The 485,227-nt window shown below is 45.9% G+C and overlaps 1 protein-coding gene across 3 annotated transcripts; it reads right to left on the minus strand.

The window, feature by feature from the left end:
- Positions 1-108,432: 108,432 nt before the first annotated feature.
- LOC138795670 (probable cation-transporting ATPase 13A4) lies at positions 108,433-384,504 on the minus strand. Of its 3 annotated transcripts, XM_069975055.1 has the most exons (31): positions 384,442-384,504; positions 383,970-384,045; positions 359,291-359,464; positions 359,055-359,201; positions 346,102-346,172; positions 312,999-313,079; positions 312,854-312,923; positions 307,494-307,628; positions 306,350-306,422; positions 292,470-292,601; positions 281,964-282,134; positions 281,170-281,327; positions 279,197-279,385; positions 243,121-243,182; positions 204,308-204,458; positions 204,131-204,217; positions 203,001-203,157; positions 167,579-167,696; positions 164,700-164,824; positions 163,208-163,368; positions 160,981-161,103; positions 157,388-157,467; positions 148,986-149,028; positions 147,972-148,081; positions 129,726-129,822; positions 127,988-128,060; positions 126,325-126,499; positions 124,999-125,186; positions 122,157-122,245; positions 121,994-122,074; positions 108,433-108,939 (listed from the first exon to the last, which is right to left on the minus strand). In XM_069975055.1, exons 2-31 carry the CDS (start codon positions 384,030-384,032, stop codon positions 108,691-108,693), a joined length of 3,633 nt encoding a protein of 1,210 aa, XP_069831156.1. In that variant the 5' UTR covers positions 384,033-384,045; positions 384,442-384,504; the 3' UTR covers positions 108,433-108,690. The 3 variants fall into 3 exon arrangements, with proteins under 3 accessions (XP_069831156.1, XP_069831157.1, XP_069831158.1); XM_069975056.1 differs by lacking the exon at positions 384,442-384,504 and having other exon boundaries at positions 281,302-281,327; positions 383,970-384,093; XM_069975057.1 differs by lacking the exons at positions 281,964-282,134; positions 384,442-384,504 and having other exon boundaries at positions 383,970-384,093.
- Between the last annotated feature and the right edge of the window lie 100,723 nt (positions 384,505-485,227).

Below are 485,227 nucleotides of genomic sequence, written 5' to 3' on the forward strand. Positions count from 1 at the left end.
CAAATGACGATCGTTTGAGTTCGGATGGACTCGAACCCGAACCCGGTTCGCTCATCTCTAGTTGACAACCATCGGGTGAGCCCTGGAAAAATTAGGTTGAAGCCCATCGGGTGAGCCCTGGAAAAATTAGGTTGAGGCTCATCAAGTGAGCCCTGGAAAAATTTGGTTGAAGCTCATCAGATTAAAAAATTTGTTGGGGGGCCCTTGAGTTGAGCCCCCGAAAACATTGGCCATAGTAGGCCTAAAAGGTTTTTCCTTTTGAAAATCACTTGGGGGCCCTTGAAGCGAGCCCCCAGAAAAATTAGGTCTAGTAGGCCCTACAGGTGCAGTCAGTGGTTAAGGAGGAAGTAGGAGGTTAAGGAGGAGTACTAGGAGGTAATGTGAGAGGGAAGTGCACAAGGCACTTCACAATTGGCTGCTTTACTGAGGTGGACAAGTTTGGAACTCTGGGTCTATTCAGTTGTTGTTCATCTTTATAAGCGTCAGCCGGTCAGCACTGTCCGTGGACGGCTGCGTTTATCCGTTAGAATTCCCCCGGCTGTGCTGAAGACCCTCTCTGACAGCACGCTAGCGGCAGGGCAAGCCAGCACCTCCAAAGCATAGAGACACAGCTCCAGCTATATGTCCAGCTTGTTCACCCAATAGGTGTATGGCGCAGAGGGATCGGGGAAGACAGGGTCACAGTCTGCCATGTACTCCCTAAACATCCGCCGATACTTTTCCCTCCTTCTGGCAGGAGGCACCTCAGTGGTGGATGTTTTGCCCTGGGGTGCCATTAAATTGTCCCACATTTTGTCCAGTATTGGCTTATTGCCCTTTGACCTTGCGGATGTTGTTCCAGTTTAACTCTCCTCTCGTCTGCAGCAGTTCGAACTTGTATTGCTGTAGGGTCCTTTCCTGTAGGGCAATAAGAGAGCAAACCTGCTCTTTCTACCGGGCTTCCAGGAGTGCAAAGATCCAGTATCGGCTACTGTCTATTATACGGACAACGCGTCGGTCCCTCTCCATTCAATCCAACATGAACTCTGCCATGTGTGCCAGAGTCTGAACAACCAACGGGCTGTCCCTACCAGATGGATAACTCTCCCATTCCTCCTCTTCCTCCTCCTCTCCCCATCCCCGCCTAACTGACGGTACACACCCAACGTGAGTGCTACCCTCCAAAATATGGGCACTCTCTTCTTCCACATTCTCCTCCATCTCGTCGTCATCGTTGTCCTCTTCTTCCTCCTGGCCTTGCTGCTGAGAAGCTGACAACAGTGTGGTCTCAGTGTCACGCTGCAAAACGTCTCCTGACATCCCGGCCTCCTCACTACACAAGTTGCTCTGCTTTATGGAGAGCAGGGATTCTTTGATGACGCACAGGAGAGGGATGGTTAGGCTCACTATAACATCATCGCTGCTGACCCTTTTGGTGGAGCCCTCGAATATGCGCAATACTTCGCATATGTCCGCCATCCATGCCCAGTCATGGCTCTCAAACTAAGGTAGCTGAGTGGCAGGCACTTGGGGATTTTGTAGCTAATGTTCTATCAGAGCTCTCTGTTGCTCACACACCCGGACCAACATATAATAGGTGAAGTTCCAGCAAGTGGTGATGTAGCAAATTAGCCGGTGTTGAGGCAAATTGAGTCATTGCTGGATCTTCCTCAGGCTAGCAGCGGGTCCGTGCGACTTACGAAAGTGGGCGTACAAGCGCCGCACTTTCACCAGTAGCTCAGGGAGGTCGGGGTGCGTTTTCAGGAAATGTTGAACCACCAAATTAAAAGCGTGGGCCAGGCATGGTACGTGCGTGAAATCTCCAAGCTCCAGAGCCACTACCAGATTACGGCCGTTATCACACACGACCATGCCTGGTCCCAGCTGCAGCGGCAACAGCCACCTTTCCGTCTCCTGCAATAGGCTGTTCAGCACCTCTTGTGTGCTGTGATGTCTGTCGCCCAAGCTGCCGTATCCCCACAATAGTGCTGCAGCGCCTCCATCCAGTGGCTGAGGAAGATGGTAAGGTGGAAGACGAAGAGGAGGAGGTGGTGGGGTTTGCAGGATCTGTTGCGGCAATTACCTTGGGTCAGAGGTAGTGCCTCCCAGTTTGAGACTCGGTCTCAGCTTCCACCACATTGACCCAATGTGCTGTGATGGATATGTATTGTCCCTGACCGCAGGCGCTTGTCCACGAGTTCATGGTGAGGTGGACCTCATCAAGTATCTGAGGGCCCGGTGATGTTACCGGACACGTGGTGGTGCAGGTCGGGGACGGCACGCCGAGAAAAGTAGTGGCGGCTGGGGACCGAATACCATGGCACGGCAGCCACCATCAGGTCGCGGAAGGACTGGGTCTCTACAAGCCTAAACGACAACATCTCAAGGGCCAGCATTTTTGAGATGTGGCTTTTAGGGCTTGGGCTTGTGGGTGGCTCGCTGTGTAGTTCCGCTTGCGCTCAAATGCCTGCACGATAGACAATTGTTGACTGGAGGCAAACGAAGGTGCGGGCGAAGTGCTGGACACAGGCGAAGGGGAGGCTAGAGTGGAAGGACGAAACGTGACCAAAGCGGACGACGATGGTTCAGTGTCCTGCCTTGTTATACGGACTGCAGAGGGAGCAGACAAACGAGGGGAAGAGGCAGCAGCGGGGGCCCCTGACACAGCTTTTCCCGCGTTTGCTCTCTCCCACTATGCCCAATGCTTGCCTTCCAAATGGTGCCGCATACCTGAGGTGGTAAGGTTGCTTTTTTAAGAGCCCCGACTTATTTTGAAATGGCACAATGAGCTCACCATTCTTCGTTTATCATCGGCGCAGACATTAAAAAATGTCCAAACCAAAGAGACATGGCCCCTCGAGGTGGGAGCTTGGCACGGGAGGCTGATACGGGCCTCCGCTCTGCTGCCTCTTGCCTGCTTTCGCTCTATGTTTCCCCTGCCTCTGGACACCCCTCTTCTTCAGGACACAGTTTGGGGGGCTGCAAGGGCCTCCACAACACCACAACTTTCCCCGCTCGTTGCCCGCCTCCTCCTCCTCAACTACATCACTGTCATCCTCCTGCTGCACAATGGACAGACCCATTGCCTCCCCGGTTCGCATTTGTGTCTCGTCATTATCGTCATCTATGCAGATTCCACCTGGTGGGTGCCGTTTCTTACCACCAACATCACCTGGAGATGGCGGATGCTCCAAACTTTGGGCTTCAGTGCATATAAAATCCTGCAATTCTGGCAGTTCCAATGCCAGAAAAGGACCAGATAAAAGCTCCGAGGACTGGGCAAAGGTGACCTAAATGTTTTCAGAACATTGGGCAGGTTGGGGGGAAGGAGGGTCACAGCAAGGTTTTTTCTGCAGTCCAGACTCTTGGCTGCCAAAGGGACTGGATTCTGTGGACATTTGGATGGAAGCATTATCTGCAATCCATTTGACCACCAGTTCCTGCTGGTCTGGCCTTAACAGTGGTGTACTCTGCCCTATGCCTAGCCGGTTCATGAACTGAGGGATCTTGGAAGCACGTAAAACTGACTGCCCCACAGCAGCAGCCGTTCATTGTCCAGGTGCTTGCACATGACTTGTGCCTGAACCACCTCTTCCGCGTCCATGGCCCTGTGCCATTGCACTACGCTTCTTCATTGTAGCCTTTTACTGGGAAACTAGCACAATATTATGTGCCTTTTACTGTTCAACTGGCACAATAGGTATCATTTGACTTTTACTAGGCAACTGGCACAATAAGTATCACTTGCCTTTCACTGGGCAACTGGCACAATAGATATAACTTGACTCTTACTAGGCAACTGGTACAAAAGATATCACTTGCCTTTTACTGGGCAACTGGCACAATAGATACCACTTGCCTTTTATTAGACAACTGGCACAATAGGTATCACTTGCCTTTTACTAGGCAACTGGTACAATAGGTATCACTTGCCTTTTACTAGGCAACTGCCACAATAGGTATCACTTGATTTTTACTGGGCAACTGACACAACAGATATCACTTGCCTTTTAATGGGCAACTGGCACAATAGGTATCACTTGCCTTTTAATGGGCAACTCGCACAATAGGTATGACTTGCCTTTTACTGGGCAACTGGCACAATAGACATCACTTGCCTTTTCAGGGCAACTGGCACAATAAGGTATCACTTGCCTTTTACTGGGCAACTGGCACAATAGATATCACTTGCCATTTACTAGGCCACTGGCACAATAGGTATCACTTGCCTTTTAATGGTAACTGGCACAATAGATATCACTTTCCTTTTAGTAGGCAACTGGCACAATAGGTATCACTTGCCTTTAAATGGGAAACTGGCACAATAGGTATCACTTGCCTTTTAGTGGGCAACTGGCACAAAAGGGATCACTTGCCTTTTAATGGGCAACTGGCACAATAGGTATCACTTGCCTTTTAATGGGCAACTGGCACAATAGGTATCAATTGCCTTTTAATGGGCAACAGTCACAATAGACATCACTTGCCTTTTACTGGGCGACTGGCACAATAGATATCACATGCCTTTTACTAGGCAACTGGCACAATAGGTATCAATTGCATTTTAATGGGCAACTGACACAATAGGTATCACTTGCCTTTTAAAGGGCAACTGGCATAATAGATATCACTTGCCTTTTACTGGGCAACTGGCACAATAGACATCACTTCCCTTTTACTAGGACACGGGAACAATAGGTATCACTTGCCTTTTACTAGACAACTGGCACAATAATTGTCACTTGCCTTTTACTGGGCAACTGGCACAATAGGTTTTACTTGCCTTTTAATTGGCAACTGGCACAATTGGTATCACTTGCCTTTTAATGGGCAACTGGAACAATAGATATCACTTGCCTTTTACTGGGCAACTGGCACAATAGATATCACTTGCCTTTTACTAGGCAACTGGCACAATAGGTATTACTTGCCTTTTAAAGGGCAACTGGTACAATAGGCATCACTTTCCTTTTAATGGCAACTGGCACAATAGATATTACTTGCCTTTTACTGGGCAATTGGCACAATAGATATCACTTCCCTTTTACTAGGACAAGGGCACAATAGCTATCACTTGCCTTTTACTAAGAAGAAGAAGTAAGGTCCTTAGAGGACTATAGGGCCCACAAGCGATCCTTCCAACAGCATAGCGCAGGTATTCAAGCTCGGTGGTTAGTAAGCCGTAGGCAGCCGGCTACCAATGGATGTAACTCATCAAGCCAAGTGAAATACTAAGATGAGTTTATTAAAAAAGCGACGGGTTTCGGCACACTAGTCTATTAGTGCCTTTCTCAAGCTTAACAGAAAGTATAACACAGAGTAGTACATATACCCCTGTAGTACAACAGGTCCCAGCACGGCACTTCCGGTGTCGCGGACTCCCAGGTTGTGCCAATCACAAGCCACCCGGCCACAACACACCATCCCATATGTATAATGGCAGTATATCTAATAAACAAGTTACCAACAAAGCAAAAAGCATAATATACTCACTGTCCTCCCAATGTCCATGTCTCTCGCATGCCGAGTCCAATATGGCTGCGGTGGAAGTGACGTAGGACTTAGTGGACAGTATCCTCAAATAGCGTAAATGGCGTAAGACTACGCCATCTACTTAGATGTAATCACATATAAGCCCCACTAGATGGCGACCTATCTAAATTCAAAACTCTTTCATTCTCTATGTGAAGTCACACACAGGGGAATATTAGTTCATACTCAGGATATAAATACACATCAATAAATAAATCAATATATAAATAAATGAATAAATAAATAAATAAATGAATAACCTCTCTAGACTCTCTAAACTCATACTTAATAAAAAAATCTAAAAATTAGAGAGTCTAGAGAGGTTATTCATTTATTTATTTATTTATTCATTTATTTATATATTGATTTATTTATTGATGTGTATTTATATCCTGAGTATGAACTAATATTCCCCTGTGTGTGACTTCACATAGAGAATGAAGGAGTTTTGAATTTAGATAGGTCGCCATCTAGTGGGGCTTATATGTGATTACATCTAAGTAGATGGCGTAGTCTTACGCCATTTACGCTATTTGAGGATACTGTCCACTAAGTCCTACGTCACTTCCGCCGCAGCCATATTGGACTCGGCATGCGAGAGACATGGACATTGGGAGGACAGTGAGTATATTATGCTTTTTGCTTTGTTGGTAACTTGTTTATTAGATATACTGCCATTATACATATGGGATGGTCTGTTGTGGCTGGGTGGCTTGTGATTGGCACAACCTGGGAGTCCGCGACACCGGAAGTGCCGTGCTGGGACCTGTTGTACTACAGGGGTATATGTACTACTCTGTGTTATACTTTCTGTTAAGCTTGAGAAAGGCACTGATAGACTAGTGTGCCGAAACGCGTTGCTTTTTTAATAAACTCATCTTAGTATTTCACTTGGCTTGGTGAGTTACATCCATTGGTAGCCGGCTGCATACGGCTTACTAACCACCTAGCTTGAATACCTGCGCTATGCTGTTGGAAGGATCGCTTGTGGGCCCTATAGTCCTCTAAGGACCTTACTTCTTCTTCTTGGTGTACTGACTCCACACGCTGTGTGGATGATCCTCTGCTAAGCTGCGGTATTGGCATTACGTTTGATATAGTGTTGTGCCTATCAATGCACAACCTCATAAGGTGAGCACATTGACTACTTTGTGCCTATTTTGCTATTTAGTAACCCAGATATTGCACTAGGAAGCGCCCTTCCCTCCTTTTGCCTTTTACTAGGCAACTGGCATAATTGATATCACTTGCCTTTTACTGGGCAACGGGCACAATAGATATCACTTGCCTTTTACTAGGCAACTGACACAATAGGTATCACTTGCCTTTTACTAGAAAACTTGTACAATAGGCATCACTTTCCTTTTAATGGCAACTGGCACAATAGATATCATTTGCCTTTTAGTAGGCAACTGACACTATAGGTATCACTTGCCTTTTACTGGGTAAATGGCACAATAGCTATCACTTGCCTTTTCCTAGGAAACTGACACAATAGATATCACTTGCCAACTGGCACAATAGATATCACTTGCCTTTTCCTAGGCAACTTGCACAATAGGTATCACTTGCCTTTTACTAGGCAACTGGCACAATAGATTTCACTTACCTTTTAGTAGGCAACTGGCACTGTAGGTATCACTTGCCTTTTACTGGGCAACTGGCACAATATATATCACTTGCCTTTTCCTAGGCAACTGGCACAATAGATATCACTTGCCTTTTCCTAGGCAACTTGCACAATAGGTATCACTTCCCTTTTACTAGGCAACTGGCACAATAGATATCACTTGCCTTTTAGTAAGCAACTGGCACAATAGGTATCACTTGCCTTTTAATGGGCAACTGGCACAATAGATATCACTTGCCTTTTACTTAGCAACTGGCACAATAGGTATCACTTGCCTTTTAATGGGCAACTGGCACAATAGATATCACTTGCCTTTTACTGGGCAACTGGCACAATAGGTATCACTTGTCTTTTAAAGGGCAACTGGTACAATAGCTATCACTTAACTTTTAATGGCAACTGGCACAATAGATATCACTTGCCGTTTACTGGGCAACTGGCACAATAGATATCACTTGCCTTTTACTAGGCAACTGGCACAAAAGTGTCACTTGCCTTTTAATGTGCAACTGGCACAAAAAGTATCACTTGCCTTTTACTTGGCTACTAGCACAATAGACATCACTTGCCTTTTACTGGGCAACTGGCAAAATAGGTATCACTTGCCTTTTAATGTGCAACTGGCACAAAAGTGTCACTTGCCTTTTAATGTGCAACTGGCACAAAAAGTATCACTTGCCTTTTACTTGGCTACTAGCACAATAGACATCACTTGCCTTTTACTGGGCAACTGACACAATAGGTATCACTTGCCTTTTACTAGGCAACAGGCACAATAGGTATCATTTGCCTTTTAATGGGCAACTGGCACAATAGATATCACTTGCCTTTAACTAGGCAACTGCCACAATAGGTATCACTTGCTTTTTACTGGGCAACTGACACAACAGATATCACTTGCCTTTTAATGGGCAACTAGCACAATAGGTATCACTTGCCTTTTAATGGGCAACTCGCACAATAGGTATCACTTGCCTTTTACTGGGCAACTGGCACAATAGACATCACTTGCCTTTTACCAGGCCATTGTCACTGTATGTATCACTTGCCTTTTAATGGCAACTGGCACAATAGATATCACTTGCCTTTTAGTAGGCAACTGGCACAATAGGTATCACTTGCCTTTTAATTGGCAACTGGCACAATAGGTATCATTTGCCTTTTAGTAGGCAACTGACACTATAGGTATCACTTGCCTTTTACTGGGTAAATGGCACAATAGATATCACTTGCCTTTTCCTAGGAAACTGACACAATAGATATCACTTGCCAACTGGCACAATAGATATCACTTGCCTTTTCCTAGGCAACTTACACAATAGGTATCACTTGCCTTTTACTAGGCAACTGGCACAATAGATATCACTTGCCTTTTAGTAGGTAACTGGCACTGTAGGTATCACTTGCCTTTTACTGGGCAACTGGCACAATATATATCACTTGCCTTTTCCTAGGCAACTGGCACAATAGATATCACTTGCCTTTTCCTAGGCAACTTGCACAATAGGTATCACTTGCCTTTTACTAGGCAACTGGCACAATAGATATCACTTGCCTTTTAGTAAGCAACTGGCACAATAGGTATCACTTGCCTTTTAATGGGCAACTGGCACAATAGATATCACTTGCCTTTTACTTAGCAACTGGCACAATAGGTATCACTTGCCTTTTAATGGGCAACTGGCACAATAGATATCACTTGCCGTTTACTGGGCAACTGGCACAATAGATATCACTTGCCTTTTACTAGGCAACTGGCACAAAAGTGTCACTTGCCTTTTAATGTGCAACTGGCACAAAAAGTATCACTTGCCTTTTACTTGGCTACTAGCACAATAGACATCACTTGCCTTTTACTGGGCAACTGACACAATAGGTATCACTTGCCTTTTACTAGGCAACAGGCACAATAGGTATCATTTGCCTTTTAATGGGCAACTGGCACAATAGATATCACTTGCCTTTAACTAGGCAACTGCCACAATAGGTATCACTTGCTTTTTACTGGGCAACTGACACAACAGATATCACTTGCCTTTTAATGGGCAACTAGCACAATAGGTATCACTTGCCTTTTAATGGGCAACTCGCACAATAGGTATCACTTGCCTTTTACTGGGCAACTGGCACAATAGACATCACTTGCCTTTTACCAGGCCATTGTCACTGTATGTATCACTTGCCTTTTAATGGCAACTGGCACAATAGATATCACTTGCCTTTTAGTAGGCAACTGGCACAATAGGTATCACTTGCCTTTTAATTGGCAACTGGCACAATAGGTATCACTTGCCTTTTAATGGGTCACTGGCACAAAAGGTATCATTTGCATTTTACTGGGCAACTGGCACAATAGTTATCACTTGCCTTTTACTAGGCAACTGGCACAATAGGTATCACTTGCCTTTTACTAGGCCACTGGCACAATAGGCATTACTTGCCTTTTAATGGGCAACTGGCAAAATAGATATCACTTGCCTTTTGCTGGGCAACTGGCACAATAGATATCACTTGTCTTTTACTAGGCAACTGGCACAATAGGTATCACTTGCCTTTTAATTGGCAACTGGCACAGTTGGTATCACTTGCCTTTTAATTGGCAACTGGCACAATAGGTATTACTTGCCTTTTACTAGGCAACTGGCACAATAGGTATCACTTGCCTTTTTCTAAGCAACTGGCATAATAGATGTCACTTGCCTTTTAATAGGCAACTGGCACAATAGGCATCCCTTGCCTTTTCATCGGCAACTGGCACAATAGGTATCACTTGCCTTTTACTAGGCAACTGGCACAGTAAGTATCACTTACCTTTTACTGTGCAACTGGCAAAATAGGTATCACTTGCCTCTTAGGCTATGTTCACACTACGTATATATACTGACATATATTTTTTAAGTCTGTACCTTTCCGGCTGCTCGTCAGTCCGTATTTACACTGCACTTTCGGCCTAATCGTAAGAGAACGGCCGTAGTGTCATGTGATTCCGGGCTGCTAAGTCTACCATCTCTGGAATTGTGAGGTGCACATGCGGTGTGATCTGGGAGCATTTGCAGCCCATCGTAATGCCCAGTCCGACCCGGGAGATTTGGTTGCGGGCAGCAGCAGGCTTTCAGTCTGTGGCTAATTTCCCCAACTATATAGGGGCGGGCGATGGGAAGCACATACGTGTGCAGCAACCACCGTGATCAGGCTCACAGTATTTCAATTATAAGAAATTCTTTTCTGTGGTCCTGATCGCGGTTGTTGATGCCACGTATCGTTTCCTTGCCATCGACGTCGGCTCCTATGGCAGTACTGGGGACTCCCGGGCGCTACTGAGATCAGAGTTTGGGAGGCGAGGGGGAGGAGGGGGGGAGGAGGGGGAGGGGGGGAGGGGGAGAAGGGGTTGGGCGTTTGGGAGGAAGAAGGGCCCAGGAATGTCAAGCATACAGACCATTCTATTCAGCTCCATTTTGACAAGGCCCAATCTCGTGGGACGGTCTCCTAGCAGGCAGGTTGCCATCTTCATCCCCAAAAAACAAAACATAAATTATTTAGCACGTATATGGCTTGGAACAGAAGATGCTTGTGGGTAAAGCGTCACACTATTGTTTTTTATGTTAAATGCCCTTTTACACACAAATAAGATGTAACTGATTATGGAAGAAAGATACTAAGACTTAAAGAGGACCTGTCACCCCGGCGTGGGGGGTGACAGGTCCTCTTTAAGTCTTAGTATCTTAGTATCCCAACCCCCTGTTAGACCCCCCTATACTTACGTGATCCCGACGGGTCCCACTTCGTGAGCCGGCCGGGTCCCGGAGATATCAGCTCCCGAAGCCCGGCGCACGCGCTGAGAGATGATTCCGATGCCCATAGAGAATGACGGAGCATCGGACTCACCATTCATTCTCTATGGGCGTCTGACTCTGCTGTCAGTGCTCGCGTCGGGCTTCGGGAGCTGATATCTCCGGGACCCGGCCGGCTCACGAAGCGGGACCCGGCGGGATCACTTAAGTATAGGGGGGTCTAACAGGGGGTCGGGAGCCTGTCACCCCGGCATGGGGGGTGACAGGTGTCCTTTAAAACAGGAAGGGCTTTTAAAAGAGTAGAAGTGTGATGCGTTAATTTATGGCATCATCTCTGTTTACAGGCCATTCCATGATTTATGTGAAACTCGATTTGCCATCATCTGTGACATAATTTGTGTGTGCCAAAGGGCCCTTACACACAATAACCAAATGCCATGTAGATCTTACAAGCAAATACTTGCTATAGTCCATCATTCAAACTTTTTGTGTAAAATGAGGATCTTAGCAAACTATTTGAGCAAATAGAGTGTACCATGTCACCACGTTAAGGTGTCCTCAGAGACATGGACCCTACTCTAACCTTAAGAAAATAAATAATGTCCTCTCTGGACGATAATAAGCCCACAACTTGGCTTGAAACAAATCAAAATCCAAAACAAATATATAATGATGTATTGCGTCATACATCATTCAAATAAGATCAGGGCCTGGCTAGGCGAGGTGAGGAACGAGATGAGCGGACACGGCATGGCCTGCGTCTGGGCACGGCCCCAGTAGCCGCAGATGGTAATGCCACGGAAAGAGGGGCCTCAGGTGACACAGGTGCGGGCACAGGGTTGGGTGGGAAAATTTGAAGATCGGGCGGGAGAGGTGGCCTCGGATGTTCTATCCGGTACAGTGTCTGTAGCACCGCACCAACGTATTGAGTGTCGGGGAGATTGTGATGGTCAGCTCTCTCGTGGCACGTCATCACAACCTCCATGACCAAATGCGCACTCCAGGCCACGTTTTCAGGAACCCCCCCGTAACTGGCCGAGCAGATACTGGGCGAAGAAGTCATTATAGTCATCATCGCTATCGAACCGCCGGACAAATTCGATAACCGACTCATCGACCGCTGACAGCTATGGCTGGTCATCATACTCGGCATCAGCATCCTCATCACGCCGCCGCCTGGTGGTGGAGGTGGTCCGTGTCAAGCGTCGAGGACGTGGCCTGGCTTGCGGGGGAGCAGCACCAGATGTAGATGGTGCTGCTGGTGCTGCTGCCTCCTCCTCTTCGCCCCTCTCTGTCATGCCAGAAGGTCCTGGCAGCTGCTTGGTGTCTTGTGATGGGGCCGGGCTGGCTTGCTGCAGGTATGGCGGGGGCGTGGCACTTTCCTCTTCCAGCTCCTGCTGTGTTGCTACAACTTCAGCAACAACAGCAGACTCTTGGCTGGCCGCCTCTGAAAAATTGCCACTGGTCCTGTGGACATACAGCAAGGTTAGAGAATCTGGACACATTCCCCAAGCCACGTAGTAAGGTTATATGAATATCATTAATTCGACAACATACAGTACAGTTACATTTCCCGATGTTGCTAATATACATTATGTAGTGGAATCAGCATCCTAGGCCAGGATATACAACTGTTTATTCCTATTCTTACAGTTTATTGTCTTTCAACATAAAAAAAAATGTCAAAAATATTTTCGGACAATCTTTGGCCCTTTATCACTGTGGCTAAAATGCTGTCATCTTCATGGCATGTTCTGGCCATGGAAGCATTCTTGTGACCACACTATAACAAGTGTATTCTCATGGCGGCCAGCATGGAGAGGGGCGTCACTTTGTAATGTTATCAGATACCACACCGTCCAGTAACAGTAGTCATGTTTTGGACACTCATTAGAGGATGCTGAAGCATGAGTGAGAGTGTTGTGTAAGCATTTAGAATACTGTTTAAGCAAATGTGACGATTGTGATGTTTCGGCCTAGATAAACCCTCTCAGGACTGTCACATACACCATCATGAAGGCTAAACATGACCGAACCAGGGCTTTTTAAAGACTAGAAATTGTGTATGTTGGGCGAATAATACATTAATTTGTAGGGTCTTGCCATTACCTGTAAAATATTTACATAAAGCAGAGTGTGGATGGTGAGTGGCAGTTGATGATATCAGCTGACACACAGAGTATGGAGCAGGCTCAGCTCAAGATCCCAATAAATAGTTTGTAGACAATATGGACATCAAAGCTTCACAATCATCAATGAGATATTTGATACTATATACATTAGAGTAATGAAGCAAATTATACTTACTCACGCAGACTGCGGCTAGGGACAAAGTCCAGCAGCTCCGCATAGCGCATAGAGGGAGACTCCCCACCCCTCTCCTGCAGCCGGACCTCGTGGTGGTACTGGTCCCGCATGCTCTTCCACCGGGTCTCCCCCGCTCGGACTGACAAAAGACAAAAAAAGGGACAAGGTTAATCATAAATAAATAAATAATAAAATTTAGTGCATAGAGTGCATTATTTTAACTAACTAAAATTAAGAAATGATAATAATAAGAATAAATACCCATTCTCATCTGCTCAGTCCATCAACTCTCCCCACTGTGGGACCACCAGGGCCGCTATCTCCTCCCACGCCTGTCGGCGACGCTGGCGGTCGTGATAGCCTGGCGCAAATCCCACATATAGGGACGGGACCGCACCTGAACAAAATATATAAATTACTTATTCAATACACACCTCCATCTGACTTCACATCGCTATGTGTCTATATGTATCTAATAATAACATTCAAAAATTACATTGATAAATATTGGAAACATAGAGTGCTGTTGGGATTAGAAATTACCACATGTGTAATGTAAGGAACACAGCCTAACCACTGAGCCAAGAGCCAGAACCTAAAGGCCTGCTTGGACTCTTGTCTGTCACTTCAAAATATTATAACATTTGTCTGTAAACAATTCATTAATGGCTTGGTGTTTTAAATCACAATAATTATGAGTCCACAATAGGCTCAAAATGACAGTATTTATTTTATACATAATCGATTAATCTTGGATACATTTAGTCAAACACGCGTCAACACATGTGCCAAGCAGGCTAGCTAAGCAGCAAGCCACAAGGCTACAATTACACTACAACGTTTTTTTTTTTTTGTTTTTTTTTGTTTTTTTTGGGGGGGGGGGGTGTCGACACCAGTAGTGTTGAAAAATAACATTGGCCAACCGCTATGTTCACACACAGTTATTTGTAATGATTTTTTACAATCATTATAGTAATCAGAATACATAGTGTCTGATAAAGCTATAAAGGCTGACAATTTAAAGTATGTATATGATTATGAAATACATAATGACGTACGGTTACTAACTGTCAACAACATGGAACATAAAAGTTTGTTTGTCCTTCGGCCTCGGACACAATCATCAGGCCAACAATACTATGTGTGAACAGAGCCAAAGAAAGAACATGTTTGCTTTTGGGATATATTCACACATAGCATTTTATAGACACTTAGAATAGGTGTAAGTTAAAGCGTTTGTGACCCAAGGGCAAAAAAAAAAAAAATTATGAAAAAATTTGAAATTCAAATTCGTTACAGATAAATATTTTATACATTATCTGCCGATTGCTAAGAGTAAGACACTTTTTTGCACAAGTTGACATTTTCTAAACATATATAATATATAGGTATCTAGAAAGTCACTGTGAATAAAAACCTTACCTCAGCTATCAGCGTTGGGACATCAATGTCCCTCTGCCAAGACACACGTCGGCCACAAGCAACACCACGACGAGCACCACCACGATCCGCTCCTTGCCGTGACATCGTTATGGATCCGTACACCCTCGGACGTGTGTCAATCAAGCCCATTACCTGGCCCCTTTTTAAACCGAAGGCTGGTCCACATTGCTTATTCAAATGAAAATCCGCTGGAATCTGGACCTTTTGGGACGAAAAAAATGGTCTGGTCCATTTTTCACGCCAACGTATAATATCGGGCCGTCACCTCATACGTAGTGTGCACTGTGCAGCCGTATATCGTATACTTTGCATTGTACGCAGCAAACTCAAATATACTGCAGTACATTAGCGTTTTGCAATACGATCGGACATAAACGCAGTGTGAACATAGCCCCAATGTGCAACTGGCACAAAAAGTGTCACTTGCCTTTTAATGTGCAACTGGCACAAAAAGTATCACTTGCCTTTTAATGGGCAACTAGCAAAATAGTTATCACTTGCCTTTTAATGGGCAACTGGCACAATAGGTATCACTTGCCTTTTACTGGGCAACTGGCACAATAGGTATCATTTGCCTTTTAATGGGCAACTGGCACAATAGATATCACTTGCCTTTTACTAGGCAACTGCCACAATAGGTGTCACTTGCTTTTTACTGGGCAACTGACACAACAGATAAAACTTGCCTTTTACTGGGCATCTGGTACAATAGTTATAACTTGCCTTTTACTAGGCAACTGGCAAAATAGGCGTCACTTGCCTTTTCATTGGCAACTGGCACAATAGGTATCACTTGCCTTTTACTGGGCAACTGGCACAATAGATATCACTTGCCTTTTAATACGCAACTGGCACAATAGGTATCACTTGCCTTTTAATACGCAACTGGCACAATATGTATCACTTGCCTTTAAATGGAAAACTAGCACAATAGGTATCACTTGCGTTTAACAAGGCAACTGGCACTATAGCTATTACTTGCCTTTTACAAGGCAACTGGCACAGTAGGTATCACTTGCCTTTTACTGGGCAATTGGCAAAATAGGTATCACTTGCCTTTTAATGTGCAACTGGCACAAAAAGTATCACTTGCCTTCAACTTGGCTACTGGTACAATAGATATCACTTGCCTTTTACTGGGCAACTTACACAATAGGTATCACTTGCCTTTTACTTGGTAACAGGCACAATAGGTATCATTTGCCTTTTAATGGGCAACTGGCACAATAGATATCACTTGCCTTTTACTAGGCAACTGCCGCAATAGGTATCACTTGCTTTTTACTGGGCAACTGACACAACAGATATCACTTGCCTTTTAATGGGCAACTGGCACAATAGGTTTTACTTGCCTTTTAATGGGCAACTGGCACAAAAGGTATCACTTGCCTTTTAATTGGCAACTGGCACAATAGGTATAACTTGCCTTTCACTGGGCAACAGGCACAATTGATATCACTTATCTTTAACCAGGCAAATGGCAAAATAGGTATCACTTGCCTTTTACTGGGCAAATGGCACAATAGTTATCGCTTGACTTTTACTGGGCAAATGGCACAATAGTTATCACTTGCCTTTTACTGGGCAACTAGCACAATAGATATCACTTGTCTTTTACTAGGCAACTGGCACAATAGGCATTACTTGCCTTTCACTGGGCAACAGGCACAATTGATATCACTTATCTTTAACCAGGCAAATGGCAAAATAGGTATCACTTGCCTTTTAATTGACAACTGGCACAATAGGTATCACTTGCCTTTTAATGGGCAACTGGCACAATAGATATCAATTGCATTTTACTAGGCAACTGACACAATAGGTTTCACTTGCCTTTTTCTAAGCAACTAGCATAATAGATATCACTTGCCTTTTACTAGGCAACTGGCACAATAGGTATCACTTGCCTTTTAATTGTTCAACTGGTACAATAGTTATCACTTGCCCTTTACTAGGCAACTGACACAATAGGCATCACTTGCCTTTTAATCGGCAACTGGCACAATAGATATCACTTGTCTTTTACTGGGAAACTGGCAAAATAGATATCACTTGCCTTTTAATCGGCAACTGGCACAATAGGTATCACTTGCCTTTTAATATGCAACTGGCACAATATGTATCACTTGCCTTTTAATGGGCAACTGACACAATAGATATTACTTGCGTTTTACAAGGCAACAGGCACTATAGGTATCACTTGCCTTTTACTGGGCAACTGGCACAATAGGTACCACTTGCCTTTTATTGGGCAACTAGCACAATAGATATCACTTGCCTTTTACTAGGCAACTGACACAATAGGTATCACTTGCCTTTTACTAGGCAACTGGCACAATAGGCATTACTTGCCTTTTAATTGGCAACTGGCACAATAGGTATCACTTGCCTTTTACTGGTCAACTGGCACAATAGATATCACTTGTCTTTTACTAGGCAACTGGCACACTAGGTATCACTTGCCTTTTAATTGGCAACTGGCACAATAGGTATCACTTGCCTTTTAATGGGCAACTGGCACAATAGATATCACTTGCCTTTTAATCGGCAACTTGTACAATAGTTATCACTTGCCTTTTTCTAAGCAACTGGCATAATAGATATCACTTGCCTTTTACTAGGCAACTGGCACAATAGGTATCACTTGCCTTTTAATGGGCAACTGGCACAATCGGTATCACTTGCCTTTTAATCGGCAACTTGTACAATAGTTATCACTTGCCTTTTACCAGGCAACTGGCACAATAGGCATCACTTGCCTTTTAATCAGCAACTGGCACAAAAGGTATCACTTGCCTTTTAATACGCAACTGGCACAATATGTATCACTTGCCTTTTAATGGGCAACTGGCACAATAGGTATCACTTGTGTTTTACTAGGCAACTGGCACTATAGGTATCACTTGCCTTTTACTTGGCAACTGGCACAATAGATATCACTTGCCTTTTTACTGGGCAACTGGCACAATAGGTACCACTTGCCTTTTAATGGGCAACTGGCACAATAGATATCACTTGCCTTTTACTAGGCAACTGGCACAATAGGTATCACTTGTCTTTTACTAGGCAACTGGCACAATAGGCATTACTTGCCTTTTAATCGGCAACTGGCACAATAGGTATCACTTGCCTTTTACTGGGTAACTGGCACAATAGATATCATTTGTCTTTTACTAGGCAACTGTCACAATAGGTATCACTTGCCCTTCCATTGGCAACTGGCACAATAAGTATCACTTACCTTTTACTGGGTAACTGGCACAATAGATATCACTTGCCTTTTACTAGGCAATTGGCACAATAGGTATCACTTGCCTTTTTTCTAAGCAACTGGCATAATACATATCACTTGCCTTTTACTAGGCATCTGACACAATAGGTATCACCTGCCTTTTACTGAGCAACTGGTACAATAGTTATAACTTGCCTTTTACTAGGCAACTTGCACAATAGGCATCACTTGCCTTTTACTGGGCAACTGGCACAATATGTATCACTTGCCTTTTAATGGGCAACTGGCACAATAGTTATCAGTTGTGTTTTACAAGGAAACTGGCACTATAGGTATTATTTGCCTTTTACTAGGCAACTGGCACAGTAGGTATCACTTGCCTTTTACTGGGCAACTGGCAAAATAGGTATCACTTGCCTGTTAATGTGCAACTGGCACAAAAAGTATCACTTGCCTTTTACTTGGCTACTGGCACAAAAGACATCACTTGCCTTTAACTGGGCAACTGACACAATAGGTATCACTTGCCTTTTGCTAGGCAACAGGCACAGTAGGTATCATTTGCCTTTTAATGGGCAACTGGCACAATAGATATCACTTGCCTTTTACTAGGCAACTGCCACAATAGGTATCACTTGCTTTTTACTGGGAAACTGGCACAATAGATATCACTTGCCGTTTACAAGGCCACTGGCACAACTTGCCTTATTCCTGGGAAACTGGCACAATAGATATCACTTGTCTTTTACTGGGCAAATGGCACAATAGTTATCACTTGCCTTTTATAAGGCAACTGGCACAATAGATATCACTTGCCTTTTACTAGGCAACTAGCACAATAGGCATTACTTGCCTTTTAATGGCAACTGGCACAATAGATATCACTTCCCTTTTACTGGGCAAATGGCACAATAGTTATCGCTTGACTTTTACTGGGCAAATGGCACAATAGATATCACTTCCCTTTTACTAGGACACGGGTACAATAGGTATCACTTGCCTTTTACGAGGCAACTGGCACAATAGATATTACTTGCCTTTTACTAGGCAACTGGAACTATAGGTATCACCTGCCTTTCACTGGGCAACTGGTACAATAGATATAACTTGTCTTTTACTGGGCAACTGGCATAATAAATATTACTTTTCTATTACTGGGCAACTGGCACAATAGGTATCACTTGCCCTTTAAAGGGCAACAGACACAGTAGACATCACTTGCCTTTTACTGGGCAACTACCACAATAGTTTTCACTTGCCATTACTGGGCAACTGGCACAATAGGTATGACTTGCCTTTTTATGGGCAACCGGCACAATAGGTATCACTTGCCTTTTAATGGGCCACTGGATCAATAGGTATCACTTGCCTTTTAATGGGCAACTGGCACAATAGATATCACTTCCCTTTTACTAGGACACGGGCACATTAGGTATCACTTGCCTTTTACTAGGCAACTGGCACAATAGATATTACTTGCCTTTTACTAGGCAACTCGCACAATAGGTATCACTTGCTATTTACTGGGCAACTGGCACAATAGGTTTTACTTGCCCTTTACTGGGCAACTGGTACAATAGGTATAACTTGTCTTTTACTGGGCAACTGGCACAATAAATAACACTTGCCTTTTATTGTGCAACTGGCAAAATAGGTATCACTTGCCTTTTACTAGGCACCTCGCACAATAGATATGACATGCCTTTTACTGGGCAACTGGCACAATAAGTATCACTTGCCTTTAACTAGGCAACTGGCACAATAGGTATCACTCACGTTTTAATGGACAACTGGCACAATAGGTATTACTTGCCTTTTAATGGGCAACTGGCACAATAGGTATCACTTGCCTTTTACTGGGCATCTGGCACAATAGTTATCACTTGCCTTTTACTGGGCAACTCGCTAAATAAGGTATCACGTGCCTTTTACCGGGACAGTGGCAAAATAGATATCACTTGCCTTTTAATGGACAACTGGCACAATAGGTATCACTTGCCTTTTAATGGGCAACTGGCACACTAGACATCTCCTGCCTTTTACTGGGCAACTGGCACAATAGACCACTTGCCTTTACTGGGCAACTGGCAGAAAAGGTATCACTTGCCTTTTAATGGGCAAATGGCACAAAAGGTATCACTTGCCTTTTACTGGGCAACTGGCACAAAATATATCACCTGCCTTTTACTAGGCAACCGGCACAATAGGTATCATTTGTCTTTTAATGGGCAACTGGCACAATAGGTATCACTTGCCTTTTAATGGGCAACTGGCACAATATGTATCACTTGCCTTTTAATGTGCAACTGGCACAATAGATATCACTTGCCTTTTACTGGGCAACTGGCACAATAGATATCACTTCCCTTTTACTAGGACACGGGCACAATAGGTATCACTTGCCTTTTAACCCCTTTGTGCTGCAGCTAGTTTGGGCCTTAATGACCAGGCTAATTTTTAAAAATCTGACCTGTCTCACTTTATGCTCTTATAGCTCAGTGATGCTTTAACTTATGCTAGCGATTCTGAGATTGTTTTTTCGTGACATATGGCACTTTATGTTAGTGGCAAAATTTGGTCACTACTTTGTGTGTTTTTTGTGAAAAACATCAAAATATCATGAAAAATTAAAAAAATTTGCATTTTATGAACTTTGAAATTCTCTGCTTCTAAAAAAAGAAAGTCATAGCACATAAATTAGTTACTAAGTCACATGACCAATATGTCTTCTTTATTCTGGCATAATTTGGTAAACATATTTTACTTTTTTAGGGTGTTATGGGGCTTAGAAATTTATCAGCAAATTATCACATTTTCGTGAAACTGATTTTTTTAGGGACCAGTTCTTTTTTTAAATGGATTTAGAAGTCTGGTATCCTGAAAACCCCCATAAGTGACCCCATTTTGGAAACTACACACCTTAAAGAATTAATCTAGGGTATAATGAGCATTTTAACCCTACAGGGGCTGGAGGAAAGTATTCACAATTAGGCAGTAAAAAAATTGAAAATTTAAATTTTCCAATAATATATACGTTTAGATTAAAGTTTCTCATTTTCAAAAGGAATATGAGACAAAAAGCACCCCAAAATTTGTAATGCAGGTTCTCTTGAGTACAACGGTACCCCATATGTGGGCGTAAACCACTGTATGGGCACACAGCAGGGCTCAGAAGGAAGGGAGCGCCAATTAGCTTTTCCAATGCAGATTTTGCTAAAGAAGTTTCTGAGCGCCAGGTGCGTTTGTAGTGCCCCTGTAGTGTCAGCAGAGAGAAAACCCCCCATAAGTCACCCCATTTTGGAAAGTACACCCCTCAAAGAATTCATCTTGGTGTGTGGTGACCATTTTGACCCCACAGGTATTACAGGAAAGTATTCAAAAGAAGACAGTAAAAATGAAAAACTCGAATTCTTCCAATAATATGTTCGTTTAGTTTGAAATTTCTCAATTTCACGAGGAACAAGAGGAAAAAAGTACCCCAAAATTTGTAACGCAGGTTCTCCTGAGTACAATGGTACCCCATATGTGGGCATAAACCACTGCATGGGCACACAGGAGGGCTCAGAAGGGAAGGAGCGCCAATTAGCTTTTTCAATGCAGATTTTGCTGCAGAAGTTTCCGAGCGCCAGGTGCGTTTGCAGTGCCCCTGTAGTGCCAGAAGAGTAAAATCTCGCCATAAGTCACTCCATTTTGGAAAGTGCACCCCTCAAATTATTCATCTTGGTGTGTGGTGACCATTTTGACCCCACAGGTATTAGAGGAAAGTATTTAAAAGTAGACAGTAAAAATGAAAAACTCAAATTTTTCCAATATTATGTTCTTTTAGTTTGAAATTTCTCAATTTCACGAGGAACAAGAGGAAAAAAGTACCACAAAATTTGTAACGCAGGTTCTCCTGAGTACAATGGTACCCCATATGTGGGCGTAAACCACTGTATGGGCACACAGGAGGGCTCAAAAGGGAAGGAGCGCCAATTAGCTTTTTCAATGCAGATTTTGCTGAAGAAGTTTCCGAGTGCCAGGTGCGTTTGCAGAGCCCCTGTAGTGTCCACAGAGTAAAATCTCCCAATAAGTCACTCCATTTTGGAAAGTGCACCCCTCAAAGAATTTATTTTGGGGTGTGGTGAGCATTTTGACCCCACAGGTGTTTGAGGAAAATATTCAAAAGTAGACAGTAAAAATGAAAAACTCGAATTTTTCCAATAATATGTTCCTTTAGTTTGAAATTTCTCAATTTCACGAGGAACAGGAGAGAAATGTCACCCCAATATATGTAAAGCAGGTTCTCCTGAGTAGAACAGTACCCCATATGTGGGCATAAACCACTGCATGGGCACACAGGAGGGCTCAGAAGGGAAGGAGCGCCAATTAGCATTTTCAGTGCAGATTTTTCTGAAGAAGTTTCTGAGCGCCAGGTGCGTTTGCAGAGCCCCTGTAGTGTCAGCAGAATAGATTCCCCCCAAAAGTCACCACATTTTGGAAAGAGCACCCCTCAAAAAATTCATCTTGGTGTGTGGTGACCATTTTTACCCCACAGGTATTAGAGGAAAGTATTCAAAATTGGCCAGTAAAAATGAAAAACTCGAATTTTTCCAATAATATGTTGGTTTAGTTTGAAATTTCTCAATTTGACGAGGAACAGGAGAGAAAATTCACCCCAAAATCTGTAACGCAGGTTCTCCTGAGTAAAAATGTACCTCATATGTGGGCATAAACCACTGTATGGGCACACAGCAGGGCTCAGAAGGGAAGGAGCGCCAATTTCCAGGAGCAAAACCGCAGCTAGTAATGGTTATTAGAATAGCGCAGTTACTAAAATAAAATAAAAAAAAATGAAATTACAGGTAATGTGGGGTGGTTACGGGCAACCAGGGGTGGTTATGGGCAACCTGAGGTGGTTACAGGTAATCTGGGGTGGTTACGGACAACATGGGGTGGTCACGGGCAACCTGCTGTGGTTACAGGCAACGTGGGGTGGTTACAGGCAACGCGGGGTGGTTACGGGCAACGTGTGGTGGTTATGGGCAACGTGTGGTGGTCACGGGCAACCTGCTGTGGTTACGGCAACGTGGGGTGGTTACAGGCAACGTGGGCTGGTTACAGGCAACGTGGGCTGGTTACAGACAACGTGGGCTGGTTACAGGCAACGTGGGCTGGTTACGGGCAACGTGGGCTGGTAACGGGCAACGTGGGCTGGTTACGGGCAACCTGCTGTGCTTACAGACAATCTGGGATGGTTACGGGAAACGTGGGGTGGTTACGGGCAACCTGCAGTGCTTACAGACAATCTGGGGTGGATACGGGCAACGTGGGGTGGTTACGGGCAACCTGCAGTGCTTACAGACAATCTGGGGTGGTTACAGGCAACGTGGGCTGGTTACGGGCAACCTGCTGTGCTTACAGACAATCTGGGGTGGTTACGGGCAACGTGGGGTGGTTACGGGCAATGTGGGGTGGTTATGGATAAACTGAAGTTCTTATAGGCAATCTGGGATGGGTACCTGTAATCTGACATGGGCACCGCAATCTGGAGGGGGTCATTGGCAATTTGGGGTGGTCAGAGGCGACGTGTGGTGGTCAGAGGCGACGTGTGGTGGTCAGAGGCGACGTGTGGTGGTCAGAGGCGACGTGCGGTGGTCAGAGGCATCGTGGCGTGGTCAGAGGCATCGTGGCGTGGTCAGAGGCATTGTGGCGTGGTCAGAGGCATCGTGGCGTGGTCAGAGGCATCGTGGCGTGGTCAGAGGCATCGTGGCGTGGTCAGAGGCAACGCGCGGTGGTTACGTGCAATCTGGGGGGGGTTACATGTAATCTAGCATGATTACGGGGAACCTGGGGGGTTATGTGCAACCTGGAAGGGTTACAGACAATCTGGGATTGTTACTGATAAACTGAAGTGCTTATAGGTAATCTGGGGTGGGTACATGTAATTTGGGGTGGTTACGGGCAATCTGGAGGGGGTCACTGGCAATTTGCGGTGGTTACGGGCAACGTGCGGTGGTTACGGGCAACGTGCGGTGGTTACGGGCAACGTGCGGTGGTTACAGGCAACGTGCGGTGGTTACGGGCAACGTGCGGTGGTTACGGGCAACGTGCGGTGGTTACGGGTAATCTGGGGAGGGGTTAGGGGTAATTTGGGAGTAAACTGCAATTATTACTATAATAAAAAGTGTGTGTTTTATTTTTTTGTATGTTTGTCACTTTTTGTACTTTATACATTCATTTTCACTGTATTACTATGATTACTGTGATATTTTCTATCACAGTAATCATAGTTCAGTGACAGAGACCAAATTGGTCTCTGTCACTTTAAATTTTCAGAGCTTGGCTGGTTGTGAAGCGCATGCGCACTTCATAACCAGCCAGGACGTCGAGGAGGAAGGAGCTCCGTGGATCCGGTGAGTATATGGGGAAGGGAGGGTGACTCGGGGACGGGGGTGACAGGGGGGGTGGGGGGCGACTTGGGGGGTGGGGGGGACATCACTTTTTATCCCCTGTCACCAATCATTTATGGTGACAGGGGATAAAAAGTGCCGGGAGCACATGGCACAAGCGATCAGCGGTATATAGTATATACCGTTGATCGCTTGTACCGGGACCCCACAGGCGGGTCCCCGATGACTGCCCCATGCTCTCCGCTACCTCCGGTGGCGGAGAGCATGGGGCTTTCATTCATTTTAACTTTTTAATCGCTGTGAACCGACGTTAGTCGGTTCACAGCGATGGCGGCGGCCATCTTGGAAATGATGGCCGCCAGGGGAGGGGGGTTAGTTATCGGGGCACTAGGGGGGTCTGATCTGGGGTCTGATATACACTTATTTCATCTCCCCCCGCCGTAGATTCACGGCGGGGGGAGATGAAAGGTGGCGGCGGCACCGGTAATCCTCTTTACCGACGGCCGCCGCTATAACGTTAATAGCGGCGATCGTCGGTAAGGGGGGGGGCCGGGACGGACCTCACACACTGCCCCAACCCCTCAGCTACCTCCGGTAGCCGGGGGGATGGGGTGGGGGCCGTCCCGGCCCCGCAGCCTTATTCTCTGCCATCGCCGTAAAAAGCTGATGGCAGCAGAATAAGGCCCATTAGTGACCGCCGTAGAAAGCCGTATCGGCGGTCACTAAGGGGTTAATGGGCAACTGGCACAAAAGGTATCACTTGCCTTTTACTGGGGAACTGGCACAAAATATATCACTTGCCTTTTACTAGGCAACTGGCACAATAGGTATCACTTGCCTTTTAGTGGGCAACTGGCACAATAGGTATCACTTGCCTTTTAATTGGCAACTGGCCTAATAGGTATCACTTGCCTTTTAATGGGCTACTGGCACAATATGTATAACGTTTACCTGGCCTTAGTGGGCTTAACCAGGGACACTATAAGTCACTTGAACATACAGGGTATTGGAATGAATACAGCTGCTGCTGCTGCTGCTGCTGCTGCTGCTCTTATGTTATCCATGTCTTAGCACTGAGAAGTGCTTTGGATTCAAGGATACCTTTTTCGCTGGATATTAGCCCTGAAAAGGACTTTTGGGTTCAGTAGTAATCCTGCCTAACCAAAACGCCACTAAAAACGTTTCTCTCCCTGCTCAAAGATCTCTCCCTGGCTAGGTTGAAAGCTCATCTGCGGTCAAGAGGCGGAAGTCAATTATTAAATATTCGAGGTCATGTGGTTCAGCCATCCAATGAGGGTAGATGCTGTTTTAAGGCTGCGTGCATACTCCCAGGGTCCCTTACGGCCTCTCTGAATAGTGTTTGAATTAAAAAAAGCGCCAAGTGCGATGGGAGGGCTTTCGAATGTTTCCCGCGTATTCGTCACACTAATCCATTGAATTCGAATCTTTCGAATATCCCAGTTTTCGATTGAATACCATCGCTCATCTCTAGTAATCTATAACCAATGCAACAGCTCAGCAGTCAGTTCTATTCAGAAATGGTCACCATGATTGTATCATGACCAGACTACAGTTCTAATGTGTTTTGTTGTTAGTAAACTAGGACAGCTACAAGACAAATGGCTATGGGAAAGGGATCCACATGATCTAAGAGTGTTTTTGTTGTTCTTGTTGTTGTCGCCCATTATGTTAGATCATTTAACATATGATAAGGGATTAACCCTTTAAGGACTGGGCTAATTTTCGTTTTTGCTTGTTTGTTTTTTCCTCCTTGTGTATATAAGGCCATAGCAGTTGCATTCTTACACCTACAGACCCACATGAACCCTTATTTCTTGCGTCACTAATTGTACTTTGCAATGACAGGCTGAATTTTTGCATAAAATATGCTGTGAAACCAGAAAAAATATATGTTTGCAGTGAAATTGAAAAAAAAAATGGAATTCTTTTTCTTTGGGAAAACTGTCATGTTATACAGTATATCTTCCTTAAGTCGTTAGATTAAAATGGTATGTAACATGCATAACTTTTATATTAATTGATGGCTCGTAAAAAATTAAAGCCTTTTACAGAAAATAAACATTCCTTAAAATCGCTCAATTCTCAGGCTTATATCACTTTTATCCTTTGATCCATGGGGTTGTGTGAGGTGTCATTTTTTGAGCCATGATGTGTTCTTTATTTCGGTACCTTGAGTGCACATATGCAACTTATTGATCGCTTTTTATTACAATTTTTCTGAATTTAATGCAACCAAAAATGCACAATTTTGCACTTTGGAATTTTTTTGCGCTTACGCCGTTTACCGTGAGGGATTATGAATTAAATAAATTAAGATTTTGGGCGATTATGCACGCGGCGATGCCAAACATGTTTATTTATTTATTTTTATTTATAACATGGGAAAAGGGGGTGATTTGGACTTTTATTAGGGGAGGGGGTAATTTATTAATAAAAACACTTTATTAATTTTTTACATACAGTAATATGAAGCCCCCTGGGGGACTTCTATATACACAGCACTGATCTCCCATTGAGATCAATGCTGTGTATATAACAGAGCACCGATCCGTCAGATCGGTGCTCTATTATAATGGTCTGCTGCAGACTATCTGAATAGATTGCCGAGCCGGGATCAGCGTCATTCCGATGCTGAGCTCCGTCTGGCTCATTAGAACGGGGGAGATCTCCCACTAGACACCAGGTAGAAGGGCCACAGTCACTATCCAATGCAGCTGTCAGCTTTGACAGCTGCATTTGAATAGTTAATTAGCCGGTCGCGGAGTTCGGCCACGGCGGCTAATACCCGCGGTCCCTGGCTGCACATAGAAACTGGGGACCGTGGGCTGCAGAGAGGGTTCACGCTGGGAGCCCTCTTTGTTTGCCCTTAACGGCCGCATGACGGGTATACCCGTAATGCGTCGTTAAGGGGTTAACATACAGAATGGAACAGAAAATCAAGAATACAACATGAGTAAAATAAATGACAGGCTGGTAAACAGGGATAGAGAACCTTGCCCATAAGGGCTTACAATCTAGAGAGGGCTTACCATCTGCATCATTCTTTGCTTGCATTCTGGGCATGGCTGTATTTGCCATTAGAAACGTGTGGTCCTGTGTCTAGGGCAGCACAATTGGAGGGGGGCAGCACTAAAATCAGAAGATTTTCAGCTGCAGCCACCCTTTATGTTGTGGATTTATAATTGATTTCACTACTTTTTGTTTACTGTGATGAGAGCCACCATGAATCTACAACGAAAATCCACATGTAACTTTTTTGTTGTGTTTGTGAAAGATTTACATGAAAAAAAAAATCTAGGGCAGCATAAGCTGTATATATGGCCCTGATTCTGGCTATGAGAGGGGAGTATCACTCTTTCACTTTAATGCAGACAAAACCAAAGGCATTGTCATTAGCGATAAGCGAATCACTCGAAATTTGTTTCGCAAAGTTCGTGAATTTTCGCGAATTACATGTAACCGAATTTTATTTAAAGCAGTTAAACTATAGTAGCTACAATAGTGGGACTATTAAAAAAGGGTGAATTTTTCACCCCATGTTGCTGAGACAGTGTCAAAAGTTGAAAAATGTCTATTTTTTAAAAAATGTCAATTGGCCTGTCAATCCTTCAGTTTCCGCCATGGACAGCAGTGGACATCAGTGGATCAGCGGCGTAAACTAATTTTTGTCCCTGTACAGCTGTGGTCATTGCTAAAATAGCGGGCATCACAGGCATCATTGGACGTCAGTGGATCAGTGGCATAAAATGAATCTTTCTCACAGGGCAGCATTTGACATTGTAAAGGGGAAGCCCCATCAGGGGCAATGTCTTAGCCCTAGAGGTGTCAGGAATGTGACTTTGCGCTCCTCGGTCCGTGCTGGGCAACCGAGGAAGCACTGAGCCTATGGTTGTTTTTTTATTTGCATCTGTCTGAATGCTGTCTTAGCTTCCCAGCCACACCTGCATTGCCTGTTACACTCTGGCAGTGCTGGGGTTAATCCTTCTTTAGGCCTGTCCAGCTGAGCTGGGTGCTAAGATCAGGGCTGATCCAATCAGCTGCCGGACCCAGTCCCTGATCCCAGATAAATATCAGCTAGCTCCTCATTTCCCTGCAGTTATACTCTGCTAAAGCTTTTATCTCTGTTATTGTCTGTGCATTTCTGACCTTTGGCTTTGTTTCCTGACTTCCCTGTTTTGCCGCCTGTCCTGACATTACCGCCTGACTTTGACTATTCTTTTGGATCTTGATTTTGTACTTTTGCCGCCCAACGTTGCTCACCCTGATTGTCTTCTCTGGCTTATTGTGTTTGTTTTGTCTGTCCTGTTCTGTGTTACACTTTATAAGTGTAGGGACTGCCATCGTGGTTGTCCGCGGCTGTTTAGGACCGTTGAGACAGGTAGGTAGGGACAGAAGGTGGACTCTAGTGGCTAGAGCTCACTGTCTTGTCCTGTTCTCCACCTCGGTCCAGCGCTTTCATGACAAGAAGGCTCTAGAACAGTCACCTTTTTTTATGTAGCCACACATTGGATTCACTTTAGACACTGTTTTCTTAGATACACAGTGAATAGTAATAGCTTCCAAAAACACCCACAGACATGTACTATCCCCAACTCAACTACCTAAACTGCCCTTTTCTATCCTTTCCCTATCTCTTCTATGAGCTCACTCTCCCTGCTCCTCTCTCCTCGCTATCTACAGCCAGAGTGCCGTCTGTTTCAACAGGCGGGAACTGTGTAGAGGAGAAGGGGCGGGGACTACACAGAGCTGCTGAGTAGCAATTTTTACCTTATTCTATGGGAGAAAGAATAATCCCTTTCTCCCATAGAGTAACTATATAACTGTATGCCAACAGGGACAGCCGCAATGTTTGATGAATTTTTGAAGCAAATTGGGTAATATTCACTTCGCAATGCGAAATTTCGCAATCGCTTCGCTCATCCCTAATTGTCATTTTTGTTAGTTGTATAAACAAATGAGGAACTTCACACAATTTTCTTTAACTATAAATCTAATACTGAGAATAGTAATAACTGTTTCTGATGTTATTGTCACAGGAACCGCCAGAGGCACATTTAGTACATTGTGACAAATTGTTCCCAGGAAAGATTATTCACGTGTTCCTACCAAGATGAGTGAAAGTTTGAAAGCTTCTTCTTCTTCTTTTTTTTTTTTTTTTTTTTGACAAAGACCTTGTTCTCTTCTATTGCGAAAAAGGAAAGATGTCCTACGTAAAGTTTAATGATTTATTTTCTTTTTTATGAGGTAAGTTGGTAAATCTGGAACTCACCCAGTTGTAGTGAAGATGTTCAGGTTTATTTCAACACATAGGGAGGCATAAACGTAGGTATAGGTGCACATCCTGTAACAATTTTTTTTAGGCGTGGGGTGTTTGTCTTTCTTCTGTCTAGGAGTTCATGACCTTAAGGGGAGGTGCTCTTAAATAGGATAAGGGAGTACAGTGATATGTGCACAGTTAAAAACATATTGCAAGTCACAAGAACACATTAAAATCATTGCGTTTATACATACCCAGGAGATCTAGCACATTTAGTTTAGAGATCTATTTCATTTCTTTCTTGAAAAGTAAGCAATGCTGATCACCTCCATATACAGGGACATTAACTTTTTCCAATCCTATAAAGTTTAATACTTTGCCGATGCCTCCATGTACTGTGCGGACATGTTTGATCAATCTTGGGACACCCTTGCCTGTCCTAATGGAACATAGATGCTCCTAAAACGGAACTCATAAAGGTCTTTTGGTTTTCCCTATGTAACAGTGGTGACAGGGACACATAATGGCATATAAGACAAGGTTGTCTTACAAGTTATAAAATCGTGCACCACCCAGATTGATTCATGCTGTACTCAGCATATGACTGCAGCACTGGCATTGGCCACACCTTTTATTCTCTTGAGGGAGTGCTTGCTGAAGCCAGTTCTCCTTTTTAGTTTGAGTTCTAGTCATGCTGAGGGCATTGCCTATTGTCCAATTTTTACGGTGGATGACAAGTGGTTTACAAAGTGCCAATGCTCTAATATTGGGATCTTTGTCCAATAGAAACTAGTTTTTTCTGATGACCTGGTTAATGACTTTGTTCATGGGAAAGCTATTGAACACAAAGGTAAATCTTTTTGACTAGTTAGTTCTTTTATGTTTTTTGTTTTGTTTTTGTATTTTGCAGGGACCAGGAGGGCAGACCTATCATGAATGCTAACTCTGGTGTCAGGGCAGGAAGGAACCGACACGACAAGACAGTGGGCCTGGGGTCTGAACCCACCTACTGTCCCTACCTACTTGCCTCAGTTGGCCCTAGGTGGCCGTGGACAACCATGAAGGTGTTACCTACGCTGTATATGTTTAACACTAAGCAGGACAGACAGACAAACACAATAGAGAAAGGTGAAGAAGCCAAGCCAAAACCACACGGGCAACGCAGTACAAAATTAGCAATACAATCGGATAGTCAAGGGTCAGGCGGTAGGTCAGATAACAAGTCGAGCAGTCAAAGGGAATTAGGAAGGGAGACGCAGGAATAGGGGAAAAGGGAAAGCTGGGACCAGGAGTTAACCTAATAGCCAGCGATCAGTGAATGACCGCTGGCTCTTTAAATACAGGACCAGGAGCCCAGACCAGAATGTGATTAGTCCGGACTCCTGAGTCCTGACCACAGTCAGCTGCAGTGCTGCAGAACGAGTGGCAGAGACGTCTGCCTGAGTACTGATACCATTCAGCTGAGAACTATACCACTCAGCTGGGCGGCCGTACGTGACCGGAGCCCGGGGCACCCCTGGTAAACAGGGACGCCGTAGGGTCTCCGTGACATTACGCGGCCCCGGACGGGGAGGCGGTGCTGGAGCGCAGTCAGCTAAGTTTCTGATATAACCCTCCCCTTCAGGAGGGGCCTGAGGACCCTTATCCACCGGACCAGGCTTAGAAGGGTTTAGTGCATGGTATCGCCGAACCAGGCAAAGAGCATGCATGCAAAGGAGCAGGGGGAGGCGATGGGGACACTGGCGGCACATATCTTTTCCAAAGAGACTTATGAAATACACAATGAATGTGGAGAGACGCCGGCAGTTTTAATCTGAAGGTAACAGGATTAATAACCTCCACAATGGTATATGGCCCAATATATTTGGGCCCCAGTTTCCCTGATTGCACCCTTAATCTCAGATTTCTGGTCGAGAGCCAGACATTATCGCCTAGTACATATTGATGGCCAGATATGCGTCTTTTATTAGCATGCTTTTAGTATGACTATTGGGCTTTAACCAAGCTCTGATGGGCTTGGGCCGAAACTGTGCACAGTTTAGAATATATAGCCTCAGCTGGGGGGTTCACAGATTCGGCGGAATGAGTGGATGAGTACCTGAAATTAAAACCATAGTTACAAAAACACGGCAACATCTTAATGGAACGTTGTTCATGGTTGTTAAGAGCAAACTCAGCTAGTGAAATAAAGTCTCTCCATCTGTCTTGAGCATTAGCCACGACAAACCTCAGAAATTGTTCTAAAGACTGATTAATCCTCTCAGTCTGCCCATTAATCTGTGTATGGAAGGTAGACAAGAAGGACAAGGAGGTACCAAACCTGCCACAAAACTCCCTCCAAAATTTAGCCACAAACTGGACACCCCTGTCGGAAACAATGTTTTCCGGGACACCATGCAGTAGCAGAATGTGATTGATGAATAGCTTGGCTAGCATATGAGCATTAGGCAGCTTACACAGTGGAATGACGTGGCACATCTTAGAGAATCTATATATGACCACCCAAATTACAGTCTTACCCTTAGATAGGGGCAGGTCGGTAATAAAATCCGATGAGATGTGCGTCCAAGGTCTCGTAGGGACCGGCAGAGGATGTAAGAGACCCTCAGGTGGCCTACGGGGAACCTTGGACTAAGCACAGGTCTCACAAGCCTCGACAAAGGACTTGACGTCCAGGGCCCAGGATGGCCACGAGTAAAAGCGCAAGAGTAAGTTCCTGCCACCCCTGGATGACCATCCAACACTGAACTATGGATCTCCTCCAAGACCCGGAGGTGAAGATTCAGAAGCACAAACAGGAGAGACTCCAGAGTATTATGGGATGCCAAAGCCTGAGACTCTGCGATCAGAGTCACCAAGTCCAGTTGCAAGACTGACACAACAACATCAAGGTTTGGAATCATATTGGGGCGGTTCCTTGGAGAGCTCTTGATGTCGAAGCTGCGAGACAGGGCGTCAGTCTTGACATTTCGGGGAACCAGGCCGATATGTGATTTCAAAGTCGAACCTAGTAAAAAACAAGGCCCATGGAGCCTGAGACGTTTAGTACTGTCTAGGTATTCCTGATTCCTATGATCAGTAAGGACTGTCACCTTAAGTTTGGCACCCTCTAAGAAGTGCCTCCATTAATCAAACGCTATTTTTATAGCCAGTAATTCTCTGTTGCCAATATCATAATTACATTCAGCTTGAGAAAACTTCCTAGAAAAATAGGCAACAGGCTGAAGGTTGGTAAGAGTGTCTGAACCCTGGGACAAGATTGCTCCTACCCCCACCTTGGATGCATCCACTTCTACAATGAAAGGACGCTTAAAGTCTGGCTGAGCCAGTACTGGAGCCTCTGAGAAACACCTCCGAAGTTTGTTGAATGACTTGGTAGCCTCTGAGGTCCAGTTTACCAGATCCGCCCCCTTTCTGGTCAAATCCGTAAGAGGTTTGACTATTAGTAAGAACCCTTTGATAAACTTCCTATAATAATTGGCGAAACCCAAAAACCTTTGTAAGGCCTTCAGGTTATTGGGTCGCGCCCAGTTTTCAATGGCTACAACCGTGAGTGGGTCCATAGTAATGAATTTACTCAGAAATGAGACCTCCTGGATACCGAACTGGCACTTTGACAACTTGGCACAAAGATTATTTTGTCTCAGAAGCTCCATTACAGTACAGACATGCATAATGTGAAAAGCCCAATCGGGGGGAAAAAAAATCAAACTATCATCCAGATAAACAACAAGGAAGCGACCTAAATGTTCCCGAAAAATGTAATTAACAAAATGTTGAAGACCGCCGGGGCATTGCATAACAAGATATTTAAAATGGCCTTCTGGGGTATTAACCCTTTAACCCCTTAACGACATCAGGCTTAAATTTACGCCCTTGCAGCCTGGTACTTAACGCACCAGGGCGTAAATTTACGCCCGATGTTTACCCGACCGCTGCGCGTAAACACACGGCGATCGGGTAATGATGGCTGCTGTTACTAACAGCAGACCACCTTAGCTTGTCGGCACGGGGGTTGATTAACCCCCCCTGTGCCGACGATCGCTGTAATTGGCTGATTTATTGAAATCAGCCAACTACAGTGATTTTCCGTTTCCCGGATCATCGGTGACCCGGGGACCCAGAATTTAATGATGATTGGTGCTGTCCGAGACAGTACCAATCATCATTAGTGTTTAGAGTGGGGGTGGCCACGGTGCCAGCCCCCCGATCGCCGCTATTGGCCGGCCAAGACCTGATCGCGGTGTCCGGTGCGGTGAGGCGAATCGGCGATCCGGTGGCGTCCGCTTCTCTCGGCGTCTTTGTTCGGCTCTTCGGGTATTCGGGAACGTTCGTATCTTCGTCTCTTTCCCTCAATTTTTTTTTTTTTTTTTTGCGCCCTTTCGCCGCTGAGTACTGATCAGCATCGCACGTAAGTGCGCTGCTGATCAGCAACTATGCTTTTTTGGCGTAGGGGTTTTCCCCCCCCCTTTTTCCCCCTTTTTCTTCTATATCCTACCGCCACTGTTTGCTGATAAGTACCGCACATAAGTGCGGCATTTATCAGCAACTCTTTTTTTTACGTAGGTCCCCCCCCCCCTTACTGTGAAAAACACGTAAAACACAAAACACCACACTACACTACCCCACATTACATTACAATACATCTAATAAAGTTTTACACTACACCACTACACCACATTACATTTACATACCCCCCATACCCCCCCTACCCCAATCCCCGTATAAAAATGTCACAGAAACGGTTTTCGGTGGAAGAGGCGTACGCACTTATCGCCTCTGAAACCGAAACAGCCAGTGAGGATGAATGGGGGGATCCTTCATTCCTCCATTCATCATCATCAGCATCATTATCCAGTGATGATGATTATCCACCACGACGTCCAAGGAGGACGCCTCGGGCTGCCCCCCGTCATTCCATCCCACCCCCTGCCCCCCAGACAAGTCATCCCATCCCGCCCCCTGCCCCCCAGACACGTCATCCCATCCCACCCCCCGTCCCCCAGACCCCCAAAATCATCAGCCCTGGATTCCTGGCTTTACGGCAACGGCGGGAATCCAGGTTAACCCCACAGGTCTCATAGAAATAGACTTTTTCAAGCTCTATTTCTCTGGTGACCTTGTAAATTTGACGGTGGCGCAAACAAATCTGTACGCGCACCAATTCCTGGCCCAGAACCCCTCCTCTTCTTTTGCTAGGCCCATGGCGTGGACCCTTGTGGATGCAGCCGAAATTACAACATTTTGGGGGCTCCTGCTGCACATGGGCCTAGTAAAAAAAACCACAATGCGGCAATACTGGAGTTGGGATATTATATATAATACCCCACTTTACAGAATGGCCATGGGACGGGTACGATTCGAAACCCTCCTAAAATTCTTGCGTTATAATGATAACGCAAGTTGCCCCCCACGAGATGACCCCTCATATGACCTACTGTACAAAGTACGGCCGATCATAGAGCACTTCTCAGCCAAATTTACTGAGATGTATATCCCAGAGAAATACATTTCAGTAGATGAGTCCCTCCTGAGCTTCAAAGGAAGACTCCATTTCCGCCAGTACCTTCCCAGTAAGATATCACGGTATGGCGTGAAATTCTACAAACTCTGTGAGAGTACCTCAGGGTACACTTATAGATTTAGAGTATATGAGGGTAGGGACACCCAAATCCAGCCCCCAGAATGCCCCCCCATCCTCGGAGTTAGTGGGAAGATCGCTTGGGAACTGATCTTCCCACTGCTGGATAAAGGTTATCACCTGTATGTTGATAACTTTTATACCAGCATCCCCCTGTTTCGGTCCCTCGCTGCCCGAGCTACTGTAGCTTGCGGCACGATCCGAAAAAATCAAAGAGGCCTACCAAGTCACCCTGTTAGAGAAACGATGAGAAGGGGTGCTTGCAAGGCCTATGCCTGTGAAAACATGTTGTTGGTCAGATATAAGGACAAGCACGATGTCCTTATTCTGACCACAATTCACAGGAATAGCGTCACCCCTGTCACTGTACGTGGTACCACAAGCAAACAAACCTGATTGTATTCTAGACTACAATCAGTATATGGGAGGAGTTGATCTCTCAGATCAAGTCCTCAAACCATATAACGCCACGTGAAAAACAAGAACGTGGTACAAAAAGGTGGCCGTACATCTGGTACAAACAGCGATGTACAACGCTTTTGTGTTGTACCGATGTGCCGCCCACCCGGGGAAATTCCTTGAATTCCAGGAAGCAGTAATCAAAGCCCTGATATTCGGCAGCCATGGAGAGGGCCCCAGCGCTTCTGGATGTGAAGGACCCCGTATCGTACAGGACAACATTTTCCAGGTGAAGTCCCCCACACTGGAAAAAAGGAGAGATCCCAAAAGAAGTGCAGAGTGTGCCACAAAAGGGGGATCAGGAAGGACACCATTTACCAGTGTGACACCTGTCCTGATCACCCCGGCCTCTGAATAAAGGATTGCTTCAAGGCGTACCACACGTCATTGGAGTTCTAAATTATCTAAATTCTGTCCCTTATTCCTATTTCAGGGGTCACATTGGTCCAGGGATTATTCTGATTGCCATTATGGAGTCGGGAAGGAATTTTTCCCCTGTGATGAGGCTACTGTTTTCTGCCTCACGAGGGTTTTTTGCTTTCCTCTGGATCAACACAGGTTGAATTTGATGGACTCTTGTCCCTTTCAACCTTATAAACTTCTAATTGGCCCAATACCACCAAATTAATTAAAATTGTCCCTTTTCCCCAACTAAATAGGCATGGCCCCCATTCCCATTAGAGGATGCCATGATGCAATTAGAAAGCCCCTGTGCGGCCAGGACAGTACAAACCCCCCACAAGTGACCCCATTCTGGAAATTACACCCCGTAAGGAATCTAACAAGGGGGGCAGCGGAGATATAGACCCCTAGTGACGGCCACATTAGTGCTGTGAAGATGAAAAAAATAGTATTTTTCATCTTCACAGCACATGTTCTACATATGTGTCCGTCACCAGTAGGGTCCATATCCTCACTGCACACCTTGTTAGATTCCTTGAGGGGCGTAGTTTCTAGAATGGGGTCACTTATGGGGGGTTTCTACTGTCCTGGCAGCATAGGAGCTTTGTAATTGCGACATGACCTCCATCCTCCATTCCAGCCTCTAAATGGCGCTCTGTCCCTTTGGTGGCTTGCCCTGTGCCCATATGGAACATTATGTCCACATGTGGGGTATTTTCGTACTCGTATTATAATTTTTACACTAAATCATTGATCTAGTCTTTATTTTTTCATTTTCACAAAGGATTAAAAGATAAAATAAACACAAAATGTGTAGAGCAATTTCCCCCAAGTACGGAAATACCCCATATGTGGACATAAAGCGTCATGCGGGTGCAGGGTAAGCCTCCTAAGGGAAGGTGCGCCATTTGGCTAGAATGGATGGTGAATGCCATGTCGCATTTACAAAGGCCCTGTGTTGCCAAGACAGTGAAAACCCCCCAAAAGTGACCCCATTCTGGAAACTACACCCCTCAAGGAATCTAACAAAGGGGGCAGTGAGGATATTGACCCCTTGATGACTGGCACATTTGTGCCGTGAAAGTGAAAAAATGAAATTTTTCACTTTTACGTCACATTGTTCCACATTTGTGCCCGTCACCAGTGGGGTCCATATGCTCTTTGCACCCCTTGTTAGATTCCTTGAGGGGTGTAGTTTCCAGAATGGGGTTACTTGTGGGGGCTTACCACTGTCTTGGCAGCATAGGGTCTTTGTAAATGAAGCATGGCCCTTGAAATCCATTCCAGCCAAATTTAGCCTCCAAAAGCTAAATGGCGCTCCTTCCCTTTGGAGGCCCGTCTTGTGGCTGCATGGCGCTTTATGTCCACATGTGGGGTGTTTCCGTACTTGAAACAAACTGCCCTACACGCTTTGAGCTTTTTTTCTCTTTTAACCCTTTAAGGACGTGGCCCATTTTCGTTTTTACGTTTTCGTTTTTTCCTCCTTGTGTTTAAAAGGTTATAGCACTTGCATTTTTCCACCTAGAAACCCACATGACCCCTTATTTTTTGCGTCACTAATTGTACTTTGCAATTACAGGCTGAATTTTTGCATAAAGTACACTGCGAAACCAGAAAAAAATTCAAAGTGTGGTGAAATTGAAAAAAAAAAACGCATTTCTTTTATTTGGGGGAAATGTGTTTTTACGCCATTCGCCCTGGGGTAAAACTGACTTGTTATGCATGTTCCTCAAGTTGTTACGATTAAAACGATATATAACATGTATAACTTATATTGTATCGGATGGCCTGTAAAAAATTCAAACCGTTGTTAACCAATATACGTTCCTTAAAATCGCTCCATTCCCAGGCTTATAGCGCTTTTATCCTTTGGTCTATGGGGCTGTGCGAGGTGTCATTTTTTGCGCCATGATGTGATCTTTCTATCAGTACCTTGATTGCCCATATACGTCTTTTTGATCGCTTTTTATTACATTTTTTCTGGATTTGATGCGACCAAAAATGCGCAATTTTGCACTTTGGGATTTTTTTGCGCTGACGCCGTTTACCGTACGAGATCAGGAATGTGATTAATTAATAGTTCGGGCGATTACGCACGCGCCGATACCAAACATGTTTATTTATTTATTTATTTGTTTACTTTTATTTAATACCTGGGAAAAGGCAGGTGATTCAGACTTTTATTAGGGGAGGGGGCTTTTTACTATTAACAACACTTTATTTTTTTTTTTTACACATATACTAGAAGCCTCCCTGGGGGACTTCTAGTATATACACTTGGATCTCTCATTGAGATCTCTGCAGCATAGATATGCTGCAGAGATCCATGAGATCGGCACTCGTTTGCTTTCGGCTGCTGCAGCCGAAAACGAACGAGTGCCGAGCCGAGGACGGCGCCATCTTGGACGCGTCCCCGGCCGGCATCAGTAACGGAGATCGCTCCTCCGGGACAAGGTCCCGGAGGAGCGATCTCCCCCACTAGACCCCAGGGAAACGTTGCCTCCGGTAATCGGAGGCAGCTGTCAACTTTGACAGCTGCCTCCGATTAGCTAATTAGCGGGCACGGCGATCAGACCGTGCCCGCTAATAGCAGCGGTCCCGGGCTACTCGTGGCACCCGGTACGTCATATGTCCTTAAGAGGTTAAACCCTTGTGAAAAGGGAAAAAATCAAGTATAGACCAACATGTAGTGTAAAATTTTTAAAATTTTTACACTAAATCATTGATCTAGACTTGTTTTTTTCATTTTCACAAGGGGTTAAAAGAGGAGAAACAAAACAAGACGCGTAGAGAAATTTCCCCCGAGTACGTAAATACCCCACATGTGGACTTAAGGCACTAAGCGGCCGCAAGACGGGCCTCCAAAGGGAAGGAGTGCCATTTGGCTTTTTGGGGCTGGATTTCAGTAGAATGGATTTCGAGGGCCATGTTGCATTTAAAAAGTCCCATTTTCTGCCAAGCCAGTAAAAACCCCCCACAAAAGACCCCATTATGGAAACTACACCCCTCAGGGAATGTAACAAGGGGTGTAGTGAGCATATAGACCCCACTGGTGACGGGTACAAATGTGGAACAATGTGGCGTGAAAATGAAATATTACATTTTTTACACTATAATGTTGGTCTAGCCTTGAATTTTTCATTTTCACAAGGTGTTAAAAGAGAAATCAAGCCACAAAATGTGTATAGCAATTTCCCACGAGTCCGTAAATACCACACATGTGAACATAAAGCCCCATGTGGGCGCGGGGCAAAAAAACCCACAAAACGTGTAGTGTAGTTTTTCCCGAATACGGAAATACCCAACATGTGGACATAAAGCGCAATTTGGGTGCAGGGCGAGCCTCCAAAGGGAAGGAGCGCCAATTGGCTTTTGGAAGCTGGATTTCACTGGAATGGATTTCAAAGGCCATGTCGCATTTACAGAGCCCTAGTGCTGCCAAGTCACTGGAAACCCCCCACATGTGACCCCATTCTGGAAACTACACCCCTCAAGAAATCTAACAAGGGGTGCAGTGAGGATATGTACCCCTGGATGACGGGCATATATGTGCTGTGAAAGTGAAAAAATTAAACTTTTCACTTTCACATTACATTTTTCTACATTTGTGTCCGTCACCAGTGGGGTCCATATCCTCACTGCCCCCCTTGTTAGATTCCTTGAGGGGTGTAGTTTCCAGAATGGGATCACATGTGGGGGGTTTCCAGTGACTTGGCAGCACTAGGGCTCTGTAAATGCGACATGGCCTTTGAAATCCATTCCAGTGAAATCCAGCTTCCAAAAGCCAATTGGCGATCCTTCCCTTTGGAGGCTCGCCCTGCACCCAAATTGCGCTTTATGTCCACATGTTGGGTATTTCCGTATTCGGGAGAAACTGCACTACACGTTTTGTGTTTTTTTTTCCTTTTATCCCTTTGTGAAAATAAAAAATTGAAGGCTAGAACAATGTTTTAGTGTAAAAAATAAATTTTTCTTTTTTCACGCCATATTGTTAGGCGTGAAAAATCTGTGAAGCACCTGTGGGGTCCAAATGCTCACCGCACCCCTTGTTATATTCCTTGAGGGGTCTAGTTTTCTAAATGGTGTCCCTTTAGGGGTGTTTTTTTATGTTTTGGAACCCCAGAGCCGCTGCCAACCTGAAGTGGTACAGTCAGAAATGACCAAATATAACGGAGCCATTGAAATTTACTGGGCGCTCCTTTGTATCTGAGGCTTGTGGTTCCGTCAAACAATGCATTAGGGACACATATAGGGTATTTCTATAAACTGCAGAAATGGGGCAATCAATATTGGGGTGCATTTCTCTGGTAATAAGTTTAAAAATATTGGATTACAATAAAATCTCTGCACAGAAAATTAAAATTGTCAACATTCAATACAAACTTAGCTTTTATTTCTGTGACTCCCCTAAAGGGTTAAAAAACTTTCTGGGTGTGCTTTTCCAGAGTTTGGGGGGTGCTTTCTAACATACAGGCCCCTCAAATACACTTTAATAAACCTGAACAGGTCCGTAAAAATATCTGATTTAGAAATTTTACTGAAAATTTGGAAATTTGCTGCTTATGTTTTAAGCTTTCTGTTGTCTAAAAAAAATGAAATATAGTTTAATAAATGCCGCCAACATAAAGTAGACATGTTCCTAATGCTATTTAATATATAATTTATGTGGTATAACCACTTTCTGTATAAGCAAAAAAGTTGGAAAAATGCATTTTTTCACAATTTTTCACGTTATTTGTTTTTTTTTCATAAATATTCGTTATAAATATCGACTCCAATTTACCAGAAATGTAAAGTACAATATGTCACGAGAAAACAATCTCAGAATCAGCCGGATAGGTAAAAGCATCCCGAAGTTATTAATGACTAAAGTGACACAGGTCATTTTCATAAAATTTGTCTCTGTCATTAAAGCCATTTCAGGCTTTGTCCTTAAGGGGTTAACTTCTTAAGGACATATGACGTACCCGTACGTCATATGTCCTCAATAGCACTTCAAAGCGGGGCCGTGCGGCGACCCCGCTTTGAAGCGTCGCAGTCCCAGGTGCCGCGTGTAGCCCGGGACCGCCGTGCCCGCTAATTAGCTAATCGGAGGCAGCTGTCAAAGTTGACAGCTGCCTCCGATTACCGGAGGCAAGCTTTCTCTGGGGTCTAGTGGGGGAGATCGCTCCTTCAGGACGTTGTCCCGGAGGAGCGATCTCCCTGTCTGATGCCGGCCGGGGACTTATCCAAGATGGCGCCGTCCCCGGCTCGGCACTCGTTTGTTTCCGGCTGCAGCAGCCGGAAGCAAGCGAGTGCCGATCTCATTGATCTATGCTGTATATCTATACAGCAAAGATCTCAATGAGAGGTTAAAGTGTATATACTAGAAGTCCCCTAGGGGGGCTTCTAGTATATGTGTATTAAAAAAAAAAGTGTTGTTAATAGTAAAAAGCCCCCTCCCATAAAAAAAGTCTGAATCACCCCCCTTTTCCCAGGTTTTAAATAAAAGTAAACAAATAAATAAATAAATAAACATGTTTGCTATCGCAGCGTGCGTAATCGCCCGAACTATTAATTAATCACATTCCCGATCTCGCACGGTAAACGCCGTCAGCGCAAAAAAATCCCAAAGTGCAAAATTGCGCATTTTTGGTCGCATCAAATCCAGAAAAAATGTAATAAAAGCGATCAAAAAGTCATATATGCGCAATCAAGGTACCGATAGAAAGTAAACATCATGGCGCAAAAAATGACACCTCACACAGCCCCATAGACCAAAGGATAAAAGCGTTATAAGCCTGGGAATGGAGCGATTTTAAGGAACGTATATTTGTTAACAATGGTTTGAATTTTTTACAGGCCATCAGATACAATATAAGTTATACATGTTTTTTATCGTTTTAATCGTAACGACTTGAGGAACATGCATAACTAGTCAGTTTTACACCAGGGTGAATGGCGTAAAAACACATACCCCCCAAATAAAAGAAATGCATTTTTTTTTTCAATTTCACCACACTTTGAATTTTTTTCTGGTTTCGCAGTGTACTTAATGCAAAAATTTAGCCTGTCATTGCAAAGTACAATTAGTGACGCAAAAAAAATTGGCCCCGTCCTTAACCCTTTAAGGACGGGGCCCATTTTCGTTTTTACGTTTTCGGTTTTTCCTCCTTGTGTTTAAAAGGCCATAGCACTTGCATTTTTCCACCTAGAAGCCCACATGAGCCCTTATTTTTTGCGACACTAATTGTACTTTGCAAAGACAGGATGAATTTTTGCATAAAGTACACTGCAAAACCATAAAAAAATTCAAAGTGTGGTGAAATTGAACAAAAAAAACCGCATTTCTTTTATTTGGGGGGACTGTGTTTTTATGCTATTCGCCCTGGGGTAAAACTGACTTGTTATGCATGTTCCTCAAGTCGTTACGATTAAAACGATATATAACATGTATAACTTTTCTTTTATCTGATGGCCGGTAAAAAATTCAAACCATTGTTAACAAATATATGTTCCTTAAAATCGCTCTATTCCCAGGCTTATAACGCTTTTATCCTTTAGTTTATGGGGCTGTATGAGGTGTCATTTTTTGCGCCATTATGTTTACTTTGTATCGGTACCTTGATTGCGCATATACGACTTTTTGATCGCTTTTTATTACATTTTTTCTGGATTTGATGCGAGCAAAAATGCGCAATTTTGCACTTTGGGATTTTTTTTTGCTTACCGCATTTACCATGCAAGATCAGTAATGTGATTAATTAATAGTTTGGGCGATTACGCACGTGGCAATAGCAATCATGTTTATTTATTTATTTACTTTTATTTAAAACCTGGGAAAAGGGGGGTGATTCAGACTTTTATTAGGGGAGGGGGCTTTTTACTTATAACAATACTTTTTTTTTTTTTTTTTTTTACACATATACTAGAAGCTCCCCTGGAGGACTTCTAGTATATACACTTTGATCTCTCATTGAGATCTTTGCTGTATAGTTATATAGATCAATGAGATCGGCACTCGTTTGCTTTCGGCTGCTGCAGCCGAAAACAAACGAGTGCCGAGCCGGGGACGGCGCCATCTTGGAGAGGTCCCCGGCTGGCATCAGACAGGGAGATCGCTCCTCCGGGACAACGTCCCGGTGGAGCGATCTCCCCCACTAGACACCAGGGATAAGCTGCATCCGGTAATCGGATGCAGCTGTCATGTTTGACAGCTGCATCTGATTACTGTATTAGAGGGCACGGCGATTGGACCGTGCCCGCTAATACCTGTGTTCCCGGGCACCCGGAACCGCGGCGGTTCATAGCGGGGTCGCCGCGCGGCCCCACTCTGAACACCTCTTAAAGGCGCATGACATACCGGTGTCACTGTCATTTATTTTTTTTTTTTTTTCAGAAATCAAAAGTCCAGGCGATTTTAAGAAACTTTGTCATTGGGTTTATAAGCCAAATATGCCATTATCTGCATTAAAAAAGCCTTTTCCCAGGTCCCCCCTCCCTCCTCTTTTCCATTTACTGCAAAAAAAATCAGGAAATTGTGACATTGTTGCAGCAGACACACCCAATCTGTTCTAGGGAGAGGGGAGGGGGGAGGAGGAAGGGAGGGAGTTTGTCAACAGCAGAAAGCTGAGAACAAAGGATTACAGGCACAGAGCTGGGTGAACGTTGTAATCAGAGCTAGGAGAGGTTAGTGCTGACTGTCAGAGGAGATAGAGGGTGATGTATTTGTAGATTAACTCTTTGTTGTCCTGTGTTGGTGTTTTATTTAGCTGTCTCCACAGGAGAACAATGAAGACAGGGGGGAGAGCTTCAAACTGCTTTTTCATGATAAAAATTCATTTTTCGGCTAATAAACCCAATTACAAAGTTTCTTAAAATCGCCTGTACTATTGATTTCTGCAAAAAAAAATCACGACAGTGACACTTTAACCCCTTAACCCTTTGAGGACCAGGCCCAAAATGACCCAGTGGACCGCGCAAATTTTGATCTTAGTGTTTCCGTTTTTCCCTCCTCCCCTTCTAAGAGCTCTAGCACTTTCAGTTTTCTATCTACAGGCCATGTAAGGTCTTGTTTTTTACAGGAATAGTTGTACTTTGTAATGGCGTCATTCATTTTACCATAACATGTATGATGGAATTCCAAATATATTATTTATGAAGATATAAATTGGTGAAATCGCAAAAAAGAATGCAATATGGTAACGTTTGGGGGGTTCCTGGTCTAGGTAATGAACTATATGGTAAAAGCGACATGATACCACTATTCTATAGGTCAGCCCGGACACAACCATATGCAGGTTACACAGATTCTCTAATGTTATATATTTTTTTTAAATGAAATCCTTTTTTTTGGCAATTAATTATAAATAAAATGGGACTATTGTGACACTTATAACGGTTTTATTTTTTCACCTACGGGGCTGTATGGGGTGTCATTTTTTCCGCCATGATCTCTAGTTTTTATTAATACCATATTTGTGAATATCGGACGTTTTGATCACTTTTTATAATTTTTTTTTATATATAATGTAACATAAAATCGGTAATCTGCGCACTTTTTTCCCTCTTTTCGTCTACGCCGTTTACCGTTCGCAATGACGCTTGTTATATTTTAATAGATCAGACAATTACGCACGCTACGGTATATTATATGTTTATTTGTTTATTTATTTTTATATGTTTTATTTATATAATGGGAAAGGGGGGTGATTTCAACTTTTATTGGGGGAGGGGTTTTGGGGTAGTGTGTTAGTGTTTTTAACTTTTTTTTTTTACACATTTGAAGTCCCTTTGGGGGACTTTTACATACATTAGTTTGATTTCTACACTGATGAATGCTATGCCATAGGCATAGCATTGATCAGTGTTATCGGCGATCTGCTCATTGAGCCTGCCTGTGCAGGCTTAGTGCAGCAGATCGCCGATCGGACCGCACGGAGGAAGCTGAGACCTCCTGCGGCCCGTTTTACCGATCGGGATCCCCGCAGTCACACTGCGGGGGTCCCGATCGGTAAGTGACAGGGGACTCCCCCTGTCACTTACATTTAAACGCCGCGGTCGCGCCGCGATCGCGGCGTTTAAGGAGTTAATGACACGCGGCAGCGCGATCGCTGCAGCGTGTCATTGCCGGTGAGGTCCCGGCTGCTGATTGCAGCCGGCCCCCACCTGCTATGAAGCGCGCTCCGCTCCGCTCATAGCGGCAGAAACACCCAGGGCGTACAGTTACGCCCTAGGTCGTCTGGGGACAGACTTCCATGGCGTAACTATACGCCCTGGGTCGTCTAGAGGTTAAGGACAGAGCCTGAAATGGCCTTAATGACAGAGACAAATTTTATGAATATGACCTTAAACTGGGTTCACACTCCGTATATTTCAGTCAGTATTGTGGTCCTCATATTGCAACCAAAACCAGGAGTGGATTAAAAACACAGAAAGGATCTGTTCACACAATGGTGAAATTGAGTGGATGGCCGCCATATAACAGTAAATAACTGCCATTATTTCAATATAACAGTTGTTTTAAAATAACAGCAAATATTTGCCATTAAATGGCGGCCATCCACTCAATTACAACATTGTGTGAACAGAGCCTTTCTGTGTTTTTAATCCACTCCTGGTTTTGGTTGCAATATGAGGACCACAATACTGACTGAAATATACGTAGTGTGAACCCAAGTGTATTTGAGGGGCCTGTATGTTAGAAAGCCCCACAAAGCACCCCATTTCAGAAACTGCACCCCCCAACCTCTGCAAAAGCATATCCAGAAAGTGTTTTAACCCTTTAGGGGAGTCACAGAAATAAAAGCTAAGTGTGTAAGGAATTTGAAAATTTTAATTTTCTGTGCAGAGATTTTATTGTAATCCAATATTTTTCATAATTATAAACCTATTACCAGAGAAATGCACCCCAATAATTATTGTCCCATTTCTGCAGTTTATAGAAATACCCCATATGTGACCCTATTGCGCTATTTGACGCAACCACAAGCCTCAGATATAAGGGAGCGCCTAGTGAATTTCAACGCCTCCGTTATATTTGGTCATTTTTGACTGTACCACTTCAGGTTGGCAGAGGCTCTGGGGTGCCAAAACCTAAAAAACACCCCTAAAGGGACACCATTTAGAAAACTACACCCCTCAAGGAATGTAACAAGGGGTGCGGTGAGCATCTGGACCCCATAGGTGCTTCACAGATTTTCCGAACAATATGGCGTGCAAAAAGAAAAATTTATTTTTTACACTAAAACGTTCTAGCCTTCAATTTTTCATTTTCTTAAAGGGATAAGAGGCAAAAAAAGACACAAAATGTGTAGCGCAGTTTCTCCCGAGTACGGAAATACCCCACATGTGGCGATAAAGTGCCAAGGACGAGCCTCCAAAGGGAAGGAGCGCCAATTGGCTTTTGGAAGCTGAATTTCACTGAAAAGGATTTCAAGCGCCATGTCGCATTTACAGAGCCCTTGTGCTGCCAAGACACTGGAAACCCCCCACAAGTGACCCCATTCTGGAAACTACACCCCTCAAGGAATCTAACAAGGGGGGCAGTGAGCATATGGACCCCACTGGTGACGGGCACAAATGTGGAACAATGTGATGTAAAAGTAAAAAATTTCATTTTTTCACTTTATGGCACAAATGTGCCCGTCATCAAGGGGTCCATATCCTCACTGTGCCCCTTGTTAGATTCCCTGAGGGCTGCAGTTTCCAGAATGGGGTCACTTGTGGGGGGTTTCCAGTGTTTTGGCAGCACGAGGGCTCTGTAAATGCGACATGGCGTTCATCATCCATTCTAGCCAAATCCAACCTCCAAAATCCAAATGGCGCTCCTTCCCTTCGGAGGCTTGCCCTGCGCCCACATGGCGCTTCATGTCCACATGTGGGGTATTTACGGACTCGGGGGAAATTGCTCTACACATTTTGTTTTCTTTTCCTCTTTTAACCCCTTGTGAAAATGATAAATTCAAGGCTAAACCAACATTATAGTGTAAAAAATGTAATATTTCATTTTCACGCCACATTGTTCCACATTTGTGCCCGTCACCAGTGGGGTCCATATGCTCACTACACCCCTTGTTACATTCCCTGAAGGGTGCAGTTTCCATAATGGAGTCATTTGTGGGGGGTTTCAACTGTCTTGGCAACACAGGGGCCTTTTGAATGCAACATGGCCCCTCGAAATCCATTCCATCCAAATCCATACTTCAAAAACCAAATGGCGCTCCGTCCCTTCGGAGGCTTACCCTGCACCCGAATGGCCCTTTATGTACACATGTGGCGTATTTCCGTACTCAGGGGAAATTGCGCTACACGTTAAATGTTTTTTTTTATCTTTTAACCCCTTGTGAAAATGAAAAAATCATGGCAAGATTAATGATTTAGAGTAAAAATTTTACAAAAATTACACTAAATGTTGGTCTAGCCTTGATTTTTTTTCATTTCCACAAGGGGTTAAAAAAGAAAATGAACTCAAAACGTGTAGGGTAGTTTCCCCTGAGTACGAAAATACCCCACATGTGGATATAATGTGCCATATGGGCACAGGGCAAGTCACTAAAGGGACAGAGCGCCATTTAGAGGCTGGAATGGAGGATGGAGGCCATGTCGCAATTACAAAGTTCCTGTGCTGCCAGGACAGTAGAAACCCCCCACAAGTGACCCCATTCTGGAAACTAGGATATGGACCCCACTGGTGACGGGCACTTACGTAGAACATGTGCCGAGAAAATAAAAAATACAATTTTTTTCATTTTCACGTCCCAAATGTGGCCGTCACCAGGGGGCCATATCCCCGCTGCCCCCCTTGTTAGATTCCTTATCGGGTGTAGTTTCCAGAATGGGGTCACTTGTGGGGGGTTTCTACTGTCCTGGCCGCACAGAGGCTTTGTAATTGCATCATGGCATCCTCTAATGGGAATGGCGGCCATACCTACTAAGCTGGGGAAAAGGGACCATTCTAATTTATTTGGGGGTATTAGGCCAATTATTAGTTTATAAGGTTGGAAATGACAGGTGTCCATCAAATTCAACCTGTGTTGATCCAGAGGAAGGCAAAAACCCCTCGTGAGGCAGACGACAGTAGCCTCATCACAGGGGAAAAATTCCTTCCCGACTCCATAATGGCGATCAGAATAATCCCTGGATCAACGTGGCCCCTGAAATACGAATAAGGGACAGAATTTAGATAATGTAGAACCCCAGTGACGTGTGGTGCGCCTTGAAGCGATCATGTATGCAGAGGCCGGGGTGATCAGGACAGGTGTCACACTGGAAAATGGCGTCCTTCCTGATCCCCCTGTTACGCCACACTCTGCACTTCTTCTGGGGTCTCCCGTTCTCCAGTGTGGGGGACGTCACCTGGAAAATGTTTTCCTGGTGCGATACGGGGTCCTTCATATCCAGAAGCACTGGGTCCGCTCCATGGCTGCTAAATATTAGGACTCTATTACTACTTCTGATATGTTCGGATCGTGCTGCAAGCTACAGGGCAGCGAGGGACTGGAAGAGGGGGTGCTGGTATAAAAGTTATCCCCGTACAGGTGGTGACCTTTATCCAGCAGTGGGAAGATCAGTTCCCGGACGATCTTCCCACTTGTTCCGAGGATGGGGGGGGAGGGGGCATCTGGGGCTGGATTCGGGTGTCCCTTCCTACATACACTCTAAGGGTACGTGCACACTGCGGAATCGCGACAGATAACCCTTCGTGCATTCCGCAGTTGGCACCCGCCGGCGGACTGATGCAGGCACACGTCTCCGTCTGTGTCATAGACTCCATTCTATGCACGGGCGGATTCCGCTCTCCGTTCAACGTGTTCATTCTTTGGACGGACGATGGAATCCGCCCATGCATAACATGGAGTCTATGACACGGGTGGAGACATGCGCCCGCATCAGTCCACCGGCGGGTGCCAGCTGCGGAATGCACAAAGGGTTATCCTTTGCCATTCCGCAGTGTGCACGTACCCTAAATCTGTAAGTGTACCCTGAGGTACTCTCACAGAGTTTGTAGAATTTCACGCCATACCGTGATCTCTTATTTGGACGGTACTGGCGGAAAAGACGTGTCTGGGGGGCAGCATACGCTACGCTACCCCCAGACACGTCACTGGATGATGAGGATGATGAGGATGAATGGAGGAAAGAAGGATCCCCCCATTCATCCTTACTGGCTGTTTCGGTGTCAGAGGCAATAACGTATGCGTCCGACACCGAAAACACCCTGGGGGCCATCTTTATATGGGGACTAGTATATGGGGTATGTAGTGGTGTAGTGTCAAACTTTATTCAATGTAGTGTAGTGTGGTTTAATGTAGTGTTTTTTACGTGTTTTTTTACAGTAAGTATAAAAAAAAAAAACTACGCCAACAAAGGAGTTGCTGATAAATGCTGTACTTATGTGCGGCACTTATCAGCAGACCGTGGCAGTAGAATATAGAAAAAAAACACCCTACGCCAAAAAGGAGGAGTTGCTGATTAGCAGCGCACTTTCGTGCGATGCTGATCAACACTCAGCGGCGATAGGGTGCGGAAAATAGAAAAAAATTTTTTTGAAAAAATAAAAAACTTTTTCTACATTCTGAACATACCTATAGCTGCTGATAAGTGTATTACACATATCAGCCGCTAGAGGGCAGCAGAGCGCAAAATACGGAAAAAGCCGACGCTGGAGCCGAAAATAGCCGAGAGAAGCCGAACGTGACGTCACGGAGGAAGCCGAAGACCCGAACGAACACGAGGACACCGCGAACCCGGAAGACGCCGATCAGGAGCCCGGGACAGGTGAGTAATGTACAAATACCTGCTCTGGACCCCTCGGCTACCTAGCTGAGGGGTCCAGGGCAGGTATTTACTATTTTTTGGGACTCTGATCGCCGTGCCACCGGCCCGATCGCCGTGAACGGCCGGCCGGCCGTTCACGGCGATCGGGCCGGTGGCACGGTGACCACCATTACTTTTTACAGTAATGGCGGTCGGTGCCGTCCTCGGACAGCACCGACCGCCATTTTTTTCCGGGTCACCGATGACCCGGAAAGGTTCCGATCGCCGCTATTGGCTGTTCTGAATTGATCAGCCTATAGCGGCGATCGTAAGCACGGGGGGTGTTAACCACCCCCCGTGCCGTGAAGCTAAGATGGCCTGCTATGATTTATAGTAGGCCATCTTCCCCGACCGCTGTGTGTGAACACACAGCGATCGGGGAAACATCGGGCGTACCTATTTGCGTTAAAGCCCACCCTGCGGCCCAGCTCCCTGATGGCCCAATTGAGGACAGGGTTATGTGCCTCCAAACAGGGTAATGCAAAAATCACATCAGATGACAAATTATGCATAAGAAGAAAATGTATGTTTTTAACATGGACAGACCCCATCTTAACTTCAAGACAGGGGGTCATATACTGTACCTCCCCTTGGGCAAAGAAGGCAGAGGATGCTCCCGTGACATTAACGGGGCACTTGAACTGCAGGGGACATACCTCTAAACCTGAAAAAAACAAAGGATTAACAAAATTTGCGGAGGACCGAGAATCTATTTGGGCATAGCCAAAAACACTTTTCTCCCCAACACCAGAGAAATTGGCAAAAGAAACTTATTCTTTTGGGCCTGAGTACGCCTGAGTGACTCCCTCAATAGTCACTCAGGCGCTGAAGTTTTCCGGCGGTGGTCCTGGCCTGGAAGGACATTGACGAACTCGATGTCCTGCTTTCCCACAATACAGACACAGATTGTTCTGCAGACGGTGTGGTCGTCTGACCTTGGTGTCGGTCGAGTCTACCTGCATAGGTTCTTCTGCCATGGTTACGGCAGGAGTGGAAGGTTTAGGGAAGGAGGTCGGAGACAAGGAGGTTTTATGGTCCGAGGTACCTCTCCCACTGTCTGTCCCTTAAACGTTAATCCACCCGAATAGCTAAAGTCATACTCTCCTTGAGAGTGTCAGGGGTTGAATAAGCCACCAGCATGTCCTTAAACTGTCACTCAGCCCAGCACGGAACTGAAAGCGGAGGGCAGAGTCATTCCAAGTGGAGAGGCCGCTCCACTGCCTGAATTCTGAACAGTACTCCTGGATGTCTGCCCTGTCTCAACCCTGTCAACTGACACTCGGCATTGACTGCACTGTCAGGGTCTTATACAACACATACAAGACTGCCTTGTGCCGATCCTGACTCTGGTATACAGGGAGCCTGTTAAGCCCTGGTGCAATCCAATGAATTGAACGATACCAGAAATTGCATAAATAGCTGCTTTACTTTCCAAGCACAGATATTGCAAACAACTCTTTCCAAGTTTTCACCACAAGCCAGTAGCGAAATTTGATGGGGGGCAGAGGGGGCGGCCGCCCCCGGGCCCACTCTGGCAGGGGCCCACTGTGATCTCCAGAGATTATAATTTGACGCCGCTGCCCGCCGCTGTCCGCCGCTGCCCGCCGCTGTCCGCCGCTGTCCGCCGCTGCCCGCCGCTGCCCGCCGCTGCCCGCCATTGGATGGGTGAGTGCAGCCCCCCCCCCTCTGTTACCGGCAGCCCGATGCAGCCCGGCCCCGGAGGCTCACAGCTCCAGCCCCGCCTCCTGCATCCCTCTCCTCTCCTGCTCGTCGGCAGACGTGTGACGTCATCCGTTGCTGCCCGCCCGAGCAGGAGGGGAGAGAGATGCAGGCGCCGCGGGTCTGGAGCTGTGAGCCTCCGGGGCCGGGCTGCATCGGGCTGCCGGTAACAGAATATGTAAGCAGCTAACAGCACCGGACCAGAGAGGACCTGCTGGATCCACCAGAGGTGAGTATACTTTTGTTTTTTTGTTTTTTACATGAATGCTCATGTGGGAGCTTCACTTGGGGCCTATAACATGTGGTTACAGAGGGGGTCCTATACTATGTGGGGGCTGTACAGGGGAAAAATGCAATGTGGGGGGCTACAGAGGGATGCTTTTACTGTGTGGGGGGCTTCAGGGGGGGATAATATGTTGTGATTATTCTATGTGGGGGCTGGCTGCACAGGGACCTATACTATGTGGGGGGCTACACTGGGGGGGGGGGATAATATGTTATGGCTATACTATCGGGGGAGGGAAATATGTGGGGGCTGGCTACACAGTGAGTGACATCCCCGTATACTGTGCATATACTGAGTGACATCCCTGTATACTGTGCATATAGTGAGTGACATCCCCCTATACTGTGCATATAGTGAGTGACATCCCTGTATACTGTGCATATACTGAGTGACATCCCCGTATACTGTGCATATAGTGAGTGACATCCCTGTATACTGTGCATATAGTGAGTGACATCCCCCTATACTGTGCATATAGTGAGTGACATCCCTGTATACTGTGCATATACTGAGTGACATCCCCCTATACTGTGCATATAGTGAGTGACATCCCTGTATACTGTGCATATACTGAGTTACATCCCCCTATACTGTGCATATAGTGAGTGACATCCCTGTATACTGTGCATATACTGAGTGACATCCCCCTATACTGTGCATATAGTGAGTGACATCCCTGTATACTGTGCATATACTGAGTGACATCCCCCTATACTGTGCATATAGTGAGTGACATCCCTGTATACTGTGCATATACTGAGTGACATCCCCCTATACTGTGCATATAGTGAGTGACATCCCTGTATACTGTGCATATACTGAGTGACATCCCTGTATACTGTGCATATACTGAGTGACATCCCTGTATACTGTGCATATACTGAGTGACATCCCCGTATACTGTGCATATAGTGAGTGACATCCCTGTATACTGTGCATATAGTGAGTGACATCCCTGTATACTGTGCATATACTGAGTGACATCCCTGTATACTGTGCATATAGTGAGTGACATCCCTGTATACTGTGCATATAGTGACATCCCCGTATACTGTGCATATAGTGAGTGACATCCCTGTATACTGTGCATATACTGAGTGACATCCCTGTATGTTGTGACTTTACTATGTGGGGGCTGGCTACACAGGGACCTATACTATTTGGGGGATACAAGAAGGGGGGAATAATATGTTGTGGCTATACTATGCGGGGGCTACAAAGGGGGATATACTATGGGCGCTACACAGGGGGAAGGGCTATACTATGTGGGGGGGCCTATATTATGTGGGACTGCACAGGGCATCTTTATTATGTGTGGGGGGCTATATGCCTGACTACTATTTGGAGGCACATATTGGGCCTGACTGCTTATGTGGAAGCACAGAGGGGGCACTGTTACTGTGTAAAGCAATGGGGAATATAAGGTTATAATGAGGTATAAGGTTAGGATGATGCTAGAACGTGGAGCCTAAAGTGTTTGTCTCGCAGATTCTGGGGAGACGAGTCATGGCTGGAGAAATCTTCATGATGGGATGAGCCAGATGAAAAGAAAAGGAAAAAACAGACAGCTTTCACTACCAAGAACGTCACTTATGATTCATGTAGGAAGACGCCTCCTGTAAGTCACTGGAAGTAACTGCACAATCATGCATAATCACTTTTTTGGTGCATTCACACGTACAGGATCTGCAGCAGATTTGATGTCGGGTTCCGTCATTGAGTAATAGAACAGGAAAAGGGTTGTCAGCTCACCCACTCAGTCTTGCTTCACCTGATGTGTGGATCTCCGTGATGTGGAAGCTCGCGGGTACTAATATTGGAGACCGCAGCCCGAATCATCCATGATAAGAAAAAATGTGTTCATCCGCAGCTTCATAAAATTCAATGGCTTTATTCAACGTCACAAAACATAAAATAACAGGTGATTTAAAAGACACGCCGACGCGTTGCAGGGTGAGAACCCCTTAATCATGGGGATGATTAAGGGGTTCTCACCCTGCAACGCGTCGGCGTGTCTTTTAAATCACCTGTTATTTTATGTTTTGTGACGTTGAATAAAGCCATTGAATTTTATGAAGCTGCGGATGAACACATTTTTTCCGTCATTGAGTAACAAAGCTATCTGCAGCATCAAATCTGGTGCATATCCTTTATGTGTGAACACACTCTTAAAGGGGTAGTTCACCCAAAAAATTTTTCTTTCAAATCAACTGCTGCCATGAAGTGCCAGAGATTTGTTAGTTACTTCTATTAAAAAATCTCAAGCCTTCCAGTACTTATCAGCTGCTGTATGCCCAACAGGAAGTTGTATTATTTCCAGTCTGGAGAGCAGGAGATGTTTTCTATGGGGATTTGCTGCTGCTCTGGACATTTCCTGACATGGACAGAGGAGGCAACAGAGAGCACTTTGTCAGACAGGAAAGAAAACACCACTTCGTGCTGGGCATACAGCAGCTGATAAGTACTGGAAGACTTAAGATTTTTTAATAGAAGTGAATTACAAATCTCTGGCACTTCATGGCACCAGTTGATTTGAAAGAAATTATTTTTTGGTGGACTGCCCCTTTAAGGTCTGTAGATCCTTTGTATAGCTGGATCTCTACCTCTATTTGGTCACTGCTAGAGATGAGTGACCTTACAGTAAGTTCAGGTTCACATGAACCCAAATTCTCTGAACTTCATCTCTAGTCAATGCTGAGGTAGAATATTGCATTTTATATACTGGTGCTATAAAGGGAATATTATTTATAGACAGTACAGCAGTATTATCCAGTCACTGTATGGTGATGACGGCAGTGGTCATGGTATTATTTGTCCTGTGTATACTCCTTTTATTGGTATTACTTGTGTTCGTGTAGTGGATTTTATTCAGTGACAGTATAGTGGTATTAGTCATGTTGTTGTAATGATGGTAGTGGCCATAGTGTTGAGGTATTATCTGTTACTTGTATACTGTAATAATGGTAGTATCAGTCTCTTTATAATAGATTGGCCAGTAACAGTAATGATGATATTCGCTTCCTGTATACTGGTGTTTTTTGGTAACTATAATAGCTATTTAGAGATATACAGTATTATCATGCATAGAAAATTGTCTTACCAGTGCTAACATTATACAGGAAATGTGTAATATTATTTTACATATCCTACAAATTTCCCTAGGACCCTACTTATATATATTATCACTGCTGTAACCTGTTGTTGCATAATAGATAGATAGATAGATAGATAGATAGATAGATAGATAGATAGATACAGTAGATAGATAGATAGATAGATAGATAGATAGATAGATAGAAGATAGATAGATACAGTAGATAGATAGATAATAGATAGATAGATAGATAGATAGATAGATAGATAGATAGATAGGAGATAGATAGGAGATAGATAGGAGATAGATAGGAGATAGATAGGAGATAGATAGGAGATAGATATAGATGGATAGATAGATAGATGATAGATAGATAGATAGGAGATAGATAGGAGATAGATAGGAGATAGATAGATGGATAGATAGATAGATAGATAGATAGATAGATAGATAGATAGATAGATGATAGATAGATAGATAGGAGATAGATAGATAGATAGATAGGAGATAGATAGATAGATAGATAGATAGATAGATAGATAGGAGATAGATAGGAGATGGATAGGAGATAGATAGATAGGAGATAGATAGATAGATAGATAGATAGATAGATAGATAGATAGATAGATAGGAGATATAGATAGATAGGGGATAGATAGGAGATAGATAGATAGGAGATAGATAGATAGGAGATAGATAGGAGATAGATAGGAGATAGATAGATAGATAGATAGATAGGAGATAGATAGGAGATAGATAGGAGATAGATAGGAGATAGATAGGAGATAGATAGATAGGAGATAGATGATAGATAGATAGATAGATAGATAGGAGATAGATAGATAGGAGATAGATAGATAGGAGATAGATAGATAGATAGATAGATAGATAGATAGATAGATAGATATATAGATAGGAGATAGATAGAAGATAGATAGGAGATAGATAGATAGATAGATAGATAGATAGATAGATAGATAGATAGATGATAGATAGATAGATAGGAGATAGATAGGAGATAGATAGGAGATAGATAGATGGATAGATAGATAGATAGATAGATGATAGATAGATAGATAGATAGATAGATAGATAGATAGGAGATAGATAGATAGGAGATAGATAGGAGATGGATAGACTTGGCACCATTTCTGTAAATAAAAATGAGTTGAAATACAACACAACATGACCTAAGTGTGTTATGGTATGTGGGCTGGAGGGGTGTGAGTGCCAGGGCTGATTTTCAGTCCCAGTCCGGCCCTGCCCCCCCATGTCACTCCGCCGCGGCCGCCGCCATCTTAAGCTGATCGGGTGCACTGAGGTTGAGTATGGCCTCAGCGCACCACTGCTGGTACGTGCGCCGCCCACCTGTCAATCACCTCCGGCGCGGCGCTGTCCCTCTGGGTTCCGTCTCCCGCGCTCGCACCAGGTCAGTCACTTGCTGAACAGCATAGGAGCCGGACGGCCGCCTATGACTGCTGCTGCTGCACACAGAACAGGGGAAGGCCGACCTGGACATGTGGAAAACGGGGTGAGGCTGGACATGTGGAAAACAGAGGTGTGCTGGACATGTGGAAAAGGGGTGGTGGTGCTGGACATGTGGAAAAGGGGGGTGGGGTGCTGGACATGTGGAAAAGGGGGGTGGGGTGCTGGACATGTGGAAAAGGGGGGGTGCTGGACATGTGGAAAAGGGGGGGTGCTGAACATGTGGAAAAGGGGGGAGCTGAACATGTGGAAACAGGGGGAGCTGGACATGTGGAAACAGGGGGAGCTGGACATGTGGAAAACTGGGGGAGCTGGACATGTGGAAACAGGGGGGAGCTGGACATGTGGAAAACTGGGGGAGCTGGACATGTGGAAAACTGGGGGAGCTGGACATGTGGAAAAGGGGGGAGCTGAACATGTGGAAACTGGGGGGGCTGGACATGTGGAAACAGGGGGAGCTGGACATGTGGAAACTGAGGGAGCTGGACATGTGGAAACTGGGGGAGCTGAACATGTGTAAACTGGGGGAGCTGGACATGTGGAAACTGGGGGAGCTGAACATGTGGAAAACTGGGGGAGCTGGACATGTGGAAACATGTGGAAAGCAACCGAGCTTCAATACCACACACACACACACACACACAAGATAAAGACAGGGGTGGTGTTTTTTTTTTTTCTAGAAGAGAGCAATCATGTTTTTCTTATCCTGAAGAACCTCTTTCATTTTATGTGTCTATAAATGTAAATGTAGAAGCCTCTAACACTGCTCTTTATCTTAATTCACTATGAGTAATGGAGCAGAATATACCCTTTATTATTTAGAAAGCATTGTTGTTAAGTGAGGTTCCCTTTGGGTAACATAATCGGTTGGGGGCCCACTCAGACTTGCTCGCCCCCCCTAGGCTGAACCCCTAGCTACGCCCCTGCCACAAGCGCATTGTTCAGACAATATGTTACAGTCTTAAGGCGGCACAGTCTCTCTTTATTGCTCAGCCGAGCTTCTCCTGGGACATCCAGCCGAAGGTGATCAGCGTCAGCCGACGCTGCTGGTCTGCAACGTTTCGAGAACTAAATCTCTTTGTCTAGCATGTTAACGTGTATCCCATCACCAATACATATACTTAGGAAGTCTTGCAATGTTTCCAATACTACAATATATAAATATAAACAAAGCATTAGCATAATGTTATTTCTTAATCACGTCTACGATACATCTTACATCTTTTAACTGTATTGGAAGAACATCACAAAAATACATTAAAATTACATAGCTCATTTAACTGTGTCCAGGCGTTGAATCCAGTATACTTCTTTCCTCAAAAGACGCACATGCATATCTGCCTCATTAACCCCTTCTACCTCCTCCAGGATTAGCCATCTTAATTCACTCACAGTGTGCCTTTTTTCCACAAAATGTCACGCAACACCTGTTTCACCAAAGGTATTTGCACTCTCTTCTACCTGTCCTTTCTGCAGGGCAATTCTAATAGCACATTTATGTTTCCCTAAACAAATTTTTACTTTTCTTGAGGTCTGCCTGACGTAGCATAACCCACAGAGGCACTTCAGGCAATCAACCAAACCTTTGGAGTTGCAAGTGAACCACCCACGTATGGTGATCATATTGCCTCTCCTTGGGTGGGCGATGCTGCCCCCTTTAATAATAGAGTTGCAATTTTCGCAGCTATTACAGGGAAATGTACCATTCTTACTAGATCTTAAAAATGTTTGTCTTGATTTGTTTTTTTTCTCATATCTGTCCTCACTAGATAATTGGCTAGTGTCTTCCAACGTCTATAGACAAATCTAGGCATCCTGGAAGGCAATGCACAGAATTTGGGTTCATGTTTCAGCATTCCCCAATGTTTCTTAATGCTTGACAAAGAGATTTTTTTTTCTTTTTAACATTTTTATTTAATTTTCCCACTAAGTGATAACATCAATACAAAGAAACACCAGATTCATTACCCATCCTCCCCCAAAACCCTCCCACCATCGCCGAGCAAGCACCAAAATGAATACAAAAGTTAAATAATTTATTTAGTACTAATATTTCAGCAATTCTATCCAAAAATCTTCCTAAGCCTGTCTATTGACCTCTCCCCTCTCTTCATACCTTCCATATAATTTACATGCTTCTCTCCAACTTGCTACACTCGGAGTAGTAGGGGATAACCAGTTCTTAACCAATTGCAATCTAGCTATAAACAGTTATTTAATCTCCTCCTGTCTTTTTTCTTTCTCACTTGGGAATCCTCTCCCAGCAACAATAAAGCTGGTGTAAAGGAAATCTCTAGTCGTATTTCTTTAGTTATTTCCTCTATCACTGCACTCCAATAGTCCCTTACTTTGGGACAATCCCACAACAAATGCAACCAGTCACCGGGACTACCTCCGCACCTTACACAGTTAGGGGAAAAAGGGGGTATAATACAGTCTATTAACAATATTAAACTGTATCATTTGATGGTTACAGTTTATGAAGACATATTTGATGTTTTGCATTATTCTGTGCATTCCATCCTCCGAAAATTTACCCCGATCATTTTCCCATCTATTTCTACTTTTTATTGACACATCCTTATATACACATTCTCTCATTTTGGCATAGATTCTTGCTAATCCCCTTTTTTATCCCCTGTCTCTAATAATCTTATTACTTCTGGGCACAAAGAATAATTCCTTCTCCTTTTATGATATATATGCATATTGTAGTCTCCCATATTTAAGCCAGCTTGTACCCTTTAGGCTATATTCCCTTTGTAGATCTAACCAGGTTCTAAGTTTACCCTCTACAAAGGCATCTTGTATTCTTTCTATACCTCCCTTCCTCAGCTCTTGCATATCCTTTAGTTTATAAACTTCTTTCAGGTTAGAGTTTTTCCAAAGCGGGGTTTTATTTATTGATCCCGTTAAATTAAACAGCTTTCTTAACATCTCCAACATTTTGTCCACATTTGGACTGTGGGGAAACTGTCCCATTCCCTATTCTCTAGTTGACCCGACTCCAGACTCTCAATTATATCCCTTTTCTTCCCCTTTCCTCTTCTTAAGACCCATTGAAGGAATGGTACATTATCTCCCTCCCACCATAGGTGCAATTGGGCAGCATAGAAATACAATTTCAGATCTGGCACCCCAAACCCACCATTATTCCGAGGGATACAAGTTTCTAAGGCGAGCTTAGTTCTTACCCTTTTCCTCCGCCAGATTAGCTTATTTAATAGCTGCTCCATTTTCTTAAAAGAGGCTTCGTCAATCCACACTGGGGTGGACAATAATTTAGGTAATACTATCGACTTTATCAACATAACTATGTCAGCTTTAGTCCTAATTAGTTTGATCCATATTGCCACCTTCTCTTTTAGGGTTTTCATGGCTGGGACTATATTGTTCACACAAAACTCCTCTATCTTCCTTGTCACTAGATTTTCCTCAATTAATTCTCAAACCCGTAAGACTACCATACTTTCCCATTGTATATATTATTCTATCTAAGGAATTTTCCAGGTTTTCTATAAACAACAGCATGTCATCTGCAAATAGACTTATTTTGTCATCCTTGCCCTTTACTCCAAACCCTCTTATTTCCGGATCTTCTCTTATCATTGCAGCGAAGGGGTTCCATTGCTAAAATGAATAACACTGTGACAGTGGGCATCCCTGTCTGGTTTCCCTCTCTAATCTAAACCTCTCTGATGTTAGTCCATTTACTGAGACAACTGCTTGCAGGTCTGAATATAGCAACTTGATCATCTCCAGGTATTTTCCTCCCAGGACCATTCTCTCAAGAACTCCCCAAAGAAACTCCCACTCTACCCTGTCGATGGGAGTATAGTATAGCAAAGGCTCCCCTGAAATTTTCCATAATATTTGGTTACTTGCCTCTTATTAACCAGCTAAACTGTTGGGCCCCGGTGGAGAAATTAACTGTGAACTAACTGAGCAAACCTAGGATAACTTACTTGTTTGACTAAATGTGATGCCTTGGATGAATTAATAGTAAGGGGGATTTCAGACAAGTTGTGTGGTTGTCCAGCTCCAATCAATGTCCAATCAATGTCCTGAGACAATGTCTCACTCTCCGGCGCATAGGATACCGTTGAAAGGTGCAGTTGTGGGAAACTATCCACGCACAATAATTGCTAGAATGGTAATGTCCAAGGATAAAGATGCCATAATAAAGAGAGCAAGAGAGACTGGAGAGATAAGATATAACAACAGTAAAATCTCCATTTATTCTGATTTCTCAGTAGAGACACAAAAGGCTAGAGCGCAGTTCGTCACTGCAAAGAAAAGACTGAGATTAAATGGTATACAATATGTAATGCTATATCCCGCTAAACTGAGAGTAATAAAAGAAGAAAGGACTTGTTTTTTTTTCATTCTCCTGACGATTTGACAAAATGCGTTACTGGGACTGTCGGACTGCGGAATGTAGTTGAAAAGGTATTAATTATGTGTTAGATGCTCTCGGCGTGGTAAACTCAGGTTTTAGGTCCTGCTATCAATATCTAAGGGTAGAGGTGGTAGGATGAGATGGGAGGAGGAGGGGGAGGGAGGGAGGGGGAGGTATGGGAGGATCGCCGAGCAAGTGGGAAAGGATGAATTTTTGATTTTGATGGTATTGTGGTCTTACTATTGCTTGCCTTTTATTTCCTTCTTTCTTTTTTATCATCTTAGGGGAGGACTCGGAATGACGACGAAGTTAGTTGCATGGAATGTAAGGGGTATGAGTAATAAATAGTGATGAGTGAGTACTAAAATGCTCGGGTGCTCGTTACTCGAAACGAATATCTCCCGATACTCGAGCGCTCATTTCGAGTAATGAACCCCATTGAAGTCAATGGGAGACTCGAGCATTTTTGCAGGGGACTCGGGTTTGGTAGAGGGAAGGTCGTGTGAAAACCTGTCAAGCTCAGAAATTGATGGAAACACAATGGAAATGGACAAGAAACAGCAGGGGCAGCATGTATGCATGCCTCTGAGGCTGCCTAATGGCACCATTATGCCGAATTCTGTGCAACAGCCTGGTTAAAACAGAGGGACAGCAATGCATTCTGGAACCTGTAGTACTGAGTACATCTGCTCAACCAGGAAATACAGAAACACAAAACAGAACAAAAAACCACAAAACAAATGTATTTTTGGTAGTTTCAAAACTGGGATAGGTAATAAATTATTACCTATCTCCTTCTATCTATCTATCTATCTAATAATGCTATATGCTTCTGCAGAAGTTTTATTTTTTCTTGCCTTGATCCGGATTCCCCTTTAAGAAAAGAAAAAAGAAAATATTAAATTAAGAAAAAAGTACAATATATCTACTGTATACATGGTGTCTTAGTAAGGGGTGGTGTGGTACATCATAGTGCAAATGTTTGGGGGGGGAAGCACACATCCTTCTAAACTATGCAAGTGGTAAAAGTGAACACAAACTGTGCAATCAAACAACAACCAATGAAAAATGAGAAGTGTAGAAATTTAAACTTTTACAATGTGAACTATGAACTGAAAACTATGAACCCACCAATAGTGACATCTAGGGATGAGCGAACCGAACCGTTATGAACCAGATTCGTTACGAACTTTGCAAAAAGTTAGTTACGAAGTTCGTTAAAATCTGTACGTTAATCAGAGAATAGAACAGGATACAAGGGATTATTACTCCTATAATCCTTTGTATCCTGTTTTTATGTGAATATCAAGGTGTGTGACGTCATTCCAGGAAGTGCTTGAGCCTGGCTGCAGTTCCTCATTGTGTTTCCAGACAGCAGAGAGAAAGGAGGTGTACGTTAGGCAGAGAGGGAAAACACATAGATTACATATCCAAACAACTGGATAAGTACAGGGAGAGATAGAGAAGGAGTATATATTGTTTGTGAGAGAAGCAGGAGAGAGGAAGATAAAAAAAAAAATCGCAAGATCCAGGGAAAGCTTGATAAGCCCATACATAGTGAAAGAGGCTGAGAAATCAAGAGTTAGGTAGAGAGAGGGAGAGATAGGCATCTAACTCAAAAATTGTGATATCTAGGGAGAGATGGGGCGATAAAAAAAAGAAATAGGGAGAGAAAAGTGAGAAGAGTCACTCAGGACACGTAGCATTGAACCAGCTACTGTTCTGTTCCGAGAGGAGATGCTAGACGTTGCTGCTCTGCTGGGTGCCGTTAACTGCGTATAGCCGCAAGCAAAAAAGTTTAAAAAAAACTTCAAAAAAAAAAATTGTTTGTTTGTGATCAGCTGTTCTAGGTAACGCTAACTCAGCGCCCCACAAAAGCTGTCCGTTTGTGCTCTGCTGGTTGCCATCAACCCCGTCTAGCTGCCCGCAACCAAAAAAGTAAAAAAAAAAACTTTAAAAAAAATAAAAAAAGTTTGTTTGTTTGTGATAAGCTGTTCTAGGTGACACTAAGTCAGCGCCCCACAAAAGCTGTCCATTTTTCCAACCCACAAAGCAATAGTCACTGAAACTTTGTGCCTTTTTCAAAATTTACACCAACCAAAGAACTATGTCCAAGCATCCTACTTCCAGCACTTCCCAGGCAAGGACTGCAACGACAGGTGGTGAGGGTAGGAGAAGTGGCAGCACCAGGTCCGGTGGCAGCCGGGGCAACAGGCGTGGCAGCAGGTTGCAGCTACCCCAGACGCCCACGGGTCATGTAAGAACCACACAGCCAACGGTTCTAGATTGGCTTACCCAATCCTCCAGTTCCACTGACCAAAGCTCCCAAACGAGGTCGGCTGGATCATCCGACACCACCCTTACATGGGACGGTCAGCGACAGTCCTCTGCCCCGTCCCCTGTTATTAATATGCCACTCATCTTTGGGGCACCTTCTGCCAGGGAACTCTTGGTAAACCTTGATTTGCCCTTGGAGTCTCTACCACTTTTTAGTGATGATGATGAGGAGGAGGTAGTAGTCCCCCAAAGGCAGCAGGTGGAACGTGCAGAGACTGAAGAGGAGGTGTTGGCTGTAAGCAGTCAACAGAGTCAGGGAGGGGCATCCAGTGCCACACCTGAGATCCTGTCCCAGCCTCAGGAGGAAAGTAGCAGTGGTGGTGATGATGATGTCATTGATGTGACGTGGCGCCCTCAAGCAGCATTATCTTCGGCGTCATCAGGGGAGGAAAGGGAGGTGCTACCGAAGCAGCAACATCCCACTGGTGCAAGAAAGCGAGGCACAAGAGGGAGGGGTAGAAGACAACCTACCAGGCAGACTTCATCAATACCTTTAAAAGGGTAGTGCGGCGGTAATGAATTATTCACAGAATAACACACATTACAAAGTTATACAACTTTGTAATGTATGTTATGTCTGTGAATGGCCCCCTTTCCAGTGACCCACCACCCCCACCCGTGTACCCGGAAGTGTGGTGCGCTATACATTACCTGTCACGTGCCGACCCCCGTCTCCGATCTTCACTCAGTGACATCTTCTTCGGATGGACGGCGAACAGCTCCGACTGTTCCGAATGCCGGCCGCCCTCTGCAGCGTCATCCGATGCTCAGCCGCGATTGGCTAAGCATAACTGTGCTCAGCCAAATGCGGCTGAGCACAGTTGTGATGCGGCGGAGGGGGACGACGGCAGGGATTCGGCACGGATCAGGTAATTTATAATGCACCACACACTTCCGGATACACAGGCGGCGGTGGTGGGACACAGGGAACGGGGCGATTCACAGACATAACATACATTACAAAGTTGTATAACTTTGTAATGTGTGTTATTCTGTGAATAATTCTTTACCGCCGCACTACCCCTTTAAGCCTTGGTCCTGAAAGGGGACCCTCAGGCAGCAGTGGCAGTGAACAACCAGCAAGACCCCCCGTGGCTGGCAGCAAACCACGGTCCTCTGTCGTCTGGCAGTTCTTTCGCCTGGGGACAGATAAGCACATCGCTCTGTGCCTGCTGTGCAATGAGAGGGTCAGTTGTGGCAGGGGTGATAATCTTGGGACAACATCCATGAAGAAGCACATGGAAAGGCCACACCAACAGGCCTGGAAAAACCTTGACCCAAATACCACCTCCTGTCAGGATGCACCATACACTGCAGATCCCATCATGCAGCATCCTCTCACTGGAACTCAGGGCTCATCAGCCTCAGTTGCCAGCAGTAGCACAGTCTCACTGCCATGTACACCCCTAATGAGGAAGCAATCCCTGACCGAGTCCATGGCCAAACGTCAGGTGTACTGCAGCAGCCATCCCGTGGCACAGAAACTGACCGGACACCTGGATAAGCTGCTGGTGCTTCAGTCCCTGCAATTTAATCTTGTGGACTCCCAGCCTTTCAGGGATTTTGTGGCGTCTGCGCACCCCAGATGGCGAGTCCCCAGCCACCACTACTTCTCTAGCAAAGCTGTCCCATCACTGCATAGTTATGTGAAGAGAAAGGTTGGCGACTCATTGGGACTCTTGGAGTCCAAGACAGTGCACATGAGTGCTGATGTCTGGTCCTCTAACTATGGGCAAGGCCAGTACATGTCCGTTACTGCCCATTGGGTCAACATCCTCCTAGGAGACCATCAGGAAGTTGGCCCATTCTTGCAACTGTCACCTCCACAGTGCTTTAGGGGGCCAGCAGCGGGTAGCACAAGTTCTGCCTCCATCACCACTGCAGTCCAACCTGACACAGTGTCTTACCACCGATGTCAGGCCCGCCGCTGTCAGGCTGTCCTCCATTTAGTGAGCCTGGGTCAACGAAGCCACAGTGGGCAGGAGCTCCTCCGGACCATCAGGGAGGAGATAGCTGAATGGCTGACCCCACGTTGACTAACGGTGGGAAGTGTCGTAGCGGACAATGGGAGGAACATTGTCTCTGCAGTTCAGCGGGGAGGACTGACTCATTCACCTTGTATGGCACATGTGATCAACCTCATAGTGCAGAGGTTTCTCCGATCATTTCATGCACTACATGACCTTGTGAGGATGTCAAGTACAGTGTGCAAACATTTCAGCCACTCCTACGCTGCAAGGAACACCCTGCTCAGAATCCAGAGACAGCGCGGTATTCCCGAACATCGGCTAATCTGCGACGTGCCAACACGCTGGAATTGTACCCTCCATATGCTCGACCGCCTGTACGAGCAAAGGACAGCCGTAACAGACTACCTCATGGGGCAATCAGGCAGCTTCACGCTACACTGTGACTTTCAAGTAACACACTGGCAGTTAATGCGGGAAGTCTGCCAATTGTTGATCCCTTTTGAGGACGCGACTCTCTTTGTGAGCAGGCAGGACTATGGGATCAATGACATCATCCCACTCCTCCATGTTCATCATCAGCGAGGATTCCCAGGCCACAACTCCAAGGCTGAACATCGCCTTGAGCCCATAGCTGGATGAAGTGCAGATGGAGGTTGAGGAGGAGGAAGATGTCTACGCCCAGCCATTCCGCACACCGCCACCTGGCTTCTCTGCCTCTCCATCACAGGAGGAGATGGAGGATCAGGTGGTAGAGGAAGAGGAGGAAGACCCCAGCAGGCACTGGAACTATACCGAGGACAGTGGAGAGGAGAGGTGCTCATTGTCCTTGGTGCAGAGGGCAAGGTGTCTGCGGGAGTGTCTGCGGAATGATAGCCGGATTGTGGACATCTGCCAGAGGGACCAATACTGGCTGGCCACCCTGTTGGACCCTCTCTTCCGCTGCAGAATGGAAGAATTCTTCCTGCCATCACAGAGGGAGGCTAAACTGGTGTACTACAGGGACATGCTCACCAGTCAGTTGGTCTCAACTTACCTGCGAGACCAGCCAGGTTCTCAGACAACATCCTCTGGGAAGGAACCAGCGCGCTCCACTCCCACCACCACCAGTGGAGACATCAGAAGTCGCTACAGCCTGCAAGCCCTCATGAGCGATTTCATTCAGCCAGCTGGTGAAGAAAGGACACAGCACTGGACTCATGGCGTGGACCAGCATGAGCTCAGCTACCAGGTCACTGCCTACCTTGATTCCACCCTGCCCCAAAGTGTCACCGACCCTGTGCAGTACTGGGCAGAAAAACTGGAGATTTGGCCTCAACTGGCAGAGTTTGCCTTGGCTCTGATGTCCTGCCCAGCCAGTAGTGTGGCGTCAGAGAGGGTATTTAGTGCGGAGGGTAACATCGTAACACCGCAAAGAACGAGGCTCTCTTGCCACAGTGTGAAGATGTTCACTTTTGTTAAGATAATTTGTGCCTGGATTACATCGGTCGGATTATACCACCCCCCTGCCTGATTTGAATGACTCAGTCATCAGTCACCCGTCTTGCATGGCAATCCGTGTGTCCAAGAAATCGACCTTAAAGAGGACCTGTCACCCCCCGCTCCGGGGTGACAGGCTCCCCACCCCCAGATAGATCCCCTTATACTTACCTCATGTCGCCGAGTCCCGCTGCCGGAGCTGGTCCCAGGACGGAGATATCCCGGTGAGAAGCTGGCGCGCGCGCTGTGGAGATGAGTCCAGCGTCCATAGAGAATGAATGGAGCCGGACTCACCTCTGCTGCGCCACACGGCTCCATTCATTCTCTATGGACGCTGGACTCATCTCCACAGCGCGCGTGCCGGCTTCTCATCGGGATATCTACGTCCCGGGACCGGCTCCGGCAACGGGACTCAGCAACATGAGGTAAGTATAAGGGGATCTATCTGAGGGTCGGAAGCCTGTCACCCCGGTGCGCACGCGCGGGGGGGGGGTGACATGTCTCCTTCAATATCCTAAATATGTGCCCAACGTAAAAATCTGTAATCCAATATCTTTCATAATGATAAACCTATTAGCAGAGAAATGCACCCCAATATTGATTGCTCCGTTTCTGCAGTTTATAGAAATACCCAATATGTGGCCCTATTGCGCTATTTGACGCAACCACAAGCCTCAGATATAAGGTAGCGCCTAGTGAATTTCAACGCCTCCGTTATATTTGGTCATTTTTGACCGTACCACTTCAGGTTGGCAGAGGCTCTGGGGTGCCAAAACCTAAAAAACACCCCTAAAGGGACACCATTTAGAAAACTGTACCCCTCAAGGAATGTAACAAGGGGTGCGTTGAGCATCTGGACCCCACAGGTGCTTCACAGATTTTCAGAACAATGTGGTGTAAAAAAGGAAAAATTCTATTTTTTACAATAAAATGTTGTTCTAGCCTTAATTTTTCATTTTTACAAGGGGATAAAAGAAAAAAAAACCAAACCTGTAGCTCAGTTTCTCCCGAGTACAGAAATACCCCACATGTGGACATAAAGTGCCAAGCGGGCGCAGGACAAGCCTCCAAAGGGAAGGAGCGCCAATTGGCCTTTGCAAGCTGGATTTTACTGGAATGGATTTCAAGGGTCATGTCGCATTTACAGAGCCCTCGTGCTGCCAAAACACTGGAAACCCCCCACAAGGGACCCCATTCTGGAAACTACACCCCTCAAGGAATCTAACAAGGGGTTCAGTAAGCATATGGACCCCATTTTTTCACTTTCACGGCACAAATGTGGCTGTCATCAAGGGGTCCATATCCTCAATGCACCCCTTGTTAGGTTCCTTGAGGGGTGTAGTTTCCAGAATGGGGTCACATGTGGGGGGTTTCCAGTGTTTTGGCAGCACGAGGGCTCTGTAAATGCGACATGGCGTTCATCATCCTTTCTGGCCACATCCAGCCTCCAAAATCCAAATGGCACTCCTTCCCTTCGGAGGCTTGCCCTGCGCCCACATGGCACTTTATGTCCACATGTGGGGTATTTAAAGACTCAGGGGGAATTGCTCTACACATTTTGTGTGTTGTTTTCTCTTTAAACCTCTTGTGAAAATAATAAAAATTTAAGGCTAAACCAACATTATAGTGTAAAAAATGTAATATTTCATTTTCACGCCATATTGTTCCACATATTTGTGCCCGTCACCAGTGGGGTCCATATGCTCACTACACCCCTTGTTACATTCCCTGAGGGGTTTAGTTTCCATAATGGGGTCACTTGTGGGGAGATTAAACTGTCTTGGCAACACAGGGGCCTTTTAAATGCAACATGGCCCCTCAAAATCCATTCCAGCCAAATCCTGCCTCAAAAAACCAAATGGCGCTCCTTCCCTTTGGAGGCTTACCCTGCACCCGCATGGCGCTTTATGTCCACATGTCGGGTATTTCCGTACTCAGGGGAAATTGCTCTACACATTTAGTGTTTTTTTTTCTTTTAACCGCTTGTGAAAATGAAAAAATCAAGACAAGATCAATGATTTAGTGTAAAAATTAAAAATTTTTTACACTAAACGTTGGTCTAGCCTTGATTTTTTCCTTTTCCACAAGGGGTTAAAAAAGAAAGTGAACAAAAAACGTGTAGGGTAATTTCCCCTGAGTACGAAAATACCCCACATGTGGATATAATGTGCCATATGGGCACAGGGCAAGCCACCAAATGGACAGAGCGCCATTTAGAGGCTGGAATGTAGGATGGAGGCCATGTCGCAATTAAAAAGCTCCTGTGCTGCCAGGACAGTAGAAACCCCCCACAAGTGACCCAATTCTGGAAACTAAACCCCATAAAGAATCCAACAAGGGGTACAGTGAGCATATGGACCCCACTGGTGACGGGCACATAAGTGGAACATGTGCCGTGAAAATAAAAAATACAATTTTTTCATTTTTATGGCCCAAATGTGGCCGTCACCAGATGTCCATATCCCCACTGCCCCCCTTGTTAGATTCCTTATGGGGTGTAGTTTCCAAAATGGGGTCACTTGTGGGGGGTTTCTACTGTCATGGATGCACAGAGGCTTTGTAATTGCATCATGGTATCCTCTAATGGGAATGGCGGCCATACCTATTTAGTTGGGGAAAAGGGACCATTCTAATTTATTTGGGGGTATTAGGCCAATTATTAGTTTATAAGGTTGAAAATGACAGGTGTCCATCAAATTCAACCTGTGTTGATCCAGAGGAAGGCAAAAAAAACCCTCGTGAGGCAGACGACAGTAGCCTCATCATAGGGGAAAAATTCCTTCCCGACTCCATAATGGCGATCAGAATAATCCCTGGATCAACGTGACCCCTGAAATAGGAATTAGGGACAGAATTAAGAAAATGTAGAACCCCAGTGACGTGTGGTACGCCTTGAAGCGATCCTGTATGCAGAGGCCGGGGTGATCAGGACAGGTGTCACACTGGAAAATGGTATCCTTCCTGATCCCCCTGTTACGCCACATTCTGCACTTCTTCTGGGGTCTCCTGTTTTCCAGTGTGGGGGATGTCACCTGGAAAATGTTGCCCTGGTGCGATACGGGGTCCTTCATATCCAGAAGCGCTGGGTCCGCTCCATGGCTGCTAAATATTAGGGCTCTATTACTGCTTCTGATATTTTTGGATTGTGCCGCAAGCTACAGTAGCTCGGGCAGCGACGGACCGGAAGAGGGGGTGCTGGTATAAAAGTTATCCCCGTACAGGTGGTAACCTTTATCCAGCAGTGGGAAGATCAGTTCCCGAACGATCTCCCCACTAACTCGGAGGATTGGGGGGGCATCTGGGGGCTGGATTCGTGTGTCCCTTCCTTCATACACTCTAAGGGTACGTGCACACTGCGGAATGGCGAAGGATAACCCTTTGTGCATTCCGCAGCTGGCACCCACCGGCGGACTGATGGGGGCGCGCGTCTCTGCTCGTGTCACACTCCATTCTATGCACGAGCGGATTCCACCCTCTGTCCAAAGAATGAACGTGTTATCCTTCGCCATTCCTCAGTGTGCACGTACCCTAAATCTGTAAGTGTACCGTGATCTCTTATTGGGACGGTACTGGCGGAAAAGACGTGTCTGGGGGGCAGCGTACGCTACGCTACCCCCCAGACACATCACTGGATGATGAAGATGATGAGGATGAATGGAGGAAAGAAGGACCCCCCATTCATCCTCACTGGCTGTTTCGGGGTCGGAGGCAATAATAATGTATGAGTCAGACACCGAAAACACCCTGGGGGCCATCTTTATACGGGGATTAGTATATGGGGTATGTAAATGTGTAGTGGTGTAGTGTAAAACTTTATTCCATGTAGTTTGGTGTAATGTAGTGTTTTTTACGTGTGTTTTTTTGACAGTAAGAAAAAATATCCCTACGCCAAGAAAGGAGCTGCTGATAAATGCCGCACTTATGTGCGGCACTTATCAGCAGACAGTGGCGGTAGGATATAGGGGGGAAAAACGCCCCTACGCCAAAAAGGAGGAGTTGCTGATCAGCGGCGCACTTACATGCGATGCTGATCAGCACTCAGCGGCGTTAGGGCGCAAAAAAAAAAAAAAAAATTTGGAAAAAAAAAAAATCTTTTTAACCCAAAGCAACTTATCAGTGAATGATATTCACTGATCAGCCGCTAGGGGGCAGTAGAACGACGCTGCCGGAGATTGCCGAGGCCCGCCGAACCCGAGGACCCTAGCGTTTCCGAAGCTGGACGTCCGAACCCGGAAGTGACGCGAAGAAGGCGCGAGGACGGCGCGGACCGCAGATCTTCGCTCCGGACGCCCAGATCAGGTGAGTATGGTACACCTGCACCACACACACCTGTTCTGCACCCCTCAGCTACCTAGCTGAGGGGTGCAGAACCCGGCAAATCTGTTTTTTTACAGTTTGATCGCCGTGATGGGCCGGCCGGTACTGGCCGGCCTATCACGGCGATCGTGGGGGTGGCATCGGCGCCATCTTTCTTGGGGACACTTATGGCGATTGGTGCTGTCTCGGACAGCACCAATCGCCATTCCTTTCCTTGTCACCGGGTCACCGATGACCCGGAAAGCTGTTTTCAGCTGTTATATGCTGATCTGTATTGATCAGCATATAGCAGCGATCGTCGGCACGGGAGGGGTTAATCACCCCCCGTGCCGACGAGCAGGGATGGCCTGCTATACATTATAGCAGGCCATCTTCCCCGACCACTGTGTGTGAACACACAGCGATCGGGGAAACATCGGGCGTAAGTATACGCCCGTTTGCGTTAAAGCCCACCCTGCGGGGGCGTATACTTACGCCCGATGTCGTTAAGGGGTTAAAGAATGATTTTTACAAACATGCATATCCTTAGCTTCAAACTTCAGTTATCTGTACTAGGTCCTTCTGGGTCCAAAAGAATACTACTCCTACTAAAGCCCCCACCGTCAATTGTCTATTTGGAAACATACTGGGTGGAATCAAGAGCTGCGGAAGCTGCCATCTCAACTTGTCTGTTTTTAGCAATACTGGCCTGAGAGCCATCAACTGCTGCCTTCTTCTGCTGCTCAAGTAGTCTGTTTTTAATTATACTGACCTGGAATCAATCAACTGCTGCCTCCTCCTCAAGTAGCCTCTCCTCAATAATACTGGCCTGGAATCAATAAACTGCTGCCTCCTCCTCCTCAAGTAGCCTCTCCTCAATAATACTAGCCTGGAATCGATCAACTGCTGCCTCCTGCTCATAAAGTAGTCTGTTTTTAATAATACTGGCCTGGAATCGATCAACTGCTGCCTCCTCCTCAAGTAGCTTCTCCTCAATAATACTGACCTTGAATTAATCAACTGCTGCCTCCTACTCCTACTCCTCTCCTCCTCCTCAAGTCAAATCTCCTCAATAATACTGGCCTGGAATCGATCAACTGCTGCCTCATCCTCCCCAAGTAGCCTCTCCTCGATAAGACTGGCCTGGACTCAATCAACTGCTGCCTCCTCCTCCTCAATTAGCCTCTCCTCCATAATACTGGCCTGGATTCAATCAACTGCTGCCTCATCTTCCTCAAGTAGCCTCTCCTCCATAATACTGGCCTGGAATCGATCAACTGCTGCCTCCTCCTCAAGTAGCCTCTCCTCAATAATACTGGACTGGAATCAATCAACTGCTGCCTCCTCCTGCTGCTCAACTTGTCTCTTCTCAACAATACTGGCCTAGGTGCAATCAAGTGCTGCCGCATCCTCCTTGTAAACTTTTTTTTCAATATTTTTTTTCACTATTTTGGCACTTTGATTCACTATATTTTATTAATTTTATTCCTATTATTATTATTATCATTTTTTTCTCATTATTTTTGTAAATTTTTTTCCCCACTTTTTTTCATTATAATATCAACTGCAACTAAACGAAACTATACCCTATCACACTCCCACTATTGTAGCTGCAATTATTGAGCCGTTAGAGCAAGGTTCGTTTTCGGTTCGGACCGATCCGAAATTCACGAAAGTTCGCCGGATCGAACCGAACCGAACTTTTCAAAAGTTCGCTCATCCCTAAAAAAATACACACACCCAGTGTAACAAATTATTTTAGGCAGATCATTTACACCTAATCCTTCCAAATAAACAGGTGCTTGCGAATTCCATCCTTTTTAATTTTATACCTCAGAAGTTCATACTGCTTAATCTGGGAAACTAAATTCCTCCAGGCTTCCAACACTGGGGATTGCTGTGACAGCCACCCCCTCATAATAAGTAACCTGGCACAAAATAGACATTTGGTATACAAAGCTCTGTTCTTTGGTATATCCCAGGAACCGCCCAAAATCCCAATTACCGCTAACCTTGGGATGTTCTGCTTGGTTATACAATTCAGAGTATCAAAAACCGCTTTCCAAAAACCCTGGATTTTCCTACATTTCCAGATTATGTGAAAAAAGTCTGCATTATTGCAACCACATCTGAGACAGTTCACCAACTCTCTTATCGCCATCTTAAACAAAATTAAAGCTGAATAGTAGATACGGTGGAGAATTCTAAATTGAACCAGCTTGTGAGCTTCATTCATGGAAACATTATCCAAATTTGCACATATATTTTGCCATGCCTCCTCCCCGAGATTGCCAACTTCCTGTTCCGACTTTACCTTCTTACTATCTAGTGTGACATACTTAATTTCATTAGTCCAAATTTTGTAGATCAAAGAGAGACCTCTTCTTGCCTTTCCCATGCCCTGTATCACTGAAAATATTCTGTTTCTCATTAATAGAGAACAATTCATACTACCCACTACACCACATCTTTGCTTAGTGTAAGACGATAATTTATCGTATAGATTACATAGTGAATTGTTAGTTACCCCACCACCTCAGTAACCAGCTTCAAGCAATTCAAATACATTGTCATAATTACTAATCCCAACCTTGTGCTGAGGAGGGGAAATACTTTTCCATCCTGCTAACTTACTTAAATGTGAAGAAATAAAATATAATCTAAGATCGGGCATGGAAAAGCCTCCTACCCTTTTAGGGCCACTGAAAGCTCTGTATTTAAGTCTCACCCGTTTCCTCCCCCAGATGAGGTTCCCCAGGAGAATCAATCTTCCTAATCCACCTATCAATCACCCATACTGGGGAAGCTCCAAAAAAGAAGAGTAGCTGGGGAAGGACGACCATCTTTACAATGGCCAGTCTATCTGCCATTGAAACTGGTAGCCTTTTCCACACATTAATTCTCTTTTCCAGGATTTTAGCAAATGGCTTAATATTCAACTCACAAAAGTCACTAACGTTGGGCCCTACCTTGATACCCACATATTCCAGCGGCTCCATGGGCCCTAAAACCCTTAACTTACCCCCGACCGCGGAGGAGGAGGAGGATCCCAAATTTAGTAAGGAAGACTTATCCCAGTTGATGGATAACCCAGACGGGATAATATACTCACTCAGTTCATCTACAATACGCGATAATTTACTGTCAGGGTCCTTGACCAACAATAGAATGTCGTCGGCTTACAACAGGAGTTTTTTCTTATTACCTTCTATACCGAACCCCTCATAGTCCAACCGTGTCCTGACCCACTGTGCCAAAGGTTCTACATACAGTGAAAATAAAAAAGGGAAGAGTGAACAGTCTTGCTGAGTTCCTCGGCCGAGCGCAAAGGGTTCTGAACGGTTACCATTAATTAATTAACGGGCTATGGAATCATTATATAGTGTTTTAATCTGCCCCAGAAATACCGGCCCAAAGCCAAACTTAGCTAGGACTTCCCAGAGGTACCCCCACTCCACCCTGTCGAAGACCTTAGCTGCGTCCAACGACAGGATGGAGTGGGCCCCTCCCCACGCTCCAAGATAGCCGAATGGAGCTTAATGATGTTATCTTGCGCTGTCTTATTGGGCATGAAACCCCCTGCTCCTCACCTATCAGCTGGGGGATAACTCTATTAATTTTCTTTGCCAGCACTTTTGCAAAAAGCTTGACGTCAGTGTTAAGAAGTGAGATGGGGCGGTATGATTCGATCAATTTCAGATCCATCCCCCTTTTCACCAGCAAAATTATATGGGCTTCTCTCATAGACTGAGATAACATCCCCCCTTTACAGGATTCATTTAATACCTCGGCAAATGTGGGCAGGATTACGGCGGAATATTTCCTATATATCTGGAAAGGTAACCCATCTGGACCAGGTGAGGTATTTCCTGATATAGATGCTAGAGCTTCCTCTAACTCTGACAGTGTGATCTCCCCCTCCAAGCGATCCCTGTCCTCTGCAGCTCCACCTCTGCAAGCCGGCCGGCAATCCGATCATCCCACCCTGAGGACTCGGAACAGTACAGATTCTGAAAAAAAACTCTAAATTCTTCAGCAATACCTGACTCATCCACCACCAAACTCCCATCTCTCCCAACAACTGATGCTATCTACTGGTTGTTGGACCTATTTGTCAAAATTCTAGCCAGCAATTTATTGGGTTTCCCCCCATGTACAAATTTATCTTGCCCAGAAAAAAACAATCTATGCTGCACTTTCTCCTTTATCAACTTCCCGAAAGTCCTCTTGTGACTTTTAAGCTGTCCCAGCTCTCGTCAGAAGCGTGTGTGGAGGAGACGTGGCTAGCGGCATGACGGAGTAGCCGCACACATTGCTCTCTCTCCCTGTTCCATGAGGATCCTGAGCTGCTGATGAGAACCCTGAGCTGCCCATACAAGTGCTGGGATGCCGGGCTGCACTGTGCCGGCCTCTGATGAGAACTGGAAATGGAGAGAAGAGGAGGCATATGGTGGAGAAGGCAGCGGTGGGAGTCGTCCTTCCGGAAGTGCTGGCGGTTGTGGAAGATGCTGGGCCCTGGAGCTGGCGAATCCTTTAGGCGTGTCTGGGGCACTGCATTCTCCCGGAAAGGACGCTGGGGGCTCTGCTTATGTACACCCCCTCCCCTTGCTGAGAGGGGCGGGGGGTGAGAGAACACTGGGCTATAAAAATCTGGCTGTTGGCAGTTAAGGTTGATGGTGGGGTCTGCAACGCTGGCGTCCATGGCCTCACAGCTAGCGCTGAGCTGTTTTAAGGATTGGGTGAGCAAGAGCACCGGTGTATTTTGAGGCTGGAAGCCGGTTCTTGACAGTATACTTATAATTTATTTTTTTTTGCTTTGCCTGTTTTGCTTTGTAGCCCTCTTCCACAGGGGCAGAAGGGGTTAATTTAAGCAGCTCATAGCTAAATCAGCACACTTCTCCCCCGCTGATCAATCTCTGGATACTAGGACAGAACTGCTCTGAAACAAGGCTGCAGAAATGGGCTCCTGTGGTAGAGTGAATCTGCTGGCTACCAGTTTATAATACCATCTCCTTGGGACTCCCATGTGTTTTATGATACACACACCACCGCTGATAACTATAGGAATACTGTTGAATTAGTCTTAATTAACTGTTCAGACGAAGAAAACGGCTGAATCTGCGGACAGCATGTGTTTTTTTTTTTTTTTTTGCAAGTTATGAACTAAATAGGTGTGCTCTCAGCAACCACTCTGGCTGAACAGGAGTATGAAAAGAACTCCCTCTGCTAAACCCCTTATCTTTTGGGGGATGGAACTACTGTATGCAAGGTGCCCCGATGCCCCCTCCTGTCTCTAGTGGTGAACTATAATTACCATTTTTCCTTTTCAGTTGCCTGGACACAGTAAGCTACCTCTGTTTGGGTTTTATGCCCCCAGGTGAACACTAAGCGGGGCATTTATTAAGTCCGGCGTTTTTTACGCCGGACTTAAAAATGCCCCCGCAGCTCCGGCGCTACGGAGATTTATGTAGAGGCGGACTGCCTCTACATAAATCCCGTGCGCGCTGGTGCGCACCGCCGAAAACCTACGGCAGCTGAGGACTGGAGTAGGTTTTCGGCGTATATTTGGGCGGAACGGATGGTAAATCACGCGGACTCTGAGTCCGCGCCCTCCGTTCCACCCACTACACACCCCCTTTCCGCTCTCTTTGCATACTCGTCGGAAAGTGCCGATTTGCAAATATTTTATTCGAAGATCGGCCATTTGCGTATAAAAAAATACGCAAATCGGCACTTTCCGACGAAAATCATCCGTTCGCAGGATGATACATGTGGCCCTAAGTATGTGACCCATAAGAACTTCAACCCCCTCAACAGAGAACTCACACAGAAGAGAGGAAACTGAGACGGCCAGTTGCTATTCTTATATGAATTGAAATGTTTGATAAGACTGTGTCTCGCCTTCATGTACTGTGTAATCAGCTTTCAGTATTAGTATTCATTATGGTCGTCTAGATGCAATTGAAACCTGGATTTTGGTTTTCTATCTATTGGGTAGTAACTACCTCCTATTTGGAGGCCTGAGGAGAGGTTACTTCATTTATGTTTAGATAATCTATTTTTTGGTTCATTTATTTACAGTAATACAGTAACAGTTCATATTTTATTTTTTTTACAATGCTTCTGATTTGGCTGAGTGGTTGGATGCTGAGGCTGTTGAAAATTAGTTGTTTGTGATAACCTTAGGGGCAGCATAGTATGGTGTTGGTGTATGACATTTATGCTGTGGAGCAGGGAAGAGCAATGTGCAGCCTGGTACAGGGTGGTGCATGGTATCATGTGCGACAGGTGGGGAGGGTTTGGGAAGGGTGGGGGTGGGAGGGTTCGGGAGCGACAGATTTGTGGGAGGGTTTTTTTTTTTTATCTATGTGCACTAGGATTGTGATCTGGAACACCCGAAGTATGGCCAACAGAGCTAAGAAGTGTGCGATAGCAGATAGGACTGGTAAATATCTCCCTGCCATAATTGTCCTTATAGAATCACATCTGGCCCCTGATAAGGTGGATAGCATGAAGAAGTGGGCTACGTTTGAGTATAACTCGGCTCTGTCGTCATATTCTTCGGGTGTATCTGTTTACTTTTATAAAAATATCAAATTTAAACCTTGGTGTGTTAAGGTTGAAGATCAGGGTAAATTTGTGTTGCTCCATGGTTCTCTGGAAGGTGTGAACACGATATTAGCATTCCTGTATATAGCACCCCCTTTTCGGATGGATGCCCTATTCGCAGTCGCTGAATTTATTAAAGACAAATCCTTTACACAGTTATATGTGGGTGGTGACTTCAACTGTATTATGGACCCCTTGTTGGATAGACACAGCTCAGATAAACCTCGTGACTATGGCCGGTCCCCTTTACGGAACTTTTGTGAGGAAATGCAATGGTGGGAGGTATGGCGTATCCTTTACCCAGATAAGCGGGAATATTCATGCTTTAGCAGCTCGTATGATGCGGCTTCACACATAGACTTGTTACTGTGTAATCTTCCAGCTTTGCGGCAGGTTAAAAGGATTTTTTTATGCTCCTAGATCCATATCTGATCACACCCCTCTCGTTGTTGAGTTAGGGGAAGATCAGAGATCAGGTACTCATAATAGGATGAAGATTAATCCCCATTGGTTGTCGATTATCGACCAAGAACAACATATAGTTAAGGAAATTAATGGGTTTTGGTCTTCCAACAAGGGGTCTGCATCATTATTAGTTGTGTGGGATACTTTTAAGGCTTTTTTGAGGGGAATCCTAATCCAAAATGTCAAGAGGTGTAAAAGGGGGTTTGCGTCTAGGGAATTGGAGTTACAGGAGGGAGTACACCAGAGAACCATTCTCACTGCTAATTACACACGAACCCGGGATGCCAGTTAAGGCCCAGCAGTAGCCAACAAGGAGGCAAGGGCAGGCACACCAGTAGTCAACATGGATGCCAGTAAAGGCACAGCAGTAGTCAACATGGATGCCAGTAAAGGCCCAGCAGTAGTCAACATGGATGCCAGTAAAGGCCCAGCAGTAGCCAACAAGGAGGCAAGGGCAGGCCCAGCAGTAGTCAACATGGATGCCAGTAAAGGCCCAGCAGTAGTCAACATGGATGCCAGTTAAGGCCCAGCAGTAGTCAACATGGATGCCAGTTAAAGCCCAGCAGTAGCCAACTTGGAGGCAAGGGCAAAACTAGGTCAGACAGTGCAGGGCCTTGAACAAACAGAGAACCATTACAAGTGAGTGAGGAAGCTAGAGAGTCTCCCCAAAATTAGACGAGACACAGCATGGCAGTGAGGACACAGAGAACCATTACAAGTGAATAAGGAATCAAGTGAGCCTCCCAAAAATTGGAGTGAGTCCAGGGGCTGGGATATGTAGTGGACATGAACCCGGGTGCTGACAGCTAACTGGCCAGGCCTGCTGTCAGTCACCACTCACCATCAAGAGTACACTTGATGCCTCTCGACCGGGGGTGGTGAGGCCCCGACCACGGCTAGATAAAAAAAAACAAAAAACATCTGTCTGGTTGGTGGGGGCGCGATCGGGGGGCCCCCGGCAACCAGTCCCACACCTCTGCAGACGTAGTGTGACGTCAGAGCATGGCAGTAAAGTTCTATGCAAGATGTACTACAAATCCCAGCAATACAGTGGAGTGCCCACTAGTTTAGGGGGGCTGGACGGTACAATCTGGTATTGGCGTGAACTATAAACACTCTGACACCCCCTTCCAATCAGCAGTAAAGTTCTATGCATGATGTGTTACAAATCCCAGCAATACAGTGTAGTGCCCACTAGTTTAGGGGAGGCTGGATGGTTCAATCTGGTATTGGCGTGAACTATACACACTCTGACACCCCCTTCCAATCAGCAGTGAAGTTCTATGCAGGATGTACTCCAAATCCCAGCAATACAGTGTAAAATAGCAGCACCACCAGCCCCAAAATCAAAAAAGAGTACACTGAGCACTTCTTAGGGGTCTGTATGCAACACCTAATGTCCCCTTTCTGCCAGCAGCCGATCAACACAGTGTGCTGGTGAAATCGTTGTAGCAGCACGGCAAGTCCCAGCCAGCAGTCTGTATTAACACTATAAAAAAAACGCTGTTTGTTTGTATTGCTAGTATTCCCTGCCTACTGTAACGCTAAATCCTTCACTGACACTCTCCCTGACCAGCAGCAGCTCTGTCCCTGATCTCTCACAGCATGCGTCTGAAGCGAGCACTGCCGGCGCCGAGTTTTAAAAGGCAGGGTAATCTGATTTGGTGAACCAATCGCTGCTATCGACATGTATGGGTCCCACGTGATCGCAGGATGTATCAAAGAGTCTCCTGCATGTTTATTGGCTGAGAAATAGCGCCCAAACTTACAGGAAACGGATGATGAGATTTTCTTGAGTATCACAAGATGCTTGTCCGAGTAACGAGTACCATCGAGTACCTTAATACTCGATTGAGTACCAAGCTCGGACGAGCACGTTCGCTCATCACTAGTAATGCAGTTAAAAGACATGCTATTTTTTCTGTTTGTGAGAATTATTTACGGGCAATGATTTGCCTCTTAGAGACACATTTAACTGAGGACACGAGGCACTGGGTAGAGAGGCGGTGGGGAGCCCACAAATATAATATGTTTTTTTCTAATTATGCTGGGGGGGGGGGTCATAGTATTAATACATAGGAAAATTAATTGGGAATAATTTGACAGCAAAATTGATAAAGTAGGGGAATATATAATATTATATGGGAAGTTGGAGAGGGTAGTACGTGTGTTAGCATTTGTATATGTGACACCTCCGTTTTCATTCCGAGTCCTCAACAAGATTTATGATTTTGTGAAGAATAAAGATTGCCCAGTGTACATAGTGGTAGATTTCAACTCAGTAATGGATGAGGAGAGGAATAGAAGAAGGGAGAGGGAGGTGAAGGAAAAGGGTAGGATTACGCCCTTAGCCAAGTTTTGTAGAGAAAGTGGTCTATATGACATCTGGAGGGAGAGAAATCCAAGTACAGTGGCCTTTTCCTGTGTAAATAAATTGTGTAAAGTAATGTCGCGAATAGACATGGTGCTTGGAAACAAGCAAGCTATGAGATTGGTAAAGATAGTAAAATATATGCCTGTCAATATCAGATCATGCCCCACTATATTTAGAGATTAGCACAGGGGGAAGGTGGAATAATACCTGGGCGGGTTAATCCATATTGGTTCCAAATATTGGGAAATATAGAAAAAAAGCTTCAGGAGATGATGGAGTGCAATGAGGGGTCAGCTAGGGATGCAATAGTATGGGACACCATTAAAGCCTTCTTGAGAGGACTGTTGAAGAAAGCCATTAATAAAAAGAGATACGAGTTTAAGAAGGAGGAGAAAGACTTAGGGCCACATGTATCATCCGGCGAATGGATGATTTTCGGCGGAAAGTGCCGATCTGCGTCTTTTTTAAAGCAAAAATGGCGGATTTGCGAATAAAATATTCGCAAATCGGCACTTTCCGCCGAGTACGCCAGGGGGCGGAAAAGGGGCGGAGAGTGGGCGGAACGGAGGGCGCGGACTCAGAGTCCGCGCGATTTATCATCCGTTCCGCCAAAATGTACGCCGAAAACCTACTCCAGTCCTCAGCTGGCGTAGGTTTTCGGCGGTGCGCAACGGTGCGCACAGGATTTATGTAGAGGCAGTCCGCCTCTACATAAATCTCTGTAGCGCCGGAGCTGCGGGGGCATTTTTACGTCCGGCGTAAAAAACGCCGGACTTAATAAATGCCTCCCTTAGTAAATAAAGTGGAAGTATTAGAGGGTAAATATCTGGCAGATCCAGGGGAGACTACGAAAGAGAGATGGGAGAAGGCTCAAAGAGAATATGCAGATATGTTAGAGAGGAAGGCAAACAATAGATTATTTTTCTTGGGTAAAAAGTAGCACTTGGATAGTGGAAAACCAAGTAGGCAGATTATGGCAATAATTAGAGAAAAGTCAGATCTCTATGATTAAGGAAGAGGTAAATTAAATTAAAACTCCAGAAGGTATATTAAAATGCTTTTTAAGATACTATAGTAAGCTATACAGTTCAGAGAGTGTTAACTTCCAGGAGGAAATACAAGACTTTTCGAGCAAGGTAAATCGAAGCCCCCCTTTCAGTAGAAGAGTTCAGAAGCGCATTAAGGCGTTCTCGAGGGACTTCCTCACCGTGGGGAAATGGACTTCCTTATGAAACATATAGGAGATATGAAGGGCAGCTAATCCCAACACTACACAGGGTTATAATGTCATCTCTAAAAGAAGGAAGATTACGAGAGTCTATGAGTGAAGCCAGGATTGTAGTCATACACAAAGAGGTGAAAGATGTCAACAAAACAGATTCCTATCCGCCAATATCCCTGTTGAATGTAGATGTAAAGTTATATGCAGGGGTATTGTCCAATAGACTAAAAGAGGTTCTGAAGGACCTGGTGCCCCCGGATCAGAAGGGGTTTGTCCCCGGCTGTCAGATAAAAGAGAGCATTGACAGATTGTTCCATAACATGCAGCTGGGCTCTGGTGAGAGCTCCCACTCTATCCTGTCCCTTGATGGCGAGTTGACAAAGAGATTTAGTTCTCGAAACGTCGCAGACAAGCAGCGTCGGCTGACGCTGATCACCTTCGGCTGGATGTCCCAGGGGAAGCTCAGCTGAGCGATAAAGAGAGACTGTGCCGCCTTAAAGAGATGTACCACTAGGTACATCCTCTTGAATTTAACTCACCGATAGAACAACGCCATCATGGGGAAGCCGGTGCCGCAGTCTGTTTTTCGGACCGAATTAGAATCAATGGAGCTGTGTCATAGAGGGGAGGGAATTCCCTCCCACTGGGGGCGGGCCGGATGACCTCCAGTGCTTCAGCACGGACTGATACTGCTGGATAGAACAGCCCCGAACGCGGGAACCGGGCCGCGGTTCGAAAAGTGGGCCCCCATGATGGTGCCATTCTATTGGTTTGTTAAATTCAAGAGGATGTACCTGGTGGTACATCGTCTTTAACCCTTAAGCGTCCATCCCCGCGTTCAGAGCGGGGCCGCGCTCTGAACCGCCACGGTCCCGGGTGCCGCTCGTAGCCTCGGACCACGGGTTTTAGCGGGCACGGTCCGATCGCCGTGCCCGCTAATACATTTATCTGATGCAGCTGTCAAAGTTGACAGCTGCATACGATTACCGAATGCAGCCGTTCCCTGTTGTCTAGTGGTGAGCATCGCTCCTCCGGGACAACGATCCACACATCCTACCCCTTCCGGGGTCAGCGCCGTAATGGTGCTGATCCCGGCTCGGCACTCGATTGCTTCAGGCTGCAGCAGCCAGAAGCAATCAATGTGCCTATCTCATGGATCTGTGCTGCATATCTATGCAGCACAGATCTCAAAGAGAGATCAGTGCACTTATACTAGAAGTTTCTAGTAAAAGAGTTATTATAAGTAAAAAAAACCTCCCCTAATAAAAGTCAGAATCACCCCTGTTTTCCCATGTTATAAATAAAAATAAACAAATAAATAAACAAACAAACATGTTTGGTATCGCCGTGTGCGTAATTGCCCGAACTATTAATTTATCCCATACCCGATCTCGCATGGTAAATGGCGTAAGCGCAAAAACAGTCCCAAAGTGCAAAATTGCCCATTTTTGGTTGCATCAAATCCAGGAAAATTGTAATAAAAAGCGTTCAAAAAGTCGCATATGCGCAATCAAGACACCAATAGAAAGAACACATCATGGCGCAAAAAATGACACATGAGACAGCCCCATAGGCCAAAGGATAAAAGCGCTATAAGCCTGGGAATGGAGCGATTTTAAGGAACATATTTATGTTAACAATGGTTTGAATTTTTTACCGGTCATCAGATACAATGAAAGTTATACATGTTTAATATCATCGTAATCGTAACAACTTGAGGAAAATATATAACAAGTCAGTTTTACCGCAGGGTGAACGGCGTAAAAACGAAAAAACCCAAAATAAAAGAAATGCTTTTTTTTTTTTTCAATTTCACCACACTTTGAATTTTTTTCTGGTTTTGTGGTGTACTTTATGAAAAAATCCAGCCTGTCATTGCAAAGTACAATTAGTGGCGCAAAAAATAAGGGCTCATGTGGGTCTCTAGGTGGAAAAATGCAAGTGCTATGGCCTTTTAAGCACAAGGAGGAAAAAACGAAAACGCAAAAATTTAAATTGGCCGGGTGGTGAAAACTAGAGATGAGCGAACTTTTCAAAAGTTCGGTCCGACCAGACTTTTGGATTTTTTCGGAAAGTTCGACCGAATTTCGGATTTCTTCGGATTTCATAGTTTAAAGCATCTATATGATACGGGGGTAGTGTATTTGGTTGAATTTAGGGCTCTACATGTAAGTAACATAGTTATCTTTTCAATATCTCAAATTCATTTTTTTTAGACTTCAATATTCACCATTGCAGGGTCTATGCAGGAAATTCACAATTACAGGGTCTATGCAGGAAAAAGGTCACAAATGAAGTGATGGAGCAACAGTAGCCATTGGAGGCCAGTGGAGGTCCAGCACTAGTCATTTAAGGCCAGTACAGGAGCAGCAGTAAACAACATGGAGGCCAGGCAGGAGCAGCAGTAGCCAACTTGGAGGACAGGCAGGAGCAGCAGTAGCCATCATAGAGGGCAGGCAGGAGCAGCAGTAGCCAACATGGAGGGCAGCCAGGATCAGCAGTAGCCAATATGGAGGCCGTGCAGGAGCAGCAGTAGCCAACATGGAGACCAGGCAGGAGCAACAGTAGTCAACATGGATGGCAGGCAGGATAATTAGTAGCCAACATGGAGGCCAGGCAGGAGTAGCAGTATCCAACATGGAGGCCAGGCAGGATCAGCAGTAGCCAACATGGAGGGCAGGCAGGAGCAACGGTAGCCAACATGGAGGGCAGGCAGGAGCAACAGTAGTCAACATGGAGGGCAGGCAGGATCAACAGTAGCCAACATGGATGCCCGGCAGGAGCAACAGTAGCCAACATGGAGGGCAGGCAGGAGCAACAGTAGCCAACATGGATGGCAGGCCGGATCAGCAGTAGCCAACATGGAGGCCAGGCAGGAGCAGCAGGAGTAGCCAACATGGAGGCCAGGCAGGAGCAACAGTAGTCAACATGGAGGGCAGGCAGGATCAGCAGTAGCCAACATGGATGCCAGGCAGGAGCAACAGTAGCCAACATGGAGGCCAGGCAGGAGCAACAGTAGTCAACATGGAGGGAAGACAGGATCAGCAGTAGCCAACATGGAGGCCAGGCAGGAGCAACAGTAGCCAACATGGAGGCCAAGCAGGAGCAGCAGTAGCCAACAAGGAGGCCAGGCAGGGGCAGCAGTAGTCAACATGGATGCCAGTTAATGCACATCAGTAGTCAACCTAGATGCCAGTTAAGGCCCAGCATTAGCCAACATGGAGGCAAGGGAAGGCACACCAGTAGTCAATCTGGATGCCAGTTAGAGTCGAGCAGTAGCCAACATGGAGGCATGGGCAGGCACACCAGTAGTCAACCTGGATGCCAGTTAGAGCCGAGCAGTAGCCAACATGGAGGCCAGGCAGGAGCAGCAGTTGCCAACATGGAGGCCAGGAAGGAGCACCAGTAGTCAACATTTAGGGCAGGCAGGATCAGCAGCAGCCAACATGGAGGCCAGGCAGGTGCCGCAGTAGCCAACATGGAGGCCAATCAGGAGCAGCAGGAGCCAACAAGAAGGCCAGGCAGGAGCAGCAGTAGTCAACATGGATGCCAGTTAAGTCCCAGCAGTAGTCAACATGGAGGCCTTTTAAGGCCCAGCAGTAGCCAACAAGGAGGCAAGGGCAGGCACACCAGTAGTAACCTAGATGCCAGTTAAGGCCCAGCAGTAGCTAACATGGAGGCAAGGGCAGGCACACCAGTAGTCAACGTGGATGCCAGTTAAGGCCCAGCAGTAGCCAACATGGAGGCAAGAGCAGGCACAGCAGTAGTCAACATGGAGGCAAGGGCAGGCACAGCAGTAGTCAACATGGATGCCAGTTGAGGCCCAGCAGTAGCCAATAAGGAGGCAAGGGCAGGCACACCAGTAGTCAACCTGGATTCCAGTTAAGGCCCAACAGTAGCCAACATAGAGGCAAGGGCAGGCACACCAGTAGTCAACCTGGATTCCAGTTAAGGGCCAGCAGTAGGAAACAAGGAGGCAAGGGCAGGCACACCAGTAGCCAACCTAAATGCCAGTTGAGGCCCAGCATTAGCCAACAAGGAGGCAAGAGCAGGCACCCCAGTAGTCAACCTGGATGCCAGTTAAGGCCCAACAGTAGCCAACAAGGAGGCAAGGGCAGGCACAACAGCAGTCAACATGGATGCCAGTGAATGGCTGAAATGGTTACACAGCTTTCGAGCCATTGACAGCACAGTCTGTGAATGGGATGAAGACTTTAGAAAGTGTGTAACTATTAGGTTTAAAACACGTGCCATACACGGGGCGTGCCTCATACCTGCTCGACGTAGCGCGAAGAGAATGTTGCTCCCATTGTCACTCACCACCGTCCCAACGTTAAGATGACGTGGAGTCAGCCACGAGAGGATTTCCATCTCAAACAGGCAGTGCAGCTCTTCCCCTGTGTGTCTCCTTTCCCCCAGGCAGGCTAGATGCAGCACAGCGTGACACCTCCGTGCTACACCCAAGTGGTACAATCGAGGAACACTGGCGGTTGAGGAGACTTTGGACCTACTGGAGGAGGTGGAAGAGGACCACGACAAAGGAACCCTGCTGTGACAACGAGGTGGTGTCATCGCCCTTCCCTGGCCAAGTTGCTGGGGGTCCGCCGGCCATATTACATTTACCCACTGAGCAGTAATGGACATATACTGCCCTTGCCCGTAATTACAGGTCCAGATGTCTGTAGTTAAATGTACATGTCTGCTCACTGAATGGCTCAGCGAGTCAGCAACCTTTTCGCGAACATAGCTATACATGACCGGGATAGCTGTGTTGGAAAAGTAGTATCGACTTGGCACCTTCCACTGTGGCTCTGCACACGACATCAGTTCACGGAAAGGTGCCGAGTCAACATCTTTAAACGGCAGAGCCTGGAGCACCAGCAACTTGGCCAGGTGTGCGTTCAGCTTGACTGATGCGGGATTGCTGGCTGCATATGTGTGCCTCCGGTATAGGGACTCTATGATGCCAGGCTGCCTACTGCTAGCAACACAGGGGCCACCAGCCAAAGAAGCAAGTAAAGCCACACTCCCTTCCACAGAGGAGGTCTGACTCTGTGAAAGGGCCCCCTGACTACTGCTGCTTCCTGCTGCTGTTGACGATGGGTCTGCCTGGGCCTGCTGTGACCTACTATCACCCCGTTTCTCCCAGGCGGAAAGGTGGTGGCGCTTCATATGGGGAGCCATGGCGCTGGTGCCAGGATGGCAACTCTTGCCTCTTTTAATGCGCCTGTCACGCAGGCAACAAATGACCACATAGGTATCCTCCGGGCACTTTTTAAAAAACTGCCACACAGGCGAGGTGTAGAGTCTGGTACCGACAGGCTGCGAGGATGGGCGGGCGCTGCCGATACTAGGACCTGCAGTGGAGGGGGTTGTTTCCCCAGTGGTCATTTGCTTGCCCCGGCTACGCCTCCGACTTGTTAGTTGACTACTGCTGCCTGTCTGCTTTTTAGATGTGGCAGGCCTGCTGGCGGACGGATTCCGATGTAGCATAATTCTGTTCCAGAATGATGCTATCATCCTCCTCAGGCTCCTGCCCAGTTCTCTCTCGTCTACTGCCTACTGCTCTCCTGCCAGGCCTAACATGGGACTGCTCTGATATCGCCTCCGACACAGCTATGCCCTGCACTTGATTGTCCCCTGTCTCTTCCCCCACGTGCTCATCATCATCAAAGAGCAGTTGGCTGCTCATAGATGCCAACAGTTCCCTTGCAGGTGGGGGTCAAAAGTTAGCGGGATGTTGCTGAGGATGTCAGATGGAGGACGTGGGGGAATTGCTGCATGCCCGTGCCAAGTCAGGGTCGTGTCCGAGGTACCCACAGATACCTGGCTGGCTGTCTCACTACTCATCCTTGTGGACGTCGAAGTGTGAGCCAGCCACTCCAGGACTGTGGAATTAGATGTGTGGACACAACCCTGGTGTGACAAAGGACGCTCAGGCCTGCCACTGGACCCTCTTTCTGCGCTACTTCCTCTTCTGCCCCTTGAGCCAGACTCTCTGCCCTGCCATCTGCCTTAAATGCTTTGTGAGGTTTCCTGCTGCCGCTGTGCCATGACTTTATATTCAAATTCTCATTGCTACACTTGGTAGATGAGAACCGTTGTTATCTAGAAATTGTCTATATATGGCACTTTTTTTAAAGGCTTTTATGATATACACCTGCACCAGGTATTTTTGTCTATTTTTTATCAGAAGGGTCCAAGTATAGAAATTGTATATATATATATATATATATATATATATATATATATATATATATATATATATATATATATATAGATAGATATAGCCCATTTTTCAGGATATTCTGCTATACACCTGCACCAGGTATTTTTGTCTCTCAGGATAAGACGGATGTGATATACACACTATCAATCAGAAGGGTCCAAGTATAGAAATTGTCTATATATACTGTATGTAGCCCATTTTTTAGGATATTCTGCTATACACCTGCACCAGGTATTTTTGTCTCTCAGGATAAGACGGATGTGATATACACACTATCAATCAGAAGGGTCCAAGTTTAGAAATTGTCTATATATACTGTATATAGCCCATTTTTTTAGAATATTCTGCTATACACCTGCACCAGGTATTTTTGTCTCTCAGGATAAGACGGACGTGATATACACACTATCACTCAGAAGGGTCCAAGTATAGAAATTGTCTATATATATATATATATATATATATATATATATATATATATATATATAGCACACTTTTTTTTAAAGATGTAATGCTATACAACTGCGCCAAGTATTTTTGTCTCTCAGGATAAGATGGATGTGATATACACACTATCAATCAGAAGGGTCCAAGTATAAAAATTGTCTATATATATATATTTCATTGACCAAAAGGAAAATTGTTAAAATATAACTTTTATTTGTCTTATAAAAAAGATATGTTTGTTCAATGGAAAAAAAAAAATTCAAAAAAAACTTCTATAACGCAGCCATCACCATCCTATTGTGCACATGCAGAGACTTTCTAGTCCATAAATCGCAAAGTTCATAGATGTATCCTATTGTCCTATTTTGTAACACAGTGTAAATGCTTCTTTATTTATATTGCACTTTATTATATTTGCACTTATTTCCTATTGCACTTTATCACAATGTTTTTGTGTTTTTTTTTGTCCCTTTAACTTATTTTATTGTATAAACAGTCTTTTCTTGTGTGAGCAATCAATTATACACTCTAGTTGAGTCATTGTAAAATATGAAGAATTTATTTACTTCCCTTTTATTTCTCCTGTAGTAGGTATCGGAAGTCCTTCAATTGGAATTGCGCTGGCCTGACGCGTTTCCTGAACCATTATTCTCCAGGGCCATTGGGTAAGCTCACATTCTTCTTGGGACCTTTGCTGAAATCCTTCTGCACGGCTCTGGTGATGGCCGCACACTGATCAGCGCACCTCTATTCTATTTGTATGTCACATAAGCCCGCCTCTCTTACTTGACAGACTGATCTCCTAGCTAATCAGAGCAGGTTCTATACGTAGTTCCTGTCCAGAGATGTGTCAGTCAGGATCGATCCTCACGTGATCCTATTAGTTTGTATACGTTACCTGGATACCTGAGACGCAGTCGCGTCCCAAGCCTCGCTATGGATTCTGTACCTGAATGGTAAATATTATACGGTTGGAGACATTATAATTAGTTCTTAACGTAAGTTTGCTTATTAGATAACTCTCTTCTATCTCTTCTAGATTCTGTTTCTGTTATTTTAAGCTTACCGAAAGCACATATATGATACATAATCATTAAGGCCGTGCGGCCGTGCTGAGTTCATTCTGAAAATCCAGCGCGCTTTACATTGTAATAATTGCTTGTCATAATCCCCCTTCAATATAGGTTTTTTCACAACTTCCAGTACCTGACATTTGAGTGCTTCCCAGTTGCCTCCATGTTTCTCCATAAAGTGAAATGCCACAGGAGTTGTACGTTTATTTTTTATATCTCCTATGTGCTCACTTAGCCGTTTTTTTAGGGGTCTGAAAGTTTTCCCCACATAATTTTATGGGCAGGGACATGTCAGCATATAAACCACCCAAGATATCTCACAGTTTGAAAAATCCCACATCACATCCCGTGCTGCTGCTCGCAAAGGATTTTCCAGGGGTGATGTATTTGCACATTTTGCATTTGCTGCATGGATATGTTCCTGAGATCCCCCTGTGTTGTTTGCTCATATTGGTAGGCAGATAGGTGTGCACCAATCGGTCCTTCAAATTCCGGCCCCTTCGATAAGTAATTTGTGGTCTATCAGGTAATAACCGCGTAATAGTCTGGTCCAACTTGAGAACGGGCCAATAGTGGGTTAAAATTTGTTTAACCTCCTCAGACTTCACATCATACGTGCCTATAATTCGAGGTACTTGTTCCCCATCATCAGTTTTTATTTTAGGTCTTAATAATTCTGTGTGATTTCTTTGTATCGCCTTTCAATAGGCATTTCTAAGAACTTTCTTAGGATAGCCTCTTCTCATAAGTCTGTCCCGTAATTCAGCAGCCTTTTGCTTGAATTCTGTTAGAGTGGAGCAATTCCGACGCAGTCTCAAGTACTGGCCTATTGGTATGCCAGCTCTTAATGCCCTTGGGTGACAGCTTTCTTATTTTAGCAAGGAATTTGTCGCTGTTTCCTTCCTATAAACAGTAGTGTGCAATCTCCCATTTGTAGCAATCTGTATGTCTAGGTCCAAGAACACCATCCTCTGCTTGCTGATGGTTTTTGTGAACCTCAGACCTAACTGATTCTTGTTGATGTCGTCCACAAATGCACTGAATTCCTCCTCTGAGGAGGACCATACCAGCAGTACATCATCTATAAATCTTGCCCACATTTGTATGTGCCGTGACCAGTGGGACATCTCCTCTCCAAAGATGACCTGGTCTTCCCACCAGCCGAGGCACAGATTTGCGTAAGTTGGGGCGCATGGACTCCCCCTCGCTGTACCCCGCTGCTGGTGCAAGAAGTCGTCCCCGAAGAGGAAATAGTTTTTTGTTAGAATGTAATCAAGGAGGGTCATAAAAAAAATCATTGTGGGCCTCGTATTGCACACCTCGCATCTTCAGGAAGTGTGCCACTGCCTTTTTGCCCCCTTCGTGCAGGATCGAAGAGTATAGCGCCTCCACATCAAGCGAGACCAGATAGCAGTGTTGATCAAGCTGCATATTTTCGATCCTCCCCAGGACATCCATGGAGTCTCTCACATATGATAGCAGTGCTTCAACAAAGGGTCTCAATACTATATCAACATATTGGCTCACATTTTGTGTTAAATTATTTATTCCTGCCACTATGGGTCGTCCTCTCAGTGGTGGGTAGCCCTTGTGCACTAGCAATCTTTGGGTGTTCTGGGTTCATATAGACATACTCGGCTGAACTTATCAGTTTGGACTCCTTTGCTTCATCAAGGATCCTCTTTAACTGTCCGGCGAACACCTCTGTGGGCTCCCGTTTCAGTTTTTTGTAGCAACTGATATCTTGCAGTAAGTGAAGACACATATCATCGTAATCCTCCCTGGTCATCAGTGCAATGTTACCACCCTTATCAGAGGGCTTGACGACCAGGGAGGAATCACGCTCTAATGACACAAGTGCCTCCCTCTCCTCTCTTGTGAGATTTTGATGGTTAACATTTTTTTCTTCCAATTTCTTTTAAGGCCTTGCTGACTAAATCCACAAACATGTCAATTTGGGCATAATCCCCCAAAGGGGGTGTTTTCACACTTCTTGGCTTCAGATTGGTGAAAGGTCCTTCTCCTTCCTCTTTTTGTGCAGATTGTTCCAACTCTAACATGTTTCTGTAGACCGTCATATCTTCTTCTTCCAAGCCTAGTTGATGACCATCCTTTTTATTTTTTACTGCTAAATATTTTCTCCATTTCAGATTACATGCGAAAAAGTGCACATCCTTTACCCAAGTGAAGGCACTAAATTTCATTGATGGAACAAACGATAGTCCTTTTGTAAGTACACTCATCTCTGGTGTCGTTAATTGTCTTTAGGTGAGATTTATGACTTGTAGCTTATCTTCCTTGTTCCACTATTTTCTGTTTCTTAGTACATACTGTGATATCGGTGGCGTCCCTAAAAAACACGTTCTCGTCCTCTCCCTCTACCTCTGCCCCGTCCTCGTCCTCTCCCCCTAAATCCTGTTTTTTCTCGGATGGAGGGGTTCTCTGTGTCTGAAATTTCAGCTTCCGAGGAGGAAATGTCCGTCTCCTGTTGTGGTGTATTATTGTATTTTATAGCCTCATACACTCGTTTTTCTTTGAAGTCTGTTTAGTCCCTTTTATACTGTTGATGTTTACGTTCTTTTAATACTTTTTTAAAGATATAATGCTATACACCTGCACCAGGTATTTTTGTCTCTCAGGATAAGACGGATGTGATATACACACTATCAATCAGAAGGGTCCAAGTATAGAAATTGTCTATATATATATATATATATATATATATATATATATATATATATAGCATTTTTTTTAAGATATAATGCTATACAGCTGCACCAGGTATTTTTGTCTCTCAGGATAAGACAGATGTGATATATACACACTATCAGAAGTATAGGACTTGCATATCTGTACACATTTTGGTTCCGTGCACCCTTTGCTGTCCTATGCCTAATCTATCTTTCGCCCTCTCTATATTTCTCTCTCAATCACTAGATGTTTCTCCTCTCCACTTTCTTAATCTTTTCTTTCCTTTCCCACAATATCTTCTCAGTAGTCTGTAGTACACAATAGCAGCAGCAGCACCATCAGCTTGCTTCGTCTCTCTCTACACAGTGCGTGGTGCGGTCATGTGACCACTCCTCTTAAAGCAATACCGACCTCACACAGGGGGTGGGCTAGTGCAAGATCCCTGCTGATTGGATGTGTTTCGGGCATCATGGCTTGCACTTTTGTAATATTTTATTTATTATAATAGCTATTTTTCTGTACTACAGTCCCACACCTTGAATTACTTCCCCATTTCATTATTTCTTTATTCTTTGTCTTTATTAGTCAATATAATGGTTTTGAATCATGTTATGAATGTCTTAAATATATGATTTATTCCTTCACATTTTTCTTCATTTGTGCAATACATACCCATGTCATCTTACTGTGTATCATCCCCCTCCACATGTTTTATGGGTGTATTTTAAATTTGCACAATGTATTAATAAAGGATATTTAATATAATATATTTCATGGTGTGAGTTAAAGGTGTTCTAGTTAATTAGTGTACTCCCACCTTGCAATAATTATATGGAATTTGTTTCCTTTTGGAATTTGTAGGTGTAACACTCTTACAGATTTTGCAGAATTTCACGCCATACCATGATCTCTTATTGGGATGACTTTTCTTGAGGGCAGCCTGGGGCGTCCTCCTTGGACGCCTAGGTGGATAGGCATCATCACTGGATGATGATGATGAGGGTGAATGGGGGAAAGAAGGATCCCCCCATTCATCTTCACTGGCTGTTTCGGTGTCAGAGGCAATAATAGCGCATGCCTCTGCTGCTGAAAACATCCTGTGGGGCATTTTTATACGTAGATTAGTATATGGGGTATGTAAATGTGTAGTGTAGTGTAAAACTTTATTTCATGTAGTGTAATGTAGTGTTTTTTATATAACAGTAAGAAAAAAACCTACGCCACCAAATGAGTTGCTGATAAATGCCGCACTTATCAGCAGACAGTGGCGGTAGGATATAGGGGGGGAAAGCCCCTAAGCCAAAAAGGAGGAGTTGCTGATCAGCGGTGCACTTTCGTGCAATGCTGATCAGTACTCAGCGGCGGTAGGGTGCGTAAAAAGAAAAAAAAAATGGGAAAAAAAAACACTGTCTACAACCCTATAGCTACTAATAAGTGTATTATATACACTCATCAGCCGCTAGGGGACAATAGAAGACAAAAAGCCGAAGATAGACGAAAGGAGCCGAAGATAGACGACCGGAGCCGAAAAAAGTCGAAGATAGACGACGGGAAGAAAAGCATGCCGTTGGACCCAGAAGACATCATTCTGGATGTCGGGATCAGGTGAGTGTGGGCAAATACCTGCTCTGAACACCTTAGCTAGATAGCTGAGGTGTTCAGAGCAGGTATTTAGTCACTTTTTACACACATTTTGCAGTGAAAGTGACGTGGCACCGTGGCCGCCATTACTGTTATAAGTAATGGCGGCCACGGTGCCACGTCACTTTCACTGCAAAATGTGTGTAAAAAGTGACTAAATACGTTGGTACTGTCTCAGACATCACCAACCGCCATTGCTTTCGGAACTGATCAGCCAATAGCAGCGATCTTTGGCACGGGGGGGGGGGGGGGGGTAAACCCCCCCCCGTGCCGACAGGGATAGATGGCCTCCTATTAGTGATGAGCGAGTACTAAAATGCTCCGGTGTTCGTTACTCGAGCCGAATATTTCCCGATACTCGAGTGCTCGTTTTGAGTAACGAACCCCATTGAAGTCAATGGGAGACTCAAGCATTTTTTGAGGGGATCCAAGTTCGGTAGAGGGAAGGTCGTGTGAAAACCTGTCAACCTCAGAAATTGATGGAAACACAACGGAAATGGACAGGAAACAGCAGAGGCAGCATGTATGCATGCCTCCGAGGCTGCCTAATGGCACCATTATGCCTAATTCTGTGCAACAGCCTGGTTAAAACAGAGGTAGGCATAGGGACCACCCAAAAACTCAAGCCTTACACAGCATGGCATTGAGAACACAGGGAACCATTAAAACAGAGGTAGCTTGTCATGAACCACCCAAAAATTTAGCCTGACAGCATAGCGGTAAGGACAGAGTGAAAAAGGTAGAAGTGGTAGCCAGTCAGCCTTCCAAAAATTATAACAGACCTAGCATGGCAGTGAGCTAACAGAGTGAGTGAGGAAGAAAGTGAGCCTCCCCCAAATTAGGCCAAACACTGCATGGCATTGAGCACACAGAGCCGGGATCAGCAGTATCCAACATGGAGGCCAGGCAGAAGCAACAGTAATCAACATGGAGGCCAGGCAGGAGCAACAGTAACCAACATGGAGGCCAGGCAGGAGCAACAGTAGTTAACATGGAGGCCAGGCAGGATCAGCAGCAGCCACAATGGAGGCAAGGGCAGGCACACCAGTAGTCAGCAGTGGTCAACATGGATGCCAGTTAAGGCCCAGCAGTAGCCAACATGGAGGCAAGGGCAGGCACCAGAGTAGTCAGCAGTAGTCAACAAAGATGCCAGTAAAGGCCCAGCAGTAGTCTACATGAATGCCAGTTTAGGCCCAGCAGTAGCCAACATGTAGGCAAGGGAATGCACCACAGTAGTCAGCAGTAGTCAACATGGATTCCAGTAAAGGCCCAGCAATAGCCAACATGGAGGCAAGGGCAGCATGGTGGCTCAGTGGTTAGCACTGTAGCCTTGCAGCGCTGGAGTCCTGGGTTCAAAGACGACCAAGGACAACATATGCAAAAAGTTTGTATGTTCTGTCCATGTTTGCGTTGGTTTCTCCGGTTTCCCACACCCAAAAACATACAGATAGGTGAAGCGCTGCGGAATCTGTGTGCGCTATACAAATAATAAAAAAAACAAACAAACAAGGGCAGGCAGAGCAGTAGTCAACATGGATGCCAGTTAAGGCCCAGCAGTAGTCAACATGGATGCTAGTTAAGGGCCAGCAAAAAGGAGGCAAGGGCAGGCACCTAGTGAGGCTCCCTAAAACTAGGCCAGACATTGCAGGGCCTTGAACACACAGAGAGCCATTTCAAGTGAGTGAGGAAGCTAGTGAGGCTTTCCAAAACTAGGCCAGACACAGCATGGCATTCAGCACACAGAGAGCCATTACAAGTGAGTGAGGAAGCTAGTGAGGCTCCCCAAAACTAGGTCAGACAGTGCAGGACCTTGAACACACAGAGAACCATTACAAGTGAGTGAGGAAGCTAGTGAGCCTCCCAAAAATTAGGCCAGACAAAGAGAGACATTACAAGTGAGTCCACCCAAAAATTGGAGTGAGTCCAGGGGCTGGGAAATGTAGTGGACATGAACCCGGGTGCTGACAGCTAACTGGCTAGGCCAGTTGTCAGTCAGCACTCACCATCAAGGGTACACTTGATGCCTTTCGAACGGGGGTGGTGAGGCCCCGGCCATGGCTAGACAACAAAAATAAAATAAAACAGCTGGCTGGTTGGTGGGGGCGTGATCGGTTGGCCCCCGACAACCAGTCCCGCTTCTCTGCAGACGTAGTGTGACGACACATAGAACAATAAAGTCTTCTTAAGAGGCCCTGGAATTTGAGAACACGGGGAACCATTAAAACAGAGGTAGCATATCATGAACCACCCAAAAATTCAGCATGACACAACATGGCGGTGAGAACAGAGCGAACAAGGTATAAGCGGTAGCCAGTTAGCCTTCCAAAAATTATACCAGACCTAGCATGGCATTGAGCACACAGATAACCATTACAAGTCAGTGAGGAAGCAAGTGAGCCTCCCAAAAATAAGGCCAGACACAGCACGGCCTTGAACACACAGATAACCATTACAAGTCAGTGAGTAAGCAAGTGAGTCTCCCAAAAATTAGACCAGACACCGCAGGGCCTTGAACACACAGATAACCATTACAAGTCAGTGAAGAAGCAAGTGAGCCTCCCAAAAATTAGGCCAGAAGCAGCATGGCATTGAGCACCCAGAGAACCATTACAAGTCAGTGAGGAAGCAAGTGAGCCTCACAAAAATTAGGCCAGACAGGGCCTTGAACACACAGTCCAGGAGCTGGGATCAGTGGCGGATTATAATGTGGGCGGTTTGGGCGGCCGCCCGGGGCCCGAGGCTCCGGGGGGGCCCATACCGCGCCGCCCACATTATAATCCGCCACTGCACTCTTATGACCGCAAGCATTATTTCGCTTGCGGTCACAGGAGTCCCCGGCTGCCTTCGGCTGATGTGCGGCTGCCGGGGGTGTCTCGTCCTCTCCCTGGCAGCGCGCGCATCACACAGCTCACTGTGCCGCCTAAGCCCTGACTTCCGGTATTAAGAGCGCACGTTAGAGACGCTCTGTACCGGAAGTCAGGGCCCAGGCGGCACAGTAAGCTGTGTGATGCGCGCGCTGCCGGGGAGAGGACGAGACACCCCCGGCAGCCGCATCATCAGCCGGAGGCAGCCGGGGACAGACCAGGAGCCGAGAGGATCGACGGGGGAACGGATGGCAGGTGAGTTGTGTTTTGTTTTTTTATTTACTGACTGCTGTGCAAGGGGGGGGGAGCAGAGGGGGACCATCTATAAGGGGGGGGGGGGAAGAGGGGGACCATCTATAAAGGGAAAAAGAGGGGGACCATCTATAAAGGGGGGAAAGAGGGGGACCATCTATAAAGAGGGGGACCATCTATAAAGAGGGGGACCATCTATAAAGGGGGGAAAGAGGGGGACCATCTATAAAGAGGGGGACCATCTATAAAGGGAAAAAGAGGGGGACCATCTATAAAGGGAAAAAGAGGGGGACCATCTATAAAGAGGGGGACCATCTATAAAGGGGGGAAAGAGGGGGACCATCTATAAAGAGGGGGACCATCTATAAAGGGAAAAAGAGGGGGACCATCTATAAAGAGGGGAAAGAGGGGGACCATCTATAAAGAGGGGGACCATCTATAAAGGGAAAAAGAGGGGGACCATCTATAAAGAGGGGGACCATCTATAAAGGGAAAAAGAGGGGGACCATCTATAAAGGGGGGAAAGAGGGGGACCATCTATAAAGGGAAAAAGAGGGGGACCATCTATAAAGGGGGGAAAGAGGGGGACCATCTATAAAGGGGGGGAAGAGGGGGACCATCTATAAAGGGGAAAAGAGGGGGACCATCTATAAGGGGGGAAAGAGGGGGACCATCTATAAAGGGGGGAAAGAGGGGGACCATCTATAAAGGGGGGAAAGAGGGGGACCATCTATAAAGGGGGGAAAGAGGGGGACCATCTATAAAGGGGGGAAAGAGCGGGACCATCTATAAAGGGGAAAAGAGGGGGACCATCTATAAAGGGAAAAAGAGGGGGACCATCTATAAAGGGGGGAAAGAGGGGGACCATCTATAGAGAGGGAAAGAGGGGGACCATCTATAAGGGAGGGGGGAGAGGGGGACCATCTATAAGGGGGGAAAGAGGGGGACCATCTATAAAGGGGGGAAAGAGGGGGACCATCTATAAAGGGGGGAAAGAGGGGGACCATCTATAAAGGGGGGAAAGAGTGGGACCATCTATAAAGGGGGAGAGAGGGGGACCATCTATAAAGGGGAAAAGAGGGGGACCATCTATAAGGGGGGAAAGAGGGGGACCATCTATAAGGGGGAAAGAGGGGGAACATCTATAAGGGGGGGAAGAGGGGGACCATTTATAAAGGGGGAGAGAGGGGGACCATCTATAGAGAGGGAAAGAGTGGGGACCATCTATAAGGGGGGGAAAGAGGGGGACCATCTATAAAGGGGAAAAGAGGGGGACCATTTATAAAGGGGGAGAGAGGGGGACCATCTATAGAGAGGGAAAGAGGGGGACCATCTATAAGGGGGGAAAGAGGGGGACCATCTATAAGGGGGGGGAGAGCGGGACCATCTATAAGGGAGGAGGGAAAGAGGGGGACCATCTATAAGGGGGGGAAAGAGGGGGACCATCTATAAAAGGGGAAAGAGGGGGGTCATCTATAAGGGGGGGAAAGGGGGACCATCTCCTATAGGATTAGCACCCTCCTCTCCTGACATCCTCTGTGCTGCTGTGTCCTCCCCTATAAGATCAGCCCCCTCCTCTCCTGACATCCTCTGTGCTGCTGTGACCTCTCCTATAAGATCAGCCCCCTCCTCTCCTGACATCCTCTGTGCTGCTGTGACCTCCCCTATAGACCAGCACCCTCCTCTCCTGACATCCTCTGTGCTGCTGTGACCTCCCCTATAAGATCAGCCCCCTCCTCTCCTGACATCCTCTGTGCTGCTGTGACCTCTCCTATAAGATCAGCCCCCTCCTCTCCTGACATCCTCTGTGGTGCTGTGACCTCCCCTATAGACCAGCACCCTCCTCTCCTGACATCCTCTGTGCTGCTGTGACCTCCCCTATAAGATCAGCCCCCTCCTCTCCTGTCATCCTCTGTGCTGCTGTGACCTTGGGGGGGGAGGCAACATCAGGGTGAGTTGGCAATATGTTTATTGGGGGAAGTGGGGTGGGCAATGCTTACTGGGGGTAGCAGCAAGGGACCAAACATTATGTTTATTGGGGTCAGCAGGGAGGGGAGGCAGGCAGTGTTTTTTTTGGGGACAGCGTGGGGGGGGGGGGCAGTAGCGGATCATAATGTGGGCAGATTGACTGGGGGGGGGGGCCCAGGTTGGGTGGACAGCCCGGGGCCCAGGGTACATTTAATCCGCCACTGGCTGGGATATGTAGTGGACATGAACCCGGGTGTTGACAGCTAACTGGCTAGGCCAGTTGTCAGTCAGCACTCACCATCAAGGGTACACTTGATGCCTCTCGATCGGGGGTGGAGAGGCCCCGGCCATGGCTATACAAAAAGAATAAAATAGAACAGCAGGCTGGTTGGCGGGGGCGCGATCGGCAGGCCCCCGTCAACAAGTCCCGCTCCTCCGCAGACGTAGTGTGACGTCAGAGCATGGCAGTTAGGACACAGAGAACCATTAGGAGTGAGGAAGCAATTGAGCCTCCCAATAATTAGGCCAGACCCTGCATGGCGGAAGAAGACTTGGCAGTTGGCTGAGAATTGTAGGAAGAGGAGGAGGAGGAGAGGAGATACCAAGAATCTTCATGTTCAGCTGCTTTCCCCGGGTGGACAGTTGGATTCAGGTGAAATCCAGGCTTTGTTCATTTTTATAAACGTCAGCCTGTCAGCGCTGTCAGTGGACAGGTGGGTGCGCTTATCAGTGATGATGGCACCAGCTGCACTGAAAAACAAACGCTCTGATAACACGCTAGCGGAAGGGCAGGCCAGCACCTCCAAGGCGTAAAGCGCCAGTTGGGGCCACGTATCCAGCTTTGAAACTAAGTAGTTGTAACTAGCAGAGTGATCGGGAAGGACGGTGGTATGGTCAGCAAGGTACTCCCTCACCATCTTCCTGAAGGCTTCCCCCCTAATCTGTCTAGACTGGAGACGGTTGACATAGTCTTACTGGGGTGCCATGAAACTGTCAAAGGCCTTGGAGAGTGTTCCCCTGAGAGTGTTCCCCTGTCTGTTCCTTTGAACAGTGGCGTGTATCTTGGAGATACAATAGATGACCAGACAGCCCTGCAAAATTGCACTTGAATTGAAGTCGATTTGATTTTAAAATTTAAATTGAAGGTTAGAAAATAAAAAAACATAAAGTGGCCATTACCGGCAAGGGCAGGCACACCAGTAGTCTACATGGGTGCCAGTTAAGGCCCAGCAACAACGATGCAAGGGCAGGCACACCAGTAGTCTACATGGATGCCAGTTAAGGCCCAGCAACAACGAGACAAGGGCAGTCACACCAATAGCCTACATGGATGCCAGTTAAGGCCCAGCAACAACGAGGCAAGGGCAGGCACACCAGTAGTCTACATGGATGCCAATTAAGGCCCAGCAACAACGAGGCAAAGGCAGGAACACCATAGTTTACATGGATGCCAGTTAAGGCCCAGCAACAACGAGGCAAGGGCAGGCACACCAGTAGTCTACATGGGTGTCAGTTAAGGCCCAGCAACAACGAGGCAAGGGCAGGCACATCAGTAGTCTACATGGGTGCCAGTTAAGGCCCAGCAACAACAAGGCAAGGGCGGCCACAAGTAGTCTACATGGGTGCCAGTTAAGGCTCAGCAACAACGAGGCAAGGGCAGGCACACCAGTAGTCTACATGGATGCCAGTTAAGGCCCAGCAGTAGCCAACAAGTAGCCAACAACCCCCAGCACCCTTTCGATTTTCAATTTGACTGTAGCAGTTGGGGTAACATTCCCTGCATAATGTAACTACTGACTTCTTCTGAGAGTGTTCCCCTGAGAGTGTTCCATTGTCTGTTCCTTTGAACAGTGGCATGTATTTTGGAGATATAATAGATGACCAGACAGCCCTGCAAAATTGCACTTGAATTGAAGTCGATTTGATTTTAAAATTTAAATTGAAGGTTAGAAAATAAAAAAACATAAAGTGGCCATTACCGGCAAGGGCAGGCACACCAGTAGTCTAAATTGGGTGCCAGTTAAGGCCCAGCAACAACGATGCAATAATCGAGTACCAAGCTCGGATGAGCACGTTCGCTTATCTCTATTGCTTATCTATACAGAATTTGTGTCCCTGTTTATACTATAAGAAATAGGTGGCTAATCTATACAGAATTTATGTGTCCCTGTTCACACTGTAGGAAATAGGTTGTGACAATTTACAAATTAAGGATTTATTTTTAAATATTGCAACTCTATATATGTATATACACTACTGTTCAAAAGTTTCGGGTCACCCAAACAATTTTGTGTTTTCTATGAAAAGTCACACTTGTTCACCACCACAAGTTGTGAAATGAATAGAAATGAGAGTCAAGACATTGACAAGGTTAGAAATAATGATTTGTATTTAAAATAACACTGATTTTACATCAAACTTTGCTTTCATCAAAGAATCCACCTTTTGCAGCAATTACAGCATTCTAGCTATTAATCTGTTGAGGTAAGCTGGAGAAATTGCACCCCACTCTTCTAGAAGCAGCTCCCACAAGTTGGATTAGTTGGATGGGCACTTTTGGCGTACCATACGGTCAAGCTGCTCCCACAACAGCTCAATGGGGTTTAGATCTGGTGACTGCGCTGGCCACTCCATTACCTATAGAATACCAGCTGCCTGCTTCTGCTGTAAATAGTTCTTGCACAATTTGGAGGTGTGTTTAGGGTCATTGTCCTGTTGTAGGATGAAATTGGCTCCAATCAAGCGCTGTCCACTGGGTATGGCATGGCGTTGCAAAATTGAGTGATAGCCTTCCTTATTCAGAATCCCTTTTACCCTGTACAAATCTCCCACCTTACCAGCACCAAAGCAACCCCAGACCATCACATTACCTCCATCATGCTTAACAGATGGCGTCAGGCATTCTTCTAGAATCTTTTCATTTCTTCTGCGTCTCACAAACGTTCTTCTTTGTGATCCAAACACCTCAAACTTGGATTCATCCGTCCACAACATTTTTTTCCAGTCTAGCTCTGTCCAATGTCTGTGTTCTTTTGCCCATGTTAATCTTTTTCTTTTATTGGCCAGTCTCAGATATGGCTTTTTCTTTTCCACTCCCAAAATCCCACAGCCGCCTCTTCACTGTAGATCAGGGGTCTCAAACTCAATTTACCCGGGGGCCACTGGAGGTAGAGTCTGGGTGAGGCTGGGCCGCATCAGGGTTTCCACAAGAAAAACAAGATAGCAACCCTCCATTGTCACTCCCCTACAGTCACCACATGCTGCTGACTGAATAGTACCCCATATAGTATCCAATCCCAATTATAGTGCCCTATATAGTATCCAATCCCCCCATATAGTGCCCCACATAGTATCCAATCCCCCCATATAGTGCCCAACATAGTAACCAATAACCCCATAAAGTGCCCCAATAGTAGCCAATCCCCCCATATAGTGCCCCACATAGTAGCCAATCCCCCCATATAGTGCCACTCATAATAGCCAATGCACCCATATAGTGCCCCACATAGTAGCCAATCCCCCATATAGTGCCCCACATAATAGCTAATGCCCCCATATAGTGCCCCACATAGTAGCCAATCCCCCATACAGTGCCCTATATAGTATCCAATGCCCCCATATAGTGCCCACATAGTATCCAATGCCCCCATATAGTGCCCACATAGTATCCAATGCCCCCATATAATGCCCACATAGCAGCCAATGCGCCCATATATGCCCCACATAGTATCCAATGCCCCCATATAGTGCCCACATAGTATCCAATGCCCCCATATAGTGTGCACATAGTATCCAATGCCCCCATATAGTGCCCACATAGTAGCCAATGCCCTCATATAGTGCCCACATAGTATCCAATGCCCCCATATAGTGCCCAAATAGTATCCAATGCCCCCATGTAGTGCCCACATAGTAGCCAATGCCCCCATATAGTGCCCACATAGTAGCCAATGCCCCCATATAGTGCCCACATAGTATCCAATGCCCCCATATAGTACGCAGACTATCCCACCTGACCCCACACACACTACCCCACGTGACCCCCCCTACACACACTAGCTCACCTTACTCCCCCCCTACACACACTACCCCACCTGGACACCATCCCCCCCCCCACACACACACTGCCAACCCCCCAGCCTTCCCACCCCCCGGCCACCATCCCCTGGGTTACAATAGAATACTCACCAGCTTGGATCCGTCATCGCCGGTCGTAGGGCACAACTGCTGGGTGACTTCATTCCAGCCCGTGTAGACTAGAGGCAGGAGAGAGGCGCCGCAGGAGCGTGGAGCCGCCACGGCCGTCCATCCAATGAGTGATGGGCCGGATGACGTCACTGAGCAGCGCGTCCTCAGCGTGCTGTACGTCCGAGGGATCCGGCCTTAGGGGAGAGAGGGGGAGAGAGGGCAATGCTGACGCATTGAGTGCCCGGGCAGGGGGGATATTCTGGGGGCAATCGCTGTCGGGCGCCGGCACTGCCTCCTGTAGTTTGACGTCAGTAGGCAAAAGATTGTGACTTTCCTGTCCGGGGCCCCGAATCTTAATGCCTAGCGACGTCACTGGGTCAGGCCACATATAATGCGGGACACTGGGTGAGGTGGGGGCCACAAACTAGTGTCCCGAGGGCCGCGAGTTTGAGACCCCTGCTGTAGATGTTGACACTGGTGTTTTGCGGGTACTATTTAATGAAGATGCAAATTGGGGACCTGTGAGGCATCTGTTTCTCAAACTAGAGACTCTAATGTGCTTATCTTCTTGCTTAGTTGTGCAACACGGCCTCCCACTTCTTTTTCTACTCTGGTTAGAGCCTGTTTGTGCTGTCCTCTGAAGGGAGTAGTACACACACCGTTGTAGGAACTCTTCAATTTCTTAGCAATTTCTCGCATGGAATAGCCTTCATTTCTAAGAACAAAAATAGACTGTCGAGTTTCAGATGAAAGTTCTCTTTTTCTGGCCATTTTGAGCGTTTAATTGACCCCACAAATGTGATGCTCCAGAAACACAATCTGCTCAAAGGAAGGTCAGTTTTGTAGCTTCTGTAACGAGCTAGACTGTTTTCAGATGTGTGAACATGATTGCACAAGGGTTTTCTAATCATCAATTAGCCTTCTGAGCCAATGAGCAAACACATTGTACCATTAGAACACTGGAGTGATAGTTGCTGGAAATGGGCCTCTATACACCTATGTAGATAATGCACCAAAAACCAGACATTTGCAGCTAGAATAGTCATTTACCACATTAGCAATGTATAGAGTGTATTTCTTTAAAGTTAGGACTAGTTTACAGTTATCTTCAGTGAAAAGTACAGTGCTTTTCCTTCAAAAATAAGGACATTTCAATGTGACCCTAAACTTTTGAACGGTAGTGTAGTTGTTTTCCATGTGTTTGGATTTAAAGGGGTAGTGTGGCGGTAAGCGATTATTCACTAAATAACACACATTACAAAGTTATACAAGTTTGTAATGTATGTTATGTTAGTGAATGCCCCCCTTCCCCGTGTTTCCCCCCACCCGGAAGTGTAGTGCTCTATACTCACCTGATTCGTGTCGCCCCCCCATCCGCCCTTTCATGACAATGATGTCATCTCCGGGCGGGCAGCCGAACCGCTGCGACCGTCTCTCGTGCCAGGCTGCCCTCTGCCACGTCATCAGCTGCTCAGCCGCGATTGGCTGAGTATAACTGTGCTCATCCAATCGCGGCTAAGCAGCTGATGACGCGGCAGAGGGCGGCCGGCACTAGGGATGGTCGGAGCCGAAGATGACATCATTGTTTCAAGATGGTGGATGGGGTCGACACGAATCAGGTGAGTATAGAGCACTACACTTCCGGGGGTGGCATGGGTGGGGGGAAACACGAGGAAGGGGGCCATTCACTAACATAACATACATTACAAAGTTGTATAACTTTGTAATGTGTGTTATTTAGTGAATAATTGTTTACCGCCGCACTACCCCTTTAAATTATGTACTTAAAGGAGACCTGTCACCCCCCGTGCTGGGGTGACAGGCTCCCGACCCCCCGTTAGATCCCCCTATACTCATGTGATCCCGCCGGGTCCCACTTCCTGAGCCGGTCGGGTCACGGAGATATGAGCGCCTGAAGCCCGACGCGCGCGCTGACAGCAGAGTCAGATGCCCATAGAGAATGAATGGGGAGTCTGATGCTCCGTCATTCTCTATGGGCATCGGGCTTCGGGCGCTCATATCTCTGTGACCCGACCGGCTCAGGAAGCGGGACCCGGCGGGATCACGTGAATATAGGAGGATCTAACGGGGGGTCGGGAGCCTGTCACCCCGGCACGGGGGTGACAGGTCCTCTTTAAATATCTGCTATGGTAACTGTTTACAATGTACATTTCACTTTGCTCTGTCAAGAGTCTCCAATTTGTGCTTTTAACATGTGTTGTTACTTGTTTTAATTATGGATCATGTGATGGCAAAAATCTGCCCTATAAATGTAGGCAGTATGTATTCCATGCTAAACTCAGTTGTGATCAAGGTGTGGAAACCGCCGAAACGCCTAAACTGTTTTTTGCATTCCTGTTTTGTGAAGATTTTTCTAATAAAGAAACTGCATTTTACCCGAGGAATGGGTGCTGGACATTTTTCATATTCCTATTTGTGATCCTGGTTCCGGGTTTGCCGTGCACCTGTGTCAGGACTGGTAGCTGGGTGAGCTGACTACTACCTGTTTAATCAAATATGTATAAGCAATTTTTTGTCCATTCCACATCTCCAGGAATAAAGGATAGAACTCAATTCTTTTAGTGGATCAGTTTGCAGGAACCAAATTTTCATATGACATAAGTACATCATCCTTGACCTTATTAGCAAAACAGATCCCTCTGGTGCAAGAAAAGCCCAAGAAGGATAAGGCCTTCAAGGCTGGTTGAATGGCCAGGTTACCCATTACCATAGAGAAAGGGCCATTTGATGTAAAAAGCTGGTGCATTTTGGATATAGAAGAGAGCCTCTAACAAAGATTTCCGAACTGGGGGCATAGTACCTGCCATAGCATTTCTAGGTAGCTAAGGCCACATACTAGGTTCCCTGCTAGAACTGCAATGTTACATAGCCACCCACTGCTTAGAGGTTAGCCACAGAAAAGAGTCCAGAATCCTAGAATGGATAACCTCAAGATAATAGAAGATCAGGCAAAGCAAGGCCTCCACACAACTTTTTCCTGACAAGAACCTCCCTTGCAATGCGTGGGCGTTTTCACCGAAACAAAACGATAGAAGAGTTTTGTCAAGGATGAGAAAAAGGATCTCGGGATGAGTATAGGCATACTTTGAAAGAGATTCAACAGTCTCGGGAAATGATTCATTTTCACAATATTAATGCGACCCAGCCACAAGAAATCCTTCCTCTCCCACCTGGCAGTATCCGACTTTTTGTTGTGATAAAGGAGGGAAGTTTAAAGCAAACAATATAATGATTTCGCAGGAATATAAACTAAATATTGTAATGCAGAGGGGTGCCATGCAAAAGAAAAGGACTGTTTAATATGTTGTACCAAGGAAGGGATGGGGATACATGCATAGCAGTACTTTTAGCAAGATTAATTTTGTAATTACTAAAATGAGAATAAGCATCAAGTTCCAATATAAGGGAAGGTAAGGAAATCAGAGGATTAGTCAAATATTGCAAAATAATTAATAAATAATTTATGTAGTATTACTATTTCTCTTTGGCAGAGACTTTCAAATGTAGAGAAATGCTATTTTTAACTTTTCACAACATTTTGGAGTTTTTCACAAAAAAACTCTTAAGGTTTCAACCCAAATTTACCCCTACAATAAAGTAGAATATGTCACGAAAAAAACAATCTTAGAATCACAAGGATTGATAAAAGCATTTCAAAGTTATTGATAAATAAAGTGACATATGTCGTATTTGAAAAATGTAGTTGTGTCATAAACGCCAAAACTGGCTGTGTCCCTAAGGGGTTAAGGAAATGGGTGGTTTACAGTACCAAGACAGGGTATCAAGTTTGGGGTTGTTTAGTTTAGAAAAAAGACATCTTAGGGGCGATCTGATCACAATGTACAAAAATATCAATGGACAGAGATCTTTTTACTCCTGAGTCGGTATTAGAGATAATTGAACAATACTCGATCAAGTAGCTATTTGATTGAGTATTTCACTACTCAAAAGATTCGTTTTCAATCAAGTATCTGATCGAAAAGTTTTCCAAAGTTCACTTACCTGTCCATGTTCCCCTGGCATCCTCTTTGGCCTCCACTGGACCACTGACAGCCCCAAAGCTTGGTTGCTGTGCTTTCCCATCTTAGTCAGTCACTAATTGGCTAAGCTGCTCAGCTAAATCAGTGACTGACTGAGACAGGACAGCACCACAGTCTGTGATTGGCTGAGTGGGCTGTCACTTTTACCTGGAGAGTGACAGCCCACTTGGTCAATCACTGGCGGTGCTGTCTTGTCTCAGTCACTAATTGTCTGATCTGATTGTGATCGATTGTGACTGACTGCGATGGAACAGCACCTCAGCCACTAATTGGCCAAGCGGGGTTTCACTCTCCAGATAAGAGTGACAGCCTACTCAGCCAATCACAGGCTGCTGCACTGTCCAGAGGCACCTGCCCCACAGAGCAATGTGCTGAAGATGTCCCCCCCCTGCACTGCACGCATCCCAACAAGGAAGGGGGTCACTAAGCCACTTCCTTGCAGGTACAGGTGCAATCTGAAATCAGCAATGTGGTACAAATGGTGCCAAAGAAGTCTATGGAAGTGGACATAATTTTGGCGGAACTGTAATTTTTATGGATGAAACATCTGTAACCTAAGTGTAAAAAATGCAGATGAATAATCTTTGTAAACAATTTATCAACTTATACGACAATATATCAACAATTTATCACAAATACGGATTACGGATGCAATATGGATGCATCATGGATTATTTTTTTGCAGATTGTGGATGCTTTCAGGTATTCTAATATGGCCCTGAAAAACTTCTGAAAGTGTGAATGTAGCCTAAATTCTTTTGTGCAGGTTATATTTACAATGTCTGCAAAACTGAAATTGCATTGTTTTTGTATAAATGTGAGTTGGTTCCTTAGACTCACTTCCTTTGAAGAGCCCAACATACTCCAGTATGACACTGTTTTGTTTCCTAATTGGGGCATGATTATAAAAACTGCTCAAAATTATTCATCTGTCATTTGTTGCTATGAGGCATACATTAAAAACTACACAAATAGGCTAAATTCACACACAAATCATTGTGCATTTGTTCCGCAGAACGAACTGAATTGACAGCTAGATTGGCTTCACTCATTTCTAGTTTCAGATGTTTCTGCATGACACATTAGAACTCTATTTACTGCAACACTATTTATTGCATACCGCTGGAGTTCTAATGTGTCTTGCAGAAACCTGTTGCATTTTTTTTTTTGCTCTAATTTTTGTATATTTTATTGGTTGAAGGCATGATAAAATTATGAGATCGATACTACATTTGTTACATGCAAACTAGAATGAAGTAAGGACTTCAAAGATTATTGATCAAAAATAGCATTGTGTTTGGCTAGATTGGAAATTCTAAGAAGATGGTTGTCTCTCACTTTTAGCCATGTCAGAGAATTAGTTTAAATGTAAAGAAATATAAACAAATATTGACTCGAGGGAATTAAAAATAGGTAAAGGATTTATTAGAAATGTTGGGGGACATGTTAGTTGGTTGGTAGACCCTCTTGGGATAAAGGAATGGAACACAAAAACAGAAATAAAGTAATTTTGTTTGCTTTGTTAAAACAACAAAGCTCCTACAAGTCAATTTGTAGTGTCAACATCTACATTATAAAGAACACAAAGATTTATATATAGAATTTTTGTACTTCAAACCAAGCCTTCATTTTCAAAGCACAAGGATTTTTTTTCGATTTTTTTACTTTTGATGTCCACTTTTATAACACTGTCCAGCATTCAAAGCATTGTCATCTTCATAACCATGGTTAATGTAAATTTTGCCATCCCCAATGGTCTTCATGTCACTCCTATAAGTTGTAGTTCCAATTGGAGGCCAATCCATGTCCTCTTCCAAAACTGTACGAAACTTTTTATATTTACTACCAGATTTAATGTTTAGGTGTCTCTTCAAAGCCAACCAGAGTGCCCTGTTATCCAGAATGAAATCCTGAAAAGCAATCATTAAGAAGGGAAACTGTAAAAATTAGGTTTTGGCAGATGTTAAAAAAACATAACCCAATATTCCTATGAAAGAACAGACATATTTGCTACAATATTAAAAGAGCATCCAGGGACTTCATGAAAAGCGGTGCCAAAACGCAACCGCAGGTTACCTGTAACCACCACAGGTTGCCCGTAACCACCGCAGGTTGTCCATAACTGCCCCAGGTTGCCTGTAATAACTCCAGATTACACGTAACCACCGCACGTTGTCCGTAACCTCCACACGTTGCCCGTAACCACCGCACATTGACCATAACCAGCGCACGTTGCCCGTAACCACCCCAAATTGCCAGTGACACCCCCAGATTGCCCGTAACCACCCCAAATTACATGTACCCACCCCAGGATACCTATAAGCACTTCAGTTTATCTGTAACAATCCCAGATTGTCTGTAACCCCCCCAGGTTGCCTGTAACCACAACAGGTTGCGCATATCCACCCCAGGTTGCCTGTAATCACGCCAAATTACATGTAACCCCCCAGATTGCACAGAACCACCGCACGTTGCCACTGACCACCGCACATTGCCACTGACTACCGCACGTTGCCACTGACCACCCCACGTTGCCACTGACCACCGCACGTTGCTACTGACCACCCCAAATTGCCAATGACCCTCTCCAGATTGTTCGTAACCACGCCAGATTGCCGTAACCACCCCAAATTACAGGTACCCACCCCAGATTACCTATAAGCACTTCAGTTTATCCGTAACCACCCCAGATTGTCCGTAACCACCCCATGTTGCCCATAACCACCCCACATTGCCCGTAACCACAGCAGGTTGCCTGTAACCATCCCAGGTTGCTCGTTATCACACCAGATTACACGTAAACCCCCCCCCCCCCCCAGATTGCACATAACCACCTCACGTTGCCTCTACCCACCGCACATTTCCCGTAACCACCCCAAATTGCCAGGGAAACTCTCCATAACCACTCCAGATTGTCCGTAACCACAGCAGGTTGCCTGTAACCACTCCAGGTTGCCCGTAACCACCTCCAGATTACCGGTAACCACAGCAGGTTGCCCATAACCACCCCAGATTGTCCATAACCACCCCATGTTGTCCGTATCCTCCCCAGGTTACCCGTAACCACCCCAGGTTGCCCGTAACCACGTCCAGATTACCCGGAACCACCCCAGGTTGCCTGTAACCACCCCACATTACCTGTAATTTCATTTTTTTATTTTATTTTAGTAACTGCGCTATTCTAATAACTATTACTAGCTGCTGTTTTGCTCCAGCAAATTGGCGCTCCCTTCCTTCTGAGCCCTCCTCTAATACCTGTGGGGTCAAAATGCTCAACACACCCCAAAATGAATTCTTTGAGGGGTGTACTTTCCAAAAGGGAGTGACTTATGGGGAGATTTTACTCCGCTGGCACTACAGGGGCGCTGCAAACGCACCTGGCGCCCAGAAACTTCTTTAGCAAAATCTGCATTGAAAAAGCTAATTGGCACTCCTTCCCTTCTGAGCCCTCCTGTGTGCCCATACAGTGGTTTATGCCCACATATGGGGCACGGTTGTATTCAGAAGTACCTGAGTACTTTTGGGGTACTTTTTTCTCCTGTTCCTCGTGAAATTATGAAATTTCATACTAAACGAACATATTATTGGAAAAATTCAGGTTTTTCATTTTTACTGTCTAAATTTGAATACTTTCCTCTAATACCTGTGGGGTCAAAATGCTCATCCTACCCCAAAATGAATTCTTTAAAGGGGTGTACTTTTGAAAATTGGGTGCCTTATGGGGGGATTTTACTCCACTGGCACTATAGGGGCACTGCAAATGCACCTGGCGCTCAGAAACTTCTTCAGCAAAATCAGCATTAAAAAAGCTAATTAGCGCTCCTTCCCTTCTGAGCCCTGCTCTGTGCCCATACAGTGGTTTACGTGGTTTACATATTGGTAATGTGATTTAGCAACTAATTTATGTGATAAGACTTCCTTTTTTAGAAGCAGAGAATTTCAAAGTTCATAAAATGCAAAATTTTTGAATTTTTCATGATATTTTGATGTTTTTCACAAAAAACACCAAGTAGTGACCAAATTTTGCCACTAACATAAAATGCCATATGTTACGAAAATACAATTTCAGAATCACTAGCATACGTTAAAGCATCACTGAGATATAAGCACATAAAGTGAGACAGGTCAGATTTTGAAAAATTCGCTAGGTCATTAAGGCCAAAACAGGCTTTAGAGGCAAGGGGTTTGGCCAAAACATCCGAGACAGACTCATCTGCGGTGACAGCCTGCTCAGCCAATAACTGGCTGAGACTCCCTGTTGACTATTATAAAGCTGTTCAGACTAGAGGCAAGCTGAGGCCTTCTGAGATGTTTGAGCAGATCGGGCAGCAGCTATTCCCTTTACAGCCAGGGTCATTTCATTTGCATTTGTGGCTTGTCTAAAAAGGTTCAGTACACTCCATTCACAATGAGTTAAGGGAAAAGTCTGGTTTGTTATGTGCATGATCTAAAACCTTTTAAGGGTGCCTCACACACACCGGATCCACTGACAGAATCTGCTGTGGATCCAGTGTCAGTGCATCCCTATGAGAATACATACTTGCAGCAGGATTGACATCCTGCTGCGAGTATGTATGTTAACCCCCCCGGGCGGCCAGGGCATACATCCCCTCCTTCCCGCTTCGACTTGCTTCAGGGGTTCTCGGCAGGAAGTCCTGCTCAGCCAATCAGTGGCTGTGGCAGGGTAGCCCACTGATTGGCTGAGCGTTACCAGCAGATGTTGGGAACCCCCGAACATGTGGGGGATGTGTTCTTCCTATCGGTACCTTAATTGAGCATATGCGACTTTTTGATCGCGACTTTTTTCTGGATTTGATGGGATTTGACAGGATTTTTTTGCGCTTACGCCCTTTACTGTGCGGGATCAGGAATATGATAAATTAATATTTTGGGCGATTATGCACGGGGCGATACCAAACATGTTTATTTATTTATTTTTATTTATAATAGGGATGAGCGAACCGAACCGTAACGAACCAGATTCGTTACGAACTTCGCAAAAAGTTCGGTTCGTCACCGAACCGAACTTTGAGAACTTTCGTACGCATATCTCCTGATATTCGAATATTCTATAAGCGTACGCATATCTCCTGATAGTCGAATATTCAATCCCATTAAAGTCTATGGGAACAAGTATTCGATTATTGAAAAACATCTATTCGACCACTTGGAGGTTCACCAAGTCCACAATGACACCTCAGGAAATTATGCCAACACCACTGGAATGCAACTGGGACAGCAGGGGAAGCATCTAACACCACAAAATTTCCGGTAATAAAGTCACAAGTCGATGTTCTATAGGTGAATTACCTGGTTATTAAAGGGTGTATGAAAATTTTATAGGTACAGCTGGTCGGCTGTATTATGTAGCACGTAGCACTTGGTAAACAGAGTGCCTTATTGTAGCACAGCAGCCTGCTTGTACAACCCTGTGTATTTATGTATGACGTAGCAGCACGTAGCACTGGATGAACACACATACTGTACTACTCTTTTTTTTAGATCGAGACGTCTAGCACGTATCAGCAGCACAAAGCACTTGGTCAGCAGAGTGCTTGCACTACCATTTGTAGATTTGCTACTACATATTTGAATGGAAACACCCAGTAGCCTTGTTTGCTGTCACTGAATGGAAACACCCAGTAACCTTGTTTGCTGTCACTGATTGAAAAAAACCAGTAGCCTTGTTTGCTGTCACTGAATGGAAACACCCAGTAACCTTGTTTGCTGTCAATGAATGGAAACACACAGTAACCTAGTTTGCTGTTACTGAATGCAAACACCCAGTAACCTAGTTTGCTGTTACTGAATGCAAACACCCAGTAACCTAGTTTGCTGTCACTGAATGAAAACACCCAGTAACCTCGTTTGCTGTCACTGAATGCAAACACCCACTAACCTAGTTTGCTGTCACTGTCACTCGCTCATCACTAGGTGTGAACTTAGCTGAAATGTCCCTCTTTGACCATGCAGAAAGTTGTGAGGTATGCAGTCATATTACTCACCGCGACGTATCTCTCTTCGAAGCTTGGTTAGGATATCAGGGCTTTTTAATTTTAAATCCGACCATTTTCGATGGATTTGCCCTCTGGTCTTCTGGACATTTAGCTGTCTCCGAAGGGCACGCAGAACTTTCTGTATAATTTTTTATTTTATGTTGGTTAGGGTTTTTCACACATCCCTGTCTTAAATCATAGTCCCTGTCATCAAAGAACTGGACCATGATCTTTAATTCGGGCCTGGTGAATGGAGCAGCTGTCTCTGCCATGTTTCCTGTCTTCTGCTGTGCACACTGCAATGGTCGCATGAATGTCATGTATGCGTCGCACAAACTTCGTACGCATCGCTAGACGTACACATATCGTACGTATATACGCACGCGTAACTAACTGTTAATAGCTGGTTTATACTGCGATTTTGTGGTGTCAGATGCTTCCTCTGCTTTCCTAGTTGCATTCCAGTGGTGTTGGCATCATCTCCTGAAGTGTTATTGTTGACTTGGACATGTTTTTGACAGCTGCATCTGAAAACTTGATTAGTGGGCACGGCGATCGGACTGTGCCCGCTAATAGCCGTGGTCCTATGCTACATGCCGCACCCGGGACTGTGGCAGTTCAGAGTGGAGTCACCGCGCAGCCCCGCTCTGAACTCCCCGAGGCGACCGCAGAGCGTAAATATACACCCACGGTCGTTAAAGGGTTAATATTAGCCCATTGTTAAAAAAAAGTCCATTATAAAGATGGTAATTCTCCCGCAGGTTCTCTATTTCAATGCATGCCTGGTTTGGATTCCTGACTCCTGGTTTCGGAAAATTTGTTAGGTTATTGAATAGGTTAATTTGGGGACGGAAGAGAGTTCGGTTACGATATGATGTGTTTACACTAATGGAAGGTGAGGGCGGGCTGTCCCTGCCGGACTTTCGGCTGTACTTCTTGGCGGGGAGGGCCCAGAGTCTGGCCAGGTGGAGAGCCTCCCTGATTCTTTTTTTAACTACGCATATTTTTTTTTTGTTTTGATGGAATTGCAAGGTTTTTATGACCTGTGTATAGCTCTGTACGTTCATATTTTTGTTATAATGTGAACTTGAAAAATAAATATTTAAAAACAAACATGCCCAAACAGCTCCCATGTCCAGGCAGACCTTTAAAACATGGTTTGGGCATGCACAGCCATTTCAGTTTTTTGTTAAGAAATCACTTTCTGTGATTGTGTGCTTACTAGAGATGAGCGAGCATGCTCGTCCGAGCTTGGTACTCGTTCGAGTATTAGGGTACTCGATGGTACTCATTACTCGGACGAGCATCTTGCCATACTCGAGACAATGGCATCTTCCTCTTCCTGCATGTTTGGCGGCTTTTTCTCAGCCAATCATCAAGCAGGAGAGTCTTTGGGAGCTCGTAGCATCACGTAGGAACCCTACATGTCGATAGCAGCGATTGGCTAGCGAGAACAGATGACACTGGCCTATAAGTATCTGGGCCGGCGGTGCTTGCGTCATACTGGAAGAGATTAGGGAGGCTAGGGAGAAAAGAACCCAACAGCCCTTGTAAGGGCTTAAAATCTTTATTTATTTATTTATTTTTTTTGATAACTCCAGACTTCTAGCTGTGACTTGCAGTGCAGCCACCACGATTTTAGCTGCAAACTGTGGTGATCAACTGCTGCTGGTAGTCCTCAGTACTATTATATTTCTTTGTGGCTGGTGCTGCTGCTGTTGCACATTGTATTGCTGTAATTTGTAGTACAGCTGCATAGAACCTCACTGCTCATTGTCCTGTGTAACAGGTGGCATACACCATAAACCACCACTTACACACAGACTTTACGACAACCTCCGAAAACTAGTGTGACCACTATCTTTTGTCATCTGCAGCCAGTCAGCAGGCTTGCTTTATTTCTTAGTGTAGCCATATCCAAACTCACTGCTGATTGTCCTGTGTAAGAGAGTGGCATACACCATATATCAGCACTTATCCACAAATTCTATACGACTACCTCCAAAAGTAGTCTGAGTAATATATTTTCTTGGCTTGCTGTGATCTGTAGTGCAGCCATCTCAGTCTTGACTGTGCAGTGTCCATAAAATGGTGAACCCCAGGGGTAAGGGTCGAGGATGAGGGCGTGGGCTTGAAACACTATGGTCCCGCTGACTCCCCTGCTCCTGCAGACCGGACGCGTCAGCCCTCACCCACCCCGGCCGGGAGCACGGCGCTCCTGGTGCTTCCTGGTGTCCCAGGCCGGGGTGGGTGAGGGCTGATGTGGCCGGCCTGCAGGAGCAGAGAGCGGCGGCCGGCCGGATAGTGTGAGTGGCGTCGGGGAGTCAGCGGCGCGGGTGGCGGGGAGTCAGCGGGACCATAGTGTTTCAAGCCGGGAGGAGGAGAGGGAGCGGAGGAGGAGGGGGCACTTCTGTGAGCGGCTGCGGCAGAGTGGCCGGCACTTCTGTGAGCGGCGGCGCGGGCGGCGATAAGATAGCACAGGTGCTACTCCCCCATTATCTGCAGACAATGGGGGAGTAGTACTTTGTATATGTTCCCAGCACCGAGCAGGGAGGGGGGAGGTAGATGGCACCTCTCTCCCTCCCTGCTCGGTGCCCTGCAAATGTATTTACTGAATACATTTATGGGATACTTTGGGGAGCAAGGACACTTGTATTCAATCGCAAAGTACAGTACATAACATTACATTCACATACACTGTAATTCCTATGGAGTGTCCAGCAAGGGCGCACTATATATAGAAGTCAATGGTACTCACTGACTTCTATATATATATATAGGGTGCCCCCTGCTGGACACTCCATAGGAATTACACCATTCGTCATGACGTCACTAGTTCTGAGAGAATTCTAACCCTTCCTGAAACACTAAATCAAGGGAAATAGCAGTATATGAGCATTTCCCATAATTAATGTACATTAGAAAATTGTATAACTTTCCATAAGTAATAACATATAAAAAATAAATTTTGGCCGGACTTCTCCTTTAAAGAGATTATCCAGCTTTTTATTATATCAGCTGTTTAACCCCTTAACGACATCGGGCGTAAACTTACGCCCTCGCGCCCTGGTACTTGGCGCATCAGGGCGTAAATTTACGCCCGATGTTTCCCCGATCGCTGCGTGTTCACACACAGCGGTCGGGGAAGATGGCCTGCTATAAATCATAGCAGGCCATCTTAGCTTCACGGCACGGGGGGTGGTTAACACCCCCCGTGCTTACGATCGCCGCTATAGGCTGATCAATTCAGATCAGCCAATAGCGGTGATCGGAACCTTTCCGGGTCATCGGCGACCCGATGACCCGGAAAAAAATGGCGGTCGGTGCTGTCCGAGGACGGCACCGACCGCCATTACTGTAAAAAGTAATGGTGATCGCCGTGCCACCGGCCCGATCGCCGTGAACGGCCGGCCGGCCGTTCACGGCGATCGGGCCGGTGGCACGGCGATCAGAGTCCCACAAAATAGTAAATACCTGCCCTGGACCCCTCAGCTAGGTAGCCGAGGGGTCCAGAGCAGGTATTTGTACATTACTCACCTGTCCCGGGCTCCTGATCGGCGTCTTCCGGGTTCGCGGCATCCTCGTCTTCGTTCGGGTCTTCGGCTTCTTCCGTGACGTCACGTTCGGCTTCTCTCGGCTATTTTCGGCTCCAGCGTCGGCTGTTTCCGTATTTTGCGCTCTGCTGCCCTCTAGCGGCTGATATGTGTAATACACGTATCAGCCACTATAGGGATGTTCAGAATGTAGAAAATTTTTTTTTTTTTTTTCAAATTTTTTTTTTTTCTATTTTCCGCACCCTATCGCCGCTGAGTGTTGATCAGCATCGCACGAAAGTGCGCTGCTAATCAGCAACTCCTCCTTTTTGGCGTAGGGTGTTTTTTTTCTATATTCTACTGCCACGGTCTGCTGATAAGTGCCGCACATAAGTGCGGCATTTATCAGCAACTCCTTTGTTGGCGTAGGTTTTTTTTTTAAACTTACTGTAAAAAAACACGTAAAAAACACTACATTACACCACACTACATTGAATAAAGTTTGACACTACACCACTACATACCCCATATACCAATCCCCGTATAAAGATGGCCCCCAGGGTGTTTTCGGCGTCAGAGGGATACGTTATTATTGCCTCCGACACCGAAACAGCCAGTGAGGATGAATGGGGGGATCCTTCTTTCCTCCATTCATCCTCATCATCCAGTGACGTGTCTGGGGGTAGCGTAGCGTACGCTGCCCCCCAGACACATCTTTTCCGCCAGTACCGTCCCAATAAGAGATGACGGTATGGAGTGAAATTCAACAAACTGTGTGAGCGTACCTCAGGGTACACTTACAGATTTAGGGTACGTGCACACTGCGGAATGGCGAAGGATAACCCTTTGTGCATTCCGCAGCTGGCACCCGCCGGCGGACTGATGCGGGCGCATGTCTCTACCCGTGTCATAGACTCCATTCTATGCACGGGCGGATTCCATCGTCCATCCAAAGAATGAATACGTTGGACGGAGAGCGGAATCCGCCCGTGCATAGAATGGAGTCTACGGCACGGACGGAGACGTGCGCCTGCATCAGTCTGCCGGTGGGTGCCAGCTGTGGAATGCACAAAGGGTTATCTGTCGCGATTCCGCAGTGTGCACGTACCCTTAGAGTGTATGTAGGAAGGGACACCTGAATCCAGCCCCCAGATGCCCCCTCCCCCCCCATCCTCGGAGTTAGTGGGAAGATCGTTCGGGAACTGATCTTCCCACTGCTGGATAAAGGTCACCACCTGTACGGGGATAACTTTTATACCAGCACCCCCTCTTCCGGTCCCTCGCTGCCCTGTAGCTTGCGGCACGATCCGAACATATCAGAAGCCGTAATAGTGCCCTAATATTTAGCAGCCATGGAGCGGACCCAGCGCTTCTGGATATGAAGGATCCCGTATCGCACCAGGACAACATTTTCCAGGTGACGTCCCCCACACTGGAGAACAGGAGACCCCAGAAGAAGTGCAGAGTGTGGTGTAACAGGGGGATCAGGAAGGACACCATTTTCCCGTGTGACACCTGTCCTGATCACCCCGGCCTCTGCATACTGGATCGCTCCAAGGCGCACCACACGTCATTGGGGTTCTACATTATCTAAATTCTGTCCCTTATTCCTATTTCAGGGGTCACGTTGATCCAGGGATTATTCTGATCGCCATTATGGAGTCGGGAAGGAATTTTTCCCCTGTGATGAGGCTACTGTCGTCTGCCTCACGAGGGGTTTTTGCCTTAATCTGGATCAACACAGGTTGAATTTGATGGACACCTGTCATTTTCAACCTTATAAACTAATAATTGGCCCAATACCCCCAAATAAATTAGAATGGTCCCTTTTCCCCAGCTAAGTAGGTATGGCCGCCATTCCCATTAGAGGATGCCATGATGCAATTACAAAGCCTCTGTGCGGCCAGGAAAGTAGAAACCCCCCACAAGTGACCCCATTCTGGAAACTACACCCCATAAGGAATCTAAGAAGGGGGGCAGCGGGGATATGGCCCCCTGGTGACGGCCACATTTGGGACGTGAAAATGAAAAAAATTGTATTTTTTATTTTCTCGGCACATGTTCTACGTAAGTGCCCGTCACCAGTGGGGTCCATATGCTCACTGCACCCCTTGTTAGATTCCTTATGGGGTGTAGTTTCCAGAATGGGGTCACTTGTCGGGGGTTTCTACTGTCCTGGCAGCACAGGAGCTTTGTAATTGCGACATGGCCTCCATCCTCCATTCCAGCCTCTAAATGGCGCTCTGTCCCTTTGGTGACTTGCCCTGTGCCCATATGGCACATTATGCCCACATGTGGGGTATTTTCGTACTCAGGGGAAATTACCCTACACGTTATGTGTTCACTTTCTTTTTTAACCCCTTGTGGAAATGGAAAAAAATCAAGGCTAGACCAACATTTAGTGTAATTTTTGTAAAATTTTTACTCTAAATCATTAATCTTGTCATGTTTTTTCATTTTCACAAGGGGTTAAAAGATAAAAAAAACATTTAATGTGTAGAGCAATTTCCCCTGAGTACGGAAATACCCCACATGTGGACATAAAGCGCCATGCGGGTGCAGGGTAAGCCTCCGAAGGGAAGAAGCGCCATTTGGTTTTTGAAGGCTGGATTTGGATGGAATGGATTTCGAGGGGCCATGTTGCATTCAAAAGGCCCCTGTGTTGCCAAGACAGTTGAAACCCCCCACAAGTGACCCCATTATGGAAACTGCACCCCTCAAGGAATGTAACAAGGGGTGTAGTGAGCATATGGACCCCACTGGTGACGGACACAAATGTGGAACAATGTGGCGTGAAAATGAAATGTTACATTTTTTACACTATAATGTTGGTTTAGCCTTAAATATATCATTTTCACAAGGGGTTAAAAGAGGAGAAAAAAAACAAAATGTGTAGCGCAATTTCCCCCGAGTCCGTAAATACCCCACATGTGGACATAAAGCGCCATGCGGGTGCAGGGCAAGCCTCCGAAGGGAAGGAGCACCATTTCGTTTTTGAAGGCTGGATTTGGATGGAATGGATTTTGAGGGGCCATGTTGCATTCAAAAGGCCTCTGTGTTGCCAAGACAGTTGAAACCCCCCACAAGTGACCCCATTATGGAAACTACACCCCTCAGTGAATGTAACAAGGGGTGTAGTGAGCATATGGACCCCACTGGTGACGGGCACAAATGTGGAACAATGTGGCGTGAAAATGAAATATTACATTTTTTACACTATAATGTTGGTTTAGCCTTGAATTTATCATTTTCACAAGGGGTTAAAAGAGAAAAAAACACACAATATGTGTAGAGCAATTTCCCCCGAGTCCGTAAATACCCCACATGTGGACATAAAGCGCCATGTGGGCGCAGAGCAAGCCTCCGAAGGGAAGGAGCACCATTTGGATTTTGGAGGTTGGATTTGGCTAGAATGGATGATGAACGCCATGTCGCATTTACAGAGCCCTCGTGCTGCCAAAACACTGGAAACCCCCCACAAGTGACCCCATTCTGGAAACTGCACCCCTCAAGGAATCTAACAAGGGGTGCAGTGAGGATATGGACCCCTTGATGATGGGCACATTTGTGCCATGAATGTGAAAAAATGAAATTTTTCCCTTTCACGTCACATTGTTCCACATTTGTGCCCATCACCAGTGGGGTCCATATGCTCACTGCACCCCTTGTTAGATTCCTTGAGGGGTGTAGTTTCCAGAATGGAATCACTTGTGGGGGGTTTCCAGTGTCTTGGCAGCACGAGAGCTCTGTAAATGCGACATGGCCCTTGAAATCCTTTTCAGTAAAATTCGGCTTCCAAAAGCCAATTGACGCTCCTTCCCTTTGGAGGCTCGTCCTGCGCCCCCTTGGCACTCTATCGCCACATGTGGGGTATTTCTGTACTCGGGAGAAACTGCTCTACACATTTTTTGTCTTTTTTTGCCTCTTATCCCTTTAAGAAAATGAAAAATTGAAGGCTAGAACAACGTTTTAGTGTAAAAAATAAATTTTTCTTTTTTCACGCCATATTGTTCGGAAAATCTGTGAAGCACCTGTGGGGTCCAGATGCTCACCGCACCCCTTGTTACATTCCTTGAGGGGTGTAGTTTTCTAAATGGTGTCCCTTTAGGGGTGTTTTTTAGGTTTTGGCACCCTAGAGCCTCTGCCAACCTGAAGTGGTACAGTCAAAAATGACCAAATATAACGGAGGCGTTGAAATTCACTAGGCGCTCCCTTATATCTGAGGCTTGTGGTTGCGTCAAATAGCGCAATACGGCCACATATGGGGTATTTCTATAAACTGCAGAAACGGGGCAATAATTATTGGGGTGCATTTCTCTGGTAATAGGTTTATAATTATGAAAAATATTGGATTACAATAAAATCTCTGCACAGAAAATTAAAATTTTCAAATTCCTTACACACTTAGCTTTTATTTCTGTGACTCCCCTAAAGGGTTAAAACACTTTCTGGATATGCTTTTGCAGAGTTTGGGGGGTGCAGTTTCTGAAATGGGGTGCTTTGTGGGGCTTTCTAACATACAGGCCCCTCAAATACACTTTAAACCTGAACAGGTCCCTAAAAATATCTGATTTTGAAATTTTACTGAAAATTTGGAAATTTGCTGCTAATGTTTTAAGCTTTCTATTGTCTAAAAAAAATGAAAGATAGTTTAATAAATGCCGCCAACATAAAGTAGACATGTTGCTAATGCTATTTAATATATAATTTATGTGGTATAACCACTTTCTGTATACGCAAAGAAGTTTCAAAGTTGGAAAAATGCATTTTTTCACATTTTTTCACATTATTTGGGTTTTTTTCATAAAGATTTGTTATGAGTATCGACTCCAATTTACCAGAAATGTAAAGTACAATATGTCACGAGAAAACAATCTCAGTATCAGCCGGATAGGTAAAAGCATCCCGAAGTTATTAATGACTAAAGTGACACTGGTCATATTCATAAAATTTGTCTCTGTCATTAAGGCCATTTCAGGCTCTGTCCTTAAGGGGTTAAAGTCTTGATGCTTACTTAAGCGCTGCAGCCTCTTTGTCATGTACTGCTTGTACCGACATACTTTCAGTAGTTGGAATGCAAAGTATTGTACAAAAGTGCAGTTCCATTCAAGTGAATGCTATAGTACCTTTCACTCCAACATTGTAACGTTATACTGCACATTTAAGACATGAACCACAGGTCAATTTCCATGTGGCTTTTGTTTGGATATTTTTTTTTTTTTTTTTTTTTTTTTTTATAGCATGTGGATAAGTTTACTTAAAAAATTTTCATAGGCAGTCTGGCAATTCACCCTGTGGGCAGGCATCCTAACACCCAATCATTAATATCAGGACAGCTTTTTGTGATGGTCTAATATCTAATCAGATTGTGTAAAGCAGCCTTCCTAAGACAGTTTAAAAAGTAGAAAATTCATAGTATGATAACCACTACTTACCTCCACTAGGAATGATACCACTAGACACACAACCAGTAAAATTAGCATGTGTATTCTCCAGCTGGTTGGAGTGCAGACAAGCTAAAAATAAAGAAAATTCACATAAATATTCATGTTGGACCATGTGAGAGCCAGCACAATCTATTCAAAACCATACACTTACTTCCAAATCAAGATAAATTTTTGGAAAGTCAGCAAATATAAAGAAGATGGTGAAGGCAGTTTCTATTATCAGTACAACCACGAACAAATCTGCAACACAAAACATGTCTCTATAACAGTGCTGTCATTTCATAACTACAGAGTTTAAATCACTATTTTTAACATTTTTGTAACAGTGCAGTTTTCCTTCAGTTTTGTAGTATAATTCCAGAATTGGGCTTTTTTTCCTTCTTTTTATGGAATTAAAACATAGATTGGTAGACAAAGGCTATGTTCACACAACATAATTTCAGCTCAGTTCAAAACCACATCCCTCATTTTTATTCAAAAATAACGGACGTCATTTAGCAGCCTGGCCTCCCCTTAGTGCAATGACTGGTGTTGGTACATTATTCTAGTTTGGGGTTACTAATTGGACTTTGGGTGCGGCTTAATTGAAAAGTCCATTGAATTAAATAGTAAAACGGAGAAAGATCGGTAACAAAAGAAAAACTGTGTGAACAACTAATAAAAAATGTCTGCTGTTTGCATAAGACGTCCAAAAATAATGATCATGTTCATTATTTTGATGTCTGCAGTAAAAACGTCTGTTGCTCAATACATTGTGTGCATTGGACGTCCGTTTTCCCATTGACTGCAATGTATTGCATTATAGTCAGTTAAATCGCGGCAAAAACTGACGTTATTTTAAATAGCAAAATCGGCCGCTTTTTCTCTATATTTTTGACGTTGCATAGCATTGATCAGTATTATCAATGCAATCATTATAGATCGCAGCGTTTAAGAGGTTAATGGTACTGTCACTCTGCTCAGTTCCTGACACATTTATGTGTGCAGTGCTGCACACATTGAAGCAGCCCTCCACACAGTAAAACTCTTCCACGTCAGGAGCTTTTATAGACATTCCAAAAGCACAGGGCATTTGTAGTTGGAATGTTTATATACTGTACGTATTGCTGATGTGAAGTGATTAATGCCGGAAAACCAACAACCCTTTTAAGTGAAAAGTCTCTTCCAACTATATTTAAAAGTGTTCCAATGAGGGGCATTCTTTTGAAACATTTATATAACACATCATTACCATAAGACATACTACCATTACCTCCCCTCTAGTTCTATGGCGTATTAAAAACCATTCTATATGCTAGGGGTACTCAACAACTTTTAGTGAGGGTCCGAGCTGAACATCAGTAGGAAATGTGTTTTGTTACTTTTCACAAACGTTCAACTATTTACAAACAGAATTGCTGCTTATTAGCAGGAAAACTGGCATTTTTTCTCTCTTACCAGCCCTTTGATATTAGGTACAAAGGGGGTGACTGCCCTAGTAGTATATAGCCGCCTTGTGCGCTCTCTACTCCAGTAGTATATAGCCCCCTGTGCGCTCTCCCCCAGTAGAATATAGCCCCCTGTGTACTCTCCCCTTGTAGTATATAGCCCCCCTGTGCACTCTCTCCCTCCATACAGCCCCCATGTGCGCTCTCCCCCAGTATATAGCCCCCTGTGCACTCTCCCCCTCCATATACCCCCCCCGTGTGATCTCCCCCTCCATATACCCCCCGTGCGATCTCTCCCTCCATACAGCCCCCCTGTGCACTCTCTCCCTCCATATAGCCCCCTGTGCGCTCTCCCCCTGTAGTATATAGCCCCCCCTGTGCACTCTCCCCCTCCATACAGCCATATAGCCCCCCTGTGTGCTCTCCCCAGTATAAAGCCCCCCTGTGCACTCTATCCTTATAGATGGCTCCCAGACAAAAAAACAAACCACAACTTACCTAGCACCTCGCTCCCCCGCTGTCTTCTTCTCTTCCTGTCGGCCCGGCCCCTGGCTGATACGCGCTCTCTGGGGATGTTCCAGGGATTCCCCAGCAGAGCGTGCACCAGTGACCTCAGTGTACGCCGCCGGCCTGTACTTCCGAAAGCCGGAAGTTCGCGCCGGCGGCACACACTGAGGTCACTGGTGCGCTCTCTGCTGGGGAATCCCCGGGACATCCCCAGAGAGCGCGTATCAGCCAGAGGCCGGGCCGACACTGCCCCCAGCCCCACAGGCGTACTGAAGTCTAACGACAGTACGCCTATAGGGCGGGATGCAGTGCAGTGGGGAGCGGGACACATGGGGGCCATCCTGGGACCGGGATCCAGGGCGGTTGGGAGGTCTGGGCCCAGGGGTCCGGACAGCTGGCCTCCGTGGTCCGGGTCCGCCAGTTGAGGACCCCTGCTATATGCCATATATTTATTTATTGAACTGTTTTATCATGACCAGAGATTTATAGTAGGAATGAAGCCAAGTGCTTTGTTCCTAGCAGCATTCTGCTCATCAGCCTTCGGGCTTGGAAGTTTGCTCCACTCCGTGCAGCTCCTCCACGGGTGCTGGGAAAAACTGGATCCAGTCCTGGGAAACTTCTCCCAGTTTCCCAGGACTGGATACAGCTTTTTTCCAGCATCCGGGGGGGAGTGGCATAGACTTCAAAGCCCTCGGCCTGATGAGTAGAATGCTGAGAGGAAAGAAGCGCTTTGCTTAGTTTCTACTGTATATTTACTTATATTTGAATTTGTAACATATGGAATGTTGCAATATCTTCTCTATATCTGGTCCAGTCATTTGTAACTATTCCTGGTGAATGAGGCCTTTTTCCTGCACAGGGTTGCAATTGTAATATCTTCTGGGTCATTTTTGTAACACATTTGTCTTTTATACGCAAAGTTATCTGACTTAATACAGAATTCACTGACTAGCACAGTACAATAGTTTTTGCTGAAACTCAGAAGGTTAGAAAGTCTGCTAATAAAAACAGCATGAATGTGTCCTCAAAAAAAATCGAAAGACATAAGGTTAAACTCACAGTTGGTATACAAAGGTTGTCGGAATGGCTTTCCTTTGGAGAAGATGAAAGCAAAGATCACCAGGTGCACTGATGTTATGAGCCATAATGTCGTACATTCAAAGCTTTCATAGTTTATTTTAGTCCTTTCATGGATTAACACATAGGTAAGATTCCGGTTTAAGCTTTCATTTCCTGAATGACAGGCACTTGGAAAAGCAGAATTTTGTCTGTTTAGCTAAAAATTGCTACAGTTATGGGTGTCTTCTTTTTGGACAAACACATTCTATGTTACACAAACTCAGTATGAGAAAGACAAAGCAAAACATTTACTAATGTGTGTCACTCTTCTAATGGGGATTGGTGTGTATTTTCTTCTAATATCTTGTGACTGATTTATTTAAATGTAACACTGCTGTAGTGAATCTAAGAAAAAAAGTTGCAAAAATTGTCGCAGTAAAGTGAAAATTTGCCAAACATATTCACCTGGTACTTACCAGATGAAAGCCTGCACCAGTTTTTAAACTTCAAAAATCTTAAATTGGGCACTAATCCCGGAATATGCAAACTTTTGGGTGAATACTCAAAACAGGCAGAAAAAAGTCTAAAAAATATTCACCTGTTGAATACTGGTTCATAAATAAAGCTTAGACCCCAAAAAAAAATTTTTGGGGCGAAAAACCTGATTATTCACCTAAAAAGGTGTAAAGCACTTGATAAATTTTCCCCAAAGTCCTGCTGAGCCACATTTCTCTCTATCACTCCAGGAAAAAAGAATTTATTAGCATCCAAGCCAGGCACAGTAAGTCTTTATCTTAGGCTGTAATAACTGAGATGAATGCATCGGTATCTGATGTATGAGGATCCAAAAATGAGACCTAAGAAAATACATCAGTCTCCTTAGGGTGAAAAAAAATAGGTTCTCGAACGCATGCAGCCAGAATGCGACAGCTAAGGAGGTCACAGTGATTTTTTTGGGAGGAGTTAAGGTCTTTTGGAACTCTCACTTAATGCATCTTGTTGTTATGTACAGCATAGGGCCTGGTGAGCAGTGACAATGTCTCGGGGTCAGCTAAATGGGCAAATACAATTTCATTCTTGGGATCAATGGTGTCCCAGAAACTGGTAACCAGACATTGGTGGAAGATAACTTTAAGCAGGGACCACTACAGGATAACAACTAATGGATTAACAATTGTGTACATTTTGTCGAGAAATCCCTATGGTAGTTTCTGGCAACATTGATAGTTTAGGTTAGAAAATGTTTATTGTTTACAAAAATGTGTATAGCATTAACATGAAGATTACAACAAACAGAAAATACCATATATATTCACAAACATGTACCTGTAAATGTCTTCTGCACTGTACCATGACTGATGCTGAACCATGAGAAATGCATATGTGTGCATGGCAATTGTGAACAGAACATTAAAGAACACAGAAAACAACATAGGGGGAGAGATCATCTGTCCTGGTGGTCTGTATGGTGCCAGTTTTGGATAGGCAGGGGTAGAACTCACTGAAAAAGTAATGAAATCCATATATATTTTTGTACATTTCATAAATAGTTTTAAAGATAATCTGTCAGCTGTAATTTGTGTTTCAAACTGCCGAAACTGTTAGATAGCTATTAGATACCTCTCATACATCCAGCTTCCAGGATGTAGAGAAATGCTTTCATTCTCCGGCACAAGGAGTCAAAGAGACTTTTCAAAGCTCCTGAATATCTCCCCTCCCCCCCTCCCTGCGTCAATAACATCTGGAAGCTGAGTCCCAATCAGGATCAGGTATGGGAGGGAGGGAGGAGTAAGGAGGTGTAACAGCTTGGTGCACTCCAGGTGCTCAGGAAAACCTCTTTGACTCTTCTTAATATATAATAAAAACATCTTTCTACATTACAGAATCACAGACAGATATATGAAAAAGTAACAGGTGTCTCCCTGATATAACAGGAACATGATTTGCTGCTGACATATTCCCTTTAAAGGAGACCTGTCACCCCCCGCGCCGGGATCGGCTCTGGCAGCAGGACTCAGCGACATGAGGTAACTATAAGGGTATCTAGCTGGGGGTCGAGAGCCTGTCACCCCGGCGCTGGGGGTGACAGGTCCTCTTTAAAAACGCATAAGTAATGCATGAGGTCAAGAATAGAGATAAGCGAGCATGCTCGTCCGAGCTTGGTACTCGTTCGAGTATTAGGGTACTCGTTACTTGGACAAGCATCTCGCGATACTTGAGACAATGGCCTCTTCATCTTCCTGCATGTTTGGCAGCTTTATCTCAGCCAATCATCATGCAGTAGAGTCTTTGGGACCTCGTAGCATCACGTGGGAACCCTACATGTCGATAGCAGCGATTAGCTGGCCAGATCAGATGAACCTCGCATATAAGAATCAGGTCCCGTGATGCTCGCTTCAGATGCAGGCTGGATGAGTTTAGGGAGAGAGCTGCTGTCTGTTAGGGAGAGTGTTAGGGTGAGGAAAATAGTGTCTGTTAGGCAGGAATCATCTACAAAGAACCCAACAGTCCTTCTAAGGGCTACAACTACATTTTTTTTGTCCTCCTCTTGGCTGCTGGCTGGGACTTGTAGTGCAGCTACCGCCATCTTGGCTGCACACTGTGCAGAGCGACTGGTGACAGAAAGGGGACTGGGTCAGCAAAATTGTATTGAGGGCCACCACCCAGCTGTCGCCCATAATTTGGCGTAATATTGTGATTAGGCAGCCCCAGAGGATTCCATGCATGCTACTCCTGCTGTTTCCTGTGCATTTTCATGTTGTTTCCATCATTTTCTGAGGTTTCTGGCTTTTCTTGCAACCTTCCCTGGGCCGAGCTTTGGTCCCCTGCAAAAATTCTCGAGTTTCCTATTGACTACAATGGGGTTTGTTACTCGAAACGAGCACCTGAGCATGGGGAAATATTTGTCTCGAGTATCGAGCACCCGAGCATTTTAGTACTCGCTCAACTCTAGTCAAGAATAATACAACAAAAATTGTGATTCACTTACTTGTAAAAAAGATGACAAACACAATAGCAAAGTCATGTATGAGCCACTGGTTATTTCCAAAAATGTTACGTTGCTAAAATACAAAGTAAAAATATTTTTAAATAGCATAGGAATGACTGTGTTAGAAACAGGGGGGAAAAAGTACTGCAATAAGAGGTATTGACAAAGTCTTAAAGATTAAGAAAAAATAAAGGCAGCAAAGAATAAATCAGAGAGAATGAGGAAGTACCATTGCCAAAGAGAGTACACATACAATAAGAAACATAAATCTGAAAGTGTTGTTATGGACAAATTACTCACTTAATCAATTACAATTGAACAGCTTACAGTTGACCTCTGAAACACAGAGAATCCCTGTCATAAAACTATCTGGAGGTGCAGGGAGATAATGCTACTCCTTGTGAACTTTCCAGTCCTAACAGTGGCCTTCCTGCCTCTAACAAGTCAGTATAGTCAAGGAGGATATGCTTTACAATTGCCGCTTTGCTTTTCTGATGCCTGCAAGGGACTAAAGCCAAGACAGGGCTTTGTGGCTTATCATTTTACAGACCTGCATCCTATAATAGGAAATTGCAGCTCAACCTCCATGACAACTAAGGGTTATTACAAATAAAAAGTGGGCCCTCCTAACATGCATCATTTAACTACTGTATACATAAGAGTCTTCCTACAAAAACATATAAGGAACCTCCATGGGCACCCCAACAATATTCCACCATTCAGGAAAGTGTACATGGGCCAGACATCCCACACCTGCCGACATGATAGCACACTTGGTGACTGGAGACACTATAGCTCCCACATACTGCTGTTGACCCCTAGCCCCAGGCACAACATTATCCAGGCTACATACTGCAATAGCACATCCAAAAAAGCAGCAGCACGGAGGACATCATGAAGACATACTAGGCACTGTAACCTGACATACAAGTCTAAGAGATTACAGCCTATTCCTGCCTCATTCTCACTTTTTAGATAAACCTCACCCCACCCTTTCCACACTCTATAGATTTCTACTTGAAGGCAACCTGAACCCCTTAGTGAGAAAAGCAGATGGTCCATCTTATCTTTCTTAATTTAACTTAACTTAACTTAACTTTCTTATTTTTACCATTTGTTTATGCAAAGTTTGTTGAAAGATTATTGGTCATTTAAGGATTCTACCATGACAAACTAAGTTCCAAAATACATAGTGTGGTGTTAATATTCAAAAATAAGTCAAAAGCCAGAAACAATAGGTGTGTATGTTAAACCTCAATAGAGGATAAAATGTTTGAAGGTTTTCAAAAGATTTTATTCTGGATAACCTTAAAATACAGCACCAGCATAGGTTTATGAGAAAACTGTCCTATCAAACTGGATTTGTGGCTGTGGCTTTTGGAGATCTATGGATAATAAATTCCCTCCAGAGATTTGCCTTTGTACAAATCACAAATTTTGTTTTAACTATTTACAATTTCAGGCACCTTTGTATAAAAAGAACCGAGCTGAACCAGAGTGGGGGCAGAAGGTCAAGGGACAACCAAGGTAATGTGTGAATGGGTGACTTCAGTTTGTAAACAAAAATGAGCCACGATCAATTCAGTTACTATAGAAAATGCATGACTGAATGTTAAATAGATCTTTCTACACCTAGACCTGTACTGAAGACAATGGGGCATCCTCACTGTTCAGAGGAAAGAATGTTTTGCCATTGTCACAGATGGGGGCTTTTTTTTATTTAAGAGCCATATCTTACCCAGTATAATAACAATGTGTTAACATATTCAGTTAGTCCAAACATAGCCATGTATTTAAACATGCAGAATGATGTAACAATGGCAGCTCGACCTTCCCTGTTGAAAACACAAAATTTTTATTAATTTTCAGGTTATTGCCTTCAATACAACAGGGGTTGGTAGTGGGAAGGACAGGATATTACAGGATATTATCTTATACTTGTTACAGGTTTATTGAACTTTACAATGCCTGATTAAAAGTTAAAAAATGTCTTTTAAAATATAAAAATTCCTTCCCTAATATCATTTTTAAGCTATGTTCCCTTCAACATACTTTTTTAAAAAACGACGACCGTTCTTTTCCTTTAAAAAAAATCTATTAAAGTTAATGTTATGGGCAATCGTTCACACATTGCAGCGAACAATGGGCATTGTTCACTAGCAGCCGTGCAAAATAATATAACTTTTTGCGGCTGGTGTTGCGCGAACAACGTATGTTATTTTAACTTGTTTAGGCTATGTTCACACAACATTTTTTCAGCTCCGTTTAAAATGACGTCCGTAATTTTGAGTCTAGAACAAGGGACGTCATTTAGCTGTCTGGCCTCCCCTTAGTGCAATGATGGCTGCTGGTACATTATTCTAGTTTGGGGTTACTAATTGGACTTCGGGTGCGGCTAAATTGAAAAGTCCATTGAATTTAATAGTAAAAACGGAGAAAGAACGGGAATAAAAGAAAAACTGTGTATGAACAACAAATAAAAACTATCCACTGTTTGCAAAAGACGTCGGGAAATAATTGTCATGACCATTATTTTTAAGTCTGCGGCGATAAAGTCTGTTATGCAATACATTGTGTGCATTGGACGTCCCTCTTTCCATTGACTTCAGTGCATTGCCATTGCAGTCAGTTAAATCACGACAAAAACGGACTCTATTTTAAATTGCAAAAGTGGACGCCTTTTCTCTATTTTTCACGTTGTGTAAACATAGCCTTACAGCACTTTTTTCCTTTGCATTAAAGTCAACGGAATTTTATAACAGGACACACTCAAACCGGCCAGCAGTCAGTATGGAGCTAAAATAACACACATTGCAATCCTGGCTGTAGAAACATGCTAAACAATGGCTGCTTGACACTCAAAACAACGGAAATTGTGTGAACAAAGCCTTAAAATAATTTTTTTTTATCGCTGCATGCAGAATCTATTGTCCAATATGTCCAGACTATAAAAGATAACACTTGAACACTCATGGCGAACAGCGTTTTCGGAAGAAAATGTCAAAATGGTATTTTTCTGATTACATCACATCCAAGAAAATCAATTTAAAATAATCATTAAGTGCATCATGTGCATTAAAAATGTTACCAGTAAAAAAAACGAAATAAACTTTTTTATTCCATTATTTACAAATTGAATAGGAGTGTTTTATAGTAAATTATAATAAATCTAAGTTCTAGCCCCTAAGTGACAATCCTATTTTGGCCCTTAGTGACCAAGCAATGTTGTCCCTCCAGTTTTTTTTTTAGATTTGCCCACGTAGCCCTATGAGGGCATGTTTTTTTAGGATAAATTTTACTTTTTATTGGTGGTATTTTGAGATTCATGTAACTTATATATTAACACTTTTTGGGGGTTTCTTTTAATTTCTTTTTCTCTTTTATATTATTCTATTCAGCGTGCAGTAAAAATACATGACAAAAGTATTTTCTAGGTCACTATGATTACAGTAAAGCCAAGATTTATACCGTTTTTTTAAAATTACCACTTTAGGCTAGGTTCACAATACGTAAAAAGCACGGCTGTATTTCATAACAACGACAGTACTTGCACAAACAACGGCCGTTATTTGCAAAAGCGGACGTTGTTTGCGCAAATATGGGCGTTGTTATGAAATATGGCCGTGTTTTTTATGTAGTGTGAACATAGCCTTAGGACGATAAACTGCTTTCCTGAAGGGAAAAAAAAATTCCATGATCCATAGTGTTCTTATTTTTGTTCTGACTGACCTGGTTGTAGCCTCATTTATTGCAAGAGGATGTTTAGTTTCTATTAATACAATTTTTTACGTATATATGACTTTTTTTTCCGAGGAGGACTGACAAAATACAGCAACATTTTTTTTTTTTTACATGCTGCAGCGTGCTGATTCACTAATTGTATATTTTTATAGCGTGAGTCTTTTTTCACTTAATACTAGTTTCACCAGTGTACATTTAAGGCAAACTATCAGCTGCAATTCACAATATAAACAGCTGATACTGTTAGATTTTCAATGAAATAGGATACCTTTCATATATGTATCTATGCCCCCAGACTGTAGACAAATGCTTTTATTATATAGTATATAAAGATGAGCAAATAGTGAAATATTCGATTATTCAAAATTCAATTCAAATAGCTCCCGTTTATTCGAACGAATATTCCATTATAGTCTATGGGAGAAAAATACTTGAGACCTGGAAATCAATATTGGACCACTAGGAGGTCACCAAGTGCACAATGAAACCACAGGAAATGATACCAACCCCTCTGAAATTCATTTAGGACAGCAGGGGAAGCATGCCTGGGTGCATCTAACACTAGTGATGAGCGAACATCCCAATTTTCCCAAGTGTACGCCAAAGATTCACGAAAAAATTATGAACGCAAAGTAGAAGCGAGTGGTTTAGCAGTACGCACTTGCGTACGTATCAGGTCAGGTGCAGTGTAAAATACTACAAAAACTAATGTGCCCAAAAAGAAGGTAATCTGGATGGTATTAACTCAGGAAAAAACTTGCAAGGGCCAAAAGCCCAAATCTCATCCAGTAGAACCTTCCACTAGAGTAAAATGTAGCATTTATTGGTTCTCTACTAAAATGTAAACAAAATAATTGTTGTGTTACTTAACCCCTTAAGGACAGAGCCTGAAATGGCCTTAAGGACAGAGACAAATTTTATGAATATGACCAGTGTCACTTTATTCATTAATAACTTCGGGATGCTTTTACCTATCCGGATGATTCTGAGATTGTTTTCTCGTGACATATTGTACTTTACATTTCTGGTAAAATGGAGTCGATACTCATAACGAATCTTTATGAAAAACACCAAAATAACGTAAAAAATTGTGAAAAAAATGCATTTTTCAAACTTTGAAACCTTTCTGCTTATACAGAAAATGGTTATGCCACATAAATTATATATTAAATAGCATTAGCAACATGTCTACTTTATGTTGGCGGCATTTATTAAACTATACATCATTTTTTTTAGACAATAGGAAGCTTAAAACATTAGCAGCAATTTTCCAAATTTTCTGTAAAATTTCAAAATCAGATATTTTAAGGGACCTGTTCAGGTTGAGTCAAAGTGTATTTGAGGGGACTGTATGTTAGAAAGCCCCTAAAAGCACCCCATTTCAGAAACTGCACCCCCCAAACTCTGCAAAAGCACATCCAGAAAGTTTTTTAACCCTTTAGGGGATTCACAGAAATAAAAGCGAAGTGTGTAAGAAATTTGAAAATTTTTATTTTCTGTGCAGAGATTTTATTGTAATCCAATATCTTTCATAATGATAAACCTATTAGCAGAGAAATGCACCCCAATATTGATTGCCCCGTTTCTACAGTTTATAGAAATACCCCATATGTGGCCCTATTGCGCTATTTGACGCAACCACAAGCCTCAGATATAAGGGAGCGCCTAGTGAATTTCAACGCCTCCGTTATATTTGGTCATTTTTGACTGTACCACTTCAGGTTGGCAGAGGCTCTGGGGTGCCAAAACCTAAAAAACAGCTCTATAGGGACACCATTTAGAAAACTGCACCCCTCAAGGAATGTAACAAGGGGTGCGGTGAGCATTTGGACCCCACAGGTGCTTCGCAGATTTTCAGAACAATGTGGTGTAAAAAAGGAAAAATTCTATTTTTTACACTAAAATGTTGTTCTAGCATTCATTTTTCATTCTTACAAGGGGATAAAAGAAAAAAAAAAACACCAAACATGTAGCGCAGTTTCTCCCGAGTACGGAAATACCCAACATGTGGACATAAAGTGCCAAGCGGGCGCAGGACGAGCCTCCAAAGGGAAGGAGCGACAATTGGCCTTTGCAAGCTGGATTTTACTGGAATGGATTTCAAGGGCCACGTCGCATTCACAGAGCCCTCGTGCTGCCAAAACACTGGAAACCCCCCACAAGTGACCCCATTCTGGAAACTACACCCCTCAAGGAATCTAACAAGGGGTTCAGTGAGCATATGGACCCCACTGGTGACGGGCACAAATGTGGAACAATGTGACGTGAAAGGGGAAAATTAAATTTTTTCACTTTCACGGCACAAATGTGGCCGTCATCAAGGGGTCCATATCCTCATTGCACCCCTTGTTAGATTCCTTGAGGGGTGGTTTCCAGAATGGGGTCACTTGTGGGGGGTTTCCAGTGTTTTGGCAGCACGAGGGCTCTGTAAATGCGACATGGCGTTCATCATCCATTCTGGCCAAATCCAGCCTCCAAAATCCAAATGGCACTCCTTCCCTTCGGAGGCTTGCCCTGCGCCCACATGGTGCTTTATGTCCACACGTGGGGTATTTACGGACTCAGGGGGAATTGCGCTACACATTTTGTGTGTTGTTTTCTCTTTTAACCTCTTGTGAAAATGAAAAATTTAAGGCTAAACCAACATTATAGTGTAAAAAATGTAATATTTCATTTTCACGCCATATTGTTCCACATTTGTGCCCGTCACCAGTGGGGTCCATATGCTCACTACACCCCTTGTTACATTCCCTGAGGGGTGTAGTTTCCATAATGGGGTCACTTGTGGGGGGGTTCAACTGTCTTGGCAACACAGGGGCCTTTTAAATGCAACATGGCCCCTCGAAATCCATTCCAGCCAAATCCAGCCTCAAAAAGCCAAATGGCGCTCCTTCCCTTTGGAGGCTTACCCTGCCCCCGCATGGCGCTTTATGTCCACTTGTCGGGTATTTCCATACTCAGGGGAAATTGCTCTACACATTTAGTGTTTTTTTTTTTTTTTATCTTTTAACCCCTTGTGAAAAGGAAAAAAATCAAGACAAGATCAAGAATGAAATTTAACATTTTTTTACACTAAATGTTACATAGTTATAGTTACATAGTTACATAATTAATACGGTTGAAAAAAGACACATGTCCATCAAGTTCAACCAAGGAGGGGATGGATACAGGGAAGGGGGAGGGGTGATATGTTCTATACATATGCATCTATATTATTTTGGTCTAAGAACTTGTCTAGCCCTGTTTTGAAGCCCTCTACTGTTTTTGCTGTGACCAGATCCTGTGGTAGACTGTTCCACAGATTCACAGTTCTCATGGTAAAGAAGGCTTGTCGCCTCCGGAGATTGAACCTTTTTTTCTCCAGGCGGAGGCAGTGCCCTCTTGTCCTTTGAGGGGGTTTTACCTGGAACATCTTTTCCCCATATCTCTTGTAGGGGCCATTTATATATTTAAATAAGTTAATCATATCTCCCCTTAAACGTCTCTTCTCCAGACTAAACAAATGTAATTCTTTTAATCTCTCCTCATAACTAAGATGCTCCATTCCCCTTATTAGTTTAGTTGCCCGTCTTTATACCCTCTCCAGCTCTAGAACATCCTTTTTATGAATCGGGTTCCAAAACTGGACGGCATACTCCAGATGAGGCCGCACCAAAGCTTTATAAAGCGGTAATATTATATCCCTGTCCCGAGAGTCCATGCCTGTTTTAATGCATGACAATATCCTACTGGCCTTAGAAGCAGCTGACTGACATTGTGTACTGTTCTGTAGTCTATTATCTACAAGTACACCCAGATCCTTCTCTATCAGTGACTCTCCCAGAGTAGCTCCCCCCAGGACATATGATGCATGCGGGTTATTAGTACCCAGGTGCATAACTTTACATTTATCCACATTGAACCTCATTTGCCAAGTGGACGCCCAAACACTCAGTGTGTCTAAGTCATCCTGTAACATCTGCACATCCTCCATAGACTGTATGTTGGTCTAGCCTTGATTTTTTCCTTTTCCACAAGGGGTTAAAAAAGAAAGTGAACACAAAACGTGTAGGGTAATTTCCCCTGAGAACGAAAATACCCCACATGTGGATATAATGTGCCATATGGGCACAGGGCAAGCCACCAAAGGGACAGAGCGCCATTTAGAGGCTGGAATGGAGGATGGAGGCCATGTCGCAATTACAAAGCTCCTGTGCTGCCAGGACAGTAGAAACCCCCCACAAGTGACCCCATTCTGGAAATTACACCCCATAAGGAATCCAACAAGGGGTACAGTGAGCATATGCACCCCACTGGTGATGGGCACATAAGTGGAACATGTGCCGTGAAAATAAAAAATAATTTTTTTTTTATTTTCACGGCCCAAATGTGGCCGTCACCAGGGGGCCATATCCCCGCTGCCCCCCTCGTTAGATTCCTTATGGGGTGTAGTTTCCAGAATGGGGTCACTTGTGGAGGGGTTTCTACTGTCCTGGCTGCACAGAGGCTTTGTAATTGCATCATGGCATCCTCTAATGGGAATGGCGGCCATACCTATTTAGCTGGGGAAAAGGGACAATTCTAATTTATTTGGGGGTATTAGGCCAATTATTAGTTTATAAGGTTGAAAATGACAGGTGTCCATCAAATTCAACCTGTGTTGATCCAGAGGAATGCAAAAAACCCTCGTGAGGCAGACGACAGTAGCCTAATCACAGGGGAAAAATTCCTTCCCGACTCCATAATGGCGATCAGAATAATCCCTGGATCAATGTGACCCCTGAAATAGGAATAAAGGACAGAATTTAGATAATGTAGAACCCCAATAACGTGTGGTACGCCTTGAAGCGATCCAGTATGCAGAGGCCGGGGTGATCAGGACAGGCGTCACACTGGAAAATGGCGTCCTTCCTGATCCCCCTATTACCCCACACTCTGCACTTCTTCTGGGGTCTCCCGTTCTCCTGTGTGCGGGACGTCACCTGGAAAATGTTGTCCTGGTGCGATACGGGGTCCTTCATATCCAGAAACGCTGGGTCCGCTCCATGGCTGCTAAATATTAGGGCTTTATTACTACTTCTGATATTCATGGATCGTGCCGCAAGCTACAGTAGCTCAGGCAGCGAGGGACCGGAAGAGGGGGCGGTGGTATAAAAGTTACAGGTGGTAACCTTTATCTAGCAGTGGGAAGATCAGTTCCCGAACGATCTTCCCACTAACTCGGAGGATTGGGGGGGGGGGGGCATCTGGGGGTGGATTTGGGTGTCCCTTCCTTCATACACTCTAAGGGTACGTGCACACTGCGGAATGGCGAAGGATAACCCTTTGTGCATTCCGCAGCTGGCACCCGCCGACGGACTGATGGAGGCGCACGTCTCCGCTCGTGTCACACTCCATTATATGCACGGGCGGATTCTGCCCTCTGTCCAATGTGTTCATTCTTTGGACGGACGACGGAATCCGCACATGCATAGGATAGAGTCTATGACACGGACGGAGACGTGCGCCTCCATCAGTCCGCCGGCGGGTGCCAGCTGCGGAATGCACAAAGGGTTATCCTTCGCCATTCCGCAGTGTGCACGTACCCTGGATCTGTAAGTGTACCCTGAGGTACTCTCACAGAGTGTGTAGAATTTCACGCCATACCGTCATCTCTTATTGGGACTGTACTGGTGGAAAAGACGTGTCTGGGGGGCAGCGTACGCTACGCTACCCCCAGACACGTCACTGGATGATGAGGATGATGAGGATGAATGGAGGAAAGAAGGATCCCCCCATTCATTCTCACTGGCTGTTTCGGTGTCGGAGGCAATAATAATGTATGCGTCCGCCACCGAAAACACCCTGGGGGGCATCTTTATACGGGGATTAGTATATGGGGTATGTAAATGTGTAGTGGTGTAGTGTAAAACTTTATTTCATGTAGTGTAGTGTAGTGTTTTTTTACGTGTTTTTTTGACAGTAATAAAAAATATTCCTTTGCCCAGAAAGGAGCTGCTGATAAATATCGCACTTATGTGGCACTTATCAGCAGCCAGTGGCGGTAGGATATAGGGGGAAAAAACACCCCTACGCCATAAGGGGGAGTTGCTGATCAGCGGCGCACTTACGTGCAATGCTGATCAGCACTCAACGGCGTTAGGGCGCAAAAAAAGAAAAAAATAATTGAAAAAAAAAAAATCTTTTTAACCCAAAGCAACTGATCAGTGAATGATATTCACTGATCAGCCGCTAGGGGGCAGTAGAGCGACGCTGACGGAGATTGCCGAGACTCGCCGAACCCGAGGACCCGAGCGTTTCCGAAGATTTCCGACGCTGGACGACCGAACCCAGAAGTGAAGAAGACGCGAGGACGGTGCGGACCGCAGATCGTCGCTCCGGCCGCCCAGATCAGGTGAGTATGGTACACCTGCACCACACACACCTGTTCTGCACCCCTCAGCTACCTAGCTGAGGGGTGCAGAACGCGACAAAACAGTTTTTTTACAGTTCGATCGCCATGATGGGCCGGCCGGTACTGGCCGGCCTATCACAGCGATCGTGGGGGTGGCATCGGCGCCATCTTTCCCCAGTACACTAATGGCGATTGGTGCTGTCTCGTACAGCACCAATCGCCATTGCTTTCTGGGTCACCGATGACCCGGAAAGCTATTTTCAGCTGCTATATGCTGATCTGTATAGATCAGCATATAGCAGCGATCGTCGGCATGGGAGGGGTTAATCACCCCACGTGCCGACGAGCAGAGATGGCCTGCTATACATTATAGCAGGCCATCTTCCCCGCCCGATGTCGTTAAGGGGTTAAAAACCCACTGCTACTAGTAGTCATCTAAAGTTCACAGTTCATCATACACATAGTGATAGTAGCTGCAGTCTACTCACTAGCTCAAAGTAATATTTATCTAACTGGACTAATAGTGCAGTGAAAGTTAAAATACAGCCTCAAGCCCCTCAAGCCCCCCCCCCCTTTTTAAGTAACACAACAATTATTTTGTTTACATTTTAGTAGAGAACCAATAAATGCTACGTTTTACTCTAGTGGAAGGTTCTACTGGATGAGATTTGGGCTTTTGGCCCTTGCAAGTTTTTTCCTCAGTGTAAAATACGTAATAACGAAAATTAACGATAACTACAAATCAGTAGTAGCAAGCTAATGGGTCTTATCCCGCAATCTTAGTATACAGTTGTATACCGGACAGTTTTTTACAATAATAAAATGAAAGAGCCGTTCAACTCCTTTACAGTATGCAGACTGCACAAATCAGTTGTACAGTCATGGCCAAAAGTTTTGAGAATGATACAAATATTAATCTTTACAAAGTCTACTGCTTCAGTTTTTAAAATGGCAATTTGCATATACTCCAGAATGTTATAAAGAGTGATCAGTTTAACAGCAATTACTTGCAAAGTCAATATTTGCCTAGAAAATGAACTTCATCCCCCAAAACCCATTTAAACATTATTGCAGTCCTGCTTTAAAAGGACCAGCTAACAATGTTTCAGTGATTGCTCCATTAACACAGGTGTGGGGGTTGATGAGGACAGGGCTGGAGATCTATCTGTCATAATTAAGTAAGAATGACACCATTGGAGACTTTAAAAGGAGGCTGGTGCTTGGCATCATTGATTCTCTTCTGTTACCCATGGTTATCTCTAAAGAAACATGTGCAGTCATCATGGCACTGCACAAAAATGGCCTAACAGGGAAGAGTATCTCAGCTAGAAAGATTGCACCTCAGTCAACAATCTATCGCATCATCAAGAACTTCAAGGAGAGAGGTTCCATTATTGCCAAAAAGGCTCCAGGGCACCCAAAAAGACCAGCAACCGCCAGGACAGTCTCTTAAAATTGTTTCAGCTGCAGGATCGGGCTACCAGCAGTGCAGAGCTTGCTCAGAAATGGCAGCAGGCAGGTGTGAGTGCATCTGCTTGGAGCAAGGCCTGGTCTCAAGGAGGGCAGCAAAGAAGCCACTTCTCTCCAAAAAAAACATCAGGGACAGACTGGTATTCTGCAAAAGGTACAGGGAGTGGACTGCTGAGGACTGGGGTAAAGTCATTTTCTCTGATGAATCCCCTTTCCGATTGTTTGGGACATCTGGAAAACAGCTTATTCGGAGAAGACGAGGTGAGCGCTACCACCAGTCTTGTCGTATGCCAACTGAAAGCATCCTTAAACCATTCATGTGTGGGGTTGCTTCTCAGCCAAGGGAACCGGCTCTCTCATAGTCTTGCCTAAAACCACAGCCATGAATAAAGAATGGTACCAGAATGTCCTCCAGGAGTAACTTCTCCCAACCGTCCAAGAGCAGTTTGGCGATCAACAATTCCTTTTCCAGCATGATGGAGCACCTTGCCATAAAGCAAAGGTGATAACTAAATGGCTCAGGGAACAAAACATAGAGATTTTGGGTCCATGGCCTGGAAACTCCACAGATCTTAATTCCATTGAGAACTTGTGGTCAATCATCAAGAGACGGGTGGACAAACAAAAACCAACAAATTCTGACAAAATGCAAGCATTGATTGTACAAGAATGGACTGCTATCAGTCAGGATTTGGTCCAGAAGTTGATTGAGAGCATGGCAGGGAGAATAGCAGAGGTCCTGAAGAAGGAGGGTCAACATTGCAAATATTGACTTGCTGCGTTAATTCATTCTAACTGTCAATATAAGCTTTTGTTACTCATAATATGATTGCAATTATATTTCTGTATGTGATAAAAACATCTGACAAACACACATAAAAACCAGAGGGCAGCAGATCATGTGAAAATATAATATTTGTGTCATTCTCAAAACTTTTGGCCATGACCGTAGTAAGATAACAGGTATTATCCCGCAATCACAGTATACAGCCAAATACCGGATATATAATTGTTTTTTAAAATAATAAAATTAAAGGACTGGTCAATGCCTTTACAGGACGCAGACAGCGCAAATCAGTAGCAGCAAGATAAAAGCTATTATCCCACACTCACAGTATACAGCCGTATACACCACCACACAGCCTGTCTCTTAACAGCTTCAAAATATATGTTTTTTTATACTTTTAGCCCTAACAAGGGATTTTTGGGGTCCCTCCGTACCTAACTTCACCTAAAAGCTTTCTCTCCCTGGTGAACAGCCTGTTCCTCTCTGGCTCCAACCAGCAACTGATATGAATCTGCAATCACTATTCTTATATTCAGTAGGTGACATAGTTTAGCAAGCCAATCACAGTTAGAGTTTTCTTTTTAAGTCCTGCCTATTTCTAGTGCCTGTCCCTCCCCCCTGCGAATTGAATTTTTACTGCGTTACCGTTCGAGTATTCAAACGCAATCAAATAGCACAAATAGCGTACTATTTGATCAAATAGCTATTCGATTGAATACTGTTCGCTCATCACTAATAGTACATACAGTCAATAAGACTTTCCCAAGCTCCTCAAGTGCACCAAGCTGTAACACCCCCTTACTCCCCCCTCCCATACCTGATGCTGCTTGAGACTCATTCTCCAGTGGTCAATCAAGCAGGGAGTGGGAAAGTGCAGCTATTCAGGAGCTTGGAAAAGCCTTTTTGACTCCTTGTACCAGAGGAGAAAAGCATTTCTCTACATCCGTAAACACACAAGGATGTATGAAAGCTATCATGTGTCTCCTAACAGCTATCTAACAGCTAACTGCTGTCTGCAATTTGGAATATTAATTACAGCTGATTGATTCCCTTTAACCAGTGACCTTCTGATCACTGATACAATACACCACACAGGGCCGGCCTTTGGGGTGTGCGACCTGTGCGCTTGCACAGGGCGCATCACTCCCGTCTAGCTGGGGGGGCGCTGAGGCAGAGAGACAGCTGTGCAGCTGTCTTTCTGCCCGAGCGCTCCCCTAGCTGGCCGCCCGGCGCCCCCCTCCTGTGGTGGCTTCCCCCAGCCTCCCCTCCCCATGGGCGCCGCGTACTGTGTCCTATCAATCGTGTGACTGCTTGCGGTCACAAGATTGATAGGACAGTATGCCCCGGGCTGATGCGCGCTCCCTGGGAATTCCCCAGCAGAGCACGCATCAGTGACCTCTGCGTCAGCCGTCGGCCTTGTACTTCCGGCACAGGGAGGAAGTACCGGCCCCAGCGCGCGCTTAAGTCACTGGTGTGTGCGGTGCCGTTGACTTGCCCAGAGAGCGCGCATCGGCCGGGATGAGACGAGAGCCGCGGCGGGGGAACGAGGAATAGGTGAGTTGTGTGTGTGTGTGTGTGTGTGTGTGCACAATCTATAGGGGGAGACAACAAGGGGGCAATCTATAGGGGGAGACAACAAGGGGGCAATCTATAAGGGGGTACACAACAAGGGGGCAATCTATAGGGAGGCATCTATAAGGGAAGAGACAACAAGGGGGCAATCTATAGGGGAGGAATCTATAAGGGGGAGACAACAAGGGGGCAATCTATAGGGGGTAGACAACAAGGGGGGGATCTATAAGGGGGGAGATAACAAGGGGGAAATCTATTGGGGAGAAATCTGTAAGGGGGTAGACAACATAAGGGGGCAATCAATAGGGGAGGCATCTATAAGGTGTGAGACAACAAGGGGGCAATCTATAAGGGGGTACACAACAAGGGGGCAATCTATAGGGAGACATCTATAAGGGAAGAGACAACAAGGGTGCAATCTATAGGGAGACATCTATAAGGGAAGAGACAACAAGGGGACAATCTATAGGGGAGGCATCTATAAGGGGGGAGACAACAAGGAAGCAATATATAGGGGGGAATTTATAAGGGGGTAGACAACAAGGGGGCAATCTATAGGGGGTAGACAACAAGGGGGCAATCTATAGGGGGGGATCTATAAGGGGAGACAACAAGGGGGAAATCTATTGGAGAGGCATCTGTAAGGGGGTAGACAAAATAAGGGGGCAATCAATAGGGGAGGCATCTATAAGGTGTGAGACAACAAGGGGGCAATCTATAGGGGGGCATCTATAAGGGGGGAGACAACGGGGCAATCTAAAGGGGGAGACAACAAGGGTGCAATCAATAGGGGAGGTATCTATAAGGGGGAGACAACATAAGGGGGCAATCTATAAGAGGGGACAACATAAGGGGGCAAGCTATAAGGGGGGACAACATAAGGGGGCTATCTATAAGGGGGACAACAAGGGGGGCGATCTATAAGGCGGCAATCTATAAGAAGATACAACATAAGGGGGCCATCTGTAAGGGGGATGGACAACACAGGGGGGCCATCTATAAGGGTGACAATACGGGGGCCATCTATAAGGGGATGGACAACACGGGGGCCATTTATAAGGGGTACAACACAGAGGGGCCATCTGTAAGAGGGGCAGAGGGGACAACATGGGGGAATCTGTAAGAGGGGCAGAGAGGACAACACAGGGGGGCCATCTGTAAGAGGGGCAGAGAGGACAACACAGGGGGGCCATCTGTAAGAGGGGCAGAGGGGACAACATGGGGGGGCATCTGTAAGGGAGACTACAAAGAGGGGGCCATTTATAAGGGAGGGCTACAGAGAGGGGGGCCATATACCATAGGGGGACTACACAGAGGGTGGTTCTTAAGGAGATCCACATAGGGCCATATATAGGGAAGTCTTAACAAAGGGCCATCTATAAGGAGGCTACACAGGGGGGCATATACTATAAGGGGGTCACATAGAGTCAGCCTACCCACTAAATAAGGGTGTAAAGGGGCCAATACAGATGTGCAGTTAGTATAGAGATGAGGATGATGCCAGAGTGAGGAGACTAATATGTCTGTCTGGCAGATTCTGTGGATTCGTGGCTCGGAGAAGTTCTCATAACGGCCCAGGGCAGATGGAGAAGAAGATGAAAAGGGAAGAACTCCGATCAGAGAAGACGTCTCCTGTGAGTCACTGGATATAACTGCACTGTAATTTAAATGGTGTATAGAACCTGTGTAGGTCTGGCTCTACCTCTATAGTGATCTGTGTACAGAGGATTTTATTCAGTAGTGGCGGTGGTTTTAGTCAGTATGTGGTGGTGTTGTTCAGTATCAGTGGTGGTGTTAGTCAGTATGTAGTGGTGTTATTCAGTAACAGCAGTGGTATTAGTCAGTATGTGGTGGTGTTATAGAGTTTGCAGTGGTATAAGTCAACATGCAGTGGTATTAGTCAGTATGCGGTGGTAATATTTGTTACTTGTAATCTGGTACTGTGTTTTATTGGATTTAGTATACTAATTTGGTCATTAACAATATGATAGTGATGGTAGTGGTTGTGGTGTGGCGGTAATATTTGGGAGGGTCAGGTGATGGGTGCTGGATATTGTCTGGAGGAGTAGGAGCTTTATAACACCTTAAGGGGGTCTCAGCAGACCCCGTGTGGGGGGGGGGGGGGGTGGCGCCGAAAAAAGTTTCGCACAGGGCGCCAACTACCTTAAGGCCGGCCCGTCACCACATTACCACTGTACTGAAGTATGTTGTATATGTCACCATTAAGCCTCCAGTATGGCTGTGTAGAGGCATATGCATGGCAGGTCTGGGGGACTGCCATGGGGATGGAACAGAAGCCAGACCTCACTACTAGACTTCTCATCAGATGACACATCAAACTATCAGAACCCGTTACATGCCACTGTCAAATCATGGGAATAATCCCTTAGTGACCACCGATACAGATCTTTATGGTGGTTTCTAATAGACTTTATTCTGATCCTGTTGGCTTTTTACAGTCGGCAGCACAGTAGATCAGCTGACAGTATGACAGCTGATCTCCTGCTGTAGCTACCCGGAGTGGTAGTTTACTGCTCTGTGTAGTTTAACATGTTACGTGCGTAAGATTGCGTAAGAACGTTATACTTGCTGATCGGAAATCCATTGGTGAGGTCTCAGATTCCGATAGTCTCATTGCCAATTCTGGGGGCCTTCTGAAGGTCCGCAGGTCTGCCATGGATATGCCTCTTGTGGGAATTACAAGTGGTAGGCTTTGGATGCAACAAAAAATGTTTATTGGTAGCAAACCAGAAAAAAAAATGGTACAGTAGCCGTTCAAGCTTCAAACACAAAGTGGTTGCTTTTCAAAAACATTAACAGAAAGCATATACACACCACTGTGTAGTTGTCCTCATTCAGACCAGCAAGTCTTTACCAGCTCTCTTGCAGGGCTTCTCTCTCCAGCTCCTGTCTGCCAGATTCACTGTGGATCAACTGACTCCTAAACACTCTCAGCAGATTGTCTCTCCACACCTGATGTACAAAGTCAGAGGCTTTAAAAAAAAGAAAACAGTAAAGCCTGGACTGGAACGTGGGAATGGCCTCCCACCCACACTACAAAAAAAAAAAACCAGCCCGTTTTAGCCACACAGCAGCTATACTAAATAGTTAATGTCAATAACCTATTGTTACTGACCATGAACTGCTGTCTTTCCCCCACAGAGTCCCAGGACCTCTGTGGCACATACATTGTAGTTCTACTGCTGCAATTCAGGTATGTGGAAAGTCCGGGATGTACTTGCGGACTGGCAACCCTGAACTCCCTGGAACGTCCACACAGAGCACAATAACCTGCTTGGCATATATCTACCTTCCACTATTTTTCCTGCTGGTTGCCTACATTCTACACAGCTACAGTATGCCAGAAGCATGACTGTGTAGATTGCCTGTCAGCATAATGCTGATATATACAATACACTGCACTATAGTGGCCGTGCAGTGTATTGTAACCATGATAAGACGATATACATTAGGTACAGTGATGTACACTAATGTAAGTTTTTTTGTTTTTTTTAAACTGTTAAATAAAACATAAAATAAATCCGCTTCAACACCCTAAAAAAAAATACCATGTATTCCCCATAAAAAATAAACCGTTACACAAAACGTTTAAAAAAACAAACACAAAAAAAAACGAAACGTTTGGGGACTCCATGTTAACATTGACCCAAGCTTTAAAACCATATTATTATTTATACCACACAGAGCATGCTACCAAATAATTTTTTAAAAGTACCAGTATTGATGTATTTTGTCAATCCGCCCTAGAATGTCATAAATGAGATCAAAAATTCATATATATGTTGAATTTGTGCAGCAATTGCTAAATTAATATTGTGCCATGTAATAGGTCCAGTAAATGAGTGCCGATCTGGCAGATCGGCGCATGTTTACAATATTGATCGGGCCATCATCAAACCTTATTTCTTATGCCTGGGATTTTAAAGTGACTGTACCACCAGACCCAGGCTGAAGTACTGGAGGCGGGCCGACCAACCCTTAGTGGGAAAAAAAACCAGCCCCTCCATGACCTGACTCCATTAGAATCAATGGAACCCTATCATAGAGGGGCTAGGGTTTCCTCCCACTAAGGGTGGGTCGGCCCACCTCCAGCTCTTCAGCCTGGGCCTGGTGGTAGAGTCACTTTAAAAAACCAGTTGGAGGTCACTCAGCTTTCCAAGCATCTTGTTAGGTTAAGCCCCTACTTGCTGGTGTGGGCAAGCTGTTTGTTTTTGCTCATTTTTTTTTTCTTTTTCAGATACCAGATTTCAGATGATCAGCGGATTTTAATAAAATGATCAACAAGCGGTGTGGGGGTGTTTTTATTTGAATAAAAAAATTTTCTAGGTGTGTTGTGTTTTCCTTCATTAATTTACAGACCTAGTAGTGGAAGCTGACTGATAGACGGGATCCATTACTAAGTTTGGACATAGTGTTATCCAGTATAAAATGGCTGACACTAACCACCCCATTATTAACCCAGTACCCACAGCACCAGGGAAACTGGGAAGAGCCGAGTACCAATAGTCCTGCAACATTAAAAAATGGCGTTCCTGGACTGGGCGCAAGCAGCCTGGTATAATTAGGCTGGGGAGGGCCATTTATTTTGGTTTCCAGCTTCCACTACTAATCCTGTAAATTAATGAAAGAAAAAAAAACACATCTAGAAAAAAATGTTATTCAAATAAAAAACACCACACCTCCCTCGTTGACCATTTTATTGAACATTAAAATCTGCTGGTCATCAATGTAGTTCAAACAAACCTGACATAATCGTCTGCATATGGGTATCTGAAAAAGAAAGGGAGAAGAAAATTCTCATTGCCTAGGGGGCAGATATGGGCCAATGAGACTATTTAGAGACAATTCTGAGACAAACAAATTAGCACCACAGACAATAGACTAGGCCTATCTCTGATAGTAAATTGTACTTTCAATAGACCAGTCTATTACTGCCATAGCAGAGATAGACCACACAAAAAAAATCCCCTGTTAATAAATCTCCAAGCCAAAGTGGTAGTAGTTAAAAAAAAACCTATAAATTTGGAATTGCTGTAACCGTAGTGACCCAAAGAATACATGTATTATGTTATTTTTACCACAAGATGAAATTAAGGATTAAAAAGAAAAATAAATATATTTTTTAGAATTTTTATATTTTTATGTTTTTCACAAAAAAATGGTGACCAAATTTTTCCACTAACAAAGTACAATATGTCACGAAAAACAATCTCAGAATCATTGGCATACATTAAAGCATCACCGAGCTATAACACAAATGGGACAGGTCAGATTTTGAAAAATGAGCTTGGTCCATTAAGGCCCAAACTAGCTGCAGCACAGAGGTGTTTAAAGCGACTCTGTAACAACGATCTCACTCCCTCAAACCACTTGTACCTTCGGATAGCTGCTTTTAATCCAAAATCTGTCCTGCAGTCGGTTCGGAAGGTGATGCAGTTATTGTCCTAAAAAACAACTTTTAAACTGGCAGCCCCGTATGCATTAGGCTGGCACAACCTTTCTGTCCCTCCTTGCCTCCCTCCTCATCATTAGAAATGCAGATTGCCTCCTATTCATCAGCTGTGTCAGCACGGCACATGGGCTTGATCCTTAAGTACCTGTGCAATGTTCAGGAGTAAATGTTCCAGTGGCATTCCTAATGATGAAGAGGGTGGGGAGGAGGAACGGAGGGGTGGTGCAAAGTTAGGGCACAGATACTCCCTTTGGGCATGGGGCTGCTAATTTAAAAGTTGTTTTTTAGGACAATAACGGCATCACCTGCCGAACTGACCCCAGGACAGATCTTGGATTAAAAGCAGCTATCCAAAGTGGTTTGGGTCAGATTGTGGGTACAGAGTCGCTTTAAACTACCTGTAATGGAGAATACTACACTCTGGGTAGTTTCAGTAGGAACCCAGCTGATCCACTATGAGCTGATCTCTCATGATGCCGATGTGGAAGCGACCATGCTAGATGTATTGGCAGCTAGGTGTATTAGCGGAAAAAAGTGGATTATCAGAATTACTAGTTGCACTACTTACTTTAGCAACTCTGGGACACAGGAAATGTTTGTGACTTTTGAGTTAAACGTTGCAGCTACAGAAGCTTCTTCCTCAGATAATGAAATCCCAGCATTGGCCATTTTTAACGCCTATACAACAATTGTATACCAACATATTTTTAGTGCATATTCACAAATTTCCACATTTTTTTGAACATCAAAATACACTGGACTTAATATTAATTTTAAAGAAATTTTGAAAGGCTAAAAAGTACTCCTCAAATGACGATTGCCATGCTGAGGAATTCTGCATGCATTTGCATTTGAAACAAAAACTATTTGCAGTATTAGTAAATAAAGGTCTATTTTTTGTTATTTTTAATAAAATATTTTTTTTTATAATACATAAGATATACACATATTTAGTCAACAGAGATTCTATATGGTCTTGATTGTAATCTAAGATAAATTTAATTCTCAAATCCAAGACATCTGACAAATCCAACAAATATGAAAGTGATGTGGCCTATACAGCCTTAAGCTATGTTCACACAACGTTTTTTTCAGCTCCGTCATTTTGAGTCTAAAATAACAGATGTAATTTACCAGCTTGGCCTCCCAATGCAATGACTGGTGTTTGTAGATTATTCTAGTTTAGGTGGACTAATTGGACTTTGGGTGTGTCTTCATTGAAAAGTCCATTGAATTTAATAGCAAAAGCGAAAAAAGAAAAACTGTGTGTGAATAACTAATAAAAAATGTCCGCTGTTAGCAAAAGAAGTCCGAAAATAACGATCATGTTCATTATTTTGACGTCCACAGTAAAAATGTCTGCTATTCAATAAATTGTGTGCATTGAACACCCATCTTTCCATTAACTTCAATGCATTGCCATTGCAGGCAGTTAAATCGTGGCTATAACGGATGTTTTTTTAAATATCAAAATCGGCTGCCTTTTCTCTATTTTTTACGTTGTGCGAACATAGCCTTACTATTATTTTATTTAATAACTGTATTATCATTTTATTTAATAACTGTAGAAAAAATGACTTACAGCACAGTCATTGGCTCCATCTCCACACATTCCCACATAATAACTAGAACATAAAAATTATTATAGCTCTTTAGAAGGAAATTATAGTTATGTTTTACAGTAAATGTGTCTCAGTAGGGAAAAAAAGTATCAGATACACTGCCAATTTTGCAAGTTTTCCTACCTACAAAGTATGGAAAAATCTGTAATGTTTATCATTGATACACTTAAACTGTCAGAGACAGAATCTATAAAAAGATTCCAGAAAATCACATTGTATGATTTCTAAGAAATGTATTTGCATTTTATTGCACAAAATAAGTATTTGATCACCTATCAACCAGAAAGAATTCTGACTCTCACAGACTTGTTAGTTTTTCTTTAGAAAGCCCCCCTCTTCTGCCCCCATTACCTGTATGAAATGCAACTGTTGGAACTTGTTACCTATAAAAAAAAAAAAACACACACCTGTCCTGCCATTCACACTCCAACATATCCACCATGGCCAAGACCAAAGAGCTGTCTTAAGACACCGGGGACAGAATTGTAGATCTGCACAAGGCTAGTATGGGCTCCAGGACAATCGGCAAGCAGCTTTGTGAGAGGGCAATAACTGCAATTATTAGAAAATGAAAGAAACACAAGATGACTGTCAATCTTCTGGGGCATCATGCATGCTCTTGCGATTCTGAAATCAGCCCAGAACCACATGGTCAATGATCTGAAGACAGCTCGGACCACAGTCTTAAAGATTACTGTTAGTAACACACTATGTCGTCATTTATTAAAATCCTGCAGAGCAAGCAAGGACCCCATGCTCCCAAAAGCACATGTGCACATGTCCAGGCCTGTTTGAAGTTTACCACTGACCGTCTGGATGATCCAAAGGACGCATGGGAAAAGGTCAAGTAGTAAGATGAGACCAAAATAGAATTTTTTTTGGTATAAACTCCACCTGCTGTGTTTGGCGGAAGAGAAAGGATGAGTACAACCCTTAAGAACACAGTCCTAACTGTGAAGCGGGGGGGGGTTTGAAACATCATACTTTAGGGGACAGGACCACTGCACCACATTAAAGGGAGGATGGATGGGCTATGTATCCTAAAATTTAGCCAACATCCTCCTTCACTCAGTGCATTGAAGATGGGTCATGGCTGGATCTTCCAGCATGACAATGACCCAAAACACACAGCCAGGGCAACTGGTGAGGAGTGGCTCCGTAAGAAGCATTTCAAGATGATGGAGTGGCATAGCCAGTCTTTAGATGAGAAATCAACAGAAAATCTTTGGAGGGAACTGAAGCTCAATGCTGCCAGTGACGGACAGAAACCTGAAAGATCTGAATAATATCTGTATGCAGGAGTGGGACAAAATCCCTGCTGCAGTGTTTGCAAACATGGTCAAGAACTACAGAAAACGTCTGACCTCTGTAATTGTAAACACAGGTTTGTGAACCAAATATGAAGTTCTGTTTTCCTATTATATCAAATACTTATTTCATGTAATAAAATACAATATAATTATTTAAAAATCAATATGATTTTGTGGAATTTTTAAATAGATTTTGTCGCTCACAATTGAAGTGTACCTATGATAAAAATTACAGACCTCTCCATTTTTTGTAGGTGGGAAAACTTGCAAAATTGGCAGTGTACAATTACTTTTTTCCCCCATTGTATACTAACTGCAAGTTTCTGAATTTGCCATATAGTATGCAAAAAGCTTACATTATTGACTATATGTGTGCTGCAAATTCCTAGTGCATTGGGTCATTTATTAAAGGTAGCTAGAAGGGGTAAAGAGCTGGACACAAACATACAAATGGATTCTAAAAGAATAGAAGTTGCTCCAAATTTCCTCCAAAATTCTGAATCTTCCACATCCAAGTTTTTATGGAATTAATTTCAGGAAAATGTTATGTACAAGAACAGGGAATTCCTGTCAAACAGTAGTTTGCGCACACAATAAAAAGATAGACATTTCTCTATAGACTTTAATGTATTACATTTTTAGATAAGAATACATTTTAACCCCTAGACAACGCTGGACGTACCACGTCACCGGACAACCCTGGCTGTACCCGCATGTCTAAGGCTTAAACAGCCACCAAAGGCTGAAAAAAAGCATTTTGGTAAATATGGCTGCTGTTTTTTACAAGCCATCTTTACATGTAGGCTGCAGCAGAATCTTTTGCCCCACACATACCCGATTGCTGTGATTGGCAGGTCAGTCGACCTGGCGACGCCGGTTACATTACAGTGATGACAAAAGGAAACAAAAGGAGAGGGGGGGCCTCCTGGTGCAATAATGTGATGGGCTAGTGTGTCTATTTCAGTGGAAAATGGACGCACTCACCTTGTGAAGTTGTGCAAATGATAAGCACAACTCTACTGTAGGTATGTGATGTCACTCACATAGGGACCGCAGCTATCCCTCAGTTGCAGCCACCGAAGGTGGGTAGAAACGTGCAGAGTTGTATCTCAGAAGAGATCACAGGAACCAAAGGAGAACCGTAGGAGGGTCAGCGACGGTTGACATCCAGGGGACAAGCAAAATCACAGTAGGAGCATCACACAAATTTGTGACTCAATTGTTTTGGTCTGTCTATTGAATCACAGACCTTTATCAAGCGCCCTACAATGCTGCACAGTGATGACAAGACAGCTCCAATTGGCATAAGTCCTGGGGGGACTCTCGGTTGCTGTTTGCTATGATTGGACAGTCAGTATCAATCATGGCTGACGCCGGTGACATGCAAGCCATGATGATCGGAGTTGTCTGAGACAGCTCCAATCATCACTCGTTCTGAGGAGTGCGGTATGGGTTGCTGTTAGCTATGATTGGGGGGTCAGTACTGACCCCCCAATCATAGCTAACACCCACTCTGCCTGCCCACTCTAGTTAGAAACTGACTAGTCTGCAGGAGTTTTTTTTATATATTTTATTTTACTTTTTCTGCTAAAAAAGGACTTTTTGAGGAAGTTTTTTTTCTAAAAAAAAAATAAATAAATAAAATACTGATGTGGAAAGTCATACAGGCCTGACAGTTGAGCAGTGTGAAAATTAGCCTTTCTACTTTTCACCCACTGCAGCACATTTGGTCCAGGAAAAAACATTTTAAAATGCTCATGCACCCTGCACCCCTACATTTCTTGATAACATCTACAACTGTCAGCCAATGCCGTGCATTTCTCCTAAAAAAAATTTTTCTCTTTTATCCCTACCTATGTGCCTGTCATTAGTGGGGTCCATATGCTCCCTACACTTAGTTTCCATAATAGGGTCACTTCTGGGGGGTTTGCTCTGTCCTGGTAGCATGTCATAGGCTCAAAAGGGCATTCAAGCCTCAAAAGGGCACTCTGTCCTTTTGGATGCTTTTTCTGCGTCCACATAGCGATTTATTTTTCACTTTTAACCCCTTGTGAAAATAAAAAATTCAAGGCTAGATCAACCTTTTAATCTAAAAAATAGAAGCACGGGGCTTTTTAAACACAGCATGGCCTCCATCCTCCAATCCAGCCAAATTCAGCTTCCAAAACCAAATTTGCGCTCCTTCCCTTTGTAGTATTTCCTTGCAACCATTTGGCATTTTATGTCCACATGTGGGGTATTTCTGTACTTAGGGGGGAATTGCTTTACATGGTAAGTGTTTTTTGTTTTTTTTTGCCTTTTAACTTCAAGGCTAGACCAACTTTTTAGTTTAAAAAATAAATTTTTTCATTTTTACAGCACATTGTGCCTGTCACCAGAGGTGTCCATATGCTCACTAGAGGGACTTCTAGTTACTGTGAAAAAAAAAGTGTTTCTTTTTAATTTAATAAATTCAAGTAATGAACCCCATTGAAGTCAATGGGAAACTAGATCATTTTTTCAGGGGGTCCAGCTCGGCACAGGGAAGGTTGTGTCAAAACCTGTCAACCCCAGACAATGATGGGAACACCACGGAAATGGACAGGAAACAGCAGGGGCAGCATGCATGGATGCCTCTGAGGCTGCCTAATCGCCTTAATTCTGTGCAACAGCATGACAGTGATGACACATTGAACCATTAAAACAGAGTTAGCATATGAACCACACCAAAATTTAGCCTGACACAGCATGGTAGTGAGAACACAGGAAACCATTGAAACAGATGTAGCATATGAACCACCAAAAAATTTAGCTCGTCACAGCATGGCGGTGAGAACATAGGGAACCATTAAAACAGAGGAAGCATATGAACCACCCAAAAAGTTAGCCTGACACAGCATGGCGGTGAGAACACAGTGAATCATTAAAACAGAGGTAGCATGTGAACCGCCACAAAATTTAGCCTGACACAGCATGGCAGTGAGAACACAGGGCACCATTAAAACAGAGGTAGCATATGAACCACAGAAAAATGTAGCTTGTCTCAGCATGGCGGTGATAACACAGGTAACCATTAAAACAGAGGTAGCATATGAACCACCCAAAAATTTAGCTTGACACAGCATGGCAGTGATCACACAATGAACCATTAAAACAGAGGCATGAATATGAACCACCCAAAAACTTAGCCTGACACAGCATGGCGGTGAGAACACAGTGATACATTTAAAGTGAGATAGCAAGTGAGCCTCCCAAAAATTATGCCAGACACAGCATGGCAGTAAGGAGAGAGTGACCAAGGTAGAAGCGGTAGCAGGTGAGCCTCCCAAAAAATATGCCAGACACAGCATGGCGGTGAGGAAAGAGTGACCAAGGTAGAAGCGGTAGCACGTGAGCCTTCTAAAAATTATGCCAGACACACCATGTATTTTTTGAAAGTTGTCGTACAGAATCTGTGGGTAAGTGATGCTATATACCAGGGATGTCAAACTCAGGCCCTCTAGCTGTTGCAAAACTACAAGTCCCATCATGCATGGGCAGCCAAAGCTTTAGCATTTAAAACAGCTGGACGGCCTGAGTTTGACATGTCTGCTATATACTGTATGCCACCCTATTACACAGGGCAATCAGCAGTGAGCTTGGATATAGCTGCACTAAGAAATAAAGAAATAAAAAAAATCTACTGGTCACGCTAGTTTTTGGAGGTTGTCATTTAGAAACTGAGGGTAAGTGCTGCTATATAGTATATGCCACCCTCTTACACTGGGTAATTAGCAGTGAGCTTGGATATAGCTGCACTAAGAAATAAAGAAATAAGAAAATATACTGGTCACACTAGTTTTTGGAGGTTGTCGTATAGTCTTTATGTAAGTGTTGGTATATGGTCTATGCCCCCTGTTACACAGGACAATGAGCAATGAGGTTCTATGCAGCTGTCCTACAAATCACAGCAATACAATGTACAACAGCAGCAGCACCAGCCACATAAAAAATATGATAGTACTGAGGACTTTTTTGGGGTCTGTATGCACCACCTGCTGTCTCCTTTCTGCCAGCAGTCGATCACCACAGTGTGCAGCTAAAATCGTGGTAGCTGCAATGCAAGTCCCAGCCAGCAGTCTGGAGTAATCAAAAAAAATAAATAAAGATTTTAAACTCTTACAAGGGCTGTTGGGTTCTTTCTATAGTATCCCTGCCTACAGGAACCCTAATTCCCTCCTTAACGCTCTCCCTGACAAGCAGCAGCTCTGTCCCTGTTCTCTTCCAGCATGCATGTGAGGCGAGCACCGCTGGCCCAGATTTTTATATGCCAGGGTCATCTGATCTGGAGAACCAATCGCTGCTATCGACATGTATGGGTCCCACATGATCGCAGGATGTGCCAAAGAGTCTTCTGCATGTTGATTGGCAGAGAAATTGCTCCAAAAATTACAGGAAAGGTATGATGAGATTTTCTTGAGTATCGCAAGATGCTCGTCTGAGTACCATTGAGTACCCTCATACTCGAACTAGTACCAAGCTTGGACGAGCATGCTCCCTCATAACTAAAAGCGATCAAAAATTTGCATATACACAAGCAAGGAACCGATAGAAAGTACAGATCATGGCAAAAAAAGCCCCACAGACCAAAAAATAAAAGCATTTTAAGAGAGCAATTTTGAGAACATTTTATTTTTAAGTTAGAATTTTTTTTAAAAGCCATCAAATAAAATGAAAGTTATATAAGTTACATATCGTTGTAATCGTACTGACTTGAGGAACATTTATAACATGTCAGTTTTACGCTTTTTTTTTTTTTGCAGTTTCACCATGCAAGTCATTTTTTCCCGATTTTGCAGCATATTTTATGCAATAATTAAGTCTGTCATTTAAAAGTACAATGGTTGTTGCAAAAAATAAGGGCTCATGTAGGTCTGTAGGTGAAAAAATGCAAGCACTATGGAGAAAAAAACGAAGGCGCAAAAACAATTTGGCCTGGTTTTTAAAGGGTTAATGTGTGAGTGAAACTTTCATTCATACATTTATGACTGCTCTGTTTACACATACTAATTAATTTGTAAGCTAAGCTATACTCTTTTGCCTGTTAACTCCTTAACTATGCATGAAGTATCTCATACGTCATGGCGCCTATAAAGGGAGTTCAGAGAGGGGCCATGATGAGATCGCAGAGGGGGGATCCCTTTTTCTTACCCAGCCGGGCCTCAGCATCGGAATGACTCTGATCCCGGCTCGGTATTCTCTAGATGTGGTCTGCAGCACACCAGAGTAATAGAGCACCGATCCAATGGATCAGTGCTCTATTATATAAACAGTATTGATCTCAATGGGAGATCAGTGCTGTGTATATAGAAGTCCCCTAGGGGGCTTCTAATTAATGTGAAAGTTTTTTTCCTTTTTAAAGAGGTTGGCCACTTTATAGTAAAATAATTCAGTGTACAGTATTAGTAAGTGTACTCACTGTATACACTGACAGCAGCTCCCTGTGTACCTCATAGAGCTAATATCAGACTCCCCTCCTCCAGGCTGTGCTGTCCTGCTCTGTGGTGTTTTGGTCCATAAGATTGCTTACATGGAGAAACATGTGACCATGCCCCGCCCCCCAGTGTCCACCATTGAGCCTGTATATGTCTATGGAGGACACAGGGGACAGGGCATGGTCACATGCTCCTCCATGTCAACCATTTTATTGACTGAAACAAAACAGAGCAGGGCAACCCAGCCTGGTGAATGGGAGTCTGATTTTAGCTCTATGAGGTACACAGGGAGCTGCTGTCAGTATATACAGTAAGTACACAAACTAATACTTTGTACTGACCTATTTTACTATAAAGTGGCCAACCCCTTTAAGTTTTTATCTTAATAAAAAATCCCCTCCTCTAATAAGTCCAAATCACCCCCCTTTAATAAATAAAAATAAAGAAAGAAATAAACATATTTGGTATCGACGCATGCGTAATCACCCAGATTTTCAAATTATCCTATTCCTGATCTGGCATGGTAAACGCCGAAAGCGAAAATATGTTTGAAAGTGGAAAATTGTGCATTTTTGGTTGCATCAAATCCAGAAAAATTGTAATAAAAAATTATCAAAAAGTTGCATCTACACAAACAAGGTACTGATGGAAAGTAAAGATGGTGGCACAAAAAAATGACACCTCAAACAGCCCCATAAACCAAAGGATAACAATGCTATAAGCATGGTCATAGAGCAATTTTAAGGAACATTTAGTTTTGTTTTTTTTAAAGATTAAAAATTTTTAAAAGCTGTCAAATAAAATAAAAGATATGCAAGTTACATATCGTTGTAATTGTAACAACTTGAGGAACATATATAACATGTCAGTTTTATCATAGGGCGAATGGTGTAAACACAACCCCCCCCCCCCCCCCCCCCCAATTAAAAAATTTGCATTGTATTTTCAATTTAACCACAAATATATATTTTTTTCCAGTTTCGCAGCTTGATTTTATACAAAAATTAGGTATTTCAATGCAAAGTACAATTAGTGATGCAAAAAATAGGGGCCAATGTGGGTTTGTAGGTGAAAAAATACAAGCACTATGGCCTTTTAACAAGAGGAGGAAAAAATGAAAATTGGCTCATATCATAAATTTTCAGCATGTGTATGTGTGTGTTGTATTTTTTTGTTTCAGTTTTGCTATTGTAAATGAAAAATAGCAAAATTAGAACCAAAATATGCTATATTAAGTAAATATAGACTAAAACAGCTGGCTGAGCTCGCTAATACCACTTGGTCTTTTACTATATAGTTACTTAATACAGCATATTTTCATTCTAATTTTGCTATTTTTCAGTTACAAAAGTAAAACTGAAAATGTGTTGTTTTATGCTAATGAATTTTTCATCTTAACAGCTAAACCATTTTTTAGCTATTTTAGTGAGGTTTGTTTAGGTTCAATTTGCGAATATTCACTAATTTGCAATGATATTCGCAAACGACACAAAATGAATTACTTAGGGCTTCGCTCATCACTTGAATATGTTTGCATAAAGCAGCAATGCATTGTCATTACAAAACTTATTTCCACACACAGTTAATAAAAATACTTACTCAAGCTTTCGAAATTCATCAATAATTGTTGATTTTTGTCCTGGTGACATTCGTGCAAAAACAGTACCCCTCATTAGTATCTTTAAAAAGAGGTATAAATGTTAACAATTTTGCAAATAGCACACATCATAAAATAATTTGTAAACAATTTAAAACTTTGTGGGGACTTACCGTACTGTACTGTACTTTGTGGGGACGTACTGTAAATGTAAATGTACTGATGGATGATGGGTGGTGCAGGACAAAAAAGTCTGATAAAAGCTTTGGCTCAAAATGGCTTAAAGGGAAACTAAGATCAGGTTAGAAGTCTCTAACCTTTTGTTATCTTCCCATAGTGCACTGGGGGCTAAGAATGAAGGTAATTTTCTTACCTTGATCTTCAGCTACATTTTCGTGAAATCTTGACTTTATTTCATATGCAAATAGGGTGGTTTTGTGCAATGAGGGTGGGACTACTGCCTTCAATACATCAATCCTCCCCACCCCTCCCCACCGTAAATCATCACTGCAGAACAGCAGATAAATAGTAGGGGAGAGCCAGTGGGATGTATTGGTACAGGGCGGTAGTCCAGCCCCCAGCGCTCCAAACACCCAGTTTGCATAATAAATAAAGTCTAAATTTCCCTCAAATGGCGCTGAGGATCAGGGTAAGAAAATTACCTTCATTATCAGCAGTGGCGGATTAAATGTACCCTGGGCCCCGGGCTGTCCACCCAACCTGGGCCCCCCCCCCAGTCAATCTGCCCACATTATGATCCGCTACTGCCCCCCCCCCCCCCCACGCTGTCCCCAAAAAACACTGCCTGCCTCCCCTCCCTGCTGACCCCAATAAACATAATGTTTGGTCCCTTGCTGCTACCCCCAGTAAGCATTGCCCACCCCACTTCCGCTGCCCCCAATAAACATATTGCCAACTCACCCTGATGTTGCGCCCCCCCCCCCAAGGTCACAGCAGCACAGAGGTGTCAGGAGAGGAGGGGGCTGATCTTATAGGGGAGGTCACAGCAGCACAGAGGATGTCAGGAGAGGAGGGTGCTGATCTTATAGGGGAGGTCAAAGCAGCACAGAGGAGTTCAGGAGAGGAGGGTGCTGATCTTATAGGGGAGGTCACAGCAGCACAGAGGATGTCAGGAGAGGAGGGTGCTGATCTTATAGGGGAGGTCACAGCAGCACAGAGGATGTCAGGAGAGGAGGGTGCTGATCTTATAGGGGAGGTCACAGCAGCACAGCAGCACAGAGGATGTCAGGAGAGGAGGGTGCTGATCTATAGGGGAGTTCCCAGCAGCACAGAGGATGTCAGGAGAGGAGGCAGCTGGTCTTATAGGGGAGGTCACAACAGCACAGAGGGTGTCAGGAGAGGAGGGTGCTGATCTATAGGGGAGGTCACAGCAGCACAGAGGATGTCAGGAGAGGAGGGTGCTGGTCTATAGGGGACGTCACAGCACCACAGAGGATGTCAGGAGAGGAGGGGGCTGATCTTATAGGAGAGGTCACAGCAGCACAGAGGATGTCAGGAGAGGAGGTGGCTGATCTTATAGGGGAGGACACAGCACCACAGAGGATGTCAGGAGAGGAGGGGGCTGATACTATAGGAGAGGACACAGCAGCACAGAGGATGTCAGGAGAGGAGGGGCTGATACTATAGGAGAGGACACAGCAGCACAGAGGATGTCAGGAGAGGAGGGTGCTGATCTTATAGGAAAAGGACACAGCAGCACAGAGGATGTCAGGAGAGGAGGGGGCTGATCTTATAGGAGAGGTCACAGCAGCACAGAGGATGTCAGGAGAGGAGGGGGCTGATCTTATAGGAGAGGTCACAGCAGCACAGAGGATGTCAGGAGAGGAGGGGGCTGATCTTATAGGGGAGGACACAGCAGCACAGAGGATGTCAGGAGAGGAGGGTGCTAATCCTATAGGAGATGGTCCCCCTTTCCCCCCCTTATAGATGACCCCCCTCTTTCCCCTTTATAGATGGTCCCCCTCTTTCCCCCTTATAGATGGTCCCCCTCTCCCCCTTTATAGATGGTCCCCCTCTTTCCCCTTTTATAGATGGTCCCCCTCTTTTCCCCTTTATAGATGGTCCCCCTCTTTCCCCTCTTTATAGATGGTCCCCCTCTTCCCCCCCTTATAGATGGTCCCCCTCTTCCCCCCCTTTATAGATGGTCCCCCTCGTTCCCCCCTTATAGATGGTCCCCCTCTTTCCCCCCTTTATAGATGGTCCCCCTCTTTCCCTCTCTATAGATGGTCCCCCTCTTTCCCCCCTTATAGATGGTCCCCCTCTCCCCCCCCCCTTATAGATGGCCCCCCTCTGCTCCCCCCCCCTTATAGATGGTCCCCCTCTGCTCCCCCCCTTATAGATGGTCCCCCTCTGCTCCCCTCCCTTATATATGGTCCCCCTCTGCTCCCCCCCTTATAGATGGTCCCCCTCTGCTCCCCCCCTTATAGATGGTCCCCCTCTGCTCCCCCCCCTTATAGATGGTCCCCCTCTGCTCCCCCCTCCTTATAGATGGTCCCCCTCTGCTCCCCCCCTTATAGATGGTCCCCCTCTGCTCCCCCCCCTTATAGATGGTCCCCCTCTGCTCCCCCCCCTTATAGATGGTCCCCCTCTGCTCCCCCCCCCTTATAGATGGTCCCCCTCTGCTCCCCCCCCTTATAGATGGTCCCCCTCGGCTCCCCCCCCTTATAGATGGTCCCCCTCTGCTCCCCCCCTTATAGATGGTCCCCCTCTGCTCCCCCCCCCTCCCCTTGCACAGCAGTCAGTAAATAAAAAAACAAAACACAACTCACCTGCCATCCGTTCCCCGGTCGATCCTCTCGGCTCCTGGTCTGTCCCCGGCTGCCTCCGGCTGATGATGCGGCTGATGATGCGGCTGCCGGGGGTGTCTCGTCCTCTCCCCGGCAGCGCGCGCATCACACAGCTCACTGTGCCGCCTGGGCCCTGACTTCCGGTACAGAGCGTCTCTAACGTGCGCTCTTAATACCGGAAGTCAGGGCCCAGGTGGCACAGTGAGCTGTGTGATGCGCGCGCTGCCGGGGAGAGGACGAGACACCCCCGGCAGCCGCATCATCAGCCGGAGGCAGCCGGGGACTCCTGTGACCGCAAGCGAAATAATGCTTGCGGTCACAAGGGTGCAGTGGCGGGCCGCAACGGAGTGGGCAGATTATAATGTGGGCGGCGCGGCATGGGCCCCCCCCGGAGCCTCGGGCCCCGGGCGGCCGCCCAAACCGCCCACATTATAATCCGCCACTGATTATCAGTGCCCAGTGCTCTATGAAAACCAGAACAGGTTAAAGACTCTTAACCTGCTGTTAGTTTTCCTTAATTCAAAATGCTACAGAACTAGAAAAAAGCTATTGGGATCTGTTATGGATTGTAGGCTGCTGTCAGACATAGGAGCTATTTGGAAAACTGCTTTTGAGCTAAATCCAACACTGGTTCCAGCAGGAAGATAAGGTCCTTATTTTATATTTCCCATTATCCTTGAATCCAGTGGTAGTTTGAGTTCAAAAAGTGCAGTTGCAGTTTTCCAAACTGGAGTGTAAAATGCTGATCTTAAGTACAATGAATTTGCAGTAAATTTCTCTTCACTTACTTTTGGCAATAAGTCATAGAAATATGTTTCCAGGTTTTCATATGTCTTTCCACTCATAGAAAAATGATAATCACTTTCCTGGTTTTTGTTGTTCAACATTTCTTCACCATTAATGCAGAGATTCTGGTAATATATAATGACATTATTAAGCTTAGTTAATGAGAGCATGTCAGTAAGAACAACTTATGTTTTTCACTCTATTTTAACACTGTGGTAAATCCAAGGTATGGTAAAATTTCTACAATCATAATCTTAACTCCATGGGAAATTTATCAAACTGGTGTAAAGTAGAGCTGTCTCAGTTTTCCCTAGCAACCCATCAGATTACACATGACAGATTCCTGACACATTCTTTGAAAATGAATGATTGGTTGCTATGGGCAACTAAGACAATTCTACTTTACACCAGTTTGATAAATCTCCACCCATGTTTTTTTATAGTGCTTTAAAAAGTATTATATTGTAATCAGTATTCTTCTTCTTTCGCTTCTTCTTCCAGCCATTTTTCTGCGATTAATACAGCCCAAACTGTGCACAGAGTCCATTCAAACTGTGTTAAGAAGCCCTCGGCGGTGACAGGTGTGCTATCTATTTTTGGTTGCGATCGGATTTGTTGTTTTTTAGAAATTTACATTTAAAGACCTCTAATTTCCTATAGGAAATAATGGCCCATTGGAAATAATAGGCACACTGTAAACGCTAACAGCCAATAACAGCACATATGCAAGTAGCTGAAATATAGCAGCCAATAGAAATTCTAAGGTCTTGTCAGTCAATGCCTCACAACATCCACACAGTCACACATTCACTATTGGCCAATAGGAGATGAAGAAGATGGAAGGTCCTTAATGATTTTGTATCACTGACATGAGTGAGATTGTCATGATAACCGAGCAATGATCTTTACCATTATAAGTGGCAGAGTTCACTCAGTAAAGCAGCAGAGCTGTGGCAGCCGTGTAGCAGAGCCGATAGCCGCACTACATAGCAGAGGTGAAACAGCCGTGTAGCAGAGCCGATACCTGCACTACATGGCAAAGCTGAGGCAGCAATGTAGCAGAGCCTATAGCCGCACTATGTAGCAGAGCTGAGGCAGCTGTGTAGCAGAGACGATAGCCGCACTTCGTAGAAGAGCTGAGGCAGCCATTTAGCAGAGCCGATAGCCACACTACGTAGCAGAGCTGAGGCAGCCGTGAAGCAGAGCCAGTAGCAGCACTACATAGCAGAGCTGAGGCAGCCGTGTAGCAGAGCCGATAGCCACACTATGTAGCAGAGCTGAGGCAGCCGTTTAGCAGAGCTGAGGCAGCCATGAAGCAGAGCAGATAGCCACACTACATAGCAGAGCTGAGGCAGCCGTGTAACAGAGCCGATAGCTGCACTACGTAGCAGAGCTGAGGCAGCCGAGTAGCAGAGCTGATTGCCACACTATGTAGCAGAGCTGCGGCAGTCGTGTAGCAGAGCCGATACCTGCACTACGTAGCAGAGCTGAGTCAGTAGAGTAGCAGAGCTGAATCAGTGATGTAGCAAAGCCGATACCCACATAATACAGCAGAGCTGAGTCAGTGAAGTAGCAGAGGTACCAAAGTCGCTCTTAAAAGGGAGGTACCAAAATAGTTCTTAAAGGGGCATTACATAAGTCACTCTTAAAAGTACAATACCAAAGTAGCTCTTAAAAAGACAGTATTCAAGTCACTTTTAAAGGGACGGTACCCAAGTCACTTTTAAAGGGACGGTACTCAAGTCACTTTTAAAGGGAGGGTACCCAAGTCACTCTTAAAAGGGACGGTACATAAGTCACTCTTCAAGGGACAGTAATAAAGTTGTTATTAAAGGGTCAGGGTTTAAAGTAACTCTTTAAGGGACAGCACTAAAGTTGCTCTTCAAAGGATGGTACCTAAGTCTCTTTTAAAGGGACAGGACTTAAGCTGGTCTTAAAGGAAAAGTATATAGGTCACTCAAAGCCTTGGCACTAAAGTCACTCCTTAAGGGACTGTACCAAAGTTGCTCTTAAAGGGACTGTACCAAAGTCGCTGTTAAAGGGAGGATATCCAGGGTTAAAGTTTCTCTTAAAGGAAAGTCATTGTTAAAGAGGTGCTCTTTTCAAGCACTATGCTATTCCCTGGAAATGCAAATCTAGTTTTTTTTGTACTACATTGCATGTTGGAGATGACGTTTATTCATTCAAAACTAAGAGATAAAAAACATTTAAACACAAAAAGCTATTTACTTTGACTTGATTTTCATCTTCTCGATACTCTAGAAGCTTCCATGTGAGAGAAGCTGGAGAGGAGCCATCAGGTCCATTAGCTTCGACTAGAATCACTTTATTTTCCTTCGGAATCATCCCACAGTTTCTTGCAACAGTGGTTGCTGTCTGTATGTTGTCACCTGAAATGGAGTAAGTAATTATACTAAGGATCTTTTATGTTTTCATGTATTTGTATTCACAGATCAGCCAAAACATTATTAATATTGTATAGGTCCAAAAATAGCTGAAACACCTATGACCAGTTAATATATAGACTTCAAAAGACATGTGAGGGTGTCTCACACTTCATTTTTTGTGACAACTGGCTCTTCCCAGTACCCCTGGTGGCTGGTAGGGGTTTGGGGCACCTGAAATCTCATAAAGTGATATTAAGACTCCCAGGCTGCTGTATTAGCTGTGCTAGCTGTAAACTGTACCACTATCAGGATGAGTAGACCATCTAATAATGGTATACTATACTGTATGTCAGACGTTTGTTTTTTTTCCTGTCTCACACATGGATATCACTAGTCACACAGGGATGTCACACAGGCAAAACAATCACTAATTAGATGGATGCATCTAGGACTCCCAGGACACTCCCAGTGACCATGACATTCCTTGTCATGTATTACTAGTTTTTCTTAAAACTACTGTAGTGATTAGCATGCTGATAAATACAAAATACAAGATTTTCTATTTTAATCAATCATAAATATGTCTTCAGTAAGGGCCCTATTACACCAACAGATTATCTGACAGATTTTTTTGAGCCAAAGCCAGGAATGGACTATACACAGAGAACAAGTAATAAAGGAAGATTGAGATTTCTCCTCTTTTTGAATCCATTCCTGGCTTTGGCTTTAAAATAAATCTGTTGGTGTAATAGGGCCTTAAGTTCTTCAGTTCCCCTACTGATGACTGCAGCCAGACAGACTTTTATAACCCTTGGGAAAATTATGGATTCACAACATATTTATTAAAAACAAATCACGTTTCGAAGTCGTGCTGACTCCTTTCTCAAGTGTCACTTGAGAAAGAAGTCTGCACGACTTTGAAACGCGTTGTGTTTGGTTTCTGGGAATGGATGCGGTTCTTATACATGCCAATACAACAATATCAGGTGAGAGTCTCCAATAAACTCTCTTGTGTTTTCCCACTTGTTGCAGACATCACACCATGGAGCGCTGTTCACATTTGTATTTACAACATATGCAAAGCATTTGGGCTTATCTAAAATAATGTATATTTTTTCTATGTGTGAAGATAAGCAGAAGATTCAGAGCATCAAGTTAGAAGACTGGATAATTTTTCTGAAGCATTAGATTTGTTGCTCACTACATATGCTATCTATAGTGCCTGTCCTGGGATATGTGGTGCGTATCATAGCAGTATAACTTGTAAACATAGTGTGGTACTAAATAGATAATGTGCATTAGTGCCTCACTGTTCTGATTGTATATATGTATACCTGTTATCATAACTGTTCTGATGTTTGCTGAATGCAGCTCTTCAAGGACTGCTGTGGTTTCTGGTTTAAGGCGATTTTCTAGTATAAGCAAACCAAGGAATATCATGTCTTTTTCAACTTCTTCCCTTCAGAGAAAAAAACAAACCAACAAATAACAGTTAGAGAGCCAGGCTATAGTCACAAATGTAATATTCAGAGATGACATGTTCACCAACACCCTCCCACCCCCCACCCCCATTTCACAGTCAAAAAGTCATAAACTAGAAGCCCTAAGCAACATTCATACACATAGAGCAGCACTGATAGATCATTGAAGGAATTATTGACAATTCTTTAAATAAGCTGACACAGATTTTTTTTTATTGTGCTCAAAGAGTAGGTAAACATAAAAAAGGTTTTATTTACTTCCCTTGCTGTCACAGAGCCCCAGTCCTGATGTACAGCATTTGTGAGATCAGGATCAGCAAGAGGATTGCTCTTTCTGCTAATCAACAGCTGAAGCAGGACACCACTGAGGACAATAATTGGCTTGGCGGTCAATGTCTTGTTCCAACCATGAACACAGAAAGTGCTCTGCATCAACATGGAGGCTTCATGACAGTGGTGGCAGTAGTGGAGCAAGGAATGTAAATATAGCTTTTTATGTCTACCACCTGACAGAACACAATTTTAAATAAAAAAAAACCTGATAATCCCTTTCAAAGAAGTCTGTCTCTATATTCTCACTGCCCCAGCATGAAATAAGATATGCTTCATCATTGCAACCAAATGCTGCAATACTGAACAAAAAGTTATGTTTAAATCTGTTCTATAGCACTAAGTTAGTGTTGCTGAGGTGGTCTCCCAGGCTTCACAAAGCCCAGCTTGGTTTGATTTACATGTCTGTCCCTCTGCACAAAGCCAGTGGCTGCCTGTTGGGATTTCATGCTGCCTACGGTTTGCGCAATGTAAAGACTGCCTTTATAATAGTCCCTGTCACTTAGGTCACCTTGCATTTTTCAATAGAGCTGGTAACCTTAGACAGATTTGTAATTTACAATTATTATTAGTAGTACGGTAGTAGTAGTGGTGGTGGTGGTGGTAATAGTAGTAGTAGTAATAGTTTTTTAATACAGAAAGAGTGGTAGAGTGGTGGCCACTACACGTCTACCTCCCGGCTAATCTGCACTCCATTACCTATTGTTAATGCATTTCCCACAAAAAGCATGGGCAATCCTTTGCTCCTCCAGTCAGGATGGCCCCGTGCTTCTCCTGTGCATGCTCCTGCTCTATCATACATATGGATCTTTAACAGAGTGGAGAGCTTTAGAATCTAGACTTCTTAGGGCCCTTTTACACTGAAAGATTATCTGACAGATTATCTGCCAAAGATTTGAAGCCAAAGCCAGGAATGGACTATAAACAGAGAATAAAGGAAAGCCTGATATTTCTCCTCTTTTCAAATCCATTCCTGGTTTTGGCTTCAAATCTTTGGCAGATAATCTGTCAGATAATCTTTCTGTGTAAAAGGGCCCTAAGGATTGGACAGAGAGTGTGTATGCTCTCAAGACTCAGAAAGCCTGAAGAAAATTATTAAAGTAAAATCTTTCTAAAAAGATGTCCTCACAAGCATTGTGCTTTCAGGGCATGCTCCCCCAGGCTGCAGAGAACACCACACCACAAATGGATGCAGAAAAAAGGGAGAGCACAAAGCAGCAAGCATCAAACGAAAAAATGTTTCATGTATGTATTATGTTTTAATGTCACCATCACTTTCATAGTATTTTAGTATTGGCTAGGGGCTGCAATATAATTACTGTTTAAAGTGACTCTGTATCTACAATCTGACCCCCCCCCCCAAACCGCTTGTACCTTCAGATAGCTGCTTTTAATCCAAGATCTGTCCTGCGGTCTGTTCGGCAGGTGATGCAGTTATTGTCCTAAAAAACAACTTTTAAACTGGCAGCCCCGTGCCCTACGGGAGTGGCCTAGATTGTGTATGCATTAGGCTTGCACAACCTCTCTGTCCTCCTCCCCGCCCTCCTCATCATTAGGAATGCTCCAGGCAGATTGCCTCCTATTCGTCAGCTGTGTCAGCACGGCACATGGGCTGGATCGTTAAGACACCTGTGCAAATGTTCCCAGCATGGATAAAATGTTTCAGGGGCATTCCTAATGATGAAGAGGGTGTGGTGGAGGGACGGAGGGGTGGTGCAAAGTAAGGGCACAGATATTCTAAGTCACGCCCATAGGGCACGGGGCTGTAAGTTTAAAAGTTGCTTTTAGGACAATAACTGCCAAACGGACCCCACCCAGGACAGATCTTGGATTAAAAGCAGCTATCCGAAGGTACAAGCGTTTAGGGGGGGTCAGATTGTGGGTACAGAGTCTCTTTAAGGGTATGTGCACACTGAGTCATTTAGATGGAAAGTCCGCTGCGTAATCCATCGCTCGCGGATAGCGGCGGGCGCACGTGACTCCACCAGTGTCATAGACTCCATTCTATGCACGGGCGGATTACTTCCTCGGTCCAAAGAATGAACTTGGTCATTCTTTGGACGGAGGAAGGAATCCACCTGTGCATTGAATGGAGTCTATGACACGGGTGAAGACGCACACCGCTGTCCGCGAGCTGGCGCGAGCGACGGATTACGCGACGGATTTTCCATCTAAATTACTCAGTGTGCACATACCCTAACAAATAGCTGAGATGTGAACTACATTATAGGTTCTTATTTGGTTTACCACCCCCTCAATTAAAGTCAAAGGTGAAGTACTTTTCCACTTTGACACCCAGAACAATATTTTATGGATGTCCTGTCCTCTGTGTATATTTTCTCTTTGTATTTCTGTTGTACAAATAGTGCCAACCTATCAAACAGCATATTCCATATACACACCTTTCAATGCTTGGTAAACCTTCACACTTGATATTCATCAGATTTTTGTAGGCCACGCCAATTACGCGTAAACCTTGAAATGTGTAATGCTCCAGCTCTTCCAAAAATCCTATGGGAACTTTAGCAGAACATAATGAATATGCTATACATCAATTGTTTTCAGCAGGGTATTTATTAGAGATGAGAAAAACAGTTAAAAATTCATTTTGTGAGGTTCACAAATATTGAGTTGGAGTCGTGCCAAATTACGAATCAAATGCAAACAAATTTCAAAAGTCAATCATTCATTTTCTGCCATGGAAAGCAGTGAACTTTGGTGAATAAGTGGCGTAATGTCAATTTTCTCCCAGGAAAGCAGTGGGCATTGATGTATTAGTTGCAGAAAATCGCAAATCTTTCTAGTAAAACATTTCACATGTTGCAATCTGTCTACAAGTACCCTTTCACCTCCCCTTGTGTGGTAAACTTTGTCTCCCCAGTTAGTTTGAGTGGCATTGATTTAAGTGTTAATTTTATTTCAATTTCAATTATTTCAATTTAATTTCAATTGTAATTTTAATTCAAATTTTATTAAATTTAAGTTCAATAATTAAAAAAAATATTATGAATGTCCGCTGCACATTAGATCAGCTCTCACCCCCCATTTGGTGGTGTGGCAGCAACGCTGAATGGAGGTCACACCTCTCTGGACTCCTAGGTTAAATTGGGACTAGTATTCAGGCAGCTCATTGTGTGCCTCAAGCACCTTAGGTACTGCTCTGTGATGCTATTACATATCTAGGCAATTCGGAGATTGTTTTCTCGTGACATATTGTACTTTATGATAGTGGAAAATTTGTATTTAATTCAATTGAATTGTATTTATTTTTTTATTCTATTTCAATTCAATTTTAAATCAGTAAAAAAAAAAATAATTGTTTTAATTTTTAGCTCCTCATTATGAACGTCCACTACTCATTAGTTAAGCCCTCATCCCCCTTTCGGTGCTGTAGCAGCAACGCCGAATAGAGGTCACACCACTCTGTGCTCCTAGGTTAAAGCGACTCTGTACCCACAATCTGTCCCCCCCAAACCACTTGTACCTTCGGATAGCTGCTTTTAATCCAAGATCTGTCCTGGGTCCATTTGGCAGGTGATGCAGTTATTGTCCTACAAAACAACTTTTAAACTTCCAGCCCTGTGCCCAACGGCCGTGGCTTGGAATATCTGTGCCCTAACTTTACACCATCACCCCTTTGTCCCACCTCCCCGCCCTCTTCACCATTTTTCCTATTCCTTTGCAGTGAAAGCTACACAGGTGTTGATCCAGCCCATGTGCTGTACTGACACAGGTGATGAATAATAGAAAATCTGAGGAGGGCGGGGGAGAGAGACAGAGAGGTTGTGCAAGCCTAATGCATACACAATCTAGGCAATGGCCATTGGGCACAGGGCTGCAAGTTTAAAAGTTTTTTTTTTTTTGGGACAAAAACTGCATCACCTGCCGAACGGACCCCAGGACAGATCTTGGATTAAAAGCAGCCAACTGAAGATAGAAGCGGTTTGGGGGGGTCAGATTGTGGGTACAGAGTAACTTTAAATTGGGGCCAGCACCCGGTGACTTGGTATAATGTCCAGGTAGCACCCAGTGATTTGGTATAATATACACCCAGACAATTGGTCCATTGCCTAGCCAGGACCAAGTGACTTGGTATAATGCCCAGCCAGCACCCAGTTACATGTTATAATGCACATCCAGAGTATTGATATAATGTTCAGCCAGTACCCAGTGACTTGCTATAATGCACATCCAGAGAATTAAAAAAGAGGACTGGGCCAATTAAAATTTTTGCGGTTTTGTTTTTTCCTCCCTGTGCTTAAAAGGCCATTTCTCACCTAGAAACCCACATGAGCCCTTATTTTTTGCGCCACTAATTGTACTTTGCAATGACGGGCTAAATTTGTTCATAAAGTACACTGCAAAAGCAGGAAAAAATTAAATGTGGGGTAAAACTGTCTTGTTATACAGTGAGGAAAAAAGTATTTAGTCAGTCACCAATAGTGCAAGTTCCACCACTTAAAAAGATGAGAGAGGCCTGTAATTGACACCATATGTAGACCTCAACTATGGAAGACAAAATGAGAAAACAAATCCAGAAAATCACATTGTCTGATTTTGTAAGAATTTATTTGCAAATTATGGTGGAAAATAAGTATTTGGTCAGTAACAAAATTTCATCTCAATACTTTGTTGGCAATGACAGAGGTCAAACATTTTCTGTAAGTTTTCACAAGGTTGGCACACACTGTTGTTGGTATGTTGGCCCATTCCTCCATGTAGATCTCCTCTAGAGCAGTGATGTTTTGGGGCTGTTGCTTGGCAACACAGACTTTCAACTCCCTCCAAAGGTTTTCTATAGGGTTGAGATCTGGAGACTGGCTAGGCCACTCCAGGACTTTGAAATGCTTCTTATGAAGCCACTCTTTTGTTGCCCTGGCGGTGTGCTTTGGATTATTGTCATGTTGAAAGACCCAGCCACGTTTCATCTTCAATGCCCTTGCTGATGAATGGAGGTTTGCACTCAAAATCTCACGATACATGGCCCCATTCATTCTTTCATGTACCCGCATCAGTCGTCCTGGCCCCTTTGCAGAGAAACAGCCCCAAAGCATGATGTTTCCACCCCCATGCTTTACAGTAGGTATGGTGTTTGATGGATGCAACTCAGTATTCTTTTTACCAAACAGTTCCACTTTGGTTTCATCACACCAAAGGACATTCTCCCAATACTCTTCTGGATCATCAAAATGCTCTCTAGCAAACTTCAGACGGGCCCAGGCATGTACTGGCTTAAGCAGTGGGACACGTCTGGCACTGCAGGATCTGAGTCCCTGGCGGCGTAGTGTGTAACCGATGGTAGGCTTTGTTACATTGGTCCCAGCTCTTTGCAGTTCATTCACTAGGTCCCCCCGCGTGGTTCTGGGATTTTTGCTCACCGTTCTTGTGATCATTTTGACCCCATGGGGTGAGATTTTGTGTGGAGCCCAAGATCGAGGGAGATTATCAGTGGTCTTGTATGTCTTCCATTTTCTAATTATTGCTCCCACAGTTGATTTCTTCACTCCAAGCTGGTTGCCTATTGCAGATTCAGTCTTCCCAGCCTGGTGCAGGGCTACAATTTTGTTTCTGGTGTCCTTTGACAGCTCTTTGGTCTTTACAATAGTGGAGTTTGGAGTCTGACTGTTTTAGGGTGTGCACAGGTGTCTTTTTATACTGATAACAAGTTTAAACAGGTGCCATTACTACAGGTAATGAGTGGAGGAAAGAGGAGACTCTTAAAGAAGAAGTTACAGGTCTGTGAGAGCCAGAAATCTTGATTGTTTGTAGGTGACCAAATACTTATTTTCCACCATAATTTGCAAATAAATTCTTACAAAATCAGACAATGTGATTTTCAGGATTTGTTTTCTTATTTTGTCTCTTATAGTTGAGGTCTACCTATGATGTAAATTACAGATGCCTCTTATCTTTTTAAGTGGGAGAACTTGCACTATTGATGACTGACTAAATACTTTTTTCCCCACTGTATATGTTCCTCAAGTTGTTACAATTACATATGTAAAATGTATAACTTTTATTTTATCTGATAGCTTTTAAAACATTCAAACCATTGTTAACAAATATATGTTCTTTAACCCCTTCACGTCAGCAATCTGTATATATACGTTCCTATTGCACATGCCCCGTGCAGTAGGAATGTATATATACGTTCCTGACTGAGGGGGGCTTTACGATGAGAGTGGGATCGCTGCAGAGACAGCGATCCTGCTCTCATCTGTGTACAGCACCGGAGATAATGAGGATCAGCTGTGATCCCGCAGCTGACCCCCATTAACCACTTAGTGACCGCCGAAACGGCGGTCACTAGTGGGCCGTGCGGCCGCTATATTTCATCTCCACAGTGGGGGGAGATGAAATAAGTAAAATCAGACCACAGACCAGCCCCCCAGTGCCCCGATCACTATCCCCCCTCCCCGCGGCGGCCATAAGACCCAAGATGGCCGCCGCCATCACTGTGAACAGAGTATCCTTCCTGTTCGGCGTCCTGGCTGGTTATGAAGTGCGCATGCGCTCCACAACCAGCCAGCTCTGAAAATTTAAAGTAAAAGAGACCAATTTGGTCTCTGTCACTGAACTATGAATACTGTGATAGAAAATATCACAGTAATCATAGTAATACAGTGAAAATGAATGTATAAAGTACAAAAAGTGACAAACACACAAAAAAATAAAACACACACTTTTTATTATAGTAATAATTGCAGTTTACTCCCAAATTACCCCTAACCCCTCCCCAGATTACCCCTAACCACCGCAGGTTGCCCGTAACCACCGCACGTTGCCCGTAAGAACCCCGGGTTGTCCGTAATCACGTCAGATTGCACGTAACCCCCCAGATTACCCGTAACCACCGCACGTTGCCCGTAACCACCGCACGTTGCCAGTGACCCCCTCCAGATTGTCCGTAATCACCCCAGATTGCCTGTAACCACCCCAAATTACATGTACCCACCCCAGATTACCTATAAGCACTTCAGTCTATCCGTAACAATTCTAGATTGTCTGTAACCCCCTCCCAGGTTGCCCTTAACCACCGCAGGTTGCGCATAACCACCCCAGGTTGCCCGTAATCATGCCAGATTACATGTAACCCCCCAGATTGCACGCAAACCACCGCACGTCGCCTGTGACCACCGCACCTTGCCTCTGACCACCGCACCTTGCCTCTGACCACCACATGTCGCCTTTGACCACCACACTTCACTTCAGTTTATCCGTAACCACAGCAGGTTGCCTGTAACCACCCCAGATTGTCCGTTACCACCCCAGATTGTCCGTAATTACCCCAGATTGTCCGTAACCACCCCACGTTGCCCGTAACCACAGAGGGTTGCCTGTAACCACCCTAGATTGTCTGTAACCACAGCAGGTTGTCCGTATTCAGCCCACGTTGCCTGTTACCACCCCAGGTTGTCTGTAACCCCCCCAGATTGTCTGTAACCACCCCAGATTGTCCGTAACCACCCCAGATTGTCCGTAACCACCCCAGATTGTCCGTAACCACAGCAGGTTGCCTATAACCACCCCAGATTGTCCGTAGCCACCCCAGATTGTCCGTAACCACCCCACTTTGCCTCTAACCACAGCAGGTTGCCTCTAACCACCCCAGGTTGCCGTAACCACAGCAGGTTGCCCGTGACCACCCCATGTTGACCGTATCCACCCCAGATTACCCGTAACCACCCCAGATTACCCGTAACCACCTCAGACTGCCCCCCACTTTTAGATTACCCGGAACCACCCCAGATTACCCGGAACCACCTCAGACTGCCCCCCACCTCTAGATTACCCGGAACCACCCCAGACTGTCCGTAACCACCCCAGACTGTCCGTAACCACCCCACATTACCTGTAATCTAATTTTTTTATTTTATTTTAGTAACTGCACTATTCTAATAACTATTACTAGCTGCGGTTTTGCTCCAGCAAATTGGCGCTCCTTCCCTTCTGAGCCCTGCTGTGTGCCCATACAGTGGTTTATGCCCACATATGGGGTACCATTGTACTCAGAAGAACCTGCGTTACAGATTTTGGGGTACATTTTTTCTCCTGTTCCTTGTGAAATGCAGAAATTTCAAACTAAACCAACAAATTATTGGAAAAATTCAAGTTTTTCATTTTTACTGGCCAATTTTGAATACTTTCCTCTAATACCTGTGGGGCCAAAATGCTCATCCTACCCCAAAATGAATTCTTTGAGGGGTGTACTTTCCGAAATGGGGTGACTTTGGGGGGAGTTCTATTCTGTAGACATTACAGGGGCTCTGCAAACGCACCTGGTGCTCAGAAACTTCTTTAGAAAAATCATGCACTGAAAAGTTCGAATTATGCTCACCGTTAATTCGGTTTCCGCGAATCCCTCATGGCGGCACCAAAATGGAGGATGCCCCTCCCATCACTGTAGGGACAGGAAACAGAGAAAGTTTAAAGGGCAGCCCCACCCCCGACACCTCAGTGCTTTCCAAATAACCAAGGATATGATTATATAAACCGCCACCAGTAGTTAGGGGGGGATATACGGTGGTGCCGCCATGAGGGATTCGCGGAAACCGAATTAACGGTGAGCATAATTCGAACTTTCCTCCGCATCCTCCCTCATGGCGGCACCAAAATGGAGACATACCCGATTAGTAGATTAGGGTGGAACTGCTGCCTGCAGAACCTTCCACCCAAAGGCACCATCTCTGGCAGCTACGACATCCAGACGATAGTGCTTGGCGAACGTGTGGATAGAGGAGACCACGTTGCTGCCCTGCAGATTTGGTCTGGCGAAGCGTCAGCTCTCTCGGCCCAGGATGAAGAAATGGCTCTGGTTGAATGAGCTTTTACCTCCGTATTGTACGAACAAGTTGTTATCTGTTCTCCATGTTTTGGTTGACTCTAAATAGTGAAGTACAGATCTCCTTACGTCTAGCGTATGAAATTTCCTCTCTTTCTCCGAGGAGGGATGAGGACAGAAAGAGGGAAGAATGATTTCTTGCTCACGATGGAATTCAGAGAACACCTTGGGATAGAATTCAGGATTGTGCTTTAACCCCTAGACGACCCAGGGCGTATAGTTACGCCATGGAAGTCTGTCCCCAGACGACCTAGGGCGTACCTGTACGCCCTGGGTGTTTCTCCCGCTATGAAGCGTGCTCCAGAGCGGAGCGCGCTTCATAGCAGGTGGGGGCCGGCTGCAATCAGCAGCCGGGACCTCACCGGTAATGACACGCTGCAGCGATCGCGCTGCCGCGTGTGATTAACTCCTTAAACGCCGCGATCGACCGCGGCGTTTAAGTGTAAGTGACAGGGGGAGTCCCCTGTCACTTACCGATCGGGACCCCCGCAGTGTGACTGCGGGGGTCCCGATCGGTAAAACGGACTGCCGGAGGTCTCTCACCTGCCTCCGTGCGGTCCGATTGGCGATCTGCTACTCTAAGCCTGCACAGGCAGGCTCAATGAGCAGATCGCCGATAACACTGATCAATGCTATGCCTATGGCATAGCATTCATCAGTGTACAAATCAAACTAGTGAATGTAAAAGTCCCCCAAAGGGACTTCAAATGTGTAAAAAAAACAGTTAAAAACACTAACACACTACCCCAAAACCCCTCCCCCAATAAAAGTTGAAATCACCCCCCTTTCCCATTATATAAATAAAACATATAAAAATAAATAAATAGATAAACATATAATATACCGTAGCGTGCGTTATTGTCCGATCTATTAAAATATAACAAGCGTCATTGCGAACGGTAAACAGCGTACACGAAAAGAGGGAAAAAAGTGCACGGATTACCGATTTTATGTTACATTATATATATAAAAAAATTAATAAAAAGTGATCAAAACGTCCGATCTTCACAAATATGGTATTAATAAAAACTAGAGATCATGGCGGAAAAAATGACACCCCATACAGCCCCGTAGGTGAAAAACTAAAACCGTTATAAGCGTCACAATAGTCCCATTTTATTTATAATTAATTGCCAAAAAAAAGGATTTCATTAAAAAAATATATATAACATTAGAGAATTTGCGTAAACCTGCATATGGTTGTGTTCGGACTGACCTATAGAGTAATGGTATCATGTCGCTTTTACCATATAGTGCATTACGTAGACACAGGAACCCCCCAAACGTTACCATATTGCATTCTTTTTAGCGATTTCACCAATTTATATCTTCATAAATAATATATTTGGGATTCTCTCATACATGTTATGGTAAAATGAATGACGCCATTACAAAGTACAACTATTCCTGTAACAAATAAGCCATTACATGGCCTGTAGATGAAAAACTGAAAGTGCTGGAGCTCTTAGAAGGGGAGGAGGGAAAAACGGAAACACTAAGATCAAAATTTGCGCGGTCCACTGGGTCATTTTGGGCCTGGTCCTCAAAGGGTTAAAGAGTCACTGTCGTATTTTTTTTTTTTTTGCAGAAATCAATAGTCCAGGCGATTTTAAGAAACTTTGTAATTGGGTTTATTAGCCAAATCTGCCATTATCTGCATGTAAAAAGTCTTTTCCCAGGTCCCCCCCTCCTTCCTCTTTTTCATCCACTCTGAAAAATCTGAAAATTGTGACTTGTTGCAGGAGACGTACCCTGTCTGCTCTAGGGAGAGGGGAGGGGGGAGGAGGAAGGAGGGAGTTAGCCGGCAGCAGAAAGCAGATAACAGAGGATTACCGGCACGGAGCTGGGTGACAGCTGTAATCCGAGCCCAGACAGGTCAGTGGTGACTGTCCAAGAAGATAACCGGTGAGATATTTGTAGATTAACTCTTTGTTGTCCTGTTTTGGTCTTTTGTTTAGCTCTCTCCATAGGAGAACAATGAAGACAGGGGGGAGAGCTTCAAACTGCTTTTTCATGATAAAAATGCATTTTTCGGATAATAAACCCAATTACAAAGTTTCTTAAAATCGCCTGGACTATTGATTTCTGCAAAAAAAAAAATTTCACGACAGTGACACTTTAAGATGATCTTGTCATCGAGGATTTTCATGAACGGTTCTTTAATAGAAAGGGCCTGGATTTCCCCAACCCTGCGAGCAGATGTTATCGCCACCAGGAAGGCTGTTTTCCAGGTTTAGATTTTAATTTCTGATGCTGACAAGGGTTTAAATGGATCCATCATTAACCCTGATAAAACTATATTCAGATCCCAAGGGGGATACTGGGATTTTACTCACGGTCTTATTCTCTCCGCACCTCGAATGAATCTCTTGACTACTGGAGAGTCCATGAGAGATGTCTGAAAGAAGCTAGATAAAGCTGAGACTTGGACCTTGATGGAACTGCAGCTTAACCCCAGATCCAGGCCATCCTGTAGAAAACTAAGGATTAACGGAATGTCAGGGGAATTTAGATTAGGTGTTGAGTTACCTGACCATGAGCAGAATTTTTTCCAGATTCTTAAGTAGCAACTATTCGTTGAGGATTTCCTTCCCTCTTGGATCGTTGAAATAACTGCATCCGAGAATCCTTGTTTCTTCAGGATTACCCTCTCAGGATCCACGCGGTCAAGTTCAATTTTTGAACTTCTGGAAAAAGAAGAGCACCCTGACGTAGAAGGTCTGGCCTGTGAGGTAGGGGAAAAGGAGTTTGTATTGCCATGTTTTCTAGAGCTGGGTACCAGTTTCTTTTGGGCCATTTGGGGACTAGAAGAATCACAGTCGCTTGATCCAGACGTGTCTTCCTTATTACTGCTGGAATCAGAGGAAATGGAGGAAAGGCATAACACAGGCCTTGTTTCCAACTGTGGGATAGAACATCTACATCTACTGGATTTTCCCTTGGATTCAGCGAGTAGAATCTGGCAACTTTTGTATTTTTTGCGCTTGCAAAAAGATCTATTGATGAGACTCCCCATCTTTCCACAATCTGTTGGAAAACTTCTGGGTTCAGTTCCCATTCTTCCGGATCTACCCGGGAACGGCTTAGGTAGTCTGCTACTCGATTCTCGGTCCCCTTCAAGTGTATTGTCGTAAGGGAGAGGACCGACCCCTCTGCCCAGGTCATGATCTTGGGGATTAAGGACTGAAGGTGAGGATGTCTGGTGCCCCCTTGATGTTTTATTAGGGCTACCGTTGTCATGTTGTCTGAGAATATTTTTACATGTTGTCCCTGTAGGCTGCTGTCCATATTTTTTAGGGCTTCCCAGACAGCCCGGAGCTCCCGAAAATTGGATGATCTTGCTCGTGTTTCTTGGGTCCATATCCCTTGGCACATCTTGCCCGGAATGTGGGCCCCCCAACCTTCTAGGCTCGCATCTGTCGTTAGAGGTAGAATTGGTTCCAATATCCAGTTTACCCCATGCAAAAGATTCTCGGGGTTTAACCACCATGTTACTGATGATTTGACCTGGACTGGTAACTTTATCATCTTGTCTAGTGACAAAAGCGACCTGTTCCATGACGACAGTGTCAATTTTTGAAGTTTCCTTGAATGTGAATGTGCTCCAGGCTACTGACTGGATGCATGATGTCATTAGTCCTAGAATTTTCATGCATTCTTGGATGGATACTGAATTTTTCTTTTTGAAAGACTTGAATTTTTGGATCAGATTTACCTTCTTTTGTTGTGGTAGAAGAGATATCTGATTCTCCGAGTCTAACATGACCCCTAGGAAGATTTTTTGAGTGGAGGGAAAGAGGTCTGACTTTTGGTAATTGATAATCCAACCCAGTTCCTGGAATAAGTCCAGTACCAGGTTGAGGTGGTCCTGGCAGGCTTGGACGGATCTGGCTACTAGCAGGAAATCGTCGAGGTAGGGGAATATTACTATTCCCCTCCTCCTGAGGTATGCTACCATCTCTATCACTATTTTCGAGAATACCCTTGGGGCCGAAGAGATCCCGAACGGTAGACAAAGAAATTGAAAATGTTTTACTGACCCGTCCATCTCTATAGCAAATCTCAGGAACCTCTGACTCCACTCTTGAATGGGAACGTGGTAGTACGCGTCCTTGAGGTCTATCGAACACATTACTGACCCCTGAGGAATTAATGGAACAATACTCCTGATGGACTCAATTTTGAATCTTTTGTAGAGAACCCAGCGGTTTAGATATTTCAGATTTATTATCGTCCGGTGGGTTCCATTTGTTTTTTTTACTAGAAATAACCTGGAGTAATGTCTGGCTCCCAACTGAGATAAAGGTACTGGGACTACTGCACCCAGGGCGATTAAATCTCGGACTCCCTGTTGGATTAACAAGAGGTCCGAGTGGGATGAGGGTCTGGTGACCTGGAATCTGTCGGGTGGAAGGCTCCCGAACTCTATTTTGTAACACGAGTGTCGCGGCCGCGGCGGCGTCCCGTGCTCTGGGCCGCCGCCGCGACCTCCCTCTGCCCCATGCAGCCGCCGGGGTCCTTGTGCAGGGACCCGACGCTGCTGTTAGTTCGGCCCCGGGGGGCGCCTTACCTCGCCCCACTCCTGTCTCCGTCTGTGCCGGCCGGCGGTGCGTCCCCGCCTCCTAGGGCGCGCGCGCGCCGGCTGTCTCAGATTTAAAGGGCCAGTCCGCCCCTAATTGGTGTATGCACAATCACTCCCTATATATTCCAGCCCTGCCCCACTACAGGTGTTGGAGCCTCTACATGCTTCCCATAGCGTTTGGCCCAGCTCCCTGTTGTTCCTGATTCCTATCCTCTACCTGGTCCCAAGTCCTTGTTCCTGATTCCTATCCGCTACCTGGTCCCTAGTCCTTGTTCCTGGTTCCTGCTCCCCTGTTACTCCATTGCTCCTGTGTTCAGCCTGTCACCTGCGGTTACGCCTACAGACCTCTGCCAGCACCATCTCTTGCCTACTGCTCCTGCCACGCCTCGCCTGCTGTCACTAGCAACCAAGCCAGGGGTAGCGACCTGGGGGTCGCCTGCCGCAGCAAGTCCGTCCCGCCTTGCGGCGGGCTCTGGTGAAAACCAGCGGCCCCTTAGACTCCGCTCCCTGGTGAGGTTAGTGCCATCGCTGGTGACGGTCCAGTGGATCCACTACTCCAGGCGTTACAGTAGGCTCCAACCATGGATCCCGGCGAGGTGCCTGATATCCGCGAAGTAGCCCGAGTGGTCGCCCTACAGGCTCAACAGATCCAGCAACAGTCACAGCTGATCCAACAACTGACTGCAGCCGTACAGCAGCATACCACAGCTCAGCAGTCATCACCTCCTGCAGCCTCTGCTAAACTACGACTGGCTCTCCCAAGTAAATATGGAGGTGACCCCAAGTTGTGCAGAGGATTCCTGACCCAATGCACTATGCATATCGAACTTCTAAGCAGTCAGTTTGCCACCGAGCGCTCTAAAGTGGCTTTCATCATCAGCCTATTGGAAGGTAGAGCTCTGGCCTGGGCCACACCACTGTGGGACCGTGATGATCCTGTTGCTGCTAATCTCCGAATCTTCCTGGCCGAGTTCCGTTCTGTCTTTGAGGAATCTGCCCGTGCGTCTTCGGCTGAGACTGCTCTCCTCAACCTATCCCAAGGAACTTCCTCCGTTAGTGATTATGCCATCCAGTTCCGCACCCTGGCTGCAGAACTAGACTGGAATGAGGCCGCTCTAGTTGCCACCTTTAAAAAGGGCCTGTCCAGTCGAGTGAAAGATGTGCTTGCTGCCCGAGACCTGCCTACCTCCTTGAATGAACTCATTCTTCTGGCTACCAGAGTCTACACCAGGTTTTCCGAGAGAGAGGAGGAGGTCCGGCAAGAACGGCGTCTGAGTCTGCCCCGTCGCCATCCTCGGCTGGCACCGGTGTTCCAGAATCCCGTTGCTCCTATGCCTCAGTCGTCTCCAGAAGTACCTATGCAGGTAGAACGAGCTCGCCTGACGACCGATGAGAGGGCCCGTCGACTTGAGCTGAATCTCTGCCTTTATTGCGGTGGTGCTGATCACTATCAGCAGAGATGTCCCCAACGTCCTCAGCGTCCAGGAAACGCTCGCACCTAGGCCCAGTGGGAGAGGCCCCCCTAGGTGTGAATGCCACCTCTCCAAGGTTGACTATGCCAGTCTCCATCCAGACACCCTCTGGGCAAGTTCTCCAGACCACTGCCCTCATCGACTCTGGCGCTGCTGGCAGTTTCATTTCTGCTTCGTTGGTCCATAGATGGCGGCTTCCCGTGATCCAGCTAGCCCAACCCCGGTCTATCTCTTCGGTCACGGGCGAGATTCTTAACGAAGCTGTACACTGCCAGACTGGACCCCTTATCCTCCAGGTGGGCGCCTTACATCAGGAAAGGATTTCCTTCTACGTCTTGCGCCATTCCTCTTCCAACATCCTGCTGGGTCTACCTTGGCTGCAATTACATACCCCTAAGCTTGACTGGAGAACTGGGTAGGTTCTCAGTTGGGGCCAAGACTGTCCAAATAGGTGTCTGAGGTCTCCTCAACCCAAGTGCTCTACGAGGTCACCTGCTTACGCCAAGCCTCTGTCTGGACTACCGGAGGATTACCAAGACTTCGTTGATGTCTTCTCGGCTAAGGAGGCGGACTCTCTACCACCTCATTGGCCCTATGATTGCCCTATAGACCTTCTTCCAGGAACTTCTCCTCCACGTGGTCGAGTATACCCTCTCTCTGTGCCCGAGACTGAAGCCATGTCCTCCTACATCCGGGAGAACTTACAGAAGGGCTTCATCCGTAAATCCACGTCTCCCGCTGGCGCTGGATTTTTCTTTGTGCAGAAGAAGGACGGATCCCTCCGCCCATGCATTGACTACCGGGGCTTAAATAAGGTGACTGTCAAGAACCGCTATCCTCTTCCGCTAATTCCCGAACTATTCGACCGTCTTCGTGGAGCTAGGATCTTCTCCAAGCTGGATCTCAGGGGAGCGTATAACTTGATCCGTATTCGTGAAGGAGACGAATGGAAGACCGCTTTCAACACCAGAGATGGGCACTACGAATATCTGGTCATGCCATTCGGCCTATGCAATGCCCCAGCGGTCTTCCAGGAATTCGTGAACGATATCTTCCGAGACCTCCTCTATGTCTGCGGTATTGTCTATCTGGACGACATTTTGGTCTTCTCCCCTGACCAGCAGACTCATGTGGCACAAGTGTGTCAGGTCCTACGAAGACTATGGGCCAATCATCTATACGCCAAGCTAGAGAAGTGCGTTTTCCATCAGTCTTCCGTTTCTTGGGTATATCGTCTCCGACCAGGGTCTACAAATGGATCCGGCCAAGCTCTCAGCTGTCCTCCAGTGGCCACGTCCTGTGGGACTTAGAGCTATCCAACGTTTCCTTGGATTCGCCAACTATTATTGGCAATTCATCCCTCACTTTTCTACCCTGGTCGCACCCATAATGGCTCTCACCAAGAAGAAGGCGGATCCCAGACGTTGGCCTCCAGAGGCTGAACAAGCCTTCAATAGCCTAAAGTCTGCCTTTGCCTCTGCTCCTGCTCTAGTCCGTCCGGTTGTCTCCAGGCCGTTTTCTCTTGAAGTCAATGTATCCTCTGTGGGCGCAGGAGCCGTCCTCTCGCAAAGGGACACATCAGGCAAGACCAGAACCAGCGGCTTCTTTTCTAAGACTTTCTCCCCGGCCGAGAGGAACTATACGATTGGAGACCGTGAACTCCTGGCTATTAAGTTGGCACTGGAGGAGTGGCGTCATCTACTAGAGGGGGCTAAACATCCCGTTAACATCTACACGGACCACAAGAACCTCCTCTACCTCCAATCGGCTCAACGCCTCAATCCCCGGCAGGCCAGGTGGTCCCTCTTCTTCTCTCGGTTCAACTTTACTATTCATTTCCGTCCAGCCGAGAAGAATACTAAGGCCGATGCATTATCCCGAGCATCCGATGTCATGGGGCAAGAGAAATCTCCTCGTCACATAATACCTCCCGACCGCCTAGTACCAGTTGCCACTTCTGCTCTGCAGAGACTGCCTCCCGGTAAGACTTATGTGCGCCCCGCACTCCGAAAACGCATCTTGAAGTGGGGACATTCCTCTTTGGTGGCCGGGCATCCAGGAGCCCAAAAGACCGGGCAATTGATCTCCCGTCACTACTGGTGGCCCAATCTCCTCCAGGATGTCAAGGACTTTGTGGCTTCCTGTGCAGTCTGTGCCAGGAATAAGTCTCCCCGTCAAAGACCTGCCGGCCTACTTTTGCCCTTGCCAGTCCCGGACCATCCCTGGCACCACATTGGGATGGATTTCATCACGGACCTACCTCCATCTGCGGGCAATACAGTCATAGCGTTCCCATAGCGTTCCCATAGCGTTTGGCCCAGCTCCCTGTTGTTCCTGATTCCTATCCTCTACCTGGTCCCAAGTCCTTGTTCCTGATTCCTATCCGCTACCTGGTCCCTAGTCCTTGTTCCTGGTTCCTGCTCCCCTGTTACTCCATTGCTCCTGTGTTCAGCCTGTCACCTGCGGTTACGCCTACAGACCTCTGCCAGCACCATCTCCTGCCTACTGCTCCTGCCACGCCTCGCCTGCCGTCACTAGCAACCAAGCCAGGGGTAGCGACCTGGGGGTCGCCTTCCGCAGCAAGTCCATCCCGCCTTGCGGCGGGCTCTGGTGAAAACCAGCGGCCCCTTAGACTCCGCTCCCTGGTGAGGTTAGTGCCATCGCTGGTGACGGTCCAGTGGATCCACTACTCCAGGCGTTACACCGAGGATAGTAACCAAAGTACCCAAGGATTCAAAGTTATTGAATCCCAGATCCCCGAGAATTTCAGGAGCCTTCCCCCGACAGGGAGAACGTCATTTCTTATCAGTGTTGGTATTTGAGTTGGAGCTATATTTGGAGTTAAGGATAAAAATTTTTCCCTTTATACCTTTAGGGTAGCTCCATCTGCCTGATTTCCCTTTCCCTTTATATTCATTTTTCCCTGAGGTTTTACGAAAGGGCTGGGATTTTTTAGAGGTTTTATCAAACGGGAAATCTTTCTTTTTGTCCGCAGCATACTCTAGAATCTTGTCTAGCTCCGGACCAAAGACATGATCCCCCTGAAATTTAACAGAACAGAGCTTGTTCTTGGAAAAAATATCTCCAGACCAAGATCTCATCCAAATGGATCGTCTCACTGAATTAGATAAGGCTCCTGATTTAGCCGCAAATCTAATCGATTCAGCTGAAGCGTCTGCTAGAAAGCCTGCCGCCATTTTGAGAAGGGGAAAGGCTTCTAGTATTTTTCCCTTTTAGAGCCTGATTTCAGATGGTTCTTCACCTGTTGAAGCCATCTGAACTGGGCTCTAGCTATGGTATTGATGTGCGTTTTACTACCTTGGCGACCTGAATGTCCCCAAGGGGAACTTCACACCATAACTTAGACTCTTCCTCATCAAAAGGGAGTCTCTTTTTGAATTCTCTGGACACAAATATTCTCTTTTCTGCTTCCCTCCATTCATCAAGGATCATTTCCTTCAGATTTGGGTTGATTGGAAACCCCTTACGTTTTTGTGTACGCAAGCCACCAAACAGTTCATCTTGTACGGTTTTTGTTTCCTTCACCTCTTCTATATCTAGTGTGTTATAGATGGCTTTTAAGAGAGTATCCGTGTCCCCAGAGTCAAAAAAGTATTTTTTACGAGATTGTTCAGGAGGAGAATCTGGTCTTTCACCCTCCTCTAATTCATTATCAGACTCTGCGTTCTTTACTTCCTCCACATCAGAGCCTGAAGAGGAGGAAATCCCTGGTAATTTTGACCGCTTGCGGGGGGAGGGGAAGATGCCCTCTCTGCCGGAAGCCTTTTGGCCAAAGAAGAACTGACTTCATCCTTAATAATGGATCTAATATCACTTAGAAGATCCGACTTTTTCTCCTGGATAACCTTGCTAATACAGTTAGTACATAGAAGCTTGGTATAAGAATCATCAAGACAAGTAGCACGAACAGCACATTCTCTTTGTCCTCCTCTGGATCCCTGAAGTGTGATTCTTCCCTATAACACAAGTGTAAGAGAACACCGATCAGCCCAGAGGAGAAGAGGGACAAGGGTAGAGGAGAAGGCCCCCAGCCTATACTCACGGACACCAGAGTAGCAGCAGGTTCTGCAGAGACAGAACGAGGCGAATCGGAGTCCATCTTCTCCCGGTCTGCGCTTGCTGCTGCAAACCTGAGAGTAGCCTGCGTCCTTTTGAATCCGGCGCCGCCGGACGCAGCACTTCCGGGTGACGTCAGTGCGTCGGCGCAGTCCGCGATCACCTGACCCGCTCCCGGTGACGTCAGACGCACACCGCGCTACCTGGAAGTTCTGCCCGGATCCACTGGTGTAAGGCACTTCCGGTCGCGCGATACACCGGACTACAGGGAGGAGAGAAAGGGAAGCCTCCGGAAGGCCCGATTCCTCCCGAGTTGTCAGGGGACTCCTGCCCAGAGGAGTACTGACCTCCGTGGCCCTGGAAGGAAGGAGGTGATGGCCCCGATCGATCCAGGTACCTGGATGCTCTGGAGAGCAGTCTCTCTGCTCCCATCCCTGAAGGGACAGGAAAAACACTGAGGTGTCGGGGGTGGGGCTGCCCTTTAAACTCTCTCTGTTTCCTGTCCCTATAGTGATGGGAGGGGCATCCTCCATTTTGGTGCCGCCATGAGGGAGGATGCGGAGGAAATGATAATTGGCGCTCCTTCCCTTCTGAGCCCGGCTGTGTGCCCATACAGTGGTTTATACCCACATATGCAGTACCGTTCTACTCAGGAGAATCTGCGTTACAGATTTTTGGGTGAATTTTCTCTCCTGTTCCACGTGAAATTGAGAAATTTCAAACTAAAGGAACATATTATTGGAAAAATTCGAGGTTTTCATTTTTACTGTCTATTTTTGAATACTTTCCTCTAATACCTGTGGGGTCAAAATGCTCACCACACACCAAGATGAATTCTTTGAGGGGAGCACTTTTCAAAATGGAGTGACTTATGGCGAGATTTTACCCCGCTGGCACTACAGGGGCACTGCAAACGCACCTGGCGCTCAGAAACTTCTTCAGCAAAATCTGCATTGAAAAAGCTAATTGGCGCTCCTTCCCTTCTGAGCCCGGCTGTGTGCCCATACAGTGGTTTATACCGACATATGAGGTACCTTTTTACTCAGGAGAACCTGCGTTACAAATTTTGTGGTACTTTTTTTCTCTTGTTCCTCGTGAAATTGAGAAATTTCAAACTAAAGGAACATATTATTGGAAAATTTCGAGTTTTTCATTTTTACTGTCTACTTCTGAATACTTTCCTCTAATACCTGTGGGGTCAAAATGCTCACCACACACTAAGATGAATTCTTTGAGGGGTGCACTTTCCAAAATGGGGTGACTTATGTGTACTTTTTTTCTCTTGTTCCTCGTGAAATTGAGAAATTTCAAACTAAACGAACATATTATTGGAAAAAATTAGAGTTTTTTTGGTTTAGGTTTTTTGGTAATGTGACTTAGTAACTAATTTATGTGATACAACTTTCTTATTTTAGAAGCAGAGAATTTCAAAGTTCATAAAATGCAAATTTTTTCAATTTTTCATGATATTTTGATGTTTTTCACAAAACACACACAAAGTAGTGACCAAATTTTGCCACTAATATAAAGTGCCATATGTGACGAAAAAACAATCTCAGAATCGCTAGCATACGTTAAAGCATCACTGAGCTATAAGAGCATAAAGTGAGACAGGTCAGATTTTGAAAAATGAGCCTGGTCTTTTAGGTGCAAATAGGCTTGGTCTTGAAGGGGTTAAAATTGCTCTATTCCCATGCTTATAGCGCTTTTATCCTTTGGTCGGATATCGGCTATGTGAGGTGTCATTTTTTGCGGCATGATGTGTACTTTCTATTGGTACCTTGATTGCGCATACGCGACTTTTTGATCGCTTTTTATTACAATTTTTCTGCATTTGATGCGACCAAATATGCACAATTTTGCACTTTGGGATTTTTTCACCCTTACGCCGTTTACCGTGCAATATCAGGAATGTGATAAATTAATATTTTGGGTGATTACGCACGCAGCAATACCAAATATGTTTATTTATTTATTTATAAAATGGGAAAAGGGGGGTAATTCAAACTTTTATTAGGGGAGGGTTTTTTTTTTATTAATAATAACACTTTTTGATTTTTTTACACTTATACTAGAAGCCCCCCTGGGGGACTTTTAGTTTAAGTACACTGATCTCTCATTGAGATATATGCAGTATAGTTATACTGCATAGATCAATGAAATCAGCACTCGATTGCTTTCGGCTGCTGCAGCTGAAAACAACCGAGTGCCGAGTGGTGATCAGGGCCATTAAGGGGCAGACCCCCGGAGGTATCGGACACAGGGATCGCCCCTGCACGATGGCGTCATGGGGGGGGCATCCCCCCCACTAGACACCAGGAATAAGGCTGCATATAGTAATCAGATGCAGCTGTCAACTTTGACAGCTGCATCTGACTACGTAATTAGCGGGCACGGCGATCGCACTGTGCGCGCTAAAAGCCGCGGTCCAGGGCTACATGCGGCACTCGTGACCACGGCGGTTCAGAGCGGGGGCGTCGCACAGACCCGCTCTGAACACCCCTAGGCGGCCTAGGACGTTAGGGTACGCCCAGGGTCTTCTAGGTTAATTATACCAGTGCAACATTTCCTAACAGCAGTCTTTCTCAAGCACTTCTCAAGGCGAAACCAGGCCCTGGTGTCATTAAAAGTCAAGTTCCTTGGATGTGTTTTGACTGCACCCAATCGCTTGGAATGCACACTCAGTGACTTAGTATGATGTCCACCCAGCAACTTGCTTTAAAGCACAAACAGCACCCATGCATTTGTAATGCACACGCAGTGACTTGGTATAATGCACAAAATCAGCACCCAGTTACTTTGTATACTGGACACTGGCTTCCCAGCTGCCACAGAAAACCACCCACAATCTTTCCACAGTGCGTCCTTCTATCCTTTCCTCTCTATCCCTACATCTCTTTATTGCTCTCCCTGCTCTGCTCTTTGTCTGCTGCAACCTACTCTCCATCACACACAGCTGACTGCCCACCTTCAGAAAAAAATCACCCTATATATAGAGGGCGGCGACTGCTGACATCACAGTGTGGCTTGTAGGCGACTTGGAGCAAATCGCTATAATTTCACTTCACAGAACAAAGCGAACTGACACTAAGCAAACTGGCCAGTACCGAATTAGCTCTGAAAGGCACGGTAGCAACGCCGCTCTCAAAATGCCAGTACCAAAGTCAATTTTAAAGAGATGGTACCAAAGTCGCTCTTAATCACTTAGGGACCAAGCCTATTTGGACCTTAACCCCTTAACGACATAGGGCGTATATTTACACCCTGATGCCGTTAGGGACGTTCAGAGCGGGGCCGCGCGGCGACCCCGGTTGCCGCTTGTAGCCCGGGACCGCAGGTATTAGCGGGCACAGTCCGATCGCCGTGCCCGCTAATACAGTAATCAGATGCAGCTGTCAAAGTTGACAGCTGCATCCGATTACCGGACGCAGCGTCATCCCTGGTATCTAGTGGGGAGATCGCTCCTCCGGGATGTTATCCCGGAGGAGCGATCTCCGTAACTGAAGCCGGCCGGGACCGCTCCAAGATGGCGCTGTCCCCGGCTCGGCACTTATTTACTTCTGGCTGCAGCAGCCGGAATTAAACGAGTGCCTATCTCATGGATCTCTGCAGCATATCTATGCTGCAGAGATCTCTATGATAGATCAAAGCACTTATACTAGAAGTCCCCTAGGGGGGATTCTAGTATAAGTGTAAAAGTAAAAAAAAAAGTGTTGTTAATAGTAAAAAGCCCCCTCCCCTAATAAAAGTCTGAATCACCCCCCTTTTCCCAGGTTTTAAATAAAAGTAATCAAATGAATAAATAAATAAACATGTTTGCTATCGCCGCGTGCGTAATCGCCCGAACTATTAATTAATCACATTCCTGATCTTGCACGGTAAACGGTGTCAGCGCAAAAAAATCCCAAAGTGCAAAAATTGTGCATTTTTGGGCACATCAAATCTAGAAAAATTGTAATAAAAAGCGATCAAAAAGTCATATATGCGCATTAAAGGTACCAATAGAAAGAACACATTATGGCGCAAAAAATGACACCTCACACAGCCCCATAGACCAAAGGATAAAAGCGCTATAAGCCTGGGAATGGAACAATTTTAAGTGACGTATATTTGTTGACAATGGTTTGAATTTTTTACAGGCCATCAGATACAATAAAAGTTATACATGTTATATATCGCTGTAATCGTAACGACTTGAGGAATATGCATAACAAGTCAGTTTTACCCCAGGGCGAATGGCGTAAAAACACATTTCCCCCAAATAAACAAAATGCATTTTTTTTTTTCGATTTCACCACACTTTGAATTTTTTTATGGTTTCGCAGTGTACTTTATGCAAAAATTCAGCCTGTCATTGCAAAGTACAATTAGTGTCGCAAAAAATAAGGGCTCATGCGGGTTTCTAGGTGGAAAAATCCAAGTGCTATGGCCTTGTAAGCACAAGGAGGAAAAAACGCCGGTAAGGGCGTTCAGAGCAGGGCCGCCCGGCGACCCCGCTCTGAACTGCGGCGGTCCCGGGTGCCGCTTGTAGCCCGGGACCGCAGGTATTAGCGGGCACGGTCCGATCGCCGTGCCCGTTAATACAGTAATCAGATGCAGCTGTCAAACATGACAGCTGCATCCGATTACCGGATCCAGCGTCTCCCTGGTGTCTAGTGGCGGAGATCGCTCCTCCGGGACGTTGTCCCGGAGGAGCGATCTCCGTTTCTGAAGCCGGCCGGGGGCCGCTCCAAGATGGCGCCGTCCCCGGCTCGGCACTCGTTTACTTCTGGCTGCAGCAGCCGAAAGCAAACGAGTGCCGATCTCATGGATCTCTGCAGCATATCTATGCTGCAGAGATCTCAATGAGAGATCAAAGTGTATATACTAGAAGTCCCCTAGGGGGGCTTCTAGTATATGTGTAAAAAAAAAAAAATATAGTGTTGTTGTCAATAAAAAGCCCCCTCCCCTAATAAAAGTCTGAATCACCCCCCTTTTCCCAGGTTATAAATAAAAGTAAACAAATAAATAAATAAACGAACATGTTTGCTATCGCCGCATGCGTAATCGCCCGAACTATTAATTAATCACATTCCTGATCTCGTACGGTGAATGGCGTAAGCGCAAAAAAATCCCAAAGTGCAAAATTGCGCATTTTTGGTCGCATCAAATTTAGAAAAATTGTAATAAAAAGCGATCAAAAAGTTGTATATGCGCAATCAAGGTACCAATAGAAAGAACACATCATGGCGCAAAGAATGACACCTGACACAGCCCCATAGACCAAAGGATAAAAGCGCTATAAGCTTGGAAATGGAGCGGTTTTAAGTGACGTATATTTGTTGACAATGGTTTGAATTTTTTACAGGCCATCCGATACAATATAAGTTATACATGTTATATATCCTTTTAATCGTAACGACTTGAGGAACGTGCATAACAAGTCAATTTTACCCCAGGGCGAATGGCGTAAAAACACATTTCCCCCAAATAAACAAAGTGGGAGGCATTTATTAAGTCGGCGTTTTTTACGCCGGACGTAAAATTGCCCCCGCAGCTCCGGCGTTACGAAAATTTATGTAGAGGCGGACTGCCTCTACATAAATCCCGTGCGCGCCGTTGCGCACCGCCGAAAACCTACGCCAGCTGAGGACTGGAGTAGGTTTTCGGCGTACATTTTGGCGGAACGGATGGTAAATCGCGCGGACTCTGAGTCCGCGCCCTCCGTTCCGCCCACTTTCCGCCCCTTTTCCGCCCCCTTTCCGCCCCCTGGTGTACTCGGCGGAAAGTGCCGATTTGCGAATATTTTATTCGCAAATCGGCCATTTGCGTAAAAAAAAATACGCAAATCGGCACTTTCCGCCGAAAATCATCCGTTCGCCGACATGTGGCCCAATGTGTTTTTTTTTTTCAATTTCACCACACTTTGAATTTTTTTCTGATTTGCCAGTGTACTTTATGCAAAAATTCAGCCTGTCATTGCAAAGTACAATTAGTGACGCAAAAAATAAGGGCTCATGTGGGTTTCTAGGTGGAAAAATGCAAGTGCTATGGCCTTTGATGCACAAGGAGGAAAAAACGAAAACGCAAAAATCTAAATTGGCTCTGTCCTTAAGGGGTTAAAGCGTAACTGTCATGTTTTTTTTTTTTTTTATTGCAGAAATCAGTAGTATAAGCGATTTTAAGCAACTCTGTAATAGGTTTCATCAGCCAAAAAAGCCTCCTTCTGTATTTAAGAAGCAATCTCCCAGCCTCCCCCCCTGACTTCTTATCTGTGCATTATCAGGCAAACACGTCTTCATTACAGAGAAGCCAGTGAAGACGGGCTCTGCTCTCCCATTCTATCCTTATGGATGGGGGAGGGGCCGAGGGAGATGAGGGAGCAGGAAGAGGTGACATGAAGGTCAGCTGTTTGTAGACTGTCTGGGCACCTAAAACACAGGATTCAGGGGTCAGAAAGGTCAGTGCTTATCTATGAACTTACTGAGAGAAAATTGAGGGTGTTGTGCTTTGCAGAAATCCTCCGTGCTCAGTCACTCCTAACAGCCCCTCCCCTCTCCATAGACACATAATGGACACAGAAATCCTGCTTCATCTGATGTGAGAGGGGAGGCTGGGAGATTGCTTTTTCAGTACAGAAGGAAACTCTTTTAGTACATAAAACCTATTACAGAGTTTCTTAACCCCTTTGTGCTGCAGCTAGTTTGGGCCTTAATGACCAGGCTCATTTTTCAAAATCTGACCTGTCTCACTTTATGCTCTTATAGCTCAGTGATGCTTTAACGTATGCTAGCGATTCTGAGATTGTTTTTTCGTGACATATGGCACTTTATGTTAGTGGCGAAATTTGGTCACTACTTTGTGTGTTTTTTGTGAAAAACATCAAAATATCATGAAAAATTTAAAAAATTTGCATTTTATGAACTTTGAAATTCTCTGCTTCTAAAAAAAGAAAGTCGTAGCACATAAATTAGTTACTAAGTCACATTATCAATATGTCTTCTTAATTCTGGCATAATTTGGTAAACATATTTTACTTTTTTAGGGTGTTATGGGGCTTAGAAATTTATCAGCAAATTATCACATTTTCGTGAAACTGATTTTTTTAGGGACCAGTTCTTTTTTTAAATGGATTTAGAAGTCTGGTATCCTGAAAACCCCCATAAGTGACCCCATTTTGGAAACTACACACCTTAAAGAATTAATCTAGGGGTATAATGAGCATTTTAACCCTACAGGGGCTGGAGGAAAGTATTCACAATTAGGCAGTAAAAAAATGGAAAATTTAAATTTTCCAATAATATATACGTTTAGATTAAAGTTTCTCATTTTCAAAAGGAATATGAGACAAAAAGCACCCCAAAATTTGTAATGCAGGTTCTCTTGAGTACAACGGTACCCCATATGTGGGCGTAAACCACTGTATGGGCACACAGCAGGGCTCAGAAGGAAGGGAGCGCCAATTAGCTTTTCCAATGCAAATTTTGCTGAAGAAGTTTCTGAGCGCCAGGTGCATTTGCAGTGCCCCTGTAGTGTCAGCAGAGAGAAAACCCCCCATAAGTCACCCCATTTTGGAAAGTACACCCCTCAAAGAATTCATATTGGTGTGTGGTGACCATTTTGACCCCACAGGTATTACAGGAAAGTATTCAAAAGAAGACAGTAAAAATGAAAAACTCGAATTCTTCCAATAATATGTTCGTTTAGTTTGAAATTTCTCAATTTCACGAGGAACAAGAGGAAAAAAGTACCCCAAAATTTGTAACGCAGGTTCTCCTGAGTACAATGGTACCCCATATGTGGGTATAAACCACTGCATGGGCACACAGGAGGGCTCAGAAGGGAAGGAGCGCCAATTAGCTTTTTCAATGCAGATTTTGCTGCAGAAGTTTCCGAGCGCCAGGTGCGTTTGCAGTGCCCCTGTAGTGCCAGCGGAGTAAAATCTCGCCATAAGTCACTCCATTTTGGAAAGTGCACCCCTCAACGTATTCATCTTGGTGTGTGGTGACCATTTTGACCCCACAGGTATTAGAGGAAAGTATTCAAAAGTAGACAGTAAAAATGAAAAACTCAATTTTTTTTTATATTATGTTCGTTTAGTTCGAAATTTCTCAATTTTATGAGGAACAAGAGGAAAAAAGTACCCCAAAATTTGTAACGCAGGTTCTCCTAAGTGAAAAGGTACCTCATATGTGGGCATAAACCACTGCATGGGCACACAGGAGGGCTCAGAAGGAAAGGAGCGCCAATTAGCTTTTTCAATGCAGATTCTGCTGAAGAAGTTTCCGAGCGCCAGGTGCGTTTGCAGAACCCCTGTAGTGTCCGCAGAGTAAAATCTCCCAATAAGTCACCCCATTTTGGAAAGTGCACCCCTCAAAAAATTTATTTTTGGGTGTGGTGAGCATTTTGACCCCACAGGTATTTGAGGAAAATATTCAAAAGTAGACAGTAAAAATGAAAAACTCGATTTTTTCCAATAATATGTTCCTTTAGTTTGAAATTTCTCAATTTCTCGAGGAATAGGAGAGAAATGTCACCCCAATATATGTAAAGCAGGTTCTCCTGAGTAGAACGGTACCCCATATGTGGGCATAAACCACTGCATGGGCACACAGCAGGGCTCAGAAGGGAAGGAGCGCCAATTAGCATTTTCAGTGCAGATTTTTCTGAAGAAGTTTCTGAGCGCCAGGTGCGTTTGCAGTGCCCCTGTAGTGTCAGCAGAATAGATTCCCCCCAAAAGTCACCCCATTCGGAAAGTGCACCCCTCAAAGAATTCATCTTGGGGTGTGGTGACCATTTTTACCCCACAGGTATTAGAGGAAAGTATTCAAAATTGGCCAGTAAAAATGAAAAACTCGAATTTTTCCAATAATATGTTGGTTTAGTTTGAAATTTCTCAATTTGACGAGGAACAGGAGAGAAAACGTACCCCAAAATCTGTAACGCAGGTCCTCCTGAGTACAACGGTACCCCATATGTGGGCATAAACCACTGTATGGGCACACAGCAGGGCTCAGAAGGGAAGGAGCGCCAATTTACAGGAGCAAAACCGCAGCTAGTAATGGTTATTAGAATAGCGCAGTTACTAAAATAAAATTTAAAAAATTAGATTACAGGTAATGTGGGGTGGTTACGGGCAACCAGGGTTGGTTATGGGCAACCTGAGGTGGTTACAGGTAATCTGGGGTGGTTACGAACAACATGGGGTGGTCACGGAAAACCTGCTGTGGTTACGGCAACCTGGGGTGGTTACAGGCAACGTGGGGTGGTTACGGGCAACGAGGGGTGGTTACGGGCAACGTGTGGTGGTCACGGGCAACCTGCTGTGGTTTCGGCAACGTGGGGTTGTTACAGGCAACGTGGGCTGGTTACAGGCAACGTGGGCTGGTTACGGGCAATCTGCTGTGCTTACAGACAATCTGGGATGGTTACGGGAAACGTGGGGTGGTTACGGGCAACCTGCAGTGCTTACAGACAATCTGGGGTGGATACGGGCAACGTGGGGTGGTTACGGGCAACCTGCAGTGCTTACAGACAATCTGGGGTGGTTACGGGCAACGTGGGGTGGTTACGGGCAACCTGCAGTGCTTACAGACAATCTGGGGTGGTTACGGGCAACGTGGGGTGGTTACGGGCAACCTGCAGTCCTTACTGACAATCTGGGGTGGTTACGGGCAACGTGGGGTGGTTACGGGCAATGTGGGGTGGTTACGGATAAACTGAAGTTCTTATAGGCAATCTGGGGTGGATACCTGTAATCTGGCATGGGCACCGCAATCTGGAGGGGGTCATTGGCAATTTGGGGTGGTCAGAGGCGCCGTGGCATGGTCAGAGGCGACGTGTGGTGGTCAGAGGCGACTTGTGGTGGTCAGATGCGACGTGGGGTGGTCAGAGCCGACGTGCGGTGGTCAGAGGCGACGTGCGGTGGTCAGAGGCGACGTGCGGTGGTCAGAGGCATCGTGGCGTGGTCAGAGGCAACGCGCGGTGGTTACGTGCAATCTGGGGGGGTTACATGTAATCTGGCATGATTACGGGGAACCTGGGGGGTTATGTGCAACCTGGAAGGGTAACAGACAATCTGGGATTGTTACTGATAAACTGAAGTGCTTATAGGTAATCTGGGGTGGGTACATGTAATTTGGGGTGGTTACGGGCAATCGGGAGGGGGTCACTGGCAATTTGTGGTGGTTACGGGCAACGTGCGGTGATTACGGGCAACGTGCGGTGGTTACTGCCAACATGCGGTGGTTACGGGCAACGTGCGGTGGTTACGGGCAACGTGCGGTGGTTACGGGCAACGTGCGGTGGTTACGGGTAATCTGGGGAGGGGTTAGGGGTAATTTGGGAGTAAACTGCAATTATTACTATAATAAAAAGTGTGTGTTTTATTTTTTTGTATGTTTGTCACTTTTTGTACTTTACACATTCATTTTCACTGTATTACTATGATTACTGTGATATTTTCTAGCCGGGGGGATGGGGTGGGGGCCGTCCCGGCCCCGTAGCCTTATTCTCTGCCATCGCCGTAAAAAGCTGATGGCAGCAGAATAAGGACCCTTAGTGACCGCCGTAAAAAGCCGTAAAAAGCCTTATCGGCGGTCACTAAGGGGTTAAAATCGCTTGTACTGTTGATATTTAATGTTTTCAGTAAAATGACCCTGAAATGACAGTTACGCTTTAATATTAGCATTTTCAGTGCAGATTTTGCTGTAGAAGATTTCAGGCGCCAGGTGCGTTTGCAGTGCCCCTGTAGTGCCAGTGAAGTGAACCCCCCCCCAAAAGTCACCCCATTTTGGAAAGTAAAACCCTCAAAGAATTAATCTTGGGGTGTGGTGAGCATTTTGACCCAACAGGTACAATGGGGAAGTATTCAAAATTAGACAGTAAAACTGAAAAACTTGAATTTTTTCAATAATATTTTTGTTTAGTTTGAAATTTCTCAATTTCACAAGGAAAACGCACCCCAAAATCTGTAACGCAGGTTCTCCTGAGTAGAACAATACCCTACATGTGGGCATAAACAAATGTATGGGCACACAGCAGGACTCAGAAGGGAAGGAGCGTAATTTTGCTGGAGCAAAACCGCAGCTAGAATCGGTTATTAGAATAGCGCAGTTGCTAAAAACTAATTTTAAAATGGGTGAGGATAGGCAATCTAGGGTGGTGACGGGCAATCTGGGGTGGTACCAGCAGTCTGTGGCAATCTGGGGTGTTTACGGGCAATCTGGGGATATTTACTGGCTACTTGGGGGTTGTTTACTCGATATCTGGGGTGGTTACGGGCAATCTGGGGGTGTTTACTCGCTATCTAGGGGTGTTTATTGGCTATCTGGGGCTGTTTACTGGCTACATGGAGTGGTAACGGGCAATCTGGGGGGGGTCGCAGGCAATCTGGGGCAGGAGTGACAGGCAATCTGGGGTAGTTACGGGCAATCTGGGGTGGTTACAGGCAGTCTGTGCAATCTGGGGTGGTTACAGGCAATCCGAAGGTGTTTACTGGCTATCTGGGCTGGTTACAGACAATCTAGGGGTGTTTACTGGATATCTGGGGTGGTGATGGACAGGTGGTGATGGGAGGGGGCAGGGTTACGGGCAGTCTGTGGCAATCTGGGGTAGTTACGGGTAATCTAAGCGGTTACAGGTAAACTGGCGTGGTTACAGTTAGCCCAGGGTGGTTACAGGTAATCTGGGATGGTTACAGGTAATGTGAGGTGGTTACAGGTAATGCGGGGCACTTGAATTTTTATCCCCTGTTACCAATAATTTATGGTGACAGGGGATAAAAAGTGCCGGCAGAATTTGGAACAAGTGATCAGTGGTATATAGTATATACCGCTGATCACTTGTACCAGGACCACATCGGGTAGTCCCCGATCATTGCCCCATGGGAGTTTGATCTTTTTTCTGGAATCAATCACTGTGAACACTAGGGTTAACCTGGGGGGGGGACATGTATTCAACTCCTCTCACTGTGGATTTGCGGTGAGAGGAGATGAAAGTGTGCAGCGCCCTTTTCCAGGGGCTGCCGTTATGCTGTTAATAACAGAGATCGCCAATGTGGGGACTGGTTGGGACTGACCCCACAACTACCTCCCGTAGCTGAGAGGAGGGGGCTGTGGGCCTTACCAGCGCTTCTGCACTATTATGCCATTGTCATAAAGAGCTAATGGCAGCAGAATAGTGCCCATTAGTGACCGCCTTAAAAATCTGTATCAGCGGTAACTAATAACATAGTACATGTATTCCCTGGGTCACTCAGGTTACGGCGATACCAAATTTGTGTAGGTTTTTTTAACTATTACCAATGGAAACTAACTTCCTAGCAAAAATCCACACAAAAATTTCTGCGGGAAAATCTGTAGTTTCTATTGATACCAAATTTTTTTATGTATATGACTTTTTGATCTCTTGTATGACATATTTTCTAAAGCAGATCGATAAAATACAGCTATTCTGGTACTGTTTTTCTTTATATTTTTTACAGCGTGTGTCGTGCGATATAATTATTAATATAGTTTTATAGATTGGGTCGTTACAGACATAGCGATACCAAATACATATAGGATTTGTGTTTTTGATCTGTTTTATGTAACGATTATAGTGTATAGGGAACGTAATGCATTTTTATTATGGGGGCGCTGGGGGGGATTGTGTTTTGGTGTACTTTGATCACTTATACAATACACTGCATTACTACTGTAGTGCAGTGTATTGTATAATGGGATCATCCTACTGACAAGCAATCGCCACAGCCATACCTGTCTTTATTAGGCCCCCGGGGTTACCATGGCAACATCGGGGGACCGGACATTGCGATCACGTGAGTATACTCGCGGCACCGACTGGGACCCACCTTAACCTTTTAGATGCCGCTGTCATGATTTGACAGTGGCATTTAACGGGTTAAACTTCCCGCTTCGGGTAGTTTCGGGGGGGGGGGGGGATTCAGCTGCCACACTATCAGCTGATCCCCTGCTCTGCCGCCGCAGAGGGGGTGGCAGTTTATTCCGATACATCCGCCATTAACCCATTAGAGACCAAGCCTGTTTGGGCCTTAAAGACCAGGCTCATTTTTCAAAATCTGGCCTGTCTCACTTTATGCGCTTATAGCTCAAAGATGCTTTAACGTATGCTAGCGATTCTGAGATTGTTTTTTTCGTAACATATGGTACTTTATGTTAGTGGCAAAATTTGGTCACTGTCTTGTGTGTTTTTTGTGAAAAACATCAAAATATAATGACAAATTTGAAAATTTTGCACTTTACGAACTTTGAAATTCTTTGCTTCTAAAAAAAAAGGCACATGACAAAAATTAGTTAGTAAGTCACATTATCAATATGTCCTCTTTATTCTGGCTTCATTTCGTAAACATATTTCACTTTTTTAGGGTGTTACGGGGCTTAGAAATGTATCAGCAAATTATCAAATTTTCATGAAATTTCCAAAACTGATTTTTTTAGGGACCAGTTCTTTTTTTAAGTTGATTTAGGAGGCTTGTATACTGGAAACCCCCATAAGTGAAACTAGACACATTAAAGAATTAATCTAGGGGTATAATGAGCATTTTAACCCTACAGGGGCTGGAGGAAAGTATTCACAATTAGGCCGGAAAAAAATGGAAAATAGAAATTTTCCAATAATATATTTGTTAAGATTAAAGTATCTCATTTTCATAATAAACATGAGAGAAAATGCACCCCAAATTTTGTAACGCAGGTTGTCCTGAGTACAACGGTACCCCATATGTTGGCGTAAACCACTGTATGGGCACACAGCGGGGCTCAGAAGGGAAGGAGAGACAATTAGCATTTCCAGGTCAGATTTTGCTGAAGAAGTTTCTGAGAGCCAGGTGCATTTGCAGAGCCCCTGTAGTGTCAGCAGAATAGAACCCCCCCAAAAGTCACCCCATTTTGGAAAGTACACCGCTCAAAGAATACATCTTGGGGTGTGGTGACCATTTTGACCCCACAGGTATTAGAGGAAAGTATTCAAAAGAAGACAGTAAAAATTAAAAAATAGAATTTTTTCAATAATATGTTTGTTTAGTTTGAAATTTCTCAATTTCACGAGGATCAGGAGAGAAAACTCACCCAAATATATGTAACACAGGTTCTCCTGAGTAGAACGGTACCCCATATGTGGGCATAAACCACTTTGTGGGCACACAGCGGGGCTCAGAAGGGAAGGAGCGCCAATTAGCATTTCCAGTTCAGATTTTGCTGAAAAAGTTTCTGAGCACCAGGTGCGTTTGCAGAGCCCCTGTAGTGTCAGCAGAATAGAACCCCCCCAAAAGTCACCCCATTTTGGAAAGTACACCCCTCAAAGAATACATCTTGGGGTGTAGTGACCATTTTGACACCACAGGTATTAGAGGAAAGTATTCAAAAAAAGACAGTAAAAATGAAAAAAATTGAATTTTTCCAATAACATGTTTGTTTAGTTTGAAATTTCTCAATTTCTCGAGGGACAGGGGAGAAAAATCACCCCAATATATGTAACACAGGTACTCCTGAGTAGAACGGTACCCCATATGTGGGAATAAACCACCGTGTGGGCACACAGCGGGCCTCAGAAGGAAGGGAGCGCCAATTAGCATTTTCAGTGCATGATTTTTCTGAAGAAGTCTCTGAGAGCCAGGTGCGTTTGCAGTGCCCCTGTAATGTCTACAGAATAGAAACCCCCCCCCCCCAAAAGTCACCCCATTTTGGAAAGTACACCCCTTAAGGAATTCATCTTGGGGTGTGGTGAGCATTTTGACCCCACAGGTATTGGAGGAAAGTATTCAAAACTAGACCGTAAAAATGAAAAAAAAAAAATAGAATTTTTCCAATAACATGTTTGTTTGGTTTGAAATTTCTCAATTTCACTAGAAACAGGGGAGAAAAAGCACCCCAAAATTTTTAACGGAGGTTCTCCTGAGTACAATGGTACCCCATATGTTGGCATTAACCACTGTATGGGCACACAGCAGGGCTTAGAAGAGAAGGAGTGTCATTTTAGTTACAGGCAATATGTGGTTGTTTACTGGCTATCTGGGGTGGTAATGGACAATCTCGGGGTGTTTACTGGCTATCTGAGGTGGCAACAGGCAATCTGGTGGGGTTATGGGCAATCTAGGGTGGTTACGAGCAGTCTGTGCCAATCTGGGGTGGTTACGGTCAATCCGGGGTGGTCACGGGCAATCTGGGGTGGTTATGGGCAATCTGGGGGTGTTTACTGGCTGTATGGGGTGGTTATGGGGTGTTTACTGGCTATATGGGGTGCTTATGGGCAATCTTGGGGTGTTAACTGGCTATCTAGGGGTGGTTACTGGCTATCTGGGGTGGTGATGGGCAATCTGGGGGTGTTCACTGGCTATCTGGGGTGGTGACGGGCAATCTGGTGATGTTCACTGACTATCTGGGGTTGCAACGGGCAATCTGGGGTGGTGACGGGCAATCTGGTGTGGTTGCGAGCAATCTGGGGTTGTTACAGGCAATTTGGGGTAGTTACAGGCAGTCTGTGGCAATCTGGGGTGGTTACGGGCAATCTGTGGTGGTTACGGGCTGTCTAGAAAGTATATGGCCTATCTGGGGGGGATACGGGCAATCTGGGTAGATTACGGGCAATCTGGGGTAGTGACAGGCAATCTGGGGTAGTGACAGGCAATCTGGGGTAGTAACGGGCAATCTGGGGTGGTGACGGGCAATCTGGGGTGGAGATGGGCAATCTGGGGTGGTTATGGGCTGTCTGGGATGGTTATGGGCTATCTGGCGTGGATACGGGAAATCTGGGGTGGATACGGGCAATCTGGGGAGATTACGGGCAATCTGGGGTGGTGACGGGCAATCTGGGGTGGTTACAGGTAATCTGGGGTGGTTACAAGTAATCCAGGGTGGTTACGGGTAATCCAGGGAACTTGACTTTGGTGACAGGCGTAAAAAAGGGCCGGCACCATTTGGAACAAGCGATCAGTGGTATATAGTATATACCGCTGATCACTTGTACTCGGACCACACCGGGTGGTCACCGATCATTACCCCATGCCCCAGAGAATGAAGCTTTGATCATTTTTAGGAATTCATCACTGGGAGGGGAGGGTCAGTGACCAGGTCACTAGGGTTAATTCTGGGGACAGGGGGGGACATGTTCTCATGTCCTCTCACTATGGATTCACGGTGAGAAGAGATGAAAGCGTTCAGCTGCGCTGGCAATGTCTGTTGCCAGTGGCCGCCGTTATACTGGTAATAACGGTGATCGCCGGTGAGGGGACTGGCCGGGACTGACCCCACACTCTGCCCCAACCCCTCAGCTACCTCCGAAAGCTGAGAGGAGGAGGCTGCGGTTATTACCGTCGCCGCTGCACTATTCTGCACCATCGCAATAAAGAGCTGGTGGCAGCAGAATAGAGCCTATTAGTGATCGCCGTAAAAATCCGTATCGGCAGTCACTAATAACATAATACATGTATTCTCTGGGTCACTACGGTTACGGCGATACCACATTTGTGTAGGTTTTTTTAACTATTATCACTTTGGCGCAATAGAAACTATCTTCCTAGCAAAAACCCACAAAAACTTTCGCCGCATTGCAAGATCCATAGCGTTCTCATCTTTTGCGCGACAGAGCTGGTTTTGGGCTTATTTTTTGCGGGAAGATCTGTAGTTTCTATGGATACCAAGTTTTATATGTATGTGACTTTTTGATCTCTTTTATGACGTATTTTCTAAAGTGGATTGATAAAATACAGCTATTCTGGTACTGTCTTTTTTTTTTTTTACAGCGTGTGTCGTGCGATATAATTATTGACATAGTTTTATAGATTGGGTCGTTACGGACGTAACAATACCAAATATGTATAGGATTTGTGTTTTTATCACTTTTATGTCACATTTTATTGTGTATGGGGAATGTAATGCATCTTTATTATTGGGGGGGGGTGCCTTATGTAGCTTGGGACCGCGGCTATTAGCGGGCACGGTCCAATCGCCGTGCCCTCTAATTAAGTAATCAGATGCAGCTGTCAAAGTTGCTAAATGCAGCCTTATTCCTGGTTTCTAGTGGGGGGATAAATACCCCCCCCCGCAACGCGATCGTGCAGGGTCGATTCCCATGTCTGGTACCTGCCGGGGTCTGCGCCACGATGGTGCTGATCCCCGCTCGGCACTCGGTTGTTCACGGCTGCAGCAGCTGAAAGCAATTAAGTGCCGACCTCATTGATCTATGCAGTAAAACTATACTGCATAGATCTCAATGAGAGATCAGTGTACTTATACTAAAAGTCCCCCAGGGGGGCTTCTAGTATAAGTGTAAAAAAAAAGTTGTTTTTTTTTTAAATAAAAAGCCCCCCCCACCCAATAAAAGTTTGAATCACCATCTTTTCCATGTTATTAATAAAAATAAATAAATAAACATATTTGGTATCGCTGCGTGCATAATCGTCCAAAATATAAATTTATCACATTCCTGATCTCATATAAGCGCAAAAAATCCCAAAGTGCAAAATTGCGCATTTTTGGTCGCATTAAATCTAGAAAAATTATAATAAAAAGCAATCAAAAAGTTGCATATGCGCAATCAAGGTACCAATAAAAAGTACAAATCATGGCGCAAAAAATCACACCCCATAGACTAAGGATAAAAAGCGATAATAGAGTGATTTTAAGGAACATATATTTGTTAACAATGGTTTGAATTTTTGAAAAGCCATCAAATAAAATAAAAGTGATACATGTTACATATTGTTGTAATCGTAACGACTTGAGGAACATATATAACAAGACAGTTGTACCCCAGGGCGAACGGCGTAACAAAAACTCTCCAAATAAAAAAAATGCATTTTTTTTTTTCAATTTCACCACACATTTAATTTTTTTCTGCTTTTGCAGTGTACTTTATGAACAAATTCAGCCTGCCATTGCAAAGTACAATTAGTGGCGCAAATAAGGGCTCATGTGGGTTTCTAGATGAAAAAAGTGCAAGTGTTATGGCCTTTTAAGCTCAAGGAGGAAAAAACAAAAACACAAAAATTGAAATTGGCCCGATCCTCTAAGGGTTAAAGGGACAGCTCGAAAGTTGCTCTTCAAAGGGTGGTACCTAACTCAGGGTGGTACATAATTCAGACAATGGACTGGGCATTATGCTGATAGCAAAAGCATTTAAAGAGGTATTCCCCCCCCCCCAATCATTTTTTAATGCAATTTTTTTTTTTGCATTATTAAATTGCCCACCCATAGCTTTCCATCTTTCCTATAAAAAGTTATTATGAATTCTGCACAGTTTTTCTGTTTTCTTGGTGCACTCAGCCCCTCTGCTTGCAAAAAAATAATCAAAGCTGAGTCCACTTCGACACTGCTGCCTGCTCCTGGCCCCCACTCTCTGTGTCGGGGATGAAGTATCCTTTGTCTCTTCAATGGACTGGGTTAGGGCTTCTAACCCTGCCCACTGAAGTGACTGAGGACAGGTGATGGCTGCCACTGTATAGCACTGTCTCCCCCCCAGACCCCCCAACTTCCCTTCTCCCGGAGCTCACCCGCAACCCCCTTGCTGCGCCCCCCTACCCCCCCCCCCCCCCCAGAGCTCACCCGGCTGCCTGCAGCACTTCCTTGATTGCCTGCCCCGTGACTGAACTATGCACCCCTCCATCCTCCAGATGCTACCTCACTAACTGAGCTCTGCTACTTCACTATCTCAATTCTGCTACTTCACTACCTCAACTCTGCTATCTCACCTCTACAACTTTGGTACCTCACTTTTTCAACTCTGCTACCTCCCGTCTATGTAATGTTCTAGGACTTTTTTAAAGGTTTTATCAGATACTCTGAAATACACAAGATACTCTAAAATACACAGTGGCAGAAAAATCGTACTATCCATTTCTATAAACATGATACCTGATTCTGGTTTACAAAAACTGGCAACCATCTCAGGAGCTCCCTTCATGTACATTGCCAGCTCACCCCCTTCAATAACCTCAGTGATAACAGACATACGTTGCATGACAGAAGAAAAGGGGTACTGGAATAGAACTTTCAATCCCTCCACGTTATTCTGTAAAAAAGTTAATATGTATTTACTTATATGTGATTACTCAGTAAATAAATTCAATAATATGTAAAATCAAGCAAATTTCTTCAAAAGGGAAACTGTCAGGTAGAAAAGACATTTTTTTTTTAACTGACAAAAAAATAGTGTCAGCAACGTTTTTGTGTCCGTAAAAAAAAACGATCAGTTTTGATTCGTTTTTTTTTTTTTTATAATGGAAGTCAATGGAAAAATGGATCAAAACGGATGCACGCAAATGCATCGGTTTTTTGCAATCCGTTTTTCATCTGTTTTTTTTGCAAAAAAAGGATTAAAAAAACGGATTTCAAAAATGCAGTGTGAATTCCAGTATTCCAGCCTTACTGAAATAAATTTGTTTTTTTCCCTCACAAAAGCATCATAGAGGTGTGGCCAAGACATTTCAGTTAACTTCAGTGCCCTGGCTATGCCTCTTTGACACTTCAGAGTGGCGAAAAAACATTTATTTAGGGTATAAACCCACACATCGTATATGCAGCGTATTTACTGCTGCGATACGCAGCAAACTCGCAGCAGATTAGATCTAAATAACTGAACACAGCATCAAATCTGTACCAACAAATCTGCTGCGTATTTGTTGCATATCTGCTGCGTATACGGTGTGTGGGTTTATACCCTTAAAGCAAATGTACCATCAGATACATTTGCTTTAAGTGTTGCACATAAATAGAACGGTGTCGGCATGGGTAAGTTGTTGCCGCGGTCCTTTTAAAACCGCAGCCCGGTTCCCATGCATGTACCCTGATGGTAATGGACATTTGCTTTAAGTAGTTGCATCATTAAAAAACTACAATAAAGGTATGGAGAGTCTCACTGTTTACATAGCTACAGTATGTAGCCATGCAATCAACTTGGGACATCCTTTCTAACTGACCATTTCCATGTAATTATTACAAGTTTAAACATTTAATAGAGCTTTATAGATATAGGATTAGTGTACCTTATATTTTGAGTGGGGCCCAGGTCGGACATTAATATTTTCAGAAGAATGTCCATCATGAACATCTGAGCTGGTTTCATCTATTACCTGGAAATGTTAAATAAACAATAAGAAAATAATTATACATTATATCCTGAAAATATCCAACTGTAATGATTTTTTTAATGAAGGCCTTACCCAGCCAGTGGCTTCAAACATCTTCAGATCTAATGGATCACCTTGTAATTTCCCATCAAGCATGATAAGAGAATGACAGCATGTCATTGCAGCAAATAGGGGTCCCCATGACAGCTCAGATATGTGCTTTTGAGTGATCATTGTCTGAAAGCTAAAAGGACATAAATTAACAATACATTTAGAATTAACTCTATAACTTTCTGATTTCACATAGTAAACTAATGGTGAAGATTTGTCAATCTATGGATTTAAAATCTGGGGCAATATGTACGTATGTATCATTTCACTATGCTAAGAGAAGTACAGTATGTTTGCCTATATGGGCATTCCATGCAACGCTATATAAATGAATCCTTTTGAGTGCTCTCTTTTTGGTGAAATTTTATTAAAAAAAAAAAAAAAAAAAAGAAGAAAAGTTTATTGTTTTTAACTTACTGACCATTAACACTGATTAAAACTACCAACATGAGACATATCCCCTTTTACTTTTATATTAAGAATAGCTTTGAGATTGTTGTAATCCTTTTAATGAATTACATGATCCAACTATGAATCCAGTAATATATTTCTTTAATATAACATGGGGTTCCACAACTGAGCATTATAGTCCATGAATGGCTGACTATTAATGATGTTATAGTAGAATTGTGTTCTAGAGATGAGCAAGTAGTAAAATATTTGGAAGCTTGAAATTCAGTTTGATTAGACCGAATAAACAAATATCAAACCCCATTATAGTCAATGGGAGAAAAATACTTGTTTCTTGAGAACCTAAATACAAGCACTTGGAGGTCACCAAGTCCTCAATGGCACCTCAGAAAATGATGCAAACACCTCTGGAATGCAACTGGGACAGCAGGGGAAGCACGCCTGGGTGCCAATAAAATGCCAAAGTCACAGTATTACGCCACTATCACAGGCTCTCAACAGTACACTCCAAACACAATATTACCTCTATGAAAAGTTGAAAATAAAAAAGGAAACCTTCTTTCCTACATTAGAGTGGAAAGCCAAATTGTAAGCAAAAGAACAATTTTCCTGTAACTCTTTAAATCATGTTGCCTATGACAACCTCAGATGGCATAGGCAAGGGGTAAATCAAGCAGAACCCACTATTAACATGTCCTTGTGTTTGCGTGTGATGAGGTCAGACACGTCCTCTTTAAATTTTGAAAGTAATCTGGCACTTCCATATGCCTTTAACTACACATAAAGGGGTGTGGGTCTTATGGAAACCCTCTAAAAATTTAATGAGAGCCCCGTGAGCTGAGCCCCCAGGCAAGGTGGGGGGAGAAACAAATTTTTACTGCGTTTTCAGTAGAGATGAGCGAACGTTTTTTAAAAGTTTGGTTCGACCGAATTTCAGATTTCTTCGGATTTCATAGTTTAAAGCATCTATATGAAACGGGGGTAGTGCATTTGGTTGAATTTAGGGCTCTACAGTCATGGTCAAAAGTTTTGAAAATGACACAAATATTATATTTTCACATGATCTGCTGCCTTCTGGTTTTTATGTGTGTTTGTCAGATGTTTTATCACATACAGATAAAGAATTGCAATCATATTATGAGTAATAAAAGCTTATATTGACAGAATGAATTAATGCAGCAAGTCAATATTTGCAGTGTAAACGCTTCTTCTTCACAACCTCTGCAATTCTCCCTGACATGCTCTCAATCAACTTCTGGACCAAGTCCTGACTGATAGCAGTCCATTCTTGCACAATCAATGCTTGCATTTTGTCAGAATTTGTTGGTTTTTGTTTGTCCACCAGTCTCTTGATGATTGACCACAAGTTCTCAATGGGATTAAAATCTGGGGAGTTTCCAGTCCATGGAGCCAAAATGTCTATGTTTTGTTCCCTGAGCCATTTAGTTATCACCTTTGCTTTATGGTAAGGTGCTCCATCATGCTGGGAAAGGCATTGTTGATGGCCAAACTGCTCTTGGACAGTTGGGAGAAGTTGCTCTTGGAGGACATTCTGGTACCATTCTTTATTCATGGCTGTGTTTTTAACCCCTTCACATCAGCCATCTGTATATATACGTTCCTATTGCACATGCCCCGTGCAGTAGGAATGTACATATACGTTCCTGACTTGAGGGGGCTTTGTGATGAGAACGGGATCGCTGCAGGGACAGCGATCCCGCTCTCATCTGTGTACAGCACCGGAGATAATGAGGATCAGCTGCGATTCCGCAGCTGACCCCCATTAACCCCTTAGTGACCGCCGAAACAGCGGTCACTAATGGGCCGGTGCCGCCGCTGTATTTCATCTCTGATTTTTTCATCTCTGATTTTTACTTATTTCATCTCCCCCCACCGTGGATTCACGGTGGGGGGAGATGAAATAAGTAAAAATCAGACCCCAGATCAGCCCCCTAGTGCCCCAGTCACTAACCCCCCCTCCGCGGCGGCCATCGGATCCAAGATGGCCGCCGCGATCACTGTGAACAGACTAATGTCCGTTCACAGTGATCAAAAAAGAAAAATTAATGAAAGCCCCATGCTCTCGCCACCGATGGTAGCAGAGAGCATGGGGCAGTCATCGGGACCCCCCCTGTGGGGTCCCGGTACAAGCGATCAGCGGTATATACTATATACCGCTGATCGCTTGTGCCATGTGCCGCCGGCACTTTTTATCCCCTGTCACCATGAATGATTGGTGACAGGGGATAAAAAGTGATGTCCCCCCCCACCCCCCAAGTCGCCCCCCACCACCCCAGTCACCCCCGTCCCCGAGTCACCCTCCCCTACCCCATATACTCACCTGCTCCTGGAGCTCCTTCCTCTTCTGTGTCCTGGCTGGTTATGAAGTGCGCATGCGCTCCACAACCAGCCAAGCTCTGAAAATTTAAAGTGACAGATACCAATTTGGTCTCTGTCACTGAACTATGATTACTGTGATAGAAAATATCACAGTAATCATAGTAATACAGTGAACATGAATGTATAAAGTACAAAAAGTGACAAACATACAAAAAAATAAAACACACACTTTTTATTATAGTAATAATTGCAGTTTACTCCCAAATTACCCCTAACCCCCCCCCCAGATTACCTGTTACCACCGCAGGTTGCCCGTAACCACCGCACGTTGCCAATAACTACCCCAGGTTGTCCGTAATCACGTCAGATTGCACGTAACCCCCGAAATTACCCGTAACCACCGCACGTTGCCCATAACCACAGCACATTGCCCGTAACCACCGCACGTTGCCCGTAACCACCACACGTTGCCCGTAACCACCGCACGTTGCCAGTGACCCCCTCCAGATTGTCCGTAATCACCCCAGATTGCCTGTAACCACCCCAAATTACATATAACCACCCCAGATTAGCTATAAGCACTTCACTCTATCCGTAACAATTCTAGAGTGTCTGTAACCCCCCCAGGTTGCCCGTAACCACCCCAGGTTGCCTCTGACCACCGCACCTTGCCTCTGACCACCACACGTCACCTCTGACCACCGCACGTCGCCTCTAACCACCGCACGTCGCCTCTGACCACCGCACGTCACCTATGACCACCGCACGTCGCCTATGACCACCGCACGTCGCCTATGACCACCGCACCTTGCATCTGACCACCGCACCTTGCCTCTGAACACTGCACCTTGCCTCTAACCACCCCAAATTGCCAGTGACCCCCTCCAGATTGCCCGTAACCATGCCAGATTACAGGTACCCACCTCAGATTACCTATTAGCACTTCAGTTTATCCGTAACCACAGCAGGTTGCCTGTAACCACCCCAGATTGTCTGTAACCACCCCAGATTGTCCGTAACCACCCCAGATTGCCCGTAACCACCCCAGATTGTTCGTAACCACCCCACGTTGCCCGTAACCACAGCAGGTTGCCTGTAACCACCCTAGATTGTCTGTAACCACAGCAGGTTGCCCGTAACCACCCCAGGTTGCCCGTAACCACCCCAGATTGTCCGTAACCACCCCAGATTGTCCGTAACCACCCCAGATTGTCCGCAACCACCCCAGATTGTCCGCAACCACCCCAGATTGTCCGTAACCACAGCAGGTTGCCTGTAACCATACCAGATTGTCTGGAACCACAGCAGGTTGTCCGTATTCACCCCACGTTGCCCGTAACCACCCCAGGTTGCCTTTAACCACCCCAGGTTGCCTCTAACCACACCAGGTTGCCTGTAACCACCCCAGGTTGTCGTAACCACAGCAGGTTGCCTGTGACCACCCCATGTTGACCGTATCCACCCCAGATTATCCGTAACCACCCCAGATTACCCGTAACCACCTCAGACTGCCTGTAACCACCCCAGATTACCCGTAACCACCCCAGACTGCCCGTAACCACCTCAGACTGCCCGTAACCACCTCAGACTGCCCGTAACCACCTCTAGATTACCCGGAACCACCCCAGACTGTCCGTAACCACCCCACATTACCTGTAATCTAATTTTTTTTATTGTATTTTAGTAACTGCGCTATTCTAAGAACTGTTACTAGCTGCGGTTTTGCTCCAGCAAATTGGCGCTCCTTCCCTTCTGAGCCCTGCTGTGTGCCCATACAGTGGTTTATGCCCACATATGGGGTACCGTTGTACTCAGGAGAACCTGCGATACAGATTTTGGGGTACAATTTTTCTCCTGTTCCTTGTGAAATTTAGAAATTTCAAACTAAACCAACATATTTTTGGAAAAATTCAAGATTTTCATTTTTACTGGCCAATTTTGAATACTTTCCTCTAATACCTGTGGGGCCAAAATGCTCATCCTACCCCAAGATGAATTCTTTGAGTGGTGTACTTTCCGAAATGGGGTGACTTTTGTGGGGATTCTATTCTGTAGACATTACAAACGCACCTGGTGCTCAGAAACTTCTTCAGAAAAATCTGCAGAGAAAATGCTAATTGGCGCTCCTTCCCTTCTGAGCCCGGCTGTGTGCCCATACAGTGGTTTATGCCCACATATGGGGTACCGTTCTACTCAGGAGAACCTGCGTTACAGATTTTGGGGTGAATTTTCTCTCCTGTTCCTCGTGAAATTGAGAAATTTCAAACTAAAGGAACATATTATTGGAAAAATTCGAGTTTTTCATTTTTACTGTCTACTTTTGAATACTTTCCTCTAATACCTGTGGGGTCAAAATGCTCACCACACACCAAGATGAATTCTTTGAGGGGTGCACTTTCCAAAATGGGGTGACTTATGGCGAGATTTTACTCCGCTGGCACTACAGGGGCACTGCAAACCCACCTGGCGCTCAGAAACTTCTTCAGCAAAATCTGCATTGAAAAAGCTAATTGGCGCTCCTTCCCTTCTGAGCCCTGATGTGTTCCCATACAGTGGTTTATACCGACATATGAGGTACCTTTTTACTCAGGAGAACCTGCGTTACAAATTTTGGGGTAATTTTTTTCTCTCGTTCCTCGTGAAATTGAGAAATTTCAAACTAAAGGCACATATTATTGGAAAAATTCGAGTTTTTCATTTTTACTGTCTAATTTTGAATACTTTCCTCTAATACCTGTGTGGTCAAAATGCTCACCACACCCCAAAATGAATTCTTTGAGGGGTGCACTTTCCAAAATGGGGTGACTTATGGCGAGATTTTACTCCGCTGGCACTACAGGGGCTCTGCAAACACACCTGGCGCTCAGAAACTTCTTCAGCAAAATCGCCATTGAAAAAGCTAATTGGCGCTCCTTTCCTTCTGAGCTCTGCTGTGTGCCCATGCAGTGGTTTATGCTCACATATGAGGTACCTTTTTACTCAGGAGAACCTGCGTTACAAATTTTGGGGTACTTTTTTTCTCTTTTTCCTCGTGAAATTGAAAAATTTCAAACTAAACGAACATATTATCGGAAAAAATTAGAGTTTTTCATTTTTACTGTCTAATTTTGAATACTTTCCTCTAACACCTGTGGGGTCAAAATGCTCATCCTACCCAAAGATGAATTCTTTGAGGGGTTTACTTTCCAAAATGGGGTGACTTATGGGTTTTTTTCTCTCTGCTGACACTACAGTGGCTCTGCAAATCTGCAATGGAAAAGCTAATTGGCGCTCCTTCCCTTCTGAGCCCCGCTGTGTGCCCATGAAGTGGTTTACGCCCACATATGGGGTACCGTAGTACTCAAGAGAACCCGTGTTACAAATTTTGGGGTGCTTTTTCTCTCATGTTCCTTTTGAAAATGAGAAACTTTAATCTAAATGTATATATTATTGGAAAATTTGAATTTTTCATTTTTTTACGGCCTAATGGTGAATACTTTCCTCCAGCCCCTGTAGGGTTAAAATGCTCATTATACCCCTAGATTAATTCTTTAAGGTGTCTAGTTTCCAAAATGGGGTCACTTATGGGGGTTTCCAGTATACCAACCTCCTAAATCAACTTAAAATAAGAACTGGTCCCTAAAAAAAATCAGTTTTGGAAACTTTCACGAAAATGTGGTAATTTGCTGATAAATTTCTAAGCCCCGTAACACCCTAAAAAAGTAAAATATGTTTATGAAATGAAGCCAGAATAAAGAGGACATATTGGTAATGTGACTTAGTAACTAATTTATGTAATACAACTTTCTTTTTTTAGAAGCAGAGAATTTCAAAGTTCATAAAATGTTAATTTTTTCAATTTTTCATGATATTTTGATGTTTTTCACAAAAACACACAAAGTAGTGACCAAATTTTACCACTAATATAAAGTGCCATATGTGATGAAAAAACAATCTCAGAATCGCTAGCATACGTTAAAGCATCACTGAGCTATAAGCGCATAAAGTGAGACAGGTCAGATTTTGAAAAATGAGCCTGGTCTTTTAGGTGCAAATAGGCTTGGTCTTGAAGGGGTTAAGCAAGACTGTGAGAGAGCCGATTCCCTTGGCTGAGAAGCAACCCCACACATAAATGGTTTCAGGATGCTTTACAGTTGGCATGAGACAAGACTCGTGGTAGCACTCACCTCATCTTCTCTGAATAAGCTGTTTTCCAGATGTCCCAAACAATCGGAAAGGGGATTCATCAAAGAAAATGACTTTACCCTAGTACTCAGAAGTACACTCCCTGTACCTTTTACAGAATATCAGTCTGTCCCTGATGTTTTTTCTGGAGAGAAGTGGCTTCTTTGCTGCCCTCCCTGAGACCAGGCCTTGCTCCAAGAGTCTCCGCCTCACAGTGCGTGCGGATGCACGCACACCTGCCTGCTGCCATTCCTGAGCAAGCTCTGCACTGCTGGTAGCCCGATCCCGCAGCTGAAACAATTTTAAGAGACTGTCCTGGCGCTTGCTGGTCTTTCTTGGGCGCCCTTTTTGGCAACAATGGAACCTCTCTCCTTGAAGTTCTTGATGATGCGATAGATTGTTGACTGAGGTGCAATTTTTTTTTTTACTCATTATCTTTTTATTGAAAATTATATGGAACAATAAAGAAATGCAGGCTTGCCATAGTGGAAAGTCACAGCAGTAAACCACTTCACAGTTTAACAGTTAACAAATGTGAAATATGTGAATACCACGATAGAGAAAACACAATATTAACGTTGTATAACTCGAAGAGGGGGAAAAGAAAAAAAAAAAAAAAAAAAAAAAAAAAAAGAGAAAGGGGGAAGAAAGGAAAGGGGGAGGGGAAGATCCCTTGATACACTCTTCAGAAAGAGTAAGGATAGTCCGGTCTTATGGCCTCCGGGGTATCAAGGAGAGGAACAGGAATAGAAATAGAGGTCGAAATAGAAGTCAAAATTTGCGCCTCAGAATAGTGGAATAACCGCAATGGAAAAAACAACATACAAGAGAAGGTCTCCCAGTAAGGAAAGGCCGAGACAATATCTGAAGACGTTATGTCTCCTTTAACCTATGGCTGTCACGGGGGGTGCCCGAGAAGAGATTGGGGTAGGAGGAGGAGAGGATAGAGGAGAGTCTAATGTAGACATGGACACTTGGGAATATTCCTCCGAACCGAGAAAAGTTAGCCAGGGGAGCCAACATGTCCTGTATCTTTTGGAGTAGTTCATGCTATCAGAAAGGAGTTCCACCATTCTATGTAAATAGTGGACTTCAGCGCACCATTCCGCAATTGTCGGGGGAGAGGTCTGTTTCCATCTTCTGGGGATAACGGCACGAGCAGCTATAAGTAAGAAGCATGTTAGGGAGTGCAGAAGGGGTCTTAACAGGCCAGGTATGAGAGAAAGAAGTGTAAGGTGAGCAGAGTTCTGTAGTGATTGACCGGTAATGTGGTTTATCAGCCTCAACACTTCCGTCCAAAAAGGCTGAAGCACTGGGCAGCTCCACCAGATGTGGGACATAGTTCCCCGTGTGCTATGGCAGCGCCAGCAGCGATCGGAAGTATTAGGGTATATCTTAGCTAGTACTGCTGGAACTTTGTACCAGCGAGAGATCACTTTATAGTTAGTGCAATGCGTCTTACATGACATTGAGGTCTTATGGCAGAGCATAAAGATTTTCTCCCAGTCTTCAGCAGAGAAGGTTTTGCCGAGTTCCTTTTCCCAGCTTGAGAAAAAAGAAGGAGGCACTGTGCACAGTGAGTCTAAGAGGAGCGTGTAGATAGTGGAGGTAGGTTTCTCTATCGGCGAGGTAGCTATACACAAAGATTCAAAAGGAAGGAGAGATCGCCTCAGACGAAGCCTAGTCCCATGTCTACACACAAAAGCAGCCAGCTGGTTAAACTCAAGCGTATGGCGGGCGCGTCTGAAGACCGGTCGTGTGTCTGGGAAGGGTAACTCATCCAGGGGGACAAGGCCAGAGGGGGATAGGAAGGTAGAAAAGGTGACTCCTGAGTGTGCAGTAAAGCCCAGAAAAGAGGGGGCCTGATTGGTGTGAGAGAAGTTCGGTTGTCCAAAAAGAGGGGAAAGGGGGCCATCCGGGAAGTAGCCTTTGGTAAGCAAAGGATTGCTTTTACGCAAAGAGGCTATAGAGCGCGTGATGGGAGGGGAGAGTGGATTGATTGAGGAGACGGGCGAGTCTGATGACAACCACAGGAGGGAACCTGGATCAAGGGGTGCCGTGTGTGACTCCAGGAGGACCCATAACTTTAAGTGTCTGAAATGGAAACAGTCCAGGACCCTGTTAAAAATAGCAGCCTGATAGTAGGCTCTACAGTCGGGGAGGGCCAGACCGCCTTTAGCTTTGGGCCGGGTGAGAGTAGTGTGTGCAATTCGTGGCTTCTTATTGGCCCAGACAAAACGGGAAAAGAGAGACATGATGGTGGAGAGGTACGCTTTAGAAAGGACAGCTGGTACCGCCTGGAACAGGTACATTAAGCGTGGTAAAACATTCATTTTTAGAATATTAATACGACCTATCCACGAAAAATCTCCCCTGTCCCATTTTGTAAGGTCTTCCTTCAAGGTCGACAGCAGTGGGTAGTAGTTTTCTGAGACAATAGCCTCAGGCGACGGGGTAACGTGTGTGCCCAAATATTTTAATGAAGTTTTGGTCCAGGAGAAGGGGTAATTATCTTGGAGAGATTTTCGCAGCGAAGAGGGTATAGAAAGCCCGAGGACTTCACACTTGGACGCGTTCAGCTTATAGTTAGAATAAAACGCGTACGTGCGGATGGTGTTCATAAGAGATGGAAGGGAGACATGTGGGGATGTTAGAAATAGCAGCAAGTCGTCCGCATATGCAGAGCAGAGATGGGTACGATTGCCGATACAAAGACCCTTAACATCGGGATTACCCCGTATAGCCACTAGGAGATGCTCCATACAGAGGACATATAGGAGAGGGGATAGAGGGCAGCCCTGACGGGTACCATTGCGAATTGCAAAGGACTCAGATAAAGTGCCATTAATACGGACTCTGGCAAATGGGTTCTTATATAACGCCAAGATTCTATTGATCATAGCAGGGCCCAGGGCAATTTGGCGGAGTGTGGCCTCCAGAAATCTCCAGTCCACCCTGTCGAAAGCCTTCTCGGCATCTAGTGACAGCATAAGGGTTGGAATGTTGTGAGAGTGGGCGTAGTGAGCGAGAGAGAAGGCTCGGAGGGTATTGTCTCTGGCCTCTCTTTTGGGGATGAAACCCACCTGGTCAGGGTGGATCAGAGACTCCAGGAGGCCAGACAAGCGCGTCGCCAACAGTTTTGCATATAGCTTGGCGTCCAAATTTATCAGCGATATGGGGCGGAAACTAGAACAAAGGTTGGGGTCCTTTCCTTCTTTGGGGATTACCACAATATGAGCCTCCAAAAAGGAGGAAGAGAGAGGATGCAAGTCAGAGATATTATTAAAAACTGAGAGTAAGTGAGGGGCGAGTTCCGTTCTGAGTTCTTTATAAAACTTTGCAGAGTACCCGTCAGGGCCGGGGCTCTTACCTGCAGGGAGGTTCCTCATGGCTACAAGAAGCTCTTCCGATGAAAAGGGTTCTTCTAGGGAAGCGGAAATATCTGGTGAAATGGTGGGAAGGGCTGTATTCATAATATACTGAGTGAGAGATACATGGTCACTAGGGGTAGGGTTATTTGTATGTGGGGGCGGGAGTTGGTAGAGGGAGTGATAGTACGCACGAAAGGTTTCGGCTATTTCATTAGTCAGGTGCGAGATCCGTCCCGACTGTGTTGTAATGGAGGGGACGAAAGTGGTGGCTCTCTTGTCTCGTAGCGCTCGGGCCAGCAAGCGACCTGGTTTATTGCTCCAAGCATAAAATGTTTTGCCACATACCTGCATTGCTCGTTTGTGCCGCTTATGAAGGGCATCCCTAAGCGCCAGGCGAGTGCGAATCAGGTCCTCGAGTGTATCCTGTAGGCCTGACTGTTTGTGGTTTAGCTCCAGGTGGTGTACTTGTTTAAAGAGATCTGAGATCTTTGCAGAGGCCGCCCTTTTGAGGCGTGTGCCATGACTGATCAACACGCCGCGTAAGGTGCACTTTAAGGCCTCCCATTTCATGCTTGGAGCAGTATCGTCAGCCACATGATCGGCTGTAAAGTGGTCTATGGTGCGCTTAAGGTCAGTAAGACAGACTGTGTCTTCCAGAAGAGACTCATTGAGTCTCCAGGAGTGGTGAGGTTTTGTGCGAGGGAGAAAAGAGAAAGAGGAAAAGACTGGGGCATGGTCAGAGAAGAGAGTGGTCCCTATGTGTGAACTAGTAAGAAAAGGTAAAGACGCATGCGATGTGAGGATGTAATCTATTCGGCTATAAGATTGTCGGGGGAAGGAGTAGAAAGTAAAATCTTTGGTATTTGGATTCATGATCCTCCAGGAGTCACACAGTTGGGCATGGTGGAGAGCACGATGGAGGGCTTTCAATTTAGAGCAAGATAGAAGAGAGCGTCCAGAGGACGTATCTAGGAGGGGGTGCAGGGGCGTGTTAAAGTCTCCACAGAGGATTATTTCCCCTTTTGCAAAATGGTTGAGGTCCCCGATCACCTTAAGCAGGAAAGGAATCTGTTGGCAGTTGGGTGCGTAAATATTGGCCACCGTAATCGTCAGGCCCGCTATTTCACAGATTAAAAACAAGTATCTGGCGTCAGGATCAATTCGTGAATTTAATATTTTGTGAGGTAAGGACCGGTGGAATGCGATAGAAACTCCTTTCGTCCTATTCTCGGGATTAGGAGCATGGAGCCAATCTGTGTAATAGCGGTTTCTAGACAGGTCAGGGACATGGCCAGTTTTGAGGTGGGTTTCCTGCAGAGCAATAATTTTGGCCTTATTCTTGTGGAGTGAGTAAAGGATGTTAGATCTCTTCTCGGGCACATTAAAACCCTTAACATTAAGGGTCGCGAACATGAGATCAGCCATTTACATATATTATACACTTACTGCTATACTGAGGAGACCTTGACCTGTACATTGAGGCGTGGATGCAAGAGAGAGAAGGTTCGACCGGAGGGACCTGGAAGAAGATAGAAAAGAGGGGGGTGAACATATAAAAAGGAAAAACCAAACATAACAATAACCAAGGAAGCGGACCAAAAGGGTACGCCAGGGAACTACTGAAGGCAGGAAAAATGTCTGCCAAGAATCCTATGGAAAGGAACACCATAGGGTCACCTATGTGGGAACGGGGTTGAGTCGCTGGTTGGAGGACACGTCCTACGGGTCCGTCCATGGCCCTATGAGTACTAGTAGGGTACTAAAAAAGCACCCGGTATATGTTGCTAGCGGGAGCTACATTAGCTTTTAGTAATCAGGGGAAAATGGGTCAAAACAAATCGATGCAAAACAGAGCAGTAAGGGGGTCTATCTGCACATAACACATAACCAGACAGTACTCGTGGAACAATCAATGTGATTTCTTCTGACGCTGGGGAAGCGGCTTGTAGTGAGCATCAGGCGAATTCGTCGGTCGAGTGGGGCGATGGTCCACGTTCTGACCAGGTGGGAGCAAGATGTCAGAGCAGAAGCGTTCCCATTCGGACAAGTCTACAGGAGGTAGGTCGAGAGCTGTCCGGAAACTCGATAAGTCTCTTGGTTCACGAAGAGTAGCAGAAGTCTCAGCTGTGCGGACTATGAGGGAAAATGGGAATCCCCAACGGTATTGAATGCCTTTGTCTTGTAATACTTGTAAGAGTGGTTTTAGGAGTGCTCGTTGTTTCAATGTAAGCAGTGATAGGTCGGCAAATATGGAGATCTTCGAGCCGTTATATTCCAGAGATTGTTGCGAGCGTGCTTTTCTCATGATGTCCTCTTTTACCACATAGTAATGCACCCGGCATATAACGTCTCTTGGGCGGGTGGGATCGGATCGTCTGGGCTTTAGAGCCCTATGGGCCCTGTCGATCTCGATGTAGGTCTCAAGGGGTCTGTCTAAGATCTTGTTAAAGATATGAGTGAGCACTTTGCACAGGTCTTGCGTACGGACCTCTTCAGGGAGTCCACGGACCCTCAAATTGTTCCTGCGATTTCTATTTTCCAAATCGTCTAAGCGATTAGTCAGCATGCGTTGTGACACAGAAAGTTTATCTGTTAGTATAGTAAGATCGTGTATACTTTTAAAGGCGCTATTGTTAGCCTTTTCAAGGGCCTTCGTACTTGCTTGCAGCACCGTGACTTCAGTCTTAACCGCTCCCAATTCCTGTCTCCAGGTTTGTTTGAGGTCCCTGGCTAGCATTTCCATATCTTGCTTGGAAGGCAAAAGGGCCAGGAGGGCCTGTAGTTCAGGATGCCCTTGGAGAGCAACAGCTGCCATTTCAGGAGAAGGTAAAGGGGCATGCAGAGTAGTTGAAGCAGGAGTAGGTGACTGTGAAGGAGCAGGCCTATGTATGACTGAGTCAGCTGAGGAAAGTGATGAGGAGGACAGAATGGCATCCTCAGAAGAGGAGTAGTAGGCAGTCACTGCATGTTTCTGGGAATGCTTAGAGGGGGTCTTAAGGAGCTTACGTTTAGTCGGAGGACGTCTGGTGTCCTCTGAGTCCGATGAGGAAGCCTGGTCCGCTATATCTGACTCCGGGCTGTGTAATTCCGGAAGGCTCTCTGCCGTGTCAGTGACGGGGGGCCCCGTGTGGGAAGGAGAAGCAGTAGACCTTGCAGAGGTCTGCAGATGCGGCCTACGTTCCTGTCCCTCAGGCTGTTGAAGTGGTTAGGCAAGAGCCGCTGACGTGGCTTCGCGGCCGACCGGAGTGCCTGGCTGTTTGCTGTGCGGCGGAGCGGGTGCCGCGATGCCTAGTGTGGCTTGTGATCCCCCTGAGGGCTGATGCGAGTCCCTGCTGCGGCGCAGCTCTGTCGCGGCAGGAGACTGTGTGGGAATGCCTGGCGCCGCCATCTTGGAAGGCTCCGACCGCACCTTGTGTTTCTTCTGGCGGTCCGGGAGCGGGTTAAAGAAGGCAGAGATGGACTGAGACGCGGTCAGGTGGGTGCTCGGGTCCTGCTCTTTCTTTTTCTGACTCTTTCCCCTCATAATCTAGGCTCTGTCCCTCTGAAAGCTGCGGCCTTAGACGGAGCTCCTTTCAGTCACGTCTTCCCTCCAGCGCGTCAAGCCACGCCCCCTGAGGTGCAATTTTTCTAGCTGCGATACTCTTCCCTGTTAGGCCATTTTTGTGCAGTGCAATGATGACTGCACATGTTTCCTAGAGATAACCATGGTTAACAGAAGAGAAACAATGATGCCAAGCACCAGCCTCCTTTTAAAGTGTCCAGTGGTGTCATTCTTAATTAATCATGACAGATTGATCTCTAGCCCTGTCATCATCAACACCCACACCTGTGTTAATGGAGCAATCACCAAAACAATGTTAGCTGGTCCTTTTAAGGGCCCTTTTACACAGAAATATTATCTGACAGATTATCTGCCAAAGATTTGAAGCCAAAGCCAGGACTGGATTTGAAAAGAGGAGAAATTTCAGGCTTTCCTTTATGACCTGGTCTCTTTTTATAATCTGTTCCTGGTTTTGGCTTCAAATCTTTGGCAGATAATCTGTCAGATAATATTTCTGTGTTAAATGGCCCTAAGGCAGGGCTTCAATGATGTTTAAATGTGTTTTGGGGGATAAAGTTAATTTTCTAGGCAAATATTGACTTTGCAAGTAATTGCTGTTAGGCTGATCACTCTTTATAACATTCTGGAGTATATGCAAATTGCCATTTTAAAAACTGAAGCAGTAGACTTTGTAAAAATTAATATTTGTATAATTTTTAAAACTTTTGGTCATGACTGTACATGTCAGTAACATCGTTATCTTTTCAATATCTCAAAGTCATTTTATTTTTTTAGACTTCAATATTCATCATTACAGGGTCTATGCAGGTAATTCACCATTACAGGGTCAATGCAGGAAAAAGGTCACAAATGCAGTGAAGGAGCAGAAGTAGTCATTGGAGGGCAGAGAAGGTCCAGCAAAAGTCATTTGAGGGCAGTACAGGAGCAGCAGTAGTCAACATGGAGGCCAGGCAGGAGCAGCAGTAGTCAACATGGAGGCCAGGCAGGATCAGTAGTAGCCAATATGGAGGCCAGGGCAGGAGCAACAGTAGTCAACATGGAGGCCAGGCAGGAGCAGCAGAAGCCAACAAGGAGGCAAGGTCGGAGTAGCAGTAGACAACAAGGAGGGCAGGCAGGATCAGCAGTAGCCAACATGGAGGCAAGGCAGGAGAAGCAGTAGCCAACATGGAGGCCAAGCAGGAGCAGCAGTAGCCAACATGGAGGCCGGGCAGGAGCAGCAGTAGTCAGCATGGATGCCAGTTAAGGCCCAGCAGAAGTCAACATGAACGCCAATTAAGAACCGGCAGTAGCCAACAAGGTAGCAAGGGCAGGCACACCAGTAGTCAACCTAGATGCCAGTTAAGGACCAGCAGTAGCCAACATGGAGGCAAGGGCAGGCACACCAGTAGTCAACCTAGATGCTAGTTAAGGCCCAGCAGTAGCAAACATGGAGGCAAGGGCAGGCACAGCAGTAGTCAACATGGAGGCAAGGGCAGGCAGAGCAAAAGTCAACATGGATGCCAGTTAAGGCCCAGCAGTAGTCAACGTGAATGCCAGTTAAGGCCCAGCAGTAGTCAACATGTATGCCAGTTAAGGCCCAGCAGTAACTAACATGGAGGCAAGGGCACGCACACCATTAGTCAACCTGTATGCCAGTTAAGGCACAGCAGTAGCCAACATGGAGGCAAGGGCAGGCACAGCATTAGTCAATATGGAGGCAAGGGCAGGCACAGCAATAGTCAACATGGATGCCAGTTAAGGACCAGCAGTAGTCAACATGGATGCCAGTTAAGGCCCAGCAGAAGTCAACATGGATGCCAATTAAGGCCCAGCAGTAGTCAAAATGGATGCCAGTTAAGGCCCAGCAGTATCCAATATAGAGGCAAGGGCAGGCACAGCAGTAGTCAACATGGATGCCAGATAAGGCCCAGCAGTAGTCAACATGGATGCCAGTTAAGGCCCAACAGTAGTCAACATAGATGCCAGTTAAGGCCAAGCAGTAGCCAATATGGAGTCAAGGGCAGGCACAGCAGTAGTCAACATGGATGCCAGTTAAGGCCCAGCAGTAGTCAACATGGATGCCAGTTAAGGCCCAGCAGTAGTCAACATGGATGCCAGTTAAGGCCTAGCAGTAGTCAACATAGATGCCAGTTAAGGCACAGCAGTAGCAAACATGGAGGCTAGGGAAGGCAGAGCAGTAGTCAACATGGATGCCAGTTAAGGTCCAGCAGTAGCCAAAATGGATGCCAGTTAAGGCCCAGCAGTAGCCAATATGGAGGCCAGTGAAGGCACAGCAGTAGTCAACATGGATGCCAGTTAAAGCACAGCAGTAGCCAACATGGAGGCCAGTACAGGAGCAGCAGTAGTCAACATGGAGGCGAGGGCAGGCACAGCAGTAGTCAACATGGATGCCAGTTAATGCCTAGCAGTGGCCAACATGGATGCCAGTTATGGCCCAGCAGTAGCCAACATGGAGGCAAGGGCAGGCACAGCAGTAGTCAACATGGATGCAAGTTAAGGCCCCGCAGTAGTCAACATGGATGCCAGTTAAGGCCCAGCAGTAGCCAACATAGATGCCAGTTAAGGCCCAGCAGTAGCCAACATGGAGGAAAGGGCAGGTACAGCAGTAGTCAACATGGATGCCAGTTAAGGCCCGGCAGTAGTCAACATGGATGCCAGTTAAGGCTCAGCTATAGCCAATATAGAGGCCAGTGAAGGCACAGCAGTAGTCAACATGGATGCCAGTTAAAGCACAGCAGTAGCCAACATGGAGGCCAGTACAGGAGCAGCAGTAGTCAACATGGAGGCAAGGGCAGGCACAGCAGAAGTCAACATGGAAACCAGTTAAGGCCCAGCAGTATCCAATATAGAGGCAAGGGCAGGCACAGCAGTAGTCAACATGGATACCAGTTAAGGCCCAGCAGTGGTCAACATGGATGCCAGTTAAGGCCCAGCAGTAGTCAACATAGATGCCAGTTAAGGCCCAGCAGTAGCCAATATGGAGGCCATTGAAGGCACAGCAGTAGTCAACATGGATGCCAGTTAAAGCACAGCAGTAGCCAACATGGAGGCCAGTACAGGAGCAGCAGTAGTCAACACGGAGGCAAGGGCAGGAACAGCAGTAGTCAACATGGTTGTCAGTTAAGGCCCAGCAGTAGCCAAAATGGAGCCAAGGGCAGGAGCAACTGTAATCAACATGGAGGCAACGCAGGAGCAACAGTAGCCAATATGGATGCCAGTTAAACCCCAGCAATAGCCAATTATGAGGCCAGTTAAGGCCCAGCAGTAGCCAACATGAAGGCAAGGGCAGGCACAGCAGTAGTCAACATAGATGCCAGTTAAGACCCAGCAGTGGTCAACATGGATTCAAGTTAAGGCCCAGCAGTAGTCAACATGAATGCCAGTTAAGGCCCAGCAGTAGCCAATATGGAGGCCATTGAAGGCACAGCAGTAGTCAACATGGATGCCAGTTAAAGCACAGCAGTAGCCAACATGGAGGCCAGTACTGGAGCAGCAGTAGTCAACACGGAGGCAAGGGCAGGAACAGCAGTAGTCAACATGGTTGTCAGTTAAGGCCCAGCAGTAGCCAACATGGAGCCAAGGGCAGGAGCAACAGTAATCAACATGGAGGCAACGCAGGAGCAACAGTAGCCAATATGGATGCCAGTTAAACCCCAGCAGTAGCCAACAAGGAGGCAAGGGCAGGCACAGCAGTAGTCAACATGGATGCCAGTTAAGGCCCAGCAGTAGCCAATATGGAGGTCAGTGAAAGCACAGAAGTAGTCTACATGGATACCAGTTAAAGCACAGCAGTAGCCAACATGGAGGCCAGTTAAGGCACAGCAGTAGCCAACATGGAGGCAAGGGCAGGCACAGCAGTAGTCAACATGGAGGCAAGGGCCGGCACAGCAGTAGTCAACATGGATGCCAGTTAAGGCCAAGCAGTAGTCAACATGGAAGCCAGATAAGGTCAAGCAGAAGTCAACATATATGCCAGTTAAGGCCCAACAGTAGCCAACATGGAGGCAAGGGCAGGCACAGCAGTAGTCAACACAGATGCCAATTAAGACCCAGCAGTAGTCAACATGGATGCCAGTTAAGGCCCAGCAGTAGTCAACATGGATGCCAGTTAAGGCCCAGCAGTAGTCAACATAGATGCCAGTTAAGGCCCAGCAGTAACCAACATGGAGGCAAGGGCAGGCACAGCAGTAGTCAACATGGATGCCAGTTAAGGCCCAGCATTAGGCAACATGGATGCCAGTTAAGGCCCAGCAGTAGTCAACATAGATGCCAGTTAAGGCCCAGCAGTAGCCACATGGAGGCAAGGGCAGGCACAGCAGTAGTCAACACAGATGCCAATTAAGACCCAGCAATAGTCAACATGGATGCCAGTTAAGGCCCAGCAGTAGTCAACATGGATGCCAGTTAAGGTCCAGCAGTAGCTAAAATAGAGCCAAGGGCAGAAGCAACAGTAGTGAACATGGAGGCAAAGCAGGAGCAACAGTAGTCAACATGGATGCCAGTTAAGGTCCAGCAGTAGCTAAAATAGAGCCAAGGGCAGGAGCAACAGTAGTCAACATGGAGGCAAGGCAGGAGCAACAGTAGTCAAAATGGAGGCCTGGCAGGAGCAGCAGTAGCCAACATGGAGGCCAGTACAGGGGCAGCAGTAGTCAACATGGAGGCAAGGGCAGGCACAGCCGTAGTCAACATGGAGGCAAGGGACGGCACAGCAGTAGTCAACATGGATGCCAGTTAAGGCCAAGCAGTAGTCAACATGGAAGCCAGTTAAGGTCAAGCAGAAGTCAACATGGATGCCAGTTAAGGCCCAACAGTAGCTAACATGGAGGCAAGGGCAGGCAAAGCAGTAGTCTACACAGATGCCAATTAAGACCCAGCAGTAGTCAACATGGATGCCAGTTAAGGCCCAGCAGTAGTCAACATGGATGCCAGTTAAGGCCCAGCAGTAGTCAACATAGATGCCAGTTAAGGCCAAGCAGTAGCCAATATGGAGTCAAGGGCAGGCACAGCAGTAGTCAACATGGATGCCAGTTAAGGCCCAGCAGTAGTCAACATGGATGCCAGTTAAGGCCCAGCAGTAGTCAACATGGATGCCAGTTAAGGCCTAGCAGTAGTCAACATAGATGCCAGTTAAGGCACAGCAGTAGCAAACATGGAGGCAAGGGCAGGCAGAGCAAAAGTCAACATAGATGCCAGTTAAGGCCCAGCAGTAGTCAACGTGAATGCCAGTTAAGGCCCAGCAGTAGTCAACATGTATGCCAGTTAAGGCCCAGCAGTAACTAACATGGAGGCAAGGGCACGCACACCATTAGTCAACCTGTATGCCAGTTAAGGCACAGCAGTAGCCAACATGGAGGCAAGGGCAGGCACAGCATTAGTCAATATGGAGGCAAGGGCAGGCACAGCAATAGTCAACATGGATGCCAGTTAAGGACCAGCAGTAGTCAACATGGATGCCAGTTAAGGCCCAGCAGAAGTCAACATGGATGCCAATTAAGGCCCAGCAGTAGTCAAAATGGATGCCAGTTAAGGCCCAGCAGTATCCAATATAGAGGCAAGGGCAGGCACAGCAGTAGTCAACATGGATGCCAGATAAGGCCCAGCAGTAGTCAACATGGATGCCAGTTAAGGCCCAACAGTAGTCAACATAGATGCCAGTTAAGGCCAAGCAGTAGCCAATATGGAGTCAAGGGCAGGCACAGCAGTAGTCAACATGGATGCCAGTTAAGGCCCAGCAGTAGTCAACATGGATGCCAGTTAAGGCCTAGCAGTAGTCAACATAGATGCCAGTTAAGGCAAAGCAGTAGCAAACATGGAGGCTAGGGAAGGCAGAGCAGTAGTCAACATGGATGCCAGTTAAGGTCCAGCAGTAGCCAAAATGGATGCCAGTTAAGGCCCAGCAGTAGCCAATATGGAGGCCAGTGAAGGCACAGCAGTAGTCAACATGGATGCCAGTTAAAGCACAGCAGTAGCCAACATGGAGGCCAGTACAGGAGCAGCAGTAGTCAACATGGAGGCGAGGGCAGGCACAGCAGTAGTCAACATGGATGCCAGTTAATGCCTAGCAGTGGCCAACATGGATGCCAGTTATGGCCCAGCAGTAGCCAACATGGAGGCAAGGGCAGGCACAGCAGTAGTCAACATGGATGCAAGTTAAGGCCCAGCAGTAGTCAACATGGATGCCAGTTAAGGCCCAGCAGTAGCCAACATAGATGCCAGTTAAGGCCCAGCAGTAGCCAACATGGAGGAAAGGGCAGGTACAGCAGTAGTCAACATGGATGCCAGTTAAGGCCCGGCAGTAGTCAACATGGATGCCAGTTAAGGCTCAGCTATAGCCAATATAGAGGCCAGTGAAGGCACAGCAGTAGTCAACATGGATGCCAGTTAAAGCACAGCAGTAGCCAACATGGAGGCCAGTACAGGAGCAGCAGTTGTCAACATGGAGGCAAGGGCAGGCACAGCAGTAGTCAACATGGAAACCAGTTAAGGCCCAGCAGTAGACAACATAGAGGCAAGGGCAGGCACAGCAGTAGTCAACATGGATACCAGTTAAGGCCCAGCAGTGGTCAACATGGATGCCAGTTAAGGCCCAGCAGTAGCCAACATGAAGGCAAGGGCAGGCACAGCAGTAGTCAACATAGATGCCAGTTAAGACCCAGCAGTGGTCAACATGGATTCAAGTTAAGGCCCAGCAGTAGTCAACATGAATGCCAGTTAAGGCCCAGCAGTAGCCAATATGGAGGCCATTGAAGGCACAGCAGTAGTCAACATGGATGCCAGTTAAAGCACAGCAGTAGCCAACATGGAGGCCAGTACTGGAGCAGCAGTAGTCAACACGGAGGCAAGGGCAGGAACAGCAGTAGTCAACATGGTTGTCAGTTAAGGCCCAGCAGTAGCCAACATGGAGCCAAGGGCAGGAGCAACAGTAATCAACATGGAGGCAACGCAGGAGCAACAGTAGCCAATATGGATGCCAGTTAAACCCCAGCAGTAGCCAACAAGGAGGCAAGGGCAGGCACAGCAGTAGTCAACATGGATGCCAGTTAAGGCCCAGCAGTAGCCAATATGGAGGTCAGTGAAAGCACAGAAGTAGTCTACATGGATACCAGTTAAAGCACAGCAGTAGCCAACATGGAGGCCAGTTAAGGCACAGCAGTAGCCAACATGGAGGCAAGGGCAGGCACAGCAGTAGTCAACATGGAGGCAAGGGCCGGCACAGCAGTAGTCAACATGGATGCCAGTTAAGGCCAAGCAGTAGTCAACATGGAAGCCAGTTAAGGTCAAGCAGAAGTCAACATGGATGCCAGTTAAGGCCCAACAGTAGCCAACATGGAGGCAAGGGCAGGCACAGCAGTAGTCAACACAGATGCCAATTAAGACCCAGCAGTAGTCAACATGGATGCCAGTTAAGGCCCAGCAGTAGTCAACATGGATGCCAGTTAAGGCCCAGCAGTAGTCAACATAGATGCCAGTTAAGGCCCAGCAGTAACCAACATGGAGGCAAGGGCAGGCACAGCAGTAGTCAACATGGATGCCAGTTAAGGCCCAGCATTAGGCAACATGGATGCCAGTTAAGGCCCAGCAGTAGTCAACATAGATGCCAGTTAAGGCCCAGCAGTAGCCAACATGGAGGCAAGGGCAGGCACAGCAGTAGTCAACACAGATGCCAATTAAGACCCAGCAATAGTCAACATGGATGCCAGTTAAGGCCCAGCAGTAGTCAACATGGATGCCAGTTAAGGTCCAGCAGTAGCTAAAATAGAGCCAAGGGCAGGAGCAACAGTAGTCAACATGGAGGCAAAGCAGGAGCAACAGTAGTCAACATGGATGCCAGTTAAGGTCCAGCAGTAGCTAAAATAGAGCCAAGGGCAGGAGCAACAGTAGTCAACATGGAGGCAAGGCAGGAGCAACAGTAGTCAAAATGGAGGCCTGGCAGGAGCAGCAGTAGCCAACATGGAGGCCAGTACAGGGGCAGCAGTAGTCAACATGGAGGCAAGGGCAGGCACAGCCGTAGTCAACATGGAGGCAAGGGACGGCACAGCAGTAGTCAACATGGATGCCAGTTAAGGCCAAGCAGTAGTCAACATGGAAGCCAGTTAAGGTCAAGCAGAAGTCAACATGGATGCCAGTTAAGGCCCAACAGTAGCTAACATGGAGGCAAGGGCAGGCAAAGCAGTAGTCTACACAGATGCCAATTAAGACCCAGCAGTAGTCAACATGGATGCCAGTTAAGGCCCAGCAGTAGTCAACATGGATGCCAGTTAAGGCCCAGCAGTAGTCAACATAGATGCCAGTTAAGGCCAAGCAGTAGCCAATATGGAGTCAAGGGCAGGCACAGCAGTAGTCAACATGGATGCCAGTTAAGGCCCAGCAGTAGTCAACATGGATGCCAGTTAAGGCCCAGCAGTAGTCAACATGGATGCCAGTTAAGGCCTAGCAGTAGTCAACATAGATGCTAGTTAAGGCACAGCAGTAGCAAACATGGAGGCAAGGGCAGGCAGAGCAAAAGTCAACATAGATGCCAGTTAAGGCCCAGCAGTAGTCAACGTGAATGCCAGTTAAGGCCCAGCAGTAGTCAACATGTATGCCAGTTAAGGCCCAGCAGTAACTAACATGGAGGCAAGGGCACGCACACCATTAGTCAACCTGTATGCCAGTTAAGGCACAGCAGTAGCCAACATGGAGGCAAGGGCAGGCACAGCATTAGTCAATATGGAGGCAAGGGCAGGCACAGCAATAGTCAACATGGATGCCAGTTAAGGACCAGCAGTAGTCAACATGGATGCCAGTTAAGGCCAGCAGAAGTCAACATGGATGCCAATTAAGGCCCAGCAGTAGTCAAAATGGATGCCAGTTAAGGCCCAGCAGTATCCAATATAGAGGCAAGGGCAGGCACAGCAGTAGTCAACATGGATGCCAGATAAGGCCCAGCAGTAGTCAACATGGATGCCAGTTAAGGCCCAACAGTAGTCAACATAGATGCCAGTTAAGGCCAAGCAGTAGCCAATATGGAGTCAAGGGCAGGCACAGCAGTAGTCAACATGGATGCCAGTTAAGGCCCAGCAGTAGTCAACATGGATGCCAGTTAAGGCCTAGCAGTAGTCAACATAGATGCCAGTTAAGGCAAAGCAGTAGCAAACATGGAGGCTAGGGAAGGCAGAGCAGTAGTCAACATGGATGCCAGTTAAGGCCCAGCAGTAGCCAAAATGGATGCCAGTTAAGGCCCAGCAGTAGCCAATATGGAGGCCAGTGAAGGCACAGCAGTAGTCAACATGGATGCCAGTTAAAGCACAGCAGTAGCCAACATGGAGGCCAGTGCAGGAGCAGCAGTAGTCAACATAGAGGCAAGGGCAGGCACAGCAGTAGTCAACATGGATGCCAGTTAATGCCTAGCAGTGGCCAACATGGATGCCAGTTATGGCCCAGCAGTAGCCAACATGGAGGCAAGGGCAAGGCACAGCAGTAGTCAACATGGATGCAAGTTAAGGCCCCGCAGTAGTCAACATGGATGCCAGTTAAGGCCCAGCAGTAGCCAACATAGATGCCAGTTAAGGCCCAGCAGTAGCCAACATGGAGGAAAGGGCAGGTACAGCAGTAGTCAACATGGATGCCAGTTAAGGCCCGGCAGTAGTCAACATGGATGCCAGTTAAGGCTCAGCTATAGCCAATATAGAGGCCAGTGAAGGCACAGCAGTAGTCAACATGGATGCCAGTTAAAGCACAGCAGTAGCCAACATGGAGGCCAGTACAGGAGCAGCAGTTGTCAACATGGAGGCAAGGGCAGGCACAGCAGTAGTCAACATGGAAACCAGTTAAGGCCCAGCAGTAGACAACATAGAGGCAAGGGCAGGCACAGCAGTAGTCAACATGGATACCAGTTAAGGCCCAGCAGTGGTCAACATGGATGCCAGTTAAGGCCCAGCAGTAGCCAACATGAAGGCAAGGGCAGGCACAGCAGTAGTCAACATAGATGCCAGTTAAGACCCAGCAGTGGTCAACATGGATTCAAGTTAAGGCCCAGCAGTAGTCAACATGAATGCCAGTTAAGGCCAGCAGTAGCCATATGGAGGCCATTGAAGGCACAGCAGTAGTCACATGGATGCCAGTTAAAGCACAGCAGTAGCCAACATGGAGGCCAGTACTGGAGCAGCAGTAGTCAACACGGAGGCAAGGGCAGGAACAGCAGTAGTCAACATGGTTGTCAGTTAAGGCCCAGCAGTAGCCAAAATGGAGCCAAGGGCAGGAGCAACTGTAATCAACATGGAGGCAACGCAGGAGCAACAGTAGCCAATATGGATGCCAGTTAAACCCCAGCAGTAGCCAACAAGGAGGCAAGGGCAGGCACAGCAGTAGTCAACATGGATGCCAGTTAAGGCCCAGCAGTAGCCAATATGGAGGTCAGTGAAAGCACAGAAGTAGTCTACATGGATACCAGTTAAAGCACAGCAGTAGCCAACATGGAGGCCAGTTAAGGCACAGCAGTAGCCAACATGGAGGCAAGGGCAGGCACAGCAGTAGTCAACATGGAGGCAAGGGCCGGCACAGCAGTAGTCAACATGGATGCCAGTTAAGGCCAAGCAGTAGTCAACATGGAAGCCAGTTAAGGTCAAGCAGAAGTCAACATGGATGCCAGTTAAGGCCCAACAGTAGCCAACATGGAGGCAAGGGCAGGCACAGCAGTAGTCAACACAGATGCCAATTAAGACCCAGCAGTAGTCAACATGGATGCCAGTTAAGGCCCAGCAGTAGTCAACATGGATGCCAGTTAAGGCCCAGCAGTAGTCAACATAGATGCCAGTTAAGGCCCAGCAGTAACCAACATGGAGGCAAGGGCAGGCACAGCAGTAGTCAACATGGATGCCAGTTAAGGCCCAGCATTAGGCAACATGGATGCCAGTTAAGGCCCAGCAGTAGTCAACATAGATGCCAGTTAAGGCCCAGCAGTAGCCAACATGGAGGCAAGGGCAGGCACAGCAGTAGTCAACACAGATGCCAATTAAGACCCAGCAGTAGTCAACATGGATGCCAGTTAAGGCCCAGCAGTAGTCAACATGGATGCCAGTTAAGGTCCAGCAGTAGCTAAAATAGAGCCAAGGGCAGAAGCAACAGTAGTGAACATGGAGGCAAAGCAGGAGCAACAGTAGTCAACATGGATGCCAGTTAAGGTCCAGCAGTAGCTAAAATAGAGCCAAGGGCAGGAGCAACAGTAGTCAACATGGAGGCAAGGCAGGAGCAACAGTAGTCAAAATGGAGGCCTGGCAGGAGCAGCAGTAGCCAACATGGAGGCCAGTACAGGGGCAGCAGTAGTCAACATGGAGGCAAGGGCAGGCACAGCCGTAGTCAACATGGAGGCAAGGGACGGCACAGCAGTAGTCAACATGGATGCCAGTTAAGGCCAAGCAGTAGTCAACATGGAAGCCAGTTAAGGTCAAGCAGAAGTCAACATGGATGCCAGTTAAGGCCCAACAGTAGCTAACATGGAGGCAAGGGCAGGCAAAGCAGTAGTCTACACAGATGCCAATTAAGACCCAGCAGTAGTCAACATGGATGCCAGTTAAGGCCCAGCAGTAGTCAACATGGATGCCAGTTAAGGCCCAGCAGTAGTCAACATAGATGCCAGTTAAGGCCAAGCAGTAGCCAATATGGAGTCAAGGGCAGGCACAGCAGTAGTCAACATGGATGCCAGTTAAGGCCCAGCAGTAGTCAACATGGATGTCAGTTAAGGCCCAGCAGTAGTCAACATGGATGCCAGTTAAGGCCTAGCAGTAGTCAACATAGATGCCAGTTAAGGCACAGCAGTAGCAAACATGGAGGCAAGGGCAGGCAGAGCAGTAGTCAACATGGATGCCAGTTAAGGTCCAGCAGTAGCCAAAATGGATGCCAGTTAAGGCCCAGCAGTAGCCAATATAGAGGCCAGTGAAGGCACAGCAGTAGTCAACATGGATGCAGGTTAAAGCACAGCAGTAGCCAACATGGAGACCAGTACAGGAGCAGCAGTAGTCAACATGGATGCCAGTTAAGGCCCAGCAGTAGCCAACATGGAGGCAAGGGCAGGCACAGCAGTAGTCAACATAGATGCCAATTAAGACCCAGCAATAGTCAACATGGATGCCAGTTAAGGCCCAGCAGTAGTCAACATGGATGCCAGTTAAGGTCCAGCAGTAGCTAAAATAGAGCCAAGGGCAGGAGCAACAGTAGTCAACATGGAGGCAAGGCAGGAGCAACAGTAGTCAACATGGAGGCCTGGCAGGAGCAGCAGTAGCCAACATGGAGGCCAGTACATGGGCAGCAGTAGTCAACATGGAGGCAAGGGCAGGCACAGCAGTAGTCAACATGGATGCCAGTTAAGGCGCAGCAGTAGGCCAATTATGAGGCCAGTGAAGGCACAGCAGTAGTCAACATGGATGCAAGTTAAGGCACAGCAGTAGCCAACATGGAGGCCAAGTACAGGAGCAGCAGTAGTCAACACGGAGGCAAGGGCAGGAAACCGCAGTAGTCAACATGGGATGTCAGTTAAGGCACAGCTGTAGCCAACATGGAGCCAAGGGCAGGAGCAACAGTAATCAAACAATGGAGGCAAGGCAGGAGCAACAGTATGCCAGTTAAGCCCCAGCAGGTAGCAAACAAGGAAGGCAAGGGCAGGCACAGCAGTAGTCAACATGGATGCCAGTTAAGGCCCAGCAGTAGCCAACATGGAGGCAAGGGCAGGCAACAGCAGTAGTCAACATGGATGCCAGTTAAGGTCCAGCAGTAGCCAAAATGGATGCCAGTTAAGGCCCAGCAGTAGCCAATATGGAGGCCAGTGAAGGCACAGCAGTAGTCAACATGGATGCCAGTTAAAGCACAGCAGTAGCCAACATGGAGGCCAGTACAGGAGCAGCAGTAGTCAACATGGAGGCGAGGGCAGGCACAGCAGTAGTCAACATGGATGCCAGTTAATGCCTAGCAGTGGCCAACATGGATGCCAGTTATGGCCCAGCAGTAGCCAACATGGAGGCAAGGGCAGGCACAGCAGTAGTCAACATGGATGCAAGTTAAGGCCCCGCAGTAGTCAACATGGATGCCAGTTAAGGCCCAGCAGTAGCCAACATAGATGCCAGTTAAGGCCCAGCAGTAGCCAACATGGAGGAAAGGGCAGGTACAGCAGTAGTCAACATGGATGCCAGTTAAGGCCCGGCAGTAGTCAACATGGATGCCAGTTAAGGCTCAGCTATAGCCAATATAGAGGCCAGTGAAGGCACAGCAGTAGTCAACATGGATGCCAGTTAAAGCACAGCAGTAGCCAACATGGAGGCCAGTACAGGAGCAGCAGTTGTCAACATGGAGGCAAGGGCAGGCACAGCAGTAGTCAACATGGAAACCAGTTAAGGCCCAGCAGTAGACAACATAGAGGCAAGGGCAGGCACAGCAGTAGTCAACATGGATACCAGTTAAGGCCCAGCAGTGGTCAACATGGATGCCAGTTAAGGCCCAGCAGTAGCCAACATGAAGGCAAGGGCAGGCACAGCAGTAGTCAACATAGATGCCAGTTAAGACCCAGCAGTGGTCAACATGGATTCAAGTTAAGGCCCAGCAGTAGTCAACATGAATGCCAGTTAAGGCCCAGCAGTAGCCAATATGGAGGCCATTGAAGGCACAGCAGTAGTCAACATGGATGCCAGTTAAAGCACAGCAGTAGCCAACATGGAGGCCAGTACTGGAGCAGCAGTAGTCAACACGGAGGCAAGGGCAGGAACAGCAGTAGTCAACATGGTTGTCAGTTAAGGCCCAGCAGTAGCCAAAATGGAGCCAAGGGCAGGAGCAACTGTAATCAACATGGAGGCAACGCAGGAGCAACAGTAGCCAATATGGATGCCAGTTAAACCCCAGCAGTAGCCAACAAGGAGGCAAGGGCAGGCACAGCAGTAGTCAACATGGATGCCAGTTAAGGCCCAGCAGTAGCCAATATGGAGGTCAGTGAAAGCACAGAAGTAGTCTACATGGATACCAGTTAAAGCACAGCAGTAGCCAACATGGAGGCCAGTTAAGGCACAGCAGTAGCCAACATGGAGGCAAGGGCAGGCACAGCAGTAGTCAACATGGAGGCAAGGGCCGGCACAGCAGTAGTCAACATGGATGCCAGTTAAGGCCAAGCAGTAGTCAACATGGAAGCCAGTTAAGGTCAAGCAGAAGTCAACATGGATGCCAGTTAAGGCCCAACAGTAGCCAACATGGAGGCAAGGGCAGGCACAGCAGTAGTCAACACAGATGCCAATTAAGACCCAGCAGTAGTCAACATGGATGCCAGTTAAGGCCCAGCAGTAGTCAACATGGATGCCAGTTAAGGCCCAGCAGTAGTCAACATAGATGCCAGTTAAGGCCCAGCAGTAACCAACATGGAGGCAAGGGCAGGCACAGCAGTAGTCAACATGGATGCCAGTTAAGGCCCAGCATTAGGCAACATGGATGCCAGTTAAGGCCCAGCAGTAGTCAACATAGATGCCAGTTAAGGCCCAGCAGTAGCCAACATGGAGGCAAGGGCAGGCACAGCAGTAGTCAACACAGATGCCAATTAAGACCCAGCAATAGTCAACATGGATGCCAGTTAAGGCCCAGCAGTAGTCAACATGGATGCCAGTTAAGGTCCAGCAGTAGCTAAAATAGAGCCAAGGGCAGAAGCAACAGTAGTGAACATGGAGGCAAAGCAGGAGCAACAGTAGTCAACATGGATGCCAGTTAAGGTCCAGCAGTAGCTAAAATAGAGCCAAGGGCAGGAGCAACAGTAGTCAACATGGAGGCAAGGCAGGAGCAACAGTAGTCAAAATGGAGGCCTGGCAGGAGCAGCAGTAGCCAACATGGAGGCCAGTACAGGGGCAGCAGTAGTCAACATGGAGGCAAGGGCAGGCACAGCCGTAGTCAACATGGAGGCAAGGGACGGCACAGCAGTAGTCAACATGGATGCCAGTTAAGGCCAAGCAGTAGTCAACATGGAAGCCAGTTAAGGTCAAGCAGAAGTCAACATGGATGCCAGTTAAGGCCCAACAGTAGCTAACATGGAGGCAAGGGCAGGCACAGCAGTAGTCTACACAGATGCCAATTAAGACCCAGCAGTAGTCAACATGGATGCCAGTTAAGGCCCAGCAGTAGTCAACATGGATGCCAGTTAAGGCCCAGCAGTAGTCAACATAGATGCCAGTTAAGGCCAAGCAGTAGCCAATATGGAGTCAAGGGCAGGCACAGCAGTAGTCAACATGGATGCCAGTTAAGGCCCAGCAGTAGTCAACATGGATGTCAGTTAAGGCCCAGCAGTAGTCAACATGGATGCCAGTTAAGGCCTAGCAGTAGTCAACATAGATGCCAGTTAAGGCACAGCAGTAGCAAACATGGAGGCAAGGGCAGGCAGAGCAGTAGTCAACATGGATGCCAGTTAAGGTCCAGCAGTAGCCAAAATGGATGCCAGTTAAGGCCCAGCAGTAGCCAATATAGAGGCCAGTGAAGGCACAGCAGTAGTCAACATGGATGCAGGTTAAAGCACAGCAGTAGCCAACATGGAGACCAGTACAGGAGCAGCAGTAGTCAACATGGATGCCAGTTAAGGCCCAGCAGTAGCCAACATGGAGGCAAGGGCAGGCACAGCAGTAGTCAACATAGATGCCAATTAAGACCCAGCAATAGTCAACATGGATGCCAGTTAAGGCCCAGCAGTAGTCAACATGGATGCCAGTTAAGGTCCAGCAGTAGCTAAAATAGAGCCAAGGGCAGGAGCAACAGTAGTCAACATGGAGGCAAGGCAGGAGCAACAGTAGTCAACATGGAGGCCTGGCAGGAGCAGCAGTAGCCAACATGGAGGCCAGTACATGGGCAGCAGTAGTCAACATGGAGGCAAGGGCAGGCACAGCAGTAGTCAACATGGATGCCAGTTAAGGCGCAGCAGTAGCCAATTATGAGGCCAGTGAAGGCACAGCAGTAGTCAACATGGATGCAAGTTAAGGCACAGCAGTAGCCAACATGGAGGCCAGTACAGGAGCAGCAGTAGTCAACACGGAGGCAAGGGCAGGAACCGCAGTAGTCAACATGGATGTCAGTTAAGGCACAGCTGTAGCCAACATGGAGCCAAGGGCAGGAGCAACAGTAATCAACATGGAGGCAAGGCAGGAGCAACAGTATGCCAGTTAAGCCCCAGCAGTAGCAAACAAGGAGGCAAGGGCAGGCACAGCAGTAGTCAACATGGATGCCAGTTAAGGCCCAGCAGTAGCCAACATGGAGGCAAGGGCAGGCACAGCAGTAGTCAATATGGATGCCAGTTAAGGCCCAGCAGTAGGGAACATGGATGCCAGTTAAGGCCCAGCAGTAGCCAATATGGAGGCCAGTGAAGGCACAGCAGTAGTCAACATGGATGCCAGTTAAAGCACAGCAGTAGCCAACATGGAGGCCAGTACAGGAGCAGCAGTAGTCAACATGGAGGCGAGGGCAGGCACAGCAGTAGTCAACATGGATGCAAGTTAAGGCCCAGCAGTAGCCAATATAGAGGCCAGTGAAGGCACAGCAGTAGTCAACATGGATGCAAGTTAAGGCCCCGCAGTAGTCAACATGGATGCCTGTTAAGGCCCAGCAGTAGCCAACATAGATGCCAGTTAAGGCCCAGCAGTAGCCAACATGGAGGAAAGGGCAGGTACAGCAGTAGTCAACATGGATGTCAGTTAAGACCCAGCAGTAGTCAACATGGATGCCAGTTAAGGCCCAGCAGTAGTCAACATGGATGCCAGTTAAGGCTCCGCTATAGCCAATATAGAGGCCAGTGAAGGCACATCAGTAGTCAACATGGATGCCAGTTAAAGCACAGCAGTAGCCAACATGGAGGCCAGTACAGGAGCAGCAGTAGTCAACATGGAGGCAAGGGCAGGCACAGCAGTAGTCAACATGGATACCAGTTAAGGCCCAGCAGTGGTCAACATGGATGCCAGTTAAGGCCCAGCAGTAGTCAACATAGATGCCAGTTAAGGCCCAGCAGTAGCCAACATGAAGGCAAGGGCAGGCACAGCAGTAGTCAACATAGATGCCAGTTAAGACCCAGCAGTGGTCAACATGGATTCAAGTTAAGGCCCAGCAGTAGTCAACATGAATGCCAGTTAAGGCCCAGCAGTAGCCAATATGGAGGCCATTGAAGGCACAGCAGTAGTTAACATGGATGCCAGTTAAAGCACAGCAGTAGCCAACATGGAGACCAGTACAAGAGCAGCAGTAGTAGACATAGATGCCAGTTAAGGCCCAGCAGTAGCCAACAAGGAGGCAAGAGCAGGCACAGCAGTAGTCAACATGAATGCCAAGTAAGGCCCAGCAGTAGGCAACATGGATGCCAGTTAAGGCCCAGCAGTAGCCAACATGGAGGCAAGGGCAGGCACAGCAGTAGTCAACACAGATGCCAACTAAGACCCAGCAGTAGTCAACATGGATGCCAGTTAAGGCCCAGCAGTAGTCAACATGGATGCCAGTCGAGGTCCAGCAGTAGCTAAAATAGAGCCAAGGGCAAAAGCAACAGTAGTCAACATGGAGGCCAGGCAGGAGCAACAGTAGTCAACATGGAGGCCTGGCAGGAGCAGCAGGAGCCAACATGGAGGCCAGTACAGGAGCAGCAGTAGTCAACATGGAGGCAAGGGCAGGCACAGCAGTAGTCAACATGGATGCCAGTTAAGGCCCAGCAGTAGCCAATTATGAGGCCAGTGAAGGCACAGCAGTAGTCAACATGGATGCCAGTTAAGGCACAGCAGTAGCCAACATGGAGGCCAGTACAGGAGCAGCAGTAGTCAACACGGAGGCAAGGGCAGGAACAGCAGTAGTCAACATGGATGCCAGTTAAGGCCCAGCAGTAGCCAACATGGAGGCAAGGGCAGGCACAGCAGTAGTTAACACAGATGCCAACTAAGACCCAGCAGTAGTCAACATGGATGCCAGTTAAGGCCCAGCAGTAGTCAACATGGATGCCAGTCGAGGTCCAGCAGTAGCTAAAATAGAGCCAAGGGCAAGAGCAACAGTAGTCAACATGGAGGCCAGGCAGGAGCAACAGTAGTCAACATGGAGGCCTGGCAGGAGCAGCAGGAGCCAACATGGAGGCCAGTACAGGAGCAGCAGTAGTCAACATGGAGGCAAGGGCAGGCACAGCAGTAGTCAACATGGATGCCAGTTAAGGCCCAGCAGTAGCCAATTATGAGGCCAGTGAAGGCACAGCAGTAGTCAACATGGATGCCAGTTAAGGCACAGCAGTAGCCAACATGGAGGCCAGTACAGGAGCAGCAGTAGTCAACACGGAGGCAAGGGCAGGAACAGCAGTAGTCAACATGGATGTCAGTTAAGGCCCAGCAGTAGCCAACATGGAGCCAAGGGCAGGAGCAACAGTAATCAACATGGAGGCAACGCAGGAGCAACAGTAGCCAATATGGATGCCAGTTAAACCCCAGCAGTAGCCAACAAGGAGGCAAGGGCAGGCACAGCAGTAGTCAACATGGATGCCAGTTAAGGCCCAGCAGTAGCCAATATGGAGGTCAGTGAAAGCACAGAAGTAGTCTACACGGATGCCAGTTAAAGCACAGCAGTAGCCAACATTGAGGCCAGTTAAGGCACAGCAGTAGCCAACATGGAGGCCAGTACAGGAGCAGCAGTAGTCAACATGGAGGCGAGGGCAGGCACAGCAGTAGTCAACATGGATGCAAGTTAAGGCCCAGCAGTAGCCAATATAGAGGCCAGTGAAGGCACAGCAGTAGTCAACATGGATGCAAGTTAAGGCCCCGCAGTAGTCAACATGGATGCCTGTTAAGGCCCAGCAGTAGCCAACATAGATACCAGTTAAGGCCCAGCAGTAGGCAACATGGATGCCAGTTAAGGCCCAGCAGTAGTCAACATAGATGCCAGTTAAGGCCCAGCAGTAGCCAACATGGAGGCAAGGGCAGGCACAGCAGTAGTCAACATGGAGGCCAGTACAGGAGCAGCAGTAGTCAATACGGAGGCAAGGGCAGGAACCGCAGTAGTCAACATGGATGTCAGTTAAGGCACAGCTGTAGCCAACATGGAGGCAAGGGCAGGCACAGCAGTAGTCAACACAGATGCCAATTAAGACCCAGCAATAGTCAACATGGATGCCAGTTAAGGCCCAGCAGTAGTCAACATGGATGCCAGTTAAGGTCCAGCAGTAGCTAAAATAGAGCCAAGGGCAGGAGCAACAGTAGTCAACATGGAGGCAAAGCAGGAGCAACAGTAGTCAACATGGATGCCAGTTAAGGTCCAGCAGTAGCTAAAATAGAGCCAAGGGCAGGAGCAACAGTAGTCAACATGGAGGCAAGGCAGGAGCAACAGTAGTCAACATGGAGGCCTGGCAGGAGCAGCAGTAGCCAACATGGAGGCCAGTACAGGGGCAGCAGTAGTCAACATGGAGGCAAGGGCAGGCACAGCAGTAGTCAACATGGATGCCCGTTAAGGCCCAGCAGTAGCCAATTATGAGGCCAGTGAAGGCACAGCAGTAGTCAACATGGATGCCAGTTCAGGAACAGCAGCAGTCAACATGGATGCCAGTTAAGGCCCAGTAGTAGCCAATATGGAGGCCATTGAAGGCACAGCTGTAGCCAACATGGAGCCAAGGGCAGGAGCAACAGTAATCAACGTGGAGGCAAGGCAGGAGCAACAGTAATCAACATGGAGGCAAGGCAGGAGCAACAGTATGCCAGTTAAGCCCCATCAGTAGCAAACAAGGAGGCAAGGGCAGGCACAGCAGTAGTCAACGTGGATGCCAGTTAAGGGCCAGCAGTAGTCAACATGGATGCCAGTTAAGGCTCAGCAGTAGCCAACATGGAGGTCAGTGAAGGCACAGCAGTAGTCAACATGGATGCCAGTTAAGGCCCAGCAGTAGCCAATATGGAGGCCAGTGAAGGCACAGCAGTAGTCAACATGGATGCCAGTTAAAGCACAGCAGTAGCCAACATGGAGGCCAGTACAGGAGCAGCAGTAGTCAACACGGAGGCAAGGGCAGGAACAGCAGCAGTCAACATGGATGCCAGTTAAGGCCCAGTAGTAGCCAATATGGAGGCCATTGAAGGCACAGCAGTAGCCAACATGGAGGCCAGTACAGGAGCAGCAGTAGTCAACATGTAGGCAAGGGCAGGAACAGCAGTAGTCAACATGGATGCCAGTTAGGGCCCAGCAGTAGCCAACATGGAGGCAAAGGCAGGCACAGCAGTAGTCAACATTGATGCCTGTTAAGGACCAGCAGTAGTCAACATTGATGCCAGTTAAGGCCCAGCAGTAGCTAATATGGAGGCCAGTGAAGGCACAGCAGTAGTCAAAATGGATACCAGTTAAAGCACAGCAGTAGCCAATATGGAGGCCAGTGAAGGTTCAGCAGTAGTTAACATGGATACCAGTTAAAGCACAGCACTAGTCAACATGGAGGCCAGTACAGGAGCAGCAGTAGTCAACATGGAGGCAAGGGCAGGCCCAGCAGTAGTCAACATGGATGCCAGTTAAGGCCTAGCAGTAGTCAACTTAGATGCCAGTTAAGGCCCAGCAGTAGCCAACATGGAGGCAAGGCAGGAGCAACAGTAGTCAACATGGAGGCCAGGAAGAAGCAACAGTAGCCAACATGGAAGCAAGGCAGGAGCAACAGTAGTCAACATGGAGGCCAGGAAGAAGCAACAGTAGCCAACATGGAAGCCTGGCAGGAGCAGCAGGAGCCAACATGGAGGCCAGTACAGGAGCAGCAGTAGTCAGCATGGAGGCAAGGGCAGGCACAGCAGTGGTCAACATGGATGCTAGCTAAGGCCCAGCAGTAGCCAATTATGAGGCCAGTGAAGGCACAGCAGTAGTCAACATGGATGCCAGTTAAGGCACAGCAGTAGCCAACATGGAGGCCAGTACAAGAGAAGCAGTAGTCAACATGGAGGCAAGGGCAGGCACAGCAGTAGTCAACATGGATGTCAATTAAGGCCCAGCAGTAACCAACATGGAACCAAGGGCAGGAAAAACAGTAGTCAGCATGGAGGCCAGGCAGGAGCAGCAGTAGCACACATGGAGGCAAGTACAGGAGCAGCAGTAGTAAACATGAAGGCAAGGGCAGGCACAGCAGTAGTCAACATGGATGCCAGTTAAGGCCCAGCAGTAGCCAATATGGAGGTCAGTGAAAGCACAGCAGTAGTCTACATGGATGCCAGTTAAAGCACAGCAGTAGCCAACATGGAGGCCAGTTAAGGCACAGCAGTAGCCAACATGGAGGCAAGGGCCGGCACAGCAGTAGTCAACATGGATGCCAGATAAGGCCAAGCAGTAGTCAACATGGAAGCCAATTAGGTCAAGCAGAAGTCAACATGGATGCCAGTTAAGGCCCAGTAGTAGCCAACATGGAGGCAAGGGCAGGCACAGCAGTAGTCAACACAGATGCCAATTAAGACTCAGCAGTAGTCAACATGGATGCCAGTTAAGGCCCAGCAGTAGCCAACATTTAAGGCAAGGACAGGCACAGCAGTAGTCAACATGGATACCAGTTAAGGCCCAGCAGTATTCAACATAGATGTCAGTTAAGGCCCAGCAGTAGCCAACATGGAGGCAAGGGCAGGCACAGCAGTAGTCATCATGGATGCCAGTTAAGACCCAGCCGTAGTCTACATGGATGCCAGTTAAGGCCCAGCAGTAGTCAACATGGATGCCAGTTAAGGCCCAGCAGTAGCCAATATGGAGGCCAGTGAAGACACAGCAGTAGTCAACATGGATGCCAGTTAAGGCCCAGCAGTAGTCAACATGGATGCCAGTTAAGGCCTAGCAGTAGTCAACATAGATGCCAGTTAAGGCACAGCAGTAGCCAACATGGAGGCAAGGGCAGGCACAGCAGTAGTCAACACAGATGTCAATTAAGACCCAGCAGTAGTCAACATGGATGCCAGTTAAGGCCCAGCAGTAGTCAACATGGATGCCAGTTAAGGCCCAGCAGTAGCCAACATGGAGGCCAGTACAGGAGCAGCAATAGTCAACATGAAGGCAAGGGCAGGCACAGCAGTAGTCAACATGGATGCCAGTTAAGGCCCAGCAGTAGCCAACATGGAGGCCAGTACAGGAGCAGCAATAGTCAACATGAAGGCAAGGGCAGGCACAGCAGTAGTCAACATGGATGCCAGCTAAGGCCCAGCAGTAGCCAATATGGAGGCCAGTGAAGGCCCAGTAGTTACTAATATGGAGGCCAGTGAAGGCCCAGAAGTAGCCAAGATGGAGGCAAGGCAGGAGTAGCAGTTGTAATGGGGTGACATGAGCAGTGGAAGCAGATTAATGAGGTCCATGGACAGGCGAGAGGTAGCAGGGCAGCAGAAATGGTGGAATGACCAGTAAGGTCTAGTTCACATGTAGGCCATAATAGATGCAGAAAAGGTCCTACATCTTGGTGACAACAGGACCAAATCCTACTCTGTGGTATCAGGAGCAGGTGTCACAAAGTCCTTATCTATCCATGTGGCGTACATTTTGATGAAAGTCAGGCGTTCCACACTATCACAGGACAATCTGGTTCTCCTGGGAATGACAATATGACCTGCTGCGCTGAAAACTCGCTCGGATGACACACTGCTGGGCGGACAGGAGAGTATGTCCAAAGCAAATTCAGGAAGTTGTGGCCAGACATCTAATTTTCCCACCCAGTAGTCCAGGGGTTCCGGTACGTTAGGTGGCAACATAGAGTCTAAAAACACCTGGACTTGCTGTTTGAGGTTTGCCGCCATGTCCTGCTGCTGTGCGGGTGCTCCTGTTACCCCAGCCTGTGGTTGCATGAAAGCGTGCATCATGGACATCAGGCTCAGACTGGTGCCGCTGCTCATGCCACCCAAGCTGCTAGAGGAGGATGTGGAGGAGGCAGCGCTGCTGGTGTGGCCCTGGTGGGAATGGCGTGAATGAGAGCGCCGTGTTCCAAAGGCTGCCACTAACTGTGCACCCAGCTCCTCTCTATAATAATTAATTTTTTCCTCCCACACAGCTTGTTACGATACCGTGGGTCCAGTAGTGTGGCCAGCCAGAACTCGTCCCGTTGACAAAACCTTTGCAAGCGTGGGTCAGCCAGAAAGCATATCAACATGCTCTTAGCCATTTCCACCAGGGAGTGGGAAGAAGTCCCCGACTCCGTCTCCACAGCATACTGCCAATGGATACTGCCTCCATCCTCCTCATCCTCCTCATAGCCCTGCATATAATCCTCTGGCCCCCCTCTGGTCTGGCAGGAAGGCTCATCTCCTCATCCACCCGTTTCCCCTAAGAGTTCCTGTGCGTTCACATCCTCTTCCTCCTCAACTTCCTCTCCCTCCTCTTCTGCCAAGCCTTCCTCCAGCGACCCAGGCTGCGACAGTGGCAAGACCTCCTCCCCCTCGCTACTGAGTCGCATCAGAATCAGCTCTAGTACATGAAGCATTGGTATGATGTCGCTCAGTCCAGTGTCTTGCCCACTGACCAGAAAGGTGGCCTCCTCAAATGGTCATAGCAAGCGGCAGGTGTCACGCATGAGCTGCCATTGCCCGAGCTCCAGGTTAAACAGGGGAGTCGCCGTGTCCGCCTGCATCAAGAGGAAATCAGTCAAGGCCTTCCTCTGCTCATAGAGCCGATTCAGCATGTGGAAGGTGGAGTTCCACAGCGTGGCTACATCGCAAATGAGACGATGGTTGGGAAGACCATTCCTCCGCTGCAGGTCGAGGAGGATGTGGTGAGAGCGACTTGAATGGCTGAAATGGTTACACAGCTTTTGAGCCATTGACAGCACAGTCTGTAAATGGGATGAAGACTTTAGAAAGTGTGTAACTATTAGGTTTAAAATATGTGCCATACACAGGCGTGCCTCATACCTCCTCATACCGGAGAGAATGTTGCTCCCATTGTCACTCACCACCGTCCCAACTTTAAGATGGCGTGGAGTCAGCCACGAGAGGATTTCCGTCTCGAGCAGGCGGTGCAGCTCTTCCCCTTTGTGTCTCCTTTCACTAGCAGCTTTTTGTGAATGACGAGCTCTGTGTACCACTAACAGTATTCTCTCTCTCTCTCTCTCTCTCTCTCTCTCTCTCTCTCTCTCTCTCTCTCTCTCTCTCTCTCTCTCTCTCTCTCTCTCTCTCTCTCTCTCTCTCTCTCTCTCTCTCTCTCTCTCTCTCTCTCTCTCTCTCTCTCTCTCTCTCTCTCTCTCTCTCTCTCTCTCTCTCTCTCTCTCTCTCTCTCTCTCTCTCTCTCTCTCTCTCTCTCTCTCTCTCTCTCTCTCTCTCTCTCTCTCTCTCTCTCTCTCTCTCTCTCTCTCTCTCTCTCTCTCTCTCTCTCTCTCTCTCTCTCTCTCTCTCTCTCTCTCTCTCTCTCTCTCTCTCTCTCTCTCTCTCTCTCTCTCTCTCTCTCTCTCTCTCTCTCTCTCTCTCTCTCTCTCTCTCTCTCTCTCTCTCTCTCTCTCTCTCTCTCTCTCTCTCTCTCTCTCTCTCTCTCTCTCTCTCTCTCTCTCTCTCTCTCTCTCTCTCTCTCTCTCTCTCGGCTAGTTCAAGATCCCTGCTGATTGGATGTGTCCCGGGCATCATGGGAAAGCGTTTTACACGCCCAAACACTTCCTGCTTTCTAGAATGGCGGCTGCCATTTTAGAAAGCAAGTAGAAAAAAAAAAAAACTGAGCGGATTCCCAAAATTCCGAATCCGTTTGGACTCGGATTTTTTGAAAAATCCGAACCGGATCCCATATCGGCTGAACCGGTTCGCTCATCTCTAGTTTTTAGTCGGATGCTCAATTTCGAATAGTGTAGCATTTGATCGAATAGCTTCTCAATCAAGTACTACTTGCTTATCTCTACTGTGTTCTGATCATGTTACCATTTACTTTATTTATACAGGATAACATATTAAAAAAATAGCATCTCTTTTGGTTATTAATAATAACAATAATAATATATTTTTTTTAAAAACAGGACAAGAATATGATACAATACATATAGACCATACCTTGAACCTTCTGCTGGTATCATACCCATTAAATCAAGGCCATCTTCTGTTAACGTTCCTGTCTAAAAATGTGAAATATTAATATTAACTAGATTTGCATTTCCAGGGAAATACATAGTGCTTGAAAAGAGCGCCCCTTTACCAGTGACTTCCATTTAACTTTAATCCTGGGTGCCCTCCCTTTAAGAGCGACATGGGTCCCTTTAGGAGCGACCTGGGTCACTTTAAGAGCGACGTGGGTCCCTTCGCTCTTGAAGGGACCCAGGTCACTCTTAACGGAACCCAGGTCGCTCTTAAAGGGACCCAGGTCACTCTTAAAGGTACCTAGATCACTCTTAAAGGGTTCCAGGTCGCTCTTAAAGGTACCCAGGTCGCTTTTAAAGGGACCCAGGTCTCTCTTAATGGAACCCATTTCGCTCTTAAAGGGACCCAGATCACTCTTAAAGGGACCAATTTCACTCTAAAAGGGCCCCAGGTCGCTCTTAAAGGGCCCCCGTTGCACTTAAAGGGACCCAAATGGCTTTTAAAGGGACCCAGGTCGCTCTTAAAGGGACCCATTTCGCTCTTAAAGGGACCCATTTCGCTCTTAAAGGGACCAATTTCATGCTTAAAGGGACCCATTTCACTCTTAAAGGGACCCAGTTCGCTCTTAAAAGGGACCCAGGTCGTGTAACGCCTGGAGTAGTGAATCCACTGGACCGTCACCAGCGATGGCACTAACCTCACCAGGGAGCGGAGTCTAAGGGGCCGCTGGTTTTCACCAGAGCCCGCCGCAAGGCGGGATGGACTTGCTGCGGCAGGCGACCCCCAGGTCGCTACAACTGGCTTGGTTGCTAGTGACGGCAGGCGAGGCGTGGCAGGAGCAGTAGGCAGGAGATGGTGCTGGCAGAGGTCTGTAGGCGTAACCGCAGGTGACAGGCTGAACACAGGAGCAATAGTGAGACAGGGGAACAGGAACCAGGAACAAGGAGTAGGGACCAGGTAGCGGACAGGAATCAGGAACAAGGACTAGGGACCAGGTAGCGGATAGGAATCAGGAACAACAGGGAGCTGGGCCAAACGCTATGGGAAGCATGTAGAGGCTCCAACACGAGGGACAGGGCATGCTGGGATTTATAGGGAGTGATTGGGTGCAACTGCCAATTAGGGACAGACTGGCCCTTTAAATCTGAGACAGCCGGCGCGCGCGCGCCCTAGGAGGCGGGGACGCGCGCGCCGGCCGGCACAGACGGAGAGCGGAGCGGGACGAGGTGAGGCGCCCCCCGGGGCCGAACAGACCGCTGCGCCGGGTCCCTGCACAGGGACCGGGCGGCTGCCTGGGGTAGAGGGCGGTTGCGGCGGCGGGCCGGAGCACGGGACGCCGCCGCGGCCATGACAGGTCGCTCTTAAAGGGACCCAGGTCGCTCTTGAAGGGACCCAGGTCGCTCTTAAAGGGACCAATTTCACTCTTAAAGGGACCAATTTCACGCTTAAAGGGACCAATTTCGCTCTTAAAGGGACCCAGGTCGCTCTTAAAGGGACCCATGTTGCTCTTAAAGGGACATATTTTGCTCTTAAAGGAACATATTTTGCTCTTAAAGGGACATATTTTGCTCTTAAAGGGACCCAGGTCGCTCTTAAAGGGACCCATTTTGCTCTTAAAGGGACCCATTTCGCTCTTAAAGGGACCCAGATCGCTCTTAAAGGGACCCATTTTGCTCTTAAAGGGACCCAGGTCGCTCTTAAAGGGACCCATTTTGCTCTTAAAGGGACCCAGGTCGCTCTTAAAGGGACCAATTTCACGCTTAAAGGGACCGATTTCGCTCTTAAAGGGACCCAGGTCGCTCTTAAAGGGACCCATTTTGCTCTTAAAGGGACATATTTCGCTCTTAAAGGGACATATTTCGCTCTTAAAAGGACATATTTTGCTCTTAAAGGGACCCATATCGCTCTTAAAGGGACCCAGGTCGCTCTTAAAGAGATCCAGGTCGCTCTTAAAGGGACCCATTTTGCTCTTAAAGGGACCCATTTCACTCTTAAAGGGACCCAGATTGCTCTTAAAAGGACCCATTTTGCTCTTAAAGCGACATATTTCGCTCTTAAAGGGACCCAGGTCGCTCTTAAAGGGACCAATTTCCCTCTCAAAGTGACCAATTTCGCTCTTAAAGGGACCAATTTCGCTCTTAAAGGGACCCAGGTCGCTCTTTAAAGGACATATTTTGCTCTTAAAGGGACATATTTCACTCTTAAAGTGACCCATTTCGCTCTTAAAGGGACCCAGGTTGCTCTTAAAGGGACCAATTTCACGCTTAAAGGGACCCATTTCGCTCTTAAAGGGACATATTTTGCTCTTAAAGGGACATATTTCGCTCTTAAAGGGACATATTTTGCTCTTAAAGGGACCCAGGTCACTCTTAAAGGGACCCATTTTGCTCTTAAAGGGACCCATTTCGCTCTTAAAGGGACCCAGATCGCTGTTAAAGGGACCCATTTTGCTCTTAAAGGGACCCATTTTGCTCTTAAAGGGACCCAGATTGCTCTTAAAGGGAACCAGGTCGCTCTTAAAGGGACCCAGGTCGCTCTTAAAGAGACCCATTTTGCTCTTAAAGGGACACAGGTCGCTCTTAAAGGGACCAATTTCCCTCTTAAAGGGACCAATTTCATGCTTAAAGGGATCAATTTCGCTCTTAAAGGGACCCAGGTCGCTCTTAAAGAGACCCATTTTGCTCTTAAAGGGACATATTTTGCTCTTAAAGGGACCTATTTCGCTCTTAAAGGGACCCATTTCGCGCTTAAAGGGACCCATTTCACTCTTAAAGGGACCCAGGTCGCTCTTAAAAGGACCCATTTTGCTCTTAAAGGGACATATTTCACTCTTAAAGGGACATATTTTGCTCTTATAGGGACATATTTTTCTCTTAAAGGGACCCAGGTCGCTCTTAAAGGGACCCATTTTGCTCTTAAAGGGACCCATTTCGCTCTTAAAGGGACCCAGATCGCTCTTAAAGGGACCCATTTTGCTCTTAAAGGGACCCAGGTCGCTCTTAAAGGGACCCATTTTGCTCTTAAAGGGACCCAGGTCGCTCTTAAAGGGACCCATTTCGCTCTTAAAGGGACCCATTTCGCTCTTAAAGGGACCCAGATCGCTCTTAAAGGGACCCATTTTGCTCTTAAAGGGACCCATTTCACTCTTAAAGGGACCCAGGTCCCTCTTAAAGGGACCCATTTTGCTCTTAAAGGGACCCATTTCACTCTTAAAGGGACCCAGGTTGCTCTTAAAAGGACCCATTTTGCTCTTAAAGCGACATATTTCGCTCTTAAAGGGACCCAGGTCGCTCTTTAAAGGACATATTTTGCTCTTAAAGGGACATATTTCACTCTTAAAGTGACCCATTTCGCTCTTAAAGGGACCCAGGTTGCTCTTAAAGGGACCAATTTCACGCTTAAAGGGACCCATTTCGCTCTTAAAGGGACATATTTTGCTCTTAAAGGGACATATTTCGCTCTTAAAGGGACATATTTTGCTCTTAAAGGGACCCAGGTCACTCTTAAAGGGACCCATTTTGCTCTTAAAGGGACCCATTTCGCTCTTAAAGGGACCCAGATCGCTCTTAAAGGGACCCATTTTGCTCTTAAAGGGACCCATTTTGCTCTTAAAGGGACCCAGATTGCTCTTAAAGGGAACCAGGTCGCTCTTAAAGGGACCCAGGTCGCTCTTAAAGGGACCCATTTTGCTCTTAAAGGGACCCAGGTCGCTCTTAAAGGGACCAATTTCACTCTTAAAGGGACCAATTTCATGCTTAAAGGGATCAATTTCGCTCTTAAAGGGACCCAGGTCGCTCTTAAAGAGACCCATTTTGCTCTTAAAGGGACATATTTTGCTCTTAAAGGGACATATTTCGCTCTTAAAGGGACCCAGGTCGCTCTTAAAGGGACCCATTTCGCTCTTAAAGGGACCCATTTCGCGCTTAAAGGGACCCATTTCACTCTTAAAGGGACCCAGGTCGCTCTTAAAAGGACCCATTTTGCTCTTAAAGGGACATATTTCACTCTTAAAGGGACATATTTTGCTCTTATAGGGACATATTTTTCTCTTAAAGGGACCCAGGTCGCTCTTAAAGGGACCCATTTTGCTCTTAAAGGGACCCATTTCGCTCTTAAAGGGACCCAGATCGCTCTTAAAGGGACCCATTTTGCTCTTAAAGGGACCCAGGTCGCTCTTAAAGGGACCCAGGTGGCTCTTAAAGGGACCCATTTTGCTCTTAAAGGGACCCAGGTCGCTCTTAAAGGGACCCATTTCGCTCTTAAAGGGACCCATTTCGCTCTTAAAGGGACCCAAATCGCTCCTAAAGGGACCCATTTTGCTCTTAAAGGGACCCATTTCACTCTTAAAGGGACCCAGGTCCCTCTTAAAGGGACCCATTTTGCTCTTAAAGGGACCCATTTCACTCTTAAAGGGACCCAGGTTGCTCTTAAAAGGACCCATTTTGCTCTTAAAGCGACATATTTCGCTCTTAAAGGGACCCAGGTCGCTCTTAACCCCTTAAGGACCGGGCCTGAAATGGCCTTAAGGACCGGAGCAAATTTTATGAATATGACCTGTGTCACTTTATTCATTAATAACTTCGGAATGCTTTTACCTATCCGGCTGATTCTGAGATTGTTTTCTCGTGACATATTGTACTTCACATTTCTAGTAAATTGGAGTCGATACTTAAAACGAATCTTTATGAAAAAAAACAAAATAACGTGAAAAATTGTGAAAAAATGCATTTTTCCAACTTTAAAACTTTTCTGCTTATACAGAAAATGGTTATACCACATAAATTATATATTAAATAGCATTAGCAACATGTCTACTTTATGTTGGCGGCATTTATTAAACTATATTTCATTTTTTTTAGACAATCGGAAGCTTAAAACATTAGCAGCAAATTTCCAAATTTTCAATAAAATTTCTAAATCAGATATTTTTAGGCACCTGTTCAGGTTTAAAGTGTATTTGAGGGGACTGTGTGTTAGAAAGCCCCACAAAGCACCCCATTTCAGAAACTGCACCCCCCACACTCTGCAAAAGCATATCCAGAAAGTGTTTTAACCCTTTAGGGGAGTCACAGAAATAAAAGCTAAGTGTGTAAGAAATTTGGAAATTTTAATTTTCTGTGCAGAGATTTTATTGTAATCCAATATTTTTCATAATTATAAACCTATTACCAGAGAAATGCACCCCAATATTGATTGCCCTGTTTCTGCAGTTTATAGAAATACCCCATATGTGGCCCTATTGCATTGTTTGACGCAACCACAAGCCTCAGATATAAGGGAGCGCCTAGTGAATTTCAATGGCTCCGTTATATTAGGTAATTTCTGACTGTACCACTTCAGGTTGGCAGAGGCTCTGGGGAGCCAAAACCTAAAAAACACCCCTAAAGGGACACCATTTAGAAAACTACACCCCTCAAGGAATGTAACAAGGGGTGCGGTGAGCATTTGGACCCCACAGGTACTTCACAGATTTTCCGAACAATATGGCGTGAAAAAGGACAAAAGTATTTTTTACACTAAAACGTTGTTCTAGCCTTCAATTTTTCATTTTCACAAAGGGATAAAAGGAAAAAAAAACACAAACCATGTAGCGCAGTTTCTGCCGAGTACGGAAATACCCCAGATGTGGCGATAAAGTGCCAAGGGGGCGCAGGACGAGCCCCCAAAGGGAAGGAGGGCCAATTGGCCTTTGGAAGCTGGATTTCACTAGAATGGATTTCAAGGGCCATGTCGCATTTACAGAGCCCTCGTGCTGCCAAGACACCCCCCACAATTGACCCCATTCTGAAAACTACACCCCTCAAGGAATCTAACAAGGGGTAGTTTCCAGAATGGGGTCACTTGTGGGGGGTTTACAGTGTTTTGGCAGCACGAGGGCTCTGTAAATGCGACATGGCGTTCATCATCCATTCTAGCCAAATCCAACCTCCAAAATCCAAATGGCGCTCCTTCCCTTCGGAGGCTTGCCCTGCACCCGCATGGCGCTTTATGTCCACATGTGGGGTATTTACGGACTCGGGGGAAATTGCTCTACACATTGTGTGTTTATTTTCTCTTTTAACCCCTTGTGAAAATGATAAATTCAAGGCTAGACCAACATTATAGTGTAAAAAATGTAATATTTCATTTTCATGCCACATTGTTCCACATTTGTGCCCGTCACCAGTGGGGTCCATATGCTCACTACACCCCTTGTTACATTCCTTGAGGGGTGTAGTTTCCATAATGGGGTCACTTGTGGGGGGTTTCAACTGTCTTGGCAACACAGGGGCCTTTTAAATGCAACATGGCCCCTTGAAATCTAATCCAGCCTAAAAAAAACAAATGGCGCTCCTTCCCTTTGGAGGCTTACCCTGCACCCGCATGGAGCTTTATGTCCACATGTGGGGTATTTCCGTACTCAGGGGAAATTGCTCTACACATTTTGTGTTTTTTTTAATCTTTTTGCCCCTTGTGAAAATGAAAAAAAAAGACAAGATCAATGATTTAGAGTAAAACATTTTTAAAAATTACACTAAAAGTTGGTCTAGCCTTGATTTTTTTCCATTTCCACAAGGGGTTAAAAAAGAAAATAAATGCAAAGCGTGTAGGGTAATTTCCCCTGAGTACGAAAATACCCCACACGTGGGCATAATGTGCCATATGGGCACAGGGCAAGCCACCAAAGGGACAGAGCGCCATTTAGAGGCTGGAATGGAGGATGGAGGCCATGTCGCAATTACAAAGCTCCTGTGCTGCCAGAACAGTAGAAACCCCCCACAAGTGACCCCATTATTGAAACTACACCCCACAAGGAATCTAACAAGGGGTATAGTGAGCATATGGACCCCACTGGTGACGGGCAGAATTGTGGAACAATGTGACGTGAAAATGAAAAATTTAATTTTTTACACTAAAACATTGATGTAACTTTGAATTTTTCATGTTCACAAGGGGTTAAAAGAAAAAATAAACCACTAAAAATGTAGAGCAATTTCCACCGATTACAGGAGTACCCCATATGTGGAAACAAAGTGCAAAGTCTGTGCACGGAAAGCCTTTAAAGGCAAGGAGCGCAATTTGGATTTTGGAAGCTGGATTTGGCCAGAATGGAGGTCGAAGGGTTCGCAGAGCCCCCGTGCTGCCACTGTGCTGCCATTGTAAACCCCCCACAAGTGACCCCAACAAACTCAGGAATCTGTGGTTCGTTGGGGTTGGGCTTGACATCCCGCTGCGTGTAAGTAAGTTAACCCCCCTCCGCTGGCCGGAGTATACATCACCTCCTCCCTGCTACGGCTTGCTTCAGGGCTCACGGTGTCTGCTCATTCCGCGCAGCCAATCAGTGTGCTGCCCCGCCGCAACCACAGATTGGCTGAGCAGGACATCCTGCCGAGAACCTCCGAAGCAAGCTGGAGCGGGGAACAGATGATGTATGCTCCGGGCAGCGGGGGGTGAACTTACATACACGCAGCAGGATGTCAAGCCCACTGCGTGTATGTATTCTCATAGGGATGAACTGACACTGGATCCGCAGCGGATTTCGCTGCGGATCCGGAGTGTGTGAAGGCACCCTTAGAGGGGTGTGTAAGTGTTATGCTTCTACACGTGAAAGTGTGTGTGTGTTTTATGTACTGTTTTTACATTTTTATTTTATTTTATTTTTTTACTTTACATTTTTTTTACTTGGCAGGCACACCGGGAGAAGGGGGGGGGGGGACGCAGAAAAAAGAAAGAAATTTACACTAAAGAAAAAAAAACAGCAAAGGGCAGAGGGTGGCAGAAGAGGAGAGAGGGTTGCAGGAGAGGGGCGGCAGGACGGAGGTGAAAGGGTAAGAGGAGAGGGTGGTAGCAGAGAAGGGGAGAGGGTGGCAGGAGAGGGGCGGCAGGACGGAGGGGAGAGGTAACGGTAGCGGCAGGACAGAGGGTGGCAGGGGCGGGGAGAGGGTGGCAGTGGAGGACAGAGTGTGGCAGTGAAGGGGAGAGGGTAAGAGGCGAGGGTAAGAGGAAAGGGTGGCAGGACAGAGGGGAGAGGTTGGCAGGACAGAGGGGAGAGGAAAGGGTAGCGGCAGGACAGAGGATGGCAGGGGAGGGGAGAGGGTAAGACGAGAGGGTGGCAGCAGAGAGGGGAGAGGGTGGCAGCAGGGAGGGTGGCAGGAGGGTGGGTGGCAGCAGGGAGGGTGGGTTGGTAGGTGGGTGGGTGCCAGCAAGGAGGGAGGGATGGTGGGTGCCAGCAGGGAGGGAGGGATGGTGGGTGCCAGCAGGGAGGGAGGGAGGGATGGTGGGTGCCAGCAGGGAGGGAGGGAGGGATGGTGGGTGCCAGCAGGGAGGGAGGGAAGGTGGGTGCCAGCAGGGAGGGAGGGTGGGATGGTGGGTGCCAGCAGGGAGGGATGGTGGGTGCCAGCAGGGAGGGAGGGTGGGAGCGTGGGTGCCAGCAGGGAGGGAGGGTGGGAGCGTGGGTGCCAGCAGGGAGGGAGGGTGCGTGGGTGCCAGCAGGGAGGGAGGGTGCGTGGGTGCCTGCAGGGAGGGAGGGTGGGAGCGTGGGTGCCAGCAGGGAGGGAGGGTGGGATGGTGGGTGCCAGCAGGGATGGTGGGTGCCAGCAGGGAGGGAGGGATGGTGGGTCCAGCAGGGAGGGAGGGTGGGATGGTAAAGGGACCCAGATCGCTGGAGGGGACCCGGTGGCTCTTAGCAGGGACCCAGGTGCTCTTAAAGGGACCAGATTCTCTTAAAGGGACCCAGGTCGCTCTTCAAGGGACCCAGGTCGCTCTTAAAGGGACCCATTTTGCTCTTAAAGGGACCCAGGTCGCTCTTAAAGGGACCAATTTCACTCTTAAAGGGACCAATTTCACGCTTAAAGGGACCAATTTCGCTCTTAAAGGGACCCAGGTCGCTCTTAAAGGGACCCATTTTGCTCTTAAAGGGACATATTTTGCTCTTAAAGGGACATATTTCACTCTTAAAGGGACATATTTCACTCTTAAAGGGACATATTTTGCTCTTAAAGGGACCCAGGTCGCTCTTAAAGGGACCCATTTCGCTCTTAAAGGGACCCATTTCGCGCTTAAAGGGACCCAGCTCGCTCTTAACCTCTTAAGGACCCATGACGTACCGGCACGTCATGGATCACTGTCACTTAAGGACCCATGACGTACCGGTACGTCAGCCCTTTAAACGGGCGCCGCGGCCGGCCGGGTCCCGATCGGGGGAGATAGCCTGCTATAATACATAGCAGGCCATCTCTCCCTGTCGGCATGGAGGGTTGTTAACCCCCCCCATGCCGACGATCGCCGCTATTGGCTGATAAGCCCATAGCGGCGATCGGAACCTTTCCGGGCCATCGGTGGCCCGATGACCCGGAAAAAAATGGCGGTCGGTGCTGTCCGAGGACGGCACCGACCGCCATTACTGTAAAAAGTAATGGTGGTCACGGTACCACCGTCCCGATCGCCGTGAACGGCCGGCCAGCCGGCCGGCCGTTCACGGCGATCAAAGTCCCCACAAGTAATAAATACCTGCTCCGGACCCCTCAGCTAGGTAGCTGAGGGGTCCGGAGCAGGTATTTGTACATTACTCACCTGTCCTGGGGTCCTGATCGGCGTCTTCCGGGTTCCCGGCGTCCTCTTCCTCTTGTCGGGACTTCGGCTTCTTCCGTGAGTCCCGATCGTCTCTTTCCGGCTCCAGCGTCGTCTTTTTTCGTATTTTTCCGGCTCCAGCGTCGTCTATTTTCGGATCTTGCGCTCTGCTGCCCCCTAGCGGCTGATAAGTGTAATACACGTATCAGCCACTACAGGGACGTTCAGAATGTAGTAAAAAAAAAATTTTTTTTCCCAATTTTTTTTCTTTCTATTTTCCGCACCCTATCGCCGCTGAGTGTTGATCAGCATCGCACGAAAGTGCGCTGCTAATTAGCAACTCCTCCTTTTTGGCGTAGGGTGGTTTTTTTTTATATCCTACTGCCACGGTCTGCTGATAAGTGCCGAACATAAGTGCGGCATTTATCAGCAACACCATTTTTGGCGTAGGTTTTTTTTGTATACTTACTGTAAAAAACACGTAAAAAAACACTACATTACACCACACTACATTGAATAAAGTTTTACACTACACCACTACATACCCCATATACCAATCCCTATATAAAAGTGGCCCCCAGGGTGTTTTCGGTGTCGGACGCATACGTTATTATTGCCTCCGACACCGAAACAGCCAGTGAGGATGAATGGGGGGATCCTTCTTTCCTCCATTCATCCTCATCCTCCTTATCATCCAGTGACGTGTCTGGGAGTAGCGTAGCGTACGCTGCCCCCCAGACACGTCTTTTCCGCCAGTACCGTCCCAATACGAGATGACGGTATGGCGTGAAATTCTACAAACTCTGTGAGAGTACCTCAGGGTACACTCACAGATTTAGGGTACGTGCATACTGCGAAATGGCGAAGGATAACCCTTTGTGCATTCCGCAGCTGGCACCCGGACTGATGCAGGGGCGCGTCTCCGCCCGTGTCATAGACTCTATCCTATGCATGGGCGGATTCCATCATCCGTCATTCCATCAACACGTTGGACGCAGAGCGGAATCCGCCCGTGCATAGAATGGAGTCTACGACACGGACGGAGACGTGCGCCTGCATCAGTCCGCCGGCGGGTGCCAACTGCGGAATGCACAAAGGGTTATCCTTCGCGATTCCGCAGTGTGCACGTACCCTTAGAGTGTATGAAGGAAGGGACACTCGAATCCAGCCCCCAGATGCCCACTCCCCCCCATCCTCGGAACAAGTGGGAAGATCGTCCGGGAACCGATCTTCCCACTGCTGGATAAAGGTCACCACCTGTACGGGGATAACTTTTATACCAGCACCCCCTCTTCCGGTCCCTCGCTGCCCGAGCTACTGTAGCTTGCGGCACGATCCGAACATATCAGAAGCAGTAATAGAACCCTAATATTTAGCAGCCATGGAGCGGACCCAGCGCTTCTGGATATGAAGGACCCCGGATCACACCAGGACAACATTTTCCAGGTGACGTCCCCCACACTGGAGAAAGGGAGACCCCAGAAGAAGTGCAGAGTGTGGGGTAACAGGGGGATCAGGAAGGACACCATTTTCCAGTGTGACACCTGTCCTGATCCCCCCGGCCTCTGCATACTGGATCGCTCCAAGGTGCACCACACGTCACTGGGGTTCTACATTATCTAAATTCTGTCCCTTATTCCTATTTCAGGGGTCACGTTGATCCAGGGATTATTCTGATCGCCAATATGGAGTCGGGAAGGAATTTTTCCCCTGTGATGAGGCTACTGTCGTCTGCCTCACAAGGGGTTTTTGCCTTCCTCTGGATCAACACAGGTTGAATTTGATGGACACCTGTCATTTTCCAACCTTATAAACTAATAATTGGCCTAATACCCCCAAAATAAATTAAAATTGTCCCTTTTCCCCAGCTAAATAGGTATGGCCGCCATTCCCATTAGAGGATGCCATGATGCAATTACAAAGCCTCTGTGCGGCCAGGACAGTAGAAACCCCCCACAAGTGACCCCATTCTGGAAACTACACCCCATAAGGAATCTAACAAGTGGGGCAGCGGGGATATGGCCCCCTGGTGACGGCCACATTTGGGACGTGAAAATGAAAAAAATGGTATTTTTTATTTTCACGGCACATGTCCTACACATGTGCCCATCACTAGTGGGGTCCATATGCTCACTGCACCCCTTGTTAGATTCCTTATGGGGTGTAGTTTCCAGAATTGGGTCACTTGTCGGGGGTTTCTACTGTTCTGGCAGCACAGGAGCTTTGTAATTGCGACATGGCCTCCATCCCCCATTCCAGCCTCTAAATGGCGCTCTGTCCTTTTGGTGACTTGCCCTGTGCCCATATGGCAAATTATGTCCACATGTGGGGTATTTTCGTACTCAGGGGAAACTACCCTAGACGTTTTGTGTTCATTTTCTTTTTTAACCCCTTGTGGAAATGGAAAAAAATCAAGGCTAGACCAACATTTAGTGTAATTTTTTTTTTATTTTTACTCTAAATCATTGATCTTGTCTTGATTTTTTCATTTTCACAAGGGGTTAAAAGATAAAAAAAAAAACACAATGTGTAGAGCAATTTCCCCTGAGTATGGAAATACCCCACATGTGGACATAAAGCGCCATGCGGGTGCAGTGTAAGCCTCCAAAGGGAAGGTGCGCCATTTGGTTTTTGAAGGCGGGATTTGGATGGAATGGATTTCGAGGGGCCATGTTGCATTCAAAAGGCCCCTGTGTTGCCAAGACAGTTAAACCCCCCACAAGTGACCATATTATGGAAACTACACCCCTCAAGGAATGTAACAAGGGGTGTAGTCAGCATATGGACCCCACTGGTGACGGGCACAAATGTGGAACAATGTGGCGTGAAAATGAAATATTAAATTTTTTACACTATAATGTTGGTCTAGCCTTGAATTTATCATTTTCACAAGTGGTTAAAAGAGAAAAAAAAACACAAAATGTGTAGAGCAATTTCCCCCGAGTCCGTAAATACCCCACATGTGGACATAAAGCGCCATGTGGGCGCAGGGCAAGCCTCCGAAGGGAAGGAGCGCCATTTGGATTTTAGAGGTTGGATTTGGCTAGAATGGATGATGAACGCCATGTCGCATTTACAGAGCCCTTGTGCTGCCAAAACACTGTAAACCCCCCACAAGTGACCCCATTCTGGAAACTGCACCCCTCAAGGAATCTAACAAGGGGTGCAGTGAGGATATGGACCCCTGGATGACGGGCACATTTGTGCCATGAAAGTGAAAAAATGAAAATTTTCACTTTCACGTCACATTTTTCCACATTTGTGCCCGTCACCAGTGGGGTCCATATGCTCACTGCACCCCTTGTTAGATTCCTTGAGGGGTGTAGTTTCCAGAATGGGGTCACTTGTGGGGGGTTTCCAGTGTCTTGGCAGCACGAGGGCTCTGTAAATGCGACATGGCCCTTGAAATCCATTCCAGTGAAATCCAGCTTCCAAAAGCCAATTGGCGCTCCTTCCCTTTGGAGGCTCGTCCTGCGCCCGCTTGGCACTTTATGTCCACATGTGGGGTATTTCCGTACTCGGGAGAAACTGCGCTACATGTTTTGTGTTTTTTTTTCCTTTTATCCCTTTGTGAAAATGAAAAATTGAAGGCTAGAACAACATTTTAGTGTAAAAAATACTTTAGTCTTTTTTCAAGCCATATTGTTTGGAAAATCTGTGAAGCACCTGTGGGGTCCAGATGCTCACCGCACCCCTTGTTAGATTCCTTGAGGGGTGTAGTTTTCTAAATGGTGTCCCTTTAGGGGTGTTTTTTAGGTTTTGGCACCCCAGAGCCTCTGCCAACCTGAAGTGGTACAGTCAAAAATGACCAAAAATAACGGAGCCATTGAAATTCACTAGGCGCTCCCTTATATCTGAGGCTTGTGGTTGCGTCAAATAGCGCAATAGGGCCACATATGGGGTATTTCTATAAACTGCAGAAATGGGGCAATCAATATTGGGGTGCATTTCTCTGGTAATAGGTTTATAATTATGAAAAATATTGGATTACAATAAAATCTCTGCACAGAAAATTAAAATTTTCAAATTTCTTACACACTTAGCTTTTATTTCTGTGACTCCCCTAAAGGGTTAAAAAACTTTCTGGATGTGCTTTTGCAGAGTTTAGGGGGTGCAGTTTCTGAAATGGGGTGCTTCGTGAGGCTTTCTAACACACAGTCCCCTCAAATACACTTTAAACCTGAACAGTTCCCTAAAAATATCTGATTTTGAAATTTTACTGAAAATTTGGAAATTTGCTGCTAATGTTTTAAGCTTCCTATTGTCTAAAAAAAATGAAAGATAGTTTAATAAATGCCGCCAACATAAAGTAGACATGTTGCTAATGCTATTTAATATATAATTTATGTGGTATAACCATTTTTTGTATAAGCAGAAAAGTTTTAAAGTTGGAAAAATGCATTTTTTCACAATTTTTCACGCTATTTTGGGTTTTTTCATAAAGATTCGTTATAAGTATCGACTCCAATTTACAAGAAATGTGAAGTACAATATGTCACAAGAAAACAATCTCAGAATCAGCCGGATAGGTAAAAGCATCCCGAAGTTATTAATGAATAAAGTGACACTGGTCAAATTCATAAAATTTGCTCCGGTCCTTAAGGCCATTTCAGGCCCGGTCCTTAAGGGGTTAAAAGGACCCATTTTGCTCTTAAAGGGACATATTTCACTCTAAAAGGGACATATTTTGCTCTTATAGGGACATATTTTGCTCTTAAAGGGACCCAGGTCGCTCTTAAAGGGACCCATTTTGCTCTTAAAGGGACCCATTTCGCTCTTAAAGGGACCCAGATCGCTCTTAAAGGGACCCATTTTGCTCTTAAAGGGACCCAGGTCGCTCCTAAAGGAACCCAGGTCGCTCTTAAAGGGACCCAGATCGCTCTTAAAGGGACATATTTTGCTCTTAAAGGGACATATTTCACTCATAAAGGGACATATTTTGCTCTTAAAGGGACCCAGGTCGCTCTTAAAGGGACCCATTTCGCTCTTAAAGGGACCCATTTCGCGCTTAAAGGGACCCATTTCACTCTTAAAGGGACCCAGGTCGCTCTTAAAAGGACCCATTTTGCTCTTAAAGGGACATATTACACTCTAAAAGGGACATATTTTGCTCTTATAGGGACATATTTTGCTCTTAAAGGGACCCAGGTCGCTCTTAAAGGGACCCATTTTGCTCTTAAAGGGACCCATTTCGCTCTTAAAGGGACCCAGATCGCTCTTAAAGGGACCCATTTTGCTCTTAAAGGGACCCAGGTCGCTCTTAAAGGAACCCAGGTCGTTTTTAAAGGGACCCAGGTCGCTCTTAAAGGGACCCATTTTGCTCTTAAAGGGACCCAGGTCGCTCTTAAAGGGACCAATTTTGCTCTTAAAGGGACATATTTTGCTCTTAAAGGGACATATTTTGCTCTCAAAGGGACATATTTCGCTCTTAAAGGGACATATTTTGCTCTTAAAGGACCCAGGTCGCTCTTAAAGGGACCCATTTCGCTCTTAAAGGGACCCATTTCGCGCTTAAAGGGACCCATTTCACTCTTAAAGGGACCCAGGTCGATCTTAAAAGGACCCATTTTGCCCTTAAAGGGACATATTTCACTCTTAAAGGGACATATTTTGCTCTTATAGGGACATATTTTGCTCTTAAAGGGACCCAGGTCGCTCTTAAAGGGACCCATTTTGCTCTTAAAGGGACCCATTTCGCTCTTAAAGGGACCCAGATCGCTCTTAAAGGGACCCATTTTGCTCTTAAAGGGACCCAGGTCGCTCTTAAAGGAACCCAGGTCGCTCTTAAAGGGACCCAGGTCGCTCTTAAAGGGACCCATTTTTCTCTTAATGGGACCCAGGTCGCTCTTAAAGGGACCAATTTTGCTCTTAAAGGGACATATTTTGCTCTTAAAGGGACATATTTCGCTCTTAAAGGGACATATTTTGCTCTTAAAGGGACCCATTTCGCTCTTAAAGGGACCCATTTTGCTCTTAAAGGGACCCATTTTGCTCTTAAAGGGACCCAGATCGCTCTTAAAGGGACCCATTTTGCTCTTAAAGGGACCCATTTCACTCTTAAAGGGACCCAGGTTGCTCTTAAAAGGACCTATTTAGCTCTTAAAGCGACATATTTCGCTCTTAAAGGGACATATTTTGCTCTTAAAGGACCCAGGTCGCTCTTAAAGGGACCCATTTCGCGCTTAAAGGGACCCATTTCACTCTTAAAGGGACCCAGGTCGCTCTTAAAAGGACCCATTTTGCTCTTAAAGGGACATATTTCACTCTTAAAGGGACATATTTTGCTCTTATAGGGACATATTTTGCTTTTAAAGGGACCCAGGTTGCTCTTAAAGGGACCCATTTTGCTCTTAAAGGGACCCATTTCGCTCTTAAAGGGACCCATTTCGCGCTTAAAGGGACCCATTTCACTCTTAAAGGGACCCAGGTCGATCTTAAAAGGACCCATTTTGCCCTTAAAGGGACATATTTCACTCTTAAAGGGACATATTTTGCTCTTATAGGGACATATTTTGCTCTTAAAGGGACCCAGGTCGCTCTTAAAGGGACCCATTTTGCTCTTAAAGGGACCCATTTCGCTCTTAAAGGGACCCAGATCGCTCTTAAAGGGACCCATTTTGCTCTTAAAGGGACCCAGGTCGCTCTTAAAGGAACCCAGGTCGCTCTTAAAGGGACCCAGGTCGCTCTTAAAGGGACCCATTTTTCTCTTAATGGGACCCAGGTCGCTCTTAAAGGGACCAATTTTGCTCTTAAAGGGACATATTTTGCTCTTAAAGGGACATATTTCGCTCTTAAAGGGACATATTTTGCTCTTAAAGGGACCCATTTCGCTCTTAAAGGGACCCATTTCGCTCTTAAAGGGACCCATTTTGCTCTTAAAGGGACCCAGATCGCTCTTAAAGGGACCCATTTTGCTCTTAAAGGGACCCATTTCACTCTTAAAGGGACCCAGGTTGCTCTTAAAAGGACCTATTTAGCTCTTAAAGCGACATATTTCGCTCTTAAAGGGACATATTTTGCTCTTAAAGGACCCAGGTCGCTCTTAAAGGGACCCATTTCGCGCTTAAAGGGACCCATTTCACTCTTAAAGGGACCCAGGTCGCTCTTAAAAGGACCCATTTTGCTCTTAAAGGGACATATTTCACTCTTAAAGGGACATATTTTGCTCTTATAGGGACATATTTTGCTTTTAAAGGGACCCAGGTTGCTCTTAAAGGGACCCATTTTGCTCTTAAAGGGACCCATTTCGCTCTTAAAGGGACCCAGATCGCTCTTAAAGGGACCCATTTTGCTCTTAAAGGGACCCAGGTCGCTCTTAAAGGAACCCAGGTCGCTCTTAAAGGGACCCAGGTCGCTCTTAAAGGGACCCAGGTCGCTCTTAAAGGGACCAATTTTGCTCTTAAAGGGACATATTTTGCTCTTAAAGGGACATATTTCGCTCTTAAAGGGACATATTTTGCTCTTAAAGGGACCCATTTCGCTCTTAAAGGGACCCATTTCGCTCTTAAAGGGACCCATTTCGCTCTTAAAGGGACCCATTTTGCTCTTAAAGGGACCCAGATCGCTCTTAAAGGGACCCATTTTGCTCTTAAAGGGACCCATTTCGCTCTTAAAGGGACCCATTTTGCTCTTAAAGGGACCCATTTCGCTCTTAAAGGGACCCATTTTGCTCTTAAAGGGACCCAGATCGCTCTTAAAGGGACCCATTTTGCTCTTAAAGGGACCCATTTCACTCTTAAAGGGACCCAGGTTGCTCTTAAAAGGACCCATTTAGCTCTTAAAGCGACATATTTCGCTCTTAAAGGGACCCAGGTCGCTCTTAAAGGATATATTTCGCTCTTAAAGGGACATATTTCGCTCTTAAAGGGACATATTTCGCTCTTAAAGGGACCCAGGTCGCTCTTAAATGGACCAATTTCACTCTTAAAGGGACCAATTTTGCTCTTAAAGGGACCAATTTCGCTCTTAAAGGGACCCAGGTCGCTCTTAAAGGGACATATTTTGCTCTAGAAGGGACCCAGGTTGCTCTTAAAGGGACCAATTTCGCTCTTAAAGGGACCTTGGTCGCTCTTGAAGGGACATATTTCGCTCTTAAAAGGACCCAGGTCGCTCTTAAAAGGGACCCGGGCGGCTCTTAAAGGGACCCAGGTCGCTCTAGCGACATGGGTCTCTTTAAGAGCGACATGGGTCCCATACCTTTTGGAGTGTCCCGTCCGTTTAAGAGCAACTTGGGTCCCGTCCCTTTAAGAGCGACTTGGATCCCTTTAAGAGCTACATGGGACCCTTTAAGAGCGACTTGGGTCCCGTCCCTTTAAGAGCGACTTGGGTCCCGCCACTTTAAGAGCGACTTGGGTACCTTTAAGAACGACTTGGGTCCCTTTAAGAGCGACATGGCTCCCGTCCCTTTAAGAGCAACTTGGGTCCCTTTAAGAGCGACATGGCTCCCGTCCCTTTAAGAGAGACTTGGGTCCCTTTTTGAGCGACTTGCGTTCCTTTAAGGGTGACCTGGGTCCCTTTAAGAGCGATCTGAGTACTTATAATGGTAAAGATCATTGCTCGGTTACCATGACAATCTTACTCATGTCGGGAAGACAAAATCGTTAAGGACCTTCCATATATTACATCTTCTATTGGCCAATAGTGGACATGTGACTGTGGATGGTGTGATACAATGCATGACGAGACCTTAGAGTTCCTATTAGCTGCTATATTTCAGCTATTTGCATATGTGCTGTGATTGGCTGTTAGCGGTTAGAGTGTGGCCATTATTTGCAATGGGCCATTATTTTCTATGGGAAATTTGGGGTCGTTTAACGTTAATTTCTTAAAAACGACAAATCCGATCGAAACGAAAAATAGATAGCACACCACACACCGCCGAGGGCTTCGAAACGCAGTTTGAACGAGTGTGTGCACAAAGCGGTTCGGGCTGTATTACGCGCAGAAAAATGGCTGGAAGAAGAAGAAGAAGAAGAAGAATACGGATTACAATATAGTGCTTTTCAAGCACTATAATTATTAACAATATAAAGCAGTACAGTGGAACAAAAGGAAGGAAATTCTAAAGCTAAATGTTGCAGAAAAATGATCAATATCTCATATAGGCTTTATCAGGTTTTGTAAAATATGGCTAGGTTCACACTACAGTATGTAAAAATGACCACCATCTCTCATAATAATGGCTTCCATTGCTCAATTAACTCCCATTATTTGCACAATGATTGCCCTTGTTATGAAAGACGGCCGTCATTTCCACATAGTGTGAACCTAGCCATATTTTGCAAAACCGGATAATGCAACAAACAGCACACAACAAACAAGTCCTCAGTTGAAGACACTTTCCTTCCTCTGCTTACTGATCAGAGCCTGCCGAGGTACGGGTTCGTATGAACCTGAACTCTCAGTGCCTGATTTCCGCTGTCTGCAGCCTCCGTGAAGAGGGTGGATACAGCCGGGGGACCGCCTGGAAAACTGGGATACAGCCATAGACATAGGCTTTATCCCAGTTTTCCAGGCGGTCCTCCGGCTGTATCCACCCTCTTTACGGAGGCTGCAGACAGCGGGAATCAGGCACTGAGAGTTCAGGTTTATACAAAACCGAACCTCGGCAGGTTCGCTCATCTCTAGTCTTGACCCGTTCCTGGCTAAGTAGAATTAAACTAAACTATCAATTGTTTTCCAGGATAATCGATTGACCGGATGCCAAAACCCGCCTCAGATCCTATTCACATTAATAAAAGCTAAGTGCCACCACCTCACAGGGAACAAAGTCAATAGCTTCTAGCTTAATTCTCACTGTAGTGCAGGCATCAAACAGCTGATAAGGGCGGGAGCTGGGTGTCGGAATCCTGCCTTCTCAACTATTAGGCTACGTTCACACTATGTATATTTCAGTCAGTATTTTGGTCCTCATATTGCAACCAAATCCAGGAGTGGATTAAAAACACAGAAAGGATCTGTTCACACAATGTTGAAATTGAGTGGATGGCTGCCATATAACAGTAAATAACTGCCATTATTTCAATATAGCAGCCGTTGTTCTAAAATAACAGCCTTATAAGGCTGCGTTCACACTACGTATATTTCAGTCAGTATATGTATATTTCAGTCAGTATATTTCAGTCAGTATTGCAACCAAAACCAGGAGTGGATTAAAAACACAGAAAGGATCTGCTCACACAATGTTAAAATTGAGTGGATGGCCGCCATTTAATGGCAAATATTTGCTGTTATTTTAGAACAACGGCTGTTATATTGAAATAATGGCCGTTATTTACTGTTATATGGCGGCCATCCACTCAATTTCAACATTGTGTGAACAGATCCTTTCTGTGTTTTGATCCACTTCTGGTTTTGGTTGCAATACTGACTGAAATATACGTAGTGTGAACGCAGCCCCAATCTGTAAAAAAAGAACCTTTAACATAAAAATTGCACTGTGTGAACTTGGCTCTGGTGAGAAAATTCATGTTTCAGCCTTTTAACTCTGATGATGGCATTAATACCTAATGTGGCATCACAAAGGGAGCTTCATTAAGGCTCCCTTTGTGCCTGTGTTACTTTAATAGTTAACCCTGAGGTTAATAGTTTTAAGGGACAGTACTGAGCCACACAACAGACCCTAGGGCTTTTGTGTGAATTCCTGTAAAGCATACCTGAGGTCAGAGCCAACAAGGAGGCAAGGACAGGCACACCAGTAGTCAACCTAGATGCCAGTTAAGGCCCATCAGTAGCCAACATGGAGGCAAGGGCAGGCACAGCAGTAGTCAACATGGATGCCAGTTAAGGCCCAACAGTATCCAACAAGGAGGCAAGGGCAGGCACAGCAGTAGTCAATATGGATGCCAGTTAAGGCCTAGAAGTAGCCAACAAGGAGGCAAGGGCAGGCACAGCAGTAGCCAAGATGGAGGCCAGGGCAGGAGTAGCAGTTGTAATGGGGTGACATGAGCAGCAGAAGCAGAATAATGAGGCCCTACATCTTGGTGACAACAGGACCTTATCTATCCATGTGGCGTTCATTTTGATGAAAGTCAGACGTTAAACCCAAGTGTGAATATGGTATTACGCTCACCACCACTGCTGCAGACAGAATGGGAAAAACATGGAGGTACTGACATGTGAGCACAAGTATATCCTGCACATGCGACACAGTGTGGAGTTAGCGTAGGGACTTGTGTGAACCAGGAGACCTGCACGTGGTACATGGGGCAGTATGGTTTGATCAAAAATTATACCGACATCCTGACGTTTTTTAAATTAGCCGAGTGGCATTATTATTAGCCATAGGTGTGATGTGCAGTAGCTCCCTTCTCTCCATGTCGCATTTTATGTTTTTCTCCCTTTTCTGAGCGTCTGGCACTCCCCTTAATAAAACCCATGTGACCCAAATTAGCAGGATATACCTGTGCTCACATGTCAGTACCTCCATGTTTTTCCCATTCTGTCTGCAGCACTGGTGGTGAGTGTAATACCATATTCATACTTGTGTTATTTGGGGGAAGCCTTCTCTGCCGGTGGTGCCGGCTAGGAATTGGTGGGGTATTTTGGGTTTGGTCCTGTGACATTGGGGTTGCAGGGCCATTCCATGGCCTCCCTTCCCTGCATGTGCATGCTTTGCGGGGTTGGCAGTCGCTGACCGACACAGTGTGGAGTTAGCGTAGGAGCCCGTGTGAACCAAAAGACCTGCACGTGGTACAAGGGGCAGTATGGTTTGATCAAATTATATACCGACATTGTGGCGTTGGTTTTTAAAATTAGCCGAATGGCATTAGTATCAGCCATAGGTGTGATGTGCAGTAGAGCTGTGTGCAGTGTACATGTCTGTGTACAGAGCTGTGTGCAGTGTATATGTTGTATATGTCTGTGTACAGAGCTGTGTGCAGTGTATATGTCTGTGTACAGAGCTGTGTGCAGTGTATATGTTGTATATGTCCATACCTCCCAACTTTTGCAAAGAGCAAAGAGGGACATGTGTGCCACGGTCCCCATAGCCACGCCCCCATAGCGGCCCTCCAAAGCCACACCCCCATAGCAACCCTCCATAACCACGCCCCCATAGCAACCCTCCATAGCCACTCCCCTACAGTCACCACATGCTGCTGACTGAATAGTGCCCGATATAGTATCCATTCCCCCCAAAAATGCCCTATATAGTATCCAATCCCCCACAAAGTGCCCCACATAGTAGCCAGTCCCCCATATAGTGCCCCACATAGTATCCAATCCCCACATAGTGCCCCACATAGTATCCAATCCCCCCATATAGTGCCCTACATAGTATCCAATGCCCCATATGGTGCCCCACATAGTAGCCAATGCCCCCATATAGAGCCCCACATAGTAGCCTATGCCCTCATATAGTGCGCCACATAGTAGCCAATGCCCCCATATAGTGCCCACATAGTAGCCAATGCCCCATACAGTGCCCACATAGTAGCCAATGCCCCCATATATGCCCCACATAGTAGCCAATCCCCATATAGTGCCCACATAGTAGACAATGCCCCCAAATATGCCCCACATAGTAGCCAATGCCCCCATATACAGCCCCACATAGTAGCCAATGCTCCCATATAGTGCCCACATAGTAGCCAATCCCCACATAGTGCCCACATAGTAGCCAATGCCCCCAAATATGCCCCACATAGTAGCCAATGCTTCATGATCGAGGCTGCAGGTAACTTCCGGCACAGTCAGTGTCTGTATACCCCACTGCCCGCCCCGGAGGATGACAGGAGTGCGCGCTCTGCCGGGAGAGGAGCTGCTGGGACCGGCGGACAGGTGACTTACTGGTTTATTGTTTTTTTCGCTGGGGCGACATTAAATGCGGGACATGGGGGGCCATTAAGGAACCGCGGGACAGCACCCACGAAAACGGGACTGTCCCGCGGAATCCGGGACAGTTGGGAGGTATGTATGTCTGTATCCAGAGCTATGTGCGGTGTATATGTTGTATATGTCTGTGTACAGAGCTGTGTGCAGTGTATATGTCTGTGTACAGAGCTGTGTGCAGTGTATATGTTGTATATGTCTGTGTACAAAGCTGTGTGCGGTGTATATGTCTGTGTACAGAGCTGTGTGCGGTGTACATGTTGTATATGTCTGTGTACAGAGCTGTGTGCAGTATATATGTTGTATATGTCTGTGTACAGAGCTGTATGCAGTGTACATACCTCCCAACCGTCCCGGGTCTAGCGGGACAGTCCCGATTTCGGGGTCATTTCCCGCTGTCCCGGAACGGGCCCCAAGTGTCCCGCTTCCCAAAACGTACCTGGCCCTTTAATTGCGAGCGCTCCTGGTGAGTGCTCGCAGATGCGGGGCTGTGCACAGCTTCCTCTAGTGGCCAGAAGCTGCATTCTGCCTCTGGTCACTAGAGGCCTCTCTCATCCCCTGTGTTCCCGCGCGGAGCAGAGGAGTGACGTCACCGGCAGAGCGGTGAGAAGAAGGAGAAGCTAGAGCCGGCTGAAGCACAGAGTGAGTATGTGCTTATTCTTTTTTTAATCAAAGGAGGGATGATGGGGGGAGGCTAGCTGACATGGAAGGTGTTCATCATGGCAGTGCTGGGGGGGGGGGGGGGGGTGTTCTTCATCACGCTGTCTGACTGCTCTGCATTCTGGCTGGGGTCGGAGGGGGGGGGGGGCAGCAGTCAGACAGCAATGTGATCAGCAGTGACGAGGACCGCTGCCAGACTGGAGGGGTAGGGGGCCGCAGTTACAAGCAGGGTGGGAGGGGGGGTGCCGCTGCTGCCACACACTAACCACTGACTGACACTGAAGGCCATCTGACACTCAGCAGCTGCGGCCTTCAGTATCAGTCAGTGGCCGCTGACAGAGTGAGATGCTGTGTCCTTTTCAAAGCCCTGAGCTCACATACCGCACAGCTACCAGCCCCCGAAGCTCTTATCTCCAGCCCAGCGGCACTTGCATTCATCTTCTCCCCTGCTTATCTTCTCCCCTGCTTATCTTCCCCACTGATGCTGATGGAGTCACATGTCAGGGGCAGACAGGAGTGAAGAGAGTGCAGAGGCCGCGGGACTGGAGATATGAGCTGCAGGGGCTGGGAGCTGTGTGTGAGGTGTACAAATAGCCACTACTGGGGAGAAAGCCACTGTTGTGCAGCCATGTGAGTATCCTTTTTTATTTTTCTGGTACACATCTATCTATCTATCTATCTATCTATCTATCTAGAGAAATGTATTCCACGGCACACGGCTGCAATTCCAAATGAAAGTGTTTATTCCATCAAAGGTGATAATATAACATAGTGCAGCACAGCAAGTTTAGAGTAAGTGCGACGTTTCGACTGCCTCAACGCCGTCCTCCTCAAGCATATACATATACATAGGACGGCGTTGAGGCCGTCGAAACGTCGCACTTACTCTAAACTTGCTGTGCTGCACTATGTTATATTATCACCTTTGATGGAATAAACACTTTCATTTGGAATTGCAGCCGTGTGCAGTGGAATACATTTCTCTACTTATTGAAAGTCCGTGGTCGGGACTTATCTACAGGCACCGGACTATCTATGTGACTGCAGTGGTGCTGCTCAGATATTATCTTGTGCTATCTATCTATCTATCTATCTATCTATCTATCTATCTATCTATCTATCTATCTATCTAATAGATAGATAGATAGATAGATAGATAACAAATGTCAGCACAAGCCATGAAATTGGTGCCAGCAAATTAAATCTTAAACCAGAGATAGATGTCTATACCATACGGATACTTCACGGCACTCCAACTTCTATGTTGCAAAAGAAGTGTTTATTCCATCAACGTGCAAAGCATTACCAAATAGGCCAGCACAGCAAACAGTCACAAACGCGAGGTTTCGGCGAGTCAATCACCATTTTGAAGCGTGAAAATGGTGATCGACTCGCTAAAACAGCGCGTTTATGACCGGTTTAGGGGCGTGTCTTTGGGTTTATGGGCGTGTCTTTGGGTGGGTTAGGGGCGTGTCCATGTCCCTCTTTCCTCTCAGCCAAAGTTGGGAGGTATGAGTGTATATGTCTGTGTACAGAGCTGTGTGCGGTGTATATGTTGTATGTGTCTGTGTTCAGAGCTGTGTGCGGTGTATATGTTGTATATGTCTGTGTACAGAGCTGGGTGCTGTGTATATGTTGTATATGTCTGTGTACAGAGCTGGGTGTGGTGTATTTGTCTGTGTACAGAGCTGTGTGCGGTGTATATGTTGTATATTTCTATGTACAGAGCTGTGTGCTGTGTTTATGTCTGTGTACAGAGCTGTGTGCAGTATATATGTTGTGTATGTCTGTGTACATAGCTGTGTGCGGTGTATATGTCTGTGTACAGAGCTGTGTGCAGTGTATATGTCTGTGTACAGAGCTGTGCGCAGTGTATATGTTGTATGCAGGGCCGCCATCAGGGCAGTATTGGTGGTACAGCTGTCAGGGGCCCGGGCAAAAACTAGCATCCAGGGGGGCCCGGCAGTCCAGCCTACCTGTGTGTAAGCTCCTGTTAGCTGTACCGCACAGGCAGGAAGACACAGGGCCTCCTACTTACTCTCCCAGGGCCCCCTCCTCTTCCTCACTCCCCGGGGCCCCTCCCCCGCCCCTCACAACCTTCTCTGGCAGCTTTCTCCTGTGCCTCGATGTCGGAGGAGAAGGGGGAGGGGCCCGGAGCCGCTGTGTGAGGACCAGAAGGAAAACAGGAAGCACATGGGTCCTGGAGCTTCCCAGCAAGTAAGTGTAGATGTGTGTGTAATCATGTGTGCTGGGGGGATGATGTGTGCTGGGGGGGATGATGTGTGCTGGGGGGGAGGATGTGTGCTGGGGGGGATGATGTGTGCTGGGGGGGATGATGTGTGCTGGGGGGGATGATGTGTGCTGGGGGGGGGATGATGTGTGCTGGGGGGGGGATGATGTGTGCTGGGGGGGGGATGATGTGTGCCTGGGGGGGGGATGATGTGTGCTGGGGGGGATGATGTGTGCTGGGGGGGGATGATGTGTGCTGGGGGGGGGATGATGTGTGCTGGGGGGGGGATGATGTGTGCTGGGGGGGGATGATGTGTGCTGGGGGGGGGATGATGTGTGCTGGGGGGGGGATGATGTGTGCTGGGGGGGGATGATGTGTGCATGTGTGCGGGGGGGATAACGTGTGCTGGGGGGATGTGTGCTGGGGGGATGTGTGCTGGGGGGATGATGTGTGCATGTGTGCTGGGGGGATGATGTGTGCATGTGTGCTGGGAGGATGATGTGTGCTGGGGGGATGATGTGTGCTGGGGGGGATGATGTGTGCTGGGGGGGATGATGTGTGCTGGGGGGGAAGATGTGTGCTGGGGGGGGATGATGTGTGCTGGGGGGGGATGATGTGTGCTGGGGGGGGATGATGTGTGCTGGGGGGGATGATGTGTGCATGTGTGCTGGGGGGGATAATGTGTGCTGGGGGGATGTGTGCTGGGGGGATGATGTGTGCATGTGTGCTGGGGGGATGATGTGTGCATGTGTGCTGGGGGGATGATGTGTGCTGGGGGGGATGATGTGTGCTGGGGGGATGATGTGTGCATGTGTGCTGGGGGGATGATGTGTGCTGGGGGGGATGATGTGTGCTGGGGGGGACGCAATCCCTGATCCCTGCACCCTGTCAGCCCCAACCTCCTTGCACTCTGTCAGCGCTCTGTTTGCCCCCACATCCCTGATCCCTGCACCCTGTCTGACCCCCCATCCCTGATCCCTGATCCCTGCACCCTGTCTGACCCCCCATCCCTGATCCCTGCACCCTGTCTAACTCCCCCATCCCTGATCCCTGCACCCTGTCTAACCCCCATCCCTGATCCCTGCACCCTGTCTAACCCCCCCATCCCTGATCCCTGCACCCTGTCTAACCCCCCATCCCTGATCCCTGCACCTGTCTAACCCCCCATCCCTGATCCCTGCACCCTGTCTAACCCCCCATCCCTGATCCCTGCACCCTGTCTAACCCCCCATCCCTGATCCCTGCACCCTGTCTGCCCCCACATCCCAGCAGTATTATTTGGTACCAATGCGTAGAAATATTTTGTGGCCATATGTAGGGAGCTTGTGCTCCTGATTTTTTAAGACCCCAGCAACACTCCTCTCAGACCACCTTCTTTATTTAACTATGACTGTGTTAGTGGTTTAATGTCTAAGCACTTGAGGCCCCACTTTTAAATTGTGCCCAGGGCCACATTTGACCTAAAACCGGCCCTGGCCCTTGGGTTCCATAGTTTTTATTTTAATTAATAGTGCACGGAAGTTGGCTGGCGTGGGATGTATCCAAAGAGACCCAGCTTTCCAGAATTATCCCAAAGCCACCCAGTTACTTCAAAGACATCAGTCAAAAATACGTCCCATGTTTTTTTGTTAATGGGGGGCCCAGACACTCCGGCTGTATGGGGCCCCGAAATTTCTGATGGCGGCCCTGGTTGTATGTGTCTGTGTACAGAGCTGTGTGCGGTGTATATGTCTGTGTACAGAGCTGTGTGTGGTGTATATGTTGTATATGTCTGTGTACAAAGCTGTGTGTGGTGTATATGTTGTATATGTCTGTGTACAGAGCTGCGGGCAGTGTATATGTTGTATATGTCTATGTTAGGGATGCACGATGCACCTAAAATTATTTTCGGTTCTATACAAGAAGTTCCTGGTATTCAATACTTTATGATAAGCCATGCAGCAGTGCGGCTTATCATAAAGTATACAGCAGGAGACATGGCGGGCAGCGAGCTGAGTGCCTGCCATATTCTCTGCGTGTCCCCTGTACTGTCTTCCTCCTCTGCCCGCCCTCCCTCTCTCTGCTTCAGCGGCGCCAACTTCAAATAGCCGGCACATATCGATCGCTTGTGCCGGCTTTGTAACTATATAGATGCCACTGTCACAACTGACAGCGGCATTTAAAGAGACACTGTCGTGGAAATTTTTTTTTGCGGAAATCAATAGTCTAGGCGATTTTAAGAAACTTTGTAATTGGGTTTATTAGGCAAATATGCCATTATCTGCATTTAAATAGATTTTTCCCAGGTCCCCCCTCCCTCCTCTCTCTCATCCACTGTAAAGTATCAGGAAATTATAACTTGTTGCATCAGACACAACCTGTCTGTTCTATAGAGACGGGAGGGGGGAGAATGGAGGAGGGAGTTAGCAGGCAGCAGAGAGCTGAGAACAAAGGATTACACAAACATGGAGCTGGGTGAAGCTGTATTCAGAGGTCAGAGAGGTCAGTGCTGACTGTCCTAGGAGATAGAGGGTGATGTTGCTGTAGATTAACTCTTTGTTGTCCTGTTTTGGTGTATTATTTCCATCTCTTCATAGGAGAACAAAGAAGACAGGGGGGAGAGCTTCAAACTGCTTTTTCATGATAAAAAATCTTTTTTTCTGCTAAAAAAAAACCCAATTACAAAGTTTCTTAAAATCGCCTGTACTACTGACTTCTGCAAAAAAAATAAAATAAATCACAACAGTGACCCTCTCCTAACCCCCTCCTTATGCAGCAGGGTTGGCTACTGTGTGTTGAAGACCCCGACTGCTAATGACTGTAGCCGGCAATCCCGCTGGCTGCAGTCATTTATCCCTTGAGGTGGCTGTGAAGTGTCCGATCGCCACCCCTTCAATGTGACCTCAGGGGGCTGATGGGTCCCCTCACAGCCCGAGGTCCACACTTACCCTACCGGTGTCTCTGCTAATAAAGTGTGGCCAGACAGATTTTACTAGCAGAGCGCTGATTTTACTGATGCTATGCAATGCTATAGCAATAATATATAGTACTGCAAAGGGAAAAGGGCAGAGCAGGGTTGGCAGCTGGAGAGGAAGAGTGGCGCTGTGGTCCGGAAGAGAAGATCAGGGAACAAGGCTGGCGATGGTGGAAGCAGGAGGAGAAGGCTGGAGGAGGGGGAGGCAGGAGGAGATGCGGCCACTAGATCTGGACGGAACTGTGTGAGGTGGAGGCGGCAGCAGAACTGTGAGGTGGGGGCCACAGGAAACTTTCAATGCAGACATTGACAATGTGGGGGGGGGGGGGGGCTGTAGCCAGCAGATTGCCCTGCCGCCCAAAGCCAGGTCACCCTGCTGGGTCAGCGGTCAGCATTCCCTGACAGCGGGAATAGTGAAACTGCAACCCCCATTATCCCCCTGCTAGCTGTTGTGTTACATGACTACAGTCCCCATCATTCCCCTGCTAGCTGTTGTGTTACATGACTACAGTCCCCATTATCTTCCTGCTAGCTGGTGTGTTACATGACTACAGTCCCCATCATACTCCTGCTAGCTGGTGTGTTACATGACCACAGTCCCCATCATCCCCCTGCTAGCTGGTGTGTTACATGACTACATAGACTACAGGGCGCATATCTATTCTAGTGTTTTTGTTTTTTTTGTTTTTAAATTAATTTATTAAGTATTGGTATCGAGCATTGAAAAAAAAGTTGCTATTGGTATTGAACTCAAAATTCTGGTATCGTGACATCACTAGTCTATGTACAGAGCTGTGTGCAGTGTATATGTCTATGTACAGAGCTGTGTGCAGTGTATATGTCTGTGTACAGAGCTGTGTGCGGTGTATATGTTGTATATGTCTATGTACAGAGCTGTGTGCGGTGTATATGTCTGTATTTGTATGTTTCTGTATATTTCGTATGTATTTATGTGCTCTAGTATAGTTCTGATCCCTTTCTATTTGATGTTTTGTATATGAGGGTCACAGGGGGCTTTCTATTATATAAGGGCATAGAGGGAACCTGGCTCTAAATACTACAAGGGGGCATAACATGGGCAATTTTATAGCCTGGAACAATACAGATGGGGAGTTTGTATAGAGGTGATGATAGTGCTGCAGCTAAGAGTCTATAATGTTTGTCAGGTAGACTCTGCATAGACTATTCATGGACTGGAGAAGTCTTCATGACGGCCGGGCCAGATGGAGAAGAAAATGAAAAGAGAAACAACTTGCTTAGCAGAAACATCACCTGCAGCTCACACAGAGAAGACACCTAGGATGTAACTGCATCAGTATATGCTGGTATTATTAGTAATATTTGCTGATATAGTGGATGTTATTCAGTGACCATATAGTGCACAGGTGTCAAACTGCAGCCCTCTAGCTTTTACCATCATGATGGGAATTGTAGTTGTGTAACAGCTGAGGGCAGTAAGTTTGATTCCCTTGTAATATTGGTATTATTCGTTATGTTGTGATGATGGTAGAGGTCATCGTTAGAAATGGAAAAGGGAGGATACCATCTGGGGACTGCCTGGAAAATTCCTGGAAAACTTGGATACAGCCAAAGCTGTATCGATCTTTTCTGGGCAGTATCCTCCCTCTGCACAGAGCCGACAGCCTGAGGGCTAATTAACACGTCCGTTGTTCTGTCCACAATTGCGGGCAAGCAATTGCTTCGTTCATCTCTTGTCATGATGTTAAAGAGTTATCTATTACTTGTATACTGGTATTATTGGTAGTATCAGTCTCTATACCCGACACTGGGTTGTGTAATATGCTGTGTATTACATGAATGAAAAAAGTAACACCCAAACCCATAGATTGTCAAAACACAACTCCCAGCATGCCCTGACAACTATAGACCTTCAGGAACTGCTGAGAGTTGTAGCTCCCGGTCCATCAAGATTACATGGTATATGGGGACCTTTAGTAGTGTCTGTGCTGCAGTGATATTTTATCATAAAATTTCCCCCGTACGGAAAGTGGGCATGTGCGCTTTGAAATGCCAGGGACCATTTTCAGTCCTAGTCCAGGTAGGGCGCGAACGGGCGCAGCCTAGTGGCAGCCTGGACATGACTGTTAGGGCAGTAGGGGGTGACGGAGGCAGCTGGAGGCTAAGGGGTTAATGGTCAGGGCAGGAGCACGTGGGGGAATAACAGGTGGGATAGGGAGGGGGTTACAGCCGGGTGGTTAGCTGGGGCAGCCAATTAGAGGAGACAGGGGGAGGTGTTTGGTTGGGATGATAAAAGGAGGGGAGGGGTTACTCACTCGCTCCTTATCCGGACCAGCGAACGGACGTCATGTGCTGCAATCTTCTCCTGACAGGATGGAGCGGGACCAGGTGTTGGCCTTTTTCAGGGAGGCAGCGGCGCAACATGGGGCGGCTTGGCTGCAGGAGCAGCTAGGTACAGTAATGGGGGAAGCGGGGGGGGGGGAGGCAGGCCCCTCTCGTGCTCGCACGCCCGCACGCCGCCGGCGCCCGCCGGAGCGGCTCAGCCCCGATATACCCCGCTTCTCCCGGCGCGTAGGGAGTCCTTCTCAGGACCCTCCAGCTTCTCCCGGTCGGTCCTCACCTCCTCGGTCCGGGGGCGCGGCTGGGAGGAATCCCGCAGCGCGGCGTGGATCCGGAGGGGAGGGAGAGGCCCCAACTGCAGCTTCCTCCTCCTCTCGCCCGGCGGCCGGAACCGGAAGTGGTGCGGCCAGCCCCTCATCCCGGCAGCAGCGGGGGGCGGCCCGGCGTGTGATGTCTGGGGTTAGGCCCCGCGGGAGGCTAGATAATCGGGGGAGAGAGGACAGGGCCCGCCGCGGGCCTGGAGCGCGGTCCCGCGCTGCAGGGGCCGGAAGAGTGACGTCACGAGTCCAGCGTGGGGAGGCCAGACTGTCCCGGGCCCGGGGCAGTCCTGCGCACACTTCATCTGCGGCCAGCCCCCCTGTCGTCGTCGGCCCTACCCGGACGGCAGCTCAGGTTGAGAAGGGGGACCCTGGAGTGGAAGTTGCGTCTGGCGAGGTGGGGGCCTCATCGTCCGAGGAGGAGATCGAGGATGGAGAGATCAGCGCCCGGTCTTCAGCAGTCCGAGGATCCGCCGTTGCGGCTGTCCTGGCGCCCGCCACGAGTCAGCCCGGTGAGTTACCCTCTATGTCTGTGGTGCCTGCTGTCTGGTCTCCGGTTTCGTCTGGTGTGAGTGGTTGGGGTGTGTCGGTGGCTGGGGGACAGTGTGAGTCGGGGGGGAGTCCGTTCGGCGGTATGGGTGAGCTGGTTATGCGGTTCCTGAGTGGTGTGAGAGAGTTGGTAGGGCAAGGCGTTTCAGCGCAAGCGAGCCAGGGGTCGTCAGTGGCGGCGTGGTTGGGTGGGGGCGCTGCGCCAGTCACAACTTCGGTTTCAGGGCCGCTGGGTGCGGCAGGGGGGCCCTCATCGTCGGTAGGGGGAATGGTAGCTTCGGCGGAGAGCGGTAGCGCAGCGGGCGGCGCAACGAGTGGTGAGACGGCGTTGCGTTTGGACGATAGGGCGCAGGGTGAAGTATATGTGTGTTTCGAGGGGCCCATCTGAAGCAGGACATGCGAGAAAAGATCTGGCGGGATGAGTATGTGGAGATCTTTTCTCTCTTACCCTTGGAAAAGTTCAACTTGGACAAGGGTAAGCCAGACGAGAGCAAGAAGGAGGAGGAGGAGAAACGGCAGTATCGGCTGATTCAACGGACGTTCTCCAACTGGCTCCAAGCGTTTTCCATTCTGGCTAGTGTGGTGGGGGAGAGGGTTCCGCAGAACTGTTCGGCCTTGTTCTGCTACCTGGATTCGATAAGCGAGGCTTATAGGGTCTACGGTGGCACGGCATGTTTACGGTATGACGAACAGTTCCGGCAGCGTAAGGCGGTTAGACCATCGTTGCGCTGGGACCACAAGGATATTGCCTTGTGGATGCGGCTCATGTGGGCCCCGCGGACGCCGTCGCAGCCGTTTCGTTGGGGGGGCGGGGGCTCGGCAGCTACCGCCGGGACTTCGGCCAGCCAGCGCCCAGGGTGTTGCTGGCAGTTTAATGAGGGGCATTGCCGGCTTGGGTCCACCTGCAAGTTCAAGCATGAATGCTGAACTTGCGGCGGGAGCCACCCGCAGTCTAAATGCTTTAGGAAACAAAAAGGGGGCGTGCCGCAGAGTCTGGGGGTAAAGGGGCGGACGCCGGTGAACCTAGAGGTGATGCGTCCTTTCCTAAATGAATACCCGGATCGCAAGGCGGCTCAGCTCTTGCGTGATGGGTTTGAGTTGGGTTTCCGCATTCCCTATTTGCCTGATGCCCCCGTTTTTTGCCCAGCTAATCTGAAATCCGCGCGGTTGCGGCCTGATGTGGTGGGCGAAAAGTTGAGTAAGGAGGTAGCTCTGGGGCGTATGACGGGGCCGTCCTTTGGGTTTGGGTCCTAAGAACCTAATAAATTTCGTTTGATACACCATTTATCCTATCCGGTGGGGGGATCAGTCAACGATGGGATCGAGCAGGGGCTTTGTTCGGTTTCGTACGTATCATTCGACAGGGCGGTGGATTGGTTGCGGCGTTGCGGACCGGGCGCTTTGATGGCTAAGACTGACATCGAGGCGGCTTTTCGACTGCTGCCCGTGCACCCCGATTGCTTTCATCTGTTGGGTTGCATGTGGGGGACGGTTTTTATGTGGACTGCTGCCTGCCCATGGGGTGCTCAATTTCGTGCTCTTATTTTGAGACATTTAGCACCTTCGTGGAGTGGGTAGTTCGTAAGGAGACAGGGTTGCAGTCGATTTTGCAATACCTTGACGATTTTTTGTGCATCGGCCCGGCGGATTCTTCGATCTGTTCGGTTTTGTTACATTTGGTTGAGCAAGTTGCATGCATGGGCAGAATTTTTTGTCGATGGATGGCTCAGGCGACGGCGGGGTTGCAGTCGCCGTTGCATTTTGTTCGGTTGTCAGCGGCTCATCGGGCGGATTTGCAGGTGTGGGCAGATTTTTTGGATCACTTCAATGGGCGGTCTGTGTGGATGGAGGACTGGGTCGAGAATGCGGACTTGGAATTGTTTACGGATGCCTCGGGGGCCTTGGGGTATGGGGCGTACTTTGGAGGTGAATGGATTGCGGGGCAGTGGCCGGAGGCCTGGGTTGAGGCGGGTTTGGTGCTTAACTTGGCTCTGTTGGAGATGTTTCCGATTGTGGCGGCTTTGTATGTTTGGGGTGAACGGTTCCGGAACAAGCGTGTTCGGTTTTGCTGTGACAATATGGCTGTGGTGCAAGCGGTGAACAGTTTGTCGGCTTCTTCCCCCCCAGTGGTGAGACTGTTGCGTTGTTTGGTTTTGAAGGGTCTGGAGCTGAATGCGTGGGTGTCTGCGCGACACGTGCCAGGAGTGAGTAATTTGATTGCAGACTCCCTTTCTCGTTTTCAGTGGGAGCGTTTTCGACGGTTGGCCCCGGAGTCGGAGCGGCAGGGGAAGCCAGTTCCCGCCCAGCTTTTTCACTGATGGAGTGCGCAGTTACGAGTGGGACTTGGAGGGGACGTGAGGCGGTTTGGCGCGAATGGCGGAATTTCTGCAGTCGTCTGGGAGTGGATGGTCTCAATGGTGATGTAGTACTGGCATTGCTGTGTTTTGTGGGGATAGCATTCGAGGAGGGAGTGTCTGCGGCGGTGTTGGTTAAGAAACTGGCTGGTTTGTCTTATTGGTTCAAGTTGTTTGGGGTCCGGGATGCTACCAAGGATTTTATGGTGAGGCAAGTCCAGGGTGGCGCGAGATGGCAGGAGGCCTGTGTCCTTTGACTTGTTGGTTAAGTTAGTTGGGGTGTTGGGAGGTATTTGTAGCAGTGAGTATGAGGCGGTGCTTTTTGGTGCGGCGTTTGCACTGGCGTTTTTTGGGGTGTTTCGGGTGGGGGAGCTGGTTAGCCACTCTTGTGTAGCGAGTGGGGGCCTGCAGTTCAGGGACGTTGTGGTGGGGGTTGATTGTGTGTCTTGTTTTCTGCGGAGGTCGAAGACCGATCAGGCGGGGAGGGGTAAGCGTATTATGTTGTATGCTGTGCCGGGAGCGGTGGCCTGTCCAGTTCGCTGCGTCCAGCGGTTTTTGGCAGTTCGCCCTGGTCAGTCGGGCGGTTCTTTTTTGATACACTGTGATGGGCGCTCGTTGTCGCGCTTTCAATTTATTGCCGTCTTTCGCAGCGGACTGGATCGGTTGGGGTTCCCTGCAAAGGAGTTTGCCTCTTACTCTTTTCGCATTGGCGCAGCGACTGAGGCAGTCCGGTGGGGGTTGGGAGAGCAGATGGTACGTCAGATTGGGAGGTGGGAGTCTGAGAGGTTCAGGTCTTATGTGCGTTAGGAGTTGTTGTGAGTTTCTGTGTTGCTTGTGCGGTGGGTAATTGTTATGTGTTTTGCCCCCCCCCCCCTTTTGTTTTCAAGATGCCTGCTTGGTGTGGATCCTGGGCCATTCGTACGTCCGTCGGGGGGCAGCCAGAGCAGAGGTTAGGCCCGAAGGCAGGCAGTTGAGGTTCCCTCGGGGGGCCGTGAGTGCCCGATGGATGGGGATCCAGATGGATGCCAGAAATTAATTTTTACTCCCGATTGGACAGGTTGCCTGACGTGTTAGTGTTGCACGTCGGGGGTAATGACCTTGGCGTGCGTTCTTCACGTGATCTGATCAGAGATGTTAAATACGACCTGCTCAGTTTATGGTCAATGTTCCCGGGCTTGATAGTGGTGTGGTAAGAGATGGTGGCTCGATTTGTATGGAGACACGCTCGGTCTGTGGACAGACTGAATAGAGCTCGGGGGAGAGTGAACCGGGAGGTGTCTCGGTTTGTTGCACGCAATGGGGGGATAGTGGTGCGACACAGGGAACTCGAAGTACCGGACTGGGGTTTTATGGACAGGGATGGCATACACCTGAATGGGGTGGGTTTTGATTTATCGGCTTCCGATCTGCAAGACAGGATCAAGAAGGCGGTCAAGGTGTGGCGTGACTCGCAAGCTCAAGGTGTCGGGCTTGCTCGCAGTGGCGGTGGGGAGGTCGGGGATGGCGCAGATTAAGGAGGTGTTGGAGGTAACTTGGAGGAGTAGCAACCCCTTTGTTGGTTACAGGGCGTGGAAGCGGGGAGGGGTTGCTACTGGTTACTGCCTAGGCGGTGGTTATCACATGGTGCTTGGAACGGGGTAGGCAGTATTGTGGCACATTTGCCCCTCCCTGAGTCGGCGCGTTGTGACATGGGAACTTGTTTTGCATACTGCCAGAAGTGCCATCTTTTACCTCCCCGGGTATGTTTACAGTTATATATATATGTTATACATATAAGTTTTAGGATTATTATTAATTGTTCTGGTTGGATATTTGTGTATTTAATAAAGCGGCTTCTGTGGCCATTTTTTCCAATTTAATGGGTGTCAGTGTCTGTTTTTCTGGGGAGGGCGGGAGTTACCATAAGTATGGGGTGTGGGTGGTAAGTCTACACACCCGTAATCTGCAATACACCAGTTCAGGCCCTGCCTGAGGTGTTAGGTGTTCCGTAATAGATATAAGGTATTACTTGTGAGATCCAGCAAATGTTGCTAATCTATAGACATGAGGATGCTGGGAGTTTCTACTAAAATTATCTTAGGGTACAAACACACACAGCAGATACGCAGCAGATACGCAGCAGATTTGATACTGTGTTTAGTTATTTAGATCTAATCGGCTGCATATCTGCTGCGTATCGCAGCAGTAAATACGCAGCGTATATGCCGTGTGTGTTTAAACCCTTATGCTCATAGTCTGCTTTAGATTGGATCAGTTTAAGTACAGAATGAAATAAGATACATTTATTTACCTTATCAAAGCAGAAGAGATTAAGTTGACCACACAGGTTGATTCTGTCTGGACTAATACAAGACATATGTTTCTTTCTCAATCTTCGTTTTGCATACATGATCCCTATCATGAGAGCAGCAGGTATGACTGGCGGCACAGCACACACTATAAGAACTGCAGCCTCAACAATAATTCTTCTAGCAGGAACCTACCAAAATAAATAGAATTGTTAACAGTGGAACAGTGGAGAGGAAATGGTAACAGTGTTAACCACTAGAAATACTTGACGGTTAAGTAGACTTCTTTGTAGTCACATTGCAGTTCAATTGGGTTTTTATGCTTCTTTTGACTGCCTAACATATGAACAAGCTTGTGTGTTTTTCTATCAGAATTACCCACCAATTTACTTCAAACAATAAAACGCTGTAGTGATTAGTGATAATTGCTTTAGAAAATACACAGATTCTAAGTATAAAAACACAACACAAAACAAACAGCAGGACGGAAATGCTGCAGTTTGTGTGCATTTCTAAAATTAATTTTTTTTTTGCCAGTTTCCTTAATTACATTCTTAAGCTATGTTCATACACAGGGAAAAAAGGTAAAATACAATAGCAAAATACATATAAAACACGGCCATAATTTATGGCTGTTTTTACTACAGCAGGGGGTCTTGATGAAGACACATTTTTCATTTAAGGGGTTATTAAGAATTAGAATGATATAGTTGCTTTCTTCCAAAAACAGTACCTCTGTTAAGGTGTGATTTTGCAGCACAGTTCTTTTTATGTAAAATGAGTTGACTTGTAATACCATACAGTACATAACCTAAGGACAGGGGTGGTTCTGTTTTATACAGTGCCTTATTATCTCCTTACAGAAGCTTTGTCTCAAATACTATATACTCCACTGATCTATTCATGGACTGTAACATTACTTAAGTGTTTGAAGAAACACTTCAACTCTTTAACTGAGTAAAACCAAAAAAACAACATATGAGCAGATTTTCCAACATCTTTGTGATGGTGCGTTTACACAGGCAGATTTATCTGACAGATTTGTGAGCCAAAGCCAGGAACAGACCATAAACAGGGAACGGATCATAAAGGAAAGACTGAGATTTCTCCTTTTTTCAAATCCATTCCTGGTTTTGGCTTCCAAAATCTGTCAGATAAATCTGCCTGTGTAAACACACCATAACATAAGTATGGTTCTAATAGAACAATCCAAGTTAGTAGAAAACAGGTGGATGGCACTGCTAGGTGATTGCAACAGTAGACCTCAAATATCCATGCTGGCTGGTGCTGGTGGTGCACAGTCCACGAATACAGTTTGAAAACACTGTGAATGTAGAAGATGTTGAAATATTAATCTAGCTTTATTGGTACTTGAGGTAGCAGGGAAAAGCAGAGACGGGGAACAGCTGTTTTGCGTCTCAGTGCTGCTTTTACAAACCCCGCAGTACAAACCTCAATTACCAATAAAGCTGGATTAATATTTCAACAGCAAGGTGAGTACCATCTTTTACATTCACAGTCTAATAGAACAATATATGTTATTTTCTGCATTGTGACTTTTTACATTATAACATTGCCTTCAAAGCTCAGTTTTAGTAACAATTTTGGTGTATCATTTCTTTATCCTCTAAATTGGGATTTTCCTTTTTGTCATTTCTCAAAGCTATCTTCCTACCCTTGTAAATAGGGCCTATCCCTACATGGTATCTGGCTGGAAAAAAAAAAAACATGGTAGTTTTTTGGAAACTGCCACTCCGATTTTTGTGCCAAAGTGAGTTCAAATGGGATGGAAAATATAAAGGGAGCACTTGTACTTCTCTTTTCTATTGAATCTTCTTCTGGTTTTGGCACAAAAATTGCCTTGGAAGTTATCCAAAAAACTGCTGTGTTCTCTGATTCTCTCTGATCCTACTGATTGACCAAAGTAGTCCAAATTTGCTAAGAAAAAGTAGTTCTGTTTGGATAAATGCATTACCTTTCTTTGCACGTATATCATAACTGCATAGATAAGACCAATGATGGCGAGGAAAGTCAAAAATATAAAAAACCACCGTACATCTCTATGCCACTTGAAGTTTAAAGGTTTAGGATACAATATAGATCTCACCATGTCACCTTTAGTGGTATTGAAACCTATAATGAAAGCAGATATTTTCATTTTAGCAGCATATGTCCTGAAACATGTTTTCATATTTCCAATCATCTTTCGTGTCATTGTTGTATTTTAAAGGACAACTCCAGTGATTGGAATGTTTGTTAAATAAGCAAAAAACACAAAAGTCATATAACTTTGTAAAGTGTGTTAATAAGTAAGCTATCTGGCCCCTTCCCCTCCCTCCCCCCCCCCCCCAAAAAAAAAGAGAAAGAAAGCATACATACCTAATAACTGTTGACCACGTCCTCTTCTCCGGGACGCCACCTTGTGTCGATCTCATCACAGCGGGGGGCGGACTTGGTCATCTTCCCCCTCAGCATCTTCCAGTAAAGTGAATGGTAGGAGATAAAAAGGCTACTGGCGCACCAGCAGCCTTTTCATTGGCTTGAGAGCATCTCATGGCTTTCAGCTTGCTAAGCCTTGATTGGCCTTTTTCTATCCCTTTAACTTTACTGGAACTCGTAAGTGAGGGGGATCCGAAGACACCAGCCAGAATTAACGGGGACGCGTCCAGTGAGTGATTCTGAGGGATGGTGAGTATGAAGTGTCTGCGTGTCTGTGTTTTGGTACCAAGAGTTTTATAGTGTATAATGTAAAAGCAATAATCAGCTCACCAGTCCTTAAGACTACAGCTCTGGCTGGACCTTGTGCAGTGGATTCAGCTCTTATTACTTCAGTACCACAGAACAAGACATGGCGCTTATAATCCTCTCCACTGTATTGTTTCCATGGCATTGTGTCATCTAAGTGTGGCAGCTGGGTTTTTGTCACAGGGATTGATTCTCCTGTTCAAAAAAACAAACAAACTGTCAGTAGCATTTTACTGACTAAAATAAAGGTTCCAGTACTGAGAAATAAGCTTTAGAAGTTTTATGCAAATTAGGATATAAAACCCCCTTGGACTGCAAAAGCCCAGCATAGTCCAGCACTGCCTGTCTAAGCAGACTGGGTATTACATGCAAAAGATGTTAGAAGAGAAGGGTCTAAATTCTGAGCTGAAGATCATTGATCAGTGTAATAAATACGACGATCAGCTGATGACAGCAATCATCGGCTGATCATGTCTTTATGGTGCGTTTACACAGAGAGATTTATTTGACTGATTTCTGAAGCCAAAACCAGGAACAGACTATAAACAGAGAATAGATCATAAAGGAAAGACTGGGATTTCTACTGATGCGCAGCTGTTAGCTGATGACTGTGTAACAAATACATAAATAAAAAGTTATTCATACCTCTCCGCACGGGCCAACGGGGGAGTGGGCCAAGCTAGTAGGACCTCAGGGAACGTGGAGAGGTAGGTCATTTTATTATTTTACACTTATTAGGCAAGGGCTGCACAGACATTGCTGCACGATTATTGTGCTCTGTATGGGCTTGTACTGATTAGTGTTGATCGAACTGTTCGAGAAAAGTTAACCACAAGTCGAACATCTCGATTTTCTAGAACTCAAACCGAACCGAACTTTGAGCGCCTTTTTGGCAGCCAACCAGTGCAGAGCACATAGAAGTGTCAGAAATCTCATTGCTGAGGTGTAGGAGTCTCATTGGCTGCTAAAATCACATGACCATCTCATATATATATATATATATATATATATATATATATATATATCCCTGTGATGTGTTCTGGATGCCATTTTCTGCTCATTCACTGTGCTGTAGAGACTGCTCTCTGTCTGTCTGCTTGCATGCTGCTATTTAGCTTAGTTAGTTAGTGGGGTGTTTAGCAGGGACTTAGGGACAAGCTCAGGGACTAAGGGAGAAGCGTAGAGTTAGTTTGATGGCATTTTCATCTACATAGACAGCAATAATTGGGTTTGGTAAAGCTAGGTGACCTCCATTATTTTCTTATTCACACTCAGTGCCCAAAAGTAAATTCTGAGTTGGTAAAAGTTCATTTTTGTCAGTTTTGGGGTCGAAATACTGTTCAAATATACCGTTTTATATATATATATATATATATAAAATATATATACCCTAGCCCCCTTCCCGGCTGACTGTAGCCCACCCCAAGCCTATCTCTTGGAGACACACACTGTATATACTGCTTACACAGACACACACAGCCACACAGGAGCATGCTGGGAGTTGTTGTATTCCACACAAACCACACAGGAGCATGCTGGGAGTTGTTGTATTCCACACACACCACACAGGAGCATGCTGGGAGTTGTTGTATTCCACACACAGCCAAACATGTTCATGCTGGGAGTTGTATTCCACACACACCACACAGGAGCATGCTGGGAGTAGTTGTATTCCACACACCACACAGGAGCATACTGGGAGTAGTTGTATTCCACACACACCACACAGGAGCATGCTGGAAGTTGTTGTATTCCACACACACCACACAGGAGCATGCTGGGAGTTGTTGTTGTATTCCACACACACCACACAGGAGCATGCTGGGAGTTGTTGTTGTATTCCACACACACCACGCAGGAGCATGCTGGGAGTTTTTGTTGTATTCCACACACACCACGCAGGAGCATGCTCGGAGTTGTTGTATTCCACACACACCACACAGGAGCATGCTGGGAGTTGTTGTATTCCACTTACACCACACTGGAGCATGCTGGGAGTCGTATTCCACACACATCACACAGGAGCATGCTGGGAGTTGTTGTATTCCACACACACCACACAGAGCACTAACACACACTCCACTAACACACAGACATACACACAGACACATACATATACTCACACAGAAGGATCAGTGGACGATGTCTCTGCCCATGAGGAGGAGGTGGAGGAGGTAGAGCGGAGGATCACATTGCTGATGTCTCTGGAGGGAGAGGGGGTGGGGGCTGGGGCATCTGTGAGCCGGGAGACGCTGTGGGGGGCGGGGGAGGGGACCAGGCTGCAGTCACATGTACAGGGGGAGAGAAGGCTTCTCCTTGCTGACACTCAGCAAGGCTGCTGTGTCGGTGATATATGGCCTCAGGGGGAAGAAGGTGGCGCCCCCTTCCTGCTGGGAGTGCACAGCGCCCTGTGCAGCCGCACTGCTTGCACACCCCTAAAGCCGGCCCTGGGTGACATCCATTATACTGACTACTATACAAGATGCTGAGAAAGCTGGTGACCTCCATTAAACTGACTACTATACAAGATGCAAAGAAAGCTGGGTGATGTCAATTATACTGACTACTATACAAGATGCTAGGAAAGCTGGGTGACCTCCATTATACTGATTACTATACAAGATGCGGGGAAAGCTGGGTGACCTCCATATATTGACTACTATAAAAGATTCTGGGAAAGCTGGGTGACCACCAATATACTGACAACTATACAAGATGCTAGGAAATATGGGTGACCTCCATTAAACTGACTACTATACAATATGCTGGGCAAGCTGGGTGACCTCCATATACTGACTACTATACAAGATGCTAGGAAAGCTGGATGACCCCCATTATGCAGACTACTATACAAGAGGCTAGGAAAGCTGGATGACAGCCATTATAATGACTACTATACCTCCATTATACTGACTACTATACAGGATGTTAGGAAAACTAGGCAACCTCAATTATACTGCCTACTATACAAGATGCTGGGAAAGCTGGGTTACCTCCATTATACAAGATGCTAGGAAAGCTGAGTGACCTCCATTATACTGACTACTATACAACATGCTAGGAAAGCTGAGTGACCTACAACTGGCATCACTGCTGCCTCAACTCTGCTACGTCAATAACGCCTCAACTCTGCTATATCACTGCTGCCTCAACTCAGCTACATCACTGCCAACTCAACTCTCCTATGTCACTACCTTACTATCTCAACTCTACTGCATCACTACTTTACTACCTCAGCTCTGCTACCTCAGTTATCCATTGAAAGGATTGAAATATTTTACTCTTAATTTTTTTTTCTGTCATTCTTAGAGCCTAATTTTCTTCACTAAGTGGTTCCATGTATCCAGTTTATTCTTCTGGATGGTAATTCTAGCTTCTCCTTACCTGTATAGGTCTAAAAAATTAACTCGAACATCTCCCATTGACTTAATAGGGTAAGAGTTCGAGTCAAACCTCGAACAGAACACCACTACTGTTTGAGGTTTGTCTCGATCTCAACATTTTACTGTTCAATTATCACTAGTACTGATCTAGAACATTGGGGCTCACTTATATTAACTCATCGGGCTGTCTAATCTGGACCTTGGTACACAAATCTTCCCGTCCTCCCTATGAATATGTATCTGTGGACATCACTGCAGAGAAGCCTCAACATTCATGCATAGGCAATTGGGGGATGGGGAAAATCAGTGCATTGAGAACAAAACCCAGTTGGTTTAGTTGAGGGCTTTTTGATTACTTTTTATTTATTACTAGAAAATGTACCCGGCGCTGCACGGGTATAAATTGTCAGTGTGTTAATTAGATTTGTTCTAAGGTGCCCAGGAGGCCAAGCTAAAGGTATTGTTTTATCTGAGTTAATCAGTGGAATTAGTGTATACCTGTAGTGCATAGTTGGAGGGGTTCTTTATACCCACAATGTATAGTTTTTAGGGGTCTCGCATATCTGTAGTGCATAGTTGGTGGGGCTGTATACCTATAGTGTATAGTTGAGGGAGGTCCTGTATACCTGCAGTGTACAGTTGGTGAAGGTCCTGTATACCTGTACTGTATTTTTCGGGGGTCCTGTATACCTGTAGTAAATAGTTGGTGCTGTATACCTGTAATGTATAGTTGGTGGAGGTCTTGTATACCTGTAGTTTATAGTATGAGGGTCCTGGATAACTGTAGTGTATAATTGGTGGAGGTCTTGTATACCTGTAGTATATAGTTCGGGGGTCCTGTATACCTGTAGTAAATAGTTTAAGGGTCCTGTCTAACTATAGTATAGAGTTGGTGGAGGTCCTGTATACCTGTAGTGTATAGTTTGGGGTCCTATATACCTGTAGTATATAGCTGGTGGAGTTCCTGTATACCTGTAGTATATTTGGGGTCCCGTATACTTGTAGTATAGAGTTGGTGAAGGTGCTGTATACCTGTATTATAGAGTTGGTGTAGGTCCTGTATACCTGTAGTGTATGGTTTTGAGGTCCTGTATACCTGTAGTGTATAGTTTGGGGTCCAATATACCTGTAGTATATAGTTGGTGGAGTTCCTGTATACCTGTAGTGTATAGTTTTGGGGTCCTGTATACCTGTAGTGTATAGTTTGGGGTCCTGTATACCTGTAGTATATAGTTGGTGGAGGTCCTGTATACCTGAAGTATATAGTTGGTGGAGGTCCTGTATACCTGTAGTATATAGTTTTGGGGTCCTGTATACCTGTAGTGTAAAGTTTGGGGTCCTGTATACCTGTAGTATATAGTTTTGTGGAGGTCCCGTGCACTTGTAGTGTATAGTTTTGGGGTCCTGTATACTTGTAGTGTCCTGTATACCTGCAGGGTTGTATTTACCCGTATGGCAGTGTTTTTCAGTCACAGTGTGTCGGTATTGGTCATGTCTGGTATGGGGGTGTTATCCAGTCACAGTATGGCGGTATTGGTCAGGTCTGGTGTGGCGGTGTTATCCAGTCACGGTATGGTGGTATTGGTCAGGTCTGGTATAGCGGTGTTATCCAGTCACAGTATGGTGGTATTGGTCAGGACTGGTGTGGCGGTGTTACCCAGTCTCAGTTTGCTGGTATTGGTCAGGTCTGGTATGGCAGTGTTATCCAGTCACAGTATGGCGGTATTGGTCAGGTCTGGTATGACAGCGTTATCCAGCACAGTATGGCGGTATTGGTCAGGTCTGGTATGGCGGTGTTATCCAGTCACAGTATGGCGGTATTGGTCAGGTCTGGTATGACAGTGTTATCCAGCACAGTATAGCGGTATTGGTCAGGTCTGGTGTGGCGGTGTTATCCATTCACAGTATGGTGGTATTGGTCAGGTCTTATATGACAGTGTTATCCAGTCACAATATGGCGGTATTGGTCAGGTCTGGTATGACAGTGTTATCCAGTCACAGTATGTCGGTATTGGTCAGGTCTGGTGTGGCAGTGTTATCCAGTCACAGTATGGCGGTATTGGTCAGGTCTGGTGTGGCACTGTTATCCAATCACAGTATGGCGGTATTGGTCAGGTCTGGTGTGGCGGTGTTACCCAGTCACAGTATGGCGGTATTGGTCAGGTCTGGTATGGAGGTGTTATCCAGTCACAGTATGGCGGTATTGGTCAGGTCTGGTATGACAGTGTTATCCAGCACAGTATGGCGGTATTGGTCAGGTCTGGTGTAGCAGTGTTACCCAGTCACAGTTTGGTATACCTGTTGTGCCCTGTATATACATGTACTGTATGGATGAAGTAGGGGGTCCTGTATATACATGTACTGTATAGATGGAGTAGGGGGTCCTGTATATATATGTACTGTATAGATGGAGTAGGGGGTCCTGTATATACATGTACTGTATAGATGGAGTAGGGGGCCCTGTATACATGTACTGTATAGATGGAGTAGGGGGTCCTGTATATATATGTACTGTATAGATGGAGTAGGGGGTCCTGTATATACATGTACTGTATAGATGGAGTAGGGGGTCTTGTATATACATGTACTGTATAGATGGAGTAGAGGGCCCTGTATATACATGTACTGTATAGATGGAGTAGGGGGTCCTGTATATACATGTACTGTATAGATGGAGTAGGGGGTCCTGTATATACATGTACTGTATAGATGGAGTAGGGGGCCCTGTATATACCTGTACTGTATAGATGGAGTAGGGGGCCCTGTATATATATGTACTGTATAGATGGAGTGGGGGGCCCTGTATGTATATGTACTGTATAGATGGAGTAGGGGGTCCTGTATACATGTACTGTATAGATGGAGTAGGGGGCCCTGTATATACATGTCCTGTATAGATGGAGTAGGGGTTCCTGTATATATATGTACTGTATAGATGGAGTGGGGGGCCCTGTATATACATGTACTGTATGGATGGAGTAGGGGGCCCTGTATATACATGTACTGTATAGATGGAGTAGGGGGTCCTGTATACATGTACTGTATAGATGGAGTAGGGGGCCCTGTATATACATGTACTGTATAGATGGAATAGGGGGTCTACCAGTTATTACTGTGGATGTTGTGAGGCAGCTTCCCTAGCAACCATTGCTCCCTGTGAAAATGAAAGCAGTAATCCTATTGGTTGCTAAGGCTCCAACTGCCGTGTCTGCTGCAGCTAATTATATCACCTGTGTTTGCAGTGAGGAGATTTTCCCATTCATCTCTATAGGGCGCTGCTCTTTCCCCTCCCCCTCCCCTCCTGTACATCTGGCGGGGACGGGACCTTCGCAATAACCTTCCCGGGCACCCAATGTATCTGTGTGCCAAATTTGGGGTCAAACGGTTCAGGCGTTTGGATGTCTATAGAGGACAGACAGACAGACAGACAGACAGACAGAAGGACAGACAGACAGACAGACTTTGATTTTTATGATATAGATTTTTTTTGACAATAGGACCAAAAAAAAGCAAATCTTTTTGTTTGTTTATGCTTTGTTAATGTTTATTTACTGTGCAGGATCAATAACATAATATTTTAATACGCTGCACAGCTCTGTATGTGATACAACATTTTTTATTTTATGTATTGTCTTTACTTTTTCTTTTTAATTGTAAAATATGGGTGACTTTTATTAAGGGGTGTGTTTAACCCCTTAAGGTCAAAGCCAATTTTCGATTTTGCACTTTTGCCACTTTATGTTTAACCTCTTAGGGACATATGCCGCGATCCCGACTGCTATCTGCAGCTTTTAGTCCGATCGCCGCTCCCGCTAATTAACACTATTTTATTCAGCTGTCAAACATGACATCTGCATCTAACAGTGTAAAATGCAGCCCATCCCTGGTGTCTACTAGTTAAACCCCCCAAGCGATGTGATCGCGGAGGGGGAATCCCTTCAGCTTACCGGGCCAGGCCTCAGCAACGTAATGACGCTGACCCCGACTTGGTATTCTATTGTATTGGCCAAAGCAGGCCAAAGCAATAGAGCACCGATCTCATGGATTGGTGCTGTGTTATACAGCTACACTGATCTCTATGAGAGATCAGTGTAGCTGTATTAGAGGTCCCCCAGGGGGACTTCAAATTAAGGTGAAAGTGAAAGAAAAAAAAGTGTTTCCAACCCTCCCCTAATAAAAGTTTGAATTTTATTAATAAAAATAAATAAATAAGTAAACATGTTTGGTATCACCGCGTGCGTAATCGTGCGAACTCGTAATATATCACATTCATGATCTCGCACGGTATACGGCATAAGTGCAAAGACCCACCTAAGTGCAAAAATTGCTAATTTTTGGTCACATCAAATCCAGAAACATTGTAATGAAAAGCGATCAAAAAGTCTCATATACGCAATCAAGGTACCGATAGGAAGAACACATCATGGCGCCAAAAATGACACCTCATTCAGCCCCATAGACCAAAGGATAAAAGCGTTATATGCATGGGAACAGAGCAATTTTAGGGAACATTTTTTTGCTGTACAAGGCTTTATTTTTTTAAAAGTCATCAAATAAGTTATGCAAATTGCATATCGTTTTAATCGTAACGACATGAGGAACATGGATAACATGTCAGTTTTTACATAGGACAAACAGCGTAAAAACGAAAACCGCCCAAAGAAATAGAATTGCGTTTATTTTTCAATTTCACCGCGCACATAATTTTTTTCTGGTTTTGCAGCATATTTTATGCAAAAATTAAGTCTGCCTTTGCAAAGTACAATTAGTGATGCAAAAAATAAGGGCTCATGTGGTGAGGAAAAAACGAAAACGCACTTGCATTTTTTCACTTAGAGACCCATATAAGCCCTTATTTTTTGCGAAACCAATGGTACTTTGCAATGACAGACATTACTTTTCTATAAAATATGCTGCGAAACCGGAGAAAAATCATTTGCGCTGTCAAAAAGTTTTTGCTTACGTTGTTTACTGAGCGAGATCAGGAATGTGATAATTTAATAGTTCGGGCGATTACGCACATGCCCATACCAAATATGTTTGTTTATTTATTTTTTTATTTTTAAAATGGGAAAAGGGGGGTGATTTGAACTTTTATTAGAGGAGAGGATTTTTTGATAATAAAAACACTTTTTTTTCTACATTAACTCTTATAGAGATCAATGCTACACACAGCAATGATCCATTAGATCTGTGATACATTGCTCTGCCCTGCTGCAGGCCAGAGCAATGTAATGCCAAGCCGGGATCAGCGTCAGTGCGACGCTGAGGCCGGGCCTGGCCATTCTCATTAGTAATAAACATTTAAGCCTCTATTACAAGGGGCGATCAGCAGGAGCAAGGAGCAAGACCTGTCACGTCAACGCTCGCTTGATCCTCATTCCCTGCTCGGTGCCCGTGCTAGTACATGTGCCATCAGCGAGCGGGTAAGAGCAGGGGGCGTCGAGGAGCTGCAGCCTGAGCAGCCCATAGGGGGTGGCCGTGGTCTGCTGCCGCTGCTCCTGTAGCGCATTGGGATTTCAGCAGATCGTTGCGATTTGGATTGTTGGTCTTTCAACATTTTGAGAGACACTGAAAGACATGGATTAGTCAACATTGTGCATGTCGGCTGATCATTGCCCTTTATTACACAAAGCAATTATTGGCCATGGTGGCCGATAATCGGCCAAATATGACCGATAATCACTTTGTGTAATAGGGTGTCCTATGCTGCTGATTTTCTACACGATTTCCCTCATAGTGACCATAAACACTTCTGAAAAGTGCAGCATAAAATGTGAAATGTTTGCAGTAATTTATGACAGTTTACACAAAAAATGAGCACAAATATATTCATAAATGTGGGCTATGGCTTCCCTGCACACATTTATCATACTCTACATTTAAAGGGGTTATCCAGCCTGGGGGCACTTTTTTGGGGGGACCGGGGAGGAGGTGGCTGAAATAAAAGACGTCCACTTACCTCCCCGGTTCCAGCGGCGGGTCCCGCATCACGGCGCTCCGGTGCCCGGTTCCCGGCCGCTTCCTGGTGTCTGACGCCGCCCTGCTACGTCTCAGGGCCGCTCAGCCACTCAGTGAAGGAGGCGGGATACGTGTTAAGTCCGCTCGGATCCGGCCTCTTTCACTGAGTGGCTGAGCGGCCCTGAGACGTAGCGTCTCGGGCGGCGTCAGACACCCGGAAGCGGCCGGGAACCGGGGACAGGAGCGCCGCGATGAGTGACCTACCGCTGGAATCGGGGAGGTGAGTGGACGTCTTTTATTTCAGCCACCTCCTCCCAGGTCCCCCCAAAAAAGTGCCCCCAGGCTGGATAACCCCTTTAAGGATCAACAATAATGTGTGTGTGTGTGTGTGTGTATATATATATATATATATATATATATATATATATATACTGTATATATATATTTCTTGTACCATGTAAGTGACATTACAAATTTTGTAGACTGGTCACGTTTGCTTGGGGTCCTTTTACACACATAGATATTTGACAGATTATCTGACAGATTTTTGCAGCTAAAGGCTGCGTTCACACTAAGTAAAAAAAAAAAAAAAAAAAAACAGAAAAGGCGTCTGCTTTTTGTTAAAAATAAAAAAGTCAGTTATTGCATTATTTTAAATGAATTGAATTGAAGTCTATGGAATAACGGACGTCTTTTGAGGCGGACGTCAAATAACATTCATGACAATTATTTTTAGACATCTTTTGCCAATGGAAGTTATTTTTAAGTTGTTCACACACAGTTCTCCTTTTTTCACCTTCCTTTCACCACCTTTATTATTAAATTCAATGGACTTTTTCACACCCAAAAGGGCAATCAGTCCACCTAACTAGAAAAATGTACGAACAGATGTTATTGCAGTGACGGGTGGACAAACTGCAATATAACGGATTTTCATTTGGACTCAAAATGACGGGTGTCATTTTAAAAATAATAAACGCACTAGAAAAACATTGTGGGAACATAGCTAAAGGCAGGAACAGACTTTAAACAGAGAACAGGTTAGAAAGGAAAAACTGAGGTTTATCCTCTTTCCAAATCCATTCCTGGCTTGGGCTTAGAAAATCAGATCAATCAGATCAGTCAGATAACTATGTGTGTGAAAGAACCTTTAGTGCAGCTTTTTTATCTCATGGATAGGTCTCACCTGTTAACATTCCTTCATTTACAACACATGTCCCGTTGATTAAAATGGCATCACAGGACATAAAAAAACCTTTGCCAGTTAAAACAATAACATCCCCTGGAACTAAGTAGCGAGACTCGACCTGGCTGTAATCTGCAATGAAATGTGTACATGACAGTAAGAATAAGCCTTTTATTCCTCACTAGATAAACAGTCATCTGTAAGAGAATTGAAACTTTATTAAAACAATCTACTGTGAGCTACTTGATTTTAATGTTTTTATTATTATTATTATTTTTTTTTTTTTAAATCAGACTCTGAACACTAAGCTTGTGTTCACACTGGATGATTTTTTGTGTTTTTAACATGCATTTTCTGGTGTGATTAGTGAATTCTTAGGTCTCTTACTGCGTTTCTAAGTAAATAAAATACATGTTAAGGCTATGTTCACAAAGTATTTTTGCTCAGTATTTTGGTCAGTATTTTTCAACCTAAACCAGGAGTTGATTAAAAACACATGATTACATACTGTTGAATGGATTGGTGTCATTTAACAACAAATAAAGGCTGTTATTTCAAAACAAGAGCTGTTTAAAAAAAAAAGCCAATTATTTGTCATTAAATGACAGCAATCCACTAGACCAGGGCCCGGCAGAGCGTCTAACAGTATACACGACCCTGTTACATTCAATGGGGTACACTATACATGGTCCTGTTACATTCAAGGGGTACGGTATACACCGTCCTGTTACATTCAGGGGGTACAGTATACATGGTCCTGTTACATTCAGGGGGTACACTATACATGGTTCTGTTACACTCAGGGGGTACAGTATACATGGTCCTGTTACAGTCAGGGGGTACAGTATAAACGGTCCTGTTACACTCAGGGGGTACAGTATACCTGACCCTGTTACATTCAGGGGGTACAGTATGCACGGTCCTGTTAAAGCCAGGGGGTACAGTGTACATGGTCCTTTTACATTCAAGGGGTACAGTATACACGGTCCTGTTACAGTCAGGGGGTACAGTATACATGGTCCTGTTACATTCAAGGGGTACAGTATACACGGTCCTGTTACAGTCAGGGGGAACAGTATACATGGTCCTATTACATTTAGGGGGTACAGTATACACGGTCCTGTTAAAGCCAGGAGGTACAATATACATGGTCTTGTTGCATTCAAGGGGTAAAGTATACACGGTCCTGTTACAGTCAGGGGGTACAGTATACATGGTACTGTTACATTCAGGGGGTACAGTATACACGGTCCTGTTAAAGCCAGGAGGTACAATATACATGGTCCTGTTGCATTCAGGGAGGACAGTATACATGGTCCTATTACAGTCAGGGGGTACAGTATACATGGTCCTGTTACAGTCAGGGGGTACAGTATACATGGTCCTGTTACAGTCAGGGGTTACAGTATACACAGTCCTGTTACACTCAGGGGGTACAGTATACATGACCCTGTTACATTCAGGGGGTACAGTATACACAATTCTGTTACAGTCAGGGGGTACAGTATACATGGTCCTGTTACAGTCAGGGGGTACAGTATACACGGTATATAAAACACATGTTAAGGCTATGTTCACAAAGTATTTTTGGTCAGTATTTTTCAACCTAAACCAGGAGTTTATTAAAAACACATGATTACATACTGTTGAATGGATTGGTGTCATTTAACAACAAATAAAGGCTGTTATTTCAAAACAAGAGCTGTATAAAAAAAAAAGCCAATTATTTGTCATTAAATGACAGCCATCCACTAGACCAGGGCCCGGCAGAGCGTCTAACAGTATACACGACCCTGTTACATTCAATGGGGTACACTATACATGGTCCTGTTACATTCAAGGGGTACGGTATACATGGTCCTGTTACATTCAGGGGGTACAAAATACACGGTCCTGTTAAAGCCCAGGGGTACAATATACATGACCCTGTTACATTCATGGGGTACAATATACAAGGTCCTGTTACATTCAGGAGGTACAATATACATTGTCCTGTTATATTCAGGGGGTACAGTATACATGGTCCTGTTACATTCAGGGGGTACTGTGTACATGTTCCTGTTACATTCAGGGGGTACAGTACACATGACCCTGTTACATTCAGGGGTACATTATACATGACTCTCTTACATTCAGGGGGTACAGTATACATGGTCCTGTTACAGTCAGGGGGTACAGTATACACAATCCTGTTACACTCAGGGGGTACAGTATACATGACCCTGTTACATTCAGGGGGTACAGTATGCACTGTCCTGTTAAAGCCAGGGGGTTCAGTGTACATGGTTTTTTTACATTCAAGGGGTACAGTATACACGGTCTTGTTACAGTCAGGGGGTACAGTATACATGGTCCTGTTACATTCAAGGGGTACAGTATACACGGTCCTGTTACAGTCAGGGGGTACAGTATACATGGTCCTGTTACATTCAGGGGGTACAGTATACACGGTCCTGTTAAAGCCAGGAGGTACAATATACATGGTCCTGTTGCATTCAGGGAGGACAGTATACATGGTCCTATTACAGTCAGGGGGTACAGTATACACGGTCCTGTTACACTCAGGGGTTACAGTATACATGACCCTGTTACATTCAGGGGGTACAGTATACATGGCCCTGTTACAGTCAGGGGGTACAGTATACACGGTCCTGTTACATTCAGGGGGTACAATCAGGGCCGTATTTACCACTAGGCACCCGTGGTCCGGTGCCTAAGGCAGCACCTTGCAGAGGGGCAGCACCAGGGAGCAGGGGGACAGAAAAAACTTTTTTTGTTTTTATTTTTTTAGTTTCCCTCCTCCCGTTCAGACTTGCCAGTAAATCTGGTGTCTTTTCCAGGGGGGTGGGGGTATGGTGGTATTGGTCAGGTCTGGTATCGCCAATAGGTGCGTGAAGATGGGGCGTCTTCAGGTTTAGTGCCCAGGGCAGCAGCAGCTGTTAATACAGCCCTGGGTACAGTATACATGGTCCTGTTAGATTCAGGGGGTACAGTATACATGGTCCTGTTAGCTTCAGGGGGTACAGTATACATGGTCCTGTTACATTCAGGGGGTACAGTATACATGGTCCCGTTATATTCAGGGTTTACAGTATACGTTGTCCTGTTACATTAAGGGGGTACAGTATGCATGGTCCCGTTACATTCAAGGGGTACAGTATACATGGTCCTGTTACATTCAGGGGTACAGTATACATGGACCTGTTGCCCCATCATTAATGACCCCTCTCTCTCCTGACCTCCATGTGACGTGTCCTCATTGCCCCATCATTAATGACCCCTCTCTCCTGACCTCCATGTCACTTGTCCTCATTGCCCCATCATTAATGACCCCTCTCCCTCCTCACCATGTCACGTGTCCTAATTGCCCCATCATTAATGACCCCTCTCCCTCCTGACCTCCATGTCAAGTGTCCTCATTGCCCCATCATTAATGACCCCTCTCCCTCCTCACCTCCATGTCATGTGTCCTCATCATTAATGACTCCTCTCTTTTCTCATCCCCATGTTATGCCCTATCTTTGTGAACCCCATCAATGACTTCACACTCTCCTTATCTTTTAGCTTCCGGACCTCTGGCTACTGCAAGCAGGGGCTTTGATCTTGGGAAAGGTGTGGGTCCTGGATGTGGGCATCTATTAGACATTTATGGTTTATCCTGTATATATGCCATAAATGTGGAGAGAGTTCTTGGAGACAGAGGTCAGTCCCCTACTTCTCGATCCCATCTATTCATCCTTTATGTCTCCGATTCTTCATTCTCTAGCATTTACTCTGTGCCACCTACTGATCCTATACAGCCTTAGCCCTGGCCTCCCCTCCCCCTCCACTTCAGCTTCTCTGAGCTTTATTCCCCTTGTGTCACAACCCATTTTCTTTTTTGCATTTACAATAGAAGAACAAAATGTCTAATGTTGAATATTTGAGCAAGTTCTGTGTTCTTCTCCCTGTTTGTTATGCTCTATTATAAAATTATTATGTCGGACTGTTGTCTTATAAATCTAATAACATTTTACATATGTTCTTTCTATAAAAAAAAAAAATACATGGACTTGTTACATTCAGGGAGTACAGTATACATGTTCCTGTTACATTCAGGGGGTACAGTGTACATGTTCCTGTTACATTCAGGGGGTACAGTACAAATGGTCCTGTTACATTCAGGGGGTACAGTATACATGGTCATGTTACATTCAGGGGGTACAGCATACATTGTCCTGTTAACATTCAGGAGGTACAATATACATTGTCCTGTTACATTCAGGGGTACAGTATACATTGTCCTGTTACAGTCAGGGGGTACAGTATACATGGTCCTGTTACAGTCAGAGGGTACAGTATACACGGTCCTGTTACACTCAGGGGGTACAGTATACATGACCCTATTACATTCAGGGGGTACAGTATACATGATCTTGTTACAGTCAGGGGGTACAGTATACATGGTCCTGTTACATTCAGGGGGTACAGTATACACGGTCCTGTTAAAGCCAGGGGGTACAGTATACATGACCCTGTTACATTCAGGGGGTACAATATACATGGTCCTGTTAGATTCAGGTGGTACAGTATACATGGTTCTGTTAGATTCAGGGCGTACAGTATACATGGTCCTGTTAGATTCAGGGGGTACAGTATACATGGTTCTGTTAGATTCAGGGGGTACAGTATACATGGTCGTGTTAGCTTTAGGGGGTACAGTATACATGGTCCCGTTAGATTCAGGGGGTACAGTGTACATTGTCTTGTTAAATTCAGGGGTTACAGTATACATGGTCCTGTTACATTCAGGGGGTACAGTATATATTGTCCTGTTACATTCAGGGGGTACAGTATACATGGTCCTGTTACATTTAGGGGGTACAGTATACATGGTGCTGTTACATTCAGGGGGTACAGTATACATGGTCCTGTTACAGTCAGAGGGTACAGTATACACGGTCCTGTTACATTCAGGGGGTACAGTATACATGACCCTATTACATTCAGGGGGTACAGTATACATGATCTTGCTACAGTCAGGGGGTACAGTATACATGGTCCTGTTACATTCAGGGGCTACAGTATACACGGTCCTGTTAAAGCCAGGAGGTACAGTATACATGACCCTGTTAGATTCAGGGGGTACAGTATACATGGTCCTGTTAGATTCAGGGGGTACAGTATACATGGTTCTGTTAGATTCAGGGGGTACAGTATACATGGTCCCGTTAGATTCAGGGGTTACAGTGTACATTGTCTTGTTACATTCAGGGGGTACAGCATACATGGTCCTGTTACAGTCAGAGGGTACAGTATACACAGTCCTGTTACACTCAGGGGGTACAGTATACATGACCCTATTACATTTAGGAAGTATAGTATACATGATCTTGTTACAGTCAGGGGGTACAGTCAGGGCCGGCGTTAGGGGGGGGCAAAGTAGGCACTTGCCCAGGGCCCCCATCCCCCAGGGGCCCCCTAGCTCCTTCCTTCATTAGTGGAGCAGGAAGCAGAGCAGCACAAGCAGCTCCCCTGCTCCACTAATGAACGAAGGAGCTGAGCTGTGAGGACGGAGCGCCCCTCCTGCAGAGCTGCCTGTGCCCTACAGAAGAGGAGGAACGGCAAGCCCAGGTAAAGAAATAGAGGGGGGGGGGGGAGGCGCGCGGGGGGGGGGGGGTTAGAGGGTCACGGAGACTGGGGGCGGGACTTGCGGCCAGGGGGCGGTGCTTACGGTCGCGGGTGGGCGGAGCCTCGGGTGTCTTTATAAAACAGTAACCCCCTCCCCATATACTAGCCTAGCGAACAGTATACAGGAAGGGGGCAGGGGATCTTGTATGATGCAGTCCCCCCTTCCACCATATACTGTTCAGGGCCCTCCTCCCTCTGTATCTATGGGCACCAGGCCCTGAGCAGTACATGATGGAGGTGGGTACTGAATCACACAGTATCCTGTATGATAAAGTACCCCCATATCTCTCCTCTGCTCTACTACTACCCCCAATACTACTCCTAATACTGCTCTATTATTACCCCCAATACTACTCCTAATACTGCCCTACTATTACCCCCAATAGTGCCCTACTACTACCCCAATACTACTCCTAATACTGCCCTACTACTACCCCCAATACTACTCCTAATATTGCTCTACTACTACCCCCAATAGTGCCCTACTACTACCACCATCAATACTACTCCTAATACTGCTCTACTACTACCCCCAATAGTGCCCTACTATTACCCCCAATACTACTCCTAATACTGCCCTACTACTACCCCCAATAGTGCCCTACTATTACCCCTAATACTACTCCTAATACTGCTCTACTACTCCGAATACTACTCCTAATACTGCTCTACTATTACCCCCAATAGTGCCCTACTACTACCACCATCAATACTACTCCTAATACTGCTCTACTACCCCCAATAGTGCCCTACTACTACCACCATCAATACTACTCCTAATACTGCTCTACTACTACCCCCAATAGTGCCCTACTACTACCACCATCAATACTACTCCTAATACTGCTCTACTACTACCCACAATAGTGCCCTACTACTACCACCATCAATACTACTCCTAATACTGCTCTACTACTACCCCCAATAGTGCCTTACTACTACCCCAATACTACTCCTAATACTGCCCTACTACTACCCCCAATAGTGCCCTACTATTACCCCCAATACTACTCCAAATACTGCCCCCCAATACTGCCCTACTACTACCCCCAATACTACTCCCAATACTGCTCTACTACTACCACAAATACTGCCCTACTATTACCCCAATACTACTCCTAATACTGCTCTACTACTACTCCCAATACTGCCCTACTACTACTCCTAATACTGCTCTACTACTACCCCCAATACTGCTCTACTACTACCCCCATACTGCCCTACTACTACCCCCAATACTACTCCTAATACTGCTCTACTACTACCCCCAATACTGCTCTACTACTACCCCCCAATACTGCTATACTACTACCCCCATACTGCCCTACTACTACCCCCAATACTACTCCTAATACTGCTCTACTACTACCCCAATACTGCTCTACTACTACCCCCAATACTGCTCTACTACTACTACTCCCAATACTACTCTACTACTACCCCTAATACTGCTCTACTACTACCCCCAATACTGCTCTACTACTACCGCCAATACTGCTCTACTACCATTGCTATTATTACCTCCACTCCTGATACTACTACTACTCCCAAAACTGCTACTCCCCTTATCTACTACTACACCCCTCATCTTATATGCCTCTACTATTGCTACACCCCTTATCCACTATGCCTATACTACTACACCCATCAAAAAATAAATTAAAAAAATCGAGAAAAGAAAAAACGAGAGTTTATTTTTTGCCCACATCACCCCAGCTTTAGGAGATGCTATGTGCTGGGGGGGGGGGGGGGCATTTAACTATCAGTGGAGATGCTATCTGCTGAGGGGGCAACTATCAGTGGAGATGCTATGTGCTGGGGGGGGGGGGGGGGGGGGAACAGGGGAGATGCTATGTGCTGGGGGGGGGGGGTAACTATCAGGGGAGCTGCTATCTGCTGAGGGGGCAACTATCAGGGGGCTAGCTAACAGGTGTAAAACCTACAGTGAGATGCCTCCTATATTGGTGGATACTACATACTGGGTGGTGGAGGTAACTACCAGAAGAATTACCTACAGAGGGATACCGACTATATGTACTATGGAGGCACAGAGGGACCTATCTACTATATAGGGCACAGAGGGGTCTTATTTAAGGTCACAGAAGATCACCCCACCTCGAGCAGCGTGCCAACCGCTGACAAAAAAGTATCGGGACCTTAAATTGCTGCTACAATGTTTTAGCATTTGGGGCCCCACCTTCAACTTTGCCCAGGGCCACATTTTGTCTAAAACCGGCCCTGGGTACAGTATACATGGTCCTGTTAGCTTCAGGGGGTACAGTATACATGGTCCTTTTAGATTCAGGGGGTACAGTATACATGGTCCTGGTACATTCTGGAGGTACAGTATACATGGTCCTGTTACATTCAGGGGGTACAGTATACATTGTCTTTTTACATTCAGGGGTTACAGTATACATGGTCCTGTTACATTCAGGGGGTACAGTATACATTGTCCTGTTACATTCAGGGGGTACAGTATACATGGTCCTGTTACATTTAGGGGGTACAGTATACATGGTCCTGTTACATTCAGGGGGTACAGTATACATGGTCCTGTTACATTCAGGGCGTACAGTATACATGGTCCTGTTACATTCAGGGGGTACAGTACACATGATCCTGTTACATTCAGGGGGTACAGTATACATGTTCCTGTTACATTCAGGGGGTACAGTGTACATGTTCCTGTTACATTTAGGGTTTTACAGTACACATGGTCCTGTTACATTCAGGGGGTACAATATACATGACTCTTACATTCAGGGGTAGAGTATACATGGTACTGTTACAGTCAGAGGGTACAGTATACATGACCCTATTACATTTAGGGGGTATAGTATACATGATCTTGTTACAGTCAGGGGGTACAGTATACATGGTCCTGTTAGATTCAGGGGGTACAGTATACATGGTCCTGTTAGATTCAGGGGTTACAGTATACATGGTCCTTTTAGATTCAGGGGATACAGTATACATGGTCCTGTAACATTCAGGAGGTACAGTATACATAATCCTGTTACATTCATGGGGTACAGTATACATGGTCCTGTTACATTCAGCGGGTACAGTATACATGGACCTGTTACATTCAGGGGGTACAGTATACATGTTCCTGTTACATTCAGGGGGTACAGTGTACATGTTCCTGTTACATTCAGGGGGTACAGTACACATGGTCCTGTTACATTAAAGGACAACTCCCGCGGGACCCCAAAAAAAAAAAAAACACAGACACACACAGACACCATACTCACCATCTCTCCGGTGACGATCGCCACTCGATTCGCCCGCCGTCCGCCTCTCCGTCGCCGCCTTCCGCCATCCAGCGATGTCTCCAACTTCCGGGTCCAGGGGATGGAAAAGGCTGCCAGTGCGCTTGCGCACCGGCAGCCTTTTCATTGGCTGGAGCGCATCACATGGCTTCCAGCAAGCTCAGCCAATCAGGGCTGAGCAAGCTGGAAGCCATGTGATGCGCTCCAGCCAATGAAAAGGCTGCTGGTGCGCATGTGCACCAGCAGCCTTTTCATCCCCATTCACTTTGCATGAAGACGCAGAGGAGGAAGAAGACCCGGACCGCCCCCCGGCTCTGACGTCGTCGTCACCAGATGCCGCCCCGGAGAAGAGGACCGTGACGATCGTAATAGGTAATGTATACATTCCTTAACTTCCGGGGTGGGTGGTCGGGGGTCCGAAAGTGGGGGAAGGGGGCCAGGCCGGGTATTTAACCACATTACAAAGTTATATAACTTTGTAATGTGTGTTAAATGAGCAAAAAAAAATTTTTGTGGGAGTTGTCCTTTAAGGGGTACAGTATACATTACTCTGTTACATTCAGGGGGTACAGTATACATGGTCCTGTTACAGTCAGAGGGTACAGTATACACGGTCCTGTTACACTCAGGGGGTACAGTATACATGACCCTATTACATTCAGGGGGTACAGTCAGGGCTGTATTAACAGCTGCTGCTGCCCTAGGCACTAAACCTGAAGACGCCCCCTCTTCACGCACCTATTGGCAATACCACACCTGACCAATACCACCATACCCCCAACCCCCCTGGAAAAGACACCAGATTTACTGGCAAGTCTGAACAGGAGGAGGGAAACTAAAAACTAAAAACAAAAAAATTTGTTTTTTCTGTCTCCCTGCTCCCTGGTGCTGCCCCCCTGCAAGGTGCTGCCCTAGGCACCGGACCACGGGTGCCTAGTGGTAAATACGGCCCTGGGTACAGTATACATGATCTTGTTACAGTCAGGGGGTACAGTATACACGGTCCTGTTAATGCCAGGGGGTACAGTATACATGACCCTGTTACATTCAGGGGGTACAGTATACATGTTCCTGTTACATTCAGGGGGTACTGTATACATTGTCCTGTTACAGTCAGGGGTTACAGTATACATGGTCCTGTTACAGTCAGGGGGTACAATGTACATGGTCCTGTTACATTCAGGGGGTACAGTATACATGCTCCTGTTAAATTCAGGGGGTACAGTATACATGGTCCTGTTACATTCAGGGGGTACAGCATACATTGTCCTGTTACATTCAGGGGGTATAGTATACATGGTCCTGTTACATTTAAGGGTACCGTATACATGGTCCTGTTACAGTCAGGCAGTAAAATGTACACAGTCCTGTTACATTCAGGGGGTACAGTATACACGGTCCTGTTACATTCAGGGGGTACAGTATACATGACTGTTACATTCAAGGGGTACAGTATACATGGTCCTGTTACATTCAGGGGGTACAGTATACATGGTTCTGTTAGATTCAGGGGGTACAGTAAACATGGTCGTGTTCGCTTTAGGGGGTACAGTATACATGGTCCCGTTAGATTCAGGGGGTACAGTATACATTGTCTTGTTACATTCAGGGGTTACAGTATACATGGTCCTGTTACATTCAGGGCGTACAGTATACATGGTCCTGTTACATTCAGGGGGTACAGTACACATGATCCTGTTACATTCAGGGGGTACAGTATACATGTTCCTGTTACATTCAGGGGGTACAGTACACATGGTCCTGTTACATTCAGGGGGTACAATATACATGACTCTTACATTCAGGGGTAGAGTATACATGGTCCTGTTACAGTCAGAGGGTACAGTATACATGACCCTATTACATTTAGGGGGTATAGTATACATGATCTTGTTACAGTCAGGGGGTACAGTATACATGGTCCTGTTAGATTCAGGGGGTACAGTATACATGGTCCTGTTAGATTCAGGGGTTACAGTATACATGGTCCTTTTAGATTCAGGGGATACAGTATACATGGTCCTGTTACATTCAGGAGGTACAGTATACATAATCCTGTTACATTCAGGGGGTACAGTATACATTGTCCTGTTACATTCATGGGGTACAGTATACATGGTCCTGTTACATTCAGCGGGTACAGTATACATGGACCTGTTACATTTAGGGGGTACAGTATACATGTTCCTGTTACATTCAGGGGGTACAGTGTACATGTTCCTGTTACATTCAGGGGGTACAGTACACATGGTCCTGTTACATTAAGGGGGTACAGTATACATTACTCTGTTACATTCAGGGGGTACAGTATACATGGTCCTGTTACAGTCAGAGGTTACAGTATACACGGTCCTGTTACACTCAGGGGGTACAGTATACATGACCCTATTACATTCAGGGGGTACAGTATACATGATCTTGTTATAGTCAGGGGGTACAGTATACACGGTCCTGTTAAAGCCAGGGGGTACAGTATACATGGTCCTGTTACATTCAGGGGGTACAGTATACATGTTCCTGTTACATTCAGGAGGTACTGTATACATTGTCCTGTTACAGTCAGGGGGTACAGTATACATGGTCCTGTTACATTCAGGGGTACAGTATACATGGTCCTGTTACAGTCAGGGGGTACAATGTACATGGTCCTGTTACATTCAGGGGGTACAGTATACATGCTCCTGTTAAATTCAGGGGGTACAGTATACATGGTCCTGTTACATTCAGGGGGTACAGCATACATTGTCCTGTTACATTCAGGGGGTATAGTATACATGGTCCTGTTACATTTAAGGGTACCGTATACATGGTCCTGTTACAGTCAGGCAGTAAAATGTACACAGTCCTGTTACATTCAGGGGGTACAGTATACACGGTCCTGTTACATTCAGGGGGTACAGTATACATGGTCCTGTTACATTCAGGGGGTACACTATACATGGTCCTGTTACATTCAGGGGGTATAGTATACATGGTCTTTTTAGTTTCAGGGGGTACAATATACTTGGTCCTGTTACATTCAGGGGTACAATATACATGGACCTGTTACATTCAGGGGGTACAGTACACATGATCTTGTTACATTCAGGGGGTACAGTATACATGGACCTGTTACGTTCAGGAGGTACAGTATACACGGTCCTGTTACATTTAGGGGGTACAGTATGCATGGTCCTGTTACATTCAGGAGGTACAGTATACATGGTCCTATTACATTCAGGGGGTACTGTATACATGGTCCTGTTACATTCAGCAGGTACAGTATACATGGTTCTGTTACATTCAGGGGGTACAGTATTCATGGTCCCGTTAAATTAAGGGGGTACAATATACATACTGGACTCTCCCATATAGTCTGCAGTGTGGTAATACTCTGCAGAGCCTGTGATGACAAAGTATCAGCCCCCACATAGTGTACAGTCTACACTGGGGGGGGGGCAGTGTGTGAACACGTGTTTTCAGTCCATTCCTGGTTTTGATTGAAAAATACTGAGCAAAAGTACTGTGTTCGAACATAGCCTAAAAACGCAACAAAACACAGTCTAAGTAGACTTCTTAAAACTTCCATGTTGCTCTTCAACAAGGTGCACACTACTTGTGACAGTATAAAGCATTCACTCCATAAACTATAAACCCTCAAAAACTATATGGTCCACTGCAGGCAATACGATTTTTTTTTTCTCTTTAGCTACAGTTTGTCTCAAACTGTACAGGGAGTATTCCAGTAATGCAAGTATAAAATATAAGTTGCCCAATAAAGGAGCAGTGTATATGTACTGTCCAAGGGCAACCCATTGACAAGATAAGTTTTATTGATATCAGTCTATAGAGTGGGCAGATTTATCAAAACTGTCTGAAAAAAAACACTGTTGCTCATAACAACCAATCACAGCCCAGCTTTTATTTTATCAGAGCAGTTTAAGAAATTTAATGTACTTGATTGGGTGTATCTTTAGACAATATATAGACACTATATTGTAACAGATTGTCTGGAACCCCTGGTGATCAGCTGGCTATTTATTTCCTCTCAAGCAGATGAGCTACATTAGCTAGGGTTTGAAGAACCCTATAAAACATGTCTATCAGCTCTCCAGACATGCCTTTTCAAATGGAATCTGTCATCTATAATGCACGTTCCAAGCTGACACTGTTAGATAACTAGAGGCACATGGTACCTTTCATATATCTGTCTTCCTTAACGTACAAAAATGCTTTCATTTTACTGTGCAAAGTGTCACAGAGGTATTCCCAAGCTCCTGATCCGCTGAAGGCAAAAATACCTCCTTGTACCTTCTCCCATCCCTGACTCTGCTAGGAGCTCAACTAGTAATTGTCTGTGAATCAGCAGAGAAAGGAATAGGAAAAGTGCAGTGAGTCATTCCAGCTTGGGGTACAATTAGATGGGCAGATGATGGACTATTAATAATGTAAACAAGCGCTGATCTGCTAGATCAGCGCTTGTTGACTGAGCCTATTACACAGATCTAATTGTTTAGCTGCCTGGACATTGTTAGTGATGTTCATGCAGCTCTTGCCCTAAATTGTTGATACATTACCTCTCCATGCTCCCAGGCCTCCTCTGCCTTGCAGAGGACAGAAGAGGACCGGGAGTGTGGAGAGGTAATGTATACAGTTTATTCAATTGTTAGCCGTCGGCCATGCATTGCTATTACATGTCAGCTGTTTAAATTCATTCCCCACTAGATTCATTTCCCACTAGATACACACTGCCACTAGCAGTCACATTACACTGACAACTGTGACAGATTTCACCTTTGATCCTAGTTTCCTCCTTTTCCCCCCTTATAATGGGTAATCCACCTGTATACATATCCTTTTAATTTACAGTGGACCAGATTAGAAGCAGGAAGTCTCACGAAGCTGTCAGAATAGCCTTGTTGCTTATTTATTATTAGGCAAAACAGAGATACATACCACCATTTCTTTTGCACACTGCCACTTTCATGTTATTATGTGCTTTGACCAGATTGTGGAGCTTTGAAGATTGCTATTAAAAAAAAAAAAAAAATGGGTAAAAAAATGATGTCCTAAAATACATAGTAACATAGTTAATAAGGTTGAAAAAAGATGAGAGTCTATCAAGTTTAACCTACAGAAACCTTACTTTGATCCAGAGGAAGGCAGAAACCCTTATGAGGCAGAGGTCAATTGTCCAATCACAGAAAATTTCCTTTCCGACTCCAAATAGCAATTAGAATAATCCCTGACTTAATGTTCTATCACATGAAATCTAGAGCCTATAATGTGTAATATTACATTTTTAAGAAAAGCATCCAGGCTTGAACTTATTTAATGAATTAGCCAAGTTGCAGGAAGTTCCTTAGTCTCACTGCTCTTACAGTAAAGTAGTGTACTATTCATTCATATATATATGTACATACATTCTAATCAGCTGGCAGAGGTAGGGAAGAAATGGATTACAAGTACGTACTTACCTCTCCCCGTCCCCACAGTGAGTGGCTGGACCAGCCCCGTGAACCCTGCCAGAAGTCATTTTCCCCCTGAGTTGTGATGACGTCACAGCGGGGGCCTGTCCCAGCTGAAGGACTGTCCGCTCAGCCAATCAGTGCTTGGAGCAATGTTCCATCACTGACTGGCTGAGCGGCTAGTCCATCAGCCGGGTCCTGACGTGTCAGCTGCAGAGATCCCGGGCTGGTCCCAATGCGCCGCAGAGAGAGGTACAGTAAGTTGGTACTTTTAAAAAATTTCTCCCCGCCCCTGCTGGCTGCCGGATTTTATAAATCACTGGACTTCTTTAATGTTGAATGACATATTAGGCTTCTATATCCTATTGCACTGCCTGTGCATGAGTCCACCACTCAAACAAGTAAATAGGGTCACGTTAGGACTCTGCAGTCACATCCATTTGTGAATAAGAACACAATGGAGTTGTGTGACTAGGCAGTATGACAAGAAGTGTGACACATGTAGCCCTAGCCTAATGGCAATAATAATAGAAACAGTTACCATCTACTATTAATGATTGTCATCACCTATAAATCACAATAAAGATAGATTAGAAAAAAAAGAAAAAAAAAGAAAGAAATCTGAGGATTACCAGTCGAAGTTCAACCATTGATACTGTTATGTTACAGACACACAGCACAAGAATGGCAATGGCGTAACCCAGATATCCCTCTACCAGCATAAGGGTGATGGCAGCAAACTGGTAGATATATAAGAAATTTAACACCTGTGTACGGAAACAATACTGAAATTATTATAGGTAATGGTGAGCAACCATCTTATCTCCTAGCCTAGATGTCCACAGTACCACCTTTTTACCTATAGATCTACTGACTTTGTTAAAGGGAATGTATAGCCTAGATTTGTTTACTTATTAGAGCCAGATAAAAATGCTTTTTAATTGGTTTACAGTCACTAAAAACTATAAAACTATAATATAAAAACTAAAAAATAATATAAAAAAAAAAACATATTAAAAAATACGGTTAAAGGAGAAGTCCGGCCAAAATTAATTTTTGATATGTTGTTACTTATGAAAAGTTATACAAATTTCTAATGTACATTAATTATGGGAAATGCACATATAGAGCTATTTCCCTTAATTTAGTAGATCAGGAAGTGTTAGAAATATCTCTGAAGAAGTGACGTCACGACCCAGGGTGTAATTCCTATGGAGTGTCCAGCAGGGGGCGCTCTCTATATAGAAGTCTATGGGACTTTATTGTTTCTATGGGTTTCTATGTAATGTAATGTAATGTAATGTAGTGTACAGTGCTTTATTGAATGAATACATCTACGGAATACTTTGGGGAGCAAGTGTCCTTGCTCCCCAAAGTATTGCATAAATGTATTCATTCAATACATTCAATACACAGTAAGCCCGCCGATCCGCCGCATTCCCGCCGATCCGGACCATATACATTGAACTACAGCTCCCATCATCTGCTTCTAGTATGAATAGGTGATGGGAGCTGTAGTTGGGTAAGGGATATGACATGCCGCCGGGCGCAGGGGGGAGCCGCTCAGTACACAGCAGCTCCCCCCTCCTCCTTCCGGGATAACTTCCGCCTATACCAATGCTGACTCCCTGCCTGGCCGCCGCTCTCCGCTCTCCCCCCCATACATACCGGCTCCCGATGCATCCTGGTGTCCGCGCTGATGCCGGGAGCCGGTATATGTGAGCGGAGAGCGGCGGCCAGGCAGGGAGTCAGCATTGGTATAGGCGGAAGTTATCACGGAAGGAGGAGGAGGAGGGGGGAGCGCTCCTGTGTACTGAGCGGCTCCCCCCTGCGCCCGGCGGCATGTCATATCCATTACCCAGCTACAGCTCCCATCACCTATTCATACTAGAAGCAGATGATGGGAGCTGTAGTTCAATGTATATGGTCCGGATCGGCGGGAATGCGGCGGATCGGCGGGAATGCGGCGGAAATGCGGCGGATCGGCGGGCTTACTGTGTATTGAATGTATTGAATGAATACATTTATGCAATACTTTGGGGAGCAAGGACACTTGCTCCCCAAAGTATTCCGTAGATGTATTCATTCAATAAAGCACTGTACACTACATTACATTACATTACATTACATAGAAACCCATAGAAACAATAAAGTCCCATAGACTTCTATATAGAGAGCGCCCCCTGCTGGACACTCCATAGGAATTACACCCTGGGTCGTGACGTCACTTCTTCAGAGATATTTCTAACACTTCCTGATCTACTAAATTAAGGGAAATAGCAGTATATGTGCATTTCCCATAATTAATGTACATTAGAAATTTGTATAACTTTTCATAAGTAACAACATATCAAAAATTAATTTTGGCCGGACTTCTCCTTTAACATAAAAACTAGAGATGAGCGAGCCTCGAGCATGCTCGATTCCATCCAAACCCGATGGTTCAGCATTTGATTAGCGGTGGCTGCTGAAATTGGATAAAGCTCTAAGGTTGTCTGGAAAACATGGATACAGCCAATGACTATATCCATGTTCTCCACATATAGCATTAGGGCTTTATCCAGCTTCAGCAGCCACCGCTAATCAAATGCCAAACGATCGGGTTCAGATGGACTCGAGCATGCTCGAGGTTCGCTCATCTCTAATAAAAACTTTAAACAATAAGTCATTTTCTGATAGCACATTCCCTTTAAGACCATATAGTTAAAATATTGTTATCCTGTTACCTGTTATGCAGCCTTCTGTAGCTCTGACTCCTCGATCACTGATCTGTCCATGCTATCTCTGAAATAATCTTGTCCATCACATGTGATAGCATGTGATATGTCAGCCTCCTCCCCAGAATTACACTGCACACTAGAAGTAAGTGCAAGTGCAGTGGAGAAGGCTGAGTGTCACTGTATGGTCACATGCCCCCCTACATGTACTAGATGAAAGTAGGCATGGCACAGATGGAGTGGAGCTTAACAAGGCTGCTATAATGAGGCAGCAGTGATGTAACACTATTAATGAATGTCCTATGATGTACTCATGCATATGTTTTCAAAAATACATCCAGAGGTTAGGCAACATTTTTAAGGGTTGATACATGTAAGGTGTCTTGCAGAAATGTTACAGAGAATAAAGGGGGAAATTAACTGTGTGGCTATGTTTCCACTCTTAATAATATCGGGGAAGGTGGTCATCTTGTAACATAGTCGGTCACTAATAATGATGATGATCTGCCGATATTATTATGGGAACATAGCCTTAATCTGCTCCTGCTGAAGACAGTGGCCTTACAGCCAGACAAGAGAAAAGGAGGGAGCTTGACTAAACTTCCTCATTTTGGGTATGTTACTGATTAAATAGGACGCAAAGTCTGTCACGTAATCCGACGCTCGCACCCTCTCACCGACAGTGGCGGGAGTGCACGTCTCCCCCCGTGCCATAGACTCCATTCTATGTATGGGCGGATTCCTTCCTCCAACCAAAGAATGACCGAGTTCATTCTTTGAGCAGAGGAAGGAGTCCGCCCGTGCATTGAACGACGTCTATGGCACGGGCGGAGACGCGACGGATTTTCCGTCCTATTTACTCAGTGAGTGTGCACATACCCTTTAACTGCAAAATGAAACAAAAGAAGAGTTTATAATAGAAAGAAACTGAGCAAAGAATTGTTGGAATCTTTTTATATTTGTAATTTTTGTTTAATATTCAATTGTTTCCTTTTCAGACTAAAGGGGTTGTCCAGCAAAAACCTTTTTCTTTCAAATCAACTGGTTTCAGAAAGTTATATAGATTTGTAATTAAAAATCCCAAGTCTTCCCATACTGATCAGCTGCTTTATGTCCTGCAGGAAATTGTGTTTTCTTTTGAGTCTGACACAGTGCTCTGTGCTGACATCTCTGTCCATGTGTGGAACTGTCCAGAGCAGTAGCAAATCCCCATAGAAAACTTTTCCTGCACTCGACAGTTTCTGTCTGGGACAGAGATGTCAGCAGAGAGCACTGTGTCAGACTGAAAAAAAATAAAATCCTGCAGGACATACAGCAGCTGACAGGGCCGGCGTCAGCACCCGGCTAAGTAGGGCAAATGCCGGGGCCCCCAGCTCCTCTAGGGGCCCACTCCCGTTTGTTACTACATTTTTTTTGTTAGTAAAAAAGAAAAAAAAGTGTAGTAACAAAGGGGACTGAGCCCCTAGAGGCCGCATGTGACAGTTAGGGGCCCGCCGATCCATACTGGGGCCCCCGAGCACCTGTCTTCCATCACAAATCTTCCCTACAGCCGAGTAGGAAAGAGGACCTGTGAGTCTGAAGGACCTTTGATGATGTCACGGGTCATGTGATCGGACACATGACCTGAGGGCAGCAGGTAGGCTCTGCAAACTAAGTGTCCTGTATGTGCTGGTTCTTCTACTTGTTTTGTGTATAGAGGTCCTGCTGTAATATATCTATATCTATTACAGCAGGATATATATATATATATATATATATATATATATATATATATATATATATATATATTACAGCAGGACCTCTATACACAAAACAACTAGATATCTGTATCTATCTATCTATCTATCTATCTATCTATCTCCTATCTATCTATCTATCTATCTATCTATCTATCTCCTATCTATCTATCTATCTCCTATCTATCTATCTATCTCCTATCTATCTATCTATCTATCTATCTATCTATCTATCTATCTATCTATCTATTTCCCTATCTCCTATCTATCATATGAACATGGTGAGACCTCTAGTTCTCCTATATTCAGGCCCTGCAGTGATATACAGTGTGTGTGTGTGTGTGTATATATATATATATATATATATATATATATACACTGTATATCACTGCAGGGCCTGAATATAGGAGAACTAGAGGTCTCACCATGTTCATATTATAAATAAATATATATATATATATATATATATATATAATGCTGGTGCTGCTAGTTCTCTAGTATACAGCTCCTGCTCTGTGTGTGTGTATGTATATATACACACACACACACACAAACACACACAGAAGGAGCTGTATACTAGAGAACTAGCAGCACCAGCATGATATATATATATAATCCTGTGACTGGGTCTGACTCCTCTAGAGTCCTGACTACTGCAGAGATCAGGAGATACAGGAGGAGAAAGATATGCAGCAGCCGCATGTTTCTTCTGCTGCAAATCTTTCCTCGCCTGTCTCTCCATGATTTGCTCCTCAAAGGGGCCCGCCGAGGCTCTGTCGCCCAAGGGCCCACAAAAAGCTGGAGCCGGCCCTGGCAGCTGATAAGTATGGAAAGACTTAAGATTTTTAAATGGTGGTAAATTACAAATCTTTATAACTTTCTGAAACCAGTTGATTTGAAATACAAAGATTTTCACTGAATAACCTCTCTCTAAAGTTTTTTATTTCAGTAGAAATGTATTATTACTTGTCTGCCTTTTTAATAACTGGCCAGACATGTAAAACATGGATAGCTCTAGTCCAACAAAGCGAGTGCTGTTTAGAAGCTGTTCATCAGGTCTCTGCTTTGGCTTACAGAGAGGTGAAAACCATTACATTACTTATCTTGTAGTAATCCTGGCTTTCATATAACTTTCATTAGTGTTTATAGTTACATATAAAAATTTGCTATAAGAAATGGTCAAAGTGATACAGAATGCAGTAGGAAAGTTCATTTTTCCTCCATGAAAATACATTACAATGACTACACTTTTGGGAATGCAATTTATTGAACATGCTCCATTCAGACAAGGAGTACGCTCTGATGCCTTCAGAATTATAGATTTTGCTCTGGACAATAGTACAGACTGTAAATCCTAATCTACTCTAGATGAATAATTTAGATAAACCGATCAGTTGTCTTCAACAATGGACGTATACATCAAATTATGATTATGGAAAAATATAGTATAATGTATAACAAATACAAATACAGATATCATATTAAACAGTATAATAAGAACAAAAACATCTCTACACAATATTGCATGATAAAGGGTACCTTAAAAATGAAAAGTTTCCAAAGTGGAGCAACTTCAACTTCAATAGTGTTCGGTCCACATACTAATCTCCTTTAAAAAAAAAAAAAAAAGTGGGATCAGTACACTAGTATTGTAACACTTAGCAAGAAAGTCAATTGATGTTACCTGATAGCTTGTTCTTCTTCTATTAATCCAGGTGCATAGTTAGAATGTATGCTAAAACAAGAATGCTCATCCTCCAAAGTGCTAGAATAAAAGAAAATACAGATATAACCATTTAGCTGTACATGTAAGCAGGCACGGACTTCCGGGTCCGGCGCACGGATGCTAGCAGTGTGAGGGAGCAGCTCCGTGTCGGGCACCGCATTTATCTGTCCTCCCGCCGCAGATTTTGCCTGGAGTGAGTCCACGGACTTACCGACATCACCCTGATCACCTCCAGCACCGAATGGAGAAATTCCTGCAGCGTGGCGGAGAGGCGGCATCACTATCACAGGCCACGGCGATAACACCGCGTGTGAAGACAAAACCTTAGATGGCGCCTGCTACCTCAGACACAGCTGGAGCGGCAGCTCCGGATCTCCAGCTACCCTCCTCCCAGGATGCGGGACTGCTTATAGATGATTTCGGGTGAGGCACTCATCCCTGGGCTACAAATAAGTTGTAAATCGTTGGCCATAGAAGTGGCTCGCATATTAAGCCCGGATCTGAGGGCGTCACTAGACTCCACAATAACTGCAGCCCTTAAACAAATATGTGGAGACATTGATAAGCACACTAACCAGATTACTGAGCTGGAAACCCGCTTAGAGACAGTAGAGACAGAGCTCACTTATGCTAAAGTAAAGATGCAGCAATCTGCCCGTGTTATAAAAACTTTACAAGATAAGGCGGAGGATCTGAAGAATCGCTCCAGACGGAGCAACATGAGAATTGTGGGGCTCCCTGAGTCCGTCGCAGCTACCTGTCTGTTCAAAATAAGTGCAGAAGAAATCCCCCAGGCACTGGGACTGCCAGCGCCATGTACTGTGGAAAGGGTACACAGGCTGGGCCCACCCCGCACGAACACAGGCAATAACACGGCGCCAAGACCACGTCAAGTTATAGTAAAATATCTGAACTATGCTGACAAAAATGTGATTATGCAAACATACACGAAAAAAACAGGCAGATACCATTGTCAGGGGCTACAAGATCCTGTTATTTAATGATTTTTCGGCCGACGTTGCGAAGAGGAGGAAGGCCTTTGCCCCACTTTGCACTGAACTAGTCAAACGCCAGATCCGTTTTGTCCTGCAATTCCCGGTGGCTCTACGCATCTTCAGAGCAGATGGCACCTCAGAAGTCTTCCACAATCCGGAAGATGCAGCACACTTCGTGGGTGTTAAGATACCACAAACCACACCGGACAAGCATAAGAGGCGCAGACTGAACAGCCCGGAATCCTCCCAAGATACCATGGACTGAGGGACTTGGACTTACCGTCAACGTTCTTGCTCGGGGTATACAACCCAAAGTATCCTTCATTCTGGGGTACACCCCTTTTTGTTACAGCGACTGCTTGCTGTTGTTAATGTTTCTGTTTTTCCTATATAACTAAGATTTTCTCCTTATTTAGCTAAAGTGTTAGGTGAAGTCTTTACACACTATAGTCAGTTGTATTTAGTTTAACAGTGTCGTGGCCTGAGTACAATATGGCTGCTGTGGTGGGGAGAGTTCCTCTTTCACGCTACAACTGGTATGTTACCGCTCATGTATGTGATGGTGGATGAGCGAGATCCACTGCACCCCGCGAAAAAGTGAAGTCCACGACCCAATTGTTTATCGCAGCTCTGGTTAGGGCTTTTTGTTTCCTTTTTTGTTTGTTTAGTTGTTTGTTTATCGTTTTTCCATCCAGCCTCTATGTATACAGTATGTATGCTTACCATTCATGACAGGGATAGCAAACAGCCTCCATATTATGCCTGGGTCATCTGAACGCCTCATAAATCCCCTACGTGCTTGATTAAGATATTATGAATGTGGTGATATGGAATGTAAAGGGATTACGCTCCCCAGCTAAGCGCACCAAAATCTTGCGCCATTTAAGACGATTGCGAGCTGATGTAGCCATGTTACAGGAGACGCATCTTACCAGCGCTGAGTATTTTAGATTGAACAAACTATGGGTGGGTGAGGTGTTTGAATCACCAGCGGTGGGCAAGAAAGCCGGAGTAATTACGCTTTTACACAAAAACCTTAAAGGGGTAGTGCACCAAAAATTTTTTTCTTTCAAATCAATTGCTGCCATGAAGTGCCAGAGATTTGTAATTTACTTCTATTAAAAAATCTCAAGCCTTCCAGTACTTATCAGCTGCTGTGTGTCCAGCAGGAAGTGGTGTTTTCTTTCCTGTCTGACACAGTGCTCTCTGTTGCCTCCTCTGTCCATGTCAGGAACTGTCCAGAGAAGGAGTAAATCCCCATAGAAAACCTCTTCTGCTCTCCAGACTGGAAATAATACCACTTCCTGTTGGGCATACAGCAGCTGATAAGTACTGGAAGGCTTGAGATTTTTTAATAGAAGTAAATTACAAATCTCTGGCACTTCATGGCAGCAGTTGATTTGAAAGAAAAATTTTTTGGGTGCACTACCCCTTTAATTACTCCGTCATTTCACAATCCAATGATGCTGAGGGCAGACGGCATAGTTCGTTATTAGACACGCCAGCAGGGGGACTATCCCTCTACAATCTGTATGCTCCTAACTCTGATAGACACCCCTTTTACACCCAACTAGAATCTTTGGTATTACAAGACGGGGAAACATGTAAATTGCTAGGTTGAGATTTTAATTCTGTTGCACATGAAGATAAAGACCGTAAGAGAGCACAACAGGTCCGCCCCTCTAATCTAACCCATGACGCATTTATCCAACCACTTCTAGACGCGACAAGTCTCACTGACATATGGCGCCACATGCACCCCACAGAGAGAGAATACACACATTATTCCCACTCTCAGAATGCATGGTCGAGACTAGACTACTTTTTCACGTCGTCCTCTCTCATCCACAAAATCTCTGACACACAAATCCACGATCTGGTCATATCTGACCATTCACCTGTGAGTCTGGTTGTCAGGGAGGACTTCCCTGTAGGTCAGGATAGAGTGTGGAGATTCCCTTCTTACCTGGCAGGAGACACTGATTTCCAGCAGCTGCTACAACATTGGTGGCTAGAATTCTCATCTGACAATGTGGCTCACACGGAAAATCCAATACTCTACTGGGAGACCTCCAAAGCAGTCATGAGGGGCAAAATACTAGCCTACGCAGTGGCCCACAAAAAGAAGGTAATAATGGAATATGACAAGGTGACAGCTGCCCTTAGGTCGGCTTATACCTAATTTTTACATCAGCCATCACCATGCAATAAGGACACATGTGTTACGGCCAAACATAACTTTGACAGGGCTCAGGACAATCTAAAACAATGCTGCAGGGATCAAAGGTTTGCCGACCTGTACCGCCTGAAACAAAATCTGAGATATACGCCTCGGATCTTGTTGTAGAGATCCTGAGGAATCTCTTAATGCTTTTATGTGAGTGGGCTTCCAGCGTCCCTCTGCTAGGTTGCTTTGAAGGAACAACGACCGTCCGGTCGGACACGGATCTTTGGCGCAGCCGGTCCATGAGGTAGCTACCAGGGGGCGGAGTTCCCCAGCCTCGGTTTATACCGTATACATTGGGGGTGCCATGTGTTATAGAGTGGTATGCTATACTGCTAATGTACAGATACTGTCCACAGGGGGGGACCATCAAATCTCCTGATGGATTAATGTAACTGGCATATTACCTGGGAGGACAATGAACTCTATGTGGAGAGGAGATGGCTTAACCTAGCACTCCGCCTAGGAGCGTATTGTTCTTCTGATATTAAAGGCAAACAGATGCAGGAAATAAAGAAAGCCCAACAAAAGAAACTGACCAGTCATCAGCCCAGATACATCGTGAAGGCACCAGAGGATATCCCGTCCAAGACAAAGAGAAAACCAGAACCATCCATGCCCAAAGACTGACCCAAGATGAATAAATGAACTTGTTTATTCTGTGTTTGCATATAGACTCAGCCCAATACGCCTCTTCTGAAGGACAATCTCGTTTTCATGTTCTTTTATTTTTCTATTGTTTTTGTTTGTAGCTTATGTTAAATGTAACCTCCGCCACACACAGAAGAGCAGGCCTCCTACATAGTGTGTCGGTATACCGACAACAGGGGGATATGTTACAGGAGCTGTGACCACATATACTATATACCTATGCCAGGTATATCTATATCATAAAAATCAAAGTCTGTCTGTCTGTCCTTCTGTCTGTCTGTCTGTCTGTCCTCTATAGACTTCCAAACGCCTGAACCGTTTGACCCCAAATTTGGCCCACAGATACATTGGGTGCCCGGGAAGGTTATTGCGAAGGTCCCGTCCCCGCCAGATGTACAGGAGGGGAGGTGGAAGAGCGGCGCCCCATAGAGATGAATGGGAAAATCTCCTCACTGCAAACACAGGTGATATAATTAGCGGCAGCAGACACGGCAGTTGGAGCCTTAGCAACCAATAGGATTACTGCTTTCATTTTCACAGGGAGCAATGGTTGCTAGGGAAGCTGCCTCACAACATCCACAGTAATAACTGGTAGGCCCCCTACTCCAACTATACAGTACATGTATATACAGGACCCCCTACTCCATCTATACAGTACATGTATACAGGACCCCCTACTCCATCCATACAGAACATGTATATACAGGACCCCCTACTCCATCTATACAGTACATGTATACAGGACCCCCTACTCCATCCATACAGTACATGTATATACAGGACCCCCTACTCCAACTACACATTACATGTATATACAGGACCCCCTACTCCATCTATACAGTACATGTATACAGGACGCCCTACTCCATCCATACAGTACATGTATATACAGGACCCCCTACTCCAACTACACATTACATGTATATACAGGACCCCCTACTCCATCTATACAGTACATGTATACAGGACCCCCTACTCCATCCATACAGTACATGTATATACAGGACCCCCTACTCCAACTACACATTACATGTATATACAGGGCCCCCTACTCCATCCATACAGTACATGTATATACAGGACCCCCTACTCCATCCATATAGTACATGTATATACAGGGCACAACAGGTATACCAAACTGTGACTGGGTAACACTGCTACACCAGACCTGACCAATACCGCCATACTGTGCTGGATAACACTGTCATACCAGACCTGACCAATACCGCCATACTGTGACTGGATAACACTGCCAGACCTGACCAATACCGCCATACTGTGACTGGATAACACTGCCATACCAGACCTGACCAATACCGCCATACTGTGACTGGATAACATCTCCATACCAGACCTGACCAATACCATCATACTATGACTGGGTAACACCGCCACACCAGACCTGACCAATACCGCCATACTGTGACTGGATAACACTGCCACACCAGACCTGACCAATACCGCCATACTGTGACTGGATAACACTGCCACACCAGACCTGACCAATACCGCCATACTGTGACTGGATAACACTGTCATATAAGACCTGACCAATACCGCCATACTGTGAATGGATAACACCGCCACACCAGACCTGACCAATACCGCTATACTATGCTGGATAACACTGTCATACCAGACCTGACCAATACCGCCATACTGTGACTGGATAACACTGCCATACCAGACCTGACCAATACCGCCATACTGTGAATGGATAACACTGTCATACCAGACCTGACCAATACCGGCAAACTGTGACTGGGTAACACCGCCACACCAGTCCTGACCAATACCACCATACTGTGACTGGATAACACCATCATATCAGGCCTGACCAATACTGCCATACTGTGACTGGATAACACCGCTATACCAGACCTGATTAATACCACCATACCGTGACTGGATAACACCGCCACACCAGACCTGACCAATACCGCCATACTGTCACTGGATAACACCCCCATACCAGACATGACCAATACCGACACACTGTGACTGAATAACACTGCCATACGGGTAAACACAACCCTGCAGGTATAAAGGACACTACAGGTATACAGGACCCCAAAACTATACACTACAAGTGCACAGGACCTCCACAAAACTATATACTACAGGTATACAGGACCCCAAACTTTACAATACAGTTATACAGGACCCCAAAACTATATACTACAGGTATACAGGACCTCCACCAACTATATACTTCAGGTATACAGGACCTCCACCAGCTATATACTACAGGTATACAGGACCGCAAACTATACACTACAGGTATACAGGAACTCCACCAACTATATACTACAGGTATATAGGACCCCAAACTATACACTACAGGTATACAGGACCTCAATACCATACACTACAGGTATACAGGACCTACACCAACTCTATAATACAGGTATACAGCACCTTCACCAACTCTATACTACAAGTATACAGAACCCCAAATATACTACAGGTATACAGGAACTCTACCAGCTATATACTGCAGGTATATAGGACCCCAAACTATACACTACAAGTATACAGGACCTCCACCAACTCTATACTATAGTTATACAGGACCCTCAAACTATTTACTACAGGTATACAGGACCCCCAAACTATATACTACAGGTATACAAGACCTCCACCAATTATTCACTACAGGTATCCAGGACCCTCAAACTATAAACTACAGGTATACAAGACCTCCACCAACTATACATTACAGGTATACAGCACCAACTATATACTACAGGTATACAGGACCCCCGAACTATACAGTACAGGTATACAGGACCTTCACCAACTGTACACTGCAGGTATACAGGACCTCCCTCAACTATACACTATAGGTAAACAGCCCCCCAACTATGCACTACAGATATGCGAGACCCCTAAAAACTATACATTGTGGGTATACAGAACCCCTCCAACTATGCACTACAGGTATACACTAATTCCACTGATTAACTCAGATGAAACAATACCTTTAGCTTGGCCTCCTGGGCACCTTAGAACAAATCTAATTAACACACTGACACTTTATACCCGGGCAGCGCCGGGTACATTTTCTAGTCTATATCATAAAAATCAAAGTCTGTCTGTCTTTCTGTCTGTCCCAAATAGACTTCCAAACGCCTGAACCATTTGACCCCAAATTTGGCACACAGATACATTGAGTGCCCGGGAAGGTTTTAGCGAAGGTCCCGTCCCCGCCAGATGTACAGGAGGGGAGGGGGAGGGGAAAGAGCGCCCCATAGAGATGAATGGGAAAATCTCCTCACTGCAAACACAGGTGATATAATTAGCTGCAGCAGACACGGCAGTTGGAGCCTTAGCAACCAATAGGATTACTGCTTTCATTTTCACAGGGAGCAATGGTTGCTAGGGAAGCTGCCTCACAACATCCACAGTAATAACTGGTAGACCCTCTACTCCATCTATACAGTACATGTATATACAGGGCCCCCTACTCCATCTATACAGTACATGTATACAGGACCCCCTACTCCATCTATACAGTACATGTATATACAGGACCCCCTACTCCAACTATACAGTACATGTATATACAGGACCCCCTACTCCATCTATACAGTACATGTATATACAGGGCACTACAGGTATACCAAACTGTGACTGGATAACACTGCCACACCAGACCTGACCAATACCGCCATACTGTGACTGAATAACACTGCCATACCAGACCTGACCAATACTGCCAAACTGTGACTGGATAACACCGCCATACCAGACCTGACCAATACCGCCAAACGGTGACTGGATAACACCATCATATCAGACCTGCCCAATACCGCCATACTGTGACTGGATAACACCGCTATACCAGACCTGACCAATACCACCATACCATGACTGGAAAACACCGCCACACCAGACCTGACCAATACTACCATACTGTGACTGGGTAACACTGTCATAACACACCTGACCAATACCACCATACTATGACTGGAAAAAACTGCTATACCAGACCTGACCAATACCGCCATACTGTAACTGGATAACACTGTCATACCACACCTGACCAATACCACCATACTGTGACTGGATAACACTGCCATACCAGACCTGACCAATACCGCCATACTATGACTGGATAACATTGCCATACCAGACCTGACCAATACTGCCATACTGTGACTGGATAACACTGCCATACCACACCTGACCAATACCGCCATACTGTGACTGGATAACACCACTATACCAGACCTGACCAATACCGCCATACCGTGACTCGATAACACCGCCATACCAGACATGACCAATACCGACACACTGTGACTAAATAGCACTGCCATACCAGACCTGACCAATACCGCCGTACTTTGACTGGATAACACCGCTATACCAGACCTGACCAATACCGCCATACCCCCCTTGAAAAGACACCAGATTTTCTGGCAAGTCTCAATTGGAGGGTACACCCCCTCTGCAATGTGCTACCCTACGCACCAGACCATGGGTGCCTAATGGTAAATACGACCCTGCAGGTATACAGGACACTACAGGTATACAGGACCCCAAAACTATACACTACAGGTGCACGGGACCTCCACCAACTATATACTACAGGTATACAGGACCCCAAACTTTACACTACAGGTATACAGGACCCCAAAACTATACACTGCAGGTATACAGGACCTCCACCAACTATATACTTCAGGTATACAGGACCTCCACCAACTATATACTACAGGTATACAGGACCCCAAACAATACACTACAGGTATACAGGACCCCAAAACTATACCCTACAGGTATACAGGAACTCCACCAACTATATACTACAGGTATACAGCACCTTCACCAACTCTATACTACAGGTATACAGGACCCCAAAGCTATATACTACAGGTATACAGGAACTCCACCAACTATATACTACAGGTATATAGGACCCCAAACTATACACTACAGGTATACAGGACCTGCACCAACTCTATACTACAGTTATACAGGACCTTCAAACTATGCACTACAGGTATACAGGATCCCCGAACTATATACTACAGGTATACAAGACCTCCACCAATTTTACACTACAGGTATCCAGGACCCTCAAACTATAAACTACAGGTATACAAGACCTCCACCAACTATACATTACAGGTATACAGCACCAACTATATACTACAGGTATACAGGACCCCTGAACTATACAGTACAGGTATACAGGACCTTCACCAACTGTACACTGCAGGTATACAGGACCTCCCTCAACTATACACTACAGGTATACAGCCCCCCCCAACTACACACTACAGGTATACAGGACCCCCAACTATACACTATAGGTATACAGCCCCCCCAACTATGCACTACAGATATGCGAGACCCCTAAAAACTATACATTGTGGGTATACAGAACCCCTCCAACTATGCACTACAGGTATACACTAATTTAACTGATTAACTCAGATAAAATAATACCTTTAGCTTGGCCTCCTGGGTACCTTAGAACAAATCTAATTAACACACTGACACTTTATACCCGGGCAGCGCCGGGTACATTTTCTAGTAGTATATACTGATAACAGGCATTCACTGAGCTCTCACTGTGTCTAAAGACCATTTGGACATTAGCATTTCAAAGGCCCTGAGTCCAGGAAGAAGCTAATTTACCAGTTGTTTACCATTCTCCATTCCCCCACTGTAACGGTGGTATTACACGGGCCGAGCATCGTTACCGATGTCCTTGCAGCCCTTGCTAAACTGTCATACATTACCCATCCACGTTCCAGGGCTGCGCCTATCAGCTGACAGGCCTCTGTGAAGCTAGAGCGCGCACGGGACCCCGGGGAGAAGCAAACGGCAGGAGCAGCCCTGGAACGTGGATGGGTAATGTATATCGTTAGTCGCCGGCCACGCACCGTTATTACACGCAGCAGTGCGCGGTCGGCGCCCGACGAAAATAAGGTCTAACCTATATCAACGATCAGCCGATGATCGTTGTCATCGGCTGATCGTTGCATTTATTACACGGAGCGATAATCGGCCAAATCGGGCCAATTCGGCCGATTATCGTTCCGTGTAATAGTACCCTAAGGTATACGATATTCTGTCAGGAACCAGACAGCAGGACAAGACAAGACAGTGAGCCCTAAGCTCAGCCCCGCCCACTGACTCTACCTACTTGCCCCCCTAGGCTAAACCCTAGGGCAGCAACTGGGCGGCAGTCCCTGTACTGGCTTGGTGGGACACAAAGACAAGACAGACAGACAAAACACAATAAAGAATAGTCGACACTCCGGGTCACAACAATCGGGCAGCGCAGTACAAAAACACAATCCAAGAAGCAAGGTCTATAAACAGGCAATATGGTCAGGGCAGGCAGCTAGCAGGGATGGTCAGAAATACAAAGCAAAAGAGTCAGAATAAACAGAGCAAGAGAAACAGAACCAGGCAGAGACAAGCTCAATATCCGGCACTAGAATGAGCCTCAGCCAAACACTTATAAGGAACCAGGAGACAGTTTCAGCCCCCTATTGGACAAGGCTCCTGGTTCCAAACAGAATCACCTGCGGATCAGAACTGGCAGCAGTGTAACTCCTAAATAGCCAGAGCACAAAGCAGACGGGTGGGGCTGAACACAATACTAGAAATAGGCCAGTGTTCAGACAGGGTTCAGGTTACTGCACAAGACATACAAAACACTGAATATCAGCGCCATCTCAGCCGCGCAGCACGAGCTGAGGGGCGCACGGAGTTCATCCTAGGCACATTCATGACAGTAACCCTCTAGGTCGCTCTCTCTCTTTCCTGCGGCCCTGGACGAACAAGCACTTAGAACAGGTATAATATATGTGGGCCTTCTGCGTGTGTATATAGCAATATAAGTATAATAGCATCACAGTAGACTGTATATGTGTACATATAGATATTCTAGGTATAAGTGTGTGTTGCTATAGATATATATGCTGTTTATGCATGGGTTTCTATATGTACATGTTATAGTGGTTGGCTGCTGGATGTGGCTTTGTTAGTAAGTATAGATCCAGGATACGTGGGTAGGATCTGGATATATGTTATACTGTATATACATACACATGGTCACATGGTGCTTGGTATCCAGGGGGGTAGGAAAGGAGGCAGCCGTGTGTGGTTGTGATCTCTATGTAATGTATTGTATTTGTTTATTATGTATAGTGTCTTGTCATCTTTATGTTATTAGTAAAGTAGTTTTATACATATCTGCGAGGGTTGTATGTCACTCCAGTAGTGAGAGAAGGACCGGTGGGTGTGTATACTATATATAATACAGAGTAAGTGGCCTGTACAGGAAACAAAGGTACCAGACTAGGAGCGGACCAAAGGGACTAAGATCCACATACCAGAACCAGAATTAATCCCTTTATCAATATATATATATATATATATATATATATATATATATATATATATATATATATATATTGTGGCATGGTGGGGCTGTAAGAGGCAGTTCTATGCCTCTGGAGTGGGAATTGGAGTTCAGGTGGAGCTCCTGGTCCAGATACTCCACTCCAGTCCAAGAGCTAATGAGGCTCTGAAACCACCTGGTGGAGTTCTATTAGAGACTCCAGAGATTCCCAGGTGATGGCTCCCAGGTGAAGACTCCCAGGGTGGGAGAACACAGGCAGTGCTAGGCCTGTGGGAGCTGCAGACAAGTCTGGGTGAGACCAGTGGAGCTGGTGATATTGAGCATTAGGCTCATAGGTGACAGCTAGGGAAGCTGTGGTGTTAGTCAGTGGCTAGACGGCCTAGGTTTTATTTTATTGGCAGTGTTGCCTATGTCTTGTGTTTTTCTTTGAATGGATAAATAAAGCTGACTGAGGTCAGTATAAAGCATACAGCACTGACTGGACTGCAATTTGTGATGTGCCAACCGTCTCAGGCCCAGGAGATGGCGATCCCAGCGAGTGAGTAACCCCCAGATTGTCATACATGGTGGAGGATGCGGGCAAGAAAATGGCACATGAAGTTTGTTGCTGGATTTAAAGGGCCAGAAGCCTTGAGAGATTGAGTCTCTGTGGAGAGAGACATACAGAGACTGTCTTGTCTGGATAAGGCCAGTTTTGCTAATGTTTGAAGCTGGTGTTTCTGCTGCTTAAAGAATATTGTTGCCATGGGTCTAGCAGAGGACTATGTTAGACGTATATGGGACATACAGCGCTGTGAAGACATGGCCAAACAGATGGGTGATTACCTTGCGCAGTTTGAAGCAGAGCGGGAGGCTGTTGAGGCCCAACTGCAAAGGACATTGGATAAGCAAGCTCCTGTACAAAGTGCATGTACTGCTACACAGAGCTGGTGTCCAAATACCCGCACTGCACTGCAAAGAGCTGCTAACCAGAAAGCACAGGTGTCCAAGCCAAGTGGTTGCTGTACCAAGGTCCCAGGTGCATTCTGGTCCGATTCTCTAGATAAAAAGTGTGAGGTTGCCGTCCCTAAAGCCAACCAGCCAGAGCCAGGCTTGAGATGTATGAGAATGGACTGTTGTGTAGTTGGATGTTCTTTTGCCCAGTGCCCAAGTGTTAAAAAGTCACTTTTGCAAAGGCGCCATGATGATGTTGCTAGGAGCAACCAACCCCAACAGCAAGCGGCAGCCACTGAGCAGAGAGCGCCATGTTGGAGGTGCATGGGAGCGGGTGTCTGTGCATCTTATTGTCCTCTGGTCAGGAGATCAGAGAGATTTAAACCAAAAACCTGTGAATTGCTGGTGGGTGGAATCCCACTGCTGGTTGACCTGGATTGTCGCCAGGAGGTGTCCAGGGTCCACCCCAATATTATGCTGTTTGTGAAGAGTCGACCAGAGCCATATGGTAAGACTATTCTAATTGACTTTAAAACTTGTTATGGGACAGTAAATCATGTGCTTGAGGTCTGTGCGGAGCTTGAGGTGGAGTTCATACTGGGCAGAGACTTTCCTTATTTCTGGCAGTTGTGGGAGGGAGAGTTCCCTGTAAATTGTGCCGTACAATTGCCTAAGGGGGACGAGCCAGGAGAACCATATACAAAAGTCCCAGAGTTACCAGTGGGTGGAGCCTCACTGTCTTACTGTGTGAACTGTGACCAAAATAAGTCCAAATGTTCAGCAGTGAGGAGAAGAATCCTGTGGCTGACAAGACCATCCTGATGTCTGATGAGATTATTGCATGGACTTGAAAAGTCAGATGAACTTAATGATAATGTATTGCATGCAATGTTTATTGAAAATGTCACCCAGCAGTTATGTGATAGCAGTAATGTCACCCCGCAGTTATGTGATAGTAGTAAGGTAATGTCAGATTTGCTGCCTAACATGCATTTAACCCATAACTATGTCCCACAACCTGAGCAGGTAAATGATGGGTGTACTACAGCGTTAGTTCCAGTGAATGCAGAGTGTGAACTAACCTCTAAAGCAGAAAAAGCAGTAGAGGGGATTAGCTCTAGGGTGCCCCTAAAGGTCATGATGTGTAATGACGAGAAGATTGCATGTGATGAATGTGCTGTGCTGCCCCTAGAGGTCATGGTGTATAATGACCAGAGGATTGCATGTGATGAAGGTTCAGTGCTGCCCCTAGAGGTCATGGTGTATAATGACCAGAGTATTGCATGGGATGCATGTGCTGTGGTTGAAAGCAATACATAGAGTTTGGTGGCCTTTACTGAGTCAAGTGAGGCCAATGTTGTTGCTAGTGACAACCAGATATCTGCTGCAGATAACAAGGAGGATAAGCAGACTCACAAGCCTATGGGTTCATATTAAGCCAAGAGAGTGACCTACAAAGTCAAACAGCATGTGAGAAATGACTGTGGCAGTAAGCGGTATGTGTGCTGGGTTTGCGGGGTGTGTTTTTCCCAAAGTGATGCAGTGAGAATGCATGTGGTGAGGAAACATAGTGAAAATGTGTTGTGTATTCTCACACCTAAACTAAGTTCCTACAACAGCTGTGCTGTGCCCAAAAGATATCTCCGAAATAAAAGAAGGGGAAAAAGTGACCAGTGTGAATATGGTTGTAGCCTCAAATGTTACATGGAGATAGCCAGATGTGCTTGGCCTGGTAGGAAACTGTATGCACGTGGCTTGTCTGAGAGTGCCCCCTATGTCTATGACAGTAAGCCTGGTGTGGGTGACTGTGTTACAATGCAGAGCCAGATAGACCTGAGTGGTGCATCCAGTAGGGTTAGCAAGGGTCACACAGTAGCAGCATCCAGTGATGTTAGTGGTGGTCACACGGTAGTAGAACAGCCACCGCTTATTGTTATAGAATCTCTTCTTTGTCAGGTCCCAGAAGCTGTTCCTGTGACAAATGTGAACATGCCTCAAGTAGCAGGGGATGAGATGGTGGCCAGGGAAGGTCAGGATGAAGAGCTTGTGTTGGCTCACACATTACCTCTTACAGGGAGTCTTGAAGTTACTGAGGCTGATGTGAATAATGAAGAGGTAACTTTGGAGGAATCATGTCCTCAGTACACAGATGTGGATGAAGGAGCTGATATGAAGATTTTCACTGTGGAGACTGAAAGTGGCTGCAGTCTGTATGTTGCCCTGTCTGGAGTGAGAGGTAGTGAGACCTATCAGTCAATGTCAGAACCGAGTGTCACTCATACAGTCCCATCCAATGTAGCTGGAAGTGAGAGGTTCCATGTTGCCGAGGGTAACAACCTAGAGGTTACCAATAAGGGAAACCAAAATGCATATGAGAGTGAGGACTGTGTGCATGCTGACAATGAGGACTGTGTGCCTGCGGAGACTGGTTCTCAGTACAGCCGTCCAATGCATGTCTCCTCTAATGGACGTGTTCATGAAAGAAATGAACGTCAAAGGGAAAAAGTGGACCATGGTGGTCCTGTGTTATGGAAAATGTGGGGGAACAGGGGCGTAACTAGAAATGGCTGGGCCCCATAGCAAACTTTTAATTGGGCCCCCCTCAGCCGACCACTACACCGTCAACACACCCAGCTCTACACAGGGTCTGTACTACATATAAATTACATTGCAAATATATTTAGTGACTCACAGGGGACGTCTTCTCTGATCGGAGTTCTTCCCTTTTCATCTTCTTCTCCATCTGTCCTGGGCCATTATGAGAACTTCTCCGAGCCACGAATCCACAGAATCTGCCAGACAGACATATTAGGCTCCTCACTCTGGCACCATCCTCATCTCTATACACACTGCACATCTGTTTTGGCCCCTTTAAGCCCTCTTTCAGTGGGTAGCCCTGGCTCCTTATAGATAGTCCCTTGTTCAGTCTTCCACATAGATGGCCCTGTGTGCATCTACTATAGTAGAGAGCCCCTCTGTGTTTATAGTAGATGACAACCTCTGTGCATCCCCTATACCAGGGGTAGGGAACCTCGGCTCTCCAGCTGTTGCAAAACTACAACTCCCATCATGTGTAGACAGTCAAAGCTAAAGCTGTAGTTTTTAAACAGCTGGAGAGCCAAGGTTCCCTATCCCTGCCCTGTAGTATATGGCCCCCTCTGTGTAGTCCCCTTATAGATGACCCCTCTGTTTAGTCCACTAAAATAAATACCCCCCCCTCTGCGCATGCCCTATTATATACATCCTGTAGTGTAGTTACCCTTATAGATGCCTCCCCTGTGACGTCCTCTTTATAGATTGCCCCCTGTGTTGTTCCCCTTACAAATGGCCCCCAGTGTTGTCCCTCCCCATATATATAGCCCCCAGTGTTTTCCCTCCCCGATATATATAGCCCCAAGTGTTGTCCCTCCCCATATATATATATATAGCCCCAAGTGTTGTGCCTCGCCATATATATATATAGCCCCCAGTGTTGTGCCTCCCCCATATATGCAGCCCCCAGTGTTGAGCCTCCCCCATATAGCCCCCAGTGTTGTCCCTCCCCCATATATTTTGCCCCCAGTGCTGTGCCTCCCCCATATATATAGCCCCCAGTGCTGTGCCTCCCCCATATATAGCCCCCAGTGCTGTGCCTCCCCCATATATATAGCCCCCAGTGCTGTGCCTCCCCATATATATACAGCCCCCAGTATTGTGCATCCCCCATATATATATAGCCCGCAGTGCTGTGCCTACCCCATATATATAGCCCCCAGTGCTGTCCCTCCCCTATATATACAGCCCCCAGTGCTGTGCCTCCCCCATATATATACAGCCCCCAGTGCTGTCCCTCCCCCATATATACAGCCCCCAGTGCTGTGCCTCCCTTATATATATAGCCCCCAGTGCTGTCCCACCCCCATATATACAGCCCCCAGTGCTGTGCCTCTCCATACAACCCCCAGTGCTGTGCCTCCCTCACATATATATACAGCCCCCAGTATTGTGCATCCCCCATATATATATATATATATATATATATAATATATATATATATATATATATATATACAGCCCCTAGTGCTGTGCATCCCCTATATATATATATATATATATATATATATACAGCCCCTCGTGTTGTGCATCCCCCACATATATACAGCCCCTAGTGCTGTGCATCCCCCATATATATATATATATATATATATATTTATATATACGGCCCCTAGTGCTGTGCATCCCCCATATATACACTCACCGGCCACTTTATTAGGTACACCTGTCCAACTGCACGTTACCACTTAATTTCTAATCAGCCAATCACATGGCAGCAACTCAGTGCATTTAGGCATGTAGACATGGTCAAGACAATCTCCTGCAGTTCAAACCGAGCATCAGTATGGGGAAGAAAGGTGATTTGAGTGCCTTTGAACGTGGCATGGTTGTTGGTGCCAGAAGGGCTGGTCTGAGTATTTCAGAAATTGCTGATCTACTGGGATTTTCACGCACAAGCATCTCTAGGGTTTACAGAGAATGGTCCGAAAAAGAAAAAACATCCAGTGAGCGGCAGTTCTGTGGGCGGAAATGCCATGTTGATGCCAGAGGTCAGAGGAGAATGGGCAGACTGGTTCGGCTGATAGAAAGGCAACAGTGACTCAAATATCCAACCGTTACAACCAAGGTAGGCAGAAGAGCATCTCTGAACGCACAGTACGTCGAACTTTGAGGCAGATGGGCTACAGCAGCAGAAGACCACACCGGGTGCCACTCCTTTCAGCTAAGAACAGGAAACTGAGGCTAAAATTTGCAAAAGCTCATCAAAATTGGACAGTAGAAGATTGGAAAAACGTTGCCTGGTCTGATGAGTCTCGATTTCTGCTGCGACATTCGGATGGTAGGGTCAGAATTTGGCGTCAACAACATGAAAGCATGGATCCATCCTGCCTTGTATCAACGGTTCAGGCTGGTGGTGGTGGTGTCATGGAGTGGGGAATATTTTCTTGGCACTCTTTGGGCCCCTTGGTACCAATTGAGCATTGTTGCAACGCCACAGCCTACCTGAGTATTGTTGCTGACCATGTCCATCCCTTTATGACCACAATGTACCCAACATCTGATGGCTACTTTCAGCAGGATAATGCGCCATGTCATAAAGCTAGAATCATCTCAGACTGGTTTCTTGAACATGACAATGAGTTCACTGTACTCAAATGGCCTCTACAGTCACCAGATCTCAATCCAATAGAGCATCTTTGGGATGTGGTGGAACGGGAGATTCGCATCATGGATGTGCAGCCGACAAATCTGCGGCAACTGTGTGATGCCATCATGTCAATATGGACCAAAATCTCTGAGGAATGCTTCCAGCACCTTGTTGAATCTATGTCAGGAAGAATTGAGGCAGTTCTGAAGGCAAAAAGGGGTCCAACCCGTTACTAGCATGGTGTACCTAATAAAGTGGCCGGTGAGTGTATACAGCCCCCAGTGTTCCCCTCTGATAAAAATAAAAAAAACTCACAACTCACCTAACCACACGATCCCCCGTCGGTCGCAGGCCTCTTCTTCTCTCTTCATCTGCACCCGACAGATCAGCAGCTTCCAGGCGAAGTCCCGGGCAGCGCCACCACTGAGCTCAGTGTGCACCGCGGTGGCTGGGACTTCCGGTACAGGGTGCGTGTCACTTCCTGTACCGGAAGTCCCAGCCGCCGCGACGCACACTGACCTCAGTGATGTCTCTGCCCGGGACTTCGCCTGGAAGCTGCTGATCTGTCGGGGGCGGGGGCAACACTCTTGTGATCGCAAGCAAATGCTGCTTGCGGTCACAAGAGTGATTGACAGGGTGGGAAGCCTATGGCTTCTCGCGCTGTCAATCAGAACACTGAACACCCGGGAGGCCCGGGAGGCCACCGGGTGTTGTAGGCAGTAAGCTCCGGGGGCCCAGGCCACGGGCCCCCCGCTACGGCTGCTACGGCGGTAGTTCCGCCCCTGTGGGGGAAACAAAAATCTCATGAAAAGTGTGATGTGTGTCCCCAGAAAAATAAAATAAGTCATGAATGGTGGCACATGTTACCCCAATGTAGGACCTTTAATAAAGTGAAAAGTCCTACGGCCTTTGTCAGGGGGGGAGGATATGTGGCATGGTGGGGCTGTAAGAGGCAGTTCTATGCCTCTGGAGTGGGAATTGGAGTTCAGGTGGAGCTCTTGGTCCAGATACTCCACTCCAGCCCTAGAGCTAATGAGGCTCTGAAACCACCTGGTGGAGTTCTATTAGAGACTCCAGAGATTCCCAGGTGATGGCTCCCAGGTGAAGACTCCCAGGGTGGGAGAACACAGGCAGCGCTGTGGGAGCTGCAGACAAGTCTGGGTGAGACCAGTGGAGCTGGTGATATTGAGCATTAGGCTCATAGGTGACAGCTAGGGAAGCTGTGGTGTTAGTCAGTGGCTAGACAGCCTAGGTTTTATTTTATTGGCAGTGTTGCCTATGTCTTGTGTTTTTCTTTGAATGGATAAATAAAGCTGACTGAGGTCAGTATAAAGCTTACAGCACTGACTGGAATGCAATTTGTGATGTGCCAACCGTCTCAGGCCCAGGAGATGGCGATCCCAGCGAGTGAGTAACCCCCAGATTGTCACTATATATATATATATATATATATATATATATATATATATATATATATATATAATATATTGTAGACAAGTCTCTGGAGAAGTGTTCGAGGGGTTGTACATCTGACCTCGGTTACTACACAGTGTTTGATGGTAAGTCTAGGATGGATCTGTTGCTCTATTGCATTATTTATTGTTGCCGGTGTAACAGGGCAGAGTATACCCCCAGCCCAGACTATACCCGGGGTTTAACTGGCCTAGGCCAGGATGAAAGGATGAAAAAGACGAACTGCAAAAAATTCAGTGTGAACCCAGCCTTAGGCATAAATTGTGCAATAAATCGTGCAAGATGTATAAAGGCGCTTGGGTATAATGATGATTTTTGCGCAACAATCGTAACCTTTTTGGCGCAGCCCATAAAAACCTCCTCCATCTACTGTCAGCTTAGTTTAAGCACTGTGTTGTATTTCCCAACAAGAGGAAGCAGCTGTGTGTCCGAGTATGATAAAAAAAAAAGATCTGCGCACTTTTCAACAAATTAGAGTTAGGCTGGGTTCACACTGCGTTTTTGCAATCCATTTAACGTATACGCTTTATGGAAAAACCGGTTGCAAAAACGGATGCAATTGTGTGTCATCCATTTGGATCTGTTTTCCATTGACTTCCATTATTAAAAAAAACGGATCGAAATGGATGCATTTCTTTTAGGGTATGTTCACATCTCGTTTTTGGCCCCACGTCGGGCTACACGTCTGGAATCAGTGACAGCCACATTGACTTGAATAAGCAGGACAGAGTCATTATGTAACTACATTTTGCTCATTTACCGGACGTACACTGCTTTTGTGCAGGACTCAAAAGCGTGGTCAACCACGCTTTTGAGTCCTGCTCAAAAGCAGTGTACATCCGGCAAATCCATGTCAATGTGGCCGTCGGCTGTTCGCCGGGCTGCACGTCCGCATCCTTTTATTACTGATTCCTGACGTGTAGCCCGACGTGGGGCCAAAAACGAGATGTGAACATACCCTTAACGTACAGAAAAGTAGTGTGAACACTACTTTGCTGTATGTAAAAAAAAAAAACATCTGTTTCGATCCAGGGGTGAGAAAACCAGTGAAGTAATAACATTATGGCCTGGAGAGATATAGTCTGACCTAGGCTGTTTTACACCCCCAGGTATAGAGTTTATCCCCAGGGGTATACTGTGGTCTGGTCCGACATTAGATGGATACATTCTGGCCTGGACGGGTATATTCCGGCCTAGGCTATGTTACACCCTGGGGTATAGTTTGGTGTAGGCTATTTTATACCCCAGGGTATACTCTGGCCTAAGCCATTTTATACCCAGGGGTATACTCTGGCCTAGGCCATTTTATACCCGGGGTATATTCTGGCCTGGAGGGGTATACTTTGGCCTAGGCAATTTTATACCCCAGGGTATACTCTAGACTAGGCTATTTTATACCCCAGGGTATACTCTGACCTAGGCCAAACTATACCCAGGTATAATCTGGACGGGGGTTAATGTGAGCTCTGACACTAATGAGCCTGAGAGGGTAAAAGCTCTCACAGTGTGCAGGTGGTTGCTCTCAGCCATGAACTGGTGTATTGCAGATAGCGGGGTGACTACTTACCATTTCCCCTACTGCCCATAGTAGCTCCCCACCCACCAAAAGACCGACACTGACACCATCTTAAATTGGAAATTTTGGCCACAGCAGCCTCTTTATTAAATGCAAAATGTCCAACCAGAACGATTAATAAAACAATTGTAACTTTATATGTATGACATATATATAACTATAACATCCCCAGGGGAGGTGAAGGATGGCACTTCTGGCAGTATGAAATGGAGAATCCCCATGTCGCAACGCACCGACTCAGGGGAGGGGCAAATCTGCCCCCATACTGCCTCCCCCCCGTTCCGAGCACCATGTGCTAACCACCGCCTAGGCGGTAACCAATAGCAACCCCTACCTGCTTCCACGCCCTGTAACCAACAAGGGGTTGCTATTCCTCCAGATTCCCTCCAAACACCTCCTTACTCCGCGCCATCCCCCACCTCCCCACCGCAAGCTGCCGCGACAATTACTCTTCCAGCCACCACCCACCGGCCAGAAAATAAAGGGCGGGCGGGCGGGCCGTTCTCTGGTCCGGATCAGGAGCATGTGAGTAGCCCCTCCCCCACCCTACTCTTATACCTCCCCAAGCAGCCCACCCCCTTTCATTCCCTATTGGCTATTCCCCAAAACTTCCTTTGCTATAACCCCTCCCCACTCTAACTGCTAAACCACCACGAGCCCCCCATGCACACTGTTAACCCCCTATACACCTTTACCCCCCCACTGCCCACACAGTCATGTCCGGGCTGCCACTAGCTGCGCCCGTTCGCGCCCTCCCTTGAACTGGTGTATTGCAGATAGCGGGGTGACTACTTACCATTTCCCCTACTGCCCATAGTAGCTCCCCACCCACCAAAAGACCGACACTGACACCATCTTAAATTGGAAATTTTGGCCACAGCAGCCTCTTTATTAAATGCAAAATGTCCAACCAGAACGATTAATAAAACAATTGTAACTTTATATGTATGACATATATATAACTATAACATCCCCAGGGGAGGTGAAGGATGGCACTTCTGGCAGTATGAAATGGAGAATCCCCATGTCGCAACGCACCGACTCAGGGGAGGGGCAAATCTGCCCCCATACTGCCTCCCCCCCGTTCCGAGCACCATGTGCTAACCACCGCCTAGGCGGTAACCAATAGCAACCCCTACCTGCTTCCACGCCCTGTAACCAACAAGGGGTTGCTATTCCTCCAGATTCCCTCCAAACACCTCCTTACTCCGCGCCATTCCCCACCTCCCCACCGCCACTACGAGCAGGCCCGACCCCTTGGGGCTGTGAGTCACGCCACACCTTAACCGCCTTCTCAATCCCATCCTGCAGATCTGATGTCCACAAATCCAGACCAACTCCATTTGGGTGCACCCCGTCTCTGTCCAGGAAACCCCAGCCAGGCACCTCCATCTCTTTATGTCGCACCACTATCCCCCCATTGCGTGCGACAAACCGGGACACCTCCCGGTTCACTCTGCCCCGAGCTCTATTAATTTTGTCAACAGACCGCGCATGCTTCCAGACAAAGCGGGCCACCATCTCAGACCAAACCACAAGCAGGCCTGGGAACATTGACCACAAACGGAGCAGGTCAAACTTTACGTCCCTGATCAATTCCCGCGAAGAACGCACGCCAAGGTCATTACCCCCGACATGCAATACTAACACGTCGGGCGACCTATCCATACGGGAGTAAAAGTGAATTTCCGGCAAGACACCGCTCCACAATAAACCCCCGATTCCTATCCACCGGATACTGACGGCCTCCCTAGGGAAACCCAGCTGCCTGCCTTCGGGCCTAATCTCCGCCCTGTGCGCCCCCCGCCGGACATAGGAATGGCCCAGGATCCACACCAAGCAGGCATCTTAAAAACAAAAGAAGAAAGGCATAACACTCAACAAGGAAAAAATCGCACAGTCAAACACTGAGACTCACAACAACTCCAACCGCACGTAAGACCGGAACCTCTCAGACTCCCACCTCCCAATCTGCCGCACCATCTGCTCCCCCAATCCCCACCTGACCGCCTCCGTCGCTGCGCCAATGCGGAAAGAGTGAGAGGCGAATTCCCTTGCCGGCAACCCCAGCTTGTCCAGTCCGCTGCGGAAGATGGCAATAAACTGAAAACGTGACAGCGAGCGACCATCACGATGTACCAAAAAGGAGCCCCCCGGCTGCAGACAAGGGCGAACGGACAAAAATTGCTGCACGCACCGGACAGGACAAGCTGCCGCCCCCGGCACCGCATACAACACAATACGCTTACCCTTTCCCAACTGGTCGGTCTTAGACCGACGTAAAAAACAAGACACACAATCCACACCCACCGACACGTCCCCGAACTGCAGGCCCCCACTCGCGACACAAGAGTGGCTGACCAGCTCCCCCACCCGGAACGCCCCAAAAAACGCCAGCGCAAATGCAGCACTAAACAACACCTCCTCATACTCATCGCTACAAATCAGCCCTAACACCCCAATCAACCTAACCAAGAGGTCAAAAGACACCGGCCGCCTACTGTCCCTCGCCACCCTGGACTTACTATACCCTAATACCGCTTGCCGCACCACGAAGTCCTTCGTGGCATCCCGCACCCCGAACAGCTTAAACCAATAAGCTAACCCAGCCAGTTTCTTAACTAATCCGGACGCAGACACCCCCTTTTCAAATGCCTCTCCCACAAAACACAGCAAAGCGGGAACAACTTCCCCACGTAGACTATCCACACCCAAGCGACTGCAGAAATCCCGCCACTCACGCCAGACAGACTCCCGCCCCTTCCAAGTCGCCTTCGTGACCGCACGCTCCATTAGGGAAAAGGCTGTCCGGAAACCACTCCCCACAGGTGGGCGGGAACTGGCCTCCCCTGCCGCTCCGACTCCGGGGCCAACATGCGAAAACGCTCCCACTGAAAACGAGAAAGGGAGTCCGCAATTGAATTATGTACTCCCGGCACATGCCTTGCCGACACCCACGCATTCACTACCAGACCTCTCAACACCAAACAACGCAACAAGTTTACAACCGGAGGAGATGAAGCTGACAAACTATTCACCGCCTGCACCACAGCCATATTGTCGCAACAAAAACGCACACGCTTGTTCCGGAACTGGTCCCCCCAAACATACAAAGCCGCCACTATCGGAAACAATTCCAACAAGGCCAGGTTCCGAACCAAACCTTCTTCCTTCCAAGCCACCGGCCATTCCCCTGCAAACCATTCACCTCGAAAATACGCTCTATAGCCCAAGGCCCCCGATGCATCCGTGAACAATTCCAGGTCCGCATTCTCCACCCAATCCTCCATCCACACCGACCGCCCATTGTACCGCTCCAGGAACTCCGCCCACACCCGCAAATCCGCGCGATGCGCTGCCGACAGCCGAACAAAATGCAACGGTGAACGTACCCCCGCCGTCGCCTGCGCCAACCGCCGGCAAAAAATCCTGCCCATCGGCATAATACGACAAGCAAAATTGAACTTGCCTAAAACCGACTGCAATTGCCGCAAGCGCACCTTCCGCAAGCCCAACAACTCATGCACCAACCCCCTGAGCTCCACTAGCTTGTCTTCTGGCAGCCGGCATTCCATCGCCACCGAATCCAACTCAATGCCGAGGAAACGCATAACCGTAGCTGGACCCTCGGTCTTATCCGGAGATAATGGAATGCCGAACTTCGCCGCAACCTGCTCAACCGAACGCAGCAAAACCGAACAGATCGATGAACCCGCCGGGCCAACGCACAAGAAATCGTCGAGGTAGTGCAAAATCGACTGCAATCCCGTCTCCTTCCGAACCACCCACTCCACGAAGGTGCTAAAAGTCTCAAAATAAGAGCACGAAATTGAGCACCCCATGGGCAGGCAGCAGTCCACATAATAGCCTTCCGCCCACATGCAGCCCAACAAATGGAAACAGTCGGGATGCACGGGTAGAAGTCTAAAAGCCGCCTCGATGTCAGTCTTCGCCATCAACGCACCCGACCCACACCGCCGCAACCAATCCACCGCCCTGTCAAAGGACACGTACGACACCGAGCAAAGCTCCTGCTCGATCCCGTCATTCACCGACTCCCCCGCTGGGAAGGACAGGTGGTGGATCAAACGAAATTTATTAGGTTCCCTCTTAGGAACCAAACCCAAAGGAGAGACCCGCAGGTGAGGCCACGGCGGCTCCGCGAACGGGCCCGCCATACGCCCCAGAGCCACCTCCTTACCCAGTTTTTCGCCCACCACATCAGGCCGCAACCGTGCCGACTTCAGATTAGACGGGCGAAAAACCGGAGCATCGGGCAAAAAGGGGATCCGAAAACCCCAGTGGAAACCATCACGCAAGATCTGCGCCGCCGCGCGATCTGGGTATTCATTTAGAAACGGACGCATCGCCTCTAGATTCACCGGCGTCCGCCCCTTTATTTCCAGACTCTGCGGCACGCCCCCCTTTCTGTTTTCTAAAACATTTTGACTGTGGGTGGTTCCCACCGCAAGTTCCGCATTCATGCTTGAACTTGCAGGTGGACCCAAACCTGCAATGCCCCTCATTATATTGCCAGCAACCCCCCGGGCGCTGGGTGGCCGAAGTCCCAGCCGACGACGCTGAGCCCCCGGCCCCCCCACGAAACGGCTGTGCCGGCGTCCGTGGCGCCGACATAAGCCGCATCCACAAGGCAATATCCTTGTGATCCCAGCCCAAAGCTTGCCTAACCGCCTTGCGCTGCCGGAACTGTTCGTCGTACCGCAACCATGCCGTGCCACCGTAGACCCGATAAGCCTCGCTTATCGAATCCAGGTAGCAGAACAAGGCCGAACAGTTCTGCGGAGCCCTTTCCCCCACCACGCTAGCTAAAATAGAAAAAGCTTGGAGCCAGTTGGAGAACGTCCGCGGGATCAGTCGATACCGCCGCTTCTCCTCCTCCTCCTTCTTGCTCTCATCCGGCTTACCCCTGTCCAAGTTAAACTTTTCCAAGGGTAAGAGAGAGAAGATCTCCACATACTCGTTCCGCCAGATCTTATCCCGCACGTCCTGCTTCAAGTGGGCCCCCAACGGCCCCTCAAAGCACACGTACACCTCTCCCCGCGCCCTATCGTCCAAGTGCACCAACCCGTCGCCGCCCCCCGCGCCCGCGCTACTGCCCGATGCAAGCGCCATAGGTCCCCCCACAGCCAAAGACCCCCCCGTCGCACCCGTCGACCCGGCAACCTGAGGTGGTACAGGCGCCGTGCTACCCCCCAGCCACGCAGCCACAGGCGACCCCGAACTCGTAGGCGCTCCAACACCCTGCCCAACCAGCTCTCTCATCCCACTCAGAAACTGCATCACCAGCTCACCCATACCCGCAAACGGACTCCCCCCAGGCACACTCTGCCCCCCAGCCCCCATCACTCCCCCACCACGCACACCAGACTGAACAGCCGACCACACCGCAGGCACAACGGACATAGAAGGAGACTCACCAGGCTGACTCACGGCGGGTGCCAGAACAGCCGCGACGGCGGATCCTCGGCCTGCTGCAGACCGGGCGTCGATCTCTCCCTCTTCCATCTCAGGCTCCTCTTCAGACGAAGAAGCCCCCACGTTTCTGGAACCTCCTGCACCAGGGACACCCTGTGCACGCAGCTGAACAGGGGCTGTGACAACTGGGGGGCTGGCCGCAGCTACCGACTGAAGATAACCGCCCCTAGCCCGGGACGGTCTGGCCTCCCCCCGCCGACCGCGGGACGTCACCTTACCGGCCTCCGCTGTGCGAGCCCGCACTTCAGGCCGTCTCTGGGCCCCAGAGATTCTTCCCCGCTCCCTGCGGCACATACGGGGCCTAACCCCGGGAGTCGTCACCTGCCGGACCGCCCCCTGCTGCTGACGCGAAGAGGGGCCAGCCGCGTCACTTCCGGTTCCGGCCGCCGGGCAGGGGGAGGAGGAGGCTGCAGCTGGGGCCTCCCCCCCTGCTCCGGAACCACGCCATGCTGCGGGATTCCTCCCACCCGACCCCCCTGACCGAGGGCGTGAGGACCGGCGGGGGGAAGTTGGAGGGTCCTGCGCAGGGCTCCCTACACGGCGGGAGCGGCGGGGCACATCGGGGCTGAGCCGCTCCGGCGGCCGCCGGCGGCGTGCGGGAGGGCGAGCATCTGAGGGGCCTGCCTCCCCCCCCGCTTCCCCTACGACCATACCTAGCTGCTCCTGCAGCCAAGCCGCCCCATGTTGCGCCGCTGCCTCCCGCATGAAGGCCAGGACCCGTTCACGCTCCATCTCGTCAGGCTCGTGGCAGCCACCCGACGTCCGTTCTCTGGTCCGGATCAGGAGCATGTGAGTAGCCCCTCCCCCACCCTACTCTTATACCTCCCCAAGCAGCCCACCCCCTTTCATTCCCTATTGGCTATTCCCCAAAACTTCCTTTGCTATAACCCCTCCCCACTCTAACTGCTAAACCACCACGAGCCCCCCATGCACACTGTTAACCCCCTATACACCTTTACCCCCCCACTGCCCACACAGTCATGTCCGGGCTGCCACTAGCTGCGCCCGTTCGCGCCCTCCCTGGAGTGATCAGCCTGTGTGTGTTTGGGGGAAGCTGTGAACGCAGCCACTACTGGAACTAAGATACACCCTGCGATATCCAGACGAAAAACACTGTGTTATAGTATTAGGTATGTGAGAGAAACCTGTTAGTAAGCGCCCAGACGGGCAAGACCTTTTTAATTGTTTTGGTTCTTAAAAGCATGGTGTTGCTGGACTGTTTATGCTGCAAATAAACGCTAAGCTGCTCTTCTATTAATCCAAGTCTGCTGTGAACTGTGTCCAAACACACCATCCCCCGGGAAGATCCCTACAATTGGTGCTGCGGAGTGGGCAAAACGGTTGCTAGGGGCAACGGTGTGCATCAACTTGGCTACAGCTGCTTGTGTTCACTGGCTGCTGCTTCACTCCAAAAACAGTCAAGCAACATGGAGGAGATGTTTAAACAGTTAATGCAAGTGAGTTTGCAACAGCAGCAGGCTCTGACAGACGCTAACCTGCGCCATGAACAGGCATTGGCCGCACACCAGCAGGCTAATAGGCAGCAACAACAGGCTCTGATAGACGCTAACCTGCGCCATGAACAGGCAATGGCGCACATCAGCAAGCAATGGCTCAACAGAAACTTATTGAGCACCTGATAGTAAGGCAAGAGGCGCCTGCAGGTTCCAATCCACAGCCGGTGGCGGTAGCCGCTCCAGAGACTTTTTGTGTGAGAAGAGCTGTGCAGCATGCGCTGCAAAGGATGACGGCTGATGACAATGTTGAGGCCTATTTAACTGTCTTTGAGTGTGTGGCTGAGCGAGAGAAGTTACCATCCACTGAGTGGGCAGAAGTCATTGCTCCCTATTTAACAGGCGAACCTCAAAAGGCCTACTATGACCTTAGTGAGCAAGAGGTCAAGGACTATCCTCGGCTAAGAACAGAGATACTTGCCCGACTAGGAGTCACTGCTGCTGTCTGTGCCCGGAGGGTACGCAACTGGAGCTACAGTCTGGACAAATCAGCAAGGTCCCAAATCTATGATCTGATTCATCTGGCAAGAAAATGGTTGGAGGCAGACAACTCTACTCCTGCCCAGATCCTAGAGAGGGTTGTGATGGATCGCTACCTCCGAGCACTTCCTGCTGATCTGCAACCCTTGGTGGGACAAGGTGACCCTAAGAATGCAGACGAACTTGTCAACCTTGTGGAGAGGTTCCAGGCGACTGAGGACTACCTCTGTGATGTTCCTGCAGCACCTTCACATCCCCGGAGTGCCAGATTTGTGCCGTCAGCTGGTAAGAGACTTCCATCTATTGGGGTAGTGTGGAGGGGTGCTGATAGAGGGAGGAGCGCTCAAGAGGTGTCTCAGCGGCAAAAGACTGGCAATGGTTCCAGGTGGCTAAGTGGCCCTAAAAAGGACTCACTGCCAAGGAGACCAGGCGCTATCCAGTGCTGGAGATGTCATTTTCCCTTGTTCTGGGCTCTATGGGGAAAAAGAAAATCCCCTGAAAGGAGTGAGGATACCCCTAGGTATATGGTTGTATTAGATTATGCGACCCGCTATCCTGAGGCTGTGCCCTTAAGAAACACTGCATCTAAAAAAAATTGCACCTGAGTTGTTTTTTATGTTTTCCAAAGTGGGGATCCCCAAAGAAATCTTGACCGACCAAGGTACCCCGTTTATGTCAAAGGTGATTGAAGGATCTATGCAAACTGTTTAAAATCTCACACCTACATACCTCTGTATATCATCCCCAGACAGACGGATTAGTGGAGAGGTTTAATAAAACCCTGAAACACATGTTAAAGAAAGTGGTGGAAAAAAGATGGTCGTGATTGGGATCACTTACTACCTTACCTGATGTTTGGTATTAGGGAAGTGCCCCAAGCGTCCACAGGGTTCTCTCCCTTCGAGTTGGTCTATGGTTGTCACCCTAGGAGTTTGTTTGATATTGCAAAAGAGACATGGGAAAGCGAGCCTACTCCATACAAGAGTGTTGTAGAGCATGTAGCACAAACGCAGGACCGTATAGCCACTGTAATGCTCCTAGTAAAGGAACACCACCAGACTGCGCAAGAGGGCCAAAGTGGAATTTATAATCGTTCTGCAAGTATCAGGACATTCAGTCCAGGTGACCGGGTCCTCATACTTGTTCCCACTGTAAAAAGTAAATTCCTGGCAAAGTGGCAAGGTCCCTATGAAATTGTAGAAAAGATCAGTGAGGTAAACTACAAGGTGCACCAACCAGGTAGAAGGAAGCCTTTCCAAGTTTATTACATAAACTTGATTAAACCCTGGAAAGACAGGGAATCCCTGGTGGCGACAAACACTGTTAATCATTTGTCACAACCAACCCCTCCGGTCAAGATTGGTGATATTCTATCAGTGTCACAGAAGCAGGAGGCTAAGGTTTTTTCAGAAAAACAAAGACAAGTTTTCTGACCTTCCAGTGCATACACATCTCATTCATCATCACATTGAAACTGAGCCTAGAAGCAGAGTAAACCTCAAGCCCTATAGGATACCAGAGGAACGTAGGCAGATGGTATCGTCCGAGGTAAAACGTATGCTTGACCTAGGAGTCATTGAAGTATCACAGAGCGAGTGGTCCAGCCCGATTGTGCTAATGGCAGGTAGGTTTGGTAGTGGGACATGTCATTCCCTCCCCCCGATCCAGTTTGGGTTTTGGGATCAGGTGAGCTCTGACCCTAATGAGCCTGAAAGGGTAAAAGCTCTCACAGTGTGCAGGTGGTTGCTCTCAGACAGGAGTGATCAGCCTGTGTGTGTGTTTGGGGAAAGCTGTGAACGCAGCCAATGTTGGAGCTTATATACACCCTGGAATATCCAGACGAAAGACGCTGTGTTATAGTGTTAGATAGGTGAGAGAAACCTGTTAGTAAGCACCCAGATGGGCAAGACCTTTTTGTTTGTTTTGGTTCTTAAAGCATGGTGTTGCTGTATTTCTTTTTGCTGGACTGTTTATGCTGCAAATACCAAGCTGCTCTTTTATAACGCCAAGTCTGCTGTGAACTGTGTCCAAACACACAAACCCCCGGGAAGATCCCTACAATATATACAGTACATAGTTCACTCACATAGACAATACATACTGACATGTATACATACAGTACATAGTACACACACATAGACAATAAACAGAGCACATACTGACATACACACATATATACATACAGTACATAGTACACACAGAGCACACACACACATATATAGTACACACACATAGACAATACATGCTGGCATGTATACATACAGTACATAGTACACATACATAGACAATACACAGAGCACGCACATATATATATTTTTGTACACATATACAGACTTGAATGAGGGTCCACAGAATGAAATGAATCTTCTGCTCCAGGACCTGCTCCCAGCTGCAGACATTCTCCCCTCCTCCTGTGTCCCGACACAGGGAAGAAGCATACAGTGCAGGAGGCTGAGGCTGTGTGTGAGGACAGATGCTTGTGGTGAGGGAGGGGCGCTTCTTGTGTGCATGGTACAGTGTCCTGTCTGTCTGCCTGTCTGTTGTGTGTGTGTGTGTGTGTGTGTGTGTGTGTGTGTGTGTGTGTGTGTCAGGGGCCATCACTCCACATCAATCCCCCCCCCCCTTCCCAAAGTGCCGTGTCCTGCTCTGCTCCTGCCTTGCCTCTGTAACAACAGCGCTGCCTGATTATGAACTGGCATAGCAGAGTGGGCGGGAGTGTGCAGGGAGACTGGTGCCCCCCAGCCTTGCGCCCGGGGCAGCTTCCCCCTCTGCCTCCCCCCCTCTCTACGGCCCTGCCTAAACTGCATAAGTATTGGAACGACATCAGAGAATTAATAGAATCCATTTGGTGTATTGTACTGCCTAATGATCCAATTCCATGTATATTTCACTATCCCTCATTGGATTCAAATGATATGAACCCCCGCATATGTTTACCACAAGGTATTCATGTCGTTTTACTAATTGCTGTTAAATGTATTTTGCGTCACTGGATCGTGGAATTTCTTTCCACCATCAATGAAGGCAAGGATACTGTCTTACATCTACTTCACATGGAGAAAATCAATGCATTACATTGTCCAAACACATCTTTGAATTGATCAGTTGATTAGTTGAGTTGATGTCTCCATCTGAGATTCAATCCTTTATGTCCTGCTTTAAAAACACAACTTTGTATCTGAAGGCAGATGGTTCTAACACTCTAGGTAAACTTAAAATTCCTGACAAAATTACTTAATTATTAATTATTGAGCTCTAATTTCCGACATTAGTACGGGGATGGCGGGCTGGTCGCGTGTTACATGTTATGTACTCTGTGTTATATGTTAGATGTTTAGTGTATGTTCCTTTTTCCTTTTTTAGATTACCGTATTTTTCGCTTTATAGGACGCGCCTTTTGATAAGACGCACCCCTGATTTTAGGGGCGGGGGGGGAAATATTTTGCTCATTGTCACAGTTTGGAGATAGCAGCAGTGTGGCCAATGCCCCCATATAGTAGCCAATGCCCCCATACAGTAGCCAATGCCCCCATATAGTAGCCAATCCCCCTTGCGACCAGAAAAACAACAAACAGGCTACTCACCTGTCCGCTGGCCCCAGCAGCTCCTCTCCCAACACTCCGGTCTCCCGTCATCCTCCGGCACAGGCAGCGGGGGACAGAGAGACTGCCTGTGCCAGAAGTGTCCTGCAGCCGCTGCAGAACACTTCCGGGACACAGGCATCGTCTCTGTCCCCCGCTGCCTGTGCCGGAGGATGACTGGAGACCGGAGTGTCGTGAGAGGAGCTGCTGGGGCCGGCGGACAGGTGAGTAGGACAGTGATCCTCTCCGCCCCCCCAGCCAGCCCCCTCCATCGCCGCTTAGCCGATCAGGAGCCCAGGAAAGTTCTGCTCATTGCACTTTCCCGGGCTTCTAATCGGCTCAGGTGAGCGGCGATAGAAGGGGCGGGCTGGGCGGGCTGAGGGGATGGCTCAGGGCCGCCACTATGCATATGCATAGTGAGCGGCAATAGAGGGGGCGGGCGGGACGGCTTCCATGCGGTGTTCGGCACTGCTTGGGAGCCGTCTTCGCTTTATAGGACGCACTTGGTTTTTCCTTCCACTTTGGGAGGAAAAAAAGTGCGTCTTTTATAAAGTGAAAAATGCGGTAATTGTATGTTGCTTTTTGTCTTCTTTTCCTTTCTAATATTTTCATAGTAATACTTAGGATAATGATCTGTTATATAATATGATTTATCCAGTTTTTATATGGCATACTGTATACACAGTGTCACTGCAGTTAACAAAATTCTGCATCTGCAGATATTACTCAGACTTTGGTTAACATCTACGAACTCTTTCCAGGAAACATGTATATTGAACATTATTGTATTTTTGACTACGCTATACACTGTAAACCTTCCATGTCATGCTTGGTTTTAACCAATTTATTATTTATTGTATCAAAATGTGAACTACTATCTCATATTTCTTTTGTCATGATGCCGAAAATTCAATAAAATATTTTTTTGGGGAAAAAAAATTGGTTAGCACTCCAAGAAATTATATTATTGCTTATACATTGCAGCACTGGTGTTATGGGCAGCAGATGTTAACCCACTAAGGTAACAAACTAGTTTACCTTAAGGCCAAACCAGGAAATATAGTGTATGTGCCCTCTACTTGTTTACCCTTTATCCAACTCCTGGATGTGGAAGCTGGACTTCTGCTGCTACAGGATACCAGGTCACTCCACAAGCATGGTCCTGGTATAGATAGCAACTAGGAGAAACAGGCAGTATGTACAAAGTAAGAAGGCCAGGTCATCAACAGGTGATACAGGGAGGAGCCAGCAGAATGGTACAGGGATGAGATTAGCTGGTGATTTATTTAACTGGTTAGTTGGTGCAGCAACGTGAGACTCATAAGTAAGTTGGTGTCAGTTCATACTATATGCAGTTTTTACACACTTTCTTAGGGTGTGTTTTTCACAATCTGATCTGATAGCCACACAATGTTGCCAGAATTATGTGGCTATTACCCGTATTGAAAGTGCATTGTCATGTGGAGAAAGTGATTTAACCTGTAATCACAAGTGAGTTATAGTGCTGTACCTTGCAAGTTAAAAATACACTTTCGCACATTCACACTAAAAGCAAGACCCTGGCACTCACCCAATGTTTTCAAACTTCTTTTCAATAAAGTTCCACACATATCGAATTTTCTGCACTCGAATGAACTTAACCTGTAAATAGAAATACATTTTCATTGTTAATAATTAATTATGCTTTTGTCCTTTATCAATCATAATTTAAAATGGACATACTGTACTGTAAATGGGCATTTGCAACTCATTTTAGAAGAGCTACATACACAGTATGTGTAATCAGCTAATTATCACCTTTTTTATTACCATACATGTAGGACCATCAAATAATTGGACAGGCAGGGTCCACTAGAATGAGAGCAGTTCTTTATGAACAGCATAGGAGGAGACTCCCGAGTAAGTGACAAACCCACTGTTTTTCTTGTGTCTTAAAAGGAAATTTTCAAAGGGAATGTCTTCATGAGACAATCCCTTTTACCCCTTAAGGACAGAGCCAATTTCAATTTTGGAGGTTTCGTTTCTTCCTCCTTGTGCTTAAAAGGCCATAGCGCTTGCATTTTTTCACCTAGAGACCCACAAGAGCCCTTATTTTTCGCGCCACGAATTGTACTTTGCAATGACAGGCTTAATTTTTGCAAAAAATACGCTGCGAAACCAGAAAAAAATAATATCAGTGGTGAAATTGAAAATAAAACGCATTTTTTTTATTGGGGGGCGGGGGGATGCTTACGCCGTTCACCCTAGGGTAAAACTGACTTATTATACATGTTCCTTAAGTTAGTATGATTACAACGATATGTAACTTGCATGACTTATTTAATTTGATGGCTTTTAAAAAATTAAAACCTTTTTCAAAAAATAAAATGTTCCTTAACCCCCAACGACCGTGGAGCGTAAATGTACGCCCTGGCAGCCCGTGCCTTAATGCAAACGGGTGTACATTTACGCCCGTGGTTTACCTGATCGCTGTGTGTAAACACACAGCGATCGGGTAATGATGGCTGCTGTAACATACAGCAGGCCATCTTAGCTTGTGCAGCCCCCCCCCCCCCCCCCCGTGCCGATGATCGCTGTAATTGGCTGGTTAATTCAAACCAGCCAACTACAGCGATTTTCCGGTTCCCAGGTCATCAGTGACCCGAGGACCCGGGAATTTAATGATGACAGCACCAATGATCATCAGTGTGCATAGTGAAGGGGGCCATGATGCCACTCTCCAGATCACCACCATTGCAATGGCGGCGATCTATGTAAAAATAAATGCAGTTAAATACCTTTTTGTCTGCACCCCTCAGTCAGTTAGGCTGAGGTGTGCAGACAAGGTATGTGTGGTGTGTATTGCTCTATACTCACCTGATCCCGGTGACTGGAGCGATGAATCGGCGATCCCGCAGCATCCTCTTCTCTCCGTCATCTGTTTTCGGCTCCCGTCGGTTTCCATTGTGTATCTTTTGGCTTTTTTCGGCAATCTTCGGCTTTCTTCATCCAGGTATGCTCTACTGCCCCCTAGCGACTGATTAGTGTATATAATACACTAATCAGTGGCTTTGGGGTGAAGAGGTAGCTTTTTTTTTTTCCCTCAATTTTTTTATTTTTATTTTGCGCCCTTCCGCCACTGAATGCTGATCAGCATCGCACGTAATTTCGCCAATGATCAGCAACTCCTCTTTTTTGGTGTAGGGTCCCCCCCCCCTTTTCCCCTTTTTTTCTAAATCCTACCGCCACTGTCTGCTGATAAGTACCGCACATAAGGCATTTATCAGCAACTCGTTTTTTGGCGTAGGTCCCCCCCCCCCTTACTGTTGAAAACATGTAAAAAAAAAACACCACATTAAACTACACTAGCCCACATTACATTACTTGAAATAAAGTTTTACACTACACCACATTACTTTTACATACCCCCCCCCCCCCCCATATACCAATCCCCATATTTAAAAAAATGGCCTACGGGGTGTTTTCGGCGGAGGAGGCATACACTCTTATTGCCTCCAACACTGAAACAGCCAGTGAGGATGAATGAGGGGATCCTTCTTTCCTCCATTCATCATCATTATCATCATCATCGTAATCCAGTGATGATAAATATCCACCTAGGCGTCCAAGAAGGACGCCTCGTGCTGCCCCCCTAGACATAGATATTAAACATCTGTTGAGAAAACGTGAGGCGTACTGGATCCACACATTGCGTACTCTGGAACCCCTTGGTCTCAATAGAGATTATGGGATCAACCATTTACATTGATTTGCTTTATTTTGACATTTGTTATCTCTTCTCTTTCTCAGCTACAAAGCGGTACACATGACTGATGAATTCTAGAGACGTGAGACGGTTCGCGGTATTTGTTTATACTCCAGTCACTATGTGTTGATACTCCATTCATTGATTTTTTTCACTACATGTGCTTTTTGTCTTTGTTTATGTTTATGTTTTGGTTACTATGATACCCATGACGTCACAGTTTGGCGCCAGACTATGTGTATTTAAATGTCCGTTGTATCACTGTGAAGCATGCTGTTGATCAGCGTTGATGTAATAAACATCCATTGTAGCAATTTACACCAGCGAGTGCTGGGATTCATTCCATTACTTTGTGACTTCATTGCCACGGGCACCGCGCCGCAGAAGTTAACGGAGTGCCGGTTGTTTGAACTTTCTGTTATATGCTATAACACGAGCACCCAGCGATTCAGATGACTACCTCCACGAACACGACATTGGCGTTCAGTGATGAGGAGATCACACGAGTGGTAGATCTGGTTACTACTCCAGCGGAGTTCCTGAGGATACCACCAAGCGAATTTAAAAAACGCTCATATGAACGGGATTCTAAGAAGCTAGTGGGCTATGAACTGCATGCTGCAACATTGGCAGAATACGTGCGAGGAAACAAAATACCGCGCGGATTGAGAGTCAATCTCAGACCCACTTTCTTCACAGAAGATACCGAATATTGTGCTGATTTTGAGAAGATAGTCAACAAATGTGCAAAAGATATTATGACCCTGACGATTGCAAGGATTCAAAAAGAAGTTGCAACTATTCGTGAACAAATTAACGCAACAGAAACGCAACTGCAAGACTCCTTGAACTCAGAAGAATTCACTAAACTTAAGAGACTGTTGATTCTCATTTGACAACGTTCCGCAAGGACATTGAAACCAAGAAGAGAAATAAATATCTACGTGATTTAGAGGACTACAACAATCATCGCGTGTATAAATGGCAAGATCCATCCTTTCGTGCTCGAGGTTTTTCCAGGAGAAGAGGCGGGGGTTCCCGCTCATCAAGCTCAAGCAATGAACGACAGTATCCCCAGCGCCCTTTTCAGAGAGGACGTCCACGCCAACCACCCGAAAGACCCGCAGAGGAGGGCGGAAACATCCGAGGAACTTCCAACGGAGCGATGACCCGGTCGCAGGTATGAACCAGTCATTGGTCATCAATATCTCCTCTGTTACATTGACACCGACCCAGATTAGGGTCCTTGAGAAGGGGCTGTCATTCAGCCCCATTGAACGTTTTGACACCTTTTCGATGGACATTGATCTATCTAGGCTGTTTCGAAATATAAGACTTAAGACTTTCTTTGGCAAAATGGATAAGGTTCCCTTAAGCCAAGTTGATGCTAGCTCTGAACTATTGCACTTAAGTGACTTGGGCCTTAGGAACCGTAGTGCATACAACCCTCCTAAAACTGATCACGCTACAGAGACCTTTGTCAAATTGGTCCTATCTGAAGCAGATAAGTTCAGAAGAAACTATGAGAGGGGTATGCACCACGTACAAGGGAACTTCTCCAGGGATGAATTTGAAGCTCTTGACTCTCTCCTGAAGGAGAAAAATTGTATTGTTAAACCTGCAGACAAGGGGGGATCTATTGTTGTGATGGACATTGATATGTATGTCAGGGAAGTATACCGACAATTGTCGGACAGTGACACATACAAACGTATTTCCAGCAACCCAGTACACACCATAAAACAGAAAATTGACACTTTGGTCAGTAAATATTCCGAAATCGGGATTATTGATCCACCCTTGGCACAATATCTCACCAACAAAACACCTATTACGCCAGTACTATACATCTTGCCAAAAATTCACAAACGGTTGGACGACCCTCCTGGTCGTCCAATCGTTGCTTCTACCGATTCTATCTTGAGCCCTCTAGCCATTGTGTTGGAAAAAGCACTCACCCCTCTAATTAGGCAAACCAAGTCCTTTTTACTTGACACGGGTGATTTTTTGCAAAAATTAGAAAATGTGGGTTCAGTCTCTGGTGATGCCTGGCTTGTGACGATCGACGTGGAGAGTTTACACACGTCGATTGTACACGAGAAAGGCATCAGAGCAGTCAGGGAACTACTTCTTCAGTCTAATTATACGTCTGAACAATGTCAATTTTTTCTGGAATTACTTGGATTAGTGTTGCATGAAAATTTATTTTTTATTTGGTGATTCCTTTTACGTCCAGCAGCGGGGATCTGCGATGGGGTCCAATGTGGCCCCCCCATATGCAAATGCGTACATGGCCTTTTTTTGAAGATAGATTCGTTTACACCCACAGTGGCTTTAAACGCCACGCGAAATTTGGGTATCGCTTTATTGATGACGTCATTTGCATATGGGAGGGGCCACTGGAAACACTTCTAGAGTTCCATTCTGACCTTAATGCCATTTGGGATGAATTAAATTTCACTATGGTACACGATCAGTATCAAGTACACTTCCTAGACACCACAGTTATAAAAAGACCAGATGGGACACTCTGTACTGATTTATACCGTAAAGACACAGACCGCAATAGCCTGCTACATTTTTCCAGTGGTCATCCACACGCAACAAAGAAGTCTATACCCATTTCACAGATAGACAGAGTCAAGAGGATAGTCACTGACCCACAAACATGTGAACTTCGAGTTTCGGAGATGGAAGATCGCTTTACAGCAAGGGGGTACCCAAGAAAGGTGTTAGCAGCTGCGGCTAACCATAGGAGGGTGGCACGGAGTTGTAGTCCACTTCCGAGAATCCCCTTTGTCAGGAAATTCCATCCATTAAATTACATAATTGACAGATCGGTTCAGAAATATTGGCACATCTTGAGTGATGCTCACCCAGAAATACAGGAATTTAAATCCCCTCCTATTTTATGTAACAAGAGAGCACCGAATCTCAGAGATAAGTTGGTTAAAGCTGACCTAGGTCATCAGAGAACCATGAGACAACCCACGTTCAGAGCCAGCAAACAAGGCACATTCCCCTGCTTGCGATGTCAGCAATGCTCTAACATCATCCGTGGCGACACCTTTACTCACCCACACACAGGCAAAAGATACAAAATTAGGGGCCACTTCACTTGTGACACTCGCAATGTCATCTATAGCCTTAAATGTCCATGTGGGATGATGTACATTGGGGAAACCATTCAGAAGGTCCGAGATCGGATCGTACAACATAAATCGTCTATCAGACGTCAGAATCTTATGTTACCAGTACCCGCACATTTCCATACACATAATCATCAAATCTCACAATTGCGGTTCCAGGTCATTGAAGAGGTAAAACTACCTAGAAGAGGTGGGGATATTAAACATCTGTTGAGAAAACGTGAGGCGTACTGGATCCACACATTGCGTACTCTCGAACCCCTTGGTCTCAATAGAGATTATGAGATCAGCCATTTACATTGATTTGCTTTATTTTGACATTTGTTATCTCTTCTCTTTCTCAGCTACAAAGCGGTACACATGACTGATGAATTCTAGAGACGTGAGACCGTTCGCGGTATTTGTTTATACTCCAGTCACTATGTGTTGATACTCCATTCATTGATTTTTTCACTACATGTGCTTTTTGTCTTTGTTTATGTTTATGTTTTGGTTACTATGATACCCATGACGTCACAGTTTGGCGCCAGACTACGTGTATTTAAATGTCCGTTGTATCACTGTGAAGCATGCTGTTGATCAGCGTTGATGTAATAAACATCCATTGTAGCAATTTACACCAGCGAGTGCCGGGATTCATTCCATTACTTTGCCCCCCTAGACATGTCATCCCATCCTGCCCCCTGCCCCCCAGACAGGTGACCCCAGACCCCCAAAATTATCTGCCCCAGATTCCTGTCTTTGTGGCAACGGCTGGAATCCAAATTAACCCAACAGGTCTAAGAGAAATAGACTTTTTTAAGCTCTTTTTCTCTGATGACCCTTTAAATTTGATGGTGGCGCAAGCAAACTTGTACGCGCACCAATTTCTAGCCCAGAACCCCTCCTCTTCTTTTGCTAGGCCCATGGCATGGACCCCTGTTGATGCAGCCAAAATGACACCATTTTGAGGACTCCTGCTGCACATGGGCCTAGTAAAAAAAAAACACAATTCGGCATTACTGGAGTGGGGATATTATATATAATACCCCACTTTACAGAATGGCTATGACCATGGTTTCGCTTGGAAGCCCTCCTAAAATTCTTGCATTATAATGACAATGCAAGTTGCCCCCCACGAGATGATCCCTCATATGACCGACTGTACAAAGTAGCCGGTCATACAGCATTTCTCAGCCAAATTCACTGACATGTATATCCCAGAGAAATACATCTCAGTAAATGAGTCCCTCCTGAGCTTCAATGGATGACTCCATTTCCGCCAGTGCCAGAGGTTGCGGTATGGCATGAAATTATACAAGCTCTGTGAGAGTACCTTAGGGTACACTTACAGATTTAGAGTACTGTATATAAGGGTAGGGACACCCAAATCCAACTCCCAGAATGCCCTACCCGTCCTCTGAGTTATTGGGAAGATCATTTGGGAACTAATCTTCCTACTGCTGGATAAAGGTTATCACCTGTATGTTGATAACTTTTATACCAGCATCCCCCTGTTTCGGTCCCTCGCTGCCCGAACTACTGCAGATTGCTGTACGTTCCAAAAAAATCAAAGAGGCCTCCCAAGTCATCCGGTTACACAACTGATGGCAAGGGGTGCGAGCAAGGCCTATGCCTGTAAAAATATGCTGTTGGTCAGATATAAGGACAAACGCGATAACCTTATTTTTACCACAATTTACAGGAATAGCGCCACCCCTGTTCCTGTACGAGGTACCACAAAAGTGGTGAACAAACCTGATTGTGTTCTAGACTACAATCAGTATATGGGAGGAGTTGATCTCTCAGATCAAGTTCTCAAACCATATAACGACACAAGAAAAACCAAAACGTGGTATAAAAAGGTGGCCGTATATCTGGTACAAACAGCAATGTACAAAACTTTTGTGCTGTAACGATGTGCCGGCCACCCGGTAAAATACCTGGAATTCCAGGAAGCAGTAATCAAAGCCCTGATATTCGGCAGCCATGGAGAGGGCCCCAGCGCTTGATATGAAGGAACCCGTATCATACAAGGACAACATTTTCCAGTTGAAATCATCCACACTGGAAAAAAAGGGGAGATCCCAAAAGAAGTGCAGAGTGTGCCACAAAAGGGGGATAAGGAAGGACACCATTTTCCAGTGTGACACCTGTCCTGATCACCCCCCCCCCCCCCCCCCCCGCCCCCGACCTCTGCATAAAGGATTGCTTCAAGGCGTACCACACGTTATTGGAGTTCTAAATTTTCTAAATTCTGCCCCTTATTCTTATTTCAGGGGTCACGTTGATCTAGGGATTGTTCTGATTGCCATTATGGAGTCAGGAAGGAATTTCTTCCCTGTGATGAGGCTGCTGTTGTCTGCCTTACAAGGTTTTTTTGCCTTCCTCTGGATCAAAACAGGTTGAATTTGATGGACTCCTGTCCTTTTCAACCTTATAAACTAATAATTAGCATAATACTCCCAAATTAATTAAAAATTGTCCCTTTTCCCCAACTAAATAGGCATGGCCCCCATTCCCATTAGAGGCTTGCCATGTTGCATTTACAAAGTCTCTGTGCTGCTAGGACAGTAGAATTTTGGACATTTTGGAAACTACACCCCATAAGGAATCTAACAAGGGGGAAGCGGGTATATGGACCCCTTGTTTAGGACACAATAGTGCTGTGAATGTAAAAAAAAATGGTATATTTCATCTTCACAGCACATGTTCTACATACGTGCCCATCACCAGTGGAGTGCATATGCTCACTGCACCCCTTGTTAAATTCCTTGAGGGATGTAGTTTCCAGAATGGGGTCACTTGTGGGGGGTTTCCGCTGTCCTGGCAGCACAGGAGCTTTGTAAATGCGACATGGCCTCCATCCTCCATTCAAGCCTCGAAATGGCGCTCTGTCCCTTTGGTGGCTTGCCCTGTACCCATATGGCACATTATGTCCACATATGGGGTATTTTCATACTTATTTTGCATTTATTTTCTCTTTTAACCCCTTTTGATAATAGACAAAAATTAAGGCTAGACCAACATTTAGTGTAAAAATTTTTTAATTTTTACACTAAATCATTGATCTAGTCTTTATTTTTTTCATTTTCACAAAGGGTAAAAAGATAAATAAACACGAAATGTGTAGAGCAATTTCCCCCAAGTATGGAAATACCCCACATGTGGACATAAAGCGCCATGCAGGTGCAGGGTAAGCCTCCAAAGGGAGGGAGCGCCATTTGGCTAATATGGATGGTGAATGCCATGTCGCATTTACAAAGGCTCTGTGTTGCCAAGACACTGGAAACCCCCCACAAGTGACCCCATTCTGGAAACTGCACTGCCCAAGGAATCTAACACTGGGTGCAGTGAGGATGTGGACCCCTTGATGACGGGCACATTTTGTGCCGTGAAAATGAAAAAATGAAATTTTCCACATTGTTCCACATTTGTGCCAGTCACCAGTGGGGTCCATATGCACCGCTTGTTTCCAGAATGGGGTCACTTGTGGTGGTTTTCCACTGTCCTGGCAACATAGGGACTTTGTAAATGCAACATGGCCCTCAAAATCCATTCCAGACAAATCCAGCCTCCAAAAGCCAAATGGCGCTCCTTCCCTTCGGAGGCCTGTCTTGTGGCCGTATGGTGCTTTATGTCCACATGTGGGGTATTTCGGTGCTCTGGACAAACTGCTCTACATGTTTTGTGTTTTTTTTTTTCTCTTTCTAACCGTTGTAAAAATGAAAAATTAACGGCTAGGCCAATGTTTAAGTGTAAAAAAATATTAATTTTTACACATCATTGATCTAGTCTTGACATTTCTCATTTGCACAAGGGGTTAAAAGAGAAGAAACAAAACATGTAGAGAAATTTCCCCTGGGTACGGAAATACCCCACATGTGGACTTAAGGCGATATGCGGCCGCAAGAAGAGCCTCCAATGAGAAGGAGCACCATTTAGCTTTTGGGGGCTGGATTTGGGTAGAATAGATTTCGCGGGCCATGTTCCATTCAAAAAGTCCCTGTGCTGCCAAGCCAGTAAAAACCCCCACAAGTGGCCCCATTATGGAAACTACACCCCAGAAGGAATGTAACAAGGGGTGTAGTGAGCATATGGACTCCACTGGTGACGGGCACAAATGTGGAACAATGTGGCGTAAAAATGGAATAGTGAAATTTTTTACACTATAATGTTGGTCTAGCCTAAATTTTTTATTTTCACAAGGGGTTAAAAGAAAAAAAAAACACACAATGTGTAGAGCAATTTCCCCATAAATACCCCACAAGTGGACATAAAGAGCCATGTGGGTGCAAGGCAAGCCTTCGAAGAGAAGAGCGCCATTTGGTTATGGAGGCTGGATTTGGCTAGAATGGATGATGAACGCCATGTCACATTTACAGAGCCTTTGTGCTGCCAAGACAGTGAAAACCCCCCACAAGTGACCCCATTCTGGAAACTAAACTCCTCAAGGAATCTAACAGGGAGGGCAGTGAGGATATGGACCTCTTGATAACAGGCACATTTGTGCCGTGAAAGTGAAAAAATGAAATTTTTCACTTTCACGTCACATTGTTCCACATTTCTGCCCAACACCAGTGGGGTCCATATGCTCACTGCACCCCTTCTTAGATTCCTTGAGGGGTGTAGTTTTCAGAATGGGGTCAATTGTGGGGGGTTCCAGTGTCTTGGCAGCACAAGGGCTTTGTAAATGCGACATGGCCCTTGAAATCCATTCCAGTGAAATCCAGCTTCCAAAAGCCAATTTGGCGCTCCTTCCCTTTGGAGGCTCGTCCTGCGCCGGTTTGGCACTTTATTTCCACATGTGGGGAATTTCCGTACTCGGGAGATACTGCGCTACAGGTTTTTTCTTTTCTTTTCCTTTTATCCCTTTGTGAAAATGAAAAATTAAAGGCTAGAACAAAGTTTTAGTGTAAAAAATTAATTTTTTCTTTTTTCACACCATATTGTTCTGAAACACCTGTGGGGTCCAAATGCTCACCCCTTGTTACATTCCTCAAAGGGTGTAATTTTCTAATCGATGTCCCTTTAGGGGTTTTTTATGTTTTGGCACCTTAGAGCCTCTGCCAACCTCAAGTGGTACAGTCAAAAATGACCAAATATAACGGAGGCATTGAAATTCACTAGGTGCTCCTTTATATCTGAGGCTTGTAGTTGCGTCAAATAGCGCAATAAAGCCACATATGGGGTATCTCTATAAACTGTAGAAATGGACAACAAATATTGGGGTGCATTTTTCGGGTAATAGGTTAATAGTTATGAAAGATATTGGATTACAATAAAATTTCTGCACAGAAAATTGACATTTAAAATTTTTGTACACACTTAGCTTTTATTTCTGTGACTCACCTAAAGGGTTAAAGCTTTTTCTGGATGTGCTTTTGAAGAGATTGGGGGGTGCAGTTTCTGAAATGGGGTGCTTTGTGGGGCTTTCTAACATACAGTCCTCTCAAATACACTTTAAGCCTGAACAGGTCCCTAAAAAAAATCCTACTTTGAAATTTTGGTGAAAATTTGGAAAATTGCTGCTAATGTTTTTAGCTTTCTATTGTCTAAAAAAAAAATTAAAAAAAGTTCAATAAATAATGCCAACATAAAGTAGACATATTTCTAATGCCATTTAATATATAATGTATTTGGCATAACCATTTTCTGTATAAGCAGAAACGTTTTAAAGTCGGAAAAATACAATTTTTTATGTTATTTTTTTTTTTTCATAAAGATTTGTTATAAGTATTGACTCCATTTTATCAGAAATGTAAAGTACCATATGTTACGAGAAAACAGTGTCAGAATCATCCGGATAGGTAAAAGCATTCCCAAGATTTTAATGAATAAAGCGACACAGGTCATATTCATAAAATTTGCCTCGGTCCTTAAGGCCATTTCAGGCCCTCTCCTTAAGGGGTTAAAATCGCTCTATTGTCCTGCTTATAATGCTTTTATCCTTTGGTCTATAAGGCTATTTGAGGTGTCACATAGCCCCAAATGTGTTTATTTATTTATAAAATGGGGAAAGGGGTATGATTAATACTTTTATTAGGGGAGAGGATTTTTTATCAATTAAAAAAAATGTTTATTTTTAAACATTAAGTGGAAGTCCTCCTGGATGACTTCTTGTATTACTACTCTGATCTCTCATTGAGAGCTATGCAGTATAGATATACTGCATAGATCAATGAGATCTGTGTTCTATTGCTCTCAGCTGCTGCAGCCATTACGGCACAGACACCCGTCCAGTACAGAAGTGGGGACCGCTTCTCCGCTATTGTGTCGCGGTGGGGCAATGCCCCCACTAGACCACCAGGTATGGGGGAAAATAGCAGTTTAAATGGCGATCAGACTTTGCCCACTAATTGCTGCGGTCCTGGGCTGCAAATAGTATCCGGTGTGGCGTTGGTTAAGAGAAGGGTCGCCGCGCTCCCCCCCCCTGAACCCCTAGGGATGCCAGGGGGTACGCCCTGTGTCCTTAAAGGGGAACTCCAGGTAGAGGTAAAAAAAATGAAACTTCTGCAGAAGCATAACCCATTACTTACCTATCGATTTCCATTTTTTAAACTACCAAAAATACATTTGTTTTGGGGGGTTTTGTGTTTCTGCACTTCCTGGTTTATCAGTTTTACACAGTACTACAGGTTCCAGAATGCAATGCTTTCCCTCAGCTGTTTATCACAGTACCCCACCCTGCCTATTCCCCACTCAAAGCTGTTGCAGAACATCTAGGTTGTGTTCATACATTGCAGTTTCATTGTGTTACTGAATTATTTGCAGTAATTTAGGATTTCATTGTGGTCCCACCCACACAGCACGCTGTATTCTCAACCTGTAACACCACACAGCGCTCTGTATTCTCTATCTGTAACACCACACAGCATACTGTATTCTCTACCTGTAACACCACACAGCACACTGTATTCTCTACCTGTAACACCACATGGCACACTGTATTCTCTACCTGTAACACCACACAGCACTGTATTCTCTACCTGTAACGCTGATATTGGAATAAAATAAAGAACTTTTTGATTTTTTTTTCTTTTCATTTCCAAGCACATCCCACAATAAGGCTCTGATCCTCTCTGCCGTTTAGCATCATTTACTTGTGTTACTGCATAATTTTTGTGAATACGCTGCAGTACTGCAATGATTCTCCAACATGTGTGAACATAGCCCTAATTTCACTGCACAATTAGAGAAATCAGTGCAACACCTGCTTCTGGCCATTCAGAGATGGTGAATCACTGAGGGGATTGGGTGATCCAGCCAAGCCTCCTGTGACATCATGCCCCCTGTCTGCATCATCAGCCTGATCTCAGCAAACACACACAATGTGAGAAAGAGGCATGGAAGATTTGTCTCTTAAGGTGGCATAGCAGAAGCAGCAGGAGACAATGTGAATTTGCACAGGGGCCATTTTTTCCACTTCCTGGATTTCTATCAGCTACCAGTGTGGCAAAACCATACAGATACGGTAATAGATTGTATAAACACATCTATATAACTTTTAATGTACTTTTAATAGAAAACAAGTTTTTCTTACCCAGAGTTCCCCTTTAAGGGGTTAAAAAAAAAAGTTTTCCCATAAAATAGAATTACGTACACCAGTAATACAATACGATAATATACTATTCTGTTAATCTCACTTACTTTGACACCAGGCCTTCTTACAGCTTTATTTAAAATAGAATTTTTGTCAGAGAGGGCAGAACACTGTAATCCACTTTGAAATGAATGTGAAAACGCATTCAGAGTTAACCAACGAACCTTCTTCCTGGTGTATTTCTTTCTTTCATCCTTTATGTAAAGGTATATTATCAATGATAAAATACAATATTGTTCAGTAAAATATGCATACAGTAACATATATTTTAGCCATTACTTACAGTTGATCTTAGTAAAACCACATTGGCTTTCTCCAAAGAAGAGGGTACACAGTTTGCCCAGACACTCCATTCAGGCTTCCAGTAAAAGAGAAGCAGAAGGATTCCACCTGATATACAGTAGCCAATGACACACAGAATAATCCATAGAATACTCAGCCTGTAACCAAAAATGTCCTAAAAACATAACCAACATTATAAGTAATACATACAGTAACTGTAGCAATAGCTCTTACCAAAGTATATTTTCCTTCAACCCACATATAAAGGCATATAAAGGTTTTCCATATTGTATATGACAAAACCTAAATCATGTACTGTACTACTAGACTAAGCACTGCTGAAGGTTTCAGCTTTGAAGCCTACAGAATTGCTGAAGGTTTCAGCTTTGAAGCCTACAGAATTGCAAGTATAGATATGGATTTTACTATAGGCTCTGCTATCTGCACTGTGCCCCCAATGCACCGAAATGACTTATTAAAAAAATAAGCCATTTTGGTGCACTGGGGGCATAAACAGGGCAGAAAGGTAAGAAATTCAGAGCTCTGTGCACTAAAGGGACATAGGTTACATCAACCAGACCACTGCTTTTAGAGCAGAGTGGTAGTCAGTAACCTTGAAAACGAGCTGTCAACGATGGGAAGGACACAGCAGCATATCGGAAGGTGAAAAGTTTGCTAAATGAATGTATTTGCAAACATACTGTATTTAAATTGACAAGACCTACAAGTATGACCATTACCATCATGAGTGTGTTGAGTACATTGTAACAGATATTCGGGCAGGAGACATTCCTAAGAGACAAGTCCATTTTTAATCTAGATGTATCTGGACAATATACCCCACAAGGCCAAAAATAAGTACCTTATTATTCACTTTATAAGATGTGCCTGACTATAAGGGTGGGCTCATACTGAGGAATTCTCGCGGATGATATCCGCGGAATTCCGCGGTCTTTCCGCGCGCATGTCCTCAGTATGAACCCACCCTAAGAGATACCTCTGGTTTAGACAACTGAACTCAGGAGAAAAAAATAATCCACTAAAGCAGGGCTGGATCTCTCATCACTACTAGATAATCAATTTTCCTGATGACTTGTGTTTAACGCGAGTGCTGTAGATACTCCGAGATACTGGCGTTGCTCAACAGTGCAAGGGCAAAGTCCAAATACACTCCAACAAAGAAAAAACATTGGGGGAGATTTATCAAACTGTTGTAAAGCAGAATTGTCTTAGTTGCCCCTAGCAACGAATCAGATTCCACCTTTCATTCATCACAGGTCCTAAGGAAAATGAAAGGAGGAATCTGGTTGCTAGGGGCAACTAAGACAATTCTACTTTACAACAGTTTGATAAATCTACCCCATTGTGGTACTCACCAGCTTGAAAATGCAAAGTGGATACTTCATTCTATAAAAAGCATGGTGTGGGACACTGACAAGTGAACAGGCTACAGCTACAAAGAGACCGATGCACACAGATTTCTCCATTTCTCTGGACACAAAATATCCCAGTAGGTTTCTGATATAGCTACTTTTATATCATTTTTAAATTATATGTTGTTGTTTTTTTCCGTTGTTTAAAATTATTGGCTCTCATTGACTGGTCATATTGATGGAGGACAGGAGGAGGAAGATTAGTATTTATAAAAGAAAATAAAGATGGAGCAAACTGCATATGAAGAAACATTAATTTATAGGTTTTTTTTTGTATTGCACTTTGACATGCACTTTACACTTTATGGTATATTATTGTCAGGGTTGAGCAAAGCAGTTGAACATTCATTTCATGAGAGTTGCAAACTTTAGGTCGGATTCGGGAATATTCATGAACTGTATGCAGTATAGTTGCTACAATAGTGGGACTATTAGTGGGACTATTATGACTATTAGTGAGACTATTAGTAATGTTTTGTTTAACAGCTGTTGTAACAATATCAACATTTGGAAAATGACAATTTAAAAGAAAACGTCAATCAGTCAGTCAGTGATTTAATTTTTGCCATGGGCAGCTGTGTACCTTGGTTGATCAGCAGTGTAAAATCAATTTTCTCCTAGGACAGCAGTGGACATTAGTGGACCAGTGCTATCAAATCAATTATTTTTTCTTTGGATTGAAGTAAATGTTGGCGGATCAGTGGTGTATACTTACCTTTTTTCCTTTGCTAGCATATGACATTGGTGGATCAGAGGTCTAAATGATGCTTTCTCCCAGGACAGCAGTAAACCTTTTCAGACCAGCGGCATCAAATCAAGTTTTCTTCTAGGACAGCAATGGACGTTGGTGAGTCAGCGGTGTATACTTATCCATTTCTCCATGAACATCATTGGACACCAGTGAATCAGTGGCGTAAAATGAGAGTTTTTCTTAGGACAGCAGTACACATTCCAAAGGGGCCGGTCAGTACTATGTAGACTTTTGGAAACACACAGTTTAAGTGTTGAACTAGGTAGTTTTAATCTGAACTCTGTCCTAAACAGCCGCTCCATTGTACTGAAAGGTGGCTGTAAAACAACCATTCACTGATGAATGCACTATAAATAAGGCAAGGTAAACCTGCCTTTAAGCAACAAATAGCTGCTGGTAATTGCTTTAGAAGTTTCTTATATCACATTTTGATGACATCAATCCTCTGTCACTTATACTGCATCAAGAGCCCTTCCTATAGCTGTAAACCACACAAGAAACCACAAGACCCATTAAAGCGTTGCACAACAAGTACCCTATCAGGAACCATTGTGCAAGCTGTAAGCACCCTCCTAATATCTTAAAAACCCCAAGAACAGTTATTGTCCCGTTACCATGCGTGTACGGAAAAATAAGACATGATGGTAAGATTTCTTGACACAAGTGCCAGGGTGGAAACGCCATGGCTATGGTTAAAAATGTCCTCTTTGTGAACCATAGTCATGCGTATTTGTGTCTGGATAATCCTTTTCTTGGGGCATTGGTTGCACATTGTACTACGGTGAGGCATTAAGCTGGTGTGAATAATATATGCTATGTTGCAAATGCTTTGGCATGGACACTAAAATTAAAGATGGGGTTGTTTAAATAATCTGAATTAACTATGAGTATTTGCTACAGGATTATCCTATTAATGATTGTATAGCCATTAAAGATGAGCAAACCGGGTTCGGGTTCAAGTCCATCTGAACCCGAACGATCGGCATTTGATTAGCGGGGGCTGCTGAAGTTGGATAAAGCTCTAAGGTTGTCTGGAAAACATGGATACAGCCAATGACTATATCCATGTTTTCCATATAGCCTTAGGGCTTTATCCAACTTCAGCAGCCACCGCTAATCAAATGCCGAAAGTTCGGGTTCGGATGGACTCGAGCATGCTCGAGGTTCGCTTATCTCTAATAGCCATACAAAGAAACACTAACATTGAGTTTCTATATTAAAATCCTCTTTATTAAACATATATTGGAAAAAAAACACATAAAAAAAACGAATGATACAATAAATTACAGTTGCTATCCCGGAGGATATGACTAATGTTAACAAAATCACATTTACGACAGTTCCAAAAAGCAAAAAATTGTTGGCCAATGCATGTTTTGTAACCTTTTTTTGGGGGAGATTATGTCGTACAGGGTCGTAGTTGTATAGTGGAGGCCACCAATTACTCTCTGATTTCATTAATAACCACCTGCAGTGTATTGGCGCATGCTCTGTTGTTCCATCTCCACTAACATCCTGCCGCGTAGCCACCGGGGAGAGATGCCAAGGTGCTGATCACATAAACGGACGTGTGCACCGATAATATGGCCAAACATACCCCGAGACCTTACCAACCGGCACATTAGCCACTTTGACAACAAGGTCGAAGCAGACAACGAGCGGACAACTGCTCTGGTACTAATAATATTGAGTGATATATATATAATCAAAAGTGGCCAGATAGGTTACTTTTGTTAAACATCTCCTTTATATAAAGTGCATGTGCTAATATGAGTAAAATCACATTAGTCAGTGCAATAATTTAAAGTGGTCTGGTCAGTGCAAAAACCTTAGAATAACTTATATGAGCCAAAGTAACCTATATAAAGACAAAGTAATAAATTATGTGTGCAAAAATATTTCATTCTAATTATCATAAAGTACATAGACAACATTATTCAACATTCAGTGTTTGATATATTTGCACATAATGAATACTGTTGTCCCAACCCCAACCCACTTTATGGTCACAAATGTTGCAAACGGCTGAATGGTGTTTTCCGCCCTGAAGACAGAAAACTGCCAGACTGCTGACCTCAGTGGGCTGTTCTTTGGAGCAGAAGCACTGGTAGTCTTTCGTGCCCTGTTTTGCTCGTTGAGTGCCAGGGCCTTGCAGATGTCTACTGGCTGACACTGCATACCTACCCCTTTTTCCTTCTTACCCACAATCTTTAGGCTACTATTACACGTGCCAATGAAAGCCCAATAATAAATGTAAATGAGCGCTGATCTGCTAGATCCGCGCTTGCTTACTGGGCCTATTACACGGCCCGATAATCGTTTTAACAAGGGCTGCAGGGACATTGTTAGCGATGTCCTTGCAGCCCTTGTTTAATTTTTATACATTACCTGTCCAGGCTGCAGGGATCCTCTTGCTTTGTGCTTCTCCCTGGGTCAGTGCGCTCCAGCTTCAAAGCGGTCTGTCTCAGCTGACAGGCTGCTTAGCCAATCACTGGCCACAGCGGCAGGGCTGGATTAAAGGGAGCGCACCTGGGGCACGTGCTCCTGGATTTCCACCAGATAGGGGACTCCACCAGGCCAAACCCGGAAGGAGCTACAGGAGCCGATTACATCAGCTCCATGCCCAACATTAACCGTTCCTACATCAGATGCTGCTGTAAGTAGCAGGGGGGAGGGGCGGCCCCCAGCCAGGGACACCTTGGCTGGGCTGGCAGTATCAGGAGACGCTGATCTGATATAGTACTGAAGACTAGGGGTATGTGCAGCATTATTCACATCCCTTGCTGCACATCCTCTAGTCTGCTTAAACCTCAGGGAGTTTGCTTAGCTGTCGGGTCAGAGTGGAGGGGGAGGAACGGCAGCCTGCAGAGCTCAAACAGCACAAGGTAACCAGGAAGTGTATGTAGTTCTGCCTGTGCCTTGTGTCCTGCGCTCCTCCTGTCAGCTGCTTATCACAACCCTTCATGACTGTCCCAGGATGGAGAGGGGGGAGGTGTGGAGAAAAAGTGAGGGAGTGCTGTCAGAAAGTGCAGGCTCCACATATATACATATTGTGGCGCAGATTTTATGCTGTGTTTAGTAATTTAGTCAAATCTGCTGCTGATCTACACCATCAAATCTGTTGTGGATCCTGTACATGTGAAGCTACCCTAACATTTAATTTTCCTGTATACAAAAGCGGAATTTACTATGCTATTGTGCATAGCAAAAAAAGAATTAGCGGCAATGCATTTTTTGTTTTAGGCTACGTTCCTACTAGGGCAATTAGGGCAAAATAACTTTAGTCAATAGGAAAAGGGTTCTGCAGTGTGGCATACAGCTAAATCGATTTTTAACATATCCCTAATGGTTTGTTTACACAGAGATTTATCTGACAGATTTTTTAAGCCAAAGCCAGAAATAGACTATGACCAGAGAACAGATCATAAAGGAAAGTCTGAGATTTCTCCTCTTTTCAAATCCATTCCTGGCTTTGGCTTTAAAAATCTGTCAGATAAATCTGTCTGTGTAAACGCACCATAAGGCAGGGGTATCAAACTCAGGCCCTCCAGCTGTTACAAAACTATAATTCCCACCATGCCTGGGAATTATAGTTTTGTAACAGCTGGAGGGCCTGAGTTTGACACCAGTGCCCTAAGGTATACACATTTGTACTTCTTCAGCAACGATGTCGGATTATGTCTCATTCCCCTAATCTGCTCTGTGATTGGGGAAACAGGAAAGCAGGATATAATCGGAAGAAGGATGAACGGCACAAGCGCAGTGGCTGCAAGATATCTAAGCTGCAGCACCATTGGCGCAGGTGAGATAAGTATGGGGGGGGGGGGTTATTGTTTTAGTGCATGAGGTTAACTTCTGGAATTTTCTGGAAAACACCTTTAAGGGTAGGTTCACACGTGCTGTAATCTCAGTGGATTTCGGCACGAGTTCCACAGCGAAATGCGTTGCGATTCCAGGTACTGTCAGTTTGTATGGGTTTACAAACTGCAAGTATGTAAACCCCATCCCCTTTAACCCTGTGAATACTCTACCTGTCTGCACTCTGGCTTCCTTCTGTGGCTCCTGGCATTGGTGTCCTGCTCAGCCAATCAGCGGGAGACCAGGGAGCCACAGAAGGAATCTGAAGCGCGGACAGGTAAAGTGTGAAAATTCTGCTGTGAGTATGTAAGCCCATACAAACTCACAGTACTGGGAATCCCTGTGGATTTTGCTGTGGAACTCGCAGTGTGAAATCTGCTGCAATTCTGTGTGAGGCAGGCAGGGACGGCAACTAGTCATCTGGGCAGGGAGCCACCTGTGACTAGTCACCGTTCTCTTCCTGTCAGCGCACAGTGCAGGGATGAGGCCACTAACGGGTCTCTCTGCCTGTCAATCATCCCCGCACTGCACGCTGACAGGGAGAGAGTGGTGACTAGTCACAGGTGGCTCCCTGACTGGATGACTAGTTGCCGCCCCCTCCCTGCATCACATGGCATTTAATTTTCACCTACTGCAGCCAGTACGTGCCTCGAGCTCTACAATAGATCTATACTGTACTGCAGGGAGCCAAATCACCACAATCATGCTGATTGGTTCCATTTAACCCCTTTGCTTCAGCAATACATATATGTCCGGGCATCAATGACCTCTGTCATGAAGGGGTTAAAGTTCCCTCTACATTGCAGCTCCCTCTACATTTCAACTGCACAGGGCATCAGCAGTTGGAACATATATAGCTGTATTGCTGATGTGAAAGGATTACAAGGGGGCGAGGTTTGTTGACACTTCAGCTGTAAGGGACCCAGTCAGTACAGTAGTACAACAATTCAGAGCACTTGGCATGATGATGATGATGATGATAATAATAATAATAATAATAATAATTTTTATTTATATAGCACCAACAGATTCCGCAGCACTTTACAATTCTGGGGGTACATATATAGATAAAGATCAGACATTACAGAGATCTACATATAATTATCCATACATGAGGAGTGAGGGCCCTGCTCGCATGCATTAGCTTACAGACTATTAGGAGGGGGTGCGAGGCAAAATGGCAGAGGGGCAAAGTGCTTCCTTTTTAGCATGGCCCGGCCATCTTTATAAATAAGCCAGTGCAGGGTAAAGGTGGGTAAACCAGTCACCAACCAATGCCTGCTACAGGTCTAAGTGCTTGAATGTCTGGGGTATGTATTTAGGGGTGGGGGGGTGGGGCAACAGATGTGTTTTGAGGGCACGTTTGAAGCTTTGGGTATTGGAGGTGAGTCTGACAGTCTTGGGTAATGCATTCCATAGAACTGGTGCAGCTCGGGTGAAGTCCTGGAGACAGGAGTGAGAGGTGCGGATTAAGGTGGTTGTTAGTCTTAAGTTGTTAGAGGAGCGCAAGGCACGGGTAGGGCGGTAGACGGAGATGTAGGGAGGTGCAGCACTGTGGAGAGCCTTGTGGGTGAGCAGGAGTTTATATTGAATCCTGTGTTTAATAGGGAGCCAGTGTAGTGACTGGCACAGGGGGGAGGCATCTGTATAGCGCCTGGACAGAGAAATAAGCCTGGCCGCTGCATTGAGAATGGACTGGAGAGAGGAGAGTTTAGAGGAAAGAAGGCCGATTACTAAGGAATTGCAGTAGTCAAGACAGGAATGAATAAGAGCGACAATAAGAGTTTTAGCAGATTCAACAGTAAGGAAGGGACGGATTTTAGAGATGTTTTTAAGATGCAAATTACAGGAACATGAAAGAGATTTAATATGAGGAAAGAAGGACAGATCCGAGTCAAACATAACCCCAAGGCAGCGGGCTTGTTGTCTAGGGGTTATGGTTGCACCACAGACAGAGGTGGAGATGTCAGGCAGTGGCGGATTATAATGTGGGCGGTTTGGGCGGCCGCCCGGGGCCCGAGGCTCCGGGGGGGCACATGCCGCGCCGCCCACATTATAATTTGCCCACGCTGCTGCGGCCCGGCCCGCCACTGCACTCTTGTGACCGCAAGCATTATTTCGCTTGCGGTCAGGGCCCAGGCGGCACAGTGAGCTGTGTGATGTGCGTGCTGCCGGGGAGAGGACGAGACACCCCCTGCAGCCGCGCATCAGCCGAAGGCAGCCGGGGACATACCAGGAGCTGAAAGGATCGACGGGGGAACGGATGGCAGGTGAGTTGTTTTTTTTTTTATTTACTGACTGCTGTGCAAGGGGGGGGGGCATCTATAAAGAGGGGGACCATCTATAGAGGGGGAAAAGAGGGGGGCCATCTATAGAGGGGGAAAGAGGGGGACCATCTATAGAGGGGGGCCATCTATAGAGGGGGGCCATCTATAGAGGGGGACCATCTATAGAGGGGGAAAAGAGGGGGGCCATCTATAGAGGGGGGAAAGAGGGGGGGCATCTATAAGGGGGGGAAAGAGGGACCATCTATAGAGGGGAAAAGAGGGAGACCATCTAAAAAGGGGGAAAGAGGGGGGCCATCTATAAGGGGGAAAAGAGGGGGACCATCTATAGAAGGGAAAAGAGGGGGACCATCTATAGGGGGGAAAGAGGGGGACCATCTATAGAGGGGAAAAGAGGGGGACCATCTATAAAGGGGGAAAGAGGGGGACCATCTATAGAGGGGGGGAAGAGGGGGGGCCATCTATAAGGGGGGAAATAGGGGGACCATCTATAAGGGGGGAAAGAGAGGGGCCATCTATAGAGGGGGAAAGAAGGGGGCCATCTATAGAGGGAGAAAGAGGGGGGCCATCTAAAGAGGGGGACCATCTATAAGGGGGGAAAGAGGGACCATCTATAGAGGGGAAAAGAGGGGGGGCATCTATAAAGGGGGACCATCTATAAAGGGGGAAAGAGGGGGACCATCTATAAAGGGGGAAAGAGGGGGGCCATATATAAGGGGGGAAAAGAGGGGGACCATCTATAAGGGGGGAAAAGGGGGATCATCTATAGAGGGGTAAAGAGGGGAACCATCTATACGGGGGGAAAGAGGGGGGCATCTATAGAGGGGAAAAGAGGGGGAGCATCTATAGAGGGGGGAGAGGGGGGAGAGGGGGGAGAGGGGGACCATCTATAGAGGGGGAAAGAGGGGGACCATCTATAGGGGGAAAAGAGGGGGACCATCTATAGAGGGGAAAAGAGGGGGACCATCTATAGAGGGGAAAAGAGGGGGGGCATCTATAGAGGGGGAAAGAGGGGGATCATCTATAAGGGGGGAAAGAGGGGGGCCATCTATAGAGGGGGAAAGAGGGGGGGCATCTATAGAGGGAGAAAGAGGGGGCATCTAAAGAGGGGGACCATCTATAAGGGGGGAAAGAGGGACCATCTATAGAGGGGAAAAGAGGGGGACCCTCTACAAAGGGGGACCATCTATAAAGGGGGAAAGAGGGGGACCATCTATAAAGGGGGAAAGAGGGGGGCCATCTATAAGGGGGGGAAAGGTGGACCATCTATAGAGGGGAAAAGAGGGGGACCATCTATAAGGGGGGAAAGAGGAGGGACCATCTATAAAGGGGGAAAGAGGGGGGGCATCTATAGAGGGGAAAAGAGGGGGACCATCTATAAAGGAGGAAAGAGGGGGGCCATCTATAAGGGGGGAAAGAGGGGGACCATCTATAGAGGGGAAAAGAGGGGGACCATCTATAGAGGGGAAAAGAGGGGGACCATCTATAGAGGGATAAAGAGGGGGACCATCTATAAGGGGGGGAAAGAGGGGGACCATCTATAGAGGGGGAAAGAGGGGAACCATCTATAGAGGGGGAAAGAGGGGGACCATCTATAGAGGGGGAAAGAGGAGGACCATCTATAAGGGGGGAAAAGAGGGGGACCATCTATAAGGGGGGAAAAGGGGGACCATCTATAGGATTAGCACCCTCCTCTCCTGACATCCTCTGTGCTGCTGTGACCTCCCCTATAAGATCAGCACCCTCCTCTCCTGACATCCTCTGTGCTGCTGTGACCTCCCCTATAAGATCAGCCCCCTCCTCTCCTGACATCCTCTGTGCTGCTTTGACCTCCCCTATAAGATCAGCACCCTCCTCTCCTGATATGCTCTGTGCTGCTGTGACCCTGTGACCTCTATAAGTTCAGCACCCTCCTCTCCTGACATCCTCTGTGCTGCTGTGACCTTGGGGGGGGGGGCAACATCAGGAGACCGGGTGAGTTGGCAATATGTTTATTGGGGGCAGTGGAGGTGGGGAGGGCAATGCTTACTGGGGGTAGCAGCAAGGGACCAAACATTATGTTTATTGGGGTCAGCGGGGAGGCAGGCAGTGTGTGTGTGGTGGGGGGCAGTGGTGGATCATAATGTGGGCGGATTGACTGGGGGGGGGCCCAGGTTGGGTGGACAGCCCGGGGCCCAGGGTACATTTAATCCGCCACTGATGTCAGGTGGGGGGCGGTTAGCAGAGGGAGGGAATACAAGAAGCTCAGTCCAATGGGTAAAGTGTAAAGTGAGAAAAGAAGAGGGCCCAGGACTGATCCCTATGGAACCCCGACTATAATGGGAAGAGAAGATGAGGAGGAACAACCAAATGATACGCTAAAGGAGCGGTCAGAGAGATAGGAGGAAAACCAGGAAAGAGCAGAGTCCTTGAAGCCGATAGAGTGGAGCATGGAGAGGAGGAGCTGGTGGTCTACAGTGTCAAAAGCTGCAGATAGATCCAGGAGAATAAGCAGAGAATGGTCACCTTTAGATTTGGCGGAGAGGAGATAATTAGAGACTTTAGTAAGGGCAGTTTCGGTAGAGTGGTGAGGACGGAAACCGGACTGAAGGGGGTCAAGGAGAGAGTTGTCAGAGAGGTAGCAGGTTAGGCGGGAATAGACCAGGCATTCCAACAGTTTAGAGATAAAAGGAAGATTAGAGACAGGTCGATAATTGGCTGTACAGAATGGGTCTAGGGAGGTTTTTTTTTTATTAACGGAGTGATGACGGAGTATTTGAAGGTCGAGGGGAAGATGCCAGAGGAAAGGGAGAGGTTGAAGATTTTAGTAAGGTAAGTAGTGAGAGCAGGAGAGAGAGACTGGACCAGGTGTGAGGCAGGCCCGGATTGGTAATCTGGCAAAGCGGGCACATGCCCGCTGGGCTGCCAGTATTACCAATCCGGGGGCCGCTGTTCCTGGCCCCCATGTGCGCCGGCCCTCAGCAGTGGCTGCAAGAAAAGCGCAGCCGGCCGCTGCGCTATTCATTCAGCCTCTGCAGAGAGCCGGCGCCCTGGCCCTTTAACTGTGAGCGTTCAAGATGAACGCTCACAGCTTGCAGCGGCCGCACTCTGCCTCTGACTGACAGAGCCAGGGAGCCATTGGCCCCCGGCCCTGCCAGTCACTCCTGTGGCCGGCCAGTCTTCCTAGCTGGAAGGTGTCAGGGCCGGCCCGGGGCTGCAGACGTGCCGCGCGCAGGCACGTCTGCAGGCACCTCTAACAGGACCCCAGCGGCTGACGTCACTTCCCTGACGCGCCGCTGAGGACCTGTGAGAAGAGACGCCGCCGACGCGCTGCAGCAGGGAGAAGAGGCTGCAGACTAAAGATCCGGGACCGGAAGGAAGAAGCTGCCGGGAGCGAGGTGACAGGTGAGAATGTGTGGTTTTTTTTTTTAACCCCTTAACATGTGGCCATGGTGTGGGGGGGCACAGGGGGGGGCTATTCAATATTGGGGGGGATGCACAGGGGGGGCTATTCTATATTGGGGGGGAGGCACAGGGGGAGGCTATTCTATATTGGGGGGAGGCACAGGGGGAGGCTATTCTATATTGGGGGGAGGCACAGGGGGAGGCTATTCTATATTGGGGGGAGGCACAGGGGGAGGCTATTCTATATTGGGGGAGGCACAGAGGGAGGCTATTCTATATTGGGGGGATGCACAGGGTGGGCTTTTCTATATTGGGGGAGAGGCACAGGGGGGGGCTATTCTATATTGGGGGGATGCACAGGGGGGGGCTATTCTATATTGGGGGGAGGCACAGGGGGGACTATTCTATATTGGGGGGAGGCACAGGGGGAGGCTATTCTATATGGGAGGATGCACAGGGGAGGCTATTCTATATTGGGGGGAGGCACAGGGGGAGGCTATTCTATATTGGGGGGAGGCACAGGGGGAGGCTATTCTATATTGGGGGGAGGCACAGGGGGAGGCTATTCTATATTGGGGGAGGCACAGAGGGAGGCTATTCTATATTGGGGGGATGCACAGGGTGGGCTTTTCTATATTGGGGAGAGGCACAGGGGGGGGCTATTCTATATTGGGGGGGATGCACAGGGGGGGCTATTCTATATTGGGGGGAGGCACAGGGGGGACTATTCTATATTGGGGGGAGGCACAGGGGGAGGCTATTCTATATGGGAGGATGCACAGGGGAGGCTATTCTATATTGGGGGGAGGCACAGGGGGAGGCTATTCTATATTGGGGGAGGCACAGGGGGAGGCTATTCTATATTGGGGGAGGCACAGGGGGAGGCTATTCTATATTGGGGGGAGGCACAGGGGGAGGCTATTCTATATTGGGGGAGGCACAGAGGGAGGCTATTCTATATTGGGGGGATGCACAGGGTGGGCTTTTCTATATTGGGGGAGAGGCACAGGGGGGGGGGCTATTCTATATTGGGGGGGATGCACAGGGGGGGGCTTTTCTATATTGGGGGGAGGCACAGGGGGGACTATTCTATATTGGGGGGAGGCACAGGGGGAGGCTATTCTATATGGGAGGATGCACAGGGGAGGCTATTCTATATTGGGGGGATGCACGGGGGGGGCTATTCTATATGGGAGGATGCACAGGGGAGGCTATTCTATATTGGGGGGATGCATGGGGGGGGGCTATTCTATATGGGAGGATGCACAGGGGAGGCTATTCTATATTGGGGGGATGCAGGGGGGGGGGCTATTCTATATTGGGGGGATGCACGGGGGGGCTATTCTATATTGGGGATGCACAGGGGAGGCTATTCTATATTGGGGGATGCGGGGGAGGATATTCTATATTGGGGGGATGCACAGGGGAGGCTATTCTATATTGGGGGATGCACAGGGGGGCTACTCTATATTGGGGGATGCACAGGGGGGCTACTCTATATTGGGGGATGCACGGGGGGGGCTATTCTATATGGGGGATGCACGGGGGGGGCTATTCTATATGGGGGATGCACGGGGGGCTATTCTATATGGGGGATGCACGGGGGGGCTATTCTATATGGGGGGATGCAGGGGGGCTATTCTATATGGGAGGATGCACAGGGGGGCTATTCTATATGGGGGGATGCTCAGGGGGCTATTCTATATGGGGGGATGTTCAGGGGGGCTAATCTATATTGGGGGATGCAGGGGGGCTATTCTATATTGGGGGATACACGGGGGGGCTATTCTATATGGGGGGATGTACAGCAGGGGGGCTATTCTATATGGAGAGATGTGCAGCGGGGGAGGGGAGGCTATTATATATGGAGGGATGTATAGATGAGGATGTATAGAGGAAGATGTTGCTGGAGCATGAAGCCTAAAATGTCTGTCTGGCAGATCCCGTGGAGAGGAGTCACGGCCAGAGAAGCCTTCATGATGGCCGGAGCCAGATGGAGAAGAAAAGGAAAAGTGGACGTCTCTTCATGCAGAGAAGACGCCTACTGTGAGTGACAGGATGTAACTGCACTATATTCACCTATAAGGTCTGCAGAACCTTTACACAGCTGGGATCTACATCTGTATCAGGGTGTCAAATTCAGGCCCTCCAGGTGTTGCAAAACTACAATTCCCATCATGCTTTAGCTGTCCAGTCATGATGGGATCTGTAGTTTTGTAACAGCTGGAGGGCCGGAGTGTGAAACCTGTGTTCTCTGGTCACTGCTTTGGGAGAATATTGGTCTTTATATAGCGGCTGTTATTTGGTGGATAGTGGTATCCAGTCCCCGTATGCTGAGGAGGTAGTGGGCATGGTGTGATGGTATAGTGGTATTATCCAGTCACCGTATGTTGAGAGTAGTGGACATGGTGTGATGGTATAGTGGTATTATCCAGTCACCGTATGCTGAGAGTAGTGGACATGGTGTGATGGTATAGTGGTATTATCCAGTCACCGTATGCTGAGAGTAGTGGACATGGTGTGATGGTATAGTGGTATTATCCAGTCACCGTATGCTGAGAGTAGTGGGCATGGTGTGATGGTATAGTGGTATTATCCAGTCACCGTATGCTGAGAGTAGTGGGCATGGTGTGATGGTATTACTCGTCCTGTGTATTCTGGTATTATTGGTAATATTAGTGTTTTATATAGTGGATTGTATTCAGTCACAGTGTAGTGGTATTAGTCACTATGTGGTGATAATGGCCGTGCTCATGGTGTGGTGATATTATTTGTTACTTATATACTGGTAGTATAGGAAATATTGGTGGGTTTGCTTAGTGACAGTATGGCAGTAACGTGTACAGTATGGTGATAATATTTGCTTACTGGTGTTATTAACTATGAGAGTATCATGCACAGAAAGTTCTAGATAGATAGATAGATAGATAGATAGGAGATAGATAGATAGATAGATAAATAGATAGATAGATAGATAGGGAGGGAGATAGATAGATAGATAGATAGATAGATAGATAGGAGATAGATAGATAGATAGATAGATATCCAGTAGGAAATATCTATCTACCAGCTTATTATGTAGCTTTGATTACACATGAGATCACAACCAGCAGACACATTTTAATAATTAAAACCTTACTACTTATACCGCCATTATATGGAGACATAGTCAGGATAAAAGGATTAAAAAAAATATAGTAACTTTTGTCCAAAAACAGCACCACCCCTGTCTTCAGGTTATGTGAGGTATTACAACTTGGCTCCATTCACTTCAATGGAACTGAGCTGCAATACCTCACTCAAACTGAGGTATGGCACTGTTTCTGGAAGAAAGTGGCCATGTTTTTCTCCTTTAAAGGGAATCTGTGAGGTCCATACCAGGTCTAGGGCTGTAGATCTCAGCAGACAGGTGTGAGGGAGATATCACTGACAGGACCTTTAATCCAGTGTAAACTTTTATAATTGTCCTTTTCATTACCAACTAAAGTTTCACAACAGCAGCAGCAGCACCCTATACGTCAGTAGCGAAATTTGGTGGGGGGCAAGGGGGGCGGTCGCCCCCGGGCCCACTCAGACAGGGGCCCACTGAGGTCTTAGACAGTTAATGCTGTCTGCAAAAGCTATTGCTTTTGCAGACAGCATTAACACGTCAGTAGTGGCCGGAACTGTATGCGCTCGCACTCCTAATGAGCGCATACAGTTCCGACTGGGCCAGGATGTGATTGACACAGCATCAGGAGCCATTGGCTCCTGGCTGTGTCAATCATTCTTGTGGCCGGAGGCAGCGTTATGCCTCCAGCCACAAGAGGCTGCGCTCCGCATCCGCACACGCCCCCCGAACCGCCGAGCCCACCCCCTCCTTTATGTCTCTCTTGCGACCGCAAGCACGGTCTTGCTTGCGGCCGCAAGAGGCAATCTTGCCCCTGTCTGATGCGTCGCTCCCTGGGGGATTCCCAGGGAGCGCACGTATCAGGAACCTTAGTGCGCGTCGCTGGGACTTCCTGTACCGGAAGTCCCGGCCTGGGCGCACACTCAGCTTCCGGATGTGTGCGCTGCCCGGGAATCCCCCAGGGAGGGACGCATCAGCTGGGGGCAGAAGAGAGGACAGCAGCGACGGGGGAGCGCTTGTTAGGTGAGTTGTGTGTTTGTTTTTTTTAATCTGCTGTGCAGGGGGCAAACTATAAGGGGGGATACAGGGGGGGAGCCATCTACAAGGGGGGAATACAGGGGAGGGAAGCCATCTATAAGGGGGGATACAGGGGGGGAGCCATCTATAAGGGAGGGATACAGGGGAGGGGAGCCATCTATAAGGGGGGATACAGGGGGGGAGCCATCTATAAGGGAGGGATACAGGGGAGGGGAGCCATCTATAAGGGGGGGGGGATACAGGGGAGGAGCCATCTATAAGGGGGGGGATACAGGGGGGGAGCCATCTATAAGGGGGAATACAGGGGAGGGAAGCCATCTATAAGGGGGGAATACAGGGGAGGGAAGCCATCTATAAGGGGGGGATACAGGGGGGAGCCATCTATAAGGGAGGGATACAGGGGAGGGGAGCCATCTATAAGGGGGGATACAGGGGGGGAGCCATCTATAAGGGAGGGATACAGGGGAGGGGAGCCATCTATAAGGGGGGGGGATACAGGGGAGGAGCCATCTATAAGGGGGGGGATACAGGGGGGGAGCCATCTATAAGGGGGAATACAGGGGAGGGAAGCCATCTATAAGGGGGGAATACAGGGGAGGGAAGCCATCTATAAGGGGGGGATACAGGGGGGGGAGCCATCTATAAGGGGGGAATACAGGAGGAGCCATCTATAAGGGGGGAATACAGGAGGAGCCATCTATAAGGGGGGATACAGGGGAGGGAAGCCATCTATAAGGGGGGGATACAGGGGAGGGGAGCCATCTATAAGGGGGGGGGATACAGGGGTAGCCATCTATAAGGGGGTAATACAGGGGGGGCATCTATAAGGGGGCAATACAGGGGGGAGCCATCTATAAGAGTCAGCCTACCCACTAAACAAGGGTGTAAAGGGGCCAATACAGATGTGCAGTGTGTAGAGAGATGAGGATGGTGCCAGAGTGTGGAGCCTAATATGTATGTCTGGCAGATTCTGTGGATTCGTGGCTCGGAGAAGTTCTCATAACGGCCATGGGCAGATGGAGAAGAAGATGAAAAGGGAAGAACTCTGATCAGAGAAGACGTCCCCTGTGAGTCACTAAATATATCTGAACTGTAATGTATATGGTGTATAGAACCTGTGTAGAGCTGGGGCTACTGCTAAATGACTTGAAGAGGTGATATTGCTCTGTGTACAGTGGATTATTCAGTTGCAGCAGTGGTGTTAGTCAGTATGTGCTGGTATTAGTCGGTATGTGCTGGTATTAGTCGGTATGTGCTGGTATTAGTCGGTATGTGCTGGTATTAGTCGGTATGTGCTGGTATTAGTCATTAAGTAAGTAGTGGTGTTATTTGTTACTTGTAATCTGGTACTGTGTTTTATTGGATTTAGTATAGAGGATTTAGTCAGTAACAATATGGTGGTGATGGTAGTGGTTGTGGCGATATTTCCCCCTTGTATACTGGTATTATTGGTAATACCATATATATATACCAGTAGCATGCACTTGGTCGAGGAAGGGGGGCTCCAGGTTGACAGTCTGCAGCCCTCAGGGTATGCTGGGAGTTGTAGTACAGTAGTACAATCCTCCGATACCTGCCGCTGTAGACAGATGTATTGCTGGAACTTCAGGGCTGATGGTTGTCACCCACAGGTTGCAGCCACCAGGAGAATCAAACTGAGGACAAGAGTGGTGCTGTCTGTGGAAGAAGGCAGCTATATTTTTCTAATCTTAAGCTCTTTTACTTTTTTTGTGGTTCTATATTCCAGATGTAGAAGCCTCTTACACGGCTCTGTATCCTTATTCACTATAAGAAATGTAGAAGAATATTCCCTTTATTATTCAAAAAAATCCTTGTCACCTGCTGGGGTTCCCTATGGGTAACGTTGGTTGGGGGCCCACTCAGCCTCACTCGCCCCCCCTAGGCTGAACCCCTAGCTACGCCCCTGCTATACGTCCATCAGTCAGGGCAGGAAGGGGCGGAGGCAGAAGGTGCTGCTGTTGCTCCACATCTGTGACACTTCAGCTGGTAATGGAAAGAATGATTATAAAGGTTTACACTGGACTATAGGTCAGGTCCCTGACCTGTACGCTGGGATCTACAGCTGTGTACCTGGTATAGACCCCACAGGTTCCCTTTAAGGGCACGTTCATACCTAATCCAATGCAGATTTGATGCTTCTGATTTAATCAGTTGAAATGAATGCATAAATATGCCGCATCAAATCCACAGCAGATCATGTTATAGCATTATTTTTAGGCGCTGATGGTGGGTTTCACATGTTTAAAGGGAACTAATAAGCCCGTTTGAGCTGATATGACTTTTATTCCCCGGCTCGTGACTAGATACAAGCGGGGAAGTAGTCATGGTGGTCGGCTCCCCGCTCGTATCTAGTCACTGCGCTCTGCCTGTCAGCGCGCTCAGAGGGGATGATTGACAGGCAGAGAGGTCCGTTACTGGCCTCTCTGCCTGTCAATCATCCCGCCGAGCACGCTGACAGGCAGAGCGCAGTGACTAGATACAAGCGGGGAGCCGACCACCATGACTACTTCCCCGCTTGTATCTAGTCACAAGCCGGGGAATAAAAGTAATTTTCTCCGTTATAAAGCACCAGCTGCGGCCGTGGTCGGTACTTGTCGCGGCCACTCCAGGTGCTTTATACAATGCTCCAGGGAACTGATCGGTTGATTGTTTCCCTTTAAGGGAGTAGTGGGGGACATGGCTAAATGAAGCAGAATTGATATACCATGATATGGTATGTGGGCTGCTGGGGTTTGATTGCCAGGGCTGATTTTAAGTCCCAGTCCGGCCCTGGTGTGAGGGAATAGGGTCACTAGGGCAGGAGGTGGGACGAGTGGAGGAAAAGAGTCTGGAGACTTCCTCCTCTGTTACAGGCTCAAATACTGAGAGGGAAGAGGAGGAAATACAAGAGGGAATAGGATCAACACTACTTGGGGACTGGGAGGTGATCTCCTGACGGATAGTATCTATCTTTTCCTTGAAGTAGGATGCTAGTTCTTCAGCACAGAGGTTAGTTACGGGTGTCTGAACTTTGGGTTTGAGGAGGGAGTTGAGGGTATCAAAGAGACGTTTTGGGTTATGGAATAGAGAAGAAATGAGAGAGGTAAAGTAAGATTGCTTAGCAGAATAAAGAGTGGAGTAGTAGCTTCTAAGCACAAATTTATAATGTAGGAGGTTTGCATCAGTTTTAGACTTCCTCCACGAACGTTCATAACGTATCATGTTGAAAGATGATACAAAGAACTCCAAACTCCATTATGTTACACACCATCCATATACATGTAGTGTGTAAATAGGCCCTTAGCCAGCAAAATTCAGCTCTGCTGCATCTGTATGCTTTAACCAACCAAAGTCGGCTCTGCTACATCTGTATGCTTTAACCAACCAAATTTAAAGAGGCTATCCAGCGCTACAAAAACATGGCCACTTTCTTCCAGAGACAGCATCACTCTTGTCTCCACCTTAGGCGGGGTTTTGCTGCTCAGTTTCATTGAAGTGAATTGAGCTTAATTGCAAACCACACCTGAACTGGAGACAAGAGTGATGCTGTCTCTGAATGAAAGTGGCCATGTTTTTGTAGCACTGGATAACCCTTTAACTTTACTCATTATGCTACATAGATCCTCCGTGCAGTTGTACCAACCCCTCACTAGCGCTGCACTGCAATGCTGCTAAACGTCCGAAGTAAACACCCGTAGGTTCACTACAGTGTAATAATACAAGAGGATACAAAAAGGGGGGTGACGTTCAGCGCAAAAATTGGATTCCCCAATATTTCTACTGACAATAGCGATGTAACATTGCGGGTATAGAAGAGAAGAGGTATAGTGTTGAATGTTAAATTTAACATTCAACACTATACCTCTTCTCTTCTGAGGTTACTATCCCCACCAAGCATTAAAATGTAATACATGGTGGGGGTTCTAATTGAATTGTGATGTGAGCCTAAATGCGTGCACAGGCCAACTCCCCTGCTCTGGTGGGTCAGTTTATACACCAGTACCCTAGTCACAACTTGTCACTAGTGTACTGGTGGTCCCTAGACCTCACTACTAGGCTGAGGAGAGGGCGGGTTGTTTTGTGCAGCAAATGTATCTACAAACAATAGAAAAAAACATTCATTGTTTTGTATATTTAAAATACATGGTTAATGAACAAAGTTTATTATTTAATTATTTTTAAGTGGGGGCCCCCCAACCAAATTGTCGCCCAGGGCCTCCACCAACCTTAATCCGGCCCTGCACAGCGGTCCCAGCCAGTGATTGGCTGAGCGGCCTGTCAGCTGAGACAGGCCGCTTTAAAGCTGAAGCGCTTGGGACCCGAGGAAAAGCACAGAGCAAGAGGAGCCCTGCATCCTGGATAGATAATGTATTCTTCTTTGCTAATCGGCAGTGCCGGACTAGCACTGCTATTACACGTAGCGATGCACGGTTGGGGCCCAACAATTATAGGTCAGAACCTATATCAACGATATCATCGGCTGATCGCTGCCTTTATTACACGGAACGATAATCGGCTGGATAGGGCCGATTATCATTCCGTGTAATAGTACCCATAGGTGGCAGAAACACAGCTTCATTCACTGGTGATGACGCAGAGGATGACATCTGTGGACTGAGATTCCACCTGGGGTCTGCAACGTCATCATCATCATCATAGTCCAGGACAAACTTGTCCTCTCCTAAGTTGTCATTCTCCATAGGCATGCGGTATGATTCCATACTTTTGCCAGAAGCTGCCCCTTCCTAGCTCTCTTGACTGCTCTGGGGCATGACATCTCAGAGAGTCTCAGCGCTTCCAATTGTTGCCTGTCAGGACATTCCTCAAAAAGATCCTCTAAATACAGAGACTCAGAGTCTGGGGGGGGGGGGGTACTAGACTTGCCAGGAGCTCTCTTGCTGATGGCCCTGGCGAGTGGAATTTGGTCTGCGACACCACACGAGACGGGGCAGAGGAAACATCCTGGCTTTGACATGGAATGGTGGTGACACTACTCCAGATCCAGTTAATCCCAGCCTGGCTGGTGTTCACCTGCCTACTAGGTGTAACAGGGAGCTCAAACCTTGCTTTAATTTGGTTAGAATCACTAGTCCCACGAGTCGTCTTCCACTGGGATCACCTTTTGTGCCACCATGGTCACTAAAACTGGCCATACCCCGAGAAGGGCCAGATTTTTTTGCACGCTTGGACATCTTTCTTTCTTTTTTTCTTTCTTTTTTTTTTTTTTTTTTTTTTTTAAGGGAATAAAAGATATGACTTGATGGTATGATATACACCCAGGACCCAGTGATTTGTTACACTGGACACTGTTTTCACAGCACTCAGTGACAGGGCACCCAGAACCCAATGACTCAATGTCAATTTCTCTCCCTGCCCTGCTCTAAATGCCTGCTGCAATCCTGTTCTCCACTACACACACAGCCCACCTCCAGGTAGTGGATCACACTATATACAGGGGGACGGGGAAGGTGCTGACACCAAAGTGGGGCTTGCAGGTGATTGGAGGGCCACAAGGGATTATGGATAATTCCTTGCCTCTTACCAAGTGACAGTACTGTAAGCTAACATGCGCGGCCGCGGCCACCATGTTTAGCTAATTTTGCAGTGAATCCGTCTAAATTCACTTGGCAATATGAAGCAAACTGACAGCATGGATTCACCAGATTCGCATCACAAATCTTTAATTGTAGTGTATTAAGTTTTTTATGTTCATGTTCACATTAACATGCTTTTTTTTGCACAATGAATTGAACACTTGCATTTTATAGTACAGATTTGATTAAATGGAGATAACATGAACTACAGTTGATTTATATTAATGTTTTTTTTTTTATAGAATTACATTCATATTTATCAATAAATGTTATGTGACTTTATGTTTTTGCACTTTGAATTGCATATGTTGCTCTTTATAATTGGGGTATTTTGTATTAATAAATATGAATATAATTTACACTTTATATTCATATAGGTGGATATGTGCAATAAGAATTTATACATAATTTTTTTTAATATTAACTCTTGTGTATGAATTGTCAGCTCCCCATTGATACTGTGTTTCCGGGTCACCCTTAAAGGTGTTGTCCAGGATAAATTCCTAATAAGCAATCCTGCTTGGGATGTGGGCAACATGACAGTGATATATACTTTCCTGTGCCCCTCTGCTGTTACCAGACCGCCATCTCTTTGCGCTGTCTGCGTTTTCACAACATCTGTTGATGTGCCACTCCCACCATATATTGTCTACGCTTATTGGCTATTTCTGGTGGGGGCATTATGTCAGCAGATTTTGTGAAAATGCTGACGGCGGGGTAGAGCAGGTGATTGAGGAACTGGCAGTTGTGGTGGAGCAACTCAGGTATCCATATAGTACTGTAATTTCCACCTCACCTCAGCAGAATCGCTGATTATATGGTGGACTGCTATGGTTGGAGGGACAGGCTTAGTGATGTCATCACTGCCTGCCCCATGACTTCCCATGACAGATTCTGGACCATGCTGACACTGAAATCAAGATGTGCAGCCTGTAACGCCATGTAAAGATCACAGGTGTATTAATAACCATGTTGTAATTTGAGGAAACTCTATGTAAAGCTGGGTATACAGGAATGCAGCCAGCACCCTACAAAGGAAGACGAAACATGTGTCATGGCCTGGAAGCATTCCAGAAAGCATATCATGGGTATGTAACACTGCATTTTAAGTTAATAATGCGCTCCATTAAAGTCAATGGGAAATTGTTTAGCAGCACACAAATGTACAGAATAACCACCGTAATTTATTACAATCGTCCAGACAATAATCATTCTCATTATTTATGACATGCTTTTGCCTTTTTAACTGTTCACACATTGTTTTATTTTCACTCAAAAATATTTGCAGTCTCAATTGTTTTTTATTGTACTGTGTGTGAACCTAGCCTTAAACAGAGTCAGTCCCAAGGAAATTAAAAATAACCCCAAAATATTTTTCAACTACAAAAATAATAAGAAAACTTAAAGGGACTCCTAAACAATAGTAAAATAAATAGTTTAAAAGACACTAATTCCAAATATGAAATTTGGAATCTGCATCTTGTGAACTATTTAGCAACTACTGTATTCCGGAAGTTTTTTGGAGGTGGTAAAGTACCTTTAAAAATCTTTGGTCATCAGTCGCACATTGCTATTTACATGTCAAGACTCCACCCCGGGGTCCTGCTGCCTTGTTTGGTGTTCTCCGCTCACCACAGCCAATTCCAGGACTTCGGAACCAAAAAGGATGCTTAGCTAATCACTGATCGTGGTGTTGTCCCATCTCGGCCAGTGATTAGTTGAGCAGCCTTTTACTTCAGAGATGGGATCAGAAGTCTCTGAGGCGGCTGCAGCAGGGCACACAGGAACAAGGCTGGAGGACACGGGGGGCGGGGGGGGGGGGGATGGACAGGTAAATATGTTTTTACACCAAAAGAAGGGCTGCAAAGACATCACTAACAATGTCCTTTCAGCCCTTGCTGCATGATAATCAAGCCATGTATGGGTTCAGTAAGCCAGGTCATATTCCCCTATAGGAAACTATCCATACTACTGTGTAGGAAAATAATTCTATTAGGATGGAGCTACACAGAAATTCCTGGTTGCATGACCAGGAGCTGCTATGTCACACTGCCAGCTGTGCTGCTTGGTTGCATGATCCCTTCACACATACAAGTGAATAGGGTAGCACTGCGGCCAACAAGCTGCTGCGATACTCCAGTCTTAAAAAAATGCAATGGATTGCAGGTTTGTGGTCAGGAACTACCTGTGGGTAACCACCAGGGGCGAATTAACTTTACCGTAGGCCCTGGGCTGTTGACCAAGCTTGCCCCCCCCCCCCAACCCACTCTAACTATGGCAGCACTAGCGTGGTGTTCATAGTACAGGATAGACAATGTCATTATGCCCGATATTGCGAAAACTGCGGTAAAAAAGTAGTGATTTTTTTTGCAAAACATGGCAGAACAGTAGCCAGGAGACAACACACCACTGAAAATATAAGTCTTTTTGGGTGTCCATGGGCCCCCCAGGAGCTTAGGGCCCTTTTATAATCCCCTTCACTCACCCCAACAACTGGTGTGAGTGAAGGGGTCGCGTAGTAGCTTTACACTTGACTGGAAATAGTCTTAAACCACTTAACATGGCAGCATTTTGGTAGGTATTTGTAAGTTGAAACACAGAGTACAAAACACAAAAGTGGTGCGTGACAGTTTTTCTCTATGTAGGTTTCATGTAGGTGGGTTTTACAGAGTTTTATTTCAAAATGCTGATATAGAATACTGTCTTGTGAACGTGAAATGGAAGTAGAGGCTAAAGCATTTAGCAGGGGGCCTGATGTCACAGGAGAACCCCTGGGGGAGTGTTTTAGCTGTGAGTATGGGTTGTTTATTATTTTCTGTTAAACCCCAGAAATATTGAAGGAAAAAAAAAAAAAAAAAGATTAAGTCCAAGAGTACCTCTCCAAAAACTATGCCACTTCCCAAGGCAGTATTTTATATCAGTATTTGGTTTATCAAGACTTACCTAAGTGAAACATATTCTGTGATAATTAACAACTTTTTTTTACAATACCTACAACCAACACACAAAAGACAATACACTGGCATGCTCCTAGAGTTATACATGTAGGTATATGAAATGAAAATAGGTTTATAAAATCATAGATCTTTGACTGTTATGACAGTGCCAAAGGCTTCACACATAGCTCTAAAAAAAAGTCACTAATAGAAAGTTAATGCTCTGCTAAATATTAGTTATAATAACAACGGCAGTTCTAGCTATACAGCCAGTGCAGAAAAGTATACTCACCATCTCATTTTCTTTCCCTTCATTAATTATTGCATGATGATCTTTGCATTCTTTTGATTTCATGTTGTACAGGCACCTGTTTTCAGAAGACAAGAGATGACTTCACCTTAACATCCCCAAGCAGCACCAGCTCTGAGAAACCAAACAGCCATTACCACTTAAATAATGCACACACCTCTAACTTCCTTAAGTAGCATTTATGCTTCCTGGATTTCTCTGTATTGTGTTGATTGTATGGCAAATAAACTGTTAATCCTCACCCAACACAGAAATTGCTATACAAATGGTTATAAAATAGAGTGTATAGTAACATTTCTTTAAATATGACATCAATTGAACTGTATAAGTATCAAATATTCTATACAACTCTATGGAGAAAACAGACAAAGAGGGGTGTTACCTAGTGCAATAATGTGGAATTATGCACATATGAATGTGGATTTGTGTTTAGATCTTGTGCAAAACCACTCACCTTAGAGCTGTGTTATAATACAGGTACAACTCTTTCAATAGCCTTGAATAAATAATCCTGCTGCTGCTCCCCTGCAGAGAAATTTCACAGATCCCTAAGGAATTTGAAAATTTATGGCCTCAGCAATAGCCGGCTAGGAGTGACTAGATACACAAAATTGGCTTTGAATCCTGGCCTTGATGGCTACAGATTGACAAGCATGTGTGCTTGTTGGAAACCTACTGAAACAGCAGATGAGTATGCAAACACATCACAGACTTTATTGAAAACAATAAAAAGTATGTTGCACCTCATTTTAGCTGCTCACATTAATGCAGAGCTTGTCAAGCATGATACAGCCAAACAACTATTATTGCAAAAAACTCCCTCTATTAGCATGAGCAATGCTATTTATAGTTCACTGTATTGTATTCATTGTAAGGCAAGTTAAACTGCTTTTTGAATTAATTACACCACCTAACTCAGAGACTGGGGCCATTTTTCACAAACAGGGTTATAAATTCAAGATAAAACAATAAAATTGCTATAATGTGTTGCTATAATATGACATGGGAGGGAACTGGTTAAGTGCCAAATATTCTAGACAAGGATCTAAAATTTCTAGGAACAATTTTAAATTAAAACAATAGCCACAGATCTGCTTAAAAGCCTATTTAAATTATTTTTATTTATGTTCAGTTTGATAATGTGAATTTTCACATTACTACATGTTCACACGCAGCAGATTTGTTGCATACATTTGCCCTTTAGTGCACTTGGCACTAAACGTACCATTATATTATGAAATCAGAATGCCTGACCTATGAGAAGCAGTACTTAATGCAAAGGACGTCAGTATTATACCTTAGTAATAATGGGTTTTTGCAGCCAAGATTAGAGATGCAGCATCAATATGATAACCCAATTCAAAAGCCCTATCAAGGCATTAGAATGTCAAAAAAAGGATTGCCTACTTGGAATAATTTATGATGCTTTCTGTTCAAGTCATCAGACCTGTGGACAGGCTAGAACTTGTGCACATGTGCTCATTGTTACAGATGCCACTCTCCCTGTTAACCTCTTTTATATACACAGAAAGGTTGACCCAAATTTAATTATTTTATATATATTTTTGCACTCCAAACACTCTATAATATATACTTTTTTATCATTACAATTAATAAACTGTTTTATTTCATACTGAGATTAGTTATCCCCAAGTCTGGTTACTTTTCATAGGGTAAGAACAGAAACTTGACTAAGCAGCCAAGGTTTTTTCAAATGTGCCATCACTCTTTGTAGAACGTGCACATTTAGGAAAAAAAAATAAAAATAAAATAAATATATATATATATATATATTATATAATATATATATATATATATATATATATATATATATATATATACACACACACACACACTAAAAAATGTACCCGGAGCTGCCTGGTTATAAAGTGTCAGTGTGTTGATTAGATTTGTTCCAAGGTCGCCCAGGAGGAAAATCTATGACCTTGTTTTTTTTTTGTTTAAGGGGAAATCGCCAGGAGCACTATATATCCCTTTATATGCTATATACCCCAAGAGTTCTGCACTGTTTATGTAAATTGTAGGTTAGAAATAAACTAAAAACTTTCAACATCCTAAATACCTAATAGCCAAACTGAGATGTCATCATGTGGTCAGACTGTATACAGAGCCTGGTTATATACAACATTGGCATTGGTATATACAGCCTGGCTATATACAACATTGGCAGTGTTATATACAGCCTGGTTATATGCAACATTATCAGTGTAATATACAGCCTGGTTATATGCAATATTGGCAGTGTTATACAATATACAGCATTGTATACAACATTAACAGTGTTATACTGAGCCTGGTTATATACAACATTGGCAGTTGTATATACAGCCTGGTTATGTACAACATTGGTAGTGTTATATAGTACTGCAGTGGCGTCGCTAGGCAGTTTTATTCGGGGCTCATGCCCCGAATAAAATGCCTGCTGCCCCGGATCTCTTCTGCCCCGCTCTTGCGAGCCAGATGCGGCTCTTTTGATGGCCGCATCTGGCTCGCAGATTGCAGCTGCTGCTGTCCTCCTTACCTACTGGCCGCCCGCAGCGCCCGGACACGCTCCTCCATCCAATCAGCGGAAACCGGGAGTGTGGGGCCGCTGCGGTGGGCCATGGTGCACGCATCCAATTAACGCGTGCGCCACGGCCCACCGCAGCGGCCCCGCGCTCCCGCTCTGAGCTGATTGAGTTGTAGGAGCACCTCCGGCCGCTACGGTAGGTGAGGCGGACAGCAGCAGCCGCGATCTAGGAGGAGGTGAGCAGGCACGGGGGGAGAGAAACGGGCGAGAAGCACAGGGGGGAAAGAAGCAAGGGGGGAGAGAAACGGGAGAAAAGCATGGGGGAGAGAAAGAGGGGAGAAAAGCATGGGGGAGAGAAACAGGGGAGAAAAGCATGGGGGAGAGAAAGGGGAGAAAAGCATGGGGGAGAGAAACAGGGGAGAAAAGCATGGGGGAGAGAAAGAGGGGAGAAAAGCATGGGGGAGAGAAACAGGGGAGAAAGCATGGAGGAGAGAAACAGGGGAGAAAGCATGGGGGAGAGAAACAGGGGAGAAAAGCATGGGGGAGAGAAACAGGGGAGAAAGTAATGGAGGAGAGAAACAGGAGAGATAACCATGGGGAGAGAAACAGGAGAGATAACCATGGGGAGAGAAACAGGGGAGAAAAGCATGGGGGAGAGAAACGGGAGAAAAGCATGGGGGAGAGAAACGGGAGAGAACAGCATGGGGGAGAGAAAGAGGGGAGAAAAGCATGGGGGAGAGAAAGCGGGGAGAAAAGCATGGGGGAGAGAAAGAGGGGAGAAAAGCATGGGGGAGAGAAACGGGAGAGAACAGCATGGGGGAGAGAAAGAGGGGAGAAAAGCATGGGGGAGAGAAAGCGGGGAGAAAAGCATGGGGGAGAGAAAGAGGGGAGAAAAGCATGGAAGAGAGAAAGAGGGGAGAAAGCATGGGGGGGAGAAACAGGGGAGAGAAACAGGGGAGAAAGCATGGGGGAGAGAAACGGGAGAAAAGCATGGAGGAGAGAAAGAGGGGAGAAAAGCATGGAGGAGAGAAAGAGGGGAGAAAAGCATGGGGGAGAGAAACAGGGGAGAAAGCATGAGGGAGAGAAACAGGGGAGAAAGCATGAGGGAGAGAAACGGGAGAAAGCATGGGGGAGAGAAACAGGGGAGAAAAGCATGGGGGAGAGAAACAGGGGAGAAAAGCATGGGGGAGAGAAACGGGAGAAAGTAATGGAGGAGAGAAACAGGAGAGATAACCATGGGGAGAGAAACAGGAGAGATAACCATGGGGAGAGAAACAGGGGAGAAAAGCATGGGGGAGAGAAACAGGGGAGAAAAGCATGGGGGAGAGAAACGGGAGAGAACAGCATGGGGGAGAGAAAGAGGGGAGAAAAGCATGGGGGAGAGAAAGCGGGGAGAAAAGCATGGGGGAGAGAAACAGGGGAGAGAAACAGGGGAGAAAGCATGGGGGAGAGAAACAGGGGAGAAAAGCATGGGGGAGAGAAACAGGGGAGAAAGCATGAGGGAGAGAAACAGGGGAGAAAGCATGGGGGAGAGAAACAGGGGAGATAAGCATGGGGGAGAGAAAAACGGGGGAGAGAAACAGGGGAGATAAGCATGGGGGAGAGAAACAGGGGAGATAAGCATGGGGGAGAGAAACAGGGGAGAGAAACAGGGGAGAAAAGCATGGGGGAGAGAAACAGGGGAGAAAGCATGGGGGAGAGAAACAGGGGAGAAAGCATGGGGGAGAGAAATGGGGGAGAGAAACTCAGAGGGCCCGGGCCCCGGATGTTTTAGGACCCTAGCAACGCCCCTGTAGTACTGTATACCAATAGTGTGTAGTTTGTGGGTACCCCCCCCCCCCCCCCCCCCCCGCCAACTACAGACCATAAGTAAGTGTGTGTGTGTGTGTGTGTGTGTGTGCAGAAAACCTGAAGCTTATAATAATAAGTGCATACACAATCCTGCATCATCATAATCTGGCCCTCTTAGGCACTACCTTTCATCCTTGGTGAGGACAACAGAGAAGAGGTTTCAAAGTTTCTATTACTGTATACACTCCCCCCCCACACACACAGGTAGTCCCTGTACTGTATACACTCCCCCCCTTGCAGATACTCCTATACTGTATACACTCCCTCTGCAGGTAGCCCCCATACTGTATACACCCCCGACCCCTGCGGGTAGCCCTCACACTCTATACACCTCCCTTGCAGGTAGTCCCTATACTGTATACACTCCACCCCCACAGGTAGCCCCCATACTCTATACACTGCCCCCTTCTTTCAGGTTGCACCCATACTGTATACACTCCACTCCACAGTTAGCCCTCATAGTGTATACACCCCCCACCCCTACGGGTAACCCCCATACTCTATACACTCCCTCCACTTGCAGGTTGTCCCCATACTCTATATACCCCCCCCCCTGCACGTAGTCCCTATACTTTATACACTCCACCCCCTGCAGGTAGCCTCTATACTGTATACAGTACCCCCCCTTGCAGGTAGCCCCCATACTGTATACATTTCCCCCTGCAGGTAGCCCGAATACTGTATACACTCCCCCCACAGGTATCCCCCATACTGTATACACTGCCCCCTTGCAGATTCCCTCATACTGTATATGCTCTACCCTGCAGGTAGCCCCCATGCTGTATACAATCCCCCTTCAAGTAGCCACCATGCTGTACAAACTCCCCTCTACATGTAGCTCCCATGCTGTATACACTCCCCCCTGCAGGTAGCCCCTATGCTGTATACACCCCTCCTTGCAGGTACTCCTATACTGTATACACTCCCTCCCTGCAGGTAGCCCCTATATTGTATACATCCCTCCCACAGGTAGCCCCCATACGGTATACACCCCCCACCCCTGCGGCCAGCCCCCATACTCTATACACTCCCCCAACTTGCAGGTAGCCCCCATACTCTACACCCCCCTGCAGGTAGTCCTTATACTGTGTACACTGCACCCCCGCAGGTAGCCCCCATACTCTATACACTGCCCTACTTCTTGCAGGTTGCCCCCATACTGTATACACTCCACTCCACAGGTAGCCCCCATACTGTATACATCCCCCACCCCTGCGGGTAGCCCCCATACTCTATATACTCCCCCCACTTGCAGGTAGCCCCAATACTCTATACACCCCCCCTGCAGGTAGTCCCTATACTGTATACATTCCACCCCCCGCAGGTAGCCCCCATACTGTATACACTCCCCCCCCTTCTTGCAGGTTGCCCCCATACTGTATACACTCCCCCCTGCAGGTAGCCCCAATACTGTATACACTCCCCCCGCAGGTATCCCCCATACTGTATACACTGCCCCCTTGCAGATAACCCTCATACTGTATACACTCTGCCCTGCAGTGTAGCCCCCATGCTGTATACAATCCCCCTTCAAGTAGCCACCATGCTGTACAAACTCCCCTCTACATGTAGCTCCCATGCTGTATACACTCCCCCCTGCAGGTAACCCCTATGCTGTATACACGCCTCCTTGCAGGTACTCCTATACTGTATACACTCCCTCCCTGCAGGTAGCCCCTATATTGTATACATCCCTCCCACAGGTAGCCCCCATATGGTATACACCCCCCACCCCTGCGGCCAGCCCCCATACTCTATACACTCCCCCCACTTGCAGGTAGCCCCCATACTCTACACCCCCCTGCAGGTAGTCCTTATACTGTGTACACTGCACCCCCGCATACTCTATACACTGCCCTACTTCTTGCAGGTTGCCCCCATACTGTATACACTCCACTCCACAGGTAGCCCCCATACTGTATACATCCCCCACCCCTGCGGGTAGCCCCCATACTCTATATACTCCCCCCACTTGCAGGTAGCCCCAATACTCTATACACCCCCCCTGCAGGTAGTCCCTATACTGTATACATTCCACCCCCCGCAGGTAGCCCCTATACTGTATACACCCCCCGCTTCTTGCAGGTTGCCCCCATACTGTAAACACTCCCCCCTTGCAGGTAGGCCCAATATTGTATACACTCTCCCCTGCAGGTATCCCCCATACTGTATACACTGCCCCCCTTCCAGATAGCCCCCATACTGTATACACTCCCCCCTGCATGTAGCCCCCATGCTCTACAAACTCCCCTCTGCATGTAGCCCCCATGCTGTATACACTCCCCCTGCAGGTAACCCCCATGCTGTATACACTCCTCCAGCGCTGAACACACTGGAGGGGAGCCTGCGTGATCTAACAGCGGTCTGTGCGGGCGGGATGATGGGTGCCTCTGTCAGTGTAAGTTACACTCCGGCTGCTGAGGGGGTTAATTTTAATAATTGCAGCGGGATGTCAATCCCGCTGTGAGTATGTAGTGTCATAGGGTTGAAAGACACTGGATTCGCAGCGGATTTCGCTGCAAATTCGCAGCGGATTTTGCTGCAAATTCGCAGCGTGAAATCTGCTGTGGATCCAGTAGGTGTGAAGGCACCCTTACTGTATTTATTTCTGTGGATGTTGTGGGGCAGCTGGCCCTAGCAACCAATCAGATTCCAGCTCCCTGTGAAAAGTAATAATCCTATTGGTTGCTAAGCCTTCCAACTGCCGTTTCTGCTGGAGAGCTGCAGCACTAATGATATCACCTGTGTGTGCAGTGTGGAGATTTCCCCATTCATTTCTATAGGGCGCTATTCCCCCTCCCCCTCCCCTCCTATACATCTGGCAAGGACCTGACGGGACCTTCACTCTAACCTTCCCAGGCACCCTATGTATCTGTGGGCCAAATTTGGAGTCAAACAGTTCAGGCGTTTGGAAGTCTATACGGGACAGAAAGACAGAATTTCATTTTTATGAGATACTAGAAAATGTACCCGGCGCTGCCCGGGTATAAAGTAACAGTGTGTTAATTAGATTTGTTCAAATCTATGCCATTTTTTTTTTGTTTGAGGGGAAATCGCCAGGAGCCCTATATATCCCTTTATACCCCTATATATCCCTATATAACCCCACAGTTTTGCACTGTTTATGTGAATTTCAACTTATGCACATTAGAAATAAACTAAAAACTTTAAACATCCTAAATACCTAATAGCCAAACTGAGATGTCATGTGAGCAGACTGTATACAGAGCCTGGTTATATACAACATTGTCAGGGTTATATACAGCATGGTAATATGCAACATTGCCGATGTAATATACAGCCTGGTTATATGCATCATTGGCAGTGTTATACAGTATACAGGCTGGTTATGTACAACATTAGTAGTGGTATGCTAAGCCTGGTTATATACAACATTGGCAGTGTTATGAAGTTTACAGCCTTTTATACAACTATAACAGTGTTCGGCTATGTTCACACTACGTTAGAGACTGGCCGTTCCTTGACCCCGGCCGGGTCACGGAACGGCCAGTCTCTGTCCGGATCATCTCGGCTGGTACTTAAGTACTGGCTGGATGATCTTTCCGGCCGCGGAGCTCTGATGCGGGTGCATCAGCGTGCGTCCGCATCAGAGCTTCCCATAGCCCATAGTGAAGCGAGCGGCCGGAAAAAACTGACATGCCAGTTTTTTCCGGCGCCGCATGGGGTCCCGGCCGGAGCGTATACAATGTGTGTACACTTCGGCCGGGATCCCATTGCAAATAAGGCTATGTTCAACTCCTCAAAACTACGGCCATAGTTCTGTGGCAAGAACTACGGCCGTAGTTTTACGTAGTGTGAACATAGCCTTATACTGAGCCTGGTTATATACAACATTGGCAGTGTTATATACAGCCTAGTTATGTATAACATTGGTAGTGTTATGCTGAGCCTGGTTATATACAACATTGACAGTGTTAGTGGAGGTCCTGTATACCTGCAGTATATAGTTGGTGGAGGTTCTGTATGCCTGTAGTGTATAGTTCTGGGGTCCTGTATACCTGTAGTGTAAAGTTTGCATACAACCCCCCCCCCCCTCCCCTGCTGACTGCAGACCATAAGTGTGTGTGTGTGTGTGTGACCTTGGTGAGGACAACACAGAAGAGGTTTCAAAGTTTCTAATACTGTATACCCCCCTTGCAGGTAGCCCCCGTACCGTACACACTCCCCCCCCCTTTTGTATGTACTCTTATACTGTATACACTCCCTCCCTGCAGGTGGCCTCCATATTGTATACACTCCCCCCTGCAGGTAGCCCCCATACTTTATACACTCCCACCCCTGCGGGTAGCCCCTATACTTTATACACTCCCCCCACTTGCAGGTAGCTCCCATACTCTATATCCCCCCCCCCTGCATGTATTCCCTATACTGCCGCTGTGAGTTTGTCAGCATCCCGTTCTGTTAACCCCCGGCCGCCGGAGAGTATACATCACCTGGTCCCCGCTCCAGTTTGCTTCGGTGATTCCTGGCAAGACCCGCTTGGCCAAACAGTGCGCTGGCCCACCACAGCGCACTGATTGGCTAAGCGGGACGTGAAGACACCGGGAGCCCCGAAGCAAGCCGGAGCGGGGACCAGGTGATATATACACTCCGGCGGTAGGGGGTTAACGGGGCGGGCTGCTGACAAACTCACAGTGGGATGTGCATTCCTGCTACGAGTTTGTCTACCCATAGAGTGTACAGGGAAGGAATCTGCAAGAGGGTCTTGATGATAATTCGCAGCGAGAAATCCGCTGCGGATTCGCCCAGTGTGTTTGTACCCTTACTGTATTTATTTCTGTAGATCTGTTGTGAGGCAGCCACCCTGGCAACCAATCAGATTCCAGCTCCCTGTAAAAATGAAAGTAGTAATCCTACTGGTTACCAAGGCTTCCAACTGCCGTTTCTGCTGTAAAGCTGCAGCACTAATTATATCATCTGTGTATGCAGTGTGGAGATTCTCCCATTCATCTCTATGGGGCACTCTTTCCCCATTCTGCTCCCCTCCTGTACATTTGGTGGGGATGGGACCTTCACTCTAACCTTCCCAGGCACACAATGTATCTGTGGGCCAAATTTGGGATCAAACTGTTCAGGCGTTTGGAAGTCTAAAGGGACAGACAGACAGAATTTCATTTTTATGATATAGACTAGAAAATGTACCCGGCGCTGCCCGGGTATAAAGTGTCAGTGTGTTAATTAGATTTGTTCTAAGGTGCCCAGGAGGCCAAGCTAAAGGTATTGTTTCATCTGAGTTAATCAGTGGAATTAGTGTATACCTGTAGTGCATAGTTGGAGGGGTTCTGTATACCCACAATGTATAGTTTTTAGGGGTCTCGCATATCTGTAGTGCATAGTTGGGGGGCTGTATACCTATAGTGTATAGTTGAGGGAGGTCCTGTATACCTGCAGTGTACAGTTGGTGAAGGTCCTGTATACCTATACTGTATAGTTTGGGTGTCCTGTATACCTGTAGTATATAGTTGGTGCTGTATACCTATAATGTATAGTTGGTGGAGGTCTTGTATACATGTAGTTTATAGTTTGAGGGTCCTGGATACCTGTAGTGTATTATTGGTGGAGGTCTTGTATACCTGTAGTATATAGTTCGGGGGTCCTGTATACCTGTAGTAAATAGTTTGAGGGTCCTGTATAACTATAGTATAGAGTTGGTGGAGGTCCTGTATACCTGTAGTGTATAGTTTGGGGTCCGATATACCTGTAGTATATAGCTGGTGGAGTTCCTGTATACCTATAGTATATTTGGGGTCCTGTATACTTGTAGTATAGAGTTGGTGAAGGTGCTGTATACCTGTATTATAGAGTTGGTGTAGGTCCTGTATACCTGTAGTGTATGGTTTTGAGGTCCTGTATACCTGTAGTGTATAGTTTGGGGTCCTATATACCTGTAATATATAGTTGGTGGAGTTCCTGTATACCTGTAGTGTATAGTTTTGGGGTCCTGTATACCTGTAGTGTATAGTTTGGGGTCCTGTATACCTGTAGTATATAGTTGGTGGAGGTCCTGTATACCTGAAGTATATAGTTGGTGGAGGTCCTGTATACCTGTAGTATATAGTTTTGGGGTCCTGTATACCTGTAGTGTAAAGTTTGGGGTCCTGTATAACTGTAGTATATAGTTTTGTGGAGGTCCCGTGCACTTGTAGTGTATAGTTTTGGGGTCCTGTATACCTGTAGTGTCCTGTATACCTGCAGGATTGTATTTACCCGTATGGCAGTGTTATTCAGTCACAGAGTGTCGGTATTGGTCATGTCTGGTATGGGGGTGTTATCCAGTCACAGTATGGCGGTATTGGTCAGGTCTGGTGTGGCGGTGTTATCCAGTCACGGTATGGTGGTATTGGTCAGGTCTGGTATAGCAGTGTTATCCAGTCACAGTATGGCAGTATTGGTCAGGTCTGATATGATGGTGTTATCCAGTCACAGTATGGTGGTATTGGTCAGGACTGGTGTGGCGGTGTTACCCAGTCACAGTTTGCCGGTATTGGTCAGGTCTGGTATGGCAGTGTTATCCAGTCACAGTATGGCGGTATTGGTCAGGTCTGGTATGACAGTGTTATCCAGCACAGTATGGCATTATTGGTCAGGTCTTATATGACAGTGTTATCCAGTCACAGTATGGCGGTATTGGTCAGGTCTGGTATGACAGTGTTATCCAGTCACAGTATGGTGGTATTGGTCAGATCTGGTGTGGCAGTGTTATCCAGTCACAGTATGGCGGTATTGGTCAGGTCTGGTGTGGCAGTGTTATCCAGTCACAGTATGGCGGTATTGGTCAGGTCTGGTGTGGTAGTGTTATCCAGTCACAGTATGGCGGTATTGGTCAGGTCTGGTGTGGCGGTGTTATCCAGTCACAGTATGGCGGTATTGGTCAGGTCTGGCAGTGTTATCCAGTCACAGTATGGCGGTATTGGTCAGGTCTGGTATGACAGTGTTATCCAGCACAGTATGGCGGTATTGGTCAGGTCTGGTGTAGCAGTGTTACCCAGTCACAGTTTGGTATATCTGTTGTGCCCTGTATATACATGTGCTGTATGGATGGAGTAGGGGGTCCTGTATATACATGTACTGTATAGATGGAGTAGGGGGTCCTGTATATACATGTTCTGTATAGATGGAGTAGGGGGTCCTGTATGTTCATGTACTGTATAGATGGAGTAGGGGTCCTGTATATACATGTCCTGTATAGATGGAGTAGGGGGTCCTGTATATACATGTACTGTATAGATGGAGTAGGGGGCCCTGTATATACATGTAATGTATAGATGGAGTAGGGGGCCCTGTATATACATGTACTGTATAGATGGAGTAGGGGGTCCTGTATATACATGTCCTGTATAGATGGAGTAGGGGGTCCTGTATATACATGTAGTGTATAGATGGAGTAGGGGGTCCTGTATATACATGTACTGTATAGATGGAGTAGGGGGTCCTGTATATACATGTTCTGTATAGATGGAGTAGGAGGTCCTGTATTTACATGTACTGTATAGATGGAGTAGGGGGTCCTGTATACATGTACTGTATAAATAGAGTAGGGGGTCCTGTATATACATGTACTGTATAGATGGAGTAGGGGGCCCTGTATACCTGTATGGATGGAGTAGGGGGCCCTGTATATACATGTAATGTGTAGTTGGAGTAGGGGGTCCTGTATATACATGTACTGTATAGATGGAGTAGGGGGTCCTGTATATACATGTCCTGTATAGATGGAGTAGGGGGTCTACCAGTTATTACTGTGGATGTTGTGAGGCAGCTTCCCTAGCAACCATTGCTCCCTGTGAAAATGAAAGCAGTAATCCTATTGGTTGCTAAGGCTCCAACTGCCGTGTCTGCTGCAGCTAATTATATCACCTGTGTTTGCAGTGAGGAGATTTTCCCAATTATCTCTATGAGGCGCCTCTCTTTCCCCTCCCCCTCCCCTCCTGTACATCTGGCGAGGACGGGACCTTCGCAATAACCTTCCCGGGCACCCAATGTATCTGTTTGCCAAATTTGGGGTCAAACGGTTCAGGCGTTTGGAAGTCTATAGAGGACAGACAGACAGACAGAAGGACAGACAGACAGACAGACAGACTTTGATTTTTATGATATAGATATATAGTAATGCTGGAGGAAATAAAGAATATGAAATAAAATTGTTTATTAATTGTATTCTTAAAAACAGTATATCTGGAGTCTGGAGTGCAATAAAAAATATGTGGCTTGTATAACCCGAAAATGAAAAACTCATACTCTACAGCACATGATGCTACTAATATTGTACTAATAGTAGAAATAAATCAATTACTTTTATGCACTTCTCAAAATGCATAATGGTCAAATCCACAGATGTATCATTTATGGCTTTGAAAAGGTTTAACTGCATCCACAAGGAGGTAATATTTACCAAAATTTACTTAAAGGGGTACTCCGGCAAAAATCTCTTTCTTTCAAATCAACTGGTTTCAGAAAGTTATGTAGATTTATAATTTACTTCTATTCAAAAATCTCAAGCCTTCTCATACTTATCAGCTGCCATATGTCCTGCAGGAAGTGGTGTATTCTTTCCAGTCTGACACAGTGCTCTCTGCTGCCACCTCTGTCAGGAACTGTCCAGAGCAGTAACAAATCCCCATAGAAAACCTCTCCTGCTCTGGACAGTTACTGACATGGACAGAGGTGGCAATAGAAAGCACTGTGTCAGACTGGAAAGAAACCACCACTTCCAGCAGCTGATAAATAAAGACTGGGGAATTTTAAATGGAAGTAAATTACAAATCTATAACTTTCTGATATCAGTTGATGTAAAAGAAAAAGAAGTACCCCTTTAACCAAGAGGCTTCCTGCCAATTTGTGCTAGGAACCGGAGCAGCTGCCAGTTTACATCTTAGATGGAAGCTGTTGTTTCATTATTGAGCCATTGCATTCTTCAGACTAGTCATTTTTCTGAAAATACTCAAAATACCATAGAAGTCTGTTGGAGGAAAATGCCAAGGTTTCTGCAAAGGCTCTGAAAAACATCAAACTGCACCATACTAAAAAAACATCATGTGCATATTGTGTTTAATTTTTGTCCATTGACTCTCAGCAATCTTCTGGCCACAGCATTTTTTTTGTGTGCACCTTTCTATCATATGCTTTAGGTATACTGTCCTACTTTTCAAAAGAAGATTCAATCACAATACGATTAGTTCTCATGGCTCTTACAGATACTGACCAGTTTTTTATTATTAATTGGTGGCGTTTTATGATAACACATGAGGAAATTTACTGGGTGGATTCATGATTACCTGACCTGAAATAACCCTTCTAATCCAACAATAATAGCATCTCACACACTTGATTGTTTCTGGTATTAGATTTCTATCATGCAGGTGCGGATTGCCTCCTGTTGTTTCTGGCTTACACCAGTATTGGTTTGGTTTCGTACTCTATTAGTATTAACCATGTGTTAATTGACACCTAGGTAGATTGGGGATGGTCTAGACATCTGCCAATTGTTTTGTCAATATTTACCTAGCTGTATTCATGTGGAAGTCTTACCCTTATCTATATAGTTTATCTTAAAATGTAGAAACTGTTAAAACTCAACAATACATCTGACCATATAAGTAACAATAAAAAGTAACAATACATTTACTTCATTTGATCTATCTTCTGTGGTATTTTTATGGTGTTTTTACATGTTTTCAAAATCTACAGCATTTCTAGCATAAATAAACCCTTAGGCTGCAGTTACACACAGCAATGTCTTTGAAAAACTACTGCTGTAGTTTTTAAACTCAAAATGGAATATAATAAAGAAATAAAAAATTCATACTTACCCATCCCCCAATCCTCGCTGCACAATGTCACTGTTCATGTATTCCTGGCTTTCCTCTTCCTGTTTGGCATTATATATAGTGGCTAAAACAATAGAGAAGGATCCATAGGGTAATAATGTTTGGAAAAATAAAGCAGTATCAGTTAAGTATGAATATGCTCACTCTGTGAGCTGTCATCAGTCGCTGCAGCAGCTTAGTTCCGAAGCGATTTATCGTAATCCTGAGCCACAGGATCGGGAATAGGAAGATTAAGGTGTCGGGTCCATGGAGCTTATCGAATGACACAGGAACCAATATTTGGCGCACACAGCTTGAGTTAGCAAGCTTGGTATACAATGTAGTTTATTGGTCTCAAGAAACAATGTGTTTTAGGGCATACACCCCTTTATCAAGGGGAGCAACTACCTCTGATCTTTACATTGAAAAGGAGAGTGAGACGGTCGGCACTATTAGTTTGCAGGTGAACCTCTTAGAAGCACAAGGAAAATGACTCTAGATAGACCAGCATACGGGGTGCTACCGTGCACTATGTGAAAACAAGTTCATTCTTATAGTGGTATAAAGAAAATAAAGCAGCACGGTGCACTCACCATTTTGCAGTGATGTAGCTTTATTTAGGATTAAGGTTCAATCCATGCGGGTAGTGTGGACGCCAACACCCTCCACTGGGATGACAGCCGTTTCACGCCCTAATTCGGCGCTTCGACGAAGCGCCGAATTAGGGCGTGAAACGGCTGTCATCCCAGTGGAGGGTGTTGGCGTCCACACTACCCGCATGGATTGAACCTTAATCCTAAATAAAGCTACATCACTGCAAAATGGTGAGTGCACCGTGCTGCTTTATTTTCTTTATACCTCTGATCTTGTTAGGCATTATGACATTGTAGACCATTAGTAGCATCCAGTCATACCCTTCTAATTTTTTTGGTGCCCCCCCCCCCTTCTATTACATGTAACAGGGATATGTCAATAATTTTGATCGGTTGAGGTCTCACTGCTAAGATCCCCAACGATTAGGAGAACAAGCGAGTAGAAGTGAACTCCTAACTGGCATAGATTACCAAGCATAGACTGTCAAAGACATACCAACTTCTCTAAATATATTTGGGCCATATAACTCCAACATATTCTTGCTTTAGATGAGAATCTAAACTACCAGTCTATAATAATTTCTCACTATTGTGTGTAAGTTCAGCTTCACTTGTACCGGATTCACAGCGGATTTCACGCTACGAGTTTGCAGCGAAATCCGCTGCAAATCCTGGTAGTGTGAAGTTCAATGGGGTTACGGCCCCGCAGCAGAATCTTTATTTTGCTGCGAGTATGTAACCCGGCCCCTTCAACCCCCCGCAGCCCAGAGCATACATTACCTGCTCGGCGCCGCGGCTGCGTGTGAGGCTCCCGTCTCCCGACTGTCCCCATCAGCCAATCGGTGCACAGCAGCAGTGATTGACTGAGCAGGACCGACGGGGGCCACTGCGGGTATGTAACCCCATTGAACTGTAGAAAATAGTGCACCAGATCTTTAAATTTTAGGAACAGTGTGGGAGGGTCCAACAGGTGGATTTAAAATTTACCTGTCACCCAAGATAACTTTTGACATGTCATAAGACATGAGTAGCTTTTATCAAGAAGAAGAATAAATGACGTCTCTCAGCACTCTGTGTCCATGTGAGCAAAATGGCCCCATATACTTGCATTAGGTGGCTGTCTGCAGTGGCGGATTATAATATGGGCGGTTTGGGCGGCCGCCCGGGGCCCGAGGCTCCGGGAGGGAGGGGGGCACGCCACGCCGCCCACATTACAATCCGCCACTGCAGAGCCACGTCTGATGCGTGGCTGCCGGGGGTGTCCCGTCCTATCCCCGGCAGCGCGCACATCAGAGAGCTCCCCGTGCACCTGTGGCTGTGACTTCCGGCGCATGGGGAGCTCTCTGATTCGCGCGCTGCCGGGGATAGGACGGGACACCCCCGGCAGCCGCACATCAGCCGGAGGCTGCAGAAGGAGAGAGGCTCAACGGGGGAACGGACGGCAGGGGAGTTGTGGGTTTTTTTGTGTTATCTGCACGGGGGGAGGGGGAGAGGGGGACCATCTATAAGGGGGGGAAAGGGGGGCCATCTATTAGGGGGGGAAAGGGGGACCAGCTATAAGGGGGGGGGGGAGGGGGACCAGCTATAAGGGGGGGAGGGGGACCAGCTATAAGGGGGGGAAGGGGGACCAGCTATAAGGCGGGGAACGGGGGACCAGCTATAAGGGGGGGAAGGGGGGATCAACTATAAGGGGGGGGAGGAGGACCAGCTATAAGGGGGAGAAAGGGGGACCAGCTATAAGGGGGGGAACGGGGGACCAGCTATAAGGGGGGGAGGGGGGACCATCTATAAGGGGGGGAAAGGGGGACCAGCTATAAGGGGGGAAGGGGGTCCATTTATAAGGGGGGAAAGGGGGACCAGCTATAAGGGGGAAAGAGGGGGACCATCTATAAGAGGAAATAAGGGGGACCATCTATAAGGGAGAGGAGGGAAGAGGGGGACCATCTATAAGGAGGGAAGAGGGTGACCATCTATAAGGGGGGGAGAGGGGGACCATCTATAAGGAGGGGAAGAGGGGAACCATCTATAAGGGGGGAGAGGGGGACCATCTATAAGAGGGGGACCATCTCCTATAGGATTAGCACCCTCCTCTCCTGACATCCTCTGTGCTGCTGTGACCTCCCCTATAAGATCAGCCCCCTCCTTTCCTGACATCCTCTGTGCTGCTGTGACCCTGCAACCTCCCCTATAAGATCAGCACCCTCCTGTCCTGACATCCTGACATTTAATCCACCACTGGCTGTCTGTGTCATGCAAGACAAAGCTGGGAAAGAAAACACGCTAAGCACAGATTTCTCAAGGGTTCTTCTCTTGATTGCTTTCAATCTGAACACTCATACCCTGACTGATAAAAGCTTTTGATATGTCTCTGTCATGGCAACAGTGCCCATATCTTATAGACTGCAAAATAAGAGGGTATAAAAGTTTATGAAAATGTTGGAGTTTTTACACATTCTAAATGTAGTACATATTGGGGGAGATTTATCAAAGGGTGTAAAATATATGTGGTGTCCCACCACAGGTGTTGCTATTGGTTGCACCCTTCGTAAAAGCCTTTTAAGTGTAAGAGTTTTGCCCCAAAATGTCAGTATTTATGCTCAGTTATTGCACATCTGTAGTATTCAAAGGGTTATTGTTTATTTGTGTGTCACATGGATCTGTACACCAATGAGAGTACTTTCTCCTTCTCACCTATCGTCTGTCTCTTTACTTCTCACATACACACTCCCACTCACAGCTCACCTTACATGCGCTGTAGGAAGGAAGTTATATGGGTAGAGGAAGTGTAGGGTCTTTTGTATTTGAACTCTGTAGAGGAAGGACTTTAGCCTGAACATTCTCTACAGCGGTCCAGTTGGGCCCTGGCCCCTGCCAGGTCCCCAGTCTAAGTTGTGGTCTAAACACAGAACACATGTATCTAGACACAGTTTCTTCTCAAGTAACTCCACTGAACACTATGCAGTGTTAAAGAGGAACTCCAGGTAGAGGTTAAAAAAATTGAAACTTCTGCATAAAGCATTACTTATCTATCCCAGTTTTGAAACTACCAAAAATCCATTAGTTTTGGGGGGTTTTGTTCTGTATTGTATTTCTGTACTTCCTGGTTGAGCAGTTCCCAGAATGCATTACTGGTTCCATAATGCAATGCTTTCCCTCAGCTGTTCATCACAGTCCTTTCCTCTGCCCATCCCCCGCCCAAATCTGTTTGAGAACATCTAGGCTAAGTTCACACATTACAGTTTCATTGTGTTACTGAATTATTTGCAGTACTTTATCATTTCATTGTGGTCCCACCCACACAGCACACTGTATTCTCTACCTGTAACACCACACAGCATGCTGTATTCTCTACCTGTAGCGCTGATATTGGAATAAAGTAAAGAACTTTTTGAATTAATCTTTTTTTCTTTTCATCACCACGCACATATTATGATCTAGCATCCTTTATCCTTGAAGTTCAGCCCATATTCTCTTACTTGGGATATACTGTTTATATCTTGTTTTTTGTCCAGGTGGGATTGGCAGTGCTGGCTCTGATCCTCTCTGCCGTTTAGCATTATTTACTTGTGTTACTGCATAATTTTTGTGAATATTCTGCAGTACTGCAATGAGACTTCAACATGTGTGAACACAGCCCTAATTTCACTGCACACTTTTGCACAATAAGCAAAATTGCAGCAGCTGCTTCTGGCCAGTCAGTGATGGTGAATCACTTAGGGGATTGGGGGATCCAGCCAAGCCTCCTGTGACATCACACCCTGCCCCTGTCTGCATCATCAGCCTGTGCCTAGTAAACACACCATTTGAGACAGAGGCATGAAATATTTGTCTCCTAAGGTGGGAGAGCAAGGGGAGCAGAAGACAATGTAAATTGGCACAGAGGCCATTTCTCTTCACTTCCTAGATTTATATCAGCTAATGTGGCAGAACCGTACAGATATGGTAATACATTATATAGACACATATATATAACTTTTAATGTAATTTTAATAAAAAAACACATTTTTCTTATGTGGAGTTCCCCTTTAAACCTTCATTAGAGAGGACAAGTCAGGGATCATTCTAACCCACGCCGTGGACTAGGAGAGACACAGTGCAGGACAGTATCCATAAGCAAGTAAGGAACTGATCTGGATAGAGCGAAGTTGCTAGAAGCCTATGAACTGTATCTCACAGCGTGGGTGTAAGCCGGGAACCCTCAGCATTCCGCTCATCCCAGGTAACAAGGTCTGGGGCTTGTGTCACCCTCTTGGATGGGTCACTTGACACTGGTGGGCAATAGGTGGTGCAAAGACCAAAGAGTCAAAACAAAGGCACAAGTATTCTATCTCTTCTCAAATATTCTTCTGTTTCTACCTCTGAAGTTCCGGCAGAGCACAGTACTATTTGGGTTGAGTCTCTCTCGACATCCTCCTCTCTACTCTGCTCATCCTCTTTTCTACTTCTCAGTATGTAGCTCAGTCGGCACCACTGTACTACTCGCTCTACTCTTAGTACAGATCTGGATCTCAAAGTATTAAGTATTTCATCAAGTGTAAAGTGTTGTATCAAGACAAAACTGTATTATCTACTGCCTACCTCAAGTATCTTCAGAGTAAACAAGATTATATTTATTCTAAAGGGACTCTGTGATCTTTTGCTGAGCATCGACACAGTACACACACACTCCTTGGGTCATCTCCCCTTTCTGTGGGTGGCAGTGTCAATAGTCCGGGTCACTACTCCACTACGAACCACCGTGATAAGTACCCAAGGGACCCTGCAACAGCCAGGCAGGTTACTGACCACAGGGGAACAGGGTATAGCCAGTCCATTAAGCTAAAAGCAGGTGTGTCACCATACCTGTGTCATGACAGATTAGCATCACTGTGCAAGGCTATATCTCTGCCCACCACCATAGAACTGGCGTCACACCTAACCATCTGGCAAATGACCGGCCGTACCTCCTCAACACCGGGTGGGTGGGGGTGGCGGTGGTGTCACCACATATACACTGGTATAAACTGCCCAAAGCAGCCAATAACAGCTCTGTTTTCAGCTCTGATAAAGTGAAAGAGGAGCTGTGAATGGCGGTTGCTGGAGCAGTTTACACTAGTGTATATTTACACCCTCTGATAAATCTCCCTATATTGAGTATTTACAATTTAAAGATGTCTCCCTTGATTTAAAGTTACATTCCTACAATTATTAATTGTAAAATTGTAAACTTATAAAATATGTATTTACACAAAAAAAGCATGTTTCATTAATAATATTCCAATATAATCCCCATGGAGTACTTCCAGCTAGATTATTTAGTCGCTGTTACATAAACAACTATAAAGTTCTAAACTAATGCTATGTTCACACTATGTATCTGTGCGGCTGTAATTTTTATGCGGCTGGAAATGTGCGGCTGAAACTACGGCCGTGGGAAAAAATAGACATGCGGCTGAAAACATACGGTCATTTACTTGGAAATCTGGTTCAACTAAAAATAACAAATAAAATCCTTAGAAAGTGATGCAAACACCTCTGGAATGCATCTGGGAAAGCAGGGAAACAGTTTACATGAATCGCTATTACCGGGGTTTGCGATCCTCTGCAGTAATGCCGATGCCTCTCATGGTTAATATATTTAAATAATAAAACACATTTTCGTTGTAATAAAGTCCCTTTCGTTGTTCAATAATTAAATTTAAACGAATCCATCATTTTGCAATTAAATATACTGTTAAAATAAATATATATATAAATAAATGTATATTTATATATATATTTATTTTTTGACAGTATATTTAATTGCACAATAATGGATTCGTTTAAATTAAATAATTAAACAACGAAACTGATTTTATTACAACTAAAATGTGTTTTATTAATTAATTTATTTATTAATTAGTACAGGAAGCTCCATTAAGCCGTTAATTCATATTGCCGGCAATAGAGCATTCTGTACTAATCATCACTTTACTTTAATGAAAACATGAAATGTTTCTTCTAATTATGTTATCACAATAGCGTTATTAGAAGAAACATTTCGAATTATATGTGCGCTCAGCTCATTGGCTGATCGGCTGAGCACACATATAAAGAGCCGGTCCGTAGCACAGTGACTTCATTGTGCTGCGGACCAGTGAAGAGACAACATCGGGGTGAGTATACAGATCTCCCCACCCCCTCCCCTGCATTGCACCCCCCCCAGCAAGGAAGTCGGGTCACCTAACCCCCTCCTTGCTGGGATGGGTGCAGTCTGACATCAGTCTGGCCAGACTGTAAGCAGCGATCTGTAAAGATGCTGCATACTGTAAGGTGCACAACACCGCTCACAATGATGGGTGTTGTGCTCCTGTTTGTGTGTATTTTGTGTGTTTCTCCCTTTTTGTTTTTCAGATATCGGTATCCTGTGGTTTACGTCGGATTCGGTGGACTACGCATAGGGTCCCCCCTATTTTCATAACCAGCCGGGTTAAAAACCAAACGACAGCAGCCTGGTAACACCAGGGTGGGAAGAGCCATTGTTTTAGGCCCTTCCCAGCCTAAATCTTACCAGCCTGCTGCCGCCCAGTCCAGGAGCGCCAATTTTGACGCTCCGGGACGACTGGCACCCGGCTCTTCCCAGTACCCCCGGGGGCATTGGGTACTGGGGTAATAATGGGGGGTTAGTGTTAGCTATTTTATACTGGCTAACACTAGGATTCCGTCTATTAGACGGCTTCCACTACTAAGTCTATAAAGTAAAGAAATAAAGACAACACACATGTGAAAAAAAAATTTATTCAAATAAAAACACCCCCACACCCCTCATTGACCATTTTATAAAAAAAAAAAAAAACACCAAACAAACGCTGGTCATCGACGTAGTCCACTGAATCCGACGTAATCCACAGGATACCGATATCTGAAAAACAAAAAGGGAGAAACACACAAAAAACACACAAACAGCAGCACAACACCCATCATTGTGAGCAGTGTTGTGCACCTTACAGTATGCAGCATCTTTACAGATCGCTGCTTACAGTCTGGCCCCCAAGAGGTTAAGGGAGGATGTATTGCATCCCCCTTAACCCCTTGGGGGCCAGACTGATGTCAGACTGCACCCATCCCAGCAAGGAAGGGGTTAAGTGACCCCCTTCCTTGCTGGGAGGGGTGCAGTGCTGGGGAGGGGGTGGGGAGAGCTTTATACTCACCTCGATGTGCTGCGGACCCGCTAATTATATGTGCGCTCAGCCGATCAGCCAATCAGCTGAGCGCACATATAATTCAAAATGTTTCTTCTAATAATGCTATTGTGATAACATAATTAGAAGAAACATTTGATGTTTTCATTAAAGTAAAGTGATGATTAGTACAGAATGCTCTATTGCCGGCAATATGAATTAACGGCTTAATGGAGCTTCCTGTACTAATTAATATTTAATTAATAAAACACATTTTTGTTGTAATAAAATCAGTTTCGTTGTTCAATAATTTAATTGAAACGAATCCATCATTGTGCAATTAAATATACTGTCAAAAAATATATATATATATAAATATACATTTATTCATATATATATATATATATATATATATATATTTATTTATTTTAACAGTATATTTAATTGCACAATGATGGATTTGTTAGAATTAAATTATTAAACAACGAAATGGACTTTATTACAAAGAAAATGTGTTTTATTAATTTAATATATTAACTATTAGAGGCATCGGCCTGTCAATCCACGGCCGTGAATTTGCACAGTTCCAGCCGCAAACAATGGTCTTGTTCATTTTTTACGAGTCCGTTTACGATAGGGCCGTAGGTTCATACATAGTGTGCACTGTGCAGCCGTATATCGTGTACTTTCCACCGTACGCATTAACCGGAAAAATCGGGCCGATGATTTACCGCCCGCAATACAGCCGCACAGATACATAGTGTGAACCTAGCCTAAATGTGTATTCTCAGAACTCTCTGCTCTGATACTCCATATTTTACAAATAGACGTCTATCTTCTTAAGTGTTATTACTCCCCCTGCTGTCCTGTTCACAACACATCAACTGCCTCATAATATAAGCTGTAATCTGCTAGACAGTAGCAAATAAGTAAGTCTTGATTTTGGCTTACCTTTAACTTCTCACTTCTCAACAGCTTTTCTGCAGTAACCTGGGGAGTATTGAAGACACATAAAAATAAATCTGGTATTGTTGATTGTTGATATTGTTGAAAAAACATTTTTCGAAAAATCCTGTCTCTTGTATTTTCACAGCAAAAGCGGAGCTGGAAGCGCTTCGGGCCTAGTAGATTTATTGATGGAACAAGTGGATGACTCAGGTAAGTTTCCTGTGGATATTAGAAAAAAATCTACTAAATTCCTCCCATTATCACTCAATCCACAAATTAAAACATTTCAGAAATGTGTGGTTGAAGATCTTGAAAAAAATTCCTACACACAGAAAATATCACAATTTAACAAACAAGCAGAGAACAGCTTTACACAACACACTAACATTGCCTTCACATGCATCATACATGTTTCTCATTTTTCACAGTCACTGGTTTTCAGTTTTTTTTTTCTTTAATTAAAAAAAAAATATATATATATATATATACACACACACAGTATATATATATATATATATATATATATATATATATATATATATATAAATATATTTTGCACTGGCACTTTAGCCCTGTTTGTTTTAGCACTTACACTTTGCACTATTTTGCAAAATTGTACTAGCACTTTTTCACTTATATACACATTTTTGCACAATTTCACTTTGTTATTGATGTTTACAATGCTCAATTCATTGCTAATGGCAGGTCTTTACCGATATTTTCATCTGAGGGAAGTTTTTCCATTGTGCTCAGTAGTATCTTCCTTTCTTCTATCATTGCCCTTCACCAAGATGGCGGCTCGCTGTTGCGCGCCACCTGCGCATGCGCCGGCGGTCTCCTCCTCCCAACATCCACGCTTCGGGTGAAGGGGCTGGGCACCCGACTCGGAAGTGAAGGCTGCATGTGACGCGGTGACCCTCAGCAGCATGGCGCATGGCGGGCGCACCGATAATGACAGCGGGCATCATTGTTAATGGCCACCAGGTAAGATAATGATATTTAATGGACCCTGACTCTCCCACTCCATCGCTCCTTGTCAAAGCGGTTGCGAAACGCGTTGGAGTGTGAAGTGGTGGAAACGGTACAACATGGCCACTGGGTCAGTATATTGGTAAAAGGAGTGCAGTGAGCTGGGGGCAGGATAGCTTTTGGGATGGGATTGGGCTTGGATGTGGGACACCCACCATAGCTTATAACACTCTCTTAAAGGGACGGGGCTCAAGTCGCTGTTAAAGGAACGGGACCCATGACGCTCTTAAAGGGACCCAAGTCGCTCTTAAAGGTATGGGACCCAAGTCGCTGTTAAAGGGACGGGACCCATGTCGCTCTTAAAGGGACAGGACCCAAGTTGCTCTTAAAGGTACGGGACCCAAGTCGCTTATCAAGGGAGGGGACCCAAGTCGCTCTTAAAGGGTTGGGACCCATGACGCTCTTAAAGGGACCCAAGTCGCTCTTAAAGGTATGTGACCCAAGTCACTATTAAAGGGACCCATGTTGCTTTTAAAGGGACGGGACCCATGTCGCTCTTGAAGGGACCAATGTCGCTCTTAAAGGGATGGGACCCATGTCGCTCTAAAAGGGACGGGACCCATGTCGCTCTTAAAGGGAAGGGACCCAGGGTTAAAGTTTCTCTCTCCGGTGATGGGTAAACCAGCCTTTCGACCAGCCTTGACGGCTTCCACTTTCCTGGGTTTCTCTCGCTCTAGAAGGGTTTGCTTTGGGGACATGGTTGGGGATGGTATACTTCTGTTATATGAGGACCTGGTCCCCGACATTCTTCGAAGCGGACGCCGCTTCATGGAATATACTCAATTAAGACATTTTTTTATGACGAACAAAGAACGCCTTGACCTTGTTAGGCCATTGACTCCTTTTGAACAACTTTGCAAACAAACTGCTCCCATTAAGGGAATGATCTCTGTCCTATACTCTTCACTCCTTGAACCTCTCCATGAGCAGCCCTTGGTCTGTTTGGAGAAATGGAATGAGGAGTTGGGTAGGACTATCTCAGCTGCTGATTGGACCAAATCCCTAACCATGTGTTTCAAAACTTCCATCTCGTGTAGAGCCCAGGAAACAAACTATAAACTGCTGACGAAGTGGTACAGAGTACCGACTGTTCTCCATAAAATGTTCCCAGCATCCTCTGATGTTTGTTGGCGATGTGGAGTGGAAAAAGGGTCACTCACCCATATCTGGTGGAAGTGTCCACCAAGCCATGATTTCTGAAATAAGATAATTGACCTTATTCATAAAATTAGAGGCACGCGTCTGGACCATGACCCTGCTCCCTTATTACTATCTATCATACCCTTACCGGAGAGAGAGTTGTCTAAATCCCTTCTCCGTTTTCTATTAATGGTGGAGCGTTCGGTAATCCCTAGATTATGGAAAACCACCCAATCACCCTCTATACTTGCCTGGCTCTCAGAGGTAGCCAATATTTGTAGAATGGAGGAGTTGATGGCCGATTTCAAGCAACAATCTGCTAAACATACTAAGACTTGGCTCCGATGGTTGAAATTTACACACACAGAGGAATACAAACAACTCCTCTGTCCCCTCACATCTTAGTTGGAATCTGTGACCGCTATATATATCAATGCCTGCCATTCTGTTAAACGATCGCACTGGGACTTTGTAGCCTCCTCCAACATAGTTCTGGACTTATATTTCTAGAGGTTGAGACAGCAGACACCACACCACCTGCTTATTCTTGTTCCTATGTCAGTGACAATTAATGCATGTTCTTCCAGTCCTTTTTGGACTTGGGAGTCCCTCCATTGTTAATTCTTGTATACTACTACTGCCTTTCGTTGGGCGATTCAAGAGACCGATGTTAATAGGTAACCCCTGGCGCACCCTCCCAGACCCCCCCATCCTGTCCCTCTTCTTCCTTTCCCCTACTCCCTCTCCCCCTCCCCCTTCTTATGCTGTCAGTTTTGACTTATTCAGTGCCTGTTGATTGATGGTTTATTATGTCTTCCCTATTTCCTCCCTCCCCCCCCCCTTTTTTTTCTGTTATCCAAAACTTGAAATCTCAATAAACATTGAATGTTGAAAAAAATAATTAAAAAAAAAAAAAAAAAAGTTTCTCTTAAAAGGAAGTCACTGGTAAAGGGGCGCTCTGGAAGTCACTGGTAAAGGGGCGCTCTGGAAGTCACTAGTAAAGGGACACTCTTTTCAAGCACTATGTATTTCCCTGGAAATGCAAATCTAGTTGTATTACCAATTATTATTGATGGTGTTTCAAGTTAAGTGTCGGGTGACGGGGCTGGGCACCTGACTCGGAAGTGAAGGCTGCATGTGACGCGGTGACCCTCAGCAGCATGGCGCATGGCAGGCGCACCGATAATGACAGCGGGCATCATTGTTAATGGCCACCAGGTAAGATAATGATATTTAATGGACCCCGACTCTCCCACTCCATCGCTCCTTGTCAAAGCGGTTGCGAAACGCGTTGGAGTGTGGAGTGGTGGAAACGGTACAACATGGCCACTGGGTAAGTATATTGGTAAAAGGAGTGCAGTGAGCTGGGGGCAGGATAGCTTTTGGGATGGGATTGGGCTTGGATGTGGGACACCCACCATAGCTTATAACACTCTCTTAAAGGGACGGGACCCAAGTGGCTGTTAAAGGGACGGGACCCATGACGCTCTTAAAGGGACCCAAGTTGCTCTTAAAGGTATGGGACCCAAGTCACTCTTAAAGGGACGGGACCCATGACACTCTTAAAGGGACCCAAGTCGCTCTTAAAGGTATGGGACCCAAGTCGCTCTTAAAGGTACGGGACCCAAGTCGCTCTTCAAGGGAGGGGACCCAAGTCGCTCTTAAAAGGGCGGGACCCAAGTTGCCCTTAAAGAGACCCATGTCAAAGGGGCGCTCTGGAAGTCACTAGTAAAGGGACGCTCTTTTCAAGCACTGTATTTTCCTGGAAATGCAAATCTAGTTGTATTACCAATTAATATTGATGGTATTTCAAGTTAAGAAACATACAGGGTAGTATTCATTATTGATAAAGATGACAGAAAGCGTCGCACGCAGGCGCCATAGGACAGTATGTTTACAGCATTTGACATGTAAAAATAACCATTTACAGAATATGGAAAATGTATGAATAAATCTTATACAAGAAAGTATTACTATAAAGCAACAGTAAAACAACAACAAAACATTGTCATCTCAAGTATATTGTAATTTCTGCATTTGTAAAAGTACTATCAGCAGAATATGGAAAGCAAGTCTATAAAGTAGAGAAAAATAAAGATTAAGACAGTTGGAGTGCTCCCAGGGTCCCTTTTTGGGCGGCCATGCAATACCATGTGGTATCTTTAAACTGATTCATTATTGTTTCTCTTTCCTCCGTAGTGAAATCATGAATCATAAACTGTTTCCATTTAGACATAAATGTTTTAGTTGTTTTTTCCTTAGTTCTCAGAATACTAACATTTCCCAGTGGAATATCTCTTTTAGGGTCGATATCACTTCAGATATAGGCGGTATAGCATCTGATATCCAGTGTTTCAGTAAACATTTAAGGGATACCAACATGGTTAAATGAATTCCTTTGGAGGCAATTAATTCATTGGACGAAAGAGTGGAATCTTTTTTTATATAATGAAAGAGATAACTAAGAGTTAGATGAGGTATTGCATGGCCCTACGTGGAGTTTAGAAAGAGCTGTATAGATTCCTAGAAAGTTTGTACATGTACACAAGACCATGCACAGTGAAACAAGTCCGCTCTAGGGAGTGCACATTTCGGACAACTTTTTAAGTAATGAACAGGCGTATTAGATGAGGGAAAATTAAAAGCATATATTGCTTTATGGATAAAACGAAAGTGAACTTCCCGTAATGCTACATTTGGTGTGGCAGAGTGAGCAAACTGCGAACCAATTAAAATTTGTTGGGTCAAGTCTGTAGAGGGTATGATAGAGGACCATTTATGTTGAAATATTTGTAAAGTTAGATTATGTTGAGATATTGATCTAATTTCTTTGTAAATATGGGATAGGGAGTTATGGAAAGGAGGTACAGGAAATAGGTTATCAGTATTGCTTTCTGCTTTTGCAAGATCACATACCCTATTGGTAATAAATTCTTTTAGTCTGTTATATTGTGGTTGGTGGGAGGGGGGTAGGTTATATTTAATCCTGAGATTGTCCCATGGTATGAAAGTATGAGAGGTAGTATCTAGTGATGAGCGAATAGTGAGATATTCGAATATTCAATATCTTCGAATATTCGATCGAATATTCAATCCCCTTAAAGTCTATGGGAACAAGTATTCGATTAGTATAAAACAACTATTTGACCATTTGGAGGGTGAAACCGGAAGCTGGGGGATTTGAACGCTTATCGAATATTTATCGAATATTCGCGGGATATCCGTACGAATATCAAATATTCGAATATCTCACTATTCTATCGAATATCTATTCGATGGAACAGTATTCGCTCATCACTAGTAGTATCTAGTAAGTCATCCAGAGTGGAAATATGTACACTCTGCCACATCATGCAATCTAAACTATCAGAATTAAGTGGAAATAGTGGGGAATTCCATAGAGGAAGTCTTTTTGAAAGACAGAAAGGTAAATCAAATAATTTTCTTACCACTTTCCATGTGCCTATTGTATCTTTAATTTAATTTAATTTTTTTTTAACATGTGGAGGGAGTTCTTGCAGTTTGGCATGCCATGGTGTAGCTAGCGCTGATTCCAAAGAAATGTTATAAAATTGTGATGTGTTCATAATCCAATCCTTAACATGGCGAAAAAGAACAGCAAGGTTATATAGTCAGGAGTAGAGAGACATCAGAGTGTTTAAGTAAAAGCGGTATTGTTTGCATCGGGTACAATAATTTTCCAAAACACATCATTTTAATTAAATGAGTACATCCTAAAGTTAATAAAACCAACTGGTGATCTCCGATCAGTAAGGGTAGAATATCTGCCAGTCTGTTAGTCATAATTTTTGCTAATATTTTAAAATCTTAAATTAATCAATGATATTGGCCGATAGGAACATCGGAATGTGGGATCTTTTCCCTGCTTGTGTAAGACTTTTATGTACGCTGTGTTCCCTGAGGGTAGCATTTGGTGATCACTTAAAATAACCTGGAAAGTGGAGAGAAGGGTAGAAGAGATGTCAGGTGACACACATCCCTTCACAACTCCCGAGCCACCCATTCTACCCCCGAAGCTGCCACATAACACGTGCGGGGCAGCGGGCCAGACCCTGATACCTTTACTGAGGGGGGGGGAGCCATCTTTCCCACGTGGAAGCAGGACACTGCTCAGAACTACGGCAATGCGATCAGCCTGCCACATTACTGTCTGCCTCAGGGGGGGAGAGCTACTTACTCTTGCAGCCTCTGCACAGCCCTTGTGTGCCAAGACAGCACAGCTCTCTGCCGAACTCCTGTCCTCTGGAGCATAACACCCACCATCCTGTACAGGTCTCCCACCACTGCGCATAGCTCCTACCATCTGGAGCATAACTCAGAATGTCCTGTGCATAATTCATACCCTACTGTGCAGCGCTCACTCCACCCTGTGCATCACCTCCACCAGACAGTATACTACTCCCATCATCATGTACATACCAGACAGTATACTACTCCTCCTCCTGTACATACCTCCTGCTATCTGTTGAATGGTTTCTGCATTTTCTGCATGACCCCTGCCAGTTTATTTGTATACTATACCTAATCAACAATGGCCCCTATACACATATACATATATACATACGTCCATACACATGATTCACAAAACTCAAAGCCCAAATAGCAATGACCTGATCTTATAGGAGAGGTCACAGCAGCACAGAGGATGTCAGGAGAGGAGGGGCTGATAAAGGAGGAGGTAAAACAGATGCAATGTAATAGCTAGCTACAGAGACAATTGGGAAGGATGGGGTTAACACACTGACAACGGCAGTGTGAGCTGCTCCTCCTGAGTTTTCCTTCAGGCCCCCCCTCCCCCACAGGGCCGGACTCCCTGCTGAGCACAGGTTACACTGTGCTACATACGGCACTCACTTGTTGAAGGCTGAAGGGAGGGGGAAGTGATTCTGCTGGTCGGAGAAGATAGGAGACTGCTGTCCCCATGGTGAGCACTCCTGCAGGGGGTCTTTTGGATGGGCTTCACAGTTATGGCTTCTGGTTTCCCTCCCACTTTGCTGTGAGGTGCGCATGGCATCTTCACCGCACAGCAAAGTGAACCAGACGGGAGCCGTCTATTGAGGTCTATGCACAGGGAGCTGCCATAAAGCAAGAGTGTAAGTGCCGTGCAGGCACCATTACACAGATGCTATTACAAATGGCAGCCCCCAGTGCAGCACATTGATGATTAAATATAAAGCAACCAAAACACAGATACAAGTTTAACTATTTTTTGAAGCATTGCTGTGATATAACAGAAATTATAGTAAAAATTTGAAAAAGTGACACATTCCCTTTAAGTAGTACCACAGGGTCGGGAGTCTCCGATGACCATGCCTGAAAAAAGGAAGTCCATCACCACCGCTGTGGGGAATCATGCGAGATCCGGTTCTCGATTGGGCTGGTTTTCTATGTTTTGTGTTATGTTTTGGTTACTTACTGGTGCATGTTGATTTTAGTGTTTATGCACATGCGGAAGGAATTGTATGGCTCTATACTTACCTGATATCTATGCTGCCTCTCTACTCAGTGTATGCTCTACCCGTTGTTTTCTCATCCTCTGTTACATATATTTACTATTTTTACCGACTAATTGATCCCCTGAGATTATCTACTTATGGCTGAGACAATTACCGTGATCACATGGAATGTTAAAGGCCTCCCACAAGCGTATAAAATTGTTGCGACATTTATAACGCTACCATCCTGATATAGTGCTCCTTCAGGAGACGCATTTAGAAACTGATGATTTTGAGAGGGTGAGAAGGTTATGGGTGGGGCATGTATTTGGGTCGCCCGCTATTAGCGGAAAAACAGGGGTGTTGACTTTGATCCGAAAAAACTTCCCGTTTCAGCTTTTATCCCACTAATCTGATACTGAAAGCCGCTTCTCTCACGTAATGTTAGACCACAGGGGACAGACCTTAAGTATATATAACCTTTATGGGCCTAATGTTGATAAGAAGCAATTTTTTGATAGTGTTATGGGTAAATTGCAAAGTGATAATGAGTCATGGAAATTGATGGGGGGTGACCTAAATTCAGTAGTCGATACAACGATGGATAGGAAACACCCGTCTGGTAGGCACCAGCCTATTCGTCCTAGTGATAAAATGCTCCCTATACGCCTCACTGCAACAGATCTGTGTTGCCCCAGCATCACCCTGATACTTGTGACTTTAAACACTTTTCACATGTACATCAATCATGATCGCGCATAGACTATTTCCTGACTAGTCCATTGTTATCGTTCAGAACTGTGGCAGTGATGGTTAGGGACATGGTTATTTCTGACCATGCTCCAATAATGTTAGAAATCTATACGTCAAGCCCCAAGTCTAATGATTATATCTGGCGCTTTCCCTCTAACCTAGCAAAGGATGAATCATTCCATGAACTACTAAGAGGTTGGTGGTTAGAATTTGAGTCATATAATGCTGAACATAGGCAAAATTAAACTCTTTACTGGGAAACTGCGAAAGTGGTGATACGTGGTAAAATCATGGCCTACCATTCTACCATGAAATGTAAAACGTTAGCTCATTACAAAAAAAACAGCACGACGTTGCAGTCGGCATATTCTCGCTTCTTGCTCTCTCCTAGCGAGCAGACAAAAAAGGAGTGTCAGGATGCGAGACAGTCTTATGAGCTCTGGTTAGATAGGCGGGAGCGTATGTACAGATTGGAAACAGATTTGTTTCGTCAGGGTTATAAAGCGGGACGTCTTCTTGCCAGACTGGCTAAAGGTAGATACTCCTAGTCCCATATCTTTTCCCCTCAAGGACGCGAAAGGTGCTATTAGTAAACAGCCTCGTAAGATCAACAACATTTTGACCGACTTCTATACTAGGCTTTACAAATCTCCCCCGACAGATGTAACAGATAGCGCAGACTTTTTAAAAAATCTCCACTTGCCGTCATTATTGGAAGATGATTGTAATTTTCTTAGTGCCGATGTTACTAAGGAAGAGGTTATGACCACCATTAAATCTTTACATAACGGGAAGGCCCCCGGACCTGATGGGTATCCAGGGGAATTCTACAAAATCCTGTCAGCTCAAGTGACCCCGGTGTTCACCGAATACCTTAATTTTGTTCTAAACACAGGTACTGTTTCCCCCTAGCAAAGCAAGCGCATATTAAAGTCCTCCCCAAGCCGGGTAAAGATTTATTAGACCCTATATTATTACCCATCTCCCTAATAAATCAGGATATAAAACTACTAACTAAGATACTTGCGGATAGGTTGGCGACACTCTTTCCTGATTTGTTGGGGACTCACTAGGTGGGCTTTGTGAGAAACAGATCTTCAGTGGTGAATATCCGTAAGGTTCTGGCGATGCTAGACTTCACCGGGCGCAGATCTCAGACAGATTCCCGGCCGGTTCTACTAACATTAGACGTGGAAAAAGTGTTTGACAACGTCCGCTGGGATTGGCTGGGATCTGTGCTCGATGAATTTGGGATCTGGTGTAATCTTCAAACCTTTCTGACTGGACTTTACCAGGGTCTTACGGCGCGAATGTACACGCCAGGTATTATCTACCAAGCATTCCCAATGGAAAAGGGTATCCATCAGGGGTGCCCCTTATCCCACCTTTTATTTGATCTAGCCATACAGCCCCTAGCCAGACACATGTTGATGACTAATACTTTTGAGGGATTTCGTCTTCGCCACCACACTGTGAAATTAGCCGTGTTCGCGGTTGACGTACTTCTGTTTCTTAGTAGCCCGGTTTCTGATTTGCCATGTTTATTTCAATTTTTAACTTGGTATGGCTCATTTACAGGATACAAAATAAATATAACGTAGAGTGAATTATTAGCCCTGGGAAAAAAAACCAAACAGTTACACTCGGTGGCGACATTGTTGGGTCTGGTTATAGCCTCTTCCTTTATAACTTACAGTACTTGGGAATCAAAATAGGAAAATCAGTCGGCCAGTTGTACTCACTAAATTACACCCCAGTCATACGGAAGATAGTCGCTGAATTGCATTCTTGGCTCTCTCTTCCGTTATCCTTCATGGGGCGTTGTCATTTGATAAAGATGATAAGCTTTGCTCGTCTACTATATACCTTACAGACCTTGCCAATCCTGATAAAACATATGGACATTAATAAGTTGCAAACTGCGTTTTACAAATTTATATGGAATGGCAAGCGTCCGAGGATATCTCTAGCGAAGCGTATGCTTTGCAAAGCCGAAGGGGGAGTGAATTTCCCTAATCTGCGAGGGTATAATCTAGTGAGTCTCTTCCGCCATATTATAGACTGGTTACACAATTCCTCCCATTTCTCTAATCTCCCCTTAGAACAGGCCCTTGCCTTTCCTTGGAATCTAAATGGCCTCTTACACACCACTAACGCCAAATTACCCCCTGAAATTAAACAATCTTGCCTCCTCCGTGACATAATTGTTTCGTGGAAAGTGGTACGAAAACTGTTTGGACTGCCTTTCTTGTTATCCAAGCACATGCATTTGGAAAGACACCCGGAATTCTTGAGGGGCCGAAATGTGGACTGGTTAGCGGTGTGGCATGACAAAGGTTTTACACGAGTTGGTGACCTCATGAATCCCGGGTTGCAACGCTGGCTTACACCTCAAGAAATTCAAACGAAATTCCAGTTACCGTCGTCACATAATCTATATGTTAATCAGGTTCATGCGTTTTGTACCACAAGGCTCAAAAAACATCAAGAAGGAATCTCAAAAACACGCTGGATGGCATTATTGGTGACGATAACAATAAAGCGTCCACATCCATCTTGTATAATGCCTTGAGGAATTCTTTTCTTAAAGTAGATCCCAAAACGCTTTTTCATAAGTGGGCGCCGTTGACAGGCGACTAGGACATTACTGTTAATGTGTTATTAACGAAAGATGGCGGGAGACATACTTTAAGCTTTCTCACTCAGCATTGTATGGGTTCAATATTCTTCCATCACCATCCTTCCCTGATAGAATCACAGAATGTCCTAAGTGTCATACCCCCCTAACTAATCTGTGGCATGGAGTGTGGACATGCCAATCCACAGTCTCCTATTGGACCATGATAATTTTGTATATCCATACCAATTATAAGATTACACTAGATTTGGTCCCGAAAGTGCTCCTGTTTCACCAATTGAGACCCCCCCAAAGCAGATAACAGGGTAATACCCCAGTTGGTTCATATCATCTTATTGGTTGCCTTACGGTGCTTATTCACTAACTGGTTATTGCCCACTATACCCGATATTGCTATGGTAGTAGCACAACTGAAAGTATTTTTTGGTGTTGACAAGATAGACACAGAGAGGCATAAAGACTCCGGAACTAAGAAGTTTTTTAAGAAATGGAGACCCTTTATTTTAAAACATTATGATTTACAAGCAATCCACGACATTGTTAGACCATTCCAATTCACAAAATGGTATTGTACGGAGTTGCTGTAATGTAGGAAGCAGGTTTACGTCCTTTAGCGAGATTTGCTAAAATTTTTCCTGACTTATTCCCATAAAGGAATAGACGAGCCATATATTGGCCTTTGTAAATAACATTAAGCTTTTTCTCAGCTATTTCATTTTGTTTCATTTAGATTTATTTTCCTCTGAAGGAGAAGCTAAAAATATTGTATATGTTGTGTATATGTATGTACGTAGTTTTTGCGTTAGATCAAGGTATGTTTTTCGTGCTTCACGTTTTGGGCAGCTACAAAAGATATTATACGGCCTCTGATGACCGCTTTTGCAGTTTCCCAGAAAAGTAAGGGTGATTGTGTATGTTGTGCATTATTAGAGAAGAAATCCAACCACCAAGACTTTAAGAGTTTGGTGAATGATTCGTCAGTGGCAAGTTGGGAAGGGAATCTCCAAATGATGTCAGTGCCCTTTTGGAAAATATCTCTTAATTGTAGACTAACAGGAGAATGATCGGAAATCACCAGGTCATGTATGTCAGAATCTTCCACTTTGCTAAGCGCTTCTGTTGTTACTAAACAATAATCTATTTGTGACCAGGCATTTTGGGAATGAGAATAGAAAGAGTATTCCCTACTATCAGGGTGTAGGTGACGCCATGCATCCAAAAAAGAAGTAGAAGTCAGGAAGGTAGATAATATGATTTCTTGAGGCGAACTATCCAAATCGGGGACCCTAGTTCTTTTTCTATCCTCAGCAGTGGGAAGGACCGTATTTAGATCTCCACAAACTATTTTAGTGGTAGTGTCATCTTGTAAAATAAGAGTTTCTAGTTTCCTGAAAAAAACTGGCTTTTGGTTGTTGGGCCCATAAACATTATAAATACTACACTTGCCTGCCGGAGTATCAATAAGAAGATGGCATAGCCTCCCTTCATTATCATTATATTGTGATATTACCGAACAGGCAAGATTTTTGTGTGTAAGAATAATAACCCCACATTTTTTGTGAACTGCTGGTGATCCATAAACAGCTCCTACCTAAAACCGTTTAAGTCTGAAGAAATCTGGTTCAGTTAGGTGTGTTTCTTGCAATAATACAATATCAGCTCTAAGTTTTTTAGGATGTTTAAATACAGAAGTTCGTTTAGAAGGGGAACATAACCTCTTACCATTCCAAGTTTCCAACCTCATAAAATATTATAAGAGAGAAGAGGTGTATAGCTAGGACCTTGGGAGCACATTGCATAGGAAGAAATATGTAGATCAGAAATGATAAGATAGTACCTAGATAATATAGGAAAACAAGAGGTGAAACATGAAAAAAACAGAAACAAAACTGCATGAAATAAGCGAAGCAAGATATGCAAGGACTTCACTTTTTTCGTATTTTTCAATGACCGGAGCATTCGCAGACTCCACATTGATGAGAGGGTAAATATAAACCAAAAATCATTCACAGCAACCTCTACTCACAACATGTTTAGAGCTAAAACAAAATATTTATCCCTCATCCTCCTAGCAAAAAGTAGGAAAAGAATTATCACAGGAGGGGGTGGGGGAGGGTAAGGAGTAAGACAGATATGGAAGTGACAGGTAACAGTAGGAACCAGTGGAGGAAACTGATTGAAAAATAGGGGAAGTAAGAAAGTGGAAGGATTACGAAAAGAAGAACAAGTGGCAGACTAGGGTACAGTCTTATAGTACTTAAACTCTAAGAATGTTTAGGAAAGGGGTTTCCCCATAAAGGAGTAACCTTACCAGAAATAAAAAAGGAAATGTCTAAATAATGGCTATATAGGTATTCACGGTGGGAGAGCATAGCATGTATTATTATCCATAGGCATCCTATGACTGTTCCATTTTTTCTATGGTCTCAGTGGGGCTATCAAGACAACGTCTTTTGTTTTTATCTTCTGGAAGTGGTGTACGACCTTTGACATCTTTAAGGGAGGTCATAGCTTCTTCAGGAGAGTGATATATGCAGGTTGAGCCATCAGATTTAAAGATTTTAAGTATGGCTGGGAAAAGGAGTGCTGCTGTGTCAATGGTAGATTATTTGAAGCTTTGTAATATATTGTTTTTATCATTATAGTTCAGGTATTTAACAATCACTTGTCTGGGTTCTGGTTCTTTGTAATTAGCATCTTGTTTAGCTTTTGTAGGTGGAGGACCAATTCGGTGAGCTCTTGAGCGATTCTCAAGGTCATCAGTTTTGGTTTGTAATGAAGATGTAATACGTATATTTTGCTGGAGTTTTGATTTTGTGAGGTGTAATTCTTCCTCCAAGAGGTTAAAGGGGTTGTCCGGCGATAAAAAATTATTCACAGAATAACACACATTACAAAGTTATACAACTTTGTAATGTATGTTATGTCTGTGAATGGCCCCCTTCCCCGTGTCCCACCACCCCCACCCGAGTACCCGGAAGTGTGGTGCGCTATACATTACCTGTCACGTGCCGACCACGGTCTCCGATCCTCAGCAGTGACGTCTTCTTCGGGAGGCCAGCGGATCTTCCCGAGTGCCGGCCGCCCTCTGCAGCGTCATCCGAAGCTCAGCCGCGATTGGCTGAGCATAACTGTGCTCAGCCAATCGCGGCTGAGCAGCTGATGATGTGGCCGCGTCATCAGCCGCTCAGCCGCGATTGGCTGAGCACAGTTATGCTCAGCCAATCGCGGCTGAGCTTCGGATGACGCTGCAGAGGGTGGCCGGCACTCGGGAAGATCCGCCGGCCTCCCGAAGAAGACGTCACTGCTGACGATCGGAGACCGTGGACGACACGAGATGCGGTGAGTATAATGCACCACACTTCCGGGTCTAGCGTGGGTGGGGGGAAACACGGGGAAGGGGGCCATTCACAGACATAACATACATTACAAAGTTGTATAACTTTGTAATGTGTGTTATTCTGTGAATAATTTTTTATCGCCGGACAACCCCTTTAACTCTCTTTTCAAGTTCAGAAATTTGTGTGGTATGTTTGACAATGTCTCCTTGTATGACTGACAGGGAAGAAGCTATAATAGCAAGTTTACCTATTCCCGGTTGCATCCAGAGAGACTGTTGCTATTGACAATCACTGTGTTAATAAACGCGCAACCACCGTTGTTTTTTAGCCTTGGCATTGGTCTAGGTATTGGTGCCTTGACTAAGGGCAACCAAGAATCGTTGGGGCCCCGCATGGTCAGGTTCCCATGGGTTAGTCAGCTCCCCTTGTGCCATAACCGTGACCTTACATCTGGCAACTGGCTACCTAGGTGTTACCTACCATCACTAACTGCTACTACCCCCAGCGGGTTCACCCCATCACAAGTGGCATCACAAACAGGAGTCAGACTACATTGTGCCCGCTTCAAGTATCTCCCAAAAGTGTACTACAACGCTCAGAAAGACTAAGGTGTAAGTCTAAGGTGGTGTGGTTAAAGTGGATAATTTGCTGTGTCGCCATGGGGTTTAGAGATGCACCCAGTGCCCATGTCAGTGTGGAGGATGTCTACTGTTCTTTATTGGGGCCTACTGCCCGGGAATTATTTGCTGCGCCATGCCCCGGAGAGGAGGGGGTTAACTGCTATGCCGCTAAAGCGGGGGAACCGCCAGGCGCCATAGACTTTGCTGCCGTCTCTCCTGATTGGCTACCCAATCCTGCTGACGTCACAGTTGCTGGGCAGATTGGAGAACCGATCTTCCCATCCTCTCGCTCCTCCTTCATCCTCCTAAAAAGCCCACCAGTGCGCAGCAAGAGGGCGACCTGTGAGGAGCGCGTGCCTGCCGCCACTACTCCTGTGCTACCGGAGCTACCAGCATTCTTACCGGCGCTAGATCCAGCCTGCCTGCTAGCACTGCTCCTGTCTGACAGCGACAGCAGCTGGGGGTCCGCCCGATCAGAGGATGAGAGTCACAGCCGGGCCTCTACTCCGACCTCCACTGAGCTAGGTGAGGGGACCAGGTCTGATCTCAGCATCTCCCCGGGGCCCAATTACTCCGGCTCCTCCAATTTCACTTTCTCCACGGGGGGATCCATAACCTCAGAGGACGACCGAATTATAGACGGGCCGCCCCCATCACCCACAGACCCTGAACCGGGGGGAAAGACTCTAATCAAGGGCCTCATATCTCCGGGCCTATGGCGGCCTCCCGGGTGTGATTCGCCACCCCTGCCACGATGGGTGTTCGGCCGGGAGCCCAAGGTCATGCAGTTAGTTGAGGACATCCAGCGAGCCCTCTCTATCCTGCCGCCTGCCACTAAAGCCGCGCCCGCCATGGCTACTACTGCACCTGCGGCCTCCACCACAGCCTGGCAGTCCACAGCAGCTACCGCCAAAGCTGGCCTAGCACCGGAACCACCTCCACCGGTGCCCTATCTTGATTATGCTACACTGTGGGGTCATCCTTACACTCCCTACCTCGAGTCTAAAGCAGCGTCTGAGCGGCTCTTCATCCACAAGTTGGAGAGACCCAGGCCTGGTGCAGCCCCTCTGGAGAGAAGAAGGGGAACTGTCACCAAATTTGACAAACAACGGGGGTATGGCCTGATCATGGACGCCTATACCGGGCTGCTAGTGCTCGTCAACCGACGGGCCGTGATGAGGGAATACCAGCCGGCCTACTTGAACAACCTCACCTCTGGGGAAGTCGGGGAATACACGCTGGTGGGGCCCCTGAAGGGTCCCTGGGCCGCAGCTGTAACTAGGCCCAAGAATCCAGTGCAACGGCCCTTCCTGCCACCCCCCTCGGAGTAATGGGACAAGAACTGGCTGGATTTCAAGCCCCTGGGTTCACTCACCACTACCTCTAAGACTCTGGGCTCGTCCACTACAACTACCAGAGCTGCTGCTCCCACCGCTGTAGCTAAAGCTGCCGCTTCAACTACTACAGTTACCTATCATTTGGCCCCTATCATCTCCTCTATCAACACGGTGCCACCCAGCATTGTGGTCACTACTGCGTCGAACGACGCCCCTGCTCCATCACCTCCTCGCTACTACTATCCCTGGGGGAAGAAGAAAAAACCACCTGGGGTTCTCCTGCACACTCTTAATTCGGAAGCTAGGCCAAGGTGGCCATTCTGACTGTTTCATTGTTTTTGTTAGTTTATATATATATATATATATATATATATATATATATATATATATATATATACATATATATATATATATATATATGCTACTGTATTTACCATGTGCCTTAGTTAGACAGTTGTGCAACATTTAGGGTTTGTACCTGGTCCTCCTGATCAAGCCCTTGTTGTTTGCCACCCAGCCATGAGCTGAAAGGACACTCAGTTGCTATCCAGTTTTTCAGTGGCTGTCCTCAGAGCCTTTTCATGGACGATGGTTCTAATTGCCAAAAGAGACTCTCCCAATACAGAGACACTTGTTCAGTTCTGCTAAAAGCACTTCTCAGAGTATTTGGTTATAAAAGTTGATTATTGCACTCTAGTATTGCACTTCAGTAACCAGAGTTTATTTTCATGTCATATTTTCTCTGAGTAAGAAGCAAGTTTATATAGATAGCCTCAGAGAAAGAGTATATTTTCTAAAGAGTATTGTATTTTTCATCATATATTGTGTTATTGTATTTCTTTTTTTTTTTTTTTCAAATTTGTTTTTATTTATTTTATCTTTTTTTTTATATACCAAGAGAAAAATTTTACAGAATTGTATCCAGCAAATAACAAAAGGACAATGAATGACAGAGTATTTAAGCAGGCACTCAGGCCCTTACAGTCATGTTTGATATTACAACTAGATTTGCATTTCCAGGGAAATACATAGTGCTTGAAAAGAGCGCCCCTTTACCAGTGACTTCCTTTTAAGAGAAACTTTAATCCTGGGCGCCGTCCCTTTAAGAGCGACTTGGGTCCCATCATTTTAAGAGCAACTTGGCTCCCGTCCCTTTAAGAGCGACATGAGTCCCTTTAGGAGCGACCTAGGTCTCTTTAACAGCGACCTGGGTCCCTTCGCTCTTATAAAGGGACCCAGGTCGCTCTTAAAGGGACCAAGGTCGCTCTTAAAGAGACCCATTTCTCTCTTAAAGGGACCCATTTCGCTCTTAAAGGGACCCAGGTCGTTCTCAAAGGGACCAGGTCGCTCTTAAAGGGACCTAGGTCGCTCTTAAAGGGACCAAGGTCGCTCTTAACCTCTTAAGGACATAGGACGTACCGGTACGTCCTATGTCCTCACTTGCACTTCAAAGCGGGGCCGCGCGGCGGCCCCGCTTTGAAGTGCCGCGATCCCGGGTGCCGCGTGTAGCCCGGGACCGCCGCTATTAGCGGGCACGGTCTGATCGCCGTGCCCGCTAATTAGCTAATCGGAGGCAGCTGTCAAAGTTGACAGCTGCCTCCGATTACCGGAGGCAACGTTTCCCTGGTGTCTAGTGGGGGAGATCGCTCCTCCGGGACCTTGTCCCGGAGGAGCGATCTCCGTTACTGATGCCGGCCGGGGACGCGTCCAAGATGGCGCCGTCCTCGGCTCGGCACTTGTTTACTTCCGGCTGCAGCAGCCGAAAGCAAACGAGTGCCGATCTCATGGATCTCTGCAGCATATCTATGCTGCAGAGATCTCAATGAGAGATCCAAGTGTATATACTAGAAGTCCCCCATGGGGGCTTCTAGTATATGTGTAAAAAAAAAAAAAAAAGTGTTGTTAATAGTAAAAAGCCCCCTCCCCTAATAAAAGGCTGAATCACCCCCCTTTTCCCAGGTTTTAAATAAAAGTAAACAAATAAATAAATAAATAAACATGTTTGCTATCGCCGCGTGCGTAATCGCCCGAACTATTAATTAATCACATTCCTGATCTCGTACGGTAAACGGCGTCAGCGCAAAAAAATCCCAAAGTGCAAAATTGCGCATTTTTGGTCGCATCAAATCCAGAAAAAATGTAATAAAAAGCGATCAAAAAGACGTATATGGGCAATCAAGGTACCGATAGAAAGATCACATCATGGCGCAAAAAATGACACCTCGCACAGCCCCATACACCAAAGGATAAAAGCGCTATAAGCCTGGGAATGGAGCGATTTTAAGGAACGTATATTGGTTAACAACGGTTTGAATTTTTTACAGGCCATCAGATACAATATAAGTTATACATGTTATATATCGTTTTAATCGTAACGACTTGAGGAACATGCATAACAAGTCAGTTTTACCCCAGGGTGAATGGCGTAAAAACACATTTCCCCCAAATAAAAGAAATGCGTTTTTTTTTTCAATTTCACCACACTTCGAATTTTTTTCTGGTTTCGCAGTGTACTTTATGCAAAAATTCAGCCTGTAATTGCAAAGTACAATTAGTGACGCAAAAATTAAGGGGTCATGTGGGTTTCTAGGTGGAAAAATGCAAGTGCTATGACCTTTTAAACACAAGGAGGAAAAACCGAAAACGTAAAAACGAAAATGGGCCATGTCCTTAAAGGGTTAAAGGGACCCAGATCGCTCTTAAAGGGACCAATTTCACTCTTAAAGGGACCAGGTCGCACTTAAAGGGACCCAGGTCGCTCTTAAAAGGACCCATTTTGCTCTTAAAGGGAAATATTTCGCTCTTAAAGGGCCCCAGGTCAGTCTTAAAGGGACACAGGTTGCTCTTAAAGGGACCCAGGTCACTCTTAAAGGGACCCATTTTTCTCTTTAATATGCGCTGATGCCCAAGTTTGGAGCATCCGCCATCTCCAGGTGATGTTGTTGGTGAGAAACGGCATCCACCTGGTGGAATCTGCATAGATGACAATGATGATGAGACACAATTGCCATCCGGGGAGGCAATGGGTCTGTCCGTTGTGCAGCAGGAGGATGACAGCGATGTAGTTGAAGAGGAGGAGGCGGTCGACAACTTAGTGTCCGACCCAACCTGGCCTGGGGAGTCGTCCAGCGGGGAAAGTTGTGGAGTTGCAGAGGCCCAAGCAGATCCCCAAACTGCGTCTTGAGGAAGAGGGGTGTCCAGAGGCAGGGGAAACATAGAGCGAAAGGCAGGCGAAAGGCAGCAGAGCAGAGGCCCGTATCAGCCCCCCGTGCCAAGCTCCCACCTCGAGGGGAAGTGTCTCTTTGGTTTGGTCATTTTTTTTATGTCTGCGCCGATGATAAACGGAGCGCGATGTGCTCACTGTGCCATTTCAAAATAAGTTGGGGCTCTGAAAAAATCAACCTTACCACTTCAGGTATGCGGCGCCATTTGGTAGGCAAGCATTGGGCAGAGTGGGAGAGAGCAAAAGCTGCTGCCTCTTTCCCTCGTTTGTCTGCTACCTCTGCAGTCCGTATGACCAGGCAGGACACTGAAGCATCGTCCTTCGCTTCGGTCACGTCTCGTCCTTCCACCCCAGCCTCCCCTTCGCCTGTGTCCGGCACTTCGCCCGCACCTTTGTTTGCCTCCAACCAACAATTGTCCATCGTGCAGACATTTGAGCACAAGCGGAAGTACGCAGCGAGCCACCCACAAGCCCAAACCCTTAACAGCCACATCTCAAAAATGCTGGCCCTTGAGATGTTGTCGTTTAGGCGTGTAGAGACCCAGTCCTTCCACGACCTCATGGCAGCTAACATGCCACGGTGTTTGGTCCCCAGCCGCCACTACTTTTCCCGCACCAGCACGTCTCCGGTAACATCAAGCGTGCCCTTAGATACTCGGTGAGCGCCAAGGTCCACCTCACCACAGACTCGTGGACAAGCGCCTGCGCTCAAGGAAGATACATGTCCATCCCGGCACATTGGTTCAATGTGGTGGAAGAATTAACAACACGTATGCTATTGGGGAATTACCTTACTGCGGTCTTTAAAGACTCTAATCTAATACAAAACTGATACTCAATAATATAAAAACTGCTACAAACAAGCAAAACTATCATCTGCAAGCTGCACTACTGATTAACATCAGACTGCAAGCATTATAGATGAAATGTGCATACAATTCACTGTTTACACATGAACTTGTACAAGCAACTGTTTGAACTACGCCGCTAAACACATCAATTGAGTGCTAATTATATAAATTGCCACTTAACTAATTACTCAATTACTGCTATTTTCTACCAATAAATGATCGCTATTCCTAACCCATGAACAGCGATCCTACAGATGAATGAATGAGATTAACCCCTATATAAGGGACTAACGCATGAACTCCTTTTTCATCTTTTGTCTGTGTTAGTTTTAATTTTTTCACAAATTACTTTTTTTCATATTTTGTTTTTAATTGTTTTTTAATATGGTGCACCATTTTAACAGAGATCTCTAATGTGTACAATGTTTTATAGTATTTGATGTTCTATATACGATAAATACTTATCGTTTCTTATCTTTATTATCTATAATTAAATTAAGCAAACAAGTTAATACTCTACTCCTGTATATCACTACTCAACGAGCTACCTGAGGTCCTCACCACACATCTCTGTTCATTCTTTTCTAGAAAGAAATTCAATCTGTATCACATGTTATTTTACCTACCATTTGAAGAGGAGCTCGATCCTTGTTGGCGATGGGGTCAGAGGGGCTTGGCTTCTCAGTGGTGGTGGTGTGAAAGGGTCGGCCCTCAGTGGTGTATGAACTTTCCAAAAAATAAATAAATAAATAAATAAAAACAAAGACCTGCCATGCGCTTCGCTTTCGGCGGCTCTCCTCTTCTCCCTCAGAGGGGAACCGCCAGGCGCCATAGACTTTGCTGCCGTCTCTCCTGATTGGCTACCCAATCCTGCTGACGTCACAGTTGCTGGGCAGATTGGAGAACCGATCTTCCCATCCTCTCCTCCTCCTTCATCCTCCTAAAAAGCCCACCAGTGCGCAGCAAGAGGGCGACCTGTGAGGAGCGCGTGCCTGCCGCCACTACTCCTGTGCTACCGGAGCTACCAGCATTCTTACCGGCGCTAGATCCAGCCTGCCTGCTAGCACTGCTCCTGTCTGACAGCGACAGCAGCTGGGGGTCCGCCCGATCAGAGGATGAGAGTCACAGCCGGGCCTCTACTCCGACCTCCACTGAGCTAGGTGAGGGGACCAGGTCTGATCTCAGCATCTCCCCGGGTCCCAATTACTCCGGCTCCTCCAATTTCACTTTCTCCACGGGGGGATCCATAACCTCAGAGGACGACCGAATTATAGACGGGCCGCCCCCATCACCCACAGACCCTGAACCGGGGGGAAAGACTCTAATCAAGGGCCTCATATCTCCGGGCCTATGGCGGCCTCCCGGGTGTGATTCGCCACCCCTGCCACGATGGGTGTTCGGCCGGGAGCCCAAGGTCATGCAGTTAGTTGAGGACATCCAGCGAGCCCTCTCTATCCTGCCGCCTGCCACTAAAGCCGCGCCCGCCATGGCTACTACTGCACCTGCGGCCTCCACCACAGCCTGGCAGTCCACAGCAGCTACCGCCAAAGCTGGCCTAGCACCGGAACCACCTCCACCGGTGCCCTATCTTGATTATGCTACACTGTGGGGTCATCCTTACACTCCCTACCTCGAGTCTAAAGCAGCGTCTGAGCGGCTCTTCATCCACAAGTTGGAGAGACCCAGGCCTGGTGCAGCCCCTCTGGAGAGAAGAAGGGGAACTGTCACCAAATTTGACAAACAACGGGGGTATGGCCTGATCATGGACGCCTATACCGGGCTGCTAGTGCTCGTCAACCGACGGGCCGTGATGAGGGAATACCAGCCGGCCTACTTGAACAACCTCACCTCTGGGGAAGTCGGGGAATACACCCTGGTGGGGCCCCTGAAGGGTCCCTGGGCCGCAGCTGTAACTAGGCCCAAGAATCCAGTGCAACGGCCCTTCCTGCCACCCCCCTCGGAGTAATGGGACAAGAACTGGCTGGATTTCAAGCCCCTGGGTTCACTCACCACTACCTCTAAGACTCTGGGCTCGTCCACTACAACTACCAGAGCTGCTGCTCCCACCGCTGTAGCTAAAGCTGCCGCTTCAACTACTACAGTTACCTATCATTTGGCCCCTATCATCTCCTCTATCAACACGGTGCCACCCAGCATTGTGGTCACTACTGCGTCGAACGACGCCCCTGCTCCATCACCTCCTCGCTACTACTATCCCTGGGGGAAGAAGAAAAAAACACCTGGGGTTCTCCTGCACACTCTTAATTCGGAAGCTAGGCCAAGGTGGCCATTCTGACTGTTTCATTGTTTTTGTTAGTTTATTTATATATATATATATATATATATATATATATACATATATATATATATATATATATATATATATATGCTACTGTATTTACCATGTGCCTTAGTTAGACAGTTGTGCAACATTTAAGGTTTGTACCTGGTCCTCCTGATCAAGCCCTTGTTGTTTGCCACCCAGCCATGAGCTGAAAGGACACTCAGTTGCTATCCAGTTTTTCAGTGGCTGTCCTCAGAGCCTTTTCATGGACGATGGTTCTAATTGCCAAAAGAGACTCTCCCAATACAGAGACACTTGTTCAGTTCTGCTAAAAGCACTTCTCAGAGTATTTGGTTATAAAAGTTGATTATTGCACTCTAGTATTGCACTTCAGTAACCAGAGTTTATTTTCATGTCATATTTTCTCTGAGTAAGAAGCAAGTTTATATAGATAGCCTCAGAGAAAGAGTATATTTTCTAAAGAGTATTGTATTTTTCATCATATATTGTGTTATTGTATTTCTTTTTTTTTTTTTTTTTCAAATTTCTTTTTATTTATTTTATCTTTTTTTTTCTATACCAAGAGAAAAATTTTACAGAATTGTATCCAGCAAATAACAAAAGGACAATGAATGACAGAGTATTTAAGCAGGCACTCAGGCCCTTACAGTCATGTTTGATATTACAACTAGATTTGCATTTCCAGGGAAATACATAGTGCTTGAAAAGAGCGCCCCTTTACCAGTGACTTCCTTTTAAGAGAAACTTTAATCCTGGGCGCCGTCCCTTTAAGAGCGACTTGGGTCCCATCATTTTAAGAGCAACTTGGCTCCCGTCCCTTTAAGAGCGACATGAGTCCCTTTAGGAGCGACCTAGGTCTCTTTAACAGCGACCTGGGTCCCTTCGCTCTTATAAAGGGACCCAGGTCGCTCTTAAAGGGACCAAGGTCGCTCTTAAAGAGACCCATTTCTCTCTTAAAGGGACCCATTTCGCTCTTAAAGGGACCCAGGTCGTTCTCAAAGGGACCAGGTCGCTCTTAAAGGGACCTAGGTCGCTCTTAAAGGGACCAAGGTCGCTCTTAAAGGGACCCAGATCGCTCTTAAAGGGACCAATTTCACTCTTAAAGGGACCAGGTCGCACTTAAAGGGACCCAGGTCGCTCTTAAAAGGACCCATTTTGCTCTTAAAGGGAAATATTTCGCTCTTAAAGGGCCCCAGGTCAGTCTTAAAGGGACACAGGTTGCTCTTAAAGGGACCCAGGTCACTCTTAAAGGGACCCATTTTTCTCTTTAATATGCGCTGATGCCCAAGTTTGGAGCATCCGCCATCTCCAGGTGATGTTGTTGGTGAGAAACGGCATCCACCTGGTGGAATCTGCATAGATGACAATGATGATGAGACACAATTGCCATCCGGGGAGGCAATGGGTCTGTCCGTTGTGCAGCAGGAGGATGACAGCGATGTAGTTGAAGAGGAGGAGGCGGTCGACAACTTAGTGTCCGACCCAACCTGGCCTGGGGAGTCGTCCAGCGGGGAAAGTTGTGGAGTTGCAGAGGCCCAAGCAGATCCCCAAACTGCGTCTTGAGGAAGAGGGGTGTCCAGAGGCAGGGGAAACATAGAGCGAAAGGCAGGCGAAAGGCAGCAGAGCAGAGGCCCGTATCAGCCCCCCGTGCCAAGCTCCCACCTCGAGGGGAAGTGTCTCTTTGGTTTGGTCATTTTTTTTATGTCTGCGCCGATGATAAACGGAGCGCGATGTGCTCACTGTGCCATTTCAAAATAAGTTGGGGCTCTGAAAAAATCAACCTTACCACTTCAGGTATGCGGCGCCATTTGGTAGGCAAGCATTGGGCAGAGTGGGAGAGAGCAAAAGCTGCTGCCTCTTTCCCTCGTTTGTCTGCTACCTCTGCAGTCCGTATGACCAGGCAGGACACTGAAGCATCGTCCTTCGCTTCGGTCACGTCTCGTCCTTCCACCCCAGCCTCCCCTTCGCCTGTGTCCGGCACTTCGCCCGCACCTTTGTTTGCCTCCAGCCAACAATTGTCCATCGTGCAGACATTTGAGCACAAGCGGAAGTACGCAGCGAGCCACCCACAAGCCCAAACCCTTAACAGCCACATCTCAAAAATGCTGGCCCTTGAGATGTTGTCGTTTAGGCGTGTAGAGACCCAGTCCTTCCACGACCTCATGGCAGCTAACATGCCACGGTGTTTGGTCCCCAGCCGCCACTACTTTTCCCGCACCAGCACGTCTCCGGTAACATCAAGCGTGCCCTTAGATACTCGGTGAGCGCCAAGGTCCACCTCACCACAGACTCGTGGACAAGCGCCTGCGCTCAAGGAAGATACATGTCCATCCCGGCACATTGGTTCAATGTGGTGGAAGAATTAACAACACGTATGCTATTGGGGAATTACCTTACTGCGGTCTTTAAAGACTCTAATCTAATACAAAACTGATACTCAATAATATAAAAACTGCTACAAACAAGCAAAACTATCATCTGCAAGCTGCACTACTGATTAACATCAGACTGCAAGCATTATAGATGAAATGTGCATACAATTCACTGTTTACACATGAACTTGTACAAGCAACTGTTTGAACTACGCCGCTAAACACATCAATTGAGTGCTAATTATATAAATTGCCACTTAACTAATTACTCAATTACTGCTATTTTCTACCAATAAATGATCGCTATTCCTAACCCATGAACAGCGATCCTACAGATGAATGAATGAGATTAACCCCTATATAAGGGACTAACGCATGAACTCCTTTTTCATCTTTTGTCTGTGTTAGTTTTAATTTTTTCACAAATTACTTTTTTTCATATTTTGTTTTTAATTGTTTTTTAATATGGTGCACCATTTTAACAGAGATCTCTAATGTGTACAATGTTTTATAGTATTTGATGTTCTATATACGATAAATACTTATCGTTTCTTATCTTTATTATCTATAATTAAATTAAGCAAACAAGTTAATACTCTACTCCTGTATATCACTACTCAACGAGCTACCTGAGGTCCTCACCACACATCTCTGTTCATTCTTTTCTAGAAAGAAATTCAATCTGTATCACATGTTATTTTACCTACCATTTGAAGAGGAGCTCGATCCTTGTTGGCGATGGGGTCAGAGGGGCTTGGCTTCTCAGTGGTGGTGGTGTGAAAGGGTCGGCCCTCAGTGGTGTATGAACTTTCCAAAAAATAAATAAATAAATAAATAAAAACAAAGACCTGCCATGCGCTTCGCTTTCGGCGGCTCTCCTCTTCTCCCTCAGAGCACATGTGGTGTGTAATGCACTCCGCCTGAGCTGCAAGCAGGCTCGGATTGGCCCACAGGGGAGCATGGGAATCCCCCGGTGGGCCCTACCCATTGGTGGGCCCCTGAGCAGGAGGTCTGTAACCCTGTTTAGCAGCTTCAGGATAACATATAATCCCCCAGTTAGTTTCATTGGACTTCACCTTTCAAGAAACTTAAGTGGGCGGCTGTGCTGTTTGCATAGAGCAGGGATGGGGAACCTTCGACTCTACATCAATGGCAAAACTACAACTTCCATCATGCCTTGACAGCTCCTATACACTAGAACAGGGATGGGGATCCTTTGGGCTTCCAGCTGTGGCAAAACTACAACTCCCATCATGCCTGGACAGCTCCTATACAATATAACAGGGATGGGGAACCTTCAGCCTTCCAGCTGTTGCAAAACTACAACTCCCATCATGCGTGGACAGCCTTTTGCTGTCCAGGTCCCCATCCCTGGAGTGCCTGACCAATTAGTAACAGTGAGCGAGAATTGACGGTCACGTACACAGCACTGTGCAAAGTCACTATTGCAATGTGAAATGTTTGCCACTGGGTATATCTGGTGTATGTAGGGTGGGCCCCTAGAATAAAATATTCCCTGGTGGGCCCGAGGTACCCCAGTCCGACACCGGCTGCAAGTCCTGTTACATTGTGTGAACATAGCCTATATATACACATGCAAATGTTTACACTTACAAGATGGTCCCAACTCCCGACTTTCATCCGTTGTGGGTCGAACAGCTTCCCTTCTGCGGCGCTGCCGCCTTCGTTCTTCCATTATATCTTAAAAAAAAAAGAAAAAAAAAAAAAGTCATCAACATCAGCATCATCATCCTAGTGTCATGAATGTTCCTGTTGGAACCTTGGCGCAGTCCTCAGTTCGTAAGATACGACCAAGACTGTGCTTTTGGCCATGATTCTGCACTTTTATGTTTGTATTTCATTTATGTCTGAACCTGGTCTGAACACTGTCTTATTCCAGCCCTTGCTGGGTGGTGATTAGCAGGCTTCCACCACCCCCGTGTCCACCTGTGTAGCTCTCTGGCAGGTTCAGAGTTAAGCTTTCTTGCTCTGGTTTCTGTGATTGAGGGATCTTATATCCAGTCAGTTTCCTTGGTGCCAGCTGTGTATGCTCTGCAGTCAGGAGGCTGCTCCAATGGGATTCTGGACCGGGCTCTGATTCACTATAAGTTGTTCTCAGTATCCCAGTTCATTGCTGGTTATTCAGTATAGCTTCCCTGTCCTGCATTCCAGCTCTGCCTGCATCTATCTGCGTTACCTCTGGTTTTCTGTCCCTTGCCTTGTTTTCTGACTACCCTTGCTTGCTGCCTGCCCCTGACCATATTGCCTGTTATTCGACTACTCTTTTGGATCCTGATTTTGTACCTTTGCTGCCAGACTGTTGTGACCCGGATTGCTGACCATTCTTCATTGTGTTTTGTCTGTCTGTCTTGTCTTTGTGTCCCACCTAGCCAGTGCAGGGACTGCCGCCCAGTCGGATTGTGGCAAGTAGGTAGAGGACAGTGGGCGGGGCTGAGCTTAGGGCTCACTGTCTTGTCTTGTCCTGCTGTCCGGTTCCTAACAGAATAACCAGCCTAAAATATACTGCCCCCCTCTGTTATGGCTACAGTCAAAGATCTTGCTACCCAAGTGGAGGGGGTGTCAGGCCTGGTGGTCAAGCTGGCCAACCAGGTTAATCAGCTAATGGACTCGGACCTTGTTACTAAAATGGAGGCTTTGTCAGTCTTGGTAGTGGACCTAGTTAAACAGGTCCAGATTCTTTCTCAAAATCAGGCTGAAGCAGTAGTAGCGCCCCCGGTGGTTGTTAAACCTTCCAAAACCACAATGTTGCTCCCTGACCGCTTTTCTGGTGACCGTAACAAATACGAGACATTCAAAAATTCTTGCCTATTATATTTTCGTCTCAACCACTTCCCGACACAGCAAGAGAAAGTGGGTATTGTTGTCTCACTGTTGCAGGGAGATCCCCAGGCTTGGGCCCTCAGGCTCTCTCCTGAGGCTGAGGAGTGGAGCAATTTAGAGAATTTTTTTCAGTCTCTAGGAGCCATCTATGCCCAACCCGATCATGTGGGCCTAGCTTGGTCAGTAAATGTGTCTCTTCGTCAGGGCAAGAGACCTGTTGAGGATTATTGTGCTGAGTTTAGGCGCCATAGTATAACAACCGGGTTGTGTGAGGCCGCGCTTAAAGCACTGTTTAAGCAGGGGATATCTGATGGTATTAAGGATGCCTGGACAGGTCATCCAGAGCCACCTACCCTAAAGCAGGCCATGGCTTTGGCGGTATGCATAGACCGCAGGCTCAGGGATAGGCAAAAGGAGAAAGCAAGTCCTGACTTTTCTAAACCTTCTGTCTCTCCATCTCTCTTTTTGAAAAAACCTGTCTCTCCCCATGATTATATTGAGGATGAACCCATGCAGTTGGGAGTTATGGGCTACGAGACCAGAAGGGAACACCGGAGGCGTTATGGACTTTGCTTTTACTGTGGTGACAGTACTCATTTCATCAACTACTGCCTGAAACGTCCCCGGCGACAAGGTCATCAGCGTCCAGGTGACAACCAGGAGAGTCACCTGGGCGCACAGGTACTTCTAGGTGGTATGGATATGCATGGTTCCTTAGCTGAGCCTACTAAGGTGATATCTCTGTGTTCAGACAAAAATTACTCTGACATTGACAAAAATGTGTCTGATTCTGATTTGAAAGGTCCTGTAAATTCTGTTGATGAACCATCTGTGATGAGACTTGCGTGGTGAGAGATCACTTACCATCCACTCTTGTTTTATCAAGTGAGGGTCCGGTGGCACCTCATAAAAGGGGGGGTACTGTCATGAATGTTCCTGTTGGAACCTTGGCGCAGTCCTCAGTTCGTAAGATACGACCGAGACTGCGCTTTTGGCCATGATTCTGCACTTTTATGTTTGTATTTCATTTATGTCTGAACCTGGTCTGAACACTGTCTTATTCCAGCCCTTGCTGGGTGGTGATTAGCAGGCTTCCACCACCCCCGTGTCCACCTGTGTAGCTCTCTGGCAGGTTCAGAGTTAAGCTTTCTTGCTCTGGTTTCTGTGATTGAGGGATCTTATATCCAGTCAGTTTCCTTGGTGTCAGCTGTGTATGCTCTGCAGTCAGGAGGCTGCTCCAATGGGATTCTGGACCGGGCTGTGGTTCACTATAAGTTGTTCTCAGTATCCCAGTTCATTGCTGGTTATTCAGTATAGCTTCCCTGTCCTGCATTCCAGCTCTGCCTGCATCTATCTGCGTTACCTCTGGTTTTCTGTCCCTTGCCTTGTTTTCTGACTACCCTTGCTTGCTGCCTGCCCCTTACCATATTGCCTGTTATTCGACTACTCTTTTGGATCCTGATTTTGTACCTTTGCTGCCAGACTGTTGTGACCCGGATTGCTGACCATTCTTCATTGTGTTTTGTCTGTCTGTCTTGTCTTTGTGTCCCACCTAGCCAGTGCAGGGACTGCCGCCCAGTTGCTCGCCGCCATTTTAGGGCGGATTGTGGCAAGTAGGTAGAGGACAGTGGGCGGGGCTGAGCTTAGGGCTCACTGTCTTGTCTTGTCCTGCTGTCCGGTTCCTAACACCTAGGCTGTTTTATTCCTTAAAACTGCTCAATACTTATATTATGAGAGGAAGGCCATATGTTGTGGGCTGCACATGACAGGTGGAGGGAACATATGATATATGTGTGCCTATGTGTTGGCAATAGGGTGGGGTTTCTGTGGGTACAAAGTAAAAGGGTCGTGAAAGTCCACAGTATATTACACACCCAGGGGCGTAACTAGAAATGGCTGGGCCCCATAGCAAACTTTTGATTGCCCCCCCCCCCCCGCCCGCCCCCTCTCGATCGACCACTACGCCATCAACACACTCAGCTCTACACCGGTCCTGTACACCATATAAATTACAGTACAGTTATATCAGGTGACTTACAGGGGACGTCTTCTCTGATCGGAGTTCTTCCCTTTTCATTTTCTTCTCCATCTCCTTCTCCGAGCCACAAATCCACAGAATGTGCCAGAAAAACATATTAGTCTCCTCACACTGGCACCATCCTCATCTCTCTATACTGCACATCTGAATTGGCCCCTTTACACCCTCATTTAGTGGGAAGGCTGACTCTATGTGATCCCATTTTATTATATGGCCCTCCTCTCTGTCGCCCCTCCTTATAAATAGCCCCCCTTATGTTGCCCCCCTTATAGAAGCCCCCCATGCTGTCCCCCTTATAGATGCCCCCCATGTTGTCCCCTAATAGATGGTCCCCTATGTTGCCCCCCTATAGATGGCCCCTCCTATGTTGTCCTCTTATAGATGGCCCCCTCTCCCCCTATATTGTCCCTTTATAGATGTCCCCCTCTCCCCCAATGTTGTCCCTTTATAATATCCCTCTCCCCTATGTTGTGCTCCTCTCCCCTATGTTGTCCCCTTATAGATGGCCCCCTATGTTGCCCCCCCCTTATAGATGTCCCTCTCCCCCCCTTCTTTATAGATGTCCCCCTCTCCCCCCCTTCCTTATAGATGGCCCTCTCTCCCCCCTCCCTTATAGATGCCCCCTTCTCCCTCCCTTATAGATGTCCCCCTCTCCCCCCCTTCCTTATAGATGTCCCCCTCTCCCCCCCTTCCTTATAGATGTCCCCCTCTCCCCCTTTCTTATAGATGCCCCCTTCTCCCTCCCTTATAGATGTCCCCCTCTCCCCCCTTCCTTATAGATGTCCCTCTCCCCCCCTTCCTTATAGATGTCCCCCTCTCCCCCCCTTCCTTATAGATGGCCCCCTCTCCCCCCTTCCTTATAGATGTCCCCCTCTCCCCCCTTCCTTATAGATGCCCCCTTCTCCCTCCCTTATAGATGTCCCCCTCTCCCCCCTTCCTTATAGATGTCCCCCTCTCCCCCCTTCCTTATAGATGTCTCCCTTCCCCCCCTTCCTTATGGATGCCCTCCTATCCCCCCCTTCCTTATAGATGCCCTCCTCTCCCCCCTTCCTTATAGATGCCCTCCTCTCCCCCCTTCCTTATAGATGTCCCTCTCTCCCCCCCTTCCTTATAGATGCCCTCTTCTCCCCATCCCCCTTATAGATGCCCTCTTTCCCCATCCCCCTTATAGATGCTCCCTTCTCTCTCCTCCCCCCCCCCCGGAAAGCAGGTTTAAAAAAAACAAACAAACACACCTTACATCGCGCTCCCCCGTCGAGCCTTTCTCCTGTCCGTCCCCCGTCTGATGTGCGGCTGCCGGGGGTGTCGCGTCCTATCCCCGACAGCACGCGTATCATAGAGCTCTCTGTGGGCTTGTGCTGCGGCCGCGACTTCCGGCACACAGAGAGCTCTATGATACGCGCGCTGCCGGGGATAGGATGCGACACCCCCGGCAGCCGCGCATCAGACGGGGGACTGACAGGAGCGCTGTCGGTCGGTCCCGTGCTCCTCCTGGCCCAGTGACTCCTTTTCCCTATGGTTGGGGAAAGGAGTCGCCGGGTCAGGAGGAGCACGGGACCCGCGTCATGGGCCCCCTGATGCGGCGGGGCCCCGCAGCAGCCGCTATGGCTGCTACAGCGGTAGTTCCGCCAGTGTACACACCCCAATAGCAGATCCCAGTATATTACATATTACACTCTCAGGAATCAAGTATATTACACATCCCAGTATCACAACTCCAGTATATTACACATCCCACGATCAGGCTCACAGCATATTACTCACCGTGCCGTATCTCTGCAAGTTTCCGGGGACTCTTATATTTTAGGTCCAACCATTTTTTGGGGATTTGGGCGAGGGTCCTTCTCTTGTTGAGATCCTGCTAGAGTGCATGTACCACCTTTCTTATTATCCGCCTTTTATGTGTATTAGGGTTAGTGACAGGGACACGTTCTAGCCCATAATCCATTTGGTCCATGATTTGGACCATGAGTTTCAGCTCTTTATCACCAAAAGGGGACGATCTCCTGGACATTTTTCTCTCTCCTAATCTCTGCTCTGTTACGGCCTAGCATATGTACAGCGTAATGCGTAATACGCGTGAATAACGACGCTCTACGGACGCACATTGGGATCATTTATGTAACGCTGCGCAAGAAATACGAAGGAAATGTGAACATTGCGGTAAATGTTCGTAAGGCATTCGCAAAGATTTTGCATTCGCAACTGCGGAGAGTGGCATTATACTGCGATTTTGGGGTGTTGGGTGCACTCAGACATGTTCCCCCTGATGTCACAGTGTCATTCCGGAGGTGTTTGCATCGTTTAGGGAGGTTTCATTGGGGACTTGGTGACTTCCAAGTGGTTGAATTGGGATTTCCAAGTGCCGAGCATTTTTTCCCCATAGACTATAATGGGATCGAGTATTCGTTCGAATAGTCGAATCTCGGTGCCTACTTGATTCGAATTCTCGAAAGTATTTCACTACTCGCTCATCTCTAATGTTATCTATTATTTTTCTTTTGACACTTGATAAATTTAAAGCTTTATTGGTATCACTAACGGAGTCAGAGAGGTTGGCACTACCACCCTTACTGCATATAGGTTCCACTAGGAACGACAGTCCAAGTGGTGTAGGTTCACGAAAAAGCTTTATAACAAATAAATGCAATGTAGAAATAAAATGGAAGCCGCAATTACCCTCTGATGTTTTCAATTCTTTATTTCATCATGAAAAACAGCAGACACATTGTGGATAAAGACCAGGGCAAACACCAGGCAGGTATCACGCTTCTACGGACTAACTGCATTGTGCAAGTCATCAAGTCATAAATACAGATAGATTGACGGCCTCACAGTTATGTCATATATATATTATTACTAGAGATGAGCGAACTTTTCAAAAGTTTGGTCCGACCGGACTTTCAGATTTTTTCGGAAAGTTCGGTTTGACCGAATTTCGGATTTCTTCGGATTTCATAGTTTAAAGCATCTATATGATACGGGGGTAGTGTATTTGGTTGAATTTAGGGCTCTACATGTCAGTAACACTGTTATCTTTTCAGTATCTCAAAGTCATTTTATTTTTTTTAGACTTCAATATTCACCATTACAGAGTCTATGCAGGAAATTCACCATTACAAGGTCTATGAGGAAAATTCACCATTACAGGGTCTATGCAGCAAAAAGGTCACAAATGCCGTGAAGGAGCAGCAGTAGTCATTGGAGGCCAATGGAGGTCCAGCAATAGTCATTTGAGGCCAGTACAGGAGCAGCAGTAGTCAACATGAAGGCCAGGCAGGAGCAGCAGTAGCCAACATGGAGGGCAGGCCGGATCAGCAGTAGCCAACATAGAGGCCAGGCAGGAGCAGCAGTAGCCAACATGGAGGCCAGGCCGGATCAGCAGTAGCCAACATAGAGGCCAGGCATGAGCAGCAGTAGCCAACATGGAGGACAAGTAGGAGCAACAGTAGACAACATGAAGGCCAGGCAGGAGCAGCACTAGCCAACATGGAGGGCAGGCAGGATCAGCAGTAGCCAACATGGAGAGCAGGCAGGATCAGCAGTAGCCAACATGGAGGCCAGGCAGGAACAACAGTAGCCAACATGGAGGGCAGGCAGGAGCAACAGTAGTCAACATGGAGGGCAGGCAGGATCAGCAGTAGACAAAACATGGAGGCCAGACAGGAGCAGCAGTAGCCAACATGGAGGCCAGGCCGGATCAACAGTAGCCAACATAGAGGCCAGGCATGAACAGCAGTAGCCAACATGGAGGACAAGCAGGAGCAACAGTAGACAACATGGAGGCCAGGCAGGAGCAGCACTAGCCAACATGGAGGGCAGGCAGGATCAGGAGTAGCCAACATGGAGAGCAGGTAGGAGCAACAGTAGACAACATGGAGGCCAGGTAGGAGCAGCACTAGCCAATATGGAGGGCAGGCAGGATCAGGAGTAGCCGACATGGAGAGCAGGCAGGATCAGCAGTAGCCAACATGGAGGCCAGGCAGGAACAACAGTAGCCAACATGGAGGGCAGGCAGGAGCAACAGTAGTCAACATGGAGGGCAGGCAGGATCAGCAGTAGACAAAACATGGAGGCCAGACAGGAGCAGCAGTAGCCAACATGGAGGCCAGGCCGGATCAGCAGTAGCCAACATAGAGGCCAGGCATGAACAGCAGTAGCCAACATGGAGGACAAGCAGGAGCAACAGTAGACAACATGGAGGCCAGGCAGGAGCAGCACTAGCCAACATTGAGGGCAGGCAGGATCAGCAGTAGCCAACATGGAGAGCAGGCAGGATCAGCAGTAGCCAACATGGAGGCCAGGCAGAAACAACAGTAGCCCACATGGAGGGCAGGCAGGAGCAACAGTAGTCAACATGGAGGGCAGGCAGGATCAGCAGTAGACAAAACATGGAGGCCAGACAGGAGCAGCAGTAGCCAACATGGAGGCCAGGCAGGAGCAACAGAAGTCAACATGGAGGGCAGGCAGGATCAGCAGTAGCCAACATGGAGGCCAGGCAGGAGCAGCAGTAGCCAACATGGAGGCCAGGCAGGAGCAGCAGTAGTCAACATGGAGGGCAGGCAGGATCAGCAGTAGCCAACATGGAGGCCAGGCAGGAGCAGCAGTAGCCAACATGGAGGCCAAGCAGGAGCAGCAGTAGCCAACATGGAGGCCAGGCAGGCACAGCAGTAGTCAACATGGAAGCCAATTAAGGCCCAGCAGTAGCCAAAAGGAGGCAAGGGCAGGCACACCAGTAGTCAACCTAGATGCCAGTTAAGGCCCAGCAGTAGCCAACATGGAGGCAAGGGCAGGCACACCAGTAGTCAACCTGGATGCCAGTTAAGGCCCAGAAGTAGCCAACATGGAGGCAAGGGCAGGCACACCAGTAGTCAACATGGAGGCAAGGGCAGGCAAAGCAGTAGTCAACATGGAAGCCAGTTAAAGAGGAGCTGTCACCCTCGTGCCTGGGTGACAGGCTCCCGACCCCCCGTTAAAGCCCCATATACTCACCTGATCCCGCCGGGTCCCGCTTCCTGATCTGGTCGGGTCACGGAGATATGAGCGCCCGAAGCCCTGCGTGCGCGCTCACAGGAGAGTCCGATGCCCATAGAGAATGACAGAGCATCGGACTCCCCATTCATTCTCTGAGCATCAGACTCTCCTGTGAGTGCGCGCTGGGTTTCTGGCGCTCATATCTCCGTGACCCGACCAGATCAGGAAGTGGGACCCGGCGGGATCAGATGAGTATAGGGGGCTGTAACGGGGGTCGGGAGCCTGTCACCCCGGCATGGGGGGTGACAGGTCTCCTTTAAGGCCCAGCAGTAGTCAACATGGATGCCAGTTAAGGCCCAGCAGTATTCAACATGGATGCCAGTTAAGGCCCAGCAGTAGTCAACATGAATGCCAGTTAAGGTCCAGCAGTAGCGAACATGGATGCCATTTAAGGCCCAGTAGTAGCCAACATGGAGGCAAGGACAGGCACACCAGTAGTCAACCTAGATGCTAGTTAAGGCCCAGCAGTAGTCAACATGGATGCCAGTTAAGGCCCAGCAGTAGCCAACATAGAGGCAAGGACAGGCACAGCAGTAGTCAACATGGATGCCAGTTAAGGCCCAGCAGTACTCAACATGGATGCCAGTTAATTCCCAGCAGTAGCCAACATGGAGGCAAGGGCAGGCCCAGAAGTAGTCAACATGGATGCCAGTTAACGCCCAGCAGTAGTCAACATGAATGCCATTTAAGGCCCAGCAGTAGTCAACATGGATGCCAGTTAAGGCCTAGAAGTAGCTAACATGGAGGCAAGGGCAGGCACACCAGTCATCAACCTAGATGACAGTTAAGGCCCAGCAGTAGCCAACATGGAGTCAAGGGCATGATGAACAGTAGTCAACATGGAGGCCAGGCAGGAGCAACAGTAGCCAACATGGAGGCTAGTACAGGAGCAGCAGTAGTCAACATGGAGGAAAGGGCAGGCACAGCAGTAGTCAACATGGAGGCCAGTTAAGGCACAGCAGTAGCCAACATGAAGGCCAGTACAGTAGAAGCAGTAGTCAACATGAAAACCAGTTAAGGCCCAGCAGTAGCCAATTATGAGGCCAGTGAAGGCACAGCAGTAATCAACATGGATGCCAGTTAAGGCACAGCAGTAGCCAACATGGAGGCCAGTACAGGAGCAGCAGTAGTCAACATGGATGCCATTAAGGCCCAGCAGTAGCCAATATGGAGGCCAGTGAAGGCCCAGCAGTAGCCAATATGGAGGCCAGTGAAGGCCCAGCAGTAGCCAAGATGGAGGCCAGGGAAGGATTAGCAGTTGTAATGGGGTGACATGAGCAGCAGAAGCAGAATAATGAGGTCCATGGACAGGCGAGAGGTAGCAGGGCAGCAGGAATGGTGGAATGACCAGTAAGGTCTTGTTCACATATAGGCCATAATAGATGCAGAAAAGGTCCTACATCTTGGTGACAACAGGACCAAATCCTACTTTGTTGTATTAGGAGCAGGTGTCACAAAGTCCTTATCTATCCATGTGGCGTTCATTTTGATGAAAGTCAGACGTTCCACACTATCAAAGGACAATCTGGTTCTCCTGGGACTGACAATATGACCTGCTGCGCTGAAAACTCGCTCGGATGACACACTGCTGGCCGGACACGAGAGTATGTCTAAAGCAAATTCAGCGAGTTGTGGCCAGACATCTAATTTTCCCACCCAGTAGTTCAGGGGTTCCGGCACGTTAGGTGGACACGTAGAATCCAAAAACACCTGTACTTGCTGTTTGAGGTGTGCCGCCATGTCCTGCTGCTGTACGGGTGCTCCTGTTACCCCGACCTGTGGCTGCATGAAAGCGTGGACATCAGGCTCAGACTGGTGCTGCTGCTCATGCCACCAAATCTGCTAGAGGAGGATGTGAAGGAGTCAGCGCTGCTGGTGTGGCCCTGGTGGGAATGGCGTGAATGAGTGCGCCGTGTTCCAAAGGCTGCCACTAACTGTGCACCCAGCTCCTCTCTATAATAATTAATTTTTTCCTCCCATTGGGAAGGATGAATGAATGAATGCACACAGCTTGTTGCGATACTGTGGGTCCAGTAGTGTGGCCAGCCAGAAATCGTCCCATTGAGGAATCCTTTGCAAGCGTGGGTCAGCCCGAGAGCATATCAACATGCGCTTAGCCATTTCCACCAGGAAATGGGAAGAAGTCCCCGCCTCCCTCTTCACAGTATACTGCCAATGGGTACTGCCTCCATCCTCCTCATCCTCCTGATAGCCATGCATATCCTCCTCTGGCCCCCCTCTGGTCTGGCAGGAAGCTCATCTCCTTCTCCTCCACCCGTCTACCCTAAGAGTTCCTGTGCGTTCAGGTCCTCCTCCTCAACTTCCTCTCCTCCTCTTCCGCCAAGCCTTCCTCCAGCGACCCAGGCTGCGACAGTGGCAAGACCTCTTCCCCCTCACCACTGAGTCGCATCAGTTCCAGTACATGAAGCATGGGCATGATGGCGCTCAGTCCTGTGTCTTGCCCACTGACTAGAAAGGTGGCCTCCTCAAAGGGTCGTAGCAAGCGGCAGGTGTCACGCATGAGTTGCCACTGCCCGAGCTCCAGGTTACTCAGGGGAGTCGCCCTGTCCGCCTGCATCAAGAGGAAATCAGTCAAGGCCTTCCTCTGCTCATAGAGCCGGTCCAGCCTGTGAAGGGTGGAGTTCCACCACGTGGCTACATCGCAAATGAGACGATGGTTGGGAAGACCATTCCTCTGCTGCAGGTCGAGGAGGATGTGGTGAGAGCGACTTGAATGGCTGAAATGGTTAGACAGCTTTCGAGCCATTGACAGCACAGTCTGTAAATGGGATGAAGACTTTAAAAAGTGTGTAACTATTAGGTTTAAAACATGTGCCATACATGGGGCATGCCTCATACCTCCTCGATGCAGCGCAGAGAGAATGTTGCTCCCATTGTCACTCACCACCGTCCCAACTTTAAGATGGGTGGAGTCAGCCACGAGAGGATTTCCGTCTCGAGCAGGCGGTGCAGCTCTTCCCGTGTCTCCTTTCACCCAGGCAGACTAGATGCAGCACATCTTGACACCTTCGTGCTATACCCAAGTGGTACAATGAGGAACACTGGCGGTTGAGGAGGTTTTGGACCTACTGGAGGAGGCAGAGGAGGACCGCGACACAGAAACCCTACTGTAACAACGGGGTGGTGTCATCGCCCTTCCCTGGCCAAGTTGCTGGGGGTCTGCTGGCCATATTACACTTTCCCACTGAGCAGTAATGGACATATACTGCCCTTGCCCGTAATTACAGCTCCAGATGTCTGTGGTTAAATGTACATGTCTGCTTACTGAATGGCTCAGCGAGTCAGCAACATTTTCGCGAACATAGCTATACATGGCCGGGATAGCTGTGTTGGAAAAGTAGTGTAGTGTAGTAAAGTAGTGCAGAGTCGACAACACAATCTAAGAAACTTACAAGGAGACCGTTACCCATCCTCACTTCTATATAAGATCTTATCGGCATAACAGTTGTACACAAAAGATAAAGAAAAGAGCATACAGCGTCCTGGACAGAAACATAATTTAGAATGATATAGTAATCAGAGAGTTAAGGATTAGGAGTAGTCAGGGCATTACTGAGGCGAGTATATCTACCTGAGAAATAATTAGTGTCAGAGTAATTACACCATTGACCCCATACTTTGTGGAGCTTAGCTGGGCACCCTCTGTTAGGGATGAGCGAACCGAACCGTAACGAACCAGATTCGTTACCAACTTTGCAAAAAGTTCGGTTCGTCACCGAACCTAACTTTAAGAAAGTTAGTAACGAATCTGGTTAAAATAACAATAACAAATAAAATCACAGAATAGACAAGTCTAAGACATATTTAGAAAGTAAGGCAAACACCTCTGGAATGCATCTGGGTAAGCAGGGAATCAGTATAACAGGGACCGGTATTATGGAGGTTAGCGATCCCCGGCAATAATGCCGACTCCTCTTATAGTTAATATTTAATTACTAAAGCACATTTTCGTTCTAATAAAGCTATTTTCTTTAATCAATAGCATAACTAAAAGTAATCAATGCTTTTGCAATTAAATTTACTGTTAATAAAATATATATAAAGAAATAAATGTGTATGTATATATATATATATATATATATATATATATATATATATATTTACAGTATATTTAATTGCAAAAGTATTGATTCCTTTTAATTATGCTATTGATTAAAGAAAATAGCTTTATTAGAACGAAGATGTGCTGTATTAATTAAATATTAACAATTAAAGGGAGCTGCATTAAAGCCGGCAATAGTAATTGACGATAAAACAGTTCAAAGTAATACTAAATTAATACTTTATTTTAAATAAAACAGCAAATGTTTCTTATAATTATGCCATTTTTTTTATCACAATAGTAAAATTAGAAGAAACATTTAGATTTATATTAAAAACTAAAGTCTGTCCTCTAGGTCGTGATTGTATAATGATTAAATTAACTTACATTCAAAACACCCCTATTAGAATGTGTCAAGTTATATTGTATTTATAATCAAATCATTAAAACATTAAAAACAACATGATTAAATCATTCATAAATTATTTGAAAAGTATGTAAATTGAACAAATAAAAATAAAAGTAACATTAAATATAAAACTGCATAAGGAGTCATATACCAGTGGAATTAATTGCTGCTGGTAAATGAAGACAAGTAGTCCAAGTTCTGCTAGTGTTTAAAGTTACTTGCAATTCAGGAGTATAACTCCCATCATGGTAGTCAGTGTAGGCAAATGATGGGAATGTAGTCCCAAATCGGCAAATTCATGAGAGAACAGCACAGGATCAGAACGGCCCGATGTGTAGCACTTATGTTGGTAAAGTTTCTGCCATCTCCATCCTATAATAAATAAAGGGCCACATGTCTCATCCGGCGAACGGATGATTTTCGGCGGAAAGTGCCGATTTGCGTATTTATTTATTCGCAAATGGCCGATTTGCGAATAAAATATTCGCAAATCTGCACTTTCCGCTGAGTACGCCAGGGGGGCGGAAAGGGGGAGTGTAGTGGGCGGAACCGAGGGCGCGGACTCAGAGTCCGCGCGATTTACCATCCGTTCCGCCCACATGTACGCCAAAAACCTACTCCAGTCCTCAGCTGCGTAGGTCTTCGGCGGTGCGCACCGGCGCGCACCGGCGCACACAGGATTTATGTAGTGGCAGTCCGCCTCTACATAAATCTCCGTAGCGCCGGATCTGCGGGGGCATTTATAAGTCCGGCGTAAAAAACGCCGGACTTAATAAATGCCACCCAAAGTGTCTGCAATCTTACCACCTCATATGGCTGTTAATCAGGAGATGGAACATCTATGTTTGGGTTCCATCCAGTAGGGGTATTGGTATATCCTGCCGGAAGCAGGAGCATAAGTCCCTAGGTGTCCCTAAGATAGGTGCTTCAATCTTCGGGGAAGACGTTCTTACAATGGCAGCTCCTTCCCCATGCTACCCCTTTGCGAAGACCCTAGACTTACCCTTGTATGGCTAGAGCCCATATATAAGATCAACCCCAGACCCCATATAGTCAATCCAATAAGGAAAAAAGCAGCAATTCATCAATCTTTTAGTCCCTTAATGTGGTTTATTCATCCAATGTGCACTAGCAATGTGTATGAGTCTTTGTCAAGTCTGGTAAGGTTAGAGGATTGATGTCCATGCAGCCTTTACTGCCCGATTATTGGGCTCTAAGAGCTTCTGCTATAGTTAAATGTGTCATTCAACTATTTAGCTGGCATACATGTACAGTATATATCTAATACTGTACACCCCAGGGGGTAGTGTACTGCCTTCCTGCACTGTGCATTCAGTACTGCCGTGGCATATAAATGCATTAGCTTTAACGGATACTTTATTTGTGTTACATTACCTGAGTATTTATTGCAGAGCTCAAGTGCTTTGGTGGACCCAAGACCCCCCCCCCCCCCCCCCCCAAAAAAAAAAAAAAAACTTTGATCCCCTTCTGTAGCCTTTTCTACCTGGACTGGCAATCCATGTTCCCTTAGGACTAAGGAAAGAAACATTGGTTTTACAGTGAATTTCTGTATCATTGGGAATGGCTTGTATAATGAGACAGGACAGGATTTCTGCCGGGTCCATTATTCTTCTTAGTTTATCTGAATAGGAGACTCAGAGACAGTAAATACAGAACAGGCGCTGTTTGCTTTGTGCTAAATACATCGATTATTAACTAAAAAGCAGTTATGGGCTTAAGATCTTGTGTTATGTCTGCTCGTAAAAAGAAAAGCATTGCTATGTGCTGCTATCCAAGGCAATACTATTGTATCTACTTATGTTCAGAGACAGGAGAATGATTCATTCATACTTTTCCTTACTACATTCTAAGTATCAATTGCTCTAGTTGCTCTCTATGGTAATTGTTAATGATGATTGGCCTGAGTGCCTGAGAACAATCCCCTGAAGGAGCAAATTTTTCATTATGGTGTATTTGTAGCCCAGCTGCCAATCATCATTAACAATTACCATAGAGAGCAATTAGAGCAATTGATACTTAGAATGTAGTAAGGAAAAGTATGAATGAATCATTCTCCTGTCTCTGAACATAAGTAGATACAATAGTATTGCCTTGGATAGCAGCACATAGCAATGCTTTTCTTTTTACGAGCAGACAGAACACAAGATCTTAAGCCCATAACTGCTTTATAGTCAATAATCGATGAACAGTAGTCAACATGGAGGCCAGGCAGGAGCAACAGTAGCCAACATGGAGGCTAGTACAGGAGCAGCAGTAGTCAACATGGAGGAAAGGGCAGGCACAGCAGTAGTCAACATGGAGGCCAGTTAAGGCACAGCAGTAGCCAACATGAAGGCCAGTACAGTAGAAGCAGTAGTCAACATGAAAACCAGTTAAGGCCCAGCAGTAGCCAATTATGAGGCCAGTGAAGGCACAGCAGTAATCAACATGGATGCCAGTTAAGGCACAGCAGTAGCCAACATGGAGGCCAGTACAGGAGCAGCAGTAGTCAACATGGATGCCATTAAGGCCCAGCAGTAGCCAATATGGAGGCCAGTGAAGGCCCAGCAGTAGCCAATATGGAGGCCAGTGAAGGCCCAGCAGTAGCCAAGATGGAGGCCAGGGAAGGATTAGCAGTTGTAATGGGGTGACATGAGCAGCAGAAGCAGAATAATGAGGTCCATGGACAGGCGAGAGGTAGCAGGGCAGCAGGAATGGTGGAATGACCAGTAAGGTCTTGTTCACATATAGGCCATAATAGATGCAGAAAAGGTCCTACATCTTGGTGACAACAGGACCAAATCCTACTTTGTTGTATTAGGAGCAGGTGTCACAAAGTCCTTATCTATCCATGTGGCGTTCATTTTGATGAAAGTCAGACGTTCCACACTATCAAAGGACAATCTGGTTCTCCTGGGACTGACAATATGACCTGCTGCGCTGAAAACTCGCTCGGATGACACACTGCTGGCCGGACACGAGAGTATGTCTAAAGCAAATTCAGCGAGTTGTGGCCAGACATCTAATTTTCCCACCCAGTAGTTCAGGGGTTCCGGCACGTTAGGTGGACACGTAGAATCCAAAAACACCTGTACTTGCTGTTTGAGGTGTGCCGCCATGTCCTGCTGCTGTACGGGTGCTCCTGTTACCCCGACCTGTGGCTGCATGAAAGCGTGGACATCAGGCTCAGACTGGTGCTGCTGCTCATGCCACCAAATCTGCTAGAGGAGGATGTGAAGGAGTCAGCGCTGCTGGTGTGGCCCTGGTGGGAATGGCGTGAATGAGTGCGCCGTGTTCCAAAGGCTGCCACTAACTGTGCACCCAGCTCCTCTCTATAATAATTAATTTTTTCCTCCCATTGGGAAGGATGAATGAATGAATGCACACAGCTTGTTGCGATACTGTGGGTCCAGTAGTGTGGCCAGCCAGAAATCGTCCCATTGAGGAATCCTTTGCAAGCGTGGGTCAGCCCGAGAGCATATCAACATGCGCTTAGCCATTTCCACCAGGAAATGGGAAGAAGTCCCCGCCTCCCTCTTCACAGTATACTGCCAATGGGTACTGCCTCCATCCTCCTCATCCTCCTGATAGCCATGCATATCCTCCTCTGGCCCCCCTCTGGTCTGGCAGGAAGCTCATCTCCTTCTCCTCCACCCGTCTACCCTAAGAGTTCCTGTGCGTTCAGGTCCTCCTCCTCAACTTCCTCTCCTCCTCTTCCGCCAAGCCTTCCTCCAGCGACCCAGGCTGCGACAGTGGCAAGACCTCTTCCCCCTCACCACTGAGTCGCATCAGTTCCAGTACATGAAGCATGGGCATGATGGCGCTCAGTCCTGTGTCTTGCCCAATGACTAGAAAGGTGGCCTCCTCAAAGGGTCGTAGCAAGCGGCAGGTGTCACGCATGAGTTGCCACTGCCCGAGCTCCAGGTTACTCAGGGGAGTCGCCCTGTCCACCTGCATCAAGAGGAAATCAGTCAAGGCCTTCCTCTGCTCATAGAGCCGGTCCAGCCTGTGAAGGGTGGAGTTCCACCACGTGGCTACATCGCAAATGAGACGATGGTTGGGAAGACCATTCCTCTGCTGCAGGTCGAGGAGGATGTGGTGAGAGCGACTTGAATGGCTGAAATGGTTAGACAGCTTTCGAGCCATTGACAGCACAGTCTGTAAATGGGATGAAGACTTTAAAAAGTGTGTAACTATTAGGTTTAAAACATGTGCCATACATGGGGCATGCCTCATACCTCCTCGATGCAGCGCAGAGAGAATGTTGCTCCCATTGTCACTCACCACCGTCCCAACTTTAAGATGGGTGGAGTCAGCCACGAGAGGATTTCCGTCTCGAGCAGGCGGTGCAGCTCTTCCCGTGTCTCCTTTCACCCAGGCAGACTAGATGCAGCACATCTTGACACCTTCGTGCTATACCCAAGTGGTACAATGAGGAACACTGGCGGTTGAGGAGGTTTTGGACCTACTGGAGGAGGCAGAGGAGGACCGCGACACAGAAACCCTACTGTAACAACGGGGTGGTGTCATCGCCCTTCCCTGGCCAAGTTGCTGGGGGTCTGCTGGCCATATTACACTTTCCCACTGAGCAGTAATGGACATATACTGCCCTTGCCCGTAATTACAGCTCCAGATGTCTGTGGTTAAATGTACATGTCTGCTTACTGAATGGCTCAGCGAGTCAGCAACATTTTCGCGAACATAGCTATACATGGCCGGGATAGCTGTGTTGGAAAAGTAGTGTAGTGTAGTAAAGTAGTGCAGAGTCGACAACACAATCTAAGAAACTTACAAGGAGACCGTTACCCATCCTCACTTCTATATAAGATCTTATCGGCATAACAGTTGTACACAAAAGATAAAGAAAAGAGCATACAGCGTCCTGGACAGAAACATAATTTAGAATGATATAGTAATCAGAGAGTTAAGGATTAGGAGTAGTCAGGGCATTACTGAGGCGAGTATATCTACCTGAGAAATAATTAGTGTCAGAGTAATTACACCATTGACCCCATACTTTGTGGAGCTTAGCTGGGCACCCTCTGTTAGGGATGAGCGAACCGAACCGTAACGAACCAGATTCGTTACCAACTTTGCAAAAAGTTCGGTTCGTCACCGAACCTAACTTTAAGAAAGTTAGTAACGAATCTGGTTAAAATAACAATAACAAATAAAATCACAGAATAGACAAGTCTAAGACATATTTAGAAAGTAAGGCAAACACCTCTGGAATGCATCTGGGTAAGCAGGGAATCAGTATAACAGGGACCGGTATTATGGAGGTTAGCGATCCCCGGCAATAATGCCGACTCCTCTTATAGTTAATATTTAATTACTAAAGCACATTTTCGTTCTAATAAAGCTATTTTCTTTAATCAATAGCATAACTAAAAGTAATCAATGCTTTTGCAATTAAATTTACTGTTAATAAAATATATATAAAGAAATAAATGTGTATTTATATATATATATATATATATATATATATATATATATTTACACTATATTTAATTGCAAAAGTATTGATTCCTTTTAATTATGATATTGATTAAAGAAAATAGCTTTATTAGAACGAAGATGTGCTGTATTAATTAAATATTAACAATTAAAGGGAGCTGCATTAAAGCCGGCAATAGTAATTGACGATAAAACAGTTCAAAGTAATACTAAATTAATACTTTATTTTAAATAAAACAGCAAATGTTTCTTCTAATTATGCCATTTTTTTTATCACAATAGTGAAATTAGAAGAAACATTTAGATTTATATTAAAAACTAAAGTCTGTCCTCTAGGTCGTGATTGTATAATGATTAAATTAACTTACATTCAAAACACCCCTATTAGAATGTGTCAAGTTATATTGTATTTATAATCAAATCATTAAAACATTAAAAACAACATGATTAAATCATTCATAAATTATTTGAAAAGTATGTAAATTGAACAAATAAAAATAAAAGTAACATTAAATATAAAACTGCATAAGGAGTCATATACCAGTGGAATTAATTGCTGCTGGTAAATGAAGACAAGTAGTCCAAGTTCTGCTAGTGTTTAAAGTTACTTGCAATTCAGGAGTATAACTCCCATCATGGTAGTCAGTGTAGGCAAATGATGGGAATGTAGTCCCAAATCGGCAAATTCATGAGAGAACAGCACAGGATCAGAACGGCCCGATGTGTAGCACTTATGTTGGTAAAGTTTCTGCCATCTCCATCCTATAATAAATAAAGGGCCACATGTATCATCCGGCGAACGGATGATTTTCGGCGGAAAGTGCCGATTTGCGTATTTATTTATTCGCAAATGGCCGATTTGCGAATAAAATATTCGCAAATCTGCACTTTCCGCTGAGTACGCCAGGGGGGCGGAAAGGGGGAGTGTAGTGGGCGGAACCGAGGGCGCGGACTCAGAGTCCGCGCGATTTACCATCCGTTCCGCCCACATGTACGCTGAAAACCTACTCCAGTCCTCAGCTGCGTAGGTCTTCGGCGGTGCGCACCGGCGCGCACCGGCGCACACAGGATTTATGTAGAGGCAGTCCGCCTCTACATAAATCTCCGTAGCGCCGGATCTGCGGGGGCATTTATAAGTCCGGCGTAAAAAACGCCGGACTTAATAAATGCCACCCAAAGTGTCTGCAATCTTACCACCTCATATGGCTGTTAATCAGGAGATGGAACATCTATGTTTGGGTTCCATCCAGTAGGGGTATTGGTATATCCTGCCGGAAGCAGGAGCATAAGTCCCTAGGTGTCCCTAAGATAGGTGCTTCAATCTTCGGGGAAGACGTTCTTACAATGGCAGCTCCTTCCCCATGCTACCCCTTTGCGAAGACCCTAGACTTACCCTTGTATGGCTAGAGCCCATATATAAGATCAACCCCAGACCCCATATAGTCAATCCAATAAGGAAAAAAGCAGCAATTCATCAATCTTTTAGTCCCTTAATGTGGTTTATTCATCCAATGTGCACTAGCAATGTGTATGAGTCTTTGTCAAGTCTGGTAAGGTTAGAGGATTGATGTCCATGCAGCCTTTACTGCCCGATTATTGGGCTCTAAGAGCTTCTGCTATAGTTAAATGTGTCATTCAACTATTTAGCTGGCATACATGTACAGTATATATCTAATACTGTACACCCCAGGGGGTAGTGTACTGCCTTCCTGCACTGTGCATTCAGTACTGCCGTGGCATATAAATGCATTAGCTTTAACGGATACTTTATTTGTGTGACATTACCTGAGTATTTATTGCAGAGCTCAAGTGCTATGGTGGACCCAAGACCCCCCCCCCCCCCCCCAAAAAAAAAAAAAAAAAAACTTTGATCCCCTTCTGTAGCCTTTTCTACCTGGACTGGCAATCCATGTTCCCTTAGGACTAAGGAAAGAAACATTGGTTTTACAGTGAATTTCTGTATCATTGGGAATGGCTTGTATAATGAGACAGGACAGGATTTCTGCCGGGTCCATTATTCTTCTTAGTTTATCTGAATAGGAGACTCAGAGACAGTAAATACAGAACAGGCGCTGTTTGCTTTGTGCTAAATACATCGATTATTGACTATAAAGCAGTTATGGGCTTAAGATCTTGTGTTATGTCTGCTCGTAAAAAGAAAAGCATTGCTATGTGCTGCTATCCAAGGCAATACTATTGTATCTACTTATGTTCAGAGACAGGAGAATGATTCATTCATACTTTTCCTTACTACATTCTAAGTATCAATTGCTCTAGTTGCTCTCTATGGTAATTGTTAATGATGATTGGCCTGAGTGCCTGAGAACAATCCCCTGAAGGAGCAAATTTTTCATTATGGTGTATTTGTAGCCCAGCTGCCAATCATCATTAACAATTACCATAGAGAGCAACTAGAGCAATTGATACTTAGAATGTAGTAAGGAAAAGTATGAATGAATCATTCTCCTGTCTCTGAACATAAGTAGATACAATAGTATTGCCTTGGATAGCAGCACATAGCAATGCTTTTCTTTTTACGAGCAGACAGAACACAAGATCTTAAGCCCATAACTGCTTTATAGTCAATAATCGATGAACAGTAGTCAACATGGAGGCCAGGCAGGAGCAACAGTAGCCAACATGGAGGCTAGTACAGGAGCAGCAGTAGTCAACATGGAGGAAAGGGCAGGCACAGCAGTAGTCAACATGGAGGCCAGTTAAGGCACAGCAGTAGCCAACATGAAGGCCAGTACAGTAGAAGCAGTAGTCAACATGAAAACCAGTTAAGGCCCAGCAGTAGCCAATTATGAGGCCAGTGAAGGCACAGCAGTAATCAACATGGATGCCAGTTAAGGCACAGCAGTAGCCAACATGGAGGCCAGTACAGGAGCAGCAGTAGTCAACATGGATGCCATTAAGGCCCAGCAGTAGCCAATATGGAGGCCAGTGAAGGCCCAGCAGTAGCCAATATGGAGGCCAGTGAAGGCCCAGCAGTAGCCAAGATGGAGGCCAGGGAAGGATTAGCAGTTGTAATGGGGTGACATGAGCAGCAGAAGCAGTATAATGAGGTCCATGGACAGGCGAGAGGTAGCAGGGCAGCAGGAATGGTGGAATGACCAGTAAGGTCTTGTTCACATATAGGCCATAATAGATGCAGAAAAGGTCCTACATCTTGGTGACAACAGGACCAAATCCTACTTTGTTGTATTAGGAGCAGGTGTCACAAAGTCCTTATCTATCCATGTGGCGTTCATTTTGATGAAAGTCAGACGTTCCACACTATCAAAGGACAATCTGGTTCTCCTGGGACTGACAATATGACCTGCTGCGCTGAAAACTCGCTCGGATGACACACTGCTGGCCGGACACGAGAGTATGTCTAAAGCAAATTCAGCGAGTTGTGGCCAGACATCTAATTTTCCCACCCAGTAGTTCAGGGGTTCCGGCACGTTAGGTGGACACGTAGAATCCAAAAACACCTGTACTTGCTGTTTGAGGTGTGCCGCCATGTCCTGCTGCTGTACGGGTGCTCCTGTTACCCCGACCTGTGGCTGCATGAAAGCGTAGACATCAGGCTCAGACTGGTGCTGCTGCTCATGCCACCAAATCTGCTAGAGGAGGATGTGAAGGAGTCAGCGCTGCTGGTGTGGCCCTGGTGGGAATGGCGTGAATGAGTGCGCCGTGTTCCAAAGGCTGCCACTAACTGTGCACCCAGCTCCTCTCTATAATAATTAATTTTTTCCTCCCATTGGGAAGGATGAATGAATGAATGCACACAGCTTGTTGCGATACTGTGGGTCCAGTAGTGTGGCCAGCCAGAAATCGTCCCATTGAGGAATCCTTTGCAAGCGTGGGTCAGCCCGAGAGCATATCAACATGCGCTTAGCCATTTCCACCAGGAAATGGGAAGAAGTCCCCGCCTCCCTCTTCACAGTATACTGCCAATGGGTACTGCCTCCATCCTCCTCATCCTCCTGATAGCCATGCATATCCTCCTCTGGCCCCCCTCTGGTCTGGCAGGAAGCTCATCTCCTTCTCCTCCACCCGTCTACCCTAAGAGTTCCTGTGCGTTCAGGTCCTCCTCCTCAACTTCCTCTCCTCCTCTTCCGCCAAGCCTTCCTCCAGCGACCCAGGCTGCGACAGTGGCAAGACCTCTTCCCCCTCACCACTGAGTCGCATCAGTTCCAGTACATGAAGCATGGGCATGATGGCGCTCAGTCCTGTGTCTTGCCCACTGACTAGAAAGGTGGCCTCCTCAAATGGTCGTAGCAAGCGGCAGGTGTCACGCATGAGTTGCCACTGCCCGAGCTCCAGGTTACTCAGGGGAGTCGCCCTGTCCACCTGCATCAAGAGGAAATCAGTCAAGGCCTTCCTCTGCTCATAGAGCCGGTCCAGCCTGTGAAGGGTGGAGTTCCACCACGTGGCTACATCGCAAATGAGACGATGGTTGGGAAGACCATTCCTCTGCTGCAGGTCGAGGAGGATGTGGTGAGAGCGACTTGAATGGCTGAAATGGTTAGACAGCTTTCGAGCCATTGACAGCACAGTCTGTAAATGGGATGAAGACTTTAAAAAGTGTGTAACTATTAGGTTTAAAACATGTGCCATACATGGGGCATGCCTCATACCTCCTCGATGCAGCGCAGAGAGAATGTTGCTCCCATTGTCACTCACCACCGTCCCAACTTTAAGATGGGTGGAGTCAGCCACGAGAGGATTTCCGTCTCGAGCAGGCGGTGCAGCTCTTCCCGTGTCTCCTTTCACCCAGGCAGACTAGATGCAGCACATCTTGACACCTTCGTGCTATACCCAAGTGGTACAATGAGGAACACTGGCGGTTGAGGAGGTTTTGGACCTACTGGAGGAGGCAGAGGAGGACCGCGACACAGAAACCCTACTGTAACAACGGGGTGGTGTCATCGCCCTTCCCTGGCCAAGTTGCTGGGGGTCTGCTGGCCATATTACACTTTCCCACTGAGCAGTAATGGACATATACTGCCCTTGCCCGTAATTACAGCTCCAGATGTCTGTGGTTAAATGTACATGTCTGCTTACTGAATGGCTCAGCGAGTCAGCAACATTTTCGCGAACATAGCTATACATGGCCGGGATAGCTGTGTTGGAAAAGTAGTGTAGTGTAGTAAAGTAGTGCAGAGTCGACAACACAATCTAAGAAACTTACAAGGAGACCGTTACCCATCCTCACTTCTATATAAGATCTTATCGGCATAACAGTTGTACACAAAAGATAAAGAAAAGAGCATACAGCGTCCTGGACAGAAACATAATTTAGAATGATATAGTAATCAGAGAGTTAAGGATTAGGAGTAGTCAGGGCATTACTGAGGCGAGTATATCTACCTGAGAAATAATTAGTGTCAGAGTAATTACACCATTGACCCCATACTTTGTGGAGCTTAGCTGGGCACCCTCTGTTAGGGATGAGCGAACCGAACCGTAACGAACCAGATTCGTTACCAACTTTGCAAAAAGTTCGGTTCGTCACCGAACCTAACTTTAAGAAAGTTAGTAACGAATCTGGTTAAAATAACAATAACAAATAAAATCACAGAATAGACAAGTCTAAGACATATTTAGAAAGTAAGGCAAACACCTCTGGAATGCATCTGGGTAAGCAGGGAATCAGTATAACAGGGACCGGTATTATGGAGGTTAGCGATCCCCGGCAATAATGCCGACTCCTCTTATAGTTAATATTTAATTACTAAAGCACATTTTCGTTCTAATAAAGCTATTTTCTTTAATCAATAGCATAACTAAAAGTAATCAATGCTTTTGCAATTAAATTTACTGTTAATAAAATATATATAAAGAAATAAATGTGTATATATATATATATATATATATATATATATATTTACACTATATTTAATTGCAAAAGTATTGATTCCTTTTAATTATGCTATTGATTAAAGAAAATAGCTTTATTAGAACGAAGATGTGCTGTATTAATTAAATATTAACAATTAAAGGGAGCTGCATTAAAGCCGGCAATAGTAATTGACGATAAAACAGTTCAAAGTAATACTAAATTAATACTTTATTTTAAATAAAACAGCAAATGTTTCTTCTAATTATGCCATTTTTTTTATCACAATAGTGAAATTAGAAGAAACATTTAGATTTATATTAAAAACTAAAGTCTGTCCTCTAGGTCGTGATTGTATAATGATTAAATTAACTTACATTCAAAACACCCCTATTAGAATGTGTCAAGTTATATTGTATTTATAATCAAATCATTAAAACATTAAAAACAACATGATTAAATCATTCATAAATTATTTGAAAAGTATGTAAATTGAACAAATAAAAATAAAAGTAACATTAAATATAAAACTGCATAAGGAGTCATATACCAGTGGAATTAATTGCTGCTGGTAAATGAAGACAAGTAGTCCAAGTTCTGCTAGTGTTTAAAGTTACTTGCAATTCAGGAGTATAACTCCCATCATGGTAGTCAGTGTAGGCAAATGATGGGAATGTAGTCCCAAATCGGCAAATTCATGAGAGAACAGCACAGGATCAGAACGGCCCGATGTGTAGCACTTATGTTGGTAAAGTTTCTGCCATCTCCATCCTATAATAAATAAAGGGCCACATGTATCATCCGGCGAACGGATGATTTTCGGCGGAAAGTGCCGATTTGCGTATTTATTTATTCGCAAATGGCCGATTTGCGAATAAAATATTCGCAAATCTGCACTTTCCGCTGAGTACGCCAGGGGGGCGGAAAGGGGGAGTGTAGTGGGCGGAACCGAGGGCGCGGACTCAGAGTCCGCGCGATTTACCATCCGTTCCGCCCACATGTACGCCGAAAACCTACTCCAGTCCTCAGCTGCGTAGGTCTTCGGCGGTGCGCACCGGCGCGCACCGGCGCACACAGGATTTATGTAGAGGCAATCCGCCTCTACATAAATCTCCGTAGCGCCGGATCTGCGGGGGCATTTATAAGTCCGGCGTAAAAAACGCCGGACTTAATAAATGCCACCCAAAGTGTCTGCAATCTTACCACCTCATATGGCTGTTAATCAGGAGATGGAACATCTATGTTTGGGTTCCATCCAGTAGGGGTATTGGTATATCCTGCCGGAAGCAGGAGCATAAGTCCCTAGGTGTCCCTAAGATAGGTGCTTCAATCTTCGGGGAAGACGTTCTTACAATGGCAGCTCCTTCCCCATGCTACCCCTTTGCGAAGACCCTAGACTTACCCTTGTATGGCTAGAGCCCATATATAAGATCAACCCCAGACCCCATATAGTCAATCCAATAAGGAAAAAAGCAGCAATTCATCAATCTTTTAGTCCCTTAATGTGGTTTATTCATCCAATGTGCACTAGCAATGTGTATGAGTCTTTGTCAAGTCTGGTAAGGTTAGAGGATTGATGTCCATGCAGCCTTTACTGCCCGATTATTGGGCTCTAAGAGCTTCTGCTATAGTTAAATGTGTCATTCAACTATTTAGCTGGCATACATGTACAGTATATATCTAATACTGTACACCCCAGGGGGTAGTGTACTGCCTTCCTGCACTGTGCATTCAGTACTGCCGTGGCATATAAATGCATTAGCTTTAACGGATACTTTATTTGTGTGACATTACCTGAGTATTTATTGCAGAGCTCAAGTGCTATGGTGGACCCAAGACCCCCCCCCCCCCCAAAAAAAAAAAAAAAAAAAACTTTGATCCCCTTCTGTAGCCTTTTCTACCTGGACTGGCAATCCATGTTCCCTTAGGACTAAGGAAAGAAACATTGGTTTTACAGTGAATTTCTGTATCATTGGGAATGGCTTGTATAATGAGACAGGACAGGATTTCTGCCGGGTCCATTATTCTTCTTAGTTTATCTGAATAGGAGACTCAGAGACAGTAAATACAGAACAGGCGCTGTTTGCTTTGTGCTAAATACATCGATTATTAACTAAAAAGCAGTTATGGGCTTAAGATCTTGTGTTATGTCTGCTCGTAAAAAGAAAAGCATTGCTATGTGCTGCTATCCAAGGCAATACTATTGTATCTACTTATGTTCAGAGACAGGAGAATGATTCATTCATACTTTTCCTTACTACATTCTAAGTATCAATTGCTCTAGTTGCTCTCTATGGTAATTGTTAATGATGATTGGCCTGAGTGCCTGGGAACAATCCCCTGAAGGAGCAAATTTTTCATTATGGTGTATTTGTAGCCCAGCTGCCAATCATCATTAACAATTACCATAGAGAGCAATTAGAGCAATTGATACTTAGAATGTAGTAAGGAAAAGTATGAATGAATCATTCTCCTGTCTCTGAACATAAGTAGATACAATAGTATTGCCTTGGATAGCAGCACATAGCAATGCTTTTCTTTTTACGAGCAGACAGAACACAAGATCTTAAGCCCATAACTGCTTTATAGTCAATAATCGATGAACAGTAGTCAACATGGAGGCCAGGCAGGAGCAACAGTAGCCAACATGGAGGCTAGTACAGGAGCAGCAGTAGTCAACATGGAGGAAAGGGCAGGCACAGCAGTAGTCAACATGGAGGCCAGTTAAGGCACAGCAGTAGCCAACATGAAGGCCATTACAGTAGAAGCAGTAGTCAACATGAAAACCAGTTAAGGCCCAGCAGTAGCCAATTATGAGGCCAGTGAAGGCACAGCAGTAATCAACATGGATGCCAGTTAAGGCACAGCAGTAGCCAACATGGAGGCCAGTACAGGAGCAGCAGTAGTCAACATGGATGCCATTAAGGCCCAGCAGTAGCCAATATGGAGGCCAGTGAAGGCCCAGCAGTAGCCAAGATGGAGGCCAGGGAAGGATTAGCAGTTGTAATGGGGTGACATGAGCAGCAGAAGCAGAATAATGAGGTCCATGGACAGGCGAGAGGTAGCAGGGCAGCAGGAATGGTGGAATGACCAGTAAGGTCTTGTTCACATATAGGCCATAATAGATGCAGAAAAGGTCCTACATCTTGGTGACAACAGGACCAAATCCTACTTTGTTGTATTAGGAGCAGGTGTCACAAAGTCCTTATCTATCCATGTGGCGTTCATTTTGATGAAAGTCAGACGTTCCACACTATCAAAGGACAATCTGGTTCTCCTGGGACTGACAATATGACCTGCTGCGCTGAAAACTCGCTCGGATGACACACTGCTGGCCGGACACGAGAGTATGTCTAAAGCAAATTCAGCGAGTTGTGGCCAGACATCTAATTTTCCCACCCAGTAGTTCAGGGGTTCCGGCACGTTAGGTGGACACGTAGAATCCAAAAACACCTGTACTTGCTGTTTGAGGTGTGCCGCCATGTCCTGCTGCTGTACGGGTGCTCCTGTTACCCCGACCTGTGGCTGCATGAAAGCGTGGACATCAGGCTCAGACTGGTGCTGCTGCTCATGCCACCAAATCTGCTAGAGGAGGATGTGAAGGAGTCAGCGCTGCTGGTGTGGCCCTGGTGGGAATGGCGTGAATGAGTGCGCCGTGTTCCAAAGGCTGCCACTAACTGTGCACCCAGCTCCTCTCTATAATAATTAATTTTTTCCTCCCATTGGGAAGGATGAATGAATGAATGCACACAGCTTGTTGCGATACTGTGGGTCCAGTAGTGTGGCCAGCCAGAAATCGTCCCATTGAGGAATCCTTTGCAAGCGTGGGTCAGCCCGAGAGCATATCAACATGCGCTTAGCCATTTCCACCAGGAAATGGGAAGAAGTCCCCGCCTCCCTCTTCACAGTATACTGCCAATGGGTACTGCCTCCATCCTCCTCATCCTCCTGATAGCCATGCATATCCTCCTCTGGCCCCCCTCTGGTCTGGCAGGAAGCTCATCTCCTTCTCCTCCACCCGTCTACCCTAAGAGTTCCTGTGCGTTCAGGTCCTCCTCCTCAACTTCCTCTCCTCCTCTTCCGCCAAGCCTTCCTCCAGCGACCCAGGCTGCGACAGTGGCAAGACCTCTTCCCCCTCACCACTGAGTCGCATCAGTTCCAGTACATGAAGCATGGGCATGATGGCGCTCAGTCCTGTGTCTTGCCCACTGACTAGAAAGGTGGCCTCCTCAAAGGGTCGTAGCAAGCGGCAGGTGTCACGCATGAGTTGCCACTGCCCGAGCTCCAGGTTACTCAGGGGAGTCGCCCTGTCCACCTGCATCAAGAGGAAATCAGTCAAGGCCTTCCTCTGCTCATAGAGCCGGTCCAGCCTGTGAAGGGTGGAGTTCCACCACGTGGCTACATCGCAAATGAGACGATGGTTGGGAAGACCATTCCTCTGCTGCAGGTCGAGGAGGATGTGGTGAGAGCGACTTGAATGGCTGAAATGGTTAGACAGCTTTCGAGCCATTGACAGCACAGTCTGTAAATGGGATGAAGACTTTAAAAAGTGTGTAACTATTAGGTTTAAAACATGTGCCATACATGGGGCATGCCTCATACCTCCTCGATGCAGCGCAGAGAGAATGTTGCTCCCATTGTCACTCACCACCGTCCCAACTTTAAGATGGGTGGAGTCAGCCACGAGAGGATTTCCGTCTCGAGCAGGCGGTGCAGCTCTTCCCGTGTCTCCTTTCACCCAGGCAGACTAGATGCAGCACATCTTGACACCTTCGTGCTATACCCAAGTGGTACAATGAGGAACACTGGCGGTTGAGGAGGTTTTGGACCTACTGGAGGAGGCAGAGGAGGACCGCGACACAGAAACCCTACTGTAACAACGGGGTGGTGTCATCGCCCTTCCCTGGCCAAGTTGCTGGGGGTCTGCTGGCCATATTACACTTTCCCACTGAGCAGTAATGGACATATACTGCCCTTGCCCGTAATTACAGCTCCAGATGTCTGTGGTTAAATGTACATGTCTGCTTACTGAATGGCTCAGCGAGTCAGCAACATTTTCGCGAACATAGCTATACATGGCCGGGATAGCTGTGTTGGAAAAGTAGTGTAGTGTAGTAAAGTAGTGCAGAGTCGACAACACAATCTAAGAAACTTACAAGGAGACCGTTACCCATCCTCACTTCTATATAAGATCTTATCGGCATAACAGTTGTACACAAAAGATAAAGAAAAGAGCATACAGCGTCCTGGACAGAAACATAATTTAGAATGATATAGTAATCAGAGAGTTAAGGATTAGGAGTAGTCAGGGCATTACTGAGGCGAGTATATCTACCTGAGAAATAATTAGTGTCAGAGTAATTACACCATTGACCCCATACTTTGTGGAGCTTAGCTGGGCACCCTCTGTTAGGGATGAGCGAACCGAACCGTAACGAACCAGATTCGTTACCAACTTTGCAAAAAGTTCGGTTCGTCACCGAACCTAACTTTAAGAAAGTTAGTAACGAATCTGGTTAAAATAACAATAACAAATAAAATCACAGAATAGACAAGTCTAAGACATATTTAGAAAGTAAGGCAAACACCTCTGGAATGCATCTGGGTAAGCAGGGAATCAGTATAACAGGGACCGGTATTATGGAGGTTAGCGATCCCCGGCAATAATGCCGACTCCTCTTATAGTTAATATTTAATTACTAAAGCACATTTTCGTTCTAATAAAGCTATTTTCTTTAATCAATAGCATAACTAAAAGTAATCAATGCTTTTGCAATTAAATTTACTGTTAATAAAATATATATAAAGAAATAAATGTGTATGTGTGTATATATATATATATATATATATATATATTTACAGTATATTTAATTGCAAAAGTATTGATTCCTTTTAATTATGCTATTGATTAAAGAAAATAGCTTTATTAGAACGAAGATGTGCTGTATTAATTAAATATTAACAATTAAAGGGAGCTGCATTAAAGCCGGCAATAGTAATTGACGATAAAACAGTTCAAAGTAATACTAAATTAATACTTTATTTTAAATAAAACAGCAAATGTTTCTTCTAATTATGCCATTTTTTTTATCACAATAGTGAAATTAGAAGAAACATTTAGATTTATATTAAAAACTAAAGTCTGTCCTCTAGGTCGTGATTGTATAATGATTAAATTAACTTACATTCAAAACACCCCTATTAGAATGTGTCAAGTTATATTGTATTTATAATCAAATCATTAAAACATTAAAAACAACATGATTAAATCATTCATAAATTATTTGAAAAGTATGTAAATTGAACAAATAAAAATAAAAGTAACATTAAATATAAAACTGCATAAGGAGTCATATACCAGTGGAATTAATTGCTGCTGGTAAATGAAGACAAGTAGTCCAAGTTCTGCTAGTGTTTAAAGTTACTTGCAATTCAGGAGTATAACTCCCATCATGGTAGTCAGTGTAGGCAAATGATGGGAATGTAGTCCCAAATCGGCAAATTCATGAGAGAACAGCACAGGATCAGAACGGCCCGATGTGTAGCACTTATGTTGGTAAAGTTTCTGCCATCTCCATCCTATAATAAATAAAGGGCCACATGTATCATCCGGCGAACGGATGATTTTCGGCGGAAAGTGGCGATTTGCGTATTTATTTATTCGCAAATGGCCGATTTGCGAATAAAATATTCGCAAATCTGCACTTTCCGCTGAGTACGCCAGGGGGGCGGAAAGGGGGAGTGTAGTGGGCGGAACCGAGGGCGCGGACTCAGAGTCCGCGCGATTTACCATCCGTTCCGCCCACATGTACGCCGAAAACCTACTCCAGTCCTCAGCTGCGTAGGTCTTCGGCGGTGCGCACCGGCGCGCACCGGCGCACACAGGATTTATGTAGAGGCAGTCCGCCTCTACATAAATCTCCGTAGCGCCGGATCTGCGGGGGCATTTATAAGTCCGGCGTAAAAAACGCCGGACTTAATAAATGCCACCCAAAGTGTCTGCAATCTTACCACCTCATATGGCTGTTAATCAGGAGATGGAACATCTATGTTTGGGTTCCATCCAGTAGGGGTATTGGTATATCCTGCCGGAAGCAGGAGCATAAGTCCCTAGGTGTCCCTAAGATAGGTGCTTCAATCTTCGGGGAAGACGTTCTTACAATGGCAGCTCCTTCCCCATGCTACCCCTTTGCGAAGACCCTAGACTTACCCTTGTATGGCTAGAGCCCATATATAAGATCAACCCCAGACCCCATATAGTCAATCCAATAAGGAAAAAAGCAGCAATTCATCAATCTTTTAGTCCCTTAATGTGGTTTATTCATCCAATGTGCACTAGCAATGTGTATGAGTCTTTGTCAAGTCTGGTAAGGTTAGAGGATTGATGTCCATGCAGCCTTTACTGCCCGATTATTGGGCTCTAAGAGCTTCTGCTATAGTTAAATGTGTCATTCAACTATTTAGCTGGCATACATGTACAGTATATATCTAATACTGTACACCCCAGGGGGTAGTGTACTGCCTTCCTGCACTGTGCATTCAGTACTGCCGTGGCATATAAATGCATTAGCTTTAACGGATACTTTATTTGTGTGACATTACCTGAGTATTTATTGCAGAGCTCAAGTGCTATGGTGGACCCAAGACCCCCCCCCCCCCCAAAAAAAAAAAAAAAAACTTTGATCCCCTTCTGTAGCCTTTTCTACCTGGACTGGCAATCCATGTTCCCTTAGGACTAAGGAAAGAAACATTGGTTTTACAGTGAATTTCTGTATCATTGGGAATGGCTTGTATAATGAGACAGGACAGGATTTCTGCCGGGTCCATTATTCTTCTTAGTTTATCTGAATAGGAGACTCAGAGACAGTAAATACAGAACAGGCGCTGTTTGCTTTGTGCTAAATACATCGATTATTGACTATAAAGCAGTTATGGGCTTAAGATCTTGTGTTCTGTCTGCTCGTAAAAAGAAAAGCATTGCTATGTGCTGCTATCCAAGGCAATACTATTGTATCTACTTATGTTCAGAGACAGGAGAATGATTCATTCATACTTTTCCTTACTACATTCTAAGTATCAATTGCTCTAGTTGCTCTCTATGGTAATTGTTAATGATGATTGGCCTGAGTGCCTGAGATCAATCCCCTGAAGGAGCAAATTTTTCATTATGGTGTATTTGTAGCCCAGCTGCCAATCATCATTAACAATTACCATAGAGAGCAATTAGAGCAATTGATACTTAGAATGTAGTAAGGAAAAGTATGAATGAATCATTCTCCTGTCTCTGAACATAAGTAGATACAATAGTATTGCCTTGGATAGCAGCACATAGCAATGCTTTTCTTTTTACGAGCAGACAGAACACAAGATCTTAAGCCCATAACTGCTTTATAGTCAATAATCAATGTATTTAGCACAAAGCAAACAGCGCCTGTTCTGTATTTACTGTCTCTGAGTCTCCTATTCAGATAAACTAAGAAGAATAATGGACCCGGCAGAAATCCTGTCCTGTCTCATTATACATACCATTCCCAATGATACAGAAATTCACTGTAAAACCAATGTTTCTTTCCTTAGTCCTAAGGGAACATGGATTGCCAGTCCAGGTAGAAAAGGCTACAGAAGGGGATCAAAGGTTTTTTTTTTTTTTTTTTTTTTTTTTTTTTTTTGGGGGGGGGGGGGGGGGGGGTCTTGGGTCCACCATAGCACTTGAGCTCTGCAATAAATACTCAGGTAATGTCACACAAATAAAGTATCCGTTAAAGCTAATGCATTTATATGCCACGGCAGTACTGAATGCACAGTGCAGGAAGGCAGTACTCTACCCCCTGGGGTGTACAATATTAGATATATACTGTACATGTATGCCAGCTAAATAGTTGAATGACACATTTAACTATAGCAGAAGCTCTTAGAGCCCAATAATCGGGCAGTAAAGGCTGCATGGACATCAATCCTTTAACCTTACCAGACTTGACAAAGACTCATACACATAGTGCACATTGGATGAATAAACCACATTAAGGGACTAAAAGATTGATGAATTGCTGCTTTTTTCCTTATTGGATTGACTATATGGGGTCTGGGGTTGATCTTATATATGAGCTCTAGCCATACAAGGGTAAGTCTAGGGTTTTCGCAAAGGGGTAGCATGGGGAAGGAGCTGCCATTGTAAGGATGTCTTCCCCGAAGATTGAAGCACCTATCTTAGGGACACCTAGGGACTTATGCTCCTGCTTCCGGCAGGATATACCAATACCCCTACTGGATGGAACCCAAACATAGATGTTCCATCTCCTGATTAACAGCCATATGAGGTGGTAAGATTGCAGACACTTTATTTATTATAGGATGGAGATGGCAGAAACTTTACCATCATAAGTGCTACACATCGGGCCGTTCTGATCCTGTGCTGTTCTCTCATGAATTTGCCGGTTTGGGACTACATTCCCATCATTTGCCTACACTGACTACCATGATGGGAGTTATACTCCCGAATTGCAAGTGACTTTTAAACACTAGCAGAACTTGGACTACTTGTCTTCATTTACCAGCAGCAATTAATTCCACTGGTATATGACTCCTTATGCAGTTTTATATTTACTGTTACTTTTATTTTTATTTGTTCAATTTACATACTTTTCAAATAATTTATGAATGATTCAATCATGTTGTTTTTAATGTTTTAATGATTTGATTATAAATACAATATAACTTGACACATTCTAATAGTGGTGTTTTGAATGTAAGTTAATTTAATCATTATACAATCACGACCTAGAGGACAGACTTTAGTTTTTAATATAAATCTAAATGTTTCTTCTAATTTTGCTATTGTGATAAAAAAAATGGCATAATTAGAAGAAACATTTGCTGTTTTATTTAAAGTAAAGTATTAATTTAGTATTACTTTGAACTGTTTTATCGTCAATTACTATTGCCGGCTTTAATGCAGCTCCCTTTAATTGTTAATATTTAATTACAGCACATTTTCGTTTTAATTAAAGCTATTTTCGTTGTTTAATAGCATAATTAAAAGGAATAAATACTTTTGCAATTAAATATAATGTAAATATATATATATATATATATATATATATATTTATTTATATATATATATATATATATATTATTTTTTTTATTAACAGTATATTTAATTGCAAAAGCATTGATTCCTTTTAGTTATGCTATTAAACAACGAAAATAGCTTTAATTAAAACGAAAATGTGCTGTATTAATTAAATATTAAGTATAAGAGGAGTCGGCATTATTGCCGGCTTTTTTTTTTCCACTATTTTTGCACTTTGATTTTTTCGACTTTTTTCATTGTAATAGCAACTGCAACTACACGAAACTATACCCTATCACACTTCCACTATTGTAGCTGCAATTATTCAGCCGTTATTGAAAGGTTCATTTTAGGTTCGATTCAGACAAAGCCGAACTTCAGGAAAATTCGCCGGATCGAACCGAACCAAACTTATCAAAAGTTTGCTCATCCCTACCCTCTGTGTTTTTCAAGATTTTCATAGGACACCACTGTGTTTACTAAAGCTATCCATTCTGGTAAGGTAGGGGGCCTGGGGTCCATCCACTTTAAAGCAATGGCCTTTCTAGCCATAAACAATGATTCCCGTAGACATACAGTATGAGCTGATGATGAGTCCATATTTTAACATCTAGAATACCAAATAAACACCCCTTAGTCTCTAGCTCGAGTGGACGTTGCATAACACTACTGAGTAGGGTAATTACATGTTCCCAAAAGGATCGGATATAGGGACAATCCCAGATCATATGTCTGAAATCAGAGTGCGGATGCCTACATCTATGGCATTCTGGGGAGGGGTGTCTTCCCATCTTATGTAATCGGGCTGGAGTAAGATAACATTGATGAAATATAAAAAGTTGGGTCAGTTTATTATTAATCGCCGGAGATACATATAGATGGGAAGACAACGCCTCCTTCCGCTCATCGTCCGTTAACAATGGGATCCATACATCCCATTTATCCAACACAGAAAGCGGGGCAGCTTTTATTACTGCATCCAACAGATGGGTATAAAGGGTAGAGATAATGCCCCGAGGACCTTGAGATTTTAAAATACCGATCTGAGGGTATTTAGACATAGGGCGCTTAGGGATATCAAATTGTGCAGTGACCATGTGACGGAGTTGCAAGCTCTGCCTGGGGAGGTCATGTTTTTCCTGTAGTTGCTAGAAAGTGCGAAACCCTCCTTCCCCGTAAACATCAGTAAGGAAGCTAATCCCGTGCTGTATCCAAAACACGGGTAAATTAGGGCCTAAATGGTCCATTGAGGGATTGTACCAAATCGGCATATCCAACATAATGTCAGTGTAGGGGAAGATACATTTGCGAGGCCAGGCGGTGCAGGAGAAGCCAGTTACGGGATGATTTACTGTCTAATACTGGCCAAAGGTGACTAAGATCTAGATAATAAGCGAGATGGTACTCTCTATTAGGTAACACCCCTGCTTCAACCCAGACTCTCAAATAAGTAAGGTCAGCTGACAAGTAATATAAATGAAAGTCGGGGAGGGACATCCCACCCGCCGACTTTGGGCGTTGCAGTATGGATAGTCTCACCTTTGACCTGTTGTGTCCCCACACAAACGAGGGGAGCATGGCATTTAGCTGTTTAAAAAAGGACTTAGGAACAGGAGAAGAGGCATGTTGTAAAATGTACAGACACTTAGGCAATATCACCATCTTTATTAAATTTATGCGGCCCGGCACAGCCAATGGAAGAGGGGCCCATACCCTTAATTTATCCGTAACGTACGATAACAATGGGTAAACATTACGGGCTAGAACTTCCAAGTAATCATGACTCATTATGATCCCTAAATATTTAAATTGTGACACTACTCTAAGTCCTAATATTTCCTCCCCCCACCCAGCTATATTAAGAGGTATGAACGCTGATTTTCCCCAGTTTATACGGAGACCCGAATAATTACCAAAGGTTTCAATGATATCCATGGCTAATGGTAGTGTAATGGCAGGTTGGGACATAAATAAAATCAGGTCTACAGGCTTACTCTATCCTCCCGGTTGCCGCTAACAATTCCCCTGAAGCCCCTATGCTGACGGATACACAGAGCCAAGGGTTCAATTGCCACGGCAAATAATAGTGGAGAGATAGGGCAGCCCTGCCGCGTACCCCGAGCTAAATGAAAATAAGGGGACAAAATAATCTGTGTTATCACCTGGACTCGTCTTATATTGCCTGAGGTCGACCTCCCAGGCATGAAGCCTGCTTGATCAGAGTGAATGATTTCAAGAATGACCTTATTTAGACGGTTGGCCAGAATTTTGGTATCTTATAGTCGACATTTAACAAGGATATCGGCCTATAAGAGCCATACTCTAAGGGGTCCTTGTCTGGTTAGAGAATGACGACTATAGTAGCATCATAGAATGAATCAGGGAGAACACCTTTCTCCGGGGCTTCGTGTAGAGTTGCCAGAAGGCAAGGCGCCAGAACATAGATGTATTTTGCATACACTTCTAGTGGAAACCTATCAGGGCCAGACGCCTTCCCTTTTGCCAAGTCATCTATAGCAACAGTTACTTCCTCCAGAGTAATTGGGCCTTCTAGAGAGTCTCTACTGTCTGCAGATAGTTTAGGGAATTCTATAGCGTAATGTATCATTTTGTGCGGCATACAAAGATGTGTAGAATTGCACAAAGCGGTTAGCGATATCTTTATTAGTATTAAGAACTATCCCTTGTTCACTATGTATTTTAAGGATAGCAGGGGAACAATTATTTTGGTGTATTAGGTATGTCAGTAATTTACTGGACTGATTGCCCAGTTTGAATGCAGATTGTTTATTGAAGAATATTCTCCTGTTTGCCTTTTCCTGTAGAACATGTAAATACTGTCTACCAGCCGCCAGCCACACACCCCTCGCCGAGTCAGAGGGGTCCGCTATATATGCTCTCTCAAGCATAGCACATTTCATCTCGAGATTACGCTCCTCTGCATCGCTCACCTTCTTAATATATGAGATGGAAGATTGTAAACACCCTCTAAGATATGCCTTGAGAGTTTCCCATAGAACCAGTTTGTTCTCGTATTCATTATTTAACTGTAAGAACACTTGTAATTGATCGGGTATGCGATCATTGTCTGTAAGTAATGTAAACCAAAAGGGGTTTAATTTTCAGTTTCGCATGCTCCGATCAGGGGGGCCTAAGGTGAGGACTAGAGGAGAGTAATCCGAAATGGATCTGGTGAGATAAGTTATATCAGCAATCCTAGAAACAAAGAACGGATTACCTAAAATATAGTCAATACGGAGAGTGTCATCTGCCCCACAGTAAAACAGGAGAACACAGAGGAGGTTGGGTGGAAATGATGATATGCATCTAACCAGCCAAGCTCAGACAACAGTTGAGCAAAGGGGGAAGAAGAGGTAAGCAGGGAGGGATCAGCTCCATGTTTGTCATAGTAGGGGTTCAGAAGCATGTTAAAGTCACCCATGCACATGATCTGGGCTCCCGGATACAGCGCGGCTAAAGCTGCTGCCTGATGCAGGATATCCAGGGTCCCAGGGGGGGGGGGGGGTTATATATACCAATCAGGACAAAAGGGCTATTGTCAATAAGGGCAGAAATAAACAAAAATCGTCCCTCCGGGTCCGTTTTACAAATTTGCAACTCCCATTTTACCGACTTGTGAATTAGTATAGATACTCCCCTGGAGTAGGAGGTGTGACATGAGTGTGCAGCCCATTGTATCCAGGGCTTACGTAGCCAGTCAGAGTGTTCAGGGGTAAGGTGGGTCTCTTGCAGACAGACTATATGGGGATTATGTCTACGAATGTAAGCGTGTATCATGGCCCTCTTACGAGGATGTCCTATCCCTCTGATATTCCATGAGAAAATCTTAATGGACATCATACCAGGAAAAATCATGAGTATCGCCAATAGAACCTAGATAAGAAGAGAAGGAGAAGGGGCACGGTATAGAGAAAAGTTGTAAACTGCCTTGCAAACTGCAAACAAACAACAATAAAGAACAGCACCAATGGGCCGGTAGACCGAAGTCAACAGAAATAAGAAAATATAAATAACAATGTGGCATTAGATACGGGGGAGGTCCTGTGTGTCCAAAACAGAAGCAGGAACATGTCGCCCCTCCAGCCAAACCACAGCCCCCGCTCCAGCACCGCCGCCCGCACTGACAGAGCAATAAACAACCATAACAAGGTAACACGAAACATATCAATACAATGGAAATTGTCATGGCGAGAAGTCAAATCCCGCGTATTATAAGGTACGTATGTGCATTACATCCTCCAGTTTAGTATAATAAGAGTGTAGGGGACTAAACCCACCAAAGGTGGTGGAAAATGGGGCATTAGGGAAAAAGTCCTTGAGCCACTGCTCCACAAACTTACCAGGGTCTGCTCCCTCTGAGCATTCAGGCAGGCCAATAAATCTCAAATTATTACGCCGGAGGCGGTTTTTCAAGTAATCCTCTTTTTAAAAAGTAATTCTCTTTTTAGACGTCAGAAGATTTCTCTAGGGCTGTTATGGCAGCCGGTAATGGTGCAGTTCTGTCCTCAATATATGAGATACGGTCCTCAGCATGATGGACCCTGTCTCTCAGGTTCTGAAAGTCTTGCCTCAGTTAGCTATTATCAATCATCACCTCCTCTAACATACCTGTCAGGGAGGCTTTGCATCCAGTAATGGCCGCCAATAGCTACCTTAACCTCTAAAGGACGGAGCCTGAAATGGCTTTAAGGACCGGACCAAATTTCAGGAATATGACCTGTGTCACTTTATCCATTAATAACTTTGGGATGCTTTTACCTATCTGGCTGATTCTGAGATTGTTTTCTTTTGACATGTTATACTTTATATTTCTGGTAAAAGAGAGTCAATACTTACAGCCTATCTTTATGAAAAAAACCAAAATAACATGAAAAATAGCATTTTTCTAGCTTTGAAATTTTGTGCTTGTAAGGAAAATGGTTATGCCACATAAATTAGATATTAAATAGCATTAGCAACATGTCTACTTTATGTTGGCAGCATTTATTAAACTTGTGTTCAATTGTTTAAGACAATAGAAAGCTTCAAAGTTTAGCAGCATTTTTCCAAATTTTCACAAGAATTTCAAAATCTGATTTTTCAAGGGACCAGTTCACGTTTGCTTAAGTGTATTTGAGGGGGCTGTATATTATGAAGCCTCACAAAGCAACCCAATTTATAAACTGCACCCCCCAAACTGTTCAAAATCAATTCCAGAAAGTTTTTTTTTAACCCTTTAGGTAAGTCATAAAAATAAAAGCTAAATGTGTGAGAAAATTGAAAATGTCAATTTTCTTTGCAGAAATTATATTGTGATCTAATTTTTCTCATAATATAAAACCTATTTCCAGAGAAATGCACCACAATTTTTATTGCCCCATGTCGGCAGTGTATAGAAATATATGATATGCGGCCCTATTGCGCTATTTGATGCAATCACAAGCCTCAGATGTAAAGGAGCGCCTAGTGGATTTTGAAGCCTCCTAACAATTGGCAAATTTTTTAAGTACCACTTCTGGTTGGCAGAGGCTTTGGGGTGCCAAAACCTAACAAACACCCCTAAAGGGACACCATTTAGGAAACTACACCCCTCATGGAATGTAACAAGGGGTATAGTGGGCATATGGACCCCACTGGTGACAGGCACAATGTGCTGTGAAAATGAAAAATATTTTTTTTTTACACTAAAACTTGTTCTAGCTTTAAATTTTTTAGGTTGACAAGGGATTAAAAGAAAAAAAACCCATAAAACTTGTAGAGAAATTTCCCCTGAGTACAAAAATACCCCACATGGGGACATAATGTACCATTCGGGTGCAGGACACGCCTCCAAAAGGAAGGAGCGCCATTTGGCTTTTGAAAGCTGGATTTGGCCAGAAAGGAGGACAGAGGCTATGTCTGGTTCGCAGAGCCCCCGTGCTGCCAAAACAGTGGAAGCACCCCACATGTGACCCCATTATGGAAACTACACCATTCCAAGAATATAACAAGGGGTAGAGTGGGCATATGAACCCCACTGGTGACAGGCACAAATGTGGAACAATGTGCTGTGAAAATGAAAAAAATATTTTTTTTTACACTAAAACGTTGGTGTAACTTAGAATTTTTCATGTTCACAAGGGGTTAAAAGAATAAATAAACCACTAATCATGTAGAGCAATATCCTCCAATTACAGGAGTACCCCACATGTGGACACTAAGTGCAAAGCTAGCGCACAGAAAGCCTCCAAAGTGGAGGAGCGCAATTTGGTTTTTGGAAGCCAGATTTGTCCAGAATGGAGGACGAAGGCAATGTTGGGTTCGCAGAGCCCCCGTGCCACCAAAACAGTGAAAACACCCCACAAGTGACCCCATTATGGAAACTACACCCCTCAAGGAATGTAACAAGGGGTGTAGTGAGCATATGGACCCCACTGGTGACAGGCACAATGTGCCGTGAAAATGAAAAATTTTATTTTTTACACTAAAACGTTGGTGTAACTTAGAATTTTTCATGTTCACAAGGAGTAAAAAGAAAAAATAAACCACTATTCCACATGTGGACACAAAGTGCAAATTCGCGCACGGAAAGCCTCCAAAGGGAAGCAGAGCAATTTGGATTTTGGAAGCTGGATTTGGCCAGAATGGAGGATGAACCCAATGAACTCAGGAATCTGTTGGGGTGGGGTCACCTGAAGGGGGCTTGTGAGGCTTCCTGGGGCGGCGCCTTGGGGGCTTATCATCACTAAATGATGATGACGATGAGGAAGAAGAGGAAGGAAGAGGGAACGAGAGATCTTCCTCTTCTCCCTCACTGGTTGTCTCAGTATCGGAGGCATTCATGGCGTATGCCTCCTCAGCCGAGAACATCCTGTGGGCCATTTTTATGTTTTTTTCTTTAGGATGCCTTCACACACACCGGATCCGCAGCGGATTTCACGTTGCGGATTCGCAGCAAAATCCGCTGAGGATCCAGTGTCAGTGCATCCCTATGAGAATACATACTCGCAGCGGGAATGACATCCTGCTGTGTGTATGTACTGTAAGTTAACCCCCCACTGGCCGGAAGCATACATCACCTCCTCCCCGCTCCGGCTTGCTTCGGGCCTCCTGGCGTCTGCTTATCCCGCGTAGCCAATCAGTGTGCTGCCACGCCGCAGCCACTGATTCGCTGAGTGGGACATCCTGCCGAGAACCCCTGAAGCAAATCGGAGCGGGGAAGAAGTGATGTATGCTTCCGGCCAGCGGGGGGTTAACTTACATACACACAGCAGGATGTCATTCCCGCTGCGAGTATGTATTCTCATAGGGTTGCACTGACACTGGATCCGCAGGGAATTTGCAGTGTGGAATCCACTGCGGATCCAGTGTGTGTGAAGGCACCCTTAGAGGGGTGTGTAAGTGTAAGTGTTACGCTTTTACACGTGTTAGAGTGTGTGTGTGTTTTATGTATTGTTTTACATTTTGTGTGTGTTTTTGACTTTTTTCTTTGCTTGGGGGGCACAGGGGGGGGGGCAGAAAATAAAATAATTTTTTACTAAAAAAAAAAACTGCAGGGGACACCATATCACCACCAATCAAGGGGAGAGGGTGGCAGGAGAGGGTAAGAGGAGAGAGTGGCAGGGGAAGCGAGAGGGTAAGAGGAGAGGGTGGCAGCAGAAAGGGTAAGAGGAGAGGGTGGAAGGACGGAGGGGAGAGAGTAAGAGGAGAGGAACGCAGGACAGAGGGAAGCAGGAGAGGGGCGGCAGGATGGAGGGGAGAAGGTAAGAGCAGAGGGGAGAGGGTAAGAGGAGAGGGGAGAAGGTGGCAGGGGGGGGGAGAGGGTGGCAGCGGAGAGGGTGGCAGGAGAGCGGCGGCAGGACGGAGGGGAAAGGGTAAGAGGAGGAGAGGGTGGCAGGGGAGGGGAGAGGGTGGCAGGAGAGGAGAGAGGGTGAAAGGAAAGGGTAGAGAGTAAGAGGAGAGAGGAGAGGGTGGCAAGACGGAGGGTGGCGGAGGGAGGCAGAGGGTATCACAGGGTGGCAGGAGGGAGAGGGTGGCTGTCAGCAAGAGGGAGAGGTTGAGGGTGGCAGAGGGTATCACAAATTGTCAGGGAGGCAGAAGGGAGAGGTGGCTGTCAGAAGGGTGGCAGGGAGGCAGAGGGTGGCAGAGAGGCAGAAGGCAGAGGGTGGCAGAAAGGCAGGAGGGAGAGGGTGGCAGAGGCGCAGGAGGGAGGCAGAGGGTGCCAGCAGGGTGGCATGGAGAGGGAGGAGGAGGCGGAGCAGCTGGGGGTAAGGAGGCGGCAGCAGCAAAGAGGGTGGCGGCGGAACGGGGAGCAGGGTGACACACGGGGAGGAAGCCGGTTGTACGGAGGAGGCGGGGGGCGCACGTGGGAGGAAGCAGCATCGCGAGGGCATCAGGTGATCACGGGGTAGGAGGAGGAGGCCGGGCAGCATAACGGGGGAGCAGGGGGACTCACAGCAGTGGCAGCCAGTTGCCCGGAGGAGGCGGGGGACGCACGTGGGAGGAGGCAGCATCACGGGGGCATCAGGTGATCACGGGGGAGGAGGGGGCCGGGCGGCATAACGGGGGAGCAGGGGGACTCACAGCAGCGGCTGCATCATATGGACACGAGGGAGGAGGAGGACACACGGCAGCAGCATGGGATACTAGGATATTGCTGTGATTGGCCGCTCAGAATTGAACGGCCAAGCACAGCAATCGCTGTCACGGGGGGGTGTGATGATGCCCCCTACGTGATACAGGAACATGGCTGCTATAGTAAACAGCATCCTTGTTCCTGGGATCGCAACCCGGCGGCCTGCGGCGGCCCCTTAAAGGACCGGCATACGGGTACGTCATGGGTCCTTAAGTGACAGGGATCCATGACGTACCGGTACGTCATGGGTTCTTAAAAAGTTAATGTGGGCTCTGTAGGTTCCTCCTACAGCGGATCAGAGGAGTGCTGCTGCTGCTGCTGAGTGGAGACTTGTGGCTGGCGGGAGCTGTGCTGTGGAGAAGGGCCGGCGTGGAGAAGGGCCTCGTGCGGGCGTACGCCTGCAGCTTTTCTGCCACTGCCGGCATGTTATAAGGGCACATGTCGGCTCTTCGGGTAGCGGAGCGGGACCTGAGACGCTGCGGCAAGCCGGAGGAAGCCAGGATGGGATCAGGATGCTGATAACATGGGACTCTGCATGGAGCTACTGCTACATGCGACTGTCCGCTCCGGCGCTCAAGTCCACAACTTTAAACGGCAGAGCCTGGAGCACCAGCAACTTGGCCAGCTTGACTGCTGCGGGATTGCTGGGTGCATATGTCTGCCTCCGGGATAGGGACTCCATGATGCCATGCTGCCTACTGCTAGCAACACAGGGGCCACCAGCCGAAAAAGGGAGTGAAGCCACACTCCCTTCCACAGAGGAGGTCTGACTCTGTGAAAGGCCCCCCTGACTACTGCTGCTTCCTGCTGCTGTTGACCGCGGGTCTGCCTGGGCCTGCTGTGGCCCACTATCACCACGTTTCTCCCAGGCGGAAAGGTGGTGGTGCTTCATATGGGCAGCCATGGCACTGGTGCCAGGATGGCAACTCTTGTCTCTTTTAATGCGCCTGTCGCACAGGCGACAGATGACCACATAGGTATCCTCCGGGTACTTTTTAAAAAACTGCCACACAGGTGAGGTGTAGAGTCTAGTACCGACAGGCTGCGAGGATGGGCGGGCGCTGCCGATACTAGGACTTGCAGTGGAGGAGGTTTCCCCAGTGGTCATCTGCTTGTCCCGGCTATGCTTCCGACTTGTTAGTTGACTACTGCGGCCTGTCTGCTTTTTAGTTGTGGCTGGCCTGCTGGCGGACGGATTCCGGGTTGGCGAATCCGTCGATTAAGCCAAATCCTGCCGTGGATCCCATGTAACATCCGATGTATGTCCTGTTCCACAATGATGCTATCATCCTCATCAGGCTCCTGCCCAGTCCTCTCTCGTCTACTGCCTACTGCTTTCCTGCCAGGCCTAACATGGGCCTGCTCTGATATCGCCTCCGACACAGCTATGCCCTGCACTTGATTGTCACTGTCTCTTCCCCCACGTGCTCATTATCATCAAAAAGCAGTTCGCTGCTCATAGACGCCAACAGTTCCCTTGCAGGCGGCGGGTCAAAAGTTAGCGGGATGTTGCTAAGGATGTCAGATGGAAGACGTGGGGGAAATGCTGCGTGCCCATGCCAAGTCAAGGTCGTGTCCGAGGTACCCACAGATACCTGGCTGGCTGTCTCACTACTCATCCTTGTGGACGTCAAAGTGTGAGCCAGTCACTCCAGGACTGTGGAATTAGACGTGTGGGCACGACCCTATTGTGACAAAGGAAGCTCAGGCCTGCCACTGGACCCTCTTCCTGCGCTACTTCCTCTTATGCCTCTTGAGCCAGACTCTCTGCCCTGCCCTCTGCCTAAAACCCTTAGTGAGGTTTCCTGCTGCCGCTGTGCCATGACTTTATATTTAAATTGTGATTTCTACACTTGGTAGATGAGAACAGTATTTTCTGTAATATATATGACTTGTGTGTGTGTGTGTATATGAGACTTGTAATATATAGGACAAGTATAGAAATTATCTATATGTATATATATATATATATATATATATATATATATAGAGAGAGAGAGAGAGAGAGAGAGAGAGAGAGAGAGAGAGAGAGCACTTTTTTAACCCCTTCACGTCAGCAATCTGTATATATATACGTTCCTATTGCACATGCCCCGTGCAGTAGGAATGTACATATACGTTCCTGACTGAGGGGGGCTTTATGATGAGAGTGGGATCGCTGCAGCGGCGCGGCGGCCATCAGATCCAAGATGGCCGCCGCCATCACTGTGAACAGAGTATATCTGTTCACAGTGATCAGAAGTGAAAAATGAATGAAAACCCCATGCTCTCCGCCACTGGAGGTAGCGGAGAGCATGAGGCAGTCATCGGGACCCCCCCTGTGGGGTCCCGGTACAAGCGATCAGCGGTATATACTATATACCGCTGATCGCTTGTGCCATGTGCTCCAGGCACTTTTTATCCCCTGTCACCATGAATGATTGGTGACAGGGGATGAAAAGTGATGTCCCCCCGGCCCCCACCACCCCTGTCACCCACGTCCCCCAGTCACCCCCCCTACCCCTTATACATTACCTGATCCTGGAGCTCCTTCCCCTTCGGTGTCCTGGCTGGTTATGAAGTGCGCGTGCGCTCCACAACCAGCCAGCTCTGAAAATTTAAAGTGACAGAGACCAATTTGGTCTCTGTCACTGAACTATGATTACTGTGATAGAAAATATCACAGTAATCATAGTAATACAGTGAAAATGAATGTATAAAGTACAAAAAGTGACAAACACTCAAAAAAATAAAACACACACTTTTTATTATAGTAATAATTGCAGTTTACTCCCAAATTACCCCTAACCCCCAGATTACCCGTAACCACCACAGGTTGCCTGTAACCACCGCACGTTGCCTGTAACCACCCCAGGTTGTCCGTAATCACGTCAGATTGCACGTAACCCCCCAGATTACCCGTAACGACCGCACGTTGCCTGTAACCCCCTCCAGATTGTCCATAATCACCCCAGATTGCCTGTAACCACCCCAAATTACATGTACCCACCCCAGATTACCTATAAGCACTTCAGTCTATCCGTAACAATTCTAGATTGCCTGTAACCTCCCCCCCCCCAGTTTGCCCGTAACCACCGCAGGTTGCGCATAACCACCCCAGGTTGCCCGTAATCATGCCAGATTACATATAACCCCTCAGATTGCACACAACCACCGCAGGTTGCCTCTGACCACCGCACGTCGCCTCTGACCACCGCACCTTGGCTCTGACCACCGCACCTTGGCTCTGACCACCGCACCTTGCATCTGACCACCGCACCTTGCCTCTGACCACTGCACCTTGCCTCTAACCACCCCAAATTGCCAGTGACCCCCTCCAGATTGCCCGTAACCACGCCAGATTACAGGTACCCACCTCAGATTACCTATTAGCACTTCAGTTTATCCGTAACCACAGCAGGTTGCCTGTAACAACCCCAGATTGTCCGTAACCACCCCAGATTGTCCGTAACCACCCCAGATTGTCCGTAACCACCTAAGATTGTCCATAACCAGCCCACGTTGCCCGTAACCACAGCAGGTTGCCTGTAACGACCCTAGATTGTCTGTAACCACAGCCGGATGTCCGTATTCAGCCCACGTTGCCCGTAAACACCCCAGGTTGCCTGTAACCACCCCAGGTTGCCTTTAACCACCCCAGATTGTCTGTAACCACCCCAGATTGTCCGTAACCACCCCAGATTGTCCGTAACCACCCCACGTTGCCTCTAACCACAGCAGGTTGCCTGTAACCACACCAGATTGTCTGTAACCACAGCAGGTTGTCCGTATCCACCCCACGTTGCCCGTAACCACCCCAGGTTGCCTCTAACCACCCCAGGTTGCCGTAACCACAGCAGGTTGCCCGTGACCACCCCATGTTGACTGTATCCACCCCAGATTACCCATAACCACCCCAGATTACCCGTAACCACCTCAGACTGCCCGTAACCACCTCTAGATTACCCGGAACCACCCCAGACTGTCCGTAACCACCCCACATTACCTGTAATCTAATTTTTTTATTTTATTTTAGTAACTGCACTATTCTAATAACTATTACTAGCTGCGGTTTTGCTCATGGGTTCTTAAGAGGTTAATGTGGGCTCTGTAGGTTCCTCCTACAGCGGATCAGAGGAGTGCTGCTGCTGCTGCTGAGTGGAGACTTGTGGCTGGCGGGAGCTGTGCTGTGGAGAAGGGCCGGCGTGGAGAAGGGCCTCGTGCGGGCCTCGTACTGCCTACTGCTTTCCTGCCAGGCCTAACATGGGCCTGCTCTGATATCGCCTCCGACACAGCTATGCCCTGCACTTGATTGTCACTGTCTCTTCCCCCACGTGCTCATTATCATCAAAAAGCAGTTCGCTGCTCATAGACGCCAACAGTTCCCTTGCAGGCGGCGGGTCAAAAGTTAGCGGGATGTTGCTAAGGATGTCAGATGGAGGACGTGGGGGAATTGCTGCGTGCCCATGAAATGAAGCCAGAATAAAGAGGACATATCAGTAATGCAACAGCTCACCGCAACAGCAAGATACAGACCCACCACAGACATGAAAATAGTTAAAAGCAGCCCCCCCAACTGCCAAAAAAAATTACCCACAAAAATAATGAGTCTCTTGGTTACCAATTGCAAACAGCGTAAACTGCCTCACCACGATAAGGTGGACTCATATCGAGTCTGTGGTGGGTTTGTATCTTGCTGTTGCGGTGAGCTTTTGCATTTTTTTGTGTGTTTGCAATTTCAGCCATGGCAACGTGCTCCTGCCTAGTGTGAACGGTGTTCTAGGAGAGCTGACCAATTTTTTCTTTTTTTCTGTGTTCCAGTTGGGGGAGTGGCTGCCTCTATTTGGTCGTGCACTCCACCTGTCTCACCCAGGTGGTGCAAATATTTTTTCAGGTATTAGACGGATCTTGCATGCCCAGAGCATAGGCGTATAACACGCCATGGAGAGGCCATTACAGTGTAGGGTCTGCCTCGATATGAGTCCACCTTATTTTGGTGAGGCAGTTTACGCTGTTTGCAAATAGTAACCAAGAGACTCATTATTTTTGTGGGAATTTTTTTTGGCAGTTGGGGTGCTGCTTTTAACTATTTTCATGTCTGTGGTGGGTCTGTATCTTGCTGTTGCGGTGAGCTGTTGCATTTATATATATATATAGCACTTTTTTAAGATATAATGCTTACACCTGCACTAGGTATTTTATTCTCTCAGGATAAGACGGATGTGATATACACATCAGAAGTATAGGACTTGTATATCTGTATTGCACGTTTTGGTTCCGTGCACCCTTTGTTGTCCTATGCCTAATCTATCTATCTTTCACCCTCTATATATTTCTCTCTCAATCACTAGATGTTTCTCCTCTCCGATTTCCTAATCTTTCCTTTCCTTTCCCACAATATCTTCTCAGTAGTCTGTAGTACACAACAGCAGCTTGCTTCCTCTCTCTCTCTCTCTCTCTTCCTTTTAAAGCAATACCGATGTCACACAGGGGGTGGGCTAGTGCAAGATCCCTGCTGATTGGATGTGTTCCGGGCATCATGGGAAAGCGCTTTTTCCACCCGGAACACTTCCTGCTTTCTAGAATGGCGGCTGCCATTTTAGAAAGCAAGAGAAAAAAAACGGAACGGATTTCCAAAAATCCGAATCCGATCTGACTCGGATTTTTGGGAAAATCCGAACCGGATCCCATACCGGCCGAATTGGTTCACTCATCTCTATTGAAAATGGTGTAAACTATCCCACCATGTTACGGGGGCTTCATACCGGGGCAGTGCATAGTGGATAGTGAGAAATCACAGAGTCTCTTTAACGGGGATAAGCTGAGTTTACTTGAAGTTGCAAATGTGCAGAAGGTCATACACAGTAGTATAAGGTTTCTTAAGATAAAGCACTTGAAAACACACTTGACAATAGTTCCAAATAAATACTTGACAATACAGCAACCAGATCTGTAGTAGAAGTGCAGTGTAGGATATAATCGTGCTGACTGAGAAGTGCTGAGTAATACGAAGTAGGAGAGTATATTGACCTTAAATTAGTCTTCACACCACCTTATGCCCACTAGACTCGGCTGAACCTTCCTAGAGGTTGACACAGGCCCCAGACCTTGTTACCTGGGATGAGCAGAATGCTGAGGGTTTCCTGCTGTTTCCCAAGATAGACTTCCTAGGCTTATTGACACTTTGCTCTATCTGAATCAGTTCCTAGCTCTTTGGCTTTAGTTGTGGATAATGTCCTGCTCTGTCACACTCCCTTTCCTCAGCGTGAGTTTAGGTTGTCTCTGGCTTGTCCTCTCCAAAGAGGGTTTAACAGTGCATAGTGCTGTGTAGCGTTACTAGTAAGAAAGTTGTTAGAGGTGTACTGTCACTTCCTAGCGTAACTAAAGTAGGCTGCGAGTGGCTGAAGAGTGCAACAGAAGAAATAAAGAGAGAGCAGATAGGAGAGAAGAAAGACAGCTTACTATCTTTCTCCTACTGGTCTACAGATTCTAGTGACACATAAGAAACAATAATCCTTTACATCCTTCAGCTGTGTGGCTTCCGAATACATATATACAATTCAGTGACATCTAGTGGTGAAACTTTACTACTAATTTCATCACCACACAGCGCCTTTCGAGACCGGTCCGGTCTCTTTATCAAGTGTCTAATCGATTAGACACTTGATAAAGAGACCGGACCGGTCTCGAAAGGCGCTGTGTCGCTGGCATAATTCTTTCAATAAATTTTATGATATTTTATATCACTATTACCCCTTGGACCTGCGCCTGTTTTACCCGCCTTGGAGTGGAGGAGGATACTGACTTAATGAGCTTTGTCACAGTCCAAAACTGTACACAATATTTCATGTGTGGTCTGACCAGTGATTTATAAAGAGGCAAAACTATGTTATGCGTTATAAGTATGTGAATAGAGCAATTTTAAGGAACATTTCGTTTTTTTAAAAGGTTTTAACTTTTTAAGAGCCTTCAAATAAATTAAAATTTATGCATATAATTTTCATCAGGTTTCGTAGCATATTTTATGCAAAAATTTTATCTTTCATTGCAAAGTGCAATTAGTGTCACAAAAAATAAGGGCTCATGTGGGTCTGTAGGTGAAAAAAATGCAAGCGCTATTTTTTTATATGAAAAAACGAAACGCAAAATTGAAAATTTGCCCGGGAGGAAATGGGTTAAAGCAAGATTTAATGACCAAAGATCAAGGACTGACTCTTTGGCTTGATTGTATACAGTACATGACCTTATTTGGCCCCTTAAGGTGGGACCTTACAGTTTATCTTTGGTTCCCTATTCTCTCTGTGACCTGCTCCACTCTATTTACTTTTGCTTTCCATAATGTGTGGTCCCAGCTCTCCCTAAGGGTACAAACACACACACCGTAGACGCAGCAGATACGCAGCAAATACGCAGCAGATCTGCAGCAGATTTGATGGTGCAGATTTGATGCTGTGTTCAGTTATTTAGATCTAATCTGCTGCGTATTTGTTGTGTATTTGCTGCGTATCGCAGCAGTAAATCCGCTGCGTATACAGTGTGTGTGTTTGTACCCTAAGGGTACGTTCACACTTACCGGATCCGCAGCATATTTTCTGCTGCGGATCCGCTGCGCCATTAAATCTGCTGTGGATCTGCTGCGGATCCTGTAGGTGTGAACGCACCCTAAAGGGGTTATCCAATGGTACAAAAACATGACCACTTTCTTCCAAGACAGCATCACTTTTGTCTCCAGTTCAGGTGTGGTTTGCAAATAAAGCGACTCTGTACTCACAAACACCCCCCCCCCCAAAAAAAAAAAAAACAAAAAAAAAACATTTGCACCTTCGTATAGCTGCTTTTAATCCAAGATCTGTCCTGGGGTTCGCTCGGCAGGTCGTGCAGTTATTGTCTCAAAAAACAACTTTAGGGTGCGTTCACACCTACAGGATCTGCAGCAGATCTGCAGCAGATTTGATGCTGTGTTCAGTTATTTAAATGAAATCTGCTGCAGAAAATCAGCTGCAGATCCTGTAGGTGTGAACGCACCATTAAAACTTAATTTGTATTTCATAGGTATAGAAAAACAAAATAAAATCTAGGCTCTCAAACAATTGAGAGGTAATAATTAAAAAGTATTACTTTATATATTTCATAGGTATGCTCCTGCTCACATCATTAACCCCATCACAGCAGGAACATATATATACATTCCTACTGCACGGGGTATGTGCAGTAGGAACGTATATATACAGATTGCAGACGTGAAGGGATTAATTTGAATTCAAAGCCATTTTGATAAAGTCAGGGATCTGGCGAAACATGTCAGTGAACATAGGGGAAATATGTGTAACTGTTGCAACATGCCTGTATGGAGAGATCTGCAAAGTTTGAGAAAGTTAAGTGCATTTTATGGGGAGCTACAACTGCTTATTTTTGTAAATAGTATCGGTGACTAGTTCGGCACTGAGAGCACCCCACATAGCTGGATGTAATTTGCATATGACACGAGGCGTCAATTACATGCTTGGTATTAGTCCTGGGGGCTTCTTTACAGAATACAAATAGCCTCATGGGCATTTTGGCAGTGAATGATTCCCTTAAAAAAAAGTCTTCTGTTTTTCTAGCAGGGGTGCCTCTGCCAAAAAACTTCATAACAGAGGCTCCCCTGGCACTCCCCTCCACAGCCTGCTGGTGGTTGGTGCCTTGGGGGTAAGGATTTGGGGAATGCACTAGAAATGGTCCTTCATGCATCATCAATGCTGGAAGTAGCCTTCCTTAAGACTGCAGCTTCATTCAACTCTATAGGTCTGATAAAGATAGCTGAATGCTGTATTTCACAATTTTTATCAGTCCCATAGAGTATTATGGAGCAGTAGCACATGTGTTGGACCTTCATTCCATTAAACCATGGAAACAAAGGACCCCGACTCTAATGATTGGCATGGTGTTCAGTGGTCCTCATTCCCTGAATTAA

This window comes from Dendropsophus ebraccatus, chromosome 6 (genome assembly GCF_027789765.1).
Source record: "Dendropsophus ebraccatus isolate aDenEbr1 chromosome 6, aDenEbr1.pat, whole genome shotgun sequence".
Taxonomy (NCBI): domain Eukaryota; kingdom Metazoa; phylum Chordata; class Amphibia; order Anura; family Hylidae; genus Dendropsophus; species Dendropsophus ebraccatus.

What these genes read in the sequence shown, in the direction of transcription:
- LOC138795670 (XM_069975055.1), bottom strand. Translation starts at nt 384,032, where the DNA reads ATGAAATCAAAAGAATGCAAAGATCATCATGCAATAATTAATGAAGGG. An exon ending in AAGAAGTTTGAAAACATTGG is followed by an intron (nt 313,080 to 346,101) that starts GTGAGTGCCAGG and finishes CTTTTATTCTAG; the next exon opens with CACTTTGGAGGATGAGCATT. An exon ending in TCTATGACTTATTGCCAAAA is followed by an intron (nt 157,468 to 160,980) that starts GTAAGTGAAGAG and finishes CTCTTTTTAAAG; the next exon opens with ATACTAATGAGGGGTACTGT.